At 39.7% G+C, this 566,152-nt stretch overlaps 2 protein-coding genes and 2 long non-coding RNA genes across 4 annotated transcripts; 3 read left to right on the plus strand and 1 right to left on the minus strand.

Annotated features, from left to right (window-relative positions):
- The first annotated feature begins 73,077 nt into the window (after window positions 1-73,077).
- LOC134171162 (uncharacterized) lies at window positions 73,078-81,363 on the plus strand. The gene is made up of 3 exons (XR_009967524.1): window positions 73,078-73,213; window positions 74,581-74,695; window positions 80,725-81,363. It is a non-coding gene; the product is annotated as an uncharacterized LOC134171162 (long non-coding RNA).
- Window positions 81,364-81,394: 31 nt separating this feature from the next.
- Window positions 81,395-89,821, plus strand: LOC134171163 (uncharacterized). The gene is made up of 3 exons (XR_009967525.1): window positions 81,395-83,646; window positions 88,183-88,202; window positions 89,752-89,821. It is a non-coding gene; the product is annotated as an uncharacterized LOC134171163 (long non-coding RNA).
- A 50,466-nt stretch (window positions 89,822-140,287) lies between these two features.
- Window positions 140,288-152,759, plus strand: NAPG (NSF attachment protein gamma). The gene is made up of 12 exons (XM_062633005.1): window positions 140,288-140,435; window positions 142,510-142,577; window positions 143,726-143,810; window positions 144,433-144,450; window positions 145,019-145,049; window positions 145,539-145,648; window positions 145,785-145,851; window positions 146,472-146,542; window positions 147,639-147,717; window positions 148,179-148,258; window positions 149,636-149,765; window positions 150,580-152,759. Exons 1-12 carry the CDS (start codon window positions 140,380-140,382, stop codon window positions 150,727-150,729), a joined length of 945 nt encoding a protein of 314 aa, XP_062488989.1. The 5' UTR covers window positions 140,288-140,379; the 3' UTR covers window positions 150,730-152,759.
- A 32,466-nt stretch (window positions 152,760-185,225) lies between these two features.
- Window positions 185,226-482,859, minus strand: PIEZO2 (piezo type mechanosensitive ion channel component 2). Its single transcript, XM_062633006.1, has 56 exons — window positions 482,582-482,859; window positions 427,869-427,964; window positions 376,629-376,754; window positions 344,506-344,548; window positions 320,676-320,838; window positions 306,170-306,380; window positions 303,243-303,456; window positions 283,284-283,446; window positions 276,549-276,677; window positions 275,428-275,466; window positions 273,513-273,651; window positions 272,859-272,995; window positions 270,003-270,239; window positions 266,721-266,844; window positions 264,858-265,108; window positions 264,105-264,253; window positions 263,309-263,482; window positions 260,382-260,423; window positions 256,155-256,187; window positions 255,576-255,805; window positions 252,757-252,917; window positions 251,571-251,747; window positions 251,266-251,391; window positions 249,467-249,667; window positions 247,886-248,090; window positions 247,641-247,742; window positions 247,006-247,171; window positions 238,819-239,062; window positions 237,581-237,677; window positions 235,627-235,786; window positions 233,800-233,889; window positions 231,939-232,060; window positions 231,045-231,116; window positions 227,063-227,166; window positions 224,894-224,992; window positions 222,354-222,462; window positions 221,316-221,381; window positions 217,800-217,966; window positions 216,444-216,619; window positions 210,256-210,423; window positions 207,318-207,707; window positions 205,690-205,948; window positions 204,994-205,176; window positions 204,328-204,580; window positions 203,478-203,610; window positions 202,873-203,020; window positions 202,543-202,757; window positions 200,277-200,435; window positions 198,777-198,924; window positions 196,114-196,302; window positions 195,593-195,685; window positions 194,302-194,474; window positions 192,467-192,583; window positions 190,460-190,539; window positions 188,398-188,578; window positions 185,226-187,562 (listed from the first exon to the last, which is right to left on the minus strand). Exons 1-56 carry the CDS (start codon window positions 482,643-482,645, stop codon window positions 187,310-187,312), a joined length of 8,550 nt encoding a protein of 2,849 aa, XP_062488990.1. The 5' UTR covers window positions 482,646-482,859; the 3' UTR covers window positions 185,226-187,309.
- Window positions 482,860-566,152: the final 83,293 nt, after the last annotated feature.

A 566,152-nucleotide genomic window follows, 5' to 3' on the forward strand; every position in this document is an offset into this window, starting at 1 on the left:
TGTGAAGTTCAGATCATATGATCATATCAGATACAGCTTTTGCTTAAAAGCGCCTTTCTTGAAAAGCATGATAATATATTCTCAGGGTGACTTGAATCTATCCCTGCTTTATTCAAGGTTAAAGATTTAATGCTTCAGATTCAAATGCCAGCATGAATGCGTTGTTTCTTTCAATAAGCCACATTTTGCTTTCCCTTTTTTCTTTAAAATAGCTTAACTAAAATTACTTCTAACTGCTCAGTCTACTTCTGTTTATGCAGCTTGGGGTACATGTGATCTCTGGAGCTGAGCAAATGCGAAAGTGACAGCTGACTTTTTAGGCTAATATTTAAGCAGGGCAATGAGTAATCTGAAAAAAAGATAAATTTCTTAGACATTCTGCTTTTGGTTTAATTTGAATTTTTGTGGTCTCTTATTGCCAGCCTGAACTGAACCATTTGAGATTTGCCTGATGTTTTTCTGGCAGATATGCAACTGAAACTTTTTCATGGTTTTGATTTTTGTCTTGACATTTCCTTCTGGACAGTACTGGATTTTTACAGAGGAGGAGTCTTGCTCCATAACAAGGTAGGGCATCACTTAGTTTACTAATTGAGAGCAGTGAGAGTGGTCTTGGGTTATATCTGTAGTGAAGATATTCCACTTTGTACGGTTTTGAGAATGACTCAGAAAACAATACCTTCCAGTTCAATCTGCTGATGCTTTACACAGAATGCTCCACAAGAGAGCTGAGGACAGCCCACCTGGTGGGCTCAGCCATATATAGAGCTGCCAAAGAAGCTATTAGCAACATCCTGGTTCTCTAGATGTCCTCCAACACATAGTCCCTCCACAGTTCCAGAGAAGTTCTTCTGATCAAGCATTTCATTTTGTTCTTGCATTTGTTGCCTGGATGGAAAGTATGCTGGTCTCCAGATATAGCCCTTGAAGAGCACACACAAAAAAAAAGTGTCCAGATAGCTATCAAAAAATCTTACAGGGAATCCATTCATACACTGAATAAATGTACCAACAGCATTGTAGTGTCTGCCCAATAACAGACACAGCTGTGGCTTTCATTCAGCAGTTTCTGGCACGTGCTGCAGTACACCATAAATTCTTATTCAATAGAGAAGAATTTGGCGTATGAATTAAGGTGAGAAATTTCATAGTATTATCCAGAATTGATTTCCTAGTGCATGACATACTTCCTTAGGAATGTTTCCAAAAAGGCGGCTGCAAATTTTCCCTTAGTAAAATTTATCTGCAGTAGGGTCTGTTCATTTTCAGAGATTTTTTTTATCTTCACAAGCAACTTCAAAATCCTATGAAAATATCCAGTTGTTTATACAGATAAGACTCTGGAACAGTCCCAGCTGTACTATCCAATTAATTTGCGTTTAAATTGTTCATTTCCAGTGTCTCTGAAAGATGTTACAAATAAAAATTAGGTTTCACACTAGGACTATAGAAACCTATATTGCAACCTTTTGGGGTTGGCACAGTTAGAGATACCATGGCCTCTGAGCCCTTGCTTCCAAACCAAAATGCTCTGTAACTCAAGCAGTAAAAATTCTGCCACTTCTAAACCAAAAGTCATTGTTGCCAATTAAAATGAATTAATTATTGCTGTATGTTGCTCTCATGGACGTTTTGTTGAAAAGTTGACATAATTCGTGTTGTCAGCAAATAAAAATATGCTGCAACTGACTGTGACCCTTTCTTGTGCTCATAATTCAATCTGAAGAGATGATGTTTAAGTGATAACCCATGCCTAGTATTTTCCACGTTGGCATTCACTTCGTCACTAAACCAATGTCAAGGCACAGCCTGTAGTAATTTCTTTGTATTTCTTGTAGCACCTTTTTTTTTAAAAAAAATTCTTTTTAATTTCTTCTTCTCTTTTTCATCTTTTTCTTCTTTTCTCGTTCTTCTCTCTCCTCTTTTTTCTTTTTTTTTCTTTTTAATATGGTTTGTGTAATGCAGTACATTGCAATGAGAAGCCATTAGTACTGTGGTTTCTTTTAGGAAACTCAATTTGTCAAGCTGTACAAGGGAGATGCAGAGCAAGTTATCTGATAATTAATGAAGCAGCTGGAATTAAGAAAGAAAAACAAAGAAAAAATCACCATTGAAGCATTGAAGAAAACTCCTTTAATCATACTCCTGCTTGGCCTGAAAGTGGAAGAATGCAATATTTAGAGAGTCTTTATACATAAAAGCATCTGTAATTTCATGAGCATATCGAGCCTATGTTAGGCTTAGTGTTTTCCAAGTGCCTGCTCCACATGTCAAATGCTGTCAGCCAAATGTGAGAATTGGAAAGATTGTGGATGAAAAATCTGCTTGGAAGAGGTTGGTTGCTGTTTGATTACAGTACGTCCTTCAGGGATACTTTGTGTGTGTCATTGTGACCATTTGGAAAAAGACTTTTACTTGTATCTGAACAGAATCACCAAGCAGAGAGGTGAAAATGTCTGTGCACTGACCAGCTATACAGCTGATCTGGGTCACATGCAGGGACTTCCTTAGTAGAAAAAAAGTCCTGCCACATAAGCATAAATGAAAACCAGTTTTCCAGCATAAATACTGTTCCACTAAACCACTGGAAATATTTAGCAATACTAGCATCCTATCCTTAATGATGGCCAGTGTCAGGTGCCCAGGGAGTTAACCAGCAATGCTTTTCTACATTTTATATTCATAGCTTTTAGCAATCTGTGGCTGAGGTCCTTCTTGAGCTGAACATTTCCTTTACTATTGTGCCTAGGTGTCTTTTATGGACTTCTCTTCATGTTGCTCTGATTGCTCTTGAGGCCCTTTTGCTTTCAGTCCCCATAATACTATGTGTCCACAATTGTGTTATCTGCTGTGTGAGCAAGGACTTCAGCAGCTTGTATTGAATCTGTTGCACGGTGGCATCGTGTGAAGTTTTAACATTTCTCTGTTCGGATTTTCTATGCTCTTCAGAAACTGCATATGCTTCACATACATCATTTACTGTCTCTTTTACAGGCTGAAGAGACCTGGATTATGTATTATTTTTCTCCCCATTGACAAATTATTCTATACTTCCTCCTATCCTATCACTTTTTTTGTACCTTTTCTGTTTTAATATATCGCTTTTCAGTGACCAGCTCTGTCTGCATCAATCAAGCCACAAACCCTCCAGAAGTTTATACCACTATAAACATATTGATAGCAATGTTTTAGAGCTGGTAGAAATGATGTTTTATATTTTCTAGTAAATATAAATCCTAAAAATCTACTTTTATTTTCCCAATTTCTTTCCTAGATCTATCTTGAATGATAATTAGCACAGAGCCCATCATTCTGCCTGTAAGGTTATTTTTACTGACATATGTTAATTTATGTTTAATGGTGCAGACAACTATCTGACATCCAATTGTTCAGTAATGCAGCAATCTTTCCATAACTCTATGCAGTACATTTTAATTCATACGATATTGAGAAATTTTCTATTATGAATAACCTTTACTCACTATTTAGCCTCTGCTATAGATCTGTTATGGAGAAGTAGAGATCACAGAGCAGATTCTTCTACTTTGAGAGTGGTTGTTTATTTCAGCTTGTCTTTCCTTTATTTTTGGTTTTGTCTTTTTTTTAGAGGTACTCCTTCTTCCATGCCAATTTAGCTTCTTCTCGTGTCTCTCAATCCATTAAAGCCTTTTTGGGGAGTCCAAATATGTCAAATGAGCCACTTTATTCACAAGTTTATTGGTGTCTTCAAAGAACTGCAATGCGTCTAGGAGGTGTGACAGTCCTCTATAAAAGCTACTTGTTACTTCTCTGGTAAGAGATATTCATAGGTTTATCTACTATTACAGTTCCAACAAATCTGCCTGACATAGAAACCTAACTAATGGTCTATAGTATCACGCATTTCCATGCTCCTGGGACCTGTTCAGTAAGTTTTGTCATCTCTGCTGCCTTCCAGTTTTCTGGGCTGGGAGCTGTTCAAAGCCGCTGAAGTGATAAATCTCATGCTTAGGATTTTGCTTAGTTCCTCTAGGACCACTGTTGAATGGCATCTGGTCTTAGAGACTTGCTACTGTTTTATTGACCTACTCTAATCCCTTGCCACTGGCACTTCAGTTGAAGATTTTGAACTTGCTTCACACATAAAACCTCCCTGAGCTTTCCTTTATAAACACCAACTCAGATAATCTATCTAGCTTTTCTGATACAGCCTTGAACTCTCCTTTAACACTTCTGTCATATATTAGTCACAGGAATTGTGACAAAGCTCTTGCTGCTTCAGTGTTTGCAAAAATTTTGTGATTAATTGGCATGCTCGTAGCAAGCTGTTCTTCATAATGTCTTCTGTTTTATTTTGGTTTCGCATTTAATATATAAACTTCTGTACCCTTTTTATTTTCATCACTTAGGCTTCTGAATAATACCTCTCTATTTGTGAAGTTTCTCCTTTAGTCTGACACTTAAAAATGCTAGATCTTTTTGGTCCAGTTTGTAACCTTCAAAGAGGTGGTACACGTTTACTCTGAAACCCAAGTGAAATGTTTTTAGATAGTCTCCTAGCAGAGTTCAGGTTCTTTATCCTTTTAGCAACTTACCTTGTTTTCCTTTTACTAACCTTTCCCACTTTTATGTAGTTTCTTAAGTGATGCTGGAGTAGATATCCACTCCTCCCTCCCTTGCCCTCCTCTCCTTCCACCTTTATTCCTACAAGGATCTGGAATTTGGTTATGTTATCATCATTAGCAATCATGAAAGGTCCCTTGCAATAAATTTTTAACTGAATCCCATAGGTTCTTTTTCATAGGTCAAGAAATGCTTCTCCTTCTCTCAGGTTGCTTCATGAGGCAGTCATCTATATCAAGTAAAAAAGAAACATTAATTAGCTTTTTGGCTCAAACCCCCCTGTATCATTTTCCTGGTTTGCATGAAATCGACTGCATTTCCGCATGGCTGTTGCCATGCATTTGCCCTCATGGCTTTTGTAATCAGCCTTAAAAAGTGCTGGGCATTTTTTGATCCAGGTGGAATCCTGTGGCTGAGGCACCTTCTTTTTTATTTGCCTGATTAGACTGATTCCAAATTTACTGTATTCCATTCTTCCATCAGTATGACTACATTGGTCATATTTGGGTGATTTGTATTCTGATCCTATTGATTTTTCTTCCTTCTATCAAAATTTGGAGGTGATTTGGAAGTGGTTTTGGTCCAGGTCTGGTTGTCTAATTTCATACATTAAGTTTTAAATGAGTCTTTTCACTTAGAATGTTTTACACGGTTTTGTCCCTGGATTTCATTGCCTCTGTCCCATATCTTCTTGTGGTGTGCTTTGGCAGAAGGATGTTACAGAGGTCCTGAATTATTATGGGTACTACATACCTCAGGGAGACCTAGGTAAACAGATGAGGGTCTGCTGCTAGCTTGAGAAGGGAAGAAGAGAGAGGTATTGCTTGGAAGGAAGAAAATGGGAAGAAGTTTAACAACTTGCCTCTCACCTTCCCCAGTCATCCATCAAGGATGAGGTGAATTCCCAGGGCTCAAATAGCAGAAGAGGTCTGCAAAAATTACAAGAGAAGGGAGTGGTAATGGTCTGTCTTTGGAAGACTTGCTTAACGGTTTGATGTGGTTTTAATCCCATACCCTAGAAGGATAAGGCATTCCAGGGACTGGTTTGTCTGCGTGTTTAGGGAGTGAGAAAATCTGAACGCCTCAGTGGGGGATTGCAGCCATGGGAGAGCACAGCAGCCCGACAAAACCACTAATAACACCCTATTCCTAAAAGCACGTTCATTTGCTTGTTTTTTCTTCTAGGATCAAATGGGGCAATTGTTTCTGACTCAATAAAACTTCCCAGTTGTTTGGCTTTTTTTTTTAATGATATTTTATGCTCTGTCCTAAATGGAGTATTTATTCACTGAAGTGAGCATGATCTACCAGGGTATGTCAAGTTCTGGTGGGCTCCTGGATTGCTTCTTGCCAGCTTGAACTCCTTGCTTCCTAACCAGACCTGGCTGATGATAGGAAACCAAAGAGCTCCAGAGAAGATGGAGCTTCAGTTTCCAGTGTTTTAACGATGAAATTGCTCCCATATACCTGCTTCTTCTTTGTCTGCTTTGGATGATCTTGGGTTTTCCAAGGTCTGTTGCCCCTTAACCCACTTCTGGCAGCTCAAGAAAATTTAGACAGCTTCAGAAAACTTACATGGAATTCCCCTTGTCTTGGGGGGCTTCGACATTTCATTTGCCTGTTCCATTGTCAAGCCAAAACTCCAAGAATATTTTTTTAATTTCCCATTGAATAGAAGTTTTGGGGTCTGGCAGCCTTCTTAGTCAGTTCCACTGAGGATTCTAGAGCAAAATATACTGGGTGCCATATTTGAGGTTCAAAATGCTTCTGGGGTGTAGGAAGAAACCTTGCATCTGAAATCAGTATAGTATAAGCCTCTGAATATTGTATATGTGCTGCTGCTGCTATGGGTCATTATGACAAGACACTGATGCAGCCAAAACCGTGAAAGGCTGAGGGCTCTGTGTTGGTATTGCTTGTTTCCCACCTTTCATCTGCATTGGTAAACTGGAGATAAAAATCTGCCCATCACAGGGGAACGTATTAGACATCACTAAAAAGAAAAAAAGAAAGAGAGGTTTCTTTTAATCTTCATAAGAAAGTATAACCATGTTCCTTGAGCAGCCTCCCCCCTGCCTCAGTATGCATAAAAGCTGCAGAATCAGAGCAGTCACAAGGATAATGTTTTATTCCATGGTCCCACAAGGTTATTGTGTGATTACAAAGCATATTAACTATGTCTGAAAAATCATTATAAACTGAACTTTTAAAGGCATGGGTGTTTTCATTAAGTTGCCAGACTAGCTTGCAGTAGAATCCAGGGAATTCAGAGATACTTGCAGTGCTAGTATCTGCTCATCACAGTGGATGCAGTAATAATCTTTCCTCTACTGGCTACTTCTTAGTTGAAATGTGCTGATATGGGAAAAACACTGACACAAGGGAACAAAAGCTCTCTTGAGTATGCAAAATTTCATTCTATTTTCTGTGCATATTTTCTCTTTTCCTTTTCTTTGATAGTCAGGTAAATGTTTCATGGGAATGTATATGTAGAAACATCTGTCCTAAAGAGGCACAATTAATTTGAATCAGTGCTTCAGCCAGTGTCTCTATTTTAGAAATAAACCCTAAAGTACTTATGATGAGAAAAGTTTGGGCTAGAAACTGACATTTGTTGTTTTAGGCAGTTTACAACATTGTATTTATTTGACAACACTATATAGTTGCTCTTTCTTCAGTTAAATCAGATGCCTTCTCCATCTGTTGTGAATCTGGACCTTCCATACATTGAAAAAGAAATGAGAAACTGTGTATGTGAGTATATATATATATATAGCGTAAACAAAAAAGAAGGGGAAGAAAAAGAAGGCAAGTTATTCCTGCCAACTTCTGTAGTTTTAGAAGTGGGCAGAATCCTTGAGACCAAGGTTCAGCTGTGATTTGTGACTGAGTGTGACTGAACACAACTTGATTTTGTCTTATTTCCAAAATCTGCCACTCTGACAGAAAGTGAGAAAACTGGTGTTTGCATAAAGAACATTTAATGCATGCGGGTTTTTTTTTTGTCCTTTCATTTTCCTTCCTACCTTTCTCTAATTGTGCAGGTCTGTAATTTGCAATGATAATGATAAACTCAGAGAAGGGGTTACATGGTAGAATAATACTTCCTGCTATTTTGGAATTTGAGCTATTTCTATGAGAAATAATATACTAAAATCAAGGTGTTGAAATATTTCTATGAGAAATATATCATGGAAAAATACTTTGGTTATATTTTTCCTTTGATATTAGCTGAACTTTGGGAGCGTTAAGAGAAACTTGAAGTAAATGCGTATTTTGAAGATACTTTTTGTTGTCATGGGCTTTTTTTGGGGTGTGTGTCAGATGTTTTCAGTACTTTTAAAATAAAACACATTGGTTTTAAACAGTGGAGAGTTCATTTTGGAGATCTTAAAAATGATGGTGGGGCAGGAACAGTCATAGGTGCTAAAGGTGTTTTTAAAATTATAACAATTAGATTAGTGATTTACCATTAAAAAAAAAATCCATTTATCAGAATATGTTTTTTAAAGGAATACTTGAATCTTTTTTTTGAGAACATAGGCCTCTGCTCTCCCTCCATAAAGGACAATATTTTCTGTTTCAGCACCATGGAAAAAGCAAGTTTTACATATCACAGAATCACAGAATCCTAAGGGTTGGGAGGGGCCTCAGAAGATCATCTAGTCCAACCCTCCTGCAAGAGCAGGGTAACCTAGAGTACATCACACAGGAACTTGTCCAGGCGGGTCTTGAGTATCTCCAACGTAGGAGACTCCACAACCCCCCTGGGCAACCTGTTCCAGTGATCTGTCACTCTCACAGTAAAGAAACTTTTCCTGATGTTCACATGGAACCTCCTATGCTCCAGTTTACACCCATTGCCCCTTGTCCTGTCACTGGACATCACGGAAAAAAACCTAGCTCCATCATCCTGACACTCACCCTTTACATATTTGTAAACACTGATGAGGTCACCCCTCAGTCTCCTCTTCTCCAAGCTAAAGAGTCCCAGCTCCCTCAGCCTTTCCTCATAAGGGAGATGTTCCATTCCCTTAATCATCTTTGTGGCTCTGCACTGGACTCTTTCAAGCAATTCCCTGTCCTTCTTGAACTGAGGGGCCCAGAACTGGACACAATATTCCAGATGCGGCCTCACGAAGGCAGAGCAGAGGGGGAGGAGAACCTCTCTTGACCTACTAACCACACCCTTTCTAATGCACCCTAGGATGCCATTGGCCTTCTTGGCCACAAGGGTACATTGCTGGCTCATGGTCATCCTCCTGTCCACCAGGACCCCCAGGTCCCTTTCCCCTTCACTACTGTCCAGCAGGTCAGCCCCCAACCTGTACTGGTACATGGGGTTGTTCTTCCCCAGATGCAAGACTCTACACTTGCCCTTGTTGAATTTCATCAAGTTTCTCCAGGCCCAACTCTCCAACCTGTCCAGGTCTTGCTGAATGGCAACACAGCCCTCTGGTGTGTCAGCCACTCCTCCCAGTTTAGTATCACCAGCAAACTTGCTGAGGGTACATTCAGTTCCCTCATCCAGGTCATTGATGAAAATATTAAACAGCACTGGTCCCAGCACCGACCCCTGAGGGACTCCACTAGTCACAGACCTCCAGCTAGATTCTGCCCCACTGACCACAACTCTCTGCCTTCTTCCTTCCAACCAGTTCCTGATCCACCTCACTACCTGATCATCAAGCCCACACTTCCTTAGCTTATCTATGAGGATGCTGTGGGAGACAGTATCAAATGCCTCTGATAAAACTCCTGCTCTTGATGTGTTTTTCTGGTTGAGAAGAGAGATCATGCATTTCAGAGGGGAAGTCAGTCTGCCTGGGTCTGAGAGACTAATGTAACGCTATGAAGAGCAGCAGTACCAAACTGGACCTAAGGTCTGTCTTGCCTGGTGCTGCCTCTATCAGTGATTACAAGCAGGAACACTAAGACAAGTAGGCACTGGACAAATATTTTTAAAATTATGTATCCATTCTCAAGTTCAGCCTCTATTTTCAGCTCAGGGGCCTACTGATCCTATCATGGTTTGTCTGTTCTGTAGCTCTTTTTGGAACCTTCTTCCCATTGGTTTGTGTGAACTTCTAGCATTCACAGCATCCTTCAACAAGGACAGCCTTATCATGGTTGCATGCAAAGTCATCCCCTGTCTAGTTTGAACTTGGTTTCTACTAGCTTTGTCTGAGCGCATGTGTTGCTTGTGACTGTGAAGGGAGTGGACTGTTGACCTCCCTCCACTCTCTCCATGCTGCTTGTGATTTTGCAGAACTTGGCTGTAGGTGTTCTCCCTCTTCTGGAGCAAAGAAGCTCAGAATCTTTGCTTGTTCATCGTATGGATAGCCCTTCCACAACTCTTGTTCAACCTCCCTGCACCTGTCTGAACCTTTTGCAATTTAAATGCTGTTCCCCTCCTCTGCGAAAGGACTGCACACAATTTGAAGGATAAGTGTGAACCAGAGGTTGGTACAACAGCACCAGAATGTTTTTGCTTTGTTCTTTCTTCTTTTTCTGACTGTTCCTGAAATTGCCACTTTGCTTTTATGGAACCATCTATCATAACACCAAGGTCTTGCTCCTGAATGCTGTTATTTCAGAAACCACCACTGTCTATGCAGATCTAGGATTGTCTTTTCACACATGCATCACTTTAGAGTTTTATACAATTAATTTCAGCTGCTTTTTTATTGCCCAGCCATTCAGTCTCCTTCGACCCCTCTGTAATTCTTCACAGTCTGCTCATGTTCCTATTCTTCTGCATAATTTACTCTCGTCAGCAGTCTTTACCTCATGCCTTATCCCTTTTTCTAACAATGTCTGCAATATATTATATAGCTCATTTCTTAGCACCAGTGCCAGTAAAACCGACCTCCCTCTGCTGTGAGAACTGACCACTTACTCATACCCCATTTCCTATCTTTTAATTAGTTTATTCATGCCAGGTTTCTCCTTATCCTATAGTCACTTAGTTTCCTTTGTCGCCCCTAGCTAAGACACTAAAGAAACCTTGGTCTGTAGCTTCCTTTCTGTGAAACTACGTGTTACCTTCAGAGTGTCCATCTGTTGCCGGTGTCACTGATGCCCAGGCAGACCACCACCGCATGCTCTTTCCCCAGGCTTCCTCAGACCCTGCCCAGGTTTCCGGTGAAATCTACCACCTTTCTTCTTGTAAAACAAGCTCCCCTGCGGTCCTCTCCAGGGTCACACACCCTGTTGTTTATTTGCCTGATGATTGAATCTTCCACTGCTACAACCTACTTCTTCCTATCTGGTCTTTGATCTTCCCTCACTTTAACTTCCTTTGAAGAAATCTGTCCTTGGATTTAAGAATGTAGCTTCCAGGAATTTTCTGTTTGGCAAAGCTTTGTTTTGAAGTGAGAGAGGAAGGCCTCTTCTCTTGCTTCCTCTGGAGACCCTTCCTAAGAGCCAGGTGCTGCTTCTGAGCACGCATCGAGCTCTCGCTGCAAGGGCCAGCAGCTTGCAAACGGAGATACAATGCTTTGGAGGCATATGCTGATGAAAAGGATTAAGGCCTAAGTAGAATATTTTTATAAAGCCATAAGAAAAAAGGAGAAGTGAATCTCCATATTTGGGTGTTTCATACTTCCCCATAGTTATTCTGAAGTCAATTTCACTGTCTAGAAGGGAAGTCTCCCCACATTTTTTACAGGAGACTCTCAAAGGTTGTGTGACTGCATTTGTACCTGTAGCCTGCAGATTTTCACCCAGCCTTAACAGCACTTACAGCCTAGGTACACCAGTGCATGTGGCCTTTGAAACACAAAGAAATGTGATAGATCTTGTCATTTCAGAAGAAACCTATTTGCTTCCAGATATATAAAAAAAAATGAGCAAGTTAAGAACTGGATTTTTTCCTTTCTTCTTTTTTTGCACTAAATTTACAAGGAGAACCTGATGGCATTGCTTCATCGAGGGTGGCTGAAATGCATGGTTCAAAGAACTTCTGTCGAGTCTGTGTTATATAGGGTCTTTTTAGAGCAGTGAAGTAAGAACTGATTATTAAAATAGTACCTGGAAAAGCTTAATTTTCTTTTTTTTTCTAGAGAAAATCTGTCACTTTTATGTTTGTGTATCAGACTGATATATATTACTGAGCAAACTTATGAAAGCTTAACAGATGCCAGAAAATAGCTGGTGTCTGTACACTACCTGGTCTGAACTGCTGCTGATACGCAGCAGTGGAGATTTATGGCTGAATTTAGATCTCTGGTGTAATCTTTCTATGAAATGAAAACTAGAAGTCAAGTAAGAAAATTGAGGAAGTGTCTTTAATATGATGATTAAATTATTCTGCAGACAAATGTTAGATTTTCAGTGGAATATCTTTGAAATGATAAATCTGTGAATGCTCTTTGATGCCCTTTGGGGGAGATAGGAAAGAGAAGGAGGGCAACCAGGCTGTTTGAAATGAAGCACGTATGCATGCTTTGTTGTCAGATAAGATACTGCGAGAGTTAAATATCTGAGATGGAGTTCAACTGCTGTTGGCTTAACAGGAAGCAACTGTGCTTCTTATGAAGGCTGAAATAAAATCCAAACCATACCCAGAAGCAGCTCTGAGCACTGAGGGGACGGCCTCCAAGACCTTTTTCCCTAGCGTGCTGATGAGTGGCTGTGACTCTCAATGCCCTTCATGGCTTTGAGAACAACTATCAGTAGCTGCCTACTCTTTTTTGAGCACACTGTAGACTTTTATAGCCCTAGAGTCCTGCAGCCTGGCAAATCTAGGATTTTCTGTGTTTGTTCCTTTTTGTTGTGATTGTTCTGTTTGTTTGTTTTTGTTTTGGAGCTGGCTTTGAAAGACAGTCTCTTTGTGCAGGGTCAGGTTAAAGACCCTAACCTACACAGCTGTGTTGTGATTATACAGGTGGGAAGAAGCAGGGAAGGGCTTGAGATTTTTCCCTTCTAAGAAAAGAGGAAAATAAGGACAGGGCTATGAGCCTTGGGTGACATGGTTTAGAGGGAGGTGTCCCTGCCCATGGCAGAGGGATTGGAACTCGGTGATCCTAAGGTCCTTTCCAACTCTAACTGTTCTACGATTCTATGAAAACACAAAGCAAGAGGAAGAAGCTGCTGACTGGGTGCCACCCTGAATGGCCTCGTTGTTCTCTAGTTCTCTGGACCTAATTAAGCGACTCCATTTCTACAGGCGATGGCAAAGTCTAATGGCAGCAAACAGAAGATCGCTAACATATGGGGCAGGCCTGTGATGTGGCTTTCTGGAATGAGAGATTGCAGTTGCTGGAGGAGGAGAGAAAGGATGAGAAGGAGTACGGGGAGCGGAGGAAAGGAGGTCCCTCCGCAGAGACAAAAGTGGCAGACACAGGAAGGAGTTTTGTTTCCTCCCAGGAACGCTGGAAAGAACCTGGGAGAGTTTGATTTCAAAGTCCAACAATGCAGCTATGGCATTTGTTTCCAATTCAGCAGGAATGAGCATATGGTTTGAACAATTCTTTCGAGGTTCCTGGCAGGGGGAATATAACTCATCTCAGCTGGCTGTTTTAGGAGATCAAATGACACAAAAATTTTCACTCAAAGCCTAGGGTATCCTTCTGGCAGCCAGAGACCATGTACATCTTCACAGATTTGCTATTTGCTCTAATGTGGACCAAGAGCTGCGTGCTGTGTAGAAAACTGCTTGCTTACAAAACAATCTTATTATTGCCAGATGTTGGCTCCCTGCCCTCTTTTACATAATTCAGGCTTTTCTTTGCTCAAGATGTTACAATTTAAAGGTGCTTTAGAAGTTTTATTTTAAAAGCCTTGATAATGCTTTTTTTCTTATTCTTTTTTTTTTCTGCTTGTTCAGAGTGTCTCTCCACCAGCATATGCTGCAGTCTGGTATATGTAGTATAGGTTAATGTACACAACCAAGAATAGCAAACCTCCTTCTTAGCTCTACGTCTGGGTTGATTAAAACAAGAATAAAAATATCCATAAAGCCATGCTGTCTGCATCCTGGTGACTCACATATACTAAATACAAGTGCATCTTTGTTTCAAGTTCTGTCCTACACAGTGAATATAGCTTTTGCTTTTTTTTAAATTGTGTGGGTTTGTTTTGTTTTTTTAAATTAATATGAAACTTTAGTTTATGGATTACTGGAAGTGTGCTAAGACCGGTAACAGAGGCTTAAGCCAGGCAAGTGATATACTTCCCTAAGCAAACTTGTCCATGTGGCTACTGGTGCTTTACTTGCAGACTTCATCCTTTATCCACAGATCAAATAACTGCCAAGGAAGCGTCATAATAAGCCTGTGACATATTCCTTATCAAATCTGCAGTGGGTTACCCAAAGCACTGATGAGCAAAACTTCTTTTTACAATATCACCCTAGTCCGTTACCAGTAGGGTTAGGAACAGGGTGCTTTAGTTCTGCCTCTGAGCTTTATGCTTTATTTTCTTCAGAGACAGGAGCTGGATGGCTTGCCTAATTGCAGTCTGGCCACCTAAAATGTGTGGAGCTAGGTAAGGCTGATTCTCAAGGCTCCCCTTATTGCCAGTGAAGACAGAATGACACCTTCAAGTGCCAGCTTACCCCTTTTGAAGGAAGGCAAAAGAATAGGAAAACCTCCTCCAGAGATCTCTGTATTGTATTACAGGTGGACCCAAGGCATCTTACTTATAGCTGAGATTGCCGTGCACATGCTTGAAACAGTTGTTTGTGCCTAGCTAATGACTTCAGTTGTCCATTTACCTGGAGAACAGACCACGGTCCATGATGTCTTTTCTTATACAATATGCTTGTACTTCTTATTCTATAGACAGTAAATTCAACAGCACTTAGAAAACTGTAGGATCTTAAAAGGAATAATGCAAAAATCAACACTACATCTAGATTCTGCTCTAGTTGTACACCAACATCAGAGTAATACTAGTTTGAAAAGGATAACTGTAAGCCTGTTATTTCACTGTGTCTTTGGAGAAGCAATACTGCAAACCACAGGGTAATCCTACCCGAAGTGCAGTCATGAGAGCTGGTGATGAAACACACTCCCCCACTACCCTTCATATTTAGCGATTTGAAAGAACCATTCTCACTGGGAAATCAGGTCCAGTGTATTTTACTGTGCAAGTTCACAATTTTCCAGTGACATCTTAAACAACCCCAAACAACAGAGCCTCCCTCTCATGCTTAAAATAAACACCATTGTAAGAAATAGAATAAACAAATGATGGCAATACTTGTAGGAAAAAATAAATGATAATAAGTTATTGTCATTTGGAAACTGAGAGCTAGTTTTTATTTTACCTAGTTACTGTATTTGTTTTCTTTCATTTTACTAAATGGGTAGAATTTATTTCATAAAACACTGCTCTGAAAACATCATAGTTATGAGAGCAACATGAGTGAGATGAATGTCTTGGACAAATAGAATAAAACTTTCTCCCTTTTAATGGGCACGTGGCTGAAATGTATAGAAAAATCTATTTTTCTTTTTATAGAAAAAAATCTCGTTTTTTGTTTGTTGGGTTTTTTTTTGTTTGTTTGTTTTAAGATGGTTGTGAGCTAAAAGAATCTTTTTATCCAAAATGGGACTTTTGTTCTATGCTGTCCTATTGCTGTACCCATTCGCAGGGTCTCTGAAGGCCACAGTGTGTGGCTAACAGTGAGGACTACACACTTTATTAACTTCTGAGCATTTATCTTCCCCTTATGTGAAAACACAATTTTTATCTCTGTTGGAGTCTCATCTGCAACCTAAGAGTTTAAAATGCTTCTCCTGCTTCTGAGTCTGAATTCTTTGGCTACTATTACTTATGTGCTGTGCTGGGACTTGTATGATCAGATGTTGCCCTTTATTTGCCAGTTGGGGTAAAGACTCGCTGTGTTATGCTTCCCGGAGGAGCTAGCTGGAAATAAGATCTGGTTGAAATTAGGTATTTTTATCTGCTTAGATACATCAATATTTGGAAATCCATTTTGGTTTGATTTAAAACGAAAACACATTGTTTCAAGAGTTCATGCAAAACAAATTTCTTCAGATGATTAGGATGTATAAGTAAGCAATCATTTGTTTCAAATATAGGCATTTTAAAACTGGTTAAACATAGAGTGTTTTGAGAGCTTCTTTTGGTATTTTCTTCCATTATAAAAGGAAGATTAGTCTGTGAAGTCATATCAATCAACATTTTTTTAAAAAAAAACCTCCCAAAACAAAATTCAGAAAAAAGTAAATAATGTTTCTGGGATTAAAAAATCCTGATGCTTCTCTTTTAAAAGGGGTCTCACTGGAATCAATGCATTTTTAAAAATGTCTCACTTCCAAAAGCAAACATTTTTGAAAACATTTGGGTGAATGCATTTGGCAAGAGCTTGCTTTCTGGGGCAGGTACCACTTCAAAATGCAACAGGCAAACACAGCCCTGTGCATCAACTGCTCTCTGCTACTAAAGAACGACTAAACAAAATGTTTTTCTCTCTGTTTTGTTTTTTTTTTTTTAATTGATTTCCATAAACTTCGTTGTTTTTCAGCAGAAGAGACGTGCTGCAGCAGGCACTCATTTGGCTGTTGCACTGAAAACATAAGAACATCAGAATGAAGTCTGCCAGTCTATTCCCCCCCCCCCGGGCTCTCTGTTCCCCAAACCAAGGTATGCATTGTTTGCATGATGGGTGTGCATGTGCCCACATGCACATAGAGGGAGTTGCAACTCCATCACGTTATCAGGAGTGTGTATTTCCCACCAGGTGGTGCTAATGGAAGGATCTCAGCCATGCTGATAAATCCATGTGAGCATATATGAGTTAGAAAAGGGGCACAGAATACCGTTTAAGATGGGCTGTGGACTACCTAGCTTTGAGCTTTAAGCATGTCACTTCTAGCCCGTGTATTAAAATTCAGTCCATACATTGCTACAGGAAGACATATATAGAATCATAGAATAGTTGGGGTTGGAAAAGACCTTAAGATCATCTAGTTCCACCCCCCCTGCCATGGGCAGGGACACCTCACGCTAAATCATCTCACCCAAGGCCTTGTCCAACCTGGTCTTGAACACCGCCAGGGATGAAGCATTCACAACCTCCCTGGGCAACCTATTCCAGTGCCACACCACCCTAACAAGAAAGAATTTCCTCCTTATATCCAATCTAAATGGTGTTCTTGCATAAATGGTGGACATTGCTTATTCACTGATGGAGAAACTGTGCGGAAAGAACAGCCCTTATTTTAATAATATCTTTTTCTTTTTTTCTTTTTTTTATAAACTTTCAAGACTGTTATTTCATGACATGGCTTTCTAGAAGCATAGAGTAGCAGGCTGAAGGAGGAGTGAAGGGAACAAATAGTTCCAAGTTTTATTATTGAGCACCCATTTGACTTGAGTAGATCCTTTCATTTTACTGCTTCCCCAGTCATAACATGGATGTAATAACGCCAGCAATTTCTAGTGTATGTTTGAGATTATGCTAATACTGTTGGGATTATTTCATGAAAGGACCTTTAGAAATGTAAAGTGTCGTCATACAGAAAAACAATTGGTTAAAATTGCATAAGCTTGCTTTATTTTATCCCTAAAGTAAAACAATACATTGAAACATAAGCTCCTGTTCAAAGAATCATTTTAAGCAACATTTCTGAAAAAGCCTTTAGGTTTGGAGTTTTCCAAAATTATCAGCACTTTCCTGCTGCTGGAGCCAAAGGCGAATCTCTCATGAGTCAGGCAAATGCTGAGTGATTTTTCAACATCCCACTCTAAATACTAGCTCAATCATTTCCCAAACCACAAATAAGATGAACCCTCCCTGAACCCGCCCCCCCGCCCCAGAAAGGTTTAACCAGCTTTTGCACCCTAAAATCTACTAATTAGAGTGTTTTTAGTTCCTGAAGATGAGAACAGAAGCTGTGAATGATGTTACTATGAACTATTTTTAGTTTATGGTGGTCCCTACAATAAAGGTCAAAAGCATTGCAAGCTCCATTGACAGCATCCTTTACAAGAAAAAGGTGGTATTTTTGCTTCAGTGCCCTCGTTTAGCAAACTGCCTGTGTGACTTGCAAATAATCTGATGGATTTGAAAGTAAAGTGGATAACTACACTGGGCATGGCTTGGCCAGTTCCTTCTGAACTGGGAAACTGACTGGGTGCTGGATCATTGGATAACACAGGCACTCCCAGAGAACTCTTCATCTGTTTCTTTAGTATTTGTAGGTTAACAAAGGAACAAAAAAAACCTCTCAGTTGACAGGTAAAACATGGAAGGATGAAGCTTAGTAGTAGTGAATCTCCCATGCCTTATCTTTTTCTACTCCATTTGGAGATGGCAACGTCATTTCACAAGTACAGCTTTCTCCTAAACCAGGCAGATCTTCTGCGAATTTTGGAAGAAGCAATAGGGATCTTGGTGCAGTGTATCAAGAAGTCACAGCTTCAGAGATTATAAATGAGAAACTGGCAATGGGATTGGTCTGCCTAAAAGGAAGCATTTACCTTTTGGACATCTACAGCAGAAACTTGTCATCCATGCTCCTTTAGAGCCACTTCTAGAAATAAGCATTTTCTAGAGCACAGCCCATGTTCTTTTAGATGTCCCTGTTAGGCTGAGATGACTCATAAGTCAACTGCCCACACAGGGACTGATGAGTCCTACCCTTTTCCACAGCTGACTCCAACACGTATTCCAAACACACAGATAGTAGTCATACATGCTGCTTCCTTGCAGAGCTGATTGCAGAGGAGAACTGGGGACAGTGCATCCTCTTGGTTTGCTCTCAAGTCACTTGCTGTAGGTTGTCCCTCTTGCTCTTCCACACCCTGATACCTTCAGGGATTTCTAAATCATTGAGAAAATAGGCAGAATGGACTGAAAATATATCAGTCGAGGAAGACAGTTTAATATGAGTGGAAAGGTAGGTTGCCTGAGGCTGAACCACCCTGCCCACCAAAGTGTGTCTTAGCAGCTGATAATGTTCAGAGCTGATCCAGGGCAGCCTGGCAAGGCTGTTTGCACCATTCACAATCCGACATAATGAGGCCTCCTGAAACACTCACTTACCCCAGTGGAAAGCATAAATATGTAAGCAGAAGCTATCAGCATCTGTGTGTGGGGGTCCCAAAGTAATAAGAATCATGCTGGTCCGGGTGGTGTAATATTGAATCTGACAACTGCAGTGGGAATATGTTCAGTTTCTTCAGATAAGATTGTGTTATTTTCCTCATTAAAAGTAATGATACAGTGGTTCATTCCTTTTGTTTTCAAATGAACTGTAAATTTTGTATGAACAGATGTTTGAGTGTGAGAGATGTTGTCCTTGTTCAACATTTAAGAGGAGGCTGACTTGAGGCACATGTATAGGCAACCCCCTGGATTACTGTCTTCACTACCAGAACCAGGCTCTGGTGGTGGTAATTGATGTAGCAAATGGACTGAAGCTGAGGCAGAAAACAAAAAACAAAACCTCACAACTGCAAGCTCTTTTAGTAATGCCCACACCAGTGGTTTGTGCTTTCTTTCTCAGTGGGATTTGGCTTTTAAAGAGGCATTGCAATGAGCAGCTAGCATTGCCTGCTGCTGAGGAGCAAATTATTTAATCAGGGAGGCTGCTGGTGAAATGTGACTGAGATGATGCAAGAAAAGAGTTCTCAGATTTAAGGGCTAGAGAAACATTCTTAATCATGTAGCGAGGTGTTCTCCCTAAAAGAAGCAGCATGTAAAAGCTTGCATTAAGACCAATCATTTCAGTTTGATCCTTCCTTCACTTTCCCAGGATACTTTCAGTCTCCTGTGACTTTTTTGGGTGGCATGCCTAGGCCTCCTTCAGACAAAGAGTCAGGGCTCAGCAAGGGTGTACACTAGGATCTGAGAGTGGAAAGTGCTCTTGGATCTCACAGTTTAGATGTAGCTTCAGGGAAGATTTCCTTTCTCCTTGTTTTGGGTTGGTTTTTTGTTTGTCACTCCCCTCCCCCCTTCTCCTTTTTGCATCTTGTGAACTCCAAATTGAACTGTTGCAACACTAAAGTGAGCACTTCTGCCTGGTTGAAGTGGCCAGCGGGGGAATGTGGTGTGTTGGTCTCACAAAGATCTGAACGATCTTTGGAGGAGAAAACACTTAGAAACGCTTTAGCTTCACACTAATTATATGCGTTACTTTGTTAGTATCAGTGGAGCTGCAACAACAGGCTTTGTCCTGCCAGTGAAAACTCTTAATAAGAAGCTAATGTTAGAATGTTTTTGGCTAGGGTGGCATGGAGAAAACAGAAGGCAACAGCTGACCAAGTAGGTTGGTGAGTTTCTCATCTCTGAGGTGGGTGCAGGAAAACTGAAGTTAGACAGTAGAGTTTTTCTGAATTTGTTATAAGAGAGTTAACTGTGCTTAGGATGCAGAAGTGCAAACTATGATGTCTGGAGGTGTTTCTCTCATAGCTATGTCTGGGAGAGGTTTACTTGTGTTCAGGGATCCATTCTCTATGAAACCAACACCTTCTCATGCACCAGAAGTTCCCATGATTTGCTAATGCCCAAGTTACTAAAACACTGACAGCTTTTTTCCCCAGTACATTTTTAGTGTGGGCCGATAAAGCCAAGCCATGGCAAGCAACAAAACTGAGTAGGATTCTTCTACTTTTTATTTCTTTACTACAATCTGAAGAATAATATAGAACATCCTGCTTTTTTTGTGATAAATGGTGTAATGGCAGCTGAAGTTTTGGAATAGCCATTTAAAATCAAAACAAGAGCAACCCCACAACCCAATTAGTGCTGGATACCATCCATAGCCCTCTGATCAACCTTATGTGTTGTGGGTTATGCATCATACATGGTAAAAATACCTAGCTGTGCTTTCCTCAGTTGTGTTCCCAGACAGCTGGAGGCTGGAAAATAGTATGCCATTAAATACAATAATAACTCTCAGCACTGCCAACACAGAGCCATGTGTTCTAGAGAAGAAGAAATAGAGTGCTTAAATGTTTTAAAACATTTGTCTTTTGGATGGAGAAAAAAATGATCCCTCTTAACTAGCACTGACTGTCAAGTTCTGCAACCAGAATAAACAGTCAAGATCTTCTGGCACAGGAGGCTGAAATGAACTGTGATCTTTGGTGTAATAAAATTAACAAGCTTATTCTGCTATTATTACTAATAGATTAGTGGCCTCTCAAGCTACAGATGGCAAAGTGTGGTTAAACAATTAAAACCTCCCATTGATTCAAATGGATAGAACTCATGACAGAACTCCTAGAGCACATTTAGCAGTCTAAACAACCATGTGCTTTAAAAAAATACACTGGAAAACTGCTACTTTCCCCATGGATTTTTATTTATCAGAAAGGCAGTCAAATTCAATTATAAACATTTAGATTTTTACTAATTCCAAGAAAACTGAAATTGGTATAAATACTGTGTTCTTTGAGGAAAAAAAAAAGATGATGAGTATTTCTATTTTTTTACTAAGACTTCAAATAAAAGCAAAAAGCTTTCAGAAATGTAGGGAGTCTTGAGACAGAAGGTATTTCTTACACTTAAGATTGCTATATGCAAGGCAACTTTTCACAGTTTTCCCTTTTTTCTTCCACCTATTACCCCATAATCTTAACCCTATTTGAAAACCTAAAAAATTACTTTTTTCTTTGTTGAAACTGTTTCCCCCCTTAATCAGTTTGACCTGCTTTCATTGGAATTTGTAAAACATAAGTCAACACTGGGGAAATAATAATTAAATCCTCATTTTATCGCAAACTTTTGGGCTCGGATAACAGGCGTTTCCCGTCTGCTACTGCAGAGAGGGGCCAGAAGCAGGGAAGACAGCTGAAAGATTGCATTGCACAAGGGTCTGCTTTCCTAGTCACTTGGCGCATGCTGGGCTGCTGGGGTTGAAGGGATCAGAGACCCAGTCAAAACAGCAAGATAAAGAGTGGTCTTCACAACTGTAACCATTATGGAGCAGTCTGTGTTTCCTCAGAGATACAGCCTGGGGCACTGCAGCAGTGTGTGGCCAGGTAAGACATAAGGCTCTCCAAAATATGTCCTGCCCTAGTTTCCCTCCTAGGAAACTTTGGCACAGGCTGCTTTGTCCTGGCTGATTCCCAGATGGAATAGCTGGCGGACTAGTAGAAAGGGTGCACCCTAGAAGAGAAGCCCTGGTTTGGGCAAAACACTAACCAAAAGTACCTAAAGATACTTGCCACTTGCAGCCTAACTTTGTAGGGAACAGCAAAGTGGACTTGGGGTAGGTGCTTGGGAAACACCCTTATCACCATGGTGAAGGCTCAATGCTGATGATACCTCACCCACTTCCCAGATTTGTGATTGAGCCATTGCTCTGCAGGCTCATTCAGAAAGTCCTGTTCCTCAGAACATGCCAACAGGCATTTGGGTTTTTTAGGATATGAAGGGAATGACTTCGCTGGTTTCTCAGCCTTTGGAGCTACCAGTCTTTTGCTTGGAATTGCATGTGCTCTCTCATGACACATGTGCTTCAATCTTCTCGTGGTTTAAACCCTAGCCAGACAGCTTGTTCGCTCACTCCCAGTGAGTGGTGCCGGGCTGAGAGCAATCGAGGCACCCCCCCCCCCCCCCCGGGGCTCTCCCCTTCCCCACTCCCGGAGGAACGGGGAGGAGGATCAAAAGAGTGCAACTCCCACGGGTTGAGACAAGAACAGTCCAGCAACCAATGTACAACACAAATCACCACCGCTACCACCAACGACAACAATGATAAGAGAAAATAACAAGGGAAGAGAATACGATACCACCGGCCAAGAAAACGAGTCCCACCTGGAAGCCGGTGTCCTTCCGGGTAACTCCCAGTTACCCCCCACCCCGGGCATGACGTGCTGTGGTATGGAATACCTCTTTGGCTAGCCTGGGTCAGGCACCCTGTCTCTGCTTCCTCACAGCTTCCCCTCCTCCCTGGCAGAGCATGAGCCTCACAAAGTCCTTGGTCAGGGTAAACATCACTTAGCAACAACTGAAAACATCGGTATCACCAGCACTGTTCCCAGGCTGGAAGTCAAAACACAGCGCTGCACCAGCTACCATGAAGGAGAAACATGACTGCTACTGCTGAACCCAGGACAAATCTAGAAAGACCTTACCTTATGCCCACAGCCTTGATTGTATCTTCAGTATCTGGGCTAGAGTATCTTGAGGTGCAAATGACGGGATTTGTAAGCAGGCATTAGAAGTGCTGTTTGTTATTTCTGAGTTAATAACACTACTCTTATAAACAATGGATGGATGACTGGTAGCTTAGCAGAAGCATGATCTAAAGGCCAGTCCTGCAAATGAGACCAAGTTACAAAGAACGGTTATATTTGCGTGGCTAAAGCAATAAGCTTTTCAGTGAACTTGGTTGCAGTGTACCTCTGCACACAGTATGTTTCCACCTTCTGCTAAAGACTAAAATTCCCTGGTGGTCCAGTTTCTCTCCTTGTAAAACAAACACTCATTGTGTGGTCCATACATAAGCTTGAAAATTACCTGAATATGAATTGAAACCTATATTTTTGTTTGGGGTTTGCATGCAACTAGTATTCTCCTAGTTATCTGAGGCAATATTTTTCAGTTTCAGTGTCTATGTAAGAATTTTATACCACGCAATGCAGCATTTGTTTTCCAGAAGGCTGAGTCAAAAGTCATAGTAAGGTAAAGAAATAGTTGAGGAAAAAACCTCAATAAAAACAAATTCTCACACTATTTTATTCTTTCTGCTCTCATTTACCATTTCTAGAGGTAAGTTCATGGGCAGACTTCTAGAAATTTGCCTTCTTAAAAGCTGGATAGTTTTGTTCATGCCCTTGTAATGTTTTTCAGAAGCGCTTTAGTGTGAATGAACCACCAAGTGTACATATTTTTCTCTTTCAGGTAGTTTCTCAGAAGCAATATTCAGACCAACATAATTTTTAGATAATATGCAACATATGAATCTGAATCACTTGAAATGACTCTAAGATGCTCACAGGCAACTATTACAATATGCGTATGCAGTATAAACTTTGATAACTACCACTCAATAAACCCAGGTAAAATCAGTAAGATGGCTTGTAGCTAGTGATAAACTGATGGTCGCCCTCTTGAATTTTGGTATACTCTTATTTTCATTAGTAGATGCCTTTATTTCAATAGCATTATAAATGGATCAGGCATGAATAATGAAGATGTATAATTATGGGCAGGATTGAAACTTGCAGTCATGGCTTTGACAAGTTACCCAAAAGTTGCATAAGACTTTCACGGGTTTTTTCAAGCATTAGGTTTATATCTAGAACTTATATCAGGGCAAGACTTTTCTCGATGAAAGAAAATGTGACTTTCCAGCTGGGACTGAGTATGGTTGCGAAGTACTGCATGCCTTCTCCTGGAGAGATGGGCCCAGCTCCAGTACTATTTCTGTAGACAATAGTCCCATTGCATCTGCCTGTAGGGGCTAAATCTTTCACAGACAAAAATGCCATTCAAACAGATGTTGGTTTTGTTTTTTTAATGGAAATTCAGTCACTTGTGTGTGCAACTGTTAGTTCTAGTTATGTATGCAGAGAAAAAAAATGTACAGGAGAAAAGATTGGAGTTTAAAAATTATCCATTAGGCTTTATCTATGCTAACAGGTAAAATTTCACACTTGTATTGCAAGGAAATACATACTTAGAGTGTGTGTCTGTATGTAAGGCACTCTTTTCTCTGTATTCCTCCCTGAAAATTTTGGGTCCATTGGCCAATTTCAAAACAGTTACGAAACAGGTCAAAATGACTGATTTGCAATTCCATATGTATGGGTGACTGGCTAAGGAGATTCTGCTGTGATCCTCACTGAGGGAAGATGCATTAGCACAACCCTATTCCCATTGTTGAGATTTATCAGTTCAGGGGAGTATCTCCTCAGTAGAGAGACTGAAAGAACAGCTCAGCCATAGAGAAAATTTTGGCCTTCACTTGCACCTTTCTAAATGTTAGAGAAGTCACTTGGAAATCCCACACCAGAGGGAAAACTATCCCTTTTGCTCTGCAATTTGTGATACTGCTCGTTATTGTGTTGCTCGGGAATAAAGAAATGCTGGGAGGATGGGATGCACAGAGGGGGAGTTACCCTTCAGCCAACATGTGGGAGCCCTGAGCAGAGCAGTCCTTTAAGATGCCAATATAGACAAATAAAAGGAGATCTGTAATTGCTTGTATCAAACAAATTACCCCAAATATACATATACGTTTTGCTGGAAACAGCTGTGCTGTAAGGAAATATAATCATTGATTTTTAACAAACTAAAAGTCCTTTTGAGGTAAGAATTTCTCATTAGAAATGAAACCCCAAAACGTTAAGGACCATATCATCAGCTGGGATCTACTTTTCTTTGCAGTTAAATTCTCCAGTTCTTTCTGTCTTTTTTGTCCCTCAGTGCAGGCCCCCAACCAGAAGAACTTGCCAATGCTGCCTGAACTGCAACACCCATTTATATATTCACTTATTTTTTATTCTAGGGACCCCTCTTCATTTGTCAGGCAAATATTAAAGCAGGTATGTCTCAGTGCTGTTTTTACAGAGCTACCTCAGATTCACCACTGGAAAGGACTGTAACCATCGTTAATTTAAGGCACTGACACTACTGTGTTTTTGTACAGCTAGTATCTGTTTTACTCACCCTGTCCTTTTGAACATCTCAGTTGATTGGTGGTACCATCCAGAGCTTTGGGAGTGCTGCACCCAGCTAAGGCTCCTTTGTGTAGGACTTGCCCCTGTAAAGTCACTGAAATTACACTGTCTAGATGGCCATCCAAGCCCCAGAGAGAGCAAAACTTACGGTTTTTAACATGGGATATTGCTGCTGACCTCTAAGTCTAGGCCATGTGCTTCTGTCTCCCATGAGAAGTGGCTGTGGGGCCATGGCTATGGAAAAAAAAACCCTTTCCACCTCATGAGATCCTCATAGCTGCTGTGTCCCACAGCCAATCCCTCTGAGGTACTTCCAGCTCTGTTCGTTACCGCAGGGGCACTAGCTGTTTTAGTAACAGGGACTAATGGGAAGTAACACATCAGACTTCTACTGTTTCTTTGCTGTCATTCTTGAATTGTGGCCAAGGATAATCGAAGTGAGGTCATAGCATCAGCCTCCTCTGATGGGAAGCTTTTGGAGAGACAACATGGAGAATAAGCAAATATCAGTCTAAACTTTGTCAGCCATTAGCCAGTAACTGGAGGGGCTGAAAAACCCTAGTGGCTTTTGGAATCACCTTGTAAGGAAAATAGTGACTGTGCTATGAAAATAAAGAGAATATTCCAGTGCTTGCATATTTCTGGCAGCTTTTCATTCAGATGCAGAAGAAAAACAATTCGCCTACCCTGAACTTCCTGAAGAAACCTCTGCTTCTTAGCACCTCCTGTGAACTCCCATTGCAAGGAGCCAAAGTGAACTCAGCATAAAAAGATTCAAATATCCCCCATCATGATTAAGTGAGACACTGCATCCAAGGTGGAAAATATGCCTTTTGGCCATTTCTCCTAGACTACAAATGTGTTGCATCTCCTCTTTAGTGTTCTGATTGTGTCTTTAGTGTTAGCACCTATTAATGGTCATGGGGCATTGGCATAATTTTTAATAGGGTATCAGACCAGAGCAATGTGAGAAAATCTACCTTGGAGATCCATGTCTGGGTTAACATAACTCTGGGCTCTTCTGAGTGAACCCTCTAGGGGTGGAAAACAAAGGGTCTTTGTTTTATTCTTTATGGAGAAAGCCCTTGGAAGATTGAATCCATCATTATAGGACTAGCTCTGGCTTGTGAACTCCCCTTACCAATTTTTTCCTCAATTCATGTGAATTAAGCCTGAGCCCATGTAGTTCTAAGGCTAGATTTTTTATTCTGCAGTTTTTATTGAGAACATTACAGTGGATTTGGTGTATCTGGTTGAATTAATCAGTTTCAGATTTTGAGAGGTCTGTTTTGAAGGAGCAGGGAAATGGCATGTCCAAAATGATATAGTTGTTTAATTGCTGTCTGTTATTGCAACGACAACCAGAAGAAACTTGTGTTGCCAGGGTCTTGGTGATACTGGTACTGCATGCTTTTGGTAGTGTGAAAGGACCAGGGCTGAGAGCCTGAATCATTATTGTGGCAGAAGTGGTATAACTTTCATTAATTTAATTTAATTATCTTTTTCCTCATTGATATTCAGGACATTTTAGTAGCTGGGCCATTCTCTCCCTGCTCACAGCTGAATGCAGAAGTGATAAAACAACAGCTTAGATGTAAAGCACTGCAAGTTTAAGTTTGAGGGTAAAATTTGCAGGCTGGAAATAAAAGGATAGGACTGATGAAAATCTAACAAGAAAAGTCTCGGCTACCTTTATATGACTCATCTATACATTCAAACACATTTGTATTATTTTGGGGGATGTGTTGTTTTGGGGGAGGGAGGAGGGGGGGTTTGTTGTTGTTGGTTTTTTGTTTTTGTGGGGTTTTTTGTTTGTTTGTGTTGGTTTGTTGTTTTTTTTTGTTAAAAGATTCTGGAAATAATATTCCTCTGTTCAGTTTTATTCTTGAGCAGCTCCTCATTTGGTATCTGATTTTCAAACTATGCTCCATAAATTTTCTTAAGCTCACAGATTTCCTAGTATTTCTTAACAGGAGGGGTGTAACTCCCACAGATGAGTTTGTAAGTGGGAATGCTCACAACAGTAACAGAGATTACTCCTTAAAATATCCTTTTTCTCCAAAATATATGGCTGACTCCAAAGTTGTCCACTGGAGTATTTCCCAGAAAGTTAACAATGTATGTCCAGAAACATAAATGGAGCACAGTGTGTTTTATCAGGTGTTTTCAGAAAAGATTTACAATAGTAGTTCTCCGTTGCTTGCGGTGGTCTAATGTTTCATGTGATGGTGCTGCTTTTGAGAAGGCAATAAAGCCAAGGCTCTTCAGAAGGTGGAGGTTTCCCTGGTAGGTTAACCTAGTGCTTACCCATGAGCACAGGCTTCAGTTCTGTTACTTCTCAGGTTACTTAAGCCAAAATTTATGGTAAATGAGCCAGGAAATCCTTTCACTGTGATGTGACTACCCTGAACTGAGAACCACTCTGGACCCAGCATTGTTGAGACTGTGAAGTCCCTTCCCAAACAATCCCAAAATATCTGCCCTCTGTAAATATTTCAGGATAAACACCCACATGAATGGTGTCATCTGCATTGATATTAGAAATGAAAAACAACCCTTTTCAACAAGAAAAGAAATCACAGGGTTTGTGAACTACAGGAAGCTTCTCGGTGTAGGTTATGGCTACTGTTTTGGGCAGAGATCTCAACAATTGAAGTTCTGTATGTAAAAAAGAAAAAGTAAAGAATCATACCTCTAAAGTATTGTTATTTATGTATTTGGAGAGGCTATATTGAAGGGGTTGAAAAGAATCATTAAGTTGCTTTTACTATTTTCCATGAAAATAATAAAAATAAAAAGATAATGTGAAATTTTCCAGCTGCAGATTTACAAAATGTTTGTAGTTAGTCTTGTGTCTCCTATGCCTTGATCTTGTAAATCCTATTTCCATATTTGTTTAAGCCTTAATACCTTAAAATAAGAAGTACTAGTCAATTCAAGTATCTGGCAAATTGCATGTATTCCTATTCTCATTACAAGTCACCCAGCTAAAATAAAAATGCCCCACTGCTTGCCAGATCAACACCATCACAGCTCAAAGAGATAAAAATGTAACTGAATACTCTCACAGGCACAATGAAACTGTCCTGAAATGCTCCCTGCTCACAGCAAGTTGGTTAAAAGTTACTAGGTCTTAGTAGTCTATGTTAAATTTTCTGCTTCCAAGGTTATTTTTTCACTCCTTGCTTCCTTCCCTTGGTATTTTGTCTAATGTGTTTCTCTGTTTGGGTACATTGTATAAAATTGCACAATTCCTTAATAAGGAATTATTTTCTTGCTACCGAGAGACTGGACTTGACATTAGGGTAACCAGTCATCAAACGCTAATCCATGGCACTTTGATTTATGGATCCCATCGGCTGTAATCAACTTGTTGCACATGGTAGCACTGGAACGCTGCACCTTTTTAGAAGTAATAACTTCACCCATGGAAAGTCATTATGTCTATGGCAGCTCAGAGGTAGAATCTGGGAGGTCAAAGATTATTGGAAAGACACCTCCAGAAAAGGTCTCCACGTTTTCTTTCTCTTAAAAATGGAAAAGGGGCTTTTGAAAGCCCATAAAATGGTGTAGCTTTTGCCAAATGACCTGTGAAATAACCATCCACAGCTGTGGTTGTAAGAAAAATTACGTAGCACTGTTGGCACTTACTCTGATCTGATGAAATCTTTTTAATGTGAAATCATCAAGCCTTTGAAAAGGTGAGCCCCTGCATCATGAAACAGCATGACACGTATTTTGGAGGAACAAAGGACCACTGCCATCAACAGCAGTAACTACTGCAAATAAAGAATATAGAATAGATATCTGGGAATGTCTCAATTTGCAGATGAAGTGCTCCGGAGATTACTTTGTTATAGCAACAGAAAGTCACATGCACAATATAGAAACTGTCTTGCTGGAAGAAACTCTTTATAGTAATTCTGATCCAACTTACACTGTGGAGAGGACCAACTTACAGTTTAATTCTGGCTTGGCAGATTCTGATATATATTTAGGACTCATTTTATACCTGTTTTTATATCAGAAGCTCAAGATGTGAATGGAAAGTTTATACCATTAGTGAGGCCGAATTGTAGAGGATGTTTATTTGCTAAACTATATGGTACCTCTTTTTCTTTTGTTCATTGCATCAGAACTATGGGTGGGAGACTGTTTCACTTGAGAGGAGAGCTGATATTTTTGATGCTCTTTCAGCCTTTTTTCTTTATGTTTTTCCATTGTGGGGTGTTTTTTTTGATCTCTCCCCTTTGCAGCCTTCCCAATCATCAGTAACGTGTTACAGGCTCCATGGTTCTTTCTTTGATGAAACCAATGCCATCATCTGACAACAATCAGCTACATCAATGATAAAGGTGAACATCTGACATCTTGTTGTCTGAGGTTCATGTTACCAGCTTGAGGACATAAGCAGAAAAATGGAGGAATTTCAGTTGATCTGTTGGCCCAAGATTATTTTTTGTTTGCCTCAGGGAAGTTACTTTTAAGAACATCTTTTGTGCTTGCAAACTCCTCTGAAACACCGACTCTTAGATTCTGCAGCCCATTAAATGTGCCTAGCATGTCATACATAAGCACATGGTTCTACTTATTGACCTTATTAGAAGAGAGTGGAAAAGAAGCCCTGTGTATAACACTGACGCAGACGGCCACCCTCAGACAAATTCACTACCAGGCTGTTACCAAGTGCCTCACAACTGTTTGCTTGGGACTTGCTGGCAGTGAACAGAAGATGCCTTTTAAATTTCCAGGTTTAAAACTGGAAATTGGTACCTAATGTTTTCCTATACGTGCAATATATCCGGGAGCTGTCTTTCTTCTGATTTCCTTTTTGACAGTTTGTTTACCAGCTGGCAGAAAATCTATTTGCTCACTGTTTGTGGTAATGAATGTGTTACAAACTCCCCAAACTCGAATAAAGTTCAGAACAGTGGGCTCCTCATGTGGTAAGACAGGAAAGAGAGAGAAAGGCACAAACATTGACCCCTCTCCATGTTGCCTGCCTGTGACTTAGGGGATCCCAGCCATGAGCTGTGATTCAAACCCCAGTTTAGAGGTTAATAGGTGAGGAAGGATGACTGCTTCCAGTTTTGCCTTCCAGATCATGGGACGGTAACTTTCTGGGTTTGTCTCACAAACAGAGCACCTTTCTTTTATTTGGATCTCAGGAAAGGGAGAGCTGTGAAGTAGAAAATGCTTTCCTTTCTGATCTCTGGGGAACACAAGGAGCCTAGCCCCATGCATCTCCGTATCTCCCAAAGGCAGAGAGGAATCAGCAGCTCTCCTCTCTGACTTACCACCTCCAAAACCCAGGACTTTAGGAACTGTCTCCACTGCCATCCTTGCCTCTCCCAGGAGCACATTGCTCTGTGGAATGGTCTTGCTGCTTCACAGCACCTTCTCTGGGAATGAAATAAAGCAGTGTAGCAGGGTCCTTCTGCTGGAGTATCCATGGTAAGCCCCTAACTATTTTGATGAAAACATATAGAAGGCCTTAGTGACTGTTACAGCATAGTCACACCGAGGTTGTAATGCTTTGTCCATGCTTCAAGCTTAACGACGGTGAATTTTGGATACGCACCAATAATTTCTGGTACTTGCAGGCAGCCTACCAAAGCAAGTTTGCATTTTAGCTCAGATGGATTCAGTTGCCTCTGAAGCATAAATCCTGTGCAGCCCTCTCTAGCTCCTGGAGTAAAGTTGTTGCAAGCAAAAAAAAAAATCTAGATAAAATTTCTTAAAATTCATTTTTCCTTTGTCTGAGCCCTACATTCATTTAAAGGCATGTTAACTTCTTGGAAGGATATATAGATGCTCGCTCCTGGTTCTTGTCTCTTCTTTTTCTCTCACCTCTTGAACTGCAATTGTTTCTAGGCAGCTAGTCCTGGGAAGTGCTTAAATATAAGAATAGTCTGACCTAAACACATGTCCTGGGTTCAGCAGCAGCAGTCATGTTTCTCCTTCTTGGTAGCTGGTGCAGTGCAGTGTTTTGACTTTCGGCTCGAGAACAGAGCTGACAACAAGAATGTTTTTGTTTGGCCAAGGACTTTGTGAGCCTCATGCTCTACCAGGGAGGAGGGGAAGCCGGGAGGAAGCACAGACAGGACACCTGACCCAAACTGACCAAAGAGGTATTCCATACCACAGCACGTCATGCCCAGGAGGTAACTGGGAGTTACCCAGAAGGGCTGGGAGACTGCAGGGTTGGAGGAGGTATCGGTGAGAGCTTGGTCGGGCTGAGGGGGGCAAGTTATCGGTCGGCTGGTGGTGAGGTGTTGGATTCTCTTCCCTTGTTATTTCCTTTATCATTATTATCATTGGTGGTAGCAGTAGTGATTTGTGTTATACCTTAGTTACTAAACTGTTCTTATCTCAACCTGTGGGAGTTGCATTCTTTTCGATTCTCCTCTCCGTCCCTCCGGGAGTAGGGGGAGGGAAAGAAGGGGGGGGAGTGAGTGAACGAGATACCTCCTCCAACCCTGCAGTCTCCCAGCCCTTCTGGCTAACTCTCCATTACATCCTGGGCATGATGTGCTGTGGTATGGAATACCTCTTTGGTCAGTTTGGGTCAGGTGTCCTGTCTCTGCTTCCTCCTCGCTTCCCCTCCTCCCTGGCAGAGCATGAGGCTCACAAAGTCCTTGGCCAAACCAAAACATCGCTATCATTTCTGTTCCCAGGCCGAAAGTCAAAACACAGCACTGCACCAGCTACCAAGAAGGAGAAACATGACTGCTACTGCTGAACCCAGGACATTATATGAGCAAATAATAAAAAAAAATAGCCACACAATTCTTACATCCAAAAAAAGAATTAAATCAGATTGTTTGGCACCTAAAAGAGTCCAGGGCTCATGGTTTCCGGCATCAACATCAAGCTATTTCACGTCAGCTACCGATCTCCATGGAGTTGGCCTTGTTGGAGTTATTTAGGAATCATCAAGTTCAGCCAGAACTGAGCCTTTCTCTTGAAGAGAAATCTCCATTAGCAGCTTTTTGGGAGTATCTGTATGCATGTTGTCAGTGTAGCATCCCTATTGTTGTCATAGCATCTTGGCCAGGCTGGGCACAATAGGATAAAGAGCACTTGATGGTGGTAATGGTGGCTTAGGAAATCACAGGCTCTCTGAAGAGCTGATTTCAGACGTGGAGTCTGGCCCTTCCTCTGGGAGCTTTGAGGCCTGCTTGGATCTCCATCATAGCACCTTTTCCTGTGCTGTGTGGGTGGTAAAAGGCATTGGATATTTTAGCCCTGCTCAGGATGAGTTTTGAAACATGCTTTGTTGATGCAAATGTCAATAAGGAAGTAGTCACTGCCATCCTTGTTTCTCACTGATCATGGGTTAAACTGCTGGTGATTTGTATTCTCCCTCATAAGCCAGTGCTCTACCACCTCATAATGTCAGTAATAAAGAGGTAAGTAGAAGACACTTCACAGAAGACACAAATCACAGTATTTCTCATCAGCTTAATCTGTGCTCTGCACTGTCCCATCTTATTCTGAAAGTTTGTAGTTTTATCATATTGCTTAATAAGATACAGACCGGGAGTCTGACACATGCCATGTTCCCCACTCCCTTTGTTTTGAGAGTAGGGCTGCCCCCTTCTCTAAGGACTCAGCAAGTCATGTTGTGCTAGCACCACCAAGCAGTGGGGTTGCTCCTGTCCTGGGTTCAGCCGGGATAACTTTCCTCTTAGTAGCTGGTGCAGTGCTGTCTTTTGGCTTTAGTCTGAGAATAATTTGATAACACACTGATGTTTTAGTTGTTGCTAAGTAGTGCTTGCTTTAAATTAAGGGCTTTTCAGTTTCCCATGCTCTGCCAGTGAGAAGGTGCAGAAAAAAGCAGGAGGGAGCAGAGCTAAGACAGCTGACCAGAACCAGCTAAAGGGATATTCATACCATGGAATGTCATGCTCAGTATATAAACTGTGGGGAGTTTACCAGGAGCTGATCCTTGTATTGCACATCACTAGTATTTCTTGTGGTTTACTCCTCTATATTATGATAATTATTATTATGGTTATTATTATGATTAATTAATGCTAATATTTGATTTTATTTCAATTCTGAAGCTGTTCTCAGCCTGCTCTTTTATCTTTTTTCAATTCTCCTTCCCATCCCACTGCATGGGTGCAAGGTGGGGAGTGACTGAATCTCCATGGTACTTGGCTTCCAGCTAGGCTTAAACCATGACAACTCCCTTGGGAGACAAGTCCTAGTTGGGTTACTGCTTGTGCCTTCAACTACTGGCAGCTAAAAGCAAAATGACAATTTACTTCTATTTGGAAAGTACTTTGAGAAACCCTCAAAGTTGTACAGAAAATCAAACTCCTCATTGCTATCAAGCAGCACATCCCATTTAATTGAATATTTGCTGGATTATTACCAGAAAGACTGCCCAAATTATCAAATTCTGGTTCGTGGGAAATTCTGACATTTGGTTTTGTTCTGATTCGGAATGAAACCAGTTATTTCGAAATTACCCACAAAAAAAAAGAAGTTTATAGGGAAAAAGTAGGAATAGGAAACAATGACACATGGTATTTCCAAAATAAAATATACCCCAGAAAGTGCTTCTTTCCAGCCTTGCTGCTGCCTCTTATGGAGCAGCATGTCAAGACAATGCTGGGGCTGGGAGTTTATGTTTTGGGACTGCTGACTTCAGCCATGTCTCCCAGCACTACTCGGCTCCCAGTTCGGTGGCAGTAAGCCTACTATCCTTGATTCCCAAACAGTTCACCAGGCTAGCTGGTAGGAAGCCAGACAGTTTTCCAGTGGAAAACTACCTGTGGTTTGATGTCAGTTCATTGAGACAAATATGTTTTAAACTGAAACTTTCTGGCTCTGATGAGTAAGTCTGTTCCAGTGAAACGGCATGTCGTCAGAAATCTCATGACCAGCTCTAATTGCCACTTTGATGACCAAAATCTTTATTGACTTGAGTCCCATAACTTCTTGGCAATCACCAAATATCTTGAGTAGAAAAAACAACTAAAATAAGCGTATTTCATTTCATACTCAATAACTGTGAAATTTGCTGGGTTGTTTCTGGGCAAGCACGTTATAAAGAAAGTTCCTGCCTCCAGGTCAGCAACGCTGTGGACATAAAAGCCTTCATTTCAATCTTATCAGTGCTGCATTAACTGGCAACCACCTGAGAAGCATCGTATTTCTGCCTTTGAGGAAAAGACAATGGCCTCATTGCCCAACAAGGCACCTTGTCCAGGTCTAATTAAAACCAGAAAGCCACTCCCTAGAATGCTATTTATTCTTGTTCTTACAAGATTTCAAGTCTTTTTCATTGATTTTATTATTATAATAGAGAAGGCTGTTTATTGATTTTTCTACTATATGGATGCTTGTATACACAGAGACTTCCTGCTCCTAATGAAACCAAGCCTCCTCAAACAATAATAAAAAATAATAATAACCTCACTCAAGAGTGAAATAATTGTGGCACAGAACTTTATTGTTCTGGGCACAGATGGAGTCAAGAGACTGCATGACCCATCCACCTCTTGGTGCATCATCTTCCATGCTCTATCTGCCTCTGTGCCAGAAGTGCCAGAAGAAAGTCTTGTTAAGACTCTTTTCCTCAAAGTGCTTCTGCAAGAGAGCGTGGGAGAATGAAGAGGGGTATTTACTGGTTGACACCTTGCTGAGGTGTTCCTGTGGGTGGGTAGCCAGTACCTAATCTGTGCCAAGGTGCGGTATTACTGCATTCAGCCAGTCTGAAAATATTTAGTCTGTTACATTTATTTTTGATGCTTATTTAAGATGTCCTACTGGTGAAAAACTTTCCAGACTGCAGTAAGGTTTCATGTTTCCTTTGTGCACTTCGTTCCCTTATGTTGTGAGCGGCCTCTTAGCTATGCAATGGGTACTGGCACAGACACATAGAATGTCTTCATTTCCCTTGGCTGAGAGTCATAGGTAAGATCATGTGGGGAGGGAGGATTGATGAAGAGATATACTCAACGTAGAGCGGTTCTTTCATCGCATTTCTAGTCACCGTGCAGCACAGTATCCTTTCTTACACTTTGGGATATGATACATGACAGGACTTTTTGGTTGGCCTCTCATGCTTCATAGGATGGTGTCGTGGTTGTCCCCATGCTTCATAGGATGGTGTCCCCATTTGTCTAATGCATGAAAAGTTGTTTTTCTGACACTAAGATGGTGATTGTCTCATCCACAAAAGCCCTGCTAATCTCCCACTGAGTAGAAACAAGGTACCTGAACGCCTCTTGCACATCTGGCCTTTACTGTCACAATTCAGGGGGTGGTAGGTGGGGTGCGTGGGGGGAAAGCAGGTCCTATTAAATAAGGTGCAAAGCAGTGTTTGTCAACTTGTGTTTAATTTTGCTGTTGTCAGTGGGATTCCCACCAGCTGAAGAGCCTTTGAGCCACCTCAGTTTAGTATGGGCTTCCCCATGCATGAGTTTTAGGTAGCTATGGAAGTGAGTCTGGCTTCTATATCTTCTTTTGAATGGGACTTAAGGGTAATGGGATTTATGCAGATACACCTAAAATTGATGCCTGGTGATCAAAACAAGTATTAATGCTTGTGCTTCATGCCAACTGAGATGAAGGTCGTGTGTTGGCTTTAAACTGAAGGCTTCTCGGATGGGGTCAGTATATGGTGTGGGATGTCAGATTTGTTTAGTTTTCACCAATAAACCAACATTTTTTCCTTTTTATCTAGAAAAGCCATCCATAATGAGTTGCAGGATTGTGCTGTATGTCTTGGGAAAACAAAAGGTCCCTTTAAAGAGGGTCTCACTGAAAGTCTTGGGTTCACTCTATGGAAACAGTCACTGCTCAGAAGTTAATTGGCGTAAGTGATAGAGGAACCAGCCTCTTTCCTCGGCTTTATATTTCCAAATATCTCCTGGAGCCAAATTTGCACAGTGGGTGTTTAAACACACTTGTCCCTATTCCCCTCCTTGCTAGAAGCAATGTCTGGAATACAGGTTGTAAATCAGGTCCTACAGTGATTGATCCATGTGCCAGCAAGTGAAGCGTAAAAATAGGAGTATGGTTGAAAGGACATAAAAAAGGGGAAAACAGACCATTATTATTTCTGAGCTCAAGGGGAAAAGCGGTTGAATCTGACATGCTGAGCAAGTCTGAGTAGCCCTGGCCTGTCTGAAAAGCACAGACAACTGCTTTGCTTCCTCTTCCACAGCTGTGTACCCCCTGTAAACAAGGAGCCAGGCTGATTTTCTGGCCTGTGAACCTGGCACGCAGAGGTCTGATTCCTTTCAGGAACTTCTCTTGAACCTCTTTGTGGGCTTTAAGTCAACTCCTGTGTTACTCTGGCTATGAAATAACATATTGGCAGAGCAAATTGCGTCTTTGCTCTCTGACGCCTTCATAAAAGCTGCTGACATGCCAGCCATACATTTGAAGCACTGTCCCCCGCCTTATCTTTTGATGTTTCTGTAGGTTGCACAGTATTACTAGATAGAGAAAATTCTTAGCTTAACAGTTCTGTCAGCTTAATTGGAAGGCAGTAGGTTCTGTCCTGGTAATGTTTAAATAATAAGAACTGTGGTTTGAGCAAGAAAGAGCTACAATAGGATAGCAATATTTAAATTAAAAATAAGTAGGTGAAAATAAGTATAGGATGGAGAAATCTGCTGCCTATATTTACACATTTATACACCATTATTTTATTACAAAGGAGCACTATAGAATTGAAACAACAAGAAAGACTCTTCAGACTCAAAATGTCTGTAGATATTGTCTATATACTTCTAATAATCTTCTGGTATGAATTGGCAAAAGTAGTAACAAAATTGTTTGCTAAGTCTTCCTGCCTGTGCTAAAGCTATTTGTTTCCCAGGAGACAGTTTCACCATTTCCTTAATTTTGTTGCATGAGCCTGAAAAACCCTGGTAAGCCTCCTCACCTCCATAGCACACACACACTCGCATGCATGCATTCATGCATGCACATACAGGGTTTATTTTATATATATATAGTATCAAGGGATTTGTCGTCACAGGATTTTGTTGTTACTCAGGTGATTCTCATGCTGTTGAGTTCACCTTTAAAAGGATGAAAGATGCTTTTGTTTCTGAGTATGACACAGTCCTCATTTAATTACAGTAATCGGCAAGCCTTCTGATCTGCCTCTCCCTTTATGCTGCTTCAGAAGCTAAAAAAGATTCCAATGATTCTTGAAGGAGCCAAATAAGAATTTTCATTCCTGTGATTGACAATTTCTTAAGATTCCTAATTCCCCCACATCTGGTTGGTACCTGTTATTCCTTCTCTAACTGTTCTGATACTGATTCAGCCTTCTGTCCCTCACTTTAATGGCTTTTTTTTGCGCTGTGTGCTGTATTGGTGTTGTCACCACCAATACTTTCTTGCCAGACTTTTTGGTCACTTCTTCTTGGAAACATGCCTTAGCATTCAACAAGACCTAATAATGGTTTGTGTTGTGCCCTCAGTTTCTCAGCAAAAACTTCTCTTGAATGGCTTGAAAATTATTGCTAAAAATATAATGATTATGTCCAGCTACATATCTCTGAACGTCATTTTGAATGTATTATTCTGGAGGTATTTTCTAATGACTAGGCCCTTACTTCTCTGCATGTGGTTTGGTACCAGGATACTGGTTTGGATGCATCCCCTTTGACCAGAGCATCTGCGGTAGAAGTAACATTCTCTACCAGGCAGTGAAGGGTTTTTTTCTTGACTTAGTCTGTTTTGCCATGCATGTGCTTTAATTAACCCAGTCTCCATATTAATTAAAATAATCCTCAGCAACGGGAAAATTACATCAATTATCAAATACACCAAATGTTAGTATCCAAACCTTTGTACATGCCTATAAGCACTAGTATAATAAATGCAAAGTTTTGAGTAAGAAACTACTCAAAGCATGACAAAAACCTACAGTATTCTTTCAGGCTTCATCTTATTTGCTGAAAAAAAAATGTGTCTTTTCTGACACATTTAACTTCAAAGATATTTTAATGTGGCATGGACAGTTACTTTGACTTAGGAGCAGCTTGCTTCAGTTTATTTTAAATCCATTCAGCCTTGGGGTTGAGATACTTGGTCACATAACAGCCATTCAGTAAGGTGTCTTCCAATGTCTGAGTCTGCAGTGAGACTGAGTTATGCTGAAAGACGATTAGGTCTGCCTTTGCTCTGGAGCATGCAGATGCATTTTGAGTTACACCAGCTTGCTTCTTGAAGGGAAAGACAGAGGTAAGATGTGTGTCTAAAGACAGAGCAATATGCCTTTGCTGTGGTCCAGGTAAAGGAATAACTGTTTCCTGCATTTTTATAGCCTGCTCCATTGCTACTGCTCCATCCCCTTAGCTTGCAGCCTGTGTAACTTGTTCCCTTGCTGCTCTTCAATGGGTTCTGTAAAATGATGGTGGAGATGGCTTCCCCCTCAGCACACACATCTCAGATGATTAGCAGCTGGACCCTGCACCTTGTACTAACTGCATGCTGTAAAACTCTTAGGCATTGCTTCATGCAGCCATTTGTGGATTATTCAGCTCAGACCCTAATGTAAATAGATGCAGCTTTATTAAGATGTCAAGCCCAGGTAGTAAAGTTACTTTTTTACTATGTCCAAGCGAACAATATCTTTTGACAGCTGAAGCAGTAACCTGAATAGACCCTGAAGTGCCAGCTAAAACCTCTGTTTGCACTTTTTCTTTCTTCACTGATATAGTATTTTTCCTTTCCATGCTGATGTAAGTCCATCTATGATGTTTAGTTCTTGTCAAAGGCAAGCAGTTGACGTGAGCTGAAGATTTATAAAAATCCAAGACTTCATGAGAAGACCAAGGACCAGTGAGCAGATTTATGGGTAACAAAAAATGAGAGGTCTACAGGCACTAAGGAAACAGTTTGAAAGCATTTATCTGAGTGATCCAGATTGGTCACAGTACCGAGAACAGCCCAGCTGCAGTAGAAAGCTAAGAGATGGAACAAGCTGGAGAAATGAAAGCAGGCCAGTACCTTTGTCATGTGGATAAGGTGCGTTGCCCTTAGAGGCAGTTCAGAAATTGGGGAGGTATAGGCAAACATATGAGTTTTACTGTCTCTGTGCACATTAGCGCAGGTCACTCAGATAAGAAAATATTAACTTATTTCCATTGTATGTTTATTATCACTTGGTATCGTATGCTAAGAACAGTTTCCTGAACTGTGTCCATGTATTCATGGTCCAAGATTTCATTGGTTTCTTTGCTGATAGAGATACCTACATTTGAGATGCTCAATACGTTTAGCTGCTGTGCCCCTGCTTCTGTTCCCCATGCTGTTGCTTAGCCCACTGAAGTGAGGAATAGGTGAAGAGGGAAGTGACAGCAGTGGAAGTCGCTCTTTTAAGCCAGCCCTGAAGAAACTAGCTGAACTTAAAGATCTGCTGTGTAGGAGCTTTATTTCCCAAGACAAATGACTCAGTTGCCTGTGTAAGGTAGTGTGTTGCCTGCGTAAAGCAGTGCAAACACCCCTTTTTGTCTTGACAAGCTGGGAATTTAGAGATTGGAAATTACAGGCAGCTGTCAAAGGAAGCTCCTCCTGCAGCAAGAAAAGAAATTGCATGTGAGGTTCAGTCACATTATAATTGAAGATTACAGTGTGGAAAAGCCTTTAGGGAGTGTCTGTGCAGAAGACAAGAACTCAGCCACTGAAGCAGACATGTAGTTTCATTGCTTCATTTTCTCTGAAATGCCTTTGTTTTGGTACACAGTATTTTGCAGGAAAAAGGCAGTCACCCCTGTATTGCAACCCCAGATTTTGGAGGGAACTTGCAGGGTTTAGATACTTCTTGGCCTGGTTGAAGCAGTCTCTGTTTACTGCAAGGCACATAGGGGAGCAGAGGGCTGCTGCAGGATTCCCCCACCAGATACAAGGCAGGTTGGAGGTCAGGGGAGACAAGTTCCTATGGGGACCTGGATGTTTCAGACATGGATCATTGGGATTTCAGAATTGAGTTAAACTGACATAGTTCACTCTCTGAGCTGCTGGGACAGCAAGAATTAAGCAACTGAGCTGGAAATCACATGAGATCAGGCTTTCCCAGTGGGAAGAGTTCCCATGCTTCCTGCTTTTTGATGTGCTGGAAATAGTTTATGCTCAGCCTTTCTTGTGGTATCTTGGCACTACTTCTGTAAATAGTTTGAGGGACATCATCAACATAACAACATAACATTCATGCTTCTGTCTAAAGTATTTTCATTACTCCAAGTCACGACTAAAAGAAAAAAAAAGATTAAGATCCCTTTCATTCAGGCACCTAAGTGTGAACCAGCTTTCCTAACTGTTAGTCAGATCATGCCCTATAGTACTTAGGTTTTGAATTTAGGACTGTGTTGGCTTTGATGACAGTACTGGTAGAGGAATTTTTGACAACTTGCTCCCATCTCTACCACAGTTTTATGCCCCTTTGGTTGCATTACAACTCTTAAGAGGCTGCCCAGTCAACCTGATTGCTTGCAGAAGTGTTTGCCTCCTTTTAATTTTTTATTTGATTTTAGGGAAGGTTATTATTAATCAGAACAATTTCATCACCCTAGTTTTACAGTGGGACTTCAGCATCTGATTTTTGGGCTGAACTGAGGTGACTGGCAAGTTGGGGCAGGACGCAGAACTCAGAAGCTCAGAGACCTGTGACAGAAGTGCTCTATGCTGCTGGCTGATACTTTGTCCATCTTTGGACTTTACACAGTAAGCCCAAAGGCTGGTACAAATAAACTCGTCATGGTCCCTCTCAACTTACAGGCCTAAAGACTGGAATGAAGTTTCTGTTCTCTGCTCTGAGATGATCCTGTTGTGTTGCAGTCTACTGGCTTGTATGGCCTGGTATTAGTTGTGCGGTCTTTAGGCAGTAGCATTTCTTATTAATTGTATTTTCAGTAACCACTGAAATGATGCCAGCTACAGGGATAATAAATAACTATGAAAGTCCTGGGAGTTTCCAGTGAGAATATAGATTTAGCAACAGAGGTAGAAAAGGTTCCAGTCATGAAACTAGTGCTCAAAGCTGAACTGAAATTTAGCCAAAGTTCAAGACTGTTTGGAGCCAGTGCATTAGCTGGTCATTATCTTCAGTCTAAAACCAGTCTTGGAGTTGCATGAGGTTCATATGCATATAAGCAGGCCTGTGCTTGTGAACACATGTTTCTGAAAAAAGCACTGACTTGACATTTCTAGATGCACTGGCATGCTTGTGGTGTATGCTGATGAAGAAAACTTGTGCACAAACTGCTTTCAAGTTATGAAATGTATTCTCAGAATGTGTAACATGTGCAAACAACTGTCCTCAAAAGTTCATGTACCATGTCCTCTCTTCACTTTTACCTCCTATCCCTATCTCCTCCATGTGCCACATGCTATTAGGAGTAACAGGACACACTTATCAAGGGCTGTTGAATGACCGCTTCAGAAGGTATAGTACACAAGTGGATTAGGACCCTTGACAAGTCAGGAAGTCTCTAATTTATTGTCCTTTTGAATAAACAGCTCTAGCTTTTCATTTATCCACTTACAAGGGGCACATCATGGACCACTTGTAGAGCTACAACCACCTCAGGACTGTAGTGTTGCCTGCTTCACTTGGAGCTCTGATTGTTCAAGTTTCCTTTCTGACTGTTTTTATGAAGGCTACACGTGATGAACCAAATAAAATACTTTTTTCACTCCATAGCCAAAGACTCCATCAAATGTACCAGCCATGAGGGAAAGGAAGCTGAGGAGGCAATAAACATTATCTTACTGATGTTGCCTCTATTTCTTCTTCCCACTTTTTTGCTTTTAACCCCCTGCTTCCTCATGTCTTATACTTTTTAAGAATTTTAAGAGACAATATATTTTACCATACTAGCTTTTCAAGCTGTTAGTAAATTTGCAAGCATCATGATCAATATTAACAAAAACAGTCAAGAGATGAGCTTCTCTTTGCACAAGCATGAGCTTCCTTCTCAGTTTTTGTCAGTTTTTTACTTCAAATATACTTTTTTTAGGGGGTTGATTTTTTTATTATTATTAATTATTAATCAATTTCTTTTTTATTTAAGAAAAACTTGAACGAGCATAATTTTTCTAAACATGACATCTTATTGAACAACAGGACCAGAAGACCAGAAAAGTCCCATCTTCCTTGAACACAGGGTCATTTAATCTATGTAGATAAATTATGTCAGTCTAATAATTCTGTGATGTAAATCTGAAATACTCTGGGTTTGAGTGATATTTGAATCTGAATGAAAACTGAGCTTAGCTTAGCTGCAGCTCTTGTGTCCAGTATATTTTTCACTGGCCTGGAGGTCAGCTGGTTTCTCTGCATTGTGTTTGTATTTTTTTGACTGGGATCTCTTTCTGCCTTAACGCTCATTTTCATCTTCTTATGTATAAAACCTCCGGCAAACAGCTGAGTTGCTTAGTTTACTGAGCTGTAAAATGTGTCTGTTGATATTTGCCTATTTCTGGTGTCCTGAGATACCTGGAAGGGCAGAACTCCTCCAAAGCAGAGCTTATGAAGCTGTAACGCAAGCAGGACATGGAACAAACACTGAATTTTAAACAAAAAAATACATAATCAAATAGAAAATAAGGAATTCTTAATGACTAAGGAGGATTTAATAAGCAAGAAAATCTTGCAGAAACCTGCTCTCTGACCAATGTTATTTAATATTCCTACTGCAGATCTGGTATATCACAGAGACTGGTGCCTTGGAAGTACTTTTATGTGATTAAGTTAAGAGTTTGATGTCTATCAGTAGAGAAACTAGGCCATTTTTATATGATGTGAGATATGCACTAGAGAATAGTGATTCTGAAAAAAGTTCTGGGCATGATGTAGTGACTAAAAGGAACTGTTATGATCCTGAGTGTCCACCTGGGTAAGGACGTTACTAGTATTCCCAATACCTCCATCAGACTAGCATGTTCCATCTTCTTTTTTTTTTCAACAGCATATTGGCAAGTTTCGTTTCAAAAAAGGTTTGGGTTTTTTTCAGCCTACAATTTAAATTCTAAAATGGAAGACTTAAGGAAACTTAATTTAAGATGTAAGATTTTATAGTTTGTTTTTGAGAAGTAGAGAATTTAAGAAATGGTATGGTTACAGTCTGTAAGTATTTGCATATGTAGAATGCTTTTAATAGCAGTGGGCTTTTTAGCTTATGAGACAATGGCACAGAGTTCCAGAGTTAGATGATGATGTAGAGGAATTCAAAGTGTAAAGAGTAGGTAGCTGTTTTACCCAGTTTACATTTTTAAAAAAAGAACAAATGTAATCTTAAAACATGGATTGTCATTCACCCAAAATATTTCAGCTTCTGTAAAGGAATTCTTCCATAATTCTATGTGGGGATTCTTGTTAATCAGCAGATGCTTAAATGAAATGATCGTAATGATTCTTTTTGCAGTTGCAAAAGTATGAGTATTCCTTAAAAAATTACCACTTCTTTCCATCGCTGATTAAAACAATCTGAAGTTGCCAAAAGAAGTTAAACTTTTATTTCAGGGTATTAATAGTTAACTGTACACAAAACTTCTCTCTTTCTACTTCCTTTTATTATATAGCTCTTTGTAGAAAGAAAGCTTTCCTCAGAATGTATCTATCCAAATGACTCTCTGTTATATGATGCTGTATTTTTAATCCCACAGCATATGGAAAGCATTCCCTTGTACTAAAGAGATACCATTTTATAAAGCTGAGATTTTGCTTGCTCCAGTGACTCAGAGTCAAAGGAATATCCCTTTTGGGCTTCCAGTGAGTGACAGAATAAAGCAGACTTCCACGTGCACACATTAAAGATATGCTAAGATGCATGTATGTTTGCGATTAGTAGCTGGAAGTCCTGACCTCTAAGTTCCCTGATTGACTGGGATGCATTTCTCCCTACCACAGAGGGCTAGCAGAAGGCCTGTGCGCAATCTGAGCTTCACCTCGATGCAGTTTTGAGTACTTCCATGGGACATGAGTGGGCAGAAGTTTCACTTACTGAAAACATTTCAATTTCAGTTTGGAAACAATTTTACTAACCAATGAATTGTTTTCTTTTAAGCTTTTACAGACCAAGAAACATTGTCACATAATTCCATTACTGAATCCAGCAGATTTTTGTTAAATTACAACACCTCTTACAGGAAGATATTAAATAATGATTTAAAGACTTAAAGGTATGACAAATTTACCACTTTCCTTAAAGTCCTACTCCAATATATAATTGCCTGCACTTATTTCCACTTTGAATTTTAGATTTATCTTCCACCCATTGAATATTAATGTACTTTGCTGCTAGCTTGAAGTCCTAAGACTCATCACAATGTAAGTATGTGACAGAGATAAAATAGCTCAAAAGAGAAAAAGTGAATAATAGTCTATGTATCTCTGTTCATACCAGTAAAATTGTTTGTCACATCTTCACACCTTCATTACCCACAGTGAGTGTTTGAGGTGAAGAGAGAAATACCATTTCTCTGAAGATGGTGGCTTCCTTAAACATTGGGTTTGTCTGGCTTTCCGTATTGCACATTATAATTATCCATCAACAGTAATGAAAAAGCTCTTGAAGTTCAGGAGGGGCACCACAGGACACGACTTTCATCTTGTTGAAACAAATAATAGTATCGAAGTTCTTACAACCCTCTGAAATAGGTTAGAGACTTTGAGGTGAATATTTAGCAACTTGGCTGTGTGTGGGCAATGCAAACACAGGCTGCAGCAAACAAGACTTCCAGCCGTTTTTTCAATGTGCCCTACGTAAGACTGAATGTTGCAAGCAATTTGCTCATTAGTAGACTGGAGTCACCAGAACAGGGCCTCTTCATGTTGACTCGCAAAACCCTTTCATGCTTATCAGCATACAGCTGGATTTCCTCTGCTTTATCACACTACCACTTTTCCTGTATGGCTCTCAGCTTTGTTTGGAGTTCTCTGGGCTTGCTATTATATGCAGTTCTCTTTGATGCCAATGATAGATCTTGCAACTGTGCTCTGTGAAAGGTGCACCTCTCCTGAGGTGTTCTATAATTGCAGGATCACTCTTATCTCATCAATCTTAATGTTTTCTAATTTTTTTTTGCCCTGGGTTCTTGTTTGAGGCATGGTATAAGATATCCCTGAAGATTTCCAAGCTGTTTTGTTGAAATTCTTTAGAGCTTTTCACACTGAGCTTTAATAAAGCAAATCACTGAGGGTGATGTCTGCTGAGTGTGTAGTTTCCCTTATGGTAGGTTGTTTTGTAAATGAAGGAAATATTTTACTCTTTAGCGGAAGAACTTTTAATTGTAGTTGTTATGACAAGAAGAGGACTCTGGACTGTTTCTTGTTAATAAAACTTTTCCTCTTACATCAAGGTTTCTGCTAGGCTATTCCATGTAGTTATTGTCTTCTTCTGAAGTGGCAAGCTTGAAATGTGTACTCCCTTGTGACTGAAATGTTGAGAAAACTGCCCAACATATCAGCTATACACTGTTCTGTAATCTTATGAATAATTTCAGGTTGGTTGATTCCAGTCTCTTGTTTTGCCTCACTTCTGACAGCAGTATTTCTTGTTTTGTTCCCTAAACATTAAATGTCTTCCATGTGTACTTTATAGTTAACTAATTTTGCATTGTCACTTTGAATTACCAAAAAAAAAAAAAGACAAACAATTCTTTAAGCTGAGCCATTTTTACAATTTATTTTTTTAATTGTTTTGAATTCATGCTTTAATTGATGTATTTTTGTCCTCTTTTTTCTCCATTTCCTCTTACTTCCTAAGATATGTTGCTGCTCTAACATATCTGCCTGCCTGTTGTTATAGCAGGGAACAATAGCAGAAGGAAGCTCAGCAGCAGTAATGGAATAACTGATGACTGGTCAAGCTCATTAACAGATATCGTATCTAGGAATGGAGAAATGAGGCCTGCTGTGTTACCCACCATATCTGATGAAGACGTAGGCTTGAGATCTTTGCATGGTACGTGGAAGAAGAGAGTACTTCAGCAGGTGGGACTACCATTTTTTCAAAGGTATGTAGCAGTATGAGATAACTTTAGCTGCTTTAAAAGTCACTTTTTTTTTTCAGAATACAATTATAAATTGGCTTTTGAAAGGACAGCTAGAAAGGCAAGGTAAGAACTAGGATTATTTGAAGGCATATGGTACAGTGGTGGGAATGCAAGTTGCACACAGGCTGGGGTTATAGCCATGAAAATACAGTGCTTAAGGAGTTTCTTGTGCTAAATGGTATTGAGGAAGGTCAGAGAGAAGTTTAGCTGCTCATGGGAATAAGACAGTGTTCCCCATCGTTAGGTGTGGATGCCAGTGTGGATGTCCAAGTGAGAAATATGCAGGGTACACCAAGAATGGCTCTAGAAATGAAGGCAGCATTGTAGGAAGTGTCACGCTCCATCTTTTCTTGAGTGAGAAACAAAATACGTTGATATAACCTTTCTTAACCCTTAATCATTCTTCCCCCTCCCTCTTGGATAGAGACAAGTACTCACTATGAATTACCTAGCCCAAGTCAGTGAACAAAAAACTTGGGCTCTCATATGACGGCTCTCATAGTACTCAGCAACAATAGCTTGTGCTATATGCCAGAAAAGGTCTATGAAGAAATGATATATTTCATTTTTTTAGGAAATGCATAGCTACCAACAAGCATGTGCAGTGGCACAGTTCCGTGCTGTCTGGCAACAAAACGCACAGACTATAGGCTCAGTGGCTGTAAACTGCGAAGGCCAGTTAGGACTACAGTCCTTTTACACATCAGAAGAGATTACTGGGACCTCATTTTCAGAATATCAGATTTCATAACATCCCCATTTATTGAGCACTCATTAATTACTGAAATTAATAACCAAATGAGGCCTGTGTGTAGGCAAACCCAGGTAATTTTTCTTTGTCTATTATCATCTGGATCATATCACTATATAATATACAGGGAAGAGAAAGGGAAATTTAATCTCCAACTTGGCCTTCACACCCTTTGGCAACATATTAAAGTGAACAATCTGTGTAAGTATATTCTATAATTTCAAGCTCCCTGTACATGACAGACACTTCATGCATGAAGTTTGCTTTCAGCGTCATTTTTTACTGTTTCTAAAATAAACTCAGTTACACATTTCAGCTTGTTTAACTGATATAACATTCAAAGGCATGGAACAAAATATCCCCCTTTGGGCTGCTGCTCTTAGCTGTGGCACTAAGCACTTGCCTAACTGCACATTGTAAAATACAGACCATTGAAACTATTCTCTTCTTCCTCTTTCAAAGGTCAATATAGACTTTCACATCCAAACACAGCTAAACTGGAGGACTGAATGCATTACTTACTGTCATGTGAATAGAGCTGCAGTCAATATCTGGTTAATATTTGCCATATGCAATGTGGGATATGTTTTTGTGATAGCTGAGAGCCGACAAGACTATTTACAGGGCAGAGGGGGTTAAGTGTGCCACTCTTTTTCCCTTTTCTCTCCATTAGGAGGGCTGTGTTTGCACTCACTGAAATCAAGACATGGTGTGACCTCAGCTGTCAGGGATTAGTTGAGTTTTTATTTGGTTTTGGTGGGTGAATACAGACAAAGATAAACCATCTAGTCTCAAGTAGATGGAAAATAGAGACATGGGTCTTGTGCACCGTAGTAGTTATATGTCACTGCTCAAAATTGCAGATAGTGAACGGGAGAGGTAATGACTGGGGTAGTTCTGCTCTCAACTTTTAAGGTGTTGAGTTGCTTTGTACAGGACAGATATGTACACATACCAAAACTTCTCTGAGATATTTGGCATCAAAACATCTTAAAGAACATGAAGGTGACCCTCAGTGTTTGGCTGAAGAATGGTTTATGGGGATCAGGTCTCACAAACCTGGGGCAAATGCTGCAGCTGTGGGTCACCCCATGCACTTACCCAAGGAGTCTGGGAGAGGCCTGGGCTGCTTGCAGTCATCCACTAGTGTGGTGCAATGGTTGCTATATATATTATACATGAGCAATGGTGAGCATGGGTCTGGTGATGTGTCATGTGAGCTCTTTGAAGTATGGAAATCAGACCAGCAGTTGCAGGAGGCATCCTTGTAAATGAAAAAATAATTAATAAATAATCAATCTATCTTCATGCTGAAGAAGTGCTGCACAGCAGGCTGGGAACCAGAGTGACCTCCCAGTGTCGGCTGCGAGGCATGCTTGACAAGTGTGTTGACCCAGTGTGAATCCTGATGTCCTGAACTTCTCATCATAGCTTTTTCTTCGGTTCTCAAAGTACAGTTTGTGAGCTGGGCTTATTCCTATAGGTTTCATTTTTGTGGTGGTCAGAGATAAAGAACTCAGCCATGGGGCACAAGTAGCAAGGTTTTCCATTTCTAATGGAGGAATAAGCAACCAGTTTTAGAGAAATATTTTAAAAGCAGATATTTCAGCACTTGTGAAATGGTGGTGGTCTATGCCAAGAAATCAACAGAGAGGGAGGATTTCTGCTTTATCTAAAACTGACATGATTTGAAAGGATTTCTTTAAAATCTCATGACTTTTCAGTGACTCTTTTCCCTGTAATTGAGACAGAAGAGTAATTCAATCAGAAGATGATGCCGGTTGGTTTAATACACAGATTATAGTTTCAGAGAAGTGTTTACTTCCCTACACACTGGACATCTGGAAACATTTCCCTGTCACATTTTATTAGAACATTGAAATCACCTCGTTAAATGATATGGAGAGATTTAGAAAGCAGGGTAATTGCTGGGAGATCAATCACAGATTAAAGTTCCCATGCCATTTTAATATGTTCCTATTTACCGCCACAGACACTCATTCTGTCCATTGACTATGCCATTTTAACGATTTTCATCACAGACTTCCAGGTTTTCTGAGCCTTCTCCTGGTGAAATGACCCCTGCAGCATTTTCCTGTGTCTTTGTTGTTGAGCGAGCGAGCTGATAAGCAACAAAGAACATATGCCGACTTACTCTTTTAGTACCAACTGTTGCTTTTCTCTTAAAACCAGAATAGTAGAACTGGGACTGGACAGAAAATGTCACCTGTTTATTCACATCTATTCTCTCAAATCTCTGAGCTGGATTTTATTCATCATAGAATGCCACAGAGCAGACGAAATGAGGTCTACTATTGTGGCCAAGGGAGATTTAAGGTGGGTAAGTGGTAGTACTCGGAGTGTGGGGTGTTGGAGGCTGAATGCAGGTGAGTATTCAGAGAGGGTGAGGAGGTGCAGTGAGGAGAGCCGCAGTGCCTGCCAGTTGCTGCAGTGAAGGCAGATGCTGAACAGGCACTTATGGTCTCAGAGCAAGAGGCTTTTGAGGGAGGAACAGCACTGCAGGTGCAGTGGTTGGTGGAATGAACCTGCCCTGAGTGAGGTTGGAGCTGGTGTAAAATAGCAGCTCCATCAGCTGGGATAGGCAGTGGGTGTGCAGTGGTGCTGGACAGGGCACTACATTTTAGCAGATAGGTTGGAAATGAGGCTAAGGCTCTGCCAGGAGAAAGAAACTTGAGGGAGCTGCCTCTTTGCAGGGTATGTGTTGTGGTGCTCATTGGGTGTCTGAGTCAAGGGAGATGGCAAGATCCTACAGACTCAGGAAGGGTCAATAAGTGTCAGACATGAATGATACGGAGGGTCTCCCCTGGGGGAAGAGCACATCAGGGAAGCTCAAACAGTGCACACATCTCTGGTAGAGAGGAGTGAATTGTGCTTTCATCCGTGGCATAAGTCAGCACCTGAGAGGTACCCACATAGTGACTGATGTGTAAGTGGGAAGGAGGAGCCCAGAAGTGCAAAGGGGAAGTTGCTGGGAGGTTTTGAGCAGTGTTACTGATAATGACTTGTGAAAAAGAAAGATTACAAACCAAGAACCTCACTTGAGCTGGCACAAGTGTCCCAAAGGTGATGGGACAGAGTTGGCATAACCCTAAAAAGTGTTGTCTGTGATGACAGGATGTTGTGGTTTAAAACCAGCCACGCAGCTCGTTCACTCACTCCCCCCCCCTTCTTGCCCTCCCCGTACTCCTGGAGGGACGGAGAGGAGAACTGAAAAGAATGCAACTCCCACGGGTTGAGATAAGAACAGTTTAGTAACTAAGGTATAACACAAATCACTACTGCTACCACCAATAATAACAATGATAAAGGAAATAACAAGGGAAGAGAATACAACACCTCAGCACCAGCCAACCAATAACTTGCCCCCATCCTGCCCAACCAAGCACCAACCAATACGTAGTCCAACCTCGCAGTGTACTAGCCCTTCCGGGTAACTCCCAGTTACCTCCTGGGCATGACGTGCTGTGGTATGGAATACCTCTTTGGTCAGTTTGGGTCAGGTGTCCTGTCTCTGCTTCCTCCCGGCTTCCCCTCCTCCCTGGCAGAGCATGAGACTCACAAAGTCCTTGGTCAGACTAAAACATCAGTATTATCAGCTTTGTTCCCAGGCCGAAAGTCAAAACACAGCACTGCACCAGCTACCAAGAAGGAGAAACATGACTGCTACTGCTGAACCCAGGACACAGGAAAATATTCCAAAACTATGTTCTGTACCAACTCTTTTGCCTTCTTTGCTAAGAGAACCAGTGGAATGTAGTGTTCATATGCTGGGCTTATGGTCTATGGCAAAATTTTTTACTTCCAAACTCCATGCAATTAAGTACCTACACAACTGCATATCTTTTATGCTCTCTTCATGCAATTTTGTGTATTGGAAAGAAAAATTCTTAAGGTTAATTTTTATTTGCACTTGCATCTCTGTTTCTGTCCCACTCCAAACTAATGGTACGTGGTTTTGTCCCTCCTTTTAACAACTGTAAATAGAAACAGACGGGAAGCCAGGAGAGTTGACAGAAAGCAGGAAGAGGAGAAGAAAAAGCCCTGAGAAAATGATAGGCACATGTGGCACACTCTGATCTCACTGTAATGAGGAGTCTTGTAAAGACTTGCATTCGCAGGTCATTTCCCGCTGCTGTACAGGGTGTTTGTTTTACTTCGTAAACAAGGATCACAAATAGACTGTGGATACATTTTCATAACTGAACTGGAATGACTTTAGAAGTGCCTAATAGCTCCCACTGCTTTTTATTTCTTTTAGACACAGCTTTTTATATGTTGTGTGACTATTGACAGCTCTGGAAGGCAGTCTTAGGTCACATTTCTTTTGCTTTGATTCAGGCAATGAAAAGAGATACAGCTCTTTTCCATGTCTAGCTAGCAGCTGCGGAGTTTCTCTCTGCCCCTATATGTATTTTCCTCTAGTTTCTGGTGTTTCTGTTTGGCTCTGCTCTGTTAGCTATGATCTCAGCATCAAAGGTGCTCAGCCATCGATGCTGCCCACATGTTGGCTTGCTCCAGGTGCAAGGATATTAGCTTGCCTGACAAGGAAACGCAGACAGGTGGCAAGAATCCAGTAAGGACTCAGGCTCTGTCCAATATGGACAACTTTGTTATAACCAGCTTGAAAGGCATAGAGCAAAAATGCACTCGGGCATGGTTTCTGAAGAGAACAGGTTCATGGTATCCTATTTCACCTCCATCCAAAACCCCCAGACACCTGTGGGGGTTGTCACACAGTGGCCTTTTCTGGAAATGAAAGACCAGCTCTTATCTGTCTAGTTCCATGTGATCTAGGACCCTCCACACAATTCGGATGAAGTGCCTTTTAATGCTCTCTGCTATTGACTGCCCTTTGATGTTACTCTCAATATTTGGAAAGTCAATGTTACTGGTTTTGCTCCTTTGGTTTTTGTGGAAAAGAAAAATGCTTTACTGCTCTTGCAAAATGACATACTTCAGATGTACTTTGGTAATATTTTGCAGGAGTTTTGTGAGCCTTCTCACCTATTTCCAGGGCCCCTAGTCTTACTGATCAAGGTAATTTTGCTCCCACTTCAAGGCCTCAGGTTCAATCCAGCTAAGGCAAATGCACACTTATTTCTACAAAACGCTTCATGAGCACTTCCAGCTTCACCTGAGAACAAAACACCTAGACAGCTTCATTGCGTCCCTAATCTCACACCTGCCCATTCCTACCAAAAGACCATAGCTGTCCTCCCATGTGACAGTTCAATCCCTTTACTCCCTGGGGAGCATCTCACCTGTCTTTGTCCCCCAGACCCACCTAGGCTCCCTGTCCTGCCAGGGCAGCAACCCCTCTCTCTAGCCACAGACTCTTCATTGTCATGGCAAATCAGCAGCTTGAATACCAGGTCAGTTCTCACCCATGTGCAAATCTTTCTGCTCTAGGGAAATTCCCAGGACCCAGGCAGTGTCAATCTTCCTAGTTTCAAGGCTCTCTCACCCAGGGTGTGAAGGCTGCTGAGAGCAGGAATTCACAGCAGCAGGGTATCATGCTGCTTGTTGCCTGTGAATTTGATGTAACCCGGGCAATTTAGGACACAAGAGCCATATGCTGTGAGCTGAGGTCATCCTCTGCTTTTGGTCTACATTGGCTTTGCTCTTGTACCCTCTGGGGTTTGTTTCGAGTTTCGTATTCATCTTCCTCCAAAAACAGTCAGTTTTCACCATCATCCAGCCAAAGCCAAAACCTCCCTTGTTCTCAGGCCCAAAGGGCAAGGCTAGAGTGAGAGTGAGGGGCAGGGAGAGATGATATAGGGACCAGGCTGACCTCCCTTCCCACAGGAGGTAATGGGCAGGAGCAAAGCCAGCCGGAGTGTTTCTGAAAGCTGCCTGCTGCTTCTTCTCTCCAGAAACCAAACCCTCTCTGCTCTCAGGAGGGGGAAATAGCTCTTGGGGCAGCTTTTGTCTAGGCTGGGGGAAGCTGGAGGCCATGTAGTCAGGAAGGACTTTAATGCACTCAGGCTGGGGCTGGGAAGACTGGACTTCTGACTGTAGCCTGCTTTCTGGGCTAAATGACAGTACAGAGCAACTGCAGAAATAACATTGGTCAGTGAACAGGGATGGGAGCTAGTGCTAGTTTCTAGCCCCAGCTTAGTCCTGACCTGTTTTGTGATGACAGGAAAGATAAACATCCCCTTGTGCCCATTTCTCCTTTTATCCCTGACAGTTTTCCCAGGTTATTCCTTGTTTCAAAAACAGGCTACAGTCCTGGCTGGGGGAGCTCTCATTTCTGAGACAGTATTGAAAAGATTGAGACTGATGGTCAGATCTGAGGAGGTCCTATCCTCAGCTGGGACTGTACCAGTGCTACTGCCACCTGAGGAAAGCCACTCTGTCAGTGGGAACACTGCTGAAGATGGCTCAGATAGCACAGCAGAGTGACAAACTATTGGAGAAAAGGCTGATGACCAGTTTTGAGGCACAGCATTGTAAGGGATGCTCTGGCAGCGCTCCAGGTCTTCATGCCCAGGTTGCCATAGTGTGTGCTTTCCATCCAAGCTTTCAGAGACATCAAATCAGTTGGGTTTAGTAAATATTTCAACAGTATTTTGAAGCTCCAGTGAAAACAGAGAAAACCTTTGATTCTACAGACCCTTTATGCGAATGTACACCTCACACCGGGCTTTTCAGCAACCTTGTTTAGTCAGTGTTCACTGAGGCCAAAGGAACACAAAGTGCAAAATCTTAGGTCACTAAAGTCAACAACAAACTTTTGCCTGGTTACAGTAAAGCCAGGCTCACACCAAAGTCAGAGAAAGCAATTTCAGTTTCTCTGTTTCTTTCTCTCATTAAATAAATAAATAAATAAATAAATAAAACAAATAAAACAAAACAAAAAAAAAAAAATCCAATCAGAAAATCAGAGCCTCTTTCATTTAAAAAACCCAAGTCTGGGAAAAACGTAAATCAAAAATCAGGCTGAAATGAACAATACGTGCAAGGAAATGTATTTTTTAAAAATTATTCATTTATTTTTTGCAGAAGTGGCTGCCTTGGGCATTAATCCATGTGAGGGAACCAAACTGGATATTTTTTTGATTACCAGCCTGGAAGTCTCTGCATCACTGAAGCAGTATTCACAAAAGCTTTCTGGGATAGGCATGGATTTACCATATTGATTTTCCCACCAGAAAATTTGACATTTTCCAACGGAATTATTGTCCTGTCAAAAATTCGTGTTCTGTAGTATGGATATTTTGTGCACATGAATCACTTTAAGAAAAATTCCTGTCCAGCAAGACTTTCCAATGCACTACTTTATTTTCCTTCTTTGTGTTTTGTTTCCCAAACATAAACAACTTCAGAGGCTCCCAGGGAGGCTCCCAAGGTTAATAAATACTGTGTTGTGAGTCTTTGTCTTGATACATTTCCCTTTGTTTCAAAATACAGTGGAAAACAAATGAGAGCTAAAGAATGCATTCACACAAATTGGGGATTTCTGCATTACCTGTGTGGGTTTTTAAAGCTGAGAATGCTCTGTGCATTAAAGTTTATATAGACCGGTATATACCTGTGATTTCTAGTTTGTTTTCCTCTCTATTTGTTCTCTGCTACGCTATCTTTCTCCTTCCCTATGTTTACTGATATTTCAGCAGTGTTTTGTTTACGAGGGCTTTTTCCTTTTTTTGCTTTAACCACTAAGATGGATTCTAATTTTCTTTCATTTTTCTTCCTTTTCTTTTTAACTCTCTTTATCTTCCCATCCTCATTTCTCTTCCTTTTCCCTCTAGTTCTGCCTTTCTCTGTGTGATCTCATCCTTATCCCTGATTTAGTGTGATAACACAGAAAACATCCCCTTGTTTTCAGAAGCTCCTCTATGTCTCAGGACAAGCAATACACTGGGCCAGCTCCTGAGAAAACATAGCCCTTTTGTTTGTCATGTGCTGGCTCACCCACTTGAATGAAATGGCTTTGTTTTAGGTGTAGATAGTATGCTGGGGCTGCCTGGCAGGTGCATCTTACAGCCAGGGTCACCAGCAGTAAATTCTGTAATTACAGGTCCTGGAGGTGGAGCTCTCCTTTGATGTGACTTTTTCTGTTGTGGCAAGCGGATACAATTTGACTGAGATATCAAACGCAGCTAGCAGTAAAAATTTAATTAACAAGTCAAAGCTTTTATCTAGGGGTTTAGAACTCAAGCCAACAGGTTTCTTCAGTCTAAAGAAATCACAGAGATGGTGGGGTGAAGGCAGTGCCTTTGTAATGCATGCAGCTTATGACCTTTTTTTTATGATGCTTGCAAAGATAAAGCTTCTTTAGCTGTTACCTTTCCCGTTGGAGAAGCTTTTAGGTCATACACAAACCCAAGGATATTGTTCATTGTATGTTTAATTTTCATCATTTAACTTCTCAGCGTGTACTCATTTTCTCTTGTGATGCTGCAGATTACTTAGCAGAAGATGGGGCATGCTAGCACTTGCCTTCCTACAGCTGGGGCTACACAGAGTGCCCCAGCACTCCAACATCATGTGCTGGCTTGTTCCTCTTGTGGTGAGCCAGACAATGGTGGTATCAGTGGCCTGACCTGTGGGACAGAACATTTCTTCCATGATTTACTTGCTACCTTAACAATGGAAGCCTGATTGAAATGAGGCTGAAAATTGGCTCTTAGCTTCTTCGTCTATAAGTGGAGAAGTCACTCCTTGCTTACAGTGCTTTCCAGGGATGCTGTCACGATCGAAGCAGCTAGGTTCCACATGCTGGCTGCCTTAGTCATGCCACTCATTCTGCTGGTAACTGGGAGGTGGGAGAGCAGTCTGCGCGTTGTGTGTTGTGTGTGCGATTGCTGCTGCTGCTGCCTGTGAACTGAAAGAAATGCAAATGTGCAAGGAAATAATAATAAAAAAAGAAATTCACATCCCCCAGTGCCACCTTTGCTAGAAGCCGCACGTCAGAGCACCCCAACAGCACCTAACGAGGGATGTGTGGACGGAGAGGTTACATTCTATCTTAATAAATGTAACTTTATTGCATTTATGGGTCAGCTATTTCTCAGAAGTTACTTCCAAAGACGTTTACAGACAAAAGTTATAAAATGCTTCAGAAAAAGATTAAAAAATAATATTGTGAGCAAAAGAAAAAATACCTCAAGTGTTCACTGTGGTGCTATGTGTTTGACTCTTCCAGACTGAGAAGTGCTTCAGATGAATGCACGCTATGCTGCAGAGGATAGCGACTGATCTGTGAGTCTATGGAGGTGTCATATGTCACACTCGTGTTTTAGCACATCTGGGATTGGCCCAGGAGTTTCTGCAATTGTGCACACAAAGATCCTAGTTCAGGTAACATATACCAGTATCAGATAGCACTTAGGAAAGTCTTCAGTACAGATGCATTTAATTGTGGTCTTAAGGACCTTCCTGAAACGAAGCCGAAGAACCTGAGTCAAAGACCTCTGTAATCAGTGCAGCGTCATGAATTTATGCTTATGCAAATGTATGTGTAGAGGTGCTAGCCTAGAATTTTAATGTACAGCTTTGAATTTCTGAGCTGACTTCTAGTGGGACTACTGAAATGAAACCCTATTGAGCATGAAAAGGGCCAGGGCTCCTTGTGAATTTATAGTACCCAAATATAAAGTAAAAACTACCACTGTTGCAGTAGCATCAAGAGTTTTCCAAAGCTGTAGAAGGAGTCAAAAGTTTAAGAAAAAAAGCAAGCAAGCAAGTGAGAAAGAATAAAAATGAATACAGGAAGATTTGCTATCCTTGTATTGAAAATATGCAAATTAACTTTTTGACATTTGCATTACTGATTTTGGTGCTTTGATGGAAGTTTGCTGTTACCATACTTTAAAGCCTCAGATATCACCTCACACGGCTAGGAAAAAAGGAAGAGAGACTTCAAAGTGAATAATTACCTGTTGATGATGTATTTTATTTAAAGACTCTGGCTGTGGATTAAAGCTAGCTCTAGGGTTGTTAATAGCCTGCAGTAAACAACTAATGAATCAAAGAAAAGAAGCAAAAAGCAGCTATAGTTGAAGGACATTCCATTAATACCAAAGGCCACCGTTGAAGTGCTAACTTCAATGAAGTGTAACACAATAAAATACAGTAATTTCACACTAGAGTGTATAAGAATTTAGAGAAATGGTCACAGGTGAATTATTAGGGATTGTCCTTTGAGCTTTGTTTTCAAAACACTTTGATGCCATGCAGAGAACCAGGTTTTCCACCCCTCTGTTTTTTCTGCAGTTTATCTGCAATTTTTATGTGGTGTAATGAAAAGAATAGATTTGAATGTGAAGACCTATACCTACAGCAGTGGTGGAAACAGCGTGCTTCCAGAGATGAAAATAAAAGCTCAAAGGAGGAGCACACAGCAGAAAATGGAGAGAAACCAGCTGAGAACAGTGTAGAATAAACTGGATGTCTACAGGGTCTTTGTGGTTTTGAAATGTTGAGAATCTTGATGAAATAGGAAAGTGAGTGATTTAAAGGGTTGCTTGGGGGAAACAATATTAACATACTTTAGCTGAGTAGTTGACAGCAGTACTTCAATCTGTGGTCCTTCAACCATGGCCCATCTTCTTCCCACCAGAGCAACTACTGGCAGTCCTCACATGAGCAAGGCTGGAGGGTCCTCATTTCACACAAAATGGAGCCCTAACCTGAGAAGGTTGAGGAAAGGGAGTGTTATTTTTATCTAAATATGTGGGAATTGAGGTAATTTGAAAATCCTGAACTTTTCAGGGGAATCTAATTTCTGTCTTTTAAAATTATTTTGGGAGGAATAAACCACAGTGAAACACTGCCAGCTTGTAGTCCAATTAGGCTGGTATATATGACGTGGTGCTAAAAGACTTTTCACCTCTTGTCAGACCTAAGCTTTTAAGGCTGCTCCATCTTCTCAGGGTTCATACATGGGGCTTAGGAATTGACTGAAAATAAAGAAAAGCAAAATGTGGATGATACACATGTGCTGAAGGGCTAGTAGGTATTCCAATGAGGGTGATTGTTTTTTAGGCTTAAGAATCAATACATTTAAAGAGAAAAAAAATGACAAACTCAACAACAAACCACTGCCAAAGCTAAGTGTGACCTACAGATAATCCCTGTCTTTCTGAACTTTGTGGTGGGTTGGGGTAATAGTGTGCTTTCCTGACATAAGTTGTAAAGCCAACCTGGCTATTCAGCAATCACCAAGTCTTCAGCATGTCTGAATCGTAAGCTTTCAGTTAAGGATAGCAGAAATTTGTACTAGTATTTCTAGATAGTAGAAATTTGTACTCTTTTACAGGGAAGAGCACCTGACATGAATTGACAAAACATGCCATTCACCTTGCTTTACAGGAGCACAGCCCATGGGCTTAGGGTCTGTGTGGGAAAATTACCCCAAGACCCCCATCCCCTGCAGGAGGGATGGTGTGTGCCTGGAGCTCACCCTTAATCACAGGATTCAACTGGTAGAAATCAGTTACTTTTTAAGAGCCAAAACTGTTTGTTTTGAAACAGAATAAGCCACTGGTTCAGCACTGTTGAGCCATTCTTCACGACATCATTCTGATCGAGTGAGGTCTCATCAGTGATCTCAGGGAAAGGATTGCTAATGTACATCTCAAACCAAAACTCATCCTAAGACAAGTATCTCTGAATAAGGGTGTGTGCAGAGAGAATTAAGTTGACTTGTAAAAAGCTGAAAAGGGCAGTGGTACATGGGCTTGCTGGGGCAAGGCTTCCCTCATAACATGTAGGGTTGCTGCTAAATGTCTGCTTCTCTCTGTGAACATCACTGCTGAGGGACTTGGCATCCTTGTATTTTATCTATATTATCACTGGCTTATATCCTCAAGGCAAGTGTTCATTGTATGATAACTAGGACTAAATACAGGATGGAAGTGTCCCAACTTCAGTTTGACTTATTGTTCTTTCCCTACCGAATGCTGGGATTCCTGTCATCTACCATTCACTGCCTTGGAGATAGATGTCCTTTTGGGCTGATTCCCCATGGGAAACAGTGAGTCAGTTTGGCAGCCCATCACCACCAGAGGAGGAATGTCCCTTACCCCCAGCCCACCCTATCATTTCTCATAGAATCATAGAACAGTTAGGGTTGGAAAGGACCTTAAGATTATCTAGTTCCAACCCCCCTGCCATGGGCAGGGACACCTCACACTAAACCATGCCACCCAAGGCTCTGTCCAACCTGGCTTTGAACACCTCCGGGGATGGAGCATTCACAACTCCCCTGGGCAACCCATTCCAGTGCCTCACCACCCTTACAGTAAAGAACTTTCTCCTTATATCCAATCTAAGCCTCCCCTGTTTAAGTTTTAACCCGTCACACCTTGTCCTATCACTGCAGTCCCTAATGAAGAGTCCCTCCCCAGTCTCCTTATAGGCCCCCTTCTGATACTGGAAGGCTGCTATGAGGTCTCCACGCAGCCTTCTCTTCTCCAGGCTGAACAGCTCCAACTTCCTCAGCCTGTCTTCATACATCTTCCCGGCTGTTTCCCAGCTGTCAGTTCCTGATGCTTAGCTTGCATGAGTTCATGGAACCCTGCTTCAGATGATTTAATTTAAAAATTCAGCATATGAGTAACCAATCTGAACTGACTGAAATGGGCTCAGCAAAGTATTTGATGAGCATGGAGCTGCCTCAAGGAAGGTTGGGACAGCAACAGGAGGTTCCCTGAAATGGGTTGAGGAAGTTGGGACTGTTCAGCCTGGAGAAGAGAAGGCTGCATGGAGACCTCATAGCAGCCTTCCAGCATCTGAAGGCAGCCTACAACGATGCTGGGGAGGGACTCTTCATTAGGGACTTTAGTGATAGGACAAGGGGTAATGGGTTAAAACTTGAAAAGGGGAAGTTTAGATAGAATATAAGGAGGACGTTCTTTACTGTAAGGGTGGTGAGGCAGTGGAGTGGGTTGCCCACGGACGCTGTGAATGCTCCATCCCTGGTAGTATTGAAGGCCAGGTTGGATGGGGTGTTGGGTGACATGGTTTAGTGTGAGACGTCCCTCCCCATGGCAGGGGTGTTGGAACCAGATGATCTTAAGGTCTTTTCCAACCCTAACTGTTCCGTGATTCTATGACAGAAGAGCATGAGAGAAAGGAAAGACAGGTGTAACCTGCCTTCTGTCACACAGAGTTGTGAAACAGTGCCCAAAGGCATTTGTTTGAGTTTCTTAAGAATCCCTGGAGAGATCCAGGCAGTCTTAGCCATCAAAGCTGAGCTGCTCTCCAGAAGTTTCTATAGGGAGACTGTACAATTAATGTGGGCTAGAAAAAACTTTCAGAAGCTTTAATTTAAATTATGTAAAGCCTAACCATAATCCTTAGCACTTCAGGTAACTGTTCTTCATTATCCCTGTATCCCAAACACTTCAAATCTTTTCTTTCCCCGCCATGAGTGAGTGACTCAACCTGCCTTCATGTAGCTCCATGATGCAAACCCCATCTCCAAGCTACATGCTTTCTCATAGTGGGGTTTCAAAGTATGGCAGATACTTGGCTGTCCTGCTGGGTTTCAATGAATGAAATGTAAGCGAAATGCCTGATAAGGCCAAAGGGAATCACATAAAGTAAGCATAGGGATTCCTATTCCAGAGCAGCTGTCCCAGACTCTCTGCCAGCTCACCCCAAAATCACTGATCTGTTTATGATTGGGCCACATTTTTCATACTTGTGTTCTTTGCACCAATGACAGTTACATAGACATTTATCTGCACCCTTGGCTATTGGTATAGCTAACATATTGGCTATGATCCACTAAAGTACCAAGGGCTTGAGAGTACTTTGCTGGGAATAGATGGGCAGAAGCTAGCAGCCAGAATGGATCCTGCATTGGCACTGCCTGCTGACTGCTGTGCCTTTCAGAGAAGGGAAGTAGGCCACAGGGCTGCACAGCCCCTCTCCCACCTCTATAAGTGTGGTACCCATCTATATTGGCATGCGTATGCTGAGGGAAAAGCCAGGCAGATATGCCAGATCTGGTTTTCCTCTCTTCATTCCTCCTCAGACACATATAACACATGTATGCAACAGCTATCTGTCTAGGGTTCTTTAATAGACCATATATTACTGCAACAAACTGACTGTTTCCGTGTCCTATCTTATCCTTGTTGCCCGCAGTTTTTGCTGCTTGCTCTGAGGATTGTGTTTTTCTGAGTGTTTTGCGATTGACTCCCAAATCTCTGCAAAGTTGCAGACTCCGTTTGCCAAAGCTCTCTGTTTTAGTACATTATTTGTACTGCAGCAATGCCCAGAGGCCCCTTTGTGTGGAGCAGCATCTGTGGCTGGTACACACACAGCTGTTTGTCCTAAGGTCCGAGACATGCTCTCACAGTCCTGTCCCCGCCTCTCCAGTGCATGATGTTCTCAGCCATCATTAAAGTTTAATATGTTCCATTTGCCACCGTCGTGAGAAAGCTATCTTGTTTGGGGAAAAATGTATTATTAAGCCCAAAGCAAAGATGCAGGCACTTTTTGGTGATGGTGTTGATTATTTACAAAATGTCATTCCCAAGCTGCCTCCTTTGCCAAGCATGGGACATATGTTAGTAATTGACAATGTGCAGTGTGGATCTCTTCTATCAATAGCTGTTTCAAAACACAATTAGTAATAAAATATGGGGTCCAATAATCTCCCCAGAAGACCTGTCACACCTCTTTTAAAACTGTTCTCACTAGCAGGCGAGACTTCTTCTCTCTCCTCTGCCAGACTGATTTTCTTCCTGTAAAACCTCAGCCCTGTTCCCCATTTTTGCTTATGTTGTGACTTAAGGCATTTCTGTTCCTTCAGGAGACAGCTAGTTGAAATACATGTCTTCTGTTTCTTCATGTGCTTTCCACCATTTGTGCTAGCCTTAGCTGAACAACTTCAGGAATAACACACAATCATTTTCAAGGACCTGAAGCAGGAAACAGTACTACGAAACTTCGTTGCTCCTATAGATTCTGTCTAGGGATGCTGGGAAGGGATTCTTCATTAGGGACTGTAGTGACAGGACAAGGGGTAACGGGTTAAAACTTGAACAGGGGAAGCTTAGATTGGATATAAGGAAGAAATTCTTTCCTATTAGGGTGGTGAGGCACTGGAATGGGTTGCCCAGGGAGGTTGTGAATGCTCCATCCCTGGAGGTGTGCAAGGCCAGGTTGGACAGAGCCCTGGGTGACATGGTTTAGTGTGAGGTGTCCGTGCCCCTGGCAGGGGGTTGGAACTAGATGATCTTAAGGTCCTTTCCAACCCTAACTATTCTATGATTCTATCATGGACATAAAGTATCATACGCACTGTAAAAGAGTCAGAGGCCCGAATTTGCTGTCGTGTCACACTGCTTTAATGTGAAGGCATCAATACAGATGGCATAATTTCTGAACACATTGTTGGGGTTGGAATAAATCTTAACATATCAGCCCCAGGAAATTTACTGCAGAAGACTTTGAATGTGGAAATATTTATGCAGGCGTGAAAAGCTGCAGAGTCTATTGCTGCCACAGACCTGTTTGCCCAAGGAAGTTACTAGGCTGTTGTGATGGAGGTAGAAATGGACTTTTAAGAGACTGGATAATGAATGGTAAGGAAAACACAATGTCCATAAAGAGAAAGGTGCTACCTGTATGAGGCATACTTGGAAATTGCATTGTCAGGGTGGTCTGACATTTGAAACAGCAAGATCACTTGTTTGAGCTGCTGGTCACAGTTTTTTTTCATGCAGGATACTATGGGCTTGTGGTTGGGGTATAATGATGTGTAAGTGCATGCTGGAAGTCCAGCCTTCTGGCAACCTGTCCTAGTCCATCAGCTAGCAAGAAGAAGAAGAGAAGGAGGTGCAGATGACTAATACAAAGTTATTACCTGCCCTTTATAACTGATGGTGTCTTTCCTTCTTGTCTTACTGGACTTCTCATTGCTCTGGGACACTTGTGTAATAGAAGAACTGATTTACATCTTCACGTGTTCTTTCCAATGCAACATTAGCTGCTGTGATCCACCCCCGGTAACTCTTGGCTAACTATTGCAATATGTTCTGTGTGGGGTGCAGCCTAAAACAGAATTTTATGCAAAATACTGCATCCTACTTCCCAAGCAACAACCATGGACAAATTTCTCCATGCTTTACATGGACTAGCAGCCCAAAGAGCAGTAAGGTCAGCAGAAATCTTTTCACTGACTTCAAAAAGCTTTGGCTCAAACCACCCAAGACAATATTAGGCAGTGATTTTCCCCCAAAAGTGAACATGGCTTTGGAAGCATCTCTGAGAGCCTCTGACCTCTCTCTTTTATCCAGTGTGGTCAGGAATGATCCTAAACCAAAGATGTCCTGGCTCAGGAGAGGTGGTGCTTCTTGACTGGGAATGGAGCCAAACCTTTGGTTTTTCCCTTTGTCTGAAGTTTCTCAGCCTTCAGGACGTGAAGCTTTCCCTGGCCCTTGGCTAGGAGAATGCAGGTCAGTCTTTCCATGTGGAGCCAGTATTTGTTGAACTGCTTTTCCAGTCTGAATCGGTTGTTTTCCTGCTCAAGGAAGAAAGGTAAATTAGGTCACATTTTGGAAGGAGGTGAAATTGAATTATTGTTCTTACCTACTTCATATCTGTGTAAGCCTCGTGTATGGGTCCTTGTGCATCAAGCACTAAAAAAATAAATAGAAAGGTTGAGTCCTGCTTCTCTAAATCCACAATTTTAATCATAATGGATTTAAATTCAACTCTTTGACTCATTACGTACTTTGTATAAGGATGGTACAGCCTGACAGCATCACTGTCTGGTAAGAAGTCTGAGGAAGTGTTCTAGCAGGACTCAGGCATCATGACTACTATTGTAAAAAAACCCCAACACAAAACCCAAGCAGCCAACCAATCAACCTCCAGAAGTAAAAGTATCCCATGCAAACCAACAAACTACCTTGAATCTCCAAGGCTGAGCCATTACTTCTCAGCTCAGGGTTAAAACTTCCTATTGTACACTTTTAAGACACAAAAAAATGCAGTGGTAAGTTAGAGAAGTTAGATGAAGTTAAGTAACTTTATTTGTATTGTCAGATCTCCCAACTATAATCTATTAAATTACATCTTGGTAGCACAGAACTAATCACAGTGATTGCAACTTGTCAACACCTGTGCTCTCCTCTCTCCAGCACTATCCAGGAGTAGAGGGAGAAGGATGGAGATGTAGACTTAGGCCATGCAGAGCAGGGGGATCAGGCATGACAAAGTTAATTGCAACCGCCTAGTAACTGATTTCCTCTATATGCTCTTCAGTGGGAGCCAGAAACAATATTACATTATTGCTGACAGTAATGCCTGTGTTCGGATATATACTTTGCTGACAGGAGCTGAAATCTTAGGTATTTGCCTTTGGGAGCTTGGTCCCATACCTCCTGGTTTGTTTATTATTTGCAGCTTTCCTGCCTTGGTCTCTCGGCCAGCTGGCTTGTGTGGAAAGGGGATTCCTGGAAGAGCAACATGAGGCTGGCTCAGGTCCCTGGGGGTCGTTACCATGTCCCTGATCATGCATTTGACACTCACACTCTGAGTGATTTAGGACCAGACACTTGCTGTCTTTGCCTGTATTTTCCTTTCTGTGGAGCATTGATGAGGGTGCTTACTTCACAAACTGCATGAAGCCATGCAGTTGCCAAGCTCTCTATGAGGCAACACATGACATCAATTAGCGGTGTTGTATAGACCCAACACTGAGAAAGGAAAACGCTGGTTCGTTACTGTGGCACTGAGAATATCGTGTTGATCCATTCATCTTCAATGGCTAGCCTTGTATGGGATGAGTGAGAATCAGTTTTGCCCTTTCCTTTTCAGTGTTCAGAAATAACCTGTGAATATGATGATAGCATTTATCATCTGAGCTATTGAATGATTAAAATATTGTGTGTCTTTACTGGTTGTCTTTGCTCTGGCTCCAGTATCCAACATTTTACTTTGTAATAAAAAGGCTAAAAATAAACTAATAATTCTCTTAGTTTTAATTAGTGCTCACACTCTTTCCCCATTACTTCTTAGTAATGTGAATTATACCCAGAGGATCAATTTCTGTTTCAGTTTGAAGTCAATTACAAATTTCCCATGAAATTTAACTGAAACAGAAGATGCTTCAACGCCTCACCAAAGGTTTTTAAAGATGAAGACACTGAGTTCCTTAGAGGAGATGTTTTGCACTCTTCAGACTACAAGTTGATTCACTAAATACTCACTTCATGCACACAAGAAAGGGAAAAAAAAGACCCTTGACTCTTTCATGTTACTTGAACAGCAAAAAGTGCCTCATTAGTGATATATAGTGATTAAACTATGTTTTCCTGAATTACTATGTATTTTTCAACAGAGGAAAAACATACTGGGTAATTTTTGCAGGTGGTTATTACTATCCTAGTTCCACCAGTACGATTGTAGCAAAGAAAACAAAACTGCAGCATGGGACGGTTTCTTTGCTTAGCGTTTTGGAGATGTCAGATACCTATTTTTTTTTTGCATAGATTACTGTGTGGCCTTGGAATCAAGTCTATAGGTGCATTAGATTCTATACGGGTTGCTAGAAATTAATCTTGAAAACAGGCTGTCATTCATACCCTTTGCAGGGTGGGTGAAGGTATGAAATCTCATTATAAAAGGAACAAATCTCATTACAGGAGAGGATCACATTACTGGACTTCATGTGCTTCAAGAATCTCTGGCCTTGTGTTTGCTTCATGATTGCCTCCAAGATGTGAAAATGTAAACAGGTTCAAGTGCTTGAGGGCCCAGATTTCAAAAGATCAGCATGGTGGAGTGTACAGCCAGCAATGTAGGTAGAAAAGGGGACCTGTTAGAAAGCCCAGGGTTGTATCTTTCTTAACTCGTGCAGTAATCACTGTAATTTCCTTTCTCAGTCGTTTCCTCATGACTCATTGATTCTCCTGCACCCAGGCTCAGAGATTTCACAGCTCCTGGCAGCCCACCAGTCTCTGAGGGATGAAAAAGGACCATATGCATGTGATGAAAAGGGTGAAAGCTTTATGCAATCAATCAGCTCTATTTTCCTGTCCTCATACAGGCACTTGCTTATCACTGTAGCTTTCCTGAAAGATCAGAAATGAAGTCTTCCTGCTTTTGGAGCAGTAAAAAGCAGGTTTTATCGCAGAAATGTGACACTGTAGATGTTAGTGCAAGTCCCACTGTTTTGGTTCTTTGACATAAAAGAATGGTGCAGCTGCTTTGCCATATTTAATACTGCATTGTTACCAATATTGTGCAAAGTACAATTCAGTACAAAGGGAACTTAACAAGTAACAATGACATCACACCAATAGCAATAATCCAAAGTAAATTACCTCTTTTCCCTTCCTTTATTCACCTTTGCATTTCTGTTCCAGGTGAACTATGAAATGCTCCAGGCCATGCATTTCTTCGAGGTGACTGCAATTCTTCAGTAGCAACCATCTCTGCCCTTTAGCTGTTAACCACATGGTGCTCCAAACAAGACAGCAAACCACTAGGAATGTCAGCTGCATCCCACCCTACTGGGAATTTCACATTTTTCTGAAGCCAAAAATATTTTCTTTGGCTGATATTCTATAATAGCAAGTAATAATAATAAAGCTATGCTTTTAAAATGTGTTTTTCTAACCTTGGAGTCTGAACACTGTATATCACATACTTTTAATTGAGTCTGTTATTGTTTGAAAAGGTTTGCATTACCCTTAAGACTTAGAAAAAGTCATAATCCAAATGAAAATAGATTCTCAGCCAATGCTATCCAGAACTCCTTAGCTTTATTGGGGTGAATAACCAGTCTTGTTTTCCTCTGCCCACCTATTTGACCATTACACTATGGGCAAATAGGATGTTAGCACCATTTAAGAAATAATTACCTGGCTATCAAGAATTCAAGTGATTCAAGCTGAACTGCTTTACTTTGTAATGCAGTGAATGAAGGTACCATGGCTTTGTAAGTCTAGCATGTTTTTCAGGCAGATACCTCAAGGCTCATATTCAGTGGCTTTGAACATGTTGCATCAGTCTTTTTGCTTTTTTCTTTTTAGTTTTCCCTGACCTACTGTTCTTTTTTTCTTTTCATTTTTTTCCTCCTCATTTTTTTCTTTTTTGTTCTTTCTGCTGTCTTCCTTTTTCCTACTCCCTTCTCCCCCACCCCCCAGTAATTTATGTTTTTGTGTTTTTCAAGATTGTTTATCTGGAAGCAAAACAAACACCATCTTGCTGTCTTTGAAAAGAGATTTAGGTAAAGGTAATAATAATACATTTGTGGTGACCAGCAAGGGGCCATTTGTTCACTGCTGAAAACAATATTCACAAAGTAAGCATATCAGTGAAGTGCACTGAAAAAGGACAAAGCGAAGCCTCCCAGAGTGCTTCTCTAAAGGCTATTATTTAAAGGTTTTGGGTTGCTTCAACCCAAGCTTTGAACAGAGCTTCTGAGGGTGTCTGGGTTAAAGCTGAACACTTCCACTTGAGGGACAACCTGCTCTCCTGCTTCTTCAGCTCCTGCTCTGCAGGCAGGCAGATAGAGACCAACTTTATACCACATGTGCAAGGACTCCAGCATACTGAGAGAGCCCTGGAATTGCACAGGTCCACTAGGCTTTCACCATATTCATGTCTGCCATTAAATCAAATGGAAATGCTGTCTGAATGGCCTCCCCACAAGCTCTGCATGTTGATTATTTACAACACATGCTTGCTTCCAGTGTTAGGTGATCAGACGTTCTGGTACAATTGCCCTCTCTGCATGAACATGTGTAGACAGGGATCTTTATCTTTTATCTCATTTCTTCTGCTTGGCAAGTGAGGGTTGCCTTTGACAGAAGAACTGGGAAACTCAGCCCTTTCTTCAGCCTCCTAATGCTGTGGGTAAGGCACCCAAGAGATCTGGGAGAAGCGTGAAGAAGGCAGCATCGGCCATGCCAGCTCTGTGTCTCAGGAAGGTCCGCACTCAGGGTGCCTTCCTGTCAGTGCCTGCACTGCAGTTCCTCAACCTGCAATGACTCTGCCACAATGAGGTGGGACTTGCTACCTCTTCTATGTACTAGCTTCAGTGGAAATAGATGAGGTAAGAAGACCTGACTGAGTCTGCCCAAGTTATTTCAGAGGATGCAGTCTCTGTAACACTGCTCAGGCTCTTCAGCTGCTGCCTGCAGCCTGTCACTGCACTGACAAGCGTTTTGATCCTGAGTTAGAAGCACTGCAACAAATTTGGGATGCCAGGTGTGAGCTTGTCTGTTCTTAGCTTAGAAAGTCCTGATCCCTTCATCAGAAGAAATTTACAGGGCAGCGGGAAAAGATTCAGGGATGGACAACAAAGATGATCAAAGTTACAGAAAGACTGTATGACAGATGACTAAGCTAGGACTTTTTCATTTGGAAAGGAGATGATGGAGGAGGAGGTGATGGATTTGCAAAAACATCTTGAGTGACATGGAGAGAATGAGTAGATTAATTTTTCACTCTTTTTTAGTAAAAGAGGTAGGAGGCTTCAGATGAAGCTAATAAAATAGTAGGGTTCCAAACAAAACATCTCAGGCAGCTGACCTGTGGGTCTCCTTTCTGAAGAATGGTGTGTATGCTGAAGTTTTATATGGGTTCAGGGAAAGACTGGAGTATTTAATGAAAGAGAGGTAGAAACAACAGCATCATCAAGAAGTTCCTGTCCTGAAATGGCTGGGAACTAGGGGAGTGTTACAGGGAGTTTGCATTCGGCATCCACTCTAAGCCACGGTGGGAAGCAGGGTATGGGCTAGAAGGGCCTTCAGTCTGGTATTTTACAGATTATCTTCTGTTCTTCACTGCAGTGAAAAGTCTGCAAAGCTGTAGAAACTAAAGATAGGGCTTGTCTTAACTGTCAGAAACCAAAGGCTCCAATCACTTATCTCCCCAGGAATCAGCAGCACAGAGGGCACATCGCCCACCCTAAGGTAGGTATCCAAGAGGATGGATGAATCACCATCTCCAGATACCTTTTACTTCTGAATTCCCAGAGACTCTGGAAGGCTGCTTAGGACTGGATGAGCACTTTCTGTATAAATTTAGTTAATCTTACTTCAAAGAAACCCATCCGATTAAATCAGGTCTTAGCAGCAGGTTTAAGGCCTTTAACTGCAAGGTTGTAAATGCACGCTGTGTTAAGGCTGATTTGTCAGATACGTGCTACAAAAAGAAGCTCCTGAGCATGGCTGGGAATTTCTCTTTTCAAAGTTCAGTGGATTGCAGTAACAAAACCAGTCAAGCTCTACCTGAGGACTGCGGAATCTGGATTGCTCATATCTCACTATGTATTTAGACAATGCATCTGAAGCTAATTGAAAGGAAGGTGACTGATAGCTGATAGACGCAGATTGCTTTCTTGTATTGTACTGTCCGGAAACACTACATGTCCATTCCCAGCTGTTCTAGCATGGGGTATCACCAGCTGTCTCATCAAACCTCACCAGTGAATAAGGACACAGAAATCTTCCACATTATCCTGCCACAAGAAAACAACCACAACTGACAAGACCCCAGAAAAAGAGAAAATCTGGAAAGCTAAGTTTTTTTAATTCCTCTGATTACATTTTACTTTCCAGAAGGCAAGTGTAAACACAGTCCAAGCTCATTCTAGCTTTGTAATTACCAGCCTTTGTTTTTATAAATGTATCTAAACTGCTAACTTCATTTGCACAGCACTTGAATTACTCAGAAAATTCTTTCTCATCCAGACTTCTAATATGCAGTGTGACAGACCTTGGCACTGGTAAAGCAGCATCCCCTGTCTCCATTCTGTAGATGCTTCTGTAGATGTGTTAAACATTTCAGAATAGCTTTCCAAAGCAAACAAATGTTGCTGAATTTTATATACTTATTAATTAAAGTGAAATCCTTGAAAATTTTTAGTGCAAGTTTGTGTTTTGGTTCTGTCTTTTACAAGAGATTGTGACATTCAAGGTGTAAAGTAAAATTTGTCACAGAATTTAGATTTCATAGAGACAAGACTTTGTAAAATGCAAGGTTAGCAAAAATAGCCCTATTCTGTTTTCCTTTTCTAAATTTGATTGGATATATTGTTTAAATGTATCTTAAAAACAAAAGGCTACTATATTTGATTCTAAATACAAAACTGGCTGGACCTGTGTTACTATAAAATGCAGAAGTGAGGAATCTGCTTGCACCAGCTTACCCGAGACACAGCTGCAAATCTTAAAATTATACTTTAATTATCTTTGAATTTTAGAAATGTCAGATGTTATTTGATAATTAGGTATGGAAAATAATAATAAAATCTCTGTATGCTAGTGCTTCTGGGTCTCTCAGTGTCATAAACTGGAGTAATGCCACTGAACATATTTAATGCCATTGATATAGATTTTGTGGAATGGTGGAGTCAGAACTAAGACTTTTTTATTTGCTCTCTTTAACCTGGACAGATTTTTACCTGCCACGGTCTATGTTGTTCATGCAAAGATCAGACATCAGTGCTTTTTATCTAAAGAATAAGAAGTAAAAGTATCCTCAGGTAAAAGGAGCTCTGAACGCATTCAAAGGCCACACAGTGTGGGAGAAACTCATAAGTTCAGCCAGTGTGGGTGGCTGAATACTCTGAATATTTTTATGGAGCTTTTAAAAAGATGAACTGACAGCATCTTAGCTTACCTACTACCCTGAATGCTATTTCATGCTGTCCTTGAGCAAGGCTGCCTGGGGGAGGTAAGGCTTGTTGAATGACTCAGAGCTAGCAGTATTTAGATACCTACCACCCCTTCACTTCAGTTAAAATTAGGCACAGAAATGCCTATGTGGCTTTGGACCTGGTGAGCAGTGAGATACGGCAGGGAATCAAAGTGACCTGCAGGAACAGTGCAGAGGCTGAGCAGCTGCAGAGGGTGCTTTGTAACTAAAGGGAAGGCGGATGTACAAAAGGAATTGCCTCTGGCTGCACTGTGGTCATCCTCCCTCTGTGCAGGAGCCTGTGCTCACCTGAAGTTGATGCCGACTTTCTAGGGGAGATGGGAATTACAGCTGATCAAATAACTTGTGCTTTTCTTAGAAGCATTTCTGGAAGTCTTCTGCAAATTTGTGGCATGGCACTTTTCAGGAATATGAAAGAAGAGATGCTATGAGCATCCAGACAAGGGTTGGACAGTGTACAAAGAGAGTTTCCAAGAAAGAAAGCTAATGTCAACAAATAGAGGTCAGATACACATAATTATTTATCTGCTCTGGCCTTGCTAACAGTAAACCAGCTGCAAACATATGCAGATGACATGCTGAGTCTGCTTCAAAGGCTTTTTACAATTCCTTAACTTGGACCCAGGCAGGGCAATGTGGGCACCAAGACACACACAGAAATCTCCTTTGGACAGCCACTTCTTAGCCTGGTACTGCACCTCGACCACCTCCTTTCAGAAAAGTAGAGCTGTTAATAATTAGCTGGTTTCATTGCTGATATAATTAAGAAGCTAGGCTACATGTCTTGTATGATTATATTTCATTTTCAAGCCTAAAACAAGGAAGAGAAGCTGCGGGGAGGAGAAGGTGGACATAGGTTTTAGCTGGGATAATCTGTGAGGCTGGGCAATTTAGCTAGAGGACCATCAAATATCCGGAGGAAGGATAGGGAAGCTGCTTATGTTCAGCAGCTGTTTCAGACAATGTACTGGAAGTGTGCGTGAGGAGCAGGCTGTCTTGCAGCTCTCGCATGGTCACCATCCAAGAGCTTCACTGGAGGCTGAGGAACAGGCGAAGGCACATAGAGCAGGTAAAGGCTGGCCTGCAAAAGCAGGATCTGAGCAACATGGGAATGAGAGACATGCCCACTGCGAGGGCTATGTCCCTTTTAAGCCTGCTCAGAAATCGCAGTCTTATTTCCAAACTTTCTGAAGGTTTGTCAAGGGCCTTTAGAGGCAGTACCATGCACCCAGTCTCATATATGCTGTGTATGACCTATTGTCGTGGTTTAAACCCAGTCAGGTAACTCGTTCGCTCACTTCCCCCCCTTTTCTTGCCCTCCCCCTGCTCTCGGAGGGACGGAGAGGAGAATCGAAAAGAATGCAACTCCCACGGGTTGAGATAAGAACAGTTTAGTAACTAAGGTATAACACAAATCACTACTGCTACCACCAGTGATAATAATGATAAAGGAAATAACAAGGGAAGAGAATACATCATCTCACCACCAGCCAACCGATAACTCGCCCCCCCAGCTCGACCAAGCTCTGACCGATACCTCCTCCAACCCTGCAGTCTCCCAGCCCTTCCGGCTAACTCCCAGTTACATCCTGGGCATGACGTGCTGTGGTATGGAATACCTCTTTGGTCAGTTTGGGTCAGGTGTCCTGTCTCTGCTTCCTCCTGGCTTCCCCTCCTCCCTGGCAGAGCATGAGGCTCACAAAGTCCTTGGCCAAACCAAAACAGTACTATCAGCTCTGTTCCCAAGCTGAAAGTCAAAACACCGCACTGCACCAGCCACCAAAAAGGGGAATAATGACTGCTACTGCCGAACCCAGGACACCTATGAATCAGCACTGACATGTTTTAGGCTTGTTGGATTTTCTTTTTCCAGGCAGATGAAAGATCCCTCACAAACATCTTTCAGCTGTAGTCCCAGTATATTTTCCACACTGGATACAGCTACAGATTTCTTATCTTACCAGAAACAGAGGTGCCACAAGGGTTGTGTACAAAGACAGGTAGGAAATAGGGCTGATACTTCTGGATTGCAAATCCCAAACAAATGTAATCACAAATATCTGTTGAATTTAGAGCCATCTAAAAATGACAACTGAACTCAGCTTAAGTAAAAACATAAATAAAAACCAAGTAAGTCTTTATAAGAAAATATTGCTGTGCATGTATAAAACACTTCCTGGGATTGTGATTTTTCCAAAGTGCTGTTGAGTTGAAAGTTGTTTTTCATTCAACAGTTACAGCTGTGGCTCCAGCTGTCCCACCTAAATGTTAGGCTACTTGTTTCAGGAAGCCTCTCACTTTAGGACTGACCTTTCCAAGGGATTCACAGTAACATCCCACTCTTTCGTGCTTCATTATGTATATGACGATGAGCTGAGGGTGGTGGCCAGATCATAAATTGCTAGCAGGTGGTGAATTGATAGATAAGCTGCTCATTAGTTGAAAGACTGGTAGGTAAAGGAAGGAAGACAGGACTGTGGAGGATATAGGCTTGGAGTGTAAAGTCCTGTTAGGGCAAGATGATGAAAGCTCTTGTGGAATATGCTGGCTGTAAGATTTTCTTCCTTAGCTCTTTATACACGTGAACTTTTGTGCTTAAGAGTGCATAAACAGGTTGCTGACCTTGTATATATCCCTGGGGGGACTGCACTATTCTAATCTTAAAATGCATAGCAATGCTGTTTGCTATTGACGATAAAACTCCAAAGCTCTTTCTTGGGAAAGCAAGGGGTGGGTGTTCTTTGGTTAATGCTGACTCTCAGTGCGGCTTGAGATGCAGTTTGAGATGTAAGGCTATGCAGTTGTACAGCAGTGCCGCCTTCCACCTAAATAAGGTTCTCCTCCTTGTTGAAGAAGCTGTTAGTTTTAGTAAGACTGCAGGGTGCCCTGGGATTGATCCTACTTTCCCAAACATGATCAAAACATCATACATGGTTGTTACCTTTGACTTGTACTAAAATCCCTGTGGAGAAATGTTGCAGTTTGTGGCAGTATCTTTTAGGCTATGAATTCTCAAGACAGTAAATGCTTTCCAATATGTGCATGGTCGGTGGAAGCTACTCCTCTGCCCTTGGTTAGCCAGAGCTCACATTTAATGCTTATCAAGATACAGTTTTTGAAAACTGGCCCCTGTGAGAAATACTTTTAATGAGCTGGATTTTCCTGGAAAGAGGTCAGTGCAAACGAGTTAATTTAATTACTTCAACTTAAAGAAGCAGTCTTCCTGTATCGTCACTGAGGATTTTTCTCTTGTTTAAAACCATTTCTGGCAGAAATAGGAGGACTTGAAAATACTTCCGATCAGGCAGGGTTGGCAATCAATGTGAAATTATATGTGTGTTGGCTGGTACAGGAGTGAGATTGGTCTCTCGTCATAGTTTTTGGCAACATAAGATTTACACTCAAAAGAGACAACACTGGAGCCAGGCACAGACTTATGGATCCCCTGTGGCTGTCTCCACACCTATGAAATGAAAATAAATGATATTGGTGATGACGCACCAACTTTAGGCACTGTTCCAGCCGCTGTCCCCAGAGGATCCAAGGGAGATAAGAGTTAAGTATGTGCTCCAGGAAACAGAAGAGCAAACACACAAAGTATGTTAAACCCAGGCTGCCAATCTGCGAAGATGCAAGCCTACCAGGAACTACAGCAGATATGCCAGGGCTTTCACTGTTGTTCTGCAGTAGGAGGTTAATACGGACTTCAGCATATTGTCTGCAATACAAGGCTGGGAGCGGATGACTGGCTGCCTCTTTCTGCGAGGTTCCCTGCTGCAGTGAGTGTAGCCTAGAGGATTTTGTGCCATCTGCAATGGACAATTGTAAAATAGTCTAAGACACAGAAAACTATTCATGTAGCTATTGAAGCATTATTATATGACAGCAAGCACTCTTTTTTTTTTTTCCTTGTAGAGTTGTGAAGTCTGTGTGTCCATGGCTCACTAGAGGAGGCAATGCTCGCTCCTAAGCAAGGGATTTTGAAGGCCTATCACTGTAAACTTTTGGCACTATTCACACTGTAGCTATGCGGTAAGTTACTTTAATGCTGCAGGCAGCTGTATTCCAAATTCTCTGGGCCTAGAGACATTGCAATCATTTGGTATTAATTAATGTAAATTAAAAAATACTTCTGAATATCTGTGGCTAGCTAACACCATTGGTTGGGTGAGGGAGAAGTGGGACTGAGAACTTGCAACAGCAAACTTTCTGACAGTATCCTTGTGTCATTCAGTAAAGGATCACTGTAAGACAGGGTAGCTACTGTTTATTTTCACTACTAGTGACTACTTGCTAGTGATGTACAATATCATCTTAAGTCCCTTCAGAGACCTCTAAGTGAGCTGCAGCTTGGAGGAAAGCTTTTTTTTGGGGGGGTGTTTTTTTGTTTTGTTTTCATTATAACATTAAAACAATGGAAGGAACTAGAAGAGAAGAAGCCAAAAAAATAGACAAGTTTTCTGGATCATCCAAGATCATCTTCAGCTCAAAATTAGAAACAGATGAAGGATGGGGTGAGAACTATTGCTTTGAGGAGGAAAGGACAAAAAAGATTTTCCAACTTATTCTGAAGTTTGCCAGTCACTTTCTCAATAGGGGATCTTTCCTTAAAAATCTGGATTACATTGTGGGGCCACCCTCTGAACCAAAATACTTGTAGCGGTACAGCCTGTGTTATGAAGGTGGAAATAACAGTATATAGGAGTGATAGGAATAAATCCTTAATAGCAAAGCAGGTGGGGTCTTGTTCCAGGTTGTATTAAAACCCCCTCTGAGGAACGTCTCCATGTATCTCTATCTCTTGGTGAAAATACCATTGTAAGAATTTCCTGCTTTCTTCCCATCCAGCACCCTATTCAGCCCTACCTTGGCTGGGATGCACAGCTCTTTAGGAGTCAGTGGGAAACTATTCCAGTGAATCAAAAATGCCTACTAAAAAACCCAATAAGCCAGCCCTGTGCCTGAACTAATTGGACCTATCTACGTTGGCAAGGTAATGCTTCTTCCAGTGGAGCTTGCACGTACCTCCCCGGGCTGGACCTATCATGGGGTCCCATCATGTGCTGCAGATGAGCCTGGTTTGTCTCATGTTCTGGCTCCATCTTTGAGTAGCGAAATCCTGACTGGCTTTGTAAGATCTGGCTTGTAAGTATTAAAGACACACTGAATTATCCTGTGTTCATGTGCTTAAGTGTTCTCCTGATAGGATGACTACTTAGAGCATCATATACTTAAAACGTAGGTAAGTAGGAGGGACATATGAGGATGGATTACCTGTAAATACACACATAATCCTAGGATTGGCAGCCTTGTGGATTCATATCTCCATAAGCCAAGCCTATTGCTGTGAGTCATAACTAGCCCATGAAAATAAACAATCACAGCAGCAGGCAGTGATCTGGTAGTCTGTATAGATTTCTTCTTCTCTCCCCCCCCCCCCCCCCCCCCCGGTTTCCTCTAAGTAAAATATACATCCATAGTCATATTTTTGCTGTTTTTATGAACTTTTCAACTACATGTTTCAGTTGTCTTAATTTTTTCGTTGTTGTTCATAACTTGCATTTTGAGTAGATCTCACCATTTTTTACGGTGAGATCTACAAAAACTTGATACCATTAAAAATACAATGTCTGCAGAGAAAAGCCTCGATATGAAGTTTGCTCAGGGTATTTCAAAGAAAACATAGTTATTGCAATAGCTGTTGAACTGAAATACTTCACATGTGGGAAAGCTTAGTTGAAGAAAGGACTGTTCATACATATAAAGATAGGATATCTATAAAAATAGGCATATAACTTGACCATTTAAACTCTTCAGCATGAATTTAGTGAGACTCATTTCATTTCCCCAGTATTTCATCTGCAGATTTACAGGCACAGACTCTAGGAGAGAGATACAGTTTGTGTGTTCTATCCTGCTTCATCTAGCCTTTTAAAAAGGCTCACGTCAATGAGGTTATCTTTTGGGAGGGCACATCTTCATATGGTGGGAATGGTTTGTTTCCTTTTAAAGTATTTTTCTATTATGGTCCTGTGCTTTACAGAAGTGCCTTAAAAGTATACTGTTGGCAGTTACATTGCTGGCTTTCTCAGTATATTGTTAGCTTATCAAGGCTGGAACTTGCTAGACAAATTCTGTTGTAATGTATGCTTATATCATGCCTCTGAGGCTTTTAAATTCACTGTAACTTAATGCTAACTATCAATAGTATAGTAGCTCCAGTACTGGGAATTCAGATGCTGGAAGATTTGGTTTTTTACTGGGTTCATTAGAAAGTTATGAGGAGTTATATGCCAGAACATATATTTTTTTTCCTCAAGTTTATGTTTTATTTTAAGAAGTCTATATTGACTTCATGCTGAGGTCTGTGTTCACACAAATCAGTATGTGAAGAGCTTCGTCCTGTGTGGCAGCCCCCAGCAGCTTTCCTGCTCCAAGATAAGATTTGTGGTTGTATGGGTGCATTATCCTGTTCAAAAGCTGCCGTGACCTGCATGTAGATGAGCAACCATTGCTCTCCAATGCCACTTTGGCTTGGGATGCTGAAATGGGGCTGAGCAGAGATTTTGGCCCAGGAGCAGGTGGTTAGGCTCAGCTCTGTGGCATTATAGAGGTAAGGGAGTGCAAAGGTGGGGCTGGCTGCTACTGCTGGTAAAGTATCCTGCTGTGGCATCACTTAAGTGCAGGATTTCCAAGCCTATGTGTCCAGCACGGCGGCATGTTAATAGATCCTAAGATGTAATTAAACTTACTGAACGGATCAACATGTTTCTACATTACAGCCATGCTAAAATCCTGTAAGCCACAGCCCTACTTAGCACAGTTTGAGTGTTTCATACCTTTCTGGTTTTACTTCAGGCTGAGTTTTCTCACCTGCTTCCAGCTGGGTCACATAAGTGTAAACAGATCAGTCTGTCTCTAAGTATATGATTCCAGAAAACTGGGAGAGCCAATTCAGTCCAAAACACCATCTGCAGAAATGAAGATTTTAACACTCACAATAGGCTGACCAATCCTATACTGCTTCTGTTTCCTCTCTCCTGTTTTTCATGGGTAAGCAGATCACTTCCTGAAACAAAGTCTAACTTGTTGAATAGATTTTGATGTTCACATAATGCCCCTGAGCAGATCCCAGTTTTAAAACAAAAAAATTGTCTATTCCAAAGTAATGCAGGTATTCACAAGGTTGTTTCACCAAAAGTCAATGTGATTGAAGACTTGCATTTTAAGAAATGGTATTTGTAAAATAATTTAGGTCCTTGAATACCTCATCCTCAGACTTTCTTGTTAATTTTGTCCCAGAAGTTTCCTAATAAACTGAGGACCACAAGTACTCATTGAATTCACTTTTCAAGAGTTATACCTATGTGTCAGACACCTAGGCAGATTGCTGCCAGAGATACACAGCCAAAGCAAAACTGGCTATAACTGCCATAAAACCCAGCTCTGCTGTGGCTCACAGGACTGCTGGTTATGTTCGGATTTCCTGTAGTTTGGTCAGGTACCTGGCATCAGTGATTCAGGTGCTCAGCACTTGGAATAGGGAGAAAGAGCAAGTTTGGGGTCAGGAAGCTTCTGGAGGACCTGATGCTTGATGATGGAGCAATTACTAACTTCTGTGCTTTTCAGGTTTGTCTTTCAGGCAGCTGTAGGGTTCAAGGAACTTGTGAAGAGAAGCAGCAGACTGGTTCTGCCTCTTACTGGGAACGGGATGGGAGGAATAAAATATCTATGGTCACTATACATAGAGGTGTGCAGCCATAATCTTACTGTGGTGAAACTCACTGAAACAATTAAATTTATTGAAGGCAGATATACACCTGCTGAATGCTGAGCCCCTGCCTTCAGGCAATAGGATCACACTCTTCTGGATGGCTGTTACTTTCTACTTACTCTTAAATAGTTCTTAATTCCTCTTCTGGGTAATGTATGACTAAGATGAGTGGGATGTCCAATTACTGCTTGGAGCACAGTTAAAATCATCTTCCCACTGCCTCTTCCTCTGCTTCATCTAAAATGTCCACTCCCTACATTTCAGGGCTGCTGCTATGCAGGCATACTGTATGCATCAGATCTCTTCTGAATGCCAACACGTCCATCCCCTTTGCTCAGCCATTAGTGACAGGATACCATTTGTTTCTCTCACAGTGCTGCTGTTCCTTTCTTCAGTACTGCCTTTTATAAAACTAACAAACTTCCTGACTTTTCCCAAAGAAATCTGCAGCCTGCTGTGTTTTTCTGTAGTTAGCTCGAAGCACTCAGTGGGGTCTGAGTCCCATGTTCTGTGTTTGTTTTTTTCCTGATCACTCAGTACAGTGAGATTTGTGTACAAATTGGGATATTAAAAAGATGCTGCATAACTTCTTAACTGTAGAATGATTAACTTTCTTAGTGTCCTCAGTAATACCATTCAAACCAAGTAAACTTGGATGTTGCTTTTGGGTAAAAACAAGTCTAGGTTGTTCTCTGGTTAACATAGCTGCTTGTATCTGAGCCAAAATGCGATGGGTGTCACTTAAAATGCCTCCATACTTCAGAGGCCAGAAGTTGTGACCCTTCCTGTTACTAATAGGAGTCCAGAGGCAGTTTGAACACGGCTTCAGAAGCTACTTGGAGTTACCCCATCACCTTGCCTAAGTGTGTTGGGATGTGTCATGGTTTAAACCCTAGCCAGACAACTTGTTCACTCACTCCTAGTGAGTGGTGCTGGGCTGAGAGCAATCGAGGCCCCCCCCCCCGGGGCTCTCCCCTTCCCCACTCCCGGAGCAATGGGGAGGAGGATCGAAAGAGTGCAACTCCCACGGGTTGAGACAAGAACAGTCCAGCAACCAATGTACAACACAAATCACCACCGCTACCACCAACGACAACAATGATAAGAGAAAACAACAAGGGAAGAGAATACAATACCACCGGCCAAGAAACGAGTCCCACCTGGAAGCCCGTGTCCTTCCGGGTAACCCCAGTTACCCCCCACCCCGGGCATGACGTGCTGTGGTATGGAATACCTCCCTGGCTAGCCCGGGTCAGGCGCCCCGTCTCTGCTTCCTCCCAGCTTCCCCTCCTCCCTGGCAGAGCATGAGCCTCACAAAGTCCTTGGTCAGGGTAAACATCACTTAGCCACAACCGAAAACGTCGGTATCACCAGCACTGTTCCCAGGCTGGAAGTCAAAACACAGCAACCACGAAAGAGAAAAATGACTGCTACTGCTGAACCCAGGACAGGGTGGAAATGCAATATCATGATATGGTGATACCAAACCAAAAAATGTGCTAGGCTTTGCTTTTTTTTTTCTTTTTTCCTTATTCCTTCCATTTGTCCTTGTCTCAAAGCAGGGTTTTTACTGGTGACACTGTGAGAATTGTACGTGTTGCATTCAGCTACAGGTGAGATGTGAGGGTTTGGGGAACTACTTCATGTCTTTTAGAAGACAGCCTTGGCATGCAAACTTACAGACTGGAGATCTCTGCATCTTAGTGCTGTATCCCACCAGCTCAATCAAGATGCTTGTTTACTAATAGCAGAGGCTTTTTTATGGTGTAAAATGTTCAATTTTAGTTTTATTTAGCCACTGCAGCCAGACTGTGATACCATCATTCACACTGTGCACATCCCTTGGTTTGTGCATCAGAAGTAACTAAAACACCTCTTTCCCAGAGGGATTCCCTTAAAATCTGTTCCTTGTTCTGCAGATAACCCAGCTGCAATCTGTAGATTACTCATGAGGTCATTTTCTGCTTAGTTCATGTGAAGCTGGCAGAATCTGGCACAAGGAACATCTTTATACTGCATATAAAATGGAAAGGCAGTGGATGTGTTTGAAAAGATGAGTGTGAAGGGGCTGGCTTCAGACTGTTTTTTAGCAGCAAAGGGCAAAGTGTGGGTGTGACAGCTGCTGGAGCAGGGGCTGCAGAGCTCTGTGTGGGCAATGCCATCCCATCATGAGTTCCTAGGGGGAGCAGCATGGCATCAGTCAGCTGGGCTGCAGGTGTTTGAGCCTAAACAGATTCCTGGAGATAAATAAATAATTTAGTTACAACATTTGTTTTGAGTCTTCCAGACAAATGCAATTGCAGGTCAAGCTGCTGGCGTTCAGTTTCCCTGCAGAGCTTCACAGTACTTTCTAAAGAAAGTGTGTTCTCAACTTTGTGTATGAAGACTGAGAATGTGACTGAGGACAAAAGGGAAGAAGAGTACACAACTACAGCCTCCTTCAGAAAGCAGTGCTTCTTTTTCCACTGGTTAAGGCCATATAATATGCATCAATGTGACAGAATAACTAAACTGAAGTAGAAACGTATCCTGTGAGAGAACCTCATTTATTATTTTTTCCTGTTAGTGGACATGTGAGGTAGTCCAGATGATTTCAGTGAAAGATGATACTTAGTGATCAACAGAACTGATATCGGGATGTGAGCCATGAACTTCCCATCTTTGCATCTCTCCTCCCTCTGACTTGCAGCTGGCTGGGGGGGTTCTTGCTTTGAAGGCACTGTTTTCAACACACCCACAACCTGTCAGCAGGCCAGATCCTGGCCTGTTGACCCTTTCAAGCCAATGGCACTGCATCTCTGATGTGCCCAGCAGTGCTCTAGGGACACACCACACAGTGCGACCCAGGGGACTGAACCTCCAGAATATCCAGTCTTTCCATAGTGCAGCAGTAAAAAACACCTCACAAAAGTGCCACATTGAATGCTACTAATGTGAATGTTGACTGCTTTTTTTGATCTTTTCGTATGTTCAAGCACATGGCCAGTGTGCTTTATATTTATTTATATAATAGCCCTAAGACTATTCATAACACTGAGGCATGGGGCAGTAATACTCCGCGTTACATCCTTAAGTCTTCTGCAGTTTTCATGCATGGGAGTAGGGGAGTTTTCCCAGCCTTTGCCCTTAACCCCTGAAGGAGCTGGACAAGGAGAGCCCCATCCCTTCTAACAGCCCCTGCAGCTCATCTGAGCTTTGGCAATTCTCCTCCTGAGCAGCACAATCCATTTCTGGGATGGTGAAGAGCAGGGTCAGAGCGCTGTTCCTTGAGACGGGGTGCCTTTCCCAACATGCTGCTACTTGTCTGCATCACACACTGAGCAACATATTTAGCTAGGCCAGATCTGACAACAAACAGAAAACCATGATGTGCTGGTGCATCTCGAATGCTGATCTCCAGCAACAAAACAAGTATCCTTTATAAGCAGGTAGCTCTAACCAGACATGAACACACAATGCTGCTTGTGGTCTGTATCTTGTGTTTAGGCAATATGAGAGATAGTTTAAAGAAAGCCAACCAACCGATCCTGCAATCAGTGGATGCTTTTAGCACCCAATACATGCGTGGTATTTTTGAGCAGGCTGCTTGCTGATGAGTCGCTGTATTACAAGAAACGACCCAAGCTCCGGTGACAGCAGGAGGGGTGGAAGGATGTTTCATGTTTTGCTGTCTTAAGTCTGGACTCTGACTAACCCCAGTGTGGGTCCTTATATCCAGTGTTGAGCTGGCCTCAGTCTCAGCTGGGTACATTGCAGATCTTCTTTCCAGTCCCATGGGATGGGGAAGGGAAGAGTGCAGACTGAGTGCAACTGAGATTAGAATTTGGCCCTTAAATGGCTTTGTTAAACTGTGGGAAAGTGATAGTGTTGCCAACCAGCCAAGCAGAGAATGTACTGAAAGGTCACCACACTAAACACCTCCTCCATTTCAAAGCAGAGGAAGGCCTTTGTGTTAGAAATCCCATTCTCCTAACCAAAATAGAAAATGGCAACCTCCCCTTTTTTGGTTCTTTTCAGGTGTTTACACATCACATGTTATAAAAATATGTAGGAAATTTTGCTCTGCTATCTATAGACTTATTTGCATTAATCCAATATGGGCATATTGAAGTTCAGGACTGACCCCAGCATTTCTGTAGTTCTGGATTTTCCATCTGATGTGGTTTTGAAAAACAGTAGTAAATTGTTGCCTAACTCTTCTGTTTCTAACCACAGCTCATGGATATTCTCCAGGCAGAATGGCAAAAGTTATTCTGAATTTCCTCCTCCTGCTTTTTATTAAAGATTGGTTGATCCTTCTTGGTTTACCTTGCATTTTAGCTATGGTGTTGGGATAAGTCCATTCTATATACATCTAATCAAGTCCTTTCACCAATCTTACCCATGGCATGTTCCAGCATAGATTAACGATGGCCACTTCAGGCACAACCCACATGTGGCAGTTGTGGGTAGAGAACAAGATGTTAAACATCTCCTACAGAGAGAATCAGAGGGCTGGCTGCAGTCTCATTAAGTGTCTTGTACTCTCCCATTCTGAATTTGTCCATTTAAATTCCCCTGAAGAGGGAGTATCAGCTTTCCACAAGAGAAGAAACATTGACTACTTACTGAGCAACAGCTGAAAGCTATCATTTTTAATCTTACCATTTCTTTTGACGTTGGATGCTTACACTGGAAGACACATTTTTCACTACAAACTATTTCTATTTTCTTTGTAGAGCAAATGAAATGATTAAAGCGGGAGCTATTCCCGGTTTACAATCACTTCTTCAAGATGGTAATAATCATTGACCTCAGGTTAGTCTCTCTATAAATTATATTTGAAATTCTGTAAGTTGCAAACAAGCACAGCCTGACTGTCCCTAAGCATATTTCCTAAGAGAGAAAGTTATGTCAGGTTTGAGCAAGACATGGAGCACTACTTACTTTCATTCTTAAATGCTGGTGCACTAAACTGAAATCAAATGCTTGTGTCTCATATGTGAGAAGTATGATGTTTTGCTAGTCATTAACAAGAAAAGCATTCTGGTTAATCTGAGGCTTTTCTAAAGCCTATTTTTGGCAATCGTACTATGAAAGGGAACAGCTGAAATAATAATAAAACTTTATACTTACAGAGAACTTTCATCTGGGAATATCAAAGTAATTTATAAGCTTGGTTAAGCCTATCTTGGTATTTTTCTAGGATGCTGCTTTCCTGTGGCAATTGGTAAGCAAGTAATTTTATCCTGGTTTAGCAAAAGGGTGAACTGGGGCACAGATATGGTAAACAGCCTGTGCAGGGCTACTGCAGCAGATCACAGGGGGTTAGCCAAAATTCATGCACACGGGGGGGGGGGGGGGGGGGGGGGGGGGGGGTGGAATTGCATCGCCCTACTTATGACATGTTTGGGTTACTCTCTGATTTCTGACAGTAGGGAGTTTCTCACTGCCAGAGCCTTTCCCCCATCAGTGCTGAGTATCCCAGTCCTAAGGATCTACATAGAGGCTCTTGCAGCTGCTTGCCTCCCTCTTCATTTAATTTATCCCCCATGGTCAGTCCATAAGTCCCCTTCAGCTATTCAAGCTACTCTCTTCCCTCATATCAGAAAATCAGGCTGTACAGGGGGCACTGTCCCGAGTGAGGAGCCCAGCTGGGACATGCAGCACTCAAATGACAGACTCTCAAAGAGCCATGTTTACTGGGGAGGAAGAGATGCTTCTGCTGAAGTTCTGAAGCGTCGTCTTGTTCTTTATAAAAGCATACCATGGTATCTGGAGCACAGAAATCCTTCAGTTAGAACTGATGAAGGTCTACCTCATGATGCAAAGCTGAGAAGAAATCTCAGTTCTCTGAAGCCTCTTGGCCAGCTGAATATGAGACCACTTCCTATTTCTATGTTTAGGAGCACCCAAAAACCTACAGAGTCTGTCAGCTTCTTAAGAGACACATGCCTTCAAAATATAAGGAGTGGATCTGATCTGTGAGATCTTCAGGTCTCTTTCTTGAAGAAAGTTGACCCCTTGCTCCAAACAGCTCATTTCTGTCTGGAGCTGCAAGTACATCTTTAACATGAAGGTATCTTCAGAGGCTATAAATCAAGCAACTCTTCCTTGTTAAAGGAGGAATTCCTCATCTTTCATGGCAGAGAGGTTGTAAAAGCATAAGGATACTCCCTGTGCTAACCCCAGGGCCTCCGTGAATGGTCTGGGCTGGATCTGAAACAGAATAAACATTGCTCTGGAGAGAGAGATCTTCTGGTTGTGCTCACTTCTGCTGCCCACGTGAAAGTTAACTGTGAAAAATTTAACTGGGAAATCTAAATCTATAGTTTTGTAATCAACCTTTTGGCAGGTGCCAAAGCATAGCCCTATGGACACTTGCAAGAAGATGATGAACTCTACTTGTTTGGTTTTCAGGGTGTCGGACAGGAAGTGTCTAAAGGAATAATCATGAGGTAAAAGGAAGAATTCTGCATTGTAGCTCATTGTCAGTCACACAAAAGGGTTGAAGCAAACATATGTACAGAAGTCTTCAAACCAGATATGTTGAAGGGATTCCAGTCCAGGACATTTTATTAACCTCAACACAACTGATTGCGCTTCAGCTTCACACATGTTTTGATTTGTAACTGCTCAAAAAATCAACAGTGTGTGCATCTCGGGTCCCTGGTTGAAATATTTTGTGAAAGCAAGTGATCAAAAAAGCAGGTCAAATGCCTCATTCTGTCTTGCTCAAACGTGTTCATAATCAGAATAATTCTTGGCTTTTGTTTGACTTTATACTTTTTATCTTTTCTTTTTTTCTTTAATCTCTATAGAGGAACAATCTGTAACATTTTATGAACTCAAGGACATTTTATTTAGTCATCTGTCTAGACATGTACATGCACAAATTAATTTTAGTTACTTCAGGATGTGCGTAAAACTGACAGGCCAAAATATTGAACAAAGTCCTTTTATTGGTTGTTACCTGCGTGAAGGGCATTAATAAGGTTGAAACTGAGATATTAGGGTAAGTTAGTGAAAGGAAAATTCTCACACAAAGATGAAGGCTCACCTTCCATAGCTGAGACATGGTTTTGGACTGATGGTTCACATGTGCTGGGGATGTTTTTATTAAGAATATTGTTATAGTGTGTTTTTTCTCCAGCAGTTGCTCATGAGAGTGAAGGACACGTTATGTCACCTTTGGACTGTTTACAGAATCTTCTTTTACTGAGTGTCCAGCCAATTTACAAACAATTGCGCTGTTAATTACAATTTTATAACCTTCTTGAATGCACAGGTTCTCTACAATGTGTGTGGAAATGTACCTTCAATAAGTACCTTTAATGGCCTTAGGAATAAGCTGATTAAAACCAGCTATTTTAAAATGTGCAATATCACTTTAAATCAGAAAGCTTTCATATGTCTTTGATTCTGTTACCATTAATTGTTTTCCCTTGAAATCTGCTATAATTTATGGGAAAACATTAGTCTGTTGTAGAATGACATGAAACTAGGATTTTGTAATCCTTCTGAGCACTATTAAAGGAAATAACAATTGTGGGAAATTATTTTAGGACAAGAAAATGTCCTTATTATCATTGTGTCCCATATACATTCCAATTGCCTGTAATAACTTGGCTGTTTGGCAATTAATGCCTTTTATGGGAATTTTTTTGGTTAGCTATAGACTCACCTTTCACACGGATGATATATCTCAACCGTAATGTATATTTCTATTTATATATGCTTACCTGTTGGGCTGATTTTTCGTTTGATGATCATTGAATGGTAAGATTAATTTCTTTCTCTGCTCCCTTTGACTCAAACATTATAAAAGTTTACAGTACTTCAAAAGTGGCTAACATTTGGTTTCTGTTTGGGATGAAGTTCTGAGCCAATATTTTTTTTCCCCTCTTTCTCTCCTCCCCCTCCCTCATCCCCCAACCTGCCTGCCTAATATCTGAACAATTTAACTGTGTGATTAATGTAAAACAAAGATCACCCAGGCTTTCATTCTAAGATGAATGGTACTCCAAACATAATGTAGTGGAAAAGCCTTGCTCTTCATGTTTTTTTTCCTGAGCATGCTGGATGATCTGTGTGAGAGGGACTAGTGAAAGTAACGCTGTGTTCCCTGCAAGGTTCTGTATGATGATAATATTATTTTTATTGATATTGGCTAGCATCATTCAGAACCTTTAATCAAAAAGAAAAAGTGATAAAGACATCTTTACGATACACCATAGCCTGTATGCGATAAGCATGAGAAATATGGAAAAAGATTAAAGACGTAGTATCTTGGCCTCAGAGAAAAGGGCCTTTGTCCTGTTAAAAATAAAGTTGAACAGATGTGCTCATTTAGGCATGGCAGCCCTCATTTTCTCATCAAACGAATCTCTGGTTAGGCTTTTAAAATTAAAACCTTAATTTGAACTTTTGTCTTTGAGCTCCCATAATGCTTGTTACAGTGCTCTGTGGCCGAGTTATGCAAGGCACTTCAGCTCATGCTTTTGTTCTGCACCTGAACAGTCAGAACAAGCTGCAATTAAATATATGCCTGAATTCCTCACCAAAAAGTGTCAAGGTTTGTCTGCTCACCTGTTCCTATGAATGAACTTTGTAGCTGTGTTGCAGTGAGGCAGGCTGACAAAAACCCAAACAGTTGTAGGTGCAATTGTCCTAATAGGAATTGCTCAATCTGTGCATCTATTGCTCTGAAAATGCCTAAAGATTTAAAAAAAAAACCAAAAACCCAAACCTTTTCTTTTTAAATATGTAAAACACCAACCTGGTCACCTGCCCCTGCAGCACACCAGTGCTGCGTATGCTTGCTGCTTTTGAGGATGAGTTTTGTCGGAAGCAACAGCATCTGGCAGGGAGGATTCTGCATTTACAAATTAAAGGTTCATGTGGTTAACCGAGCTCTCCTACTTCAGGGTCAGACACAGCTTGTGGGAGCATTTTCTCATTAGTTTTTTCAGTTTAGAATGGACTGAATGTATTGGCATGTAGGACTGCTGAGAGGTTACATTTGAGAGTGGGATTTTAACAGGAATATTTGCATACAGCTGCGCGCTCTGGAATGAGTAAGTGTTTTCCATTCACTCTGGCAGCTGACTGTAGGTTCCTAGTTTGAAGTATAGAGGAGAAAAGGGAAAGCTGTAAGAACTACACGTTAGGACAGCAAGAAGCTTCTGAATATATCCTAAAATAAGACCTTCAGTTACGCACCAGGCATTTACTCCATCAGTGTGACTCCATTAAGTTGACACACTGTGAATTCCCACCCTCTTCTGCATTTTTTGCAGCAGAACCATAACTCTAGGAGAATATATATTATTAATTTGTTTTGTTTCCCTGTTTTCTCTATGCAACCATCATCTGCTTTTGAATTCTCTTTAGGGGGAGTCCACCTTTCAAATACTTTTTTCCATAGGGTATAACTGTTCTTTCTTGTCTATCTGGAAACATTCCTGGCTTTTGCTGGGAGAGTGTAATGGAAAAAGAGCTGTTCGGGTTTTACAAGCTCTTAAAAAATAATACGATTGCCATTAAGTGGAAACACTTTTAATGCTTTCCTGTCCTAGATGGGAGTTATCAGTGTTGACAGAAAGCTTCAGGGGGTGGAGAAAATAGGAAGTAGTCTTCAAAGTGAAGGATTATATTTGTACCCAAGCATTTAGCAGTTCAGATGCTAATAGTTTATCTACAAATCAATAGGAAAAAACATGTGGCAACATTATACTACCCACTGAAATCCTATTCCATTCTTTAGGATTATGCCCCAGGATTATGGTGAGTAGAGAAACCAAGATGGCTTTATGAAAACCTTCAGTGGTATTTCACATCCGTCATTCCCAAACGATGGTGGAGGAGCCTGTGGTGGTCTGGGATGCCATAGCCCTTAGATCATGCTGATTCCTGTGAATTGGAGATGGAAGGGCTCCACTAGAGATCTGAAGTACACATCCTGTCCCCCAGGTTTTGGTGCAGTGCCACAGCCTTTTCCCTACACTGGGATCTGGTGTGCAAAATGCATCCTTTGATGCAGCTTGGTGGGCTGTATCCCAGGCTGCATGTCTGTGTGGTGGTTGGCAAGGGAAAAAAAGGCATGTGTAGAGCCATTATGCACCTATATCCAGTAAATGGCCTGAGTTCTTCAGACCCTTATATTGATGGGAGCTGAGGCGAGCAAAGATGAATGATACCCTCAATACTCATTAAAGTACAGCAGAAAGCTCCTAGGAGGAAGATTAAGATTGTCTGGCCTCTGCTGTCTAATGACTCTTTTTCTGGTGAGTGTCAAGCTGAATTTGTCATTGTGTCTCTTTGTTTAAACATTGGCTTTCAATTTATTACTCAAAGGATCCAGCCTCAAATTGGAGATGGCTCATTATTTGTCCTTCTTAATGGTAAACTGAGCTGTGCACACAAACATGTCAGAAACAGCTGGGGGTAAAATGCTTTCTAGTCTGGCAGCCCATCACTTTATGTTGGTGTCACTTGATTAACATAAACTGTCAGTGATCATGGCAATTAGAGAAAAGTGCAAACTTATTACCTAGAAACTCAAGACAGTTGTTATTGCTTTGGTATGGCACTAGGATGAAGGAAATTACAGCTCTGTGACCATGATGCCTGGTGTTGAGATCTGTGTAAGGATAAACTAGAAAGCCTGTTTCCATTTCCCAGCACTTGTATCAGGGGGGCTTTGGCCTCTTTGGACACAGACCACTTTTCAGGCACCCAGTAGACATCCCCCATAAATGTAGGATCTTCCAGGGCTTTTTAGAGACTGTGTTGGCCCAAATCAAAAAACAGCTCAATGTTAGGCACAAGTAAATAGACAATGTTCTCTGGAGACACAGCAATGCTGTTTCCAGGTCCTGGTAGGCTGGCTTAGTACTAGGGGTAGCAGTAGGCAATAATATAAGTCTATCCAGTATTACTTGCCCTTTGTAGTACTGTGTGTCACATTAATTTTTGTTGGCTGCAGAATATTCTAAACAACGAGTAGCGGATTAAGCCTACAAAAAGAAGCCTAATATTTCTGGTTTACAATCTAAGCAGTGTCCCCCAGGTATCCTTCGCTTTTTTCTCCATCACTTGGTGAAATGGAGCTACATGTACCTACTTGAAGGAAGCCATGTGGGAATGAAAGCATCCAGACAACAAAACATGTTGCTGTTAGAGCATGCAGATCAGGTGTGAAGGACCTAAATAAACGTCATTTACCCTAGGCAGCAGACTGCACAGATTACTGTGTGCATTCAGCATTTTCCAGAAAAGTTATGGGTTTTATGGATGATGAAAATTTCCTTTGTTGTATAACAAATTGCAACAGATGATCAAGACTAAGCTATGCTCTCAGGGTTTCATTCAGTGCTGGGATGTTTCTTCTGATGTGTAACTATCTCCCAAAAGTAAGCCTCTATGCTTATCTAAGTCACAGCTACCATTTCTGCCCTTTCCCCCTCAACCCTCAATTAAAAGTAATTTTAATCCATGAGCGTATGTGAGAGTGATACCATTCTGCAGTCAGAAATGTTTGCGGGTTGGGGTTCTCTTCAGCCTCCTTATACTTACTTGTTTATTTCTTTACAACGTCATGTTTCTGCTTGGAAATATCTTCGGCTACACAGGAAGAGTATCCATTGCAATTTATTCTTCCTGACCTTTTGTGAATCCAAAATAGATGGCTTTTTGGAAAGAAACCAGAGGCTCTCCTCTCCCTTCAAACAAATCTGACCTTATAGTTGTTTCTTGTGAAGACAGCAGAAGCTTCTCTTTGAGTCAGTGAAAAGGAAGCAGGAAAGGGTAAAATTTTTTTCCTATGCTGATGTTACTATTTTTTTTTTTTTTGTTTTGGTTTTTTTTTTTTTTTTAGAGTATTTAGATATCCTTTAAAGGAGACTGGATTTCTCAAACCGTTTTCTGTTATTGACTTGACTGCTTTCCTTGTCATGCCCTACGCGCTCAGCTTTTTGTTGCTTTAACTGAGTTTCTGGCTTCCCAAAACTTCTATACATATGTTCAGTCTCCTGGATCAGTCTGCTCCTGTTCCTGTTCCTCCATATATTCACTCTCCTGTTCACAGCCCTGTTACAGCTGCTGCTGTTCCCTCTAATGTGTAGCCAGAAGGGGTGAAAAGGGCAGAGGCTGGACTGAACTGATGAAGTCAATGGTTGCAAGCCCTCTTGCGAGAATTCTGGCGTCAGCTGGGATCATGAGCTGGGAGTCCAGCAGCAAGTACTGTACAGAAAGTGCAGTGTAAGGCATTACATGGGAAATAGAAGAAATAAATCCTGCCAGCTGATGTGAGGGTTCAGTGCTCTGGCACTTTTATGGTCCTGGTGGTCACAGGGAGGTGTTTCCCAAGCACAGCATCAGCTTTGCAGCCTATGCCGTTCAGGTGGGCTGCTGGAGCATGTAGATTCAGGCGGTGTTACGTGTATGCCTAGAAGTCCCAGATAAGCTCTGGTATCGTCTTTTGCACTTCTGATCTCAGCTCCAGTTTTTACCCGGGAGCTCTAAACTTTGTCTAGGAGAAAGTCAACTAACTATATGCATAACTTTTTGCTTTTTGACACTGGGGTTCTGCGTTAGGAATAAGATGATAAGCTCTGGTGGGCAATGACCGTGAAGTTCTCAGTCTTAACTATGTGCATCTGTTTTATCCAAGTTTGAGGCTTCTTATTGTGTGAGGTACTTTAAAATCAATCTGTAAAATGAATGAGTAATGAACCGTCCTGCGCATTGTTGGGAAAAACAATGCCTTTGGAGGAGTTCAGGAAAGGTTCCTTTCTGACAATTATTTTTAACAATGTGATACAGTTTAGCTGAAAGTTGGGGAACAGCCTGGGGCAAGGGGAGAAACATTCCTCCCTTTGGTTAACCTTGCTCGGGAAATGTGAATCACTGAACTAAATAAAGTTTGTAAGAGATGCTTTGAAAATACTATGCTACGCCCTATAATTCACCCAAGAATGAAGGAGGAGGGAAAAAAAACATCAAAAGTCCTTGCTTCTTTTTATACTGCTTCCTGGCACATTTCTGGTTCTCCCCCCCTTTCCTCCCCCCAGTCTTCTCTCTGGTTTTGTTTTTGGGTTTTGTTCTGTCTTTTTCTTTTTCTTTTTCCTCATTTTAAAATATGCTTTTCACTTGGTGAAGCTGGTACCATAACCTTAACAACAACCTTGGTGTCTACAGACAACAACAATGATGAGAAATGCCATGGGAGAAGGGCGTCCTGTTGGGATCAGAGGACAACAAAGACAGTTCTTCAACATTTTTATTAGGACCTCATGATGTACACATGAAAAATTAAGTTCAGAACATTAACTGCTCTTCAGATGGCGCCGTTTAAATCTGGAGGATGTTAACATTCCTGCTGCATGACAAAGGTCTGCCACCCCCTGTGCTGATACTCATCCTGCTCGAATGGGCTATAACATCTAAGGATCAACAGAGGCTGTGGCACCAAATCCTGCTTCAAGGCTACTTTCTAAGATATATCTTGGGATTTCCCAGCATTCCTTATCAGGGTCAGTTTGCCCTTGAGGGCTAGCTCTTTGCCGGGCGCCAGCTGTTTCATCATTTGCACACATTTGGATGTATGCTTTGGCAGAGAGGATAACTGGTGGTGGAGAAGGAAAGGCAGCAAGAAAGTATGGAAACAGCTTTCGGTGTTGTTTTAACGGCCACTGTTGTAGTCAGGTGACATCATTGCAAAAGAGTGTAACCTGTTTGTACAGATAAATCCATCTGCTGGTCCCCCTCATGCTGGCTTGAGTGGAGCACTGGGAGCTGGGGGTGGCATGTGGTGGCTGGGTAACAGCAGGTGGTGGGAGGCCCTGGGCTTGTGGACAAAGTGGTCCACAGCTTCAGCCCCTGGGGCAGCAAGGTGTGAAACCCATCCCTGTGCTGTCTGCCTGGTGCTTGGTCTTACTTGTGTAATAGACGTTTGGCAGTGGGACCACTTGGAAAATGTTCCCCTGGAAAATGCCCAAATCTGCCCTACTTAACAGCAAAGAAAGCAGCAGTGCAAATTAACAGTCTGATTTTCCCATCCTTTCTAAAAAGCCATTCTGCCAGGGTGACCACTGCTGCTGTGCCCTTTCCCTGGCCCTGACATACATCTTGTGGGCAGCTTGGAGGGACTGGGACCTGTGGGTGAGCAGCTGCCTGGGCTTTGTGGGGAGGTGGCAGCTCTCACTGCCAGACAGGCACCAGGAGAGTGGGATGGGGCCACAGAATTGGCTTGTCATCTGCTTTTCCATCTCTGCTTTGCTGCTTAACCCCTCACCCCTCCTCATAAAAACAAACATGCACAGCCTGACTTCCAGGTGCTTTTGCTGGTTAAATGCCCATCACAGCAGATGTAGCCAGGGGAGGGCTGGAGCCGCCTGTAATCTGGGAAGTAAAGTGGATTTTCTCCCCAGGGCGCCGAGCTCTGCGGCCACTATTTAGCCCAGGGGCTGGACTAGCACACATGTGGCTCAGACATTCCCTATGGAGCAGTAATGACCTTTGGATCTGTAGCTTCACTGTCCCCAGTCCTGGTGCTTTCCCATCTGGTTCCTGCTATTCCTGTAAATCCCTGCTGGCTGTTTAATAGCAAGCAGAGAGTTTCAATGAAGTTGAGGTCACTTTGACTCACCAAATATTGCTGCTTTCTAAACTGGAACCAGACTGAGCCGAGGGCAGCATTTGTTGTGGGGGGAGCAATGGCAAAGAGTCCTACGACTCCTCGTGCAATATTGATCACAAGCCCACAGCCTGAGCTAGAGGTTTGCTTTGCATGAGCTTCAGCCTCTGGAGCATGCTTATGAACATGCCGCTGAGGGGACCATATTGTATTTAGGTGTGGGGTTTATGCCAAAATCCTTAAATATTTTGCATTTTTTGTTTGTATGGTTTCCATGTACATGCTATTTGTGTATACTGAAAGTTGCTTGATGTGCCCAGCCTTTGAATCAGCCTGTCCCTATGAGGAATATGCACAAGCACCCAGTGGCCCAGCATGAGCAAAGAAATTTCCTTATATCTTTAAGGTCAGCGAAAGCTGAAAACAGATGATTTCTGACAACCGCTTGGCTTGCAGATCTGTCGGTAGCACCAAGGCTCTGTGGCCAGTTAAGTGCTACTGAAACAACCCTTCAGCTTGGCTGTGTTTTACTTTGGGGCTCTGGCTTCATTGTGCAGTCTCTGAGTGCAGTCTTATGCCAGGACTGCTGTGCCAGAGACAGCTGCACAGCCAGGCTGCGCTCTTGGTCTGAGGACAAAAGATCTGAAGCTCCTCTTGAAGGCAAAGCTTACATGCCCTGCAGAAGAAGTGATTATGCTGTCCTTTTACCCACCACCCACCTCTTATTTTAGTCCTTCTTTCCCTCTTAAGAAAGAAATAGGGGAAGGTTTGTGGGAGAATAGTGTTTGCGGATCTTGTGCAAAGCACATTGACAAATGACAGCTGGAGAAGCATGACAAGGCATATAAACTTGAGCTAATGGAAACCTATGTGCCAGCTGAGTGTTTATTCAGGCCCGTCATTGTCAACAGAGACCCCTTTACAAGACAGGTATTGTTTGTAGTAACAAGTGCACCATGAAGAGGAATGTAGCTTTGAATTCTATGGATTTGCGGCTTTAAAACAAATTAAAAAAAAATAAACGTTCTTAACCCATCCTTTCAAGGAATAATGATAGCACTGAAATACCTGCTTACATGTATGGGTATTTCAGGTTTAATCGGTCTACGTTTCATAAATCAAGTTCCCTCTTAATTGCATTCTTTGCATTGGTACTGTTGAACCCACGTTACTGTCCCAAGCTTACATATCCAGTTTGCTGCCTTGAAGCTGCATCTTTTGACATTACTGATATCAGAAATATAAAGAAGCAAATAGTAGTGTCCCAATGTTTTCTCTCTGCAGCTGAAAAGGAAAGACAGTTTGAGCAGACTGTCACCCTTTACTCTTCCAGACTTTCAGCAAATGTCTCTCAGCTAAGCAAACAATAGCGAGAGTTCATTTGGAATTAAATTCACTGGTTTGCAGCCACTTAGACAAAACCCATACAAACTCTGAAACACAGCATAAACAGACCACTAAATCTTGCATCAAGGCTGCATTGGGATGCACCATATCCATTCTGTAGAAGTAAGAGGGAAATACCCAAAGAGTTTTGCTGACCTTTGAATGAGTTTGACATACGCCTTTTTATCCTTTTTAAAAATAAAAACACCCTACAGCTTAGAGTTCTGCTGACCTGTGAACTAGATAGCAGTTGAGAGGGTGAGAGCTCAGTGGATCTGAATAGGTCTAGATACTCAATATGGATAACAAACTTCATCCACATTGGGCAATTTAAAATAGCCTTCATGTTTTGGTTATCTGATCTCCTGAGTTGCATCAGGAAGAAATGAGCATGCAATGGCACACACTGGAGATTCAGGGTCAGTCTGTTTCTGATTCCACTCTGGCTTTCTGAGGCAGATACTTAATTTCATCACACCCCTGTTCCTTCTACTTTAAACCAATAATCACACACAACAGTACCTCCCTCAAAAGGGTACCATAAAATTTAATTGCCTGTGAAATTCTTGGAGATCTTTTGGAGAGAAGATCTCTTCAGAGACACACATCTGTGCAAGGAATCAGGTACTAGTTTAAATTATGAGCATAGCCATGCAGGGAGTTTTTTGCTGTGAGAGAGGAGTCCTGCCACAAATGCTGTCTCTTGTTTCCTGGCTCAGTGGGTCTTCTACAGTGATTGTGCCAGGGTGCAAGTTAAGGCTCCCTATGCAGTCTGGGTGGAGCTGATGTAGAGACAGGCCTGGATGTATTTGGGGTATGGTGGCTCACCAGCCAGACCCCTCCCCAATGTTATTTAATTCCCAAAGCGGCGGCAGAAGCTGTGGGAAGGCAATCCTGCAGTCTGTTGTTGCAGATAAAGTTTTAATCTCTCCTGTTTTCCTTGGCACTCCTGCTGGCTGGGCACACAGGAAATGTGTTTGAGTCATTTATGCGTGTGGCATTTTCATGCAGCCTTGGGAAGAGCCCTGCTTACCAGGCTCTGATCTCTAGTTCACCTGAAACAGCACCAAATCTGTGAGCCTCACAAGAGCTTAATTTGCTGTTATTTGGAAAAATGTCTGTTTCTGCCTTAAGGTCCTCTGTAGCAAAGCTTTGAGGGTTGGCTGTTGAAGAAGTCTGAAAGGTAAAATGTAAAAAGCTGATCCTGGAAATAAATGGAAATGGAAAGAAATTATATGAATATATGAGGGACAGAATGTGCAAAACAATTTAAGCCAGAGCAACACTGAGCAGTGGATGGTGGAAGATTTGATCTCAAGTGTTTCCATATTTCTTATCAACTTGAGAAATTAACTGCTGGCATTCAGCTAAAGAAGCGCATACCCAGACCTCTGCAGCAAGTGACAGACTCTCCCAGATGCTACCAAAACCAGAATCCAAAGTCTACCAGCTGCATCTGTGCTTAAATACTGTGCCTTGCTAGCAAAGTGCTTCACAAAGTTTTCTGGCCAGTGTAGGCAGTAATTAATTGGTTTACACGTTTACACTGGACAGAATCTAGCCCCCTGTTAGAAAGAACCATACACAAAAAACACTTTGACAAAGAACCTGGACTCAACACAGGCTGGAAAGACTGTACCTTGATTTACCTAAACAAAACAACTTGTTTCCTTTTGCTTTTTATTAGGAGGTATCTTTGAATTTTTACAATGAATTATTGTTGCAGAGATCCCCTGCTGCCCGTGACTCAGAGCTCAGGGTTGGCAAGCAGCTTATAAGCGTATCAGTGCTGCTCCCTTCCCTGCCCTGCCAGTCCTGGTGCAGGGTTTGTTGTTGGGGTACTTCATCCCCTGTGTGTGGCTGTGAGGGCTCTATGTCTCCACGTGGCCCAGCAATGGAGGGACACAACATTGCAAGGCATCTTCAGTAACAGAGCACACCACTACTGTGAGGCCAGTTTTATTTAGAACTTTTGAAATTTCCTGGCTAAAACCAGATGTGCTTTTCTAAAGTTACTTCTGCTGAAAGGTTTATTTTGTATTAGTTACCATCCAGGAGAAAAATGATGTCATCAGTGTACAGCAAATCATTTGTCTCCACAAGGGTTAAGGCAAAGAAAACTGTGAGTCATTAGAAAGTAATTCCCTTATTTCAAGCACACATGAAACAGGAGTCTGGATGGCAAAGGAACAAAGCCTTATTCTTTCATGTGCATTTGCTGAAGGCCTTGGTATCTCAGATAAAGGACAAGTATCTACTAGTGGATTAACATTATGAAAAAGTCAGGATTAAAAAAAATATATTGTCAGTGAGGCTGTGTAATTGAAGCTCTATAGCAGTTCAAAAGCTTAGGCCAGTAAGCTCCTAGCCACCAGCTAATTCATGTATTTTATGACAAGAAGGCAGAATGCTAATCACCAGGGCAGCATATGGAGGGGGAGAAGTAGAGAGCCACATAGATATTCAGCGACAGCCATCTGAACTTCAGAAGCGGTACAGAGGGCTATTAATGCACTCCCTTGCCCTGTCTGAGAGTGCTGACCTCACTTCTAATCCTGCCCCTTCAGGGTACTTAATTTCCAGCATTGCTCAACCCAGTCAGGCCTGTTTAACAATTTCTTTTCTAAGTTAGCCTCTTTGAAGAGGCCCTATTTTCTGTTCAGTGACATGAAAGAGATACTGATGTTGATTATCAAAGGCATGTGCTCCAAACCACCAAGTGTCTAATGCCCAAGGGAGGTAATATTATCTCTGCCTTCAACGTTTACATCCTCCCGCCAAGAAAGATGTGGTGGTTAACTAGCACATCTTTTTTCCTTCCTACTAATTTTACATGAGCTATTAATCAGAGGGGAAAATTAACTAATTCTTCAGCTTGTAGGTCATGCTAGGGCAAACTCTCATCTAGATTAAAAGGACTGGGGACTTGTGCAAAGTCAGCTATACCTTGCAGCAAAACAGGTTTATGTGCAGTCTTTTCACTATATAATACTAAGGAAGTTTCACTGCATTTTCTCAGAGTCTGTCCAGTGACTGCAAACCTTGGCCCAACTGCACAGCTGGAAGGCTGGTTACCCCACCTACTCCTGCCTCTGGGAGGAGTCTGCTCCACCTACCAGCTGCCAGGGCAAAGATCAATCAACATCTGCCTGTTCACCGTGAAAGGAAAAGAAGCTCTCCTGAAGAAGCAGCTCTTCATTCAAAAGGGCATATTCGCCTTTTGATGATGAGGGAAGGCCCATCTATGAAGTAAACCTCACTGCCTGATCTTTTAACCCAGAAATCCTTGAAATGATGCTGGTGGCGTTCAGAGGTGGAATAAAAGGGAAAAGTTACTATCTTAAGAGAAACTATTGCTCAGGGTTTCATTCTGTAAGGTTTCCCTACGTGCCACCTGAGGAAATCAGTCTGATTCGAGGCTCCAGAGAGAGTTGTGGCTAAGCTTAATTGCATAAAGCAGTGACAATTGACACCACTGCTGAAACTCATCTCCTGAAGCTAGGATGATGGTGCATGTGCAACAGCTGGTCCTCTTGGGTGCAGTGAATCAAGTGTTGCCCCATCACCTGAGCTCCACTGTACAACAGCAGCTATGCTGGGCATGCACAGTACATGTCATACTTTGTACTGCACATTCTGCAGTCTAGACTCAACGGCTCAAGAGGTCTCCTCCAGCTTTTGTGTCAAATAAGATTACACAAAAGGAGAACGTATCTTCTTGAGATGGGAATTGAATCCTACTCTCCTCACCTTGTGCTTCTCTGTAGGACTTCCCCTCCCTTCGCCCCCACTCTTACTGTGTACTGCAGCTTCCAAGGTGATACAAGTAAGCAAGTCCGGAAGGCTGAAGGAAATGGCTTAGCTGGAGTCAGCTAGATCAGCATTTCTTATCTTTTGCTCATTTCAAGATCTCAGAATTTTGTATTTACAGAAATTGTTTAAAATGTGCACACAAATCCACAGTAAGTGATTTCAAGCTATGGTGCGCATTAATAATGAAAACAGTGGTACGTGTAGACATGCTCATACAATTTTTGTTTTTCAGCTTTTGGCTTAAAGTTGACAAAAATTAGTCCTATGAGTAGCTAGATATAAATATGGCTATTTAAGTAGGTCAGGTACTCTTTTTGAGCTGAATACCAAAAATTTAAGAGAAAAGCATTTAATCTGCTTTCAGTGAAATATGCCCATGTGAGTCTTTATAACATTTCACAAATAAATTGTGTCAGGACCCTGACTAAACATTTAGAAAAGTATCATTTTAACAGTTCCTGAAAACAGAACGGACTTGAACTCCTCCACTACTGGTGGATCCATTGTGTGCTACTGTCATCAGTTTCTCCGTTGTTTTTTTTTTTTAATTACTATTTTTTATACAGATGCAAATTTAAATGCAATTATCTCATGTAATTATTGCAGCGGAGTGCACATGAAGGACTTCTGGCAGTAGGGTTATCCGATCTGCAGTGCCAGGGGAAGTCCCGCTGCTGCTTACTTGTGGACCTTCCCTCACCCTATGCAACCCTTCAATGTCCATTCCTTCTGTGTAAGAGTTGACTCCACATATTTCTTTGAGGTTTTTCACAAAAATTATTTTGACTGAAAGATCAACACTTGCTCAAGACATTCAAGCCTTTGTTATTTACAAGCTTTGTTCTTTATTTGGAGTGCAAAATGTAAATAAAACTTTCCTTTGGCACTCTTGCTTAGTTTTCAGTTCTTCACTGCTACCAGTTAATGGGTAATCCCTTCACAACAGAATTTGCTAATGATTTTCTGCTAGGAAACAGAGAAATAACATGTAAGAGCAAATGTTCATCATGTGCCTTCACAAAGTGCTTGGATTTGGTCTTCCAGATGAGGATTTTGCAGTGTTTGCCTAGGTCTTAAGTATTCCCAGAATGAAAGGGCACTGAGATGGGTTAAGACAGTTCAGCTCTGATGGAGACCAATTTTCCTCAATAATGTGTTTGCACATATTAATACACTTCATGATGATCACACTTATTCTGCCAAACAAAGCCATGGAACAAAGGACAATGGCAGTGGTGCATACAAGCATGTGTGTAAAAGCCTGTACTGATGAGACCTTCACTGGGCAGATTAAAAAAAAACAGGACTCTTCCCACAGGAAAAGAAAAAATTAAAATAAGTATGATAGCAGTTTTATCTTGATTTGGAAGCCAAGTGTCCTGACTCATCACCAGCATCAGCCTTCTGCTCTTTTATGCTTCAGCCTTTGAAAAGTCCAGCCTTGGACTGAGGCCACTGGGTAATAACTGGAGGAGGATTCTGAAAACAGGAGGAATTGACATAATGGCAGGGCTGGAGCTAACCAGACTAAATGAACCTCTGTTCCTCAGTTGTGATTTGGAGGGAGCCATGGAAAGAGCTAGCAGATGGTCCAGCCTCATGCTGAATCCAGGGCAGGATGGCAAATCCTCAAAGGTCTGAACTGAGCATCAAATGCTCTTTATAAGTTGGGTGATGTGTTTTCCCAACAATCTTATTTCCCACTAGGAGAGCTGATGTTTGTTGTAGGATGTTCTTACTGTTCAAACATTGCTTGTTCCAATGTTTGAAAGCCAAGTAACTTTACTGCATCTTAATGTGTTTGAAAATAATACCTAAATGCTGTGTGATCCAGCTCATTCCACTTCTGTCCTAATGTGTGCACAAACTCTGAATGTTTTTGGGTTTTTTTTAAAAATATTTTAAAAAATATGGACTTTTTATTTAAAAATATGGATTTTTAAAGTTGCTTTAGAAATCTATCTTGCTTTGGGTTTTTAAGACTAGCTATGAACTAAGCTGTTTATATATATATTGCTCTTACACTGGCAATGGCAGAACTATAATGAAAAGACTACATTCGCACCAACATTGCTTACAACATATGCATTTGGTCTTGTCATTTCAGAAAATGAAAGGTTTTTCGAATAGGCAAGCTGTGCAGCTCTGAGCAGCTATATCTTATCTTGAATAATTTGCTGTATTAAGCCTGTTTTGAAACAGAAATCTTCTTCAAGGGGAGCTCTGGTTTTAAGGCTAGTAGCTATATAGGAGTGGAACTCAGTAACACACCAGCACTTCCGTTTCAGTGACATTCATACCATTTTGATGGGATCCTGTGCTTTATGGGGGATCCTGTGCTTTATGGGGGAGATCTGAAACTGTTTCATTTTGGGTTTCCTTCAATGTGAACACTCAGTTCCTGATCTCAGAAACACTGTAATCAATAGATCTTTGATCCCATCCTCCAGGTATAATTTGGTATATGTTAGCATGCTATGAGCAGGCTACATGAGAACTACATGAATGCTATGCTGACCATGCCTAAATAAAGGCTATTAGTAAAGCATCATCTCTAATACCCTGCAGTATCTACCTCAGTTCAAGGGGTATGGTCAAAATGCTCCCACTTCTTTGTAATTTGCCTTGTAGGCAATATACAGATTTTTCCACTGATGCAATTTCCACCACTGAGTTGAGCCAGTTGGCTGAGTTAGGCCCATTTTTGATCACTTGAGTGTCTATTAATCAGTTGATGAATCACTGCTGCCAACACCACACATTTTGCCAATGGGGTGGGTATCTGTGAGCAATTACAAGAGGATATTTAGGCAGGATATGATCTTCTCTAGCATGAACTCATGTTTTGTGGAAGCTCCATGACAATTTTTTCATTCTCCATCCCCATTTCATATAATTCTTGAGTTCAAAGGATGTCCAAACTATAGGCTATATTCATCTTTTTCATTATAGCTCTGCCAGTGACCAGCACCCTGGAAAGTGTCTTCTGGAGTTCGTGGAAATGCTGATGTTTGGAAAAGTCACGGTATTTTATCCTGATGGCGTCGGTTCTATGTGCTGTGAAATTTTGCTGTTGGTCTGCTCAGCATTATTAAACAATGCTCAGTTCTTTTATACTCTGGGAGGGACAGTAAATGGGTTTAATTTTTAGTATCTGGAGTTGTTATAAGAAGTGCTGGGTCAAGTTCAGCTTCAGAGAATTGTGCCCATCCATCGACTGTGCCCTTATGTGCTAAGTTCACAACTGGTTAAAGACATCCGTGCTATTTAAAATGAATAGCTTTTGTAACTTTAAAATAGGTAGGCAGTTTTCTCCACTTTATTCCCTCCTGAAACTAGTTTTTTTTTCCTGGATTTGTTCATATGACAGTAATAATTCATCATAATAGATTTCAATTATAGCACTGCTCTCTTTTTCATGCCAAGCCTCCCTGCAGAATTCTGTCAGCTTCTTTTATGGGGTTTATTTCCCTAGATATATTTAAGAAGGTGTTTTAAAGGATCCATATCAAAAATCATGATTTTTCTGAGGCCATTTTCCCTATGCTTATATTGCTGAAGAGAGATACAGAAAAGCATTATAAAATTTATTGAAAATGGGAACTGATCTGGATAGTCCTTCTTTCATTATATCGCTCATCTGAGCTCAGCCACCATCAGAGAAATGCTGGTGGTCTTGAACACGAACTGATATGTTTTTCCAGTTGACAGCTTTTGACTGTAGACATCGTTGGCCCACTAACTTTTTCTGGGCAAAATTTTTGCATGCAAAGCAACAAATGCAGCCTGTGGTCATAAAGCAATGTAACCATTCTTAGTCAGCTATTTCATCCTTATGCAATCATCTTTCAACACTGTTCTGTGGTACAAGATGACACTTGGATGGTTTCAAACAGATCTGTTATTGTCATTCTAATTATGGCACTGTCGAGAGCTTTGATCAGCCCAGTAGGCAAAAAGACTGAAAGAGCCAGCTTTAAAAAAATACTCTTAAAATGAAAAGCTGCAAATCCAAATTTTAATCTTCTAAGCCCCAAGCTCCCCTCCATAACTCCGTTATGGCCACATATCTTGAAAAAATAATGCAACGTATTAACACAGGAACCAGGAATAAAATCACATTCCACCGGTAAATCACCTTACACCACACAGTTCTGTTCCCACCTCCAAATCCCTACTGAGATGAAGAGCGGAAAGAAGAAAAGGCACAGGAACACACTGCCTTCTCTTGTGTGTTTGCTTACTAGAATTGGGTTTGTTAGCTGGCTGGCCTGCTGACTGTCACCCCAGCACAAACATTAACGTGTCCCTGCACTCCCTGTTCTGATTGTGCCACTGACACACTGAATCTACTTCAAGAGGAGGTGTGTAAGATTGGAGGGGAAAGTTCCTTTGCAATCATATACTGAACATGGGGATTGCCTGTAAGAACATGAAGATCTGGGTCAGTGTGGTCTGTGGGAAGATGCAGTGTGGCCCATATTCTTCTATACTGTGATCCCAAGGGGCGAATGAAAGACAAGGAGGAACAACTAGTTCCTGGTAAACTCTGCACATGTTCAACATCTCCCAGTGTGCCCATGTGTGTTAAGCCACCATCAAATTCTTACAGAAAGAAGGGACGTCATCATGCAATTCTACCATATCCTAAACCAGCATCTGGGCCCAGTAATGGCAACATTTGCCCATCATGAGCTACAGACTGGCTTTTCCTGCTAGATCTTGGACTGAGGACAGAGCAAAGCCATATTGCTGTGGGAGCAGAGCCAAGGAGTTTCTGCTTGCTGTTTCTTCAGGGTGGGCAGGATCAAGACCTAGCCCCAGTGGAAGAAAGGCAGTGGTGTTGCTGTCATGGCAGGTCTTGCTCAACTGTATGAGGAAGAAGAGCAGCTTCTGTGTAATTAGTCAAGCCAGAGGCTCTCCCATGAGCAGCCAGGCTATTTGCCAAGTCCTTTCTCTTGGTATTTTATTCTGCCTGTGACCACATCCCCCTTGTTGTTTGAAAGCAAAGCCATGCAGCCCTTCTTCTGGGACAAAGCCTCCTCCTGCAACACCCCACTGTACTGCTGGCTTGCTGCTGCAGAAAGCCTTCTCTGCCTCAGTGACATAGCAGCAATTGTCCCAAAGCTTTGCTGGTGACTGCCTGCATGCTAACTATTGTCAGCTGCTGCTGCAAGAGTGAGCTGCTCACTTGGGGCTGAAACAATGCTCAGTTAAAATAGCCCCTGCTCAGTCCCCAAACCCACGTGGAGGAAGCTGTGAGCAGCAGCCTGGCCCGAGGTGTGTGCTCATGTGTGTGCTTGCAATTGTTAGAATGACAACAATCCTGATGAGGCTTTTTGAGGCAGCAAGGGAGGGCGCATTCGTACTGTGCCCCACTGAATTGCATTTGACTTTGCTGATGGGCAAAGAGCTGCTCTTCTGAGCTGGCAAGCTCCCCATCACTCCTCCACCTGCCCAAGGGACAAGAGATAGGCAGGCAGAGAAATGGAAGTGACCAAGGAGGTGAGAGGAAGCGTAGCTGAAGCAGGCAAAGCTAGAAGCCTGGCTTAGGAAAGGGGAATATGGAGGTAGAAATATGAGGGGCAAACAGACAAGCTTTTAGAAAGGAAAATGGGAGGAGCTGGAAATAAGAAATGGTCCTTTAAACTCCAGAATAATGCAAGACCTTCCCACTTCTTGGCCAGCACCTAGGGGCTGGATGAGCAGCTGATCACTCTCCTCCACCAGGATCAGCGCCTCAGCTTTCCGCTTGGCGGACATGACGCCCTAAGCCCCGGAGGCACTCCGCGCTGATCCCAACCCAAGCCCTCCCGCCTTCCGTTCCCTCTCGGTTTCGGTGTCTGTTACAGACCACCGGATCAGGGTGAGGAAGTTGACGAGGCCTCCTACAGGCAGCTGAGAGCGGCCTCACAGTCACAGGCCGTGGTCGTCGTGGGGGATTTTAACTTCCCTGATGTTTGCTGGAAGGACACAGCAAACTGCGGCAACCCAGCCGCAGTCCAGGAGGTTCCTCCAGTGTGTGGATGATAACTTCCTCCTGCAAATGGTGGATGAGCCGACCAGGAGAGGAGCGCTGCTGGATCTCATCCTCACTAACAAGGAGGGTCTGGTCGAAGCAGTAAGGGTTGAGGGCTGCCTTGGTTGCAGTGACCACGAGATGGTGGAGTTCAGGATCTTGTGTGGTAGGACCAGTAGAATACCAAGTAGAATTGCAACCCTGGACTTTAGCAGGGCAAACTTTGGCCTTTTCAAGCAATTGCTAGGGGAAATCCCATGGGCAAGGCTGCTTGAAGGTAAAGGGGCCCAAGATAGTTGGTTGGCATTCAAGGATTGCTTTTTCCGAGCTCAAGATCGGAGCATCCCGACGCGTAGGAAGTCAAGGAAGAGGGCCAAGAGACCTGCGTGGATAAATAGGGAATTGCTGGGTATGCTCAAGTGGAAGAGGAGAGTTTACAGGTCATGGAAGGAGGGGCTGGCCACTTGGGAGGAATATAAGGCTGCTGCTAGAGGATGTAGGAAGGCAGCTAGGAGGACTAAGGCCTCCTTAGAATTAAACCTCGTGAGAAGGGTCAAGGACAGCAAAAAGAGCTTTTTCAAATACATGGCAGACAAAACTAACACCAGAGGCAATGTAGGCCCACTGATGAATGGGATGGGTGCCCTGGTGACAGAAGATGCAGAGATGGCAGAGTTACTGAATGCCTTCTTTGTCTCTGTCTACTCTGCTGCAGGCAGTCCTGAAGAGCCCTGTACCCCTGAGACCTTAGATGAAGTCAGGTCAATGGAGCGGTTTGCCTTAGTCGATGAGGAATGGGGTAGAGACCAGTTGAGCAATCTGGACATCCATAAATCCATGGGTCCAGATGGGATGCACCCGCGGGTGCTGAGGGGACTGGCAGAGGTCATTGCTAGACCACTCTCCATCATCTTTACCAAGTCTTGGGAAACGGGAGAGGTGCCTGAGGACTGGAGGAAAGCAAATGTCACTCCAGTCTTCAAAAAGGGCAAGAAGGAGGACCCGAGTAACTATAGACCGGTCAGCCTCACCTCCATCCCTGGGAAGGTGATGGAACACCTTATCCTTGGTGCCATCTTAAGGCATATCAAGGATAAGAGGGTTATGAGGGGCAGTCAGCATGGCTTCACCAAGGGGAAGTCATGCTTGACCAGTCTCTTAGACTTTTATGGAAATAACACGGTAGATGGATGATGGCAGAGCGGTGGATGTGGTCTACCTTGACTTCAGCAAAGCAATTGACACAGTCTCCCACAGCATCCTCACAGCTAAATTGAGGAAGTGTGGTCTGGATAATCAGGTAGTGAGGTGGACTGTGAACTGGCTGAAGGAGAGAAGCCAGAGAGTTGTAGTCTATGGGGCGGAGTCTAGTTGGAGGCCTGTAACTAGTGGAGTGCTTCAAGAGTCAGTACTGGGACCAGTATTATTTAATATATTCATCAACGATTTAGATGAGGGAATTGAGTGTACTATCAGCAAGTTTGCTGATGACACTAAGCTGGGAGGAGTGGCTGACACGCCAGAAGGCTGTGCTGCCATCCAGCAAGACCTGGACAGGCTGGAGAGTTGGGCAGGGAATAACGGGATGAAATATAACAAGGGAAAGTGTAGAGTCCTGCATCTGGGCAGGAACAACCCCAGGTTCCAGTATAGGTTGGGGAACGACCTGTTAGAGAGCAGTGTAGGGGAGAGGGACCTGGGGGTCCTAGTGGACGACAGGATGACCATGAGCCAACACTGTGCCCTTGTGGCCAACAAGGCCAATGGCATCCTGGGGTGTATTAGAAGGGCGGTGGTTAGTAGGTCGAGAGAGTTTCTCCTTCCCCTCTACTCTGCCCTGGTGAGACCCCATCTGGAATATTGTGTCCAGTTCTGGGCCCCTCAGTTCAAGAAGGACAGGGAGCTGCTGGAGAGAGTCCAGCGCAGGGCAACAAAGATGATTAAGGGAGTGGAGCATCTCCCTTATGAGGAAAGACTGAGGGAGCTGGGTCTCTATAGTTTAGAGAAGAGGAGACTGAGGGGTGACCTTATAAGTGTCTATAAATATATAAAGGGGGAGTGTCACGAGGATGGAGCCAGGCTCTACTCAGTGGCAAACAATGATAGGACAAGGGGTAATGGGTACAAACTGGAACACAAGAGGTTCCACTTAAACTTGAGAAGAAACTTCTTCTCAGTGAGGGTGATGGAACACTGGAACAGGCTGCCAGGGAAGTTGTGGAGTCTCCTTCCCTGGAGACATTCAAAACCCGCCTGGACACATTCCTGTGTAACATTATCTAGGTGTTCCTGCTCCGGCAGGGGGATTGGACTAGATGATCTTCTGAGGTCCCTTCCAATCTCTAGCATACTGTGATACTGTGAGCCTTCCTAGCACAGTGCTTTACATCGCCCGATCTGTTGAAAATTTTCTCTGAGATAAAAACAATTGCCTACATCTGAGGTACAGAAAGACACCATAAATGGGTCCTGTGGAAGGAGAACTTAAAAACGATATAGGCAAGGAAAATACACTTCATTACATAACGCCTGCCACAGAACACCTTAAAAAGTCTGTGCTGTTGTTCCTGTGCTGAGCTGCTAATGGCACTGGTACTTTGAGAAGGGTTTAAATGACCTTTACCCATCACAGTCTTCCTCTTCAGCCCTCTTCCCAAATTGCTGTATATGCTCCTGCTCTGTATTCAGGAACCTGAACGTGTGAATGAACAAAGAGTTCATATGCAGCATGAAATGCTAAAAGCATACTTTCATAAATGGATTCCAGTTTATAACTGTCCAATTAAGAAACTGCAGCAACTTTACGAATCAAGTGATATTAGACTTGGGCAAGCTAAGCCATTGAAGGCACAGCCAAGACATAGCCAAAAAATTAGATATCAGCCAACAAAGCTGACTAAATACATAAAGCATGAAAAAGAAAATACATAATAGATATGAAAGGTCACTGGATGCCAGGAGATGGTGCCAAAGTATCCATGCTGTCCTTACTTACCTTGGATTAGACCTAGAGGCAAATGCTGAGATGAGCCCAAACCAGGCATCAAGCATGAGCCTGGCCTGCTCCTTCATCAGATCAACAGCTCATCCTTGAGAGGCTGTGTGAGCTGTCTTTGTTATAGACATTTGCTTGTCCATAGGAAAAAAAACCCTGGGAAGTCTGGTGTGATCTCCCCTCACTGCCCCTGAAATAAGGCCACCTTTCAAAGTTTCATCAGGATCGCAATCACTGATGTTATAACAGTAATTTCTGTTTCTGATATTTCAGCTGTGTTCTGATTCTTGCAAACTGGAACTACTGGAAGCAGCCAAATCTGGCTTTTTCATTTGTAGCTCTTTCTCCCCTGCACAGAATGTCATAGGTTTTGAGAGCTGTTGAATGTACAGTGAATATTTCCAAAGGCCAAATGTACTTTAAATGTCATATTGAGACAAAAGTATTTTATTAGTGTTTTTTAATTGCTTAAATGAGATTCTTCATCAAGCTCTGTAGAAAGCAGCATGTTAGTTTTCTATGAGGTATTTTGTTCGAGTACTTAGGCATTAGGGCATGTGTTTGTGTTTCCCTCCAACTGGGGAAAGGGATTCCCTGCAGGATCAACCAGTGTTGAAAGGTAAGTAGATGCCACTCTCCAAGGATCTGGTTCAATGATTGAGGGGGCAGCCAATGTATTTTACTACCGTAGACAAAAGTATTGATCAGATGCTTTACTGTGAATATGAAAAAGTAAAAAACTGTCATGTATATCAACAATGAAGGTGAAAAGCAACAGTAATATATGTTGACTTTTGGTATTTGCCTGTCACTGGAGTCTCTTATTGTCCTGCTTACAATGCCTATATCTGCAACAGAGGATAGAGGCATAAAAATAGGTGAGAAGCATAAAAAATCTGAATCATCAGTAGAAAGATCTATGCATTCATTCCATTGCCATTGGTGGTTTGGACAAAGGGTTTCCTGAATTAGAAATTAGTTAGAGATACAGTGTTTGGCTCAGAATACACATTTCAGATGCCTCAAAAAAGAAGGGCATTCAGATTTGAAGCTAATATGCAAAACAAATGTTAAAATTATCAGGATTACTTATGTGATAATTGTTTTTCTTCAGGGCAAAATGGTAATTTGAAGAAACAAGAACCATGACTGGTCTTTTGGTTTGTAATTACCTTTATAGATACACAATTGCATGTTTGGCTCTGGCAACTGAAATTGTTTTATTTGCTTTTCTTTGTGCATGTTGCCTGTAATTACCGCATCTGAGTACAGAAGACTCTATGTTGTTGTTTTGTAAGAGCAAAGGGCACAGGGGCCTGTGGTTTAGTTGTTGGATGATTTCAAAGAGATTCTGAATACATGAAAATTCCTAAGGAATTGCCTGCTTTGTTGAGTAGCTTTTATTATATTTCTTTTTTTTTTTTTTTTTTTTTTTAGTGTTCTTATGGGTGTGGGACGGGAGGAGAGATGGCAAGAGCATATTGGCTTATTTACTACTCACAGAGGAGTTCAAGCATTTCTCTGCCTGCTCTAAGTATTGTGGAATGTTGCTAACAATTGTCAATAATTTTATGCTTATTTTGTAATGTGCTTGAGCTGCATGACTGAAATCAGCGGTTGTTTTGCTATTGTCATGAATAGATTGAAGCTGAGACCTTAAACAAAAATGTGATGCTGAACTTGTGTACTTGTGTACTTTCCCTTCAGGCACATGCAAGCCTTTCTTAGTCAGGCAGAAAAAGTCAATGGTACCCTTCTTTGATTTTGGAAACCAAAAGTTTGGGTGGAAAGGACTGATTAAAACATGAGGATTATGACCAAGGACAACTAAGCATGATGGTACCATATTTTCACTTCCCCTCAGCTTATTTTGAATACAGGATTTTGTTCAGTGATCTGGCTCTCCACAAAATACTCATAGCATGTAGTAAATATATCCATTGGCATACTTATTCATATATTTTGATTCTTAATTTTCTAATTGGAAAGGTCCCTTTACAGCATTCTGGAGTAGTAAATCCTGACACAGACATTGTTTTCACAGACTCCTGACTGATGTCTAGACTTCTGCTGCATTTATACACACGTATACTTGTATATAAGGGAAATGCTATGGGCTACAACCTTGCCTATTTGGCAGAAGAGGACTCTTCTCCATAAAAATAAGACTCATGTGTGCTGTTCTCACCTAGTGGAATAAAATCCCCTGGGAACTGAGGTCCTGTACAGAGCTAGCACTCTCTGTCTGCTTTCAAGTGCAAAGCTAATTCAACCTTGTCTTCTGTAGTATAAATATGTATCAACATATACAACAATTTAAAATACTGATCAAAAAAAGTCACTTCACTGATCATGTCTCTCTTCCCTGGGGAACGGAGAGCAAACAGACAGAATGGGCCACATGTGAGCTGTGCGGGAAGCCTTCAGAAACTGCTCAGATGCTATGGTGAAGTGTGCAGGATAGGAACATGAACACTTGCCAACAGTTAAGTGACAATTTTGGTCAGGACTTAGGCTTTTCTTTGCCAGAATCTCCCTCTTAAATGCCTATCATTTTTCATTACATATTGCATTATCTAATATATCCCAATTTCCTTTCGCTTCATGATGGCCTAATGGGATATAAATGAGGGCAAGGGCACACCCCAAGTTTACTTGTGAACTGTGAGAATCTGGTCCCAGAAGCAAGTTAAACTGAGTCAGACATGAGCCTCATTAACCTAGCTATCAGCTGTGAGCAATTCCATTGAATCAGTCGTGGTTCTTGTTTCTTTAAGAAATTGGTTGCTACAGAAGAATTTGCAGTTTTTCTCATCTCTTCACCTGGACCTTGCTGTGTACTTGTAGGGACACCATGTGTGCATGATAGCAGCAAGGAAAGTGAGGGCTATTGTACTTCCATTTTTACCCCTGCATTTTGTTTCTCCTCCTATTTTCTCAATTTAGAGGATTTCCAGGAGCATCCAGAAAATTCTGAGGACACATTTGATAGACCTAAGACAACAGAAAGAGAGATAAAGGAAAGTGCAGTGCAAACACAGACTGTGTCTGCTTCTCCCGGAAGGTACCTCTTTGGGTGCTCTGGTGGGTGGCAGGCAGAGAGCCCCAGGCAGACAGAGGCCAGCGGAGCTGCCCTGGGGGACAAGCCAGAGACAGGGGATGAGTGATGCCAGCCTTCTTCCCAGTCAGAGACAGGGGAAGCGCCTCTAGGGAAAGGTGGGATGTTTCCCTGGGTTGTATCTGGCTCTGTGTTATCAGTGAAGCTTCAAATAGCTTATCTTTTGCCTGCATGCATATGTGTTTTTTTCGCCAGCCCAACATTTCTTCATTTAAATGCGTGAATAATAATCCCCAGAGTAGAGATGGAGAAAATAAAAGCATACTAAAATCCCCAAATACTCGGGGAAAGATTTTATCTTTCGTTACGTGGAAAGATGTCTGCAGTCTGGCTTCAATAAAGGAATAACTTAAAAGGCAGAAAAATAAGCAGCAGAACATCAGCTCTCACTTCAGTGTGTAAACTTTGGAAAGGCCACCTGTCAGATCCCTGGTGGAAAGCAGCATTTTGTTTGGCATCTGGCTGATTGCCACGATGAAATGTTGAAGTGTTTGGAAACTTGTGGGACTTTCTTCAAAAGGCACAGTTCCCCTCCCCCTTTGTCTAAATAATTAAATCTTAAATGTTCTGGCTTGCAGTTAAGAAAAGATAAAACACAACGGCAGGATTCTTTCAAACACACTAGCTAATAACACGGGGGCCTTTCATGCTATTCATTTTAGCTTTCCCCACATAAAATACAAAAGAAATTGCCTCAGTGTCACCTTAACTTTTCATCCCCGGCAGTCACTGATTCTGATCTCAGTAAAGTGAAGCAAATCTAAAGTAACTCTGCCGAAATGAGACCTAGTTGGAGACTGCTGCGTACTTATTCCAGTGCAATATTGGTGTATGCTTGTAACTGTGATCTTATTAGTCTTACCCTGTCATAACGCGTTATCAAGTCACTGAAGCTACTCCAGATTCTGGGGACTCACACAAGCTCCTCCTGATTTAGGAAGTGTGACTGATAGCAGAATGAGACGTGCAACTGTCAGCTGGGTGACGTCTTGCGAAAAGATAAGAATTTAACTCGAAGTCTGTTTGACAGCAAGCATGTTTTGCTCTGATCACTCATTTTGACTGTTTTCCCTAGCATTGCACTGTGTTTCAGGGTCCCCTTGGAAGCAAGTTGCTTCATGATTCCAGCACTTTTAGGAATGCAAAGCTCTAGATTAACACCATCTGTTGTTTGAAGATAAAAGCAAAGACACTGACGTTAGTGGCTAGTTCTCTTTGTAACTGCTGTTCTTTTAAGTAGCAGACACTACTCTTGCCCCAGCAAATATGCAAGGTATATGTGCTCTTGAGAAGTTGGACCCAAATTTTGTTACAGTTATTTGTGCTATTAAAAAAAAAAATCTGGGTTTTATTCCCTCAAGTTTCTTGCTAGCTTTAGTGCTTACAGGCACCAGGGGAATTGAGGGCCTGGAATCACCTTCAGCCACAATTCACAGATCGGGCTGCCTTCTCTACAATGTCCTACTAACATGTTTTAGGAGCAAGGCATGAGAAGTCAGTCTGCAGTCTCACTGCTGCACTGGAGATGGCACAGTAGAACCTACAAAGAAAACCACGCACTGCTGAAATACCTGCCCCCTATTTTCCAATATGTGTTATGCATGCCAGGTAGGAGGGTGAATGCTGCTCCTTCTAGGGATCTAAGGCTTCGTCTTGCATATGTGATTTGGAAGAGTTCGGGGGAGAGTCGGAAGGCTGGTGATCTCATCCTGCATGCTGGTTAGTAGAGCCAAAGAGGAAAATGAATTTGCTCCAGGTACAGGAGCATGGACAGAACCAGGACCAAGGCTGTAATTCTCCAGCTGTCTGCATGGGTCTGGCAGAGTTTTGGCCCGAACTCAGAGCCTTCCAAAGGCTTCCAGACAATGCCCAGCTACAGCTGGGAATTAGCAAAGGGCAAGGACTACTCCTAAAAGGCATTTTGGGTGCAACCACACTGTTAGCAGAGTAAGGCAATTTAGCTTACCCTATAGTTGTAGTGTGCCTGTTGGCCTCAGGACAAAGAGGCGTCCTTGAATAGAGATGACTCATTTCATCTACCACCACATTCAGGGTAGCTTGAGTGGCTCTGACCTACCCCTGGAGGAGCCCAGCTCCTAATGACTTGAGGATTGTAATGGGGTCGCTTTGGAGCTGCATTATGTACTTCCTACTGGCTCCCATCAGGTACCAGTCAGGCTTAGCGGCCATTATCCCTCGATTTCAGCACACAGAAATTTAACAACAATATCATTTTTATTTGAGACCTGGGCAGTTGAAACTATCTTGTCCTGATGCATTACAAAATATAAAAACTCATGAATTCAGAAAACACTGAAAACTTTTCACTTTAGTATAATCTCTTGCCAAGTACTGGAATCCTTACTTGGGCAAACACTGAAACTCATGAGAGGATTCTTTAAGTTAGGCCTGCTGTGATTCAGCTAAAATTTCCTGAAAGAGTGCAAAAATGGCTCCTAAGTAGAACCTAACTCAAAGTATTTGCTGGCCACATTGTCTTCTGCTCTCCCACTAAGTTGCAGGATCTCCATTTCCTGCTTTTTTTTTTGATCCCACATGGGAGGGAAAGGCATCAGGTTAATCCCACCAACCTGCTTTCCTGCTTTGACTATTCCCTGTGTTTCTCTCAGACCTGCAAGGGTAAGGAGAGATCCCAATCTCCTATAGCTAGTCTTCAGGGGAATTATACTGCAACCAACTGTTGGATGGAAAGCTGATGGACAGCATAAAGGACTCCCTACCAGTTCAGGATCTGGAAATAAACCCTGTAATATAGCCTCTGGAGAGAAAGCCTGTCCCTCAGTGGAAAAATAAAACCCTCAAAAAAACCCTAAGAAGCTGCGTAAGGGCATTTTATCACAAAGATTTCCTTCTCCAGAGCCCCTTCCTGTGGGTTTAAACTACAATGGGGATAGTTCAGACCACTGTAAATGTTGATACAATTGAAGGAAAACAAGAAACTAGTTCGCCTTTTCCTGTCAAGGAGTCATTTCTTCACTCTGAAAGTGATGACTGAGCCCTTGACTGAGAAATCTTGAATGCTTGGCAATTCATGTTAAGGAGCAAAACAAAAAACAAAATCACTCTTTTATTCTGCCATGGCATTTTGGTAACTTTTCAACATGCTGTCATCTGGTGACAACACGGACCTCGTATCTCCTTTCAAATGCCTTCCTTTTGACCTTGTACTAATTACAGTACATGTAAAAGCAATTGCAAATTAAAATACAGAATAATGTCTGTGTTAACTAAGGCAGACATTTCTAAAAATATTGAAGAATGGCACAAAGAAATATCAAGACAACAGCTTTGCATAAACTTCTTGTGATTTGTAGATGTCTGTGGTTAGTCTGCAAACTTGCACGTATTTTCTGGCCTTTACAAGGCCATGCTTTACTAAGATCCTATCATGTGTCTAAAAAGTAACATGTTGGCTTTGTTTTTCAAAGCAGGTATGGTATATATAACTCCAGGACACATTTTCATCCCCAAGGCACAGGGATGCATACACGGACCTGCTGGAATTTTCTGTTTGATGCAGTGTGCACATCCCAAGCAAGAGGGCGTGATATAAGGGTAATCTTTGGGATTTCCTTGGGGGTTGTATAATACTGTGTCCTATTGATACTCAATAAAGAGGTGTCTGGCTCTCCACTCCATTTATTAAGCATGTAAGATATATAAGCACCTAATTCCTGTTCAGATTTATGGGAACTTATAGATAGCATTGGTCACACTATAGAGATTACTACAGTGACAGCACATGTATACTTGAGTCCCAATGATTTCTTGAAGTATAACAGAAAATTCCTTGCAGCAAAACCTGTTTGTTATGTGCCTCTCTCTCCTTGTTTCAAACTACTGTAACACGTAATTTTTCACATTTTGTTCTCACAAGGTGCCTGTGGGATAGAGTGGTGCTATCTAACTTCTGTTCATTTCAGTGAGCAGTTGAGAGATATTTTCGACTGAGAATCAAGCCTCAGCAGCCTAATCTGTAACTCAGAAAGCCTGTGGGTGTGACAGGAATTTTTTCTTCACCTTATGTTTCCTTTCTAAGGCTTTAAGTAGGGATAGCAAGATGTCTGTCCTTAACCAGGAAAGATTACAGTGGTGAAGCTAACAATGATCCAGATTCAGGGGCACCTAATATTTCACTGGCTTGGGACAGTGGGAGTTAATAGGAGCTGTGAGAGCTCAGCACTTCACAGAATTGTATTTTTGTACCAAAATTTGTTCAGTATTTTGACTTAAGAAGAAAACAAACTTAAAAGATAAAGACTTTCAGACACTGGTCTCCACTGGTCACTTAGATACCCTTAGCAGATTATGCCTTCAATGCAGAGAGGGAGAGAGAAACTGCATTATAAATAAGGTGAAAAGCACCCAAAACGTGGCATTCAGCAACTATATAGCCCTGGTGCAAATAGATCAAAGTTTTCAACCAAAAGGTTTGCAAGGAAGAAAGATAGACTATGGGAGAAACGGAGTACCCAGCTTATCTGTTCTCCTCATACCTCTCATTTTTTTGTGGTTTGCTTCTCTGACATAATGCTGCCCTGGACTCTTCTTTCTCCAGAAAATGACCAGCAAGAAAACTCCTCTTCATTTGCTCAGTATCTGAACTTCCAACCTTCATTCTTCACATCCAAATTTTTACTTGAAGTAAACACATTTGTATTATGTCTACATTTGATCATGAAGGAAATCCTACAACTTCTTATTCAATATGAGATCCTGCTCAGTGCTGGAACGTATATATCTAGGCAGGCTGTCCCAAACGCATTCCCATCAGTGAAAATAATTCCATAATTTTGTCTCACTAGTAATACAAGTCTTTTGCTAACCAACTGAAAATATATTACTTCTACAAAACTATTGTTCCCTCAAGTTCGCCTTCTTCCCTTTTCTTCTACTTCTTTGATTCACAGATTCCTCATCCCAGTTTTCTTTCATTTAGCATTCTTCCATTACTCATGCTGAAACCAAGATGAAGGACCTGGTTGCAGCAGTAGACTTTATGACTTTTTGTGTGTTTATGAATGGAATGTGTGCATGAAATGATAAACGAATTAATAAACAGACCGAGTTAAACCTGGCACCTACACTGGATTGCTTCTCCTCTGTGTAGTAATTAAATTTTCATACAGCACTGCCAGGCTTGGGCTGCATAAGTTAAAGCTTGCTTGGAGAACTTTAAATTACATCTTTCTGAAGTCTGAAGTGCTTGACTTTGCAATCTAATTTTCTTCAACAAAGGTTTCTGTTTGTTTGCTTTAGTAATATAACAAGCCTTTGTACTATAACAAGCCTTTTCTTTGAAAGGTAGCTCAACATTTACACTATAATAACTTCAGGAAGCTCAAAGCTAAAATTTAAATGCTGTGGGCCTAATTGCAGTAACTGCTCTATAAACATACAATAAATGTCCTTGTCCCAAACCTACAAGATGAAACAAACAAAACCAGATGGGTAAGACAAAAAGAGAAACAAATTGAATAGGATATTCCCAATTCTCAGGAGTCAGTGCTCAAAACACTTCATTCATATGGCCATAATTCAGCTGACAGCAGATGTTTAGGAGAAGAATATAAGACTAGTGAATTATAGAATGACCTTTCCCCTAGTTTAGCTCCCAGCTTTCACTAGTAAGTTGTTTAGGGGCTCCTTAAACCAGAAGTTATTCTACGTTGTTGTGTTTTAGAAATGCTCTGTGAGCTGTTTTTTTTTTTGTGAATTTGTCTTTATTACTTTCTCAAAGTAATTTTGGGCTCCGGAATATGCTGTGGCAATGAGTTCCACATTCTAATTATTTGCAGAAAGAGTATTTCCTTTTGTTTGCTTTAAACCACTTGCCTCATAATTTCATTAGTTGCCAATAAACTCTTACACTTAATTGTTCCCTATTTATTTTCCCTGAACCCAGTCACTTAGTATTGTGAGATCCTTCTACTGCTCTTTACTATCTGGTTTAGTTTTGGCTAGCCTGATTAATTCTGTATCATTTACTAACTAACTTCATCACCTCACTCTTCACTCCTTTCTCAATCCATTTAACGAACTGTATGAGTCAGTATAGCTCCCTTGAGCCTTACTGGTAACTTCTTTCAATTGCAAAAGCCAACCATTTATTCTTACCCTTCTTTTTCTAAAAAATTAACAATCTATGTGACCACTCCTATGACAGCTTAGTTACTTTAAGGATCTCTGTTGAGAGATATCAAATGCTTGCTGATAAAATCACTGTATCAATTGAATTAATTTTACAAGTTCAGTGACAGGATCAAAGAACTGTAATAGATTTATAAGGTAATATTTTCCTCAAAAAGGCTTTATTCTCCTCTTCAAGCCTTTCCTAGATAGATCACATTTATCCATATATGAGCTAACTCTGTTCTTCTTACTTTTTCCATTGTATTTATCACCTTATATTTCTCTTGTGCTCAGGCTGATTTAAGCAATATATCATGCACTACAGTTCGTTCATAGCCTTCACAGGGAGTTCCTCTGGAGCACTTAGGTAAATACCACATGGTCCTGATTAACAGTTATTGTGTGGTTTACATTTTCTTCTAGGCACAAAAGTCCTTGTATCAACATTTCAGTTTGAGATAAATCTTCAGACTCTTTCTCTGTAAAGAATGGTCCCGGTATGAAGAACTCCATAAACTTCTCTGCAGTGAACAGCAAAGCCTTGGCATCAACTTTAGGGTTTACACATAGATCATTTTTCAGGGTCACCAATTCTCTGGCATATTTCCTGGTTTTGATGTTTGAATAAGCTTCTATGATCAGTTTTAATACCTTTGTTAAATTGTATGCTTCGTATTGACCTTCCTTATTATGGCTTTATGTTTACCTTGCCAATGATTATGCTTTCTTGTATTTTCCTCTTAAACATAACCCCCAGTTTTCAAGAATACAATTTTGCTCCTGTTAGCTTTCTTTTCTGTCTTGTTTTAGCTGCTTTACTTTCTTTGTGTGTTAACTGAAGATTTCTAACTGGTAGAAAACATTTAGTCTTCTTACATAGTCCCCTTAAACTGTCATCTTATTCTCATTTTCCAAAGTGTTTTACCCTTTCAGCTGCTCCACCTGATCAGCTTTGTCTTATCTTTTAATGACTTTTCTGAGAGTCACTGCTAATGATCTGTGAGGGTTTTTTTTAAGGGGGGGGGGGGGAGGGGAGAGGAGGGGTATTGTTTGGCTAGCTTTTTCTGTCTGAGAAGAACAGGGATATTCATCATGTCCTTGACCCAGATTGTCTCAGAATTAACACGTTGTGAACCAGCTCCTGCTGTCTTCAGGCCTGAACTATGAGCTGCTTCTCTTCTTTGGATATTTCATTATTTTCTCAAAGTGCTACCATTTCAATTCTTTACAATTTAGATTAGCCTTCCCTCATGGGATGTCTACCTTGTCTGCAGTAGGGTGACTGAAATTTCCAGTTACTATTGCATTTTTGCCTTGACAGCAAACAAATATCTTTGTGCCAGAATAGTTTTTGTGAATGTATCCAACAAACATTCCAAAGCAGATTATAGCAATCTTAAGACTTGGACACAAGTCTCTTGGAAATGGACATTTAAACTTATAAATAGCAACAGCCAAATCTACAGATCTTTAATTATTATTTTGTTGTTGTACCTGAACCTTGAAGCTGTGGTAAGGCTTCATGTTAGATTAACAGAGGGCCCATCTTTCAAAAGGATAATCAATAGTAGATACTTCATCGCTTGAGTAACTTCTTTGTGCGAACAGTGAGGAACATATTTAAGGATACTATTTCTGAAAGGTAGTACAAAGGAAGTTTCCTCACGGGATCTAAACTACTACAGATTTTAATGGGGAACATCAAACAAAAGTATTGTAATAACTCTTAAATGGAAAGCAAATGTACCATCTTAAGGAATTATTTTTACCATCTGGTATCAGCTGTAATGCTATATTCTTCCCTCTCACCTCTCTCACTTAATAAGCCATATCTAGCTTTTTACATTTTAATCTTGTTTCACGCCAGAAGGAAGCGAATGCCAAAATGGCTCATTTCCATTGATGCTGTAAGTTCAGTTTTCATTTCAGGTACACAGCAATGATTTTATATTTCAGGTTTCTGTGGTTATTTTATGTGGTGCCTGGGTTGTATTTGCACGGACTCTGGAGTGGAAAAGGGGGTGTGCACAGTAGTAAACTGTGGAAGAGGGAGTGACAGAAAATGATAAAGCATGAAAACATCAGAGTAATAATTTTTTTGTTTTACTTATGTTCATATCCAGTAAATTAACTTAGACCCAGGCCTAATATCCCAGATTGGACTTACTCTGAGACCCACGCTCAGTCTCACTGTTTTGGGAAGTATTTTTCAAAAAGTCATATCTTCTCTTTATCTGCAGCGGTATTTCAAGCACAGATTTACTTCCTCTTTATATATGACAGGTCTGTGTTATTCCAAATCCTGATCTCTCAGAAAAAGACATTTATTTTTTCCTGTGGAAAAAGTCTACTCCTTGCCTGTTTCAATCACCCTATGTATTTTGTCTTTCATGTCCATATTAAGTCTCACAACCCACGCTCCAAAAACAAATGGGTGGTTTAGATTAGCATTTTTCAATTAACAGCTCTTATTGCTGTGGGTGAAGCTGAGGGATACATTAAAGAGGACATTAAGGCACTGAATTCTGTAGCCTTCAGTAGCTGGGTTAGCTTGGGCTTGAAGATGATGGCTCTGTTGATGACTTGAGGTATCCTGTGGAGTTGCAGAACTGGAGTGCAAACACTTGTGCCTTTGCCAAGAGATCCAGCTCTCCCTGAACTTGGAGGAAACAGCTATCATTTAACACAGTGGATGACTAGTGATTGCTAGCGAATAGGAGCTAAGTCTTGAAGTGTGACTATTGAGATGTAAGTACAAAGCTGTGATACTCTGCCCCAGTACTTTTCCATTTCCTTTTCTGTATGTACTCTGAGGTGTATCCTGTGAAAGCAAAGACTTCCCTGCTGTCTTAAGCTCTAACAGGAATGAAGGTAAGGATGCCTCAGATAGTTAAGTCCCAGCCACACTTCTGCACACTTATTGTGATCACGAACATTTCCTTCCAACACACTACATAAAATGCTTGAGTGTGTGTAGTCTTGAGATATCCCAATGCCTGTATCATGTAATTAGAAAACTGGCATTGTGGAGAGCTGCAGATGGGACATGTGAAGATATAGGATCACAATTTTTCATGGGAATTTTTCAGGTAACTCAGAGAAGGAAGAGGACTTCTGTAGTGTGGACCCAAGCAACAGTTAACTAAATATATTTGTAGTATTACCAGTTACAGAGGGTAAGAGCGAGTAACCCAGCCCAGCAGAAATGCCACAGACCAGTGCCGTTCCGGTCAGGTGCGAAAAAGTTGCATTCCTGGAACCCGGGGTAAGCAGGCAGACATTTGGACATGTGGCAAGCTGTTGCTAAGTAGACGATCTCTGAGAGGACACCTCATCTGCATGTTTGGGTTTTGTTTTGTTTTCATAGAATAGTTAGGGTTGGAAAGGACCTTAAGATCATCAAGTTCCAACTCCCCTGCCAAGGGCAGGGACACCTCACACTAAACCATGTTACCCAAGGCTCTGTCCAACCTGGCCTTGAACACCTCCAGGGATGGAGCATTCACAACTTCCCTGGGCAACCCATTCCAGTGCCTCACCACCCTCACAGTAAAGACCTTCTTCCTCATAGCCAATCTAAACTTCCCCTGTTTAAGTTTTAACCCATTACCCCTTATCCTGTCACTGCAGTCCCTAATGAAGAGTCCCTCCCCAGAATACCTATAGGCCCCCTTCAGATACTGGAAGGCTGCTTGAGGTCTCCACGCAGCCTTCTCTTCTCCAGGCTGAACAGCCCCAACTTTCCCAGCCTATCTTCATACGGGAGGTGCTCCAGTCCCCTGATCATCCTTGTGGCCCTCCTCTGGACTTGTTCCAACAGTTCCATGTCCTTTTTATGTTGAGGACACCAGAACTGCACTAAATAGTCCAAGTGAGGTCTCACAAGAGCAGAGTAGAGGGGCAGGATCACCTCCTTCGACCTGCTGGTCACACTCCTTTTGATTGCTTTTATTTATAAACATTTTGAAATGTTTTCTCTCCTCTGATTGTTTTAGGTACTTTGATTTGCACTTTATCTTGGCCTGAATTAAGAGCAGTTTCAGGAGAGATGAATAACAGATAATTTCTTAAGCAAGGAACACTAGACTACAGCTGTACGTATCTGTTAGAAAAGTAGTTGTCTGAGAAGCACAAATGGAGCCAGAGACAGACCCAGAGACAGATACAGGGAGACACAGGGAAACACAGCATTGCTTTTGTTGTTTTGGATTAGATGTTGTAGTTTAAATGACTCTATTTTGCCCTTGTGTGGTATTAACAAAATATAGGTTGCCTTCAAAAAACCTAAGGCTTACGACTGCATTCACCATCTTCCATGTACAATGCCACAGAAGGCTGCCAGGTGTTCTCTGGCCCTAGGCTGAGACACAGCTACAGCGTCTGCCACAGGAGGTGGGTCTCTCCTGCCTTTTCAGGAAGGATGTACTCAGGCTGGTAGAGGTCTCACCATGACAGCCTAACAGTCACTGTAGGATGCAAAATGCATTTGAGAAACACGACAAATTAAACACACACTGTGCTCTCTCCTGCCGTTAGGTGCCTGGCTCTGTACTGCCTTCTGTGTAGGATACCAACATCTGAGCCAGAATGTTTAAATGTAGTTCAAGTATTTGTGCATAACAGAGCTATGCAGAAGTATCCAGGAACACTCATTACATTGAACAGACAAGCAATTTTATATTTTTAGTGGGGAAAAAAACCCCAACAAACTGCAGTCTAAAAGATATTTATATAGGACATTGCAATTATTGTTCAGAATTAATGAGTTTTATCCCCTCCTTTTGGCTTAAAGAACACAAAATCCCAATGAAAGGAAACAGATGCAGTTGTTTTAAGCATTTCCAAAGGAAACTGCAGTAAAGTCTGAAACATCACTGTATAAAAGCCTTGTGTGTCATGGAGATGTTCTGATATTGTTTTCATTTGCCAGCTGTGTGTAAAGAGGGAGTTATGTCTGTGGCCAATAGGTCTTCCCACATCAGAGCAGTAACAACAACAAAGCAACGGAAATATTAGGAAAACTCTAACTTTACCTTCAAATACACTTGATTTTCCTAAACAAGAAACATGGATTAGGCATCAGTTCAAAGAAAAATGGTCAGAATTTATAACGCTCTACTGAAAGTGACAATAATAGGAAAAAAGAGCATTAATAAAATGAACTAGTCTAAAGGGAGTATGGCCAACAAGTAAGATATCAGAAAGTTACCTTCTGGCTCTCCTCCTTTGCTAGTGCTTGTCAATCTCTATCTTCTAAATCAAACATGAGCACTTTCAGTTGGTCTGAAGAGACATGGCATAATAAACTAGCAAGGAACTTCTGGGACTGAAATCAGGTGATTCAAGACTAGCCCCTGCCTCTGCCTTTACCTTTGTTGTTAGGTGTTGTTACCTGTGCTAGGGTTCCAGTCTCCGCGTAACAGACATTTCTACAGCAGACCCATAAAACTACAGAATTTGCCCTGGAAACACCTGCAGCCTGGTGGTACAAGGTTCCTGTGCTTTCGTTTTCCTAGCAGCCAAATGGGAACTTCTGCTTAACCAGGATTTCTGTACGACTCGACTGTGGGTTTCCGACTGATGTTCTTTTTTCACCTATTCCTCACTGCATTGGAAAAAACACTGTTTGAACACTACAATCCACAGATCATAGGTCCCAGTTTTGCATTCAACACTACTCATTGCTCTGATATGTTCTGACCAAACCTACCTTCCTGGATATGGAAACCAAGCTGTTGAACATGTTGGAAAAAAACCCAAACCACTACATCCAAGGGATCAAACTTCTTAAAATTCTTTTGAATCATGTCATCGCATGATAGGATGACACTTTTGAAATGGCAATGCAGAGGAACTGAAAAAATATCTTATGTGAGCTAAAAAAAAATCATGCACAACTAATATAAAATAAAAGCCAAGATCTGGAGGGGAAAGGATTATAGTTCCCTTTGAAAATCCTGTCTTTGGTTTGTATTTTCTTAATGTATTTCTCTGAGAGTGTGTTTTCCACAGTCAGTTGAGCTGCTGATGCTGACAGTCATTTCAGTAACTTCATTTCTCCCTTTGTTTATTCTGGTTACCTTTTGCATTTCAAAGGAGTACGGCATTGCCCTGACAGCTTGAAACTAAACCATGAGACTAAAAAAAAATCCCAACCCCCCAAAACCTAAAGAAAACTAAAGAAACCCTAATACCCTATTGAAAGTGTACTTGGGAATAAACTTCTGGTGACCCAACAGAAAGAAAATATCACGGAACAATAACCCTTTCAGGAGACAGGTATTTCAGTAAGTACACATCCTGTTCAACAAATACCATTAACAGTGTTAATAAAACACAGGAAGGCTGTCCAGCTTACTTGCTGGACAAAAGTTCTAGAAAAGAGGACTTCCATTTTTTCTGCAGTCCCCAGGTAAAGAAATGAGAGGATTGTGTGATCATATTCCATTCCACATGGCTGCTAGTACCTAATGCAGCCACCTCAGGGGAGGGAAGGGAAAAGGAAGCTCTCTTGAATTCTTCACTCCCAGCTCAGTACATCAACTCTTTTTTCTGGGAAATGACAGAGAATGGACAGAAGTCATTGTCTTTGAGCAGTCTGTACATGAGCACCATCCACCAAAGATGATCAGTCATAAAGGTATGGATATTTTCACACTTGATTTTTTCTCGTGGTTTCATCAAACTGTAACTGACTGTGAGAGTCAAGATGCTGAAAGAAGGAAAACAGATTGGCACCCATGGAAATGCAAAGTCCACCTGTCTGTGGGATACAGCAGTCTAGGACATGGAAGCAAGCCCAAGTGATTGTTGGACACCCATAAGGTAAGTTTTGTAAATGGGAGGATGCTTCTTATACGTAATAAGAAGTCTTTAGCACAAACATCTGATCATATAAATTCAGGTGAGATCAGCCTGTGTAAACCTGGAATGAACATAAAGGTTATGTTCACACTGCAGTGCTACATGTGGTCATTTTGTCAGGCAGGTTCCTGTTGAGCTCGTGGCTCCAAAACTGATATACTCTGCTGTGCTATGTATGTTCTACATTTGAACAGAATACTAGGATTTACATGCACTTTATGTTTTAGCCACTAAAGCTCAGAATGATCTATTGCATATAATGACTGCTGTCAGTTCAGCAGGTTATGCATTTAATATACAGCAAAATACTTCCCTCCCCCAACCTGTATTTGTTTTATGAATGAATACATTGTTATTCACTGAGAATTCAGAGGACAAAAATTAGCACTTTTGCCTGGAGCTTCATCTCAACAGCATATGGAAAGAGAAAGAGTGAAAGCTAAGCATTCCTGTTCTGCACAGATTCAAGAAAGCATGGGTCAGTTTATCAACAAGAATGACCTCTCTGCAGAATCCTCCAGGAGCCACAGGGGAAGAATCTACACGAGAAGAGTTACACAGAAACAGTTAATTTGCCCAGTTTATGCCCTATTTGCACAATGTTTCCCATCCTGCACCTGTTCTGTTGTGCTGGCAGACATTCAGCAATCATCAGGGCCTCTGGTGCCAACTCTTAAGTAAAGGTACAGCTGAGAACAAGACACCATTGACTTAAGCTGCAGGAAGCAGAAGACTGGAGTAATGAGCCTGTGCAGAAAGGCTCTGCACAACCCTGTTTTGACAATGTGTGTGTGTGCTGTTGGAGGGGGTGTGTGTGCCAGAATACAGCTAGAGAACAAAGGTACAGGGTAAGAGTCATCCTACATTCAAGGTCAAACTTTGTCAAAATCCTAAAAGAAACAGTGGTCATCCTGTATTCACAATCTTATTCTTCAACAAATGCATTATTTATTCAGCTCTTTCCCTTTTCCAGCCTTGTGGCTGTCACTTCCAGTTCTAGACAGAAGTGAGACGAATCTTGTATTTATTATCCACAACTCAGTACATGTCATCTTAACATTACTTTTCTCTTCTCTTTTGCCTGTACCTTTCAATTCTGCATTTTCGATCTATACCTGCGTGTTTTCAACAGCATTACCACACAGTTGTCCCCTAAAGAGACATCAGAAGATTCCCCTCTCCAGGCCAGTCCATGGTCCCTATTTTAATCCTCTGTGTCTTAAGCATGACCCATCCTACCTAGTTCATATTATATTATTCTGGTGATTTGCAACCTAATTAGGACCCACCATACCAGTCTGATTGCCACAGAGAATGTGCTGCTCTTCTGTGGTGATATCAGCATCTTCAACCTCCATCTTCAGGAAGGCATTTAATTTTCAAGTTAGCAACTTGCATTACACACATTTTCTCCTTCCCTCCACTTCAGTTTTAATAACTGAACAAAGTGTTTGAAAGGAACCAAACTTTTGTTAAGACACCAGAGCTGATTTCTTTTCCTACTGTTGACTTCCATGGGGAAATCTGGGCAGCCTTGTGAACATCACCATTCACTCCCAGCAAAATTCAGAAAGTGAGAAGGCTACTGTGAGAATAAATCAATAAACAATTGTTCCTAGGTGTTATAGGATTGAGATCACATAAATCCACAGAGAAGTAAAAATTGAGGCTGTACGATTAGACAGTGTCCTTGATACTGTCACACCAATGTACATCATTAGCATGGGCCACACTCAGAAATGAAGATAATTCATCCCTAAGCCCATTATATTCTTGGCCCCTGTTTAGCAGGAGTGTCCAAGGTGGTCATGTCATTTTTTTTTTAATGGAAAATGTTTGTTAGGATGGATAGCCTTGAGACAGGTTATTAATTTCATACAAATAATCCTGCAAGCTGAAACAGCTTGATTTCTACCACTTTAGTCTAAAGCCACCTGTGGACTTGGTTGAAGTCTTTGATTAGCCCTATTTACCTGAGATATGTTTGTGAGCAGACTCTGAGGTTAATGAAAGACAGAGAGAGCAAAGACCTCGGAGGTATGACCCAGAATCCACACAGAAGTAAGTCATTAGAAACTTGCCCTCCTAAATTTAGCCAGATGCATGAACCGGACTGGGGCTATAGCTGAATGGTTTTAATTGGCTATATACAGAAGTACAATATGATTATTGAAACTACAAGATACATAAGACAAATGAGAGGGGGAGAACTCTGTTCTACTTGTTCACATAAGCCCCAAAGAACAGACCCCAGCAAATCAAGGGGAATGGCTTTTTCTAGCTCAATGAGAACAGCATTCTGTTGGAGTTCTTTTTCATTAGCTTAACGAGATTTATCTTTTTTACATCCAAATTTAACCTCCTATCAAGGTTACATAGATTAAAAAAAAAAAAAAAAAGAAGAAGGCTGATCTCATTTCCACCAACTATATGCCAAGTTTTTATTTACAACAAATAATTCTGACCTTATCCTTCCAGATACATGTTACAAGGCAGTGAAGAATATACATGGCAGACTGTCATACTCTGATCCTATGTCTCATTTTCCTTTATGCTTACCAGGCAGACTTCCTTTTCAAAGAAGCCTGCTGAAAGCATTTTTTGATAGAAAGCAATTTTCTTTGCCTGTGGCCACACAGCATTGTAAGGGCAGTCAGCTGGCATTCAATGTAGTGCTGACTGAAGAGTCTGGCAAAGGCTGCAGCAGTACAGGAGAGAGCCAGCACACAGGCAGAGATTTGGGCTTTCTGTGTTGATAGACTAGGAGTGACAAGGGCCAAGAAGAGAGAACTGTTGTGAGGGAGGAAAGAAGAACGCGTGCCCTTAAGTGACATTCCTCATATAGAAGATTTGTTTAAAAGACTGTTTCCTTCTCATTTTTATTACCTTATTGTTTGTCTGAAAGACGGGAAAGCTGTTAATGTCCTCACAAACTTAAAGCCAAATATCTATACCTTCCAAACGTCTCCAATTTACAGATTAGACTGATCAGATGTCTGTGAGGAAAACAGTCCAGTGTGCAATACATGTACTTGCCTCTAGTTCCTTGCAAAAGGGCACAACAGCTGCACATATACGTACAGTGCATACAGCTAGGCACATCCAAGGGATGTAAGAGCACGGTGTCTGCTTCTAACGTGTATAAGAGGGATATTTGTGTAAGAAACATGAATGAGCTGTAATCCCAATACAAAACCTTAATATGATTTAAAACTACTTAGATTGAATTTCAAAGTTGTGCGATAGGTGACTAAAATGCAAGCACATCACTTAAACCAGTTCCTTAAAATATATGTGTCCTGAAGCATTGTATAAAAAGATTTAAGGAGCATATAAACCCCATTTTGGCAAAAAAGCCGTTTCACATCTGGAAAGGCCCTTTGATTCAATCTGTTCACAGCTACAAGGGATAAACTGTATATGAAGGCTGCCTTTGAAGATTGAAAGGCTGCTAAGAGTGAACTCTTTTTGGTATCTGTGCTAAGTATCTCTGTATCAGTATCTTTCTTGAGGAAGAACTCTGTTGGACATTTCAGCTAGAATTTGGCTTTGAGCATGTATGCTGATTCCAGCAGGTACCAATTCATGACAATACATTCAAGCATTGCCGAGTATAAGCATGTCACACCTACCCCATTGCCAGGAATTTGTATCAAGAAGCAAAAATTCCCACAAAATCTGAGCTGTCACAAACAGTGGGGAAAAGGAAATGCTATTCAATGTCTCTTCAAGGAAAAACATCAAGGGAATCAAATGAATCTACAAAGTCAGGTTCAAAATAAACCTGATATTAAACTAGATATATGAGCTGTGGAATACCTCTTCAGAAGATATTCTAGAGGCTGAAACCATAAACAGTTGGAAGGGAAGACTGGACAAGCTCATGGAAGAGAAACCCACCAAGGCTTATGAAATACACAAAACCTAAATCCTCTAAACAGAAAATGTTTGGAAGTCAGGACTACAAGGGGATATATCATATACAGTTGCCTTACTACATCATTTTCCAGGTATTCTGGGTACTGTTGAAGAGCAGAAGACTGGAAGAGACAGTTCTATTGTTTAACCAGGTGTGACCTTTCTTAGCTTCTGATAATTCTCCTCCTCATCCTCAGATTTGTGAAGCATGACTGACTTCAAAGCAAGCAATCTTTTATTTTTGTAATCTAAGAAAAACAAGTATTTGAGTTACAATGTAACATTAAAGAGTCCCTGAAAAAGGTAAACACCTCAAAGAGAAATTATAATGCAAAAGCTGTGGGTTTTTTTCAGCTAAAAATGAAAAAGGCTCACCAACTGCCTCTAAAATACAACTGATTTAACCAACTACAGTGCCAATTGCTCCAACTGAACACATAGGAAAAGAAGAGAGTAAGCATGTTTGCTGCCATTACATGTAAGAAACAGGCATTTGTAACAATGGCAGATGAAATATCTTCAGATGGATATGTGATTCCCAAGCTGTCTGTGAAGTAGAGAAGCACAGTGACCTATGGAAGGTTGCAGAAGCTGCATAAATATGGCTGATGGGCTAGAAGCAAGGAAATCTTTAACATCTCTTGCACAGTATCTGCCTGGCCTATGCATCATCTGATCAAGCCTCTACTAGATTAGTCTTTCTTCTATTTTTTCCTTAAGAATGTTCCTTCTCAAGAATACTACTGTCATCTGTAACAGCTTCTGCTGCTTGCCCAGACCTTGCTGTGATAAACCTGCATTACTTTTCCCATTAGCTTGAAAAAAGATTCTTCTCTGATTCCCATCCCCACAGTGAGCAGAATCCAGCAGTGACAGAAAATTCATGATGCAGGGTGCACGTCCTTTAAAAATTCCTACTAATCCTCAAGTTAAGGAGATTTCCTGTCTGCATTACATCGCAAATGTGTTACTTCCTTTTGTCTTCCTCTCTGGAGGAACACAGCAAGCATCAAATGATGGAATGGAAGAAGGCAATCCTTACTACAGTGTTTTCACTGTTTCTCTCTCTTTTTTTTTACAAGCTGAGATTTAACATGCTGTGGAGAGATTAGAATGCCGAGAGATCAGAATGCCAAGATATTTGTGGTTCATCAAAATGGAAGTCAATTGCGAGATTTGCTATATAACTGTGTCTGTGGGCCAGATTTGCTGAGCAAACCCACAGCTGCACTGCAGTAACATACTCATTTTCTTTCTATCTTTCTGACAGTCACATGAAGAAAATATAGGGTCTCTTGCAGTATGTATGTACAACAATCAATCTGGAATACTTCAACAGAATTTACAATAAACATAAGAGAAGGAAATTCTGGTCTTGAGCCAATATTTTTACTGGTAATCCTAATGAAAGACCAGATGATGATCTAAATTAAGATTTAACCCAGAGCCTTGATCCAAACTTTGCTCAAGTAAAAGGATATTTTCATCCAAATTTAAGTCAGAAGTTAGCAGACTGTGACCTGTTTCTGTACTGAGCAAAATCCACACATTCAACGAGCAACTACCTTTTCAGAAATTCCAGTTTCAAAGCCTGGTGGCATTCTCAGCCACCGACTGCAGGTACATCACTCCCTGGCTACTCGGTATGTACATGAGTGAGTGTGGCTTGAATTATTTTTATAACAACGCTTGCTGTAAAGAAATGATAACCCACTTGTGAGGAACAGCATGTCTGTAACGTCAGAAATTCATCTTTTCATGCTGATTAGCTGCGCTTTGTAGCACTGATCCAAAGAACTGTTACATGTCACTTTAGTGCTGCATTCTGTACTCTTTTGACATTTACTTTTGCAGAGAGAAGAAAAGATTACTATTAGTAATTAATAATGTCTACTAAATCAAAATAACTTTTTTTCAGAAGGAAAAATAGATTATGAAATAATTATCTGGGCAAAGAACTACATTCCAGAAGTTCTCTGTTATGTACTTTCTTTCCCAAAGGTTTTGTAAATGAATACATCATTTGCTATGTCAGTGTAGGTTTATACTTCTTGGCAAAAGAAAAGTTTGGAAAAAAAATCCAAAACAGCATACCCCCTGTTATAATAAAAGGTCTAACTTTAACCACTAGCCTGCTGGAGGTGGTCTTAACATGACAGATTTAAATATTAAAGTAAATTAGCATTATAACGGAAATGTGATGGGGCTGATAACTGGTATTGCTTACTGCAGGCACTCACATGAAATCTTGGTGTACACCTGAAAAATTAAGTCCTAAAGGATTAATCCAAGAGTCTACAATTCTTCATCCTATTGGAATAACTTTAGCTTTGATTTCTGATTTGGTAATGAACATTTCTTTCTCACAGATTCTTCCAAAGTAGTTTGATCTTGAGGTTTCTGTCAAAAGCCATCTCCGCTATTCTCAACAGCTTGGATTTACATAACCTGATTTTTAACATCTATGTTATTCTCTAGAGGCCAACTGCTGAACAATAAAGAATATGATGCACCTATAAGGGTAGCTGAGATCCAGCTTGCTTCAGGAACTGCCTAACAGAAAAAGACTCCTATCATGGGATTGTCAGCTAGATGCTCAAATTTGGGCAGGAAAAATCCATCTGGGTGCCCTTCTTCTCCACATACAGTGGTGTTGCTTTTCATAGCAAGAAATGTTGGAACAAAGCTCCTTATATGGAGTCATGGATGACAAGCCCATGGATGACAAGTCCATGACACCTCCTGCATAAAGTCCAGTAGCAGTGCCTTAGCCCCAGCAAAGCAGCATTCCTTCACAGGTAGGTACCTGCAGACAGACAAGGAAACTATGGCTTCCGTTTCCTTGTTACACCTGTCATTGCTAATCATTACCTCTACTGTTCTCATCAGCACTGGAGAAATCATTTTTCTTGCAGGGGCTGCTATATTATTACCCTCTATTTGTTTTCACAGTATTGCCCTGTGGATGGGGTAGCGAGCAGGGCAAGCCAGGTGAGGAAGATATCCACCCTCTCCCATAGCACTGCCTGATGTGAGAGACATATTCACTTCGGTGCATCTGATATAGCTGACACTGAACGACTGCACAACCCCATTGCTTCCATTCGAGGCGGAGGCCTCTCTGCAACCTGTCTGCCATGAGCTGCACATTGGCACAGGCAAGCATGGTCCCTGCCCTGAGGGACATGCAGTGATACTGCAGTGCTGCAGCAGAGCCCTGTTGTGAAAGCCTGTTTGTCTCTGTGGAGGAGTGACCAAACCCCATTATGCAATAGTGGCTTTTTGTTCCCTGCTTCCTTTAATCTCTATTTGTTTCCATGGTAGCAATATGGAGAAATTAGTATATGTGATGTAAAATCAAGGAAAAAAAAAACATTTTTTTCTGTCAGAAGCCTGCTTGTGATGGATTGTGACATGTAAACCTAAACCTGTTTCCTAAAGAATCAATACCTTTAGTATAAGTGGCAAAATCAGGAATTTTCTGTTTTATAGTGGGCCACTTCAGCTGGGGCTCATGTGATTTAATTTTATATTTCTATGCTCAGCATGGAGACACTGTTTAGATATAAACCAATATCCACCCAAAACAAGGCAGTAATTTCACAGCAAACGTTTAAGGATCTTCTACTTTTCTAAACTGCGCTGCTATTTAGCTTAAGGTTATGTAACACGAGAACATACCACTCCTTTTTGGCACCCCCCTAAATGTTTCTTAATACGTGTTCAAACAGAGCCCTCCTGTGTTTGCTGAGTTTCATTACAACAGCCATTAAATATGAGAGATCATTTATTGAGCTATATTCACAAGACTGAGCTCCAGAAGGGAAGCCAAGCTCCTCTCCTCTGACTTTTACACAATATGGACTGTTGGATTCTACTTGCCAAATACTGTACACAGCTCCAAAAGAGCATCTTTTCAGAGAGATTTGGTTTTGATTTAAATATGACAAATGGGAAAGAATTTATCTCGTTAAACCATTTTTTCAGTGCAAGCCATTGTAAATATCAACAGTTTAATGTTATTGTAAGGATTGCTTATGATATTTATGATTCATTCCTGCATGCTTTTTGTATTGAGATATTCAAAAACCAACCGGACATAGCCACGAGCAGCCTCCTATGACTAACCCTGCTTTGAGCAGGGGAGACCATCTCCAGGCTTCCAACCTCAATAGTTCTGTCATTCTATAATTCCTCTCTACTTCTTTCCATACAATTTTGAATCATATGGGCAATTTTCCAAATGACATGGGAATATGGGGTATCTCTCTTGTATTGGAGCCTAGAAGCCACAGATGAAGTGGGGAGCTGCACTTAAAACAGTTTTCCCTCCTGCTTTTGCTGGAGCCTTTATCCAACTGTGTAGAAAAGATTACCCGGTCCATGCACCCATCTGTGCTTCTGGTTTACTTCTGCAGCCGTTAAACCATGCATAAGAAAAGATGTATTTTGGTCTAGTGTTACTATCATGGAACACCTTTATTACAAGCAGCACTTATAAGAGAAAAGGAGAGAGAAGAAAGCAATGAATGAGCAAAACCAAAACTAGAAACCAGATGAAAGCAAACACAGAGAAGTAGGGCATGACACAGCGCTCTGCAATACTCTGCAACACAAAGGTATTGAAGAAGCACATCCATCACAGGAAAGACCTGGCACACAGAACTGCAGGGAAACACTACCTTATCTTTCCTCCTCTGTATTTTTTATTAAGAATGTATGTAGGGAGGGGAAGCAGATCTGTAAGTGCAGTGATTGTTCTTTGTAGAGCAGGTTTACAGACAAGAAAATACATTTTGAAGCTTAAAAAAAAGAACTGGCAGTTGATTCACTTCTAGAATTCTTCAAAATCAAATGGAGATCTACCCCCATTTACATAAATTCATCTTCCACATTAAGGGTAAGCATAAAGGGTTTTTACAAGGAGGCTTTGATTCCTCTATGACATACTCCCACTAGTGTTTTCAGAGAAGATGACATTAAAGATGATTACCTTCAAGAGAATTTACTATGTTCACCCTCATATGTTTTTTGCATATGAGAAACAGTTTAATTACTTATCTGTGGATAGCCCAAATATAAGATAACCTAATCTTTCAGATTATTTTCACAAAATCATAAATATTTTCTTTTCTGGAGAAAACCACCTCTAGATTGCGGACAACAGACAACTAGTCAGGGCTAGTAGGAATGCGCTTTACGAACATTCTGTCCAACCCTTCTAAACAATTTTTCAAAGGTTCATAATGACTAGTGAACCCAAACTGCATGTCAGAGTGTATGTGGATGACAGAGCCCACTGAATTCTTCTTACAGCTTTTGACAGTATTTATTCACACGGAGGGGCTAGAAAGGTTTGAGGTTTTATACAGGATGGAAATTTCAGTCACTTTAGTGATTCGAAGGAGATCTTCTCCAGTCCATAGACTGAACTGTAAAGGAGATTTTTACTACCTTTATCTAGAGACTAACACCTAATCTACAGATGTAGTCTTCGTAGGGGATTAAAGAGTCTTTAGGCCACTCCACCAAATGGAATTCTATTATCAAATTCTCCTACCAAAGGAGCAATGCTGTAGTATCACCAGCTTTAATAATGCTAAATGAACTGGAAGGTTTATTTTCTTTACTTCTGATGTTTACACTGAGCGCAATAGCGCTTAATTTCTCAGTCAGCAGGGCTGCCCATGGAACTGAGTTCAATACCCTGGGAGGCCTTCATCACAGCATACACCCATGCCTGCCACAGAACTTTTCATAATCAGCTCATTAAATAAGACTTCTGTAGAAGTGCATAGTTTGGGCTGTTGCAGACATGTACTGCAGGAGCATGATAACTATGTATGTAAGTAACAATTCAGACTGGGAGAACTGATTCCTCTGCCAGGAGAAATAGGGTCTGATACAGTTATTTAATGAACGGTGTTATGTGGTAGGATGTTCAGATACATCACCAAAGCAATTAATGCCAGAAAGCATTTTATGCTGAGGAATAAAACACTGGAGGGATGAAGAAGATATTTTAATTACTCCATACTACCATGTAGAACGAAACCTAGTAACAATGCATACTGCGAAAATGAACTTAACTAAGATCACTAACTGTGCCTCTGCCAGCATTTAAGTACTAAGGTGTCTCATTCACAGCTCAAAAGAGGAGAGCACTGCATAGCAGCTTCTGTCTAGGACTGCATTGCTGGTTCAAAAGCAGTCAGCTGTGAAGCAGATTAAGGAAAACAATGTTGACAAAGGTTAAGAAAAAAAAAAAAAAGCATATGTTATTGCTCCTCTGCAAATCTTGCTTTAGGAGTGCAAAACTATCCTGGCAGTAGAAATGACCAAAAAATTGGACAGACTTAATGATTTTACTGGACATTAGTGATCAGGCCATTGGAGAGGAAACGCTTGGTCTCACTGGGCTGCCCATGTGAGGAATCAGGCCATGTGAGGATCAGGCCATGTGAGGAAACAACCTCACTTCCCTATTCATGGATATAGAGTAGAAGCTGGCATCTGGAAGACTATTCATTATGCAATTTGGCAGTCCTGTAGAGAAGTGGAAAAATCTTATTATGCTTTCAAAACTGATGAAAACTGTTATGTTTTCATGCCTCTATTCTGGGATCTATGTCAGTGACTTTATTTCAATGACAGTTTGAAGGATACATGCTCATGTCAAGTTATGAATGCCTTGATTTGGGGAACAATGCTAAATGTCATACTTCATTTTCCACATTACTTCCATGAGGCACTGAGTATCTTGTGGTTAAGCAATGAAGGAGCCCTCAAAAGCCATTAACACTGGATGGATTCTGTGAGAGGAATAATTGGCTTCCTACCAAGAGAGTTTGATGTAATAGCCTTATGTGGAGAACAATTCAGAAAGTAGGAGAATGAAGAAAAAGGGGAGAGATTTCCAGAGGTCCTGGAGTTGAAAAGTTGGAGCACAAAAGGTATCACATCTTTAAATGGTGTATGTGCTTGATCTTGAAGAGGTTGCTTCATCAACAGAAACAGAAGCTAAAGTAGATCTATGATTACACATTTAGCATGTACTTAAATTGGCTTAAGCAATTCATGCTCCCACCATATAAGATACTCCTGACTCCCTTTTAGTGCAGGTGTGACTGCTTGGTAAATTGCCTGAGGGAACAGAGCCTGATAAGAAGAACCTAGCCAAGAAAGTAAGAATCTCTTCACTGAGAGACCACACAAACATTTGTGCTGGAACAATGCAGAGTAGCAGGGCTGGGTGTGAACATTCTTGCATAATGAGGACTGGGAGATAATGAAGCTACTACTGACAGAAAAAGAAATATATGCCAAATTATGTCACAGAATTGGGTAAAAGAGACTTGACACCCCTTAAAGATGCTGACCAAATCGGCTTTGTGTGACAAGGCCTTCAGTAAAGATCTATTATTTTGCAGCAAGACTCTTTACCTATCTCTTTTTTTAACTAAAGCCAGATCAGTTCTCCAACTCAGGTCACAACATGGCTATGCATATACCTAACACCACACAGGAAAAGGCAAGAAGAAATAAATATGAAACAATGTATTACCAATTATTCCATCCTGGGAATCACTGCTGGGAACAACAGGGGTGGAGCATATTAGATGCACTCAGGAACATGTTTTCTATATATTTGTATTGGTGTATATGAAAATAAAAACCTTGTTTCCCCAAAAAACAAGTGGATATGATCATACTCCATGTATTGGTTTATATCCCACCTTAACTTTGGAAGTCATTAGTCAAATGCAATGAAATTTGACAGTGCTAGAAAGAAAAGTGAATAAAAAATGTAAACTTTAAGCAGGGTTCATGAAATACAAAGACAAATACAGAAGAGAGAACTCATTCACAGTGCCATTGAGGGAAGACTGTAATCTCTACACTTGTTGAAGGAGTAACCATGACTCTCTTCAGAAGGGATTATAGTTACTAGCTGGGCTCTGCAATAGAGGCTGCACCTCCTCCTGGTCCTGCTGGATGTCCTTCAGGGTAAACCAAGCTAGCATCTGCCCCAGTGTTTGGAGTTATAGTTGCTTCCTCCCTATTGACTGGCTTCACTGACCACTTGATAATTTTCCCTTTAAGTGAAACCAAATTTTCGCAATAGATCCTAAAATCATTGTCCTGACCCTGTGCCTGCAGGTGTGACTGGGCAAAGTCAGGCAGCTGTTTGGGTGTGGTCTGTCTGGCTTGTGTTTGCCATCACATTTTTATGTGGCTTTATGACCAATACAGGTTACAGGTGGCCACACAAACAAGTTCATTTTATTTGCAGGATTACATGGTCCTTAGGGACATGAGGGACCACAAAAGACTGGTGGAAGAGTAAATGGATGTTTTCAGGCTGGAGTTCACAAACATGGACTTTTGTGGCTTGCAATGGTGTCACACTTCCACCATGAGTGACTGCCTCTCCAATCAGTCCCACACATGTCAGTGTGGGACACTGACATCAGCCTACAAGCAACTGATGTGAGAAGTGAGGAGGGTGAGAAACCCCTGCCCTCCATGAGTGTGGCCAACTGCCAGCAATGCCATCAGTACCTATTCTGGCTACCAGAGATCTTCTAACCCATAGTTACATGGTTGCGAAGGTCCCAAATAAACGTTCACCACATCCAAATGGGTGGAGATGGGTGCTCTGTATATCTCAGAAGAGAGTTGCCTCCTACCATCACCCACCGCCTTTTCTTAATTCTGCTGGTTGCTACACTGGGAGCAGATCAGGCTGCCTTACTCAGCTCCAGTGCCTCTGCTGATGTGACAGGTCCTTCCTCTTCAGTCTGTGGAGTGGTTCTGCAAGGGGACCTCAGGCTTTGGGGAAATCTCTTCTTCCTGCAAGTCCTTGCTGTTGCAAGCTTCCATTCTTCTGCATTACTGACCCCCTTCCTTCTGTGTGCACCACTGGGGGAGGTTTTGGCTGTTGGTTTGTGAGTTCTGGATCCATTGCAGACCGTGCTTGGAAAAACTATCTAACTCCTTCTCAACCTCCCTGATGTTACTCAGCCTTCTCACTGCCTCCTGCAGCTCAGCACTTTCTGCAGGAGGTCCTCCACCTGGGCACACCTTTTGCAGGATGGTCTGTTGCCTGTCCCTGCCCAGGAGAAAGATCTCTCCCCTTCCAGCAATCACAGGTTTGTACTGCAGCCTCTCCCATCAGCAGCTCTCTCTGGGTGGAGGCATTAGCCCCCACTGGGGTAGATGGTGCAGAATCCCCAACCAAAACTGCAGCCTTTTCTCTTAAACAGCACTCATCTGATATTTAATTAAAGACAACGAGCAGGGAGACACAAATCTACAGAAAACCAGTCCTTATTGATTTTGCTGCACTCAGAGTTGTATGCTTTCTGCCATATCCATTAAGACAGGGACTAGTAATGTCTCACAGTCAAATGAATTATATGTATTTAATGCTGAAGACGGGAAAAGAAAATTTACTTGAGCACAGAGATGCAGCCACTGGGATGGAGTGATCACAGAACACATTTCTGTGTATCTAATGAGCACAAATGTGTCTAAGCCAATTGTTCCCTAAACCATTAGTGTTAGTAGCAGTCTGCCTGGGAGTATGAATATGCAGAACCCTCTCCCTGCCTCACTGGTTATTTCCTCAGTGTGGTGGCATAGCTGTTGCTATTGTAGTTACAACTCCAACTCAGGCACTAATAAATTACAAAGTAAAACATTCCATGTCCTGCTGCCAAAAAATGTTATCTGACAGAGCTGGGAAATCCCGACCTAGGAAAACTAAATTTCACCTTCCAGGTCCAGTGGAGTAGCACACAGGACTCAGCAGCTGATTTAAAATACAGCTCACCACAGTTAATCCTGACTTTCTGCACAAGAACATGATATTTACAGCAAATAAAATTTAAGAGTTAACTGGCAAACAAATTTAACTATGGTCATACTGCTAGTCTCACAACTAACAACAGCTCTCTAAAGGAAGCCCAGGCTGTCACTATGCCAGGGCTGTGGATGGACCCAGCCATAATGGTGGAAGATGCTGTCCCCAGCTGCCTGCCTGCAGCCGCCTGCCAGAGATTAGCCACATGAAATCTCACACAAGTGCTTTTTAACCCATTTCAGCCAGAACAAGCTCCATCAGCTTGTGCATCTCATTTTTGATAACCTGATGCCTATGCTTGCAACAGTGTACATGAAAAAACAGAATCTCAGAACCACAGAATCACTTAGGTTGGGAAAGATCTTTAAGATCATCAAGTCCAACAGTTAGCTTAGCACTGCCAAGTTCAACACTAAGCCGTACATGTGACTTCTACCTCTGGGCGGATGGTGACTCAACCATGTCCCTGGCCTTGACACTCCCTCATCCCAGCAGAGGCCCCACATATTCAGTGAGAAAGGGTTTACTTCCTTACCCAAATAGCAGAAGAAAAAGATGCCAAGAAGGATAAGGATATCTTTATTGCTACTGATATGTGGCATAATTCCAATTAATGTTAAAGAGTGGGGCCAGTGGAGACTACTTGAATCACATTTCTCTAAGAACTTCTTGTAGTTTAAGCTCTTCCTTCTTCAACTCAAGGCTATTGTGCCTCTACTACCACCTATGGGAATGCTTAGATAGGAGACAAAAACCATCTGCAAGTTGTAGTGATGGGCAGCTGAGGACTGGCTAATGATCAATAGCTTCTACTAGTACAGCTATTTGTAGAGTTCATATCTGCCTAGTAAACAAAACCTGTAAGCTTATACTTTAAAAAGTTTGAAAACTCCAACAGCTATCACTGCAATATTTTTTTCTCATTGTACCTGGTAATTTTTCAACACTAAATTCTAAATCACAGCTAAGTACCAGATGCTGTGATATGATCCTTCCCAGATGTAAAACCTCCAGAGGTTCCATGTCTACAATGTAAAAGGTACTCAGGAATATCCTCTTTCATTTAATAGTAGTCCTGGAAATCTTTCATCTGGTCATTCCGGTATAAAGTGTAACCAGACAGTACACACATGTAGTTTCACTAGAAAGTGAACAGCCGTTTATAACCCAGGGAACACTGCAGATCAGGAGCACAAACACACAAACAATAAGTCATTAACTGGGTGCTTTAGAGACACACTCTGAGATAACTCTGTCCTTTAATGCTACAGTTCTACGATTTCATTTTCCCAGCTAACACAAGTTTATTTGATAGGCACTGCAGTAAGCTCATAGTTATATAGCCAGATCTATCCTGGCTGCCATAGTAAGGGAAAGGATGGACAGAAGAAATGACACAGGAATCTCTCCTATCATAGGTTCCTTTACTTTTTACCTGCTACCAGTGAGCACTTGCCAATTTGTATTTTCTACCACCTGCATGATAAATGATAGCCTCTCAAATGTGTGTAAGAATCAAAGATAGACAATTAAGTTTACCTGTCAAGGGAATGTGGGAGAAGGAAAATAAAGTGAGAGCAATTCAGACCTGTGAGTTTGATGCCTACCTAGAGTAAACCCAACTATGTAAATAATGCTTCTTGTCACCATTTGAGGTAGAAACAATTGGACAACTCTGATTCCTGTAAGATGTATGGGCTTTCAATAACTCCTATGCTTTGATAATGAGTTTTGCAAGTTTAACCAGCTTCTTTTTCTCTCTTGTGTTGATAAATACTTCTCTTACTCAGACTGTGGAAATACAATAATGAGAATAAACACCTTCCTGTGCTCTATCACCAGTTTTTTGTTACTCAAGGTTGTTTCAAATTAACAAAAATAAGGAGTGAAGGAAACTGGACGAATGGGCAGTAATGTCAATCCAATTACCAAGTGTGTAACTTTGGTATCTTTCATGATTGCGTAGCCATCCATTGAGCCTGGATGCTCAACCACCACTCACTTCAGATTTAGATTTCTGTGCCAGCCTGGGGACTGCTGCTTGTTTTTTGAGGTGAGTCAAAGGAGTACGCCTCAGCAAACAGGCCTCTGGAGGCTTCTCTCAGAACAGAGCAACCAGAGCTTTTCAGCCTTTGGCCCTTCAGTTGTGCATTTCTACCTGAAACTGGACAGACCAGGGCTAGGGGCTCCTTCCCTGAGAGAGGCATAACCCAACACAACAGGCAATTATTGACCTGCGCAACCTCTGCCAGGTGATACCATCCAGATGGCTGCTGAGAAAAGAGCAGGACAATCTCCCTTACCAAAAACTGGGGTCTACGACCCGTATATCTGTTAGCGTCAGAATTGACACATAACCACCGGAATGGTTATATGAGGTGCTTTACTGCAGCGCTGGGAAATTAGGGGCACGCACCCAAATCTGGCTTCGACCCCGTCACATCGCATTCGCAATTTATACATTAAAATTTCGTAAGTAATACATATGCATCAAGGATTACTTCATTAGCCCATTACGACATCAGCCTCTTCTACGCTTGCGCAGCCCCCTCTGGTGGTCGTCCCGATGAAGTAAGGAGTCTTCCTCCCCTTAGTCTTTTCACCTTTCTGCTCTTTGGACAGGCCCCAACCATTATGTGGATGTCAGCATTCTCGCCTGGCTTGTCCTTTTATGTTGCAATGATTTCACAAAGCTACCAATATTGCAGAGATGAAACTTTCTGCTGCTTAAGATACATGGTTTCCATTTCTAGACAAAGCTTCCTTGTAAGTACTACAAAATTTATGAATGTCTGTATTATCAAGACGCACAGTTAGACAAGGCTTCCCTGTTCTAAACTACAAGGTCTTAGGCCAGCCATCCTGTATCTTTCTCGTTGTTACGTTAGTTTCTACTGCTGAGGCTACCACAGCAAAGTTATAGCATTCTTTTAATAAACAGAAGTCTACTATTGATTCAAACACTTTTCAAATATAGTAATTTCTCTTGCTCTATATAATCATATTAACGTGAAATTTCACTCTTTTTCTACCACATCCACCTGACCCGCCGTAACAACGTCCGCCTTACCCATCCCCTCAACAAGACCCGTCAAAGCCGCGCAGGCGCAGTGAAGAGACAGAGAGCTGAGCTCCGCCTCTCGACGCCCCGTGAGCTCTGCGGCGTCCCGTAGCGGCAGCGGGGTGCTAGCGAGATGGCGGCGCAGAAGATCAACGAAGCACTCGAGCACATCGCTAAAGCGGAGAAATAGTGAGCGGAGGGGAGGGAGGCCGGGGAGGGGAGAAGTTGGTGAGCGGGTGCGATGGTTGCCAGTTCATCGTTCGGGCTGTCAGGCCTGCCCGGCTCTCCTGCCCCACGGAGGCGGCGTACCGCCTCCTGCTCGAGCGGGGCTCCGCGGTATCGCGCTGCTTTCTGCTGCGGTCGTCCTCCGCGGCCTCCGAGCGCGGGGGCTGCTGTCCGCCCGGTTAGTGCGGCCGCTCGACATTCCCCCTCCCCAACTCCGGGCTGCGACGGGGAACTGTAGTTCTCGCCGGCGCCCGTTCGGGGAGTGGAGGCCTCGGGGGAACTACAGCTCCCATGGTACCGTGCGCGGAGCCTTGAGGAGGGGTAGCCTGGTGGGAGGTGGTGGCCGCACGGAGAGGCTGAGGGGGGACAGCAAGTGCCAGGTTATGGGAGCTCCGGGGAATGGGAGGGAGGTGCGGGGCTGGGGTAGGCCGGCGCGGAGGGAGTAGAAGAACACGGCTGTTTGGCCTCTGTTCTGCCTCAGAGGTCTCTCCCTACAGGGGCTGCGTACTAGAGGTCACCCTTCTTCCCCTATCTGGGAGAGTAAAGCAGTCCTGAAAACTAAGAAGTCGGTGAGCCTTGAGGGCTGGAGCCTGAGTAGTTTCCTTAAGGGCCATGTAGCCTTTATTGCTCTGATCCTAACTGGAAGGCCAAGGAGTCACTTCTGGTCTTCTGCTAAAGTTAGTGGGAGAAAGACAAGTGGGAGAAACGCGTTATGGGGATTCTGATGAATAAAAGTTTAGACCTGCTGAGATGGGCTGTGTGTTTGTTTCCTGGCCATGAGAACTCTCTCATTGTTTCTTTTTAGATGGCTTCCAAGACCTGTGCTGACACTTACTTTAGAGGGCTTAATATCTCCATGTGATGGTCTTTTAATGTGTATTTTAACACTGAATGTAGCAATTTTGTTTATAAGTTTGAATTTCAAAGACTACAGTGTAGATGTAATAGATCTGACTGATCCAAAGATGCTATAGTTTTAATAAGAATAGTGACGGGCCATCAGGAAATCACGGATCAAAAGTATAAACTGTGATAGAGGAGAGACTTCAGAATAAAAACATCTGTATCTGATTATCTTACTCAAATTAGTTGACCAAAAGTGCCTTTCAGTGAAATTCATTTTAAGCTTATCCTGACAAGCATTTGAAATAAAAGGTGCCTACATCTCAAATTGTGTGTGGATTAAAGCATTGTCTATTTCAGCTCAATGCATTTGAGACTTTGCCTGTGTTTAAAACAACACAATGTAAAGACTTGATTTAGAGGTACTGTGGTTTTCGGCCAAGTAAAACAACAAAACCAATGCAAAGTCTATATACAATGGTTTTTCCAAATTAAGCATGAAGTGTCTGCCTACAACAGATGTGGAAGTTAACTGTGAAGTTATGGTAATTTTTGTATTTGTTTTGGAATTGAAGAAGTCCTAATATTGAAGTCAGCATTGCCTAGTGACTCACCTCATTTTGCAGGGTTTTTCTTTCCTATATATATGTTCTGTGAGTGCACATGGTGCCATTTAGTGTCATCTCCTATTGTAGACTTATAAATTATATATAAGGCTTTGTCTTTGTGTTGGTAAGTAAATGCTTTCATTTGTGAATGCAGTGGGGAGTCTTTGATAATTCTCAGCAGCAAAAAAATTGCTGTAGAGGTACACTAACATCTTTACGATGTGTAGCAAAAAAAATATTGTCAGGTTTTGTGGTGTTAGAAATCTTGAGATGCCATGTTGGTGTAGGTGGGATAATTTTTCTTCTGTTGACTAATTACAGTTGAAGAGCTGGACTTGTGAAGACTCTAGGGATGATGGAAGCATGTTAGGGGAGACATAACTATGGGAGATCACTGCAGTGCTTTATGCAATTCTGAACAATAAGCAGCATTTATTTTTACAGTAGCGATGCCACCATACTACTGGCATATAGGTGGTTGCTTCTTTTCACACGTAGTCTACAGTTTTGAGTATATCTGAAGTGCTTTGAAGGTAAAACATAAAATCTTCACTAATTGCTAATAGGCCTTTCTTCTTGCATTTCAGTCTGAAAACTGGATTCTTAAAGTGGAAACCAGATTATGACAGTGCAGCTACCGAATATGGGAAGGCAGGTATGCATAGCTGTAAATATGGCCATATACTTTACAGTTTCAAAGTATTCTTTAATACTGGTAATAATACTGGTAGAATTTTACATATTTTCAGTACATTGCTGTGTAGGTAAAACCGTTGTGAAGACAGTTCAACAACAAATACTCTTAGTAGCATGGTAAATTAAATTACAGATTGTACTTGGAGATCTCTAACAGTTGTCAGAACTTTTTTTTTTCCAAGCCTATAACTTCTACTTTGTATATTACTGCTTGTGATAAATATAAAGCTTTCCTTCTATCACTTGTCTGTCCTCTGAAATCTATGACTTTACCTACAAAATACAAATATTTGAGCTGGTTTTAAAACTTCTCTTTTTCATCATATTAGGAAACATGTCCTGACAAAGACTGTCTCAGTAAGAGAGGTGCTGCCAGGGTTCTTTTTAGGCATAGTAAGATCTTTTTCATCCTTTTTTCCCCACTACACGTGTTACAATGAATATAAAATTCTTACTAATTGAGTCCTTTTTGCTCTTAAACAATTTTTTTTCTTTTTTTTTATAAGAGTTATGTATCATGGGTTTTTTTTTGGCCTTTTGCTCTAGGCATTCTTACTCATTCATTTAAGCCTGAATAGAAATAAACCCATAAACTTGGAAAGGCAACTGGAACATTTATAAATTGAAATTTATTTTAAATCCTACTTTAAAATCCTATCAGCCTAATGGGAATAAAATACTTATTTGTGCCCTGAAATAATTGTATTGAGGAAGCTGTTATAGGTATGCTTTGTTGATAGTGCAGTTATATTTCTGCCATACTGATTTTGTAGAATCTCTAATGATTAAATCTGTATACACATGCATTCCTGCAGTTCAGTCATTAAAATACAGAATGAGTTCTAAAATCCAGCTAAACATGTTATACACAATGTGTGGTACAATGATAGTATGGACGTGTTGTTGGTAATAAATGTTTTTAATGGTGACTAAGTGACTAATGAAGCAAGGAGGAATGTCATAGGATTTTTTTGGAAGATCTTGGTAAACTGTAACCATTCATTAATGAGTCTGTTTGTATCTTTAGGTGGCTAAATTCTTGAGCAGAAGTGGTGATAAAATGAAATCTACAAGATGTAAATAAGAACTTTATTTGATTTCTTGCAGCTGTTGCTTTTAAGAACGCCAAGCAGTTTGACCAGGCAAGGGAAGCCTGCTTACGGGAAGCTGAGGCGCATGAAAACAATAAAGCGTATCTTTTCATTAAATGCTAGTCTTTTTTTTCAAGAAGCTGACTAATTGCTACTTAGGATGGTGTAAGAGGAGTTGGGAGAAGATGTATTTAATATATTTGCACGTTTGGTCAAGCTAACAAAATTGACTTCTAAAAGACACTTTCTATGTTCTCTGAGTGGCAAAACTAAAAAATTCTTCTGCTTAAAAAAATCTGTGTTTTTTCCCGTAACAAGTGGAGTGATAAGATGCTGACCAATGCCTGAGATGTCTGCATACTGCTTCAGAAATTACAGCTTTGTTTATTCTTAAATACCTGGAAGTGGATAGTATAATCTAAGTGCAACTCTGACATAATTACAGTACTTGTAGTGGTATTTAATATCCAAGAACATTTTAAATATGCTTTTTTTCAACTTTACATGCAGTTATTCTTTGGTATGTTGCATTTATTCTGTCCTTAGAAGCACTTTTTTCTTTTTTTTTTTTTTATGCCTTGCCTACAAATGTAGTAGGTTTGATTTTGCCTTTATGGGATTCCTTGCTTTGAAACTAGTACTTGTGTAAGATTTTGTGCTGTAATAATATTTCTGCATTATATTTTGTGGCTTTTATCCTTGACTTTGACATGTTACTTCCAGTCTCTTCCATGCCGCCAAGTAAGTACAGAAGCACTGAATAATCTGGAAAAAAAATTCTAACATATGGTACAAGCACGAACTATTATTTTGATCTTGCTGTAGTAAATGGTATGATTCAAGTGATTTCACTGTTTCCAAATCAGTTTAATGGAAGTGCGGGCTAGGGAAGCTTGAACACCTGCAATGGCCATGTGAAAAAATAATAGTTTTGACATTCTTCAGCACCTTTTGATACCAAATATTTTTTCTTAGATGAGCTTTTTGTAATTTTGAAGTTCTACACTGTTGAGCTTATAAAGAAACTTAATTGAAGTGTACTTCATATCAAGCAGATAATGAGAAGTAATCCAGATATTGCCTGTGGGTCAGATCATGAGAAATAAATTTTAGTAGGGAGTGTGGGTGACATACTTAATTTGTGAAGATAACATTACACATGTGCTGCCTCATTAAATAGAACACTTGAAACATCTTCAAAGCATTAAATATTAACAGTGAAATGATAGCTGTTGCATGGTAACTTTTGCTCTGTAGCCACAGCTTGCTAAAATACATCATAACTAAATTGTAAACTTTTTCTCTGCAGAGCTTATGAACAAGCTGGCATGATGCTAAAGGTATGTTCATTTACTATTTTTTTAAAAAAGTTCTGGCTTATAGTGAAGAATATGCATTGGGCCATTTTTGAATTATATGTAACCAAATTGTATATTGAGGTGATTTTTCTGTTGATTCATAATGTGTGTTGTCGTTGTGCATGTGTGTGTCCCCCTCCAGTGTCAGTTGGTTAGGGAAGCTGCAGAAGCTGCATTTGTAATTGGAGTGTAAAATGTTTTTTTTTTCTGTTTGTAGAGGGAAAGGGGAGGGCCTAATGTCAGAGGTTAATGGATGAGCGGTGCTGCTTCTGCTCCAAACTACCACAAATACATGCCTTACGTGAAAGTTTGGTACTTACAAGTGATTCTTACGGAATTTCACTAGCTCTACAAGTTTGTAAATAAAAGTTAGAATCCTAATAAATAAGGTATTACAGTTTGCTTTGATTTGTCTCATTGTACATAAGCACAGTTCCTGACAGGAACATCCCTCTGGCTATTGCTTTGCAGGAGATGCAGAGACTCCCTGAAGCAGTTCAGCTGATTGAGAAAGCCAGTATGATGTACCTGGAGAATGGAACACCAGATACAGCAGCAATTGCACTGGAACGGGCTGGAAAGTAAGTCTGTCGTGTTGGTGGCTAGAATGTATGCAGCACATAGGTATATCTCTGGTATTTTTTCTTGTCTTTTGATGCTTTCAGGTAAAAAATGCTTTAATTTCATCAGAAGAGAAATGGCTTATGTTTATTGCAGGTTAATAGAAAATGTGAGCCCAGAGAAGGCTGTGCAGCTCTATCAGCAGGCAGCATCAGTGTTTGAAGTAAGTTCCCTTCCCCTCCTCCCCTCCGCAAGGATAAACTACATGAAGATGAATGAATTGGTGATTAGGATCCGTTATAAAGTTAGAAAAGCTAAAAGAAAAAGCTAAAAAGCTTATGGTTAGGTTCTAAATTATTTTTCATTTTTTTCACATACGTGTCTGAGTAATGAGGCTGAAGAGAAGGAGATTATAAAAATCAGTTTGCTTTGCCTTTTCCTCAGTTTGGGACTTGATTGAACCTGAATTTTGTATGTTGCCAAGTTTTCTGCCTTTTGTTGGACAGCCCAAAGGGTAGATAACATGGCTGCTGTTGAGTCCCAGAGCTTAAAATAGTTCTTTGAAAGCAAAGAAGAGTTCGCCTGATGCTCTGCCCATCCTGTGAGCAGATGATTTGCCTTTTTGCTACAGCACTGGCATACTTATTTATTGTCAGCGGTCACATGTTTCCAGATTAGCAAGTTTGCATTGATGTGACTTTGCTCTTGAGTGTGTGGACTGTGGTTATAATAATTAACAGCTGTCACAATTTACAGATGACATACTTAGATTAAAGTTTAGTGGTCTTAATTCTGTGTGAATGAAATATGCATGCATGAGGGTTTTTTTTTGTTCTTTTCTAGAATGAAGAACGCTTACGGCAAGCATTAGAAATGCTAGGGAAGGCATCAAGACTTCTAGTCAGAGGACGCAGGTACAGCTTTATGCCTCCTTTTTTATTGTAATTGAATCTTTAATAGTGATTTTATTTTAGTTTTTTTTTCTTGCTGTTATTTGGTTTATATACAGTTACGTAATTCTGCTTTGAGACGCAGTTCATACTAAAATTCAGTTTCTGTGGGATATGCCATGTTTTTCCAGGAGCCACCTGCTTTGTGTTCTGTGATAGTAGAATGTGGACTGTAAGGCTTTGTTTTCTTTGCGTTTGTTGAAAAGCTAAAAAGCATATACCAGAGCTTAAACTACTTCAGGAATTAATTTTTTTTCTTCCACCAGTAATATGTAGTACTTAAAAATTTAGCTGTGGAATATTAGGAGAATTAGGTGACTAACCTCAGGAAAGAAATCTGTTTGCAGCAGTCTGATTCTGGACTTCTTAAAGAAGAGTATATCTTGGTGTCTCAGTGGGAGTTTATTTTAACTGTTAATTGCTAGCACCAAACTTGACCTGCAGTTCAGCTTGGACTTGCTTCACTGAAACATGTAGTTCCTTTAAGAAATTGCCTGTTTTCTAATTCTACTTAAAGACGCTATTTCACTGTAGAATTGTAGTCAGAAAAGCTAGAAAGGCTTTCACAGAAGGTCTTTCTGTGAAAGCAAGTCCACATAGCTTCTGAAAGATTTGGTTGCTCTGCTGCGTTATAGCTCAAGTGCTATTACTAGTTTTTAGGAGTTTAATATGCTCAAAAGCAGTTACTATGAGTTAATATTGATAGTTCATGGATATCAGACTTACTGATTGTTTACAGTAACTTCATGACATAAAGAAATCTTAGGGTACATAACAAGGTATTCATCTTGTACAATGTTATGAAAAATAAGGTTTCTCTGAATGAATAGCAGCGATGTTCTTAACCTGCATATATACAGAAGGAGTGGCTGACTATATCTTTCTTTATCTGTTCTGTTAGTAAGATCTGCTGATTTTCAGTTGTGTTCTTGTTTATTCCAGTAGACTTGCTAGTGCATTAGTTACACTTTGTAATTAGCCTCATTAGCCTCAGGTTCATTACCCTGTATTCCTAGCACTGATACTCCTGTTCTTTTTGTTTTCTTTTTTTTTTTTTTAGATTAGATGAAGCTGCGTTGTCTCTTCAAAAGGAAAAAAGTATTTATAAAGAAATTGAAAATTACCCAACATGCTATAAGGTAAATTCTAAGAGAGAATTTTGAAGAGTGCATCTTAGAAAGTTTTTCTGGGTAAATAATGGCAGCTGACATCTGACTGACAATATGTACCTCTTGATTCAGGGATCAGTTTCTTGCTAAATGATGAGAATTTGTGGTAGTGCATGTTTCCCCTGTTATCCACAGGAGATGTCAAAACCAGCAAACGCATAAAAAATAAAGATGTTATAAAAAAGGAACTAATCACAAAAACTGTTACTTTGTGCTAGAGTTCAATGCAGTGTTGTAGGAGGTCATGTATTTCACACCTGCTGAGGATATGGCTTACTACTTTATCACTGTTGTTCTATTTTGTGTAAGTATCTTAGAATTATTGTGAGTTGTAATGACCTTTTTCACAGCAAATATTAGTAGTCCCATATTTTTCTCATACTTGATTGTTAATTTCTAAAGAATCATCATGTTTTTTTGTGTTTATTTAGAAAACTATTGCTCAAGTCTTAGTTCATCTACACAGAAATGATTATGTTGCCGCAGAAAGATGTGTGAGGGAAAGCTATAGGTAAGTCTCCTTCAAGTCCTATAATTTTACACTGAATATTTCATTAATGTTGATCTGTTCTTATGAAAGAGTGGTAGAAACACTGTCAAATTGTAAGCCTCTACTTTGGTTGACTTGCAGGACAATAATAGCATTCCCTGGTATAAGGCTCTTGGGAATCTTTTTTTCACTCTTAACAGGTTTAGCTGTAATTATTACAGTAATTCTTAGTTATGTGGGACAGGTGAAATGAGATGAAAATCAGAATTTCTTCCCTTTTTTATTTCCTTGTTAAAAGGTGAGCGGAGTGTGTTATGACTGGCATTCTTGACTTACTGATACCTTTGGGTTGTGTCTTTGTTCCAAATGGAAGAAAGAGGGATTAACTACTGTAAACACATGTTTAGGATTAAAAGTGGGTATTTCTGGATGTTGGTAACTGAACTTTATTTTTTCAGAGTCTTTTTGCCATATATGGAAGCCCTTAAAAAGTGAAATTCTAACTGTATTTTTAATTTTTTTACAGTTTAAGGATGGAAATACAGAGTGCAATCTCAAAACATGTAATAGCAGCATCCCAGTGTAATCAGTTAAACTATCTAGTATGGTGATTAGATTGAGGGAAAGATTAATCTGACTGTTTTTGTTAAAGAAAAGTTTGCAGCACATGAATTACTACATTTCTGGTTATGTTGACCTAGAGGATCTTGCCCTCATACACTCGAAGAAGAAAAGCAAGATTTCTACTTTTCATGACTTTGTTAAAAATAGGTGATTGACCCAAAATATAATTTAGACAGCAGAAGGTATTCCAGTTGAATACATTGAAATGAAGAAGGCATTTGTTACACATGTAGGAGAAAATCTTGGTGTCAGAGTCTGGACTAGTTTTAAACACTGGTTCCAGAGGCTTTCCCAGCAACTCTCAATTTCAGCTTTCATTAAGACTTCAGTAACAAAATACTGAAACAGCATATTTTACCTGAATTGTTTTTAGTGAAATGACTTGAACATATGTTTAAGTTAATTTGTACTTTAGTTTTAGAAATCATTTTTCAAATTTAATCTTTAAACATCTTTCCCTTATTTTTTAAGTCTTCAATTTGTATTTTATATATAGAAACTAATTACAGATTTTTTCTGCATGTGAAGTAGAGGAAAAGCTTATTTACTAGTGAGTAAAAATTGAAGAATTCTAATATTGTCTTTTGTCTTGATTATGGTTCTGGTCTTGCTCTCAGCATGCAAACTACTATTACCGAAAGTTTAATTTTATGGACATGAGCCATGTACATGGAGAAACCACAGTGGTTATAGGCAGTTTTGTGGAATAAGCAGTCCATCAGATTCTTAAGTAGATTGCTGAAATGCCCTAAATAAACTTTTAATTTCCTTCAGTATACCAGGATTTAATGGAAGTGAAGACTGTGCAGCACTAGAGCAACTTTTAGAAGGTTATGACCAGCAAGATCAGGATCAAGTTTCTGAAGTCTGTAACTTGCCACTCTTCAAATACATGGACAATGATGTAAGTAGGCAGTTCCTATGGATTTATCTACCCCGTGCCTGCGAAATTTTGTCTTCTTTCACTTTGCTGCCTATGTAAGTTCCCACATCATTGTTCCTTTGCAATGTTGAGAAGACTTAGGTGAAAGAGCAGTTTGTTATGGGTTTGCTGTGTAAGTTTGACAAGTTGAACAAAAATCGGTTCTCTTCAGTTTGGTTCCTTAGGGGCCAGAACAGTTTGCTGCTTGTGCTTTATCTCAGGATTACCATATAGCTGATACAGTATAAACATTACAAAATATGGTGCCTAGAGGATGGCACTGTTGATTGTGCCCATCCTTCCCACCACCTTTTTTTTGATAGGAAAGATGTGAAGTAAAAGAGACATCTATCAGTGCCAGACTTTGTAACAGTATTGTCCAGTTTTACTTCATTATGTTGAATAGTAAAAATTACGGTACAGGTCTTACTGAAAGCCACTTTTAAGACTTAATATATAAACCATCATTAGATAATGCAAACCTGCATTCTGAATTTTCTTTTCTTACATAAAGTTTGAAACACAGAAGCTGTAAGAGTGTGACAAAATTATTCTATAATAAGCAGTGTCAATATGGATCTTGCATCCCATTCTCAGAATGTTTGAGAGAGAAAAAATGAACCAATGTTAGGCTCATTCTAATCTGGAAAAATATACTCTGAAAGTAGCATCAATTGCTTTTCTATACTGAATGTTTCCTACATGTTTAGTGTGTCAATCAGTTCTGTGCAGTGCAACTCAGCAAGTTGTTACTTCTGTGATAGTGCAGATATTAAACTTTTCTTATAATTGTCAGTATGCCAAGCTTGGTCTTACCTTGGTGGTCCCAGGAGGTGGAATCAAGAAGAAATCGCCAAATGCTGCACAAGACAAAGCAAGAGGACCAGCTGCAGTGGGCTCTCATGCTGATGAGGAAGAGGATGAATATTCTGGTGGACTATGTTAGCTACTGCATAGGTAGTCTTAAATATCTGACTTAGTTGTGATGTTGAGAATATCCAAAGGTACCAGATTTATCAGAGCTTCATTGCAATTGTGATACAGGAATGCTAATATTAACTTGGCAGCTTCTGGGTGCAATGCAGGAGAAAAAGCATGATTGTACCTATCATCTTGAAACATCTTTGGACTTCATTTCTTACCTGGTAGCTTCCTCTGGGCGCTCTCTGCAGTTGATGGGAAAAATTTGAGATAAATTTTTACTGAAAGCACAGTTTAAAAGAAACCAAAACCCTAGAAGCACTGGAATATGGAGAGTGGTACAAATTTTTAAATCCTGGATTTCAACAGCTGACAAAATTTTGTCCTAGTAATAAGTTTGTGATTGTTTTCCGAGTTAAACATACAATCACTCATCTGGCTATTTCTCTCCACCATTAGAGGCAGCCTGTGCCATGCAGGATTTTTCACTAGTATAAACACTAGGGGGAGCATTCAGTTTATTTTCAACATGTTTTTACCCACTGCAGAATATTATTTTACTACCTTATTTTTTATGAGCAGTATCCACATGGATATGGAAAATACTAAGTGAACTGATTTGAAGCCTAAAAATACACACATATCTTTCATGTTAAGAGCTTTATTGATCTCAAAGTCAATGTGTGTGTAGTGTATCATGTCCAACTTGTGAATGGAAAGAGTAGACAACCTTTCTTAGTGTTTTTTGGGAAGCATGCTATAACCAAAAAAACTGAAGGTAGCAGATAATGTGCATTGAATATAAAGCTCTGAAGACACTGTTTAACACAAACTTAGTGGAGTGTTTCAATGATACGTTTGAGTTCAAGAGTGTCCAAAGTGTTTGTTTACTAATCAATACACTTACATTATGAAGACATTCTTTCATATTTTTGACGTGTAGAACAGCTGTCTCTTACAAAGAGCATTTTTCAAACTAGTTCATGATCCAGAGTAACAAAATTTTAATGTGTCTTCATTTTACTTTGGTTTCAAGTCATCATGTGTTTTGCAAGCTTCTGTAGTGTGTTAAATTAGTTTGACCATTTTATGCTTAAAAATTGACATACTAAGAGCTATATCGGTAGTCTGTTTCTTCAGAAGAACCAAATCAAGATTGCACTAGGGTGAGATCACTTGGAATTCATCAGGGATTTGTGTGTGATACATGATGCCCAAAGTTCAATTAAACAATAGACCAAAAGCACAGTGTTAAGTGTTGCTACAGTTTCTGCCATATTAAGGAATTGGACATCTTCAGAAATATCAAGCATATGACTAACATATGTATGTGATGTCTGACATCAGTGTCAGATGTAATTATGATGAAAATAAACTTTTAAAGGGCTAATACTCACTTTCCTTGGGGTGGATGGCTCTCACTAGCATCGTGGTGGGTTGTGCAGTTTGCAGGCAGGGCTGCTGTGAAAGTCATGTTCAATTTAACAGGTGTTCAAAAAACGGTTTCATCTTTTTGTATTATGAAATAATCTTGGATTTGTTATTAATGATGCATATAGACATTTCTTTTGCTCTTCTATAAAACAGTCTAAACAAGATGCTTTTCCTTGAAGATGGTCACAGGTCTACATGAAATACAGTTTTCAAGACTTTCCTGTAACTCTTCTTTTTTGACCACTGGAGCAACTCACTCTGTTTACTCAACTTCTGCCTTCAGGGTTTGTTCATGAAGGTGAACCATGCACTTTTTATGGGGAGTCTTTATTACAAGTACTAAAAAAAAAACGCATGTGTAGGAGCATTGGGAACACCAGCTAATATTCTTCAAGCATTTCCTGCTGCTTCCAATTCTGAAATGAATTTTGTTGAGTGGTCCCAAGGAGTTTGCTTTTTTTGTGTGCATGAACAGTTGCAGATATCTGAGAAGATGATATGCATAGGAAAAATGGTGAAACTTGTGTGTGCTTCTGTGAAAGAACTTGCAGGCTTTATTTAAACTGTGCTTATAACACTAACAGGCCCTTAAAAGAGAAATTAAAATTTATGCATTCAGTTCTTAAAGCGTACTTTTCATATGGCCAAAAAAAAAAAAAGATATGCAAGACTGTCTTCCCCACAACCCCATTACTTTCTATTTTTCCCTGTGCCAAACGTGGAAAATCTGAGATAAACCTGAACATACTAAGCTGCCACTGAACGGGGTTTCTGTGAATCTTAGGCATAGAATCTTAATCTGTGATTGCAATGTTGCTGCAAAGACCAAATCTGAAATGAAAGTGTCTGAAAATAAGATGGTCTATTTTATATAACTTATTCTCCTATTTTAGGCAATGAAAGTGTGATAGGAATGTTAACTGCCTTTTAGTAAATGTCTAACTATAGAAGAAGCTGTCTGTATATTATGTGTTAGTGTTTGTTTCTATTTTTCAAAGCAATTTGCACACTTATGTAAATACCATTTAAATGGTATAAAATGGGAAAGATACCATTTTCAGCAAGGAAGTTTCCAAAATCAGTGTTGACTGTAAAAAAAAAAAAAAAACCACAATCCCCCCAAAAAAAACAAAAAACCAAACAAAAAAACCCACCGCTGAAACTAAATAGTGCATGAAGGCTGTGTGATGGCCAACGCAATGTATATGTAAAATTGAAAGATTTCTAAATTATCTGTAACTTAGTATGGCCAAGTGCAGTGTAGAACCTGTGCTTTATTTGTTCTTTTTCCAAATCTGTGGTGTATTAAGAGTACAAAATGTGTTTGTAACAGCTCTACAGATGCTGCCTCTTGAGAAGAGGCTATGTGTTTCACCAACATGAAAAATAAAACTTGGAACTAATGCATTTGTGCTAGCTTTCCCTGTTGTTGATGAGGTCCTGCTGACACCAGTGCTTGAAAATGAATACTGTTTTTTAATCTCAAGAAGGTTTTCTGTGTGACCATTTCTCTGCAGATCTTGCCACCAAGTATATGCAGGTATATTGTATGATCAAGGACTAAGTCTTGGGAGCCTTTTGGCTCAGGTTTGAGTGTTGGAAGTCAGTGGTGTCTAATCTCCATGGCTTATTCACTAGATAACTGCTTATAGCCCATTTCACTTATCCTGTGGTTTTTGTTTTTCTAAGTGACTTTTTGGTACCTTTCTGCTGGCTTTCATTATTCGAGGTGGTGACACATCTTAGGCAATTCTTGTCCCCTCAGAGTAAAAAGTATGTATGTGTTTTGCTTCTCTGCTGATTGTAACAGCTTGGTTGTTCATTGTTATCTCTTCACTACCCAAAGACTGGGAAATTATTGTATTGGGGGATTGTCAGGCCTGAATTTCCTGCTTTTAATAACCTGAGTTAGAGAGAACAGCTTTACGCAATGTAAGATGTGAGCTCTTTAATGTAAGCGGCGAGGAGAAGCAGACAGGCCAACCCAATATGGGTGATAAGCAACTTCTACTTTATTTGTGACGCAGTTCACACATATATATAGGAGTGGTATTCAGCCACTCCTTCTTGGCATAACAGTATTGGTTAGCCCCCACAGCTTCCTCCACATTCTCCTCCCAGGTCCGGTCTCCGGCCACCTGTGGTGGCCACCCCCTGCCTTGCTTGCACAGCCCTCCGGAACTCTATGGTCCTGCCCTTAGAGTCATTCTGCAACACTTTAACTCTTTAGAGACTTCATCATTGCAGAAAAATCACCTTTCCTACTCTTAGTCAAACTTGCTGGAGTACTTGAAGGCTAAAGAACCTGGCTCTGAAGTTCTGTGTGACAGGAATCATCCCTCTGATGTTGCGAATAAGCAGCTGTAAAAATGATAAGAGCTAAGCTGCTCTTGGAAAAAAATAAAGCTTCTTATAAAACTAAATGATAAAAAAAAAAAGTAGTGAACTTTTTTGAATGTAGGAAATGGATAAAAGAAGCCACCCTAACAACTAGTAGTGGTAATAAATTTGGATTAAGTATATGTAACTTTCCAGAGCAGGGGGAAACCTCTTGGGATCTGTGGTGGTTTGAGCAGAAATACTAACCTCTAAGCTAATGGTCTGTAGAGGCCAGCATCTCTAGGAACCAGAGATGTACCTGTTGGTGATGGTGTGCATGAGTGCTGTATCTGACTACCTCTTATAGGCTGATGCGTCTTTGTTTCAGAGCTGCTGTCATTGAGGTTCAGTTGTGATTTCCAAGTGTGTATGTGGTGCAGCAGTGTAGCCTCCAGCCTGGAACAGAAGCACGAGGCAGCTGCAAGGCTGCACGTACGTTTAAAGAACATATGGCTGTTGTTGGCTTTGTTGAATCTAGTGGGAATAGGGGTAATGAGTGTGGCTGGGCTCCAAGGTCCACGCTGCTGGGATGTCAACTGGTGTGCAACCAGTTTAGATTACTTGACAGAAACTTTCTGATACTGGAGTGACAGAAGTAGGCCCTAGCATGTGTAAAGGGAAAACGAGTTATCATAAGTTGTCTTGTTTGTTTTGGATATGTATTTACGTGCGTTTATTTTGCCTTGTTTCTAAAGTTGGCGTAACCCCAAATGGGTTTGCTTTCCCAAGAGCATTGTTGGTTTCTTGGCGCTAGATGGTGCCGCAGAGCAAGCGAAGAGCTTTCCTTAGCCGTTGTGAAGCCTTTGCTCCTTGTCTAGGATAGATAGTCTTTATGTTTAAATATGCTCAGCTGGAGTACTGATTTGGTTAGAAACATCTGCATGGTGACCTGCTCTTGCTGCAGCTTCTCATGCCTTGAAACACCCTCCTGAAGTTGTTGAAGAAAGCAGTCCTGCAGGGCCAGCCGATCACCTTCACCTCCTGCACTGGGTACCACTGTGCCACTGGCAGGAGGCAAGGGTACTGCTCTGCAGGAGAGTGGCCCTGGTTGTAGGGAAGAAGGCTTAACCCGTGCTGTGTTTTCATGGTACCTGGGAATAAATACAGGTCCAAATCCTCTCTTCCTCTTGTGCTGATACCCATTTCCTTCTCACCTGCCTCCTTCCCCACCCCCTCCAACTTAGACAGATGTGCTTATATTTTTGCCAGAGTGTTTTATCACATGAGAAATGGGCCCTTCAAGAGCTTTGAATCCCAGCTGTGATGGGTATGATTGATTTGCCTTTCTCTTCCCTTTTCTGACTATAGGCTTGAGAAATTAGTGATTAAGAGCCAGGTTACAGAGGGTGGGTGGTTGAAGAGTACATAAAACAGTAGCCTGTGTGCTAGTAGAGATTTCTAGGGTTGGCTGGTGCTGCTACAATTGCAACTCTCCTTGCAGCCACAAAATTTTAGGAAATATCTAATGGACAAAATGCAGCATTAGGGACAGAAATCAAGAAGCCGTGGGGGAAAAAAAGTTAACTGAATATAGGAGGAGTGAGGAAGTCAGTCATAATGCAATGGTATGTTGGCTGATGGAAGAGAGGGCTTCTGCTGGAATTTGCCAAAAGGACTACACTTCAAAAAAAAACATGCCACTTTCTGATTCAGCTGCAGAAGCATGGAGGGAGGGAGGACTGGTGTGACTGTTCCAGTCATGCTGGGGAGAGCTTCTGCTGCCGTGTGTGATGTGAGGCAGTATGAGCGCAGATACATTTTGGGAATTTCCTCCTTTGTCTATCGCTAACTGACTGTAATTCAGGAATTTAAGGTTAAAACCTTATAGCAGCAGACAGGGACCGTGTTCTTCTGTGTGTGTATGCAGCTGACAGCTTTCTAGCCAACACTTTCTGGGCTGCACTGCTCAACAACTGCCCCAGAGTAATTGTGTTAGTAATAATATAGCAGAGAATTCATGAAGTGTAAAGACCTATGGTACCCCATATGTCTTATTGGTGCCAAGTGTTTTATTTAACTGATCACCATCCAGTAAATTTCTGGCTCCTGTCTTGTGTAAATGTATGATTTTTTCCAAGCTGAATAGCTGAACGAAGAATGAAGATCCTCTCAGCTGCACCAGAGCCCAGAGCACTGGCTGGTGTGTAAGGAATGAGTGGTAAAAAGTGGGTGGACTTGGAGAGTAAGGCAGCTGTGTAGCAACACTAACTGAGCAAAATATGTGAAAGCTTTGATAACAGAGATGCAAAAATGCTGGTATATTTAAAGCTGCTTTTTTCAGTAAGATATTATTCTGGTACTTCACTGGTTTTAATTTTTGTCCTCTCAAACTTACCAGATAATGCATCCTGTGGGAATTCCTGAGAACTAATTTTCTTTGAAACACCAGTGGAGAGCTATTTCTCCCTGCTTTGAAATGCTTAAGATTATTCCTGATGAAAACCATGAGTTTGGTGACAAGCCCTGCTGCTGAGGAGCACTGGAAAGGAAAACATGCTGTTGATTCAGACAGAGGAAGATACATAGAATCATAGAATAATTAAGGTTGGAAAGGACCTTAAGATCATCTAATTCCAACCCCCCTACCATGGGCAGGGACACCTCACACTAAATCATATCACCCAAGGCCTCGTCCAACCTGGCCTTGAACACTGCCACAACCTCCTTGGGCAACCTATTCCAGTGCCTCAACACCCTAACAGGAAAGAATTTCCTCCTTATATCCAATCTAAACTTCCCCTGCTTAAGTTTTAACTCATTACCCCTTCTCCTATCACTACAGTCTCTAATGAAGAGTCCCTCCCCAGCATCCCTATAGGCCCCTTCAGATACTGGAAGGCTGCTATGAGGTCTCCATGCAGCCTTCTCTTCTCCAGGCTGAACAGCCCCAACTTTCTCAGCCTGTCTTCATACGGGAGGTGCTCCAGTTCCCTGATCATCCTTGTGGCCCTTCTCTGGACTTGTTCCAACAGTTCCATGTCCTTTTTATGTTGAGGGCACCAGAACTGCACGAAATAGTCCAAGTGAGGTCTCACAAGAGCAGAGTAGAGGGGCAGGATCACCTCCTTTGACCTGCAGCTCACGCTCCTTTTGATGCGGCCCAGGTTACAGTTGGCTTTCTGGGCTGCAAGTGCACACTGAAGCCGGCCCATGTTCATTTTCTCATCAACCAACACCCCCAAGTCCTTCTCTGCTGAGCTGCTCTGAATCTCTTCTCTGCCCAACCTGTAGCTGTGCCTGGGATTGCTCCGACCCAGGTGCAGGACCTTGCACTTGGCATGGTTAAACTTCATGAGGTTGGCATCAGTCCACCTCACAAGTGTGTCAAGGTCCCTCTGGATGGCATTCCTTCCCTCCAGTGTATCAACCGAACCACACAGCTTGGTGTCATCAGCAAACTTGCTGAGGGCGCGCTCAATCCCACTGTCCATGTCAGCGATGAAGATGTTAAACAAGGCCGGTCCCAACACCGATCCCTGAGGGACACCACTCGTTACTGGTCTCCAGCTGGACATTGAGCCATTGACCACAACTCTTTGTGTGCGGCCATCCAGCCAGTTCTTTATCCACCGAGTGGTCCATCCATCAAATTGATGTCTCTCCAATTTAGAGACAAGGATGTTGTGTGGGACAGTGTTGAATGCTTTGCACAAGTCCAGGTAGATGACATCAACTGCTCTACCCCTGTCCATCAGTTCTGTAGCCCCATCATAGAAGGCCACCAAATTGGTCAGGCAGGATTTCCCCTTAGTGAAGCCATGCTGGCTGTCACCAAGCACCTTGTTGATTTTTCATGCGCCTTAGCATGCCATCCAGGAGAATCTGCTCCAAGATTCTGCCAGGCACAGAGGTAAGACTGACTGGTCTGTAATTCCCTGGGTCATCCATTTTCCCCTTCTTGAAAATGGGGGTTATATTTCCCTTTTTCCAGTCATTGGGAACTTCACCTGACTGCCATAATTTCTCAAATATGATGTCCAGTGGCTTTGCAACTTCATTTGCCAGGTCCTTCAGGACCCGTGGATGGATCTCATCAGGACTCATGGACTTCTGCACATTCAGGTTCTTAATATGGTCTCGAACCAGTTCCTCTCCTACAGCGGGCACAAGGTCTTCATTCTCACAGTCCCTGCATCTGCCTTCCAAGACTTGGGTGGTGCAGTCAGAGGCTTTGCCAGTGAAGACCGAGGCAAAGAAGTCATTCAGAACCTCAGCCTTCTCCAAGTCCTGCGTAGCCAGTTCTCCTGGGAGGGCCTACGTTCTCCCTAGTCTTGTTTTTTATTTGCTACATACTTGTAGAATCCCTTCCTGTTATCTTTAATACCTCTAGCTAAGTTTAATTCTAACTGGGCCTTAGCTTTCCTAACCTGGTCCCTAGCTTCCCAGACAACATCCCTGTACTCTTCCCAGGTCACCTGTCCTTGCTTCCACTTATTATAAGCCTCCCTTTTCATTTGAATTTTCCTCAGGAGCTCCTTATCCATCCAAGGAGGTCTCCTGGCCCTCCTGCTGCACTTCCTTCTGGTTGGGATACAACACCCCTGAGCTTGTAGCAGGTGATCCTTGAATATCAACCAGGAGTCTTGGGCCCCCATGCCCTCTAGGGCTATATCCCATGGAACCTTACTAAGCAGGTTCCTGAAGAGGCCAGAGTCCAGGGCAGTGAGCTTGCTGCACACTCTTCTCACCGTCCTGAGGATCTCAAATTTGAGCATCTCATGATCGCTGCATCCAAGGCTGCCCTGGAGCGTCACATTTCCAATGAGCCCTTCCCTATTGGTGAGCACGAGGTCAAGCATGGCACCTCTCCTTGTCGGCTCCTCTATTACTTGCAGAAGGAAGTTGTCTTCTACACAATCAAGGAACCTCCTGGATTGCTTGTGCCGGGCCATACTGTCCTTCCAACAGGTGTCAGGGTGGTTGAAGTCACCCATGAGAACAAGGGCCTGTGAGCTTGAGGCTTTTCCTATCTGTCTATGGAGTGCTTCATCCGCAGGTTCTCCTTGATCAGGCGGTCTGTAACAGATCCCCACAGTAATGTCTCCCATAGCTATATTCCCTTTAACCCTGACCCACAAACTCTCTGTGGACTGCTCACCTGTCCCCAGACAGAGTTCCATACTCTCCAGCCTATCCCTAACATAAAGGGCAACTCCCCCTCCCCGCCTGCCAGGCCTGTCTTTTCTAAAGAGCCTGTAACCTTCCATTCCAACACTCCAGTCATAGGAGCCATCCCACCATGTTTCTGTGATGCCTATTATATCATACTCCTGTAGACGTGCACACATCTGCAATTCCTCTTGTTTGTTCCCCATGCTACAGGCATTTGTATAGAGGCATCTGAGCCAGGCTCCAACTGAAGCCGGCTCATTGGCTGGAGCAGCTGGGATATCTCTACATTGCTCCAAGCATTTATTATTGGTTCTGGCAACTGACTGGGTGTGTTGGAATGGAATGATGTTCCCCTCTCCCAACACATCTAGTTTAAAGCCTCCTTGACCAGCCTGACAAGCCTCCTACCAAAACTGCTCTTTCCCTTCTTGATCAGACCAGCTCCACCAGCCCCCACTAGACCTGGCCTACAAACTTGGGTCCCGTGTTCAAACCCCAAACCCCTGACTATGACACCACCCTTTTAACCAGTTATTAACTTGGCTAATCCTCCTAGCTTTTTTAAGGTCCTCCCCTGTACCCTGGAGAATTGATGAAAAGACCACCTGAGCTCCAGAGCCCCTAACCACCTCCCCCAGGGCTCTGTAGTCCTCCTTTATGTTCCCCAGGCTACTACCATCTATATCACTAGCACCCACATGTATCACCAGGAGTGGGTAATAGTCCATGGGACTACTAGAGCAGGCAGCCTCTCTGCCACATCCCTGATCCGTGCCCCCGGTAGGCAACACACCTCCCTTGAGACGGGGTCTGGACGGCAGACAAGTGCTTCTGTCCCTTTCAGTGTAGAGTCCCCTACTGCTACGACCCGCCGCTTTTTCCTAGCAGCACCAGTAGAGATCTTCTTTACCAGGGCATCAGCCGGCTGTTTCTGGCGTGAGTGCATTTCCTCATGAGCCCCCTGCAGGACAGCAAAGCGGTTCTGTGTGGGAACAGGGGATTTAGGGGGAAGCCCCTTCCTTTTGGTTGTCCTTTTCCCTTTTTTGTTTGTTTTTTTTTGTTTGTTTGTTTTTTTTTTTTTGTTTGTTTGTTTGTTTGCTTGTTTTTTGTTGTTTTTTTTTTTGTCACTAATTCCCAGGTTCCCAGGTTAACGGCCTCCTTCTTTTCTTCATGAGGCAGAGGTGAAGCTCGAGGCCCCTGCACAGTTTGGGCCAGGAGCAAGCATTCCTGCTTCCTCCCAGCTTCCCTGACATCTCGCAGCGCATTAACAGCATCCCGCAGCTCAGCCCCTGCTGCAGGAGCACCTCCACCAGGGAGCACCGAGCGCAGCCCTGCCCATTGCGCACCCTCCCCTCACCAGACCAGTGCAGGCACTCTCTACACCCCGAGCTCCGCACTGCAGCCTCCCCTCTCACCGGCTCTGTCTGGGTGCCTACGCTGGCCACCGCCGGGGCAGCCAGAGCAGAGCTCCCGGACCGGGCCCTGCTCATACGACGGGTGCTCACCGTACCGCTCGAACTGCCGCACAAACTGCCCCGACCCGCTCTGTTTGCCGCTGTGTTCGCCCCGCTCCTGGTCCCTCGCGCTCCCTGGGGCAGGTTTTTACCCACTCAGGGCTGGTGCCGCTGCTCCAGGCTCCGCCCCCTGTGAGTCAGCTGCTCGCTCTCGTCAGCTGAGCTGCCGGCTCCTCGGCAGGTCCTGTCGAGGACTTGATGCTCCTCGGTGGCTCTCGTCGCTCCGAGTTGAGGCTCCTGGACGCGAATCTCCCCCCCGCTCCGGTGCTGAAGGCGTCCTCTCTCGAGCTGCTCACCTCAGCAGCTGACCAGCAACGGTTGGTGATGCCCGGTTTAAATCTGCCGCCGTTCCTCCTGGCTCCGCCCCTGTGAGTCACCTGCTCATGTTCCTACATGTAGGAAGCTTACATGTTTTTTTTTGTGATTTCTCCCCCTCTTCCCCCCAACTTTAGATCTTAATATACTCCAGTATAAGGGTCAGGGGTTTTTGCTTTGTTGTTCATACATGTTGGTATGTGATTTGAAATACAGATGGCTATTTTGCACTGTGTGTCATTCTGTAGCCATTAAGGAGCAGAAAATTTCTTGCGGTTAAGATGGGGGTAGCAGGGTAATCAAGACAGAAAGCATACATGTGCCTGCACGTGCTAGTCACTTGCTTGTCTTTGGCTCTTTGAACTACTTGTAATCTTTTGGTGGACAGGCTGTCAAATGCCTTTACATATATATGGTTTTGCTGTATTTCTTGCCTGGAGATACACCTGTTCCAGCATCATCGTAGTGAATGCCTGATGGTTGGTTTAGTGCAGCCAAACAAAATCTGGTATTAATGACATGCAGCCAAGCAGTAAATGCAAGTGGCAGCCTGAATGCCACGCTATGTACTTATGTCCACTTGTATTTATGACATTAAAATTTTTGGTTTAGAAGGTCATGACCGTTTTGGAAATACTGTTTCTTCACAAGACTGAAGTGTAGTAATGGGATAACTTGAAGTTATCATCAGCCCAAGACTGATGCAGCCCTATGAGTAAGAAATCTAGCAAAGAGGGCAAGAGACCTGCATGGATGAGCAAGTAGCCTATCAAATTTATACTGCTTTGATGCATTTCTTCAGTGGAGTTTCTAGATGTACATCAAATGAAGAAAGGAGATTCTGTTTGCTGCCTGCTGCATTATTTCCTTCTCCTTTATTTAGGTGTTTGTATTTTGACTTTGCTATAGCAGAAGTTTCAGTTTACCCTGAAAGGAAACCAGACCTTTGCTCTGGTGGTGTATTCTGGTAAGTCTTCACCCTTTTGACCATTTTTTTGCATGATTCTTAGCATCTTAAAATCACTGCTTTTTAATTGACAGAGTGCCAGACTTGGTTTGTGCTCATTGGAGAAAACAAGTAATAAAATTAATGTACTATCATAGAGCAGGAGCTGATGTAAAGCTCCTAGCCTTTTGACAGCAATCCAGGGTGTGCTGTCTTCCAGTGGCAGAAGGGCTGGCATTTTGTCACTGGTTTCATTTTTTTTATCTTTTGACCAAATACAAGTAATAGGTGAATGTGACACAAAATCATGCTCCATCCCTGGCAGTGCTCAAGGCCAGGTTGGACAGGGCTTTGAGGAACCTGGTCTAGTGGAAGGTGTCCCTGCCCATGGCAGGGGGATTGGAACCGAATGATTTTTAAGGTCCCTTCCAACCCAAACCGTTCTATAATCTATGAAATCATTAGATTTAGGCCATGTCTGCATAGAGAGTTGTGTGAGATTAAATGAAGGCTTGAATTTAAAATATAAAAATTGTTCTGCAGTAACTTTCCATTCTGAGGCAGACTTTTAAGGGCTGTCAGTCATCACCAGGCTTTTTCTTTGAGTCAGGAATTCACACTCCATTGAGTTAACTGTGGTGCGGCTCACTTATGTAGCACGTGCCATATGATACAGAATTATAACATATTGAGATAGTGGGGTTAAATGGGAGCTAATTGCTTAAAATTTGAATGCTGTGTTTCTTCTCAGTCTGCTTAGTTATTTCAGTGTAGTTATTTGTGTCTTTTGCTCTCTTCCCAATTTTCCTAGACGTCATCTCTAAGTAGTGTTTAAAGATTTGATATTTCTGATGTCTAAATGAATGGTTGAAAATCTCTGGCAGTGTTTTTCCTCTTCAGATGAAGATTTAAGGTACTCCTAGACAGCTGCGGTATATTTTTGTTCACCTCATCAATCTCTAAATTACATTTGCCCCTATGGTGCGTTTTGTTTAAGGGATGCCACGTTACATATCAACTGTGTGAGCCAGACTATGATACTTCATGGCTCTCAAAGTGTTCCAGGCTTTTTGGATGAATGACTGGCAGCCTGTGGACTTTTGGCAACCTCTTATAGCCAGGCTGTGATCAAGTTTTTTGAAGCAGACATCTAGGCTGATTCTTGATTATGCTTGTTGAGATCTTCAGCTCGTTGGGATCTTTAGTATAAAGCTCTCAATGGTAGGAAGGAGAGGCTGCATGAGGAGTCTGGGAGCTGCACATCCCAACTGAACTGAAAGACGAAGGGTGAAACTTCTGTAATCAGCAGGAGAGGATGATACACTGCGGTAGTCTGTGCACAGACCTGTCCACAGCTGTGAGTGCACACTCATTGGAAAAAGTCTCTTTTAGAAAGGGCAAGGATAACTCAAGTAAGGAAGAGGCTTTATTTTATTTTATATTTTTTTCAGTGATGCATTTTACTTACTATTTTTTTAATTATGGATGTGTTTGTAGCTAAATCAGTGTGTGAGCAAGGAGCAAATCCCGAAGTCTGGTTACAGATCTGGGTCAGTAATTGCACATCCCTGGAGCTCATTGTGGGAGATAAGTTGGAATCCAGCGTTCTCCAAATGCATGTCAAGCTGAAGCAGTAAACTTTCTCTCCCTTTGATGTACTCGCCTACAGACATAATGCAGCAGATACTCAACTGTGTGCAAGGTGCGCTGTCTTAATGCAGCCAACTGTACCCACAAGCCAAAATTCCTGCAGCAAAGGATTGCAAACTTCTGGCTTCTGCCCTTCCACACAGGTCTCTATGGCAGGCAGGGGTTTGACTGAGACTCCTGTATGTGTTTACCAGTCACAGACTCTCTCCTGGGGAAAAGATATCTGCTTGCTTCTGTCAGGGTGTCTAAGTGCTGGATCGTGCTTGCCAAGGCACTGAATGGAAAAGAGACAAGTGGACAAGGAGGTTTTGTGGCCAGAGATGAGTTGGAGGTTGAAACAACACCTGCCATTTGTCAAGGCAATTTAATTCCAGGCAAATTGTCTTTAAGCTTCTTAAAACTATGCTTGGGGCTGTTTGAGTTACTAGTGAAATGCAGCCATTCCCAGAGCTGAAGACACCGACAACATAATATTATGAAGAAACCCCAGAGTGCAATAACATGAGTGATGCTCTCCAAGTAATACTACAAGTTGGATTTAAAATAGGATTTTAAAGTTATTTAATTGCTATACTGGTTAGTCCGCAGTCATCACCTGTGGTTCTACCCATTGCCTTGGTTCAACAGTTTGTCAGCTATTTGCTTGTGTCATGAGCATTTATAGTCATGCATTGTGGTCATGGCCTTGTTACACCCAGTGATCTTATACTGGCTTGCTGTCCTTGTGTTTGTGACATAGAAGTTGCCATATTTCACTCTGTTGGTTTAACAGACTGTTAATTAGCCAGTTTCTAAGCAGTAGTGCCAGGTAGGAATAAATCTGCCAGACAGTAACATTGCTGTAGTTTGGCAGTCATAGTGAGTGGGTAACATCAGGTCAACAGCGTTTGTCTTCTGCATGTAGTGAAACTGGGGTTGAATGAAGTGTCCTGGGAAAGTACAAAAATATCTATGTATTAGCATTCAGAAATATGAGAAAAACCTTTGAACATGTTATGCATTGGAAGCTATAGCAGAATCTGATATACTCTCTATGACAGTCAGTCCTTTAGGTAATCGGTGGCATTAAAATACTCCTAAGACCTTGAGTCTGGCATTTTTTGACTTCTTCCCCTCCTCATCTCTTCCTCTGCCCCAGTTCTGTAGTTCTGTAATTTATGAGACAGCCTCATAAATTTCCATGGTGGAGTTAGCTGTCCAACTGCCTGTGAACTGCTGGGTATTTGGGGGGGGGGGGGGGGGGGGGGAGGAATAATTTGAAGATTTTCATGATTCTTCATGTGAATGATTCTCCATCTGAATGTGGGACTGGGTTGATTATTCCCCAGTTTAAAATATTTCCCTCCTCCATTCCAAGAGTAGTAACATTAACTTAGGGGTAACAGTAACATAGGGAACCTGTCACTCAAAATGCAGATAGCAAAGAGTTGGAGAGAAGAGCTGGCATTCACCCATAATTTCAAATGTTATTAGTCTCCAATTACCACATTAAAGGGAAGCCAGGATTATTTCATGAGTGACTTACTAACCAAGAATAGAGGCTAATTTTAACAGAAGACATTCACAAAGTTGTTTGACCAGTGCTGGTGTTGACATTTGTATCCTGAACTGGATATAACTGGAGTTCAGTGAACTGGAGTTGGGACTATGAAAACTGTCTTGTTCCTCTCTGTCAAAAGGAGAGCATGCTCTGCAAACATATTTTGAGAAATCTTTTGTCCTTTGTGGTGAGATTTAGTACTCGTATAGGCCCCAGATCATCAGGCAAAGTCTCTCTGAGAATGGTCAGTACTGTCTTGTGCCTTTGAGAGGGGCAGGTTGCTTAGGGATGGTGAAGGCAGCATAATATCAGCTCTGCACTAATATTAAGGTAGAAGATGTCCAGTGTATCACAATGTTCCTGACATTGCCATCCTTGAGATGGTGAAGAATTGAGAGCTGTTCAGCTGTCATCTATCTGCTTGTGTCCCCAAGTTTGCAGACCCTTAAGGTTTCTTTAACCTGTCTTAAAGGATAGGGATGGTGTCCTGTGTTCCTGAGGTTTGAAGAGACCCACAGGCTCTTAGGACTGTGTGGGAGTTACCATGTATATGAGGATCAAAATGTAAACTATGAAACTTGTGATGTTCATGCAGCTCCTTTGAGTCTGTGTTTGAGAGTCTGTGGCTCATGTAAGCCATCTCAATTGTGTGTTTTCACTATGTGCGTTTTGCTATTAAGAAGAGTTAGAAAAATACACATTATTGCTCCAAGCTCAGAATGATCTGTGAGCCTGCAGCCCATAGCTGTATAGCACAGAAGACCCAACCTACACAACCCACATAATAGAAGGATGCTTGTCAGTGATAATCTTGCTTCTGTCTTTACTTTTTATCCTAGTTCATTTAGTTTCAGCTGCTGAGAGACACGTGTTTATAATGTTTTAAATGTTTGTTTGGACAATGGGAGTGATGATTGAGAAGCAATCCAGACAAAATGAGGACAGTGCAGCCAGGGACACTGAGTCTCCTCCACACTTGCTCCCTTGAGGTAAGAGATGTACTATTCATTTTAATGCATCTGCTTCCTCAAATAAATCTGCCTTGTGCAAGTAAAAGCAAAAGGATGTCATCTTTCAAATGGCCAACAGAAATGGGGAGATAATGCTCTAGTGGCTTCTCTTCATTTAAAATACGACCTCACTGAACTGAGCGGTCCTTTTCTTTTGCTCACCCACTTCATCACACCCCTCTTCAGCCCCTGGAAGGAGATACAGCACTGAAATCAAGACAGGGTGTTGTGAGAAACTGTGCTCCTTGTATGGGGCAGCTGAAGAAGTCTAGCATCTGATAGTAATTGATTAGTAAATTAAATTTTAACAACCTAGAGGCTGCATGCAGTCCAGCCCTGCTCCCCTAATATAAATCATTCAGATTTGCAAATATGAAACACATGTTTTCTGTCTGACCTTGTCTTTTATGGAGCAGTGGAGATTGCAAATGCAGATGCTCAGGTTTGTGTGCTTTCTTGGCCGCCGAGACGATAAATGGCAGCTTTGTCTCAGAGCACACGTTACATTGGCATGGCTTCGTGAACTGGAGAACAGATATGGCAACAGGCAATAAAGCTGGGTTGGATCCTGTTCAAACAGCTTTGCTCCCTTTAGGCCTTGTTCACCTAGGGTGGGACTGTGACCTCCGATTGAGGGTCCAGTCCTTCTCCATTCCCTTGCCTGGGAGGAAAGAGGACACCAGCCACCTCTACCATGTCTGACAGCAGAAGGCAGTCGGTCACCTGCCGTCTCTGCCTGCAGTAAAGTGCAGGTTTTGCCCATTTCCTAGCTGGTTTGGCTTAAGCCCAACACAACCAGTCCCCATGCTTGTTCCCCATAGCTACAAGCTCCAGCACTGACCTGGGCACTGCCAACACTGCTTACTCTTTTCCCAGAGGTATTTAATGATCCTGCAGTGTCAGTTTTCCCCTTGAGGGCTAAATCTCACCAGAGGAATCTGGGGCTCTGTGCATACCATTTCTTCCCCCTTTCTCATCAGAAGGGCATGTCCCAGTCTGACATTTTAGTCCCAGTGCTAACTTTTAGCACTGCTATTCTGGAGCTGAAGTGGAGGCTGCGTGTTTAAAGCCTCAGATCTGCTCTGACTGCAGTCAGTGGGAATTTTCCTATGTAGGTGCTAAGTATTATTCAGTGTAAGCAAAACTTGGCCCATTAGTTTTAACTTTATTTTCCATTATAAATCAAATCCTTTCTCTAACTTTTGCCTAAAGTCTTTCCTCCTAGAGAGGAATTTGCTGTAGCTATAATGTTGCCATGAAGTATTCCAGCCACAAGAGCTTGAAAAGAGTTTTCTTGCTTTCTAGAATTCATGTTTCTTAGGGAATCTGACCTGTTCTATGATCTTTGTGATTTATTGATGTATTTCAACCTAGGGAGTTGTGTTGCTGGTTTTTGGGAGAGCAAATGGATTTGGCCCTGAGGCCAATAGCTTTGTAAGTTTAAACTTTAGCAAAACATTTAATGTTCTCTCTACATCCCTGATGAAGGCATGTTGTGATGCCCATGTATTATAGCTCCTGTCCAGGGCTTAATATGACAGCTTGAAAAATTTTGGTTCTGAGCTTGAACTTGCTTACACCAAAATAAAGCAAGTCCTGACTTGGCAGGGGAAGCTGGGGAGTGCTTTCCCTCAGGTGTGTTACAGGACTAGGAAAGGGCACTCCCAGGAAAGGACAGCGGACCTCCTCATTCTTGGTCACACTGTCCCACCAGTGTGTTGTTTATCATAACACCCTAAGCTGGAATTCAGGGGAGAAAATAGAGGCAGTGGGGATGAAGGCAGCAAGAACCAGAGAACTGAAAATCGGCACAGGCCAAAGGCTGGAACTGTAGCATCATTTCAAACTTTTGCTTTGAGGAGATAATGTTCTTAAATAATCACTGAGGACTCTATTGCCTCCTATACACACTTGTTAATGGAATGGGGCAGTAATGATGCATCAGTGGGATGAAACAGTCAGGACCAAGATTCTACAACTGGCTTCTTGTGGTCTGGGTGTTTTACAGTGACCTAACTCTAGCCTGATCTTGTGGATCATTTGTACTTCTCCATGCTCGACCCTGTCATACCTCCCTTCCAGATGGAAAAGGGCTGAAGGCTAAAGAACTCTAGTCCAAGTGACTGAATTGTCTATAAGTGGTTATAGCACATTAAATGTGTACCTGCAGCGCACCCTTTGCGCTAGCTTTGCATGAAAAGAATTCAGTTCATGTGCTACAAAACTACCCCATAAGGCAAATTGGGTTTTGGTAATAGAGAGAGGCTTTGGAAGCTGCCCTCAGTACTGTGCTTCAGATCTAGACTACAATGCTAATGCTGTGGACACACCAGTAACAGGAAAAATAGACATTCAGATTTTACTGCAAAGAGGAGTCCTGAGAGAGCCCTGTGATATCTTTGCACTTAGCAACACTCAAGAAGGTTTGTACTAAAATTATTTCATGGCCATATGATATCTGGAGAATTGCTTTGAGGTGGGAAGGAATCCTTTAAATCACTTTGGTTTAGTTGCATGAAGAAGTTTACTTATGTGACTGGTGGTACAGTGTGCAGTGAAGCATTGCTTGGATGTTCACAGATCATCTTAAATCTTAACTACATTACTGATCTTTAAATCTTACTGATTACATGAGGGATGTGAAGCTGCCTTTGTGCAGACTGCTGTCAGCAGGCTTATACTCTTTCATTGCCTTCTTTCTTGTCCAGGATGTTCAGCATCTTTTGTGTGTGTAGCCATGGCTTTTTTATTACTGCTTTTAAAGACTAGAGCTCTCATTTTTAAGCTGATGAAGTCCTTACCAAAGTTGAATGAGACTTTGGAGTAGTCAAGTATATGGTGAAGGTGAAAATTAAATTTTTAGCTACTGAGAGTTTTTATTGTAATTTTTTAATATAACATCCCTGCATTGGCCATTTAATAATAGCAATATATCCTAATAGAATTCATGTACCTTGTAACAGAAGAAGCCCTTTCCACTCATTGTAGGAACATCTTCAGACTACGCAGCCATTTCTATTAGAGGGCTACAGTGCATGCAGATACTAATTTTATGTAGGAAGCTAAATCGATGTACTTTATTCTCCAGAGTAACGGGCTTACATTATTTGAGATGGTATTTTTTATCATTTGTTTTAGGCTTTTAAACCTGAAGATGTTAGTCACTAATGCCTGTTGTAAAAATTAAAAGCTAAGGTTTCTGCATGAATTGAAACTGATGTTAGATGACATATTCCTACATTTCAGTATCATTTCGATTTGTGTGTTGTTACTGTCTGGATGTGGTTTGTCGTTCTGCATTAATTTAAAGTAATAGCACTGGAGTTTTCATTTGTTTTTCTGTTTTCCTCTGAGCCAAGAAGTGTTAACAGCAGTCTTGGTTATGAACACAGCAGTGCACTCTAGTGAAGTTCCCATTTTCAGTGATGTCTGCAACCAAGTGACCTTTTATTCTGTATTGTGCACAGCTGCTTTTGAAAACAGAGTTGCAGTCCATCGATTCTGAGCTGTTCCCCACCTTACTGCTGTTCCACAGGCTGGCTTCGTCACTCTGCATCAGCTGACTTCTTTTAATCTAAGCATCATATTCTTTTATTCAGCAGGCAGTCCCTTTCTTGCAGCCGCAGTGCCTCCTGTTAAATCTGAGGCCAACTGGAAAGTTGGCTGTCGTGCTTGCTTGGTCTAAGACTGCACTGAACTTGTGTGTGTCTGGTTGTGAAGGTGATATGGCTCTCTCCAGCTGGATCACAGTGGGCCTGAACCATCCTGGGGAGAGGGCATGTTGCCCTGCACAGCACAGCTTAGTAGCTGCTTATGTGCACTAACTGCAAAGGTAGAAGGGGAACAAGTCTGTCTCTGATGTGGTGCAGGATTTTTGAACCTTGCCTTTGTGCAAAGTCCATGTTAATGCTTTATGGTCACCAGAAGCTGTGGTGCTGGCTCCAGATGGAGATTGCTAGATGCAGGCTTCTGAAGTTGACCCTGGAGACTGAATTTTTCATGTGAAGAATGGGTGATCTGTGGTCTCTGTGATATCTATAGCTGTTGGTAAGTGTGTGTCCTGGGTTCAGCAGTAGCAGTCATTTTTCTCCTTGGTAGCTGGTGCAGTGCTGTGTTTTGACTTTCAGCCTGGGAACAGTGTTGATAACACTGATGTTTTGGTTTGGCCAAGGACTTTGTGAGCCTCATGCTCTGCCAGGGAGGAGGGGAAGCCGGGAGGAAGCAGAGACAGGACACCTGGTCCAAACTGACCAAAGAGATATTCCATACCACAGCACGTCATGCCCAGGATGTAACGGAGAGTTAGCCGGAAGGGCTGGTAGACTGCGGGGTTGGAGGAGGTATTGGTCGGTGCTTGGTTGGGCTGGGGGGGTGAATTATTGGTTGGCTGGTGGTGAGGTGTTGTATTCTCTTCCCTTGTTATTTCCTTTATCATTATTATTACTGGTGGTAGCAGTAGTGATTTGTGTTATACCTTAGTTACTAAACTGTTCTTATCTCAACCCATGGGAGTTGCATTCTTTTCGATTCTCCTCTCTGTCCCTCCAGGAGTGGGGGGAGTGAGTGAATGAGCTGCCTGACTGGTTTTAAACTATGATAGGGTGGCAAATGTGAGACTCTGTCAGCTTGTAGTCTTTCAGTGCATTACTCTGATATTCCTTTGCTGGTCTGGGTAGAGCCAACTGTTTGCTGAATGCTTTACACTTCTGACATGAGTCATGGGAGTGCTCTAAAATGTTTATATTTGGGATTCTCCTAATAAAAGAGACCAGCCAGCAAGTAAACTCAGTGCATCCACTATATTCTTAAACACTTCCTAAGCAATCTCCCTTGAGAGAATATCAGAGGGTTTCTTTTGTTTGTTTGTCGTGGTTTTGTTGAGTTGTTGTTGTTGTTGTTTTGGGTTTTTTTTAATCGCAAATGACTTAAAAGTTCTTAATTTGCAGGAAAAAAAGTACTATGAACCCCCCAGCGTAACAAATCTATACACTAGATGCAATACATATGAACATATATAACATATACAAATATATGCATTGCATTAGCAGATACAGCAATTATTTAATGCAGTGCCACTCAAATATGCTGTGGGATGCCACACGGTGCATGTGAGTAAGTTGTAAATGTGTTTTCCCAAGCTGTGCTACATGGCTGTGAGCATCGGTGTTGCCAGTGGCTATGTGCAATATCTAATCATAGAATCATAGAATAGTTAGGGTTTGAAAGGACCTTAAGATCATCAAGTTCCAACCCCCCTGCCATAGGTAGGGACACCTCACACTAAACCATGTCACCCAAGGCTCTGTCAAACCTGGCCTTGAACACCTCCAGGGAGGGAGCATTCACAACTTCCTTGGGCAACCCATTCCAGTGCCTCACCACCCTTACAGTAAAGAACTTCTTCCTTATATACAATCTAAACTTCCCCCGTTTAAGTTTTAACCCGTTACCCCTTGTCCTGTCACTACAGTCCCTAATGAACAGTCCCTCTCCAGCATCCTTTTGGGCCCCCTTCAGATACTGGAAGGTTGCTATGAGGTCTCCACGCAGCCTTCTCTTCTCCAGGCTGAACAGCCCCAACTTTCTCAGCCTGTCTTCATACAGGAGGTGCTCCAGTCCCCTGATCATCCTCATGGCCCTCCTCTGGACTTGTTCCAACAGTTCCATGTCCTTTTTATGTTGGGGACACCAGAACTGTACACAGTACTCCAAGTGAGGTCTCACGAGAGCAGAGTAACTTATTCAAATATACTTGTATATAGGACAATAAACTCTAAGTCTTTTTATGACCTTGTCAAATCTACATGCAGTTGTTGTCTTTCAGGTACTAGTTTATGCCATTTCCTTCTGATCCTAGCTGATACCAGGCCTCAAACCTTTCTTTGCCTTTCCTCCTGTGTGTGCATCTGTCTAATGCTCCTGTTGACTTGTGTATTTCAGAAAAAGGCCTGTCTGGTGCTTGAATCACTTTCTGTTTTCATTACAAGATGGTGCCAGCCACTTCATATAGATGGGCTGACTTGTTCATTTGGCTTTAGCTGGGACTAGCTCTACCATTTCACATTAACTCTTACTGATCTGGTTTATCTTAGAGCATGGCAGATGCAAATAAACAAAGTATTTGCTAGTGGTGAGCACAGAGCCATTCAGCCATACAAGCTTGTTGGCTCTGGAAGGAAGCCTGAAAGTTAAATAAGCCAGGAGAATGGGTGACTCCCCCTGCTATCCCTGGAAAAATGCTGGGCCAAAAAGGAGGTCTGGGTTTCTCTTCCCAGTGCAGCCTCTTTGTTGAGCTCCTAGAAATCCTGGGAGTGGGTTCCAGCTCAGCTGGATAGTCTCTGGGATCCAATTAAAAATAAGCAAACATAGCAGTTTCTACTTTCCTTGCTGTAGCTCATTCTTCTTTTGGGGTGTTGCCTATCTCCAGGGTGCTAAAGAAGCATCCACTTTTTCCTTGCTTATTGCACAGCATCCATAAATATTACATTTCCCTCTTTAAATTACATTTAATTCTTTATCAAGGTTATTTCAAAAGAGTTAGAAAGCACAAGTAAAATCCATATTTTTTTTTTCTCTCTGTTTCCCTGTACCATCTCTTGCTTATTCAGTTACCAAGGTTGATCTCTGGGAGTCTGGAGAGAATGTACCTGTCTGCCAGTGAGAGCCAGACAGCTTTACCTAAGCAGGGTTTTGCTTGCCTTGTAATTTTACCTTGTCACGTTACTTGCAATTCAGTAGCTCAGAGGTCACTTCTGCCTTATGTCACTAAAGAGCCAGAACAAAAAGGATGTATTTGCATGACTCAAAAACCCCACATTTTCTGTTAACTTTAATTATTTTCTGTGTGGTGTTTGCCTCATGCAGTAAAATCATTGTGTTGCTGGTGCAGTTTCTTTATCCCCCAGCTGTAAAGACAACCTAACCTTCAATGACTGAGGCTCAGCCACTGATGCAACACATGGTATTTATAATCCTACCACTTGATTAGGTGCTGAATGGTGTCTGGAGAGGCATATGTAATAATTCAGTTAACTTGAGTGGCTCTGTTTGGGAAAAAAAGAAGATAAAAAATTAACTAAATTAAACCAACCAACCAAACCAAAAAACCAAAACAAAACCTTAAAACTGGAGAAATTATGTCTTGGACCTGTTCCCTAAATCCCACTTTTGTTCTGGGGCTTGAGCATCTGTTAGGTACTTTAAGTGAGCAAACTTCAAGCTTTTAAATAACATGTTTTGAAACGGTGTCATAAAAGCCTCTGAAGAGATTTTTAAGTCTGCTGATACTGAAGATTTGAAGATGAAGGGCATTTCTTCATCAGCTCTGCAATTATGCTGGCTAGACAGTTATATTTCATTCGACCTCCATCAAACTCAGTGTCTGTTCTGAGGAGGCTCACAATTTCTTGCAATGCTGTCTCGTGTTGGCTAAATGTTTGGACCAGGATCATCCCAGGCCCAGGAGGGTTAATGCTTTGTGCTGCGACGGCAGTACCGAGGGGTGGCTGGAGGGTAGAGAAGCATCCTGGAAGAAAAGGCAAAGCAGTTGCCACCATGCCAGCCCGCTCACCACCTCCCTGCTCCCCTGCCCACGCCCTCATGTCTAGACTGCTGCCCCACGTGGGACAAGGACTCTGAGCTCAGCCCTTTCAAGTCAAGGAAAGCTTCATTGAGGGAATTTTGCCTCAGAGATGAATGTGGGACTAAACATCCAGTGGGTTTATAAGCATTTGTATCCTTAGTCTCTCCATGCCTGTATTTTACTGGCTAAGGGCACAGAGTGGGTCAGTGCTTTGGGACATTACTGCTACTGGCTGGCAGCTGGACAACTTGTATCTCATGAAGAAATTTCTCTGCTCTTTCATAGCTGGTTTTGTTCTGATCTGGGGTGAGACACACAGCTCCAAAGAGTTTTATGGGGCAGGAATGCCATAAAAAGTTGAAAGCCAAAAATAACGTTTTCCCCCTCCCTCTTTTCACCTCCTACCCTCCAAGCCAATACTCACTCAGGGCACGAAAGGGAAGGGAGAGGCATGCAAAGACTGTCAGAAAGAGCATTAGCTGTAAAACTTTGGGGGAGTGAGCTGCAGTGTCTGGTTTGGTTGCTGAGTTCTGGAGGATTTCATCAGTAATAAAACTTCACCCCGCAAATGCTGTTTTTGACAGAACTGTAACTCCTGTTGAAAACTACTCTCAAACATTTTATCAGCTGTAATCAGCACCTGGATAGATTTAAGAAGTAATAGCTACATCTTAAATGCAACCAGCACTCTCTGCAGGAATAAAGTCTGGAGAAATAACCCTTCCCCAGGAGATGGAGCACGAAGATAGTGTGTTACAGATGTCTTTAAAAACAGAGTGTGATGCAGCCAGGGTGAGAGAAATTATGTAGAACAGTTTTACAGAGCACCATCAGAGCACAAAGTGGGACCCAGAAACAAGGATCATATGGTCAGAATGGGTTGAGAAGGACCCCTGGAGGTCCCAGTGCAGCCCCTCTCTAGGCAGGACTATGATCGTAGTAGCATTAGCTTGCTTGGGGCTGTCTGGCTGAGCCTTGAGTATCTCTATGGCTAGGATCCCACAAGTTTTTTGTGTCCCTTGTGGTAAAAAAAAAATAAATCTCATATCTAGTGGGAATCTCCTGTGTTTCAACTTGTGTTTGCTGCCTATTGTCTCTTTACAGCACACCCTGGAGAAGAGTTTGGCTCCATCCTCTCTGCAGCCATTTATTAGGTAGTTGAAGATAGCAGCTAGCTCTCCGTTTAACTACCCTGGGACTTTCTGCCTATTCTTGTTTCTTAACACTGCTTAAAGTTTAATATTGCTTCCAGTGTCTAGATCCAGGGTCAGGAAACAGCATTAAATGTAGTTTTGTCCCACAAGCTGCATCCCACTGAGCAGCCAGGCAAGTGCCAGAATCGGAAGGAGAGTGTGTGGGACAAGGGGTGTCATGGGGAGAGCAGGCAACTCCTGTTTTAGACCTCTGGGTTGATCAGCATAAACCTTTTCTCTGGCCTGGAATTCAATTGGACCAGGTCTTGATAGTAACTGTCTGGAAACTTGTGTTAGTGATCATTGCTGGAAGGGGTCAGCTTTTATGCTTCATAATGTTCTTAAAAGGTGCGGTACAGTCATGTCTCATGTACCCTTTCTGTAGAGTTTGGGTTTAGGGTTTTTTTCCATTTTTTTTTTCCCCTGGTGTGGATGTTTCTCAGGAAGTGCACATGATGGAGGACTAGGTGTAATAGTGTAGTGGTAGAAATAGCCTGCTAGCTGACTACAGTGGCTCAACATGGCTTTTGATCCCTTGTTAACTATCTCTCTGCAGCTGTGATCATTGCAGAAGGTGGTCCTGTGGAGAGAGGGTTGGGTTTGTGCAACAGGTACTGGGAGTTCAACTCCGCTTGTGTGCTGGTTGGTAACTGTGAGAGAGTGTGGAGGTCTTCTACTTTCCAGAAACAGGAAAAATAATGCTGGCAGTGTAGTTCAGAGTTCAGTTTCTATTCCACTGGCTGAAAGAGTGTACTTCAGAAAAAAAACCAAACCAAATCAGAAATCCCAAAGAAGTCTTGAATTGTACTGCTTTGACATCTGAACCACTTCTGGTTTTATGTGAAAGTGAGATATAAGTTACAGTTGCTTTGGGAATCCATACTTTAGACTTTGACTTCTTTAAGTCTAATTTCTTAATCTGACTATTCCATTAAACATATAAATTGAATGAGGCTACAAACACCTGCAAGTAAATGACTTAATTGTTATGTCAATAACATAAGCATGTATGGATGGCTTTTTAAACTGCATGAAGGACCAAATCTTCTCCCAAATGGTTTGGAGTCTAACTGTACAAATGAGAAACTTCTTGCCAAGTCTTGCTTAAACATAGCACACTTATTTTTATTACAAAAAAAAAAAAAGAGAAGTGAATTGCCAAGGTTTATTTTTCCTTCTTTAGGTGATGTCATTAAACTCCACTGACAGGGGTGGTAGGAGAACGGGAACTCATGTCCCCGTTACACAGCCTGTCTCTGGTAGTGTCTGCCTGTCTGAATGTCAGGTGCACCTAGACAGAGGCCTGTTCTCCATCAGTCTTGGTACCTTTGTGACGGTGATGCTGGCTGCCACAGCAAAGCTATACACCATACATCCATAGAATATGTAGGGTTAAGAAAGGGCAGGTACAGTGTGGAGTCCTTGTCAGCTCTGTGTATGTGCAGCTAACTTTGTTACCTCTAGTAGCTGTCCCCCATCTCAAGCTCTCTAAAGTTCTTCCCCCTCCAATTTCCTCTTTACTGCTGCCTGGTTTTTGTTTGACTTATGTGAGGAGTTACCAGTTATAAATACAAAAATATGGTGGTTTTAATCTGTTGATTGAATTCAACTACAGTCCATGGGAAACATGTTTTTGAAAGTCATACTCTCGAGTGTTGGCTCAGGCTGACTCACAGTGTCTGAATTTTGGTAAAATGCAGGCAAATCATGCCGTTGATTAGGAGCAACAGTCCTTGATCTATTTTGATCCATCTTGATAGGTTTCATAAGCACAGGTTTGGAAAACTGATGAGGGTTTAAAAAAAGCTTCAGTTCATAGTCAGCATCAGCAAGATGCAGTGTACTGAGATCTGGCTAACCTCTCCTCTTTGTGGGCTTTCCAGATGAATTTGTAATAGGGAAGGAGGCATGTTTTTGGAAATAGGTGCTGTCAGCTGAAACAGAAAACACATTTCTGTAAACACCAGTGGTTGCATTTGTTTTTTTCTCAGAATTAAAACTGATTTTTCTTTAACAACCCCTCATGTCTGGTCACCCTTTGCGTCATTTCTCCATGTTACCTGTTGCCATAGTATCTAAATAATGATGCCAGCATGATTTGAGTGAAAGCATACATTGTTGTGTGTTTACCTGTAACTTGGACTAGTAATGAGAATATAGTGGAAAGCTGCACCAGATGTCTAAAAGTAGCAGGGCTGAGAACTGTGTTTGGGTGAGGCTATTCACATACACAAATTTAGGTTCACCCTTTAGCTCCCTCATTGACTGGACTCCTTGCATGGTCAATGGAGAGAGTTGCCACAATTCAGAACATGCACGAGCTGGCAGCCTGCTTTTCCCGCAGCCATATAGGGAGCATGAACATACATAAGTGTTAAACCTTTGTTCCCTCCTCAGCATATGTTTGAGTGAGGTTTTGTGGGATTGTTTTGGTTTTGTTTGGGGTTTGTTTGTTTTGCTTTGTATATTTTTATCGTCTTGTTTTCATAGCATTACTAGAACTTTTTGTGCTAAAGGAAGAAAAAAATTGTGTGATCTTATGAAAAATATTTAATAACTTCATTTGCTTTCTGAGTGCTTCATCTTACTAGTGTTCTTGTGCATATTCTGCCTTGGAGATAATCCATATTCTTTAAAATACTTTTCCCTGAAAGCAAACACATAGCCTGCAGGTTGAGAGAGGGAGAAAGTTTTTTCCTTGTGGCCTCTAGGGGAATGCAGAGTGGATGATGACATGTTGTCCTTAGGGCAGTTTGTTCCCTTGTACCAGGGACGCAGGCTCTCGCTGATAAACTTCCCCACCTGTTGCTATGTGGTAACTATGATCTGTTATTACAATGTGCTGCTGCCAAATGACAAAAGCTTCTCTTCAACAAGTGACCACAGAATATGTGTGTGTGTTTCTTCTTCCAGATACTGTGCTGAACTGCAACCCCAAACACAAGTAAAATAATTGTCCTTTCTTGCCCATGTGACCTATATTAATATTTAAAAAGATGAAGTATTGTAGCAAATGAAGGTTTACAGCTGTGTATACATTGAATAGTTCTGGTGGAAACCAGTGCATGACTAGGAAGGGCAAACTTCAAAATCAGTACATCCTCTACAGGGCACTTTTAGAGAAGTTAATTCATCTGCTTGTTTTATTGCATTTATTTAGCTCCTGACCTGCAAGGCAGAAAAGCTCTTTCCTGAGTCACTAAAATAGGTTTACCCCTTTCAGGTTGGTTGTATAGTCACCTTGATCTACCAAGTCCCTTCATCGTTTCCCCCATAGCTCATGCTTTACTCTTTGGGTGTGGAGGAAACCTCAGTGTGATGAGCTGCAGGGAAATGCTCCTTGTATAGTTCAGAGGTAGTTGGCTGGGAAGATGCCATTTTCACTGCTCTGCGTGGCTTGCTCTTTACTTCCTGTCAAGGAGCTTGAGCTCAGTGCCCGAGTATGAACAAACCTGGCCACAGGGAAAAAAGGATTCTGCCTTAGGTTGCAGGTGCTGAAATCGGCTTTCCCAGGCTGCATCCAGGACAGTCAATTCAGAGGTGTTTCCTACAAAGTTCAGCAGAAGGTGGCACCCTCTCTTTGGGGCTGGCCACTTTGGGTGGTGCCTCCAGCCTCTGCCCAGGACACCTTAAGTAAGTGCTCAGCATAGGGAGCACTTCCCTAGATGTCCTTGGGAGGAGAGATAGGGCCATCCAAATCAGTGCTTGATCAGCTTAGAAAGGAAGGGGTGGCTGGAGCAGGGAAAAAGAGAAGTGCAAAGACTGTGCTCTGAGCATCCATCTTTTGCTTCAGCACAGCAGACTCAGCATCTGTCAAACACCCTGTCATTTGGACCCTCACCAAGACCACCAACATTTTTTTAACTATTCTTTTTTATAGCTGAAAGTAGTTGAAGTAGCTACATAAATCCCACAGCCCTGAGGGAATGGCTGTAGAGTCTCCCTGGGCAAAACAAGCAGGAGAAATATTACTTCATCAACAAAATAGTAAGGATACGTTTTGAATCCACACATCATGAGCTAATTACCAGATGGGATGAGTGCTGCAAAAGAAATAGCTCAGATGATAGATAAACATCAAAAAGGATGATTCAGACAGACATCTGAAATGCATTTTGTCTCCTCTCTCATGCAAATGACCTTCAGTCATTTTGTTTTGCTTCTCTGTACCTTTTGCTCTGTTAGGTTTCCTCAGTTTTTTAACAGTGTCTCCTTTTTCACAGTGGGAGTACAACAGTGCCATTTCAAAGGAGAACCTTTGCTCCGTCTCTCCTGGTGCCTTGTGCTAGTGCAGGAGTGGGAGCCTGCCAATGCAGGGAGTGCCTGGAGCTGTAGCTGGGCTGAAACCACTGGGGAGGAGGCTGTGCTCACTGATGCTGGGAGCTTTGCAGCCGAGCCCTGGCAGCGGTGAACTCGCACAGATTTTTAAGGGGCAGTGAATGGGACCCGAGAGCTGGCACACGTCAGACTTGCTGACAAGGGACAAGAGCTCAGCACTAAAAGCCACATTATTCTCATTAGGCACAAGAAAGAGAATGAGCAGAGCCAAGCCTGACAATTTTTGTCCTCTACATGCCACATTGAAGCAGATTTAAGTATTAGACTGTTTATTTGGCCAGGAACACAACTGGTAGAAGCATTCCTTGCGTTTTTGTCTCATCTAAATATTTATTCCTTTATATGCTTGTTTTCTGTTTTGTTTATTTTTGATTTTTCTCTTTTTTTTCTTTCCCTTTGAATAACAAGGCCAAAGCAGTTTCATTTGTATTTCAGCTCATCTCCTAAGGTCATCAGCAGTGAGTGCCACACTTGTGCTGAGCAGATGGTGAGTTATGGACTAAGAATCAAAACAAATGAAAGCACCTTTGCATATCCCATTTGCCTCTTTGCAGGCCAGGTAACATGGTGTTTTATCACACTTAAGAGTATCTGGAGCTCCTCCTTGTTTTGTAACATACTTTGAGGGAGTGTATTTTGGACCTTTAAAAGGTATCTTTAGAAGAGTAGCATCCTTGCCCTTTGAAAAAGAGTAAAGTACCATTAAATTTTTGTCCTAACCTTCCATGTGCTTCCTTTTGAAACTCAATGATCTTTATATTTGGCCTTCTCTTTTCTCCCTCTGACCCCACCTCTCCAGCATTGGTTAAAACAGGGGGAATTTTATACCTGGATGCATATGTAGTTAATACACTGCCTTGACCTCCAAAGTTTAGCCTCTGCTAAACTTTGTATTATGTATTTAGAGATGTCAGCTGAAAGAGTTCATTAATATTTTACTGCATTACCTCACTCTGGCTGCCACACATTAAAAATGTGCTTTCCCTGAACGTTTGTTACGGGAGTCTGATGGTCACATCGTCATGAATCTGTGTCTGCTGGCAGCTCCCTCTTCCGCCCCAGCACAGCCTGCAGGAGGCAGCGGCTTGAAAAATTAATGAGAGCTAATGCTGCAGTCCTGTGTGACTGAAAAACAAAACACACATATGCACACATACGTACACCCACATGCGCAGATGCTCAGTGTCCCTGTGTTTGATGTACACACTGCTGCTACTTGAACATCCGAGAGTAGATGCTAAAATTGCGTAGCAGGCATTAGGTGTCATCCAGCAAAGTAGCACAGCTGGGCTGCCTCAGGCCCTGTGAAGGTGTTACATTCCTCACGGTAAGACCAGATTCCCTCTGAAAAATCCCATCCCATCAAAGCTTTTGAGGGAGGTTTGTTGTTGCACCCATAGCACTGAGAGGTTTATGCTAGCAGATCCTCATGCATTCAGTTGTGGTACCCCATATCTAGTGGTGCTGAAGGTGATGAGAAAGGAGCAGGAGAAGGAAATGAAAGGACTACATGTGGTGTTAAGAGTAAGGGGAAGCAGGAAGAGATGGTCATAATAATCTAAGCTCCGTGTGTGATATATCTCCTTTTAGATAACCAACCCTGGCTTGGGCTCATGATCTGGTTAGTTCAGAGCCTGGCCAAGGACAGGGTTGGGATTTTCATTTCCTGCATTTTGCTGGTCATAAGCATATAGGTTATTTCTGCATATTGATGAGGGAGAACATGGTGAATAATCCCCCAGTTATTCTTGACAGAGGAAAGTCTGCAGGTACCCTGGTCAGTCATTGTCCAACTAGATAACTAGTCTTTTCCATAGCAAAAGATTCTTTTTATTAGAATTCTGTTTTATTAACAGCTCTAAATTGCAGTCAGTGCAACTGGCCTTAGAAGGTGCCTCTCAGGCCAGGAGAGACAAGGAGAGGTGTTTGGTGACCACTTGCATGGTTTTCTATTTATGCAGCACATAGAATCATAGAATCACAGAATCCTTTAGATTGGGAAAAACCTTTCAGATCAAGTCCAGCAGTTAACCTAGCACTGCCAAGTCCAGCACTAAGCCATGCACATGACTTCTAAATACCTTCTGGGGGGATATTCATGTGTAAGCACACAGATTTCTAAATAGAGCTGTGGAAAACAAACTGCAGCTGAACACTGCTTCTCCTCCTGTTTTCTGAAGTTACGTCAGGACCATTGATGGGCCTAACAAGGAAGGGGCTGGGAAGGAAAACCAGGTTTCTTTTATTCCCTGTGGTCTGGGGGAACAAATGCTGGTGGTGATTCTGCTATGTTGTAGTAAGAGGAAAAAAGTAAACAGATTAGGGGTTTTGTTTTGCCTCTTTGAATGACTAAAGGACTGGCCAATATAAATGTGAATTTTAGATACACAACAATTTAATCCATGTCTTGGGAACGCAGGCTTAGTCTGCCTGGAGAAGCCTGCCTAGCCATTACTCTTACCATGAATTCAATCCTATTCCTCCATTCCTTAAGAAAAACCTTTTGGTAAATGAAGGTGGTTATTCTTTGGTTGGGTTTGCTTCGTGTTTGTTTGTTTGTTTTTTCATTTGGTTTGGTTTTTTGGGGCAGGATTTTTTCCAGTGAAAATCAGATGCCTACATGTTTCATATGGATATCCCTGCTCTGCCTTGGCTATTAAAGCAGTGTTGCACAGGTCAGCTGGACAGGAATAAATGGCCTAGACCCCGGGTTCAACAACAGGGATCACTGAGGGAAGTGCAGGGTGATGCTCACCACTGCCACACGGTTGCTATAAGAACTGTTGTAACCAAAACATGATTTCCACAACGTAGTGGAAAAATGGAAGCTTAGCGCTGTGAGTGAGTCAATGCTGTCAAGCATGAGGCTACAGAAAACTGGGTCATCTTCAATTTAGTGTTTGAAGCAGCAGGAACCACCTGGCTTCTCTAGAAGAGGGTCAGGATGAGAATGTGTTTTCTGTCAGCATGGTGCTGACGACCGTGATGGTCTTTCATCCTTCTGGCTAATGAGTCCTGCCTCTTACAGAAAAATAAAAAAAGTATCACCTCACCTTTTACCACACCAGAAAATTAGGTTAAAAAAAAAAAAAACACACCAAAAAACCTAAGCAAAAAAAACCAGCAGCTGCTTCAGTTTAAAAAGTAAATTTCTGTGGGAAAGTGAAGTGAGGAAACAGAAAGCAGTGTTCAGCTCCAGGTCTAAAGGAAGCTGGAGAGGGACTTTTTATAGGAGCAAAGAGTGACAGGAGAAGAGGGAATGGCTTTAAGCAGAAAGAGGGTAGATTTATATTAGATATTAAGAAGAAGTTCTTCCATGTGAGGGTGGTGAGGCCCTGGCACACGTTGCCCAGAGAGGCTGTGGCTGCTCCATCCCTGGCAGTGTTCAAGACCAGGTCAGATGGGGCTTTGAGCAACCTGGTCTAGTGGAAGTTGTCCCTGCCCATGGCAGGGAGGTTGGAACTGGATGATCTTAAGGTCCCTTCCAACCCAAACCATTCTATGATTCTCCCCTGGCCACTGAGCTGTGTGCCTTTTTCCTATACAGGAGTGAAACTGAGGCAGAAACTGCCGAGGAGTCCATTTTCAGGTAGTGTAGTTCAAGAGAGAATGGTAATTGGGAACAGATATGATTTTTTTTTTTTTATTGCTGACATGGAAGAACATAACAGGATAATAGAACTGTTTAGCTAGAAGGGACCTATAGCGATAATCTAGTCTGTGTGACCAATTCAGGGCTCATCAAGTTAAAGCAAGCATGTTATTAAGGACATTGACCAAATGCCTCTTAAACACTGACAGCCTTGGGGTCTTGACCACCTCTCCAGGAGGCCTGTTCCAGGGTTTGACACCGTCTTGGTAAGGAAATGCTTCCTAATGTCCAGTCTAAACCTTCCCTGGCACAGCTTTGGAAAAGCTTTGGAAACACTAAAATATCAAGTAGTCCTGTAAGGAAAGTAAAGCTGCTGATGTTTATATAAAAAAATGTTTTTTATTTTAAGGCTGTTTCCTCTTTTCTTACCTAGACTTACTCCATTGGAGAGCTGCTCCTGTACTGAACAAACCAGGAACAAGTCCTAAAACCTGGGAAAATATAATCACAAGGATCTGGGCTTTTTTTAAATTCTGACCTGGCAACTTTCTAAAAGGACATTTAATCCCATCCATCCAATTCAGGTTATATTATCACCTTTGAGCCATAATTTCTTGATTACAAGAGTGGAAGAGGGAAATCAGAACCTTTCCCTGGCAGTGCTCAGCTCTGACAAACTGGACACAGGGGCTTATTAAAGTATGTCTGTAGGCACAAGTATTTCTGTATAACTATACTGTTGCCTTGGACCCAATGACTTTATTCTGCCATTTTGGAGGCGGTTGTTACAGCAGCCAGTACACTGTCATTGGTAAGATACAGTGTCTCTGGAAGAATCCCAGTACTATGCCATAATTCAGGTTGTAAGGGAACTCGGGAGGCTTCAGGGCAAACCTCCCTTGCAAAGCATGGCCAGTTACAACAGGTTGCTCAAGGCCTGTCCAGTTTGATTACCCTCATGGTGAAAACAATTTTCTTTATATTTAATCAGACTCTCCCTTGTTGCAACTTGTGTTTGTTGCCTCTTGATTTATTGTGCAGCTCTGCAGAGCTTGGCTCCACTTTTTCTGTACCTTGCCATTAAGTAGCTGCAGACACCAGTACACTCTCCCCTTGATCTTCTTCTTGCAAGCTGAACAAGTCCAGTTCCCTCAGTCCCTTCTCACACATCGTGTTCTCCAGCCCTCTGCAAGACTCAGCCCAGTGTGTCCTTGTCTTTCTTTCACTGTAGCCCCCAAACCTGTATGTAGTTCTCCAGGTGTGGTCTCACAAGTGCTGAATAGAGAGGACTAAAAAATTCCCTTACTTCCAGCTGTGCTTTTGTAAATGCAGCCCAGTATGCTGTTGGTTTTCTTTGCCTCAAGGGCACACTGCTGATGTATGTGCAACTCCCAAGCCCCAGCCCTGGCTCTTTTGCTGTAAAGCTGTTCCCTAGCCACCCATCTAGTCCGAATTGCTGTATGGGGTTGGACTGCCTCAGATGCAGGACACTGCATTTGTCTTGGTTGAATTTCATTAAGTACATGGCAGCTCATTTCTCCAGCACCTTGAAGCTGACCCTGAAAGACATTCCTGCCCTCCCTGTAACAACTGCCCAGCCCAGGTGCCAGGAGGGCAGCTGATGTAACGTTATCACAAACCAGCCCCAGGCCCAGATTTGGTGTGGTCCACAAACTTGCTGAAAGTGCACTGTCATGTCCTTCAGGTTGTTAGCAAAGACACCAGATGGTACTGGGCCCAATATTGATTCCCTGAAGTATGCCACCAGAAACTGGCTGCCAGTTTGACTTTATCTGGACAGTTGGACTCAAAGGATGGCCATCAGCAGCACAGTCTACCTGTGTAGTTACTTAGCTATCCAGTCCATGGCGCCAATTTGACTATAGGTTGTGTTAAAAAAATAAATTTAAAAAAAACAACAGAAGAATCCTTTTATTGTCAAAGTTTGGTCAATCATGAAAGCAAGAGCAGCACATTTCTGCGAAGCCCAAGTAACTGTACAGCTCATTCTGCAGACAGGTTGTTCTCACCAGAAAGGAAGTTAAAGCGAAGGAACCAGGAAGGGAGCCAGGACCAACTATGGCCAGCATGTTTCTGCTGGCTGGTACCTTTAGAAACACATTACACCCTTCACACTTCTCCTTCCAGTGCTGCTTTCCTTAAAATCACTGAACACCCAGGTGAGGATCCATCTAACCAAAAAACGACATTTTAGCATCCCTGTTGGATCCTGTATGTTTTGATTTTGACTTACAGGTCCTGTGGAAGAAATGGAGCAAAACTCTCCACTGAGGAATGCTGCCTGGCTGTATGAGCAGCCACCTTTCCATTACACTTTGGAGGAAATCACGTTGTCTTCTAGTGAGTTCCAGTCACCAAATGATTTTATTGTTACAATATGATTAAGCAATTTTTATTTTGTGCACTTCATGGTGCTCAAAATGTTAGTTTTCACAGTATAGAATGGATGTGACAGCATTTGTCATGGAAGCACTCAGCAGAGTATGTTGCAACTTTGTTTAATTGTCCTGTTTGATGAAGTTCTTCAGTAAGATGTGCCAGTAAATTATGTATTAGTTTTTTTCCGGTGATTAACTAATCATTCATATAATAAATAGCAGCTAACTACAAGAAAGAGATTTATTTGTCACAGAGTTAGAAGAATGTCAGACTTTTCCCATTTCATGTAAAAAGGCAGAGGAAAAAATACTTCTAAAATGACTTTGCAACATGTGCTTTATTTTAAGTCATTACTGAATCAAAACTACACAGTATACCCTTTTAACATACCCTACCCACTCAATGATTTTTTTCTCAATAATTTTTTAACATGGAATGAAACCTACATTGCAATTGTAAATTTTCATGCTACAATGTTCTCTAATGAGCCATTTGTCTCACTAATAATAGCAATTTAAGAAAAAGGCCATTTTTCAAGCTCGTATGTATGTTTATATTTGGGAACTTAAAAAAACCCCGTCTCGGATGTAAAAATGTGACTTAGAATATGTAAACATTTTTGTATACCTGAAACACTGGAAGAAGAATATCAGCTAACAGCAAAACAACAGTTGCCTTAAATCATCGAAATGGGAAAAAGCATGTCATGGGGAGCAGAGAGAAGCACACACTATTCAGTCTTTACAGGGTTATAAGAAATGAAGTAGCTCCTTAGGTCATTGAATTCACTTTCTTTTCTCACCTAATGGAAAGCAGTAACTTTGAAGAGAATGGCCCAGCAGAACACCCCAATAATTCACCATAATTATTCTAGCCATTAGTTAACCTTGACGAAGTGTCAAGTTTCAGTTGCTTTTTTTTTTTCCTGAGAAAAGTCATTGATGTTTGGTTGAAATGTCTTCTGTGGCTGTACAAATAAAATAAGGCATTCAAAGAGATTGTTATTGTTTTCTTTTTGCTAACAGAGGCTTGTCCACAGTGTCCTTTGTACATCAAAACCTCTGATTTCTACAAATGGGTATGGCTAGAATGTCTTCAGTTCCCACTGCGGCTCTGGGTCTTGGGTGTCCTGAAGGCTAGTCAGCGTCCCATTACTGTAGCTTGAAAGTCAGTGATGTACAACAGCATATTGCACAATCCAATCTGTATGGCTCCAGAAAGGGTTAAGAAGGTACACTGGAGTCACCTGTGGGTTCACTCCTTTCTTTTCTCTTTAAGTTGTAATGATTGTCTGGAAAATTAAATTAGCCAGACAAAGATGCAAACTTTTTGCTGATTAAATTACAAAGCAGTCCCCAGATTGTAGAGGAGTGGCACATTAAAAACAACAAATCATCCAACCTTCTTCACTGTTGATCCTTAATTTGAAAGGCAGCATAGATTCCTAAGGCCGTAGCTTCCAGGACTCCTTCAGTGAAAAATCATTGCTACCTAACTATAAAAGGCTTAGCTCTTAAGAGAATATTGTGCTTTTTTTTTTTAATTTTTCACCTTTAAAATTCAGATGAAATCAACTTGATTCGCAGTGTGACACCAGAGATCAATTAGTTTTTTCCCTAGTCCACTTGATCATAGTCTCTGGTGAGCGATACAGGAATATTAGTTTGGCATACAGGTCTTCTTCTAGTTCCAGTTCTCCAGTCTCTCGCACTAAGAAAATGTCAGTACACAACTTTAAGATTCGGTCTACGTTGGGCAGCTCCTCAAACATGATGGAGTGAGAGATCCCACTGAAAAATTCACGGACAAACTTTCCTATCACCAGGACAACTGAGGCATATAGTCCCATGATGCTGGAAAGAAAGAAAGGAAAGAGTTCAAATCATGACTTGAAAAAGGTCAGCCAAGTGTGAGGAAGCTCATCTAATGGCTAAGTGTAGACTGTCAGCTGAGTGAACCATAATTTCTAATTAGGATCTTGTTTCTGTTGTGCTGCAAGATTAAGGACAATAAGGTCTCTTCAAATACCACAGAAATCTGGGAATACAAATAGCTGAGGCTGCTGACTTAAATGGTTTAACCCCAGTTACTGATGGTCTCATGTCCTGTCTGCTACAGCTTGGAAGTCAGGAAAGCTGATAACTGTTGGCTGCTAAAGTCAAATTATCTGTCAGGTTTCATATATAATATTTTTTGTTAAAGTAACTGTGGCAGACTATGTTGACTTGTCCTCCCCTGATAATCCTCCTATGAGGAGTTCTCCAAAATCATGCCAGAAGGGCATTATCTCCTGGGAAGGCACACTCTTTTGCCTTTCTCTGTCTGTGGAGATGTACTTCGTAACTGTTTCACACCCAGAGTCCTGGCTACAAGACTGGTAAGGTCACTAAAACTGGGCAGACCTTGGGCAGAACTCGGCCTGTAGCTAAGCTAACATATTTTGCATGACTTCAATAAGAAATTAGTGCAAAGGGTGCTTCTGCCTTTTTTCCCACTGTAGATCAGGTCATTCCTTACAATTGTGAATCTTTCTATAGAGAACATTAACAGACCTCTTTTCAAAATGTCATGTTCAAACACTACAACAACAAAAAAGAAATAAATAACCCCTCCAAACCAGCAAATAAGGTCACCTTTCTTTCTATCTATCTCATCTTATTTTAATTTTACGTAAATATTCCTTCTTACCCATAACCAGCCAAGAATCCAAGGCTTGGTGGACTGACTTTATCACTGAATATGAAGAGTTCAAGACTCTCTTCAGATGTTTTGTATCTTTTTCCAAGCTGATTCAAAACCCACCACTCACGAACGCCCTCATCAGACACATTTTTGACCAAGGAAACTGTAATGTTTTCCCATCTGCAGTCTATTGAAAAAAAGAAATGTTAATATATATACCAAGAATTGCAAAAGTCAAAATGTTTTGAGTCAGATACTTCAAACATCTGCATGATAAAATGACTAAGCAACATCAAAGGTTCATTATCATTCTTCTAAAATCCATTTTACATTATTCCTGTAAAAAAGTATAATATCTAGACTTCTATGGTTTTCCTTCTGCAAATCTCATCTGAATGTCCATTAAATAAACAAAAAGTTTAGTAGCACGTTCATTTTCTTATGGACAAGTGTAAAATCATTTCAAAGAATGACTGGTAATCAGCATGTCTGCACTTAAGGCCTAAAAAGACACATTTAACTTGGAGGAACAGTGGTCAGCTTCTGTATGTCAAACTACTACCGTAAATCATTTATGTCTTGGCATAAAAGACACTATTCTCTCATATCAAGAAAAGCACACATACTATCCCATTATGCAGTGCTGTGTTTTTGACTTTTGGCCTGGGAACAGCGCTGATAACACCGATGTTTTTAGTTGCTGCTCAGTAATGTTTACTCTGACCAAAGACTTTGTGAGTCTTATGCTCTGCCAGGGAGGAGGGGAAACCAGGAGGAAGCAGAGATAGGACACCTGACCCAAACTGACCACAGAGGTATTCCATACCACAGCACGTCATGCCAACTATATGGACTGGTGGCAGTTACCCAGAAGGGTGAGATCACTGCTCGGGTTGGGCTGGGTATCGGTCAGTGGGTGGTGAGCGGTTGTATTCTGAGCCCTTGTTATTTCCCTTATCATTATCATTATTGGTGGTAGCAGTAGTGGTTTGTGTTATACCTTAGTTACTGGACTGTTCTTATCTCAACCGGTGGGAATTACATTCTTTTGATTCTCTTCTCCATCCCTCCGGGAGCAGGGGGAGGAAGGGGGCGGGGGAGTGAGCAAGGGCTGCGTGGCTGAGTTGCTGACTGGGCTTAAACCACGACAATACTGATCACACAGACAGGAGGTGAACTCTGGAGCTCCTGATTTCTTGAGGAATCTCAAGTTAAGAGCTCTTTAGGACAGGACCTGACCAGCGACAATGAAGCACTCTTATTGCTACTCACAGAGGTAGGTTCAGCCTCAAGAATTATTTTTCCTAATTAATTTAATCATGCTGACAGAACCTTGAACAGTAATGTACTACACAGTAATGTACTACATAGTACTACTGCACCTGAGCACCAAATTTAACCTCTGTTGAGCAAACTGTTCTTAGAGAAAGACTTGTACCTACTCTTCCTAGCCAATGGGTTTTTCACATGCATGCGCTCTGTAGTAGAATTCTGAAATGCAATGATCTATGTAAACTGGATTCTCTGTAGCCAATAAAGACGGAATAGCTAACAAACAAACAAAGAAATCATTTAGTGGCATTATTTAAGCTGAGGAGCTACATTTGCAGACATGAAGTAGTAATGACTGTGGTAAGGTAGCATGGAGATGCAGAGAAGTGAAACTCTTCATCACTTAGTCAGAAAACAAAAGAGAGAAGTTCCTGAAAGCAGACTTGAAGGAAAGGAGCTGCACTTCATCTATAAGACTTCTTCCTGTTAACTACAAAGCTAAAATACATCTAGATGCATTTTCTGCCTTATACTGTATTACCTCATCTCTCCCCATGCTTGCCGGCACCTAGTAGAAACTATTATGAGTGCATTTCAGACTGAGGCACCCCGTAACATAGAATCATAGAATCATAGAATGGTTAGGGTTGGAAAGGACCTTAAGATCATCTCGTTCCAACCCTCCTGCCAGGGGGAAGGACACCTCACACTAAACCATCCCAGTGAATGTGCAACTGTGAGTGCTGTGTTGCACTTCCTTCAACCATAGGCTGTTTTCTGTGGTCTGGACACATACCTGTCAATAGCTGCTTTATGGGTTTTGCCAGAGAATCACTAGGAGCTTTGATGTAGTATGGGTACACTGTCTCTAATGTTCTGGAAAAAATGAGAAAGCAAATATTTCATATTTTTATAACTCTAAAATAATTTAGAAATACCTAACAAACAGGGCTATACACAGTTCCCAGTAATTCTTGGCTTAAGCTATGATTTTATAGTGTTCAGATGTCACATCTGAAAGTTAGCTGGATTTATTAACTATGTTGTGTCAGTACTTCAGCAGGGAGCTCCATCCATAACGTCGCCATTCACAAGTCATGAATCCCACGCACCTGGGGCATGCGTTTACAAGGAATGTAGACTTTACATTTTGTTCCCTTTTAAGACAAAGCTGCTTTTATAGTCAGCTATATAAGCAGAAAAAAGAAAGGGAACACATCACCAGTAGTAAACAAGCTAGAAAAATATGTAGGTAGGGAAATATGTGGTGAAAACAGTTATTACTTCAGAATTGCAAAATGTTTTGATAAAAACACCTGAATAGAGGTGAGAGAATTTTTTGCTGGATTCTTTCAATGGGAAGTATTTTCAGTTTGTAGGAGGATTTCAAACTTAAAGGTGTTTGTGTAAGTTAAATCATATTAAGTGGGAATTAATTACCAGCATCCAGATGGAGACATTTCATTAAAAGCAGAGATACCGTCCTAACCTTTTCCTCAAATGACTGAAAAATTCTAGGGAAGGGGAGCTTTCAGGGAAGCCCTGTGACAATTTGCTAAATTGCATACACCAGGCTGAGGAAAACAGAGGTCATCAATTTTAAATCCCTCCTGATCACTCCAGCAGGCCCAAAGATAGGTAAGAGCTCTGCAGCCAATTTGAGATGGTGGCAGGAAGCTCCCTGCTGAAGGTGTCAAATGGCTACTAGCTGCCACAAGCATCTGTCCTTTACAACAAAGCAAAAAAAGCTTAAATCAACAATATTACTGATTGGAACACAGGAAAGTGCAGGTGTATCTGCTTGCCTCTTGCAAAGAGAATTATCAGTTAATTATCTCTTCCACAAAAGAGCAAAATCCAGTCTCCTTGGCACTACATCACCTTAGGAAGTATTCCCATATCCTCACACAGCAAAGTAAAAGCATAAAATATTTGTTTAAATGCAATGATCAGTCTGCAGAAAAATAGCTGTGCACCAAAAAGACAAATCTCACTTCCACCTACTAACAGATGTGAACCTCTGAGGGTTTTCACTATCCCAGTTGGCCTCAGCATTAACTTTTCAACTTGTGGCCACAAATCAGATCAGGTAGCCTTGAGGGATGATGTTGGCTTAGCAGTATTTAGAGACTACAGCTGTAAAGTAACCCCCAGTGAGCAGGTGGAAAAGGAAGAGCCAGATTCCTTTCAAATCTGAAGGGAGGCACCACTGCTGTTAATGCTATAAAGCTACATTGATAGAATAATGCTTGATATTCATATGAAGAGCATGCTCTTTCTGCCTTGCAAATTTCCATTACAGGAAAAGATCTGATGTCAGAAACGACTGCAGATGTTACCCTTTGACCGCAGTGATTTAACGCTTCCTTGCCAATATAATACTATTTAAGAATAACAATGAGAAATACAGTCTGGATGGTTATTTCGAACAAAGATATCATCAATAAAACATCCTCAGATCAAGTTGAACTAAAGTAACTAAAAGGAGAGTTTAGATGTGAATATACTGTACTGAAATTGTGCTTATGCAATAAACGTAACTAATAGCTTCACCATGCTTGTTGGTGATATTCCAAAGTTCATGGTCTTCTCAGCCTATATTTATCATAGGGAATAAGCTTTTACCTTGAATGTTACTATTATGTGTCTTCAGTGTTGTTGGCCTCTGTGAACAAGGCTCCAAAGTTATTAGAGGTTGACAGATGGGCAGACAAATGATATAGTTGCAGAAGCCTGACCTCCTTAGGAAATTAGGTTTAATAAGGGAAGGCTTGCATATGAATAGCCAAAGAAAATAACTTACACCTTTTCCAGTTGCTGTCCAGACATCATTGTAGCAATATCTCTTCTGGTGTTCTCTGGTAGGACAAAGGTAAGTTTATCTGATGCTATTTCAGCTTTGGCACCAAGGGTGAGATTTCTGTTGTAAGTAAAAGGGAAGACACATTGTTAACCTACAATGAGAACATAACCTAAACACGTGCTGGCTGAATGCTAGAGCTAGTTGTCCAGATAGTCTAACAGTACTGACCCTGTCTATTCCAGTCTTTGCTAAAGGAAGCATCATAGTATCTGTACCTGAGATGGTGCATTTCCCCACAGAGGATACATAGCATCCTCAAAGGTGTATTTTTCTAACTGAAAATGCTTCCTATGCTTTTATTACAGGAAAATGATGACAGACAAAAAGAATTTTGTTCAGTATGTCAGTTGAAACAGAATGGGAAAGGGAGCGTGCGTGCTCTGACTTTAGGCAAGAGGACTGTGTGTTACCACACATTCTGTGCCAGAGCAGGTAAGGTTGCTGCAGTAAGCTACAGCTTCCCACAACCCCACCTCAGCCTTGTGCCGTACCCTGCTGTTGGGATGCAGCAGTTTGGTGAGGGATGAAGCTCTGGCTGCAGAGCCCTGGCAGATGATGTGTGAAGGTGCTGTGTGAGTGACAAGAAAGGCTCATCTTAGAGTTACTTCTTGTCTCCTGGCCTAGATGAAAGACAGAAGTTTCTCTTTATGGAGAAAAAGTGGAAGGTCACTGTGGTAAGTCTTTACCACTTTCAGTCATTTATGGTCACAATATAATCCACAGGATATAATTTGAGGGTGAAAAAGGTCTTTTTCAACTGGTGTATGAATGTTTGTAGTTATGCTCAGAAATGATGGAGTGATGTAATACACTAGCTAACACTGTAGGCTTCCAGGAAAATAAGGAGGGTCAAATAAAGTTGAATTAAGGGTACAGATTCCTTAGAAGACTGTTTTTGACTGTGGAAAGACTGATCCAACATGTTCAGAGCTCCCACAGAGATTCAGCTGACCTCCTTCTTGTGCACAGACTTGCTGAGGATTGCTGTAACAATCCAGCATCTACTTCTAACAAAACAGGTAGATACAATGGCTGCAAAGGTATTTCATTTCCATGGAGTGATGACTTAACTCCAGTTTAATCCAGGATCCTATCTGGCAGACATGAGTCAACAAACTACCTCGGTGACTGGGTATCCTCTAGCCTGCATGCAACTGTCTTATGTTCTAGGCTGTCTCTATCAAAAAAGTCATTGTAAAGTAATAGTTCTCCAAGGCCAAAGGAACCACAAGTAAACAGGCAAAGGTCTCAACAACATGGATCTGCGCCATTGTTATGGTACTTGCATATATGTGTATTTTTAAAAAATAGTTTGTGTGAGTTCCAGACTCCCTTAGTAAGAGGACCAAGCACTTTTGTTTGTATTTCCTTACTGTTTTTCTGCCTTAACTAGGTCTAAGTATTCAGTTCCCATAAATGCTAGCAAGGTTGCTGTTTGGGGCAGTTTATTTAACATCTCTATCTGAAACTGGCTAGAATCTTCTTACTTTTCCTTCCCTCCCCTCAAGTCCCATTGAAAACTCCACCCTGCCTTTTAAATAAGGATGTTGCTTTGCTTCTCTTTTTATTTTTTGAGAACTGCAGGCAACAATTTTTTCCTGGGGGGCAAAGGTCACTTCTCTGTGTCTCTCTCTCTCCCACTTTCAGTTTTTTTTTTGCTCTGCCGTACAACAGAATTTACTGAAAAACTAAGTAAAAAGTGCAGCGTGGAACTGTTCTTCTGAGCAAATGCTTAGCAAGTAATCTATCAACCTCATAACAGCCATGCTAATTACCTTTGAATGCTCCATGAAAGAACTACAGTGAACTCAGCTGAAAAATCCAGCAGTCCCTGTATCATTTTCTCTCTACTGGGAGGGCTGATGGTCCATAAAGAGTTTGAATTTCCCTCTAAATCTGCAAGAGTTATATCTTCTTTTCCATAGCCCTCTAGAAACTGCAAAGCAGCCTGTAGGTGCAGAAGAGGAAAAGAAAATTTAAGCGCGGTGATATTCAAAAGACACAGACCCACATCTCCCAGTCAGGCAGGATTGTAGCTGATTAATTGTAAATGCAGTGGTTTGCACTGATTATTTTCCTCAGGTACCACCTGGGGCTTTAGATGGGAAGGGGATAAAAAAAAGTATAGCCAAGCTAAGAAGGTGAAATAAAAATGGCCCTGCTCTTTGAAGAATGATGGCCACGCAGTCCAAAGGGAGTCTGAAAGTTCATCACGTAACCTCTGTACAGTCCATCTAAATTTAAGTTAAAATTTAACCGTCTTTCATTAAGCATCTTTCTGCATAGAAAGATAGCTGCGAAGGATAAGGTGACTTGAAACTAGCAACTTCAGAAGTGGATCAAGATTACACTATTGTTGCTATAATATGGGCTATTTGCTAGGATCTAATATAAAAAAAAAATTAATTCTTGAATAGGTTAGAAGCAAGTTCTTCTTTTAAAGTTATATCTGACCAAATCCCAGTTACTTTATTAATGCAACAGCTTCTACTAATTACTAGTCCTTTTCCTGTAGAAACTTGTGATAACTTTGAGCATGTTGCACCATGAAATAGCGAGACTATGTTCAAATATTTATGTCTTGGGACTCTGATGTCAAAACTTTCCATGTGATAGACAGTCTTTTGACTTCACCACATCTCACTGGGAGGTGAAAATTGTGTGTGCAACAGGAAGGAGCAGTGGGCTTAAGAGACCCAACACTCTTGTCCCTACAGCATGTTTGTTTTGGCAATACACAAACAGCAACATGTCTACTGAAGGTTTGTGTCATTTAAAGGAGATGTTTTTATTCAACCGACAGAACAACCACTGTCTTCCATGACTTTTTGCAAAGATGTCTCAATTAACAGTAACTTGTCTCACCATAGTTCAGCCCTGTCCTGACAAATGATCTGTCTGAACCTTTACTCATGCAAATCCTCTTTATGGAAACATCTTCCAGATGATGGCATCACTGCTGACCACTTAAAACTACATAAACAAAACTCACAAAAGGCCTCCATTTCCTCCAATTGGAAACATGCATGGATTTTTAAGTAATGAGGTATTGTACATTTCACTTACAGTGTTACCCCTATAGCTTCCCAGAAACGCATTGAAACCAGTCTGATTCAAATCCTTGAGCTGACTCTGTTGAGCACTCATTGTAAAAATAGGCTGGAAAACAAAAGAACATAGACTTATCACAGTTACTTCACATTAGCTGCTACATACACAGTATACAGCATCCTGTGCATCACAGTCCAAGACTATTATGGCACTCAATTCAACAGGAGAAGGTTATGATCTTATTCCACTGAGAAGCAAACTATGTCCAATTATCTTACATTTACCATGTGGACCTGTAGGCAGTTATTTGAGTGTACCTTATATAGGATAATTTATGCAGATTCCCCTGCCAGTAGGTTCTAGTTTTAACTTGCAGATGAAGGTAATATTTTACATCAGTGATAAACTAACATGTTTTAAATGCAAAAGGGATCATTTGTTGGAGCTTGAGTTCAGTTCACTGAAGAGAATAAGAAGTAGCACAAGGAAATACAGAGCAAAAGCAGAGTTTGCTTTTAGTCTTTCTTCTTTTTTACCTGATAACCTCCTAGAGTTATTGTGATTGATACATCTAGAGGCTTGTTGGTGATGCCTGCAACAGATTTGATTAAAGACATGAAGAGCAGTGGGAACCAGACAATACAAATCAGCAAGACGATAATCATGCCACCCATTCCATACTTCACAACTTTCTTTTTCTTCTGGCCTCTTGGTTGGGGATATCTCTGCAAAAGCAAACAGCAACATGGTAATGTCTCTTCTATCAGAGGTACCACTTGGTATGATTTGATGGGTAAATGTACAATGATCTTAAGGCTTCTGATCTTCTGTGGTAATTTGCTATCCATTGCCTCGCAGGTTATTTTGAGATTTTTAGCCAAACCCGCACAGATGCTGCATTTCTGGTGACAACAGTCAAAAGTGCCAAATGAACCCGGCCAAGTGGGTGTCTGGTGTGAAAAATATTGTAAACCTTTGTGATTTTGGTTCTTCACAGCCCTAAAGAAGGGAAAAATTGAGTACGGTAATTGGAATATTTTGTCTGAATGACTGCAAGCATGAACTCACAGGAACCACACATAAAATAACAGCAGCAACAGTGACACAACAATCGATTCAAAAAAAAAGGGAATTGGGAGTGACCCAATTTCTTTATTTGGCCTTCCAGGTTTTATCTCGAAGCTCCTTAAGGCAGAATTCCTCTCATAGAGCTTGAAAAGCTGCAAACTGTATTTCAGGGAAAAAAAAAAACCAATTGTTTGCCAGCAACTGACATGCACAATCAGTCGGATTGTCTGATATTGCACTACCTCCACATTTGCTTCACACTTCACATACAGTATTCATAAGAGCTGTTCACAGACTTGATACACTCTGTTTCTAGGGAATCCCGCACCAACTGCAATTAAATAATGTTTAAAGTTTTGTTGCTCTTCCTAAACTCTTCACACTGCTGATGTAACATCCTTCCTTTTCTTAGCTTCTGAGACCAAAAGTGACATTGCTTTTATCCTTCTCTTTTCAAAGCAGATCACATGGAATGTGTTCTGCCTTGTCCCTCCATCTGCTATTGGCATCATGATTGCCTACTTTAAGAGCTTCACTATCCACAAAATCCTGCCTTACCATCACTGTAATTTATTTTGGTGCATTCTATTATGCATTCTATTATAAGATTTAACTCTACAGTGTTTTAGGATCCTGTCTTTCACACCTTGCATACTGCATGTGCAAAATAAATATGCACTGTATTGCACTGAACCTCAAAGACATGCCAGGAATCTGGCTTTCAGGAAATCATTCTTGCTTTACAACATGAATCCATAACCCCTAGGAGAATATTAAATTTGTAATACAATGCTGTATTTAAAACAAATTAGTTACTTTTCAAAAGCAGTATATCAAGTCATTTGTCTTGCAATACTGAGTGCTCTTTTCATTAAAATATATCAAGATCAGCAGGGGTACATAAATATATTTGTCTGTTTAAGATCAGTTCAGACACCTTTAATGATGTTACAGAACAGCTCAGAGGGCCTCTAGCAGTCAAAGTGCTTAGGCATATCACTCAATGTGAGGACAGAGAATCAAAGTACCTTGAACAACACTCATGAAATCAGGGGCAGTTATTTTGCTACATGGCACTAGCACACACAAGCTAGGTTAGATGTGGAAATCTTCCCATGTCAGATATATGCTATATATAATGCAGAATGATCCTTTTGCAGTGTAAAAAAACGCAATGAGGTGGACAGTCAACATAGAACTGGATTATTATTTCTCTGACTGCTGAAGCCTCTGATGACATTGCACTCATGGCAAAAATGGAATTCATACAGAAAAAGCCCATATGCAAGATTTGTGTGCATAGCAGCTCTGAGTTAATCTAACTGACATACTTGGAAAATAATTGCCATTAAGAGACAGGATTATAATAAAAGAAGAAATACGTCAGTAACACTTAAAAATTCAGCTGTTTCATTGCAGACATACAGTTTCTAGCTGGCTGGGTCACTCTTAAAAGAATGCCTAATTTCTTTTTCAAACTGGCAAAATAAGCAAGCATATGGTTGCAATCTCTGTAGTGGTTATAAGGAATCCAGAATTTGCAAGTTTAGTTTGAACTGAAGTTTACATGATTTACAGAGACTGAAATTTCAGTCAGACAAATGGTAGGTTTATCTGGCCTGCAGTTCAGTCCTGGGCTCTCCCGAGATAAAGGAGCCAGCTGAGTTCCCTCTGCGATCACATGAACCAGTTGTCCCTGGGACCTACACTGTGGAGCCACAAGCTCTGTATTCTACTGACCTTTCTCTTCAGCTAGTTTCCCTGCTACTGAAGGTTACTCATTTAGTTGTTATGGTCAAAGTGAGCCTGTGTGAACACCAGGACTTTGAACCCGGTCTTGAAAGTCAGGCATGCAATTAAGCTAGCAGGCGCGGGCTTGTGTAGTTCATGTTAATGGTGGAAAAATCAGCTATTCACAAAAGAGAAGCCATTTGAAATTTCACTTGTGGTGACTGCCAGCTAACATAAAGTACCCAATAGCCTGAATATTTCTGAACATAAACACCAGGTGTGTCTTCTAACAAACCGTCTTTGTGGTGGATTTCCCAATTGTTCAGGGACTCATGATTATTTCTCTTCATTTCTGCATGGGGGAGAGAAGGCCTGGATCACTCATATGGGGCTTCCTTACTTTTTCTGACTCTCGCCAACACTTCAGGATGAATATATGAGCATAGATGTCTTCAACACAGATCCAGCTGGAAAGACTGAGCGTGGTATCAGTCCAAACCCAGTCCATTACTGCTCTCAGCTCAGTCAAAAATGGAACCAGGCGGAACCTAAAGAATGAGCAGATAACTCGTCAGAAATGGGGGGATCACATTAAACAATCACAGTGCGTACATGACAAGAGGGAGAATTAAGCCAATGTTAAAGGACAGTTTAATGGAAGATTCGCAGACACAAATACAGTCATATCCTGAGACTGCACAGCTAGTACGGGGGGTGCCTTTTTGCCATAGCTCATGTTCCTCTAGATCTCTTTGTCAGGCCATAAACACGCTTTTGCATCATTACACCCAGTAATTGTGATTAAGCCATTGATGGAATAGCACAAGAGAGACTTTCTTGTACCCCCAAATTCCTCTGACCAGGAAGTGGAGTAGAGGAACATCCTTTCCACAGGATGGTGGGAATTTGTTTTATACTTCCTTATACCAAGTGGTGCTTGGCTTTTCTGCAGGAGGTGGGCAGTCATTAGCTGCATGTGGAACTGGGCTTTATGACTCCTGAATAAGCAGCAGCACAAGGTGGGCTAACAGGAAACCGACATGCATACAGTAGCTCTTCAAAGCGCATCGTTCCCTTTACCAGTCCCACACTTTTCTGCTTGGCCAGGTCACAAAGACTATTTGTTTCATATGAAGAAAGCTTTCTTCTGTAACTTTTCCTATTGGAATGCAACAGGCCCATACTGCAAATACTGAGAAAAGGCTAAAATTATTCCAACTTTTCTGTGAAATATGTATATGCTTTGAACTGGCTTAATGACAACATCACAGCATAAGTGGAGGGTGGGATATGCCTCCTTAAAACCACCTTTTCCTCTGAGGTGACACTGTGCCTATTACTTGCACTAACTCTCCTAACTCCTGAAGTTTTAACGTGCAGCACTTCTCAAGAGATGATACGCTAAGTAAATATTTTTTGATGTGTATCTTTTATTTCTTATGTGTATTGTCTTTCACTTTATCCCTCTCACCTGCTGAGGTACAGCCTGTCGACCTGCTCCAAAGATCAATTTGGGATTTGATCCCTTGCTACCTTTTAGGACTGCAAAGCAAATAACATTACCTGTTTACAAGAACCATATGTACCCCCATCTGTGTTCACAGAGAGATTTCTTAGAAGTGTTAAAAATGTCTCTTCCATAGGGGCCTGAATGGCTAACTGGTACGTCAGGCTTCCGGATTCAGAGTGGGAGACTGAGTTTTCTGAAATTTGCATTCCTGAAATTGATTTTTTTGTGTGTGTGGGCTATAGAGGACACAGGGCATATACAGAGTGTGCTGTGCAAAACCTAATGTCTCATTTCCAGCAGCCTGTGAAGAGAAGTCATGAATAACCACAACATCTCATGATAACAGATCCTTATTTCACAAAAGAAAGAGGGCGATAGGTTTAGACTTACCCTTGAAATAAGAACAGGTTTACATAGTTGTAACTTTTTGTGAGGAAGTTGCCAAGAACACGAGTTGGATATCCGCAGCGTATCTGATATGCTGATAAGCCAAAATAAACACATTTCACAAAATACCAGAGCTGGGCAACTGTGTTCTGGCTAAATTTCCTGTAATGGAAAAGATAGATAAAGGAAAATTATGAGTTTTGTATCTGTGTATGACCAGATTAGCTTGAAATGTTTTGTGCTCCTGGCAGTTCCCCTTTCCTAAGATCCTGTGAGAAGCCCTTTCTTTCTGACCCTGCTGTGCAGGGTTAAAACAGTACTTGAAAAGACACTGGATGAGAAAGTCTATAAACAGCATCTGTTGTCACCTCAGGGTCACAGGGGAGGGACTGGGAATAGGCTTCCTGAAGAGTGTAGGCTCTGGGGCAGTGCCCTCTCGCTCTGGATGCTAGGGATGTCTTGCTGCCCAGCTTAGGCCAGTTTGCCCTCAGCCCCCATAACAGTGCATCCTGCTGTGAGCCCTGGGTAGATACTGCTTCTCTTGGCTTTTCAGAGGGCTGACATCTGGACTGAATCTAGGCAGCTTTAATGGGTACTTGTGTTCTCAGGGGCACCTCCAAGGCCATGAACTCATACAGGAATTTAAGTTGCTGTGATTTCTGAAGATCATCTTTTTCACCCTCTTCTGCTTGAATCAGGTCTAATGGCACCAAATTGTTAGGGACCTGCCCAGTTGAGTTTTGAGCACCTCTGAAGATGGAGATCCTACACTCTGTCTGGGCAGCCTGCTCCAGTGTTCGACTACCATCATTGTGAAAAGATTTTTCATCATATCTAACTGGAATTTGCCCCTTTTTGTTTTCCCCACTGTGTGGCCTCTTCTCCTATCTGAAAAGAGCTTAGCTCCTTCTCAGTGCCCTCTTAATAGGTAGCTGAAGACAGCTCTTCACTTTCTCTTTTCCAAACTTAACTAACCCTCTTCCCTCAGCCTCTCCTAACATATCATGTGCTCTATTGCTCTGACCACCTTGATGAATATGTGCCACTTCTGAATGCAGTTCAGTAGCATGGTGGAACTGCAGGAGATGCCTCATGGTGGATCTGTGAGCCAGTCATGATCCAATATTTTCAATTAGTTCCTGCAGAATTATTTTCATTAGTCAATTTGCAAGGGCTTCTAAGAGTCAGCCTGACTTAGAGGATACAGATGGTTTCAGATGCAGATTTGAGATTAAAAAATTGAAATAAATTGTATAAAAGCACAGAAAATGTAAAAACAATTTTATTGTCTTTCAAGTGACCAAATCAAGCCAGAAGTTTCACATCAATGCACAGTAGATAGGAGATCCACTTGAAAAATGCATTTTTGTTTTACAAGTTGGGCAAAATAACTACTGCACCGAGGAAAAAGAAAACATTTGTTTTGAGAGGAAATGAAACCTTTCAGTCTTTCTTTACACCACACACCTATTTTGGGTTTTTTTCCCAATAAAATAACTTGACTGTTAATGAAGAATAATGTGCCCAGGTGACACACTCATTTCAATGGAGTGATGTAAATACTTCAAGGCAATTTAAAATTGTAAATAAGAGGGGAGTTAGCACTAAAGAGGGAACCTTAACACCTCTGCAGTGCAGACTGAGGTGGTAACTGCCCTGAGCCATGCAATGAGAAATGTTAGATTTGAGGGTGAACCTGATCGGGCATGTGATACAAGACTTCATGCAGCAGGTGGCTACCTCCACTTCACCTCTAGAGCCGTGTGGCAGGAGCAGGGGAGGAGAACTTTTGCTCTTCAGAAGAGGCATTGGTTTTAGACATTCCTCAGTGTAAGGAGATTTAAATCCACAGTTCACACATTCCAGGAAAGTGGTAAATTATAAATTACGCTGAGAGAGACATTTTCTACTCACTCTTCTAAGCCAGCATGCAGCAGTCTTGGGAATGGGGAACAGAATCAGAAGCCAATATTGTCTCAGCTGAGTACTCTAATCACTCAGTTACAGGCAAGTTCTCTTTCACCTGCTTGCATTTTGGCCTAAACTGAGACTATTTCTGTACATACTTTATATAATTAATTCTTCCTTAAACTTATGTTGGCAACAGTTACTGCTGTGGACAGGCACTCCAACATTTTGCTTAGGAACGAGACCAAGAAGAATTCTGTTTGTGATTCCAAAGCTTAGCTATAACCATCCCAGATTTAAATACAAACAACTGGTAGAACATCAGTATTCAACCTGTATTGTCTGATTATAAGGGTTATACCTTTCTGTCACTCCAGGCAAGATAAAGAACATCCAGAAATGTATTCCAAAAACAAGGATGACCTGGAAGATGACCTTTCCCATGACAGTCTTTTTGAGGTACAGTGCTCGATCTACCACCATGGTACCAAACTGAATTAGCACCATCACCAAAAATGCCTCTGGGACCTGGTCCTCTGATAATGAAGAGGTGATATCTGCTGCTGCAGAGTGTTTCTGAAAAAGAAAATATAACAGAGTGGTCGAGGAAGGAGGACACTCATATGATACTTAGCATCTACAGCATGTAAATCCAACTGAGGATTTGCAGATAGACACCTTTGTGACATACCCCAAAAGCCCAAAATCCAAAGACAATGATGATGAAGTCCACTGTATCTGCGAGGAACATCAGCACATAAACATCAGTCACTGCACTGTAGTCTGGATGAATAAGATTGTAGAAGAACTGTCTGATGGGCACATAAACCTGGAGAGTCCTAAACCAACATAGACCGAAAAGTGATTTAACAACACTGTAACTTGCACTGAAGAAAAGAATGGCTGGGTGTGATATGACTAATGTTTCTAAAGATAACCAAGATCTACTCTGCTAGCTTTCACAGGGCTTTGCAGACACCAGTCCTTTGTTCTGATTGCTTCTAAACCACTATATTAGCACTTGTTCAGTAGAAATACGCATAGCCTACCAAGTTCACACAGGATATTTAGCTTTTTTATCAGGCAGATGCTATTTGAACAACTGCTGATTTGTCTAATGTTCAGCTGGTGGGACTTGAGTAAAAGCATCTGCATACAGTGAACTGTATATGTACCCATTCAATCCCTTGAATTAACAGAAGTAGTATAGTAACCTGCTCTCTTTAAAATTCTGATTTACTCCTTTACTGTTTGGACCCTTTTTCCCAAACCCACACAACTCTTCACATTGCTCACTTTTTAATTGTAAAGGCCTTGGCTTTGATCATTTGTTCTCGCAACTTTTCCATAAGAAGCTCTTTTCTAGATTTTTGCTTGATGCTTAATACACTGCTTCCTTTCTGGCTGCTGTTTCGTGTACTGGTACTTCCTGAAAAAGGGAGGAAAAGAGAAGATAATTCAAAATCAAAGTTTAAATACAAAAACTAGAAGGTAATAAATCTTTAGACTTCCATCCTATATATGAGTCCCATATTTGAAAGAAGCTTTAAAATGAATTCTTACGCTTTTTTTCCAATATGGCAAAATCTTGAAAGCACCCAGTAAAGGTTTAATCACTGGCAGATCAAAACTTGATCAACCACTATAAAAAAAGACTAGTGACAAAGGCAAGTATTTGAGTGATCTGACTCAGTCATTTCTATTAGTAATATATACATTCAGGCTAGAGTAAGCCCGTCCATTTTACAAGATGGGATAGGTAATCTGTTTCGATATTCCTAATCAAGTATGATCAAATGTAGATATGAAAAATACATATGCTTTGCATTCCCTCTAGCTGGAGATTATGCTGAACCAGAAATTCTGGATGTGGGCCACACTGAGCATTCCTTTCCCAGCTTTTGGATAATGTAATTTTCAAAACATACTGAATCACAAAGTATGGCTCTCCATTTGAACTTTAAGAAGGCTTGGAGTATGTTCAAACATGAGGATAGTTTGGTTCATATCCTATTTCCTCACTGAGGAGCAGCATCATTCAATAGCCTCTGGGATCTCCAAAGCAATTGGCACAAGGTTTCAGCAGGATGATCCTATGGGAAATTAATATTTACTCTTCAAATCCTAGAAATGCCATGACTTTTACCTCTCTTAGATCTGTGTGAGGAGAAGCTGGACCTGTGCGAAAGCTGTGATATACTGCTAGAACTCTTCCTCCTGATGGCGGTCTGCTGCTCAGGGAAGTGGACATGGATGGATTCCACTGATGCTGCAAGATTGACAGATTTCAAAGAGGCAGAAGAGTCTCTCCTGCCTCCTGTCAGGGAAAGCTCATCATCACTATCCTCTTTATTACTGGAATTGTCCCCTTTCTCGTCTTCATCCCATAATCCATGGCACTAGTGGGAAAAAAAAGAGCATTTCAACCTTGTATTTCTGTCACGGTATTTATCACAGGCATTGTTAAGCTCAGCCATGTGTTCACAAGGATGAAGAAAATTTCATATATATCATAGAATCACTTAAGTTGGAAAACACCTTTAAGATCAACAATTCCAACTGTAAACATAACATTGCTAAGATGACCATTAAACCATGTCTCTAAGTGCCACATCTGCACCTCTTTTAAATATCTCCGGGGATGGTGACTCAACCACTTTCATGGGTAGTTTGTTCCAATGCTTGGTAACCCTTTCAGTGAAGATTTTTTTTCCTAATAACCACATAAGTGACTGTCCTGTACCACCAGTGACTAAAAAAATTAAAACTAAAAATTAAATATGAAATAAGAAACTACCAGAACTCAGATTACCTTTAAAATGGATCTGTGGAAGAATAAAGCAAGGAGCTGAACAAGATCATAGTGCACATAACCCTCTTTTTTCTCAATGCCAATAATATTGGGTGGATGGTAAGGTTTATCTTTTGTGTAATCCACATGTTTATTCCAAGGAAAGAAGCCAAACTGGAAGAAGTACTTGATGACAATGGCCACCTGTTCAGAAACACAACACACTTGGGGTGTTTTATAATCATGGCAGGTATGAAAGCCTTGTGACATTGAAAGGGGAGAAATATGACTATTTGGGCAGTTTTATGAGAAGATAAACAGGGTTATTCATTGCTACAGAGAAATAACAGTTCACATTTTGTCAGTAATAAAGTCAATCAACATTATCAACAGATAATTCTCAGAGGTACCTGAGATGCCACAAGCACTGTATACTGTCTCTTGATTACCAATTATATAGTAGGCATTTGCAAATGGTCTGTTCTCGTGATAACTGCTTTACATGCCAGGAAGGATATTATTACTCATTGCAATGAATAAAACACAAACAAGACCATTTTATGCCACAGAAATTGCCATGGACTTTATCAAATATTTCTATTAATATGAAGGACCAAAGGCCCCTGATTCTAGAGATCAAAACCAGAAACGACACCATACAAAGCTCACAACTCAAATTTTCTGTGCTAGACATGGGGTACAAAACCAACAGCCTACCTCTGTGTAGACAATGGCTGTCATCCAGAAACGTTTGCTTGGCCGAGGCACAGACAGCATGGCCCAAAGGAATATAAGGATGGGAAGCACCAGGGTTATCATGGAGGCAGAGATCATGTGGTTAAGGATGATCACAAAATAACACACCATTTCTGACCGGGCCACCAGCGTATTGTACAGAGCATAAATAAGAAGCAAGACTCGAGGCTGACCAACATAGAACTTCTCTGACTCCTCCAGCTCATCATCATGAAACATCCTGTGAGGAGGAGAGTACAGTAAATGAAATTAATTTCACAAGAGCTACTTTTTAAATTGCTACTATTTTTCCTTTTGAAAAAGGTATAAAAGTTTGCTCCTGAGTTCTATGAGAAAAAAAAAAAAAAGAAAAAAAGGAGATTTGGTATTATAATCAAATAGCCTGATTCAAAGCTCAGAAAACAAGAATTTCAGGCAAAATAACTGTTCTGTTTTTCACTTTACTCAGAGAGTCAGCCTGACCCAAGATTTTCTACAAGAACCACTTTCCTACAGCTGCCCAACCAGTATATCTCATGTAAATCACACCAAGCTGGTGTGGCCCTGTCTGGACACAGATCTGATTTATTTCCATAGATGGGAATTTGCAGAAAATCCAGAGATCCATCAGGAGTTGCATGTTATGAATACTCCTGTGACATAAGATTAGAACGTAATAAATGCCCTTGAGCATTAATGTCTCCTATCTTCTCCCCTTTACCTAACTCATATAAATATAAAAGGCAGCAAGAAATGATTAAATGCCTTTCAGATTCATTCCACAGTTCTCTTTGCTTAATCATAAGGAGTGCCTGGCCTGAGAAGAGATCTCACTGAAAAGCAAAAATGACTTTGGAAAAACAGGATAAAAGACACTGCATCTACAAAGTCAGATCTACGCAGCCTCTCTCTCCAGATGCAGTCCAGATGCAGGCAATTTCTGAAAGTTATTTCTATGGTTTCAGGATTTGTCCTACATTCAGGGAAGCTCTCCTCTAGCTGAGTCAGACCAGAAATAAAAGGAAAGAAAGCAGAGGCACCATCCCCACCTCAGTGCTGGTTGTGCTACTGAGCACAGTGTCTGAGAAGCAAAGAGGGGATCATCCTATCCCTTATGAAAGTAGTTAGCAAGGTGGTGTCTCTACATAGCCCTCAGCTCCTACTGACTTAAACAAAAACTCTGCCAGAGGTCAGAGTTCCCCTTACAGTAATCCAAAATAATTAAAGGAGAAACATTTTCCCAGATAGCCCTGGAGGAAACTTATTTGAAATCACAGCTGCCTAGAGTAGAGGAGCCCTCTCCACAAAGATGGTTTAGAAAAGCCCTTGACCCCATGACAGGTGAGCTCAGAAATCCAGTGCTAATTGGAACAATGATGTGTGGTATCTGGGGAGAAAGAAGAGTCTTTCCAACCTGAATCTGAATAATTTTAGAAACCTGTAATTAGAACAACTGCACACACAGGAAATGAGCTTCTTAAAGCAAACTTAGTGCAAGGCCTGTATCAGAAACTGGAGGCTAGTCGGAGACAAAAAAAACAAACAACCCAAAGTAATGACAAAACTTCACAGGCTGGAACCAACAGTTTTTCCCTGTCAAAGGTCCTTACTTGTTCAGAAGCAGCTCACTAGCCGTAAGCTCGTGTGTCAGTGGAGGGAGAATCGTGTCAAGTTTGTCCGTCCGACTATCGTCTGGGCTCACCATCATGAGGCTCTTACCAGCTGAGTCATCTGGGGAGCCAAAGGGAAGGTGTTCAAAGCTGACAGCTTTGCTATAGGAAGGTGGGGCTTCTGCATTGCTATCCATAGTGGAATACAAAGGCACATCGGTATCAGGAGTATATGCAGCTCCTTCTGAACCCAGGCTATAATCTTCCACCTCCTCTTCCTCTGGCCTTGATGCTGAACGAGTTCCTTCCTCTTCATGCTCCGCTTCTACCTCCTCAATGGTTTCTGTCGTCCCCTGACGAGAATAGAGCATGGTGACCTGTGTAGGTTCACTGTCAGAGACAGACAAAGAGAGAGAGCTGAGGCTTTCAAGGCTCACCACCAAAAAAAGTTTGTTAACTGTACCTTTACGTAGACAGCTGAGCAACCCCATTGCGTTCCCAGGCCTTCAAAAGTCATATAATCTGGTAGAAAATATATTATCATGATCTCCTTTTACATAGATGGACCATCTGAGTCCATCTGCCCTCTGAGTGACATCCCAGGGAACTCATGGTGATTCATTATCTTTTCACCAGCAAAGGGAAAAATAACATCACCATCAAGAGAAACTACACTAACTTTCTGAAAGTAGTTCAAACACTGTGGCCAGAATCAGGACTTGCTATTACATCTGCTTGAAGCATGCTCCGTGGTGAATGATAGGCAGCGATAAGGTTCCCTCAAAACATTGTGCCACTGTATGGGTGCTGTATGCAACTGGAACTGAATACACACATCAACTCTGATTCAAAAAAAAACCAAACAAGTAAATTGCTAACATGGACAAATACAATCCAGATTACAAAACTGTTCCAGTAAGAGGCTATTTTGCTTACCTTTATATTGTCCTATGTTCTTCAATACAGTTTTCTTTTTTTACCTTACCTGCCTTTTCTTCTGTGTGTACCTATTTTCTTTTTCAACTGCTCTTATTCACTCTGTTCAGTTCTCTACTTGTTCACTGTACTTTTTCTTGGCTTGGCACAGAAACATGGAATCACAGAATGTTTTGGGTTGGAAGGGACCTTAAGAATCATCCAGTTCCAACCCCCCTGCCACGGGCAGGGACACCTTCCACTAGACCAGGTTGCTAAAGGCCACTTCCAAGCTGGCCCTGAACAGTTCCACGGATGGGACAGCCACAATGTCTCTGGGCAACTTGTTCCAGTGCCTCACCACCCTTACAGTAAAGTACTTTTTCCTTATATTTAATCTAAATCTCCCTCTTTAAATTTAAAACCATTACCCCTTGTCCTGTCACTATAGGCCTTTGTAAAGAGTCCTCCAGATTTCTTGTAGGCTCCCTTTAGGTACTGGAAGATGCTCTAAGGTATCCCCTGAGCCTTCTCTTCTCCAGGCTGAACAAGCCCAACTCTCTCAGCCTGCCTTCACAGGATAGGTGCCTTCCTCTGGACCTGCTTCAACAGGTCCCAGAGCCGAATGTATTCCATAATCACTGTCTTAATGCTCTGTGCTCTGCAACAGTCTCAGCTGATGTAAACTCATCAGCTTGGTGACTCTAGACGGGAATCTGGATACCATAACTTTAAAAATATTTTCTTGGCTTTGCTTCCACTCTTTTCACCCTTCACAAGCATTTCTCTATCTCTTCCCCCAGACAACACTCTTTTCAGTCTCAAATCCAGTCGTTCCCCATAGGTTAGACAATAGCCATCAACTTAGTGGTTTTTGTTGGATGCATGTCTTTCAACAGAGATAAAACTAGATTTCATGTAGCTCTTATGAAATGAATGGGGCCATGTTTGCATCTAAAGTACAACCTTTTAAAGAAATCTGGCACTGGTAAACCTGGCTTGCCCTCTCATCTCCTGCCAAAATTGAAAATTAAGTTCCATCTCTTTTTCTTTTACACTGCATCCAAACTTATTGTGGTTACATTAGATCACTTTCTTACTAGCAGGCTTTTGATTAGAACATGTAACACTATTATTAGGATCTGTGTTTTGATGATTCATGGTAGCACACATCCTGGTTAAAAGGCAAAAACCCTAAAATCCCTACATGTCAAAGCTGATCCACACCAAAAATTTGTAGAACACTTTAACCATTGAAAAAGAATGATATAATGTGCCATGAAATGTCATAATGTTTATAATGGTAGTTGAAACTACTGTTTCCAAATGTCATGTAAAACCCTGGGTTTTACCTGCTAAAAAGTGAGTGAATGGCTCTGAACAGTTTTCTGTTCCACTGAATATTAATAGCATTCACTATGATTCTATGATTCTATCTTTTCACAGCTATTTTTCCTTTCTTAGTTCCAACACCTTACAGACTGCAAATCAATAGTAAATGATCAAAACATATTTAGTAATCTTTCCAATATGGGGAAAACAAAAAATTGAAAGAGCAGTGCCAGTGTTTGCCTATCTTAGTTTCTAAAATTAGACACTTAAGTCCATATTTAGGATAACTGATTAGCTGATAAACTTCACTTCCAGCTTCCAATTTTAACATGAACAACCATCATCTTGGTAACTGCAAATCAGACTCCTTTTTTTTAGCTGAATAAATACAGATTTTAGCCTGGTTTCAGACAGTCTATGTATTGTAATGGAACAACTTTAAAAAATACGTGAAACTAAGGATGGAAAACAAACCAAGAAAGGAATAAGAAGTGAAACAGCAAATGAGTCTTAGATTATGACCCTAACGTTGAACCTCAGAATCATGCCACAACACAGAAGGGAGTAAAGCTTCCATTAACCATGCAAACTACTCTGAACACCACATATCTGCGAATGCATATTTATGTACACTGCAGTAAGTATAATGGTAAGGGTAAATGAGTGAACAAAGCATGCATGAGTTAAGCACCTTGACACTATACTGCCACTGTCAGCTGATGAGGAGGACATATCCATGCTCTGCATTTTACGAAGCCTAGGTCGAGCGCGCTCACTTGTTTTAGGAATAGTGTCTGGTCCATCTAAATCATCAAGGGTTGACTGCCTTGAGAACAGCATGGTTGCTTCAGTGTAGCAGCTAGCAGCGCAAACAATTATAAAGACAGTGTTAAATACAAAATGATATTACCATACACATGGTTCATTAAACAAATATGCTCGCCATGCAGCAAAACATTGACACACATGAAAAAGGTTCAGAGAGAAGATAAGGATTTGTTTAGAGTTACTATATAAACATGCTTCTATGCACAGATTGCTTATGGTCATACTCATATAGGGGCTATAGAAGGCTAACAGCTACCTATTCACTATTCAAAGAGATATGAAACCAACATGATGCTCTACATGCTTTCCAGGGCACCAACTTGCATATATGAGGGCTTTATTTTCCCCTAAAATTTCCAAATTCCACAGAAAAGTTTTGGGAAGTGTCCTCCTCTGTACAAATTCTATTTTTTTAATGATATACTGTGCTGAACCTTTTTACACAGGTACAAGCCAATTTCCTAAAAGAGCCTTTAAAACTGAACAAGCTCATATTCCACAAATAGAAAAATAGCTGTCAGACATTGGCTAATCCTCTTTCCAAACCAAAGAGCCAAATCGGATATGTTACTTAGCCAGTAGATGCATGCCAAATATAACCTGCTCTGCATGGGATGTCTTTTATTTTGATATTTAGTAGTAAGTCCCAATGAGTCTTTCCAGAAGATTACATTTATTTCAATCACAGCTTAAAAACTATTTCAAAATTGGTAACATGCATATCTTGATTAAAAAAAAGATATAATAAACCCTTATCTCCTTTCACTTATCAAATACAACAGGACACAAAAGACATACACCATACATTGATACATTTATGTGTTATTGAAGAAAAGAAGAACTAGATGAGTTATGAGAAAGAAAGTACATAATTAAATACAAGCTTATAACACAGCAACAGGAAAGAAGCAAATACATTAATGACATATGGTAGGTAGAAGAATTATTTCTCTCATAAAATGCAGATGTCTATGAAATAAGTTGAGGGACCTGGTGTTTTAACACATGCAGTGACCTGCCTGAGTCTCTCAGATAGAATGAAAAGAAAAAGAACCCCAAAATGCAAGATTTACACACTACTTTTCTTCTTTTGAGTCCACCTGTGTTAAACTTGAGCAGTTTCAGCGGGGGATTTGCTCCCTTGGCAAGCATTATGTTTGTCCAGGGTCAGAGAGAATTGGGAAAGAGGTCAGGAGGGAAGTGCAACGTCATTTTCCATGTTACTTTGGTCTAGCTAGCTTAAAGTGAGAAAAAAAATCTGCTGGCATGAAGTGACATTTTACAATTGTTGCCTTAAGGAAAATGGGTTGGAAAACAGCAAAATATGTGAAGAAGCTTACACTCACTGATGGTCTTTTTTTGACAGAATGGGATGAGGCTAAAAGCATACTTTGTGAAGAGAAGAAAAGCATCACCAAGATACCAAACGTAATGTGAAATACTTTCCTTAAAACCAGTATTAACGGCAGGGCCCTCTATCCTGCCAGTTCATTTGGCCAAGACCCTTTACATGCCACTTCATTACTTCTGTGTGTGTGCAAAGGCATACAAACATCCTCCAGACAAAACCTGGAGGGCTGTATGCATCTGCAGGGTTTTGATGAATCAGCAAATGCTGCTTATAGGAACAGGAGATCCACCCTAGAGGCCTGATTCAGAAGCACAGAAATCGGCCAGAGCTCCATGTTACTGACTCCAGGGTGTCATGAGGGAGCAGGTTTCCCTCGCACATACACCCATGGTGTATAGCCAGGCTGTACTATCAGTGAGGTTTTGGTGCTAAAATACAGGGAGATGGCAGCAAGTAGATGATCTGTTTTTGCAAGTAGATGATCTATTTTTCGCTTTCTGTGTGTTACGATGTTATCCACATGGTATTTTACCTCTCAAGGGCTGAGTTTATTCTTTTCAAGAGCAACACCTCTTACTAAGGTGTTGAAGTATTTTAAATGCAGACATAGTTCAGAGTGAACCTTCCAAGGGCCTTAAGCAGAACAGCTGTTAAAATTGAAGGAGTACATGCCTGTTCATATATTTTCACTGAACGAAACATACACCAGTTTCCTTCCAAAACATGTGAATTCTGACCTGGGTCCCAGAAAAATCAAAGGAAAAAACATCTATTAATCCCATTGGATAAAAAAAACATTTGCCTACATGGAGTCCCTGCAATAATTTGGCTTAAAGCTGTTTTAAATGAAGGATGAATGCATCATCATCAGAATTACTGAATGAGCAGCTGCTCTGTATCCTTGAATGCCAGGAGATGTGTATGAGATGACACCTGTAGTATCATCTGTATATTCTTTATGTACTTTAGGAACATGCTTCCAAACAGGGAGGAAATGCAAACACCAATAAAGTGGAGAGATTTACACTTAGCAAACCTGATGACTCAGTCATTGACTATCACATAAATTTAAGCCAAGTTTATCTTCCTGAGTGACTTTTCAAATTTGTGTCCTTGGAGACCTTGAAAAGCATTAGCTTCTTGAACTCATCCAAGCACTAGGTATTTTAAATTGACTGTTCATTAAAAGCTCAAGTTCAAGCATTTTCTATAAAGTTGATCAGGTATCCATTTAAAATGAGGATATATATAGCAGAGATGTTTTTATCCTCAGTGAGCGGGAAATTTCTTACTTTATGACTTCCTTTTTGCTAAACAAATTTACCCTTCCCAGAGAGTTTATTTGTTTAAGTGGTGACTTCCAAATTTTCTGGCTTTTTTTTTTTTTTTTCTGTTTTGAGTTACTGACTGCCATTACCTTTATTAATTATTACACTCCCCACATCTGCAGGCAAAAATCCCAAATAGCTCAAATCATTCACGCTCCTAAATCAGACCAAGATCTAGTCCCAAACTGGAACTTTCCTTTCATACTTTCTCCTGCCTCCCAGAGCAAACATTACTTCTCAGGTACTCAATATGACAAGCCCTATTCTCACATCTGGTGAGGGAAGCACAGCTGAAAAGTAGTGTCTGTAAACACCCTGTTTGCTCTTACAGGAGGATCAGGGGGTCCCTCCTTCTGCTCCTATAAAGGCCTACACACAGGTAGAGTTGGGAACTGAATATGTTACTGTGATGGACAAAAGCTGATACAAACTCAACTGGATACAAAATCTTGGATATTCTGAAATCTGACTTAGGACCTGTGTCTTGCTGTTATTTCATAACCATAGGCAATCTCTCATAAAGGCAGCCAAGTGGTTTTAGCAAGTTCCCTACCATGTTACTGACATTCACAAGCTGTTTAACCTAGTAAGTAGTTCATCAGTCAAATGGAAACAGCAGGGAATGCTCTACCATGCTAGCTCCTGACCCCTTCTGATGGCATTCCTTAAAGAGATTGTTAAAGATCAACACCAGTCTCTTCTCTTTTTGGCCCACTTGAACTTTGCACTGTGCATTTAGGATACATGAGAACATTTATACATAAAGAAAAACAAACAAACCGCTCCCCCCCCCCAACATTATGAATACCTCATTACACCTCTAGCTACTGTATAGAAAAAAGACTAAGAATAAATGACAGCCCTATTAAAAGAGAAAATCCCACAAAGGATACTCTGCAAAACAATATTTAGAGCTTTATCTAGGCTAAGCATGACATCCCTTGATAGGACTTACAAGGATTAGCCCTGAATTTCACAAGAAATTTACAGTTCCTGCAGCTGATCAGAAGGGTTGTTCTCCCTGAAAAGTAGTGTTCAGAGCACTGAGCAGAAACTTACAGGAATTCCTGTCCCGAGTACTGAGGAATATATATTATTATAATATAATAGCCCTGTGTACTTCCAGACATGCCCATCTTACTCATGGACCTAATGTTTACTACAGAATTTTGTGTATGGTAAACAAAGAAGGACAACCAGAATGCTGGTTAGGAACCTCTGCCCTTTCCCAATGTTTTCCATTGCAATCCCAGGTCCATGATCACAGGGATTCTTTAGATTTAATTAGCTGGTTTTATATCTACTGGAAATCATTACTTTGAAATGTAAAATGTCCCCTTCCCTATAGGCAATTAAAAAAAAATCATGCCAGAAAATCACATGAAGTTTAAAACACTTCAAAATTCAAAAAAAGCTCATAAGCACTTTTGTAATTCCAGGAAGAGACATGCAAGGCTGCCCCAATAAACAGATGGCGCTATCATTCAATCAGCAGACTCGGTTTTGCTTCCTCTAATTACAGGTCATTATTGTTATAGCAGATGTGCATAATTTGTAAATACTCTCAGTGCAAGAATATTTGGTTGTTCATTACCAGAAAGATAATTTGAGATTAGATAAATCAGTCATAATACTGCCTTGCTATTCTTTGCCAATAGGTCCTGTGACATCTTCTGAGGAAACAGAGATGACAGTAACACATGTGAAAGACTTAACTTTTTCTATTGAAAAGCAGCTGTGCAGAATCATTAAATTTCAATCTAAGTTTAAATAGAGATTTTAAATGTGTAAGTACACTTAAAGCAGTGTAACAAATGGGCAGTTATTCTGAGAAAAAACCCTGTAAGTGGAGATTAACACTGAATTCCATCTCATTGAAGAGGCAGAATTTACAAGTGAAAATGACAAGTTGTTTGGTTTTTTGTCTTTCTTTTTTTTGTAATTAATTTTGGAATTGGCTTCCCTTTGCTTCTAGTTAAGGTTCTTGCTAACATGTTTGTATAATAATAATTTCTTCTGCCTATAGTAAACAGTGTAACGAACCAAAAACTATTTAATGAAAGCAGGACTGATATTACTATTCTTTCTTTAGGTGAGACTGAAATTTGTTAAATTCTGCCCTGCAGATATCCAAGTGGCTCCAAGTGAGCTGGTAATAGGATTTGGCTATCCATTTTTCTCACGTCATCTGACTCCTGTAAACCTTTGAGACAAAACACAAAGGTGTTGCTTAGTTGGGTAGCTAGCCACCAAAAAGGTTTGCTCAGATTTGCTGTTTTTACTGGCGTGAACCTCTCAAAGACCACTGCGGCCCGTGAGGAGCAATTTGTGAATATTTTGTTGAAGCATAGTGCTCACAGGCACACTCTCACGCTTACTTTTCAATAACATCAGAAAGGAAGACAAGCCCTCATTATTTTTAGTCAGCTAACATCTAACCATATGTCATTAGTAAAAGGTAAGCATAATTTACTGTACACAAAAACTACCAAGTTTGCTGGGAGTATCAAACATAACATGATACTGCCACACTTTAGAGAACAGGAGGCAGTAGAATGCAAGAGATTATGGAACAGCTTGATTTCCAAAGCCCTCCCTTTTCCCTCTCATGTTGGACAACTTCTGCAGTCACTTAAAAGTCAAGAACACCAGGGACATGGTGGGAACAGGCTGTCTCTGTAAGACAAGGAAGTGAATGTGTGTGCCTCTGTGTTCATGGAGCAGCAGGAGCATGCAGTAATTTTGGCAAGGGACTTGATGGCATCCGTCTTCAGAAAAGAATGAGGAAGGGCTTTTTCCTGAACTAGTATGGGTATTTGACCCACGAACTGTGTAGCTCTACTGGACTGCAAACACAGCAGTTAGAAAATCAGGCTCTTTAAATGATCTTTGGCCTGCATATACAAGAGGGGGAATTTGTTCTCTCAAATCCAGATTCTCTCTCAGTGCAAAGCCTTTCTTGATCTGTGGGCAACAGACAACAATTTATTTTACAAAGACAAAATATTTGCAATGAATTATTGTTCCCAAACGCCATGCCTGAATTCCTAAAATACTACCCCATAAGCATCCTCAGCAGGCTCTTATTTTCCATTATTTTTTACAAGATCAGAACCTCTGTTAGTGACTCCTAATTCTCAAGGAAACAGAAAGCAGTGGAATAGTCATACAGTGGAAAAGGAGCTAAGCCAACAACTGAGTTCAACACTATAAAGGAATAGTAACATTATATCAGACTTTTCACTTTTAAAATGGCATGGATAAATCAAAAAGAGGATTCAACATTGATTGGAAAGTTCATTCAGACATTATCTAGAATTACATATATTGCATAATCCCTCTATCTTTCACAAAATAAATTTAAATCAATACCTGGAAATACTATCACGAGAAGCTGCTGAATCTAAACTATCCATTCTTTCAGATGCTTGCAAACCAGAAGCTTGACCAGGATTTTTATCAATTGAATCCAGTCCTGACTCCTTAGAAAGTTTCATCATGTGGTTCTGGTAATACAAATGGATGCTTTCTCGCGTTGGAACGTTTCCCTGTGGAAGAGAGTAGAGGTAGAGAAACATGGCAGGGGGGAGGTGTATTCTTCGAGGAACTAATTTCTCCTGTCATTTGGCAAGGAATAGATAGATAAAGGATTATGTAAACAGCTTCACAGTAAATAACCTCCCACTCATAGTTCCTTTTCAGAGTGCAAGTCAGACTCTGATTTAAGATTACCATAGCACAGTATTGAGTTTTCAAGCAAAACTGGAGCAAGGCAAGTGGTTTCAAGCAATATTTAGCCAACAAAACTGCTGGGTGAACTGCAGATCATTCATCATAAAAATGAGATGTGTGCTGGGACTGTGACACAACCTGTACTCCAACAGCTTTTGAGATATCTCTTTTACATAGCTTCACTGACTCTAAGAACAATCACACATCCTAGTAGTGGTCAGTAGCAGATATTTTAAACAGGAAAAAAACACCTAAACCAGGTTTAAGAATCTATTATTGAAGTATGGATAGAGTTGGAAATGAAAATACATGAAAAAGACCTTTACTCTTTCTCTATGAATTCAAGATCAAGCAAGTTCATGAAAGGATGGTTTTTCTGTCAGCCCAGATCTGGGCACAGAATCAAGTCTTTCTGACTATTATAATGCAATCAAAATTCTGAAGATGTGTCATAAGAATGAAAATCAGAATATTACAGCCTGTTCTTGGGCAGAAATACATCCAACTCATTCCACTAGCAGTTGCATTGACCTCAGAAGGTATAATGAGAAGACTGCTATACTTGAACCGTCGTTTTTCTGACTTATAATGAACGCTTATGCAAGGACTTTTTCCAGATAAAATAATAAAAACACTCTAAGAAACTACCTGTATTTCCTTTACTAATATTACTAGTTAGTACTATTTCAACTCTCTATACTGTCCCTAATACAAAAATTTTCAAAATCTGAAGTTTTGTGAAAATAAAAGTTCTCAAGAACAAAACCTGAAACTCACGTTTTTCATTAGATTTGTTTGTATAAAGCTGTGTTGATTCTTATTTATTGTTATAAACCAGCAAGCAGTAAAAGAGTCCAGACCTATTTTTTTAATGCACATGTAAGTGAGATTTTTGTAATTTTTTTCATTAACACTGTGATCTGAAAAGACAACTTTTCATTCGTCACTGAGCTTCAAATGGCATCAACAGGCAAAAAAGACCACAGGCCTTATTACCTTCTTAATCTCCCTGGTCAGCATACAGCGTTCGATTCTTAGCACAGTGGAGATATCAATGTGTTCTCTTGAGATGGAATTAAGCCAAGCTGTAAAACTGTCTAGGGTTGCCAGGAAAAGGACCCAAGTGAACTTCAAGATATTAAATATCCTTTTGATGATGTTATCTAAGGGAGAGGAAAAGCAAAAGAAAGTTAATGAACTCAAATATCTTTTATTGTATTTCTACTAGGAGTTAGATTAATTTTTCCTTTATTATCCAATAATAATAACAATCCACGCTGCAAGACCTTGACATAATAAGGAATCTCTGAAGGCAGTTGGAAGCCTTTTGCCTATCTAGGCCATTTTCCTGCCTGTATGTCTTATCATTTGGAATCCTTTTTCCACCCTGTAACTCCCTGGTCCTGCAATTGCTACTCATATAAACAGTCCCTAATTTTACACTCTATGCAGAGGTCTGCAAAATGAAACCCAAAGAGCTGGACATCCCCTGAGAGCTCTTCAACATCCCCAGCTCCTTTGATCTCAACAGCCACTCAGCCAGCATGTTGAGCTGAACCCATCTGTACCTGTCTATTTACTTGTGCACGTTTCTATCTGCACAGTTTGTCTTTTGTGCTTGAACCTTGCTGAGTTTTAAAGTCTAATCTACCTAAACAGTCTTTGACTCCCTCCTAGCTTTCCAACTACCTAAACACACCACTCTGTATTTACTGTTTCCAAAGTCTCTCTTTTTTTAAATAGGCTACACTGTGTCATCAGTGATCTCAGATCAACTAGCCCAACTAGGATAAATCATATAAATCATTTATCAAACATGACTCTTGCACCATTTTGCCAAAACAATACACATTCCCGTGATTCGGCCTTATGGGTTTATACCGACAACAGTAGCTTTAGCTTGCTCTACACAGCTGTCCCAAGTTCTTATTTTAGTAGTTGCCTTAGCATTACCAACTGCATTTCTCAGCCCCAAACCAGAACTTTCAGTATATTTTTCTTTTACTCACAAACATGCATACCACACTACAGTTCTTTGTGCATAGTGTCGCACAAATACTAAAAAAATTCTTTCCAACTAGCTGTTTTCATAGTTAGTTGTCCCTGCTGGGTTGCAAATCCCAGAGAATTTGCTATAAAGATTGATTTCAGAGTAACCAGACTAAGAAATACCAGAAAATTGCCCCTAATCTATATGCAGGGACAAAATGTTTGAAGCAGATACTAAGGAGCCAACCAACCTATGTGCTAAATCATAACGCTTTCAACAACTTCACTTCTTAGCTGTACCACAAGATGGCATGCAAAACTTTGTGGAGTGCACATTAGCTCCTTAGAAAGAATGCAGAATGAAGCTACAATAAAGCAAAAGATTTCCTATGGAGGAACATGCATGTGTCTCTGAGTGTGCAGGCAGGGTTGCATTCACATACATGTAGAGTGAAACTAAGGAAGAAAACTGTTAGTGGCACATTTCCGTGAAGTGGATGCTGAAATGGCAGTATGTACCATTTATCTGAGCGAGGCCATGGAACTGGTCTGGTCTGGAGCATTTAGCCCACTTCACTTGGTCATACAATTATTTCATTCATGTTTTGCCCTTTTTTTATTTTTTTCTAGGTCATTTAGAATTAAAGATATTTTATGATTTATCTACTTATTCACCCATATTTCAACATGAAGATCTTGAAGCTAAAGGAAATCTTTTGTAAATTACTTGTAAGGCTGTTTCTACTTCAAGAACCATTCATTCCCTTCAAATTCCAGGTAATATTATGAATAGGTTAAAAGAAAAGTATCGCTCATACACAAAAATATACAACACATGAATGTTCTCTGTTAACCCACACTTCCTCTCTGTTTTGGGTGACATGGTTTAGTGTGGGGTGTCCCTGCCCACGGCAGGGGGGTTGGAACTAGATGATCTTAAGATCCATTCCAACCCTAACTGTTCTGTGATTTTATGATTCTACAATATATAATTTCTACTACTGACTTCAGGAGAAGCACAGCTTTCACATTAAAATCATGTTTATTACTGACCACCACTGGCATGCCATAGTCTTGTGTTTTGCCAAGCACTTCCAGTCCAATCTGAAAGGTCATTTTTCTCTCTGGGATGGAGGTGATGTGGTATACATTTTTAATGATGCTGTACCTATTCTGGCAGCTTTGCTGTTCTCAAAACTTTTAAAAATAATCTTTTGGGGATCGATTTCATCTAAATATCTTCAAAAAGGGAAACATTTATGTTTTGAAGACTGAAGACTCAAAGGGTCAAATACAGAGAAGGCTTCTCACTACCTGAGCGTGGGAGACAGTATTTGATCTAAGGTTAATAATGATACTAATTGCCAGCTATTTTTTCCAACCATCTTCATTAACAAATTTTACCTAGGAATGGTCAAAGTATTTCAACAAAAATATAAATCACTCAAACTGACTATTTCCAATATAGATTAATTACAAACCTCATTCTCTTTCCCTAACTCCTGTGTAGCACCAACAATATTTCCCTAGAAATGTGTTTGAGAGATTCACTTCAGTGTTTTAACACAGATAATTGTGCTGTCAGTAAGTAACAAATAAAAAAGCCCCCAGACTCCATCAAAAAAGAACTACAGGAATGCAACTCATTTATTTGAGACCACTGTGCTTGCGAGAAAAAAATTACATTTCCCACATCCTTGTAACATCTTCCACCCTGTGGCTCATTTAGGGGTACAATTCTAACTGGACCTGTGGGAACCTATTTTAAATAGAGAAGAAAAATAGCTTTTGAAGAAAAAGTCTTCCTCAAGGTAAGCCACGATGAAGGCTTACTTAAAAGGAGACTCTGTTTTCTTCTTTTACTCCAGTTAGAAACAAAAAGCCAAGCACAGATTTATGATCTATTACACTTCTTTGCAGCAAAACTTTTGATATGGGCAAGATCTTGCAAACTGCTGGCATTTCTTCTCTTGTGCAGATCATCCTTACACCTGATTATGAATAAGAATGTATAAGATTTGGAGAATCCAAGCTTTTAGAGATTGTTGCACCGTGCTTCATGGGTGAGTACCAGACAAAAGCATAATATTAACCTTGCTAAAACACACTGAGAAAACACAAGGTCTTTGTGCTAATAACATTTCAATCACTCAAAAAGAATGGAAATTTTCACACAGGGCTGTATGAAATCAGGACTGGAAGCTAAGATTATGTGTAAGTTGTTATATAAGTAAATTATACATCAAGTAATCAAGTCTGAGCCTGCACATGTATTTATTAAGGTGTGTAGAGAATGAGTACAGTAGCTAATAGTCCAGCAGTGGAAGTTCCTATCCTCAAGACTTGTAAATCTGTCAACTAAAAACCCAAAAGTAGTTTGAAAGTTCCCACTACACGTTAGAGTGGATTGTATGGCTTTTATACAAGCCTGGGATCACTGCAATGCTGTCTGTCATACGCTGCTCGTGCCACCATTCACAAGTGCATTGTAACAGCAGAGAAACCCTCCTTCTGCCTTCATACCTGGCCCATCAGATTTCTTCTTGACAGGTTCCTCCTCACTATCTTCACAGTCCGCATCAGTACCACCTATTGAAAACGATGAAACACTGTTGAAGGGTGGGTGTAAATGCCATTCAAGCTAGAAAATGATACAGTTACTAAGCAGTAGTGATGGGTTCATTACCTATCCCTGTAACAGAAAGCATATTTCCATTTCTAAAGGACTCAAGTGAGGGGACAAATGACAACCCTGTTAGCAAAGGTGTTCATGGATGACCACCGCTCTTGTAATTTGCAGTGGCATTTCTTACTAGATAGGCTGCTGAGCAAAATAATTTGTTGGTGTAAACCGAGGCAATTTCTGTTACACCATTTCATGTGACCTATATTTACAGGAAGAACTGAGGGACAGACATACGACTCTAACTCCTTCTATCTCGTATCAAGTAACTGCAGCTACAGCTTCAGTGGCAGCAGACACTTTGTCTTGCAAGAACTCTACTTCCACAAATGTCTTCATACAGCTGAAGCTTTCTGCAACATGTTGAGTCTTACTACCTGGCAAAGTTCTGGGTATGTGTCTTGCAACTCCATGGGAAACACATATATGCCCCTCTACTCTTCTCCAGTGTCTCACTATGAGGGTGGTGAGACAGCGGAACAGGTTGGCCAGAGAAGCTGTGGATGTCCTGTCCCTGGAAGTGTCTAAGGCCAGGTTGAATGGGGCTTTCAGCAACCTGGTCTAGTGGAAAGTGACCCTGCCCACGGCAGGGGGGCTGGAACTAGATGGTCTTTGAGGTCCCTTTCAACCCAAACCATTCTATGATTCTGTGATCCTCCTTTATCTCCCCCAATGAACATTGTGTAGAACAGAAGAACATAGCTATGGCTGGCCTTGGCTGGTGCAGGGAGAGACAGCCACTCAAAGATAAACTAATTTTTCCAGTTCCTTGTCAGAACTGAGAACACTTACCCTCTAAATCATAGCTGCCTTTCACTACCAGGAACAACAGGCAGTCTAGTTAACACTATGTTTTTACAATGAAAAAGTCTACCTACCATCCCCAGATCCTTTTTGCCTTCGCTTCTCTTTCCCAAAAGTTTTCTTCTCTTTGCGCCTCTGCCGTAGTGCTGTTTTAGGGTCAGTAATCCAGGCCTGGTAAACAAACTGGAAGGAACAAACTCATTTATTTCAAGGTTCTTCATGTTTTGAGAGTAAGCCATAGAATAAGCCACAAGCAGGACTATATAGCTTGAGTAAACACGTTCAGATCTGCAGGGGTAAGGAAATATTTTGAATCCCAACTCAAACACCTCTGCTGCAGATCTGCTGAGTTTTTCATGTGCTATTTTTGCGAGCATAAAACCAAATGTGCAAACACTTGTGGGTGAACCAAGTTTCATTAGAACCCACAAAAAATCATGCTCTGAACTTTGGGAATTAATACCCTGTTGTCTTTATGGGCTGCTTCACCTGAATCTCTCCATTTAATCCTGTATTTCTACTTTATAATTTTACAGGCAAGATGCAGAGTAATGGAAACATTAAGTGCTGCAATTAAGTAACTAAAGCATCAAAAGATGTAGTGATATCTCAGTACAGGTATTTGTGCTTGTACATCTTTCATACTTAAGGTATTTTTATACTCACCTGCAGATCCCAATGGAACATTTAGATTTGCTATCTATGTACCATACCAAACCTGGCAGTCAGGAATTCCTCAAATTTCATCCTCGTTTTGACAATGGCTCCCTTTGTTGCTTCAGATAAGCCAGTTATGAATCCTTCTGCTATTGGTTTCCCAGTTGTAAAATGAAGACAGTAATACTCACCTATATACCCAGAGTATTTTATGAGGCCAAATACTACTCACAGCACTCACTCAGATCAACAGTCTGTTGACCTGTACGACTACATGAAGCATAGAATTGGCCTAAAATATTCATAAATGCTATAACAATGGATGAAAGAAAAAAAGTAAAAAAAATAAAAATACCCTAAAGTAACTTTTGAACAGCTCTGCTCAAGCTGTGAAGGATGGTTACAGAAAAAAAGAAGCAACACTCATATCTTTTTTTCCTCTACAACATAAAATGTGAAAAACAGAGACCAAAGTAACTATCTTCTCCACATCTCTTTAGGACAAAAGATGCTCCTTTGCTACTTTTATGGTTTTAATTGAAAAATGGTAATCATCTTCAAAATTGGCACTACATTGTCTTCTATGTCTAAGCAACACAGGCTGGTAACAGAGACAGGGCAGGAAACACAGAGATGCAGGCATGAGCACAAAATAAAGCACAGTAACAAACCAGGTCTATCAATTTGCAAGACAAACATGCAGACAACGACAACACCACACGTGTATCTCAGGGAAGCTGGAACAGTCCCTCACAGGACAGAATGGTAAAATTTCTCTTTGGTTTATTTCTATATCTTAAATTTGCATAATACAAATTGCTTTGGAATATTAAAAGAACTTTTAAAAAACTGTCAAACTGACTTTAATTTAAAAGAGAGAAATACTTTTCTCTGTTTTGTGAATTCTACACCAATGTAGAAGAAATTAGCTTGGTACTGTTGATAAGAAGATCATCTTCCAAATGTCTCAAGATCTGTACATTTACTTTTATATGTCTACAAGCAGCACATGGTAAAATATGTGGCATCAGATGTACTGGTTTCTCTTTGCTTTGTAATAGGTGTTTTCTAATGAAGGCTATCTGGGTGAATGTTAAGTGAAGTGGTTATCCGGGGGACAGTTAAGTGAACTAATACTGTACAACTACTGAAAGTCAGAAACTGTCAATATCTGCTGAAAAATTGTATGCTAGTCACAGGCATAGTGTGAATAAAGAAATTAGAGGTAAGAGCCAGACTTGGAAGAGGGTAGACGATTAGAATGAAGAAAAGGCATTGGATTAATAAATTTAATGTAACTAACTATGCTAAAAAGTGAATATTTTCAGAGGTGGCTGGTGCATACGTATGTATTATTTTTAGATTTTTACCACTGGACAAACTTTAAATGCAGTATCTTTTATGCTTTGGAGCTGCTACACTCAATCGGTAATGCTCACTCCTTACAAATATCATGTTACATATATGGAGTGTAAAATGATACACAGCCCTTCAAAGGTAGGAAATGCTAAATGTATTCCAGGAGGACAAGAAAGAAGATGCACAAATCTTTTTTATGATTATAAAGGGCAAAGTAGAGAACTAAAATGGAGTTTGGAGGCGAATGTGTATTTTACAAACCTTTTACCAGCTTTCTGAGATCAATTACCACCGTGTCCCCAAGATACATGCAACTTGATGTGACCATCATGTATAGCAATATCAGAAGAAAACAAGAGTTTGGGTCTGCATTTTCTCTCTGGGACTGTAGTTAAAAAAAGATAGACCTCTTCTCTTGTGGCTTGGCCACTGCAAAAGTATGAGATGTATTGTATTTACTATGAATAAATCTTTGGCTGTCATATTTTTTTTTTAATCTTTCATATAAGAGGAAAAATGCAGACCAGGACAAAGGTATACACTGCATCAGGAACTATGGGATGGGTCACATACTGAGCATTTGCAAAATCTCAAGTACCTTTGCTGCTTTGATTAAGTACTGAAGAATAGTTTTGGGTAGTTTAATGATAGACTTTGGCAAGGCTAAAATGGCTGAAGCAAATTTCCCAATAGCTCTCTATAAAAAAGGACAAAGCAATAGCAATTAGTAGGAAACAAGAAAATGTTAATAAAAATATATATTAAATGATTGTATCTAGATTATTAAGAATGAATTTACATTTATAGACTCCGATATGATAAAAGATTCTTTGTGATATTCACAATAAAATTTCAATGAGATGATTCTTAACTGCCTGCATTCTCTAACAAATAAGATCTCCATGTTAACCCCTGAAGTATTGCACACAATTTAGACTAAAAGAAAAATGATCACTTAAAAGTAATTATTTGGTGGGCTCCCTAACAAGCAATTCACTTTGCTAGTACTTCTATTAAGACCATGTACATGGTGATTGAAGGCAAATAAGGTGCAAAGACTGAATGATGAACAAGCTTTCCATAAACAAAACTGCCTTTCTGTTCTATATAACTCTCCTCCTATTTAAAGCTGTTCAACATCATCATGTTGCACATATTGCAGCACTGTCCATTATACAGAATGACTGGCCAGGATTTAGAAATAAAGACCAGATCCTCCATCCTCAGCTTGGTAGTTTCAGGTCCAAGATTTAAAAAATAAGACCAAATGAACAAAAACCCCAAAACCCAGAGTAAATGAAAGAATCCTATTAGCTCCTGACCTCAAGTTTAGAACTCTTCAAAATCTCAGTGCTTGGCACCAGGATCTCTGAACAAAATGTTGGCACCAAGTCTTTTAAAAAATCATCAGAAACAAGAATGCAAACTTTCTTCTATACCTTCATGAAAACCAGAAAGAAAAATGACCTAGAAATTCAGGAGCCGTTTTTATGGTCCAAAGTGAGTTAAATGCAAAAAATATTTCATAAAAAATTAGGGTAAGCAGTAGAAAATAAAGCTTACTCATCACATTTTTTTTCATCCAGATTTATTTTTTTTTTTAAGGTCAGAAAAAGATATTTCCATTTCATTACCATGCAGGCAGTTCAACAAATGTGATCAGTTGGTAATGTAATATAAGTATATAAACTAAAAGCACAATGTATCAATGGATTACATAAAATATTTCTTCTTGTAATTTAGTAATGTCATCTGAGAAGCTCTGTTTGGAAGCTATTGTAATAATGAATAGAAGAGCATGGAAGCAATTTTGGGCTCTTGCTTGGGCTGGCCTTTCAGTAATGCATCAGTTCCACTATGACATGAGCTTGTATCCGGATAGGAATAACTCATCTGCAAAAAGCTACCTGTTTGCTTAAGCTTTTGAAGTTACAGACCTGAAAAGGCTCTGTGGTATATCTGAGAATTATTCATTGAGTAAATCTTTAATCTTAAAGATGATTAAAGCAATCCTATTTGCATGGCCGTTTCACTAACGTCTTTACCCAAGTTCTTAATTTAAGCCAGGCGATTCAATACCTGGTCCTGTCTAACATCAAGACAGTAGGAATATGTAGTAACTCAGGAAACTTCAGCTGTCTTTTTAACATCACAATATCCTCTTACTTCAACACAGTCTGTCACTTAAAAAGCAAACATATTAATTAACACTATCCTGAAAAAAGAAAGGAGAGAAAGTGATGTGGTCTAAGTTTATTATTTTAAACATTAAGCATTTTTTTAAACCAAGGATATATTTTTCTGGTCTGCTGGGATCAATAATAAAATTATGTTTTTTTTTAAAGGATGCATCCTTTTCCATGAAAAATTGCTAATTTGGGGATCTTTTCCTCATGGAAAGATAAGATCTACTCAAAACCAGAAAACCACTGAAGCATCGTACAGCACTGCCAGAGGCAAGTCAGCTTCCTCACTTGTCTTTATTGAAACACAGAAAAAAGAAAGCTCAGATACTTAACCTTTGGTTTTGTATTTTTGGTTTGCTCAGGCACAAGCGAATGAAGATACGATTTCACTATAGTTCCTGCAGGAATCTGGCCATGCTTAAAACAGGCAAACTTGCATTTTAAATTGGCAAGAAATTTCATTTCCAATACTTTTCAGGTCTACTTTAGATGTACTGGCTGCTTTAATGTATGTGCCAATGTCACAAGAAGCCTACATTTTTTTCCAGATGTCAACCAGAAAGGAAATTACCACAAAGTACCTGAAATGCAGATTTTTTTCGAGGCTCTTCCTCTTCTTTTTTCTCCTCTTCCTCTTCCTCTTCACTGTCCGTCTCAAACAAATAATAATTTCCACTTCTGACCACTAAGTGAAACAAAATATTTGCTTATTTTCTTGAAAAGTTCTATTCTCACCTGCCCAAAGAACTATGAGCAGCCAGTCAGTCATTTAAAAATTCATAATGAGGAGAGGTGAAAACAGAGAAGAAGCAAGAGGTGAAAAGGTGTCAGGCAATTTATTTGATGTTAGTCTGTGACATTTTGGGCATGATGAGAAGTATACAAGAACTAAAGAAAACATCACCAGAAGAAGAAAACATAAGGAAAAAACTTGAAGTGTATGTACCAAGTTACTAGGTTACATTTTTTAGAAAAAAAAATGGCAGTTCAGTCTAAACTAATTTGGAACTGATAGTTATATGAGGGGGTACAAAAAGCCCAGCAGGTAGGTAACTGAATTTACACGAACAGTACCACTGGACAAAAAATACAGAACTTCTCTTTAAAATGCTGAGGCATCCTTTAAACTATGGAACAGGATGGTATTAGTTAATGCTATCTTCAAACAGTTAAGCTTTGATGAGGTAATGGAAAACCTTGGTTTGTTTAAAACAAATCACTTGGATTCTGTTACTGTGATCACAAATGAGTTTCATTTTTTTTGCCCATGGATTCAGAAAGGTTCTGAAACCTTCATACAGTAAAATGCACAGTGAATAAGCTAGGCCTTATATCCTTGAACAGAAGCAATGTTTTTATTTCTCAGATGGTAACAGGCCTACATGAATGAACAAGGTAAAGAAAAGAAATGAAAAATAAGGTAATGAGCACGAGAAAAATCAAAATCACAGCATTACATTCAGCAGTAAAACTGGTAAATAATTTCCACATTTAAGCTGAAATATTTAAAGGAAGTTACTTAGAGAAATGTCACACAATCCGACTATATGGAGCAACATATATTTATATTAAAAATTATATTTAACCCTCATTATAGGTTTCTGGAAAAGTAACAATTGCTTTAATTCAATCATACCTTGAATTCTACACAGGTCGCCTGTGCACAGATGACCACACGTAACTACCATAGAAACCTCAGCGTAAGCACACTGTGAAATTTGCCAGAACTATTGGGTCATAACTTCATCATCTAAAAGTCCTTCACAGAGGGAATTTTGTGCCTCATGTGTCTAGTTATGACTTTTAACATCAATGAACTCCCTACAGATGGACAGAGAGACAGACCACTTCAGCAGTTTTAATTGCTAAATGAGATGAAAATAAAGTTTGGAGATTTCTTGGATCAAGCAAATTTATTTGTTGCAGTGCCTTCTAAGAACACCCATTTAAAATGCATTAAAGAAATAAATGTATCTTGAGACCCAGTAATCTACTGTCCTCTTTCGTAAAAGAGTATCTTGTAACCAGCAACAAGAATTGTTCACCTAGAAGATCAGCAGGATAAGGTCTGACATCTAGGGGAAACTTCTACTGCAGTGCAGTTTCTTAAAGCCTCAGAGTAGTATCTTGGTCATACTTGGAACAGCTGAGCTGGCAGAAAACAAACCTACAGTGATCTCCCTCCAGAACTTTTCAAGTGTGTCTGAGGCGACACTGTAACTTAGCAGTTATATCTCTTTTACAACTGAAGAGGAAGGTATGATTGAATAGCAATAATGCATTCTTGCACACATCAGAATGGAGTAAGAAGTGTGTTAGGGATTACTAAAGAGACCAGATTTTACTAGCAAGATAATTCATGGCCAGACTGGACTCGAAAACCCCTTTTCTACTGCAAAAATAGGAGTCTCTCCTGCTAAGAAAAGGCACTTGCAGTCTTTCCTTGCGGGATGAGCTGGAGGAGGCAAAAAGGAAGCCATGCAGGAGAAGTTGGCATAATATCATCTGCTTGCGCCCAGAGGGAAAGAGCTCCCCAGAACAGGTACAAGCACCACCTTTTCCATTACATCAGATGCAACTCTGCATCCAAGGAGAAGCTGAGGACCTCAAAGCATGTGGCCCCAACTCCTGCTATCTTTGTGTCGCTCTGCAAGTAATCCACAAGCACAAGAGGAGCCATACCTCCCTACAAAGGAGACTGTGACTGAGTGTCAATGAAGAAACCCTCACTGCTGTTTCCTATCTGTTCTACTCAGACCCAAATTTATAACTATATTTAAATTCCCATGATATACAAAATTATGTTTCTTTCTGTATAATAAAATTATAACAAGTGGCAGAAAAATAGCAATAAAAAGATAAACATTAGAATTGGGATAAAAGCTCAAGCTTGAGCAACTTCCATACATACATATATACAGCCACAGGCACAAACCAATTTACTGAGAAAAACAGGCAGGTGTAGCAGAATGCTGCATATACAGCACAGCGTTTCAAAAAGGACAGATGGGGGATATCAGTCTATTTCTGGTTTGTGTGCCTGTGAACACCTACTGTCATTGCCGTGTTTCAGAGAGTGCGGACACAAATCACATAGCAGGCAACCACTGTTTGCAGTATTAGGGTCTGTGATGTTTCCCACAAGGTTTTGCATTATTGCATTAAATAATTTCAAGAATGCTCACTGTTTTAATGCCAAAATGCAAGTTGTCACCTAAGAACATTGAATAATGAGGGGGAAATAAGTAAAAGCCAAAGTCAATATCTCTTCTTGAGCAGTTCTTCTTACTACAAAACCAGTGGTGGATAAAAAAAGAGACCATATCCCATTCCTTCAAAATCAACACAGTTTGAAATTCTACAGTAAAAACTCCCAAATTATTATTTTGATCTCTTTTGTCTTTTTTGCCCTTTATAAAAATAGGGCAAGTTTATTTTCATGATACTTTTGAAAAGGGATAGGTCTCTCTAAAGTGGCAGTGTGCCCTTTAGAAAAATAAAAATAGAGGCACAGTTTACTTGTGACTTGATAGAAATAAGCATATGACATTCTGTTAAATGCTGCTGGCAAATATATATGATGGAGTTAAATACACATAGGTAAACGAAGCAGTATCTAGATGTGTAAATGCATTGCTTGGAGTAACTCTTTTAAACTAAATGACCAGGCACAATACAGACATTCATATTTAAATCTGATCAGTGCTATACACTTGAATGTTTTTTGAATCTTCAGAGGTTATTAACTAGCTCATGTCTGATTTCCTACCATAAAGATCCAATAGAAGGATATGTAATTTGAGATTGCAGCCTACTCAGTTTTCTTGTTTTACCCAATCAATAACTAAGGGAAAAACCCTACTGTATGTCTGGGCTGGGCTACAAAAAAATTAAGATGTCATAATGATACAATATATGAGTGGCAGAAGCTATTAAATTCGTGTGCACAAGGCTGAACATACTTTTGCTCTCAGATAAACATAAAAAAAATGGAAAAAACAAAACAAGTGGCATCAACAGAACAGTAAAGTGTGATGAGACATATTCAGCTGAGCTCTACACAGAGTAGTCCTGGGAATAGTCCTGCTGCTTTACTATGGTGCTCAGATTTCTACATCTGACAGTAGAATAACTGATGAACTATAAAAAGAGATGTATGATGTGTGTATATGAAAAAGAAATTATGACTAATCTTAGAATTCATTGGCAAAACTTTTTCTTCTCATTTTTAAATATATTGTGCTTTGCAGTAGGGGGGAACTGAGACTGTTGAGGCCAAAATAGACTCTTTTTTGGCACATTTATCTGATCTAATATTTTTCTGAGAATGCCCCAAGTATCATGAGCTAGCTATGCTTCTGACACACAAAAGTTCGAAGTATGGCTAAACTCACTTCTTGAGGTCTTGGAAGTAGAAATCATTTGTTGAAAAACCCCAAGCCTTCTATCAAGTCACAATCATAAAATCAGGCATAAAACAAACATGTCATGGGAATGCCTTCATTCTGGTCAAGGATATAAGGGTTAAATCCACATATTTGTAAGATGATTGAGAAAACCTACTGGAAGCATGATCAACCCAAGGCCGCCACCACAGCTTTTTTTTGCCCTTGGCTTTCTCTTTGTCTGCTTCTCCTAAAATAAAATATGTTCAAATATTAATTTTACAAAATGAGAAACATGTTTCTTACACTGATTAATATTTTTTAATTTCTCTTAAAAGAGCTAAATTTTTACGAGCACATCAGATGTCAGATTTATGATTCTATGATCTACTGAACACATTCAACATTAAAATCATTCAGAAGCATGACCACCAAGCAGAAATACTGATTTATGCAGCAGTTAAAACAACCTTCCACTCTAAACCAGCTAAGATATGCAGTTTTGTGTTTTAAAACATACAGTCACAGTTGACTGTAATTTTCAACAAGGAAATATTTTGCCTCCTCTCAAATCCTACTGTATTTCAGGCTCCAAAAATTTCCAATCCAGTAAGCAATAATGCCAAGTCAGCAATAAAAATGTGGCACTGGATGGGTATCATTTTATTTGTTCCCATGTTTTAAACAACATTTGAAAGTATACAAACATTTCAGTGACTGAAAAAACCTCAGAGCATCCAGAAAATGCTGCTAGAAAAATGTGGCTGCTACCTATTTGTAACACTGTTGGTTACAGATGACTTTGTTCAAAACAAACCTCTGCTGCTATTCAGCTTTGTCAACAACCTGAAGTTACAAAAAGCAATTTCAAAGCAAACCATTTTCTCTAAACCTTCTTGCAGTACAAAATCCCCATTTTTCTTTGCTGAATCAAGCTCCAAACTGATACTCAGCTAACAACCTTGTTACATGCCGACAGTGTTGACGAACAATTTGTCACTTATCCAGCTATTAGATCTATTAGATCCTTAATGCTCAAATGCAATTATGGTATAACAATAGCTAATGGTACCTTCATCATCTTCTTCAGAAACCTTCCGGATCTCTGGCCCCTCTGAGGACTCCTGGGTCATGCTTAGCATCCTCTCTTTACCCTTTTTGTACTTCTGCTGCCTGGCTTTGATGCGATCCATTCTATCAAAAGGAAGATATTATTAGATTCACATCTTCGCTCTTTGACCCACCGTGAAAAACAAGTGTTGAACACATCCATACACACATACACTTGAACATTTCTAAAGGAAATATCCAATCCACATTGTCATTAATCCTGCTCTGAAGCATAATCATAGATTACCATCATGCTAATGGTTCTTTTTATCCTAACCAGCCTGATGTACAGTTGAATTAAATAAACCAAGCACCCTCTATTGTTGAAGTCAGACATCCTGCAAATAGAAACTGGTAATTATCCTAGAAACACAGATTAGCTTTGGCATTGCCATAAGCAATATCATCTCCTTGGCCTTAAACTATGCAGAATTAACAGAAAAGTTTTATTTCCAGGGCAGGCATATCCTGTCAAATGGGATAAGATTATTTCAAGCATAGAGTAGCACCAGCAATAGCTGAATACATCATCTGGGTAGGGAGCATAGCATGGTCCCTACAGCCTTCTGATACTTATTCAGTTATGGAGGTGTGGAAGAAGCTGTCAGTAGTGGGTTTTGACATCTGGTTAAGAAGCAGTTAGGACTTGTCTTGCTTAGTGGTAGAGGAGCTTTGACAGTTTTTTGCAGTTACAAAAGAAACATGCTGCTTGCATACAAGAGAAGTGCCTGTCTAAAGAGAAAGTATCTCCAGGCTGGTGAAGTTGAATGCAAATATTTTCAGTGAAGGTAAATATATATGTTTTGCACTCAAACACTAGAGAGGAACCACAAAATAAACAGAAAGAGAAGTAATGCAGCATTTTTTACTAGGAATACGGATATGTAGATCAAAATCCTAATAATGGTAAAGTCAATGAGAATATTCCCATTCACTGAAGCAGGGCCAGGATGGTACTCAGCTTCCTAAGCACATAGTGATTTCAGTCTGTCTAGGTGACTCTTAACTACAGCTTCTCAAACGAGGCCCCTTGTTATTGCAATTTCTGTATTTTTTGATTTGGGTTGCTTTTTTTTTTTTGGGGGGGGGGGGGTAACCCAGTTCCCATGTCTCAGCCTCCTATTTTCTAAGCATCTAGGCTTGCACCTTCAGGTGAGATAGGGTTAATGTTCTCACTTCTGATTAGTAATCTGCCTACACTTTTCAAGAGTTTTATAAGGGATTTGCATTTGACTATCCTACTCTTCTGAGAGATAGTGAAAGACACACTGAGAGAACAGCAGGGGAATTAGTGAATGGAAAGAAAACAGAAAAAAATCTCCTCCCAGCCCTGTATTTAACAGAAGACTATATGGTCATGTTGCTATGACACTCAGGTGTGGAACAGTGAAAAGCTGATCTTCTTAACCTATCATCACTGGATTTCTAGGGTTTAGAAGAACCTTCAGAATAAGCAGGGGTGGCAATGTCACTGTAGGAAACACCTGTTTCCATTAGTTTCAGGCTCACCAAGGAACAGGTTAGTCAGTACATTGCACTTTGATTCTTTACGTTAACCTCACAGCCACTGGTCCTAGAAATGTAATTGTGTTTAAATGCAAGTTTATATTCTGCAGTATGTTGTCTCTTTGGAAAACATGACTCTAAAACTACATAATTTTTAAATATCTAAGACCTCTGAATGCCCAGAGAGCATTTTTTATAATTGCAAAATCATACTTCAAAACCTAATCAGCATTTCTACAAAAGAAGGTGCTAGATAAGTATCAACGATCAGTGACGTATTATGTAGGTATCTCTATAAAAATACTTTAAATACATACTGTCTTTTCAGCTGATCCATTGATTTTTTTTCCTCTTCAATTCTTGCCTTTACAGCCTTGACAATTGTAGCCTGGAAAAGCTCAGCACCCCTATAGCAGAAATGGGGGAAGAAGAAAGTTAAAAAGAAGATGAAACATTAAATATTTCTAAGTTTCCCCTATGCCAGCTAGTCACAGAGTTCCCTCTGTACATAAGCTCTACATCAAACACAACTAATCTAAGGCCTGAAAGAAGTTATCATTTACTCCATAATTCAAATACCTATCCAGTCAATCATCTCAAGACTGGGAGCTAAATGTTGTGACCCCCATACGGCCTCTAGAAGCTGCTCAAGGAATTCAGTTTCCAACCCTTAAAACCGCAAAACATAAGTAAGCTCAAGGGTGAGGTATGACTTCTTCCACACCTCCAGGATTTGGTCTTTATAGTCATTCGGTGGTTACAGTTGTTTTATTTATAGTCAGTCACCTCATCTCCTTGCCTCAGCACCTGTGGAAGTTGTGATCAAAGTCCAGTTTTATACAGGGCCACAATGAATTTCAGCTTCACTTTTACTCTGTGAACACTCCAGTGCTTTCAATCTGATGACACAAATCCTTGAGCAAGTTTCTAGTGTGCCAAAAGAATACAGCTTCTAACTCCATTTCATTAGAAATTTAACCAACTCATTGATTTGCATGTCCAGATCACAAGTCTTGGCTGTTCCTTCTCATTCACTCGTTGGCTCTTGAAGACTCTAAAAGAGAGTCTATCTCAAATAAGTAGCACTGACTTGAAGCCTTTCTTTTGTCAGGAATTCAGTAAGAACAGCTATAGATTCTGAAGTTAACTACTAATTAATTTTTCAACCATGTTTTCTGCAAGATTAACGACTCTCCCATGTAATATGCAGGATAACCACAACTACATTTTTTCAAAGGAATATAATCAATACTGGTAATCATTATTGTCCCAAAATATGGCAAAGTACAAGGCATGACATGCCTTCCTTAGCAACTTGATCACTCTTACATTCTTATGGACTATTGAAAACTCACAGCATCCTCTTTGTTATTGTTCAGATCACAATTTAACCATATTTAGGAGAGGAATTTGTATTTCATGATATTAACTTTAACTAAAATACAAGCTTAGACCACGCTGTCTAAATCCAAACCAATATATTTAATCCAAATTGACAAAAGGAATTCCTTAGAAATCTCACTGAAATTAAGACCAGAATTTAATTCCTGATCTGCCTTCTCATTAAAAGCCAGAAAATGGTTGTGCCAGTCATAGCTGTGAGTGGATGCTTCTGGGAAAGTGTAAGTAATGGGCCCAAAGAGGGTGATAGTTCCTTGCCATACCTCAGTGTTCAGTGATGTTACACTTTCCAAGTGTCTTCCCGAAGTTCTTCCCTAGCCAGGTGTCATAATTTACCTGTACTTCTTCCTCATGTGAGTCATGATTTCTAAGACCCATTGTCTCAAACAGGCTCTGATAGTAGAGTGTTTTCTTTCCAAAGTGTAGAAACTCAGTGTTTGCTCCTATACATATTGATGTTGAGAGAATGATGCAACATACATCAACTTTCACAGCTTTTAATAAGGGTATCAAATGGGTATTTCGTAGGAAAGATGGTTTCATTTCTATCAGATTCTCAATTAATTTGTTTTCTCATGTGTGCTTAGTCAGAGGTGGCTTTGCAATTATGAATTGTTGGATTGTTTAAATGGATTGTTTAAATCAGTGTTAAAGGACTCTTTTGGAACTACCTGTTGTAAACAAGTTAAGTACCATAGCCATGACAGACTTGAGCTGTTCAACTTTTTAAAACTTTATGTTACCTTGATGCTAGGATCTGAGAAGCTTTTATATCTGCAACCACATGCAGGAAGTAGTAACTCATGAAGACTCTTCTTTGCAGCAGCAGAAAAGCAAAACATATACTGTCCCAGATGATTCCTGCCTCTCCGCTGGGAAGTTTACAATCTAGATTGTTGGTTGCTGGGAAAAGGTAACATTAGCATAGGACTGTTGTATTAAATATTCTTTTATAATGTTTAATCAATTAAATAATCTTAGCCTTTAAAATTATTTGAAGTACTTGAATTAGATTTTTCTTAAGACAACTACCATGCATTTCCATCTGAAGTACACTGTATTTTCTTTTAGAGGAACCTGGAAAACTTCCAACAATGAGATATCTCACAACAATTGAGAATTCCCAAAAAGTGAACCATGAGCAAACAAATTCACCCTATCTTAATAAGTGCTTGAAAACAAAGAATGGGAAAAGAGTATTTTTTGTTAGCCTGAAATATCTGATTTTGGTACTTTCTAAAATGGCATGTCTCTCTTGTTTTTTTTTTTAATTTCAAGTGACTATTTGTCTCATTTTCCTATTAAAAACGCTATCAACATGAGGAAAAAGGGGTTTATTTTTGTCAAAATAATTTTTTGACTGCCATCACCTAGTATTTTTTTTTTCCTTTCTGCAACTATTTCAATGTTTCTTTCCATTGCATAAGAGAAAAAATATTTGAAACCACAAAATTACTTCCTTTGGGATCGAATGAGACAAGCAGAGAGAAAATCCCATTCCTCCTACCTCTAGATTTTGGCTTGGGCTATTTCTTTCTTCCTTCCTTCCTTTTTTTCTTCTCTAAAAGACAGTTCTCTTGGGAATATTAAGGAATTAAAAGTGGGTTTGTGGAGCTAGACTATAAACTAAATGGCTTATGCTGCCCTATAGAAAGGAGTAGAAGGACTCAAGGGACAGACTCTGGCTCAAAGCTGGCTTTACAATCAAGCAAGCCAGTGTAATAGGTCTAGAAGGTCAAGCTCCAAGAGCTTCAAAGCCTGCTCTGCCCATCCTCCGGGGAGTCAGAAACCTATGTTTAAGTTTCTGTTGATGCTCAAAAAGTTTTAGATATTACAAGAACTACAGGGCACCATTTATCTTATGAATTTGTGTCTTCGTATTTCCTTTCTTTTCTCCTACTCCTCACTTATCTATTAGGATCAGACATGAAGGCAAGTCTGCAGACTCACTAGGATGAAGCTGTTCTTTAAATTCAATAAAAAACCCTAAACACCCACTCCCATCCCCCCCCCCCCCCAGGTGTTTTCAAATTGTCAATCTAGGGTGTCAGGACAAAATGGAACCAAATTAATATCTCACTAAGAGGTGAAGTGTCTTGCTCTCCATACCTCGTTCTTCCATTCTCTCACCTCCACCCACATAGACTATCCACTCCAAAAAAAATTGCCTTAACTCACTATACATGCAAAAAATTTCCACTTTTATGCTGGTTTAGCCCCTGCCATTTCAGTGAGCTGAACTGGTTTACCCTTTGAGCAACTGAACCTGGCAGACAAGGAGGAGTGGGACTCTGCAGATGGGAAAAGGTGCCCTCTCCTTTCAGTGATGGTGAGCTGAAATTTTAGCTCAAGATGTACAGTGAAACTATACCCTTAATTATCGCATCTCCTGCATATACAGGGAAACTGCCTCAAGCATCTGTATCACCAAATTGTCCATTTACAGGAAATGCTGCTTGTGGGTATGTTTTTAGGGGTGCTCACAGTTTTCTCTGCATATGTATCCCACTTGGTTCTATAAATATTTTCAATATTTTGTGTTGCTATTAAATGGAGGATGAAGCTGTATTAACTGAATTTACAGGTATGATTTTTTCCCAATGTAGTATATTTGGAGGGGGCATGACTTAAATATTGTAGGAGATTTTGAAGGTGATTATTTATACAAAATTATAACGAAAAATGAGCTATACTTACGAATACGGTAGCCTTTAACTGTACAAGCCAGGCTAAATGCCTGAATCAACCAGCAACTATTCTTAATTAATGATTCAATGTAGCCACATGCTCCTATCTGGAAAGTAGAACAACAATTTCATATAACAAGACATAGCAGGAATAAAGATAAGTTCTACCTCTTTCCATTACATGAGAATATTGTGACCACCCTTGGCTGTATTATATCTCCTTATTAAAACAGAGATTAGAAGAAAGAGTGCCCTTACCCGTGACACACATCACTTTTAGACAGCAAGAATTTGGTTTTTCAATTATCAGTGAAATAGGAGGTATGTGAGTTTTGTTTGTGTTTTTGCAGAGAAAGTGATACGTCTGGCACGTGATGTGATGTGACAGCTAAGCAACTTTTATAAATCACTGACTTAATCTTGCAAACTACATGGACAAACTCAACACACGCATAGCTCCACTGAATTCCCAAGCATAAAATGAAGCACAGATGTAACCACTCAGAACAGCTGCAAATTCAAACTACCCATAAATCAATTTTTTTCAAGACAGTGACTTATATAAATGTAAAAAGAAAAATGTCTGCTCTTTTCAGTCCAGCACTAAAAATGTTCAAAGCTAAAAAGCAATTGCCAGGAATAAATCTAAATTTGTCTTTCAAAAATATTTAAATTAGTGGCTTGTCTCAATCACCTATCAGTGCTACTGCAAGAATCTGCTCTAAAAAGTTAATTTATATAAGCAAACCTTAACTATTTTGTAGAAAAGGGAATGCAGCTTGTAATTTTGTTGTCAACTTCACTAATTACATTACATCAAAAGACAACTGCACCTAGTACGAGGTTTGAACATTCCAGTTTAAAATAAAAGGTTTAATTAAATGTGCATTATTTATCAATGGTATGACTAATCTTGCACTTCTTACTCATTTTTCACTCCACTAAGGTTTTCACAAAGCTCCTAAGGAGAGACTTTACTAGGCAAAGAAAGCAGAGCATGGGCCTTTGAAAATAGCTTGAGAGTTTTCACAGAGCTCAGCTGCATACCCATGTGCATATCTTCCTGTAATGTACATGCATTACCATTCCCTGGATAAGCACTTGCAGTTTCTGAATTAAAATGGAGCCTGCTTTGTGCTTGAGAAGGCTGTGGTCCTGAAAAGGATTTTTAATGATCACTCAATGCACTATGCACACTTCCAACAAAACCAGAGTGCTGAGGGAAGAGGAAAGGCAGCATCTACTTACTGAGAGGATGTTCTTCATTGTGATCACAAAGACATTGTAGGCAATCAGCCAGTCCCAGTAACGCAGAATACTCCTGATGGGCTTCAGCAACAGATCTCCACCAAAGAGAAGGAAATAAAAGCAGGCTACCAAGTAGCCCATGCAGAATATGCTGATCCTCGTGGTTCCCGTTATGAAGATTATAGTAAGCACAAACCAGAAGAGGTAGCTAAATATTATCACCTTATACATGTCTAAGTAGGACCTGGAAGCAAAAGAAGGAGAAAAAGTGATTTTTTTCTGAGGGCAATGCTACCTTTCCTCTTTTGCGCTATTGGCTGATACTCATCAGCTCAGGTCTTCTGAGCATTCTCATCCCACATCAGCACTTGCGCACTTGCTCAAGACTAATACCAAGGTCAGTAGTCTAGCTCATTCATGGGTCTGCCTGGCTCATATGCTCCATTCTAGCTCACTCGTGCACAAGCTACACCCTGTCAGGTAACTTTGCATCATGCAAGATCAAGCCTTGCATCATAAAAGGGTGGAAAACATTCTCACCAAAATTCATGATAAAGTGATATGATCTGGCAATGCTACATATGTAGTTTAAAAGCTGAGATCATATTTTAAGAGGTCTGAGCATATTACAGTAAATCTATCTGAAAAAGCCAGCTACAGCACACCACTGCAAACAGTTCTGTATTTATTGATGACTTCTAGGGAATTCAGCCTTTCACTGACAGCTACTAAAAATATCTTTCTCCAGTGGAGATCAATGTAGAATTTTTAAGGGGTAAATGGTTTCTACACAACATAAATATGATAGAATTTACTGGAACACTTGCCAGGAAGCTACGAGATAGAGGTATCTGAAATAAGCTTGGCCCGCAGTGGGAAAGAGTGAGAAACAATTTGGTATTTTCTGATTCCTTAAAATATTGACTTCATATTGACTCAGTGAGCTTTCAAATAAGAGTATCTGCCAAAGACAATACTGAATATTACATACAGCTAACACTGAAAAACCAACTAATTCTTAGTTTCCTCCTATTTAGCGTTTTGATTTCAGGTGTAACTGTGTTTTCAGGGTATGTTCACCCAGGCTGCGAAACCAGATTTCACAGGAAACCAGCCAGGGAGACAGAACTATAGGAGTACATGCGTACCTAAGCCAAACCATGTATGGAGTAAATTAACTAAATGCACTGTATGAAGCCACATAAAAAGGCCCCTGCTGCTTGATGTTCTCAGGTTCAGAACTTTCTAGGAGTATGTAGTTATAGTCACACATTTATAGGCCTGCATTATACATTTCACTTGCTGAAGCCAACCAGAAAGGCATCTAACAAAAGGTAACGAAAAACCTCCTTTATGTTTATTTCCCACAAACATTTAAGAAATTTATGGACTACTTTCTGTGAAATCTAAAAATGGCATGACTTTAGAGATGCTACTGGGTTTTGGGTGATAAAACATTAACAAAGAATCAATATATACAATAAGAAAATAAAGAGGCATAAGACATCAGTTGAACAGATCTTCACTATCTTAACATGCCCTGGAAATGGTGTTCTTGCTATTTCTCTAGGAAAAAGCTACCACTGCTCTAACAATTGCAATGTTTCAAAAATCCTGTCCGCTGCTACCAACAAGATGCATTGGCATCTTTTGAAAAAAGCCCAGAATGCATCTGAATTAACTGAAGAACAATTATCTTAATAAAAATGGACTCTAACACTTAAAAGAACTGGCTGGATCCAAACTTTCCAACATATACACATGACATTTGGTTGAGTCACAGTCTAACAGCAGATTGTACTCTCAGATTAAAACTTGCAGAAATTAAGAGAGAATAGGAAAATTCTAGCTGTTTCTTCACTATAATGTTAACCATTTGCTATATATGAGCAGTCATCTAAAATACTAACTATACCTGCTTTTCTCATTTTCAAAATACATACTAAACATAATAGCACTGGACATCTCTAAACCAAACAAACTATAAAACAGGATGTAAGAAAACCCTCAAAAGGCAGAAGGCAATACAACTGTGTCAAGTGACAAATGATGTAGTTCTTAGAGATACAGATCTTTCTCATTCTTATAAATACACAATTACAAGGAAACCCAACTATAAAAATGGCCCTCAAAAATTTACCTCGGAGTGGATAGCTTACAAAATTGTATTTTAAAAAGTCACCCAGGGGACACCTAAAATGAATATCACCAACCATCACAGACACCTCTGTGCTGACCCAAGAAGGATATCACATTAAACACAGTGAACAGACATACACTCTAGTAGTCTCAAGTAGATAAAAGCATTCCTGAAACCACATTTCTTGCAGTTGCAATGTGCTAAAACTCCTTGTCTGTCACGCTATGGAGTCACACATTCTGCTAATTTTCATTAATTGCTTATAATGATACAAATGGGTCAAGTGCTGCAAGAGCAGGAACAAAGGTGTGTTGGTGGGGGGACTTCTCAACATATTGCCCCTCAAATAGTTTGACACATTCTCAGATGCAAAGCTTTAAATTCTGCCTCAAACCCCAGAAAGTTAACAAGTGAGGAGTTTCAGTTCCTTGCTCTGGAGATAATGCAACAGTGGGAGGCTTAAGCACAAAGCTGCCCCAACAGCTAAAAAACCCTACACAAACACAGAAGGTCAGTAAGTGTGCTTACCCTCGGTTTGAAAACTTCTTCATAGACAGCAGAAAATGCTGTCTTGGATAGTATATACCATAATTTTATGCTTTCACTGCAGACCACACAGATCATCAGTTTAATGCCACTTAAATCTTCCAAATCTCCTCTTCTAAGTGATCTTTAAGTCTACATCCAGTCATAAAGAGGAGAGCCCCCCCTCAGGATGTGGTATTTGACAATACACTTAGGAAATCTGGGCAGCTGCTTCCCAAGGGGACAGTCACACTCCCCTTCATCCCTTCAGCTCTGCCTTCCACCCTTTCTTTGCCTTTAGCTCTCTGAACCTGTTTCCAAAAGCAAATTTTTGAAGGGATACTTTTTCTGCCCATTCAGCCTATGAACCAACTCACTGCTGGTGTGATGAATGCGAAGGTGGGAGAATGTAGTTGTAGGCCATGAATACAGCCACACATCTGGGGAAGATTAACCTCAGATGGTACTGGTACACACCAGTATCACAGTATCACAATATGCTAGAGATTGGAAGGGACCTCGAAAGATCATCTAGTCCAATCCCCCTGCCGGAGCAGGAACACCTAGATAATGTTACACAGGAATGTGTCCAGGCGGGTTTTGAATGTCTCCAGGGAAGGAGACTCCACAACCTCCCTGGGCAGCCTGTTCCAAGAGCATCAAACTATGGCTTTTGGTAGCACGATAACCTTTGAATGAGAAGTTATACAGAATAAACCTGAAAGATGAATGAAAAATAAAAAATGCTGATTTGCTAACTGTGTCATTTGCAAACCCACTGATACTCTGGATAACATTTTGGGAATCATTTTGCTCAAAACCAGGCAAGATGAAGTCTGAAGTTCATTCCATCCATCCCTCAAAGCTATTGTAACCTCAGATGACTCACCATATCAGCTCATACGCTTTTCTTTGGTAAAGCTTTATTAACTTATCATGATTATTTCAATATTTAATTTCCATGGGAATTAATTTTTAACTGTAACACGATCCAGCCTGTTGCAAAAAGGACTGCTTTACATGTAGCTGTCTTCCCAGCATGTTCAGTGATGTGTGTGGCTGTGGCTTGTCCAGTGTCTGAACTTCTGCCTGCAGGCACCGAGAGGTGCTGATGCTGCAGCCAATAACCCCTTTGAGGAAAAGTGTTTGTCTTCAGCCAGCGCTTTGATATATAGAGAAAGAACACACTTCTGTTTACACACTGGTGAGGGCCTGCTGTGCTATTGCACTGACCAAGATAGCTCAATGCTGTTTCATGCTGGAGGAGCTGCTGTTATGTAGCTTCACCGCCTTCTGTTGTCAGCCACCTGTTTTGCTTTGAGTGTAGTTATCCACGTCCATATTATTACCAAGGCTCTGTCCCCAGCCCTCTTCTGATGCCTACCCTTTCCCTCTCGTCCAGACTATTATCTCTCTCTATATATATGTATGGATTCTATAAGCTACCCTTACTCACCAAATTTCTTCTTTCATTCCCTTCCTATCTCAAATTCCTTACATTCTTAGCAGCCTGTGTGACCCTACATCACAGACAACTTCTCCTTCTAACCCCAATATTGCTAATTTCTTACCAAACTTCTATCCCCAAAGCCCATCTCTTTAACTCCATTTCAACCTTCAGAAGGCAGTTTCATTGATTTTCCCTTTGCTGACAGCAACACTGAACCTTCTGAAACTTAGGTCCCTATGTGCTTCTTCAAATTTAGTGTTGTAGATCTTATACGTCTTAGTCCCTACTATTTTTGTCAAGCCCTCTCCCAGGACTGATATTCTCTTACTTTCACTCTCTTACCAGTAAGGTCCTTCCTTCATGCTTCTGTCCACTTCAAAACTTCCCAAACCCAAAGCTGTGCTATTTGTTGAGGCTCATTTTACTAGCAACAAAATGTTTATCTGCTTTATACAACAAATATGAGAGGAAGCCTGTAATAATGATTTGCAGGTCCCCTCTCACTAACCAAAGTTAGAAGAAGTGAAGTTCCAAGAACGGCATTACAGCAGCCTTTGAGACTTCACCTGACTCACCTGGCGATTCCCAAGGTGCAGGTACTAACAAGGATAGTCCAATGACTGGCTGCTAATATTCCTTCTGCTCTTAAGAGGAAAAAAGTAGAATACAGTCCCAAATTTTTTCCCTGTCAATGTCTAGGAGAATGTCTGAAAACTGCTTGGGAACTGATATGAGAATTTTCCAGCATTAGACACTGTGGGAAAGGATTATCCTCAGTGAAGTCACTTTAAATCCTGTTTCATTTTAAAAGCCCCTGCTTCTATTCTTTGTTTTTATTTCTGTTTCAAAGCCCTTTGTTGTGCTCTCCCTTGGGGTCAAGCACATATCCCCTGAGAAATCTGGGGGTGGAAAGACAAGAAAATTTTCAGGAAATCTTTTCCTTAGACTGTATTTATCATTGCTGAGCTCAAGTAGTTCTCCAGAGAGAAGAAAATGAAGCATTTGGAAATACATTCTTTTTCTGCCACTGTTTATATTGCAGTTAAAACTTTTTACCCAAGCCTACTAGAACAGTGACCAACTAGTGTCTTCTCAAGGGGAGATGCCTCTGGAAGTGTACTTTGAACTGCAACTGCCACTTGTACATGGCAGTAAATACATATTGGGCTTCTCAGAAAACACATAAATACTAAGCATTACTTTTTTTTATGCTTTGTAACTTATTTATAACCAGGTTGCTTTCACTTATTTGTTTGGCTCTTTCTGACTGACTTCTGGATAAATGCCATTTTTCATTTCACTTGATTGGATAAGCTTTGAACCAAGTTCTTGTCCACGTTGCTAAATATTTAGACCATTCTGAAACTTCCATGGCAAAGTGCAACAAATGTTTTTAGACAAAGCTCTTCCAGTTCCAAATTGTCTTGGATGGAGGCCAGACACATACATTTTCCTCTGAGGTATATCTTCGGTGGACTCTCCAGAGCTTGAGAGTCATTTTTAAAAACTTGCAACCTCTAATACAAGATTCAGTCACTTTAAAAGACTGTCAGGCATTTTCTGGTGCTTCTTTGAAGCAAATTAGGCATTTAAGATTACACATGTGCAGTGCAGCCTCTCAAAAACAACATCATATAAAGTCTGGGAAAACCTGCATCCTAGCAAAATCATTGAAGGAGACACTTAAGGGCTCAAGAAAGAAAAATACCATGAAGAACACAAGATGTATTATGCAGTTCATACTAAAGGAAGGTCTGTTTATATCCATATACAACATTCTACAAGAATGTTCCCATTACAGATGCAGGAACCTAACACTAAAAGAAATCAAACAAAAAAGTCACAGCTTACCTGCCTGAGTATTTGCAAGAAAGGATATCATAAAAAGGAATTTCCTCTGTTCCTGAAATTAATGGGTTTCTATTCATTTTATGCATTTTTTAAAACAAAAATGTCCCTGCTCTGTTCATTTCTCTGCCTTATTCTTTTCATCCTACTTCTTATAAACACAACATAAAACTATCACATGAAACCGTCACACGGATTTCCGTATTTAGCTGGAACAAGTATAAAGTGACCACAGTTTGTTCAGCTTACCACTACTAATGGTATTCTTTGATTTTCTCCTTTTTGCACTCTTCACCAGTAATACTTAATGCTTTATGCAAACTGCAAACTTCCAATTAAACGGTTGCATGTAATTAATCATTTGTACACAGGTCCATTTTATCAACACATGCCAAGCAGTATGTTTGAATGGATATGATGCCACCAGTGACTTCAAGCTGACGCATACCATGCATATGAACCAAAACACAGAACTTAACCAAAAGGATTGTGGAAAGGCAGCAGGCCAGTTCAGCTTGGACTTTGCTTTCCATTATAAACCTGACTGTGATTCCCATCCAAAATCTTCAAAGAAATCCTCTGTGCTTCAGACTTTTAATGCTTTGACTTTTGGGAATATCTTCTACAGACGACCAGAAATACATATCAGATTCCAAGGAACTTTGAAAAGATGTCAAAAGAGGCTGTTTAAAAAGCAGTGATTTTGTTGCCTCCTTACCCTTCTGAAGACAGACTTAAAACACAGGAGTTTTACATTTAATTGTTGCTTTTTCTCACAATGTTGTTTTTGGTTGTTTTTTTTTTTCTGGACTAAGGAGAGGAAATTTGATCTTTTCTTTCTGCCAGCAACCATGTTACCAGTGATGGTCTTTCTAAGTGACCAGTCACAGTGCCTGATGCAACTGCTGTATTAGCTTTTGCTAAGAGGGACACCACCACAGGGGCAAGAAAAAAGTCAGTCCCTGCTACACGTTCTTCTCAACCAAGCCTCATTTGTCAGTCTTTGGAAATCATTCCCACTTGATGGAGCATTTTGAAGAGAGACTGACTTTTCTCTGCTTACGTTACTAGATCTAGAGCACTGGATCCACTGTATAGACTGCATATACTCAAGGGGAAGAACTGTTTGTCCTTTGCTCAGGAATGTCTATAAATCACTGGACAAATGAGTCAATTGAACGTGTTTCAATGGTTCCCTTTTCAATGCTATTTCAGGACAGATTTGGCCACCATTTCTAACAGAAACAGCAGGATCAGCTTAAAGATCTTGATACAGACTTCTGGTGATAGCACTTTGCTGGTAAAAGAAATAAAAGTTTATTCGCAAAAGGCAGACATTAGTTCAATGTTTTAAATTCCTTTTGCCCTCAGATATCTGTTGGTAACATGCATTCACAAAACAAATACCTAGTCTGACAAAACACAATAGCTAAGAAATCTTACTCTTCCCATTTATTCCTGTAATATTGCATCAAACTTTCAGAGACAACTTTAATTAAAAATATACCCAGCACAACTCAGAAGAGCTGAGCTAATCTGTGTTTGCAGAAATGATCCCATAGGAATGGCTCCATTGTTTGAACACCATCCAGAACAGACTGTCTCAGGCTGTCTCTGCCCCCTTTTTATATTGTTCACATCCTTAAACAACTTTACATGCAATGTTGAGAAACAGGAAGACACAGCAGATGTCCTTCTAAGACACTTTTAAGGTTCTTATGTCTAGATGAAATAGCACAAAGTACAGTCTCTAATATCTGACTTTGATTGTACTTAGACAACAACTATGCAGAACATGACTGATGACCTTGTGGGATTAAACGTATACATAGGCGAGTTCAGACTGCAGTGTACTCTTTTAACATGCATGTGTTTTGGGGGAAGGCACCAGAGTCCTGAAGTTCACCATAAATATTGTCCCACAGGATATTCATAGAGGGAATACATACTTTCAGGCAAATTTAGTACTGAACATTCCTCTGGGGAGCACTTAAAACAATCAGCCGTGTTAGGAAGACTTGTTTACATCTGCCCTTTTCTAAACCAGAAGATGATTACCCAGAAGCTAACAATCTGCTATCTCATGCAACAGTGAAAGTTATGAGCTGGGAACATACATGAATATAAATTTCAAGTAAAACTGGAAGCTGCGAGAGTTACTTTCACACCACAGAACTTTACAAAAAAGAAAGCACTGTAATTTCCAAGTGTTCCATGGTCTTACCGGCAATGAATGAAGTCAGGAACAGGATTATGCTGGCTAAAGGATGCTGCATCAAGATTCATGCAAATTTCCACATTGTCTCCAGCCATGATTCGTACTGCAGCTTTATTTTCATCCTCAAATGTCTGCCTTTGTAAGGATGCACACAGCAACAACATGAAATCATCTAGGAGGAAGCAGTGGTTGCAAGGAAAAATTCAGTTATTAACTTAGGTGTAGAGAGTGGTGGTGGTACATTATAATGTAGTTATCAGGCTGTTTTCGCACATTTTGAACCTCCAAGACTGAGCTGTTTTTGAACTCATTTAACATGATTTGAAATTTATTAATGTATTTAGTTGTTTTACCAGTCATATTCTATGATTTTTTATTGAGAAATAAATTAGAAAAAGGGAAATAATTAACACTTTTTGATGCTGCTTTACTAAAAATGGGATATGGAAAATACATGCACAAAATATTAATTCTTTGAATTTTTCTACTACATACAAAGCCACACTTAGCATTCAATCTCCCACAGAATATTCTAGTTTTCAACTGAAGAGTAAATAAAATGCTGGCTTCAAATTACACTAGATAGATGTTTTAAGCAAAGGGCGTGTAAACACTTCGCAACTATGGGCTAAAATACTTACAGACAAGGAAGACAGGGTTTGGTCTCACAATGAAGTCTGGAAAATATAACCACTTTATGATGTTGGAGTTGAAGTTGGCATTACCACTTCTCCATGGATAGTCTGTATGACAGAAGCACACAAAAATGCAATCAGCACTTTAAGACAATTACTTCATCCTTTTCTTCCAAATACGTATCAATTTTCCAGCTTTTTTGTGCAAAATCAAGCAGCAGTAATTGTCCACAAAGGACAAGTGCCCTTACCTTTACAAGGAGCAGGTGGGATGCCAATGCAAAGAAAGTACTGGAAGGTAATGATGCATGCCAAAAAACAACAGTATTTCGGCCAGATCTCTGCAATAGCTTTTCTTCTTCGTCTATACAATACAGCAATCAGCCAGAAGGCATGAATCATGGCATAAAAATCCATTCGTTGACCAATTACATTCACTGATAGAAGAAAACAGGTCTGGAAAGAAATAAAGAAATAAGCAACATTTGCAACCTGATGACTAGTCAACGCAGCAATGATAAACTATTCTGGGTCCTGGCAGAACGCTTGCACATGTGCTGGAGCTGACTGCAGGAACCCTGTGCAAACCAATAAACTTGTTTCTCTCCAACAGTTTGTATCTCTCCAACAGCAACCTCCCCCATCCCAACACCCAAAAGTTTTGATGCTCTTCTACAAGTGTCAACTATGTGAATACAGTGCTAAAGCAGGTTTCCATTATGTGGTATCTAAAGATACAGAATGGAAAGAGTGTTGTCACAGTAGCCTATATGGTAAATGTTTAATTGCTGCCAAAGAAAACACATGTTATACAGCCATACACTTTGAAAGCACTTACATATGTGAAAAAGAAGAGGAACTATTAAGAACAGCAGCCACTAAAGTATATCCTCATGTGGGAACCAGACAAAAAGAAAAGAGGTTTAGACCATACAACCTGTATTTGCTATAGACAAATCCAGTCAATTCCTGTAAGGCAGATTTAATTCTCTATTATTCTAAAGGGTCTGCATCCCAGAGCATTTCTGTTCTCTGGCTCCACTTAAAGTAGTCCCTTCACTCTGTGCCATGAAGCATGTTTCAAACTTAGTCAATAATTCATAGTTAATCATTTATTCAGTGCACTTCACTGTTTTGATTTTCTCTCCTCAGATTAGGATGAGGCTAAATTTATTTCCTGAAGGAAACAGGCTGCTGATTAATTTTAATTTTCAATCATTCTTAATCCTCAGACTGACTGTTTTTCAGTAGCAAGGGGTAGTAGTGTTTTATAAAAAGGCCGAGAGGATCATTATGATTAGATCTGGGATGTATTAGCCTAGGAATTGCCTTATTCAGAGAGCTATATAAAGTTGTGAAAAATCAGTATTTCTACAAATATTTTTGAAAGTACTCCTTCAATAAGCAATAACCTTTGCTGGAGCTCCCACTCCTGCAGGCTGCTAACAACTGTAGTAACAAGTATAATAAGGAAGGATGTATTTGTGCAGCCAAAAGCAAAAGAAAGTTAGAAATGCTTAAACAAAGCCAATGGCCTGGTAACCCCTGCTTCCTCCTTCAGCTCCTGCAGTCCCTAGTTCCCTCTGTATGCGTGTGTTCATGAGAGGGTATGCCTCAATTCCGCCCATTGACCCCCCTGTTATAAGTTGAGTTATAAGTAAGACATACAAAGAAAAACAAGAGGAAAACCACTACCAGCAGATATGAACTGTGGCAAGGTCTAACATGAGTAATGACTAAGAAGCATCCAGCTGTCAAAAGCTGTTCAAGCTAGTATTAAAAAATAACACTACCGAAATGTTTGGAATGATAATCTAAAGAAAGTGATTTACCTCCAAACCAAACTTGTAGAAGAAATAGTTTATGAAATACTTGACACAGTTTACCAGTCCATCATCCAGATGTGCTCTTGTAATATCATGGAAAATGGTTTTAGTTACAGGTGTGGTAAGGTTATTTCGACATCTGTAGTACTCTTGATGACGGTAGATTGTAACTTCAAAAGCCAGAATAGCCAGCATCAGTAAGTTATTCTACAAGAGACACAATCAGAAGAATATTAAATAAAGATCAATCCCACAAGAAGTGATGCAATTTTCTGCTAAGCCTAAACCCAAGAATACTCAAATGGATGTTACCACTGAGTACTTCTGCACACCAGGATACACAGACACCTATTCCCTGCTACTATAATTGAAACAAAGAAAGGTTCCTACCACTCCTTGGATTTTGATGAAACATACTGACATTCAGAAGATATATTTAAAGACATTCATTAAAAATACTAATATGAATACTAGTTGTGGAAAGTAAAGTGATGGAAAATGCATTTACCCATCCATGTGCCCCCTCATGTCTCATGGTATCTTACATACCATGCTATGGATAAACAGGGTATGCAAGATACCATGCTTTGCTTTGCAGGAGATAGAGGATACAAGCTTACAAAAAAGTCATCTGCAGTCATTTAGGTGGCAAGCACTGACCTCCTTAAACTGCAACGATGCTGGGTAATGTAAATATATCCTGGACACCCATTTAAATAAACAGTCTATCTGCCAGTCTTCAGTGTCTTGAAGACCTGAAGCCTGGGACCTTCAGGTCCAGCACTGAACTCAATTCTCTATGTAGAGGAGACATTTTATTTTGTAACTCTGTGAAAATCCTTCCAGAATAATTTCTAATCCCAAAGTATTATCTATTTATAGCTGTAAAGCTCCTAGCAGCAAGCCAGACAATACTAGGCAACTTCAAGATTCATGCATAACTCTTAGGTCAGTAATGTCTCTTCCCCACACACATTCTTAATTGTGAGAGGTTTATGGTTAAGGGAGTGAGACACAAAAGGTACTACCAGGACCTGATATATTGACCACTAGAGCTTGGCAGGTCTTCCCTACACAAACAAAGCACACAAATGTAAGCTCTCAGGAAAGAAAGGAGGAATAAATCTTGTTAGACCAAAACTTGCTGCTGTTGAATCAACCAATTTCTGACAAGCTTACACTGTGTATACAAAATTTTGGAGATTCTTTAAATTAAGAAGAGAAATGCAAGGTTTGCCCCAGGAGCTGGCTCATTTTTATTGGAAGTAGGGTTTTTTAATCAAGTCAGGAATAATAAAATATTGCTCACAGGCATCAACCAAAGCCAAGAAGAAAAACAAAAGACATCCATTTACTAGTGTCTGAATGAACTAGTCCCTTAACTCATTATATTTCCTAAGCTGTGGCTAAGGAATAAGCACTTAAAAAAATTAACTGCTTATGGCATGTACCGTCATTCAAGTCAATTACTTCAATTAGACCCATCAGTCCTTTGACACCTGAAAGCAATGTACTTCTTAATTACTTAAGAGTTCTTAAACATCACATTTCTTAGAGTGCTTTTAACAGATGGTAGAGTCAGAAAGCCATATTTCTACATGCAGATTATCTTAATTGGTACTGAATGTCCTGTGTAACAGATATAGCCTTCTACTCTCTCTTCCCCTCTCTACTTCTGTCAATGGCCTGCGTAACATTTTTGTGTGTGTGTGTGTGTGTGAGATGATTTATTTCAAAGACATTGTTAATTTCATCATACATAATAATAATTAAAAAATCTCAATACAGATAATTAAAGAAGTTACCCGTAAATACACAAGTAGGGGATAAGACTTCCTCAATCCAACCCACTCTGCAGGATCAACTGGCCCACTGTAAAGGACTGAGGTTTTGAGTTCTTCTAAATTGACCTTAGTTTCATTCTCTCCTGGCTAAAAAGAAAATGCAACAGTTTATAAAAATATGAATTTAAGGCTGCTTGGGGAGGGAATGATAATCAACAACAATACATCAGGTGAACTGTAGTTTTCGGTACTTGATATGCTCCTTTTGCTCTTCTTCACTGAAGAAGGCAGCAAACCAAACCTTTTTAATATGCACTTGTACTCACCAATGTACAGTTACTGGAAAAAGTGCTGGGATCAATAGATGTGAGCTGGTACAACATTTTGCAGACAATAATCACACATGTCCAAACAGTGCAGATACTTGATGCCAGTGGGCGAAACTGAGCATATGGCAAAGCAAGAGCCCAGGCAATTAAAAACACAAAGTTTAACAGAGACACCTGAAAGCACAAAAACAGTATGGAAATTACATGGAGTAACAAGAGAATTGAGAAAGTCTGACCTTTTCCATAGTAATAAAAAAATAATAATAAAAAAATAAATAAAAGAAAGGGGGACATAGAGAAACTGTGAGAAAAAAAAAGGAACAAAAAATACAATAATATTCACAATAACACAGACACAAAGTGGTAAGTGAAGAAGGAAAGGCTTAACATTCAGTTTTGGAAAAACTTTATCTCCTACATAATATTAATATTATTAGACCGTCAAAACTGCATACCCACCCTACAAAAACGCATGAAATATGAAGGACCATATGCTATTTCTGCTGCTTTAGTACATATGATACAGATCCATGCATCTGTGGAGCCCAGCTTCATCCTCTTGAGCTTTGTCCCCCCAAAGATATGAGGCATTTTGTTTATTTGGGTTTTATATTTTTTATTTATCACTTTGTTTTTTGTATTTTTGATATTTGAAAATATATTATTTTGATATTTTGGTGTTTTCCAGTGAATTTCGTCCTGTTACCCTGTTCAAGGAATGGCTATGTCAGGTAGAGAACTCATACTGCCCACACCAAATGCACAGCTAAATGCGTTGCTCCCTTTTTCTTTACACCTATTTCCATGTTCCTGTTTCTTCAGCACCAGGCTGTTTAAGTAAATCTTCTAGATGCTAAAACTTTTCTACACCCTCTATCCCTGGATGATGCCCACAGCATCTTGAGTAGGGGAGGGATTACGTCTCTTGAATCTAAAGAATTAGACATATAAAACCTTAGTACATAGAGAAAAGGGGAAGCACGAGAATATCTAGGCAGACAGAGCATCACTGTGGAAGAAATCAAGGCAGCTCTTCAGCAACTGACAATCTCAGCTGGTTCCCACAATTTTAGTGAGGCCTGACATGAGGAAGCATGTCCCTACACACTTGGGTATGCCACTGCATGCAGATGCTGACAAGCCTCCTCCATGGGTAAGATTTTTACAGGGGGTGTTTACTTGCCTCTTTCACTGTGACCCAGATGATGTAAGAGGAAACTATTTTGATGATGTGCAGCTCCAACAGCCACCACACAAAGACTTGCATCTTATGAAAATACTCCAGGAATTTCAAAAACAGCACTGTAAGGCGGTCAATCACCAGATGCCACTTGTTCCTTAAGTCTGCAGAGGTGTTCAAGCAGAACCATTGGGAGGAGAAAAACAGAAGGTCTCTGTAAAAAGGAATGCTCCACTAGACAACAATGAACTTTCTGCTACTTCTCTTCTAGGTTTTAGAGTAAGACAAGAAATATGGCTCAGTGGTGCTCATTGTGGTGCTCTTCCTTCTCATCCACATTCACTGAAAGGATTTCCCACTTCAAGAGTCAATAGTGTTTTTATTCCCCTCTAGCAGATAGATACCATCTTCTTGGGCTCCATTTTCCTGCAATATCTTTGGATCTAAGCTTAGGTTTGCCACCCAGGGACTAGATCTGAGACACTTCAGCCCTGGCCCTTATTCAGCTCAGAAAGAACAGGATTTTGTTTGATATTTGGAAGCTGTGGACTCAGTCTGTTTTCAGAAAGCTTTTCAGCCAATCTAAAAGAGATCCATGCTTACTAGCAGTAGGATTCTTGTCACATGGGTTTAGGCAGTTATACTGTAGCTGTCTTCGCAGGTCAGTTATCTAAACTGCCCTGTAAACAGCGCACTCTCCTAGAGTGTGATTTGTGCCATCCCAGGACAGTCATCTAAAATAGACAAGGCAAAACTTGTCAAGTTTTGATCCTGAAGTCAGGTGAAAGAATCCCTTTGCAAACAATATTTCACTAAAAAATCCATCCTCCTAAATAATACCCCAGTGAGCAAGCATATGGCAATATCTATTACATATAAGGATATATGTCAATGCATATGCTGAACAGTGCTCTCTAAGTTCTTGTGGGCTTCCTATAAAACTGTTTCACCAGGCTGGTATATATTATTATAAAGTCTTCACACTGTATTAAGGGTTTCAGAAGCACTTTGGAGATTAGGAAGGATTTTGCATGCTGTGAGAACATTCGTGCAGTTAACATCAGAGATAGAAACATTTGCAAGTGACACCGATACACATCACTGTCTAAGCTGGTAAAAATGCAAAGGAGCTACCAGCTTCTGAGTATAATTATTTCAACTTATCTGCTGATTTTATATATAAAGCAAACCAAGATGGTCATTCTGTGCATATTTGTGTGAAGAACACATGCACACTTGTGTGAAAAGGCAAACTTCTGGAATACCTAACAACCAAATCCCTTTTTTTCTTCTGCCCTTTTTCTCCAATTACAACTTACAAAATCCTAATAAAAATGCTGACTGATGTAAATGAGTACATAATTAAACCAGCCAAATTAATTAAGCTGTAGAACTTTAATCCTGCATGTGTGCTTTTATAGGCACAATGACTGTATTTAAGTAAAGTCTTTATTTATAGAATTAGATGCTCCCACTCATTCTTTTACTGCATGTATTTTTATTTACAGTGTTGCCACCATGCAGGGTATAATCAGACAGTGCCAGTTAAGTGAAGCAGGCAGAAAAGGTACTGTAGAAAACTGTCTAGCATGTCCAGGCACTAACTGCACATGGGGTAAAAAACAGGCCTGACTGCATCCATTGAAAAATTGTATATCACTGTGTAATAAAGTCTGCACATGTGAACATATTTAATGTCAAAACTCCAGCCACATGGCTATATAAAAATAATATAAATCTTTGCTAGCAATAAATGCATGTACAGCTTAAAGGTGTATCACACATGACTGCTGCACCTCATGTTACTGCCAAGCCCCAGTCACTGCAGTGCAAAAAGGGCCCCAGGGAGAAGGCTGGGGCTCCCCACTTCCCTGCTTGTATGTGTCACTGCGCAGGGTAACCTTCACCAGCTGGCCTCTGTCCCCAAGCCCTTCCACAATGTAAGGATGTCTAGAGTGCAACAAACTCATCACCCCTCATAAGACTGCATGAGAGCTGGCCAAAAAATGCTTCCATGAACACCTCTGTAAGGAAAGATCTGCCAGCCAAGACAGGTAAATAGTTTCAGTTCAGCTTCCTTGAGGCAGCTAAGCCATTTTGCTTGACAAAGACCCTGTCCCTATTTATATGTCACAGTCCTATAAATACTGGCATATTGGAGTAACTAAATCCATGGTAATGCCATTTCCAAACAGTACAGCTTCCTTGGGCATTAAATGCTCTTCCTCGTGGCTCATATTACAAACTGATTCAGGGAAATAATTCATGTTAGGACTTCATCCTAGCAATATTAAGGATGACAACATCAGCCTTATCCATGTCTGCACTTAAGCATTTTTATGTTCATCTGGCATCAATTACACATTCCATATTCAGAAGTGAAAAATACGGCACTAATGTGCACATGAATAATGAAGCAAAGCCATTGAGACTTCTGGAGTGGAGTGCCTTGAAAGCATGCAGCATCAGAGATTAAATATGCATGTGTATTTTTATTATAAAGAGATTTCACTCTAAAGGAGTTCTTAGGATTTGGGGTAACCTCCTATTAATCCAACCCAGACCACCTGAAAAAGGTGAGGGGTTTCTTTTGTTTTTATCCTCTTGGGATCCTATAGAAGTATGATTTTTCCCTAGAAGAGCCTATAGTTTGTTAAATAATTTACAGGTAGCCATCTGCTTAGTTCAGCCTCTTTTGGAAAAGACTATATGCAAAATTAGCAGGAAAATGTAAGGTGAGCAGGGATGACCAAATATGAACCATCAGTTGCCACTGTTAACTAAGGCAGAGGAAGACAAAGTTTGCAATCTGCAGAGCTTACCTGTAGTTTCTTCTTCCTCTGATTCATTATCTTCATCATCATCATCTTCCTTGTCCTCATCTTCTTTCTCTTCTTTTCCTTTATCGACCCTCCCTTTCCCCCCCTCCCCCTCTGACTCTTCCATTCTTTTCTCACCAGCCTCTTCCAGCATTTTATCCTCTTCCTTTTCTCTGCTGGCTGTTAAATTCATCATAGTTATGTCAGGCAGGCTTCCATCTTGGTGCACCAGTCTGTTGGTAAATAGTAGTGTGTTAGCAAACCGAGCAGTAATGGCATTGTAGTCTTTTTCTTTTTCAAGATATATAATTAGAAAAAAAAAAAAAACTATTCATGGAAAATGCCTTAGAAGTGGAAAAGTTAATGATTCTGGTACTTTCTCCAAACACGCACTGCAAATTGAGTCGGAATGTATTAGTAACTACTTCTCACTCAGATACTAATGGTTAGTTAGTAATGAGTGGTATTGACACTTAAACTTGACATTTTCCCCACAGGAGAAAATGGTCAGAGTTTAAGATGTAGAAGCATGAAATGACATTGTTTAAGAGGAAACATTTCATGACTTCATAGGGGACTTACTCATTTTGGTGGTTTGGTATTTTTTTCTTGAGGCTGCTCAAGGTAATTGGAACAGAAAGAAAAGGGAGATGAGAACAGAGGGGTTACAGAAGAAGGTCACTGACAAATATGTCATGCTATATCACAAGTCATAAAGCATTCTCCTGCTCCATCTGCAGAAGCCTTCTGATGCCAAGAGCATGCCATCATGACATTCACAGGGCACTTCTATGAATAAAAAAGGAATTGCAGCACAGATGGAAAGGGAGCCACTTATTTACACCAGTGCTAAACATGGTCAGTGTACCATGCTATCAGTAATGCAGCTGAATCATCACAAGTATCTGACTGATTACTGTAAATGCATTTCCACATTCTTCCAATTGGAAGATGCAGCTGGGAAGCCAAGGAATTTGCAAATTTTCTTCCAGCTATAGGTCTGGAAACAAACAAAAGCAAAAATTCCAAGGCTGTGACTTCTATATATTTTATCATGTCTGTCTTTGACCAAGCCATTCATTCTCTCTCTCTTTTCTACATCTCACTGGGATTTTTTCTTATATTTCTAACTATCTGTTATTAAATCTGTAAGTAATTTTCAGACAACCAAAACTGGGATACAAGTGATTCAACTCAGAAATGGTATTTTTCCACTGCCATGGTTCCAAATTTGCTGAGATTTACTCAGTACAAATCTTTACTGAAAAAAGAAACATTCCTTTATGGCTTCAGGTATTTTCTTTTTTCTTCCCCAGGTGTGCTGTTGGGACTCTCCTGTATTTGCAGAAAACTTCCTAATTTCCCGATCCTATGTGCTTCGCTGAGCATAGCACTTACTGCCATAAATAGTCCCTTTGAGTACAACTTCTTGCAATAAAGTCTCCCTTTGGCAAGTGTGTATCTGTATGATCAGGTCACTAAACGTTTATTTATGCTGTTGAAATTACTACACTCAGCATACTTTCAGGCACCTGTTAGACTGCTCATGGACTAATGCAAATAAGTTTAATATGCTATAGTACCATCTCCAGGATTTGTTTTTCATGATGTGAAATTCTGGACTATTACCATTTAGACATGAAATTTTCCTAATTTTAAGTAGAATTTTTACAGTCCAAGGAACTAAAAGCCTAGATTTATCCATCTGATAATTAAAAAAATTATAGCGCATAGGTTAAGTGGTTAATGACAAAGCAAGCAAGCAGAATTATTTTTCAAGTATTTGGGAGTTGTAATGTCTTCAAGATGGAAAATTTGGTGGCTTAAATGAGGGAAAAACTACAAAAATTTGACTAAATGATCCTGAAGTGGAATTACCCCAAAAGCAGAAAAGGTGGTTTAAGAGTTTAACAAGATCAAAAGCACCAAAAAATCTCACTGAAAAAAATAAATTCATGCCAATGATCACTAAAATCCTTCATCACGGATTAACCAATGAACCTGAGTGCCCAATAATATGGAAATCTCTTATACCCAACAATATGTTGAGTAGCTTTGGCTACTGAAAATACGGCTTTTTGTCTGATACACTTTATTTTCATATTTAAGCTGGCATATGTACAAAAAAAGGTATTCAAATCTCTGTAAAATGACTAAACAATAATATTCCCTAAAACTAACTTTGCATATCTACCTAAAACTCTGATAAAGTACTAACAGGAGGGTCGTGAATAAAGGAGAGCAAATGAATTTTCAGTTTAGTTTAAATGATATAGAGATTCCTGGCTAATACAAATCATTGGAGCCCATTTAAAAGGCAATGCCCCATGAAGTGAAAGCATCCATATAATCAAACAGTTTTGCACATGTGCAAAGGTATCTTCCCAACTGACTTTTATAATGGAAAAATCTACATTCACACTGGTGTAAATCAAGGACTTAAGGACTTACCTCAGTGAAAACTGGACAGAAAGACAGTAACCCCACAGGATTTTATATGAGAGGACTCATCTTTCTCTTACTCATCTAGCTGCAATTTGTATCCAGGATCCAGAAGGTGATTAGGTTATACAGACGGGTTCATGCAATATATACCTGCTAAAGCTTCAGTACGCACTTAGTTTTCAGTATGTTGGCGCTTAGTTCTATCAGCATCAGTAGGCTTGAGCATGGGACCGTGTGCTCAGGAGATCCAAAGCTAGATGGAAAGCCCTGCCCACTATTCAGATAGTTAGCCTACTTGGAATCTTTCTTCCTAAGCTTTCTCATTTATTGTTAGGGTTGTTTTTCTTCCAACACTGACATACTAGGATATAAAAACTATGTTAGTTTAGAATACTTAAGACAAGCTACCCATATAGGCTTCACAGCTAATCTGATGCAACTTCAGGTTGGACATCACATACTGGTGGGAAATCATCCGAAATAACACAAAGGTATTGTGTCTGATACTTAGGAAGTGAAATAACTAAATAATAATGTAGACAACAAGCCCTGCAGGTACAGCCACTAATGCTTTTAACTGAGAACATTTCTTCCCTGCAAATTCATTAAATGCGGTATCAATAATAAGTATACTAGTAGATCTGGTTTTAGACATCAAAGCAATTTCAGAGCCACTAAAAACAGGCACGTGCCCCGGGTTCTTGCTGGACTCCTAATAATTTCATCTACTTATAATTTGCTAGAGCAGAATGTTAATTAATAACAACTTACTGGGTGCATTTTGAAGTATCTTTGTCCTTTGATACTTTTTTTGCCACTTCATTAATTGCTTGAAAATGGCTCAAAACAATTTACTGAGTATCTCTCATGCACAGCCTTAAGAAAAGAAAGCTTTCTGCTCTGCAGAACATTAGCGACCCTGAATATTTGGTATGCAAGATTCAAAACTAAGCACACAGTGTCATACCTCTATGGGGAGGACCCTAAATGCTTTCCCTACCCTTGCAGAGGGTTTTGCTGCTTGCATCCAAGGCCAGCTGTTTGGTACATGTTGGGGTGTATGGACAGGCCAGGAAGCCTCAGTGCAGGGAGTCTCTCTCCTTTCTTTGGGAGCTGCTTTCACGCTAAGGCTGTCACTGCTACAGTGCAGCTGCATTGCAGCCGTGCCTGTGCTTCTCCCATGCCTCACTTACCCTAAGCCTGACCTTCAGACTGACTCCCCACCTTCACTGTTGATCTGGCTTACCGCTATGGACTTGCTGAGAGCACACCAAGTTGTGGCTGACCCTTGTTACCATCTCCAGATCTAATCCTCACCCTCAGTTGCTGGTTACTGAGCCTGACTTCCCGTGGGTGAGAGTCCACCCTTTCCTCCTGGTCATGCCCCTCAGCTCCCAGGTTGCTGGCCCTTTTCAAGGTGCCTGCCCTCATTGCTCCCTGACACATGGGCTTCATACAGACCAGGTTTCGAGCTCTGGTGAACTTCTAAGAACCCTGGCCTAAACTATGTGATGACATTTGAAGAAGGAGTGGGAACATGAGACATAAATTAACTTCTTGTTAGAGCAGGTAGTCACAAATATCTAAACAAGGGATTTTTTTGTTTTTTCTGTTTATATTCAGTAGCCCCAACAAACTCAGAAGTCCTTCTATTCTCAAAGCTGATTAAACAAAAGCTTACATGTGCTCCAGTCAAATATTATGAAATAAATCTAGTTTATGGAACTGTTTTCAAGATAACATGTATAAAGGGATGACGATGGTGGGAACATGGGCTTTTCTAGTTTGGATCCTGCAGCACTCAACTCAGCCCATGAATTAACAGCCTTTGCGTGCAGTGGTTTCAGTGTACTGCATGTTCCATTTCTGTCTCTGAACAGGGATATCTCAGTCTGTACAAGCTCATAATACATACCGTAATTGATCTGGCCCTCAAATTCGCTTTCTTAGATGCTTGTGAAGAAGACAGAGACGTGTGTCTGAGTGTATCTGCGTGTTTGTGTGTACCTGTGCACATGCAGGCATGCATCTTTCCATGCACACACAAAGGGTAGATAAACGAGCCTCCTCAACCAAGTCTATTGTCTGCAGCCAATTACAAATAGCACCAATTATTCCTCTATTGAGGCATGGGCAAAATTTTAGAGAAAAATTCCCAGCTGGGAAATGAACTCGCAACGTATAAATATAGAGGAGAGATGTATTAACTGCTTTAGCAGCTACAGGAGAATACAGTACCTGAACATTATCTCCCTGCTTACTTCACAGAACTGTGCAGCAAGAACATACTTTAAGGCAATTAAGAAGTAAGAACAAAGTTAAGGTACATCTGTTTTAAAGGAAAGGAAGAACTGAAGTACCCACCTATTAATTATTAGATAAACACGGCCATTGACTTTGGCATGGCTATGAGGTGGGAGATGAAAGCACAAGAATGCATGAGATGAAAATGGGAAATGAATTAGAGAGAGAGAAAAGGAAATAGTTAAATAGGAATGAATGCACTTTCCTGTCTACCAAGAGAGACACATTGTCATAACAAAGCACAATCTGAAAGCTTAACACATACCATGCAGTGAAAAGTCTAGGAAGCCTACAAATGCAATTAGTTCCTTAGACATCTAGATGCAACTTCAGTTAGAACCACAGGTACTTTACATGGTCCCCAACATGTGAGAACAGCCTCTACTGTTTTATAGCAAGTAAGCCTTACAATATCCATATTTTTAAAATAGATGGATATAATGGATATGTGTATCTGTAATAGATATATCTATCATAGGTATTTTGCTTCTTTTTTATTTAAAAGTAATTATGATGGAGCATCATATTAAATTATCTCACAGCCTTTATCTCTGCCGTACCACAATTCATCAGCAAGAAAATGGGCTTGGAAAGTCCTAATCAGAGGGTTTTTGCATATGCAAAATTGAGACACTCAGCTTTGTCACCTTTATAAACAGTGAGAAGTGCCTTGGACTGCCAATTCCAATGTGCCATTTTCTGTCCCTTTATTTGTATCTGGAAGAGCTTTACTCTTGAACTCACTCTACAAACTTTGCTCATGTGAAGCAACATCTTAATACAGAACAGTCTCAGCAATTTTAACAGTACTCTTCAGTTAGACACAAACATACTATAACCACACATGGCAGTTCAGGGACAGATGGAGGAACTGGAGCTGTTTTCCCTATTACTTTCATGACCAGCTTTCATCTGTTGTGGTTATTTGAACAAGTTTTCTATTAAAAGGATTCAGTTCTGTCTGCTTACTCAAAACAAACATTCAGTTTCTTTATTTTATTTTTTTTGTTTATTACAAAAGAAAGAGCATATAAGCAGTTTTGAAAGGTAAACTAGCTGTTGAGTGAGTTCTAGTGTTTTCAAAGTAAAAGGGAAAAATGAGATTTAGTTGCTTTGTAAGAAAACTGCCCATACACATAAGAGTCTTTAATCTGTATTTTAAATGCCCCTGCAACTTATTTTGTTTTGCTAGCATTACTGTTAAGCTGGAGCTGGTTGTTGTGCTAGGTCCTATCCAGCTTTATGGATCATCAATACAAATGCCAGCTGAGCTCTCATTTTGAAGCTTTGAACTATAGAGTTAGCTGATGCTCAGTACTGACTTTTTGCATCAAGGGAAGAAATAAGCTGTAGTTTCACTCCTCAGGCAGTGTTAAGAGTTGTATATCATTTTGGTATCTTTCATGTATAATAGAAAAATGTGCAAGTAGTGGTTTCACAGAGTATAATGTACCATAAACCCACCTAAATCCTGCAAGTGCCTCATTTGTTGTTTTGTTGCATTTTTTTTGCCATTTTGTGCCTATTAGGTGGGAGGTGGAAGCTGTTTCTATTTTACCTGGCACAAATGCAAAGTGTTTTGGGCTACGAAAGAGCTTATGCAGTTACTGCACACTGTAATGCATGCACCCAAATGCCTCAGCCTAGGAACAATCCCCGTTTCAGCTCAGACACCTATCTGGCTTCTGGTTTCAGGACATGGCTGCCCAGGTCAGAGATGTTAATGTACACCTGCTGCACAAGTACTGTGCTAACAGGACACTTCAGTGGTCCCTTGACTCTACCATCACATTTAGCAATTCAAGAAAAGCAGAAGGAAATGGTATTATCCAACCAACCATTTAAAAAGGTAAGTTTAAGAAAAAAAAAAAACAACCAAAACCACATAACGCATTTTTGTTAGGAAATCTTGTCAAGTTTGATTTGTTCTGGTTTTAACAAATATTTAAATACAGAAACTGGAAGCATTCTATAAAAGTAGAGCTTGTTCTCTTGCACTGATGACAGAAAACACAAACATAGTTGTATCATACCCTGTAAAGTAGCTTCATATTAAATTGAATGCATAAGAAGTATCTGAAATGCTTTTGTAAATCTAGCAAGTCCTAGAGCAGAATTCTCTGTTAAGATAAACTGTCATTATTCCATCACATGCTGTGGTGAACATGATGTTATCCAGCTAGTCCCCATTCACAGAAGCCCAGCTGAATTACAGGTAAACACCCTAAAAAGTGTCTAAATTGATTGGTTTCTTCAAAGAATTAGAGTAAATTGCCTAATATGACACAATTTACTATGAAATAATTTCTCTGCTTTAAACTCATGGAGCAGGATCCTAGGCCAGATTTGTTTTTATGCAGGAGAATATGGAAGAGTTAAACACAGGAAAAGTGAGGTCCCAAATAATGAAAAAATCCTAATGAACTTCCAGATGAGATTGCTGAATATCTCAAAGATCTAGGAAAGCCAATGGTCTGTATTTTAGAGTGACCCCAGGTTTGGGATTTTTCCATTCCTGAAGTTCAACTTTACAAAAAGGCCTGATTGTCCAATGCAAATGTGGTATTTGCCAGAGATTTCCTAGTCTTCACTTGGCACCCAAAATGGACATTGAAAAACAGAAGTGAGCCAAATTAAAAGCCATATTCTCTACTACTGACAGGAGTAACAAAAAAGCACATGCAACAATTCAGCATCTAAATCCCATTTAAGGTCAAAGCCAGTGAGATAAATACAATAAATACTGTTAGTACCTTTGAAAATGTACCCCAAAATGAAAAACTTCACTGTGTAGGGGAAAGTGGAGGAAGACAGGTACTTTGGTTGCCGTTTGTTTAGCGGGGTGCTGGATACTGAGCACCTTCTTTTTTAGCCAGGTAGTCATAGCAAAGGCAAAATATATTTAATGAAAAGTGAGCATTACAAGCCAGTGAGAAACAGCATTTTCATACAACCAACCAACAGTTTCATTTACTTTGTTTCTTTACCTGTAAATAGTGTTGTCTTGTTTGCTGGTCACAGCTTTTAAATCAGTGAGCTGGAGAAACCGGTCATGGAAATAGTGAAGGTGTAAAATACACGCCAGTAGGAAGGAGGTGGGGATAAAGATGCGTGTGAATAGCTCAGCCACAGAAAACTGTTTTAAGCCAAGGTCTGCTAGTCTGGAGAAAAAAAAAAAAGGCACTAAGTTACTTTTTCACACCAAAATCTTTTTCTTGCCATAAGACATCATTACAAATCAGTTGCAATAGGAAATAAGGGGCTGCCATAGATCTCTTGAACCAGATGAGTTGTCTCTGAATGAAAGTCCTGCACTGGAGATCCACTCACATTGCATGTATTTTTCTCACGTAAGCTCCTGTTGAGAAACTCCCACCTCACCATGAGGCTGAAGAAACTCAGCCCCTCCTCATTAGCAGGAGGCAGCTCCATCTTCACCAGCTCAGAAATCCGGCAAATCTACCCTTAATTTCTCCCCAGTCGTGTTTGTATGGTCAAAGAGGCAAAGAGAAGCATTGGCACTGTATTGGGAACAGAAACAATGCAAAGGCCTTGGCAGCAGATGTAAGGAAACACAATTCTTTGAGCCCCCTCTTGTGCTTTTGCTCATCTCTACTGTTACACCAATAAATCTATGGCTTCAGAGCTGAGCGCTTAAAGTCAGCTATGCCGGGGGATGGTCTCATGATGGTTTTCCCATAGAAGAAGGAAGAATACTCTCAGACCATTCCAGCACACTGAACTCAAAAGTCCAAAGAAGAAAAATTAGTTAAAAACACTTACTTGTTTTCATCCAGACCTGTCATGTTTTTCCACAACCCAGGGAATGACTCAAACTGGTATGTATAGATGAAGATGAGCACCAGCATTGTGTAAACAACAACTGACATCCAAAAGTACTTTAAAATCTTTCTCCACCATTCATAGTGCACCTGAAAATCATACACTAAAGATGCTGAAACAAGCTGAAGGCAAAGACAGTGACAAAAATACTATCAACACTGGCAACAAAGAATACTATTTTTTCTAGCTGGCCTGAAGTAAACAGCATTTACTCTAAGGCAGTCACAGTTCTTTGAGATACAGTTTTTACTCCTGATGCACATGCACTCAAGTACAGATTTTAGTGTAAAAAGGTTATTGAGACATGGCCACGGACATAAAGGCCAGGGACAGCTTTGGTCATTCAGTTTCATCACCATTAGGAGAGGGACTCTGCTCACTGGGGTATGGAAGCTGTGTGGACCAGCTGTCACAAAAACTGGTGGCTATGTAGGACTAAATCTTGTGATGATGTAGGGTGGCATCCTAGAACAGAGATCTATGTATGCTTCTTATTTATATGCACTTTGTCACTATAATCAAAAGCCAAAGGAAAATTAATCTTAACCCCTTAAAATGATCTTATTAAGTTGCATCTTATTAAAGAACAAATACACTGTTTCTGAATTCTGTTTGGAGCTACTTTATTACCAAGCTAAAGTTACAGCCCACTGTATTTATGGACAAAATTTAGTTAACACAGCTCTCACTTACCTGATAAAGGGCTACACAGAAGAGGAACAGTACCATATAGATGATTTTGTACATGACAATTCTACCCTCAAAGCTGACAAAGAAGAACATGCCCCCACAGACGTAAATCCAGTACTTGATGAACATAGCCATAACGAGCTTCCCCAGGACTTTCATAATATCCTGTTCATCCTCCTCATCTTCTTCCTCTTCCTCCTCCTCCTTTTCCTCCTCCTGTTCTTCTGCCACTTCTCCCTCTTGTGATTCCTCTTCTGCAAATACAGAGTCACATTTGGCCTCTGTCTGTTCTGGGGACTTTTAGTAAGAATTGAAATGGGTGGACACAACACAGAAATTTAAAACACAATATTCACAAGAGACTGTATTGCTGAATCATACATGCCTCCAGAGCAAATGAAGGAGTTTTAACTTCATATGAGCTTCAACCTGCTTCTGGAGCCATACAGTGCATAGCTGTACATCCTTACCAGACATCACTCCTCACTTTGTCTGAAATGCAGGCAGCTGTTAGTGGAAAGTTAAAGCCTAAGGGTTGTATAATGGATAACAGTCAAAACACTTTCCATAGCAATACCTATATTCCCAGGCAAGAAACCTTTTAAACTGGAAAACAAAGAAGCAACCAGCACCACCATAAATCTCTCATCTTGAGTTTGAAGTTTAAACTCTCATTCTGAGTTTGAACCTCTCATCTTGAGTTTCATCCTTTAGAGAATATTGTGGTTACCTCCAAAAATCACTAGTAGGTGAAAACATTAACATAAAACCAAAAAAGCTTAAAAAATATAAATGCTGTACTAACACTGCTGTTTTCCAAAGAAACCACCACTTATCCAGCTTCATCTGATGTACCTGAGCCACAGAAGAAAAGACAAGCTGATTTTGCCTTATGAAGAGGTCAGGATTCCCCAGTTATTAACCTTGTGAGTCTGGTGGAGGGCAGGTTAAGTGTGCTCCCAGTACTAAGTACATGAGAAATATCTGGGAAACAGGACTTGTCATACCCATAGCATGTAGCTGCAATGCTTTTCTTCCTGATGAGAACAATATTAAAGGTTTAACCATCAAATGACTTGTCCAATCCTTTTGTCCCACTCACCATCCCTCTTCTTAGACTCTTCCCTTGCTCCTGCCTTGAAAATCCTTGCAGTGTCCAGCTCTGGCACTAATCAGATGTTTTACTGAGACAAATATTGTACCTAATCAAACAGGACACTACATCACTGCTTCCAAGGCTGGCTTTCTATCATTTCAGTGAGTTGAAGTTCTACAGATAAGCATACAGTGAGACAGAAACAGGCAAAGAAGGTAAGGAGGAACACCTGCCCAGGACAAAAAAGAGAATAGGCTGTAAAGCTGTTACAATGAGCTGAAACTAGCAGCAAACTTTGCTCTCAGGGATGCTTCTTCCAGCATAAGCCCCTGCACTGAAAATATACATGCTCATTTTCCAATTGAAATCAGTAGTTTAACTTCTGGCTTTGTACTAGTATTTACGTACAATAAAACTTCCAATATTTGGCAACTGAATTTTCCTATATAAGCTTTTCTCCTGTGGTTAAACTCCTAGGGCAATTAATCTGCTGGTTTGAGTTAGGGACACAGGAGTAAACTGATTATTTGAAAGTTCTGTGACGTTTCTTAAAGGAGTAATTTTAATTACCTTCCAGTACAGAGAATTCTCATTTTATTTAAATTTCTAAAGTTCAAAGCTGTTTTATTTTTATATCCTGAAAGACAGTTGCAAATAGATTTGCAATTTCTTTCTTGGTTAATGAAAGATATCTTGCTAACTGCTTTCACAGGAATGTAGTAACTGGAACTTCTATCATGACTGAAGAATTAAATTGAATCTGGCTTTACCTTTTTCTTCATTTTCTTCACTTCCAACTTTGACCTCAGATAAAGTAGCTTCTTTAAGCTGAAGTGCTTTCTGTTCAGTGAGGTGTTGCCTAAGCAGTAGCCAGAAAGTAATTGTGAAAAGAATCTGCAAACAAAAATCAAAAATAACAGACTAATTGTATATCTTACATCCTATTAACGCAAAAATATGTTTTCATGAATTTTGCATGCCTTTGTTTTCTCCGTCCATCAGAAAATGGCAATGATGGCATCACTGTCAGAGAGCACCTTTGTGGAAGTTAAGTAATTTAAGTACATTCTTAAGTAATTTAGGAAACATCCTGCATTATAAACAACTTTATTTCATCTGCATTTTTCCACTGAGGAATAACTTACTGCTGCTTCGTTTCGTAAAGGTATTTACCAATATGATTTTATTCTACCCCATTCTATTCAGTTTGAAACTACTGTCTTATAAGTTTAAAGATCTTTTCATTATGTATAGATTGGAATAATTCCCATTTGTCCACTTTTGTTCAGTTTTCCCTTCTTTCAGGGAAGAAGAACATGCAGGTGAGTGTTACTGTCATTCCTGGAGCGTGATCTAGCCTGAATTTTGATTTAAGGGGTTTGGTGCTTCAGGTGCTTAAACACAATTAATTGTAAAATTAAAAAAAATATTTTTTAGATATCTTTAAGTTACAGAAGGCCCAGTAAATTGAATATACCTTGCATTTGGAGCAGTTACAAGATTTAAGATGGCTCATAATTCTTTGAAAAGCTTTAAGAGATAATAGTTCAACAACAGCAGGATACCTTAGAAATAAACAAATCTCTTTAATGAAGAGTGAATTTCTGTGTTTTGCAAAAAGCTAAATTCAACAGGTTGCAACACTGCTGGCCAAAATTCAGAAAACAGTATGATGACTATTCATCACACACTTGATTTTATGCTTACTTTCTACAAAGTTTCTACTGATTCCAGTGGTGCAGAGGATGACATATTTCACTACTTAAAAGAATAAAATCTCAAACAGGAAGCATGTAAGAGCCAAGTATTTTTCACACAATAGAATGACAAGGCCAGTAGTACAATGTAAAGAACTCTCCTGTTTTTCATCTAATATGCAAGTATTTCATGGGAGAAAGGAGAGGTTAGGGACAATTGTTTTCACTGATACTGCAGCTATTGCTGAGCTGCAGCAGAAGATTGTCAGCCTGTGTGAACTGTCACAGCTTCTCCAGATACCTCCTGGAGGTCTGGCTTTTGCAACACAAACCTTTGATATTGTAAACCACAGATTTGTTTTGCAGTGATTAGCTCCGTCTCCCTGCTGCATTTACTCCTTGTTCTTTTTGGCATTTCCAGAGCCAGAGCTGGCTCCAAGAAAAGTCTCGAAGTGATGCACATCAAAGAAATGCTTTTAGTCACCTTTTACAGTACCCATTTAATTTCCTTTTCAGACCAGAAAACACCCACACAGTATGCAGAATATTATGCAGAAAGAATTACTGTACATTTCTTTCTATTTTTGTTTCTTTGAAGAATACAGTATTGAAATTTTATTTAAATTCAACCATTATAAAAAGGACTTTAAACTAAGAATAACAGGGAGAGTTAATAGCAGCCTTGAGAGGGAGTGATGGACAGGGCTGACAAGCGAAGGGTGTCTGGGGCAATGTGAACAGAAGGAAACACATAATCAGCAAAACAGGGCTTATGCAAGGTCACTTAAAGCATTTGTACAGAAGCAAGAAAATGCCTTAAAGGCACCATTACAGGGAAACCTTCCAGATCCTTTCTGGGAAATCAGTGTGCCAGGTGCCTCTCTGAAGTGCCTGCACACTAATGCATGCAGCATGGGCAATAAACACAAGGAATTAGAGACCTCGGTGCAGGGCTACGAACTTGTTGGGATCACAGAGATGGGGTGTGATGGCTTGCAGAACCACAGTAGAGAAACAGAGGTTCTTTATGAAGCATGGGCAAGGAAAATGAGGAGGTAGAGTTGTGATATGTGGAGTCTCCCTTCCTGGGGACATTCAAAAGCCATCTGGGCACTGTCCTGAGCCATCAGCTCTAGATGGCCCTGCTTGAGCTGGGGAGTGGACTAGATGATCTCCAGAAATCTTTCAGCCTCAACCACCCTGTGATTCTGTAAAATTTACAGAGTGCATTGTATTCAGACTAAAAACCAGCATTACATATCTTCTATTAGTTTTATGGGTGAAGCCAAATTATCATAAATAAACAACAGCTTCATTTCTGACACCAGCTAGTTTTAGATGTCTGATGATATAGCTACCAAGAAACAACATCAAAGGGGCTGATGTATTAAGACAGTTAAAACTCCTTAAAGATTTACAAAGTTATTGAGAGAAACTGTAGAACTTCTCTTGCAGAACCCCTTGAGCTTTAGGTCTCTCTTACTAAACTAGCCCTATCTTTAAGAGAAAAATAATACAGCACTCACTAATTTTCAAACGCATTAAAGAATCAGACATGGTTGTCCAAAGGGCACTGCCAACAAGGAAAATGACTTACAGAATCACCTTAAATGTTAATTAGGTGTCACAAGGGAAGTGATTCACTTAGTGCAAGCGGAACCGTGCCAACTAGATGCACTCTCTGAGACATGCCTCTTGGGTGCTCTAGGAAACAACTTCCTATTATGCTCATTCCCACCCCCAAAGGCAAACTTGCCAACCAAAATACATTTTGTAGTGCTTTCAAGACAGCAAAGAAAATAATATATCACACACTAAGGTCAACAGACTCTTGTTTCTGACCTGAAATGGACTGCAACTCATGCTGCTCCAGGTGTAAGGATAAAGAATTAAATCTCAATCACAACTGTGCATTGCTGCTTGTATGAAATCATAAGGGCGTGAGTAGTACTGGTAATTGCAATGACACTGCAATTCCACTTGCCATCATAGTCAGAGACAGACCTGACATCCCATGGGTATTAATCTAATAAATCATATCACATCTAGTTTTGTATCCAGTTTATAAAACCAAACAAGTGAATAATTTCCATCCACTAAGGATTTTCTACAGAAATAACATGAAAATCTACAATGATGTCTGAAACTTTTGCTTTGGTATTAGCTTAAAAAGCAAGAAGTAATTTTCTGAACACTATTTTAAAATTACTTATCCTTTATTGTAAAACTGCTACTGAACACGGTTATACTGAATACCAAAGATTCACTCTTAAAGAAATGCCAGGAGTTCCAAATTTTTAATCACAATATATTCTGTGGTTTTGTAAACAGATCTCAGCTATTTGTAACACCTACCTTTGATGCCAGCTCCCCAGGTTCCTTTCTTTCTAAAAAACCGGATACTTGAGGAAGCTCATCGTTCTTGAGCTCAATACTCCATATATACTGCAACGTTAGCAGTAAATTGCCATAGAAAACCATGAATGGGGAACTGATCATGGCATATTTCCTTCGGTCCCGAATCATCCACAGTGTGCAAGACCAGATTAGTAACACAAAAGTCAACCAGCTGTGATATGTGATACTCCATGCCTTGTGGAAGGAGGAAAGAGAAGAAAAAATGTTCACAGATGCATTCAGGAACAGCACTGCGCATATTGCCATTTACAAACTTCTCTACTTAGTGCACATTTTCACTGGCATGAGACTTTCACACATCTTATGAGCTCCTTAGCCAGCTACAATAAAGCCTTTGAAGAACATGCAGAAAGTAGAGTCTTAAGAAGTCCACAGCTGAGAGCAAACCCTGCTTTGTGCATTAATTGCACCTTAGTAAGTTTTATAAGCAAACTCACTGCTTCCCAGTACACCAAATTAAAAGAGACAGAAAATACAGACTGACTTTTGGGCACACAAGGTCTTGCAAAACAGCAGCAAAGAATTCAGAGTGGGAATATCAAAACATACCAACATCAACATAACATATCAACAGATGCTACATTCAAGCACTCTGACAGACTTACAAAACCTAGCTAACTTCTAGCTTTTGTGGAATCAATTTAAATTGGAAAGCTATGGTACGCACACACTGTAGTCTACACTAATCATGTTAAATTACCTGAAATACTCACAATTATAGAATGTTTCCTGTAGCTTGCAGAAATCAGCTACTGAAAACTGCTCTATTCGACACTTGGGGAAAAAGATTGGGGTTTTAAGTGTTTTTTATTAACACTGTGTTACCGATTTATGACTAAACTCAGTTACATATATGCTGGTATAACTGTGGAGTAACTGTCAATAAAACATTTTAGATACCTTTTCAGTTTAAGTGGAAAAGTATGAAACATTAAGAATATTTCAGTTTAGCTCAGGTCCCTTGTGAATGATGTCTTTTAAGGGTATGTGAAAAACACCAATATGCTACTTCATTGTCCTCATATAAGAAAATAACTTACATTAAGCTGTTTTTGGTTACGGTGTAAGTGGATCTTGCATTAGATCACAACATAAATAAATTCATAAATTAATTTGGGTCATGTAAAATTGGGATAGTATTTCTCCACTAAGAAAACAGTAATATCTCAATATTAAACTGCAAGAAAACTCTTTAAATATATCTCCTCCTTTGATATTGAGATATGACCCTAGAAATGAATTAAAAAGGAAATGCAGATTATATGAAGCATGTGGGCTTTACAAACAGGAAAAAGCGGCATTTTGTCAATACAAAAATAACTACTTTGCTAATGTCTCAGAACTCATCAAACCAGATCCAGATTCTGCACAAGGAGTCTGCCTTATTTAGTGGAGAAACTGTTCTTGTTAAAGAACAGCAAATAAAGTTTGAAACTTTATGCAAACAAGAAGCAGCCAAGCTTTTTTTTTTTTTTTTTTTTACCATTAAAATTGGACCAAGAACCTTTATGGTTAATTTCATCACAGTTGAAACCTTTCCAAAACAGTAAAACCAAAGCTTGCATTGGGACTATAAGGAGAGATCTGAACATGATGCTGAAAACTTGCTACAGTGCAGGGCAAGGTATTTGCATCAAGTTGGCTCAGAAGCAAGGAACAACACAAGGAAAAAAATCAGGGTGGTAAGTAAAACAATAGCAAAATATTGCTTGTCATGAAGTTGTGTTTTTCTTGAGACATTTCTGTGCCAATATAGGAAATCAAGCTTTACAGATATTTTCTTCTCAGTAAGTAACTGGATGCGTGCCTCAGGCTGAAGTAGGAATTATATTTTTAAAAATTCACTATATTGCTATGAAATGCTTTAATTTTGTAGGCAAATTTCTGAATGAAGTAAAAGCATGACAAGCCTGCTGTCCTGGGTTCAGCAGTAGCAGTCATTTTTCTCATTCTTAGTGGCTGGTGCAGTGCTGTTTTTGACTTTCAGCCTGGGAACAGTGCTGATAACACCGATGTTTTTAGTTGCTGCTCAGTAATGTTTACTCTGACCAAGGACTTTCTGAGTCTCATGCTCTGCTAGGGAGGAGGGGAAGCTGGGAGGAAGCAGAGACAGGACACCTGACCCAAACTAACCAAAGAGGTATTCCATACCATAGCACATTATGCCCACTATATATACTGGGGGCAGTTACCTGGAAGGCCTAGATCACTGCTCAGGTCGGGCTGGGTATCGGTCAGCGGGTGGTGAGCGGTTGTATTCTCAGCCCTTGTTATTTCCCTTATCATCATTATTATTGGTGGTAGCAATAGTGGTTTGTGTTGTACCTTAATCACTGAGCTGTTCTTATCTCAACCCGTGGGAGTTACATTCTTTTGATTCTCCTCCCGATCCATCCGGGAATGGGGGGGGAGGAAGGGGGGGAAGTGAGCGAACGGCTGCACGGTTCTGAGTTATCAGCTGGCCTTAAACCATGACACCTGCTTATGTAGAGCTTGGGAATCAAAAGAAAACTGAGCCCCAGTGGTTTTCTGACATTCAACGAACAACAAAAGCCGGGACTCCCAGTCCTGGAAATGTGATGGCTTACCCAGAACCCTGTGTGCTGCTGTATTTATAGATGTATAATAAGCCTGGGAATTATGCATTAATAACCTAAACCAGACCCAAAATGATGCAGACATCATACTGATAATTACTAACCCTAATGCAAACAATTACTGAAAACTCACCAATGAGGCTTTCAGGAAAACATTCAGAAGACACATTTTTTTGTTGTTGTTGCCAGCACTTACCATCATAGCTATCAGAGCACAAATATAACTTTGTTTCATGATAAACTGAAACACAGAGACCAAGGCATGTAATTTAACATTTTCTTTTTCCTCCTGAGTAAATTCTTCTTCCTCTTCCTCCTCCTCCTCTTCCTTTTCTAAGTAGAAAAAGAAATTCTTATTTGCAATTCATGCTGGTCTAAAGGTAGCATGTGCACTCTCTCTCCTGGAATGGTTTCACTTGCAATCACTCTGATGGTTACTTCTACAGCAATCAGCAAGCAGAACTGTACACTACAACCAATAAAATCATATTTTGTGTTCCATAGCATAGACAGACTTTTACTGTATGTTCCGGTGAATTCTAAATCAAAACTGAGAGTGTTGCACTGAAATTTTAGATTCTAGGTCAAAAATTACATCTGACTACACTAAAGCAATGCAAACCCCACAGTCACTGTGTTGTTAGGCAAAGTATTTTGGATAGTATATGTCTAGAGCCCAGTATACAAAATTGCCACATGATCGGCTCTCATTGTAAGGTACCAGTAATTAGTTAACTTCAACAAGCTGAAGAGCTTACCAAACCAAGCCCCAAAATGCTAGAGACAGTAACTGGAGACATAGAATATGAAAAAATATGAAACTAAGGGTAATTCCCAGACAATTCACTACCTGACACGTCATCTGAAGGCTCCCATTTGTACTGTGGTGTTGAGTACATGTCTGCTTTGGCTGGACCATTTTCTAATGGCAGTGCGGGGTGGATGGTATGATAGTCAGCAGGGTTTCCATTCACTGTTACCAGCAGCACCTGCCAGGACATCAGAGAGAGACACTGCAGTTAGCGTGGCTCTCAGGAGAATGTAACTCCTATTTCTGTGCTATGCTACTGTTAAGATTGCCAGTGCTAAAGGAGCTTTAAAAGTAACTGCAGTTATGTTACTTCCTTCCAAATAAATTGGTATGTTATAGTCATGTTGCATGCAAAAGTAATGCATAACAGCTTCCAAAATTAACGGTTGTTAGCTTTTTATGCAGTATCAACAGAATTACAAAATTGTTTCAGTGAAGTTCTCTAGCAAACAGTAAAATGCTGCTGTGACTCTGAACTTCTGTAAACATTTCCTTTAAGAGATTTCAATTATTTTTTTCAAATTCCCAGAATGTCACATTGCATTAAGTAACACTTCAGTCTGCACACAAGCAGTTTGCAAAGGAATAAAACCATGGATACACAAGCAAAAGCAATTAAGTTACTGCAGTCAGGTGAGCCATAGTAAATGACTATTTCTGGGAATGCTCTTGGTCTCTCTTACCTATGAAATTAAATGTAAAGAAAAAGCAGTATAAAGATGAACTAAGTTAACACATCCACAGCTGGGGAAGGCTAAAGTTGACTGCATGGCTCAGTGCACAAACAGTAATTCAGTGAGCCCATCTTCAGACATCCTGTATTTCCCAGGTTAAATGAGTATTTACAGACAAGCTAGTAATGTATCATTATATATCCCACATTTAATCTAAAGCTGTAACAAAAAATTCATCCTCCTACTTAGGCAAACTAATACAAGATTTTCAGACTTTAGTTCACATTTGTTTCCAGTAGTTATGAAAAAAATGATTATGAATTACTTTCCATTTTAAATTAATACTGGTGAGATCTACCTTTGCTACCAGTTCAGTAACTATTGCAATTGATGCCACATTTATGCCATTTGGTAGTACTAACTCAACACTCTTGCACTGTTTTAATTTTGCAACACAAATTTCAGCCCTTGCACTTGCTTGGATTAGGGCTCCAGCAACCACTGTCATAAATCTCTCTTGTACTGGCAGATATTCACATGAAGTGGGCTACTGATGGTCATACATGCTGAAGACTGACTTCAGCTTAGTCTGTGAGATAGGAGCATAATTCGCCTTTGAAACAATGCACAGTATCTGGGTTATATTATATCCAGCAGCTACACCAAGCACAGGTGGTGGAGCACATTCAGATTTGGTTACAACTGTTCTCAAAGTTCATCTACATCTTTCATTCTTCGGTGCATACTGAACAAAGGGGTATTTCTGCTTTCAGAGTCTGCTATGGTCTATAGCAGTCAAGAAAAATGGATCATTTGCTGTCTGTTCAAACAAGGAGTTGGATTTTCTCTAATCTGCAAATTAAACTCATATGTTGTCAGTCATGCTTTAAGAGCCTTAGCATTTCAACACGAATGAAAGAAAAAATACAGCAAAGAAGCTAAATCAAGTTTAAAGATGGCTTACATTAGAAAGCATATTTTGATATCTCATTTAAACCCAATGAAATAGCAAAGATCATTTGCCAGCTGGTACTACTACAAGCAGTTTAATTTCAAATGATCAATTTCAGGGCTAATCAGCGGTTTCTCAGTGCAATTATTAAGGAAGCAAAAGACAATTATATTTAGGATAATCAGGTTATAGGGTAAATGGCAGGCTAACCATAAAAAAGACATCTTAAAAAATGTCATCTAAAGCTTTATCTGTATATATCAGTGTAATCTGTATTTACACACATTAAGGAGGATTACAAAATTACAAAGACTAGTGGTATACTAACATCCGATGGCTTGTATTCATCTTGGGTCATTGACAGAAGCTGCAAAAAGCAATGCAAGGACAAATTATTAAAAAGCATGGCTTAAGCATTAGGAAGTCTAACTTTTTGAATACATGCATGCATGTTTGGTGACTTTTGCAGATTTGCACCAAGAAATTCAGAAAGAATTCTTAAAAAGCAAACAGAATTGTACACCATAATCAATAAAATGATATTTAGTGTGCCATAGCATTGACATACCTGTACTGTATGCTCCTGTGAATTCTAAGTCAAAACTAAGTATTGCACTGAAATTTTAGATTCTAGGTCAAAGAATTAATCAGTACGCCACAATACTGATTAACTGCTTTCTAATGTTTTTCTAATGATCCACTGCTTAAAAACTACGTTTTTAAGTGATCATTAGAATTGCTGTAATTATGAAAATACTTCCTATGAAATGTTTATACTAATAGACAATGTGATACTTCATTCATTTGCCAGCCCGTTTACCACTGCAATTATTATGGCGAAGTTCTCGGGGCTTGAGTATATGTGGCTCAACAGAGTGTTTGTAGATCCCAAATTTAACTGCAACTCATCAAATTAAATTTTGCACTGCATCTGGTGAGCACAGATGGCAGAAAGCTGGACCCTTCCAGAGGCTTTTACACCAACTGCCTTAACTGCCCTGTTATAAATATTCACCAAGGACACCAGTAGCTTGAAGGAAGGTAAGATGGCAGTCCCCCCTTACCAATGACAATGCTAATTAGTAGTTACAAGGTCGATCAGATCTTTACATCAGGATCAAGCTCCCTGACAGGCTTTCTAGCTGTTTTGCACAAAGATAATGGCCTTATGCCAAAAGCCTGACCCTAAACTTCTTAAATGCAGAAGCCAAAAACATCAGCATGTTCTTTCTTTATTTCCTTACACTAGCTCTTGTTTTTATTAACTTTTACAAAATATATTCTTACTCTGCCACACAGCCTTCATATTCTGCCTGATTTATATAATCACACATGAAGATCTTATTTGCAACATATGTAATGCTGCTTCCCTTAATTTCAAAGTAACTGGGATAAAATTAACTGATTGAAATACAGTTAATGCAGAGACCCTTCCCCCTCCAGCCTTACTTTTCTCTCATCAGTTGTATAGTGGCTTGCATACCACAGACTGCGTCTTCTCTCTGCTGTCATTGGAACTGGGCTGCAGGCTATTTCTTTGTCATCTTCCCTGCTAACAGATTTTTCTTCATCAGGCATCTGCTAAACAATACAAATGACAAGACTAGTTACAGCTCTCTAAACAACAATCTTACCAGAGGAATTTAAATTTTCCCCTAATTGATGCCCCCTTTCCAAAGTATGTCCTTAAAATATTTTTTAGTGCCTAACGCACTCCGTCTATGAGCGATGACAGTTAATGAAATGGCATTTTCAGAAATAATGGCAGAACTTTTCTATAACTGCTAGTCCATCAATGCCAAGATGTTTCCTGATAGCTACAAGACATCAAAATTACACAGACCTCCACATACTACTTTACCTTACTATATAGTCATACCATAAGCTAGTACACGGATGTTTAATTTTCAAGTAAGTGTATTGAAAGAAAATTCACTCTTCTCATCTGCCTATATATATGTAAAAAGCCAATTCTTCTTCACTAACCAAGGAACTGAAAGGGTCAAGACCTCTCGAACAAACATATAAACTGTTAAAGGCTAACCTAATTCACCATTCCATGCATCAACATAAACCAAACTAGTCAGTGCTGGTCATCCACTTAGGCTCATCTAGTCTTGATTCTGAGTCAAGCCACAGAAATATCTGTGCTCATGCTTACATGTAGGACAAGGTGACTGGAAAGAGCCACTACGGATTTACCAAGGGTAGCCTGATTGCTTTTAATGCTGAAACAACTGACTGAGTAGATGAAAGGGGAGCTGTGGATGTCAGCTACCTTGATTTTGGCATCTGTGACACACTGTCCCACACGACCTTTGCATACAATCTGGTAAGATAAGGACCTGACAGATGGTCAACAAGTTGGACACAGAACTAGCTACACTCTCTTGCACAGAGCAGGGCAATGAGTCGAAGTCAAAATGGTAGTCTGTCATGGGTGGAGTTCCTCACAGACTGGCACTAGGTCTGCTACTATTCAGTACCTTCAAAACTATCTGGATGCAATTGTACCCACACAAAGTTTGTGAATGACACTGAACAATGAGGTGAGGTGGACGGGAGAAAAGCAAAAGCCACCATACAGAGATAAGCTAGACAAAGGTAAAGTCCTACACCTGGAATAAACCCACATAATAGTAAAGGCTGTGGACAGACTATGTGGGAAGCAGCTCTGTAGAACAGGCTCAGGGGGTCCTGGTGCAGAGCAAGCTGAACATGAGCCGGCACTGAACTCTGGCAGCGATGAAGGCAAACATGTCCTGGACTGCATCAACAAGAGTACTGCCAGCAGATCAAGGGATGTGGTTATTCCACTGTACCTGGCAAGTGTCAGGCCATACCTGCAATTCAGTTCTGGCATCCCCCAAATCAAGAGACATGGAAAACCTGGAGATGGTCCAGCAGAAAATTGCCAAGATGATTAAGGGGCTGGAGAAGCTGAAGGATGAAGGAATTAGGTTCTTTTTCAGCCTTCTGATACCTAAACTGTAGTTTTAGAGAAGACAGAGGTGCTCTTCTCACAGGAAGTCATGGTTATAAGACAAGAGGCTAATGGCATAATTAGATTCAGGGAAATGTCTTCTGGATATTATAAATAATGAAAAAAAAAATCACCATGAGAACAATAAATCAGTGGCATTGGCTGCTTTGCTGGAAAAATATAAGACTTGGCCCTGGACAACCTAATCTGAGGCCCTGCTCTCACAAGAAGTTGCATTAGAAGATCTCCAGAGGTCTCTTCCAACTTGGACTGTTCTGTGACTCTGTGATTGCCTATCATCCACATGCTCTGCTGCTTCATCTGTGACAGGAACTGTTACCACTAAATGGAGGAGTATTGCTAATGCACTAGTCTGAACTGCACCTTAATTCCATGGCCCAGGAGGGGCCTATAGCACAGTGACAAGCAGGAAACCTGGGTATATGTATATAAACCATGAGCTGTTACAACTCCTCGTCAGGCTCCTCCAAACTGCTTCTTGCACTGTGGTATTTTCTCCTTGAATTTCCCAACTGAGCTGTCACAAAGCAGCAAATCTTGCTGTTCATACCAGTGAAGAAGGAAGCTCAACCATGTGGCACCAAAGAGAGGAAGGGAGTGCTCTGGAGCCAGTGGGCTGCATGTGAAAGTGTGAGCATCTCCAGCACACTGTTGCTGAGCAGGACTCACTAGCCCTGCAATACCATCAGGGAGAAGTTGACACTACTGAAGTTAACTCTGCTCTCAGCCTTTGCCTGGTTTCTCACTGTGAATCATAGACCTTGACCCTACTTCTTATTTTCATTACTATTTTCCCTTTATACTTCCTTAGTTTTCTGGTCTCTCCTCTCTTCCCAAGACTTCATGTGGCATTTAGATTTTTGGCTCTGATGGAAATAATAGGTCTTGAACATTTCAGAGGAAGGTATGCAAGAACATAAAAGTGAATATTATGGGTTAATTATAGCAGTGGCTGTTTCACTATGACATCTATTAATGCCTGGATGTTTATGTATTAACTAGCAGGAATGGTGAGGATTGAAAGGTAAACTTACCTGTGCTTCAAAGTAATGTTTAAAGAAATTCTATTTTCCTGTGAAAAAAGTGCTGTAGTACTAAATATATACATATGTACTTCTAATAGGAAAAGTGCTCACGTAGGGTATTACATGGCTGTTGAACTTACCAAAGCTCAACAGACTTTGAATTACCAAAATCAAATTACAAAAACTCTACTTCCTCTCACCATATTGTCCACCTATATCAGTTGTTCAGCATATTGAGCCAAATGCTCATTAGTACAGCTGTAAAGTCTTGCTTCATAAACCCCCCCCCCCTACTCAGCAAATTACACAAGTGCTTGTGGAACCTGGAATCTGGGGCAAGGTCTTACTAACTTCAGTAGGACTTAAGTGAAGGTTCAGGAACATTGCTGAGCTGCAGCCAAACAATAGATTTCACACCAACTTTAGTAGCATTATTTTGAACTTACCTTGCTATTACCTACAAAACAGCCAGTCAACTAATTGTCATATTTTACTTCAACATGAATGGTCTCTTTGGAAGGATTTAAAATTTTTCTCTTGTCTATTTTGCCCTTTCTACTTAACAGACGCTTGCATTTCTGCTTCAAATGAAGTTTTGCTAAGTTGACTTGGTTTGCAACAGAAATATCCATCTGCCCTGGTACTTGCTATTTTACTTAAACTCTCTCTACTGCCAACAAAGAGATACCTCATGGTGTAATACTAGCTTTTTTCTGAACTTGAGGTGTTTCAAAGGCAGGGGCGCAAATTATACTTTTAATGGGAACTAGCTGGTGGTAAGTGTTCTCATTGCTTATGCAAAATCAGCTGCTGCAATAGGGTAAGAATAAATCAGGACTCTGGTCAGAGGTCTGCAAAGCTACCCATGGGAATAGGACATCCAAACATCCTAGCTGGTTTTGAAAGTCTCTCAATTCTGATCCTAACCATTAGGTCCTGTATTTTAAATGTGATTTAGATGAACAATAATTATTAATTTAGTTTTACTTCTCAGAGGCAACTGTAGAACATTTAGCATATGATTGTTTATTTATACTTGATTGCCAAACTGTAAGATGAAATAAACTGATTCTGTGCTTAAAATAATTGTCACTGCCATTTGAAACTTTACTGTAAATGTGGACCATAAAGAACTGTTTATCAACAGCATTTAGTTTGGCACCAGGGTGACAAAAAAAAACAACCCAAAAGACCTAGGATATAGAAAATGATATTTAGTAACATATTTTTAGCCTAAGAAACTATAGGGAACAGTGAGAAACCATGTTCTCTCTTCCTCAGCAGAGGAAGAAAAGTCAGAAAACACAATACTAGTCATATGATTACAACTTCTTTGTGAAAGTGCTTCGACTTGTCTAATTCTTCCAGTTCTTCCACTACCTGCGCAACTCTCAAATGAGTCTTAAATCAAACAATTCTAAAAATTCTATAAGAGAACTTTACATAAAATTGCTGTAACTCTGTTGACTTCTGTACTATTCCTTACCACTTACTGGATAGAATGAATGGGCCCTATTCATATATTCAGAACTAGCAGTTAAAATTATGAGCTGAAATCTCCAGAGGCAGATTGCTTCTTCTTATTTGCAGAGTTAGAATTTCACAAGACTCAAGGTTAGAACAAATCAGGATCCAAAGTAGAGAGCACAAGAAAAGTAAAACTTGTGCTGACCGCCAAGGGCGTTTTGCATGAGTAAGATCCATACAGAATCCTGCACTGTACACTGAAATCTCATACATGCCATACTTTGAAACAAGGACAAATGCACACACAGAGAAAACTTAGCCTGAAACGCAAGATTTAGGTCTACATTTCTTACTCTGTTTTTAGAACCTGCTATGCCAGTATTATATTTAGCTTAAGTACATCTTTTTAGACTGAATAAAGATCTGCTTATGATAATCTATCATACACATTTTATTCAAAACATGTTTTGTTCAAGAGATTCTTTTGAGTAAAACTTCTAAAATGAGCTACTTTTAACTGTACATGACAGCAGTATGCAGAGAACAACTGCTTTACAGCAGCTAGCATACTGTCTTTGCCATCCATCCAACTATAGGTAGGTTACTGCTGAGATCCTAAATACAATGTCACTTTGAAATCACTAGGGATTGCGAAAGCAGGTTATATACTTAGCAACATAATGAATCAAATACACTACAAATTTACAAGTCAAAATATATTTCAATGAAACCTGGACTACAATTATTTCTAGATTTAAAGAATTGACAATGGAGTCTACCAGGAGAAAGTCAGTAAGAGAAAGATCAACTCCTGATCCATGGCATCATTAAAGGAAAACTGAAATGCATATAGACAAAACCAAACCAAACCAAAAACCCATAAGGAGAAAGTGTGTAAAATATGGTAAATTTTGCAAATCTCGGTGTTTCTTTCTAATGACAGATATTTGCATCACTACATCTGGTGCATCAAAAATAAGCATTAATGCATGAGTATCATTTTCTTTACAATGTTCTCTTTTTTAAGTGTCCATTAATCTTTGGGGGGAAGCATCATTCCTCTGGAATCTGAAGTTCCCACGGGAGTGCCAAGACTTTGTATTGCCTCTCATGTAGTCCTGGGTTTGAGAGACAACTTTTCCTAAATTAATCTCTTAATACTTACTCGTTCTAGCTCAATTGCTTATAAAGCAGCTCTCATTTGATTTATTTCCAATTCTTGGAGACTGATTTTAGTGTCTTATGGGAATATCTATCCCAGACAACACAAATAGTCTAAAAGAAGGCAAGTCCACTATAGGTCCTCTGTAGTCCCTGGAGGAATTTGTAGGATTCTGTCTGTCCAGAGATAGACAGGCCCATTTCTCTCCACTGAAAAAGCACAGTACCTAACTTAGACCAAGACACAAAGTTTAAGATGATTAAAATTTGAAGAAAATAACCTAGGTACTAGAAATGAATTCCCAGAGGTGCTGAGATCACACAGCTCCCAGTAACTGCGTTTCACGTTTACTCCTCTGTGAGTAGTTCCCATGATTTCACTATGAAGTTTCTGAGATGCGAAGTTTTTGTTACAGTCCCAGTGCTAAAATCATAATATTATCTGGAAATCTCAATTTTCAATTAAGGAAAGAAAAAAAAGCAAGTTTCCAGATGCTGCAGCTGCAGAAAAAAAAATAGGAAAAAAACCCTAAAAAGAACCCAATGCCAGAGGGCACTGGATCACAATCTTGTGACTTTAGAAAAGCCAGTCTTAAGATTTCTGGAAACTTAAGATGTGATTTTTTAGTAAATCAAGCTGACAGTTCTGGCATCATTTACCTCTTATTATGAAGCCCAATATATGTAAACCCCAAATAACAGACAAATCAATTCACAGGTGATATATTTTGTCTGCCTTTTCCAATGTTAAACTGTTACATTATTCATTATATGAAAAATAAGAAGACCTTAAAATAAGAAAACCTTCAACATTTTTACTTGCTACTATGAACTCTACTAATTCACAGTTCAGTCATGAGTATTTTCATTGCAGTTTACAGCACTGCAAAACCTGAACTCTAAAATCATGTCGAGCCTCCGAGGATCAGGAGATAAAAATAAATAATGTTAGGGATCTTTCTTTTTATACTCTCAGCTTTTAAGGTACCTTTGGATTCTTTTATTTCCTCTGATACTGGAAGAAGTAAAAATTTACGTCTTGACTCCATTTTCTCTTGCTCTTACATGAAAATTTGGATTTTCACTCAGGTGCACAGATTCAGAAGGAAAGGTTTTAAGAATCTTTTTTCTCTATCTGTAATAAAATTGGAAAGCTCTGTCTTGTCTTACAGGATCCTGTGCCAGTCAAGTATCCTACTTCAGTTCTGCTAGACAAGTGTTTGCCTTTCATTCAACAGCACTACAATACTTCACTGATACTGGCTTTCCATACCAGAGTAAGCGTTAATGCTCTGCCATTAGCATTCCTTACATAAATAGTCCTGCTGATTCTGAAAATACCCATCTAACCCCTGCAAGATACAACTCTCAAAGACTTATAAAAAAAAAACAAATTCAAGGTACCAGCTTGCACTTGCTGTCCATTTCCCTTAACTTTCCTGAAAATTTGTACCTCTCTAAGCAAGTATCTGCATTGGCTGGTCTCATAATCATTAGTGCTAAAAAAGAGAAGGAAGTTACCCTTACAATGGGCTCTTGTAGCCAGAGACGGATAAGAGTTGCGAGGGTGTAGTACATCACCAGCAGTAAGATTGGATTAGCATGGTGATACCAATGTAACTCTTGATTTTTGATGATCATCCAAGTGCTTGAGCAGTTTGTCTGAGTAAGAGAAGTGACACCGAACAACCTGTGGATATTAAAAAAAACCCAAACAACCACATCAGAGAATGAACACCAAATCTCACAATGTTTAAGAAGATATTTTTTCAGTAATTTTTGCTTACCTATAATACCAATTGCTCTGTTAAAAAACAGCATTTGACATCTTATTTAAAATGCAGTGAATATTTTCATTCCACATATTTAATGAAAAAGAATGGGGTTTGCACTTGGTTTTCAACAAAATAAAATGGGAGCATATTATTATATCTACCATGTTCAATGTGAAAACTTTAAATGACCTGCACCCTGTAGACCCAGAGCTACAGAAAAAGGGGAGAGAAAATCTTGCTGCAAGGCCATTTGGCAAATCACAGCAACATGACATTTCAGAGTGATTCAGTAAACTGACATACAACACCATTCCACTCACTTTGCCAGGACAGAGCTGTAAAGTACATCTCCTCGGCACATTGAACAGATTACCAATTTTTCTTTTCCCTTTTCTTTTTTAACTAACACTATTAATAAATTGCTATCTAATAATGCAAATGCTTCTAAACGTACACAGCTCCATTGAATTCACAGCTATTGCGAACAAAATGGGAAAACATTCAGAAAGACAATTGTTCTGGATAATCAAATCATGGAGGAAAAGAAAGATAAAAATTAATTCCATTATTAGTATTACTGTAGCCACAGTATTAATGTCAGTGACATGAGATACTTAACTATTTCTGGAAAAACTGGGATTTCACAATATTTCTATCAAGTAAGAAACTTATGTTGGAAAACACAATAATATAAAAAGAATTCACAACATTTTAAATTTAGGACAAGATGTTAGATGCTTTGCAGAGGTGTTAAATGCTGAAACAAAACTAGTAGGAGATCATAATTAATCTGGTTCTTTTACTGTAAAATATTTTGCAGAGTGCCAGAGCTAGGGCACAAAGTTACCAGTAGCATACATCAGTATTCACTATAAACAGTTTTGTTCTATTGACAAAGCGTTTTCCACAATGTGTATGAGAGTTTTCAATTTTTACAAGAAGGGGTAACGGGTTAAAACTTAAACAGGGGAAGTTTAGATTGGATATAAGGAGGAAATTCTTTCCTGTTAGGGTGGTGAGGCACTGGAATGGGTTGCCCAGGGAGGTTGTGAATGCTCCATCCCTGGCAGTGTTCAAGACCAGGTTGGATGAGGCCTTGGGTGACATGATTTAGCGTGAGGTGTCCCTGCCCATGGCAGGGTGGTTGGAACCAGATGATCTTAAGGTCCTTCCCAACCCTAACTATTCTATGATTCTATGATTCCAAGAGACAATTAAGGAGAATGATCTCTTGACAGAACAAAAAATTCCAAACTTAATCATAATTAGTACAGTCTAAAAGATTTCTTCTTTGCTTACCCTGTAAGTTCCAACATGAAAGAGTGAACGAATACAAAGACTAAGTATGATATTCAACAGAGATGAGCTGCCTGAAATCTGCCCTTTGGATGCTATAAAGTGAAAAGAATATAAAAAGGAAAGGCTATACCAGTTTGTTCACTGTGGTTTGTGGCATGGGTATAATAACATTAAGCACCAGAACTAGAGCTCTATAGTATGTTATTAAACAATTTATCAGCACTCACTTCTCATTCTGATTGTCAATGCAAGCCAAAGGTTATAAACTTTAAGACTTCTCAGAGCTTTTAGGTGGATCCAAGGTTGGAAAAGAAAAGAAAAAAAAAAAAAAAGAAGAAAGATCCTGCGTACAAAATAAACTGTTGCTAACTTAAAGGAGCTGACAGAGCTGTGTTTGGAGTTGACCCAGATTCAAACTTCCGTAACATCCAAGCACATTCAAGGCTGGTGTTACTGCTTGGCTCCATCTGACTGAAATTCATGCTGGATTGTATTCTCTTCATATTTCTATCAGCATAAGGGAACATCTTGATTTGCCTGCTTTCCTTTCTGCCAACTGACTTGTAATTTTTGCCCATCAATGATCAGGGTTGTTGGGTTCCTATTAGTTTTGTCTTCTATCTCTGTTTCACAACGTGTCTCTCCATCTTTGGTTCATTTTAAACTTTTCTATGTAAGCACAGTACAAATCACGCTATTTCGTTTAATAAACATATAAGAAACAGAATAAAATCCAATTTCTACTGAAGCAAGGAGCTTTTAAATTGTCAGTGAGTGATGAGTATTTTTTACAGAAATGAGGGAAAGTTCCTGAAGGCTCTTGGGCCCTTCTGCCAAGCAGACATGATCTTCATATCACATATTCCATTCCTAAAGTATGCGATATAATATACTATAACTATAGGGCCTCAAAAACTTGTGTTTTATCTCCACTGAAGAAAAAAAAAAATAAATCCATACAATCCTATCAGTCAGGAAATTTTACTATGCTTTAGTTAAATTCTCATTCTCTGAGTTTCATTTGCTTGCTTCAAATTACCCATGCATACTTGATATAATTATACTACTGGAGTTAATTCTGCTCCCTTTTGGTCCTGCAACCACCTAATACACATAAGTTACAATGCATCTCTTCCCTCTTAGTTGCCACCTGACTAGCAACTTATTTATTTAACCCATTTCACTTTGTCTCATAAATCATGAATCTGCAGAAAATGCTCCTCATTTCTGAATTTTCCTTGGTTTTTGAGACTTGTTATTGCAAAGGAACACAATATAACGTTCCCATCTATCAAATTCAGAATACACTGGCATCTTGGAAATGCTCATTCTGTCTGTTCTGGCCTCAAGGCTACAGGTTGCTACTTGTTCTATATTTATGCTTCATCATTATCTTCAATGAGAACTGCTGGTGTGGAACACTTTTTGAGAAACGGAGTCATCTTCTCTTATTCAAAGCTTTTAAATACACAGGAACAACTGCCATAAAATGTACAAGCATTTACAATAAGCAACATACATTTAGGTATTATTCATTTCTGCTTCATCCCACACAGATGTCTTCAATTCAGTATTGATCGCAACCAGCTATAGTTGTGCCCAACTCTGATTTTAGTGGGAATTCATCTTGGATGATATATACATACATATATACCATCAGCAAAGTCAGAATGAATCCTAAGTGGAGGCAACCAAATGCCAAACAAGACAAGGATATGCATGCCCAGATACAGAGATAAATAAAACAAATAGTGAGAGACCATTCAACAATGGAAATGCTTTTCAAAAGACTGCATGTAATGTCAAAAACAACTGGAGGTTTGGAAGATGTAATAGATTAATCTTTCTATTCTTACAAACAAGCAAAAATTGCACTTTTCAAAGTCCTCACCAGTATTCTGAAAGATGCATGTCATTAAAACAAAAAAAGTGTAGCAGAAATTATTCAGAGAATTTTAGAAATTACAAATGTTCAACAGGAACTTTAATGTCTGACTGAAGAATGCTCTGAAATCACAAAGTGAGAAACAGTTCTTAAAATAAAGATGGTATCTTTTTATCCACTTCCTACTAGACAAAAGCTTGGTTTCCCATCAAAGCTTCCTACTGAATCTGTGAATCATCCTTCTAGCAGATGAGCTTTCATCTTTTGTGACTCTCTGACAAGAAAAGCTGTGACCATATCCTCCTCCCATTTTTGTACTAGTTTAGCTTTAAAATTCAAAAAACGCTATTTCAATTTTAATTGAAAACAGAAAAATTCCTTTTGCACCCACAGGTATTTGACCTAAGGAGCTGCTGAAGTACCATGTGTTTTATTCTGCATTATGTACATGCTAATAATTCTCCAGCATGCATTATTTAACTATTACATTAATACAGTGTAAGATTTGCTGTTAGTAATTGTTCTTGGTATTAAATATGAATAAAAATGGTTACATAAACAAAAAAAAAACAAAACATGTCTCACAGAAAATTATCAAACACAGAAATTACAGATTGGTTAGGCCTGTGAATTTTGCCAGTAAAAATGATGTGAATGTTTTTCTTTGTAAAAATATATTTGTCAGTTCAGATCCTGTGTGTACTGATGTTTTAGAAGTTGATTTCAGACCAGGATTTGCCTCATAATTTCCAAAGCCAGGAAGGGAAGTAATAATTCTGACTTCCTGCACAATGTAGGACACGTAATAATTCTTCTATTGAACAAATAACTTGTGGTTGAATTACAGTTTATAGTTCAGAAAGGCATCCAATCTTGATTTCAACTGATAGCAAATCTAATGCCTTTTTATATTCTTCTACATTGTCTATAACAGTTTTGTCTAGATGAGATTTCCAGTTGATGCATCTTCCTACAACTCTCTGTACTTTACCTACTGCTCTTTCAATGGGAAAATGAACATGAGCCAGCAGTGTGCACTCGCAGCCCAGAAAGCCAACCATATCCTGGGCTTCATCAAGAGGAGTGTGACCAGCAGGTCGAAGGAGGTGATCCTGCCCCTCTACTCTGCTCTTCTCTCGTGAGACCTCACCTGGAGTATTGTGTGCAGTTCTGGTGTCCTCAACATAAAAAGGACATGGAACTGTTGGAACAAGTCCAGAGAAGGGCCACGAGGATGATCAGGGGACTGGAGCACCTCCTGTATGAAGACAGGCTGAGAAAATTAGGGCTGTTCAGCCTGAAGAAGAGAAGGCTGCGTGGAGACCTCATAGCAGCTTTCCAGTATCTGAAGGGGGGGCTATAAGGATGCTGGGGAGGGACTCTTCATTAGGGACTGTAGTGACAGGATAAGGGGTAATGGGTTAAAACTTAAGCAGGGGAAGTTTAGATTGGATATAAGGAAGAAGTTCTTTACTGTAAGGGTGGTGAGGCACTGGAATGGGTTGCCCAGGGAAGCTGTGAATGCTCCATCCCTGGCAGTGTTCAAGGCCAGGTTGGGCAGAGCCTTGGGTGACACAGTTTAGTGTGAGGTGTCCCTGCCCATGGCAGGGGGGTTGGAACTAGATGATCTTAAGGTCCTTTCTAACCCTAACTATTCTATGATTCTACTTTTCACAACAGAGCAGGAGTCATTTTCCTATATGTTCTCTGAGCTTCCACGAAGATTACAGTTTGAAGAAAACATCTGCATCAAGCCACTTCAGGAGATGCATTTCCTGATTTACAGGATTTTTTTTGCTGGGACCACTGCATGTTGGATAATAACCATTACTGGTTATTCACAGTAATGGAACGAGAGACTTCCACTATGCTGGGTTGGATTTGGAGAATCCATCTTTGTAGAACTTCTGAATTTATACTGGATTTTATGAACTGTCCGAATCTTTATTTTATCTGGATATCTTCTCCTCCACATTTATTTCACTGTCCTCACATGGAAAGAGAGAAGAATGGTGCCTGCAAGTCTGGGGTTGGAGAATGGAATATCAAGACTGACTAATATTAGAATAGCTGAGCCCTACAGATGCTAAATGTGCAAGAGAAGATAAAGGAAGAAGAGGAGAGTAAGAGAAGAGGAGAGTATGGGAGAGGAGAGAGCAGAGAAAAGAAACAACAGAGAGAAATTCAACAGCAGTAAATGCCCCCAAATGGGGAAAAAAAATCAGCCTTTTTGGAGAGCGAGGTGGTAGTGTGGTGGTGGTTGTGGAAGAAATCTTTTTCTGCAGGAGAGAGTGGAAAGGAAGACAAATACAGGGAGAAAAGGCAAAACTTCTGTTTCATGGGCCAAGTCCTGAAAACTGAGATTCAAAAAGAGCATTTGAAACACTGAAAGGGCTGTGTCCAAAACTCTAAGCACTGCTCGAAGGTTCAGCTTTTTTCCAAACATTGACTTAAAGGAGGTACACGTTTTTGTCAAATTTGAAAACGGCCTGGGGAGAAGAGGGTGGAAGGAGTGGCAGGAATTAAGAAATAAATTAGCATACAGAAAATATCATTCCTACACAACCCCCCTAAAAGTCAGGAGTCCACTGTTCACACAAGCTATTCTGTATTTGGATGGCAGAGCTACACAGAGGTTATGATCCATAACATTATATCCATAAAGCCTCTTCTGAGGGAATTCTGTGAGCCATCCTATTCCTCCCCCCCCATCATTTGGCTATATGCTCAACTAAATACATGCCATTGGAAAGGACTCAGTCAGTCCTGTGGTACCTCTAGGTCTTTCCTTGCCTTCCAGATGGTTGTTACTCTCTATGCTATAAGCTGGGAATTCAGAAAACACTTGGGGCTATGGGTACACTGAACTTACACGTTTTTACAGACATAGCAGAACACAGGGAGGAAAGAGGTGGGAAACTTGGCTGAAATGCATTAAGTGTCCTAAAGAATTAGGGTTAAGATGAGCAGGAGGCATTTAGTTTCACATGGATTTTTAAGGGAAAAAAAGAATGAATGGGAAAATGGGCATTTGTCTTTCCAAATCACATTATTTATAAGATTCCACAGAGAAGGAACTGATCCTTCATGCCTTCTTCTCAGCTCAGCAGGACAGCTGTGTAGGGAGATACTGCAGACACAAGCCTCAGTCCACAGCTGGACTGAAGTTATTAAATTTATCCATTTCAGAGTGATACAAGCTTTAAAAATTATTTGAAGTATTTTTAGCTCTTAAAAGCCCTAGAACCTGCTTTGGTTCAGACTTGGATAATTCAAAACTGGCTAAATGGAATTGTGCCATATTAACAATAACACAAAAATTTAATTGTTTGGGTTGAGGAGTATTATGATAAATTTCAGCTTAACAGTTAATAACTTCTTTGGAAATATCTGAAAACATAGACTAAGACTGGAAGTGTATTCCTTCAGAGTGTTGCTATCACAACGCTGTAATACAGGCATACACACAGTGAATATAGGCTTGGTAGGTAAGTAGATCATTCTAACTTTTGTTTTAATGTCATCGTATTTCTATAGCTCTTTAGCAGATGTCTATGTACTTTTTTTTTTCTACTGAGTCTTGGTTTCCATAGCTTCTATTGAATCAAAGCTTTTCTGGCAATGACAAAACCAGCCCTGGTATATCTCCCACCCTCTTCTGAACATCAGTGACTTTTCTTTTAACGGAAAACTAATTTCAAACGCACATCTATTGCATGAGAAGCCTCATGAAAAAATAAGTAATTTAAAACTTGTGTGCTAATATCATCCATATTATGAGGATAGAGAAAAATTATGAGCCATTAATCCAGGAAGCTGTAGAGAAGGAAGAATAGCTTTAAGGGCTGTGAATTACATAAAAGCTTGCAAAAACCATAAATACAACACAAATCTTAATTCAGGGAGAACAAAACAACCATATAAGCAGCCACAATAAAATCACTTTGCTTTCAAATGAATTAACAACTTTAAACCAGGATGTTACATAGTATCTGCTCTATAACCTGTTTTTTTTCAAATTAATCAGATAATGGGATTTCCTCTGAGACTACGTGACTGGAGCTGTTACGGACTGGACATCCATTAGAAATGACCAAACTTCAGACATTCAAATACTTCATATATCTGCAATGAAGCAGCTGCTCTGAGGGAAATTTAAGTCCGAACATAAAGATTTGTGAGCTATGTAACACATTTCATCCAATATTCAAGCTCTGTACTGACTATTCCTAAAAGATATTCCTAAAGCATACTAAAAGCTTGTAGTATGCTTTCAGTGGCTTAGAGGCAGAAATTCCCTACTGTTATCACTATTAGTAGATATGGGTCTATTAATCCCTTGTTTACTGAGACAAAATCCATCTTCAAAAGCTTCACATGAAGATTTATCCTACCAGTGGGGTTCCTCCCCAGACCACTTCATTACCCACAACACAGTTCGGCTGTGCTCTGAGTTTCTGGTGAGCACTGATATTGATGTTGCTCTTTTTAGCACACCAGCAAGCTAGAAAAGCAGTAATGTTGTTGTAGCCTTTGGGGATATTTGCCGGGACTTCTGGAGGTGATCATCTGATGACGAAATGTGCTGTAGGAGCAACTCCAGTATCTTTTCAACCCAGTCAGACAGCTGAGCATCAGGCACAGGGAAAACCACGAGACAGGATGGCAAGAAGAAGGTGAAATGGGGATAAAGGTATAGAAGAAATTGCTTTAGGGCCTCTGCCTGATAACCTTAGTTAGAGTATCTCTTTCAACATGATCCTTCCTCACCAGGCCTAGCAGTGTCACTGCTTTGGCAGCAGTAGCCTGGCTCACATGTTAGGTAGAAAGTTAGATAGTTGTTTGTTCTATCATTTAAATGTAAGTACCATGAACGCAGCAGGCTTGTGGGTTTTTTTCCAAACAATTTCAGCTGCAAACCAGAGGCAACTCAGGGAGCATGGGGGCTACAGAAGCTGAGGCAGCGCTGCTGGGATGAGAAGATGGAGAAAGAAAAGCCACCCCAGCAGAAGAGACTAGTTAGTACCAGGCACAGTGGTTTGCCACCCACTCCCCTTCCTCATGTACATATGCATTCCTCACAACTGTATGATGGAATGAAAACCTGCTCATACTGAACAGCACTGCCTGGGGAAGGACACCACTCAAACTGTGCCAACAAACTTCACGTTTTTTTTTTTTTTTTAATATTTAGATGCATGTCGTGGTTTAAACCCAGTCAGGTAATTCGTTCGCTCACTTCCCCCCCTTTCTTGCCCTCCCCCTGCTCTCGGAGGGACGGAGAGGAGAATCGAAAAGAATGCAACTCCCACAGGTTGAGATAAGAACAGTTTAGTAACTAAGGTATAACACAAATCACTACTGCTACCACCAATGACAATAATGATGAAGGAAATAACAAGGGAAGAGAACACATCATCTCACCACCAGCCGACCGATAACTCGCCCCCCCAGCCCGACCAAGCTCCGACCGATATCTCCTCCAACCCCGCAGTCTCCCAGCCCTTCCGGCTAACTCCCAGATACATCCTGGGCATGACGTGCTGTGGTAGGAATACTCTGGTCAGTTTGGGTCAGGTGTCCTGTCTCTACTTCCTCCTGGCTTCCCCTCCTCCCTGGCAGAGCATGAGGCTCACAAAGTCCTTGGCCAAACCTAAACATCACTATCAGCTCTGTTCCCAAGCTGAAAGTCAAAACACTGCACTGCACCAGCTACCAAGAAGGGGAAAAATGACTGCTACTGCTGAACCCAGGACATTATCCACCCCTTATTCCATACCATTCACGTCATGCTCAGATCCCACATTTTCAATACACCCATCACTCCACTCTTATCTTAGTGCATGGACCAGTCCCTATAAAGCTGCTGCGTCCATCTGGTCCATGATGCCAGGCTCCATCTCTTGTAAGAGTCTTCCAGAGCAGGAGAGACTGTGTGCAGTGTTCACACTCGTGAATAACCTGGGCAATAGTGTCCATTGCTAAGTCCACCCCTCGATCATGAGGCCATCTCTGTGTTGCATCTCTGCTCTGATGGCCTGAAGTGCCATGGGCCCACCAGGCTTAAAATAATTCACTGTCCCCTTAAGCAGCTTCTGCAGCTTGTTGCTGGGGACTCCATACAGCTGCCTTCCATCTCCAATGCTTCCAAAGCACTGGAGGGGCCCAGTGGACTAGATACTTGCCCATACTGTCCCACACACCCTGCCACTCATGACTGTCCAGCTTTGGGGAAAATCTCTTGGTCCCCCTATATTGTCGTCTAACCCCAGACAAGACCCAAACCTGACTCTGCTTAACTTTTGAGATCAGACAAAATGGTTGTGGGTAGCACACAGTCTGTGTGTGTGCCAACATGCTGATCCCCATCACAATCAGCAGGCAGGTCCCAAGGACACCCAAAGGCCATTCAAAACCTTCAGAACTCTCAGTTGATGCTGCTGTACTTGTCACTGGGGCTGGTGTAGCTGCTGTGCTTGCCGGCTCTCCCACCGCCAGCTTCTCTTTTCCTGAGTCCAGCTCTTCCTCCTCTGCCTTGCTGGGAAATGCTGCGTGGTCTCCGGCATCCTCCTGGGGCTCGGCGGGCGGCTGCCGGGGGATGCTCTCGGCCGTCACGGGGCTCGGCTCGGCCGCGGGGCTCGGCTCCTCCGCGGGGCTCGGCTCCTCCGCCGCCTTCTCCCGCTGCTCGGCAGCCGCTTCCTTCTGCTCCTCGACCGCCCCGACCTCCTCCACCGGCAGCCGTCCCCTCGCGGCCTCCGGCCCCGCTCCCGCCGCCGCTTGGTCCCCGGGGCCGCTCTCCCGGGCCGCTTCGGCTGCCGCCGGCTCCCGGGGGCTCCCCGCAGCCTCACGAAGATGGAGAGTAGGGTGAGGGCCAGGACGGTGAAGAGCAGCCGGACGGCCAGGTACAAGTCCAAGGCCACGTCCGTCCCGCCCTGCTGCTGGAGCCCGCCCGTATTACAAGCCATTGCCATAAAGCACAGTGAGACAAGAACCTTAGCCCAGGCCCCACACTTGATAAACACTAACACAGCAAATACCGGCTCTATGTAAGTTACAACATTCTGAAGCTGTGAGATCAAGAAGAACAACTCTGAGAGCCAATAAATCAGCATTGTGACGAGTGACTATTAATCCAGTCAAATCTGTCGTTATCTCAACCCTTCGTGCCCCACGTTGGGCGCCAAAAAGAACTGTCGTGGTTTAAACCCAGTCAGGTAATTCTCGCTCACTTCCCCCCCTTTCTTGCCCTCCCCCTGCTCTCGGAGGGACGGAGAGGAGAATGAAAAGAATGCAACTCCCACAGGTTGAGATAAGAACAGTTTAGTAACTAAGGTATAACACAAATCACTACTGCTACCACCAATGACAATAATGATGAAGGAAATAACAAGGGAAGAGAATACATCATCTCACCACCAGCCGACCGATAACTCGCCCCCCCAGCCCGACCAAGCTCTGACCGATATCTCCTCCAACCCTGCAGTCTCCCAGCCCTCCCGGCTAACTCCCAGTTACATCCTGGGCATGACGTGCTGTGGTATGGAATACTTCTTTGGTCAGTTTGGGTCAGGTGTCCTGTCTCTACTTCCTCCTGGCTTCCCCTCCTCCCTGGCAGAGCATGAGGCTCACAAAGTCCTTGGCCAAACCTAAACATCACTATCAGCTCTGTTCCCAAGCTGAAAGTCAAAACACTGCACTGCACCAGCTACCAAGAAGGGGAAAAATGACTGCTACTGCTGAACCCAGGACAATGCATTTTCTACTCGGAGATGAAAAAAAATGAGAAAACAGGTCCATGATTCTAAGGCTCAATGTGGAAAGCAAGTGAGGGAAAACTGAAGGCAAGTTCAGAAACATTCATGGGCACAAAGGCTTCCCTTTGCCAGAGGGTGAGCTTGGACACCTCAGCACACAGCAGAAGGCACGGCTTAATGATGTCTTTCTGTGCCAACTAGTAACTGAGGTTACTGGTTTCTCAAAGTGAGTTGGCAGAGCTGCTGAAAGGAAAAGAGCCAACACTTCTACCTCAGAAAGTCTCACACAAGCAGCACATGGGATGTGAAAGGAGGAGAGCCTGCTCCCAAAATTCATACAGGTAGTGCAGCCCACAGATGGCCTTACTGTCCAGCTCAGGTCCTGGAAGAGGGATGGAAGAATTTACACAGCTGGGCCACTGAGTGCAAAGCTTCAGCAGAAATCATTTAGGAAAAGGACACCCTGCTCAAATAACCCCATTGAGCATCAGTCCTTAGTAGAGTGGTGCTACCTGACCAGAACATGAAAGTGACCCAATGCAACAACTAACCATGCAATTGCCTACCAGCTTAAGAGATTTACTGTTACTTCTTAAAATAACATACGCAGAAGAACATAAATTGTTTTAAAGCATAGCTTCATACCCATCTTAACTTCGAGGTAACTTGGTCTGTGATCTAGGAACCTAAGGACAGACTGCAGCCAAAAACTCTGGGTTTTATTCCAAGCCCTGGCTATCTGGGGGGCGTTTGCAATTCATCTTGCTTTTCTGTTACGGAATTTTTCCACCTCTGAAAGGGAATGATGATACTTTTTAGTCACACTGGGACAGTCTGCTAGGTTCAGTGATGCATGCAGAGGATAAAGAGGTTTTCCACTTTACTCAGCTGGAAGCAAAATGGCTTGAAAAAAAAAAGCAAGAGTGATTGATACCTAAATTAAGAGATTCTGCAGTAGAAACATTAAGCAGAGAATGCATTAAGGCAGAAACATAAGCTATGATTCCCATTTGTTTTTAAAGAGAAAAAAAATAAAATAGCAAGACATGGGAAAGAAGATAATGGGATAATGAACAATAAGGCTTGGAAATGTGCAGAAAATGCCTAATTTCAAACCCAAAGCTGTATAACATAGCTGATATTAAATTGGTCATAAACTATGCCTGTTTCAGTTTTTAGTTTTTATCAGTAAATTCCACACTTTAGCTAAATGAACATAAAAAAAGAGATTAAGTACATGCACTCTCAGTGTTTAGAGAAACCCAGATAGACTGCCTCATGCACAGACAAGGACTAACTCCCTCTGGAGTGTGCTTGTCCGAGGTTAGTTAGGACTGCCTTTTGTACTATCTCTGAGGAATGTGGAATGATTCATTTGGTGATGTTGATACATTGAGCTGAAAACATAAAGAGCTACAGAAGTGCCAAATATTTATCATCACAATTTCTGGGCATGCCAAGTATGAAAATAAATGCTGGCAAGCAGACCTCAGGAAGATAGTAAAGACAAGCTTGTAATGCCAAGAGAAGTTTGTTATTTATAATCCACATCTAATATCACAGATCAATTAGAATCTGGTAGGAGCAGAGGGGTTGATGTCTGTCTATCCCTTTTCTGTCCTTGTTTTCAGGCCCTTGCTCAATGATCACAGCATGCAGATCTGTGTCCTTTAAACAATGCAAAAAGAAAATTAAAGTGTCACTTCTTCAAAGCCATCCTCTGCACATCCCCACAGGACAGCCTGTGATGGACAGGGAGTCTGTATGATGGACAGGGAGTCTGTATTCAAGTGTCAGTGTGGAAATCAGATACACTTAAGAAGACACATGGTGTGTACGGGGGAGTGGAGTGATCCAGCTCGCTCTGACCACAAGCAGAGCTTCTGTTAGTGGAAAGGTGTGCTGGTCACATGCAAATGAGCTGCCTGAGGGGATGCAAAAGTGGGTAGGCTCTGTTGCCAGGGCGACTGCACATCAAGTTCAGTCAAAGCAGAATCAGCAGGAGAGTCTATCATGGTACATCAGCACTTTTAAATCTTCGTCACTTCTCTCTGTCCTTCTCGCCCCGACTTTTCAACACATCCAAGAAGGAGGCACCTCTGGCTGTTCTTACAGTAACACGTGGCTATTTAGGGGCAGGAGACAGCAAAGAGGTGGCAATCCACCAACATTATGTCATGCGACGGCGACTGATTTTTATGTTTAAAGCTTACGCTCGGCGTCAGGATACAGTCCACACGTTGTCGGGAGCGCCAAGGTTCCCCTTTCCCCACTAACAAGAACCACCTGTGGCCAGGGCCAGCCCAACCAGACTGCCAGAGAGCTCACTGGCCACAGGTTCACAGCTGCAGCAAAACACAGCTCTGAAACTGACCTTTCTCACGGGCAGAAACCCGCTTTTTTCAAAAGGTGTTTGTATGTCTCTTGGTTGACATCCCTGTCAAGTCCAGGGGAAGATAGGAGGATGCAAATCACCTGAGGTGCAATGGCAGTAAAATAAAGTTGGTCCTGCTTCTTCCAAGGCTAAATCTGGCACTTTGCTCAGGGTGGCTGTTATGCTGAATGCCAACAGCTCCACTGTAGGGATGGAGAGTCACCACTGACTGCCAAGGCTGCCAGGGAGGCTGGGAAGGGCTGCTCTGCCAGAGTAATCGCTGCAGTTTACTTACTAGTGCATCTGTGGCTTTTCCAGAGAATTTCAAACTTGGTGTAAATCCTGGCACAAACAGGAATTCACTGAATTTACCAACTGCAGTGTGTAGCAAGAAGAGGTGGGTACTGATAACCGTGTAAAGACCAGCAAGAGCTACAAATTCTCCCTAGTAAAGCTCTGTAAGTTTACACTGATTTTTGTGCTGTCACCACTGGACTTCCACCAAAACCTGAGCTAACCATTTTAAATCAATGTTGCATACAACTCTGCTATAAAGTGAGCACAGCATGGACATTTATTACATGCCCACTGATGAGTGCATCTCCAAGGAATCCCTCTGAATAAGCGTTGAAAGAGGTGAATTCATTTTGGGTGAATCTCTTAGTGGCAGACACTAAGATGGAAATCTCACAACAGCAAGTAGTTTTGCAATGTTTCCAACATTTTCTTGATACAACTGATCGGGAACTCCACCATTGGTTTTCCTGTCACATTTGGATATTCCAGACAGTGCTATCAGAATCATTAAAAATGTGTACTTCAAGCCAGTCAAAAACTATATTAACCTTTGTCAGTGCTGAAAAAAGTTCAATTTGTAGTGAAATTCTGATTCATTAAATAGGACTCCTTCTCAGTCGTCTTGAGCAGTTTCTCATATAAACCAGACCAGCTTGTTTCAATGAAGAAAAATGAACTAAAATGAGCTAAAGAATATGCAAAGTTTGTTAAGAACCAGTAGACCTTCCTCTGGGAAAGAAGAAACAAACTTATTAGAGAAGATTAGAAGATTTACTATGACTTTTCCTGCACTCCTTGGTTTATCTATATTTTCAGCTCTTCTACCCTGTTCTTATGAATTCTGGTAACTGTCTCCCCATCAGCCACAGTTATAGGTGTGAATCATTTTGGACACCAGATACACATTATTATGTAGTTAATAAAAAAATGAAAACCACATGGACTCTGATGGTTCAGCTGACAGCAAATGAACTGTTTGCTGTCTAGTATGGGAACACTTCCTAGCACAATATTGAGAAACTCACTTTGTGATGCACCAAATCCTGGGACAAAACATCTTTTGCAGAATCATGTAACTCAGGAGGCAATCACGGAATCACAGAACAGCCCAGGTTGCAACAGTCCTCAAAAGATAATCCCATCCAACCTTTTTTTGGAAAGAGAGCCCAGATGAGCCCACCTGCCCTGGGCTACCTCAAAGTTTAGAAAGAGCTTACAATAACAGCAAGGATGATTACTGCCTTTTGTCAATGGGAGTCTGAACTTGCAAATCTAAGCAGTTAACAGAATCAGTCACTTGCTTTGCGAAAGAATTTTTAAAAGATAATGAAACTGAAGTTCTAAGAATTCTTCTAAGAATTAACTGGCTTGTGACCAGGTTACAAGGAAACTCCAAAAACCTCAGAAATCCATACAGACGTAACATTTTGCCTCTCAGAGGTGAGACACCTTTGAGACAGGTGCCAAAGTTGTTCTACAGCAAGGACTAACAGTGGCTGCAGCTCCGGTAGAACAGGTTGGCAAGCTCTTGGCTCCAGTGGAGCTACAAAAGCAGCAGGAGATCAGTGCCTTGCCCTGCAGAGAGGCAAGACACCACCACCAAGATAACTGATCAGCTACAGCTTGCTGCTTTGGCAGTGTCTGCTCTCCTGCTGAGATTTTATTAGCACACTTAGCTTTAATTTAGGGAGAAAAAAATGACAGTTGGATGCCCGAGCCTGATCTTACAACTCCAGGAATAGTTTTGAAACTGTGCTTAAGCATTTATTACCCTGGATAAACGAAGCGTTTGGTCTACAAATTCTGAATCCAGATCAAAGCTTTCAGGGAAGTTCAAATGGAGGACTTTAGGACTGGACACATCTTAGATAAATCTGAAAACAAAGTGAATATTCTGACCCTACCATCTACAGCAAGTATCAGTATAACACTCCCTCCAAAATTAAAAAAGTCATTTAAGCAAGTTTGTTACTAATCACTGTACAACCTATTTAGAAAGTCTTGCTTAAGGAGATTTACGGTCATCTTTCAGATGAAAATTTCCTATGGAAAAGACAGCCTTAGATTAGACTTCCCCACTCAGATTGCAACAAAGCGATCACTTGTGCAATTCCAAATTCCCATTCACTTAAAGAAGATGTGAAATAACATCCCACTGTGTACTGTATGACACTCCCTGGACTCCTAGGTTTGCCTCACTTTAGGAGGGTGATGCCTTCCTACAGATGAATAATTCATATTTAAATTATTTTGAACATTTCTTGCCTGCAAAGTACAAGCTATACAAGAAAGACCCAGGACTCTAAGAAAGCACATAGCTTTTAATTTATATCCGACTATTAGATCTTTGAATTAATAGGCTTATAAGCATAGTTTTGGACAGGAACAACTTTAATGACTCAGGATAAACTTCATACCACTGCACTGATCCTATTTCTTCATTTTGGCAAGGCCTTATCATTGCCCCAATTACATCCTTTTGCCAAAATAAACACCATCAGGAAGAATGGAGGCAGCAATCTGAAAAATGGCAAACCTATATTGCATATTTTTTCAGGCTGTGACAGAATGTACAATATTTCTAAAGTCATTTTAGCTCATGGACTTTTTTTATTAACTCAGGTGAAAAGAATTTTCTGGCAGAAATATGATATCTTCCAAATTTTGTTTTAAATGGATACTTCTTGTTATTGTTTTCCCTTTGATTGGTAAATCACCAATTTTGCAATATGGCAGCAAGCTAACACAGAAGATCCCTATTTTAAATGATGTTATAAATGAGTGTGGGCATTTTATTTGACAAGAGACCAGCTGAACCCTAACCAGTGTTAACTTATGCAACTAGGTAAGTCTTACTTACACCAGGCCTCCTGAGCCATTTAGGACCACTCTTCCCAAGACAGTTAGAGCACTGCCTTGAAAGACTGATGCCCACTTCAGCACAGTGGGTTGGTCTAGAGAAGAAAAGCTGTCAGTGGAAGAGGCAGCTTCATGCAAGCCTGCTGCTAGCATGCCTACCCCTGGCAATATCAGCTATACCTCAAACTTCTCTGTACCCTATAACCCTATGCATTTTTTAATATGCAGATCCTAGTGTTCACTGGGTAGCATTTCAGCATGTGTTTATATTTATGCCACTTCTATCTGTACCTCACAGAACAAGAAAGCCACAACAGTACATCCGAAACTCCGTAGAAGATTGATACCTTCATATTTGCTAACAGCACTATGGCATATGCACAAGGCTTTGTTATCACAGTATCCTTTTGGGGGGGGGAGAAATACTGAATTTTGAGTTGAAGAGATCTTAAAAGGAAGGAGCATTACAAGGATGATGCAAATCTTAGCTGAAAGATTTGCTGAAAGATTAACTTGAGAACTTTACAGACTGTTTGGGTACAACTTAACTTCATGTAGTCTCAAATCGATTGATACAGTGGCCGAGTGCATTACTATTCAAAGACAACATATTTTTTATTGATCAGAAACAAACTGTACATTTCTTGTCAACTTGAGAAGTCAAACCCAGAAAAACCAACATTAACAGCTTTTTAAAATACCAGCTTTAACGCTCTGCAGAGAGAAATAATATCCACCAGCAGCCCAACAGGAGAGTTTCCACATCTGCCCTTGCATCTGAGAAGAGCTTAACCTAGGGATCGAGTCCTCAAAACTTTACAGCTCATGTTTCAGCTCCCCTTCATTAGAGAAAAAGGTCCGTTTGTAATAGCAATAAAGCTAACACATGCAAATACACATGTACAGTTTTTTCATACAGTGGGTTTATTACAACTAAGTAAGGAGAGTTCATACAACTAAGTATGAGAACAATCTGCTGCTCTCTTCTTGCAAAAAGACATTAAACAGCATATTCTGGATGAGAATAAGAGGAGTATTTGGGGAATCAGATTTATTTCTCAGCATATGTTTTACCCAAGCAAGCCACTCACTAGTATTATTAATGAGAACTCTGCATATTTAGCTCTGCTTCAAACCAAAGTGGTACAGAAAATAGCAAGGTATCAAATTTCTTCTAGGATGAAAAATACTAACATATTTTTTTCTGAACCATTCTAGTACATGTGTCTCTCATTCTTCTCTTCTAGCCACTGCTTAAATACCAGTCCTACTCTAATGATTAAAAATCATATCAGTGGCTTTTCCTCACACCCAAATTTTCATTTCCAAGCACTGATAAAACCTGTCTTGATACTCTTCAAACACATCTCCTTGAAAGCAGATCAAAGTAAATCCACAGCAGAAAGAATTGTGATTAAAGAAACAAGGAAGATGTATTTACTGCACCTTCTGTTGAGCTGTCATTTGTGTTTTGGATATTCAAACATAATTTCCTACGTAATTTAGCAGGTTAGTCCCTCACATGTTGTCATGTGTAAAAGGCAGAGTACTCAACAGTACCAGTTCAGGAGAAAATCTGCCAGAAGATAACATCATCTTCTGCTTACAAAAAGGTCAATACATACTTCAAAGTCCAACACATTGACTCCTTTTTTTTTAATCCAAACTCTGAAGGTGCCTTTTCTTTCTTCAGTGAAGCAAGGGCAAATTACTTGCAATTGGATTTCTTAATTTCAAAAAATTAGTGACTAAGTTAAAGTGGCATATTTGTACTGAATGAGATTTTATCATACAATGTAGCATTACACTATTAGAAAAAATAGAGAAAATAAGGTTGAGACTAAATTAAGTGGAAATTAAAGTAAATGAAATAATTTGAAATAAAATGTTAAAAAGACAAAAGGGACTTTTGCAAATGATGCATATAAAGGGAGTTTCACGTATTCCAGCAAAATGGCATGAAACACATACTTCCTCTCTTTGAGAAAACGTTATTGCTATCTGCTGATAAAAAGGTGATAAAACCCTGTGAGACTATATCCCATAGCCAAATAGTTCAGATTTTTGAAACCATGTTTTCTTTCTTAATGCAAGGAGAAAGCAACGTAATGACTTTCGGGAACTTGTGAGCGTTTTAGTTACTCGGCACCAGAAATCAGCCATTCGCCCACACTGACCTCTAGGTGGCACAAAAGAACCTAAACTAAGCAGATCTTTCCCTATTTTTTGGGTGATGTTCTGCCGTCCCGGTAAGGCTCCGAGTCAGCAATTCCAACATAGCAAAACACGCATCTATTAACCTGTTTTAAATAAAATGTCAAGTATTAAAGTGACGGTTACTGTAGCCAGGCAGGTAATTTTTTACTGCTTTCAATGGTGCACTGAGATGTAAATCATGAATTGATTCTCCACAGTACATCACCTTCAGTTTACAACACTTAAACGGGTTTACTAGAAATAAAGTTTAGGTTTACAATTAATTCAACATAGGGATTACTATAGGACTAAAACTATATACCATAAAAACCAATTTACAATCATAATTCAGCAGAAAGAAAAAGTAGTAATGAGAAAAATACATCCATTACTTCATCATATTTTAGATTACAGTATCCAAAAAATTACAGAGTCAGTGAAATCACATCCAACCAATATTTACTGCAGCAGTAACTAGAAATGCTGTTTTTTGACTTAAGCAATATAGCTGTTAGTACAAACCTAAGACTGGCATGTTCTGCAGGACCAGAAGGAAATTTCGTATTAACAGTCTAATGTAATGCACACCATGTGAAGTATACCAGCAGCCCTCAGTATCTGCACACAATGATGGCACTCCACATACATTTTCCCCCAGTTAAGACACTATGACCTAGGAGCGCTTCTTTTTGTCTGCCAAAAAATGTGCACGTGTACACTGCCCTTGCGTCTATACCAACACCTACTTCCTTTATCTCCTTAGTCAAAGTATTCTCACTCACAACTGAGTTTCACTCTGACCAGAACCAAAATCCGTTCCACTTCTAAGCTGTCCCAGCTCTCTGCATACAGTAGCCCAGGTGGGATTTCCACCACTCTTATCATTCAAAACTATTCAGTCAGAAATGCTTCAACTCTCTAAAACTGAACATGAATTTATGCATAAAATTTGTCAGAGCATCATGTGGAAGATCATTTGCATCAACACGTGATGACACAGCATTGTATCATGTGCCCACAACTAAACAGGAAAGGGATTTTTCTCACCTGGCATAGAAATCTTTTGGTGGAACAACCTCCTGAAAGAACTGTAGCTGGTACAGATAAAGTCCAATCAAGTGCCCCGCACTGAATATAGCCATTAATACACACAGACAGCTGAATATCAGCGGATCAAATGCTTGGCAACAGGACCACCATGTGCACAGGCCCAAAAATACAAAGAAATACACAGCTGAGGTCAAGGATGGCACCATCATTCCTGTAAAAATAAAAATATAGAGGGTTGGAAAAGTGTGGGAAATATTTGCATTTGTTAAATGTTAAATCTGACAAGAAATATATAAAACAATTTAGTCCAATTAGTGTCTATGGCAATCATTACAATTAACTCCTAAGACTGCTATTAGCTTTGATACTAAGAAAAGGATCTTCTTTTTTTTTTTATTCAATATACTTATGCTATACCTTAACACTTAGTACACAACTACTCTCCAGAACTTCCTTTGAGATGAAATCTTCTTTTTTAAAGATGTTTCTCAAAGCATGGAGAAAAACAGAAACACGGCCGCAAGGCCACCCAGCAGTGCCTGAGAGCACTGGCGTGTTAAACTTCAAAATGAAATTTAAGTATGAGATGCTAAAATGGCAGGAATGAACAGTGGAAAAAACTCTCATATAAATCTTGAGATATCTTGCATTATTAATACCAAAAAAACCCTGATGTATATACTGACAGGAGACCTATATAAAATCCAGAGAACAGTCAGGAAATGTTTGCTTTTTTAACTCTCAGAAATTTGCAATTTAAATATGACAAAAGACTCCGCTGTCTTACACATGTATATTGGTTTTGCTCTTCATATGGAGTGGACTATTACACTTGTGAAAATGTGTGACTGGTGAAGCAGACGCGATGCTCAGTGGGTAGCCTACAAAAATCAGTGAGGAAGCAGGAAGGAAAGACACACGTGTCTAAGGGTGGCAACCATGACAAAATGACAAGAGAGTTTACATCCAAGCACAGCAGCCCAGTGGAGTCTCTACAGTAACAGCACTGAAGCTAATAGGGATGCCTGCCTCCATTTTTTTTTAAGTTTTCTACTAGTGCTTATTTAGGAGCCACCTTCCTCAGGCCAGACCTGCAGGCTCCTGGTGGTCTGTGGCTCTGGTATGCCCACTGGCCCCGCAGCTGGGCCAGCCACTCCAGCAGAAGGACTTGCACCTTGCCAGGTTCTAGGTTGCCATGCTTTCTGGGGACAGCGCCCTGAATGTCGGTCCCCAGTTGGGATTAGTCCAGGCACTGTAAGGATTCATCCACAGTCATTTTGCCTGAGCTTCACCATCACATATTTACCATTGTACTTTAAACCAAATCTTTAGTCTAGGGTGCTCTGTCTCTGCTTCAGCATGCAATGTGCTGGCATTGCCACAGGCTCACAGATTTAAAACATGACAGGACAGCAGGGACCATTATTCTGACTGCCTTCGTGATGGTGGCAGTAAGATTTCTGCTGGAAAGCAATTTCTGCCTCAATCCTGTAACTACTTCCTTTCTTTTTTCAAAAAGATACTTTTGTCTTTATTGAAGCACTTCAGGACAAGAATCCACTATATCCATATATATGTTGTTTATTATGGCAGATTACTCTGGCTGTGAAAAAGTCAAAATGTATTTCTGGTCTGAAGTTGCAGGGTTTTATCACTTAACTATTGGCTCATTACTTCTATTAGATGAGAAGTCTGTTAAAAAAATGGAGGCACTTTGTCAGTAGTTCAAGGCTGCAGTCAAATCACCCTTCATCATCTTCCTTTTTGGCACAGTAAGTAAGGAAGTATTTAACTAATTAAGCTCATGGTCTCCCTCAGGAATACAGCCTTCCCAGACCTCAAGTCCTTTTTGTAACTCTGCTCTGAATACCTCCTGGCTCTCAGCATGTGTTGGAGTTCCACAGACAAGCTGCCCATGAGCGCTCAGAAGAAACTGCCCTCGTCCACTTCTGTGTGATCCTTCTGCTTCATCCTCCCTAGGTGATGGTCACCCATGCAACTTCAGAATGGCAACAGGCTTTTCAAAATGTTTTTAATGGCATCTCTCTCCCCTGATGTTCAGCCCCATGGTGATCCACATAACCTATTTTTATCTCTTTGTAGATTTGTTACCTTGCATTTTGACCACATGTAAGGTTGCCAGATAATCTTACCTGTCTTAATAAAAGGCCACATCTGACCAGTCCTTGTCATTTAGTATCATTTTTTTTAACTATTGTTTTATACTTCATATACTAGTATACTTACACATTAAGTATATAGAGTTGTACATATACTTTATATGCAATGACTCCATTAAAACACGTGATTAGACAGATACATGCTAATTTACAATTATTGCTCCAATCATGAATTCATTAATTACAACCTACAGTGATTTTCTACACTTCCATTCTTGCTGTAGCTGACTACACGGTACTAAATCAAATATCTTATAAAAAGGTTCGTTATATCATATTAAAACAGCTACTTTTAGTAACCATATCAGAAACCAACATGAAATCTGCTTACTGGCTTATCACTCTTTTCACACACTATCCAGTCAACCTATTTTTCTGTTTTTCCTTTTTGTTTTTTAGAGCTATGTAAATGCAGTTCCTTTTTACATTAGGTAGTGTCAGAATTCACATTATAGTATATAAATATATGGTCACTTATAATATGCGACCATTCACCATTTCGTTATAACAGCAGCTGTGAAAGTCATATACAGCATGATAGGGCCACAAAGTATTTGTAAAAAATATTAAACAACTCAGCATATTCCAATGCCTGCCAAAATTTTAATTTAAATAAAATCAGCAGCAATTTCTTTTCCCTTAAAGATTTCCATTGTTACTCCCGCAGGTGCCAGAGTGCTGAAAACTCATTTGTTAAATGCATAATATAATGAGGTCTGGAGGAAATTTTTCAATTGCACCAACCTGCTGAACCAAGTAAAATTGTAACAACAACTTTTCCAGTGGTGATGATCATGTTGCCAATAAACTCCCTCAGTTTGGATGCTATGAAAGCAATTCTACGCAGCATTTTTAATTTCATGGTTTCCTCAAATTCTGCTTCACCACAGTCTTCATCATCCAGATCTTCTTCATACATCAAAGCATCATCTGGCTCTAACTTTTCTCTAACAGCCTAAAGGAGGAGGGGGGAAAGAAAAAGAGAATGCAAAAGAGAGATATTTTTTTAATTAAAAACCATGGATATATTATTTAGCAATAAATTATTGTAATTTTTGACTATGTGCAAGTAACGAGAATTAAAGAAGGTGTACTAAATCGAGAGCTGTACATTGATGGCTCCCATATCAGATTAAGGGCTGTCTCTGAGAAAGGCTGCAATCCTCCTACAACAGCCTGCTTATTCATTTTTATATGAAATTTGGTTTGCTGAGCATTCTTTCCATCTTGCTATTATCTGCTAAATTCCTCTTCACCTTAACAGCTTCAGGTCCAGTCACTAAGCCCAAGCGCCTTCCAGGTTCATGTTCCTCAACAAAACTCACTTTTCAAACCCTTCCCCATAAACCCTATCTCAGACTTCGAATGCAAACCCTAAAATTGAGCAAGTAGCAGTGATCTGAGTCATGGCAGCAAGGACTGAAATAAATGGATAGATAGTTCATTGGTGACTGAAGGGCAATTTGGGAGAGGAAAAAAATACACTAAGCAGAGTCCCGGGTAAAGAATGAGAAATGGTGAGATTAGCTGACGGTGAAAGAAAAGGAGAAAAAGTGAGCAAGAGAGAAGTAGTGAAAGCTTGAGTGATCTGCAACAGTTTAGCAAGAGAAATGAGACCAGTGCCTTAGAACTACACAATGGAAAAAGGAAAAGAAGGAAACGTGTAAAGGCCCCTCATACTTGAGTGGTTTGTTAGGATTTGGCAGTGGCCTTCACCATCAAGGCTCCATTGTATCTTGGAGACCAGAAGACATACACAGCTATTGAGTGATGCAGACTAAGTCATCAACCCATGGTGAGAATCTGCAGGATTAGCAAGAGGCCCACCCAAAGATACAATTTATGGAAAAATTAGTCACTCACAGACATGTAGGGGCATATTTAAAAAAACCCAAAATAATAGTTTTGAGCCAGGTTCTCACTTGGGGTAATACAGAATAGCTTCTTTGGCACTAATCTGAACTTGTATTAGCTAACGTCAGTTCTGGCCAAGCAATATCTCTGCATGTGAAAGTAAGAAAGAGTGACTATTGGTATTTTTTACCAGAATGGCAGTTTTATATTTATTGGTGACATTCGGCAACAAAAAATTTCCACACCAACAGATAAGACTGCAGTAGGAACAGCTGAACTCTCAGGCTACTTAACCAAATTCTTCAGTACCACTTTGTTAGGTGGATTCCCAAAGGAACAAAATCCCCTGTGGACTCCTTCATTTCACCTCTAAGCCTGGTGCCAACTTTCTCCTTTTATTTTGAAGCATTAACAATGTTGTGAATGCCGAGAACAAGCCTGTCTATTCTCCAGTGTATCTATTTTACAGACAATGAAATACAGATGAAATACAGTAGGGCTGATCTGGGAAATCTACCTTTCTCTTAGACATATCCAGCTATTTCACTAGCTATACTCATTATAAATTTCATTTCAATTGCTTTGTTGTTGTCACCATTCACTTATACAGCTCTCAGCACATGAATTGTTAGGTCCTTCTGCAAAATAATGGAGAGGAGATGGCAGCCCAAACATGCAGTCATCACAGTTCAAGCCATGCAGCACAAAGAGGCATTCTGTTCATCACTGCTGCTCATATCTGAGCTCCTATCTAAACAGGAGCTACTTAAATATTCAGAAACAATGCTGACAGCAGGCTGAACGATACATTATGCTTGCTCTTCTGTCACAGCTGTTTCAGTGAGAAAGCGATATAAATGGCAAAAGTTATGATCATTTCTGCTTGTGCTGTAATTACTAGATGAACCAGCTCCTCATCTAGTCCTTTCGGGCCCAACCCTGCTCTTCCTAGACTGGCTTTAGTGCTCTGTGCCTTGAGCTTAGTATGATCAGTGAACAGTGAAACCTTCAATAGTGTTCGTATCCCAAACAACAGAGAATGAGTGAGACTGCTGGCCATTTACAGGTCATGAAATGGCACACCTACTATACATGGGTCTGTGTGAAGGAGATCCTTATTTCTTCAGGTAGTGCTTTCAATTTGCTGAAAACAATATGCATTAAAATGTGGAATTACTGACAAAAATGTACAGGAAAATTTTCAAAACAAGTAAGTTATTCCACAGGAGACTGTCAGGACTCATACCTCTATGAATAATACAAATCTACATTGATCATGAAGACAGGATTCATACATTTATTACAGCTTATGCTGAATTGGAGCTCTGTCTAAACTGCTGAGGTAGCACTGAATTATACATATGCAGTAACAGAAAAGTCTGAAAAGTCACAAAATAAAATAATGAAATTTTATCCATGCAGTAGAAAATGTTCTTGAGGGAGAATTAACAGAAATTTAAAAATTTAAAGTATGAATTGAAGGAAAATACACAATACCATAGAACAACAAAATAAAAAGGAGGACATAGAATTCAGAAAAGCACATAGAAGCAGCCCAGTGAAAGATGGAACTTGATATCCTTTACTGTCTCTTCTCTCTACCTGCCTCCCTCACCTCAGGTGCCAAACATTCAGTTTCACACACCTTGATCTCCTCAAAATGGGCCTTTGGATTTTCCTATCACAATAACCAGGACTATAATTTTTTAACTTGGCCAGTCTAATCACTGAAGTTTCACTGATCTGAAGGACCCTTAGGCTACATTTTGTCTTAAGAGTTCAGTACTGACACAAATGACACAGCATCCCCAAGTAGAAGCACTAGGAAAGAGGGTATTTTGTACCAGGATACAGCTGAGAAAGAGATGATGGTCAAAAATTTCCATGGACTGAAGCTCCCACACTTGAAGCATAGTTAAAAACTTGCAAGGTGATGAGTTACCAAAGAAGCTAACTCTCCTTTTATTTACATTTTTATTTAGATATGAAAATATGGATTCCAAGTTCTGCAAAGAAGTTTAGACCTCACAAACACTCACAGGAAATGCAGAAAAACCTACTTCTGGTGTTACTGAGGTCATTTGCTGTTGGAAAGAAAACTTGAGCATTCTGAACCTCCCGCAGATAACAAACTGATTTTGCAAGTTTTCCTTCCAAAACTACAAATGTCTGTTTGGAGTCAGGGTTCTTCAGCCACTTTCCTCAGTTTAAGACAAGCTAGCAAATGGGAGAACTTGATCATCAACAACAACCATAATCTGAAGTCCTAGAAGCCTTATCAGACACATACCATCTTGCAACTTTTCAGCACAGCCTGAACTACCAGTGATATGGCTGTGCAAGGACTGCCTGTTTTCAGAGACCAGGGCTTTGCACCAGCCTGGAATGGGTGGGTTAGCTTTGGCATCACTGTCTTCCCTATCTGCAAGTGCTTTTAAGGATAATACCTCAGTCCTTAACCTTATTCTGTTTACCTCCCAGTGGTGTCATTCATGACCCAGTCAATGATTATTTCAGTGAAAAGACTACAACAACTAAACAACTATAGGTTTGATGGCGTTTTTTTGTATACAAATGTATCTGTTTGTAATTCAGTATCCACGGTGAAGTCAAGTAGCTGAAAGGCCATGTTCCTTCCCTGAAGTAGCTGAAATGCCACGTTCCAGTGTATATCAAAAAGATGACAAACTTTGGATTCCCCCACTCTCTTATTCATTGCCTGCCAACTGGATTATCTGGGATGGCTTTCCAGTTTCCCATATTGAGCACCAGAAATTGCTGAAGAAAAGCGAAGAGTGAACAGCTTTTACATCCAACATGGTGATAATTTGCCTGTTGCTTTAACACTTTCTGACGATTAAATAGCCACCTACGTACGCGCTCATCCCAGAACACCATTACTCCAGTCAGACTGTTTTGCAAAGCTCTTTTTACTATGTGGATTAGTCTAAAGCTACAAACCCATGCTACATAGGCTACAGTTAGAAAAATACTTTTACTTCCATAATAAATTACTTATTATGCAATTACAGGATCCCTGTGGATGCTGATTAAATCAAATAAACTCCTCCATTCAAGGAGTATAGCGCATTTGTGAAGCCATAAACATGTGTTTCCATGACCTTTGCTCTGCAGAGCAGGGCCCCAGGACTTTTTATAAACAAACTAAATGCAGTTTAGGTTTTTCAGCAATAGTGTGGAAGTCCCAGGAGTATTTATTGTACAATACTTTTTTAAACTGCCAAACTGAGATAGAAAACAGGCAAGGAAACAGTACAGCCTCTGTGGCAGCTATGGCTCCTACTATTGTGGCCAGGGCCAGAATGTCCATTAGCTACTTTGGGGGCTGCTTTATTAACATCCAACTTTTAAATGTTTCATCTGGTACAGTATAAACACTACCGCACAAAGATATCCTCTAGTCCCAGAGATGTATTTACTAACAGGAAGCCTCGAATCCAACCACCTAAAACCCATTCCTGCTTCAGGACACTCCTTGCTTAGTACCTACATTTAATGGCATTGTGTCTGTAAACACAAATTTGCTCATTTATTGATTTTTTATTCTAGAGAGGACATGAACTAAACTCTTAACAAATTCACGAGAGCCCCAAAATTTAACCAATCAAAACTGTTACAACTAAGGGTATACAAGTCTCAGAACGGACACAACTCCCATCTCTGCAAATGTAGTGCATTAATTATCAGGACCTCTCCACTGCGCACTGCTAAGCTCACAAAAGTAGGTTCTCATGAGACTTCAGGTGCTTCCTCCTTTCAGTTGGCTCATAAATACTGTACAAATAGCCTCTTCTGCAGTATTTTGACACTTCCTCCCAGCCAGAACTAGGAAACAGAGTGAGAAAATGAGAAATAAGCCTGAGAAAAACATGTGAAGTTCACCAAATGCTATTAACATGCTGCTTCTAGAAATTTTAACTAAGGTTCAATGGATCCTGGTGTGTTGTTTTACCAATTATCCATGTATTACATGGACATTTAAAAAGTTATAGAGATGCAGTGATAAGCCTCATTATCAAACTTAATGTCGAGATGACACTGTGTTTTCCAAGGGTCTGAATTGCAGATGGCAGAAATGCAACTGGCAATTAATTATATTGCAGGGGAGCACTGCGGTGCTCCCAAGGCAACCTGCTTGTCGTGTGGTTATGCTCTGCAAAGAACCTCTGTGAAGGAAAGCATGAATGCAACCTCCTCAGGAGTAGTGCGTGAGTTCGCTGATTTAAATAGACTCTTGTTGCCTCTCAATTGCAATGGAGACTGCAGGGCTCACCCCAACACCCAACCACATCCCAGAGCCTGCTCCTTCCTGGGACCTCCAAGCAGCCTTATCTAAACAGCTACAGGTATGCAGGTTTGGCACAAAGGCAGAGTGGTACATCATAGTAGATCATCTTATTTATTGCTGGTGATACCAGAGAAGTGCCTTCATGATCTGAATTAGCTTAAAGGTGCATGGTTTGGCTTGAAAAAAGGAGACAAGAAGGAGCAAGCTACAAGTCAGACTGCATGGTCTGACCTCCTTCTGGCAATTTTAGTCAACCTTCACAAGAACTACTCTAGCTGTTGCATCCCATTTCTTTAAAGTCACCTGCATTGTCTTCATGCTGCCCTGCAGTTTGCATGCCCTGGAGCACACACTCATGGCCTGCAGCTGACACTGTTATTGTAAAAGCAGGACTCTCTCTTTGTTAGAGAATTAAGATATCACTTACTATAATTATTTCTTCACCTCTGATCATAAATAATTTTTTTATTCTATACTTGTGATACAGTAGCACAGATGATACAATTTACTAAGTGTCTTTTCTAAGTCTGTTCAAGCTGTTCCTATGCCCAAGTTTTTGGACTTCCTTTTTATTAAAAAACAAAACAAAAAACCAAAATCAAAACAAAACCAAGTTAATAAACAGTCTGGTTTAGGAATCATCTGAGATAAACTACTTGATTCAACTACACCAGCAGAACTATAGAAATAGACTATCTCACTCTCCCTCTACTATCACACTGGTTTAGTAAAATTGCCTCCATACTGCATAAGCCTGTGTATTCAATCTAGATGGAGCATATCACAACATGACTGAGTTCCTGTTTTTAAGCTTGCACTAAAAGACTTCCCCATCCTCACATCCTCCCCTTCCCCCCCAAAATGAGTCTTTAACTTTTGTCTTCATAAATGAGATAATTACCTACCTGCTTCTAGGAGCAGAATATACATATATGTCTGTAGAAATGTACATATTTCTATAAATAAATATTTTCTGTATGTCTATATTTTATTTTTATGAATAATTATTTTGATAAAATAATCAAAATAACAAAATATTCTTCAGACAGACCTAGCTGCAAGTGCAAAAGCTGGAAAAGAAATTTAACTGCTACTTGGTTTATCACCAAAGGAACTGCAAGCCCTTAATGCAATATAAATGACTATATTTCTAACCTGCAGTCAATACTAAACCATGTCAAGGTAATCATTTATTGAATTTCCAATTTCGCAAGAAAGTGAAAAACTCCACAGTTGTTCTGAAAGTGTCGGCATGTGAGAAGTGGATTTCCCTGCTTTTCTGCCACAGAATAAATACAAAAAGTTTCCACATGAACAATTCCCACGTCATTCAATTTAAGCTGTATAGAAATGGGACTGCCTGGCAAGAGTATGTTCTGTAAGGTCATCTTGTGTGAGATACATACGGTGCTGACAGGGAGCTCAGGTGGGTCTAAAGGGGAACACCACTCTATATGTGGATAGGAGGTGCACATGGAGGGAGGGCTGCAGACTGCAAGCCAGGATAGACAAAGAAAAGCAGGTAACTTCAGGGGAAGACCATGCTCCATGAACTGATCAAGTGTGAGAAAATTACAGTGAACATTTTGGTAGTTGTGATATTAATGAGATAGAAGCATTTTGGAATTTAAGCAATAATCTAAAATGTATATGACAGCTGAATCGCTGAAAAGAAAAATGCTATATTAACTCTAAGTCTTGGAGATCTTAATGAAAAATTTTATCACTGGTAGATCTTAAGTGGGGTGAAGCTTAGGTTAAAGGCCCACAGAGTATTAGATGAATTCGCCAGGGATGTATCATCTGAAATAACTTTCAGTGTGCTTGCAGTGTTTGATAGGAATGAATGAATACACTTCCACAGTAAAATCTCATGTGGGAAAGAGTCATTTGTTACAGAAAAGAAGGATCAGCTATTTACTGGAAGCACACAGGGACAGAGGCATTTAGCGATCCAGAGGAAATGAAAAATAAATTAATAAAGACAAGCATAGTTCTGAAGCAGGATAACAGGAAGGCAATTCATGAAATCCTGTATACAATAGACATTGTACTGAGAGGGCCAAAGATTATTTCACTTCCCAATGTACCTATCACACCTGAGCAAACACCAAGTGATTTCAGCACAAGACTCACTCGGCCAATATGGAAATAGAGTTTCATATCTTCACTTCAGAAAGCTGTCAGGCATGTAAGCCAAATGGAAAAGAGAGGAGAACTTACAGGCAGAGTTCAGTGGTTTGGCCTGAGATGATTAAACACTTTTTTTAGTGGAAAAGAAATAGGAAGAGCTGGGTTATGACTACAAGGCACAATTCAGTACAAACTCTGAATGAGTTAGTGTGGGTATGTGAAACAGCACAGCACCCATATGGAGTAATTCCTGGACCAAGAAATATACACATTGTACAATTATCCATCTTGTTAAGGACAATAAATAGCCCAACCATGGTTCTGTGGTTATCTGCAGTACTGCTTCAGCTCATACTGAAGTGGCTTGGTACTTCTCCAGTACCACCCTGAAGAGCCACAGATTACTGGGATGAACAGGAGAATGGGACATCCAGTCTAAAAGAGGATCCAAAAATACTCATCACATATCATCTTGCAGAAAAATGTTTAAATAAATGTTTTCTTTCTCACAAAATATCAGAGAAATAAATGCTAGAGAGGGAAACAGTATATTGAAGCAAAACAGCAGAACTGCAAGGGTTATAATGCAGTTATGAATACATGTACAACCTAAATTAGACATTTTCTAACCACCAGAAAAGCAAAATTGCAGAACAGGGCCCTATCAGGAGCAATGGATGAAGAAAAATTGCCCTGTTTTCAAGATGGTGCTTTCTACCTTCCAGAGGGAATTGTGTGATACCACTACTTGCAGTGGCAGCAGACTGAATTCTGTGACCCAGGAGATTCTTTCTTGTACTGTGTTCAGATCTACAAAGGCAAAATAATATTCCAGGTTTTTCATCACCTGGTTAACACCTCTGTATCTCATAAACTGGAATCGAGGACTGTACGAAGAGCAAACTAGTAACACCACTACAAAGCTGCCAGAAGAAGAATTTTGTCATGTTGTGTATCTAACCAAAACACGACAAGTGCACACCAAAGTTCCATGCTGAACAGGCTAACAGCATTTGGTAATACAGAAGGTATTGCATTATGTATTTTTATGTAGCTGAGGCACTGCTGTAGTATAATTATATATTTGTGCTAAGACTTATCCAAAGACATGTGCATCAAACCAGGAAGCTAATGTAACTTGTAAACTTTTGACCCTTGTTAAGATAAGATGCATTAGAATTGTTACTGTGGGAGGCAGCTGGGTAAGGTCTGGCAAACTTCACCATTACAAACATCACAAGGGAAGCGATGAGAGCCTCACCTACTGTTTTTAAGCCACAAAAATAAGATTATTAAATCCTACTTACACCATGTTCAAAGCACACTAAAATCAACTGGGTTTGCACATACTCCAAAGGTCAAAACCAAAGATATATTTATAACCAACCTGAAAAGGTAAGCCAATTTAAATAGAGGTGACAATGAGAAGGAAAAAGAAAAAGAATAAAAGAGGTGTCATCAGGAAGCTAAAAGAAGCCAGGAAGTTATAACTCTAAGAAGTTCTTTTTCCCTCTTTATCACATATTTTCCACAATAGCCATCATTTGCTGTTTCTGAAGAGAAGCAAACACTGAAGAAGTTCCACATGGGAAGAAGATGTTCAGAGAAATTAGGACCAAAAAGCCCCATATCAGTGAGAGCTAATCAAGTCAGGTGAATGTTTGATGCTGGTAAAACAAAACAATAAATCATGTCAGGAAAAATATACCCATCACAGGCTTTATGAAAAATGGGCACCATTGTAAAAAGCTCAAAGGATATCTCTGCATCTGAAGGCAAGAAAAATGGCAAGTTGCTAGGAAATACAAGGACTGGGACGCCAGACCTTTCTTGGAGCTGTGCTCTAAACTGAACTAATTATCCATATGGTACAGGACATCCAGATAATTGACACACTAGTAGAATTTTCCAACCCAACAATCTCTGAATCTAACAGTGACTGTCATAATACCATCATTTAAATCAACATTTACCTGAAATGCTGAGGCACTGATATTCCCTGTAGCTCAGGTGACTATTGCAGAACTATAGCTAGTTCAGAAAAAAAGTAATGAAAATGACAAAAGAAACAGGAAAAAAGAACAGGGATTGCTTATCATTAAAAGGACATACATGCAAGATAATATGAGTTCCTTTATACCATCTCACTGTGTTTTATAACATGTAATACAAGGGACCTTTCATAAAATTAAAAAGTGTTAAATTTAAAGTAAAATTAGAGAGCACTTATTAAATTGTGGAAGTCCTTGCTTCACGACGCCACCAAAGCCAAGAAATTAATGAGATTTTAAAAGGGTCTGGATAATTATATGTTTAACAAGATTATCCAGAGTAGCTGTAATTAAAAACAACATTTTTTGGAAGGGATTTGAAACCACATGTTTTAGAATTAAAGCCATTCTCTCACTAGGGGAGATCAGCTAAATTGTAATGTTAGATATGGAGAAAAAGGTATTCCCTTACTTCCTTACTGCCCTTATCCAGTAGGCAGCGAATACTTTCAGGATGAGGATACTGGTCTCAATGGGCTATTTCTAGACTAGGAAGTCCTTGGACAAGGCGTGGCATATTTGTAGCCTTCAGAGCCTCTCCATTCTGTACTGTTATGTATTGCAGTCACACTTGGAGACCTGGGCCGTAAGAGAGCTTTTGATGTACTATGTGCCCATTATAGGTGCAGGACAAACAGCCAGATTACTGTTTAGAAAGACACAGCATAGTCACTGTTTAGCAAGACAAAGGCAACTGAGCGTTTTTAACTGCTCCTATTTGCCAAGGGACACAGAAGCCCAGAGACAGATAAAGTAATGGACTGGAGGACACACACCAAGTTTGTGGCCAAAGTGAGAGCCACACTGTTGTTTGGTTGTTTGTTTTTTCTTTTTCTTTTTTTTTTTGATCCCAAACAAATCCCTGCCTTCTGCAGAAAAAATAAAGGTGGAGGATCTGGGATCAAGCTTGCCTCAGATTATGGGACAACACAGAAACAGTGGTCCCATTTGCTTTCTAGAAGATCATGGATAAGAAACAGGCTTGGATGGACAACACAGTAAGTGCCGTGGAAATCAGTTGTATTGAAGACTACAATTGTATATTCCGATAAAGATCAATACCTCTTCTAAAGTTTAAATTGTGCAATCTCAGAAGGATTTCCCTCCCCACCACTGTCACTTACAATATTAGGCAATTCATCCATAGTCAAAGAAAAAGCTACCTCCTTTCTGATACCTATCAGACTGTATATATACTGCATCTGCATTTTGGCATATAAAACACCATCTGCACCAAATCAGAAATGTCATACTTTCAGCTGCAGCTGGGAGTTAGCTGTTCTTTCTTACTTTCTTCCCCATTTTACACCTTGTGACTGGCATTGTGCTTTTCAGTATTTGCAGTCCGGGCCTGTCTCCAGCTGAATTCACCTGCTTTAAATTTTCTGAGCCCTAATAAAAAAGGCCTGCAGACACATTTGCTCCAAGTGTGCAACCATTTAGGGGTGGTAATGAGTTGGACTGCAGCCTGGTATCTGGCAGACCTTCCTACTTCATGACTCACTGTTAATTAAAACCACACTCTTTGCTTATTCCTGGGATAGCATTACTTACAAATAATTGAGAGTCTCTCACTGCCTTATAGCTTCCTCCTCCCAATTTTGTTCTGTAGAATATACTTTTCTGATGGAGATCTGTTTCCCTGAAAGCTGGATGTAGTGTAATGCTGAAGGACATCAATTTTTGGATGAATTCTTGTTGTCCTTAATTTGGATTCTGATATTTTTTCTTATTTTGAATTGCATCTCAATCCATGAGCAATCTGATCCATTGTACTCTACAGCTGGTTTCTGGAGGTGACTGCCATGACAAAGTACAGCACATAACTGAGCACCACATACTGCCACTCGACTTCAGGCATTTTTTCAGCATGTCCATATAAAAAATGGAATGCGATGGATTCACACAGAGCAATGAAAAGGTCACTTTCAGAAGTATTAATTATTTAATGGGTTTTCTCCATAAATTTTGGAAGGAGTAGATAGATTAACCTTTCTTTTTTAATTAAGCCTGTTCCCATACTATTTTACTCTCGCCTGAAGCAAAGAGGTCTGAGAATTGCTACATGTAAATAATTTCATGCAAAAAGGTAAAGCTGCAAGAAAAACTCCAAGACAAACTCTCTGCTTTTGCCTGGAAGTCACAATGCTGATTTCTTGATTTATAGAGCTATCTGTGGCTAGACATCTGGCAATCTGAAGTCACCTCTCTTATGGCTCTCTTGAGCCAGCCTGAACCAGTTGATGCATTCTTAACAAAATCTCATACCATGAATCTGTGATGCCTGGTAGCAGGAACTCTCAGAAAAAGCCCTTCAGCTCTGGAACTGGCTTCAGGGCTGGTCTAACAAATGCAGGACTATTTCCCTTGGAGGCACAGTACCAAACTCAACACTTCTCCTGAAGCGTTTGTTTGTAGGCGAGTTACTGCTGCAGCTCATTATGTGTTTTTTAATTCAATGGAGTTAACAGCATTAGTAGAGAGCTGCACCAACATGCAGACACAGGCATCAGTCAGCTAATGCAGAATTCAAACAACTGATCACTTACTTAGTTTTCCCTTTCCCAGTGTGCTTTACCAAGGAAGAACTGAGAGTTATCATGGGAAACTCACACAGTTTGGACCCATTTTAGATCATGCCAATATTCTTCCAAATTCAGACACTCAGCTACATGCTCTGCATATGCATTAGGTTCCTTACATGCAGTCCTGCCAAATACATATTCCTAGCAGATTCGGCTGCTTCTGCAGCCTCTTCCTAACTAGCAGAAATGATTCCAGGCTGTTATGTGCAGACACCTAGAAAGAGAAAGCTGACATTTGGAAAAATGTGTTTAATAGGTATTTAATTTTCCACTCTCCATTTCACTCCATCTTTAAAAATCAAGCAGGTTATTCTGATGAAGATTCACCATTTCAGCTGTGAAGACCAGAATTCCTTACAGCATTGGGGATCACCTCACATGACAGAAACTCTTATCTTTCTTTTTTTTTAATAAAAAAATAAAATAAAAGCCTGTGACAGAGCTTTGGGTGTCACTAAATCTAAACATAGCTGCTGTGTTCACTAACACATACAGTTAACAGAACATAAATAATGTTTGCTGGGTTTTGATGTGAAGAAGTGAAATGTATTTACACAGATTTCTATTTGCCCAGTTCAATATTTCCTTGCAGTCAAAGTTTTCTCCTTCTCCCCCACACTCTCCCTTTGTGGAATATTCTGGCCCATGTAGTTGCATTGGTGGACTGCCTTGAGATAGCTAGTCTAAAACCAGCCCAATATAAAGCTCTGTGCTATGTAACCACTGTTAGCTTATTATTTTCCTTTGCATTCCAGGCAAATGACTATTGCACCCTACCTGGAAGCCAGCACCCATCCTCTCCATGAGACTGAGCTCTCTTCAGACCCAGGCTCCAGGCTCAGGCTCACCTTTGAACCATACAAAAGGTAAGTATCTGAACTTCATAATCTAAATCCAGGGAATTTAAGAATGCACTTTTTGGTTTTTCTTTGGAGGTTCTGCTATCAGATTACTCCTGTTTTATGCACGTGCATGCTTTCTTTCCAGGAGATCAAGGGCTTCAAAAAATCCGTTAGAGGTCACTTTGGCAAAATGCAATCTTTTTTAAGAGAGACTTGCTGAACACAAAGCATGCTAACTAGCCACACTTCTTAATCCTTCAGATGCCTCCCCTTATGTGTACAGACCCAGACTGTAGCCTGCTGCTAAATCCATTTTGCACAGCTTCAACAATAGACATATCTGAAGCTGATAAAACCAGCTTCCGGGAGAAGCAGCAAAACCTTGTGTATGCTCATCAGATTTAGGCCTACATATTCTCCAATGTGTAGTTAAATCTGGAATCTTCAGGCAAATCTCAGCTCCCAGGAGAGCCTTCAAGAATTACAGCTGCAACTGAGCATGAAGCACAGTCCTGATACCAATCTCTCACTTGCTAAAAACTCAAAGAGCTTCTGGCAATACCACAGTCCAGACAACATGGCAACAGGCAGAGAGGCTTCCTTCCCCACCCCCAATGACACCAAAATGGGCAGCTGATCCCCCTAAATACTTCATCCACTTCAAAGTGCAATTTCTATTTGAAATAAGTTGCAATTGTGTCCCCTAAAAATGGAGTTTTGAGAGTAAAGGAAGAAATATTCCACCCATATAAAAAAAAAGACAGAAAATGAGACCCAAGGCACACTAGACATTCTGATAAAAAACACGTTAAGATTAGTAGTAGGAATTTCTCTGCACCCTGGGCTTAATTCCCACTGCAGCTTTTTATATTATAAAATTGTCTCTCTGTGGATTTTTCTGCATTCAGTATCTGTTCTTCCCACTAGCAAAATATACAGCAAACGCATCAACACTTCCAGCTAATTCATTCCCAAAAATGATCCTCAAGATTATGCAGGATGACCACAGTTTGGTATAACTCCTTCCATGAACGTAAACCCCAATTTCCCTTCCCTTCTCCTAAGAGTCTTTCTGATAACCACTCAGATGCTGCTGTTATTCTTCGATAACAACTTTGGAAATATGGATGCTATACAAGAAACTGAGCAACCTATGTAGAAAAATAACCTCAGACTCAGCCAACAGCTCTAGTGAAGAAACAATTTGTGATCAACCATTACGATCATTTCTTAAGTCAAAACGATTTGAAAAATTCAGTAGCATATCTACTACTTTTCATATTCTGCTTTGTTTTCGCAAAATAGTAACAACTGTAGCTTTTCCACTTTAAAAGCAATTGTTTAAGTTTCCTGAAAGTAAGTTCACTACTTAACACACCCAGTCCATGTAAAACCATTTCAGAAAGCATCTTAGACAGGAATGCCAAAGCTCACTCTTAGTGAAAAGCCATGCAGATAGAAAGGTGTATTTGATACCATTTCCTCATTTTCAAATTGCATGTTGCACTGTGCTGCATCCTCCGTTACTGGCTTCTGAAACATGTTGCGACAGATGAGCCATATTGCCAGACTAGCAATGGACATCCCAATATCTGGTACAAATATTCTGATCACGTTGCCAGCATCTGCTCCTTTCACACTGTATGGGATGAAAAAAACACACACAAAAAGGAAATGTTTGTTATTTCTAATGACATTTTCAACTGGAACAGAAAGTTAGCTTATGGCAAAGAAAAAACAACTAAAACACAGTAATAAGAAAATTTCACAATATGAGAAATATGAAGATGATCAAGGAACTCTAGGCAGACAGATATTTTTGCTCTCCAGAAGTACAGAATAAGTCATTATTCACCTGGGGCTAACATACACATATTTGAGTGATACACAGCATTTTGAATAACCCAATTCTGAATCCATTTTGTGGACAGCAACACAGGAACCGTCTTCAAATTCAACAAGAAAGATTTCAGCTGAGTTCCTAGAAGATCCATGTGTACAAATCACAATCCCTTTACAGGCATCCTTTGCAAACACAACATCTCCACCAAGGTGGCCAAGCAAAGTGAAGACAGCAGTCATGTCACCCCTAAGTGTGCCCTAATCATTCCTGGCACACAGAGGAATAAGCAGAAAGCCTGTAGTATTTTAATATGGTTTATTATGTTAATTGTTAAAATGTTTTGTTCAACCAGACCCTTTAAATACCTTTTTGGGTATTTAAGACTCATATTTAAGTACAAATATTCAAATACTAAGTGCTAGGTCCCCGCCAAGAAAACATTTCTCCTCCTCTGAAAGATTTGCAAGGCTGGATGATTTCTATGTAGGAAAAAAACCTGCACTGCTTTATTGTGCAGATTCAATTGTTTAGGCTGGGAAATATGACTTCATGGGTTTGGATGTGGTGTCTGAATTTGATTCACTGTTAAGATGCAAAGCTTGGATTCAGATCCAGTGTCACAATGAACAATTTATTAAGATGCTACATAGACTTACTGAGCTTGTAACTATTAGGGGATATAACATTAATTATTTGAAAGTGCACAGGATATACCTGCTAATCTTGACATAAACATATTTTAAATATGCAGCTCAGATTTTAATTTTACTTTAATTTTATATAATTTTTTTATGGGGGTTTATGTCCATAATCAGTTATCAGAACAGGTGAGGCATCCGTATAGCCCCTTGGGCACAGGTCAGTATGCTAGATAGCTCTTCATAGCATAAACTGGTAGGAAACCTTGATAGGTTGTTTTATAGAAGCAGAAGAGAAGATCACCTCTGGCTTTTCTTTACACTAGTAGTTTTGAAGCCTAAAAAAAAAGCTATTTATGAAGGACTTACCTGCAATTGCTGTGATTAACTGCAGATTGACAGTGTCTAAAGTCTCTTATGTGATTACTACACAACCATTGTCAGGAATCTTGTCGGCCTGCTTATTTGTCCAAGATCAAATCCGACATTTACATCATTGCTGCTGAGCCAGCTTTTCCACCGCTGTATAACTTGCAAAGTAACACATGCCCTAAGTGGGAACAGGGTAAGTGACCACGGCAGAGGCTTAGAAGTAGATGTTCTTTAAGATCTCTTCCATTCCTTCTCTCCCATTCCATCTCTCCCAAATGATTCTGGAATTCTGTTTGCTAGCTTTAATGTTTGTTTCAACAGGTACAAATGAGCACATCACAGGAAGGCGTGAGCAATATGCAGCTGTGTGAAATACTGTCCTGTAGTATGGTTATGAAATGAACCCAGAAGTATGGCTGAATTAGTTCAAAACATGAGAGGGAAAATTAAATCTCTAGCTCTTCTTGTTCCCATGCTCAGACACATACAGTGAATAAAACAAGGTGCTGCCTAAGGAAAACAACTTTGCTTTGATGGAAAACAACAGTTAAGCTTTGATGTTGCAGCTTCTTTTAAAAGAAAGACATTGCAATCATGCAACCAGATAACTTTCTCCTCTGATGCTCTTTGCTGTTACAGATTAACCCTTAATGGTCACGCACTTATACAGCAGCTGAGTAGCTTGAAAATGTTTTGCTAATGGCTTCAAGTTGTATTGAAGCAGAGAAAAAAAAGCCACCAAAAAACAGCTCATTGAAAGGCTTGCAAAAGAGTTAGACAGCAAAGTCCTTGCTGGAATTCTTGCATGTTTCTTGTGCTGCGGCTTCAAACAAAGCATGCTGTAGAGTCAACTGCCATGACAGCAAAGCAGATCTGTTTAACTTTATAGAAAACACAGGCTTGGCATGTGTCAGTTCAGTTTGCAGTGTTGCAGCCCATACTGTCACTGAAGATTAGCTAGGCAAGGCACTGAGTCCGCACTTAATCCTTTAGCAGAAAGCAGTGAAAAGTACATGTTTAATGAACCTAATTCCTAACAAGGTTTCACAATAACAAATTAGTTTCACTCATCCTGACTGTTATGCTGAAACCTGCCTTTTAAAGCAGTTTTACTAAATAAGTGGCAATAAAATCTGAGTTCTTGATTCCGAAAGTATTACTCAGGCATTTTTTAGAAAGAGTTGTGAAAAAAAAACCTGAATCCAGTATTAGTTAGTGTAAGAGCAGTATACATTTGCTAGGCTCATATTGAAAAATGTATCAGATTACTTCTGTACAATGCTCTGTAAGTGCACTTTTTCTGTACAGTTATGGAGTCCCACCTAAAATTAATTTTGCATCACTTCTGAACTTAAAGCACAAGTCTTTCAGATCCAACCACTCACACACACACAATTTCAGTGGTGGTAGCCTTCAAATACCACTGCTTCTTAGTTGCACCAGCTTCTCCTTCCTCACACTGTACTCCTGCGGAGCCACGCTGGGTCTTCCTTCACATATCCCCCTCCTCAGAACAAGGAGAGACCCCTGTGGGAGCACTGCCTCTACTGTGGCTCATATTTCTTTCCAAAACAAATTCTTCTGATCTTTCAAAATAAATAATTTAGAATGTTGTTTTGAAAGATGTGATGTACAGTTCAGGCTAGCAATAGAAACCACAGAGCAGGGAAAAATTCTGCACATGAATAGTTTATCCATCAAAACCAGACACAAATGTATGCTGTCCCTGTCTCCCCATAAAAAGGAAAACAAATTGACCTCAGTGTGATAATTAAAAAGGAAACAAAAGATCACTTGAAAATAGGAAATGTATATTCTTCTGCAAAGCAGAATAATAAACTGCTTCATTTGACCCCAAGCAATTTGCTCCTCAGTTTCTCACAGCAACAGCTAAAACAAAAAACAGTTATTCCCACTTGTTATCTCTGGCAGTACAAAAAAGAATGGTAAACACTGTAACCATTCCACAAACATTTCACACTTTATTTGCGCATTCACACGTGGTCATATTTTGCATTTGATAACAGTCTGTGCATTGTGCTCTTTGCTCCAAAGGAGGCTCTCCAAAGACAAAGTTAAAACAGGAAATCTATTCAGGAGATCTCTGAAAGAAACAGCTTTTTTTTTAATCCCTGCAAGACTCACTGTACAGTGAACTGGTCATAGTCCTTCATCCACTAGTGCAGCATCATTTATTCACCTAAACTAAGCAATATACCCACAGCACAAATTTAATTGTAATAGGTATCTCTTATTGAAGCCTATAATAGCCAGAAATGTTCTGAAATAGAATTACAGTGAATGGCAGCTTTAGAATGCTTTTCACCCTCTTCCATTCTTTCTTACAGGACAAGGAAGAAAACAGGACAACCCACCACCCCCTCCTTTCTAGAATAACCACTTCTAATCAATTAGAATTATTCATCTCTTATTGAATGCACAAAGGTTTAGTGAACACTGAAGTGTTAATACTGCCTTACCTTGCCTGATTTCATTCCTTTATAATGGCAGACACATTACTTTCCTCCTTATTTCAGGCTTACAGAATAAACCCAGAAAAGCGGCAGAGCTATTAGAATTCAAATGACTTCAATAGAGAAAAGAAAGTAAAATATATAGTAACACATCTCTAAAGCAATACGCATAATATTACATAAAATGTTCCACATATAGGATGAAAAACAATGGTCTTTGAACTCGAAGTATTTAATATTCTGTTGCAAACTAAAACTGGGAAAAAAACCCAACCAGCCTTTCTTAAACAGAAGCCAAATTAATTCAGCATCAGCAAAAGATCACAATGTTAAGTTTATGTTAAATGATTAATCAGACAATGCCTCCAGATTGAAAATCCTGATTTTATATTGCATACTGGGTAAACAAAGTATTTCAAACTTTAATTTTTATCATAATTTCAAAAATTTCTTGTACGCCTTATCCACTGCATACAATACCATCTTTTCTTCTCTCCCCTCAGGAGTTTTCTGTAGCACCTGTTTACTTTCTAACTAATTGATTTAATGAAACTGCAATTAGGTAACACTATACTAAAGTTTACAGGTGATAAACTAAGGAAGAGGTGCATAGATGCTAATACTTTCCTCTCATCTTGTTTGGTCCATGTGAAACATTTGATATTTCCAAGTCAATCTATTATTTCAGAGTGATTTGTGTAACACTGTAGATATTTACAGCACAGCTCCCATGGGCTTCATCAGCAACTGTAGTCACTTGTATTGGAGACAAATCAGACCAAAGAATCATAAGCATGGGCCACTGGAAATGTGGACTGGCAGTATCACACAGGTGCTATGTGGTACTGTGAATGATCCCTTCATTCATCACTAGTATCCTCTCTATGATCCAAAAAGAGTGGAAACTTTGAGGATACCAAAGGGCAGAAACCAGGCTGCCTTGGAGATGTGCTTGCTGATCCTTACTGTTGGGTCTTGGGGACGACTGCTGAGCACTGTTAGGTCTGCCTTTAAGCCCTTCCTTACCTAATGCTCATTCACAAATTGAAAATAAATTACATTGTCAAAAACAAAATACAAACTTATTAATATCAGTATCTACAGGACTGAGCACGATTGCTCTTAATCTTGCACTGCTTTAATGTGACTGTCCTATCAGTTTATGCAGACCATGAAACATCTTTTACCCCAAATACCTGAAGTTGCACTTTGAGGGAATTTTGGTCATGCAAAGTAAAAGAGTGGGCAGAAGAGGGAAGCAAAAAATGAATAGAAAACTACTTATAAAAACATTTAGCATGCACTGACCTACCCAACATACAAGTTCAAAGAGCTCCTGAAGTATTTGTAAAATCTTAATCACCACTTACAAACAAGGTCTGCATGAATTCAAAAACCAAAAGTACACTTTGCTTTCTTAGGAAAGACACCTTGAAATGAAGAACACCTTCTGTATTGCAAAAGTGCTTAACCATGAATTAACCAAACATTTGCTTTCCAAACACTGCTATGAAGAGAGAGAGCAGCTATTTGAAACTCAATGCACATTGCCAAGTTTTTGGCACTTCATTGCTTGCATAAAACATTCAACATTAAGAAATTATGGATGTGTGCAATATGTAAATCACTGGTTCTTTTTTAAACCACCCACTGTTTCTTGTTGTTCACTGATCTTCTAATAAAGGAGAAATTCCAGCTTGCCTAGGGCAGCACACAGAAGACGTAAAATTCAGCTGGGATTTTGCAGCTATCACGCAAAGCGCTCAGCTGTGTTACTGCCAGACTCATGACAGTACAACATCCAGCTCTCTTTGCCCATGTCCCCCAGCTCCAGATGTGGAGCAGGACTGATGTTGCACAGCCAAGAGGAAGTGAGCACATTCCCCTCCACACCCATGGTGCTGTGCATGCCAGCCCACAGTGCTGTGGAAATGACAAGCCCATCCACAGCACAAATTATTTCGGGTCAAAATGGGAATGTGATCCGAGATCGAGCAGAGCCAAGAGAGCAGAAGAGACCCAAGGATGCCTTAGCTTCCAAGATGCCTTGGTCTGAAATCTTCAAAAAGACTTTTCATTGCGAGTATGTACACTTTTCACTTGCTTCTCACTTACATATACATTGCATAGGGATTTGGCTAAAGAATTCAGTATTCACTGATCACTGTAAGACAGTCACAGTTAAATCTGACCATAATGCTCATAAATACTTGGTGACTGACGGCAAAGTGTTTACATAAAGGCATACAGATATCCATATGTTCCACAATATTCCTGACTAAGAGAAAGTGCTGAAAAGACTGAAGCAAGCTGACAAGCAGTAATTATTTCAAAACATATTTGCTCCCTTTTTCTGCAGCTTTCGCTGCTTGGAACATGAACAGATCATCATTTCAAACTACTTTTTATTTCATTCTATAGCCAGCATATAATATAATCACAGAAAGTAAAAAACATGTATAGATTTTCCAGTCAGCTGCAGATGAGGAGGGAAGAGTATTTCCCTCAATTACAGCAAGTGACATTCTAAATTACTGTTATTTTACAAAACCAGATTACCCTCAATACAGTGTAAAGGCACACAGGCGCTAAGAAATGCCACAGTTCGAGCTGGAGTGCCCGTTGCACTCCAGTGACTGCATGGGGGACCTCTCCACACCCTATTCCTAATTCAAAACTAGACAAGTGCTACATTTGCATGGATGGGATCATTCACCAAGACCCTCAGTTCTTCCACGTGAAATGTTTCCCAGTCTACCCTGCTTGCCTTGGACATGTCATTTCTCATCATCAAGCAGGACATGACAAAGCATCGTCTAACCTTCCCCACCATCATCATCTGCTTGAAAGTCCCAGTGATTTAGAGGCAAAAGCACATGGGCATTGCAGGAAGCAGACTCCAGCCAAGAGGGGTGTGTGGGAAACATCCCCTCTCACTCCCCAGCTGACTTCCTTTAAAAGTGGCCAAAAGAAAAACCCTATTTACCCTTCATGCACATTGTTTAATTCCACAGTATCAAGTTGAAAAAGAAGAGTAGTAGAAATCAGTGTCAAACTAAATGTCCCAACACCCTGAGATATTGCTTCTTGTTTTTCTGTAAATGGAGCATATGATGCAATTCCTGGGTGGCAAACACCCCTTGTACATGTGGGAGGGCAGAGGACTAGTTCCCCGCACAGCCTAAGGCTAGCTGCTCAACAGCTGGGATGTGGGGCCACCAAAACCTCCCTCAGGTGTGGGAGGCAGCCGTGGTTGGGTTTTGCCAGTGTTTGAGACTCTTACTTTGCCTCAGCATTGAAAAGGACCAGACTGCACAGATCCAAATAGCGCAAAAATGAGCTGAAGTTGAGTGCCCCCGCTTTTTACCTCCAAGCTGGGTGCCCTGTCTTTAGCACACTGCAGCAGGCTGGTCAGATGCTGTATGTGGTATTTTAGTACTGCACTGGCCACAGGCCTCCTTGTGTTGCATGTGCCAATTGCTATTTGGAGATCTCACATGATTTATTCATGAACAAAACCCAGCAAAACCAAAACAAAAACCAAAGCCAAACTGTTAAGCATGTGTCCTAGAGAGTTTTTGGATACTAATTGCAATGCTGATTGCTCTCCAGATTAAAACAAAGACTGGCTCACATTCTGCTGCTGGTGGGTTTACTACTGTATTGCTCCCAGCTACCACTGTACTGCAGGAGGCTGAGCTGTGCCAAGAAAAACACTGACAACAGTCTGAACTCAAGTGCTCAAACAACGCAAGTCATAAAATACCTTCTATCAGACGTTTGTTTCCATTGAATCCCTAAATTAAATGGCATGAGAAAAGTTAGGTGAAATTAATTTAGCTGAAAAGAAAATAAGCACACGGGGTGGCAGGAAACGAGCAGCCTGAAAACCTAATGCAAACAGTTGGATAAATAAGATTCCTCCTGAATGGAGATGACTTCTGAGAGGATCTTATGCCATTGCTGAGGCAGCCCAGACCATTAGATCAACATGAAACAATGAGATGCTTCAGAGGGCGAGAATTTTAAATGGAAATTATACAGTTGTCCAAGCACAGAAAAAATTTCTTCTCACTTGCAATTAGCAAGGAAAATATATCTGAGGTACAAAATCTAGCAGTAGCAATGAAGCCTCAGTTAGAGATTGCTCTGCCATCACTTCCCCTTCCTTCAATTTTGTGACACTCCCTTACTTGTCACAGCATCTATTAATCTGTAGGCACCTAAATGACATAAGGTTGCTCTTCTTTTTGCAAAGTAATGCTGTTAGGAAGGACATAGAGTAGTAACAATGTAGTTGTCAGCTTTTGGTTTCAATGTGGTAGAAATTGGTTATTTTCTCATTAAATTACTAAAAATATCCATGTTCAACTTTAAGCTTCATTCCTCTTTAATCTCACTGGATTGCTGACTGCATGTGTGCTGCAGTTATTAGCAGAAAGTAAATTTGCCAACCTGATTTATATCCCTGTGCCTCACAATCTCTTATTTGTCTCCCCAGTTTTATCTAAGGACCACCTGTGAACATCATTAAGTTGTTTTTGTTTTTTAACCACCGGTGTCACATAAAAAAAGACTAAAAGCTGCCACCATGGGATTTGGGAATTCTCCTGTCATAATAATTCCCCTATCATATGCAGCCAGTGTAACACTTTTGTGGAGGGCACTGGCAGAGAACTATATCAGGATGAAAGTGGTGCTCTGATAACATGCTAGAATGAATCACCCCCTTCCACAGCTCCCTCTCTTGAAAGTCTAGCCCTCCTACCAGAACCGAACAAAACAGAAGTATTTCAGTTGGGAAGAATGTACAACGAAGTTGGAAGGGGTGTAACAACGATCACTAATCCAACTGTCTGATCACTTTAGGGCTGACCATGTTTTTAAGGGCATTGTCTAAATGCGTCTTAAACACTGACTGCTTGGGGCAATGATCACCTCTCTAGGAATCCTGTTCCAGTGTTTGACCACCCTCTTGGTAAAGAAATGCTTCCAAGTGTTCAGTCTGAACTTCCCCTGATGCAGCTTTCAACCGTTCCCACATATGTTACCACTGGATCCCAGGCAGAAGAGATCAGCAGCTCCCTTTCCACATCCCCCCTCTGGAAGCTGTAGAGAGCAATGAGGTCACCCCTCAATCTCATCTTCTTCAAACTAGACAAGCCCAAAGCTCTAAGCTGCTCCTCACACGTTTCCTCAAGTCCTTCCACTAGCTTTGTTGCCGTCCTCTGGACGTATTCAAGGACCTTCATGTCCTTCTTAAACTGTGGGTCCCAGAACTGCATGCAGCACTCAAGGTGAGGCTGCACCAACAATACATCAGGAAATACTAGATGCACCAGGGTCTCTTACTTTTTTTCTGAAAGCATTGATTTTAATTATTGTCATCTTCCTGCCTTAGACTTCAACACTGTCTACTTTAAAAATAATCCTGTTTTGACCTACTGGGTTTCAGATTTCTCACTCAATGTTCTAAGAAGAGGAATCACCCTCTCTCTGCTCACTAATTAAAATTGTCCTTATGTGTTCATGTTATTAATATTCCATATTAAGCTGAATGGCAATCAGCGTCTTGCAAACGTGTACAAAATTGAAGCATGTGCCGTGAGAAGCTGCCAAGTTATTGCCTGTACTGCTCTTAATGAGTGAGGGGTGGGAATGGCATAAAAAGCCTCTTTGACTACTTCTACTGGAATTTTACTGGTCACTTCTGCAAAACATCAGTATTGCCAGAGTAAGTCCCAGATCAGAGACAGGACTGAAGGAGCAGCTGGAGCCTATGAGCATGATTTTGCAAAGGAATGTGGCAGAGTATGTGTTATTTCCAACTCAGGAATTCCTCTCCAGAGATCTTCTCCAAGGATGTTCACCTAGAATACAGACTTGAAGAAAGCAAGGTAAAAAAATCATGATACTGCTGCATAATGATCTACATTAGGGACTGTAGTGATAGGACAAGGGGTAATGGGTTAGAACTTCAACAGGGGAAGTTTAGATTAGATATAAGGAGGAAGTTGTTTCCTGTTAGGGTGGTGAGGCACTGGAATGGGTTGCCCAAGGAAGTTGTGAATGCTCCACCCCTGGTGGTGGTCAAGACCAGGCTGGACAGAGCCTTGGGTGGCTTGGTTTAGTGTGAGGTGTCCCTGCCCATGGCAGGGGGGTTGGAACTAGATATCTTAAGGTCCTTTCCAACCTTAACTATTCTATGATTCTATGATTCTATGCTGTCTGCGATTAACAAAGCTGAATCTCACTTTAGATTCCTAAAGAACTGTTTCCCCAAAACACAAGGCATACCAGAAACAGTGAAAAGAGATAGACTATGATGCTGTTTCAGAGACTTCATTAAAAGTTAATAGAGATCTTTGTCTTTCAAAGTTTTATTTTCTCTTGGACAGTAATGAGTAGGAGGATAAAGTTTCTTTGCTCACTCATTTTGCCATGGAAAGAGAGAGCCAGATGATCAGCTGATACCAATTACAAATTATTGGTCAAGATTACAGAAGGAAATGAAATATGGGGGCAGACCGATCTGATTTCTAGGAACACTGAACTGCAGCAGATGTGAGCATCAACTCCTGCATCTTTTCCTTCCTCCCACGTCTTTTTCTTCTCTGAATGTTAGCCCATGAAGGGAAATCTTGGCTCCTCAGTACATTCCCATAATTCATCCACATTTCACAATAATAGTATATATTCCTTTGTGTTCCTACAGCGTGCAGAGGCCACATGAGCTCCCACTGAAATGGGGGTGTTAACCTCTGCTCCATTTTTCTCATTATATGCATATGGAAAAGACTATTTACTGGCTGCTTGGAAGAGTCAGTACAGAACATCTAGTCATGTCAAAAAAATGGGAAAATCCCTATACTATCAAGCTGTCTTCCAGAGTTAGATTATTTTTTCAACACAAATCTTACTTTCAGAAATAAAGAAACCTCACTCATTTTCTCAATTTATTCTGATTAATTATTCACCAGTTTACGCTGTTGCATGTTAGCTCATGATTTGCCCAGAGTATTTAATAATAACCTTCCATTTCTATGTAAGGCATACTAAAATTTTCTTGTTCATTCAGCTACTTTTTTGCATACATAAAAGGCCTTCATGTACCTGATATTATTTCTCTTAGTTTTATAGTCACTCTGAGCATTTCCAGAGCTCTCAAATGGAGGAGTATTTGACCACACTTTGGATGTATTTTAGAACTTGTGCACGAATCATTTTTTTTTACTTAAAAAAAACCAGGTTTTTACTTAAGAATCTTCATTAGCTGGAAGAAAATTATTAAATGAATATGAAAAAAATACAATTACAGAATCCACAAACATATTCCTTCACCTTTGAATTCTATCAGGCTTTATTTTTGTATCACTGTGTGACTTTTATCCTTGGCTTTTGCATTCCTCTGTTTTATTCTCTTCACTGATGAGTTTTTAATTTAAAAGTTAGAGCTGATTTGACTGTTCATTCATAACTACATCTGCTATAGCAATGAATCTTACAGTTGTGCAATCACTTGCCAATGTCATCACATAGCAGGTGGATGCAGTCTGATGGCAAATACACACATACACTTAAGCTACAGGAAGACAGCAAATAAAAAGTAATCAGAGTAGTTTTGCATGCTGAAGCAGAAGAAAGAAATTTTATGACAGTGCAGTGAAAGTGGGAGGGAAGAAGAGATGACACACAGAAGAAGACACCGTTTGCAGCAATATGGAACAAATATAAGAACTGTACTACCATTTCAACCCTGGCAGTTTCATTGTCTGCAGTTTACAGAATCAGATATCTAATAGTAACTAAATTCATTCTCATAGTGCAGAAATCAGGCTAGCATACTGGAGAGAAGGTAGCTTAGAGCCATTCCTCTTTTAAGACTGAGATGTATTTACATGATTAATGTTGCAAGAGTCTTTCACAGCTTGAGCATTATTTTGATAGTTGCCAAAGCTTTACTGGGGATCCCAAGTTTTCCTAAAGTTTCCCCTTCTACAGCCATGTGATTGCGAAAGTCAACAACTCTTCCTTACAAAGAATACACATACCTATTTTCACCCCTCACATCTATGAAGAAAAACTGTGAAATGCAAAGCAATTTCACTCTCAAAGGTTAGAAACCAGGAGAAAAATAACATTTATTTTAAATCATTCCACTTTGAAGCTATGACTGATTACTGATGACATGCAATTTAATTTAATTATTATTTTAAATTTGACAACTGCAGAAAAGCCATGAAAATACTCCAGGGAGCGTATCTTTATATCTGCAAAGAAGGAATCAATGTAGCAAGGACAAAAAAGTATTTTTTGCTTCTAGCTAAGCAATATTACATAGTGAAAAATACAGATCTTTGGTATCTCTATCTGAGTGTACCTTTTACCAAACACCTCTTTACAGGAAGAAAAAAGCAGAAATGATTAACATTTATCAAATAGAATTATAGAATAGTTGGGTTTGGAAAGGGCCTTAAGATCATCTAGTTCCAATCCCCATGCCACAAAATAAGTGGCCATGTTTTCAGAAATTACAGATATTGACATTCTCTCGGGAAGTCAACATTTTCACTGGCCCCAAAATTATGGCTTTGTAGTTCCATGCTAAAAAAACAATAATTCCCACCCCTAAACTGACTTCTGTATGTGAGGTCTGTCCTTAATTTAACATGCAGAATTACAAAATCACTATAAATAAGAGATAGTCCTAAGGTGCAAAATTTTAATTTCTGTTTTGATCCAAATTGATCTAATAAACCTATTTTTAAGACTGGAAGCGTGGAACTAGCCCATATTAATTCCTATTTTGTCCTGGGCTATTAAATTATTCTATTTCCCAACAGGGTTGGAAGCAGTGGAAAGTAACTTTATAAAAGTATTTGGCTTGGCTTCTATATACGCCTTTGCTTTACTGTTAGAGAAACACTGTGATGTATGCAAACAACCTTCACCCATGCTGCCAAATAAATAAGTTTCGGGTTTGCTTGAAAGACTTCTCCACATTGGGTTCATTTCAAAGTTGACTTTTCTTAAAGAACAAAAGATAAAACAGGTACAAAAGCTACAATGCAAAGCCCTGTAAAAGGTCAGGTCCCTAGGGTATGGTTTAAGAAAAAGCAACAACTATAAAGTTTCTCTAAGACTTAAATACAGTACAGCTCTAGAGGAGTTATACAAATTTCTCCTCAGTAGTGTTTTCCATTTAAAACATTATGCAAGCATGAAGGAAGAATGCTTATTGTAGTAAAATTGTTATTATATTAGAATCAGGCATATCAGGAAACAGAACTAAGGCAAGGCTGTTTTCAGCAAAAGTGACTATTTTTTGTGACAAAAAAAAAAAAGGAAAAGGATTAGTAGTGGATTTGGGGCTTTTGAAATACTATAGAAGAAACAGATTTAGGCACACTTTCTTCGGAAAATCAGAAGCACAGCATTGATTCAGATAACTTCTCAGCACTTGCAACAGAAGATTACAGATAAAATGTTCAAGAGTTGTAAGGGTTCTTGAGTTACAAACCCAACTCCCAGAGTGACTCAGGAACTTGAAAGATGTCATTTTGATGCTTTTAAAGAGTTCAGAATGTTAAACTGTTTGAGTTTCAATGTTTCCAGAATCAGAGAGTCCCCTTTTTTTAAAGAAAAGAGACTTCGCAACCCTTTTGCCAAACTCAGCAAATTGGCCAAAATATGCCTAGGATTTAGCAGCCTTGGTATTACTGCAAAAGTCTCAGTAGGACAGAGTCCCTAGTGAGGAAGTAGGACCACTGGCGAATGTATACTGACACTGTTAGTCCTCTGTTAGATCTGGAAATAAATTGAACTTGATCCCTCAGAAAAGTGAGGAACCTGCTTATTCATGAAGTATCTTGTAATTAATTATACTGATGCGTTTCAAATCTACCAGCAGTTGAACTTGAGGTTTATTATAGGCATGTCACATGATTAAGAGATCTGTTATCTGCAACCAGATCTTTTGGTAGGTGCACAGGAGGCTGAACAGGAAGCAGGATCATCATGCTTCCCATGAGTAAGTGGCTTCTTGTCCTTTATTTGCATGGACACATTCCTGTGTAACATTATCTACGGCAGGGGAGAGGACTTTTGAGGTCCCTTCCAATCTCTAGCAACACAGTGACTGACTGCAGAACTGTGTTTTACTCATATAACAAACAATGTGATTTTCCTATGGGCTACCTCTTGTGATGTCCACCTTGGATTATTAATATCTGAATTCTTCTAAGTTAAAGAATTTAGAATGCTCTTAAATTCTAGGGAATCAACTACAATCTCTAAATACATTTTATTAACACCAACAATTTTCACCTTGGTTCCATAATGTTTACTCACATGAGATATACCTTTGAAGTCACTGACTTTCTTGTGTAATTAAGGACTGTGTGTTCAGAAATCTAGAAAAATCACACTGCTGCTTTCAATGTTGTTTAAAAAGGTGTCAATGAACCCAGAGGAAATACCTTTCTTGGCATATTACAGAGATGTACTCTACAGATTAGCCATGACTACTATAATTATTTTATGTAGAAATTGTTTATGTTACCAGTAAGATAACTGCTAAAAAAGAAAAATGGGGGACTAAACCCTAGAAAATCTCTTAAGTCTGCTCAAATGAAGTTATTTCAGTGAATGTTTATGTATTTCATGATAAACAGTTCTATGACACTTTTAATAAAGACAGCTTTGAGAAAATCCAGTAAGCAAGGAAGCTATTACTAGTCTTAAGTGGTTTTAGCCATATGGTGATCATCTCCTGAAAAAGTTCCATAAAAATGTCTCACTTGGTGAATCTCTCTCTACTGTTTCACAGGTGTGCAGCTCAAAGGCTACAAACCCATACTTAGCAATATATTGAAAAAATTTTATTATATGATTATTAAGAAGAAATGTGTTTGTTTCGCAAAAGGTAGGCTGCAAAACTCACCCAAATTATATCCGTCAAAAGTGAGCTTTTCTTATAACTAGCTCAAGTTTAACTAGCACACTAAAAGGACCACTGGGAGAGAGGAGTGGAAGGGAGAGGAGAGGAGAATATTTCAGTTGGAAAAGATCTACAACAATCATCTAACTCAACTACCTGACTACATTAGGGCTGACCAACAGTTAAAGCATGTTATTGAGGACATTGTTCAAATGCCTCTTAAATGCTGACAGCTTGCGGCATTGGCCACCTTTCCAGCAAACCTGTTCCAGAATATAAACCGTATCTCGGAATATGCAGAAGATTAATCAGATTCCAAACAGGAATCTTAGAAGTTAACCATGACAGATGCTGTATTTGCCCCTGGAGAATAGTGTACTTCCTCACCCAACACATGAAGTGGTGCTACAAATGTCCCTATGCTGCTGGGGAAAAATCAAACAAACACAGCAAAAAAAGACACACTTTAGGATAGATGGATCCTCTCTGAAGGTCCTTCCATGTCAACAACTAAACCACCCTGAAAAGGGAATGGCTGCCCAGCTTTGCAGATACAGCCCAGGGCTGGAGATAAAAGTAGAAATTCTTCACAGGCCACAGCTCTTAGGGCACCACAAAACACAAGTGGTAAATGGGGTAATAGTCCAAAACAGGGCACTTACTAGTTCTTATCTCTTTCAGGTTATGCTCACTCCAGGGGTGAGGGCGGCTGTCCTGAAATTATTTCCTTCTCAGTGGGAACAATGGGATTAGGTTACTTCACAGGCTACTACAGCATGTCCAACACAGCATATTGCTTAACAGGCAACCAGCAAACACTTTGCTCAGAGTAACGTGCCTGCGCACACTGGACTGACTACACACTTTCTGCAACATTGGAATAAAATCCAAAAAAGTTAAACTGGTTTAAAACTAGATTTAATGTGTTCCAATTTCAGTGTTTAATGCTGACTAAAAATTTCAGCTGATACAGTATTAGGGAAAAACAACCTTCAGTTTTCTTCATAACTTTTAAAGCAACGTTTTTGTTCTTTGCAAATATAATCCAATTTTTCTTCTTGCTTTGTTTGTAACTCAGACTTTTATTTCAAAGTCTCACTTTTTGTCAGAGCAGTGAAGAAAACTCAATTTAAGACAGAGCCTCAAGCATGCAGTATACATCAAATGAAACTGAAAACACATTTCTTCCCCATTTCCCACACTATAAACAACACAAACACTTCAGCACACACATCCACAAATTCCACAATCCCAGCCACCATGAAGTAACAAAACAAGGGAAGCTTTGAAAATTAAACTAAAGCAAGCTCAGTTCCCCTGTCTTCCCAGGACTTGGGACCCTGTGCTGATCTTCACCTGGAGACAAGTGCACACGTGTGGGAAGTCCACTCGCTTGCTGTCCATGGCCCCTTAAGAAAAGAAGTGCAGTGTTGCAGCTGGAAGGACATGAATAAGCCCTTCTGATGTGGTCCTCTGCCCCCAGATCCCTACCTATTTATTAGGAAACAGCTAGACAGAGAAATTACTAAACTAAGGTATCACCCAGAAGACAATTCTGTTATAAGCAACAAACTGCTGTCTTATTAACAGCCTCCCAAGGGAAGGTGGGGAATTGGTTCCATCTCCTCAGCTCCCTGTGTTACATTTATTTGCCATATTACTCATATGTAACTGTAATCACTGCAGAATAAATTCCTATTCACTAACTCCTACGAAAGTTTGATGGGCATCACATACTAAAACAAACATGTGTCAAGAATGCTGAGGAAGGCTATAAACTAATCCTTGTCAAATGTGAGGCCTGAGTGGGCAAAGCAATAGAAAGTATAAACAAAACATCGATTAACCTAATTTTTCTGATATGAAGCAATTAAAAGACAGTACACTGAAAAAAGAGAACTCTGATGAAGTAGGTGGGCATGCCTGAGCACTGAAAAATTAAGAGCTTGCTTAAGTGCATTGTTTAACTGGAGACCAAAACAGGCACATAGGCTATTATTATATATATTAAAAATTACATATATATACACATATATATATAAAAAATCTATATATATATTCTAGCTATAGCTATTTTTTCCAAAATGGTGAAAGAGATGTCTGGCAGGGCTTTCCTCATATCCCTCTGATTGCATCACTGCACCCATTTTTCCTTGTCTTCCCAGAGTCAAATTATTCACTATTTGCAAAACACATTCAGACTACACTGTTTCTTTTAAATCAGCCTCTCAAGGATCAGACCCTGCAGCCTCATGCAGCCCCTGGCTGAGGCCATGTTTCCAAAATGATGTCAATGGGAACCTTGTCCAAGAAGGGACTATAGGATTCAGCTGTATGTGAAGAAAGGGTTTGAAATTATGGAACATAGTACCAGGAGAGGACTTTATATTTCAAACATATATTTATTCTTTTTACTAAAACACTGAAGAGTGATTTACTAAATCACTGAAGAGGAGTGGGGGATGTCACTATACAAAACCATATGGTACTTGGATTTCCAAGCCAGAATTGTGCATAATAAATATTTATAGAATCCAGTGGTATTCTCTTCTTTCTGTTTATTCTTTACATGTCACCCAGAGAAACTCTGGCCAAGCACCAATCAAACATCCAGCAAGTTGCAAGCAATCTAAGCATGGGGGAGAGAGAGAAAACAGATCACCAGTAGGCTCATAATTAGCAACCTAGACCTGGAAGGAGGCGTTTGGGAAGTGCCTCTGATGCGTCTGGATTCCAGTGCTCACCGCACGTCATGAGTGGTTTCGGAAATTGAGTTCTCAGTCTCTGCAAGGGGTAGGGAAGGTATACACAGTATTTTTGGCCGCACTGAGCAGGGGCATGTGTGGAGCAGCTGCAAAAGCAGACATCCGTCTGCTCTCAGAGACCAACATAGGAACAAAACGCATCTCTCAGCGATGACAGCTAACTTGCTCCTGGTGTCTGCTGGGAAAGCTGTGGCTCCCTACCTGTGGCACACAGCACTGTTGTGTTTATTTTGCTTCAGACAAAAACAATGCATATTGTGCTCCTCATCACCTCGTGATTAGAAAAGTAGTTGAAGGAGCTACTGAAATACATAGAAGATCTGGAATATATCTCCATAGGAGCCAATCTTCTTACCGAGGGTCTACCTCTGACAGAGCAATCTTTTGGTCTTTCCCTCTTTCCTTGACAGTCTTATTTCCTTCCCTGCTCTCACCTTCTTTCCCTTTCCTTTCCTTGAGGTGTGAGAGCTACCAATCCCCAATTACCATTTCATTCCTCAGAACTAATAAAAGGAATTTAAAAAATGCAGAACAAGCCCACAAGTCAATACACAGTACTTTACTAACAGGAGCAGCCTTCACTGCTGATCACCCTCAGCATCACTTCAGCCAGAATCTGGGATGTTTCATGTTGCACATTCTACATAGATGTTGCTGCTGTACAAACCGTGCAGACATGACACATTAGCATTATGTAGAGTGGAAGTCACATACTTTTCCATTTATAAACATGTAACTTAAAATTAATAATACACTTTTGCATACCACAAAACCAACAATAATCAGAATCATTTTGAAGCAACCAAACAAACAAAAGTTGAATCTTCAATATGGAAAACTGAGGGACTTACACAGATATTTACATTTGACTAAAAGAAATTGGTGCCCAAAAGAACCTTCCTCTGTGTCACTGTAACAGATATTTATCATGGAAAACATGCTTATCAAATGTTGCCAAAAGGGTAATAACCACACATCTGTTATTCTTCAAATATGTATTTTTTTAAAACAGTTGTTATTTATTTAATATATAATAACACTTATTAAATCATTCTTAAGTCTGTTTTGTGGAACCATAATGTAAAGCATCACATACATGAGAGAAACACCATGGGAACAAATGTAAAAGAGGAACAGAAGCACTGTAAGTAGCTGCGTAGTTCAGTAGTTACCAGTCTCATTAGAAAAGGCAATTCAGAGACTGAGTACTAAGGGGAAGACTGGAAATCTGGAAACCCTGCAGGACAATTAGTTTTAAGAAGCCCAAAACTGTTCATTTAAATTTTTTAAATTATTAGATAATTTCTGGGTCACAAATACGTAACAACAGATTTCTGCGATCACTACTGAATATACTACATGACATAAACTCCATCATCTGCTAGCTAAAACTAGAGAGATTTAGATTTTTTATGAAGTCCTCCTTTTGGTTTTAATTCCCTGCAGTGTGAAGTTGTCTATGACGCTTTCCAGGCTTTGCACTGCAAGCCTCACCCCAGCTGTGAGCTGAGAAGACCCTACAGGCTGCGTTACAGGAGAAGATCAGCTCAGTGTCTGACCTAATCCTCTTCTCTCTTGCATTTTAATAGGCTTTATGCATTAAGCTCTCTTTTTAATTGCTGGAGTAGACAGGAAATAATCACAGTCACTGTTAATTGTTCATAACTTTCACTTCAGAGTTTGAGTGAGCCGTTTCTACTGGGTCTTTCGCATGACTGAAAAAAATCTGAAGCCAGTGAGATGAACAATGCCTTCTGAAACACATTTTTAGTCATATTTGGACCAACACAGAACAAAGCTGACTGCTTTCCAGACATTTTTATGAATATGGGGGGTGTCATCTAAGCATGCACCAATAATGAACAAAAAAAACCCTGGGTTTGTTGTACATTATTTATTTAACAGAGGCAAAAAAAGTCATCATATTTATCCACAAGTCTACTTGCTTTGGCTTAGATTATTAGAGAAACCATGTAAGATGACAGTTGGCTTGATGTGCAGGTGTCACACACGCTCAGCATTTTAAACCATGTTTCTTGTCGGACAGCATAATACAAGCTAACATTTTTCATAATTCTCCAAATTTCTCCAAAATTTTCTGTAGAAAATGCAGTCGGAGACTGCAATCAAGATTATCTGGAACAAAGATGATGACTACTATATGTTACAATTAGCTTATTTGTAATGTCACAAAAAACAATCAGTAACACAAAGACCTTCATTTAAAACTATCAAACCCACATATACTCCATTTAATTGAAAAGCTTTTAACTCCAGTCATTTCCTGGATATAAAGCTACTTTAGTAAAGCTCCACCATTTTTAATCTCTCTCACACTGAAAAGCAGCATCCTCAGCCCACAGGTAATGCTTACATAAAAGCCTCAGAGTCAGATCTCTTGGTGCCTTTATGTTTGCCAGGATATGAAAATAACAGCAATGTAAACACTCTACTATTACAGAACAAACATCATACAACTACAAAGCAGTGATGACATAACCTGTGTATTATCTGGGCTTAATTTTCTGCAATGTAAACTGAGTGTCTGCATCTCCTGTTCATCAATGCACTCTAAAATGGTCTGTTAAGAGGACCATTTTATATATTTTTTTCCAGTTTTTAAACAAAGACATATTCCTCCTCTGGACATTAATTTGAAAGTCTTTCCTTTTGTGTATCTAAACATCTTGCTTCCTCCTGAATAAGAATGTGCTTGCTCAAACAACACATTTAAATGCAACTGATATTTCACAGCTGACTCAGGTGTGCTAAGTTAACAGCTTGCACAGAATATGTTTTTAAATAGCAAAACCCGTGCTGCTGCTCTTCTCTTCTTTGTGTTGATATACATAATATGAAAACAATTTTAGGGGATCAGCCCTAATGTAGCTGTAGCTTACTATCCTATCAATGGCCATAAAGGGATGCCTACTGACTAGGGAAAGTATGTAGTGATAGACCCCCAGAATAATCTCTCAGGTCTGAAAGATCTGCAGACCTGGGATTGCTACTTCTGTGACTCTAAGTTAAGTGCACTTCCTGCATAGAAATATTACATATAGCAATGTGTTTCCCTTTGTTTACTTTGGAAACTATTCCTTAAGGCATAAGAAATACTGATCTTAGGCAATGACACACAATATGATATTAAAGAAATATTACTATAAAGGACTTAAAGCTGGACTTTATAAATACGTTATGGATCATTTAGTCAACCAAATGGTTAGTGCTGATACATTACAGTCATAAAAAGTCTAACATTAAAATACATGCAAGAATATGACTATCAAAAAAAACCCCAAACCTTAACTGTTCTACCTATTTAAAGGACTTTATTTTTCTTGTTCTCTCTTTCCCGATTCTCTGAAAAAGCTGATGAGAACACATTTGCTTCTATGATTATGGCAAACCAAGTACACTAAAATTTTCACCCCATCTGTGCTAACTAATGTGCTGTTTCAGTTAAAAGTTACTCCAGGATGCAATTTCTCAGGATGCAGAAGTACCATCTGAAAGCCTTTCTTCATTTCTAACTAGAATGGTAATAATGGGATCTGCACAGTAATCTCTCCTATACATTTGCCTCCTCTCAAGCAGGCTTCTCAGCTGTAATTCATAGAATCATAGAATTAAGTAGGTTGGAATAGACCTTTAAGATCATCAAGTCCAACCTTTGCCCCAGGACTGCCAAGTCAACCACAAACCATGTCACCAAGGCCTATATTTTGAACATACTTTTTGAAAACTTCTACAGATGGTGATTCTACCACTTCCCTGGGAAGCCTGTTCCAATGCCCAACTACCATTTTTTGTGCAAGTATTTTTCCTAATATCCAGTCTTAATTAAGAATTGTCCATTTTCCATGCTGCACGTACATTTCACGTACACAGCTAATGTGGGCTCTCCTTGTTGTTTTGAAACATCTCACAAGTTGGAAATTGCCACAAATAGAACTTCTTATGAACTCAGCTTAAAAACATTGTCCATTTTCCACTGGCAGTTTCAAACCACAGACCCAAAGTATCAATTCCTTCTAGCACTCCTCAAAACTACATTTTTTTTTCCATTCTGATGGAGACAAAGAGCCCAGCAGGTGATAAATTGTAATCTTAAAAGATGAATGAAGCAATGAGACAATCAATATTTTACTGTAGTGCTCTTCACACATGTATAGTATTATGCTGAATGAAATGCTCATTAAGAAACTTGAGAAAAGAGCACAACCCATTAAAAAGAACTGAGAGTGTGCAACTTTCACCAATATCCGAATCTTTTCTTTTTTTGCAGTGCTGTCAAAAACATTGTGTCTCTAAAAAGACAACATACAGTAAGGCATCACAGTTAAGGAATTTATAGTCTGATTCTTGATTTGTCACTCTGACTTTTCAAGTTGGTGTTTATGAACCACAGCCCCCTCCTACCCAAATGCTGTAATGAAATGGAATTACAATTTTCCTTTCAATCAATACTGTTTCTTGTGCTATCCTGCATAACAGAAAATACAGGTTTAGCACACTCCACTTTATGTTTGCTAAAATTATTTTTTAAAACTTCTAAAAATTCCTAATACTAAAAATTTGAGACAAGAACATTTTTAAATTAATTTTGATCCGATACCTATCCAAGTATACCTATATATACCTATACCTACTAAATATTGACACTATGAAAGAATGCAATTTTCTACTCATGTTGCCTGTATTACTGGGGCATTTGTATGATTATGGGGCAGAAGAAGAGACATATTTTTATTTAGTGATCTGATTAAAGTTTTAGAACATTTCTTACTGGTGGGAAGCTATGAAAGGAAAATGCCCATGTTTCTTCAGTTACAAAATGATAAGTATTGCAGATCAGTCTGGATTTTCAAGTTGTGATAAAAATAGATGGCAACAAAATGTTTGGTTTCGTTTAAAAATGTTTGGCCAAAATCTTTACAGGAATGACTGTACTGGTATCAAGAGATTTACAACAGAAATGAATTTGATCTCTACATATTATTTGGTAATGGAAAAGTGGTTTTACTGTTCTGTTATATTTTACTTTTAAACTAATCCTAGCCTGTAAAGCTACAAATGTACCAGTTAAAAGCTAGATTTCACCAAGACAGATCTTTGTCACATTCAAAAGTGATTTTCTTTTCTATGTTTCCTTTGAAGAGCCAAAATTATATGTACCAATGTAATATCTATGGGTGGACAATAAGAACAGATTTTTTCCATGCACTTCTATGTCTACTCCACTGAAAAGAGCACTGCCCTTCAATTTTTCAAAAGTAATGTCTAAGATGGAAATTGAATACATTTAGCTGAACAAGTAAACCGGGTTTTGATGTAACAAAAACTTCCTTTGGTGTAAAATAAAAATGTTATGCAAGGTAAGAGCCAGAATTAAAATGCAGCTTGCTTTTTTGTTTGTGAGAAAGGAAGCAAGTAAGTAATTTGCTGTTTCATATTATTATTTGTATGGCTATTTATTGATTTCAGAAAGTCCTGACTGTCTGTGGGGTTTGCTGAGATGCCCCAGACAGTATACAACATGAAGATATGCAACATTCTTTCTTGCCCAGTCAACAGTGACCCAAGTATATTAGTGCACAATTGCAAGCCATTCTACTGAGGGAAAACAGCAAAATGTCATTCAAGCAGACAGCAAATTCTTCTTACCAATTTTAAAAGAATAAATACGAGATTGAGCATCTGAATTTCAACATCAGATCACTTTTTACTGGGCTTGGCCTAGTTTAATTTACTAGACATATGTTTCTGGTATGATGACCCTGTAGCTAAGTTTGGCTGCAAAAGGTTTTTGCACTTGAAGAATGCTGAATTCTGTTTTTTTTCCTCTGATGTTAAATAGCTCTCTGCCAGCTTTGGTCCTGTTTCAACTTCATTTACTTTTGTCAACTAATACATCACAGGTTAGCAGTTTCATGGAAAAAATAATATGAGCGAGAGCAGTGTTTTCATTCATAAGTAAGACTTTTGCCCAATAGTGTGTCACCTTTTCTAATACTAGCATGCTGTACAGTTGCCAGCAAAAAAACATTATGAACCAAGTTCATATAGTGAATAAGTTGCTTCAGATAGACAGGGGAAAGAGGACATTAATGGAACAGCTGAACATGTATGTGTATGACACTGCATAACTTCCTCTCTAAATTTGACAACATAGATGTGTTTGATCAGCTAAAATAAATGATTCTGCAAACTTTTCCATGCAGTTTCTCTTCCTTTCCTTTTTTCACTGGTAAAGAAATAAATATATGGCTTACCTTTCAAAACCAATCTGCCTTAATGTTTTCTCCCACGTTGAACCTATACAAAGAGGAGAAAAAACAAATACCCTCAGTAAAGAACCTTTATTATATGAACATTCTTACTCTTCTCCTTTCCTTGTGCAGCTGAGATCTGTACAGCAAGGTGATTTTTCCACCCCTACAGGAGTACTTGTAAATGACATCTGTTTTCCCTCGACTGAAGAGCTGTTAAGAGAGGCTACCACCGGATGATGTAACTGGGTGGAGGGGTATCAGCCTATGTAATTTTTTTACATTGCAAGGCAGCCGGTCACTGCTACAGTTCACTGCAATTCCAAGGGTGGTCTCCTCTCCTAGAGCAATGTGATCTGTACATGACTCCTGAAAGTGCTGAGCTGGCATCTCACATCACGCACTCTTCACATTTCAGCTTTTCATTTTACTGCAGTGTTCTCCTGATTCTTGCTGAAAGCTTTACAGCTCCTTCTGAAATCCAGCCCTTTTATTTTTAAGCAAAAGCATGAAGATGTGTTTCTGCTTTATTGTTTAACCCTTCACACTCGTACAAACAGCTGCAAAGGATTCTTACTCAAAATCATCAAGGAAGGACACAGCCCCACAAACTATTCAAGTGGCAGACTCATCCAAAGAATTGCCCACAGTATTTCTAATGCACTTAAGATAACTTTTACCTAGATTTTCTTAAATACACCCCCCATGCCCCCTGCAAGCATTAGGTGATCAGTTTTCAGCACTCGGTGGTTTTTTGCTTATCACCAGTCTCTTTCTTGCTACCAGTATGTGGTCATTATAAATACAGGCTATTCTCAGCACAAGTATCTCATCATGCAGGTCTGCAAGGCAAATATGTAGGAGGACATGAAGCTGGGTCATAGTTTGGTCTCTGTCTTTTTACATTCCTGTGGGAAACGTAGCAGGACTGCATACAATGTAAGCAACTACAGTTCTTTTTGAATGCTTCATTATACTTAAAGCTGAAATGAGAGAAGTAACAATAACACCTGTTGCTGATGCAGTCAATCACCTAAAGGGAAATGAAAATAAGGAATAAACAGATTCCCTGTGAATGACATTTAGTAGCACCAGAGAAACTCAGAGACAAGCACCAATGTTGCCAAAAAGTACTGAGAAAAAAAGCATAAAGACATGAAAGCAAGCGATTTTGTCTAATTTAAATCTGGAAAATGTCAGGATTAAATACATATTGTGCAGTGAGTGTCCATATAAAAACTATAACAGAATCATGAATTAGATTCTTTCTACTGCAGTCCAAGTCCTACTTGACAAATTAGTATGGGAAAAGTGGTGACATAACAGTATCAGTCAAAAAAAAACTCTGCTGATATATCTCTTACCATCACTACCTTTCCCTTCTGGTAAAGGCATCAGCTCACAAACCAGTGACCTGCCATGTTTGTACTATGGTATTTATCTCTAATCTGCAACTGTTAAATATTTGAATAAGATCTAGCAGATGCTTTTCATCTTTGAATTTGGAACACTTACTGCTAATCTAGATAAGAATCTAAAAACTTGACTTCTAAGAAGTTTTTGGTTTGAGGTTTTTTGGGGTTTTGTTTGCTTCTTTGTTTTTTTAACAAAACCCTAGCAACAGAATTCTTTCTACTTAATTGAATAAAATTTTCAGCTCAGCCCAAGGAGAATGTGGTAAATTTCTAAAGTAATGATACAATTTTTCAGTACAATATTATCTAGCATCTGCCTGGTTTGCATATCAGACTAAGTACTTTAAAACTGAAATTAATAAAAGCAAAAGTTAATTTCCTTATAGGCCTATGTCATGCAAGGCTTCCTTCACAGTTGCTAACTGGACAGCCAAAGGATGAAGCTAACATTGGCTTGTGGAAAATAAATTCCTTGTGTTAATCTCTGCTTTTTAGAAAGAGGAAAAGAAACTACATTAAAGTATATGTTCTTAATATCAACCAAATTCTGACATGTCACTCTGTACAGGAAGGATGTGGGTTGGCTAAGGAGGGCTGGTTCACAGCTGGTTCCAAAGGCGGTCAGTATACTCCAATATACTCTTCTGGAACCCCTTCATCACTCAACTTCTCACCGCCAGTAGCTTCAAACTTCAGTCACACCTGTATTTTCAGCAAAAGGCTCTATAAACCTTTCCTGATGATACTTCAGGGCAATGGACAAAAACCTTTCTGTTCGGGACTGTTACAGCTACAGCCAGCGATCAATATAAAATCCCTTTTAATTGTTCCCATTCAGTCCAAAGCGGGCAGGGATCTCAGGCCCATATCCAACAGAGTACACAGAAATAAGAGGACCAAAACCAAGGTGGAGAAAGCTCCACCTTCACTTTATGGAAAGAAAAAATGAGTCAAGTATTGTTCTGGAATAACTGAACTGTACATTATTTGATCAGCTCAGGGAGCTTCTACTGTGGTGCCCATATATGCTTGAGGTGAGGGAAGACTTCTGCCTGCACAACTGCCTACATACAATAGCTTTCATCAACACTGAGTTCATATTTTATAAAAATAAGTCTTCTAAAGACACCTTTAAAGCAGGACAACAAACGTTCTCATACACATTTCTTTAAAAAAAAAACATAAACCCCCAATTTAATGTGCAGTACAATAAATGTCAACATTTCATTGAGATAAATAAAGAACCACTCCATTAACATCTTCTATTATGATTTCTCCCCCAAACCCACCACCATCTGCATGCCCCTGGAGTATCTGGTTTCATGTAGCACTGATGAATGAAGTAATTGTTAAAAAGATGACAGTGTCACTCCACAGGTAAGTGCAGAGCAGACAAAAGCAGTTCTCCATATAGTTTATGCAATCCTTCTGGCTCTGAAAGGGTATTCAACAGTTTTTGAAGTTTGAAGATTTGAAGAGTGTTGAAGAAAAGAAATCTCAACAGTACTTTTAAAAGCAAAGACTACTGCTGGCATCTGTAGTCAGTGTTTCTATGCTTTCCACTGTTGTGTATACTAGTATGAATTTTTCACCCCATGATTGGCTACACTTCAGTTGTATGATATATAGAGAGTCCTACAGGGAAGGGGGAGAGGAAAAAAAGCAAAAGAGAAAGGGAACTGGGTCTCCACTGGTTTGAAATAATCTTTTGGCTGCAGCTGGCTAGCAGAACACGCTTTGAAATGCATGTGACTCCTATGAAGCAAAGCCTGCCAAGAACACAACTAACATTTCATATTAAAAAAATATACATCTTTTTAATGGAGTCTTATTTTAAAATGTTTATGATCTAAACATTCTGTTTTAAGATTTGCCAGTTCCATTCTCAATAGTATCAACTTCTATGCTGTGCTAACAGCCAAAAGTAAATACCCTGAGGTAATAGCAGCACCAAGAAGAATAACGCTATTAAAAGTCTAGAAAACTTATTATTCGATTTAAACCTTACTCGGTGCTTCCAAAACATTAAACAAGATTTAAGTCACGTAACTCTCATTAAAATCAAAACAGGAGTTTTTCACGAATTAAAGACTTGATTCTGCTCCCAAAGAAATCAAGCAGAATTTGGCTATTCAATTCAGCCTTTCTCTCTGCCAGGACTGTAGAAAACATTCACCTGTCGACTTTCAGATTCAGTCCACTGCTACATTTCAATTGCTAAGTTAATTTGGATTCTTTTTGCTTTCTGTTTTTTACCACCATGTCAAAAATACCAAAACTGTTTATAAGACTGCCTTAATCTGGTATCCATGTAATTAAGCTTTTGTTCCAAATATTTGCTCCAGAGTGCCTGACCATTCCCATCTTTTCCAAAGATTCTGTTTCACATTAACAGTGCTAGCTTTAAAATTCTTCACAAAGAGGAACCATCATGTACTTCCAGAATTACTGCTCACATTTAATAGGAACGATGGTAAAATGTACATCATGCTCACATACATACTCAATGAAATCCTATCCTAAGAATGAGAGTATAAGAATATCAGATTTAAGAAGACAAAATTAAAAACATCTTTCTGAAGTGAAAAACTGTCTTTTTTGACAGGTAGCCTCTCATTTATATGGCAGTTTCCATATCTGGGTTGTTTCGGTTACAACTTTTTTGCTTACTACAAACTTACTGTGAACAAGAGGATTCATAATCCACTGCCAGACTGCTCACCTTTACAAAACATGATGCTGCATAGCCCTGAAGTGCCATGGTAGGCTTAGGAAAAACACAAAATAACATATTCATAGAAACACAGAATCACAGAACACCAGGTTAGAAGGGACCTCAAGGATTATCTGGTCCATCCTTTCTTGACAGAAGCACAGTCCAGACAAGATGGCCAAGCACCCTGTCCAGCTGAATCTTAACAGTGTCCAGTGATGGGCAAAAATATTGGAAAAGTGATTTTCAGTCATTCACGGAGGTTGTGCAACTATTCCCTTTGAAATATATCATGCCCTATCTGCCACAGACAGGTACAGCTGAGGTTTGTAGCTGGCATATTACTACCCTTCTGTGCCCATGCTGGACTTTTAATACAGTTCAGGAGGGTCTTTCTTGAACAAGTATTTCACCATGCTTTGGTCTGCATGACAGAGTGACCTCTGAGTGCACAAACTGGATTCTTTTCCCATGAAACTAAACCGCACCCCAAGGACACAACTGTTGTGTTTCAACCACCAATGGGCATTAGGTCCGCATGACCAGACCAGAGCTAATCCACACTAAACCCCACTAAAAACGTGTTGTGTGGTGGCCAGGGACTCTAAACTAAATGCTTCACCCTTATTATGCTCTGCTGCTTGCTAAGGCAGATGCAGCTTACTCCACCACTCCCAGTCCCAGTCCTGGAGTGCACCCCCGAAAAGCTTTCCAGCTATGGTCACCTCAAGGGTCAGGGTATTCAGGGTATTCCCTATTAGCATCATTTTCTGGGCTGTATCCATATCCACTACAGTGAGCAGGAGCCTTTCTACTGCCCTGTACAAGCAGGGTTGGACCAGATGCTCAGCAAAGCCACACTCCCCACAGAATACCAGGAAGCCAGTTCTGTAAGGCGCAACAGCAGATTATTTCATTTTTAAAAAGAACTTCTCAAGGAGAAGGAATAGGGAAAATCTGGGCTATTACAATGTGCTGTGCATACAGAAGAGGCTGAAACCACCAGTAAAACAGAAGTGGAGGGCCAGTGGTCTAGGATTCTGACTAGATGAAGAAAGTGATTACTGAATACATATCAAGAAAGAGGTCATTCAAAGAACAAAGCCTTTACTTGCCTTCCACTCATACCAGCTTTCAACAGATTTTTGACTCAATAAAGAGTACAAATTTGATCCCTACATGATAATGTCATGGGAAAGATTTATTGTGTATTTTCTCCTGTGCTGAAAATATTAAATTATCATGAAACAGAAAATTTCTTTCCTATTAAAAAAGAAATCTTGACTCATTTCATGTTAACTGGAAAAATAATCATCATCCAAGCCACTACTTCTCCTCTAAGGAGATTTTAATGAGTGGGAACTTCTAATAATAAAATGCGCAGACTATGAATATAGAGCAAAGTGCAACAGTACTGACACTATGCTTGTGTGTGTGCACAGAGATGCATATTGCTTTAAAATGAGTATTAAGATGACAACAGGTATGGTAAAGCGATTAACAGCTATATTTGTCAGTCACCTCTTCCAGTCTGCAACCTCCCTGGGTGCTCTGGGAATCCAGAAGGGTCTGAAAAGCTCCCACACATAAGTGGGGAGTGTAGAAGCAACTCCACTGCTAATCGATATTCTTTGCTTCGATCTTGATTAGCATCAGAATTAGCAGGCTGGGGACTGATTGTTTTTAAAATTGGTGATGTAACTTAAGGTACATAACACAATGTGAAATAATCCCTGTGAAGCTGGGACACGAGTGATGCGGCATCCTGCCACTCACTGGTCAGACTGCCCCATGGAGGCAAGGACAGATCCCAGCTCACTTTGTGTAATGGTAAGACCACTGTCTCTGAGCCTGATCCAAAGTCTATAGAAATACCTGGACAGATTTACATTGAGTTAACGGGCTTTGACAGTTTGTCTGAAATGGAAACAAACAGCAATCAGAAATAGTAAAAATAGTAATCTCTTTTTCAGTAACGTAAATAACAGCTATTATTTCTACCTCACTAATAAACGACTAAGGCATAGTGTTCTGTGGATAATTCCTTTGGGAGAATAGGAGCAGAGGAAGAAAAAGTTTTAGACTTTAAAACATTAAATGGGAGGCATTTTTAAATGTGAAGATTATGTATTTCTACATGAGAATCACACACACCATTTCATATGTGAGGATGACTTGCTAATTCAACAGCAAGTTTAGTTCTACGACAAATGTGTGGAAGAAATAATAACGTGGAGAAAGGAAATTTGGGAAGGTGCTTTCTACATTTCTTCTTCCATGCCAGATATGTTTAAAATGACACATAGGTAATAAAGCAAACTGAAATTGGCTGAACTGCTTCACTCTTTCTTTAATTAGCTTTTTCAGGATGACAGGTTCTATAGTTTTTATAAGAATAATTAATTCTTTTGTCTGTTTAGATATAGTATACCAAAACCATTTACAGGCAGTCTTACCCCTATAACACACACATGCTTTTAACCACTCTTACTTTAAGCCCATTTCATTTCAAATTTGTTTCCTGAACAAGGCAGCAAAATATCAAAACCCACAGCACTAGAAAACCTTTAGGGAATGTGTTTCAGATGAAACCTGAGATAGCTAGTTAATGGATAGCTTTTTTGTTCTTGCTGTTTAATCTATTATTTATCTATTATTTGCTGCAATGGTTGGTTGGTATTGTTTAGCCCGAATTTCCAAGAATACTGGAGATTCGAATTCATTCTGGCATCTTTTGTTTTTTAAATAGACCTGCTCTTGTGTCCCCATGACAGCAGACTACTGCAAAAAAGGATGAGAAAAAGGGCTTTACACACTGTGCAAAGCAGAACTTTGTAGGTGTCCTGGTTTCAGTAGGTCACTGGCACAGAATTATTCTGCAGGAGTAAAGCAGGAAAGAATCAGATGGTCCACAGAAATAACCAATCTATGACTCTTTTTCTACAACAGAAAAGGGTGTCAGGGCTCTGAGGAGCAGTCTCAAAGGAAGGCAACATTTCCTGCCATTGCCTTAGGGGATATCAACCTCAAATCAGAGAATCACTGAGCTTAAGAGCGGAGGAGTTCTGCTCCAGACCTTCTGAAAGGAAGCCAAATACTAACAAAATGGGCCTATTTTCAGACACGGAAGACTGGCTTTACTTTGTTTTTTAAAATAAAAGCAAAAGAACTTTAAGAAAACTTGTAAGTTTTATTTTTCATAAATGTGAAGAAAATTAGATTTTTCTCCATTTTTGTTGGCAGAGAAATTCTCTCCTCTGCCACCCCAACTAACATTGCTCTGTCTGCTAAAGAGTATCTTGGAAGCAAGGTTTTCACTTCAGAGCATAATTGACAGGCATCCTTCCAATTTCTAGAGCTAGCCTCTGCTTAGTTTTATTGTAACATAATATACTGTTATGAATAATAATGTCAGCCTAGTTTCAATGTCAACCTATGATGAATATATGCAGTGTACCAGTGCAAGGAATTTGATTTTCATTGTCTCATTTTCTCTTTTTGTCTCATCAGAAGGAGAGGGGAGCAAATGTTTCTTCTGGAATTCTGCAGCATAGACATATGAGAAGGGGAAGACAAATAACAAGTAAGTCTTCAGGAGCATATCCACATACAAGAAACTATGGATGAGAGCGACAGGGTCAGGAAACTTCCTGCACAGAAACAGGAGGAACATTATGATGACAAAACCCCATCACTACAGTGGCAGTATCTTTGACTCCATACATTCTGTAACATACATCTCTTGGTTTTTTTACATTGATATTTTAAAAGATAATACAGAACCATTTCATTCACTTACTCTCAGAGATCCCTTCAGAAGAGAAATCTGGATGCAGAGGGATGTGCTCCTCTGGGCAGTAGTGTAAGGCACGCACACAGACTCAAACAACTGAGGAGAGGGAAATGCTTCCATGAGATGTTATTTTTCCTCCCTAGCAAATATAAAGATGGCTTATCTAGTTCAGCTGACAAGCACAAACATGTATGCACTGAACAAAGGGTTACTTTTGCTTTAATTTTTTTGTATTTCAGAACTTACAATTCTGTGATTTCACTCAAATTTTCACAAAGCTCTAGTCTGTGAGAACAGGAAAGCTGTTCTCACAAACAGCTTTCATAAACAAAAGCGCAAAGCTCTCCCACCTTCCAGCTCCCATTCCTCTCAACCAAGAAACTACAGCTATTGAGCTGCTCAGGGAAAATGAACAGGCAAAAGAACTGGAGAAAACAGAAGTTGATGGGGTGCCAGTTACAGACTCAGCCCAGTTCTTCACTTCCAGACATGGGTGCTTCTAAAACACTGCTGCCACTCCCTGGGTGAGGAGCTCACATGGGCAAGGGGGTGGTGAGTTTAGCCAACTCAGACTGTGAGATGCAGCAGCACCAGTCTTCACCCAATTGCGTCTCTCCCTCCAAACGCACAAGTACACGTATTTCAGCATGCCCTGCAAAGCCAGGAGAGACGAGCATCCTACTGTGCCTCCTGCAACTTGTTCCCTGCTAGCAGGGGACAAGAGGCACAAGTAAGTGCTACTGACCTGTGCTCTGCTCATGACCTGTGAAATAGCTATGCTGAAGCCACTAGAAATGCCCAGACAGATTTCATACTGTTGCAATGCCATGGGATTGTGTTTAGCTTCTTCTATAATAGACTGCAGGATTGCATCCAGTGTACTAGCAAATAATTTCCCAACGCTTAATTAGTTTTCATTAGGATGCCACAAATAGCATGAACACTATCAACAAATTAAAGAAAACACTGGCTTGCCTAACAGTTTCCACTTTTAAAAGCACTCCATGCTTTATCTTGCACACTTCCAATAGTTTACTAATAGTTTGCTATTTCTACAGTTATGCACTTAATTAGAAGTATTAGAAGTAATTTCTCCCCATTTAGTTTGGCTAAGACTAAGCCAAAAAGTAAGTAAAAGCACTGAAACTCCTGCCATTCTCACAAGTTATTAAATGACAAGAGCATTTTCACACTTACTTAAAGTCTGCTTATTTTGTCCTCTCTGGAATGTGTTTTATTTAAGTGCTTCATTAGGGTATTAACAGAGTCATACCTTTTGAGTAAATACTGACGAGGATGATGAGCGGTAATAATTTCCTACTCAGCAGGGATTTTCATGTTACCAAAATCATGGGCAATTTAGACGTGTGACTCTCAAATGCATTTTTAAATCAAGCATTTTATTTATTCACGTGCTGCTTCACTGCCTCTAAAAGTGATACTACAGCAGGGCTAGCTAACAGAAAAGGGACAAACAGTACACTGTATTGTTCTCATCTTTTCAAAGAAACATGGCCAAAACCAGCAATGCTTCAAAGCTAGTGCCAGTTGGCAAGTTTTCCCAATCCAAGTAGATCTTACAAATTGGAATGTTGCACAGTGGGATCAGTATATCAGGTTATGGAGCACAGGTGCAATCAATGGCCTTAGAAAATAAGCAGTTTGTAAAGCATCTTCATGGGTGTATTAATAAAGCATACTGGAAACGTCTTTGTTGTGCTGAAAATAAGACACACCAAAAATGATACAGCTGAAGATGACTCGTATTAAGGATATTGGCCCAATTTCTAAAACTGTTTGTCTCATCCCAAACTTTTATCTGCATCAATTTTAGAAAACTACTTGTACTGAATATACAAATCAAGTCATCTTGGCAATATTCTCTGCAAGGGATAAAGCCTGTCAAAATTTCTTGCCTTTGCCAGCTGGAATGTATTGAGTATGTATTATGTGGTTGCAAATTTGAGCTATTCACTGCAGTGGGGGATACTGTACCCACTACAGGCTGAAAGAGAAGCAAAGAAACAGAGGAGAGGAAAAAACATGTTCAATAGGAAAATGGGACGAAAAGTATAAAAGGCATTCATTTCTTATAAAGAACAAATCATATATAAAACTATTGTTTTATATTGGAAAGAGATTTAAATGCCAAATACCACACTAAATCTAAACCTAATTTAGATCCAAATTAATCTAAATTTAATTTAATCACCATTTATCTGGAGTGACTGCAAAGACACTTTTCATGAGAAAAAAAATTAACACAGTCTAAAACTGCACATCACCCCCTACCTACTATTCTGGAAAGGAGGTTTAGTGATGAAAATAATAATAATTAAAAAATGTCTATCTATCCCACTAATCCGTGTTTGTATTCATATCAATAATTTGGTATGTTTCTTTTTTAAAGTCAGAAAACACAAAGTAGTAAGACTTTACCAGGGCTCTTGGTAATATTTCATCCAGCTTTCAAAACTGTATTTTCAAGGTACATCTCCTGGAGTTTTTAAACCTTTGACATCATCACCATATCTGTATAGGACAGAAGGACAAAATGATGCCTAACTGATCCTCTTATGGGGGAAGAGGTCTCTAGAGAAAAGGGCAGAGGATTCCATGTACTATTATCTAAACAAATGGAGATGCAAGAGAAACTCACTTCAAAAGGACACTGCAATTGTTTGTGCTCACAGATGTTTGTCCTAAAACATCTGGTCTCCAAAATCAGGTCGCAAAGCAGATGACACTGAATCAGAGTCAGGATCTCACGCGTTATTCCATCTCAGAGACAACCAAGCTGTGGTGTTAGCCACATCTGCCAGCTATGCACCCACTGTCACATCAGTGGAGGTCTGAAGATGAGCAGCTACAGACTGCAAGGACTTCCCATTCTGCCCTTCACAGTTCTGTCAGGAGTGTAATTCATCTGTGGAGGCTGTTCCCCACTACTCATGCAGCTGCCCATGGACTAAACAGGGCAGATATGATGGGACAGCAAAGCTCCCCCTGGCAGGTACACAACCTGGTCCCACTGCAAAATAAAAATACCAGCTAAGCATAGTCCAAAATGACAAAAATTTACTACAGATGCCCATTATTAATTTCTCTGGTTTCTTTTTTCATGCACATTTAATAACGCACATCTCCACATCTCTTGTTTAAAGGTTTATCTTGGATATGCCAATCTCAAAAAATACATTGTGTTTCTACAGGGTTGAGAACTGAGAAGATTTACAGTACTTCAGCCTTGGCTGGCAACAGTCAGCCTAGGATACACCTAAGCATCAGCTTTTATAAACAGTCTATGCATTGTCCACTGCTGCAGTGTAAATCAAACATGAAAACTACTCCCACAGACATGGTTAACTTGAGTATCCCCCTCAACAGACAGAAAATTCTATCACCAGGCCAAGCACTTAGAAAATTGAAACCACAGGAACTACATGAACCAAAGTAGACCCGGAATGTGCAATCCCTTCAGAGGATCTAGAAATCCATAATCTCACATCAACCAACCTTACAAAGTCTGCACTGATTTTTTTTTTGTTTAAAGTGTCAGTTTATAATAATATTATTCATCCTTAACAAAATGGCAACATACTGTAAGAGGGGTCAGTGGATGGCCTAACAAATATTCAATACAGCAAAGGTTGCAAGCTACTGGTCAGACTAGAAAAGTTGTGACCAGAAGCAAACTCTATTTGTCAGGTATTTGGAGGCCTCTGTGAAACACTTCCTGCCTGCTGGTGCAGTTTGTTAAATGTCAGTTTTACTGTCCACTGTGTACACCACAAGCATCCAAAAAAGCAGCTAATGCCACTGTCCAACTTAACGGGACCCAATCTTGTGATGTGAACATTTGGTCTTTTTAAAAGGGGGGAACCTGTCACTCTAAAAAATTTAGCCTAATTCACTTTATATGTTCGAGAATTTGAATGAGTCACATCACTAAGAAAAGAGGGAAGTCTTTACTGCTACTGTTACCTTGCCCTTCACAGAAAAATAATGATGTGTTAGTGGGGACGTCTTCAACCCACAGAAGAGTGAATTGATTTCTCTTCTGTCTCTCCATTTCCTTCTCCTCCCCCTCCAGAACTGCTCAGCCCATCCTAATATTCCATCCCCATAGTGGGAGGGAAAATTTGACTCTTCACGACCCTATCTTGAATCACTCTTCCTGCCAAACACTCCAAAGAGCCAAAAGTTTTGAGGCAAGCAAGGCCAACCTTTCAGAGGAAAAACAAGGAGCAAGCCCAAGATTAGTCCACAAATGTCAAAAGAAATCTCATGCCATTAAGGCTGGATGTGGAGGTAGACAGCTACAGGACATCTTTATTTTCTACATCCCCATTCTCTACCTCTTTCCAAGGACAAAAGATGCTGACTAGGTCAAAGTCCTGCACTAGGTGAGCCCCACCACCCAGTACTCACTGCAGCTGTGGAAGAAGAGCTGTATTCAAATTGCTTGAGAACTTTGCTCCTGTGTCAAGAGGTAAAAACTGGCTGATGTAGTTGAAGAAGAAAAAAAGAAACAAAATCAAAACCACAAAACAAAACATGAAGAAAAAAAACTTCATATGGCATTAGTTACATATTACCTGAGATTTTAAAGCATTTTCTAGCTTTAAGTAAATACTACTCAAGTCAAAATTATGTACAGAATTAAGGATCAATTCACAAGAGAGATTTTAGACTTTGCGTAGATTTTTTTCCTATTAGTGCCTCATAATGAAGTAATTCCTGAATTAGTAATACATTTGTCAATCCCAGTTAGCAATTATAGTTATTACATATAAAACAATTTACTGCTCCAGACTACAACGTAGCAAAAGTTTGGCATGAGGTTCTAATTATCTACTGAACCTGAGTCATGCCAAAACTGGTGGGACAAATCATATCTTAACTGCTAATACTAATGTGACCCTGCTGAATACAGCTTCCCTGTATCATGGCACCAATCCTGAGAGCAGAGTGCTCTGTGGGACTTGTACATGTGCAACTGCTGGCCTATGACAAGTTGAAGGGTGAGGGGGTGAACTGTGAAATGAGAACAAATGCAACAAGTCAGCTCAAGTGATTCAGCCAAGGGGGTCAAATCTGTAACAGAAATAATCAACAGCTGCTTTTCTGAACAAATAAATATACACACTATTTAAAAAATAAAACCTAGCACTCCATACTTCTCTGAAGAGAGATTAAAAAAATGGGCTCAAAGGAATGGCTTTGATTTACAGGTTTTCATACATGAACTATGGACCCTGAAAGATGCTCGACACCCCTACCCGCTACTAACTTAAGAATTGGCAGTGAAAAGAAGGAATGACACAGGAGATTTTTTTTTTTCCGCCTGTTAAATAATTTAGGGCTTTATTTCTTGCACAGCTGTCCTTCAGCAGGTTTCACGGAGTGCTGTGGCTAGAATGAGCTTTGAGAGGTGAATGTAACTTTCTATTACATTGTATACTGAAAAGCATGCATTGAAACTGACACAAATACTGAATTTCACAGGAAACAGTGAAGAATTAGAAGCATAAAAAAGAAAATAAGAGGTCATTTTAACATGTTTCCAACACATGTCAAATGGAAACTGAGAAACAATTTCTGTACTTTGTTGTATGAACAAGCTCATCAGGGATCTAAATGCCTTGTCTTAAGATATCTTGCATTTTATGCATTCCTATGCCGGGAACTCATTTTTCTAAACTCACTTTCTAAATTCAAGAAAAATATCTTTTCTGGTGGATTTGCTGGCATCAGCATTGTCAAAGGGCCAGGCAACAGTGGGATCTAGCTGGGCTGGGAGCTATAAAAACACAAAGTGAGTGCTTGACTTGAAAAAACTGCCATCCAGACAGGACACACAAACTGAAGGAAATGTTAAGATACACTGCATTAGGCTGAGAGAAAAGGAGGCTCTAGGCTTGTCCTGGGTTCAGCAGTAGCAGCCATTTTTTCTCCTTCTTAGTAGCTGGTGCAGTGCTGTGTTTTTCACTTTCGGACTGGGAACAGTGCTGATAGCACCGATGTCTTTAGTTACTGCTCAAATGTTTGGTCAAAAGAAGTATTCCATACCACAGCACGTCATGCCCAGGATGTAACTGGGAGTTACCCAGAAGAGCTAGTACACTGTGGGGTTGGACTAGGTATCGGTCGGTGCTTGGTCAGGCTGGGGCGGGGGGGGGTGTTATTGGTCGGCTGGTGGTGAGGTGTTGTATTCTCTTCCCTTGTTATTTCCTTTATCATTATTATTACTGGTGGTAGCAGTAGTGATTTGTGTTATACCTTAGTTACTAAACTGTTCTTATCTCAACCCATGGGAGTTGCATTCTTTTCGATTCTCCTCTCTGTCCCTCCGGGAGTAGGGGGAGGGAAAGAAGGGAGTGAGTGAGTGAACGAGCTGCCTGACTGGTTTTAAACCACGACAAGGCTGTACTGAGCTGGGGCACAATATTAAATCACGATGTTCAGTATCATGCTTCTGCAGCTTCTAATCTTTCCTCAGATGGCTGGAAGTTTGTCTTTAGGTAGCTCTCAAGTGACAGAGTCACCATCCATCTCTTGTATCAGACCCAAAATACCTACAAATTTTTCAAATACTCTTCCTTGGTCTTTTCTCTTTTAAATTGGCCTATCAAAATTGCTGTGGATGATGGCTGTGTCCTGGAAGATCTCCTCTGCTTGCATGCAAATCCTGCATAAAGTAAGAAAATTAACAGATAGTGACTTTTTTGATTTACCATATATCACATCTCTCCCTCTCTCCATCCTGTTTTCACCATTAGTACTGGAAGTCACTGAAAAAAAAGTTGTTTCACCTCTGTTTCCAAGTGACGCTAAGCCTGACACGTGGAACGTCTTTGTATGCCTAAAACGTACCACAACTCCTGGTGGTTTAAAATGTCCTGAGAGCTTTTGTACCAAGCTGCTGATGTGCACTGAAAAAGTGGATTTGCCAAGCAGTGATATCAGAATTATGAGACTCAAATTACTACTAAAACAGCTTTTTAGTTTTTATTTTATTTTCAAGAGATCCTTTCATGTGTCAATAGACAGGGGCCAGGAAAATACTCAAGTCAAATGCTTCCGTGACAAACAGGTTAGCAATGGTGTTTGCACTTCTGTGAGACGCTTTAATGTTGGGAGACCTCCTGCTGATCTCAGGAAGCAGGAACCAAGAAGCATACTTACACATGTAAGCAAAAGGAGTGTTCAGCATGACTGCCAAGTAAGATGTCCAATTATTGTAACAAGCTAGATGTCTGCAGCCAAAGGACTAGGGAGTAGGGAGGGTCTACACAGGATATGTGTGGTGCTGCAGGAGGAAATGCATTGCAGAAGAAATCGAAATATATCACATAAAGATACGTCGGGCTAAGTGAACATCATAGATGCAGCTAACGAATGACACTTCCATGGAGGCTGACTTACGCTTGGTGTATGGATAAAGCAATTAGCCAATTAAGAAAATTGCATTAGATGACAAGAAGTAATAATTGTACAATGTTAAAAGGAACTGATTTTAAAGCTACAAAAGGAAACCACAGCCTGGTTACTGTGGATTCAGGCAATTGGAGCAATTGGACCCTGCTGTACTCTGTACGTCCTGTTACACTTGTCACTATACTGCCCTACAGTGAATGAACACAAATGAGGAAAACACTCCTGTATTAAGGTTTACACCTGATAAAAGTTAATTAAGCCGAGAAAGGTCAATTAGCTGCCCAACTGATGGACTGAAACTGACCCTGGAGAAACCATTAACTTGTCAATGCAGCTGCATCTCATGAGGACAACAGTGGTTCTTGGCAGCCAGCAGGAGCTCTCATTGATGCTCTTCAACATGAGGATCTCTCCAGATCCCCTGTACAATTAGAAAGATGAAGCTACTGTTTAGGAACAATCAGCATCTCTGTCAGCAACATATTAGATCCACAGCTAGAACGTCAGCAGGTAGATACATGTCAGGCGAAATTCTATACTGATTGTTCAGCACATTAAACATTTACATTATGCCACCTTACTGCTTAATTTTTTAATGTAACACAGTAAATCTTTTGGGTTTGTAAATACTATTAGTTTTTTTCACTAATGAAATAGCATACTTTCTACTAGGAAAAACACTGAGCAAGAGAGAGAACTAGAATATGATAATTTGAAGGGGAGGTCTGCAGTAAGAACACTGAGAGCTTATAGTTCTGTGAAATCTGCTCCTGCAGCTACCAACAGAAGCACGAGGGTAAACAAAGAGGTCAGAAAGCAGATTACTGGCTCATTGGTTTTTGTTATGGTAATAAACAAATACTCATGTGCTGAAGTTTCCCCCCAAGTGGTGGCAGGCAAGGTATTCTCAAGGCTTGGTGGTTGGTGGATTGCAATATTGAAAAAGCTGTATATGCAGGACTTGAAAATCTTCTTTCTCTCCGGGCAATTGGTCAACCTCTTGGGCACCAAGGAGTATTAACTCTCCATGGTCAAAGCACACCAATCCTGAAATAAATGTGTTCTTCCATCACCTGGAAGTATCTGCACAGCTATGATGATATTTGCTGGCAAAATCCAGTCTAATTTATTACGAGTTGGGGTAGTGACATAAGACCAAGGACCACACCTGATTCTGGTTCTTGTTTATGCCCTTTGTATACAAGAGGATCTCAGATCTTTGCTTTTGATTTATGTTGAACACAGTCTTAGTTGTCACACTGTTCAAAGAAACCTTCTAACAAGTGCTTTAAAAATTTATTTTATGAGATATTTCATCCTCACCTCCATCTTTCCACAAAGGATGCAGTGACTTAGGACTTCCATACAGTTCCTGGAGATGGCAATAAATTCTTGATAGCAAGGAAGTGGAATTGTCAAAAACTATCCAAGAACAAGAATTACAAATGGGTGTATCTTGACTGAATGCCAATGTTTAAGTAGGACAGCAACATCCAATTCCCAAGTCAGAGTAACAGCAGAGACAGACCGGTCACAGAGGCCCCCCAGAGCAGCACAGGGTGCAGGCAGAGCCACAGAAATGCTTCTAACATAAGGCATTTTTAGTGTGCAACAAATTTAATGAAGTTTAAAACAGAAGCATCAAGTGAGATACTGTCACACCAATGAAAACAGATGTCCAGGTGAAATAGATGTGAACATACGAAAATAAATGAAATGTATGTGAATGGAGGAAAACGTACATCAATGCTGCTCATTTTAAAGCCCCTATTATTTGACTCTACCCTACATAAAGAAGCACAAGATTTCCAGTAACAGAGATCGTAATTCAAAGCCTAGCCAAATACTATGAAATAACCACAGAGATTATGACCTAACTATCCACATCCTGGACTAAGAACTTCAAAAACAAACAAACAAAAAAGACACATTGTTATTTATGCTGAATTATTACCTAACTTTGTTACCATTTCTGAGTTCCAAAATATTCTACTCAGTCTTCATAGGAATACATTTTTATTTTTGACAGCATGCATATACAACCTCCAACTGAAGAAGGAATAATGAACAAAAAGATGTTAGGATAAAGTACCTAAAGAGCAGAGTGCTCCTGATGGGTTTGATTTACATCTGAATGGATTTAGGATCAGCATTTGGAAATTGCAAAAGCCTACCTTCCCCTCTCCAAACTCATCTTTTTCAGCTCATAAACCTTTTCAGTATTTATAACACCTTGCTTTGCAATGTCTTCTGCATCCCATATGCAAGCGGTATGGGTTTTATTAATATTAATAGAAAATTACAGAGACCAAACTTGCTAAGCACTGATCCAAATATAGAGGATGCTACCTCAGAATTAAATATATCCATAAAAAGCTACAGCTCCAAGGTGAAAGTAGATATTTGTACCACAAACAGTAACACAAACAAAAAAAACCAAACCTCTACAAACATAGGATTACTTTGGCAGTAGTCCTAACTCAGAGAAGAGAACATGACAGTGAAGGTTTCAGAGATGAATGCAGTCACTGTGTGATATGTAGAAGGTAATGAGGGAAGGGAAGCAGAGCAACTGAGAAATATTTTCCATAACCTAGTGGGTTCTCCTCATATCTGAAATCAAGAACCTATTAGCAAATCTTAGCAGACCTAGCATAATGCCATGTAAGTCTAATATTTAACCTTTATTCAGTCTCAGAGCTACATATCATATCTAGATTATATAAATAACTAAACTGATACTTCCCTCAACTTCTGAGAAGTCTTTGAAGACTAGAAGACTTTGAAGACAAGAGATGCAACTAGCTAAAAAGTAAACTTTTTTGCTACTCTCTGAGCAAAGTACGTAGCAAAACACATCAGCCACCAATTCAATACAATGTTTATTATCAATTCCTGCAGCTGCTGCTGTAGAACTCTTCATTTTTTTGCTATAGCTTGCAAAAAAGTGACAGGAACAACTGTGAGCTCTGAAAAGGAAATGTGATATCATTTTCTTACTGTAACCCAGAATGACATAGGATAGATGCGGAAACTCATCTTTGACTTTTTCCAGATGTCCATGGAACTGTATCAGCATTCCAGCTTTGTTTTATGTAGATGTGTACACCTCGAACTTCCTCGCTCAGGACTTTCTTTTATTATCATATATGAAAGAATTTTGCCAGTGTTTCAGTGGGGACATTAAGAGTCATAAAAATAATTTAAAAATTAATGTATCATAGGTCTGGTGTTATCTAACTTGTGTAAAGGCCTTTGAGAGAATGGAATGGCAATCAACAGGTGGTATTTCAATCTCAAGGCAATGCAGTTTCATGAGGTGAAATCTGTTTTGGTTTAAAGTCTTCATAAAAATATGACACAATGAGAGTGCAGCAGCAGAAGCTAGGGACAGTCCTGTGAGGCTGTAGAACTGCTACACTGGGCAGAACTATGGCTCACACACATATGCCAACAAGACTGATCTGATTTCAGCCAGTTCCCAAAAGTTTCAATAAATTCTTAATTCTTCATAAATTCAACAAAATTCTTAATGACCTTAGAGGTAGAATTGGAAAGTGAAGGTTTTATTTGGAGCAGCATTGTGACTAAAAAATCATTCCTATACATCTACTGCCTCCCCAGAAATCTTGTTGAGGCAATACCTGTATGGCTGGTAGCTTCAAGGACTGCAGAAAAGCAAGTCCACCATGGACTCCTAGCTGCTTAACCAGAGAGGGGTGAACAATATGCATGACAATATCTGCTGACTTTACCCACGCTTTCATGCACTCCCTCCTCCTGCATGTTTCATGGCTACTGAGCATCTGATTAAAGAACAAGTTCAACGAATCACATCTGCTCAATATCCCCATTCTGCAGAAAACAGTGATTTACTGTGTGACAAATACATGCTCTGAAGCTAGCTAAAATTATTTCCATTTTGATAATAAAATCACTGGTTTGTTTTTGTTTTTTTTTTTTTGTTGTTTTGTTTTTGTTTTTGTTTTTTGTTTTTTTCTCTGTTATATCTCAAATTCTTGCATCCCCTGTGATCTTGCCTGTTTGACACCTCTCTGAACACTTTTGGAAGCACCCATATTTGGAGTGACAGAAGTTGAGCTTCCACGCCATTGTCCACTGTAGAGCACCTTCCTTCCTTTAATGAGATTTTATCATGAAAAAACAGTGCTGAAATGTCCTCTTCCTCCCACTTAGCAAGGTTCCCTAATTGGGTAATTCAATCAGCCCAATTCCTGAAATTGCACAGGTTGCTGTGCAGTACTAAAACTTAATAATCACAGAAAGCTCCTGCTGTAATGAATGAGGCCCCTGAAGATGAAAATGTGTTTATATAAACAGAAAGAAATTGAGCACAACCTGATAGCAGTTTAAAAGGCATCCTTTGCCCACTCTGCACAGCACTGATTGTTAGTGTTTCTGCCAGTCTTGAACTTTATTCTTAGGCAACATTAAAACATCAGATAGCCAAGAATAACGTAAAGGATAAATATGAAATAATGAGAACTGGGAGACCAAGAAGCGCTACATAGTTGGAACTGCTGCCAGCAGAACATCAGCTCCAGTTTTACTCCTGCAATATCAATTGCAGTTTTGGAAAGTCCCACCTCACATCTGCAGGTATACACAAAAAGTTAGCCATAACCATTTTTTATCTCCTTTCTATTAAAACAGAGATGAAAAAAAGAAAGTCCAGACTTATTTGTAAGACTTTCACCAGTGTGTCTTTGTAATTCCACACATTTTATACTGCAGCTGTGTTTAATTACCACTAGATCACCACACCCTCAAGGTGGATGTAAGATTTTTAGGACTATTAAAATCCAGCTCCTAAACTAAGACCATGTTTCTAAGAATGATGGTTAAGTTCATAGATTCTACACTGGAGCCTGTTCTGAGTGTAATTTGAGTCCTTTGGATGTCAGAACATGGGTTCTCTTGTGAAACATTACATTATTCACAGACAAACCTGTGGGGTCTAGAAAAAGCAGGAATTTCCTGGAACCTGCTATGTAACCATCTGTGGCATTGCCAACAAACTGCAGGTACACAATCCATGACCAGGTCAAACTCTGCTGGCTCTAAAGGATGAGTTAAAAATCATCTTTTTCCATTTCAACATCCTAAACTTGTATGCCAAAAAGACTCTGAAAATAATGAAAATTAATTTGCTATATGACATTTCTTGACCATCACTTTTTTTAATTAGGTGATACATGAACCAAAAATGCATAAAATGTTATCAGTTCTTATCACTGTGTCCTTTGTATTGAGGGCTTGCCGTCTTCTTTTGAAATGCATGGCTACATATGTAACATTAACATACTAGTTGGAGCTTTCATGAATTAACGTACTCTGAATTACACTACTCTTGACTCCCTTCAGAAACTACTTTACAGTTTTCTACGCTACAAAAACCTTGAGAAAACTCTTATCAGCCACTGGCTGGAGTGCATCATAAATGCTTTCCAGTGGTTCATGCTACTCCATTGTGAAAACAGTGTTACAACTGTTTTCAGTTTTAAAATAGACTTTGGAAGATAGTGTGTCCTACTTTCCTTATTTCTAGACATATAAAACCAGGATTATAGTTTTGTAATGAAACATTGTTCATTTACTACAACTTCCACTGATGCTGTTGAAAATTTTTCTGATTTTAATCTATTTGATGACCATAAGATCTTTGAAATTCAGTTTATTATTACGTTAAATATATCCCTAAAGAAATGTAGTATGATAAAATTCAGCACAGTATATATGGATGGAAAGGGTGCAGTGCTCCAGATGTAGATATCAGGGAAAATGTTAAGATTTGTAATGAAACAAGAGAGGGGTGTTTAAGACTTTGAAAATCAAGGTTACCCTTCAAAACTCATCTAATGAGTTCTCTTCCTTCCAAAGATGCAAAGGTTATTTTTGCTTCTTTTGTGAGTCTTCAGGAATTTTTCTGATTCCTTTTGCTCTGTGTTAAATATAAACATGACAGATGTGCTGCTACACATTGTTTATTCAAAAGGTGAAAGATACAGCACCTTCTCTCATCCCGCATCATTACTGATTCAGACTCATATATCTGGCAGAAACTGAAGGGAATTTTAAGACAGATTTTCCATTTGGAAGTAAACTCAAAGCATGCAAGTTCACATTGTATTTGACCAAGGTTTAGGACTCTGTTCTAACACACTGATGCAAGAGAGCCCACCAAGGCATTTCAAGTCCACGTTTGTGATGAAAACATTTTTTCCAGATGGCTCCAAGCCATATTTATGTGAGCAACACCTTTTGCTTTGCTTCACAGGGTGATTTGTTTTACACAGAATCATAGAGTGATTCAGGTTGGGAAGGACCTTTAGATCTCCTAGTTCCAACCCCCATGCCACGGGCAGGGATGCCTCACACTAGACTATGCTGCCCAAGACTATCCAACCTGGCCTCGAACAGTGAACTCATCACAAAACATCACAGAACTTTAACACTGAAACACCACAGATTTCATGAGCAGCTCAGTAAAAACAAACCTTTCAAGTTAAGGTTAATTTTCAGTCAAGGCGTAGTTTTTGTCCTGAGCAGCCTCCGGCCCATGCTGTCTGGGGAAGTACACCCAGCGGGGATGCCTCACTACCAGGGATGGCCTCTCATAGCTCCCACCCCCAAGCCTTGCCTAGGCTTGCAGCTGAGATGCCCAACTAGTGGTCCAGCCATGGCAGACAGGCTGTGATGAGAAGCTGTCATCATCTCATCTCAAATTTTCTGTTTCCTTCCCAGCTGAGACTGATTTACTGCTGCAAACGTAAAGCATCAAAAGGCATAGAATCATAGAAGAGTTAGGGTTGGAAAGGACCTTAAGATCATCAAGTTCCAACCCCCCTGCTATGGGCAGGGACACCTCACACTAAACCATGTCACCCAAGGCTCTGTCCAGCCTGGCCTTGAACACTGCCAGGGATGGGGCAGCCACAGCTTCTCTGGGCACCCTGTGCCAGCGCCTCAGCACCCTCACAGTAAAGAACTTCTTCCTTATATCAAATCTAAACTTCCCCTGCTTAAGTTTGAACCCGTCACCCCTTGTCTTATCACTACAGTCCTAATGAAGAGTCCCTCCCCAGCATCCCTATAGCCCCCCTTCAGATACTGGAAGGCTGCTATGAGGTCTCCACGCAGCCTTCTCTTCTCCAGGCTGAACAGCCCTAACTTTCTCAGCCTGTCTTCATACGGGAGGTGCTCCAGTCCCCTGATCATCCTTGTGGCCCTTCTCTGGACTTGTTCCAACAGTTCCATGTACTTTTTATGTTGAGGACACCAGAACTGTACACAATACTCCAAGTGAGGTCTCACAAGAGCAGAGTAGAAGGGCTCAAGCCCAAGGGCTCAGAGCCAGGTACTAAAACCGATGTTTTACAATGTGGGCACAAGCACATGCAAAGGCTCAGGGTATCACGTTAACAAATTAGTTTTTCTATAAATACTCTGAATGATTCTGTGATGAAGAGCAATAAATAAAGATGTAAACAGCCAAACAGTAAAGACAAATCCTGAGAAATAAAGTGAAATATTTATTCTCAGTGGAAAGCATTTGTCTAAACACTGTTCAACACACAAAAATATAGTTTCCTATTTCTGAGCACTAATTCTAGAGTAAGACTCCAGTAAAATATTTATGTTACAGTGATTTGAGTGGTCAACAAGGGAACATTTCAACACGATACTCTACAGCAGCCCAGAGACTCTGGTTGCTAAAGCACTGTGGTGTTGGTCCTTATACATCCCATACTGGTACAGCTAAACACTGCCCATGAACACGATAACTACTCCAAATGTAGGGCTGGTGTCAGTGGGGAAGTCTAACCCTGTAGACAAGTTTTCTCACTGTTACTGTTTGTGTGATCAGCCAATTTCTGACTTTGCTGGTCTTCAAAAACTTCACAATATGGAAAAAAAGTGTTTTTTAGTAACTTGGGATTTAAAAGCAGTGAGTAATGCATTCTGCCTGGTAAAATTTTTAAAAGGTTAAGCATGTAACTAGGGGACAAGTAAGGGAGTGGCTACTTACAAAAATACAGAAGGCTACTCTTTGCACATCTGCTTCTTAATTTACTAAGAGCACTAACCAAAGGTATACATTAACGAAAAAGTTCTGCTCTCTTCTGCTTTAATTTCCTTCATGCATACATTGTGATCTCCTCTCTGCATTCAAGTTTTATCAAGTGCCTTCTCCTTCACAGCTGGCCTTGATTTCTTTCTTGCGCTTTCTACTTCTGCTCATTCCTTTAAGAGGGCAGAGATACAAACAGCTACCCTCTCCTACCAACAGCCCTAGAACAAGGTGACAGTGATGGTAACACTTCTTGGGTGCAACATGAGAACCTTCCAAAGTCCACCAGCTTCCGAAAGAAGCTGTATACACCATGGGCTGCCCAGCAGTCTCCCAGCCCTTCTCTCCAATGTAAATCTGACTGTTAAAACCACAAACTATGAGTGGCAGTGAGAAGGATCATCTCCTGTGTCAGATTCTCTTAAATGGTGGAACGCAAGTGAGTATGCTAACATCATTACGGCGCAATTGTACACATTTTACTGAATGTGTTATGTATCAGGGCTGAAAATTAACATTTAGAATTTAGTTTAATTTTCACATGGCAGCATATAAGTCCAGAAATAAAGACTCCATAAGTACAATGAACACCAACTTTCCGAACAGCTAGGCAGTAACACCCAGCAGGAAATTAAGCAGGACTCACCATACATGCCCAAGAAGCAATTACAGAAGCTTCTGTTTCCGCAGTCATAAATTTCCTGGCTGCATAAAGTTGCACTAAAAGCATTAAAGAAATGATGACGTTTGATGTGTACTGAATTAAAGGGAAATTAACTTTCATGTGCAGAATAAACTATTGTAACAAGTTTCTGCTGAGGCAAGAAAAAAAAGCATGCTAACGCCTTTGACTGATAAAATGTTATCATGGGATATGTGTTCCATGTGCTATACATTCTTGACTGAAGAATGACACTGAAGAAGTGACAGTCACTTTAAGAAACAGTCATTGGTTAATACCGTACAACCACACACCTTTCTAGGACCTTGTATTATGACTATATTTGTGCCACCACAACCTTATCTCACAGCGGTTTTTATGGCTAAGTATACTTTTAGCCCCAGGTTCTCTTTGATTCCACAGAGAAATCCCTTTTTACATATTTCATGACTCAGACACTGCATATCACCTATGCAAGAAACAGCACACTACAAAAACAAAGAACGATAGGAACTACATTAACGTTTTATTCCTTGACATCACATTTCCTGCCTTTCTGTCATTTGCTAGGTTTGCAGGAATTTCAGCTATGAATGCTCTGCTGCAATCCACATGTGCACTACTTGTGCTAAATTCCTCAAAATGCTCTCTCTCTCAGTGGAGGTTTGTATAAATTGTTATTCATTGCTTTTAAATTCATTATTCTGCTGGTATAGTTGCTGATAAGTGGGAAGCTCTGAAGAAATCCTATTCTCATTATTCTTTAAACTGTGGTATCTTCATGAGCCCAAAGCCGTACAGCCAGCTTCTGCTGCAGGTAATACAGTACAAGCCACGGAACAGGAAATGCCCCTTCTCAGAGCAGTTTACAAGCCAAGTAAGTCAGAGCAGGGTTTTTTTTAATCCACATGGCACTGGGCAGATGGAAGTACCCACCAACAGACAACCCTACTGCTTAGGATAGAAGGACAAAATCCACATAATAACTCTGAATAAAGAACAGTAGTTTTTACAGTTCCCTTTCATTTTTATAACATGTTATTAACTTGCACCCTGAAACATTTTCAGCTTCTCATATGCTCAGCGTTGTGTATCTTTCTAATAATACAAGAAAAAAAAGCTTCAGATGGCTTGGTGAGGACATAAAACAAAGCCAAAACAAAAACACAGGAAGTAACTGATCTCTCATAACAACTGAACAAAAAGTCTTTCCAGGTAACTAGCTGTCTGTACTGATTTAATCAATAATGACTGCAGCTCAGAACTTAAAAACTCTGTAGGTATCTGCATTCTCTTAAAACTAAACTTACATTATGGGATTTAGTACTGTCAGCCTTATGTGGGTGCTGGAAAGCATGAAGAATCTGTACAATATATAAACTATACTGGATATTCCACAGTTGTTATTGGTTGGACGAAGCCTTGGGTGGTACGGTTTAGTGTGAGGTGTCCCTGCCCATGGCAGGGGGCTGGAACTAGATGATCTTAAGGTCCTTTCCAACCCTAACTATTCTATGATTCTATTCTATTCTAAATACTAGTTTGTTTCTGAACCTTCTTCTCTTGCCACTCATACAGACAGCACACGCACAATCTGACAATGCTTGTGATAATAGAATGAAGTGTTTCTGAAACATTTAAAGGTTTGTTTTTTTTTTTACTCAGACATCAATCAAGATTATAATCTTTGAGATGACACACAAAAATATGCTTAAAATGCGGATATTCTGTAAGGTAATGCTCACTCTTAATAGAATAAATCTGTGGTTTTAAACATACATTTTCAAACCAGGATGAGTTTACAGATGACATCCATTTTAGTTTCAACTACAACAGCCCAAGGCACTTGCTAAAGAGAGTAAACACCTCAGTCTCTACACATCTCAGAATAAAGAAATCTAAGAAAATCCAGGTATGAGGTCAAAGGAAGGACTTAGGTTTGAGGCCAACCCTTGATGTTGAAATATAAACTTCATTAAACCAAAAAGGAAGAGTATGTTACACGTATGATGGAGGTGACTGAAGATGTCACAACTCTGCAGCTAAACCAGTTGTTTGGAAGGCAGTTTGAGCATCTGCCTGGTCAGTAAGAAACAGGTATCTGTTAAGGAAAAAGGAGCTGGCTTCTCTGGGATGCAAGTGCTTGAGGATTCTTTAATGTGGGTAATTGACCTTCGATTTGGTAAGCAAAACCATTCCAGAGGATATAGTGACTTCTTCAGTACTAAAATGAAATGTTTACTTTGCTATGACTCTGCTCAGAAGCAGAAGCTTCTTACATAAATTTACTAGTTTTCTTCATGCCATTTAGATTAATTTCATTCCATATGAAGTAAAGTTTTTGAAATTAACATTGACAAAATTATCAAGACAATTCATGGTCAGGAAAGTATAATTTGTTTCATGAAATAGTATTTCAAATTTTCAGTATTTTCAAAATACTTGTTTTCAAGGCAGCTTCTCATGAAATAATAAGTGCAAACAACCGACAAGAGCCCATGAGATACACTCAGACTCCAGGCAGGAGCTGGGCCAGTAAGTCACGGTGTTTGAAAGACCTGCATGTATCTGCCACTCACCTTTGAAATAAATATATGAAATTCTGTATGAAATCTCTTAATCTTTTGCCCCTTTGTAAGTAATTCCAGTATCTTTATTTCCAATGGGTTAATAGATCCAACTAGAAATACAATAGTCTTCACAGACGCAGTACTTTTCAAAACCAGCTCAACCTTGAAAGCATACTCAGGAGGATATAAAAGATATGGATACTCGCCAGGTATATAGGAAAAAGTAGTTATTCACTCCCAAGAAAGGTCAGCTGAAGTCCTGAGTCTGACCTTTCAATAAATGGTGAAACTTAATTTATTTGTACTGGGTATTCCTGCTTCCTAATATAACCAAAAACTTCAGGGACTTGCTGATATGCAAACACAGGATGGTCATTTAGCCAAGAAATAATTTCAAAATTTATCAAAGCAGAAGATTATTATGATTCCACAATGGTGGCATGCATTTGTTTGACATTCACTGTGGCATACCAGAGATGGAGAAGTATCTGAATTTAGTTCCCATGATCTAACAAAGAAGCTATCTAGGCAACTTGGTGCTTTAAACCTATTCTCCCTTTTTCTTCACATAACCACTTTGTAAATAAAGCATTCATACTATACACAGTAAACAAATGCAGAGATTCATAGAAAGTCCTTAAAAGGATATCAAGGTATCTATTTCAGCTCCAGCAGGTCTATTATCTCATACATAAGAAAAATACCCACAAATACATCAAATACTCATCTTTGGTTTTCTAACAAACATTGAATACAAACTTAATTAGTGATTAGTTGAACTATTCTTAGTTGCATTTCTCATGGACAAAAATACTGTTCTGAAAGCATAAGGTTTCAGTAGACCCATTTGTAACATTCAAGACCAAGAGACGGTAGAGTTGGCACAAAATGAGAAATGGATGCATTTTTCTACACTACAACTAAGGGAAAAAGAATTTAGTTTTTTGACAGACTGTCTAAACACAAGAAAAGGCTACACTTACAGAGGAGTAGTATGATGAGGGATAATTGCCCTAATTTATTGGAAATGAAGATAAAAATTAACATTGTGGAAAACATTCCTGCTGGTGGAAATGCCATTTTTAAAGATGTTTAAAATTAACTCTAGGAAACACTATAGTGTGCATACTGAAGAATGAGACCCTATACCACCTTGGGATCTAGTTTTCAATCGTCTGTCTCACAGATTCTATATGCAAAAGATGTTACCTTATCTAGTGATCAGAATGTTATTCCATCAGAAGTATAAATTTAATAATGAAATTGTATTACAGCGCGAATACCGCTACATCTCAAAATCAGATTCTGTGTTACTTGGAGATATCATCAGTGAAACAAGACTGATTACCTAGCTCTTGATAGCTTAGGAAGATTAGCCCAGCTCATCCATTCCTTTCCCATATGAACTCTGATTTTAAAAAAAGAAACTATCTGGGAGTTAGTCAATGTTAGTTCCATACAGTGTAGCTCTGGCTAACCAGAAATCTTTCACTAAGCTAAGTACAGAGTTCTAACAACAAAAATTTACTAATACTAGGCAATACCCATAAGGTTCTGAAGAAACAAGAACCCTGTACTGCCTAAACATTTTTAAACACTTCTATTGATCCACCTATATACCTCTCCTATATAACTTAGACAATGCTATAGCATTTTGTATCCCTCCTGAAAGAGAAGTAATATGAGCTCTAAAAGAGCAAGGGGATGAAAAAAAATGACAAACTGAGGAAGCTAAACATTCCAGGACTTTCTTATCCTTAACATTATCTATCAGCTGATTTTGAATAACATTGGTTCAGGATAAGAGCAGAGTATCTTAAAATGAGCCTGAAATTCTGTATGTCTGTTTTGCTCTTCCAGATGGCTCCAATTAAACCACTTCTGGATGTAAAAGATAAAGGGATGGTTGTTCTTAATTTCCAAAATGAAACTATAACTGTATAAAGTTTAAGAGGTGATAGTCTGTATCACACCTCTAATTTAAACATTTTTCAAGTGTTTCTATTACCAAAATGAAAATATTTTCAGAAGCTTTAATACAGCAGTGTGAAAAGAAAAAAACTAAAACCAGAAAATGATCTTTTGATTCAGAAGTTGGCATTTGAACAAACTGAGGCAAACTAACCTACAGGATTTGAAGACAAAGGTATACATATTGAACAGGACTGGCAACCCTGAGGAGCACTCCTGGTGACTTGGTCACCACCCAGATCTAGCTGCATTCACTACAACACTTTGAGCTCTGCTCTTCAGCTTGTTCTTCACCCAGTGCACCGTGAACCTACTCATCCCACAGTTGGACAATTTGTCCAGAAGGATGCTTTAAGGGACAGCCTCAAAAGCCTTACTAAAATCTAGAAAAACTACATCCTCCCTTCAACCGTTAGGTGGGTGACTGTATCATAGAATATCAAATCAGTTAAACAGGACTTTCCCTTTGTGAACCCATGTTGACTGAGCCTGATGTTTTCTTTAAATTCCTTTCAATAGCATTCAGTATAGTCTTCTCCATAACTTTTCCAGCAACTGCCCTTTTTTGTAAATTGGAATAACACTGGCTACCTTCCAATCAGCAGTGCCCTCCCCAGACTCCCAGGACCTTTTTGTAGATGATGAAGAGGTGTCCCACCACAACATTCACTAGGCCCTTCTGTACTCTCCAGTTTAACTTATTTTAACTCAGGGAGATATTACAATTCCAGCAAAATCAAAAACCAAGATTAAATTTAAGGGAAAAATAAAATATTTTAGTATAGCCAAAACCCATTAAAGGTGGTATGTGCAGGCAGCCCATGTAAGAGGGGCCACAAGCAAATTAGAGGGTAGAATTCAGAACAGACTTGATAAATAAAAGCGTTTTTGGAAAAGGACAAACAAATTTCCATTACACTGTAAGAACACCCATCTACATAAATATGGGATTGGAAAAAATGCTCTGTTCTGCAGAAAAGGATTTGTGGGTTATAGTGAATCACAAATAAAACGTGAGACAATGCTACCACTGCTGAAAGTACCATATAGTAATACATAAAAAGGGAATGTCACTTGCAGACAATTGGGTTATTGCTATACTTCAGTATGTGATAGTAACTTCTCAGCTGAAATACTGCCTAATTTTGGGCACTGAACTTCAAGAAGTATCTGGAATACTTGGAGAAAACACAGGTTGACCAACAATGATGAGACTAACCTCCTTCCTAGAAAACATGATGAATGAATAAAGTTTGCAGGGACTGAAGTTGTTTGGAGAGAAGAGAATGAGAGGAAAGAGTGCATATTACAGACATGACTACACCTTCAAATACTAACAAATAACCATAAAGACTAATGGGAAGGTTTTCTCCATTTTCACATCAGGCTGAAGAAGGAAGACAGGATATTGTAACTAACAAGAGAAAAACTTCCTAATGATAAGCATCAGAAGAGACTGTAGAATATTTCCAGTGGGGCACACAGGGCTTGAGAGTAAGACAAACAGCTGTAAAAAATATGTTTTATTAATAGTTGTTCTGGGTCTGGATAGGGAAACAGAAAACTCCACTCTTCCACTTCTTACTGAGTGTAAAGAGTTGAATAAACATTAACAGCTAAATCTAAAATGCAGAGATCATAACACTGTGCAGACACCACAGGCACAGTGCTATCGTTTCTCCAGCTATGGCTTAACGCATTGCTGTAGTCAGTTTTGCAAAGCATTATTCATGTAGCTGGGGAACAGGAAATACAGTGGGGCTGCGTCACCAAATAATTATAAGCAGAAGTACTACCAAAGTACTTTTTGGAGTGGCAGTTCTGTCTTCTCACCTACACAGTACTATGTATGCTCTGGTGCCATTTAATGACAGTAATTGATCTTATTGCTTGATCTAGCAAAGGCCTTGGCCTTTTCTGTCACAACAGTCTTTGCACTTCCTTTAACAACTTCTCCAGCACCCTGGGGATTCAGCATCCATAATGTCAGTATCACATTCACCTCTTCATTAGCTTCACCTGAAGCTGACTGACTATAGCCAAACCAGTAAATGAAAAGGTGCCAGTTTACTCTGCAAACATGTTCAGGCACTGAAATCCAACAGGAATTTTTCATATTGCTAAACAGTTTAAACAATCTCGGAACAACTTTGGTTGGCCATCTTCTTCTCTCCCAGACAACGTAGACACTGTTTGAGAGTTCCTGTGGGGCAAATACTGTTCCCAACAGGCAATTTCACCCTACTCTGTGTGCCCAGGAGGCAAAGACAGTTTAATGGTAAAGATGTGGGTCATCTCATGTCACCTGGCCTCAGTATCATAGAGCAGTATGAGGCACATTTAATGCACTATTACAGCCATACCCATTGCTCTGTGAGGCCCCAAGTAAAGAAATCGTTATTAATGGCAGCCAGAATAGAAGCTGCTGCACTCAGGAACTGTTAATAAACAGACAGAAACGGTACATTCTCTCCTGGACTCTTCAGAATTAAGTAATTGTTTTAATTAGTTCCCACTGTAGACCTCAGTTCCCACCACAGCAGGAAGAAAAAGCCAGCGGTTGCAGTCTAACAATGCTCATTCCAAGTTTCCTTAGTATTTTGTTACTTTAAGTCAAACGCTTCTATTCACATAGGGTTTCTTGTGTTGAATTGTAGTACAACTGTTTACCTAAGTGGCAGCAGCATACTCTGTGATAAACTAAATGGACATTTATCAAGGGTAAGTTGACAGATTAGATGTTGAATGTAAGCACTGTAAGACAAGTACAAATAGTTTCTACCTGGAGGTTACATATCCAAATCACTGGATAGGTATTTTCATTAACTTCTGCACAATAAAAAAATGTTTGCTTCTGAATGATTGAAGAGCATTTCTTAAGAGAGGAAGATACAAAATGTCACGCAATGTATTTTTAAGTAGTGTTTGCACACAAATAAAACTTGAAAATCTTTCTTCCCATACACCACAGGTAAGAAAGAGACAAAGAGTGTTTAGAAACATAAATCTTAAGGTCAAGATTTAAAGTTAAATTAAATGGACAACTTAAGAGAGTTCCATCAGCAGAGGTGTAATACATGGGTAAAAGGGGTTTCATTATTATACCCCATTTTATTCTTAATACATTTGAATTATGACTTAATAACATAAACATGTAGCCACCTCTGTTTCACATCTGGGAATGATGAGAAAGCCTAAAAGTAGAAGACATACAATAGTCAGCGCTAAACCCAAAGAAAATGTATCTCTGGTGGAAACAAAATAGTTATTACACTTCTCTTATTTCTTAAACCCATCTAGTCTTCTTGCTCTACTAACTTTGATTCTTAAGACAACAAGCTGGAAAACAGAAGTAAACTCAAACGTACAGGAGCACAATGCTAACTGCTTTCTCATCAGTGCTTCACCCTTCAAAACACTGAAGCATTTGTACACTTAAAATGCTAATAAAAACTAAAAGTTTTTACTCACAGTTAAAACCAGGTTCAATAGTTTTTCCAGCTTCAAGACTGTTTATTGTAATCTGAAAGATGATGTGCAGCAGCAGAAATGATAGACTGGTGAAACACAGAGATTTTAATAATCGTCCTGTATGCCCTAAAAAACAAAATATACATACATACAGTTGGTGAATTTCTAACCATTGCTTAAAGGTTTTCAGCATAAAACCAGTAAAAATATGCTGACCAAAGATATTTCTACAAGTTTGTTCCACATTACTCATTCCACATTACTCATGATTGTCCCTGAAGGATCAACATCATAGCAAAAAACATACATTAATTATAGTGTCTTTGAGTACTCTTTAATCACAAACCCCAATGATTGTTATTACTGATATTTCCTTTTGTCACCAAAATCCAGGAAATAAACTTGCTAGCCAGAATAAGAGGTCAGACTTTGACTTTTTGAATTAATAAAAAAAAAATAAAATAAAAATTCTCAAGTCTCAGGTAACCATTTTATACCAATAATAACATCACAATGCTTACCACCAATGTTATCTAGTCTGAAGACTTATTTTCTTGAGAAAATAAAAACTTATTAATCAAATTACTGTTACCAAAACAAATTACATGGGAGGGGGGATAACAACACAAAAGCCTCAGTTTGGCTCAGGAGTACAGATATACTTTCAAATGAATGTTTTGCTTTGTGCAAACTGCCCTCTTTCTCTTCCTTTAGAAGCTTTTGAAAACAATTTTCTGTACACACTGAAGCCAGATACACTTGGTCAGGGTTCCTCTATGATTCATTGCATATCTGTATCCAAAAGCCAGTAGAAAATGTTTGACGAAGACTTAGAAGATGCCTAATAAATCCTCTAGGAGACACTCAGATTAATCACAGGCAGCCAAACTTGCAAGGCATGAATAAAATAAACCACTATTATTTTAGAAAATATTAATCTTCAAGACTAAGCTGTGCTGACAAATGAATATTGATAAAAGACAATATTAAATATTACCCTACTTGACCTATCAGCAGTAGAAGTTCTATTTTCAAAATATTTTATATCAAGATTTTACACCATTTACTTCATGCATTTGAGGGTAATTCTTATTTTTTTGTTTACAGATTAAAAACCAATACTGCTGGAATTCTTACTCAAGGTTACAAATAAAGCCATGGCTATGGAGGGCAGAACTAGAAGAGTACACCTCAGAAATGTTCACTCTACACACAGCCAGTTTTGTTCATACTTATTCTCATGTATCTGTTATGAGCATCTACTAGAAAGATGACTGTTTATATCCTGTATCTAGCCAGTAAAACAGCTTTTTGCTTTATATTCGTTATAGTTCAAGCATGTCATTGATGGTCTGAATGGGAGTTTATAAAGCAAAGATTCAGATAAACATGATTCAACAATTCTAGAAATAGTTTGACTATCTCACTTCATCACACTCCAAACTTCTGTTACATGATCACTATCTCGACTGCAAATTTTGATTACCAAATGCCTGTAATAAACTTCTCTATTTTATTTTTAAATAAAGAGATTAAAGAATTCAAACAAAATGAAAAATGGAAAAAGTGAGCCTACATATGAATTTCTGTGATCTGAAAAGAAAGATACATTCACTAGATACATGTTTTGTACGACCTATTCAGTAGTCTTTACTGGTAAGACACCAGAGCGTACACAGAAAGCAGACAACCTGGGCTGCACAGCATTATGAAAAAAACCAACAAAAACAAGGTTTTAGATTCTTTGGATCAAAGGTCATTTTTTGCTCCTCTTCCACAGAAGCTGGCCTGATGTCCTGGCTTAGGGAAACAACTTCTAAGCACTATGAAAGCATAAATAACAAAATATTTTCAAAATCATTAAAGAATAAATTTATGACAAGCTATATGTTATCAAATCATGTATTAAATGTGATGTCATATGTAATGCAAGCCAAGGACTGAAATCCAAGGATTGCATTTTGCTAGCTTTTACAATTTTTTGGTAAGTTTGAATATTTGGTAGTTTATTCCTGCATTACCTGATCCTCTGCTCATGGTATTATGAGAGCTGCATGTTCACAATATACTAAAAAATTACATATCTCAATGCTGGAGACCAACAGCTTGACAACACAAACTCCACAGATATAACAGCTGTGTTAAAATACACAGATTCCACAGACAGTCTGGTGATTTCTGAAGTCCTGAATCACAAACTCTCCTCAGTGCTTGGGAGTAAACAGTTCAATAGATATCAAGCATGGAATTTTTCACATAGAAGTGGATTTTGAAGGTTTTGATAGAACTGTTTCAGTCAGCTTCCAAAGGAGAAAAAAATACAATACAATTAGCCAACACACATTCATTCCCCAAATGAAGGGAATACAACCATTAAAAACCTTGGGTCCCTCTTTCAGTACTTCAAATGCCATATCTCTCCAAAATGAATCTCAATTTTAGACCTAATTTTTTAAAGCTTGAAAGCAAACATATTTGAATTGCTGATTGAAAAAAATGTTTCTTCTATGAAGCCTTAACTTTTGCAGTTGTCTTTCTTTCACTGTAGAAAATGTTGAAAATACATTTCTTGAAATGTTGAAATGCTGCTAGGAAAATTTTAAAGGACTATTAACACCCATCATAATAAACAATTTCTCAGTGTATGGGTAAATATGGCAGGCGAAATACACATTCGGAAGGCAGCTAGACATGTTCAGTGCACGTTACAACATTTCTCAAGAACTCGCTTTGTGGCCATCTGTGGGAGAAGACCACCATCAGATCCTACTGAGCAGAAGCCCTTTGCCTGCACCACATTCAGCTGCGCCAGCAGAAACTAGCCACAAGTAGTATTTGGAGAAAAGTAAGAAATACTACGACCCTAATTTCAAAAGTTTTGGAGAGACATCAACAACTTGGGAGAAATAGGAGTGCTAAAAATCAGAGAATTACCGGATACATAATTTATGCAAAGGAAGAAGTGACAGATTTGGATAAGGGATGAACTTCAATTTATAGTGGGATTTGGATAAACCCATTTGACTGTATTTTTACACGTATTTTTTTCTTTTTACTGGAAACTTAGTTCTAAATTGCACAAAGAAAAAATTAACTGTATGGGTACAGAACTAAGATGGTGAGTACACAGCTGAAATTAAGCTCCTCACATAAAACAGAGCTGCTTACAATGAGGAAGAGATTTTTGTTATCCTTCTTTTATTTTTCTTTACTCTAATGCAGTCACAGCTACAATCCTTTTGCTAAAACATACCTTAACTGTTAAGTTACCCTAACATGAAAATCCCTGGGGACATGAACAGACACTGACTGTCCCACAGAGAAGGAAATACATATTGTTCAGAAAGCTGCACGGACAGAACATCGCCCCAGCTGACACCAGAAATTGCAACACCTATTCCTCCATTTCTGCCTTAGATGTAGACTCATGTATGTCCATGAAGACTAAAATAAGAAAAATCTTCTGCCAAAACACTGGTTCTGTAGCCTGAGTGCTGGGTTCTGCTTTTACTCACACCATTGTGGTGCCACAAGCTTCAGAAAACTGTGGTGGATGGAAAGGGGAGAGCAGATTTGCCTCAGAACTGGCCTTAAAAACTATGAAAAGTGGGTTTGCTTTCAGGTGCAGTGTGACATAATGGCACCTAGTGGGACCAAAACGTGGCATATGGCTTTAGAAACTTACCCCTGTGTGTCTCAGAAACACACAGGGAGGTTGCGCCAGCCTCCATGTCCCTCCAAAACGCTCCTGGGAAAGGGCTTTCTCCCCTCCAATCAAACCTGCAGGAAGCCTGTCAAGATACAATGGCTTCATTACACTCTTTCTCTCCAGCCCAGCTGCAACACTAAACCAGACTCAAGAGGGCCAAAAGCTTTTTCACCATGGCAGAGGTATCCATTTCTTATTTTCCAAAGCTAATCCAGCCAAGAGCTGGATTAGTGATGGCATGTGCCCCCCAGCCACAGGCATGTAACTTCAGTACAACTATTTGAATGTGATCGAGTAGGACTGCTGCCTTCAACAAACACATGAACCTCTTGAGTGCCTACATCATGATTGTATGCCAAGGTGGAGCCTGCTGTTCACACTGTTTCCAACACAGACAAACAGTACATTCATGTTTAGACAGGCAGTCTTGCGACCTTTTCTGCTACTCCTTTCCCTGAAGTAGCAGAGTATGACAGAATTCAGGTTTTTGCTGTACACCTGGAACTTCCTAACAGCCTCTTTCAAAAGGGTGCGCTAAACAACCAATAACCAAATGGCCAGTTGTCATTAAGACCTGCTTTAAGAATCACATCTGTTTGCTTTTACAGTATAATCTGACAACAAATAATTGGTTGAGTCTCTAACAAAGTCAATAATACTACTAACAATTCATTCTGATTTTCAATAAGTAGTACTAAGCACCTATATGCAGAAGGTGATAAATTCAAGGGGTCAGTATTCATTCTGCATTCCATTATGATATCAGTAAAAGGAAAACAGAGGAGGAAAAAAATTCATTCTAAAAATTAATTTAAAACCATTTATTATTACAACAGTGTAATTCCTTTATCATGATCATACATATGCTGCATGCTTTCACCTAAAGAGTAGATTTTAGAGTGTTTGGGTGACTTATATGAAGTTGTTATTACTTTGCATTAGGATTTTTTTTTTCTTTTTTAATGTAGTCTTAGTGTTGCATTGTCAGTTGGGTTCTGAATAATTTTAACATCTCTTTAGCCATACACTGGACCAAAAACTTCTGCAATACATCCAATATTAATTCAATAGCTTTGCTTGGGAATTTATTTACACAACTCTTTTCATTCAGATCACAGCAGATTAAATTCCAAAGCACAAATCACTTTTCATATAATCTTTGATAGCATACAGTGAGTGATAAATATTAATATGCATTTATCTACTGAACAAGTGACACTTCAGTTAATAAAGATACCGTATTACAGCCAGTCAGGATTTATTTTTTAATAAACCTCTTCATCAGTAAGGAACAAACATATAATTAAAGAGCTCTGGGGACAAGGCCTGGTTAAGGTAAACTTCTGTATCACCAACAGGGTCAGTCCCACAGAATTTGTTTCAGCTGTCTTAAAAGCTTAACTTCTTGATTTTCCACCAGGAAATCTAGCATCACCTCAGAGCCTAAATGAAGCCAAGGTCCCAAGACTTTAATCTTCCACTGCATGGTTCCAAATAGGAGTCTGTCAACATCATTGACACTGTGAATCAGGGCAGCTGCGGGCAAGAAATTAAGACAAAGCTATGAAAAAGGGAAAGAGGAAGGCAATCGTTTGTAAGGCCCACACTTAAGAATAAAATTTTATAATGGTGTGCCTTGTACACTGTACACTTTGCAATGGCAAGCCATTGATCTACAAAGGAAAGTAACTGAATATCAGTTCCTATTCACTACGTCTTACATGTACTTCTTAAGTACACTCAAAAAAGATAATGCTTAAACCATCCTGAAGCTGCCAGGAATTATTTTAATGGTTAAAAAAGTGCTATCATTTTCTACCCAAAATAACGAAAATTACTTCCTCTTTTCTTGAAAGTGCTGCCGTCCTTCCACTGCAGAGTACACATCGTTATTGGTACATCTATATTTAGCTTAATAGGAAATGCATTAATTTTTTTCCCAAAGGGTATCTTGTATTTCAACATCATCTTCTACCCAGAGGATCTGAGCTTACTAGAGCGCTAAAGAGTGTGCAGGCATCACCACTGCAAAAATATAAAACCACTTGGTTCACTCCCTGGATTTCTAGCAGCAAGACAAAAATAGAGCGCAACTAACTTACACCATGGTCTATTCTGTACCTGCCCATGCCCAAGCCTTAAAATGTGTATCCACAAGCAACAGCTCAATTTGTCACACTATTATTTTTAACTATGTTTAAAACTATGTGCTCTAGCAGACCCAAAGAAATCCACAGCAGAGAAGTACAAGATTTCAGATTCAGAATTTCCAGCAAGCTTCCAACTTTTTCATCAGTTTTGCCCATGCTTTTCTGAACATGCCCACTATCCCTGTATGAAGCCAAATCTGTAATCTAGAATTGTGCCCCATGGAAAAAATTTCTAATTCACAAAAACAAGCCACAACTCTTTCAATTCAAGCAATTTTTTAAACTATAATGTATTCCTTTACATTTCAAACTATATTATGGTAATTATCTTAATGATAAAACCACAGGAATTCGTAACAGTTTATCACAAAATAGGTAATTACCTAAACACTTTATAAAGTAAAATAGGACACATTGTTCTAGGCTTTGTAGCTGAATGCAAAATGCATGTTTCTTTATATTCTTTTATATACCTATGTATTTCCTTACATATCTGTTTCTCTCCCCTTTTTAAAATACTACAGAGCTCTAAGAATTAAAAAAGTCAGTTTAGTGACAGACACTCACATTGCAGGAATGCCAACCAGACTTGGGTAAACAGTCAAAAATGTTATGTGTAATTAAAAAAAAAAAAAAGACGAAAAAAATGATTTAGAAATGAAAACATAAAAAGTGCTGCATAGGATAATAAATGCCTACTTACTCCAGCTTCTTGCATGATTTCCTGTTTTTCCTAGAAGTTTTCGTGCCCAGAATACTACTAGAACTGAGCTGTATCCTCTGCATCAATAGACAATACCATCGTTCAAGCTAGTCAATCTCTGACTCGCAAGTTTACACAGGCAATTTACCCATTTTGTTAACAAAATATTTTGTCAGACAAGACTCAGAATTTAACCACTCACTTTTTTTTCCAGATGATACTCATAAGCTTTCAAAGCAAACAACAGCTACTTGATGTCTGCTTCTTAATTTGACTTAAGGTGACTTTACCCAGCTAAATACAGGAAATAAAGATCACGTCAGACACTAGTGCATATGAATACTGAGCAATTTTAAGCCAGACCTGTTCTTTCGCAAGAGGATTTGAAGCTTTTAATACAGAGTTCAAGTTACTTCCCTTGAGAAACCAGACTCTCCATGTTTGGTACTATCATAATACTTATTTTGAATTCAAATTAATTCAGCCATTATTATCTGGTAGAAACTGCTTGCAATTTCCTTCATTCCTCTGTTGTGGTCATAAAAAGCAGGTAACTACCCAGTACTACGCGCTTTCAACAACTGAGAGTCCAAACAACTTCTAAGTAATGGGAGATAACAGCAGCTCATGTGCTACAGAACTGAAACACATTTTTTTTTAAATCAGTACTGACTAGGAGGTAAATAATTTTCTTCCTTAAATGCCCACTCACATAAGTTGATAAGCAGCAAACAAATCTGATGCAAGGCAGAGTGAGAATGGAAGGCTAGAAGGCTATTTAAAGAAGAGCAATACAACTATGGCAAATCAAAGTCTACACCATGTTGTTTTCACAAGGAGTAAGTGTGCGTAAATGTGTGCTGAACTCACAGTGGACACTGTGCTACGAGTTTCTACCCTTGGAAAAACTTTCCCAAGAAGCTCTATAGGCTGGTTCAGTTCAGCCACAAGTGTTGCAAAGAGTTTAACATCTTTCTGAAGAATTTGCGCTCATTATCTCTTGCACAACATAGTGCAGCTCATGACCCAGTTGAAGAGCCGCTGAGCTGAAAGTCATTGATGTTTCAACTTCAACTTTGCATTTCAAAAATGCAAATGTCTTAAGCGCTAAGCCCTCCTGTCTACACAAAGCTGAAGTAACCTAAGCAAGGGCATACATGCATCCTGTGTTTTGCATAGTGGGAAAAGGTGGCCAGCGTTATAGTAAGTCAAGCCCATGTTAGCAAGGTGTCTTTCAGATAAGTGTATAGTTGAGTAGTGAACGAACAGTGATGACTTTCTTTCCTAGGATGGTTACTAATCATGGGCCAGGCATTTGGTGGCAGCAGTCCAAACACAGGCTAAAAGATAGAATCCGTATCAGGTATCGACACTCTGAAACTTTAAATTGCTTCTGTGAACAAAATGAATGGTTGATACTATGAATACAGGTCAGGAAAGGTAAAGAGTTGTGGTGTAGTACTCAAATCTGGGAGGAAGAAATTTACTATTTTTTAATTATCTCGGTTTAACAAGTCCAAGACTAGAAGGGGGGGAAATTTCTCTCTGAATTTATAGAATAAATTTTAAGCAGCTTGAAGAAGTTCAATTTCTGATAAAAATTCATGAAAAGGAAACAAAAAGAGTGAGATGTCGGGGGCAGGAGGGGGGATAACACAATAGCAAAATTGACTATCAATCTGGAATCTCTATCATCATACCTTCCACCATTAAAATATTAGAAATTATGAACATAAAGGAAGCTAAGAATGTCAAGGCCAGGCTGGATGCAGTTCTTGGCAACCTGATCTGGTTAAAGATGTCCCTGCTTATTTCATTCAGGTTGGACTAGATGACCTTTGAAGGTCCCTTCCAGCTCAAACTATTCTATGATTCTACATTTGTACAAACCAAAAGTTCATTCTCACCAGTAATGGATAGCAGCCATAAGCACATGTCTAGGGAAGCACACAAGAACATTAATACTCCCTCCAAGCAGCTAATCTTTTACAGATCACTTGAACCAGATCTGCTTGGTAAATTTCTCCTCCATCACTTTTCCAGTCTCACTATCAGCCATGTGAATTTTTAGCATACACAATATCCTGCAGCAGGAATTGCCACAGGTCAACTGCTCACTGTATGAACAACATCCTTTTGCTTCTTCCTAGTTCTCACATTATAAGAAGAGAACAATTGGTCACTATCCATCCTTTCCCATCACTCATGATTTTGTACCTCCCAGTCATACAGCCTTTCACTTGCATCTTTTCCCAGCTAGATCCCTAGCATGCTTAGCTGTTCTTCAGGCACTGCTGCATGTACTTCTGTTACCCCGATCAACCTTCTTTGAACTCTTTTCCAGTTCTACTACATCCCCTTTAGGGTTGGACACCACATAAAATACAGCCATAGTCTGTCTGTAGATAGCAGTACAATGTTGTTCTGTTTCATTCTCTGTTTTATTCCCTTATGTCCATGATCCTTTTTTTCAACATTTGCTGAGGCTCTGAACTAATGCTTCTGTGAATGCATGTATCACAAGCCCTGGACTGCATTCCTATGGGACAATGTCAACCCAGTGACCACTGTTTCATGCATGATTATTTTTTTCTAAACTTTACCTTTACATACACTTGTTCCACAAGAACACAAGTGAAGTAAAAGGAAACCAGTGCATTCACTGACTGAAGGGATCATCTTTTTTTCCTCATATACACAGCTGACTGTCTAAAGGTTACCAGATGCATGCCCATTTAAACATATGATATTTATTTGGAAATTTTACCTATCTCCACCACAAGAAATACCCTTCAAAATCCTCTTGTCACATCAGACACTTTCAAAGACTGTAAGTTTTATTTGCTTGCTTCTGAAAAAATAAATTCTCTCAAAACACAATTTATGTATATTCTAGTGCCTGGAACCTATCGTAAGGAAGACTGCCTAACAATAAATCAAGTTTGTCCTAGACCAACTTATTCCATCCACATATCAAAAACTACCTGAAGGAAAGAACGTGCAGTCTTGAAAGATAAATACTTGAGCTATTCTCAGTAGCCCTGTGGGATTTTTACCAAGGTTTTTCAAAATTGCTGTATTTCACCATTAAAAATAACCAATTACCAAGCATTCACTCCATGACATTGGCTGAGTAATACTCATGTCCAACTAGATCTAATATATCTGGCATTTTGTGCTCTGGGGTAGACATAAAAGGATCAGTAGTTTCATTCTTTCACGTACAGCAAAAATTATGGGAATCTTGCAGCCAAATGTAGTAAAACTGCTACAACACTGAAGCTGAATTTGGCATCTATGCTCTGCACACATGGAGTCCAATTGTTGTCCAAGCAGTGTTTCAGGATCCAAGAGGCCTCTAGAATGGTATATGAGACATCACTGTGATTCAGCTGGGATTTCTCACACATCTGCCTTTCTGGTAGAAGGATTCAGAATCATCCCCTGGACAACAGTAGGGCCAGTGGGACAACCTTAAACAACTCTGCAAGAAGCACTAAGGACCGGAATACAGGGCTGGACTATTTACCTCTCTTGTGGATGCCTGTTAGAAAAGGCTGCTGCTTGAGCACTTTTAGATGCTTTTCCATGTAGTAGGAGAAACAGGCATGGAACAAGAAAGCCCATATATAGAGACAGTAACAATATGGAAGTAGCATGTAAAATGATGGATTGCAATCTATGTACTACCGCAATTCACGGGGAATGTTTTTAGCATTCTGCAAAACGAAGAAGTGCAACAGAACAGGTCACTGTTTTCACAGGCTGGATTTTTAAATTTTTGCTGATGTTGCCTTTGCCAAAAAAAAAAAAAAAAACAACAAACCCTAAATAACAAAGGGAACTTTGAGAGGCATAAAGTGTGGAGAACATGAAGGATATGAGGGATGAAGATATTCTGTGCTCTTTACAAGTACTAAGAGTAGTGTCTCAGTTCTTTACCATGGAGTGGCTGTGAAGTACAAGCCTCAACCAGGAGAAAGGAACAGAAAACTTACCTCTACCATTGTCCAAGACTATGCAGGAAGATGAGCTAAGTATACCTTTAAAGACTACTTAAGTGTTTTTAATCACGGAGAAGGTTATACAACAGTCAAAGAGACTTCAACACTGTAAAATACCAGTCTAAAGCTGCCAAGTGCCCAAAAGAGCCCGGTGATCCTGCACTTAGTGCCTTTTGTGGAATGTTGAAGGGTGCTAGAGGTTTCAGGAGCAGTCCCTGAGAGCCTGAGCTTGGGTGCACCCAATATATCTCTCTCCTATCAGCAATTCTCAAAAAAAAAAAAAAAAAGAAAAATAAAGAAACCAAAGCAATCAAATAAGAATTTAATTTGTATCTGTCATGCCTGGAAATTCAAGTGTGCAAGACAAGAAGAAAACTCTTGTTTGGCTGTATGACCTCTGAATGTCCTTTAAGTCACTGACAGCACTTAAGTAGTGCAGTGCCTAATCTACAGTTAGCGTAATCACATTATCATGACTACTGTTAAGACTGCTCTGGAAAAACTCCATAAAAATTCTCCTGAAATATATCAATAAAAGTTTTTTACGATTAGCAGAGAATGAGTGCATTTCTAATATGAAAGAACCTGAAACATACAACTTGTTCACTTGCGTATAGATTGGTTTTACTTTTGGATAACCTCAGAAATACTGCTATGAAATAAGAAATGAAGCTTACTTTTGAAATTATTATGGAGACATGTCTGTACATCAGTTTAGCAGTATGTATGTATATACATACATGTTGTGTACACAACACATCGGAGTACACAACACGTACTGGCCATATAAATATACACTAAGTAAACAATCTTTTCTCAGCTCATGGCACAGCTACTAGTCTCATTTAAATGCTGAGAGGCAACAGTATGCAAAACCTATTCTGTCATCTAGATTCAGCCTTACAAGAAAACACCTGTGCTTTAACAGTTCCAGCATAGCATATACTGGAAATTGGGAAAGGAAAGATCTTGCTTTGTACAGCATTATCTCTATACCAAAAGCAGAACTAAACGTAAATGTCATCTGGCTATGTTTCACGTTAATACACATAACATAAAAACATTTTAAAATTTAATCATTCTAAAATAATCTGCTGGTTTTCCATTTTCTTGTGCATAATACTTTCCTGCTTCTCTGCAAGACTAAAGTAGAAGTACATCATTTACAAAGAAGCAATTCTGATTCCAACACAGTGCATTACTTAGTGTGTAATAGAATGAAGTGTCGAAATAATTCATACTTGTGTGAATTTTGTAGGATTATTACAAATTAAAAAGTATTTAACTATTAAGTCCAACAATGAAGGGCAAAATGGGCATTGGATGTTATCCTTCGGCATCCTAACTAAAACACTAAGTCCAGTGTTAAAAAAAGATATGTCTGTATGTCTTACAAAGATATACTCCTGGTATAAAACACATCTGTATTCAGTACAAAGTCAGTAGCCTAAACTATTTTCCAGGCAGACAAATTCATACCTTCACTTAGTCTAAAACACACTAGAAATATTTTATATGAAGTGATGTTCACAAAGCTCACAAAAGTAGAAGTCTATTTTCAATTGCCAATGTTTAATAATTCAGGCTGAAACTGAAGTTGCTAAAAGAATTTTTACAACACTTGGCAAGAGTGATGAAATGCCACTGTTCAGCTCAAGAAATCAAAAAGACAATTATTTAGTTTGAACTTACCAAAGCTTAGGTATTTTCTTTGCATTTTTTTTCAACATAGCAAAGTTAAGAATTTCCACTTTGGCAAATATCAACATTTTCTCACAAAAAAAAAAACCAAAAACAACAACCAAACTGATTTTGTTGTAGCACATATTTCTCCTTTAAAAGTACAACCAAATTAATAACAGTTCACTAGGAATTTTCCATAGAAAGTTATGAAATCACAAAAAGAGAAACAATGTTGGAGAAAGAACAGCAACAACACAGAGCATTAGCAAGCATCCTCTGAAATCCTAGCGACATTTTAAAGCAGTACTAAATTGGCTGTTTTTATACAACTGTAGGGTTTGGGTAATAGATGATAGCAAGAGCTGCTACAATGATTTCAGGGCCATTTGCTGTGGATAACCTCTGGAACACATTCAGGGCTTTTTGCCACATGTAAGTGACGCAGCCTTGAAAATCCATGCTAATAAAACCATGTTTGTGGTTATACACCACCACGGCAACATCTGATCTCTCTATACAATAGACATCTCTCTCTGTGATGTATTTCTGAGCACATTTGTGTGTGCACAGTTACATAAGCATCACTTGTTCATGTAATGAACAAGTTAATGCTGTTCCACACCTGAAAGCTGGGGGAATAAAAACTAAATAGAACTTGGTCCCATTGCTGGGCATCCCACCCTGGGCACTCCAGCAGGGTGACACACAGCCCCCATCTGCTGTCCACATTGCATAGCAGTGGGGCAGATGGACCAGACCAGCCTGGTCTGCCTCAGCATCCCACAAGGGATGCATGCCCTCCCCTGAAAGCTGGGCTCTGCTCCATTGTTGACACAAGCTGAGTTTCCAGCAGTGCAATAGCAGTATGTCACTCTGTGACCTTCTGTTGACACCCAACACAAATATTGGGAGCATGACAGCCTGCCATGACAGTAGTTGAACAGCTATCTGGGTTTTTGCTCTCCTCAGACACAGCGAGAAGCAGTATTCTCCTTTATTATTATACCACATTTCCTTGTGTATGTCAACTGTTCCTTAGTTACAGAGAGCTGTACTCTTTCCAGACAAGTGTAATGAATCTTCAGAAAAGGAGTAAATTTCTTTTTTTTAAAGCATTTTAAAGAAACTCCCAGAAGGAATTAACATTTTTATTTACAGCCTGGTCTGCTTAGATGTGAACGCATTTCGATGTAGCCACCTCATGGTAGCATATCCTAGCTGTCTTGTAATGAAATTATTGCAAACATATCAGAAAGACATGATCCCACATATTTAAGCCATTATGGCAAACTTTGGCATGTGTCAAACTACATTAGTTATTTTAATTACAGCTGAGTCAATCTCCATTAAGTATGATTAACATTTGGCCTTACTTTTCTTGATCTTGAAGCCGAAGGAGCCTCCCTTAAGAAGTTCAAGATTAAACTCATATTTTGGAGGTCTACATAATTATTACAAATCTGGCTCACCCTTCACACTACCATTATCTCTTGTTTCATTAAAATAAAAGAAGTCTAGAACAAGAGAGAAGTCATTTTGACTAACATTTACATCTTAGACCAAGTTAACAGCTAGTTACTAAAATCCAGACAAGAACAGATTAAGAAACATGGTAAAAGCTTCCCATTTGCAGTATTCTGAAGATGACATTTTTAGACATTCCAGTCTCTACAGAGACTTTTCCTGAGAATACTTACAAGAATTACAGATGTGTTGTTGCAAGATGTTACAGTGGTGATGTACCTCGACCAGCAATCCTCTACAAAACACTGCAAGCTCTGTGGGACCTTCAATAAAGCGTAGGTGGAGACTGAAGAACTAAGAGAATTCCACTGAAAATACCAGTCTCATTTAGTAATATTTTTATGGGTGTTTCAGTGATCACGTTTAGTTGTCATGCTGTCAAACAATGTTAAACTTTCTTCCACTGCTGCTGGTAGTAAAACAGTGGTGTCTTACTGTAGTCCCACGATCAGTATAGTAACTGATGTGTTACCATAACTGTAGGATGAAATGCATTCAGAAGGGATCCCAAGCCTGACTACCTATGAAAGCACAAGAAAAAATCCCACACAAACGCTTAGCAAACACTCTAGCTGGTGCAAATGTACTGCTACATGGAGTAACCTGACATGGTGCGGTAAGTTACTAACGTTAACAGTTTAAAGAGAATCAGTACAGAAGCAGGCTGTGAAAAGATCCAAGGAAAGCAGCAGCTCACTGCAGAAGTGTATTTCAGGTTCAGGGGTTGGAAAGACAAGGGGGAAAAACTGCCATGCACATATATATATACGCTTACCTCCTCCAACCCCCCCCCCAAGATTCCAGCAGAATTAATGTAGAAGAAGGAATAACCAAACATCAGGTAAAGACTCTAAAGTATTTTATGACAGGTGAACTAAATACTAGAAACAAGTTCTGAATAAAACCACAGTATTTAAAGAAAAAATAAAGATAAAACCAGATCTGTGCCATGCAGAAGAAATTGCATGGCAAATTAAAAGGACCTTTTTATACCTGGAAATTACAGGCTACCAAATGCAGAAGGGAAACATTATGGAATTTGAAATATGCCAGAAAGGCTTAAAAACCAGAACAGGTGTTGTCTGCCATCTAAAATTACTTTGAAGAGACGACAGACAATTAAGGAAAACTCTGAGCCATCATTCAGTGTTGTCTGCTTAACCATACAAAGACTGAGATGTAACACACACTATTTTCTGCAACTCAGATGCGTTTTCTGTTGCTGAAATCTATGATTTTCTGAAAGAGAAAACCTCCACACTCTGTAAAATCTAAATACTGTAAAGGAAACATAAGGCACTGGGTTAGGAAACCAGCCAGCCAATCTATACTGAAACACCTGAATATATTAATTAAAGACTAAATGGATGCAGGCCTTTCAAAACAGAATTGCAAGCTGGTGAAGGCTTCAGCTGGTGTGAATCAACACTGCTCCACTGAAGTGAACTGAACTACACTGCTCAAAGAGGCTGAAGATCAATAAAAATCAGGCAAACATTTCCAATCTTCTACTGAAATTTCACATGCCAGTCAGACTGAATTTCTCACCTCCAATTCAAGAGTATAAATGAAATGGCTCTGTACACCTTTCTGTTGGTAACATGAAGGCAACATCTGGCAGAAGGAAGCCCCCGCAAACATTCAACGTGGGCTTAAAAGAAGTGTTGCTTTTCTACTGACTAAACAGATTTATCTTTAGCTACCAGATGGACTCAGAAAAGATGGATGAATTCTGTAACAGAGATGGAATGCCCTGTGTTATATCTGTCCCATTGTCACCCTTTGCTCTTTGTCATCCTTTGTGCATTGTACTCTCCTCTGCTCTCAATTCAGTTGGATTAAAAAAATCAAGGGGAAAAAAACAAAACTATTTCTACATGTTTGCTTGGTTTTGTTTGAAAAGAAGGGCTGCAATCACCCTGTGTTTAAACTCCAGGGCAATCAGGTAAGTGAGAAACTAACTAAGAAAATAGTTTTAAAAGCAAAATACCAGATTTCTAATTTCAACAATCTCCTTCCATTCAGAGTCCTAACAGCTTTGCATTGAGCCCTAAAAAAGGAGGTTCATATTGGCACTGGTCAGAAGAAGAGCAAAGCACCTGCTCCTTCTATGAACAGTTTGGAAACCAGGAATAGTACCTATTATCTATCACCAAAAAATCACCTGAGGGTCAGGTTTTGAATTGCACAGGTCCAGTCTTGGCAAGATAAATAATATGCCCTGGAGCATAAAAGATCTGGCTTCTACCAAATCTACTAATATAAAAAAATATTAAATCTATAATTATCTTTCCTTACTGTCATGCAATAACTACTTACAGCATTTAACAAAATATATAATGTCCTGAAAACTCAAGTAGCAGGAGAGCTGGACTGATCCATGTTGTGATCCATGGCAGACAAGAGAGCACCCTGGAACTAGCAAGTCCCTCAACGATGCAGCAGCAGAGGAGAAGTGTAACTGAAGGGTGTGCTGCTGGTAACAGCTGGCAGTTGCTCTCAACCCCTACTTTCCAAAAGCACCTCTGAATATCTGCCTTTTGCAACTAGCTGAATGTGAGGACAAAACCAAAGTGGGGACACATTTTTTAAAGTTCCCAGATTTAATTGTTCCCAGATACATAGCAACCCTCTTTCTTTTTCATTGAATCTTCCTGTACATTGTACATCCTTAGCTGCCTATACGAGTTTACAAGCTTCCCTTTCACATTTCCTGTAATGTTCATCATTGTAAAATAACTACCAGATTCCTTCTTATTCACTGCCTCCCTTGTGAACCAGAACAGTTTTAATCCATTTCCATAACTGGAGACAAACTTAGGTTTGGTATTGCTGAGAGTCCCTTAGGTATGGCACACGCCCCTGAGCAGGTCACTAACTTATAACAGGGTGTTGATCCTTCTGCTTCCTGTCCCACTCTCCATCCCTGCTATTTGAAAGGAAGCAGCTTGGAGCTCTGAATACACTTTTGTGTGTGTAGGCTCCCTGCCTAAGGATGCAGCATCAGTTTCAACTCAGGTTTCAAGGCGTGGGGTAACAGTACAGCTGGAAACGCACTGTGCTGATCTACTGTTAGGAGACTCAGAAAAACACCAACCCCTGTGGCAGAATTTAACACTCTGAAATCAAGGTGGGCTTTGGCTTTAACTTTCTTTGTATGATGGGTGTTGCTGCTCAGTCAGCATTGAAACGTGGGAGTTACTGGTCTTACAATGAATGCACACCACTGAACTGCCTTCAGAAAAGACAAGCATCCTGCACACTTGCAGTGCTGGTTTGATTTTGCTCTAATTTTCCCAGAGGGGAAAAAAAGTGTAGGAAGAGAGGGGAGTAATGAACCTAAACCTCTGCAAAAGTTTCAAAACTATGACAGACTTAGGTGAGGTATTGTTTGCAAAAAGGTCGAATTAGCTGTTACAGGATGCTGTGTCATCTGTCTGTCGGGTTCAAACTAGAACTGACATCAGTCAGTTTAGTGTCTACCCTCCATAACCACTCTTATGGCACCAACTGCGTTACAGAATTTACTGCGAGGATTGGCCTTTGCTTAAAATCCATGAAATACTTTTTCAGACACTACTGTTGTTTGCTGTACTACTAAAACATGCAAGTATCTTAAAGCACTTAAAAGTAGATTAATTGGTCAGAACTAGTTAATTTATGAATAATAATCATGGGTTTGGTTTCTGGATGAGAGACTCTATTTCATTTTTTTTGTCATCTGTTGGACATCATTTGTTTGAGTTGGCTATAATGTGTTAGAAGTGTGACTCATACCCTGAGAGCCAGAGTCTCCATAGAGTTAAGTATCCTCATTCTCTCTCCATTTCTGCAAAAGAATTATCGCCTTGTGACTGTGTTTCTCACTGCCTTGTACTGTTGGTTGTGTTCTACAGTACCTGACAAGGGGCACACTGACTGCAGCTCTTCCAGCAGTGTGGCATTCATAATACTGAGCACCATTCAATAAATGTATTGACACAGTTCTGCTGCAGATAGTAAATAACTTATTTTTAAGTAAGTTATTTACTGCGTGTAGCTTGAACTTAAGACATCAGGAACATAATTAGAATTACTTAGTCTATCTGTGTACTCTCCAACATGAGATAACAGACAGTGCTACATTTAAGGTGAAATTTAACAGGAAGAACATTAGAGTTATTTAAACACTTACTTTGCGGGCCAGGTTGTGGGGTTTGGGTTTTTAAAGTGTATTAACTTAGAGACGATAGGTAACATCCAAAAAACATTCCCATTTCACACACTTCCTGTAAATTTGAGCAAACACGGCAATTTTCAGGCTGGGCCAATTTTTTGACTCAATTGTATTTGGCTTAAAGTCGAGTTTATAAGGAATCCTGGCAACACTTTAACTAAGACAGACTATCTCCCATGTATAAGTAAGACTGTTTTAAATGTGAGTCATCTGAAAATCACTGTCCTTGAAACAGATTGATGTTTTTAAATGAACTTAAAGACATTTTAAGGAACCCAATCTGTATTTTAAAGTAGGACCAGGATATTTTAAAATTTCAGCTGTTACTGAAGCCTCACATGCAAAGTAATTTTAGTGAACAGCGCTGTACTGAAAATTGATGCTTGTTTTTAAATGACACTCCATCTAAAATCTTTCCTCAAATTTATTTTTATTTTGCATACATATGCCATTGGCATGTGCAGTATGCGTGAACACAAGCAGCTTTATTGTGCTTGGAGCAGAAGAACTTAAAAAGAGAGTTTGACAGATAAAGCAAATTATTGTGCTGGTATTATTGTAGTTTTTCTCAAGAGCTTTCTTTTTTTTCTTTATTTTCAATTCTGTTTCAAATTTTCCAGCTTTAAGTAGAATACAAGCCTATGATAAAGTACTCCATGCATCTGTACTCAGATAAGTTTTACCACCTCAGTTTTACATATTTGATAAGTTCTAAGTATGATCTGAGTTCACTAAGGGCCAGATTCTTAATTTTCTCCTTGGTCAGATCTGGCCTTGGTCAGATGAGCCCCAGTACTGAGAAGGGCTGAATGTTTTCCATGAACTTCATGTCTTCTGGTCTCCTCGCTCTCCATGAAAGTTCAAAAGAATGGAGTGAAACAAAGGAACATGCCGAAAGAATGATATTAATACACAGAAAACTTAAACTCTTGCTGTGTATCTCTGCCACAAATGGAAAATTGTGATGCACTGTGCTCTTGGAACAGTCTTTCCAAACTATGTTAATTTACAATATTGATAACTTATGAGTGAGAGGGGCTGCATAGAAGAGATGATGTGAGATAATTCCAGGAGAATTGGATGAAAAAGAGAAATCAAGATTTTGCCTCTTTAAACATGGGGCAAAACATGAATTTTGCCTTTTTCACAAGTACAAAGGGCTCAGGATGAGACTACAGCAGAGCAATTGATGCAGCAGAGGTGAAGCATTCAGGAAAGGTTTATATGAGAGAGAGCCTCAAAATATGGTTTGGGCATCAATTCATACCTAATGCGAAATCTGGTGAACCTCATGATATTCAATGTCCCACAAATACCAGTCTTGCAGGATATGGATTTCCAAACATCACTTTTCCACAAGTTTGGAAGGCCTAGAGATGCTGCTGCAAGGGCACTGTCAACAGACACTTCTCACAGCAGCGGCCTGAATCTTCAGGAAAGATTTTCATCATCTTAAAACAACTGACAGCATCCCCTTCTGCCACATTCTAAGTGACAGATGCAGCTTCACATGCAATCTATTCAGTCATTGAATACCAATAATGGTGATAATCCTTAGGAAGAAAATGTTTGCTGATTATGTGCAGCATGTGTACCATCGTACACATTTTTCAAAAGTCACATTGCTGTTACTATCCAATTTAGTTTCCTCGAGCAGGAGCTTCTTGATCTATAGGACAAAATGTGTCTGCTCGTAACACTTTAGTGGATAGGATGTGTGTGTACGTGGAAAAATGCTTTTCCAAAACTCACATCTATTTTAGAATCCAGAAAGTGGTGGTACGCATTTCAAGTCATCATGAAAGTTAAAAGAACTTTAATAATGGCATATTTCAGAATGAAAAATGGCATATGCACACATACATCCTAAACAAACAAATAACACTGGGACGGACACACACATATATTTGCCTAATCCTCACACAGGATATTACTTCCATCAGAGTATCCACAAGAGATTTTATCTAGCACCATAATAAGTTTTATTGCTGAATCTCAATTATCATTATCCCTCACACATCTAGTTTTATCATTTAAGTGAGACCTAAGTACCTAGAAGCAACTAGACAGACACAGCCTAAATCTGTTTTGCAGCTTCCAAAGCTAATACCCTTCTCTGAAGATATGTCTTAATGAAAGTGTTTTGCTGGATAGAGGAGGAAGTGAGTAAAATTTTAAATTTTATTATTACCTTGTGAGGCTATGAGGGACTTTTAGATCATTTTAGTCATGTAAAGTTGTTTAATATTTAACTATACAAATAATCACTGCAGCACTTTTCAAGCAGTCAGACATGCAAAGGAGAGTTAGTGGAAATGTGATTAAATACCTACAATTCACAACTGAGTTTTCCCGTAGCAAGTCCTGAACACAGCCTATCTCTGGATTTCCCTGCATCTACCATAGCGGTATCTAGTTTCCAGAATTATCTTATTTATTTCTGCTACTTATTTCTGTTAGTATACATCAGCATGAGCAAGTACTCATGTAGCCATCTGAATATTCTCGCAAGAGTAACACTGAGGCAAGTTTTCATGCAACCAAATGTTTTTCAATATTGTATTAAAACGCCTTTCTGACTTTAAGTTACATTCCAGTACCTACTCCTTCCCATTTGCCCAAGAAAGAAAAATCCCCAAAGGTCACTAACGAGTGCATGTCCTGTAATTGGCTGCGAAACCTCACCCCAGTTCTTCTTTCGTAATCAGGACATTGTCTCCAACCACACATCGGTCATTTCTGCTTTGCAGATTTGGAAAAGGTTAAACTACCAAATAAAGGAGCTGAGGTTAAAAATGGATTTCTCTAAACAGTCATATTTTTGTGCTGAAATGAAAGTAAAGGCTCACAGCACAAAACTTCAAGTTTAGGACACAATAGATCATCTTAATGGCGGATAAAACGTATTTGTATTGCTTTCATAGTGCTTCTGCTGTATATAAACTCAGTCTGCCAGGAGAAGCAAAGAAAGAAGCAAAGCCTCAAACCAGCTTTTGTGCATGACAAACATATATCTCTTGTTGACTTAAGCACACAGTACCATAAATTACTCCTTATGGTCTGCAAAGTGCATATGATGCTTTTGAGCACCAGTAGTAGTAAAAAAAAAAAAAAAATAGACTCCATTTCAGAAACCTTTCTTTCAAATCACTGTTTTCCTTCAATACTCAGGCATATATGGCTACATGTAGTAAGAAGTGGCTTCCTTGGTGCCCACCTATGTTGATGTATTTGGCTCAGGTTTTAGGCTAATCATTAGGGATATTCAATTGCAAGGAAAAGGTTTTCAAAGTTCCGAAAGAAAAGAAACTATTTCAAATTGTGTTGCACACCACTTGGTCTCAGATCCAGATGACTGCTGTTTCTGAGTATCAGTGGAGGCCAATTATAGTTTGGCTGACCTGCTACAGGAAAACATCTAGCCAAAACCAATCCCATCCTTGCAAAATGGAGATTTTGCTTTTAGGAATATATAATATTCTGAATTCTCTTGGTTATGTATCTGAATGCAGAGATAGCTTACTTATGAACAGTGAAGCCAAGCATTTTCCAGGCAGTACAATAAAAGATCTTACTGCACAAGACCTTCTAATGCCATCAGTAAAAGGAAATGGAACAACTTTGACACCTAGTTTTTATGTGAGTGAATAAGAAGAGATTATCATCATCCTTCTACCTATGCTCTGCTCAAACTGCTTACTGTCTATCCAGGTCAGATGTCGTGTAACTGCAAAGATGTTTAGAAAACATAACAGTGAAAAAAATGATGAAAAAGCTCACCAGTATATTAACAGTAGCAATGTATTTCCGACACAATAAAAACTATTTTAGATAGTTGCAAGTGACCATGGCTTACACCACTGCACACAGGAATGAGAATTACCTGTCCATTGTTCGATATCAGTAATTTTACATTTCCTATCCATCTATTTAATCTTTATTTCAGTGGTTAAGCAAAATTAAGCGCCACACCACTCTATCTCTCCCCTTACCACCAACCCCCCGCCCCCCTTCCCTCCTCAAAAAAAAGAAAAAAAAGAAGGAAAAAAAGAAACGGGAAAGGGATACAGGATACAGGTTTAGGAATGATAAAACAGCAGTTTAAAGTTTCACTGATGCTTCCAGTTGTTTACCATCTGGTTTATTTTATTAATGTGAGGTTTCCACCAGGAATTACTTGTTTTCAGAAGATTATTACTGTATGAAAGTCAGAATCTGGCAAGTGGAAAAAAAAGAATACAAAAGCCAAAGACAGAAATATATCAATCAGCCTTTGGCTTGTCCTATATCCCAATCCATCTTTTATGATATTAGATATATTTTAAATGTGTATTTCAGTACTTTTCCTTGACATTGTAACCATTTTACAGTTAATGGCTTAAAACATAGACTGACATTATCAGGTTACAGTTCCTTTGCTGATGCAACAGCCTTCCCAAAACTACTTCCAGTAATAACATTTCTATTTGGCTTACCATGATACAGCCCTTTAGCATAATTACTTCTTATCATCGAGTCAGTATAACACTTAAAATTAGCAGCTGATTTGCACATTTTACAGACAAATCAGATGAATTGAAATCCTGACTTTGGTAGAGCATATTCTTTCAACCACAGATGTGGAGGCAGGGGGTGCCCAGAGGATAGCACAAGGGAATGCAAAGTTGTCCATGTTGGCCACTAAGTTTTAAGAAAACTTGAAACTGACAAACCTAGAAGCTTCCACTGCTTTCTCCCACCTTTAAATATAGGTTAGAATAAAGTCTGTGCACAAAAATCACACATTTTTACATTTTAAGCAGTCTCTTCTGACCTTTTAACAGATTCCTAGGTATATTTTCAGTGCCTGTTCATTTGCATAGCAAGTGAATATTCTGGCACTCTGAATACTTTACTTCCTCTCCACAAAGGGTTCACTGTCTTCCTCAGTGATGAGCAAACACTCATCAGAGCTCTATCTGCCCAGAAAAGCTGGGGGGGGGGGGGGGGGGGAGTAAAATCAAAAGAGCTATAGCACCTAAAACTCTGCAGGGGCACAGTTAACTAATTTGGAAATATCTTGTTGCAGCTTAGGAGAAAACAGTTCCCAATCTGTTCAGAGCAATCCAAAATAAACCTCTCAGATACGAAATCAGAGTGTTCACATGGGATTTAGAGATTTAAATCACAAAACAAGATCTTTGTTTTGGAGTTGCTTTGGAGCCAAGCTACAGTTTGGGGGTTGAAGAAGGGATTCAAGTCAGTGACTTCATAGTTCAGAGTCTAAGGGGTTGGACTCATCTCTGGTGAGTTTTTGTAAAACTAAATATCATAAACTATTAAAGTCAGTCAGGAAAAAGGTCTTCTTGATGTAAGTGAAACCATCTTATTAATACAAATCCCAGTGCTGTATATGCTAGCTTACTCAGTATCTCAAACTTTTATGAAGATCTTACAAAGCCTCCTGATGCTGAGCTAAACTTCCCCTACCTGAAATGCAGCCACCTCCAAACCAGACTACAGCAGCTATCTTGCAAATCAACACTACACAGTGGTTCAGGTCAGACAGAGAATGCCAGAGCAACTGAACCTCCCTGGGGAAACTCTACAGCCAACAGAGTAAATATAAACATGTCTAGAGTGCTCTATAAATGGTAAAATTAAGAACATGTAAATATTCCATTAATTGATAAGTTGCCAGTAGGCAACATTAAAAAACAAGTTCTATGTATCAACAGATTCCTCAGACCTCTTGTTCTTGAGTCCGTGGTTTCCTCTTTGTAGCTCTTCACAAAATCTTAGTTGTAATTATCAAACTTGAAATCCGGCCAATAAACTCAATTAAGGAAAAAAAGGCTAACAGCTACACTTACAACAGAATTGCCCAAAGATTTTTAATAATGTTCAGGAACCTGGTGTAAATTTTTTATTTTAAATCATCTCCTGAGAATCACAGAATCATAAAATGGTTTGGGTTGAAAAAGACCTTAAGATCATGTAGTTCCAATCCCCCTGCCATGGGCAGGGACACCTCCCACAGGACCAGGTTGCTCAAGTCCCAGCTCTCCTGGCCTTGAACACTGCCAGAGATGGGGCAGTCAAAACTGCTTGGGCAACCCATTCCAGTGTCTCACAACTCCTTACTAAGGTACTATTCAAGTACTGTGGAAGACAGCTTACAGACCCAAATTTTGCATTTAAAACTAACTGGCCTCTAACTTTCTCTCTATTCTTTTCCTGCACACACACAGAACCCCTTCATATTTCACATTATTCTGGGATATCATTGTAAGAGATGTAGTGGCTGAGGCACAGTATCTCTGACCTATCCACTGCTCAGCTTTTCTGCTCCTTTCATCTCCAGGTCCAGACCACTGCTTCCAAGAAAAGACTGCTGTGAAAATAAGTGTGCTCCTTCAGTAAGGAACAGATACCCAAGACCTGTATCTCTTCTACATAACAATTAAGTTTTCCTTTTTAAATTAGTTTAAACATTTACAGGTCTAAGCTGCCAGTTTAATTAAACATTTTTTTGTTTCAACTCCAAGAGTTGAAATTCTGGGGCTCCAGAATGCCTATGCCAAAATCCATTCAGTCAAAGCACATTTTTTTGTTCATTGCCAGCTGAGTATATAGAATTTGGCTCTGAAAAATAGGCCAGGACCTGTAACACTGCACCACATGCATACGAAACGCCTGAAGGTGCCAGCAATATGTATTGCACACAGCTTGACTTTACAAATTGCATATGTTCAAATCACCAGGTCAAGATTTGGAGTAAACTCCCCAAAATTAAGCCAGAAAGAGATTCCTTTCTGTTGTGGTTACTGTATCTGTTTCTATCCTAGCAACATTAGGGTGCACTGAGCATTCCCACAATTGCAATCAGGGTTGATGCCTGTTTGTATACATGCAAAGAGGTGCTTACCCTTACCAGTCCCCACACAAGGGTAAATGAGACACATTTTGTCTGTCTGCTTTTCATGCTACATTGCACCATGCAGCTCAGAGTCTTCTGTCAGAGAAACAGAAAAAAATTGCGCCCACAGTAACCCTGTTGCTAAACAGCTAGAGCATCAATAAAAAAAAAAAAAAGAAAAAAAAAGAATTCCTTCATTCATTAGGATCTCTTTCCATGCCAATGTTCACAAGTGATAAATGCAGATGCACACAAGCAACGCAGTCTATTAAAACACTTGATTCAAGGGGAAAAACAGTCAGCTTGTATTTTCTGCCTAGAATCACAGAATCTTAGCATGGTTTGTGTTGAAAGGGACCTTAAAGATCATCTAGTTACAACCTCCTCCAACCCATCATGGGCAGGGCCACCTTCCACAAGATCACCTCTGCCAACATGTAAATTCTGGAAAAAGGAAGGTAAGACAAAGCAGACCCTTTTGTGTATTTCTGAAAGTTCCTCATCCCAGAGCATCATGGTGAAAAAAGGAACAGATAAATAATATGTAAAAAGATTATAATATTGAGTGTTTTTTTTCTCTCTCTATATATAAAGTGGTAATCTCCCACCCCAACTCGTTAATGACTGCCAAGGAGATTTAGACCTGGTCCAAATACCACAGCGAAGAGCTGCCTATCAAGAGCACTGGGCACCATAAGTGTTGGTAATTATTTCAGGCATCATCTCTTTTCTTTAAACAAGACTCATGGGATTAATTACACAGAAGAATAATTAAGAAAACTCAATTTAAGGTTTATAATTAGCACTTTCCAGTGCTAACACATCCCCCTCTTAACAATGGAAGGTAAATTATCCTGAATTATTGGAATACGGTAATTTCACTCACCAGACTCATCCCCTATCCCTTCAGGATCTTGTGACAAGGACAGAGTGGATTCCCTTCTATTATTTCTCCATTTACGCAATTCTGTCCACAGTACACTGTTGTGTAGAGACAGACTAAGACTCCTAACAGCCCTTCACCCTCTCATCCTTCATTAGATGCATCTATGGTGCAAGGCAGATACCATCCTTGTTGTTCTCCATGATTTCTTTTGGAAAAAAAACCCACAGTATGTGAAGGTGGGAGAGGAAGAAGCAGCTGCGATGGGCTTTAATAGATTTCCCAGGCTCGATGCCTGGGAGAAAGGCTGGTACATCATGAAACCCATTTTCCTACAGAGCAGACATAACCAGTGTCCAGCTTAATGTAGGACAGACTTCAGCTTTTCCAGGTATTGATCCCCATCAAGCACACATGCTTACACTGCTTTTCTCATAAATTACATCAACTTTCATTTCACCTGTGAGAGACAAAGTATGCTTTCTTCCGTCAAGCACATGGACAGGAACTAAAAATATATAGAAGAAATATACACCATAGTCTACACATAATATAAAGCCTACATTGATCCATCTATGCAAAGCTCTGCTAGAGCAGTAGTGCTGCCTAAAACATTTCTGGCTGTGCCTGTTCTCTAATAAATCTTTTATACAGAGATGAAAACTTTTCATGGAAAGTGTCTGCTTTCTTCAGGACATTTTTCACTGGAAAGCCAAAATTACATTGTTTTCACCCTGAATGTCAAATCCTCACTCCTTGGCAAAAGTGTTAAAGCCTTGCTAAAAATTTTGGTAATAGAAACCTGACAAGTTTTCTATGCACAGCTTTTTATCACAAAAATTACAGGTTTTCTAAAAGGACTATTCTGATCAGGGTAATACTAGAAGCACTCCACGAAAGAGATGCCTGCCTGCATGCAAATAATTATTTAGCAGGCACTGAAGCAATCAATAGATTTTTTTTCACCAGTTTTGTCAGTTCAGTGAAATTTGTTGTTACTTGCAAAGGGTCTCCTAGAAGCAGTGCTTTGTATGCCATGTTCAACAGATGTGGAAGCATTTGATGGACATCAAACCTAACAAATTTCTAAGTAAGTGGCTAGAGAATCACCTAGATGCTCTACTTTACTTGTTTTATCAAAGCTAATCCACTGCTGCATAGCAAAGGGTAGTGCTTGTGCACCAGGCCCTCATTTTTACTACATAGTACCTAATCCCAGAGCACTTTCCTGAGCTGCAAAACCTGGCATATTGTCTGAGAAAAAACATATATCATGGAATAAAACATTGGAACATCTAACTGTCCCATTTAACAGGCATATCTTCCCACAGAGACAATATGTAAAAAAGATCTAGACCGGTATGAGAGACATATGTTAATTAACAGCCCTTGACAAAGAACATCATTTTTCACATCCAGATTTGCAAAATGCAATTATCTTTTCTTGTGTCTTAGACTCCAACTACGTGTAGTCTCAGCCTATGGAAAAACCCCCAGACAACCCAATCACTCTCCCATAGTGCTAGTGTCTACAAGCTCTCCAGTTAACTGATTTTTTTCCCCATTGTTTGTTATTTTTTAAGAGGTGAACCAGAGGAAATAACCAAATAATTTTATAGAGACTGCCTGTTTACACCCAGTTGACTTTACGCTCACCTTCTCTGATCCTTCTTTGGCTCCCTGACGTCAGGACCACGTTCACACACACATGAAACCCAGACAGTGGTTAGTGGTGTGAGACCAGTCTCTAAACTTAGGCACCTCAATTAGCAGGTCTGAACATAGCTGTATGAAATTAAATTTCTCAATACCGTTTATCAAATAGATAAGAATCAAAGGCTCACAGGTGAAGAAGCAGAACACGCAGCACAAACGCCTCTCCTGTGAGCACAGTATAGGCCAAGACTAAGGGAAAATTCTAGCCCAGTACCCAAAATTCACTCCTTACTCACCATCAACACACCAGAAACAAAACAAACATGGTTTCAGGATATTTAGGGTAGCAGAACACATTTTAGTTAACGAGGATAAATTTGGCTTATGTGAAACTGTCAAGCAAGTGCCAAACAGGTGTAAAATACATACTATGAATTTCACTAAAAATTTTAACTTCCACTTAAATATTTTTATTTTATGTCACTATAAAGAAATTCACCACTGAAATAATTTCAGAAAAAAAACAAGAACAAAACTACACAAGCCAGCAGCAAGATAAGAATTAATCTGAAAAATAAGTTATCTCAATGTTTAGACAAAAGAGAGTCACTCTTAATCAATCAATTTGATGGATGGACCACTTGGTGGATAAAGAACTGGCTGAATGGCCGCATGCAAAGAGTTGTGGTCAATGGCTCAATGTCAGGATGGAATGGATTCAGTGGTCTCTCATGAAGTCGTGTAGCATCCTTTTCCTCAAGGATTACTTTAATAGCCAGGGCTAAAACCATTTCTCAGGGCTTTTTGGTATAAAAATCTACTCTGTCTAAGGGCTATTAGATTCCTAATGACATAATTAAAGCTACACCTAAGGGTTTTATTTAAGAGATGTCAACTAGTAGAGCTCAGAAAACTCATGCCAAGAAACTAAATGAGGATGTGAACAAATCACTGAGCAAGTTATCAGCACACTAGTTTTGAATATCCCAAGTGAAAACCACAGTGCTTCAAATAACAGAAGGTATGAAGATAAAGACAGAACCCAAACATCACGCTATGGAGACTTCCAAAGTTCCTTTGTGACAAGTCAACAAAAGCAACTACCTCCCTTTGCAGTGTTAGCAGCCCTTCTAATGCACACGGAAAGGTGAATTTCTGATACATGAACAGAGATTATGGCGTATGGTTTCTTCTGCATTCTCTGACACTGTACAAAGATAGAACGAGTATGTAGAATAAGGGAGAAAACAGAGAAGGGAGCTGCCCCCAAGCACCAGGCTTCCTGCCTACAGATCTATGTGAACATGTTCACATGAAATAGCTCTAACCACGACATCTAATTCTGGGGTATTAAAGAAATACATAAAATCATGACTTGGCACACAAATCCCATGGTTTCCAAGCCTTAGATGCCTTTTTAAAAATCACCTGTTTCACTGAACTGGGGGCTGTGTCATTAAAGAAGATACACATAAGTGTGATTTTATTCAGCAATAAGCAGAAACTTGAAGTCCTTGCATCTGGTTTTAGAAAAGCTTTACAACACCACCTGCTACTGACTCGTGGACAAAACAAATGTGGCATTAATGGTAGCTGCAGACTGGCTAAGCCTGCTCCTTTTCCCAGGAACTGAAAGTTTCTGTCCCTTTCTATGAGGCTGGAAAGAAATTATAGCAGCCTCTGTGTTTTCTTGATCTAGACCCAAGCCAGAGTAGACAGAATTTTTATGAAATGAAATGACAGAGAAATATCACCAGCACTGAAGTATTCCACAGACAAACAAAGTGAAAAACCTAGGAGATGGTACTGTGTGATACAGGGTCAGAGCCTCTACACACATAAATCAACAAAACCGTTTGGACCATAATGCCGTACCAAAAATCCCCTGTGTTGTTATCATAAAGTGCATTTTTTTCATGCGTTTCTATTTCAACTTGATATTTATGATATGCCTGATTCTCTACCAAATGAAGGCTACAGCAATACTTCTGCTGAACTTGAAAAAAAAACACAAACATACTGAGCCTCTGAATGCTTCTTAGGAATCTTTTCAACCTATTTCTGATTGTTTTGCGTGGTCAGGAAAAACAGCTAATAAAAGAGATTTATAGACTAAAAGCAAAATAATTAAAAATCTCTGAAGATCCAGAAGAAAGCTTTAAAATGTCTGGACTATTTATTCTGTGGAAACCATGAGACTTCTAAAGCAGTCAGTCTTCCCTACTTTCATACTTACAGGTTCTCTGAGTGATTATATCCAAACTGATACCAACAAGCTAACCTTCATCCCCATTATGTTACAATTTCTCATCATGAAAATGCACATGAAATTACAGATACTTTTGAAATATAGGGCGGGGGAGACTATTTATTGACTACTCAGTAGCAGGAAAATAGTTAAGAATGCACAAAGTATGAACATTTCCGATGCTTCCTAACCAATTACCTACAAATACAAGAGTGTTTGGGTAAACTCTAAAGGTCATGTTTATGTTAGTGAATGTTGGCAGGTATATATCAGTATGTTTTTCTGTGAGACAAATTGTTACTATGCTACAGTTTTTGACAACATGGCTGCACTTGCTTGTTAGGAGCAGTCCACAACAAATATCTGACTCATAGAAGCCAACTCTAGTGTTTATATTACTTTATTTGTATCAACCCAACTGTCAAAATACGTGTAATTTACTGAATCCAAACTCAGTCCTAAATTATACACCCCAGAAGGCACAGACACCAAATACCCATAATGAAATACTTTCATGGTGCTATTATAGCCTGAGGAAATTTTTACAATTAAAAAAAACCCACCTCAAAACAAAGAAGAAGGTGTTCCCATAAAAATCTCTTCAAACCACATATTTTGCTTGTGGTAGTTAATAAACCAAAACAGGAAGAAAGCTCTGTGACCCCAATGCCTTTCACCACAGACCACCACGTCTCTGTGGAAGTTTCTGTAACCTGATGATGATTACTGCAGCACCAGAGACATCAAAAGGCCATGGAAAAATTGCAGAAGCTGTGACCACCTAAAGGTAAGTGGCTTCCATCAGGGAGCAAGGAGGGAATACAAGATGTCCCAACACCATTTTCTTACCACCTTGCTACGCTTCCTCCACCACAGCCCTACAGGCTGTCCCTCCACAGGCTGCAGCACAAACATCTGTCCAGATGACATATGCACAGATAGTAGACCACAGAGCAACAGATGTGACCCGTTCTTGCCTCCTGAGAAGCACTGATCTTTCTGGACAGCAGCGCTTCAAAAAATGACCCAGGCTTTGTAACCAAAAGCACTCTGCTCAAAACTTACTCGCCCAACCCCTGTCACAAGAAATACTTTTGTCATGAATGTTGCTATGAAAGAAGCTCTGAGGGAATTTGTTATTTTATTCAGCACTTCCTCTAAGTTTACCTTGCAAACAGAGGCAAATTGTTTCTTTGTTTTCTAAGCAGAGAAGCTGTTAATATTAAAAACAAATCTGAATCTCCTACTGAGACCAGTTTTTCATTTTTTTTTAATGGGAGCATCTTGTGAACCAAGACAAACATGTGAGGCTTGGTCCATGACCAGCAAAAACACATATTCTAAATATCAGTGGACTACAAACAACCCTCTTTTGCTACTGGTCTGAAAGTATTTGCACAGAATTTCAGCTTGATCCTATTATATTTTTTACCTAGAATAAAAGACTAAAACTGACCAACACAAACCTCCCAATTAGAAGATCCTGTGTAAAGAAATGCAAAGCCACACAACCCAAGGAACAAAACCAGCCTCTGCGAGAGAAATTCAAATCACTTTTTGTATTCTCTTCTCTTACATGTGGCTACATATTTGTGATTTTAAGCAGAAGAGCTTTTCAGAGTGGGATCACATTAGGGAAAAATCCATGTATCTTGAAGAATTTGGAAATATAAAGAATGTGGATTATTCTCAGGAATTAGTTTATGTGGGAGGGGTGATCACAAACACGTTATGTGAAGTTCTCCCACTAGGAGAACCTCGGACTTATCCCATCTTCCTTTTAGATGAAGATTGATAGTCTGTTCATCAAAGCATCTGCACAAAATGAAACACTGTCTTAGTGGCTTCACTTCAGAAGGACTACCTGAAATCAGACTCCTTGATTTCCCAGCCATGCTAAATTAGCTCATCTGCAGTACCACTGCACAGTCAGGACAAGGAAAACCTTTGTAAGAGAGCAAGCGGCATTCTCCACAGATCCCCAACAGGATCTTTACTGTTGGGGAGCTGATCATGTTTTCCTAAAGTAACAAAACTTCTTTAAACTTTATTTACACAGATACCATATGGAATAATATGCCTATTATTTTTTATACTTATACAAGGGATATTGAAACTGAAGTTACAAGAAAATGCCTATGCATCTATATCTATGTAGTGACTATTTCTGTGAATATCAAGGCACTACTGGTGTACTGCAACCCTGCAGGTCTGCCAATAAAGATGTCTTGTGACTTTCGTAAGGGGGGGAGGGGGGGGTCTGATGTAAACAACCTAAAACCCAAACACACATCACCTATAAATATCCATTTAGAATCATCTAAGAAACAAACACCATCCCTTCTAAGTGATGAATTTTATCATCTCATCAATTTCTAGTTAGTAAATTGTGGCAGAAAGTATATTGTTCTATGAGAACACATAGCACATTATACATTTTTGTAATAACTCTATTATAAATAATAATGAACTATAATAGAATTTCTTCCAATCTAAAATATATATGAAAACCAAAACAAAAACATAGGGCTAAGTGCAAGTATATTTGTCAAAGTGGTGGTGATGGGTGCACTGCACTCTCTAGGATGGTCTAATATATACATCATCTTCTGGATAAGAACATGTGAAACAGCCACAGCAAAACAAAACACTATTAAGGCCTGCTAAAGATGAAGAGCTGGAGATCATATCATAATGAGAACATTTCTACAAGAACAAAGTAACTGAGTGTAGTGAGTACTTAGGGGATCCACAGCTAAAACAATAGATTGAGAGATCCTCTGCTCTCCCAGCTTTGCGGTGTGTGGTTTTTCCCCTGGCTCCCATGCAATGTGTGGCAAATGGCAACCCTTCTCTGCCTTGAAGAGTGTCTGTGCTGCAGAGAACAGCATATCAGAAGGACAGTTAAAACAAATTTCAGAGAGGAGCAGTAAAAGTTGCAGCATCAGTGTAGCAGTGACCCACTTGGGTCTTGCCTAGAACCAGACTGGCTTTAGGAGACAAGCTAACCATTTAAGTTCTTATTGTGCCTTTACATTTAAGCGCAGCTCACGCAGTACTAATTCAGTGCTCTGGTAGCATTAATACTCCAGCCTGCAAGACTTAAAATTATAAAAGACTATAGCTAAGATCTGATAAAACTGAATGAGGGGGGCATTTTCTGCTTGCCAGTATCTGCGTGCAACCAAAGTATTTCTGAAGATGCCAGCCAGAATTTGCATCTGCAAAAAAGCATTAAAAAAAAGTTAATAAAGTTTGGCTTCCACTTAAAAGCAAATGCTTTCATTATGGCCTCAACTTCTCTTTACTGAAGGTTTCTGTTTATCACTTTCTCTCTGATTATACTGAAGCAGACTGCTAGCTGTAAACAGAAAGCAAAAATCTAAACTAAATGCAAAGACTGTCACATAACTTTCTCATAGCTAATGTGAAAAATCGTATTTAGCACATCTATTCCAAACCAAAGCACTTTTATAGAAGACTTTGTCCTATGTTATAAACTTGCATAATGGGAAGTGTTAAGTGGCATATGATCAGCTTCATATTTACGTAACTGTCATTGCAACCCCTCATGTTTGTGAACTGGACTTGCTCTAGTAACAGTAATGGACCAACTCAGTCACAACATCCTGGTTTTTATAACATTGCCTATAAACTTAGGATTCGCCATAACAAAATCATCTACACATTACTAATTTATGTATCGATCATATTGTTATGCTTACACTATATTTAAATCCTCAAATCCAGGTTATTTTTCTTTTTGCATTTTTTCTTTTTTTTTCTGAAGGTATTTCTTAAAATGTTCATTAGCCCACTTTATGCTTTGAATTTTGTAAGGGAAGGTACTGTGGTCAAGAATAATGAAGCATAAGCAGAGCACTAAGCTTTTTGGGGGGAAGGAGGAAATAAACCTTTAATATCACCCCAGAAGTGCTGATTATAAATTTTTCTTTGTTATTTCTTCACTCTTAAAGGTGTTTCATACCTTAACCTCTTCAGCCCAATTTCTCTGTTGAAAGATACACACTTGATACAGCAAGATCACCCCACTAGAGAGCTAATACTTGTATATTGCCTACATTATTAAGCCAGGCTATACTCAAACCTACTGGATCACACAGCACACAGATTTGTCCAGGATAAAATCCACTTTCTTGGAGTTCCACTCGCAATGTGCCAGAATGGAGCGACCCCAAAGGAGCACTGCGGCTTATTTCGTATCCTTTGTCCTCACGGAGAGAAGGATGAAAAAGCGACTGCCCTGAAACCCTGTAACTACCCACAGCTCACAACAGCAGCTAGGGAGGAGAAGACACAACAGTGCCACCTTGCAGAAAGTAACTTCTGTATGAAGCTTCCGATCTTCCCCAAAAGCTATTGTTGAAGGAACAAGCTGTATCAAAACCAAACCAAACAAAAAACCTCCCTCCCCCTCAGCAGCAAGCAAACCAAACCTCTACAGCAAAAAAAAAAAAAAAAAGTTTTCTTTTCAAAAGCTGATTTTTCCCACTCACCCCAGCAGTTCAAGATGCATTAGGACCAGTCAGATGAAGCCAAAAGGGACAGTATGCCCATTCAAACAAAACCAGTTTAGTGTTAGCAGTATCCAACGTAAACTTTGTGACTTTGCACAACATTCTTCTACAAAATAAACTCAAGCCACTTGCCAGTAATAACCTATATATTGATGTGGTATTAACAGAAACGTGGAGGCTTCAGCTGGGAGACAAACTGTCAACCAACCACTAATTGGTTTTTATGATGTGACTCATAGTTTAGTAATTTCTCAGAATTTAATCACAGGGCACCCAGAAAGATCAATTAAAGAACAGGCTCAGAATTTGTTAAAGCCCTGTGTGAGACAGGGGAAGGTAATGACCTCAACAGCTTTGCCACAGGGTTTTATGAATGAACAAAGAAAGGATTTAAAAGGTAAGTTAAACCAATCTTGTGTTTCCTTGCAGACCCATTCATTGTTTTTCCAAAGGAGTGAGTTTTTAAAATGAAGCAAAAATTGAATGATTGTGTGTTGAAGCTACTGTTTATTTTACAACTTCATTTACACATGCCCAGAATGTGTGTGACTTGAATTGCTCCATTATTTTTGGCTGTACCTTGTTTTATATCTCTCTCAATAAAAAGTGGGAAAAAAGAGTAGGCATAAACTCCTTTGGATTCTTGTGCAACCATCACATCACATTATCAGAAGGGATAGTACAGAATCAGCCCCCAGTCATCCTTATTAAAATAGTCCTAACAACTTTTAATGCAAAGAAAGATAAAATGTTGCTTTGGCCACAAAATCCTACGATTTCACCTTGTCTCTTCGTGGAATTCCAAGCTTTTTTATCCCCCCAACTTAACACAATAAAATCTGGAAGCATTATCCCTCTGTCTGCTTTCCATCATGGACTTTTTTCAAAAACTGAATGAAAAATCATAATAAAATATTGAAAAACGTTTTTCTCATTTCTAAAAAGGTTTTACACAAACTTACCTAATCTGATCAGGTTTAATCATTAATGTTGTTCTTCCATGTAAATTTATAAAACATAATCCAGACAAGTACTGCACAGCTGTGATGAAAACCTCATTCCCTTCCATTCCCTCATGCCTTTCTGGTTTTTGTTCTGCAAAACGCTTTTTTTTTCACTGAGAGCTCTCAGAAGTGGAGATTTATATTTTTTCTGTTGGCCGAGTTAAACGCAACAAGATTATAGTGAAAAGGTCTGAAAAAATGAAAATTTCTGAGCCTTTCTAAGCCCTGCTATGATTCAGATATTTTTAATGAGAAAGCCACTAAATGTATCACTTTGGTTTTCCTTAAACTAACAAACAGCACCAAACCAAGTCATGCTTGTTACGCACGTTATATGCTAAAACAAGGGAAAAAAAACTATAAAAGAAGCAGCTTTGTGGGCATAGATGTTCTCTAAAAAAAATCACAAGAAAATTCAAGTTGATGTTTTACACCTAAATAAAAAGATTCCTTAATTTCTTCAAATGAAAATGTATCTATTGAATAGTCAGGTATTCAGATTAACTATCTTTGCACTGACTTTTACGATGACGATAGTGATGGGGAAAGATGGAAAGCTAGGGTATGGAAGAGTGGACTGGGAACAGACTACATATCTATGAAGCTGGTGCTACTATTTCATATGATTCACAAGCCAGTTACATGACACTGTCACATAACTCAATACAAGAAAGCCTTCAGCATCTTGAAATTCTCATACTTCTTTGGACAGCTACTCGGATGCTATGAGGGCATCGGGTACCGGAGCAGCTCCATTTGCAAGAATAATCAAATATTTAGGGAGAGGAATTTGGAGAAGAGGAAGGATAGCAAAAAGGCACTGCTAGCCAAGTGCATTTCAGATGCAGAAGAATCAGATTCAGGCCTCTGCTCTGTAGAACAGGATGTTAACAAATCTGCTCAGAGGGGCAGGATGCATTTTAGAGTTCCCCACTTCATCCGGAGGCAGAACAGAAACATTTGAGTAATGAGAAACTGCACACCTAGCTCTGCATCTGCATCAAAAGCTTCACTTTCAAGAGTTCACAGCTTCCTTTAAAACACATTAAGACCAGAGTTTAAATGTTAATTATGGGGCATGTGCATATTAATTGTCTTCCTCCTTCTCTCCATAAGTAATGGGAATGGTTTTAAATGCCTTTTGTTTGGTTTCTTATGGGCTTACTTTGTTTCTTAAAATATTACAGGGCACTTCCTGCGCTGCTTACAGAAGCAAATTTCCCACTGTTAGTGGGAGTTTTCCCTAAGTAAGGTCAGCAGATTTGGTCCCAAGGGAGTGAACTGATCTTCAGCCTTAGCTACCCTGAAGATCTGGAAAAAAGCAAACCAGATATCGTTTCTTATTCAAAATTTGCTACTATATTGTATCCTTCTCAGCCACATCATCCAACACAAACAACTAGGAAACATTTTACTGCAATAATCCTTTCAATTAAGGCTCCCATTACAGTGAAACAGCTGCTCACTACAATACATCTTTGTCATGGAACTATTTATTTCCCAGAAAACATTTCTTTAGTTGTTAAGACAGATGCAATAAACCAGAACCTCGGAAGTAGTAGAAACCAAAGCAGTGAGCAAAATCTGACCAACTAAACATCCTTGCACTGAAAAAAGGTGTGCTTTCTATGAGGGCACAGTTTATTCTTCTGTGTTAAAAAAAGCCTACTCAATTTAAAGTACATCTGGTGTCTCACTCTCAACATAATGCCAATGAGCTACAAATGAAATAGCAGCACATATACACCATTAGAAAGACGAAAGAAAACACTCCAAAGCCAGCTGTCCCTCTGGTGATCAGAGGTGTTCTTATGGGCCCTGAAAAGCCTTTTGGAATGTCCACATGATAAATATTTGATGGACAACCTCTTGCTTAACGACAGAGTCAGGTGCTGCTCTTGGCACACAAAACAAATGAATCAGCACCTTGTTCCTGCCTCCAGTTCCACACATATGTGCTCACACCCGCCTCCAGCCCTGAGTAGCCCACTGAATGCTATTTATTTATTTTACTAACGAGTCCAGCTCACATCAACTGCCACTGGAATATAAACAGTAGTGACAAAAAGCATTATCATGAATAACTTAACCCCATCTTAGTGATGCTTGCAAATGAACAGTTTTCTTGCTGTAAACTCAGCTCCTGTGATTACAACTCCAGGCAGCTTGCCTTCATTTCAGGCAATGGCAATAGCAGGAGGAGGGTACATTCCTCTTCCACCTACATGTTCCCAATAATTTGAAAACCTCGCTTGTCAACTGTGCCTCTGACAGCCACCTGCAGCTATTGCTGCAGAAACCAGGGAAATTAAGAGAAACGCCTTCAGGTCAGCAGCTGGATAGATGATAAGGTGTCCCAGAGGGGCAAGACACTAAAAACCAAGACGGTTCTTATGGCTGGACTAAATAATCTTAAAGGTCTTTTCCAACCCAAACGATTCTATGACTCTACAAGACCACCACTGTATACCTGCTTTCAAGCATGAGGTCCAAAGCCGGCATTCACTCTTTGCTCATAAACTCCTGACAGGTCCTCAGGCTGAGTGGGTACCAGATCTATACAACCTACTCAGATATCTGTTTAGACACAGGTGGAGGTGCCAGGGTCTGTACCACTGCAGTACTAAATGATTTCATAGAACAATCAGAAGTAGTAAACAATCAAGACTTTGCCACCTACTACTTCTTTTACTCTCAAAAGTTTTGTAAAAAGAGCAGTTCATAAACAGTATCTGTGTCATGCCCTCCTGGTTCATCCACTTAGCACCCAGAGATAATTTGAGGGTAGTTCTGTACTTATGAAAAAAACAAAGCAGTGGGAGAACCAATCACCGCATTAGGTAGGTGCTCAAGAAATGAATATGTTAATTCACACATCTAATGAAGAGAAAAGGAAGGTATGCCACAGTACTCTTCTAGTGCAGATTGCCTTTGAGGATCACTATGACAGGACAGTTCAGTGTTGGTCTACAAAAAATTAACACCAATCTAGGTCTCTACCTGAGGCTTTCAAAATTCCTGGAGATTCAGACTGTGGATTCCAATCCATTATAGACACAGGATCACCCACAGGAAGTCAAGCTCAGCTAGGAAATCTCATAAAAGAAGTCCAGCATCTACCAACTACGGTGCTCTAGAGACAGTATCTTTTTCTGTTATAATACTCTCCTGTCAAAAGATGTACACACTCATCCATGTGCGAGGAAGAAATACAGAATGCAAAAAAAGATTAAAAAGTCCAAGCTCAGCGCCCTGTTTGAGGAATGCAGCAGGTCCCTCTCTTGCTGATCAGAACCTATTTGAGATAAAGTGAGGTAGAATGTGAAGGGAAAACACAGAAGAAAAATAAATTATGTATGTATTTTAAAGAAATTGTGTTTATCTCAGGGGACAAATTTCTGGTATTACCAGAGAATAATTCATAGCAAAAAGCTGGTGCCAAGGCACTGCAACAAGACATGATGCTAATGCCATCACCCACCTTGTTGGCTATTACAGCCCAGGGCTCACTTCGAAATGCTTCTTCAGGCATCATTTAGTGTCGTAGATTCAGGACATGCCTTACTGTAGCAACTGACTTCAAACAAGCTAACAGCAACAGCAGTGGAGTAAATGGAACAGCTGCACTGCCTTAAAAAAAACTGCACAGTGTTTTATTAGAATTCCTCTCACCTACAGGTCAGTCATAATAATAAAAACACATACATAACTGTTTACTGGCTTTTTCTCCTCTTCTTTTATGACAGCATAATAAAACATGGTTGTTAAACATACAATGGTATTGGAAATGAGAATAGGGAGGCCCAAAATGTGTTTTATATTCTTCCTACTCTTTTATTTTTTAAACCTAAACATAATCCTGCAAGACAACCTCTCCTCCAGCATAAATGAACTTAAGAGTTCTTTTGACTCCTGATCTCTTGAGGACATTACTGATGCCCACAGTAATGCTTCAAAGTCTTACAACATTGAACATCATCTTAACCAAATCACCAGAAAGTTTCAAGCTTGCAACTGTTAATTGGGCCTAATGTAAAATAGGCCAATAACCCTTCCCAGACCACTAGACACATGGACAGGAAATGTCTGCAAACCATCTGACTGTTACCATTTATGCACAGGTTTGATGAAGGCGTTGAGCAAGATTTGGGTTTAGAGGCATCAGGTGGGTCACCAGTTCTAATTCCCAGCATCACAGGTGACCATTCAGGTTCATAGAAGGATCATATCCACTTTAAAATGAGATGGGACCCTATGCTTACTGTGCTTATTAGAAGCTGACGCCTAAAAAAGTATTTATGGTCCACCATGTTTACAGAGTCTCTAGATTGTATGCCAGCATCCTCATTTAACCAAAAAAGCCTTTCTCCTTCTTGAATATCCCTCAATGTAAATCCAAAACAACTATTTTCCCTTGCAGACTGAAAAAGCAGAAAAGTTATTTTAAGATACACAAGACACGTGTATCTTTCTCACTCTTGTACATTAGCATCTTTTTTTGCTTGAGTTGCCACACAGCTCCTTTCAGGACTTAGTCTGAATTCACCTATCAAAACATTATCTAGCATGTTTAGCACAACCCAGTTTTAGAAAAGCCATTTTCATTTCATCTTTTTCCAGTTGCCTCAAGGTATTTATTTTTATTTCTCTTCCAACATTTGAAAAATACGAGTTCACACGAGTTCATAGGCGAGATCATTTCCCTCTTTTTTTTTCAGTATTTGAGCCAATATTTTCATTCTTTGATCTAGAGTATCACACTTGCTTTCAGGGAGAAGATTATTCAGTCTTTAAAAATTAAACATTTAAACACCTTAGGTCTTATTTCTCCCTCATACACATTAGTTTTCCTGTTTCCACCCTCCTTCCCAGCAGGCACTTTTGCCTTTGTCTCTGTATTTAATAGCATTGCCCTTATTCAAAACTGAAGCACAGTCCTGTTTAAAGTTTTAAGTATCACCTGGCATACCGAGATGATACTTAATTCCTACTCCATCCCTATTATGAGCTATGCTTTTAAAATATATTTTATATTCATATGGCTAAGCATAGTTTTATTCGGTTTCAGTTTCCTTTGCAGAGTTTAACTCAGCTTGACTTCTAGCAAATTCTATTTCACCCTAACACTTCTTGACCTCTAATCTTTACAGATTATTCCCCTTTTACTCATTTCCTGAAAACTCTGCTTGTTTTTAATGTTGTTTGTCAGAGTGGTTAGTCATCAAGTTAGGTCTAGAGTTCACCACTAAAAGTCACCAGGGCTTAAGATGGGAGTGCTAGAAAGGCTGCTGCATTTTTAGCTAGAAAATGTCATCACATTCAAATGCTTCAGTTCTTCAGTCACTATCTAGTTTCCCTAAACTTGCTTTGCACTTCAGGTTAAGAAAACCTTAAAGACTGTTTATTGTTAACTTTGGACAACAGTAATAGCAATGACCAACTCTCTCCGACGTCCTTAGTTCCTCCAAACATAATTTAAAAATAACACTGGTTCTTCACAAGTTAGTAATTGGTTGATAAGTTGTTTGCATTAGGGAAAGGTTTGGCTGTATGGGTATTAGGACCATTCATCCTCTAATTTACAGTATACCGTAACAATTCCACATTTGATATTCTCCTCTAGTATTTTCTGAATCCAGCCAGATCTTATCAACCTCTTACCTTATCCTTGCAATGTAATTTTGGCTTCTAAATGATTTTTCTGTAGATGTAGGTTAAATAATATTCCTCCTATTTCCCTACAGTCATCTTACTGATTTACAGAGCTAAGAATGGAAATGGTTACCACTGTAACCACTTCCAACTCGCTTTTATCTCTTTATCATGCAGGTTTGGACAGTGCTCACTGAATTATGACATCTCAGCAGAATCAGCACAATGAAGCTTTGCTACCCCAAGGGCTGGTCCATTCCTGCTACAGGGAAGGACAGGGCAGGAGAAGGGACATGACTTGGATGGAAGCTCCTGCTTGCTGCTATGCTGCACAGCTGAGCAGCAGTAGAGAAGCAAGTGGTGTTTCTCACACTGCTATGCCCCTAGCAGCCAGCCTTGGCTTTCTGAAGCACTGTCACAGCTACAGTGGACAGGCAGAAGAGTGCTCAAGGAAACTGCCTCCTTTGTCAGTATCTAAAACCCGAGGCTGCTTCCAATATATTGCCTGAAAAAATAAGTTACAACCTCTACAACCAGCTACCAACTTCCATTATAAGTTTTTGCCACACAAATTCTTCTGCATTCAGAGCTGTGATTCCAACATGCACATCCTAGCTGAGATGTACACAAATAATGCACATAAAAGTGTCCAGGAACAAAAAAAACCAGTATACATCCCTGTTCATTAAAACCAACAGAAAGGAAAGAAAAAAGAAGCAATTTAACTCAGAGAATTCATGCTTCAGGACAAAGAGGAGAGAACAAATTCAAGTCTGGCCTTCCTGGAATATTCAGCACCATCCTCTTTCCATCAAAATCTGTGAGTGGGCTGACTGATCAGGATTAGGATTGCAAGACTACATGATGCATACCCAGTCATATTTTACAGCATAAGATGCTGCTATTTTTACAGGATTTCGTAAGTTTTTTCATAACTTCATTATCCAATTCAATTTAAAAACATGCCACAAGGCCATTTCGAGTTTAAAATCCTTTCGCAACCACAGTAAATTTAAGATTACATCCTGAATTTTAGAAAGCGTACCCATTCAGGACAGCACTCTTGTCAGTGCTCAACTTTACAGCTGGGTCTAAAGCACAATTTCTGCACTTGTCTCAGCGTGGCAGAAATTTATCCCTATGCTATATTGGTGTTAGCTGGGAGGACTGCTAGCTTATATCAGACTCCCTTAATTTACCATATTGCTTCTAGATTAGATTCCCATTTCTGCACTATGACCTTCCAAATATAATAATAAAACTTCTATTGTTTTGCATATACTTCCTGGAAAGGAAGAAAATGGACTCATTTCCAATGAGCTTAACAAAGAACAACACAAAGGCTACAAAAGAAACCTTCACAAGCTGCATATAGTAAAACTGGTATTATTTAGGTGTTGCATGTAGCAATGGATTAGGGAGCTGGGAGGAGAAGGAATGTTTTCAGAGCTACTGCCAAGAAAAAAAATTCTAAGAGGTCTTCCCTGTGCCTCGCAATTACTTCTCCCTTAAGTGAGTTTGCATTTACCTACACCTTGGAGTGAAAAGAGACCTTTGTTTTGGCTCTGGTTCTTTATTCAATGGTAGAGTTCAATTAAACAATATTAATTAAAGAATGACATAGTCTGAAGCTGGCTATCATCAGGGTAGGGCACTTGGGATAAACTTGCAACATTAAAATAACTAAAGAAATTACTTCTAGATCAACCTAAACTGTTACTGGGGGGAGGGAGAGTTAGGGAGACTTTTTTGTTTGGCTTGGAATTTTGTTCTTTGTTTTTTTTGTGTGCTTGAGGATTTTTTTCCTAAAAGAAAATGTATTCAATGCATAAAGAGACATACTGCTTTAAAATAAATTAAACACCAAAATTCATGCAGCTATAGATGTGCTCAGTTTTACAATTAAAAGTTTTCTGAAACTCAACTTGTGATAGTACCAACCCCCTTCAAAATGGCTTTTTTTTTCCGTTTAATTTAGTATTTCTACCACCATTCCCCTCCCCCAAATCACACTAGTCTAATTGCAAGTACCTTATTTCAAGGCTCTCTGAAGGATTCTTGCTCTCTGTACCAAGACACCAAGAACACTACCCTGCTTCTCATTTGAATCTTTCAAAAGACCCACAAGCATTGGTAAGCACACAAAAAAGCCCATATCAATTACTTAATTACAAGTTAAAATAAATTTCTAGTTATCTTCTCCTCCTGGCTTCCGCATGTTGGCTTTGCTTTGTTTGCAATGGTTCAACCAACACGCTTCTGTGTTTCTGCCACATCCGGGTTCAAAAACACTGCCAGCACTCACATAATAAATGAAAATGGGTGACACGCCATCTAATCAACTCCTCAATGGGAGTCCCTGTTTACAATTTCATTTGTGGAAGCTAAAAAGAAACATAGCTCAAGAACTGGTCTCTACCTTCTCAGAGTGGAATAGCACCTTTGGGTACAGCATTAAAAGGCAGTGAGAAAAGCCCAGGTATTATTTATCACATGCAACAATGTAAGAGATACAGTATTTTTGTACCAACGCTGTCAGTGCAATGCTTCGAGTTCACTTTCACTTAGTTGGAGAGGTTTTTAATTCATTTCATGAGAAAATGTTTTTAGAATAAATAGCGAAAAACCGCATAGAATCATTAGCAGAAATGCTCGCTGGCTAATAAGATGCAAGAGGATTTCTGAAGCTCGTTAATGTAAAGGTATCGCTTTATTTTCACTCATCCATTGCTAAAACTTCCATGAATAAGTACTTCAGGATTTGGCCCACTGATTATAAACAACATGCTCCATTGTTCACTCCCAAGAGAATCTTTATTACATTGGAAGTGGAGAAACCCAGACGAGGTGCAGTATTTTGAGCCAAAGGAAGTTTATGTAGCAGCCTGGCATACCTCCATAGGAAAACACATGCCCAATCCAGTAGAAATCCCAGTTTTAAATTGCTGGAAAGCATTTTATGAGTTATAAATAAATCTTCATACTAATGCTTTGGGCTTGCACAAGAAATTCAGTAGATCCAAAGACATCTTAAAGAGTTATCCCACCCCTTTTAATCAGCATCTCTACTGCTGCTCAGAGTACCTTCTATGGAGCACTTACGGATAACAGGTAATAAATCATTTTCAAAAAAAGGAACAAATAGTCTTTGTGGTTGCACAGGTGAAATGTGGATAAAACCCTTCTCAAAAGCACATAAATGTAGAGAAAATTTGAAGAGAAAAAGGTCAAAACTTAAAGTTGTACCACCCAAAACCATGGAGTCCTCACTGAAACATGTTTTATGTTTTAACATGTTTTGAAATACATCCCTTCCCAGTGTAGCCAGTTCATACATTTTAATTTATAACGAGACTAAAACATGACAAGGTTAATGGCCTGTCAATATCCATTCTGGCAGACATGACAGACAAGAACACAAGTGCAGCGTACAACTCATCAATACTATTAAAACTCCAACAAACAGGTACAGCTTTTATCCCTTGCAGAGGTGAACAGGGTTTCAATCACACAGCTCAAACACACAAAATGGGTACATGTGTTTCAGATGATGAAACTAGGTGGGCTGTTATCCCTGTTTGGAGTAGTCCAACTACAATGCCCTCTCAACCCCCCTGATATGCTATAGTAGGTGACAATTGCTTTGAAACAGAAATAAAAGCAGTTACAAACTCCAACCGCTTGAACTAAAAACATCTCCTTAGACTGAAGCAGTAACACACTTACTTACTGGAGCTTACTTACCGAAGCAGTAAACTTAAGTGCACATTTGACTGAATTTCTGTTCAAAGTTGGCAATGGGCATCATGCAAGCAAGTCTTCTCAAAAAATCAAAGCCTATTTCCAACCTACAAATTCATTCTTTATGCATGTAATTTTAAAAAAAAAACAGAATGCTTGAAAGCACCCAAAGTAGCTACATCATTTGTGTTTTCCATTGAATCTTATTAATAATGCTGCTGTGAAAATTACTAGAACTGGCTTAAAAGGAAAAGACCAACAAATTTAAGGATCTTTTCCACATTTTTTATACAGAGAAAGACAGGTAAGATTGCAAACATCACCATTCCCTAGCAGTAGACAGGAAAGACTACTCCAATGTATCAGCCAGTGAAAACATTAGCATGTTACATTCTTTAAATATTTCATTCTTTGTGGATAGTCCTGTGTTACAGCTTGAAGCATGATGTTTGCCATCAGTAGGATGTGGTTTTAACAGCACTAATGAAGGACAGCGATTTTGTTAAGCCTTTTTCTAAATATATACCTCAAAAACAGATTTGGTTTGTTTGGTTTTTTTTTTTAAGTTATTTTCAAGTGATTTCTGCTTATACACTTTGGCAGCTGTTCATTTGCAAGAAACGTTCAGAAAAATTTAAAAAGCTAAAATTGAAGCTCTTTAAGAGCAGAAAATGCAATAATACAGAAAGTACCATCTTTTTTAATACAAACCACTCAACCATGAATTTTTCAGTGCAAGAATATACAATTAAGATGTGTTACTCATGAAACAGAAAAAAAGATGGTTAACATGACAATATTCACTGAAGTCCTTACTTTGTTCAGACGACTTAGTACCAGGCAATGCAGATGAGGTCTAAAATTATGCATTAGTTTAAGATTCTGAACTCACTGGAGGCTTAGATGGTTAATTCTGAGCACCATCATAAGGAGCTACTTCTCTTCTGAAAATATATAGGTTTACCCAAATCATAACTTGAATATATTAGTTAAATGTTTAAATCAGACATCTAAAGTTAGTGTGAAGCTCCAGAACACTAGTGTAGCCGAGTTTAAAAAGATTGCTAATAAAACAGATGTGTTATAGAATTGATGAGTACACATAGGAGCATTCATATAAGGAAATCAAAATAATGATTGTGTAAACATTTTTGCCATATGCTTTTGGATCAATACTCTCCTGAAACCTCTTCGGCTATATTTGATGATCCAAATTTGTCACTGCAACACTTCTGCATCATGCAGTTCTGTGCAGATTATTCCAAATCACAAGCCCTTTCTTATCTGCAAAACTCCACTATGCCATATCTTTACCACAGTTTTGGCTATAACTAAAACAATGCTCAATTAACCTTTACTATGATTTGGATATTGTTCATCAGTTTATCAATCTATACATTTTTAAAACATCATTTTTACTGATGCAAGTGCTGTGCCAAGTTAATTTTTTTAATACAGAAGAGATACAAGTTTTTGTCATGCTTAGCAGTGTGTTAATTCAGAAGCAATCCCATTCTTTTTACCATTAACATAAGCAGAGTCAACAAAATCTAGTCCGTATGTGAAATCAACTGATTTTTCCACCTATTTTTTTTTTCATTTACATGATGACTGGCTGCATAGTCTTACTAATCATAAATTACGAAATTAAATAAAGTTAACAAATCAAAATATATATTCGTGTCTGTTACAGAAAAAAAAGCCACATAAAACAGTTAATGAGCCATTAGCCCAAGACAGGGCAAATCCATGTAGTCATGCTTTATTATTTCTGTAACAGCATATACAAGCCTTTATTAAAGACATCACTACAACAGACATTAGACACAAAGAAAAAGATCCCTAATATAACAGTTTCACAGAGAATTTACAGACCAGGCTACTGCACAATTTACGGGCTACTTATTATCTCCAGAGAACTAGGTAATTAATCAGTTGCTGATTTTTTAAATAATTCATATGGAAAATCACTGCTGAAATCAGTTTTACATCACATGCAAAAAGGTATCTACCTCAAAAGCAGATCCCATCAGCAAACCATGAAAAATGGGTCCAATCAAGTTTTAAATTACTCCTGAAGTCAAGAAATGTTATTTGCAATGATTTTTTTCTGCAGTTGTTTCATGCAGACTAGCATATTTTGCTTTTCAATCAGCTTTGTAATCACTGATTTTAAGGATTAGAAATAATAGAGCTGAACAAGAGAGTTAACCAAATACATTTTCAGCTGCACATAAATGCTCGTGAATATATTTTCCCTTGTTCAGCCAGCTTCATGGACAATTAAGTAATACTTCTGCACACAACACATTCAGTTAAATCTTAAATAACTCAGCATTTCAGCTCTAACTGAATGAGATGTCTCCTGTACTTTAGTCTGCCCAGTTCTATCTTAACACAAATATACTGAACATGTGCAAAGACAAGAAACTCTGCCTTATCTCCATGATTAGGGATTAATATTACTTTATCTTAGTAATTACATTTTTAAGGAAGATTAAGTATTTAACAGAAAAAAGGAAGAAAGATTACTAAACTCTAAACACCATTTGAACTATTTCAGATAGGGTTTTTCTTTCTCCCCCATGTTTCTAACCGTTCATGTCAAAATTTGCCAAAATAAGCTTGGTGGGCAGAAGTTGAGTAAGTTCAGCAATTGCAAATTGCAAGGTGATAAACTGGGAAAATAGATGGAAGTACAGGATAGGAATGTTGGTCAGCAATTGTGACTAGGGAGTTGACTCATCCAGGGAGGAGACGAGGAAAGAAAAATTTAGTGGAAGGAGATCAGAAAACTCAAAAGTATGAAAAGATTTAAGCAGGAGAAGCAAGATTTCAGGAAAAAGCAGAACAGAAGACTCAAAAATGTTATTTAAGTGACAGAAATTAACGGAAAAAAAAACAAGTAAAATACAAAGTCATGTACTGGATTTTGCTTTTTCTGCTGAGTTTGGTTTTTTTTAAACGAAGTTTGATTTCTTTAACTTTTGACTCTGTTTTACTACTGGTTTGGCTGGTTTTAGCTGAAATAGACTTCCCCTTTCTTATCAGTCCTCTGGACATGAAAAACATCCCTCAACACCTTCTAGAAAGATATACCTAAATATATACACACACAATTTAAAAAGGTAACAGGGTCAGTGGGCCAAAATGGTACACTCAGAAATTTTGTGTTTATATGAGAATTTATATAAAATGAATTATCATGAACACATAATACAGAATTCAAAAGTGTAATGTAATATGACACACAACATAGGGAAACTACCCAAAATCCTAAGAAAGCACTTTCCTCTGAAGAAAGATGATTATCATCAGTGATGTAAACTAGATGATTTAGTGCCTGTCAAACCATAACAAGAATTAGTCATAATCAAATAGACTTTTTAAGACTCTAAAAGAAGAGAATTAGGATGTCTCTCCATTGTCACTCTTGGCATCTAGAAAACAGTTCTGTTTATCCTGTCAATCACTTCTCCTGGCACAGAAGCAGAAGCAACAGTAAAACACATGAAAACTACAAGATAATTTCTTATTATCTGGGAAGCTGCCCCCAAATTCCCAATGAGTGCTTGCCTCTCAACTGCCACCTTCAGAACTTCTAAGAGAGACTAACTCACAGCTGGGCATTTACTAATATTTCATTCTCATACTGTCCTTGTAATTTTCCCTGTAAAAATGACTGACAGCCTTGCCTAAAGTAGGATTTCCTACCTTTTATGCTTACTTTATTTATTTTTAAACTCTGTTTTTGCTGGCTCCACTCGATGTCTACACAGTCAACATAAACTAAGCCCACCCAATTGGTATGGATCCCTGCCAAAACACAATGTGTTAGTTTCTTAGATTGACTGGAAGAAACTGGGTGAAAAATGGTGTGGGGGAAGTACAAGAGCGTGGAGAAACATGATAAAAGTGTAAGAAGTAAGGCATGAAATCCAAATGCTAATCAGACCTTTTCCACTTCAGTACTGTAATACTTTATGAAGATGGCATCTTCACCAAGAGGTGAGAGATTTTTACTCTATAGATAACAGACCAGATCTCAAAAGCACCCTAAGTCTTACCTTACTCTTTGCCTCATTTCATAGCTCTGTCAAGATACTTCAATTGCAACTCACAAAGACCCCAAATTTAGCATAATCTAAATCTAGCTCACTCTAAGCAATTTTTGGAAATCTGACTTGGATCTATTTATAACTCTCATCCTATTTATGAAAAACATTAAGCAATACTACTACCCTGTGCAATAATACTACCCTTTGCATCTCTTTTCCTTTTGCTTATGTATCAAGACTGTGTAGCACCACTGGGATCTCTGTCAAGTGATACTACTACTACTATAATCACACTAAATAATTATGAAGTAAAACCAAAAAAGAACGTAAACCAGATTAATTCAATGCAGATTCTCTTTTAAATGAACCTAGCCTGTGAAATGCTCTATGGCAGGGTATCATTTTGGTAAGTCCTTCAAAGATATTTAAAAAGGATTGGCATCTATCCTAACTACAATAAAAGCAAGACTGACTTGTTATAATTAGGATAGGTCAGGATACACTTTCCATAGTACATGGAACTCTGCCTTGCTTCCCGCTGCTAGAAGCTGGAGGAGAAAGCTCTCTTCCTTATACAGCTTCCCCTATACAAAGCCTGGGTAAAGATCTGCATCCACAGCCACATGCACAAACACATGAAGTAAGATGGTTTTCTTTAGTTGTGTGTATTTCCCTCCTCTAACTAAAGGTTAATGGAAAACACCAGTAAAAACTGGTACAACAGAAGTTGTACTTTCACTTGTAAAAACTGATTAGTACAGTCACCATGTGCCATGCAGTAACGAATGGTTAATTAGACAATTCTGAAACTCCTGCTTCCTCTCTTCCTCTTCTCAGTAAAAAGAAAAAAGAATGACAGCTGAGGGGTCACTCTCAACGAGAACCTGAGACTCTCCAAGAACTCTTTTCTGAGAATTCAAAATAAAGTTTCATACAGTTCTTTTCTCAGGGCAAGTGGACCATTGGCTATAACTACAGGCAGGACACAGAAATGGATGTTTAGGTGACCTGCCTATAAACCATTGAAAATATGTAATTATTCAGCTAATGCACTGAAAACTACATGTTTTGTGTCAACCTGTTCAACTAGTCAACTAGTGTTGTTCAACCAAGTCACAGTGAGTTCTCTAGGAAAGAAGGAGTACCAGTTTCTGTTAACCAGTGTTTAGAAGATGGACATCAGGGTGAAGAAGAACCTGGAATATCTACAAGATCTTCTAAGAAAACAGAAAAATACGTACATTGAGGGAGAAATTCAAACTGCTAAGAAACTACTATGGCAGAACAAATTCAGTATCAAGGTTTTCTAGGATACCACAAAAAGTGCCAGAATCTTTAGGTAAGAACTTTATAGAGACCCTGTAAACTCAGATGGCACTATACTTAAGAGTCTAGATTTTCCAGTTCTTTTCTTTCGGGAACCATTAAAAATAGTTGATTAAAACGGTCTGAATTTCCATCAGCCATGACAATGGATTTGTGAATAGAAGAATTTGTCAATATAAGATAAGGCAGTATAACTTCAGGACCTCTTACATGGATCCATTTTTTAGTGGTGTCATGGAACCAGCTTACATAATAGTCTTCACATTATTTCTATCAGAAAAAAATGAGACATGAGTCCATCTGATGTTAGCATTGTGTGATACTATTTTTTATACTGCTCTGAAAAAGATCAGGTAAGCAGGTACAAGAACAAGCAGCATTAGTACTCTGAAATGCAGTCATCATCAATCCCATCCAACAGGCTACTAGGTGATAAAGCACATCAGTAGATAATAATCTGTGATTGCATCCTCATTGTAAATTCCACCAACAGATCACAAACCCTTAAATTCTGATATTGTTAGACAGCCATTTCTGTTGACTTTCAAGAAGCAGTACTTTACACAGACAACAGGCTTCTTACACAGAAAGAATGTAATGCCTCTGAAATGGTTTGTCTTTAAAAGTCTGCTTAATTGTTTATATATTTTAAATTGTAAAAGTCTGATTAGTATGTGGTACACAGATGCTTGAATGACTGATGTAGACAGTTATTTGTTGTCTCTACCAGTAAGCCTTTTTAGTTATTTTTACTAAGGCAGTTGTATAAAGTCAGGATGTCAATGATGTTTAAATAAGTGCCCAAAATATAGTTGGATGAAAAATCTGAAACCAAATTTAACTCTAAAAAGTAACTACAAATTCAGACCTGGGGCACAGTCTATGATAGGATGGCTTTGGAGGAGTGTTGAAAGCTCATTTTCCACCCAGAAATGAACCACCTCAGTGGTTCACCAGAACACCACCTCAGTGTTCCAGGCAAAATAATACCATAAAAAGGATCCCCCAGTACCACGATCAGACAGCCCTGCTGCACCCTGTGGCAAGAATGGCATCATGGCTGGAAGTCCTTCAGCACCAAAGCCGGCATACAGTGGAACTACAGTGTCAGGGAATTTGCAGTATGTATTACAAGTTAGCTCATTCAATAAGAGGAAGATGGTCAGGACTTCACCTTCTAATACACAAAAGTTTTTGCATTTACTGTCCACCACACATTCTGAAGAATGCAACAATGAACGTCTTACCTTGCATTGTTATTTTTGTGGGTTCTGGAAACAGAGGAATGAGCAGGAGGTAGATGAGGTAGACAAAGGAGAGCCCATTGTAACGGAAAGCACAGGCTGTGATGAAAAAAGAAAAAGAGCATATTGCTTAATCAGCCTGGGATAATCATTCAATAGCATAAGCCATTTCCCATTTGAGTTCAGTATTTACCTTATTTAACTTTTCACCACTTATTTAAACCATTTCTACACAAGTATTCAAGTTTATGCTTAAATAATAAAATTAATTACACTTCTGAAGCATTTTCACAGTAATATATATTTTAAGTTTAGCAAAAAGGTGCACCCAATATACAGACCTTGTCCTGAAAGATGAACTAGTGTTACCTAAACTTTTTACTTTCCTCATATATAAACTCATTAAACCATTCCCCCCACAGATTTAAAGGCATGCATAAACCAATACTTATTGGCTTTCTTTAAGCTACATACAAGTTTATGACATTCAAATTAAGTGCTATCAGTAAATAATGAAGAAAATTATAAAGCATATTCAGATTCCAAGTTACAGCATGCCTAAAATTACCAGTTATCTTTAAAACAGCAATGTCTTTAAATGATTACAGAGGTCTTTGAATTTTACTATCACCCATTTCTTTGCCTTTACAAAGTTCTAGTAAAACGACTGTGAACTACAAATGTAAAGGGACTGCTCCCATGAGATAAGTAAACTGCAGAGGAATCAGGAGATGAATTAACTTCTACATTCATTAACACATGGAATGTAATTGGTAACAATTAAGTCTTCTCAGCCATATCCAAAATAACTTGGTTTTGGAGGACAGATACAGCCTTAGTCCTGCCAGAAATGTGTACACAAAAAACCCCCAAGTTTCTCCAGTCACCATTTCATGGAGAGTACACTGGATATGAGGTAACAAGCATTAATTAGTCCTCATCCTTACCACACCTGTCCATTTTAGTTATAAATGCAAAACTGGTAAGTCTCTCTATTAACAAAGAAATTGGCTCAATAGCTGTAATTTTTGTTTCCCAAACTAACTGATGTTTTGAACAACCGACTTGATTTGTCCCTGCCCATGGCAGCGGGGTTGGAACTAGATGATCTTAAGGTCCTTTCCAACCCTAACTATTCTGTGATTCCATTATTTCCTTAATAGCCCTGATAAACAGACTCTGGATGTATGCTCCATGTCTGCACCACAGCCAAGAAATATATGGACTTTATGGGTAAGTCTGGCAAGAAGGAAGGTCAAAAAGCATCTGTGCTCCACTTCCAAACTCATATGTTCCTGACACCAGCCCTCAAAAAATATGTCAAGCACTATGAAATCTATCGAAGCTTGACACAGGGTTTTCCAGAGTAAAATCCAAAATGCTTAAGAGCAGGTTCTCATTTGTCTTTAAGAATGTAAACTCAGGTTGCTCCTGTCACTTATGACTTAAGCTGCCTTTATAGCCACAGCCTTTAAAGGGTACCCAAAGATTTACATCTATATTTGTAACTAAGCAAAACTGCAGTATAAAGTAAATAGGACCTATTCCACTGGGAATCCTGTAAGCAATTATCAAAGCACTGAAGTGAATGCACTTGAGACTAGGGAGTCAGCCCCACTATTATGCACTTACTCTCAGGGTGCTCTGCAGAGGAGCACAGGATATGGCCTTCTTGGAATGAACGGCAAAGAGGACACTCCTGAGATCAGGACAAATTTATAAATCAACTTCTCTGCAAGTTTAATTTGAAATGGAAAGTTCTTTGCCATTCACAGAAAATGTACAATAGTGGTTCAAAGAAAATCTAAAGCCTGTAGCTTTTCCACTTGAAGGGGATGGATCAGTGTTCTTAGTCATTCTGATAGAAGAATAATAGTATTAGCAGATAATACTATTATCTGATAATTACAGGGATTGTGTCAATCAGCTTCTAATCACATCAAATAGCTTGATTTCAGTGCAACATTATACACATTTTCTTCAGAATTGAGCTTGCTACACTTCTAGTAGGGCACCTAGCACTCAGTTTTCTTAGTACAAAGATAGAAAATAGCAACTGTGGGCTTTAGATACCCTCCTTTATTAACCATATGTCAACAAATGCTAATAAATGCTTGATAATAAATCCATGTCAATTATTCAGAATCTCTGTTTATATCAAAGCATACTCCAGCTAACTAGTAACCTTGGCTATACATCACCTGGAAAACCTACATTTGTTTAAGCAGTTGCAAGAGCACCAGCAATACATTCTTCAGAATTAGTAAATTAAACCCCCCAAACCTTATCTGCAACATTTTTACTATTCCTGCCTGCAACTGTCTCACCGTTTCCGTTTCATGTTTATCTCCATTCATCTAGCACGTTTTGCTGAAGAGATTAGTGCTTTACCAAGCTAACATGCTAGAGCAAAGAGCCATAACTCTTGAGCCATGAATATTTGTCAAATATATGTATTCCTAAAGATTTCATTCTCAAAACTATCTAGAAAAAGTTGCTGGGCATAGAAGCAGCTTCCATTTGTCACTGATACAACAAGAAAGGATGATCCAAAAAAAAGGCAAATGAAACCATCCTATGCACTCCCTCTGCCACTCACAATGGTCTCCTTTCACAAAGGTGGACGTACACAGATGTCCATCGCAGTGGAAAGTCACATTTGAGGTCAATGGAATTCCATCAACAGAAAAAAGCACCTACACAAACGAACTTCTTGGCAAGCCACGTGACACAGAAATTTCTGGATATGTGGGTTACATTGGTCAGTTTGCACTATCAAAATTAATGTAATTTTAGCATTTTAGGCTTGTTACTCCTTCCCAAAATTGTCTAATCGATTAGTGAGATGAGTTTTGGAGGAATGATTCTAGAACTATACTTACCTCAAAATTTACTGCCTACTATTTCTAGGCCTGTGTCCTCAAAAGCTTTTTTTCTCTGCAACTACATAAACTGTACTATTAACTGACATTACTTCTCAATACAAACCTCCCTTTATATATTTTTTCATATAAAGTGCCCTGCAGAAACTATATAAAAATATTCTGAAGACAACTGGTAAAAAGAAATATTTCCTAAGCTGAAAGTGTTAATTTGATCAGTATCGAGGAAACCCTTCAGTTTCTTAGTTTCAGAAGTACAGGTTTGCCTAAACAGAACACTAAAAAAAACCCCCAAAAAACAAAGAGTTAAACAGGTAAATAAATATACCATAGATGCAAAATCACAGAACCATTAGGGTTGAAAGGGACCTTTGAAGATCATTCAGACCAACCCCCTCCCAAGGGAGGGCCACCTAGAGCAGGTTGCACATGAACAAGTCTAAGCAGGTTTTGAATGTCTCCAGAGAGGGAAACCCAGGGCAGTCTGTTCAGTGCTCTGAAAGTCCATATACACTTTCCTTTCAGTCTTCTTTTTTAACCCACATTTCTCACCAAGCTTTCTAACAGCCTTTGCTAACAAAACTCCAGAATACACAATTGTGAAAGACATTTTAAAATATTTTTACAAGATTGGGTAGGAAGTGAGTGTAATGATTACCTCATACAGGTGAAACTTCTTCGGTAAGAGGATTAACTTTATTATAATACAAAACCTTTGCTGGTATGCTACAATTACTAGAGCAGATAGTTGCATACAAAGCCTTAAAAATGTCCCCAATGCTGAGCAGTGTTATTAACGTAATGATCCATAATTTCTATTAGATAAGAGTATCAGAACATGTCAGGCTTAAGAACTCCTTAGACATTCTCACACAAGAACTGAGTTCTCCTCTTCTTGAAATCAAAAATAGACTTTACATGTCGGAAGTTATAGACTGGTAATATTTTAGGGATATTTGTGTATTTCTTGCCATAGTCTATGAAAACAGTCGATATTTCAGCACCAAAAGAGGACATTAATTACTGCATGTTGCATTTTTCTAAATTAAAAAAAAAACAACAAAAACATGCGTTTTGCTGAGATTTCACAAAGTTATTGCCTAAAATTATGTGAAAAGGACATACTCTTAAGTGAGGTACCTTTCAATATTATGCTTTCTTTTTCATTAGACAATACAGTTTTAAATGCTTCAGACTACAGCATATATATGCTCTGTACATATGCATTTGAAAAGAAAGGCACTCCCTGACAGTCCACAATGTATGGTTTATTAGGGAACACAGATGCTGTCTGCTCAAACTTTAGTCTGAAGCATATCTTTAATGCAAAATTGACTAAGTTTTTATTACACTGAATTTGAAAAAAATAATTTATTCTTTAGCTATGTACAGTATGCATCAATCTTAAAAAAAACACCAAAACCAGAAAAGCATAAATCACACGACATCATGTAACCTTGTCCTTCTAGATTTTGTATTTCATTATTATATGACAGTCAAAGAATGCTTTCAAACTTGAAGGAATCTACTACTCCTTCTTAGACTCACCACTGAGTTACTACATGTAGATATTGGTTTATTCCAACATCAAAATTCTAACAGCTGTTGCATGCTATTATTTCGTATTCCTACCAATGGTCCTTTCCTTTCTTCTACTTAAAGAGAATAATTTGGATAGAATCTGTATTTTACCTGTCAAATAAGAAATGCTGGAGGGCGAACTGGGTGGCAATGGAGAATTTTGCACCAAGTTTGTTCTTGGAGAGGGAAAAATAGCCTCGTAAAAGATGTGTTTAGTTTTATTCTACAAAATATTTAAAATGCATTTAATTCAGAAGTGGAAACTACCTGTTAAAAAAAAATAAGCCTTTAAGAGGGCAGGCATAGTACCAACAGACTACTGACTTTCCATTTGTAAGCTACAATTGCGTCAAAAACCATGACAACAGAAAATATGGACAGGTGAAGACAGAATTACCCATCCACTCACTACTTCTGAATTTACTAATAAGGCACTGCCATTAATGCTAACATTCTTAGCGTTATCCTCTCTGGACTAATGTGTTCATGCTAATGTGCGCATTAGCCTCAGAAGAAATTGATTCAGCCAACTACAATGAGGCCATGTGTCTTCCACCTTCAGCAGGATATTGCACAGCATTTGCATCCTGAGTTAACGACTTTACAGCTGCAAGATTAAGAAAGCTATGCAAGGATATTTTTCAAGATTGCTAGCTTTAGACTAAAATTTGTTTTAACATTCATGCTTATTTTTCCAGTGACAGAAAATACATCCAGTGAAAATATTCATTGGAAGAAGTCCTGCTGAAAAAAGAAAATCTAACCTTGAGCAGGCAAGGATTGCTGGCTGAAAGACAGAGCTGATGCTGTTCATGCATTCTTATAGCCAGCTGATCTGAAATAAGTCCCTGAAAGCAAGCAACAAAAAACCTTGACACACTTGTGAGGTGGGCTGATGCCAACTTCATGAAGTTTAACCATGCCAAGTGCAAGGTCCTGCACCTGGGTCAGAGCAATCCCAGGCACAGCTACAGGTTGGGCAGAGAAGAGATTCAGAGCAGCCCTGCAGAGAAGGACTTGGGGGTGTTGGTCGATGAGAAAATTAACATGAGCTGGCTTCAGTGTGCGCTTGCAGCCCAGAAAGCCAACCATATCCTGGGCTGCATCAAAAAGAGCGTGACCAGCAGGTCGAAGGAGGTGATCCTGCCCCTCTACTCTACTCTACCCTCGTGAGACCTCACCAGGGGTATTGTGTGCAGTTCTGGTGTCCTCAACATAAAAAGGATATGGAACTGTTGGAACAAGTCCAGAGGAGGGCCACGAGGATGATCAGGGGACTGGAGCACCTCCCGTATGAAGACAGGCTGAGGAAGTTGGGGCTGTTCAGCCTGGAGAAGAGAAGGCTGCGTGGAGACCTCATAGCAGCCTTCCAGTATCTGAAGGGGGGCTATAGGGATGCTGGGGAGGGACTCTTCATTAGGGACTATAGTGACAGGACAAGGTGCAACGGGTTCAAACTTAAACAGGGGAAGTTTAGATTGGATATAAGGAGGAAGTTCTTTACTGTGAGGGTGGTGAGGCACTGGCATGGGTTGCCCAGGGAAGCTGTGAATGCTCCATCCCTGGCGGTGTTCAAAGCCAGGCTGGACAGAGCCTTGGGTGACATGGCTTAGTGCTAGGTGTCCCTGCCCATGGCAGGGGGGTTGGAACTAGATGATCTTAAGGTCCTTTCCAACCTTAACTATTCTATGATTCTATAATTCTATATTGAGTGAGTATTACTAGAAATTAAAAAGCTTTAAACATAAAACCATACATACCAAACATAAAACATATCAACCAGCAAACGTAAAAAAGAAATTAAATGCAGCCTTCTTTAACCAAAACACACACACATACATTCATACAAAATGTTAGCAAACTGCTCTCCTGTATTTCCTTACAGTTACGTGGTGCCTTTGCCCCTGGGGGCAGGGGTGTGCTTGAGGAGAAAGCCCACCTAACCTCACATCAAAGCAAACACTCAAAAGACTCTATATACACTGCTTGCTGTTGTCTGATGAGCAGTGTTTACAAACTAACACAGTAAAAAGTTAAGCTCATTCACTGTTGTCTGAATAAAACGATCCAGTATTAAATCACCACAGAACAGGATCTTGCAGAAAGATGACGGAGCAGTTACTCTCCTCCATGTTACAAGCCAGCAACTGGTCAAGTACAAGGGGGAGCAAACGTCTCCTTTTCAGCTTAGAGACACGTGCAAATCTTACTAAGTCTCTGTGGATTTCCCACTTTTACCTGACATAGCCATGACCCACCAATGCAGCAAAAATAATAAAGCAAGTAGATTAAAAAATAAGTTTGTTGCAATAAGAAATACATGTAACTAGTTTCTGAAGAAAGTTCTATTACTTCTATAAATTGCTATTTTTTTATACCTTGTAACATTTTTTCATTTCAAATTTCTGCTTCAGAATTACAAACTTTGTTTCAGAAACTTTTTCTCCAAGATCTTTTAAAACTAGGAAACAATTGCCACTCACTGTGAAATCAGATATGCTGTAAACAACCTATTTTTAAGAATAACACTCTGAAAGTGACCAAAAATGTCCTTCTTAAAGAACTATAGCTTCTAGTAATATCAAGTATCTGACAGCTGAAGTTCAGTGGGCACTACGGCTATGTGTGAACTTCATCTTTTCTTACTGAAATTCAGAAGGGGTTAACTCCTTGCAGAGTTTTGCTCTCACTCACTTCTGAGGAATTCCCTTTAAAATAATGCTTATGACAGATGAGATTGTAATCATACACTGCTGTGCAAGACAGTTAAGTGAAATGCATGTAATCTTATCGTCCTTTTAGAGCAAATTAATGGTTACAGCCTTTGATGTACAGTGCAGAACCACACAGAACTGTGTCAGCACAGGACAAGTTACCTCCTGCACAAGCCAATACTCAACATTAAACAGCTCTGCTGATAATGCTGTGCTAACATACAGCACTCCCCACCCCACTCCAGAGCCAACTTTTCCACAAGAGATGCTGCACAAAGCAGCAGCACTTATCTAGTTGTGCTACAGCAGAGAGAAAACCTTTTTCTTTTGGAAAAAAGACATGCATACTTTGATAGAAAGATAAATACCGTGCATTTAGTTCATGTCAGCACTCCTACAATCACATTTTTTGCACTGCCCAGTGTTCATCAGGAGATGACTGATGGACAGTGAATACTTTTCAAAGGGTGTTGGGGTGGGATTTTTTGCTTTGACTTTTTTTCCCTTTCCTCCCTCAGAGCAGCAGTTTCAGTAAGCTTCTCTCCACCAGAAACTACCTGGAACCGATTTAACTTTGTGGCATATATTGCCTGGGAATCAAGTGCAGAGAGAGAGAAAACAATAAAACACCTTGCTCACCTCTTTCAGCTCCTAGGGACAGGACTCATACTCCCCAGCTATACTTGACATGAGGAAAATTAGCAGAAGACCTCAGGAGCAAGTATACCACAATCATCACATACTCAGAATAATGTATTTTAAAGGAGTATCTACTTTCACAAGCAAATCCAATGTCGACATGCTTTACTGACACGACTAAGTACACAGGTATTTCAAAAGTAAAAAGCATGATGGACACCATCATCAGTATTTTTTCCCATTGAAAGATCTTCTTAACGTCATAACTCAGTTCAAGCTCAGTGGTAGACTGGAACTAAATTCTACTGTCTCTTCGACTGCCTTACGGTTTTGACTTTCTACATTGTGTTCATAATCTCTTACTCAACCAATCAATTTGAGACAAGGTTGGATTTTTCTGGTTGAGTGGTTTGATTTATGATTGTTTTGAGACCTCTTTATATACATATACATATACATCTTTCAGTTCTAGTCTCCTCTGTCACAGTGATTAAAGATCATTTTAGGTACACTCCTTCCCCTTCCCTCACCCACTTCATACAATTAAAACATGTCAAAGAAAGCTCCACTCAGAAAACAGTGGTCATAACCTCTGTTATGCAGCTGGCACCTCTCTCTCTACAGATGGCAATTCTGGGATCTATGTTGTCCTCAGGCTTTGTGATCAGTACAGCATGCCAGGCATTGAAATAGTAAGCACTCAATTTCATGAGCTCATTTCACTGAAGTCACACCAGTTTGCATTATGTGCGCACATCTATTAATTAATTGGACTGAGAAAAGAAGGAAGACATATTCCTCTACCAAGGTGGCTGCCTATCCACGTTCACATCCCTGCTCCAGCAACAGCTCTTCCCTCTCCAAGCTTCTCTCTCTAGGAAAGTAACTGAGAGCTGAAGAAATCACTCTGCTCCTCATTCATCTTCACGGGATGAGAAAAGCATGTTCCTTGCCCCTGGACATCCAGAGACAGCAGTCCAGTAGTGCTGCTACAGTTGCATAACCCTGGCAAGACTCAAACTAAAAATAACAGCAAATGCAGAACACAGATGACGACCAAACGTCATACAGTGCTGCTGCTAAATACAACATCAACCAGGGTCACGATGTGGAGACAGCTGTGTGACAGAGATCTCCACGAGCAGAAAGGGATCAACACCTTCATTTACAGCTGCTAAGAAGCTATCAGACACCAGGAACAGCTACTCAGTCAAACGCTTTGAGTAAGCAGAAATGAAATTTCAGCACATGTTACCAATCCCGCACAGCCTTCCACACTCATCGTCTCTTAAAACATATAAATCACCATAAATCAATTGACATAAGATGAAGAAAGAACCAAGAAACTTTTTTTTTTGACAGCTGTTGCTTACTCTGACACCAGTGCTAAAAAACCCTGACTCAGATGAAGAACACAGCAAAAAAACTACCCAAACACCTCTGAGGAATATAAACATGACTAAACATCAGAGAGGTGTTAACACTAAGAAATATGAGCATCATTAGTGAAGTTACAAATATGAATGCAGTGTTTGAAACTCTGCCATTATTTATTCCAGTAGAGGAAAGGATAGATAAACTTCCTTTCTTGGTCCATCACTGAAAAAAAGGGCTCAGAGGGTTGGAACTGCAAGCTATAAATCTGGGTGATGAAGGAGCACTTCAGACAGTGCTACAAAGCCACAATGTTTACCAAAGGAAACAGGACTTTAAAAATAGTTATCTCCAGGATATCTGTCAATTGCATAAAGCGGATGCAAGCCCCTCATTCTCATGATGTCAATATCCCAACTGATATTTCTTGTCCAATAATGAATCACTTGTTTAAAGGAGAATTGTGCATTTCTTTCTCTACTTAAAATATGCTAATCAACTTTCTCTTACTATGATGAAGTTTCAATCTACTACAGGAAATCTTTTCAGGAAAGCCACGAATTGCCTTGCAAACTATTTCTCATAACTAGGAACCAGGAAAGGATCCTGGAGAACCCAAAAAATCTCAGAACCCAAGGAGATGTTGGGAGACTTTGTAACCACAAATCTGATTTGATCACAAAGACTGCTTATTCTGGAAAAGTAATATTACTCCCATCTGACTCCCAAAGAAATTTCACATGCACATGACCACAGTGTCTGCACTACAGAGTCCTTCTGAGGCAGATGCCTTTTAATATGGGTTTCAAATGCAACACTTACCTAGCACTGAATGAAAAAACTCCATCAGAATTTCTGAGCATTGAAACCGGACCATGGTCTTGTCCAGTTTTCAAACAGAAAGACAGAGTGCACATTGTCATTTAAGAAAAAAGAAAACACCCTTATTGTGAAGAACTATTCTGTGAAGTACTATTCTGAGTAAAAACATTGCCCATAAAGCACAAGGCACACGTGTTAATACTGCATCTGTTTCTATACACATCATTCAAGATGGTCTGCCCCCAAAGTGTTACTTTCTACAGTACTGAGATAAGGTTGCCAAATCTCTCATACTTGTGGGAGGTTACTTCCACATACCCATTTCCTATTACATGGCATCTGTAACAATGATTATTTTCCCCCAGAACATGATTTGCAGAAACTCCCCCAGACCTTTGATAAGCTCCCAGCCAAATTTTAAGAGCAAGACTGGAAATTCAAAATGATTTAATACCTCTTTCATGTTTATATAACAAACCATTGTGCCCTTGTCCAAGAAGATTTGAATGTGGGAAGTTAAGAAGAAGTTTAACTTGAAGAAAACTTCCCACGCAGCTAGGAATTCTGTTTATATCTAGCCCAATATAAAGTCTAACTACGTATTTCTTTGGAGTCAAGCCACTGTCCTGAAGATATCAAGTGATATTATGTAGCATCCCATCAGCATAAAAAGTAAAGCAGCCACATCCCACCAAGGATGTTAGGGTTCACCACCAAGTAACTGCTAGAGCTCTCAACATAGCCAATTAGGCATATTCTGAACACATCAAGATGGGTACAGGTAAAGTTAAAGGTCACAACATGAATCTTCATTCTCAAAATGCAATAGTGTACTTCAACCAATCAACCAAATAAATAAAACAACTAACCAACCAAAAAAACCCACCTCAAATTCATACAGAAAAACCCAAACCCAAACCAGCATCTCTTTACTTGAGCAAGATCTCAGCTTTGGAGAAATAAGTCCACTGAGAGTCTGAGAAGATTGTTTCTTGAGAAAGAGCCAAAGTATACATCCTGGAGGATTAAAACTAAGTGAAGGGCACATTAAATTTGATTTAAACATATCCTGAAAATTTACGAAATATTCAAACATCAAGCTGTGTTTTAAATAAAAACCATGTTTTTCTTCACAATCTCTGCAGGTAAGCCAATGATCCCTTACTGACAAGGGTTCTACATACAGTGAAGATAACAGCGGCAGAGACTTACATAATCCATATAACTTTATTTATCAGCACTTCCATTAGTATAACTTTTTATCTGCTCAAGAAAGTATTTTTGTCAGTAACTGACAAAAATTTATTCCAGTTGAGAACACAAAACATGGATTTCAAAGTAATCTTCATGAGTAAACTGACCAGAATTAATCTTGGATGAAGTCTGTAGCTCCAGAAAAGAAAATGTGCCAGAATAAGTAAAATGTTGGATTTTTATTTGAACATGGAGGCTTCTCTTCATTAACAGCTACATCAATGTACAACAGCAAGTCAGTTTTACAGGAGTATTCTTATTTCTTACGCTAGAAAAATTATTAACTTCATGCTTTACTGAATGGTGTTAAGCAATGGAAATGAAAAGATGGAGCTGCAGAAAGAAAACCCACCAGCCACTTCCAAGCTTGAGAGATACCTAACTCAGTAATGTTGCTCTGCTAATGCGTTATCAGGTCAAAAGAAGAAAGTTTATTTACTACAAAGGCAAGAAGAGTTAGGATCCTGCTACTACATATATTAAAGCAGGTTGGAGTTTGTGTTACTTCCTAACCAGGAACAGTTAACCAGCATGACTACAAGCATTTATCCTTTGCTTAGGGCATCATGGTCTACTTGCAAAAATATTGCTATTCCACAGAGTATACCACCACTGCCCCTGAACTTCTACCAATTCATAAGATTCTCAGGATTCCAATTCTGGAATTCTAGGAAAATCCTGCCTTTGTTCCCCAAATAAATGCTCTAAGGTAAGAATTTTAAGATGACTGCTAAAATCCACCAAGAAATCCTGCTCACCCAATTTCAGCTTGTATTTTTATACCTGCAAAAAAATGGGAAAATATTCTGTAGAATGTTTGGATCCATATATATCAGTTTCAACGACACTGTCTATAGGTTAGTTATCATATGAGGAAAAATCTGAAAGTGAATTTCAGAGGTAATACATGTAAAGGAACCTTTCAAGACAAGAAAAATAAGGAGAGACTGATGGGAGAGTGCAATGCCACGTTTGGCATTCAGTCTCAAAGACTTCTTCCCTTTACAATCCTGTTATCAGTGCCTGAGGGTTTATTAGGACAGGTACAGTGCCCAGTCACAGTCCACTGCAACCTGCTTACATTTCCATTTAGCCTCCAACAAAGAGGACAAGCAGAGCAGTTGTAACTGACAGCCACTATCCCCATGTCATACAATCAGAAGGTGAAGGATGAAGAGCCAGCCTCTAGCTACAAAGGCATGGTCTGCCATAAGACAAATTTGTACCCCATTTGGACCTGACAGTTGTGGAGTCATCACCCCACCTTGGGGCCTGCTGAACTTTACCAGCCTTTGAAACAGGCCTTTGCTGCACCCCAGCCAAGAGCTGTCGGCAAAGGCCTCGGCACCCAGACCCTGCTGCTTCCCCGCTGAGAAAACACCAAGTAGTGCAGTACATGGCACTCTTAGCATCAGTGTTTCTCCTCCTCAGCGGCTGCCACAAGATTATTTAACAGCCAAGATGGTTCTGCTGGCATGGAAATGGCAGCACTGTTTTCTGACTGCAAAATACTTGATGTGCAAACAAAGCAATGGAGCATGTTAGCCTATGCCTTCCTATTTAGGAACATGTGTTTTCTTTGGCAGCAAAGCTAAAGGAATCCTTCTGCCAAGTGTCCCCTGTGACTCCCAAGCCATCACCGCAGTCATATCAGCATAGCTGCTTGCAGCACTCAGTGCTGGCACAACCAAGGCAGGGAACACCCTGTGAAAAGGGGGGAGAAGGGGGAGCCAGGAACTTCAGAAACTGACTACTGGTGAAAACAGTGCAACTGTGTGCCTAAAACTAGAAATAAGCTATCTGTAGCTCTTAAAAGGCATCGTGTCTCATCGCCATCATGAGCATACCGTGGCACATCACTGCTGAGAAGGTGAGGAAGAGAGAAACTTCCAGAAGCACAAATGGTGAATTCAGCAGGCATGTAATACAACTTCTTAGGTTTTCAGGAAAAGTGCCAATGTCAACTCTACTCACAGTAAAATCAAAAAGACATTTTACATTTAGTTTCGTTTCTTTCTGTTCTTCCCCACCCTCACACAGATTTCTCAGGAGGAGGAACTTTGAAGATGAAAAGGGAAAGGATAAAATATGGGAAAATCAAACACTGCTTTGAAGTATTCTAAAGAAAATGATTTTATTATAATGATCAGGCACATGCAGAGTTATCTTCCTAAAAGCCCATGGAACAGAAAATCTTCCAGTAAGAAAAAATAAATCTGACCAAGATTAATACCTCTTTATGGTAGCGACTACCCAAACATATCAAAAAGCAGACAACTTCAGCAGACAACACAGTTTAGAGTTGGGAAAATAGAAATATCTTTACCTGGTTTATACAAATAAGTATCAAAACAACAGAAAATTACTTGATATTACCACATTTATATGACAGCCCTGTAGCGAAGTGACAAGTTCCCAAACTTAATCCTGCAGTTCCAAGAACACAACCTGTCCACAAAAAGATATCCTTGTCTCCCTTCCAAAAAGGTGGCAGATGTACATACAAGCAAGACTGTACTCCAAAATAAATACCTACTTTTCTTTTTAATCACACAAAGCAAGAGGAAACCATTATCTGGTAAAATGATTCTCCTAGTCATATCTGCACCACTTTTACAGTTGTTTTCTCCTTACTATTTGCTTCATTTTCTGCTTGAAAACATTGTGGAGTCACCAGTTCTAAATACATTTGTGTTCTTACCCTGTGCAAAACACTTCAGTATCTGAACACCTGTCAGGAAAAGATGCACATGTGCCATGTTAGAAAAATACTGCCATGCCTTTTGAGATAACACAAGTGGTAAAGGGACAAGCAGCAGTCCTGGGATGCAGCTCCAGCAGGAGGATAAAAGTATTCCCACCCTCCAAGATGACAGACTTAACACCCCTCATCTGCTTCCAAATGCATTCATTAGCAGCCATACACAAGCAATGGCCCTGTAGCCACAGATACATACAAACAGAAAAATATTTGTGAGAGCATGTTTGTTAAGAGTAGACTGTATTACAGGAAATCATAAATCTAGTAGTATTAATGCCTCAGAATTCTCAAACATATCTTTTCTAAATCCTATGTTTATTTTAGCATTTTTGATTAAACTTGCCAAATTTTGTGCTTTCCTGGTGGTCTCATGTTTTAAGCCATCAGGTTGGTTTAAATTTGAAGTGTTTGTATCACTAAACTAATATATCAACCTTTAAGGGAAGATTAAGTTTTAACAAGATAGAAGCAAACTCATACTTCATTCCAAACCACTAGCTGCTTTTCTTCTTCCTCTAGACTAGGAGAGTCGTTAACATCTTTCTTTCCCTTCACTTCATCCTACTCTCCTCCCTCAAATTCACAGGAATCCCAGAAAAATCGCAGTTCAAATGTAAAGGATAAAATTCCAACAAACATTACACAGTCATCTGAAACAACCTAATCACTGCCTTCACTGGTTAATCATACAAAATCTGATGCGTGGCTTACCTGAACTACAAGGAAACAACAGTAACCCAAGAAGCTGATCCAAATGAGCACAGTAATACCCTGATCCTGCATTCCTTATTCAAGCGTTTGTCCTCTTTCCCAGGACTTTTCCAGTAAGGGCAGAAGGATTCATAAACTTTAACAGAATCCACAATGTAGTAGCTAAACTTGTTTGTGCATTAGGCAAAATACATTGCTTGTTCATAAGCCACTGCAACCTGATCAACAACAGTGACCCAAAATCCTTCATATCAAATTATTTCTGAGAACAGGAACAATTGACTGGAAACCTGTCCTTTTTTTTGTCACTTTTACACAAGGCTAAGTGACCCTGAACCAATACTATTAGACCTAAAATACGACCATCTCAAAATGTCTGGGAATACTGGTTAGTTTGCGAATAAGATTTTTATAAAGTAGTCAGATTCTGTTAGCTCGATTCATTCGCATGGCAAGAGAACAGTGTGTATGCCATGCTCTCACTCTCAGTCAGCAAACAATCAACTGGTGTATTTGTTGCTTTCACCTAGATGCATATGGAATAAAAAGGCAGTTCTTGAAAGAGCCAAATACTGAATGGTTTAATCTGAAAATGGGAACTGTAGCCCAATATATCCCCAAAAAAGAAGAAATGATATTTTATTATTATTTCATGCAATTTCAATCGAGCTTGTTAAAGAGTATTTCTAATCTCTGAAGTGATGCAGTGCAGCGTGAACTGCGTCCTGAACCGTACAGCCTAACAAGGCTGCCTTTGTTGATTTTGATACAGAACATGGATAGCAAAGTGGCTGATATGCTAGCCCATACAAAGTTACAGTTTTAACTGCAGATTTAGAAAAGCACACAACATATTTTTGACTATGCATGAGACAGAGTCCTAATTCAATTGATGCATTTTTGTTAATTGAGCTCATCTCTCCTGCCAAAGTTGCAATCATTTTCCTGAAGATGAATGTCAACCTGGTAAGCCAAAAGCCATTTATCAGCTTTTAGCTAAGAAATATTTGAAGACCTTAAAAAAAAAAAAAAGCAAGTATTAAAATGCTGATTGAAACAAGTATGAATGGTTTGATTATTACATGGAGTCCTGGACTGGGGAAAGGGGAGCATATTCTGCTTTGTGGTTAGGAAAAGTTGGCAATCTGAATCTGACCCCCACCCTTTTTTGTGCAATCTCCGCATAATAAATCTGACATTTCAGAAGAAAGCTTCCATTCTCTTCCAACAGCCCTGTCCAGAGCAGTAAAGAAAAGTGGGTCCTCTGCTCCTTTTTTTTTTCAGTGGTCCAGAGGATTTCCAAAAATAATACCCTGCCCAGATGTTGAATCAGACTTGCAGTTTATTTGCAGGCAACAGAATCAGTAGACTTTAAATTAGCTTCAGATGCTGTGAGTGAGGAAACATCACTTCCCTCCAAATTCAACATCTAAAAATTTTTTTTTTTTACACTTATTAAAAAAAAAAACCACCAACCAACCAACCAAAAAAAAGCATAGGCCAAGAATCAACAGTTGAGCTCTAAATCAATGCTTGTTTCAAGATTAAAACTTCTGGACTCAAATAAATCCTTAATCTTGGTAAAACCTGAGTGCTAATGGTACCCAAACATTCCACATCAGCTACCTGTGCTTCTTATTTCACTGAAAAAGAACCCCATAACCAAGACTGCACAAGCTACATGGTACCAAAATTAGCAGATCATCTCAGGCATATATATCTGAAAATATATCTGTAGTTTTAAGTCAGTTTTCCCTTAGTTCAGCATCAAAAAAGTTATTCTTGACACCATACAATCCTATCTTTGAGCACTGAATTTATCTTCAGGGCAAAAAGACACAGCCTGTATCTCTGTTTTATCACTATACTTAAGACTTGGATGAGGTGGGATGGGAAGACGAAAATCACCCCAAAAAAAACAATAGAAAACCTGTCCACCAGTCCGCCGTGCTACTGCAGCATGGGAAAGGTTTTCCTCAGGAAAAATATACTTCATGGTTCAAACATCTCCTATTTCTTTTTAGTCAAAGTACATCCGAAGCACACAAAAATACAATTGCAGCATATTCTCAAATATCTGGATGCTTCTATTAGAACAGTTTATGTCTGGGAAATGAGCATTTAAAATAAACATTGAGCCAAATCCTAAAGCCCTTAACCTGGGCAAACTTCCATTTACCAAAGTACAACAAAAAATTGAATTCTTCTGTTTAAATCTGTATAAGCCTAACAAAAGGAGATTTAACCACATTTCTTGAATTCAGATCTGTCCATCTGAAAGTTAAGATCACCTGCTAATGCAAATGGAGAAAGAATAAAACTCTAGCCCAGGATTACTTCAATATGAAGCATTGGGTCTGCTCAGAGTATAGCACCAGAACAAGAAAAACATGGCATTCAATTAGGAGTATAACCCTGCCATAATTTCAGTGTTCTTGAGCTAGCCTGTTTATCCATATTATTAATCCACTCAGGAAAAACAATAAAAGGACAAAAATTATTCTCCAGAATACTGAGACAAGATATTTTAAGAGATCCTTTAAGCACTATTCTTGACATGTTTTAATTTGATCCATTTCTTTATAAACACTCAAAGTCACCCACGTTAAGATGTTGCTCACCAGAAAGCAAACAGTTCTCTGGTTTTATTTTCACTCTTGGATACAGATGAGAAGTGAATGCTTCTTTTCTCCAGACTCTGCCCTCAGGTGTGGGGCCACAAAACAGCTCACCACAAACACCACCACGCAAACTCAGCTGGATGTAAATATGCACCAGCAAGACTGGGTAACTTTCCAGTATGCAGAGATATAACTGAAGGAAGATCCAAGGAGCCCAGAGTTTGTACTACTGCTATATGTCAGGGGGCTTTGGAGAAGCATATGACTACTTTATGAAGAAGCAAAAACAAAAATTGAGGGTGGCTTTTTTGGAGGGGGTAGAGTGATGCTCAGATGCAGAGCATCAAGGTTAAAATAAGCAGAAATCGATTCTGAATTCTGCACTTAAGCTATTCCTGGAACCCTTCGGGTTTTTTTCCTGTTTGTTCTTGAAACACAACCAGCAGCACCAAGAAACAAACCACAAAGAATATCCCTCTAATAGAAGATAAAAATAATATACTGATACATGTACATGTGCTTGCACACACCCCAGACCAAACCAGCCATACCCTTGTATCAATATGTTTTAAGTAGTCTGACAATATGCCTGGATGTCTCATGTAAAGAGCAATCAGGCTGATTCAGTAAGTAAAAGCAGCTAGAATTATATATTTCAAGCATACCTTATAGTAAACATTGGCCATTTCAACATCTGGAGATTAAAAATTGTACATTACCATGTTGAGAGTGATGCTGACTTCATTCTTCCAACTCCACTTTGTGATGATATGCAGGCTGCTTTCCTCTCCTCATCTTGCAGTAGTTCTAATCACTGTAACAACTACACACTGACACTACACATTTTTGGTAGCAAACAACTTATCTGCATTGCTAATCATCTTTTTGTACCTTATTCTTACAACTGGAACTACTGGAACAAACTACTGTAGTTCCAAGGCAATCACAGTTATGATTCCTATCAGTTTGTTCTCCAGAAAAATAGTGACCTCAAACCATTGCTTTTGTCTTCACAGAAGTACCAAGCGTCATGATCTCACAGTGTGAGAACATAAATCTTTATAAGCAATCCAAAAACCCCAGACCCCCCCCAAAACCCCACAAATATTTTTTGAGATATTTATACTGTTTATTCATCAGTATTACATAGTGCAAACTTGTGACATTGTCTGTGTAATCTTTTTCCATCATATTATTTACATTTAAATCATACTTTATATAAGCTGGCATTCATTTAAAGAGGCTCCAATAGCCCTGTGTATATATCTCATGCCATTGAGTTTGGATATAACCATTTAGTTTTGGACTGCTAAAATACTAACAAAACATTGGAGGTGGTTCACAGAGTATATTACTGGGGAGTGAAGTTAACCATCTCTATCAAGATTAAGAGAGATTAATTGTTCTACAAAGGCAAAGCGGAAGGCTCTATAAAAAGATATCTGAGGGGCAGATCACACAGGAAAACACAGTGCATTACACACCAGATGACCAAGTTAACTGACTTTATCTGAATTGAAGAACTAGTATATTTTTTTTCTTTCTCTCCATCAGTTATGCCTCCCCCAAAACCAATACAAGGTGCATTACTGATGGCCCTAGCGCTGCTCAGGAATCTAGAACTTACATTTGAGCAAATTAATAAAAATTCTGTGGCAATGTATAACTTTACATTTTGTATAAAATCCTATCAGATTGAGGAAAAGAAGATCTACTGTCAAACAAAATCACTTGCTATAGAAAGCCTCAAAACGAAATCAAACTTGGGAGAGCAACTGGGGCATAAGTTTTTGCCATAGCACCCAGTATGATGACAAGGACTGACGAAATAAAGCTGAGTAAAGAATCCAAAGGTCCTTTATCCAGAGTAGGCTGCAAAGCACAGTTGCTCAACCCACATGTTAGTGGTAGAATCATAAACTAACTGGAAAGCAAGTTTGATTCATTAGAAGCTCACGGAAATGAATGAATGTCACTTTGAAGAAGCAGCATCTGTTTTAACTAACTGGCAATGCCCAATGAAGAAAAAATTTGTTTTAGGAAATTTCCCAGCTAGCTCAGCTGAGGAGAAAAACTCTGTATTTGCTAGGGCGATCCAAGAGGTCTTCTCTATCTGCAGCTTCTGATTCTGTGATTAACTAAAAAAGCAAAGACATAGCAAGTTACACTAATTCATAGTAAGGAATGTAAAATGTCACATAATGACAGATAGGTTAATCCCTACAGGGCATGAAATCTCAATGGCAAAATACCAAATAGCATGAAGTCATACACATTATGCAACCAGGTCCTATTTCTTCTAGTTTGATGAAAAGAGACAAAGGAAAAGAAGAGAGAGACAAAGGAAAAGAAGAGAGAGACAAAGGAAAAGAGAGAGACAAAGGAAAAGAAGAGAGAGACAAAGAAAAAGGGCAAACCTTCCAACTCAATGGAAAACATCTTAAATTATTGTAGAAACAAGCAATGGCTATTATTGCTTTAAAATCTACATAAACTCTGTAGTAATGCTCTTCTAAAGGAACCCACCACTCTCACTTTGCATTGCATGCAAACAACAATCCTCCTTTCTGATAGGCTGCAATTTTCAGCTCCCCTTGAGAATATATAGTTTCAAAAAAAAAAGAAATGCATTTCTTTCCTTAGAATTCTAAGCTAGAATTAGAGCTAACCATTCAAGTGGGCGTAAGGACACTGAACTCTCCAAAATCCTGGATTTCAACTTAACCCATTAGAAAGATATAGCAAATCACAAGTTCCGGTCCCTAAATGCCCCTGTGCAGAGACATTTCTCAGATACAGTTTCTGTTTGGGCTCATCTCTAATTTGTATGATTAGTGCAATGAATATATGCATCAGTATTCATTTGGGATTTGGTTTACTGACTAGAAATATGCAGCTCAGAGAGAGACAGCAACAAGGTCTTTGGCTTTAGATCAATATCTGGATCCATCTGTGGACATTAAAATAAGCAAGAATCTGTAGCTGCTTATTAGAATTTAATATGACATTGTGTCTTTGGCAGCAGCAGTATTAAAATCTTGATTAGTACAGCTTCCTAGCTTTTTTAAGGAAAATAAAAGTTCTAATAATGTAGTATAAAGGCAGGAGACAGTGTAGTCTCCTGTATTATTATTGTACTTTTACTGCATTTCCTACTGCCTCATATTTCTATAAAGTTTTCCTTCATTACTACATTTTAAACAACTGAGTGGCATGACATCGGCCAGTTTCACCTGCAAAATCTAATGAAAGTGTCCTTTCTATGAACTTGATAGCTTCTCTGGTAGGCAACTTTCCAATCCTCAGGTTCAAAGCATTCTCTGCTACCCCAGCTCTTAGTCCTTTTCTCTACATGAGTGTAATCAGAAGACATGATTAGTGAAATCAAATTTTGGCTGAGATTTAGAAAAAATAAATTAAAAAATAGGCAAACAACCTGGAAAACCACCTACCCGTTACTTCAGACAACCATGATTTCAGCTACCTCATCGAAAACGAACGTTCTCAGCTTTTCCTTGTAACTTCCTTCGCTGCTCATTTTCTGCACAAATGGTTAGTAATAGCCAGCCTGTTGCTTCATTAGCTTACACGTCTCCCAAGTAACTCAAGAGTAGCTCCATGGCTGGAGCTATGTAACAGAACTAACAGGAAGAAATAATGAATGTGCAGAAGCTCAGCAACACTGGGGCACAGGCACAGTGCCACCCCACTTGCTTTTTGGTCACTGAGAAGCCACTAGCACCTTCCAGGAGCAGACTAGTCCTGCTTGGCCCTTTCCCATTAACTCTTCAAGAAATGGTCTTTTTTGGCTTTCAACTAATCGAAAATTCAGGTTAGAAGCCACACGTCAGCTGGCTAGCAACAAGTGAGCAACAAAATTTAAAATATTATACAGGGAGAAAACAGATTTAATCACTCTCCAGACAAAAGCAAGACTTTTTTAGAGATATTTTTACCAGAAAAACACAAGGGAGTTGGGGTTTATGTCTTTGAAAGTTGCCAACTTAACTCCTCAAACAAAATACATCAGTTCCCTATGATTCGAATACTCAAATATACACAACATAGCAGTAAATTATCACAGCTTTCCTTCATTTATATAAATGACAATAGTTTTCACCCAACTCAAACTTTAAATTCATTCCAGACTGCATATTCATTTACAATGAAATCACTAAATCATCCACTGCCTTCACACACTTTGTTAAAAAAGAGAAAGACCAAGATTAAGTCTTTACAGCTTCATAGATATCTTGTTTCTTCATTAACTGATTTTTCAAGGTACTCTGAAATGTAGAATTTTCTTTAGGAATTAATAAAAATAAAAAATATATTAAAAAAAAACAGTAACCTTTTCCCTCTGTTCGTCCAGAGTTCAACATGGCTAAAAGAAAGACTCGAACAGACGTGCTACAAATTTTATTCCAGCATAGTACAGTGGAATACTGTGAAGGGAAAAAAAAATAACGTGTGTTTAGAATATTACAAAAATGAAATACTATGTATTATGTGCATATTTACAGCACTACCTATTATGTGCTTATTTTACAAAATCACTCATTTGCTTCACAAACAGCTTAAAAGGCTGATCATAAGCAAGACAGGAAATACCAAGAATGTTGAACATCATCTACAAGCAAGCTAATGTGAAACAGAATTTGGAAGAATACAGAAAACAGCACAAATTAATTTAATTGAATCCTGTAGCACCAAAATTTAGCCATATTTGGAAGTGAGAGGTAAGATAAGACCCTCCAGACCTCTTTCCCATCACAGCCATCTTGACAGGAACCTTTCCAGGACTATCCCGTCTCAAAGGAAACATTATCACACAGGTGAATATAACATTATGAAAATAAAACGTATTTTGACTGGAAGAAGTTAAGAGACTCTTACCACTGCCTATAATTTGTCTCTGACCTAGGCACATGTGTAAGGTAGTTTATTTCATGCAGTGAACCCTACAGCTGAGACAAAGCATGAAGGACTATTTCGGACTGTTACAATGAAACAGACAATTGTTTCCACTGCAGATTGCAAAAACATAAGCAAGGTAATTGAAAGATATTTACTACAACCTAATCTGACAAATCTAATTCTTCATATTGCCCAAGAGAAGATCTGTGTTATGAAAATTAGAGAAGATGGCAACAGCCAAAAAGAACAAACAAAATTCACGCTTAACACAATCTCAATCCATTGTGTTAATTTTGCTAAAACAAACAGAAAATTGGTAGAATATTGATAAATATGCCAACACAATTAAGTCCTGACCCCTTTCCTGAATGAGCTGAGTCTTCCTCTTGCTACAGGATGGTTAAGGCTATGATCCTCCCAGACAAAAGTTTTCTTATGCTAGGCTGCTTATCTGCTCCACCAGCTTTCTACCACATCACCCAGTGCTCCTTTCTCCATTCTCCACCTACAACACCCTCTGTCATCCAGGGCTCTTCTTCGCCTCCCCACCATCTCTCACCCCAGAAAAAAAAACAAACAATTTTTTCTTAACACCAAGCTGCATAGTGAAGAAAACTGCCATCCTCTTTCCCATTTCCAAGTCTTAATTCTAGCCCCCTTGCTTAAAATGCCTGTCAAGCCAAATGAGTCTAACCAAGTTGTTCTTCATATTTACCCAACTACTTCCCTATTCCAGCCTACTCCAGCCCTTACTGATTTCCCCAGCAAGTACCCAGTCCCAAGTTTTCAGCTGATGGAAGGTGACAGAAGGTCTAGCCAACATTTAAACAAAGCATATTAGAAAAAAGTCAAAACTCTTATTGTCTCTGCTTTCTAGTAGGAATAGCCCATCCAGAAAATCTCAAGCAAGTTTTGGTATCACTGTGGTACAAGCACCTTCATCCCTGTGGGCCTACACTGGACCTCTTCATGAAGCAGCAAATCGTGCTCCCAAGCAGACCCACTGGTAACAGTGGGATCTTGCTAAATTATTAAGTACTAGGCAGACACTTTTTTGCCTTTCAACCAGAGCTCAGAATATCACTGTTGTGCCTGAGAAGAGAAACAGAAAAACAAGCATCTTTGTGTTCTCCTCTGACAAATGTAAACTTGTGGGCATTCAGAAAATGCCCACTGGGAACATATGTCCTAGCGTCATATCCATCTGCAAGTATTTATGTTGTACTTTTTGAGTTCATGTCATTTGTGTGTGCATACAGAAGGTCTGAAATCAGGCTGAAACACTAACAAGTAATACATGAGCCAAACTCATAGGACTGGGATGTATTTCATTCATAACCTGTGTCATAAAATATTTACCATGTGAGTTAAGAATAACCTCCATCAATTTGGATGACTTCATTGCAGTATTTTACAAAGAACAAAGGCAGATTTCTCATCTATACTCATCTAGACTTCGAACACTGTCTTCTCACTTCGTACATTTAACATAAACCCTAAATCAATCCCCCTCTTCAAATAATCCTCCCGTCCCTCCTTCTGCCTGCTCCCTCATCCCCAGATACAACATTTTCCTGGTCTGGCTTTACCAATTTACCCCAGGCACTCTGTAAAGGAAACAGAAACTGAGAAGCCACGCAGAGTCCAGCTGACCCTAACTATGGTAAGAATTAAAGCTATGCGGAAGTTACACTTGATCCACCTCTTCATGTCTCACTTGGAAGAGTCAGGACCGCTGCCACTTGCCACCTATTTCCCCAAGAAGGAAGTAGTCATAAGTGTGGATGAAGATTAAATGATAACTGGAAGGGCAGCACCTTTAAGAAAAGATCATCATGATGGCACTATTCGCATAAACCCTTCTAAACACAACTCTCCTAAACCAAAATTAAATACAAACCGAAACACAAACTGAAATACAAACAGAGAAGTGTTTTTAGCCATTATGGAGCTCAGGGAGTGCCCAAATCTTCTGAAAATTGTAATTTCCCATGAGTAGGGGCAGTCTGAAAGACAAAGAGTGAAAAGGCTTTCCTATATTCAATCTGTTCTGCAGTACTATGAAGAACACTGTCGCCTGTAGAGAAGATTTTATTTTTTTCTCTGCAGTACTTGGGCTGCATCAAAAGGAGCGTGACCAGCAGGTCGAAGGAGGTGATCCTGCCCCTCTACTCTGCTCTCGTGAGACCTCACCTGGAGTATTGTGTGCAGTTCTGGTGTCCTCAACATAAAAAGGACATGGAACTGTTGGAACAAGTCCAGAGGAGGGCCACGAGGATGATCAGGGGACTGGAGCACCTCCTGTATGAAGACAGGCTGAGGAAGTTGGGGCTGTTCAGCCTGGAGAAGAGAAGGTTGTGTGGAGACCTCATAGCAGCCTTCCAGTATCTGAAGGGAACCTATAGGGATGCTGGAGAGGGACTCTTCATTAGGGACTATAGTGACAGGACAAGGGGTAACGGTTCAAACTTAAACAGGGGAAGTTTATATTGGATATAAGGAAGAAGTTCTTTACTGTAAGGGTGGTGAGGCACTGGCATGGATTGCCCAGGGAAGCTGTGAATGCTCCATCCCTGGCGATGTTCAAGGCAAAGTTGGACAGAGCCTTGGGTGACATGGCTTAATGTGAGGTGTCCCTGCCCATGGCAGTGGGGTTGGAACTAGATGATCTTAAGGTCCTTTCCAACCCTAACTATTCTATGATTCTACGATTCTACTTTGGACTTGAAGAAAAGGCACCTATGGCCTGAGACCCAACAAATTCACAGCTAGGGCAGCTTTAAAATTTCAGAAAGCTGGCAGAGACAACGGCAAATCCCCTCAAAAAAGTAACCTACAGAAGCTACTTTTACATTCATAGAACAAGAGGGTTACAAGCTTCCCCAAATTTGAGTTTTGCTTCCATTTTTATATGGAAGAGTATATTTTTCCAGATGTTGGGAACCTACAGCCCCCAGACGTATCCAAAGTCCAATTTGAAATCTGTCTAGCCTGAGTTTCTGCTCCTGCCTACTCGCTGTTTCCCCTCACTCACCATCACCAGCTTGTCTCTGCCTTCCTTGGATGCTGTAGCCACTCATGTTGCCCTCACTGCACTTCTTCTGCACCCGCCAACAAAAACTGCTCATTCTACCCAGTGAGACAGAAGAGGAGGAGCATATACACATGGCCCCTCCTGAGACACAGGGAAAGGAAAAAAATTCTGAATTCTCGTAACAGGCATCAGTTTACGTCAGGTTGTGGCAAACTACCACACCTCTCTGACCCCAGAAATCTAAGCTCTTCAACCAGTATCAATACTGAAGTGGGTACACATGCTCCAGACAACTCATATCTTCAATACCCACGCAATTCATTTGTGGCTTCCCATATTTCAAATACCATGCTCAGAATTAGATGCTCACCATTACAGAGTTCAAATATTATTTTGCATTAGCATTTTTAATAAATATTTGAATAAACTCTGGGAAACCAGATCTGAAAACAACAGGAAATGAGAACTATAATGGAGACAAGCCTTTATTACTAATAATTTATACTTTGGGCAATGCCAGGTGGACGAAAGACAAAAATCTAGACATAAGCATTAATCATATATTTTTTAATCTGTAACTTGAGTTAAAAATACAAAGGCTCACCATTATGACTTAAAATCTTCAGCTGCACTAATACAGCCAAATGTAAAAATTAATATGATGTAAAACAGATTTTGAAAAGGATATTAAAATAATCAGAACTACATTTCAAATCTCATATGATTTCCTGTGCTGGCACTTCAAAAGGCACATTTGCACACTTGCAAATGCCAATGTGTAAGCCTTTCTCTGTCCAAAATCTACCTTTTTAATATTAGCCACTAACAAAATTCATCGTTGTGTTTTGCTTCAGTGGCTTTTTTTGTAAAAGACATTTGATAGTTTTCACCTCAAATACTATAACAGATATTCACCGTCAGCCACCTCCAGGACAGCTGCTTTTTAAAATAAATGTTATTTCAATTACAAGGTTTCTTTTTGGTGACTCTTGTGAATATAAATATGCTCTGATTAATTTTACAGATCTGCATGAAGTGGAAGGATTTGTGAAATCTCTACAATATTATGTTCATGTCTCAAAGAGAAACTTTCAGTATACCATCTATAGAAGCTTAGTGAAGTTGGATCATCATAATAACATCAGCAATGATTGATATACTACATTGATACAGCACAGGAGGCTTAGTGGCAGATGATGCAATAAACACACAGTAACCCGAAGGAGAAACAACGATGAATTATAAATGTTATCAATACATAATTTCAACTCATAAAAGTCTTATTTCACACATGTATACTTTTGTAAACTTGGTATAGACAACTTCTGCTCAATAATGCCAGAGATATTGTACCTCAGTTTCATAAATACCTTTTAACACAAACAAACATTTTAATAAGGATCTATTCCATTTGACGTTTAAGATTACAGATGACAACACCTTATTTTCACCTTTCACAAAACTATGCATGATGTTGATAGTGTAATATCACAGGTGATTTGCATGCTAAATATTGCCCCTCTGATCCCAAGTTAAAAAGTGATATCCTACCCACTTCCTAGAAGTTTTATTTGAAACTCTTTTTCATGTTCTTTCAGATAGCATAACTCTGGAATTAATTCACTTAGACAAAGTCGTTGCATTTTTAGTCAACATTTCACAGTCTCACTTACCTTACTCCAAGGCAAACCTGGCAAAAGACACAGAATAATGTATCATTCAAAACTAAATATGAAAAGGTAGGAGAACCTCCTTTAGAAGAAATTAACTCTGATCTTCTAAATTGGTCTGCACTGAAAAAGATAAACCTTTTAATATCAAATAAAAGTTTGACAGAGAATTAATTTAAAGATTCAATGAAGACATGAAAGGGAGGGGGGGAGAAGGAAGAGAACAATTTTGCTTTGCAGCAGAGTTCATTGCTAAACTTAAAGCCAACATACAGACCATAAAGCCTCTTCTGTCTGCACCGCGCTAATGCAAGAGACCAAAGAATTACTGCAGGCGCTACGCGTGGGCTTTAGTCTTGCTTCACCACCCTCTCACTGCCTGAAGAAGGGATGGTGAGTCATTTTGGGAACAAGGAGGCTGTGAACTGCAAGATGAAAGAGAGAAGGTCTGTGAGGAGGGGAGGAGCCTTTGCTATCAAATTATCACTGCCCATTACGAACGCGTTATTGATACACTGTAAGACAGCTGAAGGCCAGGCTGTTGCCTCTGTCTGTAATGCACCAAAAACATCATTTCAGTCACAACAAGTAGAGCCTGCTTGTAATTAAACTAACATCTGTTGATACTTAATCAATTTATTCAACTCCTAATACATGGAAGTTTTTTTGCATTTAATCTTATCCATAAGGATGTCCTTTGACCTGTGTTTTGACATTAAGCAAGTCAATGTTGACTAAACTTGAGTATAACCTTAGGCCCACTATTCTTTGAAAATTAGTATCTGCCCTAGGATTCTTAATTTTCAGTTTACCAAATGATACGAAGCTGTAAGTTCACCGTATTTGTCAGTCTTTAGCAATGGTTCTATTTCTAATCAGTATATTGTATGTTTCCTTTAGTCTTCACAGGCTGCATTTCCTGACCTCTAGGGCTCATAAAAAGTAAGTTCGAACTGCTAAAGACTTATATATTGGTTTTGTACCCTGTTGCACATTAGTGCTTCCTTACAAACAGGACAGGTGGACAAGGGTAAGAAATGTTCCTTGTAGCTTTTCATAAATTTTGTATTCCTTTCTGATAACAGGATTTCTGTCTGTAACATTTTCCTTCAGTACAAGTTTGCCAGAGGATATTTGCAGGTATGTTTAAGGGCTAACTTTAATCCTATTTAAAGATTTGGTGGCTTTTTGGTAGGATGGTTAGAAGCTAGATAAAATGAGAAAAGACAGCTATAGCAGAGACAAATTAAGGAATCAGCATGTGATGCACAAACCCTGTTAAAGAATGGAAGCCATCACAACAAGAAAAGTACTAAGTCAGGACCAATAACATATTGTAAATGAAACAAAAGATTGCTGTAACCAACAGTAACAAAATTCATAGCTGATAGAACATTCTCACCCTACTCCTAAAATTAAATAAATTGGACATACAGTGTAATTGTTAATAAGATTGTACACATAAGAAACTATGAAAAATATATCTTGCAAGTGAAAGAAGGCTGAAAATCAGCATTACCAAATTAATTTGGAAGAGCTTTACCTTGAAAACAGGCTCCATTTTTATGCTTTACAGAAAACTTAAAAATCAAATGTTTGTGGATTTTTTTTTCTTCCCTCTTTTTGAACTGCCTTCATTGCATCATGCAGTATAAGGATTAGAGTCACAACCCCACAGAGAACTATGTAGGCAGGTAGGAATGTGCTTGGATAAGTCACTACATTACCTGCACCTGCAAATTATGCACTGAAACTAAACAGATGGCAATTCAGCTTTGCACTGCAGCCTCCACCTAACCCCCCTCCCTCCCAAATATTCAGGTAATGTGCTCATTGTGTCTTCAAGCATACAGCTAAATATAATGGGAAATTTTGTCTAAGATCAGAAAATATGTCTAAATGCTTTGCACAAGTATCAAGTTTATAGGACCTTAAAATACACAAAAAATGTGGACCATTTTTTATTTCTATTTTAAAAAAAATCATTACTATTAATTATTGTGGAGCTCCAAAACGTGGATCCTCAACCATTTGTCAGGACAATGCCCCAGAATGTTACAAAATATTTCCACACCCTTTTGTAAAAGTGCATTGTCAAAACGCATATCAAATGCATTGCACATCACTAATTTGAACCACTGTAGTAAACTGACCCCTTGGAGTTTAGAAATACTAGCAAACTGATCCAACTTCACTAGCAAACATGATAACACTCCAAAACATAATGAGAGCTGGCAATAACGTGCCTTCAGGGGCAGGGTGCAGGACAGGACCCAAAGTAACAGAAATTCTAGTTTAGCATTGCACTGGCTAAGAATGTCTACATTCCAAAGGTTTCAATTAAAGAAAAACTAGTTTAGGAAGCCTTACTTAATGCTAGCTCTGTTCTGTAAATATGATAGAACAGACGGGCTGTTGTTTTAGAATTTGAAGTCTTACAAAGAAAAAAATCTGTGTTTATAACATTTTCTTCCAAATGCATCTCCATCTCCTTCCCACTGCTTTCTTCTGTGAAAGAAATTATAAAAATTATATTAATGTCACAAAGACTTACCTCCTGCACAGGTACCCAACCTTAGACTAACATATGCACTGGACAGAAATAACATCAAAACCATGGATCAAATAAAAACAAACCCTAAAATCCTTTGTGTTTATTCATTCTCCACCAAAGAAAACAAATTACAGAAAAATTTCATCAATACTGGGAATGCTCAGAAAAAAAAAATATTTCTATAGTTAACATGATTCACTAGCATTTCCTTCAATACTCCTCACCCAAGTACAACAGATGGAGTCTTACCATCCCTGATTTGGCTTTGCAGTATCTGTATGCACACAGTGGAAATCAGAAGGGCACTTAACTTTCCAAGTCAAATTCTGTTTTCTGCTCCTGAATGATCATCAATAAACTGAAGCTAATGCCAAGCAGAATCAAAGTTCGGTGGTCAGCTATTACCTCTGGCTCTTGAGGGCTGGAAATGCTATAAAAAGGCACCATGCTTGCCCAAGCAGAATGAGGGGGGGAGCAAATATTTTCACTTGTTTTCTAGCAACCCTTGTGGTTGACTTTGAAGCAATCAGTCTCCAAAGAGAATTACATAAGCGTGTATAGGACTCCTCAGTCCTTCAGTGCAGGAGGGAAACCCTGCCTACTCCACACAAAAGAGAAATAATTAGCCTGGCTGATGACTTTCTCATTTGTTTCTTTAATTGTTAATGCGGCTATGCCGGTTTTCTTTTCACGTTGTTTTCTAAGGTGATTCATTCATGCCACCTGTCAGCACTTTCTACCACTTCTAAATGGCAGGGCAAGCTGTTAGCACATCAAGGTGCGCAGATGTTGATGCCACTTTTGTTTTGGTTACCCCTGGAGGACATGGGAGCATGCCAGCCACACAACGCAGCAGGTTAGCAATGACAGGGAGTAAATAGCCTGCATAATGTAAGAGGCACACATCTGACAGATCTACTGGTGGCGTCTTGCTGTTATTCAGCCCCTCTGCACCAATACATTTTAATTGTATTTTTATTGCCAGAATGATAATTTAAGTCTGGTGAAAACCTCCTTTGACCAAAAAGGCTTAATCAGCTCAACCCACTGACTACATAAATTAAAAAAAAATAGAAAAATCGTATTGCCAGCTGGAAAAAACCCTGGGTGGAGATCTCCAGTGAAAATTTTCATTGGGCACAAAAGACAACAACATAAAAAAGATAAATCAAATCATGTACATGGGGGCATTGGGGAAATGTAAGAAGATGTTTATCCTGTTTAAACCCAGAGGTAAACCAATGTCTATCCCTGACACCAGAAGAATTAATGAATAAAGCTCATCTAGCAGGAAAAGCTTCTAATCTGCTCATGAGTCAGGAAAGGTGGTGTAAGAAAAGAGGAACAAATATAGAGGAAAAAGGAGATCACTATCAGCCTCGTCTGGATTCTACACAAAAGCTTACAAACAGCTCCAAAGGGAATGAAAACAGACACAGAGAGGTGTAAAACTCAGGTTTACCAAGACCCACATAATATGGTTCTTAACCAGTCCAGGCAACTGCAGTCTTTGTTTCTATTTCAGCTTCACTAAAGTGGCTGATAATATATTATATGGGAAATGAATTAAAACTAGGATTAAAAGTATAAAATGGAAGTAGCTACAGAAGTGATCTGAGTAATGCTGGAAGTACTTTCCAGCTGCAGAAAGGTCATTAGCAGAGTTCCTCAAGGACAGATCTTGGCATGGGCCTTACAATGTTTTTTAGTTGACTTGGCAATTAAAACATGAGTGATAAGGAAGCTTGCTAATAACCCAGAGCTGGGAGGTATAGTGAATATGAAGAAAAAGCAGTCTCCCAGAAGAACTGCATGATCCTGAGGACTGGAAAAAAAAGGAATGGGATTACATTTAGTAACACCAAAAGACAATACACTTAATATTTTATTAATATTAATTTTTCTTAATATTATTATTAATAATATTTTTATAATAGTATTAATTATACTTAATACCAACAAAACAAGCTGGTGTAAGCGGTGACTGGATGGCTATATAATGACACAGTGTTTGCTCTATTAGCAGATCAAACAAAACCAGGATAACATACTGGGAAAGAGTGTGTAGTAAAAGACAGCTTCATTGGTAGAGGAAATTGGTATGCAATTATACCAATCACTGATAAAACTTCATCTTGACTGGTATGTACAAGATTTAGATATCTTTCTTCAATCCAAAGGAAGGGAGAAGATCAGTAAAAGATTTAGGGAACAATAAAAGAGTTTAAATTATTTAGTCAAAAAAAAAATACAGAAAAGACCAGGTATCCATAAACATGTAACAGGCTGGAGAGTAAAACCAAGAGTGAACAGGAAACAAAAGCTGTTTATGCTAAAGAAATAGAAAAGGCACAGATTGGCTATGAAGAAATTTTCACTGGGAGCTAACAGGGTTTTACCCTTGCCAGAGTGACGGAAAGTCAGGAAAAGCATTCCCAAGGAACCTGAGAGAAGGGCAAACATAAATTTGATTTTCAAGTGGAGTTTGATATGTTTGTGTGGAGACCACATATTGCCTCAGCCTGTGCTAGCAGAATACATTTATGAATCAGAAGGTCCCTAAAGAAACCAGCTTTATGACTGGTTTAGTTCAAACATACCTAAGAATGCTCAAAGATGGGCTATCACAGAGTACATCTTAAGTGCAGTGCTGATACGCAAGCCAACATAGAACAGCAGATGACAGACTCTAGGGAACAAGTGTAGATAACTGAAGGAGAGAGAAAGAGTTTTATTTTTCTTTTTTTTTCTTTTTTAGCTATGAGATGGGCTGAGATTTTACCACAGGAAGAGTCTCTCTCTCTGTGTACCAAGTTATCATGGTTCTGTTCATAGCATGCTTGTTTGCAGTATTTCTGGCACTTCATGCATTTTTCATAGCTGTTTCTTGTTAATATATACTGTATTCCTTGGAGTGCCGACAAACAGGGCACTTAGTCGTCACTAGTATTTTGCAACTTCATTTTAATGATGAACAAGTAGCAAGAACAGCACCTCCTGAAAGTCTTCCAGAGCTGTAGCTTACTTGTGGTGAAAGAACCATAACAGCATCCCAAAAGAACAGATGTAAACAGCTTTCAGTGCCTAGCCACTGAGCCACTGATAACCATAAAGATTTTTAAAAGCAGATTTCGTTACCTATTTGTGGACACAAACATACAAGCAGTTCTGTGCACATCCATTAAAACATGTGAACATCATGTTTCAATGAGCAAACCCAGTTATTATATACAATTAATGCCAACTGCATTCATAATTTGGTATGTGGCCTGTGAATTAGTTTTGCATATAAAAAACTGATATTTTCAGAAGCAAGAATCCAAAAAAAAATTGACAGAGCAGTGAAGGAGGCATGCTGAGCCTACAGTCAGCTTATTATGAGCCACTCAACACACAAATCTGAAGACGTATTTCTCCGTTTACATAAATCCTTCCTTTTCAAAGCTTTGTTCCTTCTTCCTGCTAAATCAAGAAACAGCCTCTGCCCCACTTAGTGGCTCCCTCCATGCACTCACTTTCATGTTCTCCCTCTCAACTTCAGTATAAATGTACCTGTTCCTCCACATACATCTGGTCTGGTCTCTATATACTTTTCATGTCATTGCAAAAGGGCAGAATTTATCCTTCCTTTCACAAGCTGAAGCCATCTCCACCAGAAAATACAGTAGCAGCTAGTAAATCTGCTGTCAGAGACCCCTGATCAAATCAGGATGCATAAGATACATGATTTAGTACTTTCTAAAAATTAAGGCAATTCCCTTTTCACTGCTCAGCTGTGTTCGGCTTAAATATAAATTTAGTTCTAGGTTTTGCATAAATCAAAGCAAGAAAACCATTCTGTTCAGCCTATGCAAGCATCAAAAGCTTTTCTAAGAAAATGGCTGCAAAATAAAAAGGAAAAAAAAAAAAAACACAACAATTTCTAGCAAAGATCTAGCTTCCCAGTAGAGACAAGGCTAAGGAGTCCCAAGAGCATTGCAGCCATAGCTGCAATAGTTTATCTCATTTCAGTACTTCACAACTGTCCAGATAAACATGTTCTGTTTCTCAAAAACAGCAACATGCAAGACTCTCAAAACGAGGAAGTGTTTAAAAGTTCTGCAGGTTTTCTCCCTCCCTGAGATCACTGAAATAATCCAAGTTCTGCCTTAAAAAAAAAGAGTTGTTACTAGTTAAAAATATTATTAAAGGATCCCTAAAACAACACAGACGATAAGTGAAACAACCCAAGAAACAACTTTTCTCTTTTCAAACAAATAAAAAAGAAAATGCCAATAATTTCCAAATTTAAGAAAGATCTTTAAGAACTGAAATTTCATTCATGAACAACATTTTATTAAACTTAAATTGATCCAGTGATATAATAGGAAACACAGACAAATAGGCTTGTATGAATCCTTTCAGTTGATGTATGGCAGCACCACTTAATTGGTTTTACATGTCCTGGAAGAAAAAACTTAAAAGACTTAATTGCTGCACTAGCACAACAAGGTCAGAACCCAGTGAGACATGAGACGACTAAAATAATATTCCCAAGAAAAATCTAATTTCCTGAAAAATACAAGAATGTAGTTAATTTATTAAAAGTATCTCTATGTGGTCATGACACTGTTTTTCTTTCAAAAGCTGTTACAAAGCATAAGAAAAAGTGTATTTCACTTAAGGCAAAAAATAAAATACAATTTAAAGACATAAGACAAAACTGAGCTGATTCTTCCATGGGCAAGCAAACCATCAAACTCTATTACTGACTGACTGGGGCTGAGAACACTGACCATGATTTTAATGAACCAGAGAGCTGCTGACTCATAAAATGAGAATGTATTTGACACTGGCTGACTGCCTAATTCAGAGCTCGCTGCACCCAGCAACCTTGGGTTCACTGTGAAATACAGTTAAGACAGAAGAACAGGACAGATCACCACTGCCTTAAGTGGCAAACTGTGATAACTCAAACAGCCGCCATACATGAATGGTGCCAGAGGAATAGGGAGGCAGAGGAGACAGGATCTCTCTGCACAGAGGATGCGACAGGAGTTGTCAAGCCTATGACATCCAGCACACCCTCAGGATTGGCAGGAGGGCAGCATCCCTGAGCCACCCAGCAGCAGTCCGATGAACCTCAGAGCTCATGCTGGAGAGCCAGAGGAGGCTCTCTGCACCACGACAGCAACCCCCTATCTCTACTGAGCTGATGTCACTCACATCATCTCCACAAGTGTTCAGCTGCGGGCATCAAGACCCTGAACTTGCCGGGGGACCACCATCCTTACTGTCCCGCAGCTCTCAGCCACACACTGTGTGCAATGCTGAGATCACATTCCGGAAACTACATCCAGTCCAACACGAGAAACACAAGGAGGTCTGAGTCAAGCAGTTGCTCTACTTCACTTTTTAAAGTCACCAACACCACTACTTTGATCAAATTTTGAGAAGCCAGTCTAGAGTGTCATAGCCTTTACTTCATTTTCTACTGTTCATCACATACCAAGTTGAGTGAGGAGGAAGGACAGCAGCAGGAATGCAGACCACTGAACATTGGTGAGACCTCTGTGGACCACAGAGCCTGAAGAAGAAGTGATGGAGAGAAGAGCAGCAACAGGGAATGGAAACATATTTAGGAATAATTGTTAGGACGAAACAAAAACACACAATGCCCATGGCAGCGGTGGGTGGAACTGGATGAACTTTAAGGTCCCTTCCAACCCAAACCATTCTATGATTCTATGACAGACCCCTTGTTTTGTTGTCTGGGGTTTTGGTTTGGGTTTGTGGTTGTGTTTTTCTTTTGTTGGTTTTTTTTTAAATCAAGCCACAGTCAGTTGATAGCAGGTGAGTCTCTACCTTGGCCTAGTTGCAACAGGCAAGAATATTAACCAAGATTCTTCCACCATTTCAGTTATGGGAAAAGCACATTACTCTGGACGGCACTAGAGACTGATACAAGTCACAAAACCAGATCTCCACAGTAACACTCTTTACCCTCTTAAATCAAAAAACATGCCCAAAATACCAAATTACACCCTCAACAATTTCTGGGTGCATACACTTCTCCTGTCTCTCCTTTCAGAACCACCCCACATTTGTCACTTTTGATGTCTTTTCTGGGATGCCTGGTCACCTCCTCAAGTTGAAACTGAAACACAAGAAGTCTGGATTTCCATTTCTGTTTTCACTGTTAGCTTGGATGCAATTTTTGGTTCTCTATATCTGCAACCTTTGTGCTACATTCAGTCTTCTATGGAAGCTGTGTAATTTCCTTCCCTTTGATTTCTAGGATTCACACATTCTTGCTGGCCACTGTGACTGATACACTTTCTACTGACTGTTATTTGTTGTTCTTATTATCGATCTCCCAGCTGGCCTAGTTGGCTATCTTCTTCATCTTCCTAGTCTGCTTCCAAACATCATTTATCTCTTCAAATCCATCTCCTCACTTTCTCATTTCTCAAAAAACAGCCAGTGATTCTTTGCTCTTTCCTCTGAACACCTCCTTACCCCAGCTCTCACTCCACCACCATGTTCCATATTCTCATTCTATATACTCTCACCTTTTATTATTCCACTTGCCTTCTTTTCCATTATTTCCTTAACTGTCCTTATCTGCCTGCCTTCAAATCCTTTATAAAAAGGGCTTCAAATACTCTGAAACACATGATCATATTATTATATAATTACCTTCCTCATTAATGATTTTCTCCTGTGACATGCAGCAGGTCAGGAAATCACACTCCTTTTGCATTTCTTCAAATGCAACTCAATTTGCTTCCAATAAAGGTGACTTTTTTTCTGGAGCCACACCAACAAAATGCTTATAGCCCACGGCTCACCCGTTCAGAGAAATGGCAAACTCAGAAGCAGGTCACCTACTATATGGGAACATGTGGCTTCTAAAGGGGAAAGGCAAAACACCAACAAAGTTACTGCTTCAGATGAATATTTATTCTTCTGAAATCTATCCAAACCAACAGTAATACATCTTGGTTCATCTTGATCCATCGCAGTTCTTCACAAGAGCCTCATGCAGAAAAAATGTTACACATAAACATTATCAACTTCTGTATATATTAATAGCAAGGAAAATCATACATAATACTTATCTAAGTACTTGACACTTTACTGTTCATCAACATGTACACTAATATACACCACAGAAAATTGGCCATGTGGCAGCAGGCACTTATCCTGCTCAATCTCCTCAGGCAAAGTTGAGTAATTATGTTTCCTCATTGTTGCCAAAATGATTAAATAACTTTTGTAACGTAAACAGAAGGATCAGCCAGTGCGCAGTAACATTAAAAGGATAGAAAATATCTTTATCCCCATGCAACTGAACAGAACAGCCCAGTATTTTACTGCGGACTAAGGAGATCTGTTTAACTGAAAGAGTTTAATTTCCCCTACCAGGTACTTTACACATTCAAATGCCTCCTGTGTGTGTTCACAGACACCCTCTGGTTACACAGAAAAGAAATCCATTCCCATTAATAGACCTGAATATTTTATATTCTGCTTTCTCACTCCTGTTTCAGAGTCAGGATTTCCACACCCCTTCTCTCTAATGCCACCTGGGAGGATAACACAGGGTAAAACTCTTCCACCTAACAATTTTGCTACCGGAGCAAACATTTATTTATACATCTACTATGAATTTATAGCATTTATCACAAAAGGAAATAAGCTCACTTCATGCAGTTAAACTAGGTACACCTACACTCTCACATTTTGGAAAGCCAATTTACTTGACTACACATTAAGCAACCAGTAATGTCAGGAAAACAACATAATCCATAAGATAATCCAATATTACTGCACAAAAGATGCAACCGGCCTTCCCTCCGCAAAGTTTTGCTCATTTTAAGAGTAACAGTGCAACCATCATCCGAGCCAATAAACTAAGCAGTTTATCTGGTGATGTTTCCACCAGCACTGTAAGGGAAACAAACCAACCAAAAACTCTTCTGAAATATTCTAACAGACAAAATCATTTGCAAGTTGCTAAAACAGAGCTCTTTGGATAGAAACACACTCTTCTCTCCACATTAATTCTCATGTACATTTCCAGCAGACGCTAAAAGTCCAGTCAGACACTACACCTGCTGACACTGAGCATCAGTGAAAGGCATCTGACAAAGCACATGGTTACTTCTGCATGTGCCATGCTGTTTTTGACCCTCAACCCAGTGGATGTTTTCACCAGTGCCGGTCACGTGCTGAACCATGTAAATTGCTTTCATACCTTTCCAGATTTAATGATGGCAAATTTATCCGTCTCACATCATGGTGAACATGTTTAGTCCCTTCACAGCTTACATTAGCTTGTTTCATCTCACTGCAGCCAGCTACCTCTTTCTTTTGAACTAACACATCAATGCACAGAGCCCATTTCAATGCTAAATGTTCCCATTTCTGCTTCCTAGGAAGCCACCAAAAAAAGTGATATCATATCACCCAGTCTTAGTTGTGTGTTTTACAGGTATCTAATGAACAGCATACCTTAATTAAATAGTTAACTTTGTATCATGTTTCATATTCACACCTAATCCATAAAGTTTTCTCAGATGATATTTCTTTTGGTCATAACCAAAGGGTTGTCAGGGTGCATTAAAAGTATCTATTTCCAAGTTATCAGAACTCCATCACAAGAAACACATTGGAGGCTAAGCCTGACTTCTTCCCTTACCTGTTAAATAATCACAAAGGATTCCAATTTCTCTTACAGGAGCATCACTTAAATTATTAGGATGTAACTGGTATTATCACTTTCAGCAATTCTGACTCAAAGAAACCAGTCCTATCACATCTTTGCTATAATTATTTTTAAATTATAAGACAGTTCAGGTATTGCTACCCATTCTATATTTGCCTAACAGTGTTTCCAAAAAAAGAAGACAGATGGTTACTGCGGGATGCTGACCACTCAAAACTTGCAAGAAATCAATGCAAGATACAAAGATTCAAATATTACAAGGTCAAGGCCATTTATATCAGGAATAGTGTGGCCAGCAGGACTAGGGAAGTGATCATCCCCCTGTACTTGGCACTGCAAGGCTGCACCTCACATATTATGGTCAGTTTTGGGCCTCTAACCAGAAGACAGACACTGAGGTGCAACAGAGCATCGAAAGAAGGGCAACAAAGCTAGTGAAGGGTCTAGAGCACAAGTCTTATAAGGAGTGGCTGAAGGAACTGCGGATGATTAGTCTGGAGAAGAGAAGGCTCAGACTGTACTGCTCTCTACAACTAGCAGAAGGCAGACTGTGGCAAAATGAGGGTCAGCCTCTTCTAGGTAACAAGTGACAGGACAAGAGGAAACTAGCCCAGGGGCCGTTGTGTCAGGGGAGGTTTAGATTGGATATTGGGAAAAAGAACTTGACAGAAAGGGTTGTCAAGCATTGAAACAGCTGCCCAGGGAAGTGTCTGAGTCACCATCCCTGGAGGCGTTTAAAAGATGTGTAGATGTGACACTTAGGGACATGGTTAGTGATGGACTTGGCGTTGTTACATCAATGGTTGGACTTGATCTTAAAGATCTTTCCAACCTAGGTGATTCTATTCCATTCTATAACACTTTTTATTATGTTACCTCTAACTTATTAGTAATTGATCTTTTAGAAGTAATCTAAATATATAATGAGCTTAATTATAGTATAATAGAAAACTGACAGGGAGCTGGGGCCAGCTGCTATAGAACATGCCATCTTCACACGGTTACCAATGAAAGCACATAAAACAAAGTCCAAAGGAGGATATTAAATGTCAGAAGCAATTTGCTTGGAGTTTTTGTTCAGAACACTCAACATGCCTGAGGGCCCCAATTCTGTTATTCTGGATGCAACCAGACAGGAACAGCTAGAAAAATAAAAAATAAGGAGGAAAAAAGGCTAGTAGCAAAGGCTACTCTGCTGGCCTAAGGAATCTTTCCTCCTTGTTCCTGAGGGGAAACACTAATGTTAAAGTTGGTGGCAGTGGTCCATGAAGGGCAGTGTTTTCTACCAGGATTTTGATAAAAAACAATGTGAAACAGACAACTGCAGTCTAATGTGCTAACAGCTCTGCAAACAGCACTGATAGTAACTGCTCCTACAGCTTTGATTAACCATGTAATGAAAGACACTCTCCTCCTCTTGTGCTCAAGACTCTGTTCCTAATGTCTTTCTCCTCTGTTTGTGCATACCCATGACCTCATTAATTTATTGACATCATTTGTGGTCTTACACTAACCACAGACTGCTACTGCTGACTGTGAGGCTGAATCTCAGGTACTTCTTATTTTAAGTATAAGGAATAATCTAATTAGGTACAAACATACCTTCTGGATTGGTGTGACCATGATTAGTTATCTCAAGTTACAAAACACAGCAACAACAGCAATTTCTTTCTAATTTTATTTTACATCTTCCTCTTATTTACTCAACTTAACGTTAAGATAAGATGGCGTGTTATATGTTATATAATTCATGGAATGAAGACACTGGCCTTTCTGAGTAACCTTCTGGCACTGGCAGCACTTATTCTTGGACAATTGCCTAGGGAATCATTACTTTTTTTTTTTTAATAAAAAAAAAGAAATTTAGAAAAACTAAAAAGCAGAGCCATTTGTAGCATGCATTAAAGAATCTTCTGACCTGAAAGGTGATGTTTTAAAATCAATTAAGCACTCAATGTGCCCCAATCCTAGCTATCAACATGTCAAAGTAAAGCTGTATCAATTCTAGTGAAAAAAATTTACTAGCAGAATGAATTACCTGAGCAGGTTTTAAATGCACCACCTCAAGAAAAAGCTGTTCTATGTGGAAATAACATGTCTGCCTTGATTTACCTTACTAACTTCAGTAGTAATACAAGACTGTAAAATGCTATTCTGCAACATGCTCCTTCTCCCTGCCTATGCAACATTTGGCTCAGTCCTTATGCACAGAGGTGGGATGCAAACAGAAAGCTTATCAGGTCTGAACTGCAAAAATGATGGATATCCCAAAGCAGCTACGATTCAGTAAATTTCTTGGAATCTGGTAATTCAGAGAGTCAGACACATCTTATTTAGCTCATTTCTACTCCCATATGCTTGGAGAGGTACACACACTACTTGCTAGAATATCAGAAATATTTGAACATTTTGGTTATACGATCTTTACAAAACACTAAAGCTAAAATTACCAACATTTCTAGACCACTTTTTAAAGTGCATGCTATCCTGCTATTTCCTTGTGCATATAAATATACTTCTAAAACACTTTACATTCACAAAAGCTGGTCTCACAATAAAACGCCGGTTTGAGGAACAGATGAAATAATTCAACAAATCAGGCAACCAAGCAGAAAGAATAATTGAGTGTGATGCTTTTGCAATGATCTCTTCAGATGACATAGTACGTCTTTTATTTGTAGTGTTGCATAGGGGGGGTGGTGTTAAACTTTCAAAAGGACAAAGCAACGGATGCAGACAGTGAAAAATGCAAATGCTAAGCTACAGGAAGGTATGAGGACATTTCCCGCAATTACGACAGTTAATAGCATAAATGGCCCTCAAAAAAGTCACCTGGCTGTCTGTCTACAAGTAAACTACATCAGCTATTGTTTTCCATGTTGAAATCATCTATTACCTAAGAGCAGATGTGTACAGAAGAAAAAAACAGGAGCTGCATGTAACTTCTGATATCAATAACTTGCCTTTTATGAAATGAAGGCTAGCTACGCTACACACAATGAACTGTTTAACTTTTCAGATGGTTAAACTACAACGTCTCCCATGCTTCTTGTAGAATGAAAGAAGGGAAAAGAATTTCTGATATACAGTGTGTTGACCCTCTAAAGGCAGCACAGTTAACTGAATATTACAGTTAATCTATAAATCTTGCATTTTTCAGGCAAAAATTTGGAAACAATTCTTTATGCTGGATCTATAAAACCCAAAACAACAGATTCTGTGAATGACTAGCACCAAGTGGTTCATATATCAAAAATGCGACCCAGCTTCTCAAATACTTGTTTCACAATTGCAAATCAACAGTAAAATAACTACTGCTAAAAGTAATTTGTCAGTACTACGTGAGATGGAGATCATCTAGGAGAAAAGAATTCAATACAGAAACACGCAGAACTGATTTTCTTCCTATGGTTTTGAAACAAATTAGCTGTCATTGATTTACAGAATAACAAGAAATACTGACTCATTATTCAAGTATATGAGCATGACTGCTGGGAAAATAATGCAAAAAATTTACCAGCTAGTTAGCCCCTTAGAGAATGCCAGCATTGGACAGTTCTTGAAATTGAGAAGAAATGGTGTAGGTCTTCTATTAATTCATTATTCCTTTCACTGCAAGTCAGTGACAGATGACTGTACCAACGTTGCAGAATAAGATTCATTAATAATCAGCACTTCCAGCTGGGAAATGCAAATTCAACCTTTCTGAGCCTTTGGATGCACATTGTATGTGTTAAGACACAGTAAACCAGAACATGTCCTACAGATACCGGCTGTGGTGAATTTATTTATTTTTAAAACCAAGAAAGGAAAATTGCACTCTCTGAGATTTGAGGTACCAATGAGTTTAGAGAAAGACTGAAGAAACAGTTCCTCGCAGAAGGATTTCCAAGACCAACTGCTGTACAGTTTGGAACCAAAACTCAAAAGCCATAACCAGGATATCTTGAACAACATACATAGGCATCTACTTTCATATGAGGAGAGAGTGTGTAGGATTTACTGTAAAGACTAAGTACTTGGTCCTTAAATCAAAAATGAGACAAAAAAAAAAACTACAAATTCTGCCTGGGTTCCAGTGCTGACTGTTCAGATATAATATCCAACATCAATTTATTTTTATTTACAGTCCTTTGATCACAGTTTAGAAGTTACACATTTGTTTCACCAGGTTTTTCCTTTCTTTTAAGGAACAATAAAAATGGTCAATGTCTACTTTTTGTTTCCCACAAACAAGGTAAAAAAGTTTTTGGTCAGATCTCCCTTTTGACATTTGGTGTAAGCTACTGGGCTGTACCAACAGCAGCATAGCCAAGAGAAGTGGTTATTTCCCTTTACTCAGCTGTCCTTAAGCCACATCTGGAGTACCACATGCAATTTTGGCTCCTCTCAGGACAAGAGGTATGTTGACAAATTTTAACAAGTCCAGGGGAGGGTCCCCAAGACAGTCAGGGCTGGAGCTTAAGGTCCTGTGAGGAGAGGCTGTGGGACCAGTGTTCATTCAAGACCCTTTCACGGGCACCTCACAGTAGCCCCCAACACTTAAGAGGAAAAGACAGAGTCAGGCTCTTTACAAAGGTGTTATTGAGAGACAACAACCATAAGCTGAAGTTGGGAGGATATAAAGGGGGGAAAGGAAAACAAAAATCCCCACAGTCACTGTGAGGCTACCTAACTACTAGAAGAGGTCGTAGACCTCCATTCTCAGAGACTTTCAAAACCCAACAGGAAAAAGCCCTGAGCAATCATGTTTAAATTTAGTGTTGGAGATGGGAGAAGAGACCCACTGAGATGCCTTCCAGCCTGGGATGCTATGAAGAGGGAAACACAGTCAGACCACAGCCCATCCTGCAATCACCAAGAAACCTTGCAGGGGAGCAACCAACCTCAACCGCTTCAAAGGAATGTATGAGAAACCCAAACTGAGTAACTATGGAATTACCCACCCCACAGGAGAACATTATTCTTTCTCCTCAAAACAGAGGCTGGTTTCAGTGACTTTACCTGATCCTTTGGAGGGTTCTTGTGTCCTTGGTTTTTGGTTAGGGTTTTTTTGTTCGTTTGTTTGCTTGCTTTTCCAACTGCTACATTCCTATTTAAGTGTATTTCAACAACTACTACTGCGCATTAATTATGCAGGCAGGATACTCTGGTCATAAGACTTTCTTGTTCCTTCCAGTTTGCAATATTGTTTGCAATTTACTTGCAATCCTCCCAGCACTGGAACAATTGTGCTACTTCCCCATTTCAAGGGCAACAGGAAAACAGCTTCCTCCACAAGGGGAAAAAACAAACGGAATTTCCTCAAATACAGTAACAGTAAATACAGGCAAGAAAAAAACTTATATCCTTCTTCTATAATTCTACCAACTCCAACTGCTTCATTCTCCAGGGTAAGCTAATGACCATTTTGGACCTTCTGCCACTTCCTTACTACTGCCAGTATAGCTCATCACTGAGCTGCCAAGCTGTAGGAAACAAGATTTGTGCATTGTCTCATTTCTGCATTTTAATGTGGACTTCTCGACGAGAAGGGATCAACTTAAATTGATTAGGCCAGCCCTCACTTCTAGACCCTCAAAACGGCACAGTGGGGTTGTCACACCCCTCAGTATGCCTGCATGTAGACTTGGCTTACTGAGGTTGCCAAAAGTTGACAGTGACTTATTTCACAAAAGGTTATTGTATCTCAAAGCAATTTTTTGCTTGAAACAGTGGTACAATAAACTGCAAGGATCTTTTCAAAGCATGCATAAAAACAGTATGCTTACTTTTGCTTTCAGCAAATTAACAAGAAACATATTTGTAGAGATCTTCACACAGCTATGATGTTCTATTTGCAGACAACAATGAAAAGCTGTGAGAAACAGGTTTTGATATTTATGTACACTAATGGGCATGATGATTGAGTTTGTTGACTCAGTTCAATAAGAACAAATGGCATACAGGTTAAACACTACAGAAGGGTATTTTAAGATACATTATATCAATAGATTTGTACATATACACAGTATTTCTTGTATTGCATTTTGCCTCAGAGTATACACACAGACATTGTGTTCCAAGGTTAAACAAATCAAAATATTAGAACTTGGGGAGGAAAGTTGTACTGCATTGAGGAAGTGTAAAATAGGGTCCATTTTCTCAGACTTGGGACTTCTCTCATGACAAAGGCATCACCTGCAGAAGAGTGATGGAAAATACATGTCACTGAATGCTAATCCTTCTAAACATTACAGGGCCCACCATTAAAAGCAACCAGCCATTAAACAAGGAGATGAAGTCAATCACTGGATTTATGTCAGAAGGAAGTGGGAGTACACTTATGCCTTGTGTGGTACAGAGTAAATATGATTTGAGCAGCTGACTAGGCTTTTCTCCCCCATCCACTGTGTTCTGTGTTGTACCTTAGGGAATAGGAAGGTCATTTCACCTAAAAGTAAGTACAGTGAAGCTCTGAGCTAAGCTGTATGATACTAACAAGCACAAGAGTAGGCTCACATAAGAAAGATGAGGAAAGTTTTCAAACACAACTACACCCCATGGAAATGACAGTCACCTCCCAAGAAGCAATAGGGAAAATACATTTTCATAGTAAAACAGACATGTACATTATTGCCCAACAAAAATATCAAAGGTCCTGACCAATGTACAATATGATAAGAAAAGCATGAAAGCTTAGGAAAAGAAAGATGCGTCACATTAGGCAAGAAGAAAAAGTTTATTTATCATAGAAGTAAACCACAGAGAGTTCCCCTAATCAGGAAATGTATGAAAATAGTTAATAAAACATCTTTAAAACCCCAGGAGAAGCTTTTGTTCTGCTCTCTTAGAAGAAACCTGATCAGACTTCAGAAGAAAACAATTAACATTGTCAGAGAAAATGTGGCACCAAAGCCTATCTATAGGTTCATAAGAAAAACCTTTGTGAAATGCATGAACTATGGGGATTAATGTCTTTCCACTTGAAACACATTATCACAAAAAGACAAACAGACACATTATCACACTATGGGTTTTTTTCTCAATTACGTACTGAAATGATGGAAGAAAGTGCTAAGCTTGTAATGACATTTTATTTAAAAAAAAAAGAAGTTATTGATTTCCTTTCAATTTACAGAAAATAAGCTATGGAAGTGATATTTATTATTTACATAGCACTGCACTGCAAATAAACAGGCCTAGCATTTAGCTAACAAATAAGAGATGGGTCATATCTCATAGATTTTTGTTCTCTAAATCAAACAGTAATTTGATATACGATAAATGTCTAGAGATGAAAGAAGAATCAAAAAGTTCATGCAGTTTCTCTGGCTGTCGGCACATCTATCACAAGCACTACAACCTGAAGAAAGCAATCTTATAATCTAGCATTTAGAAAAGCCTTATTTTTTTTTCTACACAGAAATACATATATTTCCAACAAAGAAAATGCTAATGATATCAATGACAAAATACAGAAAAATGCAAAAAGGTAGGAAGTAGTTATAATTCCATGCTCGCCACTAAAAGTGCAGTCCTTCTAAAAGGTGCCTGCAATACACATATCCCAGCAAGTCTGATCTCTGATGAAGTTTCAAACGGTTAAAACATGTAGCTTCTTTCAGGTTGTTATCTTGTAGAAGTAGATCTACATATGTATCTGTGTCAAAAAATGCAGTGTGTTATTAAGGAATGTAATAGGACAAGTCTTTAAAATTCTAAGCATGGAGTGAAGGACCAAGGAATCGAAACACATTTTAGCAATCACATTACAGCTATGAATACTGTTTAACAATAATCTCATAGAAGTAGGCCAACAAAATGCCAACATGAGCTAATATTTATTTATGGCAGTAAAAGTTTTTTGCATAAATCAGGACTCATGGAGACAAATTACCCTCACTAGCCTTTGGTTTATGAATTAATCTATTCTCTGTGACCAGGAAAATGCTATTCTGAAAGATGTCACAAAAAGCCACAAATGTCACAACATAGACAGGTGCAGCCACGATGCAAAAATTTTGCATGTTTCAGACATTTTCTAACGTATGAGCATGTATAAAAAATTCAGAGTAACTGTCACTGTACCTACCTGCTAGAGGTTAGCAGATGATTTCCTAGACAAGCAAATCCACAGTATCAGTGATATGTAATGCTGTAATCAGCATCACCTTTTATAGTCAGAGACTTATCAATCTGGAGAAAGGCTTACTTTCAGATTGTAAGGTGGGTGGAACACAGAATCATTCCTTTTGGAGCGTTTGGAACTTCAATCTGCTTTTAAAAGCTAACTAAAGGTAAAGGCTAAACATATGCTTGCAACTTGGACTGCTAGCAAAAGGAGTTCAATGTCCTCTAAAATACCCAGGAGCTAATTTCTCTATTTGCATGTCTTTTACACCCTCCCCCCCAGAAAAATGAGCATACAGTTTATGAGTGGTATGAGCATGACTAGGGAAAAAAACAGCACCTGTTTAGCACCTCTTTACCCACATAGGGTTTCAGTGTCCTTCAGCACAGTGAGAACCCAAAACACATCCCCTTAGCTGTTAAATAATTCTCAGTCTCCCATGCAACTTCTCAACAGGGGGCAGAATTGACTCTCACCCCAATGCCCCTTAAATACTTCAGGTTTAATTTATGGTTATGTCAAGCTACATTAACAAATTAGTAGCTTGGAAGCAGTAGACAGAGTATGTAATGTCTGCAATCCCATGCTTTGTGATATTTTGCCAAAAAGGGAGTGATTAATATATCACTCATAAACACACAGACTCACTTCTTGAAGTTTTACTTCATTTCCAAAAGAGCTTCCAAACTGAAAACTACATGAATGAGCTCAGAAGAGCTACACTGCACTTCCTGGTGCTTCAAATTGTACAAGTATAGCATCCTAAAACTCTTTATTTATGGGGAAGGCAGATTTACATAATCGTCATCCCTTTCTCCAGAACTAGACAATTGATAGGAAATTCAGAGCTGTTAATTTCTACAGTTAATCTTAACAGTTGATTTTATGCCTTGCAAATGTTATTCTAAAGTATTAGAGTAAATAGAACACTAGACTGTTGTTGATTTAAGTGATTATACATACTTTTTCCCATCCAAAGGATTATTTACTAAGGCAACAAACTGAAAAGGAATTAAAGAGTACTCATTTTCTTCTTATTCACAGAGGAGTTCACCCACGGAATTCATTGCTACAGGGTATCATCAAAGCTAACACGGCAGCTTGGAATTATAGCTATAAAAGAAATTAAGATACAAAATAGCAACCTTAATGTGACATTCAGGTTTTACAACTGTCTACTCGAGACAGGAAATGGACAGGTAAGACTCTCAGGAGAAGAGGAGAAGTGCATTAATTCAACCACATCCTGAATGTAATGCATCAAAGGATGCACTTCTAGCAAATGCACCAAAATAAAGATATTATATAATTCAACCTGGGGACTTCTTTTTTTTTTTTTTTTAATGTTGAAAACCTTGAGTCGGTTTGTCTGACAAAACGACCCCAGTTTCATATATATATCACTTATATATACCACCAATACTCCAGTTTCAGTAGAAGAATGAGAGGACTCTGTCACTCATTCCTGCCAGCAACACCTGCACTTTTCCTGAAAACTTACCTGCATGCTGCCAGCTTCTGACCTGCTTAGCTTCAGAGTTCTGTCAGGATGACAGCATGAACACCTGTGATCACCACAAAAGTAATGTTACAGAAAACTTTTACCCAAGAAAACGAACCTGGATTGATTTAGTTACAAATATTGATCAATCTGCTGAAACACAGACAAAACTAACCCCCTAAACCCCTACTATACAGCCTTTTTACTAGCTTCGCAAGTCATAGTATCTTTATAACTGATAAAGATACTACGAAGGGTTGTACAATCTACTTGACTACAGACTTTTTCACTAAGTAGCACTTGCTAACATCATTCTTCAAGATAGAAGGCAAACAACCTATTTCTTAGAGTGCTGCAGTCCAACAGGCAAAAGTAGTTACTGATGTTCTTGAAGTGTTATCTTCAAAATAAGACACTTTGGCTTCACAAGGGCTATCGCTTCAATGTGAAAAGACACAGAGAAAAGATATGTAGAGAAGAAAAGCTGGAGTGTAAGCACCCAGCAGCTCTAGATGCGTGTGAAAAAGATTTTAGTGTTAATGAACAAGTGCATCATTTGAAGTCCCTCTCAGATACGATCCATTTAATGATATTCCTTTCCATGAGACCTCTTAGCGGCACCAGCTGCTCTGAAGTCTATCTGCTTTTGCCAGCATTTGCAACTCCGCTGCTCCAACACACATGCTGGTAAAGCTGTACCATGAAATTATTTTGGTGCTTTAGTGGTTAAGAGTGCTGCACTCCATCTCCCCAGCTTGCTGACAATTTTTGTTTCTCAGATTTCTGACTTTCAGCAAACTACCAGAAATTAAAGAGCACTGTGTCTACACATATACAGGTGCAATAACAGTACCGTTCCCTTCCTTGACCTCCTTCAGAAACATCCTAAAAAAAATGAGTTATCTGTTCCCAAAAAAACATAGTTCTGTCATTTCATGCTACGCTTTTATTGTTCTCATTTTAAATAAATAAATGAATAAGAGAATGCACCTCAGTTTTCAAGACAGAAAAGGAATTTCATGCATGATGCGATTTGCAACTGATACCCATGAGCTCCAGCACTACAAATAAAGGATTCAAATGCTTTCCAGTTCCTAGTCACCAGGCAAGTTGTCCACTTTCTCCAAGTATCTCTGTCCAAAGAGCTGCTCCCAATGACTTCCATTCTCAAGTTCAACACTGTCTGTGGAAGAAGTCACCTACCAGGCAAGCCTTTCAAATATATATAGGTTCTGGTTTTCTCTCATTTTAAACAGCTACCGGATTCAAACTACTTAACAGAACAGTTAGAATATGTAAGTAGAGGTGATAAGAACTTAAGGAGAGACATTTTGTTCCCATTTCTCGAGGGAGGCATCTTTAAAGAGAGTTTCCCAAGCTGCGTGCTACAGGGAAGTAGAGGCAGTCAACCTGAGATGGATGTTAGAAGAAAGAGCACTGTGTTGGTGGGTGACTGCTGCCTTCCCGCTCTCCCCAAAACACTTTTCTCTGGATCTTAATTGACCCAAGATGGAAGCCACAGAGATGGAAATGGCATTTACTTTTTGCACACAAGAAAATCTAACACTGTGCCTACAAGCCTGGAAAATGCTGCTCCTGCAAGGTCATATATTCTTCCCCTTTGACACCTTTCACCTGCTCTGACCGAACCAGGCAAAACTTCCTTCAATAAAAGAAGCCAGACAAATTTCTAAAACATTTGAGCAGGGTAAGAAAATTAACAGCCATTTTAGATCTCTCGTGCACACTGGCATCCAAGTCAATTTTTCTCAGCATGCCACCCATTAAGGGGTTCCTAGACTTCTTGTTGCTGTGACTAACATTTTTGTGAGTGTTCTGGGAAAAGAACGGTTTTAAAATGTAACAGGATGCCTATGTGAATCTCCCTCATGCTGTTCACTACCATTCTTCTCAGTACATCATAACAAATATTTCCCAATGCCACCATAATGATGGAGGAGTGGGGAAGAAAAAAAAGAAAAATCAGTTTGATCTTTGCCTTCTTTTCAGTAGCTGACCAATTTCAGAGCGTTAACCATCACCACTCTAAATAACTATGGAAAGTTTATTTCAACTTTAGAAGCATGGCGGAGTTTTTTAATGTATATGTACACACATACAAACATGTATACACCCTCACTATGCAAATTACCCTCTAGCCTGAACAGTCTTGCATCCCAACTTGCTTTGTCATCACCCTGACCTCACCTGTGCAGGCTGGCACATGAAACTCATTCAGCCACCTGAAAACTGCACCACAATGTCATATTGTACCATCATTTTTAAACAACCACCTCCAGAGAAATCCAAAATAATAATCCAAGCATGGTACAGCTCACTGACTCCACAGATTTGCCTTAATATTTCAGCCTTGTCCAAATTATTTTGTCTATAGAAAATGTGAATAGTAATAATTCAAAGCACCAAAACATATAGGGAGGAACTGAATTCTGTAGTGTTTAAAACATAACATTTAAACAGCATTTTAGTACCTGCTGATGTAGCTATGCAGACACTCCCCCTCCAACATCTTCAGCAATACTTGTTAATTTGAGGACTAAAGTCACAGAGCACACCCAAGCATGCTGGACTCTATCTTTTCCTTCCGTGGCAGAACAAGGACCTCAGTCCCGCAGTGGTACTTCCAACAGCTGAATATACATGGGTTCAAAAATATTGTGCATGCTTTAAAAAACATTCTCTGTAACATATCTCTTATATCCTGAGAAGATGATAATTCTGACTCATTTGATATCATTATGATGAATCACTATGACTGAAAGAAATAAAAGCAATTCCCACTATTTAGCAGGATTTCAAAGATTTGGTTAGAAGAAATCAAGTGAAAGGTTTCAACTAATATCTGAACTCTGTCCTCTACAAAAACACCAAAATATTTGCTTTTTACCTGACATCACTTACCAAACTCTAATACTTGTGCTCATCTCCTCAAAAAACCAAACCAACTCTCTAGAAGCTTCTACAATGAAGCTTCTTCATCTTCATTCAGGAGTTCAGAAAGCAAGCGCAACTTCTCAGAAGTGCCAGGGCAAGGCAGCCAGTTCACTGCAGCCCATTTGGTGGTAACACACAATCCAACAGCATCAGTCAAACACCAGAGAAAGCTGTTCTCTCTAAGCATTGCTTTTCCCAGCACGCCATTTGAAAATAACACTATTTTGCTTAAAAGAAAACTAATGAATTGTGTGTGAAGTAAAACAATTGGAAGCAGAATAACTGAAAATTGTTATCAAGTGATGTAAACCGCAACTTTGTGGTTCAAGTATTTAAAAACCAAAGGAAGCAATTAGCAAAAGATTGTTCTGATGCCTTACTTTAAAATCACATTTTGCATGTTTCAAGTTCATATGAGTAACAAAAAAAAAAAAAAGACAGGTTCATGCTAGGGCTCAAGCTTTAAAAAACAAAACAAAAAACTTCCAACCAGCAGTGCCAAAAGCTCCCTCTCTTCTATTTTATTATTTGTTTTTTCAGCATTGTACTTGTATGATACAGGAAAATATCACATTAATCTCAATGTCACAGTAAGCCCAATTAAAAAAAAAACCAAAACAAACCAAATAGATTAAACTCACTCTGTTCTACTACATAACACAGTACTTCATTTGAAGTTTATTTACCATTACTGGGATTTACCATTTAGGTTCTAGTTTTGCATTTGATTGAACACAAGATTTCATCATGAAAACAACATGGTGGAGGATCAACTTTAAAGTCAGAAGCCTACAATCAGCTTTTCAGCCCCAGAGGTTATTTTTTTGTCCATGTTAAATTTCCTGTCTTCGGCAGACACCCAAGACGCATCATTCTTGAGCTTTAAACGCATACATCTATGATTACCCACAGAAGATTACACTCTTTGGTGCTCCAGATCTGATCCTAAAAAAATCTTACAAGGAACTGTGTTTTCCCCAGTTACATGCTGCTAATCAATGCTTGGAAAGTATTTCATACCAGCAAAGATAATTAGCATCAGTATTTCATTTTATTTAAACTATTGATATTAGCAAGAGTTTAAAGCATTAACCATTTCTAAAGTGTTTAAAGAACCAACTTTAAGCTTAGCAGACGTGTTATTTTTAACAAGTTTGCCACAGCTGCCATTGCTCATCAGGGTCCTCCAACCCTACTACTTTCTACCCTCAGAAACAAAAAAGCAAATCATACCATGATAAGAAATCACAGTAACCTAGCATTTCAAAATCAGGTTCTGAACTGAAAGAACAACTCTGTATTACCCCCTTTTGGCACTGCCCAGAGAGGGGTGGGAGACAGAAGGCATCGCTCTGAACAGTGAGTCCACATGGCAGCTTTCCAGCTGCAGATGCAACCCCACTGTAAAAGTCATACAAAAAACCACTTTGATATACGATCTCTAAAAGGCCTTTTTCCAGAAGCCCATGAAACACTTCCTTGATGATTTGGAAAGGAGGAGAACATTGGCTCAAAGATAACTCAGGTACAGACACAAGAAAAGTGAAGGAGACTGAACTAGTAAGGACTCTGCTAACAGCTTGTAAAGGGGAAAAGAATAACAGGCAGAGCAAATTAAGGTAAGAGAAAAGCTGTTTGTCCATTTACTGATTTCTCTCTCAAATCCAACTGAACAACATCACTAGGTCCAAAACAAAAAAGCTCTGCAGTGGGATTTCTCTTTCATCTATCTATCTCTTCTCTTTCGAGATAGGAAGTCCCTCCTTCATGTTTCATATTTTTAGTAATCTTCAGATGAGTAAGATTTATGACCATACGCAATTCATTATAAATTCTCATCTGTGGAAATATTACTGCAATGAGAAAGTACCTCTGTTTCACTATCAGGAATTGGGACAACAAAACAATTTTATCTGAACTTATTCTGGTACAGAAAGAGTTTGGCAAGAACCAGATTGAGCACCTGACAGAACAATACTTCCACTATTTTAATATCACAGCTAGACGCTATGTCATTAGAGTAATATAAACAAGTTCCACCTGAACACAATTTATTTCCTAGAGACTTTCCTCCTCCTCCCCATATGTCTTTCCAGCAAATTCATCCTCATCCATTATCCCACCGTGTTTCACCCGTTCAATGAAAACACGGATGAGGTCCAACAGGTTTCGAACAGGGGGCGCCCTGCTCCCAGCCCTAGCACTGAAAGCCCTGCCTAGTACCACCACCCCTTGGCCTCGAGGGCAACCTGCCGCCCACAACACCTACCACCCCTCAGCCCCGAGGGTCACAACGTTCCCGCACGTTGGCCACCAAGGCACCGACATCCAATCACACAGGGTGACAAAGCAGACGGCGACCCCTCACCTGCTGCCGTGGACCTGGGGAACTGTGCCCGCTCCAGCAGTAGCCACCAAGCTCAGGCCTGGGCACCTGCAGGGCTCTGGAAAGGGCAGGAAGTGGGTGCAGGTGCTGGTGGTGGGCTGGAAAGCTGTCTCCATCTCACCCTTCATACAATCCCGCAATCACAGAGCTCACCGCACTGCCTCAAGCAATACGGTAAGAAAAAATGTGCGTTTTCACTCCCAGCCCATGGAAGCAAGAGGGAAGCACCCGGTAGCGAGCTGGGAGTCGGGGAGTGCCTCTGGTGGGGCTAAGGAGGGTCCGCGAGCTTCTCCCAGAGGAGAAGTCAGAGGTAACGGGGAGCACGGGGAGAGCGGGGCACCTCCCGAGAAGGCTGAAGGGCACATGCTGACATCGCAAGGTGCTGGCCGGGCCACCATGGGGCTTCTCAAGGACAAAGGGTACGCGGCTGGGGGAGCTGCTGGGCAGCTCTGCCCCGGGATGCCGATGAGGCCCCTAGGAGACCTGCAACCCGGGATGGGAGGGGGACCCCGCAGCCCCTCTACGGCCATGAAGGGGCTAGGGGCACCCGGGAGCCCCGCGGCGGCCGCGCAAGTGAGGGACGGTCTCGCTCCGCAGCCCGCGGAGGATGCGCGGCGCTGGTCGCCGAGGAATTTCCTTCCGCGCCGTGCGGGCGGTGGGCACCAGCTCCCTCCCCGCTTTCCCACCTCCCGTCCGCAGCCCGGCACCAGCCCCGGCCCTGTCCTCCGCAGCGGCAGCTTACACGGAGAACCCGTCAGATCCGAGCGATCTAACGAGTAATCGTTGGTTATTCAGAGTTCAATTTTCAAATTGTGCGGAAGCATGGATTAATATTAACATATTCACCCGCGGCTGGACACCGCGGTTCTCCATCCAAAAGTAACTCATTGTTTTGGATGGCCGCCTGCTAAGTAACGCGATTTAATAAACTGCAATTTCTCTCTCTCGAAATAAGTCAAATCTCCCCCTGAAGACCCCCAGAGAATTGCTCCTGAAACAGCTCACTCCCCGCTTTTACAAAGTACCCCCAGAACCCCAACAAGGCAGCTGAGCAAAACACCATTTGAGCAAAAACACTGGCGAACACCAATTCCGCCTCTAGCTCTCTCACACCTTCCCCCAGGATGCGAAGCGACTCGGGGTGAGGCGAAGTCAGCGCCTGGGTTTCCGAGCGGGAAGCGACGGAGAGCCACTGAGCCCTGCGGAGCTCTGCACGCCGGCACTGTAGGGCGAGCCCTGCCACGCGTGCGAGCTCCGCACCCAGGGCGGGCAGCGACAATAAAAATAACCATACCAACACCACCAAACAGCAACAGATATGTAAGAAATAAGGGGTGAGCAACGAAGCTGAAAGTTTTCCAGGGTAAGAGCGGACCGTGGGAGCTGCCGCGCGGAAGGAGCGGGGTGCATCCCCTTGAGCCGCGGCTCGGCTGGCAGAGAGGACCGTCCCGCAGCCCCGGGACGCGCACCCGGGCGGCGACAAGCCGACGGACGGACAAACAGACGGAGGGACATACCGGCAGTCAGGCACACGGGCAGGAGCAGCCGGAAGGTGAGCCCGCACACCACCTCGGTGGCCATCGCGGCGGCGTGGGGGTCGCGGCCAGCCGGCCGGAGAGCAGTCCCTCTCTGCGCGCCACCGCCGCTCCTATGTCCGCCCGTGCGCGGAGCCGCCGCGACGGCGGAGCATCGCCCGTCCCCTCTTCTCTTCGCCTCGCCTCAGCCGCGCCGCCTCACGCCTCCCGCCGCATCCCGGCGGCAGCCCATGCAACCAGCGCCGTGCCGCACCCCCGGCCAGGGGCACACACACGCCCACCCCCTCGGGGCTCCCCCCACTGCAGTTTTCCTGCCCTCTTCCCGTCCGCTGAACAGCGCGGAGCGCCCCCCCCCCCCGGCCCGCCCTCTGCACCGACGGCGCGGGACCAGCCGGCGGCACCCCACGGCGCGCCCCGTGAGGAAACTGCCCCGCGCCCCGCCCCGACAGGGCCGGACCGCGCAGTGAAGGGGCCGGCCGTGCGCCGCCTGCCCATGCCTATGCCCTGCCCCTACCGCTAGCCCGGTCTCTGCCGTGCCCTTACTCCTGCCCGCGCCCACGTGCCTACCTTCTGCCCATGTCCCTACTCCTGCCTCTGCCCCTGCTCCTGACCCCACCCTGCCCTCTGCCGTGCCCTTACTCCTGCCCTGTCCCAAAGTCCTGCCCCTTGCGCTCGCCGCTGCCTGCTCGTCCCGTCCGCGTCGCAGGGACTGTTCTGTCACCGCGCTGCCACCCCCAGCTGGCTCCTGTTCGCCACTTAAAACCTTACCGGTTTTCCTTAACGTTTCTTTTTGAGTTGGTTTGGTTTTGTGTGTGGTTTATTTGTCTGGGCTTTGTTGTTTGGGTTTGTTTTTTTTTTTTTACAAGAATATTTTTCATTATTATTATAATGGTTGTTATAATAATGTTATTAGTATTCACTAAAAACTTCTGATTTATACTTTTTTTTTTTTCTTGAGTGGGGGAGCAGTTTTCTCCAGTTTGTTCAACCCCCCCTCCTCCTCCCCCATGTTTCAGCAGGGCATTTAGGTCCACAAGAAAAAAAATAGATCTGCGGTTGCTGGAATGTATCTCGCTTTTCTGGAAAGCTTTGTACCCTTTAAAATACGGTGCGGGTTAGAACATGCGGTGGGTTGAAAAGGGCCTTTTCAAGGCTCAGCTGGTGTGTCCCTGTGTGTGTGCTGAATAAACCTAATAGCCTGGGTTGAAATAGTAATGCTGTAAAATAGAAAGTTATTAATGTTATTAATTCAAGTAAAAGCCCATTTAATCTTCAGAACTGTACTGCAAGCCCTCCCACTTAACTGAGGTGAGCTCAGACGGAATGTCCTCTTTGTGGGGCAGTGCTGGAGATAACTCTTCAGTCTCCTGCAAGATCTGGAGTAGGAAAAAACAGGAGCAGTGACCCTGTGGTGCTCAGCATAAATTGCTGGAGCTTCTTCCCAGTGAAGGACCTCATCCAGTCTTCCTTCAATATAGGAAGTCTTAGATTTGCTCTTGAAGTCCTGGCTTTTTGACTCCTTGTAATTACATAAGCATCTTTTGCTGTTGCATGCTTTTTAGAATACATACTTTCATACCATTGTTGCAGAGAAAACTCTTGGCAAACATGGGTTTGACCCACAAAAGGGTCTTTTGAAGAAAAAATAAGTTTTTTTTGTTTTGAGGGTTCAAATGATAGGTGGTGAGCCATGTGGACATCTGATTTTTATTTTATGAATAATGGCAATTATTCAGATACAGTACAACAGGCAAACTGATTTGTATATTTGGAGAGTGAAGAACTCCAGAGTTACAGATATAAAAATGCTCAAGGAAGCTAAGAAAAATCAGCTACAGGCACTAATTCAGTGTACCAAACGAGTCCCATTATGAGGACGCAGATCACAAAGGACCTGTATCACAGAAAAACTGAGCCTTTGCTGAAGAGGTATGGTCATTTCACACCCATACACGAGCGTGTGCGTAGAAGTTAAATATCACATCTTCCAGTGTTACAGAGGAGTGTAACAAAGCCCTGTCCCAGTAGGATGAATGCAACACTTCAACTCGGCTGTGGGGAGCAGCTTGAGGAGATTGCTCCCTCACTTCCCACATTTGGGCCCAGCACAGCTCTCCCGGCTGTCTCGGCAATGAACCAAGACTGCAGATTTGTTTCTCAGTGTTCTAGTGTGGATTTCTGTACACATGGATCTCTGTGTATATGCCTAGTGATCATGTCTGTACACAGTAAAATACCAGGATCAAGTAGGACTTCATCTGCTAGTGATCAGCCCATGGCAAAGTAACTGCAGCATTGTTTTATGACCACAGGGTCTGTTTCCAAAACTCAGAGTTCCTGAGGAAGCTCTCCTTGCCTTAGAGGCTCCAAAGCAAGCAGTTAATGGGATAGTCTGTATGTGTAGGATACATGCACAGCTGAAGTATTCTGTGCACTTTGGCAGCACATGTTCAGCTATTGATCAGGATTTTTTTTTTCTGTTCAGTCATCCAGATTCACTGACACGTGGATAAAGTATTTATTACTTTAATAGTACCGTTACCAAATACTTTGCTTCCTGAAACACTGATTTTAGTCTAATAGTTGGGAAATAATTAGCCAATTTTCAATACTTAGCATTCACAAGGTTTGAAAAGCAGACTTAAAATCCGTGTATTGAGTGGTTCCTTACCTTCTGCCAGACTCTTCATCTACTGCAAAATCTGTGCTGCCGCAGTGCCACCTTTTGGCTAAAACGTCTGCTAAATGACAACATTTCTTCCTCACAGCTGCCGGCAGTTAACTGTTTGTAGACATAATTTTGAGATCCAACCACACCTCTGTAGTGGTAAGAAGTATAAAAAAGAGATGTGAAGCCTTAACCAAGAATCATGTACGGTGCCTGGAGCTCAGCTGTTGACAGGAACAGTAAGTGCATTAACCTGAAAATTGGAGCAGGGCTTTTAGCCAGCACGGAAACAAAACATAGGGCTCTGACTAAAATAGGTAAAACAGAAAGAGAAACTGGATTAATGGGAAAAGTGTCTCTTGAATTAAGTGTGCATAATAGAGAACAATGTCTAGAGGAGAGCTAGGAGTTTATTTAGCTGACACCGGTTTTGCAAGAGACATAAAAAGCAGTTTAAATATAAAGCAGGAGGGCTGCTTCTTCCCTAAGGGCATGCAACCCAGTGTAATCACACTGTGGCCCACACGGTTTTTCTCTTTCTCTCTGCAAACCAGAGGAAATTGCCAGGCTGTGTGAGTCCTACAGAATACAGTAAATGTGCCAGCAGTGGACACAGCAATCTCAACACCAACCAGCATTTCTTTCCCTTCTTTTCAACTACCAGGATCTCAGACTCTCCATTACCAGGTGTGTAACACCACCTCAGGTGAAAACATTTTAGCAGTGGGGAGGCTGAAGAAACCTTAATGAAGAGAGGGAAGAAGAGCTTACTTAGATTCACAAAAGAACAAACTTCAGTTGTGAAGAGATTTGCTCCACCTTACCTGGTCACCTTTCCTGTAGCAATAACTTGGGGCAATTTTGGAGAAACGTTGCCCCTGCTTCATCCAACATGCAAAATCAATTGCAGTTAATAGAGTTCAGAGGCCAAGAGAGTTACTGGGGGGGGGGAAAGTCCAGAATATATTGTGTCACAGATTCTATTAGGTAGAACAAAATCAACTGGAACTGCTGATTGCAATTGTGTTGAGCTGACAGACTGTCTAAAATAGCACTGTTCAGAAACATCTTCTAAGTGCCTCAGGTATCTGATTTGTTTGGCTGTTTGAACCATGAATTCATGCCATTGTTCTAGCATCCACAGGCTTGGATTAGCATACAAAAGGGCTTGTGTATGGATAAAGAGATATATATATGTGTGTATATATATATATGCATATATACAGGCTGACACAGTCCACACAGTTATGGTGAGCTCCATTAATGACTGCTAAACTAGCTGAAGAAATAAAACTGCATTAACTCCCATTGGGAAGCCAGAGAAGTTACTGAAGCCTTTTCAGGGGAATCACGGCTGTACAGAGCTGGTTTATATTTGCTATTCTTACAACACAAGAGTCCTGCTTTGGGGACCTAGGGGGAAGGAAATGGCTTTAACATTTACAGTGATGATTAACTAGTGTATTATGTCTCTTGATCCATGCTCCGTAAGACTACATGAAAGTATCCTGCTCCTCTTACCTATTCTGGAAGTTCTCCTCCTGCTCAGCCCTGTCAGCAGCTGGGGGAACAGCCTGCAGTGGCCCACCAGGAGTCAAGCAATTCCATTTTTCAGCTTAGTTCACATTCAGCTCTGACTGAAGCTGTTATTGTTCACTTCCAGCATGAAGTCAGCTAAGCTTCAAAATAACATTCAAGTTCAGTTCTGGTTCAAGAAAAGTTAAAAAAAGCAGTTCAAACTGATTTTTGGTTCAGAGTCAGTTTAAGTCCCCAGAACAGCAGTAGTTAGTAACTATTTTATCCACTTAAATTATGAGCTTGTCTTGCCTTACAATAAGGAAATTCATTCCACTTAAATGTATGCTGAGTAGGCATCCTTAGAAATGTTTATCTGCCCCAGCAGAGCAGCGTGTTTCTTAGAAGCCTCCAAAATTTCCCCCATGCTTGATTTATCTTCCATTCATTAATCCATAATTTCACCACTCATTTCAGCTGAGTTAGAACTGGGCAAAGGGTTTGCAGAAAACTTTGTAAAATCAGATGCATTACTAAAGGTCTGTTTTTTTTTTCTCCTCCTAGCCTTTGTTAATCATCACCATTCGTGTCACAGGGTCTGTTTAGAGCTTTTGTCTTGCACAATAAATATGTTTTTATAGAAACCCTTTGTTGTTTGCTGATCTTTTTCTGCTGGATTTTACAATCTGATCAATTAGGAAGCATCAAAACATTATTATCTTTACCTGACAATAATGTAAAACACCATAGGAGAGATCTGTCACATACTTCAGCAGTTCTAGTTTAGACACATTTTGTGGGACATTGAACCTGGCAGAATCCAAATGGTGTCTCAAGGCATCATTGACTTTTTGTTGCAATTAGAAAGGAAATTTGTTCTTGACTACTGAACACTTCCACCTACATCAGAAATGAGCTGTCAGGAGTAGCACTCATAATGAGTGTTTAGAAAAATGCAATTGTCTAGTGGTCAGAGCAGAGGGCTAACAAAACAGAGCTGCTGACTGAACTGATGGAAACACATCCCCAATCTCCTCCTGCATGCATCCTGCGGCTGAATCAATAATACAGGAAAGCTCTTTGAGATCCATTAAGAAGAGAGGCTAGACAAGGTGAAAGGAAAGTGGGATGTTCCCATGGAGCTGTGACATTACATACCTGTGAATTTTACTTGTATCAGCATCAAAGTTTAGCAGTTACACATGAATTATGTTTGCTCCTTTCAAATCAACTATGTTTCAGCAGAGGAGCCACTGTTTTGTTTGCTTGCAAGTTTCTTTTCTTGAGGGAATAAGAAATACAGGATAGCTTACACAGTGAAGGGTTAGTAGTATTCATGATGTATATAATTTTATAATATATATAACATATAAAACATGTTTTCATATTCTATATATCACATAGATAGTATGTAATGTAGAAAATGTAATACATTTACATTAAACTTAATAATTAGTATTGATTATTTCTAATTAGACTATTAGTATTTTAAGATTCCTGGGGCAAATTATGCCAGGGAATTTCAAGCACCACCCTTGAGCAGTAAAAAAAAAAGTAGGAAAAATGATTCTAATTCAATGCACATTGTTACCTGCATGCATGTAATCACATTTTACATTGAAAGAATTTTGAAATCTGAAAGCATTGTTCAATAAACAACAAACTATGAATTTTCCCCTGCGTGTTAAGCATCCAAACATGAGCAGACTCTCAAATAACAAACAGGCCTGTCACATAATTAAACTGTCTAGCATAAGAGCATAGCTTGTCAAGATTAATTTTCAATCTGCAAAAACATAAGTAATAAATTTCCTATTCATCGCTGACAAAAGATTAACCATTTAGGGTATTTGAAAAATGCATTTACATTTCAAGTGTAGTTCTAAGAAAATTTTAAAACATGTCTGGAACAATGACATAACATACAGTTATTCTTTGTTATGTTCTGTAAGTGAGATTACTGTCTTGACTCTGGGTGATTATGAAGTGATCATAAAGCATGCGATGAAATGAAGCGGTGCCAAGACAGTCCTACACAGATCGTTGTAAACACAGCTATGCAACAGACCTGAGCTAGCTGGAATAGAAACATAAAACATTGCTCTGGAGTCCTTTGGTAATGGCTGTCAACCGCTCTGCTGCAGTGGTGATATGAGTTACATTCAGTTTAGTAGCCAGCAGAGATCTGGGCCTTTGCATCACAGAAGCACCATCGCAATTTACTCTTCTGCTGGCATCATCAGCTCAGAGCAACAAGAAATGAGGCTGAGCAGATCCCAAAGCACACTGGACCAAACCCAGAATTCTCTGTGGAGCAGTATAACAGTAAAATAATAGATTTATTAACCAAGTGAAAGAGCAGACATTGCACGCACCTGTGTTTCAGCCAGAACTCCTTCCTCCAGCTGAGCTTACACAATCAAGGAAGCCACTAACTTCTCCAGGTCCTTAGTTCACATCCAGTTTAGGCTGACTGACACTGAAATGCACCATCCCCGAAAGCTGGACAGTGGGCAGGCATGTCCCAGAAACACTCTTCCTCACTCACTTGGGACTTACAGGAAGGGATCGCTCCCTTCTAGTGAAACAATGAAATGCCTCCAGCCTGACGGTCTGTTTTCAATTTCCCCATGTCTCTTTCACCTCATCCCTCCTTGCCTTTCTGCAGAGCATACTATTGCAACACCCACTGTCCAAAAGCACTTAAGCACATCCTCTCCCTTTTCTTCCCTTTAAATGTATGATGAAAAAGTTCTTACAAATAACCACACCTTAGGCAGCCTCAAGCTGCTCTGCAATGTAAGGAAGCAGATGGGAGTTTCAGATTGGAAAGGGATATGGTTCCAGCAGGGCTTTACTAGGAAAGCTGCTGCCCTTCTGTAGTGTTCTGGCATGCCTCATCCCCATCTCCTAATGAGTGAGCAGAAGCACAGCACTTCCCCTTTCCTCCTTCCTTATTTTTCTGTCCCTGAGGGATAAAGCTCCTTGAGAGAAGCCCTTAGAGACTAAAGGAGAAACTGGGCTGGGAGGAGACAGGCAAAATGAGGAAGAGAAGGGAAGGAAATGGGTTTGTGTGCACACATGTATGTGTTTCATCCCTGTTTTGGGTAGGAAAGCAGGAGTTAGGAAGAAGTAGGAGAGGAAGTCAGCTGATGAATAGCTCCAGGCCAAAGAGAGAATACCTGGCAGGGCTGCTGTGTACAGCAATGTACATTTAAATGTACTTTTTAAAATTAACACATCTGGATAGGGGTATCTGTCCCAGAGCAACCAACGATGGAAGAACAAGTAACAATAATTTTCCATTCCAATGGCCAGTGCTATAATTAGGTAGTAATGTTAGCAATACAGTCCACTTTCAGGTGAAATGGGAAAGTCATGAATGCTGCCTGACAGCTAGAGAAAAAATAAAATCACTGTTAATTCACTTATGGGGACTATTTCTGCAGTCAGGGAGACATTTCTTTAGTAGTGAAAATTCAGCAACTCCAAAGAATTATCACGGAACTAAGGAAAGGGCTTCAAGTTGAGCTCTCAAAAACTGTGTTACATGGAGGGCCAGACAGCTGGTCCCTGCTCACACCTTTGATGACCTGAGCAGCAGGCATGGACTTCAAACTCCACTCCAAGCCACAGAATCAAAGGTGGCGAAGGGGAAGCACACCGGCCACTGTGAGAAAACCTGTATGGCATTGCTTGTAACACATCTGTTTCATGGTACAAGAGGGTAAGTTTGTCTTAGAAAAACACTGCGTTCATTCATAAGAGGAAGAGCAACACTGGAAAAGCAATACTAGACTTATGCAGCACATGACTGGAATGCACAGGATGGGATCCTAATTAATGTTTTTATTTTAAATAGCTCAATTCTAACTCTTCATTCAGATTCAGAATTAAATGAAGATTCAGAATTGCAATATAGACTAAAAAATACAAATGCAAAAAATCTAAACATTGTCCTCTCTCAAAGATGAGAGGAAATGGCCTCAGGTTGTGCCAGGGAAGGTTTAGATTGGATTTTAGGAAAAATTTCTGCACCAAAAGGGTTGTCAAACATTGGAACAGGCTGCCCAGGGAGGTGGTTGAATACTTGGAGGTGACATCCCTAAACGACGTGTAGATATGGCACTTAGGGACATGATTTAGTGTTGGACTTGGCAGTGCTGCGGTAACAGTTGGACTTTATGAAGTTAAAAGTCTTTTGCAACCTAAATGATTCTATGATTCTGTATGTTCCTATGGTCTGGGGTACAAATGGAGATGGAGATGTTGATGCAGGCTGTGACCAGGGAAAATATTTTGGATCCCACAAAGAAGTCCCCAGATTGGTTTCATTAAATAAATAAACCTCAACCAAACAATCAAATAAAAGACAAACCAAAGCCTCCAGAATTTTAGATGCAGCCCTATTTTTAGTATTTCACAATGGCAGTTACTGGAGGTTCCTTTCACTATTTCTAAGCCTATTAGAGCATTACCCAGAGATGTAAATTTTTCTGTTTGCATTATAAAGAGAGCATAAAGAAAAAGTTTTGGAATCCACTCTGGAACTAGATCCTTTAAACTAGGTATTGAGGACTTGTACCTACCCTGGTAGTTCTCATTAAGTTATAATAAATTATATAACCGTATCTTTCTTTTTCCAGTTATATTTCTGCACTTTAAATTATTAAAATCTACCTGAAGACAATAGTAACTGAACACACTTTTGGAACTGCCTGGTGGTGTTGTGGTTTAAACCCAGTCAGGTAATTCGTTCACTCACTTCCCCCCCTTTTCTTGCCCTCCCCCTGCTCTTGGAGGGATGGAGAGGAGAATCGAAAAGAATGCAACTCCCACGGGTTGAGATAAGAACAGTTTAAACTAAGGTATAACACAAATCACTACTGCTACCACCAATGATAATAATGATAAAGGAAATAACAAGGGAAGAGAATACAACACCTCAGCACCAGCCGACCGATAACTTGCCCCCCCTCAGCCCGACCAAGCTCCGACCGATACCTCCTCCAACCCCGCCGTCTCCCAGCCCTTCCGGCTAACTCCCCAGTTGCATCCTGGGCATGACGTGCTGTGGTATGGAATACCCTTTGGTCAGTTTGGGTCAGGTGTCCTGTCTCTACTTCCTCCTGGCTTCCCCTCCTCCCTGGCAGAGCATGAGGCTCACAAAGTCCTTGGCCAAACCAAAACATCCTTGTTATCAGCTCTGTTCCCGAGCTGAAAGTCAAAACACTGCACTACACCAGCTACCAAGAAGGGGAAAAATGACTTCTACTGCTGAACCCAGGACAGGTGGAAATGGCAATGCATGTTTTAATATGGCAAGTGGATTCAATCTGTGAGTATGGTTTGTCGTCATTCACAGCAGGGTAAAGTCCATCTTCAGAGGAGCACAGTGGGCTTCATTGTATCAGATTCAAATGTTGTTCTGCAGCTCTCTGACATCGTGGGATTTATAAACCAATTACTGGGTTTCTTCTGCAAAGAGGTGTGCTGGCATCCAGGCAACATGTGTGAGAGATCCATGAGGCATCTGCCTTCAAGTGGCACCTGCCTTCAAGTGGCACTAACAGCAGTAATTCAGGCACAAGTCATTCCATCTGTCCCACTCCTCCAGGGCTTGTGTAGGTGGCTCCCAGCCCCAAAATAATGAAGCATCAGCAGCAAGGCCAAAGGATTTGCACTACTACACCTTCCCAGGTGTTTGTGCTGCTGCGAAAGCCTCTGCTCACATGGTGACTTATCTGATTATTGAAGTGAACATATGTAAAGATTAGGTCTGTGGTAAGTTCTACAAACATAGATATTTTCACCACTCAACTTGGAAGCCCTGTCTTCTAACAGAGCTAACAAAGAACTGCAGGAACCTCCAGAGGGCAATCCAGAGTATATAATTAGATGGCAGTTGAACTCCTGTTTTGGGAGGGCTGGATTTTACTCTGAAGTTGCTCACCTCTCCCTCCATGGACTGGTTAGGAGGACTGGAGGGATGACAGTGACTGGCGTTCCTGGGATACATGCTGATTGCAAGTCTTTGTGGGCAGTAAGGCAGCAGGCTGCCAGCACTCCCCGGCTCCTCAGCACAAAAGTATCCCGTGCCATAAGGTTTTCCATCATTAGCTTAGAGCCCAAGATGCCTGACATTAGGCTGTGCAAACACACCCTTTGCACCTTTGCCTCTCCTTGGTCAACTCTGCTCAGCTGGAAAGAGAAATCAGCACATCTGCCAACAGAACTGCAACAGTGGAGGGCAACAGTTTTTGATCAGCTCAGAGCTACATACACAGTTTCATTTGGATATTAAGGGTATTTCTGAATCTAGATTAAACTGTCTTATAAGAGAAAATTAACCTTAGTAGCCTAGCATTATACAAGTGCGTATTTTACCTGTGCAACCAATCTGATAGCTATATTTAAAAACAAAAAAAATCACTCCGCATGGGCTTTCTGCAATGGTCTCATCATGCAATTTGCGTTCTTTTCTTCTACATGCTCAGAAAAATCCTGAATGATTATGAAGAGCACAGTGGCATTTTAGCTAAAGATCAGTTGCAATATTCTGTCCCTTTCTTACAAGTGTCTTTCAGAAGAGAGGCAAAAACAATTAAAAAATAAGTTCTTCTTGCTGTAATACAGGGACTAGAATGACAAGGTAGAAAAGACAGAGGGAAGAATGCCTATAAAAAATATTTTGCTACTGTCTTTGCATGGTATATCTTTCTTTTCATAGGATGGACATAGTCAAGCATAAGGCTAAACTTTATACTTGATCACCTTATCCAAGGGGATGAAAATATGTTGGCTTTTATGATTAAGAGACACAAGAGTAACCTGATCTAAACACTGTCACTAGCCCTCTTGGACACCAAAGCAGAAGTACCAAGCATGGTAACCAAGACAAACAGGCTGGATGTAGAATTTGACCTAGACCTGAGACTGGCGGTGCCTCCAGAACTATAGCAAGGTATCTGGCTCAACCACTCTGAGCACAGACTGAGAATGAATTGATTCAAATATCATGCAAATTGGAGGCAGAGATGAACTTTATTGCTGCAGGGACAAGACAGGAAGATCTATCTACTCCTTGCTCTTCCCTTTACTCCTCCTGTCCCTTGCATTTACAAGTATACATGGGAAGGGGAAAGACTTTCCCCTGCTCCCAATTTCTTCTATGTATTTGCAAAATACCCACAAATAGCTTTGCAGTGGTTATATTGCAGGCTTTTCATCTCTCACTGTTTTCCATACCCGTATCAAAGTGGCTTTTGTTTATTTGCAGAGTACAGAACTAAAAGCTGTGGAGGAGGATAGGAACTCTTTGATTAGGATCAATTATTTTTAACCATACGGTACATGTCTCTTTGCAGAAGAAAGCACACTAGGTAAAAGAAATGAACTTCAGATTCTATTTAGAGGAATATTTTCCCTTATTATCCTCTGGTTTGAACCTTCCTTCTTGCAAAAAAGCTTTTACAAAGACTGTAATCAAACAGCTCATCGCAAAATTTGTAATGGCACAGAAAGCAGTGAAATGACTCAAAAGCATCTTTTAATAGTATAACAGCTATTATCAATGTAAAACTCATGGCTGGTATATAGTTATTAAACCAATACTGTTGTGAAAACATCAGTTCTCTTACTTAAAAATATAAAGCAGTCTAAAAAAATAGGAAGCGAATTCCCTATGATGCATGTTTGGTTTGTACTTTCCCTGCATACAGACTGGAGTATGTAGTGAAGCACATGCTTTTAGATTAGTGCAGACAGTCTAGGTGCCAGTCTTGACTGTTACCTAACTGTAAGAAGGACATGAGCAGCATACTCAAGGCATAGGCCCAGTTTTTGGAAGTGAACTATTTCTAAGAAACAAACTGCTCAAGCTTCTGAAACCAGGTCAGGGAGAAATGATTGCAGTCCTTTTGTGTGTCTGTATGAATATGTATCACCTTAGAGGTATTGTATGTCTAGGATGGGTACATGCCATCCATCACCTCTGACGTAACGTGGCTTGTTGGTACAGAGCAGACAGGGTTTACATCAGACAGATGTTTCTGTGTTTCCCCTCTTCTCCCCTTCCTACTCACCTCATGCACCAATTCACAGATCTGCAGCTGACACCTACCCAAAATGCAGGTGCCAGACATTGCGGCATGCACGTAGTATGTCTGAAGGGGCAGTGTCTTTAAAACTGAGTTAAAACCCTAAGCACTGCTTGGTGCAGCTGCGCCTTTCCATGATGAGCTGCTGTAATAAGGCACAAAAGCTGCTAACATGATCAGCAGCCACATTGCACAGGCCATATTCAGAACAGGGCTGCCAGAACAGGAAGAGTTACATTTATATTCTTGCAGCATTTGTACTGAGAGACCATCTAGTCATGATCACCAGACAGGAATGGTTTAGCCTTGACATCACTGTCAATTCTAAAATTGAAAAGACTTTGTTGTTTTTCTCCCTCCCTTAGAGAATTATTCCCAATATTTTCAAGGAACTGTCATTTCCTGTAAAATAATGTTTATGATGGCAGGCTCTCAGTCTTTCTGGTGCTAGTTGTTTTGGATTTTTTTTCACAGGGTTATTATTTATTGTAGCTGTTCTTTGTTCTCTGTTTCTTCTGACTTCCAGCATGCCTTTCAAAACTGCAGAGATCTTATGGTAGAGTTCCATCTATTCAAATGAATGCTGAAAATACCATCAAATTTTGGTGTTCATTTTAAAGAGACTGTAAGATAAATCAAAGGAAGATGATATTCATATTATGCCCCCTTTCCACATTCTCATCTTCCTCTCCAAAAGCACAGAGCAATAAAGCAGCTCCACGCCATGGAAAATTATATTTAAATCAACACAGTTTGTGAAACCATGCTTGGTGCCTTTCAGTTTGCTGCTTTTCCTGAGATCTTCCCATAGCAACCCCACATCCTGATTAGGGTCTATACAGGCAATTAGACAATATCGGAATTTGGAGCTAGATCTAAATTTCCTTGAAGGAACTTATACCAGTGTGCCAGGTTAATTCAGAAGCCAACAGACATGAGCAAGCTTCTGAGAATAAGAAGCTGCCTCAGCATTTTCAAATCATCTAGGCTGCAAAAGCAGCAAGAGGAAATTATTTGCCCAGTTCACACTACTCGTTAGTAATGCACTTTTCCAATGGCTACAGAAAACTGTATGAATTGCTTATGGTGGCAAAACATGTGCAGTTTGGTAATGCAGTTTGTGGTCACCAAAAGGAAATCCCACAAAAACAATGACTTCAGGGAACAGGTTATGGCTCAAAGAGATGAAAGAAAGGAATGAAAGACTCAAGTTCTGTGTTTGCCCCAGGAGATAAACATTCAGCAAAAGTTTATTGTGACCAGCAACCTACTGGGGCTGAGGTACCAAGTGCATTGGGTCATGAAAGGTGCTGACAGCATCTCCCCAAAATGGGGAATTAGGGAGAATATAAGCATAATATTCTGCTAAGTTTTTACTAGGGAACATGGAGACAGCAGGCAATGTTCTCCCACATCCCCTCTGCTCTCTCTCACAGGCACTTGCTTTGTCTGTACCAGCTGGGTTATTAACAAAATATTGTTTTTCATTCCACTTATCCTCCCTTTGGGCTTTCTATACTCCTGGTCACAGAGAAGAAGGTAAATAAACCTTTTAAATTATATAGTCTGTCAGAATTTTTCCATACTCACACAATTTATTACATTTTCTTGTACTTCAAATTTATTTTTAACCCCCTTTCATTGCACTTAGCATTTTCCAGTTTGTATCTGAAGGTAACAATAGAAAAGAGCACAACCCTTTCCCTGCAGAAATCCAGAAACAATTCTTGCAATACACACATTTCATGAGAATGTATTTTTTTTCCCCTTTGTGTAGAAGAACTGATATTTCTATACACCTGAGGAGTGGCCCAGAAAAGGAAGATATTTACCTTACAGCTGTGCAAAATACTGTAGTTTTCACATCAGAGAACCAAATGCTTGAGTTCTTTGTCGTATGACTTTTACAGAAGTAGAAACTCTATTTCTTACTTTCCAAGTGGACTTAAAATGTTTAAGCAGTTGGTACTCCACAGACCAAACTCTGACTACAGAGGGAAAATATAGTTTGGTTTATTAGCATTCAGACTAGCATTACTTTAGCATTTTGAGCTAAGTTGAATTGATGCTGAAATGTGTATTGCTATATGACTCTAGGAGAACAGCTGTTCTAGACTTGGGGCATTTTAAACACAGTGTGTGGGGTCAACTGACAAGTGAGTACAACGTTTCCTTTCTAAATAAGAAATTCCTTATTTGTAAGCATAATGGCTCTGACACAGGGAAGATCAAATAGTAGCTCTTTTCTAGGTGCATGTTCATGCATATTCTAATTTGCACCATCCAGTTTTAGATTACTCCCTCTGTGCTTACCATTCCCTAAGACTCCCTCTTCTGCTTGGACTTTGTATCCTACTAGAGATTCATCCCTGGCTGTTTCACCCTTACCCATGGAGACCTGGGATCCTGGCTTCCCTCTTCAGGCACACAGAAAACCTTGGGCAACTATGCTTGAAAGTTCACCTTCCGGAGCCTTTCTCCATGAAAACAAAGGAAATAATGGAAAGAGAAGTAGTTACCAAATGGAGACAGCTGGAAGTTTAATGTCATCAACTCACACAGACAACCTGTCCACTGAGGCAAGAATAATACTGTTTTGTGTGCTAGCAAAGTCTTGGAGAATGAGAAATGTAATATATTTTTCAACAGCAGAAAAGAACAGCTTTTCTTATTTTGAAAGGAATATGTAACCTTGTAAAACCCTGAGAATATATGTATTCTACTGAAATATCTATTTCTCCCGTATATGTATATTTATATACGAACAGTCTGAGAAAGTGATGACCTCGCCAGAGATTTTTAAGCTCACCTCATGAAAGGAGAGCTTACTGCTGCCAGCAGTGGGTAGGCCAACTATATTATGACTGTATTCAGATTCAGACTACTTCATAGTGCTTCTCTCTCTCTCCTTTCCTCTCTCCCTCCATTCTCCAGAGCAATTCAGGTACAGAGTCAAAGGCACCTGCCAGCTCCAGAAGCTCACTTTTAAAGTCCAACTCAGACAGATCCTGCTCCTACCTTCCTGCCAGCACTCGTGCCTGTACCCAACAAAATACTGCTTTTGGCTAAAAGCAGAAAGCAACAGAGGCTGAAAGTACTAGCCTCCCCTCTCCCCACTTTCCCCTGTCGCTGCACAGTGCTCCCCAAAACTGCAGAGAGGCAGGGCAGAAGCAGGTGCAGAGACTGCAATCGCTTTTTTTGTAATGACATGCGAGTCTGCTCTGGTCTCCCTGTCCAGAGCTGTCTGGAGGAGTTGCCTCATCATCATTCTGAATCTCATTTCAGTCTGTTGTTATGAACAAGTAGTCTCCATGTCACCCTCTCCTTGTCTCCCTCCAGCCTGGAGCAGACAATCCCTTTGTGGTTGGTGTGTGGAATTCCATCCATAGCCTCAGCCCTGCTACACCTTCTCAGAAAGGAGCTACAAGACAGATCACTGATCAGTTTGCTCTGGTGTTCAAAAATGTTCACGTGGAAAAGGAAAAGGATTGGTGAGATCAGGCAGTAAAAATCAACCCATTAGATACCGGTCATATATGCCAAATTTAACAAAACGTACTTAGGAGATGTGCACTTGGCTTCCCTGACCCACTGTAGAGGCCTTCATTACGCTGCTGCTGGCATTACCAGCCCTAGCCAGTATGTCTGTCCTCCCCCCAGGTGGTTTCCTACCCACAACTCCTCTGGAAAACTGCTCAGTGCAGTGGCCAGAGGGGACCAGGCAGAAAAGGTGAGAAGGCTCAGCACTCACTGCATCCTTTCCCAGGAGCTGCGATAGAGCAGCTATGGACCTACCTGCAAGGGGGCTTTCTGATATTAACAACAGCAGGAAAGCAGGGCCATAGCTACTGATAAAACAGGACAAATCCTCAGATATTGCCTCAAATATCACATATCTGACACCAGTCAGGAGCAAGGCTGAAAACACTGAGAAAGTGGCACAGAAGAAATCTTCTAAAGATGAAACCTGCACCCTTCCTTAAGCCTCCTTGTCTTCTCCAAGGGCCCAGGTATCTGCCATAAACACCAGAGCAGGAAGCACTGCTGCCACTGAACACATTATTAACTAGGTTATTGTTGTGCCCATTGAGGCAGAGCATAGGGAACGCACTGAATTTCTGGCTTTAGCTCCAGTCTTTTGGTGGAGGAGGAGGGTGGTGCTGAATAAAAATATCTTGGAAACCTAATGGCTCGATAAGAAAAGCCTTGTAGGAGGCAGAGAGTAGCTCATGCTCAGGGCTTGATTCTCCCCCTAAACTGAATGCTTTGACTGCACAGTCCTCACTGAGTGGTCAGGAATGAAATGCCTTTGCTGCCAGGCAGCTTGAGGGCCATCCAGTTTGTAGTCTGGCATTCCCACATTAAGAAGGCTGCAAGAGACCTTCTGCTACTTGAGTCCATTTTTAGAACAGAGGCACTGCTCCCCATCAGCATCACTGGGACTTCTTTGGATTGTCAATAGGCAAGGTGATAAAATAGACTAACACCCTCCTGCTGTGACGCACATGAATTTCCATGGGGCGTGAAAGTTTTTAATTTGAGGAATATTGAAAATGAATGTATCAATTCCTCTGTGCTGAATACTCATCTGAAGGCAGATTTCAAAAATGAATCAGCCACACTGGGGACTCATCTGTCATAATTTGCTATGTATGTAGAAAACATATGCACACAGAAACAACTTTGAGACTGCTACTCTCCTTTTTGCATTTTTTACATGCTCAAGAGAACAATAAAACCCAAATAACAGGTAAATTTTTAGAAAAAAAACTAAGGAAAAAAGGAAGCTGGCCTCATGTCTTATTGTATCTGGATCTTTTCAGAGGAAATGCTATAAATTGCACATGCAACTATGTAAGCATGCTATCAGTGCTGACTGAAAACAGTGCTACAGAAAAGAATGGATTTATTTCATGTGCTACTTTGCTGTGAATGCATAATATGTTCTTCTTCTTGTGTTTTTTTTTTCTTCTTGTTGTTGTTATTACTATTACTGTTATTACTAGTGTTACTAATATTATCCAATCCACCAGGGTTAAATCTTTAGGAAGCCAGAAATGAGAAAGGCAAGAGGAGGAAGAAATCCTAAAGGACCAAACAACCTAACTTTTTTCAGTGGTGAAAGTTTAGCATAAAAGATGTTCTCACATCAGAGAGATGCTGGATTAAGGAAGAAACAGGGGAGCCTGACTGGCCTTTCAAGACTGGTAGCTAGAAAGTGGATAAACCAAATAGAGAAGGGCAAGAAAAGGATATTCATCTCTCCTTGGGCTGTTCTGTGCAGGTTTTAGCCAATATTGAATAAAATACCCTCAAAAAGAGGTCTTTTGGGCACTCCAGTGCCCAGTTCTCAGGGGTCCTTCTAGGCAAAGATTAGGCAGATGCTTACCTTGGGGAATCTGTAATCTTAATGTGTGTGGAGACACTCAGGGTACATCATCACAGTCCTGTTGCTATAGCGTTACATGAGTCTTTGTAAAGAATAGCAAAGTAGGGAAATCTGTCTTCACAAAGCTACACAGGGGTTTAACAAAATAGTACTTAGGGCCTGCATGATGCAGTCACTGTAACAATTTGTGATCACATTTGGCTGTTCTCACATCTTATCTTAAAAATTAAAAGATTTCCTGTATCTGCTCTTAGGGTACAGACTGTCTGATGTAATTGTGTCTAAGGAGCCGCACGCTGGGAAAAATAAGTACTCTTTCAACAAGCTGTAACAGCCTCCAGCTATCCCAGTTACCAGATGGAATCAATATGAATTAAGGACTGCCATCCCACTTCAATCGATGCAGAAGCACATACTAACTGTGTCCTTGCAGGATAGCTTTGGTGCTATGTTTTTGAAGCATATACCATAGCTAGAGCACTCTGCATCCTGAAATTCTGCTTCTACTCCAGCTTCTCTTTTGAACTCACAAGTTGTAACTGAAACCAACAAAAAGTTCTATTAAACATTATCCTTACTTAATTGAATATATTAGTTGTATATAGCAATTACATTCTCCTTTTTACAGTATAGTAAAGCACTTATGGTATAATAAAATCTACCACACAGTGCTCAACAGCCCAGTGTGTTGAGCAATTCAGTTTTTAGTGCCTCGTGTAAGTTAGGAATTGATTTTAATTGCTTGGCATAAATCACACAGTCCTACTGTAGAGACTCTTATTATTTCACAGACAGGGCTGGTTTTTTAATCCTCTATATTCATGGGGAATAAGAGGGAACCAGAATGAAAAGAAAATCACCTGAAAATTTACTTCTGAGAAAGAGAGATTTGTTCTGAATTCAATGAAAATTGGAAAAATGCTGTGCATTAGTCAATGTAATTGTCATAAGTGTAGTAGTAAAGAAAACTTTGTACATCACCACTAAACCTGAGGCACTGCAACTGTTTGAAGAATTAAACCCTGACAAACTATGCGAGACTTACAGCAAAGAGAATTTTCAGTAGAGAGAGAAATTTCTTCTTACACAGCTGTCCTGAACTCTCTGTGTATCACAGCCAGAAATAATATCTCCATGTATTCTGCATGTATGTTTGGATTTACAAAGCATGCAACAGGGAATCATTTTCTCATGAAATTTGTCTCCCTTATGCAGAATTTCTGTGCCAATGCCATTTAGTCATTTGTCTTAGTAGTAACTGAAATAAAACTAAACCTAAACCTAATATCAAACCAAAACATCCTGTGTTTGAGAGGAAAAAAAAAAAAGAAAAGCATGCAACATTATCAAATGTTGACCTCTGGAAAAGTATCCAGCGTGTTAAAAAGTGAAATGGAAGTGGAAATTGTCTGCACTGGTTGTGAACTGTCGTACAGTTAGTGCATTGATGGTGATACCATTTTTTTGTCTATGCTGCACAGTAGCTGTCAGGGGAAGGTGAAGATACAGGAGAGAGATTTGCACCTCGTGTCTTCCAGCACCTAGGTCCCAAATTCAGGTCCACTCAATACTGATTTGGCTCTTTAGACCAATATCAGCTCTGACACCTCACATCTGCAGGAGTAAACAAACCCCCCTCAGCACTGCAGCATTCTGATTTATCTTTACTATAAGGAAGAAACAGAAAATGAGCCATCAATCAGATATCATAGGTATGAGTTAAATCTAAGAGTCAAAAGCAACATTTAGGGTGATACAGATATATTTGATATATTTATCAGACTTTATAACTTCAAAGTTATACTTAAAGGCTCAAAGACTTTTTTATGTAAACAGAAGAAACATAATTCAGTTAAAAAAAACTGAAATAGTTTGCAGGGGAAACTGAAAAATCATTTACATGCAATTAATCCCATAAATTTACCACTTCTCAAGATGTTATTTCTCTCAGCATTTCTTAAGACCTTTTATTTTCATTACTGGACTATCAGTTGCACATTTATCAAGTCTGGAAAGGCTAGGTCATCATTTTCAAAACCACATTATACAAGGGAAAGTTTACCGCCACATGCAAACTGGCTTTTAAAGTTCATGGTGCTGTTATAAAGGTCATGGTGATACTTAGTGAAAATTGAATCATGCAGAAGTCAATACAAAAAGACATATTGTCTTCCTTCAATAAGGAGCTTTTAATGCTGTGCCAGTTTATTTACCATCAAACTCTGCAAAGTCAGCAAGCTAATAAAGAATTTAGGATTTATGGGCCCTTTAATTCAGCATAGAAAAAATAGTTAGCAAGTGACAGACTAATAGGCCAATTATCTGAGGAATATTTTGTTTATTTGGCAGAAATTACAAGGAGATGCATAATAAAAATACCTTCAGTAACCAATTTATTCCTACATTAAAATAAGCTCATTCATGACTACTGTGCTACAGAAAGTACTATTAAAATGTTCAAAGTTCTTCCTTGATGCCAAACGAAAACGCTTAACCATGGCAATATACAATATTAATATTGTTTTATGGTCAATTTGTGTCTAGACACAAGCAATAAGAAGTGGAAGGATACTACAGAAATTACAGCTTCTGTACAGGAAACAGGAACAAAGCCCCAGAGGATCATATCCATGTTTGTCTTATTCCAGATTTAGAAATTATTATTTTTCCCTATTAGGTATGGGTCTAAAATATTAGCTGTTTTCTTTGCATGAATGAACTCTGGAGAGGGAATAGTCTGACAGATTTTTTATTAAAAATATGCTTGAATAAAATTTTGCCTTTTTATGTAGCTAACTTAACCTAATTGTACTGCCCTTCATATTGGCTAACAAACGAACTTCGTGAAACTAACCACAAGCGTTTAAAGATCCTGACTTAATAACATGATGCGAAAGACCACAAACTTCATATAATTTAGAAGTTCTGATGAAAAATAAAGAAACACAGGCCACTAAGTCTCTGAAGTAGCCAAAAAAGTGAGTATTTTCTGATTCTACAGGCTTTGGCATGAGACATGAAAGAAAGTTTAAGCCCTGCTTTTTCGTTTTGGGGACTTTTGTTAGAGCATTTATGCATTAATATTCATAGGAAGGCATTATAGTTCAAGTATGAAAGAAAATAATAAATTCCCAATATATATTTCACATATAATTAATCCAATACATAATCTCCTCTGGGCGTTGACTTTACTAAAAATAATATAGATAAGGAGGTAGCAACTGCATCATCGCCTTAGCAGGTCATGGGAAAAATGTTATTAGAAAACAATACTTTAGCTTCAGGATTTTCTGAAATGACTAGTGACTCTGAATGCCCTAATCTGGGTCATTTATCACTATTTAGGCAGAAGGGTTTTCATTGTTAGAAAATGTGCTATTCATTTTCTAAAGCTAAGGTTCTTCAAGATTCCTCTTCAAGAGGACGGACATTGGGAAAATAAGGCACATGCATTGCTTTTAAAGTTCTTGGCTGAAATTTTAGTTTGAGTTGGGAAAAGAAAATAAAAATCATGAACTAATTCCAGTGGCCACTGTATAACCTTTGGACTTCCTTAGACCTAGCTTGTTCCCATATACAAGCTCCCAGGAAACCAAGATATTTTGTTCTTAGCAGATTACAGTGAATTCTTATCTAAAAGTTACTTGTTTTCTCCCAAGAACTGAAATTTTGGATCAAATGCTGAGGCAGTGGCCAGTGCTATCCTGTCCAATTAGTGCTCCTAGGACTGCTAGTCTCAAGAATAGTGTTTGCTTAGAGGAAATATAAATCGAAATAACATATAAGCTTAAAGAAAATATTAATACTAGATTTGTCTGATTTTTACAGTGGAATTTTCCACTTACCAAAGAAAATGCCAACAGACAGGGAACTACACAGGGTCACAGCTTTGCTTTTTCGTTTGTGGTTTATGAAGAAAGTTAACATAATTATTCTTGGGGTTTAAGCAAATGAATCAAAAGTGTCCTTTTATTGGAATATAAATGTAGGTATAATGTGCAGAAAATCAGACTGCTAAAGTGATCACACACTAAAACAGTGGTTTCATAGCTTTCTCTCCTGCTTTTATGTGTCTGCAATAGTCATTTTTTTTATAAGGCGGCAGAGACGCACTTTCACTAATATACAGGATGCTTCATAGCTGGGACAAATAGCCTATGGATCTTTATTTCTCACAGTGATAAATCTCTTACTGTCCACAGGTCACAGAATCATTTAGGTTGGAAGGAACTTGTTGAGATCATCTAGTCCAAATCCCAGGCCAGCACCAAATCTGATATAGATTATCAGGTCAGACATTAATACTAGAACTGCCACCCACTGCAATAGGATGGAGGGGAAGATAGAAGCTTTTTAAAAAATATAAGGCAATGATTTTATGTTTTCAGACTGAATCTGGTGTACAATTCTAACACAATAATTGGTATCATTTATTTATTCGGAAATACAAAGCATAAACCAAAAGAGATTTCACTATTATGCCATATAGTGTATCTATGCTAAATAAAAGCCTAAGTAAGTCCTTTCTCCTTGAGCTGTATCTCCTTGCTTGTATCTGCAGGTAACCGTGCTGACGTTGAGCATACTTCTGCTGTCTGTGACCTGGCTCTTCAATATGCCATCTCTTCCTCATGCAGCAATCCCATTTATCTCATATAACTCACAGTAACTCATTTCCACTTGCTGGAGTGTCACAGAGGGTACAGAAAGGAAATGTAAGGGCCAGGACGTAGGCATAGAAATGAAAGCAATTTTCTGGAGAACCCAAAGAAATGCAAGAAAATGAGATGGAAAAATTCCTCAATTTATGCAGACCCCTCCTGCTATTATACTAACAGTTGTCCATTGTTTCTTTCAGTACAGCTATTGTCTTCCTTTTCCCTTTGATTATGGTATTTCACAAACAACTTAGGAATGTGAAGATTCATTGAATACAGGTAGAATCCTCAAACTTAAAAAAAAAAATAAATATATACATAAGGCTTGAATCTTTTCCAGGGGTACTGAATGATTTTCTAGTCATCAGTGAGGGAAGATGGGAAACAGGGCTGACATACGCAGGTTTGGTAAGCCAAAACCTTCAATAAATACACTTTTCAGTAAGCTCCTCTGGAAAGGAACCTCTCCATAGCACAGAAAGAGTGCAGGTATTTTTACGCTGAATGACTGAAAAAATGCATTTGTGACGTAAAGGATCTAGAAGGGAGAAACAAAGAGATGAAGAGATTCCTCTCACCAGTGTATTTTTATATACAAACATTTAATGAAGACCCCCATGGGCAAGTGCTTTTAATACAAGAAAGGGGGCAGAAAGAAACTTTGAGTCCAGAACTGTTCACTGAAATGAGTTCATGTATAATACGTGAGAGCTTTTTCAGGGATTTTTTCAGTCTGTTCACAAAGTGAGTTTGCAACAACAAAAAGGTGGCAGAAACAAGGACGGGGAAAGACAAAATGCCTTACAGCTTTAAAGGATTTAAATATTTTTCTCTCTTGGCTTCAGACAGGCAATTCTGCTTTTGGCCAGACAGAGGTGAAAGCAAGCGCCTATCCCTGATGGGAGAGTGCAGCCCTGACTTCTTGTCACTCCTCCATGCACCAGAGGCAGGGAAACCACAGGACCACTGCTGAATGGTGATGGTCATTAGCAATGCGACTACTGTCATGGCTAGAAACAAGGCAGTGTCTTGGCAAGTTTCCCCATGCTACTCTGTCTAAAATTCCTCATATGAAAGGGGTACTTTTTACCAGCGAAAGACCAGCTGTGTCCATGTGCCTAATGAACTCCCAATTCCTTCAAAGAGGCTGTTGACACAGCTGCCAATCAACACCATTTGTGATGTACGCAAATGTCTACAAAGTCTTTAAGCAGGCCAAACAGCACGTGGACTTTCACTCATAACTGTTAGGTTAAATTTAAGCTGGTGACAGGGAAGCAGATGTGAAAGGTTCTTTAATCTTGAGCTTTTCCATCCAGCACTGGAAGTATTTCCAGGGTGGGGGCTTTTTTTGAAGGCTGCAGACCCAGTTTATGCTGCTGATGAAATAATCAAGGTCACCAAAGGTCTGTGTTTTGACAGTGTCCAAGCAAAAAGTCCCTCTTTCTTGAACATCTTTGACATAACCTTTCTTCAAATAACTTGAGGTATTATTCTGCCATACAGAAGGCAAAGGAAGACACTCATGGTCAGAAGGAAGACATGGTCAGTGTCCATGTCTCTGCACTGATCAGCCCCCAAGGATTAGATGAGGAGAATGCCACAGAGACCACAGCAGCCTTTGGTATTACTGTGTGAGTCATAAAGAGTCAAAGGAAAAGAAGCTGTATTTTCCATCCTACTGAAATGCACGTGGAAGAGGCAGGCAGGGCTATTTTCTTCCAGTGTTCCCACCTCAGAAGCTTCAGTTCCCTCTAGGATGCTCCTGTCACCTCCCTATCTGATGCATGAGCACAGAACATCTACAGCCATGTTCTCAGGATGCATTTCCACTGCTGTGCCTGTGCTTCAGCCTCAAATTCCTTCCCTCTCTGGTTCAGTGTTAACCTTAATAAGTGTCTGAATAGACATGTGAATTTCCTCTTCTCTCTTCCTTTAATTTGTGGTTCCTCATATATTCGTAAAGATGAATATAAAATCCAGCATCTTTTACACTGAGAAAAAACAGTCCCATGCTGACTAATTGCCCAGTTTCTTAATGTGTGGTATTCAGTAATTGCATGCACAGGGAGCTTATGGTCTGTTGTTCTTTTAAAAAGGGAGGAAGGATTAATGCATAGATGTCATCTGCACTCCAAGCATTTGGACAACAGATTTCAATGTAAAAGAGGAGAGACCTTGACCCACTGACTTCAGGCAGAGCCAGGTGTCTACTACACCCTTCCAAAGCTGTTTGCACTTATGAACTCTGCAGCTGTTAGCATCTCTCCACAATCATCTCGCCAAGCTACTTCAATGCGCATCTGTGTCTGACAGCATTAACTCTCCAGAGTACTAGTGAAAACATACAAGATGCAGAGATACCATTCATAGGTTCTCAGTTGGTGAGGCTGATGTTTTCTTTCTTGATCAACATCAAGCATTTTCCTGGGAAAACAACATTTTCCTGCTGTTAGATTCTATGCACGGAAGCAGAAACGGGAAGTAGGTGAAAACCAGTAAAAGCACACAGGAAGGTAGACTGCTGTTCTATAGGTCTCATTTCAGGTTCATCTGTTATATTGCATGTTCACAAGAAATATTCTGGAGTAAGGCTAGGAAAAAAATACCACAAAAAAAAATCCTTATCTAATAGAGAGAAATGGACCACAATTTATACCTCTTGCTCTATTAAAACACATTAAGGCTATTTCTGCTCTTTCCTGACTGTTTCGAAGGTGAGGCCACTCACATCAATGAATGTCTTCTCCCTGATGCATTGATTTCATTTTACTTTGTTTCTTTTACTGGCAACCAGGTTAAAACACATATTTACACACTAATTTCTAAGATCTTTGGCTCAGGCAAACTGATGTACATCTACATAAAACAAACAGCCAACAAATGGATTATAGAGCAATTGCCAAGCGTTCAGACGTTGCTGAATATATTTTTCCTTTCAGTTTGGATACCAGCCCATGGTCCTGAAAATTTACGTGGCAAGTATAAACAGTGACCTCCACTTCATCCCTTCTATTGTAAGCACAACAGTGAAAACAACTAAATAATTTTGCTCAAAATCATCTTTCCATCTTGCTTGAAATCCATACATTGATTTTCATAGAATCACAGAATAACTGAAGGTGGGGGGGAGGGGGGGGGAAGGGAATGTATGGTCAAACTCCCAGCTCAAAACAAGTCCAGCACCAAAGTTAGACCAGGTTTCCCAGAACTGTCTGGAGTCAAGTTTTTACTGTCTCCAAGGATGGAACTTGCACAGTCTCTGTGAGCCTGTTCCAGTGTTTGATGGCTCTCATTATAAAAAAAAAAGAGTAAATCCTAATAACTTGTTGGAATTTCTGTTGTGCGAATTTTGTGCATTGCCTCTTGTCTTTCATGTTGCACCAACAAAAAGAGTACGGCTTCATCATCCTTATAACCAGACATTAGGCAACTGAAGGCAGCAATAAAATCTTCCCTTGGCCTCCCCTTCCCCAGACTGAAAAACCCAAGTCTCTTAGCAGCATTTTTTATATAATATGCTCCAGCCCCCAGCCATCCTCGTGGCCCTCTGCTGAACTAATTCCAGTAAGTTAATAACTTTTTGCTACCATTATGCCTACTGTATCTTGGTACATTTCGTAAGTACTTACCATAATCTAATGTGATGAAAATGGTTTTATGTTTGAATTTGTGGGTGAGTCTGGCATATGAATGCTCACCAACACAGCCAGATATCTTGCAAACAGAATCTTAGTTAATTTCTTTCCTATATATGACAGTACACCACAGCACATCCAGTCCAGGGTGCGTCTTGAGAAGACTAGATACATGTCAAGTTCTTTGGCAATTAGTTTTGTAAAGTGAGCCGGTGTACAAGTCAACTCTGTAGTTTAAAGGCTTGGTGAAATGATCATCTTATTAATAAATGATGGATTTTAATAAGCAGCTGGCCCTGATTGCATTATGTATAACAAAAAATATGATGTCCCAATGAGAAATACTGCAAAACCAAAACCCAGAACTCTCAAAAACATCAAGTAAGAAGCTAGAGCTGTTATTGCAGGGAGGAACACAGATGCATTTTCATCCTGCAAATGCCTACCAGTTCTTGCAGGTATGACTATTCTGTAATATTTGTCAACAAATTAAAGACCAAATTAAAGACCATTTAAAATTGTGTGTGAAACAATTCTTCAGTAGTTATATTATGGGCTATTAATACACTCCATCTACATTCTATGATTCGTATTTCCACAGCTAACACAAGTCACGTAATTGTGCTAATAGAATATACGCATAATTTTCTAACATGGTCTGGCAATAATAAAACATTGCAGTTTGAACAATGGAACAGTGTTAAGGTGATTGCAAATATCCATTGCGTTCAGTTCTCTTTTGCCAGCTATGGTGTAGCAGTGACTAAACGGAAAACAATTCCCATATATTAGGCAGTTTGAGACCAGTTATTGGAGCCAAATGGTGCAGTTAACCAAGGGACGGTATGCAAAATCAAAGGCATTTTTCATAATCTCATCTCAAGGAATCAAATTTTGCCCTGAGGACTAAACGAAAGTGTGTTTATTTGCCTTTTGGATGTGTTTAGCAGGATTTTACATTACTGAAAGACTGAAGCCATTTATGCTGGGTTCATTCCTATCTAGCTAGGAAATGCATGTTGTCTGCCTTAGAAATCCCAGACTTCTGAAGAAAAGATGTGTTTTTATCAAAGTGCCGGAAGATGCTCAAGATCTGTTTTCTTCTCAGTTTTGAAAAAAAAAAAAAAAATCTTAAATTCATCACTAAATTACAACTGATTGTTAAGTTCATGTTTTACTTTTTTTTTCAAATGTGTTGTTACCTTGTACAGTCTACATAGACTTAGTCTACTACTGCTTCTGTATAAGCTTGTGGTTAGAATGTCAGTCATGGATTTTATGCACTTATTACTTTAATGGATGCATTGAACACAGATGTTTTCTTTCATTTCTGACTTGACATCACTCCCTTACTTTTACAATTTAATCAAGTATAAAGGAAGGGGCTGGGGGGGGCAAGAAAGGGAACCCCAGACTAACTCCTTTGAGCTTTTTATCAATGTCAGACTGGAAATTACTTTTAGAGAATGCTGTATTTACTTCATAAATTGTAAATATATTTCATTATAAATCGCTTAGGAAAGCAAAAATTAGAGTACCATTTAAATTACATTTTCACAAAGAAATAGCCAGACCTGATGTATATGTTCGTGCATACTTCATAAAAAATATTTATCTGACATTCTTCTTTCTTTTCATTGGTTGATGGGTACTGCAACAAACAGAACTATCTATCTCATGCAAAAAGAGAACTGCCTTTCACATTGATTTGCATTATCTTGAACAAGAATCAATACTTAAAAATACAAGAAGAGTAGAATTTAATTCCAGGGAATATGAAAAGATGGCATGATCATGAACACACTTTTCAAATATATACCTCCTCTTGGTTGTGAAACTCTTGTAGGAGTGATTATAAGTAAGTTCTTCAAGAGTATTTTGTAAATATTTACTCAGGATGATACTTCTGAAGAATTTGATTCACAGGTCTCTGACTCAGAAAGAAAATAAGTTTCATGTCTTCGTTGCATGTTGGCATCTGAAATAGAACAGCAAGGCAGAAAGGTAAGCTGCACTCATTTGAAACTGCCATTCATATCAGAAAAAAAAAAAAAGAAAAGAAAAACTACAGAGACAACTTTCTTACTTTCTGAAGACTTTTTACAATTTTTGTTCCCATTTCCCCTCAAAAGAACACCTATTTACACCTCAAAATTTCTCAGAAGGAATTGTTCACACTATAGAAAAAGATATATTTTTCGTTTGCTATTATAACTTAGGAAGCAAAGCAAATGTTATGCTCATAAACAATTGTATATTTGCTGAATTTCATGAGAATCCATATCTATCCCTGCTTCAAATCTAAACCTTGAAAGAGAACTGCAGTTCAAACTTCCTTAGCTGGTCTCCAGTCTAGTACCAATATATTGCTTACAGTATATTTACTCAATTTTACACACAAAATTATTTTGGAATATGATATTATCTGCCACACAAAAACCTTCAGAATTAAAAAAGAATTAAAGAAATAAATAGCAAAACCTGGAGTATTGTGGTCAATGGCCAGAATGTCAAAACTTCAAAAAATAAAGCTAGACAGTTAAATAAGCTTGAATTACTAGGGCAAGAGAGCTTTATGCTATGTATACAGTGCATGAAATTCTTACTAAAACTAGCAGAATTGCTTGCAATCAATCACATCACAAATCCTTCATATAGGATGAAAATATATACACAGAACTGTTAGTGCTATGCCAAGCAAATATTCATGAACCCATGTGAAGTTATATGAGTCTGACTAACTGCTTCTGTTTGGTAGCAGTCTAAATTCTTATGGTAATGTCAAAATATCATCAACACAGAAAGGACTCTAATGACCTCAATTTTTAAAATGAAAATTCATTGCTACTTGTGTTTTTCAGTTTTAATACATTTCTATTAAGTATCTGTGATACCGTTTAGTATTGCATGCTAAGATATTAAGTTTCAAATAGAAAATTGAAAATGTACCATACATTTTACAATGGTGTTAACAGTTTAAAAAGACAGTTATATGTGGATGTGCATTGACCTTAGTTCACTATTAGAATTTAAATACAGACTAGATAGAAATTCCATTTCAAGTAAATCACAGACATCTCTGTCTTATTCATCAAAGCTCAGGGTTTCTTCACAGCTGCTTCATTTCAGTAAGTGAGAGAGAGAAGGACCTATTTCTAAATATGCAGCAGTGCTGGATCCAAAATTTCCACATGTTTGGATCCAACATTTGGGTCCTGGCCCACTTTTGCAACAGGGCAAAGTCATAAGATATTGAGTAAAAGGGGATTCTGGGAATCAAAAAAAACAAAACCAAAACAAAACAAAAAAAGCTTTTAAAACGTAATCGGAAATATTATGAATTATCCCCACTGTATTATATACATTATCTCAGTATATGCCCCAGACATGACCCACTTCCCAGTCACAGCTTCTTGAAAAGGGACTGGGCTACTGAAATATCTGTGGGCCTTTTGGTGATTCTGTTCTCTGTGGCAGCAATGTTGAGCAAACACTATATTTATAACCTGTTTCTAATATCTCATCTAGCACAAAAATTATGTTTTGGCAAAACTCTCAAGAATTAATATTGTTTTTTAAATTACAGGTTTTCTGCTAACAGATTGTATTTCATTAAGTGCTTCTGACTGACTTTTAAGGTAGACAAGTTCATAAAGTTAAAATATATTTACTTGGGATTTACAGCATACTATTTCTCTACTGTTATGTACTAATGGGATATTTTATTTAGTTTAAACTCATTTTTATTCTAAAGGAATGAGCTCATACTAAACTAAAGTGAACATGAGAATATACTATTGTGACATGTTTTGCAGATGAAAATACCACTTCAGAATTCACACGGAAGGCAATTTCTGTTTTACTTTGCCATTTTCTGCATGGTCATCACTAGCTGAGAATAAGAAAAAATATCTTTAGTTTGTCTCAAAATGACTTATGGAGTTTTAGGAGTCCTACTAATTTCTTTAAACTCTGTCCTAGGCTAACACTAATTTCAAAATTAAATTTTCCTAGAAAACTTATACTTCCTTTAAAAACTATTCTTCATCAGGAAAACTTCCAAGTATCAATGAAAAAGAACATGCCTTCATTTACAGTAATCAAAACCTTGCACGATTTACCTTGGAGCAATTTCTGCAGAAACAACAAAAATATTTTCAAGGGTTTTTTTTTTTCCATGAAGAATATTCTCTGATTCATTTTACCATCTCCAAGGCTGTGACAATGTAAATGCACAGCCCAGAGTGAAAATTAATAGAAGGGAAATGCAAGTCATTCTCTCTCTGAGAAACTAATTGTATTCAATTATATTCAGGTGACAATTTTTTATCGCCTAAACTACATAAACACAAAGGCATAGAACTCTATGTACTTTATGTAGTTATAAGTGCTGTATTTTATTAATATAAACCCATTCTTAGGAATAAGATGTATCGATGGGTGATTGAAGGAAATTATTAACACATTCCTTACAGTTTTATAACACTGAGTATAATAACCTGATGATATTTAAGCCCTTTGCATAAAACAGTGGCAAAACAAACAAACAAGTTGACTAGCACCCCAAAATGAGCAGATTTGGGGTAGCATTATTTGATTTTCAAATAGTATGATTTATTTGCTTATTTTTTTAATCCATTGCACATATATGTATTAAAATCCAGACTATCCAGTTGAGCGTTGCCTAGTAGCCCCAAAGGACCTGTTCCCTAAGAGAAAGAAGATTTCATGCCATTTTCTGTCAGTACAGTATCATTCTTAGGGAATGGCGTTTTCTGCATCAAACTGTACAGTAATTTCCAATTTAATGTATAAATCTCTTTAATTGAGCAATCACACATCTGGTGCTCTATCAGAACAATCATGCTAAATTCAAACACTCAGTAACAGTATTGTTAATTGTGTGTTATTCCAATCTTTTGTGTAGGTGGGGGTTACAGATGCTGTTCATATCTGAGGAGTTCAACAGTGTAAGGCTACAGGGATTTTTTTTTTTTCTATTTTTTCTAAGCTCAGAAGTAAGGTTGAAATTTAAATTTCCCTGAGCCTAAGGGTAATTGACCTGGTCAGCCACAAGTGTAAGGACATGTGAAATCTCTTTTTCCAGCCTTCCCCACTGTATAGATAGAGCTTCCTTTAGTTAGGACAGCCTTGACACCATGGCACACACATGGGTATGTCCAGGCAAGCATTTATATTTGAAGGCCCTAATCTCAAACTGAATTGTACCCAGCAGAGTTTATTGTGGCCTCTGATAAAATTGTTTCTGTAAAGAGGCAATTACAGACACCAACTAGACTTACTAAAGTCAATAAATAAATAAAACAGCACTGTTGACTTCATAACAGTGGTGATAGATTTAGCTCTGGATTTTAATCAGGCCTCAGGAAGGCAATTTTTAGCTGTGGCTTTGAATGCTGTCTATCTGAAGAGAGTAGCTGAATTCCTCAGTCAAGAGGCCTCTTTGCAAAGAGTTGACACAGCTCTTCAGGGTTTGGCATCCCAAGGAAGTGGCAGTAGCTAATGAGCAGCCTTGAGTCTGGTGTCTGACCTCCAGAGACATGTTTAAGTGGCTAGCACCCCTTATGCTCAGCACAAGGCTGCTCTTATCATCTGTAAGAGGCACATAAAACTCTTTCTTTATTTCTTATGCCAGGTAGAGGGAAGTAATTCTGCCCATCCACTCTACCCTGGTGAGTCCTCAACTGGAGTACTGTGTTCAGCTCTGGAGTCCTCAGTACAAGAAAGATGTGGACCTGCTGGAGTGAATCTAGAGGAGGGCCACGAAGATGATCAGCAGGCTGGAGCACCTCTGTTGTGAAGACAGAGATACTGCTCTCTTTCTGCTGCTGAGAAAGTTGGGGTTGTTCAGCCTGGAAGAGAGAAGGCTCTGGAGGAGACCTTATTGCAGCCTTTCAATCTATAAAGGGGGCCTATAAGAGAGATAGGGACAGACTTTTCAGTAGGGCCTCTGGTGACAGGACAAAGCAAAATGGTTTAAAACTAAAGGAGAGTAGATTCAGACTAGGTCTACAAAAGAAATTTTTTACAATGAGTGTGGCAAAACACTGGCACAGGTTGCCCAGAGAGGTGGTAGATGCCCTGTTGCTGGAAACATTCAAGGTCAGGTTGGACGGGGTTCTCATCAATCAGATTTAGTTGAAGATAGATCTGCTCATTGCAGGTGGCTTGGACTACATGACCTTTAAAGGTTCCTTCCAACCCAAGCTATTCTCTGAGTCCCTTACAACCTTGGGCAGCTTGAGTTACCTTTTGTGAGCTAGATACTCATGCATAGCTAGCCTGAAGCCTGCTGAGCAAGGGTCATATTTGCTTTGTGTTGTCTATCTCACACCTAAAAGAAACTTGCCTGGAATTCAGTTCGGAAGATGATGAAAGAAAGGGAAAATCCCATCTGCTTCAGTAACAAGATTACAGGCATTTTTTTTTTTTCCAGCAAAGAGGGTTTTTTTTAATTTGTTTTGTCTCTGGATAGATAACATTGAAATAAAACAAACATACAAAAAAGGTCCTATCAAGAAACTAAAATGTTTCAGCTTAGGCCAGTTCCATGTGAAATGACACTGAGGAGAGGAAGTATCCAAAATACCATACAAAACATCTAGATTTTGTGAAAACTGCATTTTTCAGTGAAACGTTTGCTGGTTATGGTTTTCATCTGTACATTTCCAGCAAGCCCTATTGCAAATGTATAGGATATTAGGAGAGTAAATCTAGAAAAAAATCCTCAAATCATCTTGTCTACTTCTGTGTACTGGGAAAGGATCAAGTATAGATATAAAATCATAGAATCATAGAATGGTTAAGTTTGGAAAGGACCTTAAGATTATCTAGTTCCACCCCCCCTGCCATGGGCACAGTCACCTCACACTAAACCATCTCACTCAAGGCTCTGTCCAGCCTGGCCTTGAGCACTGCCAGGGATGGAGCATTCACAACTTCCTCGGACACCCCATTCCCCTGCCTCCCCCCCCCCCCCCCAGTAAAGAATTTCCTCCTTATATCCAATCTAAACTTCCCCTGTTTAAATTTAAACCCATTACCCTTTGTCCTATTGCTACAGTTCCCAACAAAGAGTCCCTCTCCGGCATCCAAATATGATCAGAATAAAAATTCTGTGCAACCGTAATCATGGGTTGTAACTAGATGATCCATAAAATCCCTTCCAACCCAAAGTATTCTATGATTCCATAATAAAATAGTCTTTCCATCAACTTGTTCTCATCAGTTTTTGCATTATCTACCTCTAAGACAGGTCATAGCTTATGGAAGATTTCTTACACAATACTGACCTACTTACTATGCCAGGTATCCCTACAGATATGCTTTCTATTTTCCTAGGGTGGGAAAGGCAATCAGAAGGAAAGAAGGGACAGAGAGGGATGAGTTTGGGTGCTCCCTGTACAGAAAGATTTAAGGCAATGCTCTTTGAGACATTCAGATCAATTAGGTAATAAGTGCAAATATGTTCATCCTCCTCTACATAATACTGAAGCTATTGTTGCAAATGATATAACAAAATGCCTCTCTGGTGACATCTGTGGATGGACACACACGCACAGAAAAGGCAGCAGACTGCCACAGAGGAGAAGGAGAACTTTATACTTAAAACTCTTTCGCTGTATGCCACTTTCATATAGTCTTTCCTGGAGACCTGAATTTTTGCCTGTAAAGTAATTCTTTCTAGTTTTCTGTAATACAGGAAAAGAAAAGAAAACATGCTCTTATTGCACCATTGTTAGTTTCATCCATCTGGAAAGCATAGGTTTTCCTCTGTGGCATCCCAATGACAGTAAGAATGGAAACAGAGTGACAAACTTAGGCAGTTTAATAAGCTCCTAAACCTATTTTAATTAAGGAAAGACTACTGACCTCAGCTTTTAAACATTTGTTAACATATGAGATAACATACAAAGAAAAGATACCTGTGCTTGCATCCTGGTTCAAGACCTTGAGAATTTGGCAGTATGTACAGTATATGCCGGTTCCAGTGCCCAGAGGACAAGCATTCTCTTTCTCTTTTGACATAAAAGAGACAAGATAATATCTCATAACTTTAAAAACTTCTGAATAATTGAGCTAGCTAAAAGCATCGAGTGCTTTTAGAGTTTAGCTGTAAAAGGAGAATAAAAAACCACACCATGTTAAGAAAACATGAGTAATCTAAACTATTGGAAAACTTTTAAAACAAAAGGTTTCAAAATAGAGAAGCACTGACAATTCATGGAGGGCTGGAGAAATGGATCATAGAAAGTAAATATAAGAAAACACAACTGCCCTGATAAATAAGAACATAAAATGTACGGAGCTGCCCAAGAGCCCTTAGCCATTCATTTGTATCAGAATTGCTGGACAGGTGATGCAGTATGAAATTGATTTCTTAGATTAGCCATCAATGGATACTCCATACCTAGACTAGCTACATGTGCAACCTGAAAAATCAATATTTGTGCACTGTTAAGATATCAAAGTTGCTCATCTGAAGGGCAAATCTAGCACTAAGTGCTAGATATTTTGATGCCCCATTATCTTTACAGATACATTATGTTTCTAAAATTAACATCTGCTTCATTAATCAATGAAGAGTGTGAAGTGTATTTTTAAGAATTGTTGTCTTATAATAACAGCGTCGGCCCAAAACTGAACAGCAAAACAGAATGGCACAGGAGGAGGGTGAAGATGCTACACACCAGTAAGCAAGGCAGCGCCAGAAGGAAAGAGCAATGTGGGATTCTGTGATCTTCTGACAAAGTGATGGAGACACAGTTTGATACAGGGAAAGGCACGGCACTACCAAACTTCTTACTGAACCTGCAGAAAGAGATATCCAACTGTCATCATGAGGCACAAGTCCCTTAGTCCTGTAATAACTGGTATGGTCAATGAAGGTCTTATCAAAAGATCATAGAAACAAAGAGAGGGTTTTCTGTTGCCTCTGCGTAGGTCTTGGACGAGGTCCAGCAAGCGCAGTCTATCATATGGGTGGACATACATGTGGACTGGTGATGTCACATCCATTGGGAGCATCCATACAACTATTTAAAAATAAGCTGAAAAAAACCACCTAGTTCAAATATTCCTTGGACCTTTTCTATAAACTAGGTCAGCCCCCAAATTCGTGTCAGGGCCTTGCATGCACCAGTGGGGCTTAATGGCCCAGACCAGCCTAACCTGGGAGCCCTACCCACATACCTGTTGCCTCTTGGTCCAGAAGCCAAATTTCAGCTCAGCCCTCGGCAGGTAATGCTTGCCTGAGCTATACCACAGGAGTACCACTCCCAAGCCCTGTCTCCTGCTGCTATTTAACGTGCTCCCTAGATGAAACCCATCCCAGGTTCATCACTTCATCTCGTGCGATGATTGCTGGCTGTCCACAGGACCTGTCACTGTCACCAACATGGCCTTGCTCTCCTGCTGTGGGATTGCACATTCTTGGTGTGATCCTTTGCATCTGGGTTGCCCTTTGCTCCCAGCTCATCCTCCTTTGTGGAACAGCCTGCCTTTATGACTCCCCAGCAACTGTAATTATGCCAAAAGCACTCTTAAATGAAATATATCTATGAAGGGTCAAACCCTAGAGAAGAAAAAATATGCTTGTGTTGCCAGTTCAAGAAGAAATGAAGTTGCACATTTAATATTCAGGCAAGAGAACTGCTGTGGCACCTCCAGATACTCCAGACTGCATAAAAAATCAATTCAGACTGAAAGTGGGCAAATTAATACCATGGAATAAAGTGACTATACTGTATAATCTGTATAAACATTGAATGTCTTTCCCCACCTTTCAACAAAGATTTAATATAGGAGTCTGTGGTGAGCTGAGATAATACTAAGATTTCATTTTATTTATAAAATACACCACAGATCATTTATTAATACATGAAGGATCATAAATAATTTAAAAAGGTCTGTAACTGTCAAAATCAATGCACAATATATACTAGCTGAGTTTTGCACTAGCACTGTGTTCATTTGCTTAACTCGGTAATTTGGAAAAGTCTAATTCACAATGGATTGCATCGGTAATGTTGTTCTTCCATAAACTTTTTTTATAAAGTAAATTATCTGTTAGTAACATAAATCTAGAGAATCAACCATACCCTGACTAATTCTCTCTGGTCTTCAAAAACAAAACCAAATCTCTCGTGTCTAAACCTGGAAGTTCTTGGCTTATGGAAAATTTCTCATAAAAGTCAATGGCGACAGCAGATTAAATCCAACAGACATTTTACGTGAATGAGGACTTTGTGAAACTTCCAGTTGAAATTTTTCTTGTCATCATGCAGAGGAAGGTATAAGAAACTCCCTTCCCTCCTTCCTCCTTCCCTCCTGACTCCTTTTTGTAAAGCTGATGCCAGAGCAAGCTATGAACAATAATCCACTCTATTTGGAAAAAGCTGCACACTGAAAGACTTTTTTTTGACAGAGCACGATTTGTTTTACAAAATTTAGGAATGGTGCTAAGCTTCCTAGTGTGTTACTTACTAGGACATTACTTATTAACTATGTTCAGAGGTACTCTTTTATACAGCATCCTTCTGATGTTCATTAGCTGTGGTCTTAGGGAGATGTACACCCAAGAGATGGTGTGAAGGAGAAGGATGAAGGAAACCTGTCTGTCTTCCTAAACAGCAGCCATCCAATTAATAAATTATGACCTGTGAAAGGGCATCAACCACAGCTGTGTCTTTGTATACCAGCTAGCTCCCAGGAGGTGTTCTCTCAGGGCTCTACTATAACAAGGCACAGCTGGCCACTTACCAACACAGGAGGATGTATGTCTGTAAGCCGTACTGAGCCTACAAGAAGATTTTGGCCCTACATTAAATTTTAGCAACTTGGAGGACAAATCCTTCACAAGAATAACTCCATGTAAAAACACTGACTGACATGGAATGGCAATGATTTAGAGTAGCTAAGATCTGAGCTATTCATTTAACAGTGTATTTTGATTTCAAAATCCATTTCACTTGTGCACCTCTGCTTGAACTATGTTATGACTTAGTCATGCTTTGGAAGTAGCAACCACAGCCATGTCATTTCATGTAAGTTATGGCCCTGTATAATAGACTTCAAAAACTTCAGTGTAAAATATCACTGTAAAAGCTTGAAAGTAAAAAAAACAAAAACAAACCAAACAACCAAAACCCACTGTTAAGAACTTTCCCTTTACTGTTGATATTGAGGTTATAAGGTCATTTCCAAGCAAAATCTTAAAACTACATTTTTTTTATTTTTTTTTCACAGTATTAATGCAAACCTTTTGCTGATAGAGGGCAGGCAGCAAAATCAGAAAACACTTGGTTTTTCTCCTAGATGCTTTCTGGACTTCATTTTCTCCAAAGTCTCTTATGTTTGGGCTGTTTTCAAATCGTGCTACTTTCCCTTTGAAATATCTCCAGATACACTCTGTTCTCCCTGTTGAGATTTATTCTGTCACTACACGTGTCACGTCCCAACTGTTCTGTCTTCCAGGTATTAGCCTTGTGTCCCAGTGCTAAGATGGCTTCCCCAGATCCATCCAAAATTCTGCTGTTAAAATTACCTTTCTGCTTTAAGACTTTTATCATGATGACTCTTTGCTTCCTCATTAACCTCTCTTGCTAGTAAAAGTTTTCTACCTACCTATTTAGGGATCTTGATGTTTGGGTTAATTGAGATACTCTTTATGCTAGAAATAACAATAACCATCAAGACCTTTTCTAGAAAATCAAATACAGTATAAACATTTTTTGGGGAAAGAAAAACCAACCAACCAACCAATTTGGCCTACATTAAAACAGTCTGGTTTAAAAAGCCTTCAGTAATTTTACTTAATTCTTTTCCTGTTATCATTCTTTAAAATTATCAATATTTTCTTGCACCTTCAAACACAAACACACACACAAAAAAGTTGTTTCAATAAGGAAAGCAATAGCATTCTTCATAGTACTTAAGCACCTTTTTGCAGGCACGGCAGAATGTCTTAGAATCTTACCCACATCATGGGTAAGATTCTTACCCACATCATGCAGCTTCTCCAGCTGGGGCTCTTTGCAGAAGAGAACCTGGCTGCCCGCTCCCAGAGGATAAGGTTCTGTCACAAGAGAGAGAAGCTGGGATTGAAAGTACAAACAACATGAACAATAGCCAGATGTGCACCAGTCTTTTTATATTACTGCCGAAGTTTATTAGCCAAAGCTGCTCCAAAGGAGTTAATCCAGGAGAATTGAAATGCAACAGGGAGCTGCTGAGAGCAAGGAGCTAAAACCATTGCAGTGCTTCATCTGTTGCTGCATGTGGAGGTGCTTTGCACAGTTCCCAAATCATAACTTTGAAGAGATACTGACACATGCTTTGTTGGAGAGGTGTAGTACACCATAACACAAGGCTTTTCTCAGAGCAGGCTTCCAGCTGAAATACTAGAACGAAGAGGCTGAACTGCTGCAGCAAAGCAGACACACAAGCAAGCTTAGCACTAGCTACTGCTTCTTTCTTTCCCATGTCTTTCGACACCTAGCACTCCATGATCATCCCCTTTCATCCTTTTGTTCATAAATATTTTACTGAGTTGGCTTAGGTCTTTTAACAGAATAGGGTCTTTTAAAGTTGGACATAATAGAGATAGGTGTCTACACAAGATGAAAAAAGGCAGCCTTTGAGGTGGTCTCCTTTGTTGCTGTGCAGGATACTGGGGAAATCCTGTGTCAGCTGTGGAAGGATGCACACCCTGGATGAATCCCACCTAGGGATGCACAAGATGTTTCATTTGACAATTTTAATTTTTTGAAGTTTTAAGTTTCACATCTAAACCTGACAGTTCAAATTCATGCTTTGTCTGTATCACCTCTTTTTTTTCCTGGAATATCTTGGAGATTGTAAATAGCATAAATAGCATACTTAAGAATATGACAATTATTTCAAATAAATATAAATACATCAGCTGAAACAACTTTATGAAGGATTAGAGGAAAAACTTCTTGTTAAGGTGAATCATCATAATGCAAGTCTCTCTTTTGGGGTGCTCCAGCTCTTGTCAGAAATCCAAATTAAGAGGTTAATCAAGCAGTGGTTATAACTACAACTCAAGTATTTTCTGGAAAAGAAATAAAACTTTAAAGAAAGGACTGTATTCCAGGCAAATCCCTGAGGCACCTAGGTTTGCTTTTCTCTTCTTAATATAGTCCTGATCCTTAAGAAATATTCTGCCTGCTTCTAACAGCAAACCCCAGGATGGTTGTAACAGCACAGTAGATTGGGCAAGGAATTATATCAACTTAATCAATTTCAAATAAAATGAGAAAATAAATTCTCTGTGGGTGTTTACAGTCTAAGATTTTATTTAAAAAATTGCTACTTTAGATTTTAATTTAGAGGCCTACAGAAAGTATCCATAATTCATAAAGGTTAAAAATAAATCATTTAGAAGCCTCAAAGGGGAAAAGCATTCAACATGTAGAGAAGACCATGCCTCTGTACACAAAAGTTAAACATGTGGGTTTTCTCTTCTCTCTCTGATTCAGTCCAGTAGTCACACACTGAGCCTTCTTAGATGATGCAGCTTCAAGGATACCTCAGTGTGCACAATCATCCTACAGTATCTTTTCTGTTCTAATCCACCTCCTAAAATCTATTTCTTATGCCTTAAGTCATCAATACCATGTTATTTTATATACAAACAATCATTCAGAATGTGTGGAAAGCAATTTATGTCACTGCTCCAAAATATTCACACCTTGCTGTGGCACCGTACAAACAGAGAAGTTGGGGAGAAGCCGGGTAAAAAACAGCACCCATATAGGTAGAGGATGACAGCTTCCAAACACAACTCTACAATTAGTAGGTTTTAATTCATTTTATTTTAGTATGCGTTAGGAGCAGCCTGAGTTTATCTAGAGACAGAGAAGGGTTTGTGCTGCTCTAAGAGCACATCAAACATGGGAAATGGCAGCACAGCTACAGGAGCACTGCACTGCCCTCATCCTGTCTCACCACTACTATTTTCCTCCATCCTGCCTGCCCCAAAATCTGGGGCAGTAACAGCTCCAGAAGCCACTGCCAGTACTGAGCTATGGTGAGTTCATGCTTTCCTCTCCAGTGGAATCATCTAATGATTTTTAAAGGGTACCTAGTAGTACACATAACCAGCACAACACAAGCAGGGGTCATTAAGGTCAGCCCAGACCTCTGACAAAAACAACTGCATGGTGAAATGAATGTGTCCACATGTACCTGTGGTTAGTTCCTATGTGACCCCATTTTGCTTTCACATTATAAATCAATGTACTACATCCATACAGTAAAGGTTTTCCTCTACCAACTTCTCAGGCAGAACTAGGCCATTAGCCCCATCCTGAACTTCAGATGCAAACCTCACATACTTGATAATGGTTGCTATGGCTTCCACCTGCACAACACAGGGAGAAACTTTTAGGGAATAGGGAATTAATCTGACCTGCTTTTGGCACATAAAAGGCTCACGGTACTTTAGCTCATGAAACTGAGCTAAAAGAGCATAGCAGCAACAACTGGGATACAGCTGTGTCGAGGAAGCTGTCCTTAATGAATTTAAAACATTATATTAATGCAATTTTGTATTACCCTGCCATGCATGTCTACGTGCATATATATCTAATCACACCTGTGGTACGTCTCTTTCCTTTGGAAATGCTGATACATGACGTTTTGATTATGATTTATGTGCCTCTCTCTTAGACACTAAGTAAAGAGCAAAATCATGTATCTCCTTCCTTTGGAAATGCTGATACATCACGTTCTTGATTTTGATCTATGCCCCTCTGTCTTAAACACTAAGTAAACAGCAAACAACAGTCGTATTTGAATATTTTGAATGCAGGTTGGAGATGGCTTGATCAATGTGCAAGCTCCTGCGGGATCTATATTACTCATCTAACAGTGTGCACTCAAGCAAAGGCTTCCACACAAAGTAGTTTGGTTGTGGGAGGTTTAAATTCTGACCATAAACAAAAGAAATTCCAAGAACTAAGATACTAGCTGGGAGGACTGCACACCAGACAGGGATAATCAGTGTGGCCCAATGTCAGTGGATTGGTGGAGTCAAGCAGCTGGTGCTGAAGAAATGGTTTTGATCCTTCTCTCACCTTGGGAGTTTTACTGTAGACTAGACTAACTCCAGTCTCATGCACTGAGCACGCATGAGCAGGTGGAAGACACGATTTGCACTCCCAGAATGAATTTGCTGATTTGCTTTCATCTAAACAGAATTTGGTCCAAGAACTCTGGGATCATTTTGCATCCTAAGCAGGGAAAATTGGGAAATTTTGCTTCAGAACCACACCCCTGATGCAGACTCACATATTGCCAGAGATGCACCTGGTATGCTCTGCCTTACTGGCCTTTTAGGTCCAAATTTGATTTGATTATTTCTAACCTTTCTGGATAGGATGCAAAATGAATGACCTCAGACTTTTCCATTGACACTAGAGGTGGCAGTTTGTGATTTACTATCTTTAAAAATGAACATATTTCCCCCATCCCTGCATACAAAATGGAATTAAAAAACTCTGCAGAAAAAAAAAACATGGAAAGAGCTACTTTTAGGAAATTCTTGAAAGGTGCTGAAACCAAGGGACATTAAAAATTAGTCTCTAAGCAAGTCATACTGAAAGCTAAAACCTGGGACTGGTTAAATCTCTCTAGAATTCAGGCATGAAATGTCTAATATTACGGTGCTTGCTTCGTACAAGTAATGACTGCTTGGAGAGACATTACAATAATTTTGTTTCCTGAAATTTTCCCCAGTTCATTTTTTAAAACATGTTTTAGATAAGTAATACGTTGTTTGTATATGTATAGCTTTGAAATTTAGAAACTGAGCAAATAAAACCTAAATAAATTGTTCAGGGTCCCTTGGAAATCTGTGGCGGAATGCCATTTTCAGGGTGAATGATGCTGTACTCATTAATAACATAAATTGTAGTGGTCCAAGTTGCCACTGGCTTCTTCCTCTTTGCAAAAGTAGGAACTTTTCCCCATGTAAGTAGGGGGAGCCTTACAAAATTAACTGTATTCTGGAGAAATATTTAAATTAAACCACATTCCCGCTGAGTCTATGGTGGTTCTATTAAGCCAAATCATGGAGGATGCCACTGAGAGAGCCCATTGACAGCATTTCTAATAGTACAAGCATCCTGATATTAAATCCTCAGTAAAAGAATTCCTCCTTATTAGCATCTTGGAAGAAAAAGATATCTAGGAGAATCTTAAGTGAAAGAAAACAACCATCCACACATTGGCTCAAGAAGATTTTAAAATGCAGGATTATTATTATTTGAGCACAGATAAAAATAAAGGTACTGTGTATCTAACAATCAGTTGACCAAAACCAGGTGGATGAAAGAAAAAAGTTAGGAATAAGTTTTGTTGAGTATCCACCTGGAACTTCATATACTTTGCTAATGCATTTGAAAATACCTAAAGAACTAATTGGTACTCCCAAGTTCCAGGCCTATAGCTTATCTTTCTCTCACCGCTGTTTATCACAATGGAAGTGATGATGCATAGCCCTCATCAATATTTATACTAAAAATATGAGGGCTGATTGTGGAATATATATATTCCCTAGATACAGCTCTTCTTTTGAATAAATACACCCTTTGTTTGCTAAAGATGTGGATGCATCCTTTATTCATGTTCAGCTCTGAATAAATTCCCGCTTACTCACCCCCAGAGCTAGCATTCCCTCCGATTTCAGCCAGCTGTGAGGCAGAACACTATGCAGAGAAAGAGCTCTGCAGAGAGAGCTGTAACTCTAAAAGAGACACTTTTAGAATACAGAAATAAGTTTATTAGGAACAAATGCAAGATGCTGAGGACAGTATAATAATTCTTTGTAAAGTTTTACTTTCCAAGATGGGGCAGATCAGGATCAATATTGGAATTTTTTGGTGGGGGTTGCAATAGGTGTTAGGTGAAATTTCGTCATGGATTTGTTAGATGCAGCACCATATCCTCTTAGTTTGGACTGATGAGGAAACCACACTGAAAAACAGCAGCAAGGAACAAAATGTCTCCAGCTGCTGCAGCAAGACACGCCTCTGTGCATTGTAGTTCACATAATCCTAAAGAATATAATTTACCAGGCTCCAGAAGAAAAAAGGGGACTATCTAGCCATAATATATTTTAAAAACAAACAAAAACAAAACTAAAAGCTTCTTTGCCACTACCCCTATATGAGATCAGATTAGAAGAGAGTCTGCCCTCAGGCCTGTATGCAGTTACAAGGGACTGAGCCATGAAAGAAAGATACAATCCCAGATTCTTTAGTGCTTAAAAGGAATTTTTAGAGCCCATACTGCTGCCTTTGCCTGTGCATCTAAGGATTTTACCAGTGTGGCAGTGTCAAGTGCCATGCAAAATCTTTTTTGTCTAACAGAAGTATTTAATGTTGACTTCAATTAATACAAAGTGAATTAGAGATGAACACCACCGAGCTGATACATACTTAAAACAGCCACAAAACCACCATAGTTAGAAGAAAAAGAAAAATCAATTAGTGATACAAACCCTGAAGGCTTCATGGCATCATCAACTACTAGTGGACGAGCTTAGGAAGAAACTTTGCCTACAAACAAGTACTGAGGATATCTGCAGCACTTGAGCTACTGGCAGCAATAGCACACCACACAAAATGGGCTGCTATTCTGATCCAAGGAGGCAATGCCCCCTGTTACACAATTACATTGAATTCAAAGGAATTAGTTAGGGTGAGATAGCTTTTGAATCCTTGACATTTCACAAAGCCGTCAGAGTCCGTATCTCAATGCTGATGGTGATAGTGTCATGGCTATAGGAATTTAAAGCAGGTTCCCTTCATTTAAGGAACCTCAAAAGCCTGCAAGAAACATTTGACGTGCTCAGAAGTCTTTTTATGAATAGAACAGTGTCATCTAACGTGGATTTTTGCCACTTTTAGAGTAGAACTCAGCTAACGTAAATTAGTGCATGCTTTCATTCAGGAAGTGAAAAAATAAACGTACCCTGTTAGAAGTACAGGGGGAATTTCAGGTAGGCAAAATCTAATTATGTGAGATGGAATGCAGCCAGTGATGCCAAGTAACACGCTTACTCTTGTGAAATGTGCTGGAGGATTTTCTTTTAATAGTTGGACTTGCTCTGGACCTTCCTTTTTTATTTCATCGGAAAGACAAAGAATATGCTCATTTGCATGAAATCAGTCCTAATGGGTAGAATGAAAATTTACACAGGTCTTGTATTTAACGGCTAGAATCTGAAGTTTAGGTATGGCCAGCATTAGGCCACAAAGGAACCTTTGTACAGTGTCAACATTTTTTTGCAGAGACTGGAGACAAGTGGCAATAAAAATTGTGTTGAGGCTGTCTTTTAAAATACTTCACACACTTCATAAATAAAACTATGTATTTTTAGAATATTAATAAAAGTGTCCTGCTTCTGCCCCTCCGGTTTTAAGTATCCATCTTGTCCCTTTAAAGCTGTGACCTTGAAAAGGGGAAGGAGGCAGAGAGCAAAGCCAGTAACAAGGCTCATATCCTGAAGAAACAAACCCAGAAAATGCTTGAAATTCCCCTCACCCCAACAGTTCAAAGCCTACCTGTCCCATTTCTACACAGCACTAATTTATGTGTGTATGTGTGTGTCTGCATGTGTTAAATGCCAACAAAATGACACTGGAAATTACATATGATTTCCGCATTGCACAAAGGTATAGGTGGCTCATTGAACCATGTGCCAGATTCAGTGAATTCCTTATGTGTGATGGCAAACACTTGGCAGCTTTAGCACTGTTGATCATTGCAATGGTTAGTAGTGGAGCTCTGTACCAGGAGCTGACATCCTAGCTCAGTAGCTTCTAGTTCCTGTCCCATGTCTTTGTGGTAATTCTGCTATGAAACTACATTAGCCTGCCACTCAAAGGAAGAAAGAAAATCCCAGTGTAGAATTAGCAGAGAAGAAACCCAAAGCAGTAGGCATAGTTGCACCCACCTCTTGTAGATGCAGCTTGCCAATTAAGGCTTGTTGAAAGCAGAAGCAAAGGAGATCCTTTGCAGGAGTATTTATATCCCACATGCTAGCATCATGAAAATGATAAGAAAGATAAATCAACAACAGTATTTTTTTTCCTTTGGTGTTTAGGATGTTTTTAATACAATGAGCAATGCAAAGTCATGCCCAGCCATCTCACATTGCGTCTACAAACAGGTGGCTCATCACTCTTTGTTCAGGTTACAAAACAAACAAAATCCTCTTCTGTTTGTTCATGAAAGAAAATATGTTCATATCCATGTTATATGGTGAAGAGATTCCAATCAGGGTGATTCCTGGTTGTCTATGCAAAACTAAAAAAAATAACAAACCACATAATGATTTTAATATCCAGCCATGACAAATTCTCTAGTTGCGGGTATCAGCAATGAAGTTTTACTGTTGCAGAACCACCTATAGGCCCTGGGACATAGAATGTGCTATGCCAGAAGACACAATTTTCTGTGAAATCTTGAGCATGACAGCACATGATGAGTTTTTAGTTTTAGTGGTTCCCATTTATACCCCTTCTGCTGCAGATTACACAGACCACATACACACAGCAGGCAGCAATGTCCCTACAGCATCTTGCACCACCCACAGACATCTGAATCAGGGATTTAATGAGAGGCTTCCACGGGTCTCCAGTCCTGCAAAAGTTAAGACAGTGCAGGGAGGGTGCAGTTGAGAGCACTATTTTGCTGTGGAGTGGTGCTGGTATGGTGCCTGGGCTTCACCAGCTGGAGCCTCACCTCCCCTAAAGCTGGAGTGAGATTCTTTAGACCCAAACTGAGTGTACACAGCTTAATAAAGGTAATTTTTTATTTTCCAACCTCCTTTATGTATCAAAGTAACCATTTTTGCTCAGGTTTTTCCCTTTACTCTCTGGAAAAAAGAAATTAGGAATTTAATTTAGCAATCCCAGGCACAGCTACAGGTTGGGCAAAGAAGAGGTTCAGAGCAGCCCTGCTGAGAAGGACTTGGGGGTGCTGGTTGATGAGAAATTTAACATGAGCCAGCTTCAGTGTGTGCTCGCAGCCCAGAAAGCCAACCGTATCCTGGGCTGCATCAAAATGAGTGTGACCAGGAGGTCAAAGGAGGTGATCCTGCCCCTCTACTCTGCTCTTGTGAGACCTCACCTGGAGTATTGTGTGCAGTTCTGGTGTCCTCGACATAAAAAGGACACGGAACTGCTGGAACAAGTCCAGAGGAGGGCCATGAGGATGATCAGGGGACTGGAGCACCTCCTGTATGAAGACAGGCTGAGGAAGTTGGGGCTGTTCAGCTTGGAGAAGAGAAGGCTTCATGGAGACCTCATAGCAGCCTTCCAGTATCTGAAGGGGGCCTATAGGGATGCTGGGGAGGGACTCTTCATTAGGGACTGTAGTGATAGGACAAGGGGTAATGGGTTCAAACTTAAACAGGGGAAGTTTAGATTGGATATAAGGAAGAAATTCTTTCCTGTTAGGGTGGTGAGGCACTGGAATAGGTTGCCCAGGGAAGTTGTGAATGCTCCATCTGTGGCAGTGTTCAAGACCAGGTTGGACGAGGCCTTGGGTGATATGGTTTATTGTGAGGTGGCCCTGCTCATGGCAGGGGGGTTGGAACTTGATGATGTTAAGGTCTTTTCCAACCCTAACTATTCTATGATTCTATGATTCTATAATATATGAGTATTTTAATATTTTCATCAGCAAAGTAGCTTCTCACCATAGCAGTCTAACTCACATCTATATTGCCATGATTTAAATTCAGTTAGTAAAGAAAAATTTCATTTTTTTTACAAACAAAGGTAATATTTCGGAACATGTACTGTTGGGATAAGGGGCATAGTTCAGGTTATTCTTCCAGAGAGCTCTAGGCAAAGGCAGAAAGTGCAGATTTGGATCAGAACACTCCCTGTGTTGAGAGTTGCTCAGAGGCTGAGTATTTTTATTCAAGTCTCTCTGGAAATTGTTCCTGTAAGCACAAAATCTGCTCTTTGACTAGCTTCTAGCACTTCAAAGTCTGGGCTCATGCCACAGAATGAAATAGCTATTGAGTGAGAAAGGGAGCAAAAGCTTTCTGAAGCCACCTTGCCAACATGACTCAAAACAACTATGAAGGGACCATCTATAAAGCTTGGAAGTTAGTTTAAGCTCTCTTCACACAGAATTTTTTACCTTTCTACCAGAAAACATCAATTAGTGCTTTAGAGCTGCTGGCATCCCCAGCTGGCCTGAAACCACCAATTCACCTACTGAAGGCCAATGGTTTTTTCATGTCTTTGCTTACTGTAACAGTAAAGATTTAATACCATGTGATCTATGAATTCTTTATATTTGCCTTGAATATTAATTGCCAAAACAGGAAAATTATTGTGCTACACAGCCAGTGTATGGCTAGACAGTAGAGAAAATATTTCCACAGTGAATAAATGATATACCGGACATGGGTATGCATAAGTTTATTTCAGGTGATCAAGCAACTAGCTGTTGTTTGAATTCCTGAAAGGCAAGTTCAAAGCTGCCATCATCAACAGTGGATTTTTTTTATCTTTCTGCCAAGTAAACAAGTATTTATACAGGAGATTTCCTCTGATACCATAGCATCTACATTCAAAGCATAAGCAAAGCATCTGGAATGAAACAAAACCCCACAGAGAGGGTGTCAGATATCCTTTAAACGAATCAGATAACAAACGAAAAGAAAAACAATGGAGAAAGAAGGAAAATTAACTGTGTATGTGATGCTGTTTAAAGACTTGCCAAACAGACCTTAACGGCATCTTAAACACATATGTGACAGAAAAATGAGGAAAAAAATCCATGAGCCATACTCTGGTTTATATCTTTTATTACATCATGAGTTTATCAAACCTTCTGTATTTGTGCTTATCTACAGAATTTCAAGCTACTGCCCCTACATATTTTAATAATCTTTTGCTTGATCAAGAAATAGGCATTTCATAATCGCACAGCATGGAACTTGGAATTTTGCCCACATTTTCTTGATGCCTTCTGTCAGCTTTTCATCTTTACTAGGGTTGGCAATTTTCAGTAATAAAATATGTGTAAATTATTACTTTCACAAGAACCATTAGCAAGTCATTACAGTCAGTTAAAAAGAAAGAATAAATATGGAAATAGGAATACTAATAATGCTGTCCTCCCACAGCCCCCAAATACAAGAATTATCCAGTTTTACAGAAAAAATCCAAGGTATTCCAGACAACATATATGAATCCAACCACTATTGCTCTAAAATTCAACAAATTTTGAGGAAGGCATCAGTCTTAGTAGCTGTTATGCTCCATAATTTCAGAAATTTTCCAACACTGTTCAAAGACAAAGTTGACAAAAAAATTACAATACAAGGGGTATCTATGTTCTAAAACTCTAGGCGTGTATCCATATTGTCATTATTCTTTAGAGTTTTAGGGTGGCAGAGCAATATGAGGGAGTGAAAAAGCAAACAAACTTGGAAATAAAATCCTCAGGGGTTTTTAGGTAGTTTGAAATTATGTTGGCTTTGGGTATTATTGCTTCTGTTTTTTTTTCCCATAGATCATGACTTCCTCAAATATTATTTACTTTTGAAACTTTTGTCTCAAAGTCATCTAGTACTGCATTATCAACTAAGCTGAACCAGTGCTGCAGTCTGTACTTTTGACAGTAAAAACTTCAGGTGACAGAAATTCAGTGTGGCATGCAACCTCCTAAAATTTCTTGTTTACCCAATTGTTGAAAAAACAATAATCACCAAAGGACATCTGCCCCTTAATTTTTGAATTTTGAATTTTAATTTTGAAATTTTTTAATTGCAAGAGATGAATCTTTTAGCAAAAAAATAATAAGGGGCAGGGAATAAAATAAAAACCACCATTCTAATTGTGTTTCCCTTTACTAAAGGGTATGAGAAACACATGAGGAAAACAGTACCTGTGCAAAGTCACTTGCTTATTGATAAAGCTTTTCCAGACATTCAGTTGATAAAGTGGATCATTCTTTGGTCAGCCAATCAATCAGAATGAACAACAGCATGGTTAAACTGAGAAAATTGTGCAGAGGGCAAAGTGGTGGTAAATGGAAGCTTCTCTCAGCTGTACGGAGATGATACTGTAGTAGACAAAGGAAATAAAGCTGATGGCATGCATTTGTATCTGGTAGTGATAGCTTTATAATTCAATATGTGCAACCACCAAAGAGGAACGAAAGCATGCCAGTCTTAGTAATAGGTATAGAAGTTATAATTAAAGAAATAATGTAGAAAGCAATAACATCAATCTAAGGTAGCTTATCAGATCATAGCAAAGTAAAGGTTGTTAGGAAAAAGGACACCTATTGCGCTCTGAAAGGACAAAGATCTGGGGAGAGCAGTTGTGAATTTCAGTGTATGACATGATGGTCATGGCCTCTTCATGAAACAGAAACTGTTTTTTTAACCAGTGGATTAAGATCTCAATACTCTTCCCACCTTAAATAAAAGAACTCGCGCAAGTCCCGTGAATATCAGGTACCTACTTTGTCATTAATGTGGGATAATTATTTCCACTCCCACTGTTAAACTGCTGAGTGTAGAGACTAGAGAGGAGGTGGACCACCAGAGGAAACAAGTAAAAGAGCAAAGAGGTGATGGAAAGAAGGAAGATTTCAAGCAACTGTGAAAAGTCCTGAACCCTGCTGCTCTGATTTTTTGAGCAGCACTTTGATAATTCCTGATAGTTAAAAGAAGACCTGGAAACCAGAAATCTGAACTAAGCTCTGGCCTACTTCCATTCTGACCATAATTACAAGAATTCTGCATAAAATCTACCCCCACAAATGACTTAAATCCAGTCAGTTCTACATCAGCCAGCCACACACCATCAACCTAGTGAGCAGTAGAATCCAAATTTTATAACATATTTTCCCTCCTTTTTTCTATGTTTCTGTGGCTAGAACAAGTCTCCCTTTTGAGAGAGAAGGTGGCTAGCCAAGACTTTTTCAGCATCTATTTTATAAATGACATAAAATTACTTCTATGCCAAAATCAGAGGTTTGTCCAAAATGATGTAAAACACGTTTGTGCTGGCTACATTATAGTGTCTAAAAGGCTTGGACCTACCAAGAAATGTTTGTCTCATATGCTCTTTCATAATGGATGGTGAGTCCATAGGAATATCAGAGAAGCTAACTGTTATAGATTGTGTCCTGGGAGAATGAACAAGGGAAATGTACCATCAAAAGCATGGATAATAAAAACATTTTGGTAGTCGAAACTGACCTCTTTCAAGAAATATATAAATGTACTAAGTCATAACTGTTTTAAATAGGGAGATCCGGGTCATTTGTGGAGAAGAAAACACCAAGTTCTGTGAAGTTGCAGTCCATTAAACACAGGGGGGTTTATATCATAATATAAATACTTTGGAGCAATTAATTGTTGGTATCCTATTGTGCTCAGAAAGGACAATCTTAGCTCTCATACCAAGCCTAGTCATAATGAGAAAACATTTAAAATACAGATATAACTTACAATGTAACTGAAACAAAAAGGATGTCAAGAACATCATAAGTGACATGAGTGGATAGGGGGTGATTCTTTTGCATAAGATGAGAGCTAAGGAACATTCAGTGAAACTGCTGAGTGCCAGATTTTAGGCAAACAGAAGGAAGTACTTCTCAATGTAACATATAATTATGCTGTGGAATCCATGGCCACAGGACATTGTAAATGCCAAAACTATAAATACGTGGTGGATGGGTCCATAAGGGGCTATTAAAACAATAGAAGATACCTCCAGTTCAGGAAGTCCCTAAACTTCTGAGAGCCAGAATCTGGGGGAGCATACCAGGGGAAGGGTCATTTTATTCTTGTTGTGCTCTAAGCATTCACTTAGTGCCCTTGTCAAAGGCAGGACAATGGGCTAGAAGAGCTGTAGGTTTGCTCAGGTATGACAGGCCTTGCATTCTCTTGATTCAGAAACACACATAGGAAGGCAGCCTGGCTCATCTCAGGTCAATGAACAAATAAATAGCAAGAAGCTTGGCATGCCTGTGGCCTGGCATGTGTCATTCAGAAAAAGCAAAACTTGTAAGAACTGTACAGAACTGTAAATGAAAGTATACACAGAGGGTACTCAGTCATTCAAAGTCAGGGTAGGTTAAACTGAAGGAGGAGATCATCGTGTCAGTAACCCAGAGAAACACATTTAAGTTAATGGCATAAGCTGCTGATGGAAGTCCTGCAGAAGCACACAATTAAAATCAATCCAAATGAAAGGTGGAAGAATTTTGGGGAAGTAGAATATCAAATGATACACTGGATGGCTACACAGTTTTGGGATTCAAATCAGGAGATAAGATTGATTAATGTATTTTATCATAAGCATACACTATGGAAAAAACATCAAGTCAAGTCAGTATGTGGCCCTTAAACATTCTTCATTATATCATGAAAGAATTTTGAATTCCACAGTGTTCAAAATTCACACTTTCTAGAGATATTCTTCAAGTATATCCAATGTCTAGCACCGCTCTTGTCACCATGTACAATAGTGAAGTGCTCTACACAGTTACATCTTCATATGATATATCATTTTTAATGTGTTAATAATGCTCATTTACAACTAAGCTAATACCAACAACACTGTGTGAATAAATGAACTCCGAATCTAACATCTCATGCCACGAAAACAGCAACTTGTATCCTAGCTGGAGCATAACGTTAAGGCAGACAAGTATGTGCATTAGTCTACAATATAAACCAGTTGGCCCTTGAAATAAGAAATGTTTATTTGGAAAAGAAGATATGAAAAGGCATTTTTAAGATTGTATGGCAGATTACAGGTTATGTATTTTTCAAACAACCCCAAATAGTTCATTCAAGATTAGTAATTACAGTTGTTGTTATTTCAGGACAGACCCAAAATAACAAGTATGTAATAAACATAGAACTTACTTAACTTTCTCTGTGGTATATTAGAAATCCTTTTCCTGGATTAAATTGGTGCATACGATTCTTTCACTTCTAAACTTTTGGTATTACCCCTAGGTAAATTATGTCTAGTGGTTTCTACACTGTCCAATTAAAAAGCCATTAAAGTCCACTTGCTTTCTCACAACTCAACCCTTTTTGAAAGCTGAGATTTCAGCTCAGCATTTTCAAAGTTTTCAGATTTCTACCTTACAGAAATATTTTATTCATGGGATTGGTGAGCCCTGTAGTGCAGTTATACAGGAGCAGCATTAGTCAGAGTGGAAAAATGAAAATTTAACACAAAGTTCAGTCAAAAAGTGGATGTAGAACTTTATTATAAGAGTTCTCTTGAGACTTTTCCAAAAGAAAGCTTATTTGATAGGAAGAAGTCTTTTAGATTATTCGGAAACATGCAATGCTTTCAATAACTTTCAGGACTCTATCCCAAACTCTTTCAGTATCCAGGACTTAAGCAGACAGTCTAACATCAGTGACTAGTAATTAGTCCCATGTCTCCACGCTGGGTAGACTTAGTTCTTTTGTATTTTATATTTTTGATCATACTGAGGGTCTATGTTTCCAAGTAAGTGTAAACCCAGACCTTCTGCAGACATACTGACTGCCTTTGCAGTTTCAGAACAGGGACTTCTGACACAAACAGTTCATGGTTTCCAAGGAAGCTTACTGCTTATGTTCAAAATATCTGGGAAATATGGAGTTGCAAAACTATGCCAGAAAAAACTGATTTTACCCCAAACATATATAACTCCATCTCAGACTTCACTGGCAATAGATTAAATAAATGTCAGAGCAAAATACTGGTCACAGGCTCTAGACAAAACTCAACCCACAACCAAAGGGCTAGATCTGTGCTAGAAACAGAAATATTCACAAAGAATGGTCTCAAAATAAACTTAATCTTTATTATAATCTGGTTGTCTCACAGTTGTTCTTTTTGTGCCTTTTCTGTCTTTGTCTCTAATATTAATTCCTTTGACTGCCTTCCAAATTTTATCCCTCCCATGCTGCCTTTTGCTCCTCCACTCATTCTCAAGTGGTTTTACTATCCTCTTGAACATAATTACATCTCCAGCACCCAATTTCTGTTTTGTATTTTCTATACTGTAAGGACATTTCTACTTTGAAAATACAGTGTGGAACAAATCAGAGAGATTCTGCCTTTTCTCTGTTTTTGCCTTACCTGCTCTTTTCTTTGTGTTGCTGTTTTGCTAATACTTATAAACAGCCACACAATACATACATACAGAAAGTATAGAAAGTGGGGTTTTGTAAATTTACAAAGAATCATATTCTTAGTTGACAACACCTTTGCGTTTGGGCCTGCAGCTAAGAATGATTTAACGAAAGCTAACTGCCTGTAACTACCAATTTCTGCATCTACATCAGCTACAGCAGCAGTGGTCTGTATTTAATAAAAAGGTCGTAGATCCAAGTTGGCAAGGTTAATTATGTGTGCATTCATGATGATGTTATTGGTGAGAAACCTGTACACTTAACAGACAAGACTAATGATACTGAGAATTAACACATGAGCAGATACTGCTCCCTCTAAAGTCCAAAAAATGTTTGTTTCCCCCATTTACTCCTCCTGTTGTAACATAATGTAAAAGACTGTGTTTAAAAATGGTGACTGTAAATGGGTTTGGATGTCACATCAAATTAGGTTTTCAGTTCAGTTGTAGCATCATTATATCATTACAATTTCTAAGCTGATTACATGAGAATATGTTTCTGCCTATCAGCTCCAAGAAACAAAATTCTTACAGACTTTGCTTCAGTTTGAAATACAAATGAGCACTACAAAAGCACACAGCAAAAAGGTGAAAGAAAAAAATCTATTGTGCTTTGCAATTCCATGTTCTTTTCGCAGATTTGTTTGATTAGAAAGCATCAGGGGTTATTTTTCAGTTTGTTAGTATATCTAAGTACCCTCTTCCTAGACCTGAGTAGTGTGCCAAGGCCAGAGCTAGTTCAAGCAACTCACCTTTTAATTTCAGTTAAATTTTAGTCTCAGATGTTGCACTGCTTGTGAGGCTTTGCCTAGGGCATAGAGAAATGTTGGAAAACTGCTAGTCAAGTCACTGCTGATTTCTAATACCAGTTCTCATATCCAATACTCCCACAATTTGCTATCCCTGCTTAAGAGGAGTCTTACCTCATTGGACTTTGCTGAGTGGACTGAAATGTTAGAAATCTGTATCTATGTGTGTTGCAGATCTCCAGTCCTCCTGCCTGGGTTTATCGTCAGTAATTGATTCTTCAGTTTCTCTAATGTAAGCGTTTCAGTTTTGACTTTCCAAGCACCTTCCAGCAAGTTTTTAGGTACTGTGCAACAGGGGTTGCCTAAGACTTATTTTTATTTGCTCTTTTATAAAATGAGAAGATGTTTTGCAGAGTTGGTTCCATTCCAGTTACACTTTTGTTGAAATGGTTTCACAGGAACAGGAACTCTTTCCTCAGCAGCAATCCCAGCTTCACAGCAGAGCAGCTGGCAAAGCACGTACTCAAATGCTGATGGCTGATGTGCCAGCTTACTCTACCCCAGTTGGAATGTGGATATCATCAGTGGTCTCCCACCTCCTTGACAAATACAGCAGCCAGAATTCAGCACCTTTCCCTTGGACCTCTTCTGTTTTTTTATATATATTTAGGTATTAATTTGGAGTGGGTAGAGGCAGCAAGGGAGAGTTAACTGAATTTCATGGCCCACAGTCAGAGGACTCAAGTGGGATATGGGAGACCAGTGTTCAAGTTGTATGGATTAAAGTAGCTTTTCCCACACTGTGAATGGAAGAGCTCAGTGTCTGTGCCAATAACTATAACATACTTTCTAATTTATTTTGTAATGTCAAGAGTATACGGTACATGTTATTTTTTCTTTTGCCAGTTTGGCTGGTAATTTCTTTTTCTTTTAGTTTATGGATTTCAAAGACAACTTTTTGCTTTTCATTTTAAAGTGTTGCCCATGCCTGAGTTGACATCAGATAGCTTTGGACAGGCTACAGATGTTTAGAGATGCCAGCCAGTCCAACTACTAAGCAATGTCTGAGCAAAACCAGGCCCTTTGACAGGCCCTGTTGTTATGCCACTGCAACCACTGTTGGTTCTACTTAAGACGGATGTGGTGAGAGGTTAACTTTGCACATTTGTTCTACATTTTAATCTAAATGAAAAGTATTGGGATTATCCATTAATTTAAAGCACAATGAAGAGTGGGTAAACTGGGAAACTCTTCAACATTGAAGTGTCATGTAATTCCTGGTCATTTATTATTATTCTTTTAAACATACCACTGCAGTGTTTACTTATGAGAAACTTTCCATTTGGTAGCTTCACTGCTTTCTAACAAAAAATGGGTTTACGTTGCTGCCAACTTTTCTCTCCATTACTTCTTCAGACATGTTCTCTCTATCCATAATTACCAGGTTTTCTCCTCCACCTTTACCGCCCCTCACTCTTTGTGCATGTCCTGGGTTCAGCAGTAACAGTCATTTTTCTCCTTCTTAGTAGCTGGTGCAGTGCTGTGTATTTGACTTTCAGCCTGGGAACAGTGCTGATAGCACCGATGTTTTTAGTTGTTGCTCAGTCATGTTTAGTCTGACCAAGGACTTTCTGAGTCTCATGCTCTGCCAGGGAGAAGGGGAAGCCAGGAGGGAGGAAGCAGAGACAGGACACCTGACCCAAACTAACTAAACAGGTATTCCATACCACAGCACGCCATGCCCAGTATATAAACTGGGAGCAGTTACCTGAAGAAGATCACTGCTTGGGTTGGGCTGGGTATCGGTCAGCAGGTGGTGAGCGGTTGTATTCTCTTCCCTTGTTATTACCCTTACTATTATTATTATTGGTGGCAGCAGTAGTGGTTTGTGTTATACCTTAGTTACTGGACTGTTCTTATCTCAACCCATGGGAGTTACATCCTTTAGATTCTCCTCCCCATCCCTTCGGGAGCGGGGAGGAAGAAGAGGGGGGAGTGAGACAGTGACTGCATGGTTCTGAGTTACTGACTGGGCTTAAACCATGACAATCCAGAAAACAGTCTCATGTTTCTGGTCAGAGTGCTTTCACACAGCAATTTTTGCTCACGGGAAGAAGATTCACAGAAAACTATTTCCCAGATTCTTTTACAAAGAAACTCAGCACATGCTGCTCTTATTTAGTACCTTTCACACAGCATGCTTTGAACTGCTTTTTAAGAGGAGATATATTGTATGAACTTGCTGAATTTTTACACCTGAAGTCCCAGCAGAGCAGGCTGGGACTAGAATCTAGTGCAGGATGATCAGATTGTAGCAGTTAGTCACAGAACAAATTCTAACAATTCATCAAACAGCTCTAGCAGTTCCAGATGTTGGGTTCTCTCTTTCCTACCAGAAGGAATAACAAATCCTAACTGCAGCAACCAAAGGTGAGCATATCTCTATATGCCATCAAATTCAGATTAACTTACTTTTTACCCACTCCTACTACATCTTACGTGTAGATTCATGGAGAAGTTAACTAGTAGCTTAATCTCATGATATTTCTTGGAAATGTTGCTGAACAAATGAAGCTGCTCCCATCAGAAGCTTATGGATACTTCTAGTTTCTCTCAGCTCACATCATGCTTTTCTCTGAGAAACATAGGAAATGCCATGCTGAATTATTCTAATGGTCCATGGAGTGCAGCATTCCCTTTAGTAAGATGGGTTTCTGCATCAGAAACTTCAGAGAACAGTACGATAGTAAGGAAGTGTGGAATAACCTTCTATGGGGGAGGGTTTCTTCCACCCAGCAACAAAATAGGCAGCTAATTTATGTTATATGAGAGCTGTTATATGAGAGCTGTTTCCCATATGTTTAAATGAAACCGTGGTCATCACTGTAAGTTGGAACATTTGTTCTAAGCTCCTAGCCACAGCAAGAAGCTTTCAGATGCTGCAGACACTCCACCCAAATCCATCCTGAGTTCTAGGCTTCGCTCACAGATCATTTTCTAGAGTACGGTTTGCACATCTCAGTTAAAAACCCAGATCTACTTAACAAAGGCCTTGTAACATCATAAATCCAAACAAAGCAATATGAGATTTGAAGCCTCTGAGCTGAATTGACTTATTGCCAACTATATAACAAGCCTTCAAAGAATACAGGAAAACTTCAGATTTTAGCTGTCTTTAGGAAAATATTTTTAACTCAGCTCCTACAGTAATAGTTACGTGGGCATATCAATCTTCATCTATTTATTTTCTTAAGAAGACTCTAGCATGCAGGTGTGCAGAGAAAGGTTTGAATGTGTGTACCATTAGGCCTCAATCTATAAGAAGATTTCTTAAAGAAGTGGAAGTGAATTATTTTTTAAAATCTCAGTAACTTATGTAGCCTTCAACATGGTTTCATGTATTAGACAACGCAAGGTTAAAATGGTGTTTTTCTGGCATGTTTTTTTCAACAACAGCTACAGTTTCTAAATGTTTGGATTGGTACTACTTGGTAGGTGAAAATTTTTTTTCACCATAGGAAGAATAATTTTCATTGCATCATTTACCTCCTTGGCCTGTCTAAGCATATAAACCCACAAAAATATAGGTCTTATCCTTTGTATAAATAAGATAGTTAGTTACAGCAATTCTCATCCCTGACTGAAGGAAAAATCTTGCTTTTTACACCTAAAAGAAAATGTTACCTCTTTATCATTGCCTGGTTTTTGTATTTGTCTTGTCTCTCATACCGTATTGTCCACTTCCTTTTCCAGTTACACAGTTCTAATCTCTTATGATATTTAAATAAGGAAAGCATTCCATTCTTCTAATCTATGAATATCTGTTACTAAAAGAAATTTCACTTTTCCCTGTTGTATGAAAGGAACATACTGTACCAATTAAAGGGTTTTCTATGAAGAAATCTAATTATAAGAACACAAGGCCTGATTCAAAGCCTATTTTAATCCATGGAAAGACTTCTGTTGACTTCTTTGGGCTCAAGTCCGTATTCAGCAATGGTTAAATTGAATAAGTAAAGATCTATTTTCATTTAACAAACAATTCATGGGTATGTTGATTTCAAAAATGTACTTACATTATCTCCACGTCTTCCATTAAAGCATACAAATTGACCACTTCTGAAATGCAGTATTGTACTAGAGCATCATGAACATCATATGAAGTAATTGTGAGTGACAAAAAGTTCATATTCTTCATATGTGGGACTCCTTTAATGGATCTGTCCTGTATATTTGTACAGCAGTATGAATTTTTACAGAAAACATATGGAATGAGGGAAGTATTTTCTAGTGTGAGCATCGCATGATGGAGATGTGAAACCTGCTTTGTGAAACATGAGCATTCTTCACATTAATTCCTTTAAAATTCCTCATTCTATGACTTTCTATGTCCACATTTCTACAGTAGTTCCCAGTCAAATTGCCATAGGCTAATCTTTGTTACTAGTGGCCATTTCTGCAGCCTTGAAAGCTGCATCCATCAAGAGGCCCAAACACAGAAATTAGAGTAGGCTTTCCCCCTTTCAGCACTAACAGTAGGATAGTGGACGCAGTGGCATTTTCTCCTTTTTTGCATTGCCTGTTCTCTGAAAGATGCAGCAAGGAAGCCATTAGTAAGTGGAGCTGACAGAGAAAGGATTTTGGCCAGTAACACAGACTACATCTTCCTAGATCCAGCCTCTGTGCCTGAGACAGCTTCCTGTGCAAAACAAAAGCCTCTGTGTGTAAATTCCCCCTTCACACACTTTCTTTCTCCACTGTATGAATTCAACCTGGCTGGGAAAGTGCCAGAGCTACCAGCTGAGTAACTCAATAGAGGCGAGTTTGCTTTGAGGCAAGGCATAGGGCCTATGGCTCCAGCCTATCTTAGCTGCAGGAGCTGGAAATAAACCACAAATACTGCAGAGCTTATACGAATTTCTCCTGCAGCAGAAAGAGTTATATTTGCAGAATTTTGCCATCAACATGAATAGGATAAGAACTTTTCCAACCTTTTTTTTTTTCAAAAAGCAGTTGAGTAATCACTACAGCAACTAAAGATTGTTGAGGTGAAGCCAGCTACGAAACATCCATGTGTAATTTGAATGCCAGCCAGAATAATTTTTAAGGAACTTTCTTAACCCATGCAGCCTATTAGATAAAACAATGACTTTGCTTTGGGTATGTCCCCGAATGCAAGCAGAGCATATGCCGTTTCAAAGTGGAGATGAGCTTGAAGGAGGAAACTGGGTCTAAATTTCTGAGAACTTTGCATCTTGGGTTCACTCTTTCATAACACACATATTAATGTTAATTTATCAATCCATACACTTAATATAGCTGGCTAAAATTGACTTCCCACAACTTTAGTTAAGGAAAGCTATCCAGCTGTTTTCTGGACATTGTTAACTTCCTATTCACATCAAAGATAGATCTCCAGAAAGCAAAATCCATTCCAGAGGCAGTTTGCATCATAGCACATTCTCAGTGGTAAAATTTTATCAAGCTGAATAGTTTATGTTATGAACTGTGCATCCAAAACACCTTGTGAAGTAAGCATGAGTGACAAAATACACATTTCCTATGAAAATATTGAAACCTCGTAAGGATAGGCACTAGCATAACAGGTCTTGACTGAAGTTTCTGCAAATTACATCCATGTACATAATAACATAAATATCTTAGACTTTGATTAGATGTGTGCATGATATTCATTGTAAACATTATACTACTCATAAAAAACAAAGCCAACAAAGTCAAATGGAAATAATCACTAACTATGTAATATCTGGGGATATTTTCAGTATTCGATCAATGCAGAACCAGTATTCGATCAATGCAGTTCTACTGACTGATACTACAGAACCAGGGAAGTGATTATGCCCCTGTACTCAGCACTGGTGAGGACACACCTTGAATACTGTGTTCAGTTCTGGGCCCCTCACCACAAGAAAGACGTTGAGGTGCTGGAGTGTGTCCAGAGAAGGGCATCAAAGCTGGTGAAGGGTCTGGAGCACAAGTTGTATGAGGAGTGCCTGGGGGAACTGGGATTGTTTAAGTCTGGAAAAAAGGAGGCTGAGGGGAGACCTTACCACTGTATCTACTACAACTACCTGAATGGAGTTTGTAGTGAGGTTGGTGTTGATCTCTTTTCCCAAGTAACAAGTGATAGGACAAGACAAAATGGCCTCAAGTTGTGCCAGGGGAGGTTTAGATTGAATATTAATAAAATTTCTTCACCAAAAGAGTTGTCAAGCATTGGAACAGCTGCTCAGGGAAGTGGTGGATTCACCATCCCTGGAGGCATTCAAAAGAGATATATATGTGATACTTAGGGACACAGTATAGTGGTGGCCTTCGCAGTTTTGGAATTATGGTTGGACCTCATGATCTTAAAGGTCTTTTCCAACCTAAATGATTCTATAATCCTATGATTCTATGGTTTATTGATACGCAGAAATCTAGTTCTACCACCTAGCTTTCCTGTGTCTTCTATTTGTCAGGACCCCCCTAACTTCAGCTTTCCTCATTAAGAAGGATATGCTAAAGCAGAAAAGATATTATAGTAATTCCTTTTCAGGTTTTGAAGACAAGGCCCAGACACAATTCAGTCATGTATGCTTTTCCATGCTTTTCTGCTGTATCAGGGACTAAGCATCCTGAAACACCCCTGTACGATCAAACCAAGCAGTCAGCTTCAAGAAAGTAACAGAAGTCTTTAAAAAAACATACAGTAGTCCATGGAGATAACATTCCCTGCTTCTAAAAGAGAAAAGAAAATAACATGAACAAAAGTATACATGTAGAGGGGAGCACTGTGAGTATCATTGACTCATACAGAAATTCATAGGGGGTTTGCTTTCTCTTTTAATCCTAGATTCAGTTATAGCATATTCCCAAATTCAGTGTTCTTTTCAAGCCTTTATACATCAAAAGTTTTTCTGATTCTTCTTCCTTGAAGACAAGTCAGCATTTTAGTCCTCATTTTTTGTGACTTGCTTTCTATGAGTTTAACATTTCAGTACCCATCATTGTTGAGGCATAAATATTGTATTATACTGTAAAACAATGAACAGTAGTAATTAATGCACAGCTGCATTATTAAACCAACACAATTTCTGTATGTTATGGATTGCTCAAAGAAGCTCAAAACATCTGAGTTACAAAAATCCACTTTATCTAAGCAATTTAAGAATTGACTATTTAGGAGTATCTTTTAAAAGTAAATTAGAACATATTAATGTGATAGAAAACCTTGCCTGCTAGAAAAGACCTGTTTAAACTAATGGAGATAAAGAGATTAATTGGCAATAGTGGTTGCTAAAAGCCAGTCAACAGAAGACCAGATCTCTCAAAAGTGAAAGGAGGAAAATTGGTTGTAAGCAATCAGTGTTAAATTAATCAGTCAGGATGCAATGACTGACTGATATGCCTAGCCTAAATGTCCTTGGATAAAAATCCAAGAGGATTTTTTCTTAACCTGTGTGCAGCAGACAGGAAAATCTGTTGCATTCCTTTTTGTTGTTATATATTAATGGATGACTGGCTAAAATGCCTGATGAAAACTTTGAAAAAGTCAGGTGGAGTATTTCTACTGGACTTCAGTTCAGAACTTTGGTAGGCAGAGAGACTGAACTCTTCTATCACTTTTGCCACTCTCAAATTTAACTAATCTTCGATAAAAATCCACATTACTTCTGTAGGACTTAACTAAATGACCCTTAAATGCATCGCATTCATTTGTTGCTGACAGATATTTTTAAAGAAAAGATGAAGACCAAGTCAAAACCTTGCATACAATGAGGGCATATCAAGCAGAAAAATGCTACTGAAAACACTAAACTACAAGATAGGAGTGAAACTGGTCTATGTTGTACATTAACTAGTACAGTATAAATGGAGGCAGGCAGAAAATGAGAGTAATAAATATTCAGTACTGGATGAAAGTAATGCCTTACAATTTTAAGAAACATCTCTATGGCACAAATAGATAACCTCAGTCAAACACATTTTAACTAGCTAAATTAATCTCTAAAATCTGTATTATGTATTTCTTCTACCAGAACTGTTTTTAATGCCTATTTTCTTTATGATATTGCAAACATTTTCTTTTAATGACTTTCTGTCTCTCCATTACTTGTTTGAACTAAGACATGGAGTTACGTTTTAGGTCTCCCAGAGCTACTTCTCAAGGTGTCCTAGAGAAGCCAGTGACTAGGAAAATGCATTCTACTTGAGACTTGAAGATCCCTGTGGACATCTGACAAGCCTAAGTGCCATTGTTTTCAAAAGGTAGGAGAAGCCAATAACAAAGCGTAACTCTTACAAAAAGAAACCCAGGTGTCACGTGCAAGCAGAACACTGTATTATGTGTTTGCCTTTCATTTTACATGGATGAAGCATTATTCTTGACCTTGAGTCCACTTAATGTGCTGGAGGTTGAAGCAGTCTTGTGTGTATTCAGAGGAATGACCCACCATTGTGCTGTGGAAACAGAGTGGGAGGGAAAGAAGCTAATCCAAGCCTCCTCTCTGATTTTTCTTTATGTCTCATCTCTGAGGAGTTGCTGTCTGAATTCCTTGGCCTTGGAGATGTTCCAGAGCAATTAGACAGTGCATCCCCTGAGACAACTGCAGATTTTGCTGAGCTTTGTTAGCTCTTTTTATTCTTTTCTATTCATCTGAATGGGGAAAAAAAAGGCTTAGTACTGTATTGCATATTCACGCCCTTTTTAAGCAGACAAAAAACACATGGATCTCTCTTTGTGCCCACATGCCAGCACAGTTAACTCTCTCTCATGTTTAGTTCTTCAGTTTTTAATAAGTTTTGATAGTCTGTATGAAAAAAACTTAAGTTCAGCACTATTGAACAATGGAAAGCCCATTTTTATCTGACTTCCTTTTTACTGCCCTTTGTACTTGATTCGAGCACTGTGACAGGATCAACAAAACCTAGACCAGAATTTGTATACCAAATGTATTCAAGACTCGCGTGCTATCTGAAAAGTACATTCAAAACAGCTGCTCATTCAAATTATTTCATATTATTTCCTATTTGTTGATATGTGTGTAAAACTTCTCAGATACAACAAAAACCAGGTAATGTCAAATCTAAAAATCTTTAGTTTGAAGAGATTTAAAAGCAGGGGAGCTCTAGCTAGAGCAGAAGAAAGTTAAAATGTTAGCAGTATTGAAGCATGTAATCTCCAGAGGTCAAGTCCTCCCCTTATGCTTTAAAAGATAGCTCTTTAAATGTTGATGAGACTCCAAGTTTATGGAGTTACTGGCTGTCTACAAAGGCTTCTTTCCATTTTCAATATGATTTGATATACCTACCAATGCTTTTTAAAGTTCTAGAAGAAAGCTCTGCAAAAAACCAAGCTCTGCAGATACTAGACTCATAACACTGCACTTTTCCAAATATTGGCACAGTGTTTATGACAGACTTCTATAAACCCCCTCTTCTTTCTGATTCAGCAAAATAAACTGGCTTGCTGTGGAAGGGGAGAAGCTCGTAAGTGGAGTGTCTCACAAAAGTACTGAGATAGGAATCATGAAATCCCAGAATCATTAGGGTTGGAAGGGTCATCTGGAGATAATGTAGTCCTACATGCATTCTTTGCAATTCTGCTAAGAAAAGTGCATTATAACTAGATGAACCTGTGAAATAAACTTTAAATAAAACACAGTCAGCTGTGTCAGAACTTGACTAAACAGTATTTGTAACAGAAATATAATGTTGCTGTAGCTACGGCTTGTTTTTCTTTCTATGCTTCAGCCTAAACTTTTAGTTATGTAATGCTTTTCTGATTCACATATTAGGTGTGTGTGAGTGCTGAGGGAAAGATGACTCTTTCCAAATCATCTCTATATACTGCAGCAAGTTCCTGGAGATGCTGTAACTTACAATTCTGGTAGCACTTAATAATCCCGAGCTTGTAAAATCTGATGATGCAACACAGCCTGGTTGTAAAACAGTTAATCTGCCTGTATATCTCATACAATATACAATACATAATTACAATAGTTACAAAAAAAATTGCAAATAATAATAAAAAGTTGGCAAGCCAGTTGTGGATTCACTGCAAAGCAAAATATTTTGCAGTCTTATTTCAAATTTTGGTAAAGAAACAATGATGTGATTTTGTACTCTTCAGTCACAAAAGTGGGAACGTTTTTCAGCAACCAAAAAATTGTACTTTGAGTGTTACAGTGTCCCATCTTCTTCAACATTATGAGCCCAGAAAGCCAACCGTATCCTGGGCTGCATCAAGAGGAGCGTGACCAGCAGTTCAAAGGAGGTGATCCTGCCCCTCTACTCTGCTCTTGTGAGACCTCACCTGGAGTATTGTGTGCAGTTCTGGTGTCCTCAACATAAAAAGGACATGGAACTGTTGGGACACGTCCAGAGGAGGGCCACGAGGATGATCAGGGGACTGGAGCACCTCCTGTATGAAGACAGGATGAGAAAGTTGGGGCTGTTCAGCCTGAAGCTGCATGGAGACCTCATAGCAGCCTTCCAGTATCTGAAGGGGGCCCAAAAGGATGCTGGGGAGGGACTCTTCATTAGGGACTGTAGGGATAGGACAAGGGGTAACGGGCTAAAACTTACAGGGGAAATTTAGATTGGATATAAGGAGGAAGTTCTTTACTGTAAGTTTGGTGAGGCACTGGAACGGGCTGCCCACGGAAGCTGTGAATGCTCCATCCCTGGTGGTGTTCAAGGTCAGGTTGGATAGAGCCTTGGGTGGCATGGTTTAGTGTGAGGTGTCCCTGCTCATTGCAGGGTGGTTGGAACTAGGTGATCTTAAGGTCCTTTCCAACCCTAACTATTCTATGATTCTATGATTCTATGATTCTATGGTATACCGGAAGTAGTTTTATATTGACAGTATTGAAGGACATTTATTTTGTGTCTTCAGACCTCTCCCTTGTCTGATCCCCTGTGTTAGGTTTTACGTAAGCAGATGCCTACAGCAAGACAAGAAAATATTATATCTGGTAGTAAAGTGACTTTTCCAGCATCCCAGAGCTGGCACCAAAACCAACAGTATCTCCTGAGTTGTAGTCTGATGCTTCGATTATTCAGCCTTTTGCCCTCACCCAGAAGGGTTCCCCAGTTTCTCTAGAAAATTTCCCAGACAAAACTATTAACACAGTACAAATGATCTGCAAACCAGTGCACACGCAGTCTGACCACACCATGCTTGTGACAAAAATGCCTGCAACATTTACTAGCTTGGGCACAGTGGATGTGGCAAGTTTACGGTTATTTCAGATACTGCTTCTGCGAGTAGCTGCAAGACATCCAGTAGCCCTAAGTAGGTGCCCTAAATTCTCTTTCTCAAAGTCAGACAAAATTTCTGAGATGTTAAAAACCAAAATAATTTTTAAAACCCCAAAACTAAAATAAAGGATGACAAAATGCAGATATTCTGATATGTGGTAGCCTTAAATTCATTATGTCTGTTTCACTTTAGTTTTACTTCTTTTGTCAGGAGAACGTGGCTTTAACCAAACTATGTAATTACGCTTCCCTAGTACACTCTGTCTTCAGAAATATGTGAAGTAGAGTTTTACAAAGTTGCATTAAAAATATATGTACACTCATTCATGTCTCCGCAATAGGTATGGTTGAGAGCACTGTGGAAAAATGTAACCAAGTATTAGATGACAGCATATTCAAGAAACTCAGGCCTAGAAATAATGAGAATTTCTTTTCAAAATGAGCAAATGCTGGACCATTGTGTGCTGATACACAAAACTTCTCAGAGCAGATTTGGCCCAGATATGGCACAAGTGGACTAGATAACATAGACACACCCTACCTTAATTAGTCTATTACTATGAGTATTTAAAATCTTCTATTATTTGGAGGAAGATAAGAGGAGTGACAAAGAGGAAAGGTTATCCGTATCATTTACAACATTTAGGTTCCTACACACATTGTTATTTATAAGGGCAATTTGTTTAAACATACCAACTTTTGAAGGTGTTCAGATGAAGATTTACTGTTGCTTACTTGATGGTGTGAATAATTCATTCTTTTCAAGACAGGCATATACTCATTTCAGAGAGGAAATGCCTCCAAAACCACACTTATTAATTTCGGGACCAGCATTCACCAGGCAAGATCAGACATATTTTGCCCTTTACTGGTCAGAACAAACCAAATCTTGTTTCTGCAAGATTAAAAACCTATCTCACATTCAGTAGTGCCAAAATTCAAAAAGACATTCTGGCTGCAGGAGTGAGCAAATGATGTACCACAAACAACTGGAAATAAACAACTGCATCCTGCCCTACTCAGGGACTGGAGCTGTCCTGCACAGGGGCTGGTTAAGAGGCCCAGTAGCTACCCTGCCCTTGGAGAAATGCAGCCAATTAGTTTGGGGACACAGCCAGATCCACATAACTGCTTGTGGTATTTGGCTGCAAGGTCCAAAGGGCTGCACAATGCTCCATTCTTAATCTTGCAAGTGGAGCATTATGCAGCCCTTTTTCGCATCACTCCCTGAGGGACCCGCCTGTGGCTGCTCATTCTAGTTAAACATGAGTATAGAAGATGTAAGGTATTCTTTCTACCAGCTTTTATAACAAATCTTCATACTCTGCTATAGAATGGGTTAGTCTCTGATTTACACAAGATGAATAGAAAGATCTGTGGACTAAATGAAATGAAGCAAGGCACTTTGGAGTACCCGTGATAGATGATGGCAAGCTGCCATTCACTGAAGTCAAAGGATCCAGAAAATATATTCCTTAAGAAAGGAAAGAAACTGCCCTCTGATGTAAAAGGCACCCCATCAGCAGTAACAAGTGCATTAGAGTCACATTCATATTATAAGGGTTGAGATAACATGTTAGACACCAGGGATCTATTTTGCTCTGTGCCAGAGTTCTGTTCACTCTGCAGAGCTGGGGCTGGTACCTGCTGTGCACATTCACATGCAGCAGCGAGGACACCAAAGAACTTCTGACTTTTTTTCAGTGCCACTTTTTTTGCCAGAATGTAGAACATTCTCTAACAATACAGCATTTAGATTAAAATTGGATGTAGATGCTTATTTTCTTACATTTTGGAAAAGATAGGGAGGGCAGAGAATTTTCAGATGTAAATCTCCAGTTGGTGTCATCAGCCTCTTTTCTCTTCCCAAACCCATAAAATAATTGGAAACCCACCCATCAGCAACAAGTTCATGGCAAGGTACAAAAACAATATACTTCTCTAAAGCAAAGCAATCATTCAGCTCACAAATTCGGTTACCATTTTTCAATGAAACAGCCAGAAGGATCAGAAATGCCAATAAATTGTAACAGACGTGTCATAAAATACTTCATGCATTCAACAGCCAATACACTGCACATATTAAAAGTAGGTGATTTTAGCAGTACTAAATACAAGCATCCAAATACAGACTTAATACTAGCTCTAACAAACAAAGGCATTTCTGTGTGGGCAGTCAGGACTTCACAATGACTATACAATAATTTTGAACAGTAATCAGCTAAAGAGTAATATTTTTCCGGTCACGCAAAGTAACTGAGCAGCTCCAGAAGTGCTGTGATAGACGTTGTACCTGCAGCATGACAGAAACTCAGAAGAGGAGGAACTCCAGTCTTGTAAAATTTTAATCACTGGAATAGCTTTTATGACAATATTCACACAAGTAGAATCATAGAATCATAGAACAGTTAGGGTTGGAAAGGACCTTAAGATCATCAAGTTCCAACCCCCTTTCCATGGGCAGGGACATCTCACACTAAACCATGTCACCCAAGGCCTCGTCCAACCTGGTCTTGAGCACTGCCAGGGATGGAGCATTCACAGCTTCCCTGGGCAACCTATTCCAGTGCCTCACCAGCCTAACAGGAAAGAATTTCCTCCTTATATCCAATCTAAACTTCCCCTGTTTAAGTTTTAACTCATTACCCCTTGTCCTGTCACTACAGTCCCTAATGAAGAGTCCCTCCCCAGCATCCCTATAGCCCCCCTCAGATACTGAAAGGCTGCTATGAGGTCTCCACACAGCCTTCTCTTCTCCAAGCTGAACAGCCCCAACTTCCTCAGCCTGTCTTCATACAGGACTCCAGTCCCCTGATCATCCTCGTGGCCCTCCTCTGGACTTGTTCCAACAGTTCCATGTCCTTTTTATGTTGAGGACACCAGAACTGCACACAATACTCCAAGTGAGGTCTCATGAGAGCAGAGTTTAGGGGCAGGATCACCTCCTTCGACCGGCTGGTCACACGCCTTTTGATGCAGCCCAGGATACAGTTGGCTTTCTGGGCTGCAAGTTCACACTGAAGCCAGCTCATGTTCATTTTCTCATTGACCAACACCCCCAGGTCCTTCTCCGCAGGGCTGCTCTGAATCTCTTCTCTGCCCAACCTGTAGCTGTGCCTGGGATTGCTCCGACCCAGGTGTAGGACCTTGCACTTGGCATGGTTAAACTTCATAAGGTTGGCATCAGTCCACCTCACAAGCGTGTCAAGGTCCCTCTGGATGGCATTCCTTCCCTCCAGCATATCAACTGAACCACACACCTTGGTGTCATCGGCAAACTTGCTGAGGGCGCACTCAATCCCACTGTCCATGTCAGCAACAAAGATGTTAAACAAGACCGGTCCCAACACCAATCCCTGAGGGACACCACTCCTTACTGGTTTCCAGCTGGACATTGAGCCATTGACCACAACTCTGCGTGTGCAGCCATCCAGCCAGTTCTTTATCCACCGAGTGGTCCATCCATCAAATTGATGTCTCTCCAATTTAGAGACAAGGATGTCGTGTGGGACAGTGTCGAACGCTTTGCACAAGTCCGGGTAGATGACATCAACTGCTCTACCCCTGTCCATCAGTTAAATATTATTAAATATAAGTATTATTAAATATTACTTAAATATAAGAAATATTATAACATACTAATATTTGCAAGGTAAAAACTAAAAATTTGCAAGGTAAGGATTAAAAGCACTTCTGCTGTGGCAGCAGTTGACTAGTATAAAATGGGATGATTCTATGAAGTCAACCAGAAACAAGTATCTGTATTTGTTTATACACAATACTTAAGAATCTTGATACTTAAGAATAACAAAACCAAGTACCTTGGCTGGCAGGGTTGAAGATAGGCCCTCTCCAGACATGTGAACAATAATTAAAAGTACTCATTTCAGTTAGCATTAGAAAAGCATCTAACATTTTGAATGTTTTTAATAGGAAATAGAAGGTTTTTGATGTTAGGGAAATCTAGGGCATTTAGTAATGAGCAGTGATAATACGGACATTCAGTTCATTCCAAACCACCTATCTTCACTTGTTGACCATTTCTTTTGAACAAAAATCCCCCCATCTTCCTCTAAGAATACATCTTCAGTCATGTTTACACCTTCCCTCTTATTATATTTTTGCTAGTCATTTTTATTGCAGTATCTCTGTGGACAAACCAAGAATGACGACTCATTGTGGTGCATATGGCACAGACACAGGCCAACATAAAGCACTGCCCTGGTGAGCTGGTATACGAAGATATTAGCCCTGCACGTCAATAGCACAAATGCCCTTATACACCAATTTAGAGACAGTCATAAGAAGAGATGACATATTTTAAAGAGCAATCAGGAGGGAAAATGCTGAGTTAATTTCTCTGAACATATATGAGCCGATATAGTTTCAAAATAGCTGTAATATTTTCCACTGCATTTGACAAAAAATGTTCTTATTATTGTACCGAGGGTTTGAATATAAATAAGTGATCAGCTTTCACACGCTGCCAGATAACTTCAAGATCAGTTCAGCTCTTAGCCTATAAGCAGCAAAGGCTGTTCCAATATCAATAATATTTTCCTGTTTTAATAATCACTATATTTGCTCATACATGCTTTGATTTTACCTTTCATGAATCTGGTACAATAAGCTCTGCATTTACAAGAAAATGAATAGTTGAGGGAAAAGGCTATTTCCTTTGGCTCAGGCCTTACTCTTGCTGGGCTGGGCAGAACTATTGACCCAGTTTTATAGGTTTCACAGTTGGCTGACCTATTCATCGTCAACTGATACGGATGTTAGCTCAAAATTGTCCTAGCAACCAAGAAAGCACACAAAGATCTAAGGGTCTCCAGCACTGAAACATTTAACTTGAGCTCTCCCGTTCAGTGTGAATTAGGCAAGTGCAGTGGAGAGCATTAGCTAGCATGGAGTAGGCAACAAGCTGCTTTGTAAAAAGGCCACTAGTTCATCTGGCTACAGCAGGGGTCACAGCATGCTGTAAGTGACTGCCCCATTAACAAACAGTCTAAAGAGCATGTGTCATGCCTTGTCTCCTCAAAACTGAAGGAAACAAAATGGAGGGGACTATCATGAAGTGTGTGCATATGGAGACAAGGCTTCTCTCCTTCAGGCAAAAAATGATAGGATTTGTGCAGATTCAGAAAGGTTGACAGTGTCCAAGACAGCCATGGCAACCCTGACACCTCCTGAGAATCCACAATTTCAATGCTCTGTTAATTAATTGAACTTCCCCATCCTGTGTTTTAACTCTAAGTAACCATAGGAGCCAATGATGTTGCACTTTGTAAAGTGCATCAAGTCCAACTTCAAGGGGACTCAACATTGTAAAACATTCAAGGTTTAAAAGGAAACACAACAATGTGATAAAGTTCACCAGTACAGTAAAATCTCTCTTCCCACAACCAAAATGGCTTGGAATTACCATGTTAGTTTTAACCTGAAAATCAAGGTCACAGTAAGAAAATGGAAAATTCAAGTTATTTAGGTACATACATACAGATTGGTATAGCAAGGAGTGTCTGATGTAGACAGGTCATCTGTGCACTGATACCAGTAAGATTATAAATATAAATTCATAACAAGAAAATTCTGCTTTTATGGAGAGCTTCTGATTCAGCATTTGCCATGAAACCAATAGTTTTCAGCAAACAGTTTTCATTTTGTGACTAATAAGTTGGATCCATTCACTCCACATCTGTTGAGCTAAATGCTCTGGAAAGGATACATTTTTTTATCTAAGGGTGTCACCTGCTTATTGGCAATGGTGTTTTTGGCTAATACACAATAGATGAAAATAAGTTTTATCCCTGTATTGATAAGACTGGAATCAAAACAGACAAATCTAGAATGGTGGCATCCGTTGAGAAATACAGAGTATGTTTGTATAAATTTTTTCATTCCATCATGGATGATGGATGTTACACTGCCATAGATCATGCAATTTTAGCTGAATGAACTATAAACTCTGAATGGTGTTAGAGAATCATTTTACTCCCTAGCCTGAAATCCTGTCCTGACAATATTTAAGCTATATTTAAATTTAAATAGTTTTCTAGGTTATAACACTTTGCATAGTGCATGGTACTCCAAACAACTGTTTCTGTGGACACCTACTCTTCAAGCTCCTCTTTTAAATCATGCATTTTGCCACCCTATATTCCTAATATATTTACTTTTAATAAGGACCTTAGAAGTCCTATAAAATCAGTGGTTAAATAATAATTTTCTCAAATAAAGGTGGGGTTTTAGATTTCCTCTGGCAGTACAATTTGACGTTACAGAATTTTCACAATTCTGGAGCAAGAGATTTTTCTGAAATATTAAATAGCTCAGGAGGGAATGGAGATTTATTATGGAACATTTTAAAATAAGCACTCATAAAACAATGTTAAAGAAGGCGAGACAATCTTTATGCTTTAATGTCTTCAACATTCACCGTAGTTGTCATCAAGTGACTCCTCTTTCTTCTAATTGATCAACATTTTTTAACAATTTTGTGAAGTCATTCAAACTAGGATTAGAAAATATTGACCTGAGCTAAAATAACAAACATTGCAATAACCTTTCAAATATCACAATAACCTTTGAGTTAAAACTTTTGAAATCTCATCTCAGGACCCCAACACAAATCCTGGAATAAAATAAAGGAGTAAATACTATTTATAACGCCACAGTTTTTAGTTTTGTAGACATGCCTAGAGGTGTCATCTCAGAAGTGGACATTTGTGTTTTGTGGCCAAGTCCAGGTCTCAAATTTCCACCAATAAATACAAACCCCCTGCATGTTAAAGAGTGCAGCAAGGTAGAATAAATTCAGAACATAGAACAGAAGAAGAGCAGCATGTATGTAGGGAGTACTTATTTTTTCCTTTATCTCAGCACATCCAAATGGAGTCCTCTGCAGCCCACAACTATTACAGTACTGTTACATACCCTAACTTCTTAAGAAGGAACACAGTCCTGATTTTAACAGAATAGTAAAAGTGAAACGGTATTTTTTTGCTCTATTAGTTGCTCGACCTTGAGCAGAACACTCCTTACTAAACCATAAGCGTTTCAGGACTTACATAGTGCAGTCTCTAATCAGTGCAGGAGACCAGCCTCATCCAGTATCAAATAGACCAATTCTTGGTCTGTACCTTGCACCAGCAAATGAAAAGTAAACTATTAGGGATAGATGATTTGCAAATGTGGGCATCTTTTCAGAGCAAAGAGAAGATAAGAAGTGTGACTATGAAACAATTAATCTTTATTTAAGGTTCTTTTCTCTCACTCATACTTTCAACCATTTTGGGGGAGAATAAGAACTCCAGTATTCCTTTTTCTAGGATAGCAGTGTTTGGCACATTTAAAATTCCAAGTGCTATGCTTGTTCTGCATTCATGCTAATCCTCATATTCTGATGCTCTTTCACATTTGAGTAGATCAGCAGCTTGCAGGTCTGCATGTATTCTTCTCCCAACCATGTAAGTGCATAGAACAAGTAGGAAAAGACCACAAAATAGCACAGAGTTAATATAAATATCCAGTGCCTTCAGTGACACTGTGCAAGGCGAGTATACCTTTTTGAAAAGCTCCTGTTTTAGGGAGATATTCTCTCCTATTGTCAAATAAATTCTTTTGGGTTTCCACTCCTGCTAAAACATAGTAGATAGGGGAGAAATTGTGAGAATAGGTGCGACATTAATGAATAGCCTGAAATACCCCAGTAACAAGGAATGTAGAACTAATTAGACATTTGATATTTTATATGTAATATTATGTAATATTATCCCATGCTGAATGTGGTTAGAGAGACAGCTTGGAATTCAAGTCAGCAAATTCATACTGTCTCATTGTGAAATTTAAAAGTAACACAACTTTTTAGAACAATTTTAATCTGAATATTCAATAATTCCTAATTAAAACTAACTTCATTTCCACAGGATTTGGAGGAATATTGCATGTGGGTTGCCAAACACACGAGTGCACAGGTTTAAAAAAAAAAATCAGCAGCTTGGCAATAAATATATCAAACAAAGTTAAGACTAGCACAAAAAGAGGAGAGAACCGTATAAGTGTTCCTTAGCTTTTCTCTTTAGCAGCCAAACAGCATCAGCACCACCACAGCCTATAGGTCAAACAGAAACAGCTTTATGTTGGAGCTATGAGTAAAAACTATGGTAGTGTTTCTTTAATTCATAAGGACATAGCCAGCTGATAGATCTTGGATTTCTTTGCCTACTCTTCTCTAAAGCATCAGGTGACTCATGGATCTCCCCGCAATTCTCCAGGGAATGTATTTTATCCGGCCTTTTTGCCTGTGGCCTACTAGCCTTTCAGTATCAGCATCCTAAGATGTTCATATATTCATTGCACTTTGATGACACAGGGATCAGATGGCATAACGATGAAAGAGCAAGAAATACACACATAATACAAGTCTAAGATATTCATGTTTCAAAAAATTCAGCACTGTTCCAAAATTACTAGGAAATGGCTCCTCTGACGATGCTTTTAAAACCCAGTGAGTGCATTGTATTTTAAAAGTGCATTCTGTTATTTTCAACTGTAGAAATTTTTATGCAGAAGTCACAGATTAAGATAGATAGAAGTAAAATATGGTATTGGCTGTTTATCAGGCTATATAAGATGCATCAGTTATTTCATCAATGACAGTTAAAAGCATTACATTCTGTAGCTTGCAAATATTTTGTTAAGTAAAAATTTCTTCTTATATCAACAGTCTGGACTTTTCTTATTACTGCATCTTTTATAAACTGAGACTCTTGCTTGTTGTGTGCACTCCACATGAAATTCAACTTGAAAAAGGGTTGTGGCAGAAGAATAGGAAATGCTGAAAATACCACACAGATTTTATGTGATATTGCTTAGCAAATGCATTTTTTTTTTTAAATAGCTAAAAAAACCCTGCTCAGAAATATGCAACAATGGAATTTCAGTTGGAATGGCCAAGGGAATGTGAACTGCCATGATAAAATAAAAGTTTTGCTAGAAATGCTCAGGTTTTAGAATGTTACTTATATTCCAATTTCTTTCATCAGTGACAGCATTCAAATCATAGTACACAAAATAAATGGTCAATGAGAAATAAAAACTGATTCTCCATATTCTGTAAAATTAATTTTCAAGTAAAAGATTTGAAGAAAAAAAATCTAATCCAGTTAAATAATAAGGTTTTAATTAGGCAAATAGCATTATTCTAATTTTTTTAATTATATCCCTCTGTTCCATCGTAAGAGTTCAGAGGAGGTTATGCTTTTCCACTACTAAATCAAATCCATCACATACTCCTGCAAAGGAATATTTTTCCCCAAGTGACAAATGTTTTCAATCTCCAAAGATACTGTAAGGATTCTATGAAGTTCTGAGATTTTCACTAATAATTAATTTTCTTGTGGATCAAAAGAATAAATAATATCTCTGTGAAAATCCAGAATCCCATAATTAACATGTTTGCCCTTTCATGCCTACAGGAAGGTATTTTATATAATATTTTGGACTGAGGTGTAGGAATTTTTGTTAGTTGTAGCTAACCAGGGCTAAGGAACCACAAGAACCATTGCTGGCATTTCCATGATGAATGATACATTAAAGATTTTTGCTTAAAGTAAGCTTTGCATATGAAAGATTAAACTGTCATCTATCTAAATTCTTATGTATATCAGTAAAACATGGATATAATACTATATGGACTCAACTTCAATTTCCTTAATATCCAGGAAATAAAGACATATAATTAATATGCATGATCTTAGTTATGAAAATCATGAACCATGAAATTTGGTTGCTCATTGTAAGGACAAAGAGACACGATTCACCAATAGTGGATAGACATAAAAAATTTTGACAAGACATGTATGAGTGGAAAAGTGTTCAACTATAATTTCTTAAAAGTACTAATAACCTACATAACCAGCAAGCCTTACTAGATAGATGACAATGAGTTGCATACTAGATTCTTGTGCATACTCGCACAACCCCTCATGATCTTCCCACTATGAATACAGCCACATGTCATGGTTTAATGCCAGATGGCAACTAAGTACCACACAGCTACTTTATCAATTTCCCCAGCACTCTATTCCATAATCTCTTTGACGGAATATCCCTTTTGCTAGTTCAAGTCAGCTGTCCTGGCTGTGTTACCTCCTGGCTTCTTGTGCCCCAGATCACTGGCAGAACCTGAAAGACTGAAAAGTCCTTGATCATGTAAGCACTACTTAGCCACAATTAAAACATAGAGAATACATTAATATGTTGTGTTATCGACATTATTCTCAGACTAAATCAAAACTACACCACTTTACCAGCTGCTAAGAAGAAAATCAACTTTATCCCAACTGAAACCAGGACATCATGTTTTGTAAAAAGTTGATTCTGTACCTGGCTTCATATCATGACTCTGGTATTAAAAACATAATATATTTTTATTGATGTAAGAGCATGAGTTTCCCCAGCAACTTACCCCCACATTTCTGCAGTTTTGACAACTGATTTCTTACAATATCCTGTACTAATACAGTATATCACGTGTAAGCAATACACAGAGTGCATTATTAGCAGCAGCAAATGAAACCAGGAGACAGCAAGTTCAAGAGCAAAAATGGTTTGGTTTGTTGCTTTGGTTTGGTGTTTTGTTTTGTTTTATTATTCAACATTGCATATAGATGCTGTAGAATTTCACAGGATTTTGTGGAAGATAAAAGTTCACCTGGATTCTACACTACCCGTTGAACTTGAGAGGGAAAAACAGACATCTCCCCTGATTGCAGAAGTCCCTGAACCTAGAACTGTTGGAGTTTGGAGTTATCTTCTAGGGAGTCACCACTACATACTACAAGGGGAGGTGAGATTTTTCTATCAAACAAAACTCTTAAAACACACTCAGTCTTCTGGCAAACTAGCTATTTGCTTTTCCTGTCTTTTGTCATCCTAAAATAGTCCTTAAAACTTCTTGCTTTCCAGAATATAGTCATCTGCTCAGACACATTTATCAGGGTCTGGAGACAATACTACAAACAGCTTTCTCTGTTAGAACTGATTCTGCTTGCTTTGCAGTTCTTTTGCCCTTATTTCTTCTGGGTCTTCTTTTCATGTCTCTCACTCAGGGTTTCCACCTCCTCAAAGATCAGTTAACACTCTGACTGCATCCAAGAGAGTGGGTGTTGGTGCACCCGTTCTCCATACAAGACTGCTGGCAGAGAGGAATTTGGAGTGTTGCACCAGGGACTCTGTCTGTAATAAGTCATTATTGAAAATACTGTAGACCACATTAGTGACTGTGTTGTTGCAGGTGAGATATTCACATTGCCAAGAAAAGGTTACCAGTACTCCATTAGTTAGCACAGTATTTCTTGTTATGGCCATAAGCTCCCCTCTGTGACTCAGAGATGCTGGCCACCCTTGGTGTTGGCAGGTGTGACTCCAACACCTCCTTCTCCATACAGAGGGGCTTCCTCTTGCCTTCCATTTGAAGTGTGTGAGTTTATTGTCTCTAGAGCTACTCATAGTTACAGCTGGTTTTTCCCATTAAGAACAGGCATCAGCCTAATCTATCCCTTACCAAACTAAATTCCACCCTTAACCCTAAAATAGTAGGAGATTCAGAAAGAAAGCCGGGGTAAGCCGCATGGTTCCAGGAGACAACAAATGAAAACAAGAGGCAGATATGAGAGTCAGATGGTCACAAGCAGAAGAATAAGGAACTGGAGGGGTACAAAGGGCAGCTACTTAGTACCTGCTGCTAAGTTGTATAGCAAGCCAAAGCACAGCAACAGCACTGAACATGAATAGACACCAAACAGCCAAAAAAGACGGTGACAGGAAGCAAGCTACTGCTGCTGTCCCCATTAGAACAACTCATTTGGCTTGCAAGATGCTTCTGGGAATAAGGTGAATAAACTGGTTGAATGGGCCACATGTGGCACTTTAACCCCAGTTTGAATCCGTCTGACACAAAGCATTTCCTCTCACATGTATTTGCCCTCCAGAAAAAGCACCAAGAACCAACACTATAAAAATTAAAGGTGAGACCAAACTTTAAACATGTATTATTAATTTCTATGGATTAAAGTATTCATTAGAGAGAGTAAGTGATTTTTTTTTCAAGAAGGACAGTTGTTATACTTCTCTAGAATTAGGTTCCTGATTATAGGTAAAAAACATAGCATAACATACAGCTGGTTTGAGCAACACTTCTATTACAGGCATAAAAATTCCAGATCCTCCCAGCACCACTGCATGTGACAGTCAATTACAGGTAAGTTAGGAACAGGCCAGTCAAATATCAGACATCACATTTAACTATTGGGGCATTTTAATGTTGGAGATGCAAGAACCAGACCTAAATAAACCATAAACTGATTTAAAAAAAAAAAACAAAAAAACAAAACCAAAAAACAAGAAACACACCAAATATCTGGAGTCCAAAAATGATTTCTTATTTCGGCTTTGAGCCAATGGGAAAATTCCCATCAGTCTAAAAGGGAGAAGAATTCAGGCATTGGGCAAAAGAGCATTCAACTCTAAGACTCCTAGGTTCCTGTTGTTTTTCACAGCAATTTTAATTTCAGAACTACCTTGGGTAAACATACCTAAGTAAGTCTTCTGTCGCATGCTACATGCTTTCCAGCCAAGAACCCTTTATGTTTTTATGGTGATTAAAAATCTTGTGGCTCAGAGTAGTCGATATCACACACCTAAACTCTTTCACCTTATTTTCCTAATTTTCTCATTCAGATTTTCATTTTTTCACTAGCTTGCTTAAAGTTTCATTTTATTGGACCACATACATCTGTGAATATTTAACACAAAACACATGCTCACTTTTTAGGCCCCTGAGAACACTGAAATCAACTACAAATTTTAACTGCAGTCCATTACTTCACTACAAAGTCTTCATGTCAAAGGCTTCATATCAAAATGAAAGATTTTCATGAATATATATTTTCTTCAACCTATGGTGTTAGGACAGCTTATATCATGACATCTCACACCCCAGCACAGGTTTTGTTTTCCCTTTCGTGTACTCACTATTTAAATTGCCTAGAAATTCACACATCAACACGCCTGGCATCAGAAACTGAAAGAATATCTTTAATTTCATTCACAGCTGGTTAATGGCACAACACAAAAACTGTGTTCTTCTCCTGAACTGAAATACCATGTTATTCCCAGCTGTATGAGAGAAACTGCCATCTGAAAAAAAAAAAAAAAACAACAACCCCAAAAAATGATCAAAACCTTTAAAGGAATAAATTTGCAGCGATTTTAGGAAGACTTGGTCCATATAAATGATTTAGAAGTAAATGCCTCCAAAGGCACTGTTCAAGCAGTAGGCGAAAGGGTTTCCATTTATAAAATGGTTCCTATTTATGGGAAGGAAGGGAGTGCCCACTCAGCTAGCATGCCAGGGGCTGTCATTATGCTGCCATTAAAACTTACTCTCAACGCATAGACAGACCCATTTCAGTTTAAATGAAAAGGGAATAAGTCATGACAAAAAATAAAGAACATGCAAAAGAATGAGACACTTTGCAAAATGCACTAGCTTTTGGAATCACAAACAATAGGGTTGTTCAATAGAAGCAAAACTGCCAGTTATAGCAACGACAGCTCAGGCAACTTACGAATCAGTCAAATGTATCCTTTTGTTACCCAAGCAGCCTTTTTCATTATTAAAAAAAAAATCACATTGCTGGCAGAGGGGTTGGACTAGATGATCTCCAGAGTCCCTTCTAGCCCTAATGATTCTGTGATTCTGTGGAATCCCACACTTTCTAAGCTGAATACAAATACTACCAGAAGTTACAAAACGTTGCATAAATTTAAAAAAAAAAAAAGTTCCTGCATATTTTTTTGCAAGATTTTGGGCTTTGTCTAGCAAGTTCATACACCTAGAATTCCTTCTGTAGTCAATGGGAGCCAAGGACTTCCAGAAGTGAGCATGTGTATTTGGCAATTGGCATTTCCTGCTTCTGCAAGAGGATATCCATCTTCTGATCAGCAAGCATAAACAAATGAAAGAAAGCTATATGGCAATGACAGAAGCATTAGTGACTGATAGAGCCGGGTACTGCTCCATCTATATAACTCCTGTAAAAGGTAGTTTTAAGGAGAGGATAATATATCCCATAGCTCTTTCAAACATCATGTTATGTACCAATGAATGATCAATTTTCCTTCTAGCTTTGCTTCTAGATTGCTACAGCAGTCTCTCAATTGAATACACCCGCTTTGCAAAGCTTCCAGTTTCTTTCTCCCCTTCTTTATGTGACTTTATTAGAACTGTAGGTTTTCCTGAAAAAATTCATCACTTTTTATACTTTTACAGAGCACATTGGAACAAAACATTAGCACTCTGGGGGATTGATATTGGGAAAGGATGGAGCAATTACAATAAAGCAGAATTTACTGAATGCAATTCTCAAGAAGCAACTTTTCCAAGAACATTTTAAACCTTTTCTGTTATCTGACTAGCAGTCAGTATCATCTTTGGAAAGAGTATAATGTGCCTTCAGGGTTTTCCTTGGCAAACTAGGAATCAAATTCCAGTCAGAGACTTCGGTACTTACCAAAACAAGTACCTTGAATGAATAAATGTGAAAAAATAGATAAAGAGAACCTTCATTTAATACTTTTCTTTTTTTTTTTTTTAATGAATGGGAAAAATAACTGAAGCAGCAACCACTACAAGGCCACTCTTCAACAAGTTAAACATCAGTTTCAGGTCTCGAACAGAAACAGGAAAAAAAAGTCCTGACACTTGTTGGCACAATAAAGGTAAAAACCAACTGCACCAGCAGACCTGAAATATCCTTCCTTACATTGAAGCCAAATTCAGATCTGCTCTAAGCAGTAGTAAATCCATTAACTGTAAGAGTATATTCAATTAAAGTTGCATTTGTCATAGGTCTGAATATAGCATTATAAGCCCACATTAACAGCAGAAAGATTGCTTATTCCAACTCTACAGTATGACAGGGAAGAGTGCAAGAAGATAACCTTAGCCTCTGTAAAAGGGAACCTTGCTGACTGCCAAGAGCTGAGGTCAGAGCCAAATTATAAACCACTTTGACTTATGTATATCAATGCAAGACAAATGCCATTTGTTGGCACCAATGTCTGCTTTGAAGTATAAGAAAGCCCCTGCTCTTTCCCAGGAAATGTGTAATTTTTAAATTACATGACAAAACATGGGAGGACACATGATAAAATAGCCAACCCATCATGATGTAGCTGGGAGGTAGGTCCCCATCATAGTGAATTTTCCTGGCCTATACTGTACAATTCCAACTTTGCCATGGGAACAACAGTGAGTTTTAGGCCTAAATTACTCCCATGATACATAACCAAATCAGAAAGTTGCACCAGACTGTAGCGTCCTGCAGCATTCCAGTGTAGATGTTCATGTGTATTGGGAGCCTGGATTTACCCATTTATATGCAAGACTAAAAATTGCCATCCCCCTAGGCTAAACTGACACTGGACAACCACTTCAGTACAGGAATCTTCTGGGCTATCAGTTTATCTCCAGCCATTTTTGACACAGAAGTTATCCCCACAGATAATGTTTTCATGATAAGATCAAAAAGCTGCTTTTACAGGTCATATCACCGGTCTGGTTTTAGAAATGCTCTTTGAGCAAAACTTCTTAATTGTACTGGCATAACCATATCAACTTTAGCAAAGTTGCATAAATATAAACTAAATCAAAAGATGGACACAATTTTGAATCAACAAGTAGCTGGTCCTAGATGAAAGGCACTGGATAGACTTTAATGAGCTTCATTCCCTTGCTAGTTCATTGAAATACTGAGAACTAAAACATAACACGACCTCTGGAAAATATATCAAAGAAGTATTCAACAAGCATAATTATAAGAAAGAGTCAAATAACATGAGTCAGTAAAAGTCTATCCAGAAGCAAAAAATAAAGAAAGAATTGATGTGACTAAACCAAACAAATGGACTGACTCCATCTTAGAAACCACAAACCTACCAATGAAAGCTTGAAACTAACACTTCTAAACCACCTATTATCCATGATAGTGTAACATAAATCACGGAAGATAGCAACATTCTCAAATTCCAGTTTTCAGAAGTTAAGTATGCATATTCATGCAGGATAAAAATATGCTATTTAAGAACCATTCTCATTTAGGAAGCAGAACAAGAGGTTCTAATTGCTGTATAAAGCAGCTTAACGTGAAGTGGAAAAACATTTGTTTCATTTGATCAAAACATTCAGTCCTGCTTTTTATGATTCTAGGCTTTCATGTTTTGCTCTTAATAATATTTATCTCTTCTGAAAGTTCCTTGTCTATGAAAAAGCTGCTTATATTTAGCTGCATTGGATTTTATGGTCATTCATTTTTGTAGACTTGACCAGAATAAATTTTGGTTTCAGCATCACAATGGCCTAAATATTTGCCCATTTGGAGTGGATTTCCTAGGAGTTCTCTGCAACTGAAAAACAAAATATAGATTCACTCTACACCCCAGCAAAAAAAGAATGAGTTCTGCAGAGGGAGAGGGTGTCTGCGTAGTTTCCTGTCGGGTTTAACTTTGTCAAATAGGTCACATCTCATGGTCTTCTAAGCCCAGTTTCTACCCTTTACTTTCTCCCCTCACAAGTTCATTCTTCTTTATTATTCTTGCCACTTTCCCAGGCTAACTTCGTGAGAAATCTCTAGCTATGCAGTCTACTAACAAACCACTTCAGAGAGTCATCTGTCTTTTGCTTTGGATTTAGAATGGTTAGATCATTCCATGTATAAATAAACTCACCAATGATAAGGTTTTGGCCTTTCCAGGGGTATCAGTTTCCAGATTTGCCCATGCCACCATAGAAGGTGTAGTATCAGTTGGAAACTTTTTTCTATTTCTCTTTCCCTTTATCTTTCCCTTTATCTTTCTTTCTCCTTTGCTTTTCCTTTTTCTTTTTTTCCTTTTTTTTTTTTGAGGGGCATGTTATAAACAAAATGAAAGTATAGTATCTGGTAGATCCATCTCTCCTTTGCTAAAATCATGTATATGAAAACAAGATCTGGATCTTGAATTCAAGATTTCAAAATTATTCACCTAAAGAGCTCTCTGAACAGAGAACATTGATTTTTAATAAGCATTTTAAAATTGAGGTAGTTTCAAAGAACTGGAAGGAAGCTGAAATCTCTCAAAGGATAAGCCAGATATAATCCAAGAAACAATAAGCTTGTAAGCAAGGCACTGATTATGGAAAATGCAGCAAAAATGGCTGATACGGAACTCAAAAGAAAACCACAAAATAGTAATCTAATTAACGGATAGTAACATTAATTTATGCAAAGTAAATCTTGAAAAAAACAAACCGACATAATTTTAATTTGAAATTGCAAGTTCAGGTGGTGAAGGTAACACCGCTGGACCTGCTGTCCTAAGAACTGCAGAGGGGAGTTACCAAGCAGATGTGTTTCACATGGAATCTACCATGTAGTTTCCTAAGATGTGTCACTGCTGCTAGTAACGTGCTATCAACTTTGAATTTGCAAGACCTCTGGACCATCTGACATTTTCTTGTTCAACCTGTTGCTTTGTTTTACCGGTTTTAGCTGTGACTGCCTTTTCCCTAATCAACCAGGTTTATCTGAATAATTTATTTTACTTATATTTTTATCTGAATAATTTATCTTACTTATATTTTACTTTAACTTTGTATGGTATGACCACACTAGGGAGAAGGTGGGAAAAAAACAGTCCTAGAGAGAACAGGAAGGCCCCTTTGGGTGGTAACCTGCATTTAGATTGGCTCACACTGCTTGTGAACCCACACCCTAACTCTTACTAATCTTTTTTCTTTCCCAGAAGAAGGAGTTCTTTATTTTAATGTATGCCGTGACAAGAAATTTCAATGAGTTTTCAACTGTATAAACAGATGTGTTTGATAGTAACACATAAACCAAAATGTTTTCTAGGCATAGCAACAAAATATTGTACAAAAATCCCCTTCAATTCCTCATTTCATAAATTACATTAGATTCTGTAATATCGGTCCTTGGTATCAAAGAGTTCATTAAAAGTATTTGGTTAACAAGAAGGAGAAATTTCTGACTAGTAATGCATCAGCAAGCAATTTTCTGGACTAAACACAAATAGCATCAGAGAAAGAATCTGTTTCCTCTCTTTTAAAATATAAGTTACCAAATATGTTAAAGTTAGATATCGACGGAAATCTCCTTCTCTGCAGAAGCAGGCAACCACAATGTATAATCCCATTCAGAATTATCAAACTATGGTCTGAAAAAAAAAAGATAATGTAGAAAGAAAGCCCCAGTAAATCTAACTGTTTGCAT

This window comes from Pezoporus occidentalis, unplaced genomic scaffold, assembly GCF_034315485.1.
Source record: "Pezoporus occidentalis ecotype Australia unplaced genomic scaffold, CSIRO_AGI_Poc_V1 ctg4, whole genome shotgun sequence".
NCBI classification, from domain to species: Eukaryota; Metazoa; Chordata; class Aves; order Psittaciformes; family Psittacidae; genus Pezoporus; species Pezoporus occidentalis.

Bases quoted from the DNA above. Each gene is read 5' to 3' on its own strand.
- PIEZO2 (XM_062633006.1), bottom strand. From the start codon at position 482,645: ATGGCCACCGAGGTGGTGTGCGGGCTCACCTTCCGGCTGCTCCTGCCC. The intron at 275,467-276,548 runs GTAAGGCTGGAG...TGCTTTTTGCAG, and splicing joins ATACAACTGATGAGAGAAAA to CTTCTGTCAATGACCCAAGA. The intron at 266,845-270,002 runs GTAGGTGTTACA...TTTTGTTTGCAG, and splicing joins CTGGGGAGCTGGCATCAAAG to ATTCTTTTCACAATTACTTT.
- NAPG (XM_062633005.1), top strand. From the start codon at position 140,380: ATGGCGGCGCAGAAGATCAACGAAGCACTCGAGCACATCGCTAAAGCG. The intron at 142,578-143,725 runs GTATGCATAGCT...GATTTCTTGCAG, and splicing joins TACCGAATATGGGAAGGCAG to CTGTTGCTTTTAAGAACGCC. The intron at 145,050-145,538 runs GTATGTTCATTT...ATTGCTTTGCAG, and splicing joins AAGCTGGCATGATGCTAAAG to GAGATGCAGAGACTCCCTGA.